This window comes from Pinus tabuliformis, chromosome 3_2 (assembly GCF_031772625.1).
Source record: "Pinus tabuliformis cultivar Carrire ecotype Pingquan chromosome 3_2, CPIR1, whole genome shotgun sequence".
NCBI classification, from domain to species: Eukaryota; Viridiplantae; Streptophyta; class Pinopsida; order Pinales; family Pinaceae; genus Pinus; species Pinus tabuliformis.
In genome coordinates, this window is record NC_142302.1 from 471,995,210 (window position 1) to 472,571,925 (window position 576,716).

General features: G+C 37.9%; 1 protein-coding gene and 3 pseudogenes across 4 annotated transcripts; 3 read left to right on the plus strand and 1 right to left on the minus strand.

The window, feature by feature from the left end:
* Positions 1-420,862: 420,862 nt before the first annotated feature.
* On the plus strand, positions 420,863-422,237 carry LOC149181344 (uncharacterized). Of its 4 annotated transcripts, none has more exons than XM_089418310.1 (3): positions 420,863-421,131; positions 421,220-421,264; positions 422,143-422,237. In XM_089418310.1, exons 1-3 carry the CDS (start codon positions 420,932-420,934, stop codon positions 422,204-422,206), a joined length of 309 nt encoding a protein of 102 aa, XP_089274436.1. In that variant the 5' UTR covers positions 420,863-420,931; the 3' UTR covers positions 422,207-422,237. The 4 variants fall into 4 exon arrangements, with proteins under 4 accessions (XP_089274436.1, XP_089274439.1, XP_089274437.1 ...); XM_089418311.1 differs by lacking the exon at positions 422,143-422,237 and adding an exon at positions 421,436-421,831 and having other exon boundaries at positions 420,881-421,131; XM_089418312.1 differs by lacking the exon at positions 422,143-422,237 and adding an exon at positions 421,355-421,831 and having other exon boundaries at positions 420,882-421,131.
* Positions 422,237-422,797, plus strand: LOC149181345 (putative pectinesterase 68 pseudogene; annotated as a pseudogene).
* A 90,039-nt stretch (positions 422,798-512,836) lies between these two features.
* Positions 512,837-513,818, plus strand: LOC149181346 (uncharacterized; annotated as a pseudogene).
* Positions 513,819-535,766: 21,948 nt separating this feature from the next.
* LOC149181347 (uncharacterized) lies at positions 535,767-538,908 on the minus strand (annotated as a pseudogene).
* Between the last annotated feature and the right edge of the window lie 37,808 nt (positions 538,909-576,716).

A 576,716-nucleotide genomic window follows, 5' to 3' on the forward strand; every position in this document is an offset into this window, starting at 1 on the left:
TACAGAAGATTCTTTACAAATACAATATTAGTTAGTAGATACATAAAGTCTTCCATGAAAACATGAATGTTTTTTGGAAAATGGAGCAAACCAAATCCACTTAGGCATGCATTACAATTTATATGAACTTTTGAAAGTTAAAAGAAGTCTTGACCCAACTCCGTGGTACAAAGAACAATTGAAGATCGAATTTTTAGAGTGTATAGTTGTATAATTGCATTATTTGTATCATCGTACATCTATGGAATGGTGCCTATCCTGTTAAAGGATTCAATCAGGGCTAAAACTTAAAGTGAAAAGAAGAAAATGTTGGTTATTTTTGTGCAAAGATACAACACTTCATGTTTTTTGGAGCTTTGAATTGAAATTTCATACCTTGCTTCCTTTCTTTTTGTTTTATAATAACCAATATGCTTGTGGAATTTTACTTACTTTTTCATTTATTTATGTGCAAAAATAGATGGAGTTGTTTTATAAAATTGCTACCGGTGAAGAAAATTCTATCATTGGCATGGTCAAGTGTTGAGAAGGTTGTACATTTGCTGAAATTCGTGATGAAATTGTGGATGATGAAATCGTTGGACACCCTTTTGATTTTATCCCGGATGGAACATGTTTAAATCCAAAGCAAGACAAAAAATGGAAATTTTGTACAACACCTGTAGGCATCAATAGGAAACTAGGCACATTTGATGTGGAAGAAGAGTGTTCAAATGTAGTGGAAACAATACCAATCTTTGAAAACATTGAAGTGAATGTGGAGGGACCTATGCATAAACAACCAAGAGTTGAAAATATGTCTTTGTCATTGGAACAAGCCATAATTGTTGATCCTAGTGTATTGGCATCTTTGGACAAAAAAGTTAAAAGTTTAATGGAAGAGTATGTCAATGAGAAAATTACTCTCAAAGTATATTAAAAAAAGGGAGAATCTAAAATAAAGATCCATTTTGAAATTTGTGGCATTGATTTTGGAATAGGTGATATATCCTTGGTAGCACAAACAACTTGCTATTTCAAAAACCATCATATGAAAACAGGGGCCCATCAACAACACCTATCAATGCCAAGTGGTAGTGAAATTCCTTCATGTAATGAAGTACAACAGACAATGATGGTTGGAGATCAATTTCATATTGATCCAGCTATCAAACTTCTAGATGATTTCAACAAGACACAAGAGCCCAATTTGTTCAAGGTGGTGGAAGCAACACTTGCATACTATAAGGACATCAAAAAAGTGAGAGTGGAATGTACACGATGCAATAAATGGTTTTGTTTAATGCCGACAAGTGGTAATATTGTTAGTTATCTAAATGAACACATGTAATCAAAGAAGCACACTGCTGCTAATACAAATGAGGGTTCACATGAGGAGATTGGGCTAAGGAGTGGCATGGTTGGGAGACACAAAAAGCCTACCAATGATAAGTCCCAACAAATTTTGAATAGGTTCTTGGTCCCATTATCACCATAAATATTACATAGGGGTTCTACAAGTGCAGATCCTTGTACTTCAGGTGTGTTAATTAACGGCTTAGACTAAACTTGAATATGAATTTGTATACTATTTTATTTATCTTACTTCAAATTTATTTGTTTGTTGTCATCTTATTACAACTCAATTATCTCCCTTGTTACTACAATGTTGGGGGTATTGGTATCTTTATATTGATAGAAATGGGGAGAGATTGGAAACAAAGGTACAAATGGATGAGAGTGCTTCTGAAACAGGGATCCCATTTGATTCATTAACATGCAAATTTTGTAAGTTGGTTCTAGAATGTGATGACTTCAAGATGTGATTATATCATGAATCAATGTGTGCCAATAAAAGAAGTGAATGAGATACAGGAAAAGGTAGAAGACTCGACTATTTGACTCAGAATGAATTGAAGAATGCTGCAAGGGTTACAAATGCTAACCATAGATCAACAATGCGATATCTTTGGTGGGAGAGGAAAAAGGTTTCTACACTCTCTATTAGAATGAAATCCCTAAAGGAAGAGTTGTTTGAATCGATAGAAAGAAATGATGTCTTTAGGTTTTACAAGGATGTGTGTGAGGCACATAAGAAAGAAAAATTACAAGGTAAAGATGTAGTTTGGGAATTTGTCAAGGATATTTTTCATAACTTGATGCATGCAAAAGTAGGGAGAAGGTATAGTACATCCACAAAATCCCTTTATGAGATGATCAAGTTATGGGGAGGTCCTAGATTACATAGCTTTATTAGCTTGAATCTGGATGGTCCTTCAATATCTACGACTTTAAGGCAAGTTAGAAAGTCATTAGCATATATCCCAGGGGAGCATGAGCATATTTTTGAGGCAGTCGGAAAAGTTTATGCTTCTTATAAAGCCAAACATGGTATAGATGGCCCAATTCTTATATTGTTTGTTGAAGATGAAACAGTTGTGAAAAAATATGTTAGGTGGGTAGCAAAAAGTGATACACTGGTGGGGTTTTGTGGTACGAAAGAAGAACATCAATGCCAATCACATTTCTTGGTGAGAGTTGGTGACGGAGCTGTAGGCTATGAGATTATAACAGATTCTTTTAAGAACAATGTTATTGGCCATTATGCATGTGTTATTATTGCAAACCCTTTACATGAAAAGCTTCCTTGTTTGGTTGTGGTTGTTCATCCAACATGCAATAGGTTCAATGCAAATTTTGTTTATCAACAATGGGAAAATGTAGAATCTATGTGGAAGAAACACATGGAAAATAATTTGGGACCTATTGTTGGTCATTCCTCAGAGGGGGATAGCAGAAGAAGATAACTTATGTTGAAGGATTATTCTTCAACATCAGGTCTTTGATATCAAATTCCTTGGGAAGGGTGGAGGCTAACCGGGTTGTACAATGGTTGCAATGTAATAGGATTGCATGACCAAGATTACATCCACAACGACAAAAAGCTAGTGAATCCTTTATTTAGCGGTTGATGAGAATTGGTTTTAGGAAATGATTACATAAGTTTTGGTCATGTCAGAATGGTTTATCACACTTTTAAAGTGGATGATCACAAGCTTAAGGGTGAAGATATAGAGAGGATGGATCAACAAAATTGGGGATCTGCACAATGCATTGCTTCAAGGCATGTTCAAAGGTGTTTGAAAGAGTTGAGAAGTACACCAAGTGGAAAGTTAGAGAGGAAACTAGCTACAGAGACTTATCTAATGATTGTTCCTGACTACATTGACATATTTATGTCTCATAGTTTGAACCTTTGGGAAAGGGTTCGAAATGCTTCATGAGTTCATCATTTCTTCATAGTATGGTTATGCTGGGTATAGAAACAATCTCATACTAATGTCAACATAAATTTCATCAGTAGAGAAGCATATCAAGATGTGAAAATTTCTTGCCATTTTGCAGTTTTATTGATGAGATTGTTTCAAGATAATTACTCTAACTTTCCATGTGTTTTGCACTTGACTGGGTTAGATGTATGTGAGAACTTCTTTAGTAAAGTTGGTGGGATGGTTGGAATGGAGAGGGCCTATGATTTCACTAACTTGCTTCATGTTGTTGGAACCCTTAATAGAGTTGCTGAAGAAGAATCAAATCCCCAAGGGCTTCATTTTAATAAATCTCATAAGAAGTAAGAAAGCATTTGGAATAGATTGCACCAAGAAACAATACAAAACATTGATATATTGTCACAATATGATTCAATATCCACAGACGCTAAAATTGTAGAAGCCCTTAAGATTGGATTGAAGGATGCACAAGACATTTTATCAACTCTTGGAATGCAACCAGAAAATTACACTCAATCTTCTTGGTGGGTTAAACCATGGACAGAGGATCAAAATTATCCAACATTCCAAATTGTGGATGAAGTAGTTGATGCTTCTCCACCGAGTTGTTCCAACTCTATATTCCAATCTTCATCATCATTGGTACACAATGAAAGTGAATTGCAAATAATGGAAAGTGAGTGGAGACACGAGTTGGATGAAATTTTAGATTCCATTGATGAAAATGGAAGCAAAACGATAAAGCCAATGGTGGATCTTGATGGTAAGGATATGTTTAAAGCATGTTTGGTTAGTCAGTTGAATGGAAATCTGACATTATCCAAAGATAGGTTGACAAAAGTGAGAAATGGGGTCTACTTTAGGCGAGATGGGAAGGCTCCACAAAAGGGTGTTTCAATTGGCTTTGGAATTGGATCAGATTGTGGGGTGTTGTTTGAAAGCAACTCAATTCCCCCCACTGAACGTACTACAAGAAAAGGTGTTCCTCAAAGTAAAAAACAAGGTGTTTCTTGTGGAACATGGTACATTGGAAGGGTTCAAAGAATAAGGAATAAGGATGGTAATAGGGTGTTTGATTACCATAATGACATTGACCTTTTGGATAGATTAGAAGGCATCGAGCTTCAATTATGTTGGTATAGTAGAATAAAGGGGTAATGCATGTATACGTATAATTCGACAGATCATGATTTTGCACAACTTGAATTTGTTATAGCAATCACAAACTTATCATACAATACTAGGAATGATACATACAAATTAGAAGAATGTGATTACAATTTTTTTTTTAGATTTTGTGAAAAATTTGAACAAGGTAGATTTTCAAAACATTCTACTTTCTCTTTCCTTTTGTATTTCCATATGTTGGATCATTTATAAATAATTATTGGTTGTATTTCTTTCGATTTGTTCGTATGACTCTGAAGTTAATTTTGTACTTTTTGGTTCTAGGTCTAGTGAATAGTTCAAATGGTGGATGTTCGGGATAACCCAACCTTTTTCTTCTACCTGCTTTTTGGTGTAAGTTTCTTTCACTAGCCATTCATCCTTTTGTCGTTGTGTTTCATTCAAATGTTAATTTGGTCCCTCTGAAGTTGGTCCATGTAATCACGAAAAACAAGAAGAGGTGGTTCCTTTTTCATGAATATGTTTTGTGGATAAGTATGTGGTTCTTCTCACTAATGCTAACATTTTCCTTGAATTTTTAGATTAATGGTTCACTTGCTAGAAAGGATATCAAGCATTTGATGGCACAAGCTTCAGTCATGATGGTTTCATCTCACTCAAGTCAACATATTTACACCAGAGCAACGTCTAGAACATGAAGTGCATTTTATTTTGAATGTTTATGTGGTATTTGGCTTTCCTATTTTTTAAACTGGACATATAAACTAGAGTCTGTAGTTCAAATGTGCCAACAGAGTATTTTGGGAAGTATTTATGTTTTGGCCATACGCATGGGGTCTATAATAGTTAAATTACACTTGGTTATTATTGTCAATTAGGTCCTCAATCATATTTTGGGCATTTCCTTTCAGTGCTTTCATTAAATGACATTAACATTAATTACTATCTGTAAAGGCTTTTGGACATGTGATGGTAGTTTGCTTTTAAATTATTTGCAACTTTATTGAGATATGTGCTTCTGGTAGATTGTTTGGGTGATGGCACTTTTCTTTCTTATTTTTTCCTACATTGATATATATGTGTTTGATGGGCCTTAATGTGTGCATATGATCCAAGGGCTATTTTAAGGTCAATGGTATCTGATTTTTTGCAACTTTTGGATTTACAAGAATTTGATAGGGTGAATGGTAATAAAATTTTAATTGATTTTATTTTTCCAAAGAAAGAATGCATAACTTTCTATTTCATGGTTTGGAAAAGGAAAATACATAGAAAAGTTCTTATAGCATGACATATTACCTCCACTTGGTGGCCACTTTTCACAAACTTTCATACATCATATACCTATGATCTCTCCCGGGAACACAGCTAGACGAAAAAAAATGCGTTGTTGAGCGAGGCAGGTTGTCAATGGGAGGTGATGTAGAGCTAGTTCCCAGTTTTCTATTGCTTATTGGTCTCTCCATTATCCCAGAATCTCCAAGCTGGCTAGTAAGATTTTAGAATTCTTGAATTTATGTTTAAGGTCAGGATTGAGCTCAGTTATGGCTTCCTTATCAGTTTTGGAGGGTTTTGATTGTTCAATAGTTACTAAATGCTTTGTGTTTATCTCTTCAGCAAACCAAAATTGGAATCGAATATAGGGCAGCGAAGCCCAATAGGCCCATGGCTAGCAAAGGTATTTTACATTATTCTGCTATCCAAACCCCATACCAAAACCTAATATCACCAAATATGTAGTACATCTTTATTAGTGTTTATATGAATATCAACAGCTCTATATGACTAGTGTAAAACAGAGATCGATTTGATAGAGGTTATATGCATGCTCTGTGATGTAGTGGTGACACGGGCCGAAACAAGGCCTAGAAGGGTTTTATCAGACATTGGGAACCTAGGGTGCCATGCTTCAAAACCCAGTGGGGGTGATGAGATCAAGCTAGAGTAAGCAGGCTTTTTCATTCCTAGAACATATGTATATTTTTTAAAAATTTGCAAAACCCTTATGTAGTACTCATGTTTTATCAGCACATAGTGGAAACTTCAGTTTTATAAAGAAGTTTTGATTGTGAGCTTAGCCTCTCTGGTCAAGAATTTTTCTCTAGCCATATGCTTATTCAGGCATTTTAAACCCTCTTCTAGTGGGGGCTGATGAAGAAAAATGTTGTATGTGATGCTTTGGGTGTGTAATTCTATGTCCACAGGAAATCTAGGAAGTAGAATTAGCTTGCTGATAAGAAAATGCCAAGGTAGATTCAACTTCCCAATATGATGCTCTAGTCTTTTGCAGATATTTTGGGGTTTTTACCAATTAGAGTTAAAAATTAGAATTGGGTGTGTAGGAGGTTTGGTGTCGATGTCAAGAATATGAGTGCTACAACAAATTCATCGTCCATGGTATGTACATCATCCATGGTTGTATAAATTGTGTGTGATTAAACAATTGTCTGATTTATTTATCATATATCAATCCCCAGATGTTAGTATGCAGCATGAGGTGAATGATATGAGTTCACTACTACTAGGATTTATACGTTGGCCTCTGTTTCAAATTGGTAACTGTGTGTGGATATATTGAGGTCAATAACAGGGCTCTTTGCTTTCCTGTTTAGTTGGGATGGTTTACATGTATTTATTTTACTTCCGTTGGTTTTGTTTTGCTTCCATTCAGCCACTGGGGCCACAGAGGAACAAAGATGAAAAGGGAAGCATTAGATCAACTTTGGTTTCAAAATCCAAGCATGTAGCAGGTTCAAGAAAAGCACTTGGGATTTCCAATGTTGGACCCTTACATACACGTGAATCAGTTTCAGGCAAACTGCCCAGGGTTTCGAATGTTGAGGTCTCAAGTAATGATCCATCGAGTTCAAGGATACAACGCAAGCCTTCTACTACTGTCTCTCTGGTAAAAACATTTCAGCTTCAGGGAGGTCTTCTACTACTAGCCTCTCAGGTAAACATGCTTCAGCTTCAGGGAGGCCTTCTACTACTGGCCTCTCTAGCAAATGTACTTCAGCTTCAAGGAGACCACCAAGGCCTTCAAATGTTGACATCTCAGGAAAAGTTGCTTCAAATGCATCCAAGTCTAGGTTCTTCCCACCTGTAGCTAAAGGTGTCTCAAGAAGAATGCCAATGATTGATGCATCAAAAAGGAAGACAAGGCTTCCATGAGCTTTTACATCAACATTGACTGCCAGAAGTGAGGTTAGGAGCATTTGGTCCACTGCTCTTATTTTAGCATGTGTAGATGGTGCTTTTTATTCACATAGTTTTACTCTGTTCTTTTGCAAAATCAAGTGAAGGGTTTATCTAATCCATAGCTCCAATTTCCATCCAATGGTTTCTATTAAACAACTTGCATCTGGAGCCATTGAGCGGGATGTCATGGAAGAGGAAGGGGACTTTCCCAACATTGACGAAGCAGATAATGAAAATCAACTTGCTGTAGTTGAATATGTTCAAGACATTTACCATTTCTATTGGTATACAGAGGTACGTCCCTTTTTTCATGGGAGCCTTGCAAACTGTTTTTGTTCTATTCAAAATAACAACATCTTGTCTTGGAAGAATACAATTCATTTAAACAATTTAATAAGACCTCATAATATGACTATGTCCAAATCAACAACATCTCCATCTTATCAAACCTTTTAATCTTAGAGCCGTTCATTTTGACCCCTCAAGAAAAATCTCCCTCTTACTTTGATAAATGAGAGGGTTATCATCTATAGGAAAAATGTCATCAATAGCTAAATCCTAGCTCCCTCATACTCAAATTGTATTCATAGGTCTATCTTCAACCTGCTATTAATCCAAATATTTTATAGTAGAGCCTTTCTATGTTTAATTCCCTAAGCTTCTTGTATGGGCTTCAAGGAAGCTCCAGACCAAAGAGGAACTTTCTGAAGAATCGACAAGGTTCTCCTTTAATTAGGAGAAGACATCTTTCTTGAGATGATTTTGACAAAGGCCATCCTTTTCCTAGCCAATATTCAAGAATAAAAGTTTCAAAAGATGCATTTGACTGGTTTACAGCTTGATTTTGAACAATCCTGTAACACATGCATCAACAGATAGGGCCTACAACATATCACCACCACTACTAGACTTGTAGCGATATCATACAAAATGGTGGGCTAAAAAAAGAGCATAAATGTGTTGTGTTGCATGTACAGGGATGTCATTCATAGAAAATGCCACTGATATTGTATCTTTACTACACAGGATACTATCCTTGATAGCAACAAATCTTCATACTTCCAGGATGACCCCATCATTACTCAATATACCAATATGGTCCATACAAGCATTTTTTGTTAACAAGGCTTCTTAGTTTTATTCCAGAGATAATGGTAATACATGTCGAGCAGTAACTAATGTCAACATTTCCTTATACATATTCATCAACGAAAACAAGTTGTGTCCTTGATCTAAATGTTTTAGCCTCTGATAGGTTCACTGCAACATTCAGCCGATGATGTGTATTAGTGATACAAATTAACAAAAAGAGTGGAACCCTTTTCTACTTATTAATGATTCCATGACAACTTCTACACGCAGTCAATTTTCAACTTGAATCTTAGACATATCTTCATAAAACTATCCTAATTCAGTTGTCACTTATAAGATTTAAAAATAACTTTCCATCAAGTTGATACCTTTGCTCTTGAAGATGTTCCATTCTTAGATTTGAATGATTTCAATAATTCAAGAGAGAGAAGGTCAAGTAGATTTGATAGCTAAGAGCCACATTTCACAATATGATAAGGCATTTGACTTTGAAGAAAATGATACTATAATTTGATATCAAGGTTAGAGATAGGATAAGGTTTTCAAGGCATCGAATATGAAATGTAATATAATTCCTTACATTTCTGTTTGCTTCGACTTCAATCTTCAAATTTTAACCTCTTAGCACAAAATATGGTTGCCTTACTTACCAACAAGAAAACTTAATAGGTCAAGATTTTAAGCATAGCCGAGAATTCTTGTGGGGAAGTTAATTATTGATTTCAATGAGCCAAGACACCTTCAAGAAGAGCATCAATCAAATGTTTCTAGGATTACATCATCATTAGAGATCAAGATTCTTAAATCAAGTTCAGAGCAAGGTCACTCAGAACCTTAGAGTTGGTATTAAGAAGAAAGGACGTATTGCCTTGAGATATCAAGTGATCAATACATCTCCCATAATGACTTCACAGACCTGACGAATTATGTCAATAACATATATACATATATCCACAAAAAAAAAATGCTACAAAAGTTAGAGCAATACAATTATTGATGCTCAAATATTGCTCCTTGATCTGAAAAATTTCCCAGAAAGTATGCCGCATAAGATAATCAAGGTTGATACTTATATTCAGAATTGTCAACAAACTCTCAGCAAAGATCTAGTACTCATGCTCAAACTGGGTGGTCTTCAATATACCCTTTAACAACTCGACTTTAAATACTCAGTGATATGCAATGAACCAAAAAGGGATGAGATGGATGTGAAACCATAGCTGACATTTGAAATGTTCCAGGGATTTGAGAATCTCAAAGAGAAATTATTCTTTTAAGAATGATACAGTGCTCTGAAATGAGGGTTGTAATACTTCAATCAAGCATCTACAGAGGTTCAGCCCTATCTCCAAGGATCGTAGAATATTTCAATCTTTAAGTATATCCTCCTATATGTTGGAGATTTCTATATTGCAGTTATGAATACAGGTTAGGGCACAAACACAGTTAGCTTCTGTTAGGTCCCTATAATACTAGTGATTACCCCATTACTATTGTAGTTGTATCCATTATTAATATTGTTGTGCCCCTATTGTCCCCATATTTTTATTACTGTTCCCCATAGAATCCCTCTATTGTTATTTTTGTGGCTTTATATTATTATTGTTAGGTCGGATGGGTTATATTATGACTCCTTAGACTCCTATATATAGAAAGGAGGTTTTGTCATTTGAATCATCCAAGAATTGTTCATTTGTGTAATGTAAAGGAGGTTTCCCCCTCGAAGAGGTTGAATTCTAAGGCGTTGATATCTCTTTTCTATCTTTTTGTGAGCTGGTTTCATAACATTTGGTATCGGAGCTTTGGATTCTAGGGTTTCGCTGCTCCAAATAGGTCATCATGGCATTTTCGCTATAACTTTTTTTCTGCGATGTTTCAGAAGCGAAAAAAAACCCATTTGATACGAAATCACACTAAACCTCGGGTCCGAATTTCATAGCTTTTCGCGCAATATTTGCGAAGATATGATCTAAGGAAGTTGGTCTTTTTGTAGACTCTTGAATTACATTCCAAACAGGTGACCTGGGGTAAATCATCATAACTTTCTCTCTGAGCATCGGATTGAAATTTTGTAAGAAGGTATAGAAAGATGACGGACTGTAGTTTCTTGTATGAATTTTTCAGTGCAAAGGTTGAAATAGTGACACGTGGCACTTCATACAAGTTCACCCTTCTGGAAAGGTCTATAATCAGGTCACCTTGGGATATTGTGCATAACTATTTCTTGGAGAATCAAATTTGGATCAGACTGGTGGCATTGGAAAGAGGACGCAGAGTGCTACTACAGATTGCAATTTCAAAACTGGATGATTTGAAATTACAGAGATACATCAATTTCAATATCAAGCTCCTACAAAGTGAAAAAATGTGTGTAGTTTTTTTTCAAATTTTTGCATAAGCTTGGTTTGAAAAATTAGTTTGAAAGAATTCAAAGGGCATAGTAAAGCATTATTATCGGTAATTGATGCCCCGAGGAAAGAAATTGAAAACACCTAGTAAGCAACCTGAAAGCTCTAGCATGATTCATGAAGAAGAGGAAGAAATGCAACATGATATATCAAAATTACGAGACCAAGTGCAACAATTGTCACTTGCACAAAAAGCAACAGAATCTACGATGGATGGTTTAAAGAAAGATGTAGAAGCTAAGATGGATGGTTTAAAGAAAGGTGTAGAAGCTAAGATGGATTGTTTAAAGAAAGGCGTAGAAGCTAAGATGGATGGCATGGAAGCTAAGATGAATGGCATGGACGCTAAAATGGATGGCATGGATGATAAGATGGAAGAATTGAAGATAAATATGAATAAGTTGCTACAAGAAATGGTCACTAATGGTGAAAGGGTAGTAAAGTAAACTCATGATGAGAACAAAAGAAATGTTAATCATGATTCCATAGACTCTAATGTTGGATCGAAGACCCACCATATTCCAAAAATCGATATAAGGAAGTTTGATGGAAAGGATCCCGCAACATGGATATTACAGATGGAGAAATTTTTCGATCTCAATAATGTGCAAAACACACAAAAGGTACATATTGCAACTTTATATTTGGAACCAAATTAGTTTTTATGGTATCAATGGCTTTACTCTCGTAAACAAATTATCACTTGGGCAATTTTTACAGAAGAATTGATAGCACATTATGAGGATACAAAAAGCAACACTTTTTTTAGCCAATTGATAAGTCTCAAACAAAAGGGTTCAATAATGGAGCACATTGAGGAGTTCCAAAAATTGAACATAAGGGTAAAAAATATTCCAGAGGAGCATAGGATTGATGTGTTCATAGGGAATTTAAAGGATAATATCCAACATGATGTTCGCCTTTGGGAACCTGATTCATTAGAGAAGGCATTCAGGTTAGCAAGAAAAATGGAAAGCAAAATTATGGCAACCAGGAAGCATACCAGTCACAACTATAAAGATGGAAGTGCTGTTACCCCTAGCCTTCCACAACCTATAAGGTTGACACCACAACAATTGGAAGAAAAAAGAGCAAAAGGGATTTGTTACAATTGTGATAGAAAATACACTAAAGGTCATAAGTGTGGTGAGAAGAAATTATTCTACATAGATTATGAAGAAGAAGAAGAAAAGGAGCAAGAAAGGTCAAAGGAAGAGGATATACTCTAGGAACAAAGCCTAGATAAAGAAGAAATGAGTCCGACCATATCTTGTAATGCATTGGCTTGAATTACCACTCCTCAAACCATCAAGATAGAAGGACAAATCAAGAAGAAAAAGTTAATAGTGTTGATTGATTCAGGAAGTACCCACAATTTTATTCATTGTAAGGTAGCAAAAGAATTGAATTGCTTCCTATATCCAGCACTAGAGTGTCAAGTGATGGTTGCAAATGGAGGAATGATAAATTGCTCTGGAAAGTTCGATAATATCAAGCTATCCATGGGAGAATATGTATTGACTAGCCCAATGCTTTCCATTCCAATGGGAGGTGTTGATGTTGTACTAGGAGTCCAATGGCTACAATCCTTGGGTATAATAGCTTTTAATTTTCAAGAACTTTTCATGAAATTTTTTGCGAAAGGAAAGGAAGCTGAATTAAGGGGTATTGCAGGGAAACCGAGAAAGATAATCAGCTTTAACGGTATGAGAAAGCTTCTAAAAAAGGAACAAAGAGGTGTAATTGCACAATTATGTTTGCTAGATGTTTCCACATCGGAATCATCTATTTCTCCAGATCTCCAAAAAGTCTTGGACAATCATTCCAAGGTATTTAAGACTCCCAAAGGTCTCCCACCTATTCATGATCATGATCATGCTATTCATCTGATTCTAGGAAGTGTTCCTCCAAACATCAGGCCGTACAGATATCCCTATGCCCAAAAGAGTGAAATTGAATGTATGGTTGTAGAAATGCTAGAGGCTGGTATAATTCAACCTAGTCAAAGTTCTTTCTCTGCTCCAGTAGTATTGGTGCACAAGAAGGATGGATCATGGCACATGTGTCTGGATTATAGGGAGCTCAACAAGCTCACTATTAAAGATAAGTTTCCCATTCCTATCATTGATGAATTACTGGATGAATTGCATGGATCAATTTACTTCACCAAGTTGGATCTTCGTTCAGGATATCATCAAATCAGAATGAAGACTGAAGATATTTCAAAAACAACATTCAGAACTCATGAGGGTCATTATGAATTTTTGGTCATGCCTTTTGGCCTTACCAATGCACCTTCTACATTTCAAGGTTTGATGAATTCCATTTTCAAACCCTTCCTTAGAAAATTTGTGTTAGTATTTTTTGATGATATACTAATCTACAGCAAGTCTTGGAAGGATCATGTTGAACATGTTGACAGGGTGCTACAACTATTGGAGGAGAAACAATTATATGCAAAAAGATCCAAATGTTTATTTGGAGTACAAGAGGTGGAATATCTGGGTCATATTGTATCTCATGAAGGAGTTAAGGTAGACCCTAGAAAAATTAAAGCCATTAAGGAATGGAAAGTCCCCACATCCATAAAGCATCTGCGAGGATTTCTCGGGTTGACAAGGTATTATCGCAAGTTTGTTAAGAACTATGGGAGAATAGCAGCACCTCTAACAACATTATTGAAGAAAGATGCATTTTCATGGACTCCAGAAGCAACAAAGGCCTTCGAACATCTTAAAGAGGTAATATGCCAAGCACCGGTCTTAGCTACACCGGACTTCACAAAAACCTTTATTGTGGAATGTGATGCTTCAGGAAATGGAATTGGTGCTGTTTTAATGCAAGATGAAAGACCCATTGCTTTTGAAAGTTGGCCAATCAAGGGAAAGTTTTTACACAAAGCTATTTATGAGAATGAAATGTTGGCAATACTACATGAACTTAAGAAATGGCCACCCTACCTAATGGGAAGACACTTCAAGGTAAAAACGGATCATGATAGCCTTAAATACTTTTTAGAACAAAGATTATCCTCTGAAGAGCAACAAAATTGGGTCATAAAGACGTTGGGTTATGACTTTGAAATCATCTACAAAAAAGGGAAGCAAAATGTGGTGGTAGATGCACTCTCAAGAAAGGATGAGGATGTGGAAGCACTGTTGTGGATCATTTCTATTATCCAACCAGTTTGGATAAACAAAGCAAGGGAGGAACGAAAGAATGATGAAGAAGTGTGGGTACTTATTCGAAAGTTACAACAAGATTCCAGTACATCTAATACATTTAGCTGTAAAAATGGTTTGTTATGGTACAAAGATCACTTATACCTCTGTAAGAATTCACAACTCAAACAAAAGATTCTTATGGAATTGCACACTTCTCCCTTAGGTGGGCACTCAAGATTTTTAAAAACTTACCACAGGGTTAAGAAGGAATTTTTTTGGGATGGCCTTAAATCAAATATTCAAAAGTTTGTGGTGGAATGTTTGGTTTGCCAACAAAATAAATTTGAAACAATTAAGACCCCAGGTCTATTACAACCTTTATCCATTCCAAGCCAACATTGGGAGGAGGTTTCAATGGATTGTATCACAGGTTTACCCAAGTCTGAGGGAAAGAGTGTCATCATGGTGGTAGTTGACAGACTTACCAAGTATGCACACTTTTGTGCATTATCACATCCATTTAAATCTAGTACAGTTTCTACTGCATTTATGGAAACAATTCAAAAGCTACATGGGAACCCAAAGATTATTGTAAGTGACAAAGATCCCATTTTCACTGGAAATTTTTGGACAGAATTATTTTCTTGTCTTGGTACTCAGTTACCTCATAGCTCATCTTATCATCCTCAATCTGATGGGAAAACTGAGATAGTAAACAAATGTTTGGAAGGATATCTTCGTTGCTTTGTATTTGATAAACAGACACAATGGGTCAAATGGTTACCTCTGGCTGAATGGTGGTATAACACTTCCTTCCATGCAGCAACAAAAATGACCCCATTTATGGCACTTTATGGATATCAGACACCATCCATCACATCATATTTAAGAGAAAATTCTAAGGTTCAAGCAATGGAACATCACATCAAATGTCAACAACAAGTCCTCCAGCTCTTAAAGGATAACCTCGTGTTGGCACAGAATAGAATGAAACAACAAGAAGATCAACATCGTAGCGAAAGAAGTTTTGATGTAGGTGATTGGGTATTCCTACGGCTACAACCATATAAACAAATGTCCCTCAAGCAAGCTAAGAAGGATAATAAATTATCACCAAAGTATTATGGTCCGTACATGGTGTTGCAAAAGATTGGTACTCTGGCATACAAATTGGAGCTTCCTGCAGCGTCTCAAGTGCACCCAGTTTTCCATGTTTCATGTTTAAAGAAGGTTATGGGCGAAAAGCTCCCAGTTCAAACAATATTGCTAAAACTTGATGAGGAAGGAAAAATTATATTAGAACTGGAAGCAGTCACAGAAACAAGAACTCGACAGCTACGAAATCAATCAATTTCGAAGTATCTCATCAAGTGGAAGAACTCATCCACTGAAGACTCCACATGGGAGGATGAGAATTTTATACAGAAGCGTCCAGAACTACTCAAGTGTTGAGGACAACACTTTTTTTGAAGGAGAGGGGCATGTTAGGTCCCTATAATACTAGTGAATACCCCATTACTATTGTAGTTGTATCCCTTATTAATATTGCTGTGCCCCTATTGTCCCCATATTTTTATTACTGTGTCCCATAGAATCCCTCTGTTGTTATTTTTGTGGCTTTATATTACTATTGTTAGGTTGGCTGGGTTATATTGTGACTCCTTAGACTCCTATATATAGAAAGGAGGTTTTTTCATTTGAATCATCTAAGAATTGTTCATTTGTGTAATGTAAAGGAGGTTGCCCCCTCGAAGAGGCTGAATTCTAAGGCGTTGATCTCTCTTTTCTATCTTTTTGTGAGCTGGTTTCATAACAACTTCAAGTGTTGATGGTAATCCTGGTCATTGGTTAGGGCTATCAGCTTCAATCCTCATTATCCTCTCCGTCAATTACTGTGATTATCCATAGAAGACACCTAATCACTAATTTAGAGCTTGGTATCTCCTCCTCAACGAATCTTGAGACAGTCCCAAACTACATGGAAGAATTCTGACCTGTCTGCACTCAAGCTTGGGCATATGCATCCTAGAGAGGACTTATACATGCCTTCATACCCACCGAATAGTCTTAGCAACAAGCTACTATAGCAGTTTTATTCCTGCAACCTGTAACAAAGATTAACCTCACCAAATAGCATAGGAAAACATCCAACATTTATTCCTATGACAACGGCTATATTCAATAGGAAATATGTACCCAAAATTAAGTGATACGCTGCCCAGACAAACCTCCTATCCTCCACGCATGGAGCCACATACCTGCGGCTCTTTCTTGCAAGAATACTATAGAATGCAATTGTTAATAGTTTATTTTGCCATATAAACTGATTTTTTTCTCAGTGGCGTATATTCTTCTACCTATCTCCTTTCCTTATGTGTCAGTCATATCCATCCATGATGAGTATTCCTTATAACCTTTCACATTTCTCTTGTACAATGATTGGTGGCATTGTCAAGAGTGTTCACATAAATGAGATAAGTTGGAAATGTAGATGCAAACATAGAGGAGAATGTGGGTGCCTAATAAATAGGGATTGGGTGCTTAATAAGAATGAAGTGAGGTTTTGAGCCCCATGTTTCACCAAATCAATTTCAAACTTTAGGAGTGCCAGAGAAAACAATGAATAGATAAGGTGTTAGTGTGGGCCTCTCAAGTTACAATGAGAACGCAAGTGCTTGAACATGGTGTTAAGATTTCAGCCCTAAGCTTTGCCAACTCAAATACTTAAATTTTCTTTTGTGTCATTCCCAAAGGAAGCTATTGCCTTCCTGTCACAATGCAAATCGAAATTTTGAGTGGAAAATTTAAAAGATTAAGCCCTAACTAGTTGTCAAATAAATCCATGTCCTAAAGATTATTTATTGCTCAGTTGTTTAAGAATTTTTATAATGTAGATGCAGTGTGCACAGTATAGGTTTTGGATTCATATATGAGCTGCTCTTATGAATTTCTAAATTGATTGTAGAGATTAAATGGTATATCTTGTACTGTGCTGAAATTATGGAAATTATTTTTTCCAGCTTATTCCAAAGAAGGGTGGGACACCCAAAAAATATGAAGTTGTTTTTATTGCCCCAACAGGTGAAGAATTCAAGACAAAAAAGGCAATAGAGCGGTACTTGAAGGAAAATCCAGGAGGGCCTTCTATCTCTGAATTTGATTGGAGCATAGGTAAAGTTTGTTATTTTATTGGTTTTTCCTGATCTAAACTTGTGTTCTTACATGTCTTTGTTTTTTTTTTTCCATTTGAAATCCATACCCTTTTTGTGAGGATATTGGCATGTATCTTTTATTAAATATATTTTGACATTTTCTTTCTACCATAGTTGAGGTAACACCAACAAGAATATTTTCAAGGATAAGTGAAAAAGTAAAGGAATCATCAGTCAAAACACCAGAAAGTGAATCGAAGAAAAAACCAAAGAGATCCAGAAAATCAAAAGGAGATTCAGAATATGTAGAGAAACAAGAATCATAAGTAGAAGCTAGTAAGGAAGAGGAAATGCATAATGCCCATCATGGGGAAGATATGGCTGAAACAGGGGAAGACGCTGATCACAAAAAGGAAGAAGAAGGGAAGGGAAAAGATGATGTTGATAAGAAGAAGGAAGCAGAATAAGGGAGTGATGACAAAAGGGAAATAGAAAACAAAGAAAAATACATGGGTCCAAAATTGAAGAAACAAATAAAATGGATGAGAAGGTAGAAGAGATGTGTTATAGACATTTTTGTGCCTTACAGCTCTGAGCATGAAATGTCCATAAACCAAGGGATCCAAAGTCCCTAAAAGTGTTGTTCCTGCCCCTAAAGGAACAAGGTCAGCAAACTACAACTTCTCCCAGAAGTTCTCCACCAGAAACTGCTCAGAATCAGTCAAATCAGGATCATTTCAGTGGCTCCACTAGCTGCCTGCGTTGCATAGCACCCCAGTACACTAGCTAGGTGCGTTGCAACGCACCTAAATGCACTACCAGGGTGCGCTGAGCGGGAAATGACAAATGGCAGTGCCATTCCGTGAGGTGTAAAGACAATGGAAGCTTCCAGAATCTTCCTCCATGACACTTGCCTCACTGAGTTCGACCAAGGATGAGTAAGAGGCTCTCAGCCTCCAAGTGGAAGCAAGAACTGACAGAGAGAAAGGACACTAGTCAGATGACAAGCTGACTCATCCTCTTTGCATACATCTATATATGGATCCCTCATCCCAGAGATCCAGAGGCTGGAATTTTGTACATTGCAGAGAATTGTTGTTGGTTTGAGATTGAGATCAGTGCATTGGGTGATTTATGCTTTGTTGGAGGTGAAGAAGGGATTCCTTTGCTGGGAGGTTGATGCTGGATCGGGACTCACTTGGTTGTATCTCCTCCTGGATCTTCTTGTTATATCAATAAAACTATTTGAGTTTCTCCTACATGCTTATGTATCATTGATGTATGTCGCATTAGTATGTTTAGCTTAAATCTGATCCTAAGCTATTTATGAATATGAATCCATGTCTTTGTGTAGTTTTCCTCTTCTGTGATCTTGCAAGAACTTGGTGAAGCTGGGCAAGTAAGGGAGCAGGTAGCTGGAAGCTGTCAAAGAGAAGAGAAACCGGATCAAAGGACTAGCGCAAGACACAGGTTGGTTCATCTCATCTCTCTTCATTTGTAATTCATAAAGAAGAATACACAAGTAGTTTTCTCTGTTTGTTGCTAAGGCACTATCACACCTTAGGTGGATAGGGTCATCCTGAATAGGCACTTTTCCCCACAACAAAATGGCGACTCCACTGGGGAGATCTGTCTAATTAGTTTATTTGTGTTTCTCTTACTGTTTGTTTCATAAACTTAGAAGTAGCAATCGAACTGCATTTGCCATTTTCAAATGCAAAGTAGACAACTGCTACTTCAATCCACTCACTGGATTTGTTTATGATTTGAGCAGTGGATTCACAAATGATCTGATTTCCCTTTGTGACAGCTCTTAGTCCTGCTTTAAATCATCCCTCTGATTGTACCTTACTGATTGCTTTTACTCGGCCAAAAACCATAGATTAAACTGCAAACCGTGACCCAGAACCCGGATAGAAGTCTCGTTTCTGCCCCAGCGCAGGCTCTGTGAAGAGACTCTGCATTTCAATGCAGGTCTCGAGAGGGCTACCTGCGCTGCAATTCAGTTTCTCTGTGCAACAGGTGCGCTGATCAGCCTTTGCCCTGTGCAGCTGAGGTTCTTTGCTCTGTTTTGTCCAGTTTTGATCTCTGTTTTTTGCAGCCTGTGACCAGTGTGGGTACCTATCTGAAAACCCCTTTTCTCTGCCTTAATTCCACCTCCTTTGTACAAAAAGACTGTAGGTGTTTTTATGTGTTTGTGGCATCATTTACAGTTTTCCATTGAAAAAGTGAAATAGTCATACTGTCGTCCTTTGATTTAGATCTGTCGTAACTGTCGATTTTGGTCTTAGGAGAAAGTTTGTTTGCTGTTGACAGTTGATTATACTTTTACTTTTGCCTTTGGTTTGAATTTGTCACTTTCTAGTGTCGAAACAAGTGTTTATTTCGAAAATCGTAAAGTGTCGTAATCTTCTCTACCTTTTGATTTCGAAAAGTAGCTTGTTTGTATTTGTCATTTGAAAGCGAATTCAAATTTGTACATCAACTTTCTTTTTAGGCATCAATATTAAGAAAGTGAAAAACAAATACATGCACTTGTGCATTTGCATATTGATAGTTTGTATGGCTTGATTTAGGAAAAGTGCATTTACAGTGTGCTCTTTTCTCTTTGAGAAAAGATTGTGTCTTTCTTTTCCCCTTGTAGCTAGGATTTTCATTGTCGAAAAGAGATAAAAGATTTGCTTATCATCTTTAGATTGCATTTAGGAATTACATCTACATCTCGTGGTGAACCTCAAAAGGCAAACTTCTAAGAAAGATCAACTTAAAATAAATTGAATGAATCTAACAACGCTTTGGAACTTAACGCACAACATAGAGGTCTAGGCTAGAGACGTGTTCCGGCGTCGTAAAACCTGGTAAATGTTGGCCTCACTGATGGTTGGGTGATTCCTCCACTGTGAGACGATAAGTGCCAGTACGGATTTGTGCTCCCACGTACCGTTGAGTATATATTGGGAGACCCCTATAGGCTTAAAACCTTTTATCCATAGGAAGCCGTGTCGGTTGCCCTACTGATCGCAATGCACCGAACACAGCATTCGGGAAGATTGACTGCCGTACCGTAAAACATATTCTGCAGTTTTGTGATTGGTTTGGCACACCCTCTACCTAGATCTCCAGAGCAGTCCCTTTCATTCCTTTTCAGACTCCTTAACGGAAAAGGTCCATCTGAGCACTTGTCACTTTAGGCTCATTAAAAATCAAAGGAGACTAGAGTCATCTTTTGTTTTTTCTCGACTCTTTAAAATTGAAAAAACAAGTTGTGTCTAAAGCATCTAAAAATTTATTTTAAACGGAATATTCATCACCCTTTTCCTACGTTGATCTTTCGGTTGAGAAAATGGAGCCTACCAACCAAGGAATTCCCCTTGGTGGAAATCCTAGTCCCTTCTCCTCTTGGGGAGATGTTAGTGTGCCCCATATGGCCACATTGTCACTTCCAGGACTGACAATTGGTTTGCCGGTCTGGCTCTTCTCAACCAATGTCGTTCAGAACACCACTATTCCTGAACAACGAATCCAGAGTTACCCACCAACCTTCTACTTCCTCTAATTCTTCTTCTCCTCCTTCCTCTTCGCTTGATGGGGCTGGCAAAGCCAAAAGCCAAGTTCCTAAGGAGAAGAAGGAAAAGAAGAAGAAAGAGAAGAAGAAGAAGGAGCCAAAAGCGAACGGGGGCAAACGAGTGTTGTCTAACGAAAATCCACACACTGCACCGACCAGGCCTAAATCACCATGTGTCATATGCAAGGGAGACCACTTTCACAGAGATTGTCCTTGCATCCCTCGGATACTAAGGGACTGGTCTCCCCGTTTGCACAATCCGGTGTCGTCAACCTCTGATAGCCATGTTGATTGCACACCGTCAACTAGCGGAAGTGAAGCCCCAGGACAAAAAGGGAGAGCTAGATCTCCCTGTAAACTGTGCGAAGGCGATCACGCCATCCACCATTGTCCCTTCTTAGACGAAGCTAAAAGAGTTTTGGATGATCGTCCGGTTTCACCGTTACGACTTCCTCCTGGATATAAAAAACTCTTGCCGAGTCCTTCGTTAGTTGAGAATCTAGTTGGCCCGCTCAAGTGGTCGGCTGAAGCGCCTGTCATTGAAGATGAACCTGCTGAATCCATACCAGACGAAAGTCAAAAGGTCGAGGCGGCAGTTGACCCGGTCTTGCCTTCAGAGGTTCTATCTTCGAATGATACCGTCACTGAAGAAAACAAGGATGACACCATCCAAATTCTCTTCATCAACACAGACTCCGACGAACAAGGGGGCAATCTACCCATTCCTTTACCGCAGGAAGGAAGTTCGTCAGAGCCGTACCCGGCCGTCTACTCGGTCCCACCTCCAAGCAACCTAGTTGTCTCCTTCGACTGGAATCAACTAGGAAGATCCCGTTTACTAGCAAGCATACCATTCAGAATTATCATCCAAATATATAGAATGGTCATGGCTGGTACCATCATAGATGAGGGGGCTTCTATGAGTATCCTTTCCTCTACTGCTTGGAAAGCACTTGGTTCGCCATCGCTTTTGCCTGAGATGAGAAATCTGACAGGCTTTGATAAAGGAACCAGTCGACCTTTAGGGATCCTTCCCAATGTACCCATAACATTGAGAGGGAAGACTGTTCAAATGAACGTAATGGTAGTTCAAGGACCCTTGGATTATAACCTACTCCTTGGACGAGACTATATTTATTGCATAGGAGCCATCGTCTCCTCACTCTTTAGAGTAATGTGTTTTCCGCACGAAGGAAGAGTGGTCAAGCTCGTGGACCAGCTTTCATTTCCTGGATCACGCATAGCAAATAGTCATATACCATCCTTAAATGGTCTCTTCACGCAAGAAATGTCTCAACCCACGGTCCGTCCTCCCGATGAGCGCGAGTAATTCGGAGGGATATGACTGGAACCCAGGGGGCATGCATCCTAGTCTGCTTCGGCAGGAAAACTTCGGGTATAGGGTAGGTTTCCACGGGAGAATATGACTAGTCTGTACCCCGTCCGTCGTGGAAGACGGGTTATTCTAGAATAAGATTCTCTTGTCAAAGTTATGTGTTTAGCGCTCGTTGTCACTCACCTTTGTCTATGTCGGTAGACATCGCCGAAGAAGTGTTTTGTTTGCTGCGCGAATGAGACAATCTTTGGTAACCTGAAAGAGGTAGGCCTTTCCTGATAGAACAAATGTTTTGTCTACAAATTGAGGGGTAACCTTGAAATCGTATTTTATACCTGGGGGCATGCAAACCTTTTGGAGTGCAAGCAAGGGGCGGCTATTTATTTTTTAAATTTTTAGGTCCTCCCTTTAAACCTGTAGGCTAACCCTTTAAACTCGTAGGATTAGTCGTTTCCTAACTTGCATAAAGAAAGGATGTGGGGCAAAAATCTAAATGTTGCCATTTTATATGAGACATTCTTATCATATGACTGGATAATCGAGCAGTTTTAGCACATAGTTCATGCTCGTTAAAAAATAAACATAAGAGCGAGCAATTGTTTCAATCCGCGTTTAAGCTCGCTAAAAAATGAACTATCCTCCGGTAAATAACCACCGTGAATGTACCATTATCAGCCATTAAAGCCTTGGTCGTGTTTGCACCGTCACCTCCACTTTTCCATTGGCCGATCATTCACCTCCATTTGATTGTTTACCCATTTTGAGGAACAGCTGCGAAGAGTGATTTCACTAGCCATCCTTGTGACACTGCCGTGATTGGAAAATTCCAAACCGTACCTGGAATCAGCTGCTACCCATTTTATCACTCGTTCCTCAAAAGACGAGTCTTCTTTAAGCTCTTTTCATCTGACTCGTAAAATATGAAAAGATTGCCGAGTTTTGGCCTTCCAGCTCGTTAAAGCGACCGGAAGTGCTATCCCTCCTCTAGATTTTAATCTTTTTGGACCTGAGGGATTATTGCACAAAACGATCGAGCGCTTGTTTTGTTCGGCTCGTTAAAACTATCGAAAATTCATCCCTTCTGTATTGTTTTATACTTTTTCGGGCTTAAGGGATTAGATGACGAAAAAGGACTTCCGGAGTTAACTTTATGTACCTTTTTAGACTCTCTAAAAATGAAAAGGACCGAGTTATCTTTGTCGTTAGACTCGTTAAAAACATTAAATAGCGACAAACTTGTCTTTAGACGAGAACGAGTTTCACTATCGCTAGGCTCGTTAAAACATAGCGATGGGTTTACCCGAAGGGCAAATTATACAACAAGCATATGTTATCCTCCTCAAGCTTGACAAAAATAAAGAGGTACTGGTCAGCAATGACTAGGGAAAAATTGGGAAAAACTCAAAGAATCTTTATTGGTAGCAAGTCGCTCTTGAACATGACACTTCTCCTCCGTACCAAAATCGGGTTGGGTTGTTTCATTCACCGGTTACATCACCATGGTCACGCCATACCATCCACATTTGGGGTAAATGCTACCAATCCATCACATAAGTGTCGCCGACATGTTCAAGAGAAGTCATTCAGAGAAGTCACCTGTGTCCCATCCACTACCATACATTATACTTCATTCTTTCATGACCGCCACCCTGAACCATATATCATCAGATCGTTTTCACCTCCATCAAAATCATTTGCTCCGTTCCGTGTCATTGATGTGGGATTCATTAAGACCCTCCTTTGACGGATCGCTTCTTGTCGACATCAGCTCATTATCCAAGAAGTTGATCTAGGAACACCCCCTTCAGTACTTTGAAGCTTGCATGCCTCAATGGCAAGTTTCTCACTTCCGGCGACAGGTATACATCAATGACCTTCGACCGAAAGATTTTGCGTGGTGTTCGACGCCAAGTCCTTTATTCACACCACGTGAATTGTACTGCAGTACCTTGAGGGTCATCATCATTATCGATGATTCCTCTCGCGCTTGTTAACAGTTTACATCATTGACTGGTAATCAAGCGATGTCTTTCCATGTTCGACTTCAACACATTTCTCACATGGATCGACTTGTACTTCGAGTGAAGATCGGACGAGATTGAAGACCCCGGATCTAGTTTCATCCATCCGGGCTGCGATATATATTCAAGAAAATAAAGACATTAAAATGTACAGCATTGCAGCACAGATAATCATCCTACCAGAAAGGATGATGGCTCTATCAGAATCATCAGTCTACCATCAGACGACTGTCTGTCCTATGTACATGAAAATGAATTTATAAAGCTAAGCATAGGAATGCCCGCCTCAGATAGATCATGAAAACAGTATGAAAATAATGTATTGTATTGTATCTTATTACAGGTCTCCTCCCAGCATTGAAAGAACTTCGGATCCTCCTAATAAAGCATTTCACCCGATAAACGGCCTCATACTTTAGGGGGCAACTATTATAGACATTTTTGTGCCTTACAGCTCTGAGCATGAAATGTCCATAAACCAAGGGATCCAAAGTCCCTAAAAGTGTTGTTCCTGCCCCTAAAGGAACAAGGTCATCAAACTACAGCTTCTCCCAGAAGTTCTCCACTAGAAACTGCTCAGAATCAGTCAAATCAGGATCATTTTAGTGGCTCCACTAGCTGCCTGCGTTGCATAGCACCCCAGTACACTAGCTAGGTGCGTTGCAACACACCTAAATGCACTACCAGGGTGTGCTGAGTGGGAAATGACAAATGGCAGTGCCATTCCGTGAGGTGTAAAGACAATGGAAGCTTCCAGAATCTTCCTCCATGACACTTGCCTCACTGAGTTCGACCAAGGATGAGTAAGAGGCTCTCAGCCTCCAAGTGGAAGCAAGAACTGACAGAGAGAAAGGACACTAGTCAGATGACAAGCTGACTCATCCTCTTTGCATACATCTATATATGGATCCCTCATCCCAGAGATCCAGAGGCTGGAATTTTGTACATTGCAGAGAATTGTTGTTGGTTTGAGATTGAGATCAGTGCATTGGGTGATTTATGCTTTGTTGGAGGTGAAGAAGGGATTCCTTTGCTGGGAGGTTGATACTGGATCAGGACTCACTTGGTTGTATCTCCTCCTGGATCTTCTTGTTATATCAATAAAACTATTTGAGTTTCTCCTACATGCTTATGTATCATTGATGTATGTCGCATTAGTATGTTTAGCTTAAATCTGATCCTAAGCTATTTATGAATATGAATCCATGTCTTTGTGTAGTTTTCCTCTTCTGTGATCTTGCAGGAACTTGGTGAAGCTGGACAAGTAAGGGAGCAGGTAGCTGGAAGCTGTCAAAGAGAAGAGAAACCGGATCAAAGGACTAGCGCAAGACACAGGTTGGTTCATCTCATCTCTCTTCATTTGTAATTCATAAAGAAGAATACACAAGTAGTTTTCTCTGTTTGTTGATAAGGCACTATCACACCTTAGGTGGATAGGGTCGTCCTGAATAGGCACTTTTCCCCACAACAAGATGGCACCACAAAGGGCATAAGGTGACATAACGAAAGATCCAGTGCTGGAGAATGAAGAAAAGCACAAGTATTTGGAGAGTAAGGGAGAGCCTCAGGAACCCAAGCAAGATTCAATTGATGTAACAAAGGAGAATGGTTTTGATGGTATAAGTACAATGGAGAACTGTATCGTGGTCAAACATGCAGAGCCAGTGAAGGAAATGCATGACCTGAGGGAAAAAATACTTGAAGGTCAAGTAGGGCAAATGGCAGACGAGATTGGTTCACTTTTCAACCACACTACATAAAACAGACATCTGAGCCCCCACTTAATGCATCCAGCTAAACTTCTATGGTTTAAATTTGTGCATTGTTGGAGGTTAGCTTCTTAATTTACACATTATTCATTAGGATTTCTGCCCAGGTTTAGAGTTTGAAGAGAGGAGGAAAAATCTAGGAGTGTTTCTTTAATATTGCAATGATATATTACTGCTATCCTACATATCATAGTGAAAATGGAACCTCGTTTTTGCAGCGACTCTTGCTATAGTTGCATAGTCACCGATCAGTTGCCATGGTTTTGGTTCTTTGACTTGCATTTCTTATCAATTTAATTTTTGTAAATTTAACTTATCTAGTTCCTTTTATAAATGTTCACTATAGTTTTTAGCTTCTTGCATATGATTTTATTAGTCTTTTCTTTATGATGTAACAAATTATCCATTAATTGTTATGTAGCTATATTTAGTTCTCAATATATTCAATTTATCAGTAGTATGGAAAATGGTTAGGCTTAGATGCTTTATAGTTCTTATTTCCTGTCATACATTCTTTGAAGCAAGGAGATGCAAAATGTTATTTCTTAGAGTCCATTATATCTATAGCTTTGAAAGCCTAGAGGTGTTTGGTTGTACCCCCAATATTCTAATTTTCTTGTTCAAGATATTGTTGATTTTAGCTTTTTAACCTAGACGAGGTCTCTATCTTGTTGCATCTCATGAAGCTTGAGACCTAAACAGAGCAGGATTCAGGAGAAAATATCAAATGTAACACCAATGCAGAATCGGTTTGGCGTGAGTCCTTCTGGGAATTATGTGTTGCTAACATCTTCTTGATTATGGTTAATTTGTCTTTCTTATTCTACAAAGACAAGCTTCATTATATTTGTTTTAGTATCAATTTCAAGTTGTTGGATCATGTTCTTTGTTTTAATGAGATAGTTGATTTATAGGAATTTTATTGGGAACCCTTAAAGCATCTTATAACTTAAAAATAAACAATTCCCACATTTTTTATATCTGTTTTACTGTTGGAGTGGGTCCAAAAAGCTATTTTTTGTGTTTAACCTTGAATGATTTTGATTTAGTGGTGCATAATTTGTTTATTTGAAGTTTCAGATTTATCTTCCACAAGCCTTTCTTTGTGTTCTTCATGTATTATAACAGATGTACCTTATGTAGACGATGAAACATTTTTTGTGATGGAGTAAGGATAACATTCTATTGAAGTGAATGTGATAACCTGTAGGAATTGAGGTGGGAAAGGAAGGGAACGATACTTCTTTAGTTGGTGGTATTATTTTTGTATATAATTCTATTAATAATGTGTATGGGATATTGTAGTTTTTATAGCTACTTATCAACGTTTTGGTACTTATGTGAATTGTATCTCCTCTCTTTATAAACTCTGGTCATGGAAAATAGAAAGGGCTTCACTGTATTAGTGGCAAGAACCAGCATCCTTGTAGAGTTTAGGGGAAGTGTGGATTTACTTTTTGCTTGATAGCACAAAACTTTATGCCTTCTGTTTCGTTGAAATTTTAGGCCTTAAATTTGATCTTGCATAGGTTACTTCGTTATAGGGCGATAAGGCTCTTGGTTCTTGGTGTTCAAGACATTACTTTAATATTGTTTAGCTTTTATTTTCAAGAGATTCTCTAATTATAGAAATGCGAGGGTCATTCCTATTTCAAGGAAGTGATATTAGTTCTTAATATTGTTTCCAGGGTCATTTCTATTTCCTATATGATGTTAGTTCCAATGTAAACACTCATTATGTAAAAGAGACCTTAAAGAGAAATCCACTATATCTAGATTGAGTGGGCCTAATGGTTAAGAGCATGTGTTTCCTCCTAAGAGGTCACGGGCTCAAAACCATAGGGGGTAGAGTATATATGCCTACATTGACTTAGCGGTCAAATCACTGTGTGGACGTGGGTCCCTTGTCCCACAAGTAAGGGGTCTCATACAGCAATGTGGGGTCTGGCTTGGTTGTGACCTTTAGAATTGCATTTCAAAGGTATGAGAGTGCAAGGAAGCCTTGTATTTAGTGAAGTGCATGATAAGGTAATGCTTGCCTTCAACATGTAGAAAATATTTTAGACGTTTGGAGGTTTATTTTGTAATACACCATTCTTTTGAGCTAGCCAAATGGAGTAGATCACCTCTACAACCAAAATTTTGTCTTATGTTCTAGTTGTAGTCCATTCATTTAATGCCTCTGTGTTATCTCCAATCCATTGTTTCATTTTACATAGTCTATGAGTGATAGTCCATATCTCATTAGTGAGATGACAGTGAATCAAAAGGTGATTTCATGCTTTCGTGTTATTCCCTTAAGAGCGCATGTGTTGGTACTTTTCCATCCTCTTCTTCTAAGCATGTCTAGGTTGGGATTGCACCCTTGATTTGAGATTTGGGGCCCCAACCTTGGTTGTAGATAGTTGTCTTGCATCTAGGTGGCATCTAGAGGGTCTAGACTTGTGCTTGAACACCTTATTTGGTGCAAACCTATTCACAAAGATTCATCAATTGATTTTTCATCATCATATAGATCAATTTATATGTTATTTTATATACATGCACATAATCAATCTTCCTAAAACATGGTTGATCTTTGTGTGCCTTAGCCAACAATGTTTCTCCAGGTGGGAGGGAAAACAATGCTTCTATATCCGGAATCAAAGAAAGTCCATCCTATCATGTTGGCTGGCCCTCCCTCCCCAACTGCCATTGAATAGTACTCTTCCTTTATAAAGATTGAAAGTATTTCTTCACTTCGGTGTTGTGTTCATTCTTTATGTTATCTCTCAGAGATTATCCACCCCCATGATACCTTCCAACTATGAAACAACCAATGGAAAACAAAAAAATGGGGTTCTTGTCAAATGACAAAACAACGACAAAGCTCAATGAAGAAGGCAAGGGAATAGAAAAGGCCCACAGAGAGCACTAAAACAAGAACAACAAGCCCATCACTAATCAATAGGACATAGCAAGAACCTTGTAGGATCAACAATGGTGATATGGCTATGGTGATGGCTAGATTGCTTAAATGGGTCACTCAGTAGAATCAATCTAGCTTTTTCAGTGCCCCTTGAAACCTAATGAAACCTAATCTCCCATAAGGGCTAACTGCCTTATGTTACCTCTCTGTCCCTAAAAGAAGAGCTCGACCTTGACCTTGAGCTTGACTTTGAGCTTGAGGTTACACTTACCCTCAAACTAAAAGAAGAGCTTGACATTAAGGCAAGGCCTTTCATTACCACTTCTTGTTCCTCAAATAAAGAATAATAACCTTACTTTCATTCTAAGCCCAAACTTCCTTTTGACAAAGCGACAAGTATTATCAATGAGAAGGTAGTGTGCCTAACAGTGTGTATCATTCGGTGCCATATTGTGTCGTAGTACTGTACCATGCATGTTGGGTGTATGTGTCAAGTTGTGATGGTTCCTTCTCTCATGGTCTGGTGGTGCGGACTTCCCTCTATTTTGGAAGTACATACTTCACTTCTTTCTCTCAGGTATGTTGGAAAACAGGGGGCCTTCTCCTCTCTCAAGTATGGTGGCTCAATAGGGTACATATCCTCTTGGCCATTAAATTCTACAAATCATAGTGAGATGTTCTTGAGTGTGGGTTAAGTAATTGCATTGTGGGAGAACTAATATGCATTTACAATGTATATCAAAAGAAGAAAGGTGCAACTAATATGCATTTACAATGCATATCAAAAGAAGAAATGTGCATTGTAGAATGCATGTGGGGTCATAAGAGAGGCATCATGTCACTATACCAGGGATATAAAAATAAAAGGGTATAAAAAAATGGATACATACAATATTTAGTGAAAATAGGGGTTTTATAAATTGGGAAGGTGTATCAGATTTATATTGGTAGGGGGTTAAATAATGTGATTTTTAGAGGTATTTTCCAATATGTAGTCAAATTAAGGGTATTGTTTAGTATGCAACGAACACACATGCTATGTTAGAGGTTTAGTGAGTGAAGCCCTCGTGGAGGTCACTAGGCTGAACTGCAGAGAGGCTCTGGAATTTGGAGTAAATGAATTCTCATTATAGTCTTTTTTACATTTAAAATAGACAAATGGGATTGATTAGAAAGGGGCGGCTATGTTTTTGAATTATGATGAGAATTAGGTTGATTTACAATGATGAGTGGAAGTGCTAAAGCATTTATAACAAAAATAGGCTAATAATTATAATTTGTTGTCTAGATAAGATAATTTGGATTAATCATGATGGCACATTTCAATGGAATGGGGAAAAAAAGAATATTAAGTCATGATAACATATAATTTAAATGAATGGAGGACAAGACCACTAATCAAACTCTATTACTCACATTCTCTACATTAATCCAAATAAATGAAAGTTCATTCATACCTTTGCTTTGACTGTGTAATGATGGCTAGAGATTCAAAAACAATGAGTGATAAAATACTCTTAGAATTATTAAAAATTAATGTTAATACTTTGAAATTGTTGAATTTGATGTAGATAGACTACTTCTTTTAATTATAGAATTTTGATGTTCCCAAATTTATGCCTCTGAATTTGATGTTGCCACTAAGTTTGATGTTGTCAAAACTGTGTTGAATAAATTGATACACTTTAAATTTTATACTGCCTTGATCATGATCTATGGAACCTAGAATACTGAATTGGTTTAGTACTCAAAAACTTGTAGACAATGTTTAAGTACTGAATTAAGTATTGAAATACTAGAATTGTTCTAGGTGTTGTGGATGAAGTCTAGCAGCAACAAAAGTACTGAACCACTGAAACTGTGTTGGAACAACAACTATGGAGCACAACTTATTAAAATTACTTTCAAATTGGCTTGGAACTAGTCTGAAAAATCAATTATAGGAAGAAGATCTAAACTAAAATTTGACTGTCATTAAGATTGTTGCTTCAAACCAAATGTTGGAACCACTATTCCATGGATTTTAGACTAGGCCTGGAATAGTTATTTCCTAGTGGAATTTCAATTTTAGAGATTTTGAAATGCACCAAAGAAGACTCCACAAGTTCTATAAATATTCTACCAAGCCCAGAAAAAAAACAAATCTCTACTTGGTAGATCCCTAACTACCACTGTCCCATCCAATTTAATGAGCCTGGGTTAGTCTCTGCTCAAAGTCTTCATTTTTAGAGAGTCTAAAGAGGCTCAAAGTAGACTCCAAAGGGATTCCTTTCTGTAAGTATTTTTCCAAGCCTGGAAAAAGGAATAAACTTACACTTGACATATTTCCTCTTTATTCTATGTGGGCTTATGGAGGAAAGAAAAATTAAGCCCACTTTTATTTATATTATGTACACACACACACACACACATATAATACTAACAATAAACATTAAGTTTGAATAACCAATAGGAGATATATCCCCTTTATTAATCATCTCCATATCTGGGTTTTGAAGAAAAATTCGTAAAAATTCTTGTTTGGAAAGTGGGCAGTGATAAAACTTCAACTTGTGCCCACTTACCACAATGGGAGTCTGATCATCATCAATGGTCTTGATCTCAACTGAGTCAGTGTCAAATACTTTCTCCACTTCATAGGGCTCTAACCATCTAGTTGAAAATTTCCCTTTGAAGTGTTTGAACATATTGTCATACAAAAATTCCCAGTCTCTTGGTTGTGAAGTTTTCATTTTGACATATTTTTCATGCCAACGAGCCCTTTGATCTTGTACGAACATAGTCTTCTAGATAGAATCCTCCCTAATCTCATCAAGTTCGTTCAGTTATAGCAATCTCTGTTTCTGAGCTTCATTCAGATCCATCCCCAATTGAACAACAGTTCGAAAGGTTTTTACCTGAAATTCAATGGGTAGCAACACTTGCTTCCCATACACCAGTTCATAGGGAGTATACCCAGTAACATTCCTCCATGCTATTTTGTAGGCCCACAATGCTTCTAGTAACCTGTCAGCCCAATCTCCATGGTATAGTTGAATTGTTTTAGTAAGAATAGACTCCAAGAAGTTATTGATAGATTCTACCTAACCATTAGCTTGAGTATGGTACGGGGTAGAATTTTGGTGCTTGATTTGGTATTGTTCAAGGATAGATTTTACCAGCTTGGAAGTAAATTATGTCCCTTGATCAAGGAAAATCTCCCTAGGTAATCCAAAATGAGTAAATATGTCTTCAAAGAGAAAATCCACAATAAAATTTTCACTAGAAGAATATAAAGCTTTGTCTTCTACCCATTTTGTCACATAATCAGTGCAAACTAAGAAATATGTCTTCTTCCTAGACATAGGAGAAATAGGCCCTATGAAATCTAATGCCCACTTTTCAAAGGGTTCAATTGATATTTGGGTTTGAAGAGGCATCTCATCACTTGAAACTGGTTTTCCCATCCTCTGGCAAGCATCACAACTAGAAACAAACTTCTTAGCATCTTTAAAAATGGTGGGCCAGTAATATCCCACATGCAACACTTTGTAAGTTGTCATTTTATCTGAAAAATTTCCACCACACGGTTCACTTTGGAAATATTTCAAGACATCATTCATCTCATCCTCTCGCACACATCTCCTCATAATTAGATCTGATCTAGTGCATTACAAATCTCCTTTTATCTATGAATAATTAGCACTCAAACGAACAGTCTTATGTTTTTCCTTGGCATATAAGTTTTGTTGTAGCTTCCTGACACAAAGTAATTAACCACATCAAAAAACCAAGGAGTATGAGTGGAAATGGAAAGTAGATTCTCCTCCAAAAAATCATATGGAATTTGGGCAACATCTTGTGAAATGTTCATCTTGGACAAAAATGTTGCAACTGAAGTGTCTCATCCAAGCCTGTCAATCATAGTAATGTTAAATTCCTAAAGTAAAAGTAACCATATTATGATTCTACCATTTGTAATAGGTTTATTCATAAGAAATCTAATGGTTGAATGATCAGTATGGAAAAAAGTTTCATAACCAGTAATATAATGCATGAACTTGTTAATGGCATGGACTATTGCTAGCAATTCCTTTTCAATGACAATATAATTCAATTCTATTGGTGAGATATTTTTTCTAACAAAATAAATAACATAAGGAATTTGATTCTCCCTCTGACCCAACACAGATCCAAGGGTTTTTTCTGATGAATTATTGCAAATATGAAAAGAGAGGGACCAACTAAGCCACCTCAATACTGGTGCAGTTGACAACCTATCTTTTAGTACTTGAAAAACATTTTGACAGCCAACATCCCATGGAAAATCAACATATTTAGACAATAATTTGAGCATAGGAGCAACAAGTCTAGTAAAATTTTCAATAAACCTTCTATAATACCACACAACCCCTAGAAAGCTTCTTACCTCTTTCTGTGAAGTTGGAATTGGAATTTGTGAAATTACCTCGATTTTTGCACCGTCAACCTTTATGCATGTTTGTGAAACATGATGGACAAGTACGATTCCCTTAGTTTGCATCATTTTACATTTTTCATTACTAAGAGATAGATGTGTTTGTTGACAGTAAATCAAAATATTTTCTAAATTTTCCAAAGCCTCCTGAAAATCATTGCCATATACTATAAATTCATCCATGTAGACCTCCACATAGTCATGTATAAGGTCAACAAAAATGGCTAAAAGAACCCTTTGAAAGGTGGTTGGAGCGTTACACAAGCCAAAAGGGAGGAATTTGTAGGCATAAGTACCCCAAGGATAGGTGAAGGTGATTTTCTCTTGGTCTTCTAGGGCTATTTGGATCTGATTATAGCCATTATACCCATCTAAAAAGGAAAAATATTTTTTCCCAGACAAGGTATCTAGTACTTGGTCAATAAAAGGAAAAGGGAAATAATATCTCAAGGTGGCTTTGTTCAACTCCTTATAGTTAACACACATTCTCAATTTCCCATTTTTATTTGGAATAACTACCAAGGGAGATATCCATCTGCTCTCGGAAATGGAATATATAAAATCTGCACTTAAGAATTTTTGGAGTTCATCTTTAACAATTTCTTTAAGGGTTGGATTCATTCTCCTTTCTGGTTGTCTTACAAATTTTATTTCTTCATTGGTGTATATGTGGTGTATGCAAGTTTTATGATGAATTCCTTTCATGTCAAAATAATGCCAAGAAAATGCCCCAGATTGTTTTTGAAAAATTTCTACCACCTTCTTTTGTTGTTCTGTACTGAAGTTTGTACCTATGTACAATGTTTTTCCAGGGCTATTTTCAACAAGATGAGTGCCCAACTCCTTTTTTTCACCTATGATTGCAATAGTAAATGATGTAAAGACAACATGATAGAAGTTTTCCTAAAATTCAGGGCTAAAAGCATGATTATAACCACCAAAACAAACAAGGTATTCAATACATCTTATGTCGGATAAAAATTGTTGCAAGACATGTTCTTCTGTTTTCTCTTGAAACTCCCTTGATTTTTCTAAGGTTAACAGAGGGAACGTACATTCTTCCTCTCCATAAGGGTTCTAAAACCAAAGAGGAACTTCATTTTCTAATTGAGAAGGTGGGAAAATTGTTAATTTTTAGATTTGGGATCCATTAGAGATTGTCATTTCTTCAGTCCTATAACCAATAACAACATCAACAGTAGCTAGCCATGGTCGACATAAGACTATTGAGTGCCCAAGTTTAATGGTTTTTTGAGAGATCACTATGAAATCTATCATATATTTCCAAGAGGCCATAGTTACAATCACATCTTCTAGGACTCCAATGGGCTTGACAATAGACTTGTCTACCAATTCCAACACAATAGGTGTGGGTCTTACCTGGTTTAGTTGCAGCAAAGTCATGGTATCAATGGTCATTGCATTAATGGTTGCTCCCAAATCTACTAGAGTGTTAGGCATAAAAGTCCCATTGATTCCTATAGTTACCATTGGATTCCTCGGATCATCATATTTTGGTGGCAACCCTGATATCATTTTAGAAATTTGGCTAACTACCTTAATGGTTTGGTTGTTATTTTTCTTCCTTCCAGGTTTCTTGATACAAAGATCCCTAATAATTTTGGTGTAGATAGGTATGTCTTTAATGGCCTGTAATAAAGGGATCTTTATACAAATGTTTCTTAGTTCAGATTCCAGATCATATTCCACAGGTACTTCAATTTTATTTACAAGTAGTCTTTCTGGAAAAGGAGGTTCTTTAGGTTCCAATGATTCCTATGGTTCTCTTATTACATCATTCTTTTCGGTCTCCATATTTTTTATTTTCATCAGATTTGTTTTCAGATTCTATTTGGGGTTCCTCCTCTTGTATGACCACTACATATTTATTCTTATTAAACATTTTCCCAGACCTAAGTTGAATTTCATTTATAGGAAAATAAGTGATAACATAGGTGGGAAAAGGCCGTCGTTCTATGTTTTTCATAGGATGAGGAGGTATGTTATGAGTATTAGATATGGGTTGTGCATGAAACTATGTTGGCCTTGGAGGATTTGAGTTGAATTATTGTTGCATCTACTATGAAGGTGGATTGGCATTTTGAGGTAATGATAGTGGATGCTGTGGTGGGGGTGGTAATGGTAACATGGATTTCTGTTGTGTGGGATGGGGTGGATTATACCCTTGCTGATACCAAGGAACATAAGGTGGATATTTTGGTTGGTAAAGGTGTGTATAACACATAACATGGATATTTTAGTTGGTAATGGGGATATAATGGCATTGGAATTTTGTACCTATAAACATTCCCATAAAGTTTTACTCTCCATCTTTGATTCCATGGTGAATTTTGAGGTGATTGAGATGACCATGGAGAATAAGGTATCTTTGGATTCCATCTTTGATATTGGGGAAAAGGCTGCACATTAGGATCTTGATAATGATTACTATTTGGTTACCTCCATGATGGTCTTATAGAATTTTGGGGAAGCTCACTTGTTTCAACCCCTCCTTTCTAAATATTTTGTAATCCTGGTAAGTAGGGGCATTGCTCAGTGGGGTGATCATGTGTGAAAATTCCACAAATCTCTATCACATTTATAGGACACTCTCTTGCAACATGTTTCCTTCTACACTTAGCATAGAAAAAGGCTAAAGCGACCTTCTCTTATTCCTGTTTTTTATTTTATTTTAAGAGTATCCAATTGGTCACTAATAGTTTTAAAAATGTCTTATCTTAAAGTTTTCCAAAAGATTATCTATCTTAGTTCGAGTAACTCCTCCCTATACAAGTTTAGCAATTCTAGATACAAAGTCTCTCAGACTGTCATGAATTCTTTTGCCTACATTAGTTTGCCTTTTGGAATAGGTTCTACAAAACCCAGTTGTCTCAACAAAAGGTTTCTTGTAGATGTCCCTTGAGCTTAAGAGTTTAAGGTTTAAATACAATATTCCCTTAGCCCTTTTAAGAAGACAATCCTAAAGGTTCTCTCATCTAAATTACCTATTCAGGATTTGTGATAATTATAGAGGAATCTTTCAAGATACTCCTCTAGACTTTATTCTTCCATTTATTACATCCTAAAAATGTCATTAATGTCTCTACTTTTACAATAATCTTGGTATTTTTTGAGAAAAACAAATTTCATCTCATCCTGTGAATAGCTGGTGTTCTCTCCTAGGGTCATAAACCACATAAGGGCTGAATATTTCAAGGTAGTAAGAAATAGTTTGAGTTTGTGTGCATCATCATGATAATTATAGCTTCTACAAAGAATATCAAACTCAAACAAAAAAGAATCAGGATCTTCTGAAGACATACCATGGAAAAGTGGAAGGGATTCCAAAGGTATGTTCTTCATAGTAATGTTCCTTGTGACATCTAAGATTGGAAATACGAACATAGTCTATGTTTCTTCTTCATGTTCATTTTCATCTGGTCCACCCATAGGTCCATCTCTTTTGTCACCATTACCATTAATTCTATCATTGTTTCTATTCTCTTCACCTTCTTTGTCAGCCATTATTCCAAAATGTCTAAAGGCAGTAGAATCTGGTGTAGTGTCCCAACTAGAAGAATATTTAGTTAAATTAGGTCTTATGTGCATAGGTCCTAAGTCTCTCTGAGGTGCTCCCACTATAGACTCTACTTGTGAAATTACCACTTCCTGAAGTAATCTTACTTGTTATGTTCCCACAACTGCTCCCAATATAGGTTGTTCTTTTTTTTATGTGCCTTCAAACCATACTGTCTCTTCTGTGTATGATGATTCCTTATTTGAGACCACTACTACAATAGAACTTCTCCTTTCTCCATGTTGTCTACATAATGATTAGCAGGTTTAATTGGGGGGTATTTGTAGGACCAAACAAATCTGAAGGAAATTTCTCACTCTGAGTGAAGCTTCTTTTACTGTCTCTAGGTCTACTTCTAGTTCTACACATATGAAAAAGAACTAAGTAAATTGATTAGGGATAACCAGACTTTGGAGAAACCCCACTATAGTGGTTGGGTGGCACTTCACTCACATCTTACTGTATTTTCTCCGCCCTCTATTTTCCCTACAAGTTTACTATCACAAACATAAATCTACCAAACTACTAAAAGAAAAATGTTACCAATACCATTTTCAACTCCTTGGCAATGAAACCAAAAATGTTAGGGGTTTTATATGTTTATATTAATTTCCCTTCACTTAAAATGTCAACCGAGGTTTGTAATCTTAGAGCTGCAAAATATCATAGTTTTAGGTGCAAACCCAACTATCTAATCCACACTGTATTTAATCACAAGATCAACCTAGTACTAAATGAAGTACAAAATACTCAAACTTAAGTCTCTGCATTAACTTCAAGTTCAAAAATCATTCAATACTTTTTTCAAACTTGCTGAAATGAAGAAACCTATTAATTTCTACTCAAAAGTACTAAATAAAATAAATCAAAGGATTGGATTACTTTAACAATATGTAGTGTTTATAGTACTCGAATTCTATCTTGTTCTAATGTAATTTCTTAGATCAATCCAATATACTACTCAAATAAAATCTAATAACCATATATACTACTCAGAATTCCAACCGCAGGGTGTTTAGTCAAACAACTCTTCACTCAATCCTACCCTCTGATAATAAATTTTGATTCTAGCAATAATGCATATGGATAAAAACTCTATTAGGCCCCTAAATTGTCATGTTTAATTCACATTCTCACCCTATGCTTACTCATGGTTTTCACTGTTATTACTATCATTTTGCACAGTTGTTGCACTAGTAGCTTAAACTTGGAGCATGATCACGTAAGTGTTCACTATTTAACTTATTTCCTTTATTTCAGTCAGATTTGCATCAAAATGATTATTGATGATGGTTCTTGTGTTGTTTCGGGAAGGCGTGTGACATCACGATCAAAGATACACATGCATCAACAATTAATTGCACCTAGCTCTGTTCCTGCAACAACACTCCTACATTAGCATTCCTGCACCGATTTGGGGCTTCGACATTTTGGCATACTTTTGGGGAAAAATGAAGATGGTTAGTGTCCAAAATAATGTTCTAACACCTTCCCATGAGTTGTATTGCACCCAGGTCGCACGTGTGGGTCTCGGGCATCCTTATCTCAATTTTTGATTCCCAGAATATTCGGCAATCAGACGAACATGGGTGCAGTCAAATTTTTGACTCCGCCCATGTCCATCCGATTGTCAAATATTCAGGTAATCAACAATCGAGATAAGCTCAGGGGTGGGTCTCTAGAATAAAATCAACAAATCTGCTCAAAATTCACACATTTTTCAAACTGCTAAGTTTGACCTCGATTTGCGTGCAGTCGGAGGTGAATCTCGAAAATCCGAGCAAATGGGTTTTTTTACCAATATAATAAATTATCTAGAAATGAAAACGTTTCCCAAGATTCACAATGGTCTAAAATTTACACAAGGGTATTTGAGGTAGTTTTATAAAAAAAAGATTGTTTTTCCAGAATTTTAGGATCCAAGTCAGATTTGCAAATGTATCCAAACAATCAACTTTGGGCACAATTTTCAAGGCAATGGAGTTGAATCAGAAAATTCTGAGAGATATTCTTGTTTTCAACATGAAAATTTAGGTTTCCTCCAAAAATATTTCCCATATTCGCATTGATCTAAGAATTACATGAGGTTCTTTGAGGAAGTTTTATGGAAAGGACTATTTTTTCCAGAATTCCAAAATATGCCCAGATTTGCAAATTTGTATAAGATTTGTGTTTCTTCAATTGGATCATGGATGAACTGGGGCTCTCATCCATGGCATGTTGTTGGAATTTAATCTCCATGTTTTTCGCAAAAGGATTGTCTTGTCTAAAGCCAAACTTGTAATGTAAAATCATTATAAAAACAGAGATATGGCTCCAAGCCTAACTAGAAAACCATTCTTTGTATACTCATGTTGATGAATTGAGTGTTGGGGATTATTCCCACTTCCTTTGGTCAATTGGAGCTAGATTATTAAGCTCAAGTTGTACTGAAGGACTGAACTTCATTAATATAAGCTAAATGTCAAGTTCAGGCATTCATTTTCTCTATTTTCTATAATATTGATATTAATCTCATAGTTAAGCTTTTTCCTTAAAGGGAAACGAGGTGGTTGGCTAGGTTACATCCAACCCAAATCACTCTCCGAAAGTTTCTAACTGTGTGCTAGATACATGAATGAATGGTGTGAGGATTTCCTTTTAACGGTGATTGTACAGATTGTTAATGCTCTTGTGTGTTTACCTTTTTCCGCTGAGTGATCTTAGATCTGAGGGTTTGCGCATGTTGGGTGTGCTATTTATTTATCAAGCATTGTTTTTTTACTTTCCTTGGCACAACAACTTGTATTTTTCTGAGAAGCTTCCTCTCAATCGTTTCTGGTTTATTGATTAGGGTCGCAAGGTTGGAACATTTAAAGTTTTTGCTTAACGATTTATTTCTTGCAAGTGTACTCCGATCTATAGAAATTGTAGCTGTGTGGATTCATTAGCCCACTTGTGTAAATCATTACATTCATACTGTGTTCCTTACTGTATTAATCATTTGATTTTTAAGGAGGAATCATCGACTGTTATTATTCGGATTCAGGACTACAAGTTAAATTTTTTTATTCAATGTTGAATTCGTTTATGCACAGGGTGTACTTAGCACAGTGATAGAAGTTCAGAAAAGATAAGAGTATGGAATATTCCTAAGCGGAAATTTTACATTTAAATACAAGAGTTCCGGTTTTCACTTAGATCAATGGTTTCCCATTTATTTTCACAAGTTACAATTTCAAGTTGCAAGTTGTATTTAATTTGGGATTTATTTCATTATCGCCTGAGTTGAGGTTTTCCTTTCTTCACTTTTCAAATTCTTGTTTGGAAACACAACATTTCAATTTATAGATTAAGGAATGAAGGATTGTTGATTGTAGAGTGTTCTGGTATAGGAACTCTTCTGTCTTTCGTGTACAGGAGCAAAGTAGATGAATTGTTTTGTCTCTCAAGTACAGGAACGAAGTACATGAACTGTTCTTTCTTTCCAATACAGGAATAGAGTACAAGAAATGTTTTGTCTCTCTAGTATAGGAATACATTCGTTCTGAGTGTGAGAATAGAATTGTTTCAGTACAGGAATAGGATCATTTTGCGGTACAGGAAGTAGAATCTATATAACACATAAAAGAAAATTATTCTGTCTTCCTAGTGCAAGAACTAAAAGTATAGGAACATATTTGCTTTCTTCGAATCTTTTGAGTTTTACAATTGATTTATTGAGTGGCATGAATTCTGAGTTTATTTATTTATTTTAAGAAGTATTTTTCTAGTAAAGTCCTTGACTATTATTTCTTGAGTGAGAGTCCAGTTTCTAGAGTTTTTGTTGGGTATAATTGTATTAACTAGTGGTGCGAGTAGTATCTACACAAGTTAGGATTTTCTTTTGCAGGTTGTTAGAGTCCTTCTTTGGCATTTCCATTGTTGTGCCTTGAAGTTTACAAACTCTCAGATTGACAATTAAATGTCGGTACATTAATCCACCATATACTACACCTAACATTTTGGCGTCGTTTTCGGGAAGGCATTCATGGGATTGACCTTAGTGACTTGTTGCATTTGGTTTTCTTTTTCACCTACTTTTTCTTGCAAGGTTTTGTTTCCTTTCCTGCAAATGAATTTTTAGTGTGATTTTCTTGCTTGTTGAAGCATACTGGATGGTATTTCCAAAGAGATCACAAGCATGGTTTGTTTCCTTTCCTGCAAATGAATTTCTAGTGTGGTTTTCTTTCTTGTTGAACCACACTGGATGGTATTTCCAGAGATCTCACAAGCCTAGTTTGTTTCTTTTCCTGCAAATGATTTTTTAGGTTTTTGGGTGCTGTAAGAACCCCCCCATGTGCTAATCCATGTGTTAACATGATCTTCCAGCTAGCAGAAGAAAAATGATCAAATGCTTGACAAGAGATGCACTCCAAGAGCTTTCTCAGATCTTGGCAGCAACTGGTGTCTCTACTTCCCAGGAGGAACAGATCTTGGCAGAAGTCAAGAGAAGATCCATCTTTTCAGATGTGATAAAGGAAAAAAATACCCATGAGCTATCCCTTCAAGAAGGTCAAGAAGCTTGCTTTGAATATCTTTGTCCATCTAATGAGGAAATTGAAGAATCATGGATCAAACCTAATGAGGAGGAAGAACCATTGGAAACAAAGATTGAAGAATTCTTGACATTTCTATCAAAAGATCCAACTTGTACTCAAGAAAGCAATCAGAAGTCCTGGGAAGACCGACATGATATGCCAAAAGAAGGGACGCCACTAGTTACTAATGAATCAGAAGACCAAGAATATGTGAACCCTATTGAAAATTGGTTCCAAACAATCGTTGGTTCACAATGTTCTTCCATCATTCGAAAACTCTTGGTATCATATCAATTAAAGCAGTTGGTTTCTCATACTCTAGTATGTGTTGGAGTTTATTATTTAAAACTGAGTGTGAGTATATTTAGCATTTTGTTACGCACATGGTTACATTGGAAGTACTCCTACACTTGAAGGATATCTTCCTCTCTTTAAATTAGGGTAGGGTATTATAGAAACAATAAATAAAAATTCCATTTGGAATAAAAATTGTTATAGAAGCACTCTTAAAACTGCAATTCCCTAAGGCACAACTATTGAAATTTCCATTATTATGCACTCTTGTGGTGAGTCTTGTCAGAAGAAATTCACTCTTAATGCCTCATATTTTATAAAGTGACTTTGATTATTGGCCGAGATTATTTATTGGGTCAGTTAGGGGGGTTTTTATTGTTATATTTAATAATTTCCATTCATAAGCCTAAAAACCTACTTCTATCTTATTCATTCTGACAAACTGTCATCCAAGAAACCATTTCAAGTTTCTCTTTGAAGGTATTGATGAAGAGACTCATATGGCAGACAAATCCTATAAAACCCTAATGAGCTATCATGAGAACCCTAGCATGATCAACTCGAGGAAATTTTCAGTCATTATCTAAGATGTTTCCTTTTAAAATGAGTCTTTATGCTAGAAGGACCAACCAGTAAAGATTAGTAATTAAAAAAATTTCACGCCATCCCATGCTCTTAATCAGCATATTTGCATTCCCACATATTAAGTAACCTATTTAAGGTTGATCATAATCAGAGTTTCTTTTAAAATTATTAATTGAGGGATGGGAGGTCTCATTATGAGCCGATATACCATGATCATGGGTACTAACGAGAATGACATTACCGCTGGTCACCAATCCAGGGTAATGGTTTTCAGTTGAAAAGCTGGAAGACAAGAGGTCTCATCACGAGCCGACTTTTTCATTCTTGTTAGTTCTTGTGAATGGAACTTTCGTTAGATGGTTACAAAGCTAGGACAATGGCCTTCAATTAACTTCTAAAAAAAATAAAAATGTAAATGCTTTCAATTGATTTTGAATTTATATCTAATAGATGAGACACAGGAATTTCGTGGGGTTAAAAGACATCCTTGTCGAGGCTATAGATGCCTGCTGGTAGCAGGGCCATGCCTGTGGTATTAAAGTTAATTTTACACTATGATTTTTAATTGGTTGTTTATGTCTTTCCCTGAACTCATTATCATATCTCTTTAAGAGTGGCTTTAAGATCCTTTCAGTAATGTGCTTTGGAGTTCTATATTTCATAAATAATTTGGTTTTTATGGATGTGGGACCCTTAGTGTAGGTGATTCACTTTGCTTGAACAAGAGGAGCTTCAGCTATACACTTAGGTAATGGTAAGATGGACATTATGAGAAGGTATCACTTTGTCATATTTATTTTTCCCTATTTTCCATCCATTTTAATGCGTTGGCTTTCAAATAATATCACTTCTATTTATAATAATGAGGCTATTGAGGTGAATAAATACTAATTAGGGTTGCTCTTGAGATTCTTATGGAAATTTTGATGATTGGATATTTTATGATGACACTATATTTGCAGTGACAACATTGTTAGCATTCCTTTGGTACTCTTATCATTAGTTACTCTTTTCGAAATAATGAAGATAAGCCTTGACATCACTAAATCTATGGTAGCAGGTATTCCTTATCTTATTTGATCTAAATTGAATCATCATCATATGGCACTTACCTACATTCTCTTACTCAATTAGTCCTATAGTTTAAGTCAATGTTGCATGCCTTTAATAGAGAAACCCTAGACCTACAGTCTTAATTAACTTTGGTCTCTGTCAGAGGTTTTACTTGCATGAGGACATGCAAGATGATCGGCATGGGGGGATGTTAGGCCTTGGAATTGTCATGCTTAATTGACATTCTTACCCCATGCTTACTCATGGTTTGCACTATTATTACTGTTAATTTGTGCAATTGGGCTAGTAGCTTAAACTTGGAGCATGATCATGTAAGTGTTCATTATTTAACTTATTTCCTATATTTCAATTAGATTTGCATCAAAATGATTATTGATGATGGTGCTTGTATTGTTTTAGGAAGGTGTATGAAATCACGATCAAATATACACATGCATCAACAATTAATGGAACCTTGTTTTGTTCCTGCACCAACACTCTGTACACTAGCATTCATGCACGATTTGGGGCTTCGACATTTCGACATACTTTCAGGGAAAACTGAAGATGTTTAGTGTCTAAATGATGTTATAACACCTTCCCACGAGTTTTATTGCACCCAGGTCACATGTGTGGGTCTCTGGAATAAAATCAACAAATTTGCTCAAAATTCGCACAGTTTTCAAACTACCAAATTTGACCTCGATTTGTGTGTAGCTGGAGGCGAATCTTAAAAATCTGAGAAAATGGTTTTTTTTACTAGTATAATAAATTATCTACAAACGAAACTGTTTCCCAAGGTTTACAATGGTATAAAAGTTAAATGATGGTATTTAAGGCACTTTTATAAAAAAAGATTGTTCTAGAATTTTAGGATCCAACTCAAATTTGCAAAAGTATCCAAACAATCAACTTTAGGAATGATTTCCAAGGTAATGGAGCTGAATAAGAAAATTCCGAGAGAGGTTCTGGTTGTCAACATGATAAATTAGGTTTCATCCAGAAAACTTTCCCATATTCGCATTGATCTAAGAATTACATGAGGCTCTGTGAGGCCATTTTATGAAAAAGACTGTTTTTTCCATAATTCCAAAATATGCCCAAATTTGCAAAATTTGTATTAGATTTGTGTTTCTTCAATTGGATCATGGCTGAATGGATCTCTCATCCATGGCATGTTGTTGGAATTTAATCTCCATATTGTTTGGAAAGGATTGGCTTGTCTAAATCCAAACTTGTAATGTAAAATCATTATAAAAACAAAGCTATGGCTCCAAGCTTAGCTAGAACACCATTCTTTGTATTCTCATGTTGTTGAATTGAGTGTTGGGGGTTATTCCCCATTCCTTTTTTCAACTAGAGCTCGATTATTAAGCTCAAGTTGTACTGAAGGACTAAGCTTCATTAATATAAGCTAAATGGCAGGTTCATGCATTCATTTTCTCTATTTTCTATAATGTTGATATTACTCTCATAGTTAATATTTTTCTTAAAGGGAAACAAGCTAGTTGCCTAGGGCCCAATCAACCCATATTGTTCTCCCAAAGTTTCTAGCTGTGTGCTATATACATGGATGAATGGTGTGAGGATTTCCTTTTAACGATGATTGTGTAGATTGTTAATGCTCTTATGTGTTTACCATTTTCCACCGAGTGATCTCAGATCTGAGGTTTTGCACGTGTTAGGTGTGTTATTTATTTATCAAGAATTGTTGTTTACTTTCCTTAGCACAACAATTTGTCTTTTTTCTAAGAAGCTTCCTCTCAAATCGTTTCTAGTTTATTGATTAGGGTCACAAGGTTTGAACATTTAAAGTTTTTTCTTAACGATTTATTTCCAACAAGTGTACTTTGATCTATATAAATTGCAGCTATGTGGAGTCATTAGCCCACCTATGTAAATCATTACATTCATATTTCATTCCTTATTATATTAATCATTTGATTTTTAAGGAGGAATCATCGATTTTTATTATTTGGATTCAGGACTGCAAGTTAAATGTTTTCGTTCAATGTTGAATTCGTTTATGCACAAGTTGTACTTAACACATTGATAGAAGTTCAAAAAAGATAAGAGTATGGAATATTCCTAAGCAGCAACTTTACATTTAAATACCAGAGTTCCGATTTTCACTTAGATCAATGGTTTCCCATTTATTTTTGCAAGTTACAATTTCAAGTTGCAAGTTGTATTTAATTTGGGATTTATTTCATTATCGCCTGAGTTGAGGTTTTCCTTCACTTTTCAAATTCTTGTTTGGAAACAAATAATTTCGATTTATAGATTAATGAAAGAAGGATTTTTTACTATAGAGTGTTCTGGTATAGGAATATTTCTATCTTTCCAGTACAGGAATATAGTACAAGAACTATTATGTCTTTGAAGTACATGAACTATTTTGTCTTTCCAATATAGGAACAAAGTATAGGAACTGTTTTGTCTCTCTAGTGCAAGAATAGATTCATTCTGAGTGTGAGAATAGAATTGCTCCATTACAGGAATAGGATCATTTTGCGGTACAGGAAGCATAATTGATATAACACTGAAAAGAAACTTATTCTGTCTTCCTAGTGCAAGAACTAAAAGTACAACAACAAATTTTCTTTCTTCAAATCTTTTGAGTTTTACAATTGATTTATTGAGTGGCATGAATTCTGAGTTTATTTATTTCTTTTAAGAAGTATTTTTCCAGTAAAGTCCTTGACTGTTATTTCTTGAATGAGAGTACAGTTTCGAGAGTTTTTGTGTGGTATCATTGTATTAACTAGTGGTGCGAGCAATATCTACACAAGTTAGGATTTTCTTTTGTAGGTTTGCTAGATTCCTTCTTTATAGTTTCCAGTGTTGCGCCTCGAATTTCACAAAATCCCAGATTGACAGTTAAATGTTGGTACATTATTCCACCATAAACTACACCTGACAAAATCTATTCAATTCGAAAACAAGAGATCATTCAAACAAACTAAAAAACCATAATACCCAGTAAACATCTGTTATTTCTGATTTCAAAATTAATTAAAAGAAAACTAATGTAAGAATGAAGGAATTCACAGCCTAATTTGTTGTCTGAGGTTAACCATCCAATTTGAAAGTTTCTAATTACAGAATCCCCTATTCAAATTTAAATATAGAAATTTTAATTCATAAATATTTTTTACCCTTCATTTTAGATCTCAAAGTTTATATGTCAAAATGCTTCAAATCTAAGGACTGTTCATTTAAAATTCTTCAACCTCTAAACTAAAAATTCAATGCTTCATCTTCAGAATATAAATCTAAGAAATTAAAATGATATTGAAATGTAAATCTGATTAACTGCAAATCCCAAATGTTCAAAAACTGAAGAATTCAATTAATTGCAACCACACTCAAAATATTATCAACCATACTACAAGTATTTTAAGCTAATATACATCTATTCCTACTCTAATTGGAATCGATTAAAAACTTGACTAAGATCAGGGGTGGGCCCTAACCATGACCTTAGACAAGTTAAACTACAACAATGAATTGGTAAATTAATAACACATTAACTCATGAAATAGAAGTCGATATTACTATATTAACAGTCTTTCAACAATACATATATAAATTAGTTCCAAGCTTAAATAAAACAGAGTTTTTAAGAATGGTCAAAGCCATTGTTCTCCCCTTCTCAATTTCGAACCCTGGTAGCACTATTAATCGCTCCCTTTAAAGAGATCACAACCTAAAGATAGCTTAAATGAATGAACAAGAAAAATAGTACAAAATATGATCTAGACTTAATTAAGGCAAGTCAAGTTTTGGAGATCACCCATACAATCTAGCATATCCATAGAGATCTTGTCATGGCACTATTATTGGGAGGGATTCATTGTCACTGTTGTCAAAAGAAACATGAGAAGATGACACTATTGCTTGGGGATCATCGTCTAGTTGACTAGTACCGAATTCTGGAACATGGTACTGAATTAAGTGCAGAACTAAGTATTGAAAAACTGCCAGGCGCAACACGAACTTAAATGTTGACCCTCCAATGCAATCTTCCAATTCCATGAATTTCCTATCCTCATTCTTAAGAATCCTAGTAAAGTTATAGAAAAATTTAGTTAAAGAATATGAACTCACTTAACATCTATCTAGACTACCAAAAATATATGAAAATAGGCCTAATTGTGACTTGACCTCCATTCATTAACTAGAACCATTTGACAAGGATAAGGTAGCTTTTGAGGTGTCAAAAAGGATTAAAATGGAATAGGTTATTATAAACAGTAGAAAGATAGGGGGTCCAAAAAGAGACAAAAGTAGGCCCCGACAATGACGCTGTTAAGCAAGTCAAGCAAGTGTGTTCTTCTCGATTGGAAATGAAGTGTTATGAAAAATGCTTGCTAGTTTTATCGATAACGCACATAATATGCAACATAATCTATAATTATTTACATGATAAAAATTATTATGCTATATCCCTGAACTAGAATTTTGTATGAAATGCTTAACTGTGTTGTTACCAACATATATGTAAATAACATCAAGACATTATATGAAATACTACATGTAGTGGAAGGATCCATAATGATCTCGTTTAAAACCTGGAAAAAATGGGCATACAAGTCCGTTATATTAATATGAAGTGATTACAGAAGAGACTGCCTACTTAGTAGGGTTTGTGTATACACATATATAATTATTCACTTAGTTATAAACCTGTGAATCCACTCAGGTGGCATTGTGCAAACGCTGAAAGAATTATTTCCTCTTTTAAGTGTAAGGATAGCCTGAAACCCTTGCATGAAGGCTTAGTTAGCCTTGCATTTTCAACAACATGGATGTCTTTGACAAGATTCAAAGCATTGTTGACTAGGCCCTGAAATCCCCTACATAGTGCCATGAAGTTGCTTGAATGCTTGTTTTGGATCACAAAACCCCTAGTGTGTGGAAGGAGAGGCCAAATCTCTTTCAAGAGTTCACTGCAGGTCCTTAATAGAGAGTGGACATATGAGTGCCTATGCTAGCATGCTTGAAATTCCCTATTCTAATACGAGGAATGTTTGAGGGCTAGGAACTCATTGGAGTGGGTTTCAGCCAAGCTTAGGAGGGATAGCACCATGGGGTGCTTTAGCAAATCATCACTGCTAGTACTGAACATTGGTGTTTATATTTATGTTTACATAACTTTTGTGTTAGAGTCATGGTTGAAATGACCAGCAAGAGATGCTCGATTAAGAGTTGGATCAAGCTCTCATGATACTCAAATTAGGCGCATCACTTAAGGATGGGAAGATTTCCTTTGGTTGGGCCATGGATGAGGCTGAATATGAGCAGTGTTACGATACAATATGGACAACAATTAGTTTTATAATGAAGGCATCATCCTTATCCGTTAACTAGGTAGAACCCTAACCATGGGAAGTTGTCATTGGAACACCAAAATTTCCCCCTTTTGTGATTGGACAAAGGGAAGATGATGTGGCATGGAACTAGAACCCTGGAGGTTGTTTTGCATAACGGTGGGATCAAATAGGATGATGTTAGCCTGGATGCATTGCCTGACATGTGAGCTTGACAGTCTTCCAATTGGTCAGGTTGGATCCCACCGTCCAGCTCATCCTATTGGTCCAAGATCCTGTAAAGCTTAAAATGGGAATTATAGTGGGGCATAAGATGGTGTGAGGCTGGGCTAGGTTTACCTCTACATAACCCTGGAAACTATGCCATTAGACAGGAACAGACCCACTTGACAGGTCATCCTGTTGGATTCACCTCAAAACATTTGCAAGGGTGTATATGGAAGGGAGCGGGGTAAGCAACATGGGATGATGTAGCGGTGCCACCACGTGTCTCAATCGGGAGCGAGGGTTGTGCAATGGTGAAGCCAACTAGGCTATGTGTTCCAAAAGCATTAAGAAATGGCATAATAGAGTAGTTGGGCTAATAGGGCATCACACCAACTAGGCCTACAACTCAGAAGTAGAGGGTGTCCTTATTAGCTAGGAGTGGAGCCCACAAAGTAGTCTCCACATGGCCCGAAGGTTCTATACCGAAGGTGTGCAATGGGGCAACAAAATGAATGTTGGGAGGAATTTTATGGAATAGCGTGGTGTTGTAGCTCCTTTGGGCCAAATAGAAGTTAGGAACATGCGAAGATGAGAACCACCAATCCACATAGGCTCAGAGGCCTCATTCCGAAGGTGTCAAGCGGTGTACAAGGGAAAGCATCAGGATACAAGGATCATAGTAATGTGGCATAGGTTGTGATGGTAGGAAAGGTCAGAATAGTGGACCAATAGAAAGGAGGTCATGTGACCTCACTACACACGTAATCGAAATAGTGAAGACATGATCATTCACAAAGAAGAACTCTTAGGAAATCGTCAGGATGGGAGAAGTGGGATGACATAAAGTGGGTTAGTGAAAATAGTTGCATTGGTGTAGACAACCCATTGGTGGGAAGATAGTCCCACCTGACATGTCAGCCACCGTAGAGACCCCGAGAGTTCAAGATAATGTAACAAGAATACCACCAAGAGGCAAAGCACCAGGATGACATGGCGTGGGGACTACTATGGTCACGAACAGTGGAGATCAGCGGATATTGGACGACTATGAGGAATTGAAACACCCCTTTGGGAGTCGATGAAAGGATGAAGGGAGAGGGTGGCACAATGAATATCATTCTTTGGATGAGGAGAGAATGAGGGTCATCCGATATGGGTCCCAAAACAACGCTGGATATAAATTTCACACCTCTTGCCAGATTTAACCATCGAGTGGGTTACCTCGATACAATTGGTGGATCGGGAGTAGGTTTGGTCATGGACCATCGAAACAAAACGGAGGATGATGGGAAGTGGAGTGCAACATCGGTGGTGGCCATGCATAGTTGTGGGTAGAATCCGACTAGGTCACGAGTCGGGGGTCGAGCCTAAACAAAAGTGAAATTGCATGTTGCAGAGAAGGCCAGCCTCGACTGGCCTATGAGCCAAAATGACACATAGGATAATGGTAGAAAGCTACATGCCAGTCAGATGATGTGGTAGGGTAAGGTGGGGCCTATCTTTGGAGAACCACATCTCAAATCCGAAGGTCAGATTGAGGCAAACTTTTATATCACGAGATTTGTCTTGATGAGACAAACACAATGGTAATAATCATTCTAGGTTTAGAGAAATTTGAAAAAAATCATAATTTCTATACCCCAATTTCATTATGGTACTTTGAATATTGGGTTTGCATAGTGACCACCCATTATCTAAGGTTTTAGGTAAGGGAAATTTTTACAAGTGCTATCAAAGAATCTAGGTTTAGCATGGGACTGGATGGGCTCTATAATGGGAAAATGATGATTTTTAGAAATTACATAAGAAAATTGTTTAGGTGTTAAAATTTGGTCTAATAAATTAATAACAAACCTAATTGGGAATCCTTCATTTAGTGACATGTTTGGAACAACAAAAATTTAAACAATTGGCATAAATGAATGGATTACCAATTGTGATGAATTATGAATTTTGTAGGTCATAGGTTATGGAGGGTAAAATTGTTTCTTTGTTATGCTAATATGGTCATTGTGTTGTAAAGAGATTCTTAAGGTAAGCCCTATAAGGGAAGGACCCTATGTTAATTGGATGTTTAATTTATTGATGATGCACTAATATTTTAGATGGCTTGAATTTTAATTTATGTATATGAATTATCTAAATCTCATGAGTAGGTTAATGTGGTAGTTTTGTCATGGTAGGATCACCATGGCGGTCTCATAAGTATAAAATTCATGGCCATAACTATGTATTTATTTATTTGAATAATCTAATGGTGTGTGTGATTGACAACACACCACAAGTATCCTAATATATAGATAATACAACAATGAGGATTAGAATGTTTGAGTACAACTCTAATCAGTTGACCAAGGGGGATGGAATCACTCTCCACATTGGATGGACACTTTGAGGAGCCTATGGGCCAAAGTTAGGAGTTTTAAAGAAAACAATGAGAGGATGGTGTTGGGCACCAAATTGGCTTATCTTTTCCCTGCATTTCCACTCCTATTTTCACCCCTTTTGTATTCATTCGCATATATTTACTGTGTAAAACTATGAGGTGATTCCCCTTTATCATCTCTTGGAATATTTAATTAATGAAGTAGAGTCATGAAGGTTTTTACCTATGCAAACCATTAAAACATGTGATGACTGCAGAGCATGGAGCGCAGGTGTTGACCACACAACATATCACAACAGTTCCGTGATTCACAGCAGTTGATCGACCACGACGAAACAACATAACTGATTTGCAGCTATTCTCAACCCGTTTTTGGACCATTCCTGTTCTTGCTCTCTCGGCGCTAGTGCTGTGATAGAACTGATGTATATCTTTGGGCATATAGTTGCTAGGTTTTGGGGAGTATTATTCTCCTTTGTATTATATAAAAGATGGGTCATTCTTGTATCAAGGGGAGACCCCTGTATGGTATTGTAACAACATTATTCAGATTAATAAGATATAACCCTTTTGCTGATCTATTGTTCATTGTGAGTAACACATCCCTGATCAGAAAGTCGGGCTCGCTCTTCTGATCAGGTGCTGCGTGTTTCCTTGTGTTGTGTGTATTTTCTGTTGCTGTGTTTATTTCTTTTCTCTGTTACAGATCTCTTAGATATATGTGAATACCTTATTACGTTCTGCAGTTGAGTTTTAGTTCTGTTTCAACAATGTTTTGATTTCCAATCAGGAACCCTTGGTTGAGGGCGAATTGTAACCTTTCCCCTGCATATACCTTGTGTGTTGCCTTGAAAATAATACACACCCAGATTGATACATTAATGTAGGAAAAGGAGTGGAAAATTTGTTCATACTTGGACGCCAACATTTTGGTGTCGTTGCCAGGGAGGCTAACGAGGTGCAAGACACGATTTGTGTTAACCAGAGGGTCAATCTCTCGTCCTAGGGAGAGAACAAGCTTTTTCACTCAGCTCCAGGTCATTAGCACAAGTATTTTATTTATTTTGAACTTTTATTGTTTTTTTTTTTGTCTTAGTGGGGCCGATGTCTTGCCCTGGGGAGGGAGGAGTATTTTGACACCCTGCTCCAGGCTTTGAGCTTAGATTCTGTCCTAGCATTTTTGTTTTGATTTCGAGAAACCCAATCTCTCGCCCTGAGGAGGGAAGGGTCCTCTGACGCCCTACTTCCGGTCTTGAAGTATTAAGGTTTTCTCATGTGTGTGTTATTTCTTGATTGGGGTCTTGTTCCGAGGAGGGAGGAGTCTTTTGACGCCCTACTCTAGGTCCTGAACCCTAGGTTCCTGTGTTCTTTTCTTTTCTTTTTTTTTCTTTTTCGTCAACTGCCCTCTCTTCAATGTGATCTCTTGTCCTGGGGAGGGAATGGTCTTTTGACACCCTACTCCAGGCCTTGAGCATTGTGGTTTGATTTCTGTCGCCACACCAACTTGTATGAATAGAGAGCCAAATAAAAGGGGCAGAGGGAGAGCCCCAAAGAAGGGAAGACAGGATTTGGGAAGGAACACCTACATCCAGCAAATCATTGCAAAAGCTGAGTCGAAGGCGTCTTCCCGTGTAGCCGTGAGGCCAGGTGCATGAACAAAATTGAAGGGACTATCTGTCGATCAACTAGTGCTGTTCACAGCACCCCCTGCTGATTCAATTCAATAGACCCTTCCAATTGCCGAAGAGACAAGCAACAGTATGCCTACTAAAGGAATCTCGTTGCTTGCAACAGAAGAAGAAGAAGTTACAAGTAAAGCATCTGGGGGAACTGTCCATCCCAGTAGGGAAGAAGAAATTGCAGAGAGGAGATCTGAAGGGTCCAACCATGGTGACAGGGAGGAAGAGATTGTAGAAACATTTCTATCACCAAAGGATAGAGGAAGCGCTATTAAGGCAACTCGAACCCTTGTGATAAAAGCCCTTCCTGTGGAGCCAGCTGAAATCACTAGTGAGTATTGGAGGATATTCATGGCACCTACAACCTCTATTATTGACTTCCCAATTGGGGATTTGGAGACTGGTGCACCAACAAAGCTCATCCCTTTAACAACTTTACCTAGTTTCCATGGGCTTACGTCAGAAGACCCTGACATGTTTTTGTTTGAATTTGACATTGTGTGTCAAGGGTATGATTACATAACGGATTCTCAGAAATTGAAAATATTCCCTGCTACGCTAAAAGGGACAGCCCTACGGTGGTTTATGGGTCTTGAGGGAAGGTCTATCACCACATGGGAAGCAATGAGAATTGCTTTCATGAAGAAAAACCAAGACTACTGTAAATCACAGGATATTAAAGAAGATATTTTTAAATTTATACAGAAAGAGGACGAAAAATATGGAAGACTGTGTGGAACACTTTAAATACACATTGCAGAGGTTAGGTCACTATGACCTGGATAAAGAAATTTTGAAAATTATCCTTCTCTAGGCCTTTCGAGAAGACTCTTTGGAATTGTTGAATATAGTCGGAAAGGGGGATATATCAAAGGAGGACTTTGATACCATCTGTGATTTGTGTATTCAATGCTCAAGAGGAGTTGCAAGAAATAAACAAGGGATTTGATCAACAAAGGTATCTGGCAGAGGTGTTACAAAAGCAGAAATTGGGAACCTGCTGGACAGCTTGAGGACTGATATCCTGAGTACCTTGTCTGAACAGATAGACACACTGTAGGTAAAACAGAAACAACTAGAATTGGAAAGAACTATGGCCGTATTTTTCCCCACATGTAGAAAGAAACACCCACAAAGGGAATGTTCATTGAACTTTGTAGAGGAGTGTGCAATCTATGAACTGAATAATGCGACAAGTTCATGCCCATCTTTGCCAGGGCTAAATGCGGTTTTTCAAGGGATAGGAGAAGATATGAAGCAGTTGTACTTTATGGGACCTAAAAAGCCATGGCAACCTCAGCCATCAATGGGAAATCAAGGTATGTTTCTAGATCCATCTCAATATTTTAGAAATTTCAATATGGGTCCCCAGACTATGCCTTATCCACCCGTATGGCCCCAATACTAGTTTCCATCTTGGCAGCAGTGGGCTCCTCAAGCTAGTTCAAGCTCCTCATGGGCTCCGAACTGGCGGGGACCTTCCCCTCCTGGTCAGTTTTCCCAGTCAATGCCACAATAGCAACTTCAATTGCCCTCTAATGTGCCCCCTAGTAATCAACCTATTTGTCCTCAACTCCCTATCCAACCCAATCCGAATCCTAACAATAAAGGGGCTCAGCAAGCTTACACCCTCAACCTGCCTTCATACAACATCTCCACCGTAGAATTCTATGAAATGCATTTACGATCTGGGCGGCCCATAGGTGCTCAACCCTTACCAATTATCATTGAGTAGATTGGCAGCGAGGAGAAGGAAACAGTAATGGTCGGAGAGGAACCAAACCAAGTTAATAAAAATCATACACCTCTTAAACCGTTAGCTACTCAGAAACACCAAGCTGAACTGCTCTATCCAGAAAGATTGGTTGTAAGTAAACCAACCCCTCAACCTGAGTTTGACTTGTTAGGGGAGCTACAGAATTTATTTGTCAAGATCCCCCTGCTACAAGCCATGAAGAATGTACCTATATATGCGAAGACTCTTAGGGAATATTGTGCTAAGAAGCCTAAAAAGAAATCAAGAGATCTGCTCACCATTCACGTAATGGGGAAACTATCAGATTTCATGATGGGAAGGTCCATGCCTGTAAAGTATGGGGATCCTGGGAACCCAATTTTGATCGTGCACATTAATGGGGTAGAAATTCCAAATGTACTGGTAGATTTGGGTGCTGCCATAAATGTCATCACTGCTAAAACCATGCATGCATTAGGACTTCGTAACTTGAAACATACACCTACAGTGTTAGAACTGGCAGATCGATCTACAGTAAAACCAGTAGGAAAATTAGAAGATATCACAATTTCAGTGGATTCATGGCACTACCCTATGGACTTCCTAGTACTCCAAACATAATCTCCAGCTAGAGGCCATCCCTTGATTCTGGGAAGACCGTGGTTGGCAACTACAGATGCTTATATTGGGTGTTGGTCATGGCATATGATCATCTCAAATGGACAAAAAACTAAGAATCTAGTGTTATATCCTCTCGCAGAACCTAACCCATCAGCAAAATCAGCAGGCCACAAGAAATCTGTACATGAGAAAGAGTCAGAATCAAAAAATGAGGAGTTAAGACCAGTTCTCACTATTGGGCAGGCCCTCCAGTTGAAAGATGAGACAAAAGATGATGCAATTACTACCTTTATCATTGATCCTTGTTTTATTTCAGATTTGAATCAACAAATCTTGGAGTCTATCTTGAGCTATGAGACTCAGGAAAGTATTGGAGCAGCAGATGGATTCGAGGAGCTACCTACAGCTATGCCCCATGACAGTGTTTCCATGGAAATAGAACTGAGAAAAACCCTGAATATCAATCCAGAGCTGTCAGATTCCCAGAAAGAACAACTCCTGCATGTTCTTCGGAAACACAAAGAAGCTTTCACTTGGGACTACTCAGATATGAAGGTAATTCTTGCTAATCTGTGCACTCATCACATATACATTAAGGAGGACTATCGTCCTATAAGGCAACCCCAGAGAAGAATAAACCCTGCCTTGAAAAACATTGTTAAGGAAGAACTCCAAAAGCTGCTAGACATGGGATTTATTTACCCCATTTTAGATAGCCAATGGGTTTCCCCATTGGTAATGCTCCCTAAGAAAAAAGGTAAATGGCGAATATGCGTGGAATATAGAGAATTAAACAAGGCAACTCAGAAAGACCATTTTCCGTTACCATTCATTGACCAAGTCTTGGATACATTAGCGGGGAAGAAGTTTTTTTCCTTCCTGGATGGATTTAGTAGGTACAACTAGATCCAGATAGCTCCTGAAGATCGGGATAAGACCACATTTACATGCCCCTGGGGAACATTTTCATACAGAGTCCTCCCATTTGGTCTCTGTAATGCACATGCAATGTTTTAGAGGGAAATTTTGGGGATTTTCTTTGATCCGATGGATTATAGTGTTGAAATCTACATGGACAATTTCACAGCATATGGAGATTCATTTGAAGAAGCATTGGGGAAGCTAGAAAAATTTCTTGAAAGATGCAAGCAGGCACATGTCTCCTTAAGTACGGAAAAATGCCATATGATGATGAATGAAGGAATAGTCCTAGGACACTTGCTTTCAGCTGCAGGAATCTGGATGGATCCAACCAAGATAAAGGTAATACAACATTTTCCAATACCCAAAACACCCACTCAGGTACGTAGCTTTATCGGTTGTGCTGGTTATTACAGGTGCTTTATAGAAAATTTTTCTAAAACAGCACATCTGCTTTTTCAATTACTGACAAAAGATGCAGACTTTGTGTGGACAGATGACTATGATGTAGCCTTTGTGAAGATCAAGGAACTGGTCTGTAGTGCTCTGATCCTTAGAGGACCAGACTGGGCATTACCATTCCATATTCATGCTGATGCTTCCCAAACAATAGTTGGGGTAGTTTTAGGGCAGCAGGTGGATAAGGTACCATATGCAGTTTACTATGTTAGCAAGAACTTGGCCTCTGCCGAGTTAAACTACACAGTGACTGAAAAAGAATTCCTCGCTGTCATCTATGCCATCAACAAGTTCCAGCACTATATCACTAGTTACCCCACCTTTGTACACATGGATCATGCAGCCATCAGGTATTTGATGAATAAACCCGTTACTCCTAGTCATATTACAAGATGGCTTTTGATACTTCAAGAATTTGATATTACCATAGTAGATAAACCAGGAAAGGACAACAAGGTTGCATATTTTCTGTCTAGATTAGAAAACAATACCGAAGGTACACCTATCAAAGATAGCTTTCCAGATGAATATCTTTTTGAAATTTCCGCTAACACTTTTTGGTATGCAGATATTGCTAACTATCTTGCTATAGGAAAGGTACCTTGTCATTTGTCATACAAGGACCAATGGAAAATTATTCATCATAGTACCCGATATTCATGGATGGCAGGATACCTCTTTCATACGAGGGTGGATCAACAAATTCAGGATCGTGTATCAGAGGATGATATCTATGAGATATTGAATGCTGCCAATAGTGGGCCTTGTGGAGGACATTTTGCAGATAAAAGAGCAGGCCACAAGGTGCTACAAATGGGATACTACTGGCCTTATATCTTTCGAGATGCTGGAGATTATGTCCGAAGATGTGACAACTGTCAATGTATGGGACAACCTGGGAAATCAGATGAAATTCCATTACAACCCCAGATAGTCCTGGAACCTTTTGAGAAATGGGCCATCGATTTTGTTGGACCCATCAACCCACCTTCCCATCAGAAGGTTCACATCCTGGTCTGTACTGATTATGTGACTAAGTGGGTGGAAGCTAGAGCAGTTGCGAAAGCAACAAAACAGGGGGTGGGAGACTTCCCTTTTGAAGATATTTTTTCCCGATATGGTACCCCAAGGGAAATTGTTTCAGATGGAGGAGCATAGTTCACATCCCACATGATAGAGAGGCTTATGTAGAAATATGGGGTCAAACACAGAGAGACAACTCCTTACCATCCCCAAGCGAATGGACAGATAGAAAGTACAAACAAGGTGTTGGAGAATATCTTGACAAAAAATATAGCAAGTCATCACCGAGATTGGTCACATAAACTCCCATAAGCTCTTTGGGTATATAGGATGACATGGCTAAATACAACCGGATTTGAGCTAGTCTACAGGAAATCTCCCTTGTTTCCAGTTAAATTCAAGATCAGTATGCTCAGAACAGCTTTGGAAGTAGGATTGAACTTATCAGAGGCCCCAAAAAACTGGCTGGAACAACTCAATGAGTTAGACGAGATTCGTTCAGAAGCTGTCCAAAGAACTATTGTTTTTCAACAGTAGAGAACGAAATGGCACGATAAATTTATCAAGAATAAGTTGTTTCATACAGGGGACTGGGCATTGTTATATGACTCTTGGTTCAAATATTTTAAAGGAAAGCTTCGCACTCGTTGGATGGGACCCTATGAAGTGGACACTGTATTCACCAATGGCATATTCAGATTGGTTACAGTAGATGAAAATCGTACTTCCTTCCTAGTGAACGGACATTGTCTGAAGTTATACAACCGTCCAACGTCTAAAGATGCCTTCATAAAACATGTTTCTGATACATTTAGTTTGATGGTTGTTGGTGCAGAGAATGCTCCCTCTGCCTTTAAAAAATAATAATAATAATAATATGTTGTTACTACATTTTTGTCTTTTTGCAGGAATAAGAACTGAATTATGACAAGGAGAAATAGAGAAATTTTTCAAGTAATAGTTGTTGCTGTTACTCTACTGGTCGTTGTTACTCCGTCAATGTTGTTACTTCGCTGGTGATGTTACTCCACTGGTTGTTGTTACTCTGTTGGTGTTGTTACTCCACTGTTGTTGTTACTCCACTAGTTGTTGTTACTCCGTCAGTGTTGTTACTCCACTGTTGTTGTTACTCCGCCGGTGTTGTTACTTCACCGGTGTTGTTACTCTACTGTTGTTGTTACTCCGCCAGTGTTGTTACTCTGTCGTTGCTATTACTCCACCATGTTGTTACTCTGTCGATGTCGTTACTCTGCTATTGTTGTTACTCCGTCGGTTATCTTTGCTGCTAATCCACCGCCAAGTAGGTCGCTAGGTACACCTTCATTGACTCTTATGGATTTAATTAAAATATTCCAAAAAGAGACTAGTACGTGCCGCGGATGGTTGCATTTAAGTTGGCGGGCGGGGGTCCCGTCATAAAGAAACGATGGTGTGCCTAAAATTGTGATCATATCACATCATTACCACATCCAATGAAAACAAAAACCAAAAAAAATATGCGATTTCCTAATCATGATTCCCACGCAATGGAATTTGAAATCATATTCCAAGAACTTTACCAGTCATTTCCCCAGTATGTTGTATTCAATTTCCATAATAATTCACCTATACTACCACACCCTGCCATTAATGGTTGTGTTTTTCGAGGCGTACTAGTCATTATTATCATTCTTTCACCTTGCGGACACCATGCTAATAATATTGTCATTGTCAGTTGGGTTGCTATTACTCTCCCCCTACCAGCCGACTGTACCCATTGTGTTGATCTAGTTCTTACAGCGATGGGTGGGTTGGCTATGGGCCATGAGCCGGAGGGCATTGAAATGATCAGAAATAATGCGGAGGTATGGCAAGTCTTCGAAAATACAGGGTGAAACATTTATTTTGACAGGTTGCAAGGATTTAACTAGGCAACTGTGATTGAATTTGCACTCAATTTAGAAGAAGAGAGATCTCGGGTCTGGGGGATAGAAATCCCTGTTACAGAAGAAACCATTGCAGAGGTCAGCGGGCTACCCTAGCAGGGGTAGAAATCGTTTTCATGAAGAACTGCCCTTCTAGAGTTCCCCGAAGCATTCTTATAGGCTGGAGAAATTTTTTTTCAGAAGGGCCGAGGTTACGACCAAAATTCATTGCCACACCCATGGGGTGAGGTAGCAGGTTTTGTAATGAGATACATAACCTACGAGGGGAGGTATACCACCATGTTTAAATACTATTTCAGAATATTAGCTCACCTCTGGTTCCCACAAGCGGAAGTCTTCTCATTGAATATGCCTTTCTTCCTGTTAAGAAGTCTCTAGCTGATGGCACACTCTACTCAACGTTCGCGACAAGTGGCAGTAGTCATTACCAACCATGGTCTGGTTCGGCTGCTAGTCATGCATGCAATTGGTCGATTACAAATCCCATGGGAAACATTCCAGGATTCTACAAAGGAAGAAATAATGTCTACTAGAGAGGAAGGGTCGGAAGCATTGGAGGAAGGAACCTAAGCAGAGGATGAATACATAGATCAAGAGGAACCAGAGGAAATGGAGATGGAACTTGAAGAGCGGGAACAGAATCAAGAGCGTGAACCAGGGAGGACAGTCGAGGCTGCTCCACAAGAACTAGCCTTAACCTCGGAACCAATGGAAGAAGAAGTGCTGTAGTAAGGGGCCAATATAGAAAGGGCCACTAGCACCACGAACCAGGTTGTCCTTTAAGAATCAGCCTCTACTATAGAGCCAGTAGAGAAAATCAGTAGCACTATAATAAGCGAAGAGGGACCACATCAGGCAGAGGTGGAGGAATTCATTAATATTGCAGCTGAGGGTGGCCCACAAGAAACACCCTCAACCGTAGAACCAGAACAAGAAGGGCCTAAAGCTGAAAGAACTATGGGGCCAACAGAAGAAGAGGATAGGGGTTTAATGGATGGAATCGATGTGATTATGCAAGAATCCATCTGGATCAATGCTGTGCTGGAAGAAACAGTGCTAGCATCATCTATTCAAGAAATGCTGGACATGGAAGGTGGTGTCCCACAAGAACCACCATCAACCTGTTCGACTTTGGAGACCATAGAGGAATTAAATGTCGGGATTGATGTTGTTCCACAGGAACCAGCGTCAACCTCAGAACAAGGGACTGCACAGGCAGGGGTTTTAACCCAGAGTGGAGACATTGTAGACAGAGGGAAAGAGCCCGAGACCACAACTAGGGCTGAGATAGATCAGGTAGGAGAATTCTTTCAATTTTCCTCTTACTTCTCCATTCTGAAAGGGGCAAGGGTGTCTCGCTCTACCCGACATATAGAAGAGGAGGTGGTCATTCCACCAATTTTGAAATATGATGGGTCGAAGAAGGGACCAGCTGCCACAGGCTTGTTGGCCACAGATCCCCATAGAGACCTCTCTCAAGAACCCAGAACAGAGGAAGAGGTAGATTTTTTTGAAATGCAGGAACCTGGAAGGGAAAATTTGGCTGAACCACCAATGGACATTCACCGAGTGAGCCCGCCACCTGTCGAGATAGCTTCAAAACAGGGCGAGGTAGGAGATAGTAAGGAAATGGCTTCTCCCCAGGAAGAGAAACCAAGCAGGGAAGCCCCATCGAGTAACCATGTGGATACTCCCTTGGGTAAATCACCACCTATAGAACCAGCTGCAGTACCAGATGAGGTGGTGGTTAAACAAGAATTGGTGGAGTTGTGCAAACAACGAAGGCTACCCATGAAGCAAAAATATCACCTTTAGTTTAAAGAAATGATGCGACTCAAAATAGAGGTTAAGAGGCTGAGGAAACAGATGCACCGGTTGAAGAACCAAGTGAAGAAATATAAGCGGCGAGCTAAGAAGCCCAAAACCATGATGAACGAAGCAGGGACGCAGGTAGATGAAGTGGCAACAACTTCTGTTGCCACTTAGACAAACTTGATAGAATATTTTTTTGAAGGCCATGATTTTTCTTTGTCAGCTGAGGTACAGACCTGGAAATCCACTACGGTGTGATATTGGAATGAAGCTAAGAAAGTCCAAGAGTGAGCATCCACAACTATCTTTGAATATGTAGAGCACATTGATATAATGCGACTGAGGCATGCAAAGTAGCAATTCAAGGTGGAGCAGCTGGAAAGGCAAGTAGCAGAGTTAAAAACCAATAAAGAGTAGATGCTCCATTTAGCATAGGAAGCGATGGCATGTCGCCCTCCTGCACAGGAAGCGATGGCATGTCGCCCTCCTGCTTCCTGTTACTCTTTGTTTTTACATGAGTGCTTTATTTTATTTTGTTTGGAAAGCATCCAAAAAGAAATTAGTCATGAGATTAAGGATGGTGTACAGTTCCTCCAAATATTGAGAGTCCATGATGTGCCAACTCAGCACTTGATGTACAAGCTTTATATGCATGTGTATCTCTTGCGTGTTGAGAGAGAATTTAATCCAGTTCCATATGTGGAGGACATTCATTTAAGGGCCCTCACCTCTTACACTTTTAATCAGATAAGTTGGCAAAAGGCTTCTAACAGGTTCGAGTCAAATCAGGCCACGAAGCCTTTTATGGTAAGAGGGGAACTCGAGAGATCAGTGACTATGTATAATAAGAACACTACATTTTTGGAAATTATGGGAAACAAGGAACGGATTCTGAGGACAAAAAAGTGGTGCATTGATCTCTACGTGAAACAATTGGTCAAATTTCAGGATGAAGCCCTGGATAGTTGTTAGAAGAGGTGGATGATGTCACCCACATCTTTTTGGAACAGAGAACGTTTTGGAGCACCAAATTTCGCACGGGCACTCAATAGGGTGCCAAGATATGTGGCATGCATCCAAACATGTGGGGTCCAATGAATGGGAATTCGATTACAGTACCCTGTTCTATGGCTACCAGCAGAACACTACACCCTAGCCTATAATGTACCAAATGATTGGTGGAAGTAAGTTCTCCTCTCAGAAGGGTTCAAGGTTCCAAGAACAGAAATGGCCGAGGAATATGATCTCGCCCAGCTTCAGGAAGCACATAGCCTATCTAACCCAGACCTGCGAAGACGGCGAGCTGCACGAGGGCATGTAGAAGGCTAGTTGGGGGGAGATGTTGGGCACCAAATTGGCCTATCTTTTCCCTGCATTTCCACTCCTCTTTTCACCCCTTTTGTATTCATTCGCATATATTTACTGTGTAAAACTATGAGGTAATTCCACTTTATTGTCTCTTAGAATATTTAATTAATGAAGTAGAGTCATGAAGGTTTTTACCTATGCAAACCACTAAAACATGTGTTGACCGCAGATTATGGAGTGCAGGTGTTGACCGCACAGTGTATCGCAGTAGTTCTGTGATTCACAACAACTGATTGACCATGACGAAACAACATAACTAATTTGCAGTTATTCTCAACCCATTTTTGGACCATTCCTATTCTTGCTCTCTTGGCGCTAGTGCTATGATAGAACTTATGTATATCTTTGGGCATATAGTTGCCAGGTTTTGGGGAGTATTATTCTCCTTTGTATTGTATAAAAGATGGGTCATTCCTGTATCAAGGGGAGACCCCTGTATGGTATTGTAACAACATTATTTAGATTAATAATATATAACCCTTTTGCTGATCTATTGATCGTTGTGAGTAACTCAGCCTTGATCAAAGAGTTGGGCCCACTCTTCTGATCAGGTACTATGTGTTTCCTTGTGTTGTGTGTATTTTCTACTGTTGTGTTTATTTCTTGTCGCTGTTACAGATCTCTTAGATAATTGTGAATACCTTTTCACGTTTTGCAGTTGAGTTTTACTTCTGTTTCAGCAATGTTTTAATTTCCAATAACGAACCCTTGGTTGAGGGCGGATTGTAACCTTGCCCCTGCATATACCTTGCGTGTTGCCTTGAAAAGAATACGCACCTAGATTGATACATTAATGTAGGAAAAGGAGTGGACAATTTGTTCATACCTGGACACCAACATTTTGCAAGAGCGAGTATCCACAACCATCTTTGAATATGTAGAGCACATTGATATAATGCGACTGAGGCATGCAAAGCAGTAATTCAAGGTGGAGCAGCTGGAAAGGCAAGTAGCAGAGTTAAAAACCAATAAAGAGCAAATGCTCCGTTTAGCATAGGAAGCGATGGCATGTCACCCTCCTGCTTCCTGTTACTCTTTGTTTTTGCATGAGCACTTTATTTTATTTTGTTTGGAAAGCATCCAGAAAGAAATTAGTCACAAGATTGAGGACGGTGTATAGTTCCTCCAGATATTGAGAGCCCATGATGTGCCAACTCAGCACTTGATGTGCGAGCTTTATATGCATGGGTATCTCTTGCGTGTTGAGAGAGAATTTAATCCGGTTCCATATGTGGGGGAAATTCATTTAAGGGCCCTCACCTCTTACACTTTTAATCAGATAAGTTGGCTTAAGGCTGCTGACACGTTCGATTCAAATTAGGCCACGAAGCCTTTTATGGTAAGAGGAGAACCCGAGAGATCAGTGACTATGTATAATAATCACACTAATTTTTGGAAATTATGGGAAACAAGGAACGGATGCTAAGGACACAAAAGTGGTGCATCGATATCTACGTCAAACAATTCGTCACGATTCAGGCTGAATCCCTGGATAGTTGTTAGAAGAGGTGGATGATGTCGCCCACATCTATCCGGAACAGAGAACCATTTGGAGCACCAAATTTTGCACGGGCACTCAGTAGGGTGCCAAGATATGTGGCGTGCGTCCAAACATGTGGGGTTTGATGGATGGGAATTCGATTACAGTAGCTTATTTTATGGCTGCCAGCAGAACACTACACCCCAGCCTATAATGTACCAAATGATTGGTGGAAGGAAGTTCTCCTCTCAGAAGGGTTCAAGGTTCTAGGAACAGAAATGGCCAAGGAATACGATCTCGCCCAGCTTTAGGAAGCACACAACCTATCCAACCCAGACCTGCAGAGACGGTGAGCTGCATGAGGGTATGCAGAAGGCTAGTGGGGGGGAGATGTTGGGCACCAAATTGGCCTATCTTTTCCCTTCATTTCCACTCCTATTTTCACCCCTTTTGTATTCATTCGCATATATTTACTGTTTAAAACTATGATGTAGTTCCCTTTATCGTCTCTTGGAATATTTAATTAATGAAGTAGAGTCGTGAAGGTTTTTACCTATGCAGACCACTAAAACATGTGATGACTATAGATTATGGAGCGCAGGTGTTGACCACACATCATATTGCAGCAGTTCTGCAATTCACAGCAGTTGATCGACCACGATGAAACAAGATCACTGATTTGTAGCTATTCTCAACCCATTTTTGGACTATTCTTGTTCTTTCTCTCTCAGTGCTAGTGCTGTGATAGAACTGATGTATATCTTTGGGCATATAGTTGCTAGGTTTTGGGGAGTATTATTCTCCTTTGTAGTGTATAAAATATGGGTCATTCCTGTATCAAGGGGAGAGCCATGTATGGTATTGTAACAACATTATTTAGATTAATAAGATATAACCCTTTTGCTGATCTATCGCTCATTGTGAGTAACATAGCCCTGATCAAAGAGCTGGGCCTGCTCTTATGATCAGGTGCTGCGTGTTTCCTTGTGTTGTGTGTATTTTCTATTGCTGTGTTTATTTCTTGTCGCTGTTACAGATCTCTTAGATAACTGTGAATACCTTTTTACGTTCTGCAGTTGAGTTTTACTTTTGTTTCTGTAATGTTTTGATTGCCAATCATGAGCCCTTGGTTGAGGGCGGATTGTAACCTTGCCCCTACATATACCTTGTGTGTTGCCTTGAAAAGAATACGCATCTCGATTGATACATTAATGTAGGAAAAAGGAGTGGACAATTTGTTCATACCTGGACACCAACAGATGGTAAGAACTCAAGAAAGGAAAGTTGAAATCAATGTAGTTATCCTGCAAAGTCTCTTTGATTGGCAGAGGCATAGGAAATCTAAGATGAGGACAAGTCATAGAGATGGGAAGAGGCTTCATGAATTAGAAGAGAACAAAAATGGAGTAGATGGTGGTAGGTCCAAAAAGAGGAACAAGTAGGGAAGTGAGGACATTTTTCTAGGAGATGTACCTGTGAGCACCCCAAGAGGAAGGGACTAGAACACATGTGCATCATTCTAGAAGACCATCTAGTTCTGCTACCAGGAGGAACCACCATCGTTCTCACCATTATCATCATCTTCATATAGGGAGCAAGGGAAAGGATCACATGCCTAAAGAAATTAAGAAAGTTATCCCACCCACATTTGATGGGGATATGAAGAAAGTAGAGGATGTCAAAGCTTGGATGTTGAGTATGAAGAAGTTTTTCAGAATACATGACTATTCTAAAAATATGAAAGTTAGAATTGTCATCTATAGCTTGAAGGGAAACAAAAAGATATGGTGGGAATATTTGAAGAATGTGGGAGGAATTTTTTAGAAAGAATTGACTTGGGATGAGTTTGAAAATCTCTTTAGAGAGCAATACTTGTCCGAACGCTATTATGATAATAAGGAAAAATAATTCTACAAACTCAATATGGGTCAATTAACTGATCAAGAATATGTGATCAATTTCTTAGAACTCTTGAGGTATGCGCCCTATCTCAAAGATTAAAATGTCAAAATTCAAAGATTCATTAGTAGATTTCCTATGGAATTCAGAGATAAAATCAAATTGTTGGAACCTCAAACTTTGAAAGATTATATTTATTAGCACCCTATAATTGAACCTCTAGGCTTAAAAAAGGTTTACAGGGGTAACCACAAACCTCTTTTGGCTAGAGACTAGCCCTTTCCAACTAGAGGGGGATCCCTCACTGAAAATAATGTCCAAATGTGAAAATAATAAGGCTTAAGGACATAAAACAAAGGTCAGATCTATAAAATAAAAATAGGACTCATTGATGGTGGTTAACAAACTTAGGAGGAAGAAGCCACTGGGCATGGAGTCATAATTCAGATCTTACACGAAATTATCAGGGCTTAATGAAGCACTCATGGAAACAGAGGCAAGGCAGGCATGATTTCAAGTTATTACATTTGTCATAGTATAGTGGTGGAAAAAGCCTTTCATTACATTCAAAGCACCTAATTGTGAGTGAGTTTTGAACATAACTTGGAAATACAAAAAAATATATTCAATCACATGAAACAGAGCATGACTAATAGATGAATTTTGAAACATATATCTTTGATCAAATATCAAGAAGAAGAACAATTTACCATAAAGGAGCACCTAACCGAGGGTGAATTCCAGCATAGTTTTAGAAAGGAAATAAAAGCATTTTAGAGCACTAGAAAAGATGAATTATTAAACTACTTATATCCATTTTAGAGGTGAAGATTTAACATTTAAATGGAAAAGACAGGAAACAAACATACACATAAGAAGGGAAACACAAAACTTGAAAATCATACCACAAGAATCTCTAGTAAAGTGCCAAATGTTCTGCACTGATAATTTTATATTCAGAAAATAAAATCACATACATAGGCCCCTTTTCTCCCAATTCGAACCCTTTTTTTCATATCTTGTTCTGCTTAAATACAATTAGGAATATTTTCTTGCATGAACAATAAGAGACCAGATACAATGTATCTCCTATCGGCTAAGAAGATCAAGACAAACTTAATCTTGGAAACATCATATTAAAATATTGACAAAAAACTTGGCAACATCAAGCTTCAGAAAATCAAACTTATCCATATATCCATCCCTATCTTGATCACTATCATAACTATAGAAGGTCCAAAAATAACCAAAATACAAAAGCAGGCCTGAGTGATAAGTTACGCAACAATGTGCAATAGAATCCAAGCGCAGCATGCTCACAGGTTGTACCAGATGAAACTGAGCTAATAGGCACAATGAAAATGGTGTTTTGTTGGAGTAGGACCCACTGGATGCTTCCTTTCACGCATGCAAACCTTAAAAATGACTAGTCACCACTTGTGCAACAGTTGCACAAAAAAATTCAAATTCAAATTTTCTTGTCATTTCCCGCTCCAAAAACATTGCAATATCCAACAATTCATCACATATACCTTATAACTCCCAACATGCATTAAAACTCCAAAAACATTCACAGTTTTCATAAAAAACAAATGACCCTTAGTGATTGCAAAATGAGCCCTTAGCTACACATATTTTGACTTTCAGCAGAATGGAATAGAGTGTATGATAAAAAATGAGTAAATTCAGTCAATATACCAAAGCTACCTCCTCCTCTTCTTGTTGGATGATGGTTTGGTCTCTTTGTTGGAGGTTGTTTTGACTTCTTTAGTTGGCTTTACTACTATGGGTAGATTGCTAGGTGACTATTTGATCTTCTTGAGTTGTCTCCTAGCCGTTGCCAGCTTTTTTTCATCAACCTCAATCTCCTCCTCATAATTATATTTCTTATGTAATAGTTCCTTATTTGTATGTGTAGGGGAAGATTCCAATTTAGGACTACTTTGAATTTGTCAATTGTGTCAAGAGCTTTTGCAACCTGAACATCAGCTTCTGAGATGGTATCATTTATGGCCCTCTTGTAAATGTCAAAATTCTCTGTTATCTGATCAACTAGCCTTTGGAAGACCTCAATCTCCTCAAATAGCCTCTGATACTCATTCCATTCATCAAACTCTCGCTTCTCTATTTTTTTAAAGGTTTCTTTCCTCTGCTCTCTCCATTTAGCTATTGACCTTGTCATAGACTTCCTTAACTGCATACTGGGTTCTCTTACCTCATCTACATCAATCACCTATTTTCCTTTATCTTGGGTTGTAGGCCTAGGAGGCCTCCTGGGAAACTCACTTTCTTTATGCAGGGTTGCTTCTTCTTTTGTGTGCCTAAGCTCTCAGTTATCCTTCTGCACATAGGAAATGGCAAGATGAGCCTTAGCAAGGTTGTCCCACAACTTTGTAATTTCAAGGTCTTTATCCTCCATTTGAACATCTTGCTCACCCACTGCACCCTATTCTGGCATATCCTCTGGGACATCAATAGTATTTTGAGGATTTTGCTCCTTAATCAACTTCTTTGTAGAAAATATAGTCTTCAATCTAGTCCTTGGCCTATGTATAAATTATGCTTCTTTATGTACCACTTGGATATTGCCTTTCCCTTTACTAGTTGCTCTCTTATCCCTCATTGATTCTTTCACTGTCTCTTCAACTTTAGGTTCTTCAGCTGCTTCCATAGGATAAATGTCTGTATGTGCCAGTAAACTTGAGGTTGAAAAGAAACCATCCCAAGACATCTTCCTTTTCTCCAGCTCATGCAAAACCAACAGTTTGATCATTACAAAGTGGAATAAGCTAGGCAAGTATTTCTCTCCCTTGGACTGAACCCTTTTTTCCATCTTGCCCAAGATTTTGAATAGGTAATAAGGTAATTTTAGGCTCCTCTTTCTAGTGAAGTTCATAAGAATCCTAATGTGATACTGGTACACCTTGCTGAAGCGACCTTCACATGTAAAATACCTTTGTATTACCTTCAACAGTTGACTGTAGTGGCTCAATAGGTAACTTCTTGGGAATGTAGTGTCATATTTGTTTTTGTATTGAGGTTTTACAAACTCTTTAAAATGTGAGGCATCTAACTCCTTGCCTTTGAACCAACTTTCACCCTGTAATGGAATCTCTGTAGCTTGAGAAATAGTTTCTTCAGACACTGTAAATTCTAAATCTCCAATTTTAACCTTGTCACCTTTAAAGTTTAGGGAAAACATACTAGCAAGATGAAAATGGTGGCCATGTGTTTGGAATTTCTCACATAAGGCTATGCACCCTATCCTTTCGAATGCCACTTGGATTACAGGGTCAGAGTTCACCATCTCTAAACTTCTAGGCTCAACACGAACTACCTCCCCTCCCTTTGCTTTGCTTTTACTCCCTTGGCTTTCCATCTGGTTTTTGAAAACTACAACACACGTTTCAACTCTATTTTCGTGGCATACACCAAGTCTATGGAATAAAATTTAACTGAAAGTGCGATGGAGTGATGACAACGTGGTGAGGGATGACAACCATCAGTGAATTTACCAATTTTAAATCACTTTAGCTTTTGGTAGCCTGACAATTGTTTTTACATTCCAAATATTGTTGTATGCAAAGAAATTAAACCAATTAGCAGGACCTTTGACATATGAGCCATGCATAGACACACATTCGACTCATACATACTAACACATAAACCTTGAGCACTTCAAAACATCTCAAACATAGACTAATCAGCACATCGGGTTTGTGCAACGATTATGTAACAAACACACACATACTTTACAAATCAATGTCTAACTGATTTTTTAAGGGAAAAATATGTTTGGAAAGGTATGTTTCCTACCTTAGAAAAAATAAAACTTGATTGGAAGTGGTGGGAGACCTCTACAAGGAGCTTGAAGCGGTTTCACAATAGTTGTGCAATGACTATGTAGCTCAGAATTTTGTGCAACAACCTTCTCACACTTGAAAGAACCTACCTTTGAACCTCTGCCAAAATACTTTCGGCCTTGTGCTATGCAACCTTTCAAACCTTCTTAGAGCATGAACTATGGATTGGAGAGAGAATGAGGGCAACATGAACAAAAATTTGAAAATGTGTGCCTCATATGTCTTGTTTTGGTCATGGGTGTAAACTTTGGGTAAAGGGTTGTAATAATTATGAATTATGAATGATGATAATGAGTTGTGGATTTAGGGGGATGTAATGGAAATGATGATGAGAGGTGAGTTGAAGGGGGTGGCATATGATGGTAAATGTAAATGAAAGGGGTCTATGAAGGTATGAATGGAAAGAGTATATGAAAGAGAATTATGAATATTAAATGGTGAACTGTGAATGATGAATTATGAATGGTGGAATGGGGGCATGATGGACAACATTAACAACAGACCCACAAAACTTTAATAAATGAAACATGACTTGTTTTATTCATGGTTATGACTTGTGATACATACCCCTTGAACCCTAAATGACTCTACATGAAAATATGACCTTATGACCCTCTCATAGACTTAGACTCTCTCAAATTTAATTGTCTTTAAGGACCCTCTATGACATGAAAAAATTTCAGTGACCTTAGATAATGATCCTTTATACTATGACAACAATGGTTCATAGGCTACAAACTCTCAAAATGAATAAAAATAGGCAAATACATTTGATCCCTAGACCCTAGGACCCTAACATTATCAAGAAGTTAAAGCATTACTATGAGCAAGCAAAACGCAGACTTGAAATCAAAAGTAATCGGTAAGCAAAGAACAATGGTAGGAATAAGAATAATTGGCCTAATAAGAGACTAGAAAAGAGGGAAGGTAAGCACCCACCCCTTGTATATTGACCTCAGAAAGAAATAACACTATTGTTAAGAAAAATGTGCAACAACCAACAACAAGGTAGCCCAACTTTGAAGGCAGAGAGCTACTCAAATGTTGGACTTGTGTTGAAAACCACATAAAAAGGGAATGTCCACATCAATAAAATGTTGGACCAAAGATTTACAATGCTCAAGAGGCTTGCACGATGGGTGTGGTAGCCCAGAGTATGCCAAGAATTTATGTATCAGTGGACAACCTCCAGGCATATTTCCAGGAATCCATCATTGAGATGGAAGGTAAAATGCATGATCAAACTATTTCCATTTTAATTGATCCGAGTTCTAATTATAGTTATGTCATCCCAGAGATTTTTGACAAATTCAATCTAGTCAGGTATTTTCATATAGAACTGTGGTTGGTTCAGCTAGAAACTAGGAAAAAAAAGGAAGATTGGTCATTGGGTAAGATCCTATGCATTTGAGCTTAGTAGCATGCCCACAACAACAATCTTGAATGTATTTCCATTGGGTGTGTATGGCATATTGTTGGGTGTGGACCAATTTTACTTACATAGAACCAAGGTAGATTGATTTAGTAAAGAAATTGAATGATTAGATGAGCAAGGAGAATGTAGGTTTCTATAGGGAAAAAGGAATCCTACCTCTGTAAGACTGATTACTTGCTATGCAAGCCAAGAACAACAGTAGAAAGGGATGCACATTGTTAGCAATACAAGTTTCTAGGCATGATAAAGTTGGTAGTGAAATTGTAATGAGGAAGTCGAGTTGTTAAAGAGGTACCCCATTTTGCAATACTATGAAGATGTCTTCCCAGTGGAGGTTCCTGGATTACCTCCTCACAAACATAGATTTCTTTATTGATCTACTATTACCAACACCCTAGGCACCATATAGGATTAGCACCCTGAAGTTGATCAAGCTAAAATTACAACTAAAAGAAATGATTGATAAGCGCTACATAAGGCTAAGTGTATCTCCATGGGGAGCACCTGTATTGTTTGCAAAGAAAAAGGATTGGACCCTTATATTACACATTGATTACAGGTAGTTAAATAAGGTAACCATAAAAAATAGGTACCCCCTACCAAGGATTAATGATCTCATTGATCAGTTGAGGGAAGCAACAATTTTATCCATGATTGACTTCAGGTCAAGCTATCATCAGGTAAGAATCAAGGAGGAGGGAATTCATAAAATTGTTTGCAGGACAGGATACAAGCACTATGAGTTTGTAGTGGCAGACTTTGGGCTTACTAATGCCCCTGCCACATTCATGCGCTTAATGAAAAATGTGCTGCATCCTTCTTTAGACAAGTTTTTCATCGTGTTTGTTGATGACATATTGGTGTACTCCAAGACGGAGGAAGAGCATGAGAAGCATATGTAGAAATTTCACCTGTAGAAAAAACTGATATATGCAATGTCCTAAAGCATAAGACTTGTTCTACTTCTACAAAACATTAAGCGGAAGCATAATTGAATTCATGAGAAACATCAAGTAGAAACATGCATAACTGATCAAGAGAAATAATCACACATAGCACAAGATATATCCAGGGGAAAGCACCAGCATAAAACCCCAACCATGTATTATCAATCAAGTGGAAATCCTCTTCACAATACAAAAAGAATCAGCTCTCAAGCTATCCAGTTCTTAATGAACTATGAAGATATGAAGATATGTCTCATGAACCGACCAAGCCCTGTATATAAAGGCTTTACCTATGGTCCAATCCCTATTTCCTTGCGCAGTTTTCTTAGGAAATAATAGCAAAAGCATATGCAATTAATTCCAAACATACCAATTAAACCTATGGTCCAACTACACAATCCCTGAGGACACTAGTTCCTCAATCATGCAAAAACTACTTACTAGAAATAGTCAAGCATCTGATAGTACACTGTCCCACATTTGATCTCAACTGGGTCTCTGATAGAACTAACATGCAACAATTATCCATGAGTGAATCCTTAGTTATCTAAAATAATAGTTGTCACATGCATGCAAGCATTAACAAACTATATTTTATTATTTTAACAACTTGTTAAAATAATCTAACTAGACTTGACTAGTTATAACTAAGTCAATTGATTCTCTCATTATAGAACTCATGCTTATTCCCTCAATTAGTGGAGGAAATTAAGGATAAATTCCTCAATCAGTGGGACAACTCATGTGCATGCCCACAAAGACTTCAAATTTGAATTTCCTCAGCTAATTAACTCAACTGATAATTAATTAATATTTCCAACTACTGTTAAGACCACAATTAATTTTACTTCCTATAGATAGACTAGGGATTGCTATAAATAGGAAGGGACCCAGAAATGCTATTTTTAGAACTTTCTATTTTTAGCAGTTTCACCTCTCACCCAAGGTGGCGAATGACTTCACTGGCCAAGCTGCTATTTTTAAACATATTATTTTTAGACATTCTATTTTTAGTAGGTCTATTTTTAGCACATTCTAAATTTAGCATTTCTTGTTGCACATTTTTCAACACTCCCTCTCAACAAGAAAGGCTTCCTCTCGAACCCGATCCTGTAACTCTAGAATGTTCTTCATGCAACAAATCTACCCAGTCCACTTGCTCCAACAACACTAGGAACAAAAACACTCCCAACTAACCACTCTGTTGGGCTAGAACATACTCTGATGCTGAAGCTCTACCTGCTGCTGACAAGTGCTCCCTCTATGACATTTGTGCTACTGCAACATCTCCATGCATCTTGCACCATTGCACACCTCTATGTGCCATCTAGCACTATGTAAAACACTTGTGCTTCTAGCATTACTGCAGCCTGCTAGTTATGCGCTATCCTGGGATTCCTTGCACTGTCGCTCTCTCTGCCGCTCCATCCGCATCTGTCTCTACCCAATCGGTTAGTTCCTGCTACTCCACATCAGGGCTCCTATAGCAAGGTCTCATCCAAGAGGTTGGGTACCTCAAGGATCCTGCTCCTCCTCCTTGGGACGATCACTCTATATCACCCCACCTCCTACCTGGAGGTATGGCTGCATCCGATCCCTCTGCCCACTTGGCTGGAAATTTCCCCCTACTGGAGGTCTCTGTATGAGTAGATGTCTCTACTCGATCTCCACTCAGCTTCCCTTGTTGTGGCTGCTCCACAACCTCTTGAAGCTGCTGCACCAATCGTGGCTCCTCCACAATCGTTTGAGACTTCTTTTGACTCTGCATGTTGAGAGGTAATATACCCTCCCTCTCAACCACCAAGTCTCCATCAGTTGCCTTGCTGCTCAAGGCTTTCCATGCATCTTGAACCTTAAGAGAATATAGGTTCTTAACCCATGAACCAATCTACTTCACCTGTCTAGTGATGATGTGTTTAAGGAAAACCTTTCCCTTATTGAAGACTACATCATAGCCTCTGTCTTCCAACATCGCGATCGACACCAAGTTTCTCTTCAGTCCTGGTACATACTTGATATCGATCAAGGTAAGGTGAGATCCATGCTCCCTTCTAAAAAATAACCATGCCTACACCCGAGACACTATACTTCTCATCATTACCCATCACTATGAGTATCTGGAGATCTTTCTCCTCCAAATTACTGAACAAACTCTTGTCGCCAGTCATGTGGAAAGAAGCTCCACTGTCAAGAAACCAACCACTTCCCACCATGGATGAAACCATGCATGCGAAGAGTGTGGAATCCAACTCAAACTACGAAGCAAGTGCCTCACCTTCAAGTCCTTCCCCAGGTCCCTTCTTGGATTTCCTCCGTGGACAATTTGTAGCATAATGGCCCACCACATGACAATGAAAGCATCGCACTTTTGATTTGTCAACCTTCTTCCCATCATTGGAAGAACTAGATTCAGAAAGAGAAACCTTCTCCTTCCCCTTCTTTGCCTTACTCACTAAGGCATAGTTCTCCTCATCATGCATGGATGAAGAACTATCTCTGGTGCTCCATCTAATCTCCTCCTGCATCAAATCCGACCATAGTCATTCCCAATCTGGCAGTTTCTCCCTTCCATTCACTGAGTCCTAGTAGTTATGCCAGCTCTTAGGAAGGCCAAGGAGTGCTAGACTCACCATATCCTCATATGATGTCATGACCCCTACACTTGCAAGCTCATCCCTGCATGTGATGAGCTTGGTCAGATACATAGGGATCGTCTCATACCTTTCACATTTGATCTTTCAAAGTTTGTACTTCAGTGCCAGCTTCCTATGATCACTGCTATTTTGATATAAATATTTCAATGTTTTCCACATTGCATGCAGAGTCTTCTTCCCATGGAGGCTCGAGACAATGTGATCTCATACTCCCTCCAAGAGAATTCTCCTAGCTATATCCACACACTTCCTCCATTCCACCTTCTCAGTCTTGTCATTAGGCTTAGGAATTTCTTTATCAATGAAATCCTTAAGGCCATTATCTTCCAAAATTGCTTCCACACGATCCTTCCAAGATATATAGTTTGAGCTGCCATCAACGGCATACTCAAGCTTCAAACCATAGAACACCATCGATGAAATAGATGTGATAAGAACTTGAGATCTATATCCCAAATAATAAACTTCGAATTTCTCCTGCTAGTATATTATTCTTGCTTGATCACCTGTGCTCCGATACCATGTAGAAATTTCACCTGTAGAACAAACCGATATATGCAATGTCCTAAAGCATAATACTTGTTCTACTTCTACAAAACATTAAGCGGAAGCATAATCGAATTCATGAGAAACATCAAGTAGAAACATGCATAACTGATCAAGAGAAATAATCACACATAACACAAGATATATCCAGGGGAAAGCACCAACATAAAACCCCAACCATGTATTATCAATCAAGTGGAAATTCTCTTCACAATACAAAAAGAATCAGCTCTCAAGCTATCCAGTTCTCAATGAACTATGAAGATATGTCTCATGAACCAACCAAGCCCTGTATATAAAGGCTTTACCTATGGTATAATCCCTATTTCTTTGTGCAGTTTTCTTAGGAAATAATAGCAAAAGCATATGTAATTAATTCCAAACATACCAAGTCAACCTATGGTCCAACTACGCAATCCTTAAGGACACTAGTTCCTCAATCATGCAAAAACTACTTAGTAGAAATAGTCAAGCATCTGATAGTACACTATCCCATATCTGATCTCAACTGGTTCTCTGACAGAACTGACATGCAACAGTTATCCATGAGTGAATCCTCAGTTATCTAAAATAATAGTTGTCACATGCATGCAAGCATTAACAAACTATATTTTATTATTTTAACAACTTGTTAAAATAATCTAACTGGACTTGACTAGTTAGAACTAAGTCAACTGATTCTCTCATTATAGAACTCATACTTATTCCCTCAATCAGTGGGACAACTCATGTGCATGCTCACAAAGACTTCAAATTCGAATTTCCTTAACTAATTAACTCAACTGAATTAATTAATTAATATTTCCAACCGTTGTTAAGACCAAAATTAATTTTACTTCCTATAGATAGACATGGACTGCTATAAATAGGAAGGGACCCAGAAATGCTATTTTTAGAACTTTCTATTTTTATCAGTTTCACCTCTCACCCAAGGTGGCCAATGACCTCACTAGCCAAACTGCTATTTTTAGACATGCTAATTTTAGCAGGTATATTTTTAGCACATTCTAAATTTAGCATTTCTTGTTGCATATTTTTCAAAAGCATATTGATGCAGTGTTAGATTTGTTAAGGGAGCACAAGCTTTATGAAAATCTCAGCAAGTGTGACTTCTTTCAGTCATAGATACATTACTGGGGAATAATGTCTCCAAGGAAGGGATCTTAGTTGATCCTAAGAATATCAAGTCCATAATGGAGTGGCCAACTCCAAAGAATGTGGATGAGGTTAGATCATTTATGGGATTGGTAGGTTATTACAGGATATGTATAAGAAATTTCTCCAAGATAGGCCATCCCATCACAACTTTGTAGAGAAAAATAAAGATATTTGAGTGGACCACTCAATGTGCATAAACCTTTGGTTAGTTAAATTAATTTCTTACCAATGCACCAATGTTGATAATTACATATCCTGATAAGGATTTCATGGTGTGCACAGATTCCTGCAAGGAAGGGCTCGGTGGAGTCTTAATGCAAGAAGGGAAGGTATTATGTTATGAATCCAGGGAGTTAAATGATTATGAGGTGAATAATGTAACCCATGAATTAGAGTTGGTTTCCATAATCCATGCCCTGAAAATGTGGAGGCATTACCTCCTTTGTAGGAAATTAACACTCATGACATACCATAGTAAACCCAAGTTGAATACTAGGCAAGAAAGATTGATGGCCACATTCAGTGAATTTGACTTTGAAATAAAGTACATAAAAATGCTAAGAAAATAGGGTTGTCAATGCCCTAAGTAGAAGAATTCAGATGAATCCCTTGGCAGTTGTAAGTTCTCATAAAACAAACCTGGTAGATTGGGTCAAACGTGTTAGACAACAAGATGGAAATTATCAACAAGTGAAAGAAAAAATGCTACAAGGTGGTGAGGATGATGAATATAACCTCACCGATGATAAGTTAATCATATTTAAAAACATAATCTATGTGCCAAACAATGATGAAATAAAAAGGTTGATAATGAAAGAGTTCCATGTTAATCCTTACTCAGGCCATCAAGGGTATCAAAAGACCCTTATAGCCATTAAAAAGTAATATTGGTGTCCGAATTTGAATAAGAAAGTGGCTGATTGTGTGGGAAAATGCATAGAATGCCATCAGGTAAAGGCCGAGAGCAAGCATCCAACATGTTTTTTGCAACCTATTCCCATTCTCGGAATGGAAATGGGAGTTAATTTCTATGAATTTCATTACAGGATTTCCCATAACATCTAAGTAGCATGATGCAATCATGGTAGTGGTTGATAAGTTGAGCAAAGTAGCTCATTTTGTAGCAGCCAAGTCCATTGCCTCTACTAGTGATGTGGCACAAATCTTCATAAAGGATATTGTGAGGCTACACGGTAGCCACAAGCGAAATTGTGTCAGACCGAGATGCTAGGTTCTCTTCAAAGTTTTGGAAGGAATTATTTGAAAGACTGTGAATAGAATTGGCATTTAGTACAACATATCATCCATAAATAGATGGGAAAACAAAGAGGACTAATAGAATCCTTGAAGACATGTTAAGGATGTATGTGATACACCAGCTCAATAAGTGGGAAGAATATCTTCCATTTGTGGAATTTGCATACAATAATGGATACCAAGAATCCATAAAGATGAGCCCATTTGAGGCATTGTATGGTAGGAGTTGCAATACTCCTATCAGCTGGAGTGATCTAATGAGTAGGGTCCTTGTTGGACTTGATATGCTCAAGAAAATGGAGTAACAAGTTCATATCATAAAAAAAATTGAAAGTGGAATAGGATAAATGGAATATTTATGCAGATCAACATAGGGTGCATAAAGAGTTCCAAGTTGGGGAGCATGTTTATTTGAGAATTAAACCCAAGAAGAGTTCCCTAAATATTGGGACATGTGCCAAGTTGGAACCATGATATTGTGGGCCTTTTGATATCCTTGAGAGGATTGGGCTAATGGCATATAGATTGGATTTACCTCCATCAGTTAGAGTTCATGATGTTTTCCATGTCTCTTTTCTTAAAAGATATGTGTAATATTTTAATCATGTGATTGATTGGTCTATGCTATAGGTGGAACCAGAGGGAGAGTTCCAGCTAGAGCCATTGTGCATCCTAGATAGGAGGAGTCTCACCCTTTGGAATAAAACCATAGATAAAGTCAAAGTGCGGTGGAAGCACTTTGCGCTAGAGGAGGCCACTTGGGATATGGTTGATGCCATGAAAGCTAATTATCCCTTTTTGTTTGTTGGTTAAGGATAATGTGTATATGACTATAAATACTATATAGAGCTATGTATAAAGCTCCATAAAATAAAATAAATTTTTATTTTATTTCTAGTGTTGTGTATGAGAAAAAGAACACTAAGTGCAGTGTTCTCTCAAGGGGGAGGGGTCTGTGACATCCCCAACCATGGTTCTCTCCTAAAAATGCATTATAAATATTTTTACAAAAAACAAAATTTACAAAGGGGACTGAGTCACATTAAATAAATTATAAGGTCTAAAATGGGCCTCCTAAGGAATATTATAAAATAATAGTGGAAATAATAAAATAAGATGAGATTACCTCATCAATTTTTGGAGGGCAAAAAGAAAAACTACCTTTTCAACTCATATTTTCAACTTATCTCTCTATGATTTTACTCAAATTTCAAGAAAAAACACTCGTTGGATGCAAAATTTAATTTTTCATCCAAGGAGTACCCATGTTAGATACCTTTTGATGGACCCTACTACCTGAAAAATGTGAAATACATGAAACAAGCTTGATTGCAATCACATTTCTTCATGTATTTCACATTTTTCATGTAGTAGGGTCCATCAAAATTATGCAACATGGGTACTTTGTAACATGCCCCTCCCCACATTTACCTGCTTTTACAAGCCCTTCCGGTAAATGTGAAGAAAAGTGATACTACGACATGACCTGACCTCTAAGTTCTAGTTATGTAAGTGGGTTCAACAACCTGACAACTTTACCGACACCCCTCAAAGACCACATACAAATCAAAAGGTTGAAAACCAACCCAGGTGGTCAATCTATGAGCTAAACCCCTTTTTCATTGACCTAGCACACAACCGCATGCACAACAAGGCAAGGGTGCAGTTATGGGCCTCTAACTACACACATAGGATTGCCTCCATGCAATTATGTCCTAGATTCCTTAGTTCAGTGCCTACAATCTTGAGATCTGAGCCACTTTTCTAGGATAGCCTCCAGACCACTGCCCAAAACTTCCTGTAACTTTTTGAAATCATATTTGACATATAAATAATGATAAACCTTCAAACTTGAATCATAAACTTGACCTAGACTACCTAGAATACACTAAACACTTCGTCAAACATATGGTAAACATGTAAGCTACAGGTCATGAATGCATATATGAGTGTAAATCTCTGAAATTTAGCCGAAAATCACCAAGAAGGTATAATTCCCTCTAAAGTAGTTACAACACACTAGTTTTTCCTTGCAGTCATCATCCATTTAGTAACTTATCAAAGCATAACAAGAGCCATAGCTAGAGGACATCATAGAACCATCCTTATAACCAACATATAACTTAAGTATTAACAATGACAGAAAAACCATTAAATCAACATAATAACAAGTACAAGTACTCATATATTACAATAAGAAAATAGCTCTTATTAACTTATGCAAAAGCCAACCAATTCAGGGACTTCCACATACCACCCGACCATAGATTGGGTTGAACAAAATATTTCTTTTAGCCAATCACCCTCATTCCATATTCCAAGCATGAATGTGGGATCTTATGGGATAAAACAAGAAATAAAGAACAAAGGGGATCCAGAGGTTAAACAACCTCTACCCTCAAACTACCATTATCTCACCTAAACTAGTCCCAAGATCACAAAACCAAACCAAGCTTGGATGCCTTCGAATTTATTCACCATACCTTAAGGGATTTTCCTATCTCCACCCACCTATCAATGGCTTCCTAGAGAAAACCATCTCCACCCCCAACCATTGGGAATTTTCCTAGTACCACCACACCTGGTTCCAAAACCTTTTGACAATACAAAGCTCAACCAAGAAATGAATCCCATCACACCGTGGCTATCAAGGAAATGGAAAGGAAAGGTTGAAACCATTGTGAAACCAGGAAAAACCCATTCCAATGACAACAAATGAAAAAAATACAAAAATGCATGAACCATGCATTCACACCTCAGCTAGAAAATCACACATGCAACCTATTAGCTGCAAAATATTGTTTCTAAAGTTGTTGATCCAACTTTCTCCTTGATTTCCTCTGCTTTCCTTTTCCTTCCTTTGTTTCTTTCTTTCTCCTCTTAGAGATCTCTCTCTCTAAGTATTCTCAAGTGTTGAGATGGGGTCCCCTGGGTTAGTTTTTCGTTAATATAACCAAAATTTTGGTACAATTTTGTAAATAATGTAAAGTCTCCATGATTTGTGGATGCAGAGCGGGTAGGTGAATAGGATTCAAAGGGGCTTAGCCCCTTGTTTTGGATAAGTTTTGAGTTGGTTTTGAGATTCACCCATGGTCCATGGACCATGGCATTATATGAGAAAGGCTATCAATAGGCATGTCTTAGAGAGTCTAAGGCAGTGGTAGTAAGGAGAAGTGGGTAAGATAGAAGAAGAAAGGCTCTGCAGTTGAGTGCACAGAAGCCTAGGTAGAAGTCCACAGTTGAGTGCGTGGACCTCAGCGGTTGTGTGCACAGGAAAGTTTGAGTCTGTAATCTTGAATTGAAGATCAATAAAGACAATTTTCCGAATAATTCCTGAGTATTTCTGTTTATCTTTGTTAATATTATATACTGCTGATGAATGATTTGTTTTATGAGATATTTATTGAATGTTATGCAATTCTCTTGAATAAGTCTTAATAATGTATGCAATGCATGTTTAAGTCCATTTTCAAAGAATCTGATGAATTCTCTTATGTTTAATAATAACTTAAGTAAATATGTGTGAACACTAATTTAGGATTTCTCTCTGATGCACGTAAGTAGGAAATTGACTGTTAAGGGTCTGCAAGGACTGATCGTAGACCTTTGCAGAGATTTGAAGGCTGTTTTAACAGAGTTGTAGCGACATGCCCTAAGAGTTTATCGATCTATATGAAGGAATATTTGAGGCATTGGAAGACATCACACTAGTCTCTGGATGCAAAAACTTGGTTCTTGCATCCCCCCATACTGCTTCGGGTGAGACTGCAGCTTGCACTACACAGGTTGTTTTCGAAAGGGCCAGTAGTGTAGGGTTTTGTTGGTTGGAGCAGCTAACCCCGAACTTGGGTTAGGACCCTCTAAGCCAACAAATGGTTCCGTTTTCGGGACTGAGATCTGCTTGAAAGAGATGTGTGATGTCACATCATTTGAATCCGACCAAGAAGGAAATTGAAGAGTGGTTGGATTGGAAGGTTCATGAGCTTTCAGTGCAAGAAAATAGGAATCTGCACCTATCGAAGGAAGAATGGTTGAACAGGTATCTGTATACGGAAATACATGAGATCTTCTTCTTCACTTTCCCCATTGAAATGTATGAGTGGTTAGCTAAATTGAGAGACCATCAAGGAAGGTAGAAGCTCGATAGTACTATAGTGTGGACTCTAGAACTAGTGTGAAAATTAGAAGCCTCTGAAAATAAGATCGTGCGGGTTGTTGATCATTGGCTCGATCAATTCTGGGAGGATTTGTTACAGAATTTTCAGTTGATACCTTGGTCAACTATAGCGAAGTGAAGCGATGATTTTTCAAAGGACCGCGAGGTAAGTATTTAAGATCATTGAGTACTTGGATTAAAATGTTGTTAAGTGAAAAACGGGTGATGCCATTACCTTGATGTTCCGAGCTACACAAAGTAGACAACACTTTAGAAATCGCAAAGGTTCAGGACCAGAATATAGTTCATTGATTTGACCTCCTTCAAGTGACAATGAAGGGGCGAGACAGATGACGCTGCGAAGTGTGGTTCAGCTAATCACTTAGGGGATTCCTCGAGAAAATCATCCTACCACTCCACCTCCACCTCCATCTCCACTACATACACCTTCGCCCACACCTCCACATCCACCGCCACCATTCAACATGGTGAATGCAATGAAGATGTCGATCTTCAAAGGCATAGGAAGTGAAGATGCAGAGAAATTTTGGTTTTTTTTTAATGTTGTATGGATATCACAACAGATTACTGATGACAATATAAAAAAAGCACAGTTCATTAACACTTTGCAGGATCGCACGCTAACCTGGTACATTAACTATTGTTCTGATAATCCTCTTGCAATGCTAACAGAGACTAAGGAAACTTTAAACAAAGAGTTTAGCAAGCGTAAGTATGACTCAGAATCAATAATTTGATTTAAAGAGATCATGATGAGAGTCGATGAGATGGCTTGGGAATTTGATCAAAGGCTGAAGTGCCAGATCAGAGAGGCTAACATGCAGATCACAGATAGCCAACACCGTGAATGGTTTATAGCATTGATTTTGTCCCACTTGAGAATTTCTCTTTCATAATAGAAGATATAAACGCAAGCAAAAGCCTTGGAGATCACAATGAGGCTACAGGCATCACCTATTCAGGATATGAACTTGGGAGTATAGCAAATCCACTCACAATTAGCAAGCTTATGCCTAGAGTTACAAAGTTTGAAGAAAGACAAGTCGACTAAACTAGAAGTGCACGCAAAAGTCTGGTGTTTGAAATGCAAGGGCCATGGGCACAATAAATATCATTGTCCCATGTACATGAATTATATTATAGGAGGGGAACCAATTCCCCTGAAGCAAGAAGCCCCAGAAGGCCCGAGCGTGGGGGCTACACTATGGTGTGCTATTTGTCAGGTTTCTGGACAACATGCGACAAATAATTTCCATTTACTTCAAAAGTTCATCTAGACACCCCAGCAGTTGTTCTGTAACTTTTGCAAATCTGTGGGCCACAATGAGTGCCACTGTCAAAGCTATGAGCTGATGATGGAAAGAACACCTACATACTATATGGAAGCAGAAAATCAGCCTCCAAATTAGGGCACTAGAGGAGCTCATAGAGGATATCAGGGTCAAGGATGGGGCCGCAGAGGAGGAGGACCTGGTAGAGGCTGTGACTAGATTATCAGCTACAACTACGGATAGACAGGGCACTACACGCGAGATTTCCAGAATCCTACACACCCATCATGTCAATACTGCAGATAGTTTGACCATACTATAGAAGAATTCCTGGTGCTAATAGCTAAAATGCAAGAGAAGAAAACACAGCCTCAACAGCCTATGCAAAATCTATAGATGATGAGGGTTGAGCCCCACGAAGAATATCAAAGCGTTAACATTGTGCTAAGAAGTGGAATGACGACTGGTGTTGATAAGGGTAAACAACCTAAAGAAGAAGGATGGGTCCACAAAGCGCTGGAGAAAGAAGTCGACTTTGATTTGGATCGTGCTAAGGAAACATTTATGGAAGCTAAGAAGAGCTTCGCTGAGGCCTCCACCTTAGGAAGCCAGGACAAGGTGCAAGAAATCAATGCGCCTGCAAGGGTTGATCCTTCTGAACTCACTACATTTTTGGAAACTTGTATGAAGCTTCTATCCAATAACAAGGTTGTGGAAGGCCTGTAGGAGTTAATAAATAAATCCACCAACAAGGAGAAAGCCCCTAATGGACACCACATAGTCATAAATATTAGTAAGAATCAGGCATGAATAGGGTGAGAAATGAGGCTAACCACGCAGATAGGAGATTATGAAATGGATCATGTCATCTTAGATTTGGGATCCGATGTGAAAATTTTTCCCAAACAAAAATGGGAAAGGATGGGGAGACATGTGCTGTAGTGGTCTCTGATTCAGCTTAGGATGGTGAACCAGCAAAAAAGCATCCCCATGGGATGGTTATATGGAGTAACAGTTGATATAGAAGGTGTGAGCGCGATGTTTGACTTTGAGGTTATAGACATCGTTGACGACAGTAACCCCTAACCCCTACCCCATGCTCTTGGGAATTTACTAAGCCATTGATATGAATGGGGTCATTAATTTGAAGAAAGGGACAATTTCATTTGAAAGGAAGTCGATGTGGTTTATAGTGCCACTGGATCCTGCAAAAGGGGCATGATATACTGAACTAGTCCACGATTATGAAGAAAGTGATGATGAAATGGATCAAATCTACAAAATAACAGTGCGAGATCAGGACTAGATCAATTCGACGATAGATGGGAGGATTTCATGGGACCGGAAGAGTTCCTGCACCTATGACTCAGACGAGGAGTTAGAGAATTGGCAGAATCGCTTGCATGAAGTTTCCACCTTGCGATGCAATATGATGATGAAGTCGCTGCACTGTGTTTTGTCAAAGGTAAGGAAATTACCCTATTATGATATTTTAACTGACGTAGATCTATTTTTGGATGAATTTTAGCGTGAAGTCCCTGAGGATCACCACTTCCAAGCATTAGAGCTAGCACTATGTGCTACGCCTGCATGGTGGGGTACACATAAGGAGGATTTTGTTGGATGGCGAGATTACTGAAGAATGATGAGGTTACAATTTGGGCATGGTAACACCAAAATGACTGAGAAATATAATGGAAGGGATGATCTGCGTGATCACCTAGTGAAATGGACTAAAGCATGGGGAACAAAACCACAGCCAAAGTGGGTACACATATTTTTCCATACTTTGGATACAGTTCCCATGCACTGGTATTTGTAAATGGAGCTCCACCATGGACTGCGGAATGGGATGTATTGAAGGAAGGGTTCCTAATAACCTTTAGCTTTGAAGATGACTTCGCAAGCATCGATGAAGCGTGACAAGAGATTAAGGAAATTATCTTTAGAATGCCGACGAAACCTAAGGAATGGAACCAACTAGACTGGAGCACCCAGTTGCGCCATGCATTGGAATGCTATAATGTGACCATTGAAGAGGAAGATGAAGATCCGAGAAACATCAATATTCCAGAGGCAGAAGGGCATCATGAAGTCGAAGGCCTACAAATAGAAAATCCAGACATATCTACGCCTTTGAAGACAAATCAAGTAAACATTGGCACTGAAGAAGAACCAAAGTTCATGAAAATTGGAGATTATTGGGACGACGCTATAGTGGATAAAGTTTCTAAGTTACTCCATGAATACCAGGATCTCTTTCAAATTAAGTTTTTGGATTTAAAGGGCATAGTTGACGATTTGGGCGTTATGAAGATCACTATCAAGCCGGACGCGAAGCCTATTAAAAAGAGACCGTATCACCTTAATCCTAAATACAAGGAAAAGGTTCACCAAGAGCTGGATAAGATGCTGGAGGTAGGCATCATATAGCTTGTTGAAGAATCCGACTAGGTGAGCCCAATGGTGGTTCAGGAGAAGAAACAAGGATTTGCGTAGATCTACGAAAGGTTAATGATGCGTGTGTCCATGACCCATTCCCAATGCCATTTACAGACGAAGTGTTAGACAATGTTGGAGGGCAAGAGGCCTATTCCTTTATTGATGGATTTTCTAGGTATCATCAGATCAAGATCGCACCAGAGGATAGGAGCAAAACGAACTTCGCGACAGAGTGGGGTTGTTTTCAATACACTGTGATGCCATTTGGACTCAAGAATGTGCCTACGATATTTTCCCACGTAGTCATAGCAGCATTCAAAGAGTTCATTCATAAGTTCCTGGAAGTATACTTTGATGACTAGATGGTGTTTGGATTAGTGAAGTGCCATGTAGCAAGTCTGTGCCTGATGTTGGATACATGTCACAGATACCAGATCACGCTGAATTTGAAAAAATGCATATTTTGTGCTCCCTTTGGGATCTTGTTGGGTCATTGTGTTGTGCAAGAAAGGATTGATGGTGGACCCTGCAAAGATTGCAGTAATTTTGAATTTGGAGGCCCCGAGTAACATCAAGCAGATGCGTGTGAGGCTGGGACATATGGGATACTATAGAAATTTTATGAAAGCTTATGGTCAAATTATTGCACCCATGGAGAAACTACTAAGAAAGGACACAACATTCTATTGGGATGAAGAATGTTAGCATAGCTTAGATGTGTTGAAAGAAAATATGGTCATTGCATCGATCTTGGTATTCACTTATTGGAAAAAGGAGTTTCATGTACATGTGGATGCCTCTTGCATTGCATTGGGTGCAGTGCTAACATAGCCGGTGAAGGAGAAATGGACCATCCTATAGCCTTCTCGAGTAGGAATTTATCAAAGGCTGAGAAAAATTATTCAACGACTAAGCGTGAGGGATTGACCATGGTGTGTGCGATGCAAAAATTCAGGCATTATATGTTAGGAGGGCATTTCAAGATGTACACAGATCATTATGCCTTGAAATAATTAGTCAAAAAGCCTGTGTTGGGGGGGAAGATCTGCAGATGGTTGTTATTATTTCAGGAGTATGACTTTGAAGTGATTGTGAAGCTAGGGAGGCTAAATATGGGACCTGACCATATGTCGTGGATTGAAACAGGAAAGGAGCCTACTAATATGGAGGAAGGGTTTCCAAATGGGCAGCTCTTTGTGATACATGTAGCGGATGACCATTTTGCAGACATTATTCACTTCTTGACTATGGGGATGGCACCAAAAAGATATACAGGCCATAAAATAAGGAATTACTAGTGCACGTGGCCATTTTTTTAGTTATTGCAGGATATTTGTATAAAATGGGTGCAGATGAAATATTGCGAAGATATGTACTAGACTTTGAGCGGGATAACATTGTCATTGAAGCTCATGGGGGAGCTGCAGGAGGCCATTATGCAGGCAAGGAAACTACACAGAATATTTTGTGTGTAGGTCTATGGTGGCCAACATTGCATAAGGATTCCAAGGCGTATTGTAAGGTGTGTGATGCATGTCAAAGAACTGGTAGACCGTCGTGAAGAGATGAGTTACCAATAGATTCTCAAGTATCTTTGCAGCCCTTTGAGAGGTGGGTGATTGATTTTGTTGGGCCAATTCAGGCCTAGGGAAAGAAAATAGGCACACGCTATATTATCATTGCAATGGAATACCTAACCAGATGGGCGGAAGCATAGGTGGTTAAGGATTGTACAGGAGCTATGACAACAAAGTTCTTGTTTGAGTATGTCTTAACCAAATTTGGCTGCCCGAAAGTGTTGATGAGTGACAGGGGTACACACTTTCTGAACGAAACGATCAGCGTGTTGATTGAAGAATTCCAGGTCTACCATCAGAAGAGTACACCATATCACCTGCAGGCCAATGGAACTATTGAAGCCTTTAACAATATTTTGGAGAACGTGCTGACAAAGATCTGTAACGCGTAGTGGAATGACTGGGATTTGTGCATACTTGCAGTACTATGGCCTTATAGGACTACTTGTAAGAAGCTGACAGGGCAAACATTGTTCAGATTAGTATATGGGGTCGAAGCCGTAATGCCGATGGAATATATTGTGCCTAGTCTATGCATAGAAGCTCTGACGGATATGGCGGATCACGAGGCCTTGGAGGAACAGCTCGCGCAGCTAATGGAGCTCAAAGAAGATCATTTTTTGGCAAGATTCCATCATCAAGTATAGAAGGAACGCAAAAAAGCATGGCACGATCACCACATCAAGCTTCAAACATTCAAGGTAAATGATCTTGTCCTCTTATATGATAGTAAATTCACTAAATTTCTGTGTAAATTCCAGGTGCATTGGTTAGGGCCATATATTGTCAAAGAAATTATAGATGGAGGTGCAGCTCAGCTCACGAAGATGAATGGGAGCAAGTTGAAGTTGTATGCAGGAAATCTTGAACAATGACTATATGGCAGCATGATAGTCTTAGTGCTCCAGGAAGTTGCAAGGGAGCGTGGGACTATAAACTCTACTGCCTAGCTTGGAGGACAACGTAGCGAGTAGGCTGCACAGAGCATGACGAAGATGCAACCCATGAAGTTGCGCTCAGGAAGCTATGCCATGGAGGAAGGCACCACTCAACCCAATAGGAAAATTATCATTGGAATTACCGTTCATGACTTGACAGCCATAAGATGGTTAAGTGGAGTGGGGTGGTGGAAATTAAGGCAAAAATCTTTGCAGATTTGCCACCAAAACCGTGTTTATTGTCATAAATTGGGGGGAATGGTTGGATTTGAATTCAAAACCCCCTATAAATTATGTGTGCCAGTCCAGCAGAGAACACTTTGTGCTCTAATAGTTGTTGGTAAATTTTGTTGTATGTTTCCTATGAGCCGAAAGGTTTGGGAAGATTTAGTTACAAGCCCCAGGTTTGACAAATTGCTTGAGATAAACCAAAAACTTATTCTTGAGCAAATGTCTGCACCAAGACCCGCTGAAACTGTTAGCGATGGTGATGTTGTATCTGATGAAGAAGCCCCGAAAGTTTTAATTATGGAAGTTTAGGCTACTATGCCTACAGCGTCGAGGTCGCCTAGGTCGAAGCATACCCCTACCTGAGAGAGCCAACCAGCCAAGCCAAAGCAATCCATGAAAGATAAGTAGAAAAGGTGTTGGCACATGCATCCCTAAGGAAACATACCTAAAACCAGGCAAAGTAGAAGAAAGATAAGTAGCCAGAGAGAGTAGTGGACCCGGAGGCCAAAGAATTCTAGGGGACAGAGGATATTGATGCTGAAGGGGTGGAACCCATGACAGGGTTGCCTAAGTATATCCCTCCGCAGAAGGGAGAATAAAAGGCCATGAAGGACCCAGATATAGAGAATTTTACAGTATCCATGCCCTTGCTACTTGATAAGGTCCCTTTTGAAGGCCCTCAGCTCACGAGGATCCCATTGTTAAAAATAGAGGATTGGGACCCCGCAAACCACACTAAGCTTCCACATTTAGCAACGGAAAAATATATGCGGAAGGTATATTATGAAGAAACAGGTGTTACAACATTGGAGGCAAGGGAATGGGTCCGCGGTGTCGAGAAATCAGGGTTTCTCAATTTGTTGTTGGTGCCACATTATCACCACACCCCCATTAATACGATATGTGTGCGCCAGCTCCTCACACTAGTGCACGATGGGTGTTTATGGCTAGGAGAACCTATCCCCATCATAGACATGCTAATTCATAGAATCATGTGGTTGCCTTACAAAGGCGCGAACCTAGTTAAGGAGTTTGAAGGGAAGATTGTGGAGAAATATCTTGCAGACAAGATGAAGAGGGATTACAACCTCCTCAAGAAATCACGAGGGCATTCCATTATTTCCATAACAGACTAGGAAGTACAATTCGTTGCCCACATTTTAGCAAGGCAGGTTATGAGAAAATGTCGCACGGACGAAGTTCCGGTGCCCGTAGTTTCCCTTGCTATGTAGTGCGCGAAAGGTATACAATTTAATTGGGAAAGGTAGCTCTGTCAGGAGTTCCTAGCAAACTACCGAGAGGCCCAAGACGAAACCAAGTCATTCCACTATGCTTGGTTGTTGTTTTCAATTTTTCTCGTTGCATGGAGATTATTAGAGGATAGCCAATTTCCTCTTCTCGAGGAAGAATTGCTAGAGGTAGCGCAATTTACCTCCTTATGGTCTACAAAGGATGTTGTGCGAATTACAGAAACAAAGATATTTTGGACTTTTGTGCAAATAGATCTTCGTATGGCAATCAGAGTGGAAGGATCCAGAGCATAAATGGCACCAGTTTCCCTATTTGGTGTCAGAAACAGATGTGCAGGAGATTGTAGCGTCATGGCCTACAATGTGGCGCGCCCTGTCAAACTTAGATGTTGGAACAAGCATAGGTGCGAAAAGTTCTGCTATGCAGAAAATAAAGGAGGCTGCTAGGAAAGATGCGCATACCCTAGTAGAGTAGAAAAAGAAGGAAGTTTCAGAAAATACTTGCATAGAGCAATAACACGCTACTAAGGAGAAAGAAGGACAAGAACAGTGCGAGTCATAGAAAGGTGATAAGTCATCTTCACTGGAGACAGAGGAAGAAGAGATTTCAAGATAAGGTGACGATGGTGATGAGGGGCAGAGCATCCCATTTATTTTGAAAAGATGTGGCAAGGAGTAAAAGCATGAAACATGGAGAAAGCAGAAATATGATAAATCACAGGTTGATCCCATTGTGTTGATAGAAGATGACCTTGATGAGATCGGAATAAAGTCAGGGATACAATGAAAAAAAAGTTGCAACAGTTTGAGCAGCAATACATGCAGACGTTGGGGAGTCCCCTGAAGGCTCGCGTGAGCTACAGATCCAAACAAGCAGAATACAGGTGGGCATTGGACAAGCGAGTGCAGAGCAAGTGAGCCTGACACCTGGGACAAGCCAAGCAACAGAGCTAGTAAGGACCCTAGATCTCAAAACTATACCATTTCCAGATGGGTCCATTCGCGCAAAATCTGCTGAAGATCGTATTATACTTAGTACAATCAAGGACATAGGACTGAATATAGTGGTGCTCTCCAATGAAACCCTCGACGCAGTGCATAAGGGGGTGGCAGATGAATTGAGAACCAGGGAGCAACATACCCTCAACCACATAAGTGAATACAAAGTCAACAACGAACAAATGTTCATTGAAAAGACGCAGGATTTGAAGGAAAAGGAGGCAATTCAGACGCGTAGTTCAAGTCTGGAGTCAGTAGTAGTGGAGGCATGCAAGACAGTGCTTGAGCTTCACATCTCGGAGGATGCATAGCTAGAAGCCAAAATAAAAAAACTAGTCCTTGGTGTGCGTGAGGCTAAATCAGAGGTTGGACGAGTCACTTTTGATTTCAACATGAAGATTGCAGAGCTATAGTTAAACTGACAGCCCACAACTCTGCCCGAGGTTCAAGAGTAGCACGGAATTGCAATAAAGGAAGGCATGGCTACCTTGGATGCCACAGTCACTACCTGTGTGGCACTGTTTGAGCAGGCTATGGAGCTTGTTAGGTTCCTATACCAATAAGAGTCATAATTTTGAATGACTAATGTTAAGCCTTGTAATATTGTACATACCTTTGCTTTCTGCAAATGTTTTCCATATTAAAAATTAAAAAATGTAAAGAGGGAATGTCCTAAAAGAAATATCAAAGGACAAAAAGAATAAGAGAAGGTAAAAAAAATGAAAATATATGAACCCCAAAAAAAAAAAGAGACCATGAAAGTGTGCAAGTCCAAATGCCACTACTATTTACATTCATGCATAATAATGATTGTGTGCAGCTTGTTATTCATGCCACAATCCATGGTAATCAAATTGTTTAATCTTGATTATATCATACTTTGAATTTTATGTTTATAGTTAGAGAATAAAATCTGACCAAACAGTTTAATCTTGGCAGATCATTAGATAGGTAGAGAAAATAAAAGGAGGTCATAAGCTTAATTTGAGCCCTTGGAAGACATAAGGTTAGAATTAGATAGTTTATTTTATAAAAGAAAAGGTAGGATACGGGTTTGCTAGTCTAAATGCACCCAAATAAAATGAAGAAAAAATGTTAGGGTAAGTAAATGGGTAAGTAGAAGACAGGTTGCTAAAGTATAAAGTTGATTGGATCAAAACACATGCATCATGCTTAGACACATATTTCTATATGTATGATCAATTATGGAAGCAAAAACAAAGGTTTGCAAGTTAATGTGATTAACTCCCTCTCACTCAATTTTCCCTTTACTCACTAATTTCCTATCCACAAGTATGTTCTAGTACTTTAAATCCTTCAAGTCAAAGAGGCTCAAAGCATTTCTCTGACTTTTGGTGGGACCAGACCCTCAGCTTAATGAATTATGGACATCAAGTGTTATACTCCCCTTCATAAAAGTAATCCCCCTTCACTACCCTAATAAAACCCTTTTCCTAAGGTTAAACTTCATTTTCCTAGGAAAAGTAAAGCAACCCCATGTAAATTCTATTTCACTCAAAAAAACCCACAAAATTGTTTTATCCTAAGTATCAAATGTATGTGAATAAAATGCGCAAATTTTACATTATGCTAAGAGTATACTCACTCCGCTCATTTCATATTAATTTTTAACTTAATTATATAAATCCCCTGATATACATTTTCCGGTATATTAAATAAATCCCCTAAATAAATATCACAACCCTTAGTTTTAAATATAAACTATACCATTTACCCCATATTCCAAAAAAACAGATAAATTCTGTCATTAAACCACACCTAATCAATTAAATCTGTGATTAAGTCTTAATTAATCCCAAACTGCCAAAGTTTAAAGCCCTGCCCCCCTGAAGCCCATGCTCTTATCACCTGTGCACCTCCCTTGCCCGACTGTTGTTTGATCACCATCTCCCTCATCCAACGTCCATAGCCATATCAGCTGCACCCAACGACCGACCTTTACCCTCCCGATAAGGTGGTTTTCCCCGACCCCCCAACTAATATGTTTCTAGCGCTGGAGTAGATTGGGTGACCCCTCCTAAATACTGCCTCCTCCACAAAAGCGGTGTGATGGCTTGGGAAACTTCCTCCCCAATCAACCTGATAAACCGCCCACTATTCATTCATAAATTACCCACCAAAAAAATGATTGTTCCTCCTTAAAAAGGTCAAGAAGCCCTTTCTCACCTTTTTTCGCTCATTTTCTTTGTGAACCTTTGCGAACCAGTATGATTCTTGCAAATTCTGAATTCACAAATTGAACTCCAAATTCACTCTTGAAGAAGCTGCAAAGACCCCATTTAGCCTCTCAGTCTGTACCAGAGACATTCGAACTTCTGTAGCTACCGTGAACTCCAAATTTGAAGATAATTCACCCAATTCTAGGTATTTCACCACGAATTACCACTCACCCTTTCAAATTTGAAAATGTTCAGCTTGTAAAGTGTTTTAATTAAGTAAAACTAATTAAAATTACTTTAAATTTGAAAGTCTGTTGCCCAAACCCTTCTCAAAACTGCCAGTTTCCATCAAAACCTCCGAATACACCTGTGAAAGTCAAATTCAAATCCTCAAGAACTGAATTATGGTTGTCCCTGTCGCCATGGATGTTAGATCCATCACAACTCCCCATTTGGACCTAGACCACCTCCCCCTAGTAGACAGGGATTTTCAAATTAGAGATACCAGTGCATATGAGGTCCTGCTCAAACTTCATTGTTTGAGTAGGGACAGATATCTAGACCATTTTGATGACATTGGTCTTTGGGAATCCAATTTTCCCAAATATGAATTTCCCCAAGTACATGTTTTTCCTAAAATTGTCCATATGTGCCATACCTGTTACATTCCCAGCCAGAGAGCTATAGTGTCCCCTGACTAGAAATTCCTGTTTACCATCACAACTGAATCAATCAATAAGATGTTACAAGTCCAACCAGGTCCAAACCTAACCCCACTCTCAATTGGAGATTTTTTAGACCAGTACACCAAGTTGAGTCCATCAAAACTGGCCCAATTGTTCCAAACCTTCATTGTAGAGGAGAAACACATTCCCAAAGATGCCCCTCCATATGTTTCTACCATTTTCTCTGAAAGGGGCAAGCACATTGTCACTATGATATCATGTATTTTGGGTTGCAGCACTAATGAATTTGTTGATGAGCTCATCATGGCCTTCATGTCCATTTTCACCCCAGGAAAGCCTCCTACTACTATATACAATTATGCCCATTTCATAGCTGAAAGGATGCATGAACAGTTTACTAGAATCCATAATGAGAGAGTGTTCAAGTACTCATCTGTACTTTACCATATGTTTTTATATTATCAACCAGATATATTCCCTTTCACCCTCCAGAAGCTTGATACTAGAGGCCAACCCAGGTCTATCATATTTTGGACTCCATTATTCCACAAGTATTCATCACCATACACTTATACAGACTTCGTTGATTTGTTTGTCCATCCAGTCATGACCATGCTGACAGGAAGTCCTCCACCTAGAATAAGCCAAGATATCAAAATAGTCCTCTAGTTGTCCAAGCAAAGTAAAGTGGGAGATTGGTACCTTTACCAAAACCACACAAAAATAAGAATCTAGGGGTGCCAACTTGCCCCATACAAACTCCCCAAATACCTCCCAATGAGGTTATTTTCTCTAGAGTATTATAGGCAAATAATGAATTCTGACGAAGTTAATTTTGTCTCAGCCAAGAAAAGAATATAGTTCAGAGTAAAAAACTAGTTAGGCCCTTTCATTTGCAATTCTAGTGAAGCAGGGCAAGAGGAAGATCTAATTTTGCAACAGATGAAGTTCCAAAACAGTTTTATGTGGAGATATGACCCTCAAGGGTTTATGACTAGCCTTAGACAAAAGGTCGAATTGGGGCCTTACATTCATCACCCAATACCAGAGATAAAAAGAAATGCAAATCAATATGAGTGGTTGGAAAACAATCTTGTAGATAGGGATAGTACAAAGGTAGATGTTGAAAATACCTTGATTGATCTAGAGAGACAACTTGATGAAAACTCATTCCTGCAGGTACCGCAACAAGAAGCAACCATGAGTACCCCTACAGTTTCGCAGACTCCTCAGAATGAGGAAAGGAATCCCAAGAGGAACAGATAAGGAGCCTCCACTTCAGCCATAAACACATCCAAGGTGCAGCCTGAAGGCAGCTAGATCAAAAGGCCAAGGCTCAATCCTGTTTCAGAATAAGAAGACACAGAAGGCTCAACAGAGGTAACTAATTCTGAGTTTTACATGAGCAAGTGCAGAACTCCATTTGGAGAAACTCAGGAGCCATCCACATAATAGACTCAAATGTTGGAAAGGTAGCTCAGTGTAGAAGTCTCCTCATTTAGTAGGCCTACTGATAAAGATAGGTACAAAGAAATTAAAATGAGAAATGAGAAACTGAAGGCACAGTCTTATGCTCAGTATCTCAAGCTTACACCTACAAACCAAACTAGATTGCTGCCAACTTTTGACATCAAGGAGGGAAAGATGAAAATTTCCTTTGTAAAACCAACTATACAACAGCCAAGGACATCAGTAGATTATAAAAAGATTGATTTTGCGCTATTAGTAAGGGATATTCATCCCATTGACCAAATTGAATTCCACAAATAGGCCGGAGAAATGATTTACTCCACCCTAATTAGAAAAGCCATAGCCGCCCATCAATTGCAGAATTAATTGACCAATATCTTAGCCCAATATCAATTAGAGAAGGCCTCCTCATAGCCCAAGGATACCAGAATTAAGTCTTTGGAAGACTTAGTGATTGAATTGGTACATGATCCCAAAGACATCAAGGCCACTGAGCAACTAATTAAGAAAAATAATGATGACATTGCAGCACTTAAAAAGCAATTGAAGATACCTCAACTATAGCATCCCCAGACACAGGAAGTATTGGAAAACCAAACCAGACATGAAGAATTGATGGACTTAGTCCTAAAATTAAATGATCAGTTAAGGGAAACAGAGAAGGAATTAGACACTTTAATTCAATTGAAGCAAAGTGATATTGCCACTACATCTGTAAATGTCATCCCAACAGTCTCAACAGCTATTCCTTTTACATTGGCAACCTCTTTGGATCCCACAGCTCCTATGGCCACAATAGAACAGGTTTCAACTCAGTCTACATCAGCAGCAGATCCATCAGATGAAGCAACAAAATTGGTTAGAGCTATGGAGGGAATCTTGGAAACTGATTGCAAGCTTGCCAAAATCGTGCACAAGTATGAAGTGCAAAAGGTTGCCAGAATGACTGAAAGAATAAAATCCATGGAAAAGGAACTAACACTAAAAGAACCTCTTGGGAAAGCTAAGGAACTGCTATGGGCCAATATCATTGACTCTGTCAATGATATTTGGCCATTTATTCAGGTAATTTTTGAGTAGATATATCTAATAAAGATGGCTACAGAAGCCATCCAAAAGGTAGAAGAATAATTAGGAGAGATGCCCGAAGATGCTGCCAGAATTATCCAATTCCTTAACAATAAAAATAGATATGAGCTTCAGGAATTGGATATAGAGGACAGAACAGAAACAATTTTGGAGGTGAGGAAGGTCCTTTCCAAGAGAAACTTGATGTTAAACTTGGAGGACAAATGCCAGAATATGCAGGTAGCCATTGATAGATTTATGGCTAAGTTTCAAATTTTGAGAGAGAAAGGGTTACCTAGTCCCTTAGTCATAAATGAAAAGCTCATGACACAATAGGATTACAACAGCAAACTCAGAGAGCTAGCAAAAGACCAAGTGAACACATCTTCAATGAAGGCATTGCCAACAAGCAAAGTACTATACCAGACATTTGAAAACTTGTTTTACCTCCAGCATGAGGTAAAACACTTGTTTGTCAATAAGCCTACTTTTTCCAAGTACACTGAGGCAGATGAAATATATAGAAGGATGTTAAAAATCCAATTACCTGATGCTGAAATGTGGGAAAATTTGACTGATTTATTGTAAGAAAAATGCAGTAAAAAGGTAAAAGTAAAACAACCAAGTGAAAAGATGAAGACAGATCAGTAGAGTCAAAGAGTATCAGTGTCAAAGTGTATCAGATGAAAGCCAAAAGTAAATGAAGCTTCCAGCTTGAAAGATCAAACAACAAAGCAGCATAAAGGGTTAAAACCAAACCATCAGCACTACCACCATAAAAGGGACAACATGAAGTAGTTCAATAGTTGTCTTGACTATCTTCTTGCAAGAAGATATTTTTATTTCCTAAATTAAATCTCAAGTTCATTTGAGATATCTTGTAATAATTTTTGTATAAATACTTCACAATTCGAAGTATGTAGGGTGGATCTTGGACATTTCTATAGAATTTTGATCAAAATACTGTAAAGCTATTGTATCATTGACTAATCCAGCAGGCTGGATTGATGAATAAAGACAAGATATTTCATAGGATTCATGTGTTGAGCGAAGTGCAGACAAGTATTTTCATATGTTATCATTATTTTTCTTAATGTTTTTCCACAATTTTTAATGTATTTCTAAAACTGAATGCTATAACTGGAACAATATCTCAGAATTTGTTTAATTACAATATGTTTTAACAGTTAGCATATAAATGTTTTCTACTGATATCTAAGTTAAGGAATTCTTAATTGCTCCTTAGTTTAGGTTGTTTCTTGCTAATCTAGATCAAAGGATTTTTAATTTCCCTTTGCTTTCGATTACTCTCTATTCCTCGTTTATATCTCAGTCTGAGAACCCTTAATTGCTCTCTCACCCCGATTATAACCATTTCACCCCCCTGTTCCAAAGACCTGCACTTTACTCTGCTAGCTTGCCCTTTGAAGATTCCCTTTAGTGAGTTGATCTAGTTCTTATGCCCTTTTGTTGACTCCATAGCCCAATGGTCTAAAGACATCATTCTATCCATATGTTTCAAGGATCCCACCATCCAATATTGAATACAAACAAAAAACCCCTAGAACATTCATAACTAGCCTGAAATCCAAGCAAACAAAGCTAAATCATGTAGAGTGAGCCCTCTCTGAGCCTAGGTTGGCTAGAGCCTATGCTCCAAAGTTGGTTTGTGGTTACCTCGGTCATTTTCTTTCTTCTAATAACTTCTAGAGAAATTTCCGAGTGATAACAGAGCTATTGACCAATCTGCAGGACAATTCGAATCTGCAGAAATTGAACACAGAAGAAAGGGAGCTGTAGTGCCAATATGATGAGGTCAGGGCCACTGCGTGCACCTTAGCACCAGTGCAATGCCTTTCCAAATTACAGGAAGGAAAGCAACTACTGGCACACGTAGAAGAAGCGAAGAAGAAAGAGGCCTTGCTAAAGGCTCAGTTGTAGCCTTGGTTGGATGAGGCTTATCTGATCTCACTCTTCATTCAAAATAAGCTTAAGGTACTGCAACAGACGATGCAAATAGCAGTAAAAGGACTGACTACTGAAAAATTGGTTGAGGAGTTTCGACAAACAACAACACAAAGCCTTATTGATGTTGTAGTGATCTAGGTGGAGCTGGGGGGCCTTTGCAGTATGATCGCGGTGCCAACAGAGTGACTCGAGGGTGAGTCCTGATCTTTGTGTTGGGGCATGTTGGGATGTGGTCCCCTAGGTTATTTTGGGGTTAATATATCCCAAATTTTGGCACAATTTTGTAAATAATGTAAATTCTCTGCAATTTGTGGATGCGGAGCACGTAGGTGAATAGGAGTCAAAGGAGCTTAGCCCCTTGTTTTGGATAAGTTTTGATTCGGTTCTGAGATTCACCCATTGTCCGTGGACCGTGGCATTGTATGAGAAAGACTATAAATAGGTGTGCCTTAGAGAGTCTAAGGCAATGGTAGTAAGGAGAAGTGGGTAAGATAGAAGAAGAAAGGATCTGTAGCTGAGTGCACATAGGCCTAGGTAGAAGTCCGTAGCTGGGTATGCGAACCCATACAGCTATGTGCGCAGGGTAGTTTGAGTCTGTAATCTTGAATTAAAGATCAATAAAGACAATTTTCCGAACAATTCCTGAGTATTTCTGTTTATCTCTGTTAATGTTATATGCTTCTAATGAATGATTTGTTTTATGAGATATTGATTGAATGTTACGTGATTCTCTTAAATAAGTCTTAATAATGTACGCAATGCATGTTTAAGTACTTTCGCGAAGAATCTGATGAGTTCTCTTATGTTTACTAATAACTTAAGTAAATCTGTGCGAACACTAATTTAGGACTGCTCTCTGATGCGCGTAAGTAGGAAAATTGACTGTTAAGGGTCCGCAAGGACTGAACATAGACCTTCGCGGAGGTCTGAAGGCTATTTTAACAAAGTTGCAGCGACATGCCCTAAGACTTTATTGATCTACACGAAGGAATATCTGAGGCACTGGAAGAAATCACACTAGTCTCTGGATGCAGAAACTTAGTTCTTGCATCCCCCCATACTGCTTCGAGTGAGACCGCAGCCTACGCTACATGGGTTGTTGTAGAAAGGGCCTATAGTTTAGGGTTTTGTTGGTTGGTGCAGCTAACTATGAACCTAGTTCAGGACCCCCTAAGCCAACATCAAGCAAAAAATGACAAAATATAAACCAAAAAAATCTCTGAACTGATTCTCTGATGCCTTTTTATTATTGATGTCTCTATTTTCTTCATTTTTCTTAATTTTCCTTCTAATCTCCTTAGCATGGAAATATGTGTCTCTACACCTTCCTCTTCACCTATTTTCCTTTATTTTCATAAATAAATTTCTATTATTTCTCTTTTCCTTTACCAATTTCCATAGCCATAAATAAACCAAAAGTGATACCCACTATAGCGCTTGCCCAACATTCAACTTGAAATATGTTGTTGAAATTATGAAACTACAATCAAATTCCACTTCAGATAGCTCATATGATGGATATAATAATTTCAATAGATAACTCTTTTTGAGAGGACCAAAATCGACCTAAATACCACCTTATTTAGACAAGCAGAAGTTGGTTTTTGATTTATTTATTTACTCATGTATATTAGATTAGGTTAGCCCTAAGCACATGTACAATTGGATAGGTCAGCCTCAACATTATGTGGGCCCTCATGAAAGTCTATAAATAGAAGATATCTCAAGATCATGTAGAAACAACCATCAAGCACTCTCTTCTCTCTTCTATTGTTTGGTTCACACAAGTCTGAAGGAGAAAATCTCGCGCAAAGGGTTCGAAACTATAGGGTCAAAGCTCGCACATGTCTAAGGTTTCCAAGTCTCAGAAAATCACACATAACTAAGGTTTTTCATCCCTAGACATTGGCATAGTACGGTCAAGCGAGTGTCTGGGAAGTCTTGGATGCTCGCACAAGGTGTCTAAGAGAGCGTTTGGGAGTCTACAGTTTTCGGAGTGTAGTTGAACATCAGATGCTTGCATGTAGTTCACCTGGTAACTTCCAGATCTCTCCCAGACACACTCATCTAGTTCTCCAAAGAGTGTCCAAATATGTCTTAGATGCTTGCAAATAGTATCTCTCCATGCGTCTGGGATCTAAATATGAAGCATCAGTATTCTGAAGATTCTGCTCAGTGACAACAATTGGCTATAGTCAGTGACAGTGCATTACAGTGCTCAGAATCAAGGTCTTTAAGTATAAGCATGTTTAAGGTCATGTTATGGATGTTCTAGGTTTTTTGTTGCATAGATAAACATATGGACCATTGTAATCTCTTTTTCTGAATCATGTTATGATGATCTAAGAAGAAGAATAATTTACAAAGGTTTTCCCCATAGTGGGATTTCCCTAGTCTCTCACCAATCCTAGTGTCTCTATGTGTGCATGCTTTTTTCTATTGTTCCTTTATATTCCGCTGCATAGATGATAATGATAGTGTTCTTTCTACATAGTTGCATATGCTGATGAATAATAATGTAAATATGAATAATGGTATAATTTTATGGGGTAAAATTAATTCGTTAATGAATAAATGCAATTATCAAAGAAAGGAACAATGTAGCTGTATGAAAAATTAACATGGTTTCAGAGTTGGGCTGAAGAAAATCCATGGAGATCACCCGGATACTGACACCATTAAGGGAAGCAAGAATAGGGTGGAGGAGACCTAAAATAATTATAGGGTTTGAAGAAAACCCTAAGTAACTTAATTATTAGGGTTTGATGGATTCTATGAGGTTAGGTGTTAATACTAGAAAATCATACACATGTTAGCACAATCCAAAAGACACTAAAAGGTGTCTAGCAGAATGCACAAGTGAACATTTTCCAGCTAAATACATCATGAAGTTTAAAGAATCAAATTTCTCATAAGTTCCAAATTTTATAAAGTAAAAACAATTGATGTTACATGGTTATTTCTTCAATAAATGCACGTGCACAGAATATCCTTTGAAATCCATGCGGTTGCAGAAAAGGATGACTCAGCGATTCAAGACCACTCCACACACTTGGAGTCGATTCTATGACATGAGATCAGTCCATTACAGCCTAATTTGAGTTGACTTGAAGATATGCAACCCTCAATGGAGTCATCTTGTCCTACTCATGTTTCATTATCATGCATGAACCAAGAGGAGGAAGATGGGTTCAAAAAATCATATATAAACAGGTCATGGGAGAGCCAAAATATGAGACATTGTTACACTGGCCAAATTGCTATGAGAGAAAACCACCATTACATTTTTTAAGCCAAATAAGGGAAGAGCACTAACATTTTGTCCATATTTCTTCTAAGTAATCCACCATCCTAGTGAGAAAAGATGAATCCACCATTGGAGAGTCTTCATACTTCTTTGAGAGAGAGGAGAAACTTGCAAGATATTGAGGAAAAAAAGCCCCCTTGCAGAGGATTTTTAGCACCATATATCAAATAATTCTCTTCAAGTGACTAATATTCATCTATTGTATTCAACCTCTACTACCAGTAGTCAACAAAGGGAGATTTTTCCATTTCTTATTGATTTTCTTGCTTGATTTGAGCATTGTTTTTGTATTTACCTCTTTGTTTAGTTTATGTTTATCTATTCATTGTTTCTGTTTTTTACAATGTTGTGTTTTTTTAAGTCTGTCCACTAACAACACCAATTCTGATTGTGATCCTTTGTAGGGAACAATCAAGTTCTAAGGAGGTTTCTTTTGGTATACCATTTCCACAAAAACACTACCACGTTAGGGTTGGAAAGAAAACCCTAGCTTATGGAAACGATATGAGATATGAAACCCAGTATGGTCAATGTGAAGATGCTCAAGCACTTGTGGAAGATATGATGAATCCCTAGATGGGATAATCCCTAGTAGGCCTAGTTGGTTGATTAAATGTAGCAGTGTTATGTGGACTATAGATCGTGATGGTTGGTTCTAGAGGGAGAGGATCACCTCTCATTGAAGATAAGTCTCTCTTGACTTATGATGCTTCTTAATTTTGATTAGACTTATGGATCTCATTATTATGTTTATTGTTTATACTTCTTGCATATGTATTTGAGTATATGGATGTTTCTATCCTCCTTGATGAGATGTGATGAGTGAATCCTTCTTGAGGATAATTTGAAATGCAGGAAGGATGGCTAGAGCTCAAAAAAGGTAAAGAGGTGTTATATGAAAAGATGAAAAAGTGCTTCAAGCTGCCTATGTCTAGTGAAAAGGTGAACAGGTATTTGAATACCACAAGGTATGCATGGTATGTTGTATTTCAACAATAACATTGATGGCTAGGTAAGCCCTAAAGTATGATGAGAATATCTCTTTCTTTAGTGGTTCATGCATTGATCCTATAAATAAGGCTAGCACCTTGACTCTAATAGATGATACTCTTGATACTTGTTGTAAGTTATGATGGATTTCACGTACAAGGTTAGCTCATTAATTCTTATACATGATATGATTGATAATACTTTTGATAAGCATGATGAAAGCTAATGGAAAGAGAGATTGACACTCTTGTTGTTTCAGTAATGTTTTGATGAATGACCTAACTTGATCCTATTAATAATGATAGGCATGGTTACCATGATGATAGAGGAATAAATAAGAGATTAATATTCTAGGTCTCTTACTACCTGTGGTCATGTATTGATGGCATATGGTAAAATTGAATGCCCTAACTTGATGGATTATCCTAATAGAAAGTGTTATTGTGTTCATAATCTCTGAGATATGATGTTGCATATATCTTCTACTTTGAGTCTAACTGCTTATGAAATATTGATGTCATGATGTCGATAGCCACTGTTAGGGTCCAACCCTAACCCCTTTATTTATGTAATAAACCCAATAGGGTCGAGTCATATTCATAGTTAGTTAAAGATTCAATAAACCCGTATTAATAATTGTAAGTGGTTTACTCGTATTTAAGAAAGGGCCCACAATTAGTTGCAAATGGGCCATAATTAATAAATAAAGTGGTTAACCCATGTTATGAAAAGGACCACTAGTCGTTAGGTTTTTGAAGGTCATTTAGCTATAAATAGTCGTAGTTATAAGGGAATGATCATCGAGTCTTATTTTGTAATTGAGCTCTGCTCTACTATAGGTTGCCTCCTCGAAGAGGCAAGTGAAGATTGCATTTATCTCTGAATAATAAAATAATTGTTGTTATTCTCATTTTATTCTGTGTTTTGGGTTATATTTCTTCACATATTTGGTATTGTGGAATTTAAAAGTGGTATCAGAGCACTTTCCAGGGCCGTTGGTACCTCCATTTTTTGCAAAAAAAAAAATAGGCTAGAGACGTGTTATGGCGTCTTTAAACCATGGGATCTGTCATTGAGCACATAAACCTGCGCATTTGGGGAGGCATGCACATAGGAAATACAAGAAGTGGTCACACTTGTTGGACTCCCTTGTGACCCCTGTGGGTACCCCTTCGAGTAGTAGCACATTAGACATAACGGCGCATGGACTACACTTCCACGTACCCTTTGGGCATATCAGAAGCCCCTTAGGATCACCTAAAAGCTCGCCTTAGATAAGACACTGGCTGTCTTGCTACTATAGTACGCTGAGAACAACACTCGGGGAGATTACTCGCGCGTATGATATGTTAGTCGAGTATTACGACTAAGGGTATGGTTGATCCTTCTTAGTTAGTGCCCTGAAAGATTGGGCCGAATACTATTGTGGGGCCCTTATGTATATTGTGATCTATAGCACTTGACACTCCTTTGTGACCATAGTTCCCTCTACTCTCTGAAGATTGCCCATTATCTTATCTTCTAGATCAGATCCAGCAGTTGGGGTTCTACTGCTGCAGTACAATTCAGATCTAGCAGTTTGGGTTCTGTCACCGCCACACCAATCAGATCCAACAATTAGGGTTTTGCTGCCGCAGTGCAACTCACATTCAACAGTTGGTGTTTAATAGATAGATCCGACTCTCCGCACAGGACATTGGATAGAATAAAGTTTTATGGAATTCAACCACTACATTACATATTATCGGGTAGTAAAACTCCATTCAGAGTAAAAAAAAATAGTCGAAGGACTTCCCGAGACGCTTACAAGAGACCTAGCCCATAAGATTCAGGACGACGAGCTATCGCAGTGGTACCATTCACTTTTCAGCTTCAATTTTCTAGTGGTCCCAAATTTTTTCGAAGCGACTTCAAGTGACCGAGATCTGTGTATGGTAGAAACCAGAGCTAAAGTCATGGCCAATGAGAAGATTAAGTGCCTTGAAACAAGGTTAGATGATTTCAAGGAACAACTGGACATAATTTCAGCATCACTTGCACACCCCACTAAGAGCACGTCAGGGTTTCATCAGGAGGTGCATAGTATTGATGAACACCTTGAAGGATAATCTAGTCATCATATTCACTTCCATGGAAAGCACCAAAATTCCCACCCTCGGCCACCCAAGCTGGACATGTATAAATTTTATGGCTCTAATCCAAGAGTATGGGTAGCGCAAATGGAACAATATTTCATTCTGAATGATATCCGTGATGATCAAACTAAACTACGTGTGGGATCCCTTTACTTGGACCAAGAGAGATGGAAATGGTGGAAGTGGCATGTGAAATGTTATCTCAAGAACATAACTTGGCATGTGTTCTCAAAATCCCTCTGTGACCACTTTGACAGAGAATCTACTTTTTTGGGCTGTCTTACTAAGCTCTAACAGACAGGCACATTAAATGATTACATTGCAGCCTTTGAGACATTAGCCATCCGAATAGAAGGTCTAGGAGATGAATTCTACTTGGAGTGTTTCATCAGTGGTCTCGAAGAAGCCATCCAAGCACATATTCAGATACACCACCCACCTACATGGATAGACGCTTTCACAAAGGCTATCGAAGTGGAAATTTCTTTAGCTGCCCATTCTACATGTCCAAATTTAGTAGCCAAGTGGCATCCCACCTAGGCCCAGGGCCCTACCCAAACACTTAAGGTTCAAAAGGTATCTTGAGCAGAAATGGTGGAATGAAGAAAACAAGGATTGTGCTACTAATGTGATGACAAATACTCCCCGGGGCATAAATGCAAGGAATCCAAATTCTTTCAGATTGATGTTACTAATCACAGCTCATCTGAGGAAGCCCCACCCCTTGAGGGGCTAGGGGATGAAGTTAAGGGCACCAAACATGACAATGATCTCATATCTACACCAGATGAACCAGTTATCTCACTACATGCTTTGGTGGGCATTTCTACGCCCCAAACTCTCAAAATCGTAGGCTTTCTTAAACATCACCCCATAGTGGTATTGGTTGATAGTGGAAGCACTCATAATTTTGTCCATAAGTGACTCACCGAAGCTATTCATTGTTTTGTAAGGGCAGTCTCTAATTTCCACGTCCTTATTGTTGATGGGGGGACAATGAAATGTGAAGGCCGCTGCGAAAATATTAAACTTCAGATGGGAGACTACCACCTCGAGACCCACATGTTTGTGATGAATATGGGTGTTTGTGACATTGTCTTGGGTGTTGAATGGCTTCACACACTGGGCCCAATCACAATGGATTTCCAGAAGTTATATATGAGCTTTAAGCAGAATGACCACATTCATACAATACGTGGACTCTAGGCAGGTGCTCATACTATCATCAACTCACAACAAATGGAAAAGTTGTTGAAAAAGGGTCATCATGGAGTCATCGCCCAGTTTAATTCCATCCAGACCATAGAATCCACTAGTCTTCATATTCATCCTGAGATGCAACATGTCTTAGATCGCCACCTGGAACCAGCAAGTATTTGACAAACCTAAAGATCTTCCACCCTCTAGTGGTGAACATGATCATAACATTCCCTTGGTCCTATGGGTCCCACCGCCTAATGTGTGCCCATATCGATATCCTTTTGCCCAAAATAATGAAATTGAAAAAATAATCAAGGAACTCCTTGAAGTAGGTGTTATTTGTCCTAGCATTAGTCCTTATTCATGGTCATGGTGCTAAAGAAAGATGGAGAATGGTGCATGTGTCCATACTATCAGCCCTCAACAAGCTCATTGTCAAAGACAAATTCCCTATTCTAGTTGTTGATGATCTGCTTAATCAACTACATGGTGCTCAATTCTTTACCAAGCTAGATATTCACTCTACCTATCACCAAATACGCATGAAAGAATAAGACATTCCCAACACTACTTTCCGAACTCATGAAGGCCATTATGAATTCTTGGTCATGCCATTTGGTCTCTATAATGCTCCATCTACTTTCCAAAGCCTCATGAATCACCTTCTGAAAACATATCTTTGAATATTTGTCCTCATTTTGTTTGATGACATTCTCATCTAGAGCCTAACCTGGGAAAAACATCTTCAGCAGGTAGACCTGATCTTGCAATTGCTCTGAAATAAAAAATTATTTGTCAAATTGTCCAAGTTCTCTTTTTGCATGGAATAAATCGAGTATTTGGAACACATTGTGGGTCGTGAAGGTGTCAGGGTTGATCCCAAAAAGATACAAGCAATGCAAGATTGGCCCCAACCAAAAACCTTGAAGAGTTTGAGGGAATTCTTGGGTCTCACTGGCTACTATCGAAAATTTGTCTGCAATTATGGTCGCATTGCTAGACCCCTCACTAAACTTCTTAAGAAAAATCCATTCCTCTGGATTGATGCAACACAACAGGAATTTGAGGCTCTCAAACAAGCCATGTGTTCCACTCTAGTATTGGCACTACCAGACTTCAACAAATCCTTTGTGATTGAATGTGATGCTTCAGGTACTAGTATTGGTGCTCTCTTAATGCAGGAAGGTCGACCCTTGGCTTTCTCCAACCAACAACTGAGTGGGAAACATTTGGGTCAATCTACCTATGAGAAATAAATGGTGGGCATCTTACATGTAGTAGATACCTAGTGACCATACTTATTGGGGCAACGTTTCCAAATCCATATAGACCATCAAAGCCTCAAATATTTTCTGGAGCAACGTCTCTCCTCGCCACAACAAAATAAATGGCTGGCCAAAATGTTGGGATATGATTATGAGATAATTTATATGAAAGGGCGTGACAATGTAGTAGTGAATGCTTTATCGCACCAATTTGAGGATGAAAGCACCCTGCTATTAATAACTTCGCAAGGAATGGTTCTCACACCCCTCTCTCTCCTAACTTATTAATAACTTGCGAGTAGATCATAATTCCTTAGTCGGCTACTCTTGTAAGGTTGATATTCTTCACTACAAGGATCGAGTAGTTATATCGCTGACATCCACCCTCAAAACTCGCATTTTGGCAGAGGTTCACTCATCTCCCACTATAGGGCATGCAGTCTTTCAAAATAATTATGCTCGTACTCATCGTTCTTTCTTTTGGACGGGCATGAAAAATGACATTCTTACTTTTGTAGCTAAATGTGATGTGTGTCAATGCCACAAAGGAGAAACGATCAGGTTACCAAGAACCTTGCAACCATTGCCACTCCATGCCTCTGTCTGGATGGATGTTTCCATGGATTTTATTATTGGTCTCCCAAAGTCGGGAAACAAATCCTTCATCATTGTGGTTGGGGACAAAATTTCTAAATATGCTAATTTTTTCCCTCTACCCCACCCATTTACCCCCACTTTGGTGGATCAAGCTTTCATGGGCCAGATCTTCAAACTGCATGTCATGCCAACTTCCATTGTGTTCGATCATGACCCGACTTTCACCAGCAAATTTTGGTAAGAAATTTTCAAGCTACAAGGAACCCAACTCCAACTAAGTATTGCCTATCATCCCCAAACCAATGGTCAAACTGAAGCAGCCAACAAATGTTTGGATACATATCTAAGATGCTTCACTTCAGAAAAGCAACATCAATGGGTATAGTGGTTACCTTTAGTTGAATGGTGGTATAATACTAACTATCATGAAGCAACCAATATGACTCCATATGAAGCAGTGTATGGCCAATTCCCACCTTCACCTATTTCTTATATCCCTAGATGCTCTAAGGTGCAAGTTGTTGATCAACTCCTACAAAACCATGCTGCCATGCTAGCTCATCTCAAAGATAATCTCCATCAAGCTCATAATCGAATGAAACAATAGGCAGACCAGCATTGTTCAGAGCGTACATTTTAAGAAGGGTATCAGGTATTCTTGTGGCTGCAACCATATAAGAAAACATTGCTCAAAGAAAAAGGCTGCTAGAAATTAGCTCTAAAATTATACGGACCTTATCAAATACTTCAGCGCATTGGACTAGTAGCCTACAAGATGGCCTTGCCAACAACTTCAAAATCCATCCAGTATTCCATGTATCATGCCTCAAGAAAGTGGTGGGGAACAATTGTAGAAGTCAAACCAGTATATCTGAATTGGATGAGGAAAGTTCACTCTAGCTCCAACCAGAATAGGTCCTCGACACTTGTGAAAGACATCTGTGCAACTGCACGATCAAGGAAGTCCTCATCTAGTGGAAAGATACCTCTCCAGAAGATGTGACCTAGGAACCAACCATTATTCTTCAGTAGTTTCCACAACTTTAGCATTGAGGACAAGGCTGCTTTTGATGGGGGAGGGCATGTTAGTGTCCAACCCTAACCCCCTTATTTATGTAGTAAACCAAATAGGGTCGATTCTTAGTCATAGTTAGTTAAAGAGTCAATAAGCCCATATTAATAATTGTAAGTGGTTGACCTGTATTTAAGAAAGGTTCCACAGTTAGTTGCAAACGGGCCATAATTAATAAATAAAGTGGTTAACCCATGTTATGCAAAGGACCACTAGTTGTTAGGTTGTTGAAGGTCATTTAGCTATAAATAGTCATAGTTAGAAGGGAAAGATCATCAAGTCTTATTTTTTAATTGAGCTCTTCTCTGCTGGAGGTTGCCCCCTCGAAGAGGCAACTGAACATTGCATTTATCTATGAATAATGAAATACTTGTTGTTTTTCTCATTTTATTCTGTGTTCTAAGTTGTATTTCTTCGCATATTTGGTATTCTGGAATTTCTCACAGGTCAAGAGCATAACAGCCATGATAGATATATGTTTATGATCTAATAGATATGATGTTGCATGACACCTATAGAAACAAGTTCGTGACATGAATGAAGATGAATGAAGTAGATTCCCATTCAGAGGGAGAATCTCTTCTCAAGATTCTTACTCATATTACTATTTGCATGATTTATGTGCATCTGACATTGTTGAGTTGCAACAAGTCTCAGATCTAAAGCTTGTACTAAAATTAGGGCTTCTATTTCGGAAGCAGGCACAAAATTGGGAGATTTCATCCCTGGATGCATGCATGTTGAGGCCAAGGTTGCGTCCAAGAATCTAAAGAGGTTCCCTTGCTAACCTAAAGGAAGCTTCTAGGGGTTTGACTAAATTTAATCATCATCCAACATTTTTTGACGCTATATGAACTCTGAATCAACGTGTCTCTGACATATTCTGCCACTGTAAACTAATTCTCAAGTTGTTGGGTTAAAATTGCTGATGACATAAATATGAAGTATTGTGCATGAAATCAGATGTTCACCTGGAAGATGTTAGTACTAATGTGTTGCAAATAGTAAGATTTGAAAGTAGGAAAGGCTTGAATGTTTTCCATAATATGAACATGAAGACTGAACTTGTGTTTATAGGTGATCGAGACATACATATAGATATGTCATTATGTTTGAAGTTTGTGCTACAAGAGTTTAGCATGATTTGGCTGATTGATATAGATGAGCAATGTTTAGATTTTCGACATGATGCTTGACAATGAATTAGATTTTTAATTGATGATTGAGATATGTTTTGTACTATAGATCCTCTACAATAATAAATTTGGGCTTGATGTGATCACTAATGATTTGATTTAACGATTGTTGATTTTCCCTGATACCAATGCTATGTGGGCATAATAACCTTCTATGAATTATGCGAGTATTTCGAAAAATGGCTTTGTATTAGCCTCCTTGTTCCTAACACAATGGTTGAACTATCAATAGTTGTGATTCATTATGAAGATGGAACCTGCATGACTAGTATTTGGTGTCTGCATTTGCATATAGTGACAAAAATGACTTATCAGTATGAGAATGACTTGATGAATTTTTGGATTTATATTTCATGATAGATGACTAACTTGTTGGCATGATAATAAATGAATTCAAGACTTGATATGAGCTCTACCTGTCACCTAGTTGAAATAATTGATGTTGTGATATTGATGACTTTGATAATAGTTTTGATATGAATTTTAAACTTTGATGAGATCACTTTGTTGATGTGATGGTACAACATTTATGTATGTAAGGCTAATTATGTTGGCTTAGTAAGGAATTATGCTTGCAAAGAGCATGGCATGAAGCAAGCTCCATGATCTAGATATGTCCATATTTGATAGTTATCTGATGAAGTCAGGATGATGAGTTCCAAGGTATCTTTATGGTTTTGGTTTTACATTGATGGTCTACTCTTGACAGCGGATGCACCTCTGGTGATCTAATTAAAAGGGAGATGGATTCTGAAGCTCGAAATGATGTATCATGGCATGATGAATTGATTTCTATAATTTGGGAAAGAAATTCTATATTGAAAAGCTATTGATTTTTTTTCGAATAATGGAAATGAAAATCCGTGGATACTCTGATCGAATTACAATTCTGTTAAACTTGACTTGGAAACCGTCAATAGATTAAAGAATTGATGTTCCATTTTAGAACATCTGTCCATATATATGATGTGCATATAACCTGAATAAATTCATGATTGAGCCGCTTCATTCACATAAAGTTACCACCAAACATCCTTTGAAATGTTTGCATGAGATGTTCTATTTTTTTTAGGCTAAGATATTTCTCATATGATATGTGACTGTGTGGATGTATTTTTGTTAATAGAGATTATTGTTGATGAGAACATATGAGTTTTTCCTTAATATGAGATATGCCACAATATTATTGATGAAATGTCCATAGATTAATGAAATGCCCATAGATTTACTCTACCGAGATTGAGTATGATGTTGCTAGCATGGCTAGCTACGAGGAAGGATGTAGATGCTCCTTAGAGATCCATTTGAACAAGATATGAATAGGACATGGATACATTGTGATGGAAGAGAATCCCATATATATAGTTGGGACTGAGATACTTCCATATTTTAAGAAAGTACAATATTCGAGACAAGCTTAGGCTTGTGATTGACACCTCCTTGAGAGGGAGGATGATTATGGTGTCCTTTTGTGATTTATATGATTGTTTATGATCTAACATGATATTTTATTTGAAGTCCTGTATTAAAAGGAAACAACTGCTATTGAGACAAGTAGATAACAAATTTGAGTATGATAAGAGTAGTGTTGATCGATGAAACTCAACAAACTCTTCCTCCCTGTCTGAGCTACCAGGGTGAGGAATTGAGATAGAGGGCTCTTGGGGTTGAGGGAACTCTGGAAAATAGGGTATGACCCATATCTATTACCCATAGGATTAGAGATGTTTCTCCCCTATCCTCTTAAGGTTGGATAATGTTTCTCCCCTGTCTAGTCCTTACAGAGTATACCCTAGTTGGCATCATACCCACATCGGGAATATTGCTCCTCGTTTGGCCAACGAGTTGAGAGTGCACTTGGGGTGTAAAACCCAAGTCAATTATGATGCAGGTGTTCTACCACATGATTATTTAGGGCCATCGATGGGAATATCAATAGGAAATAGGATGGGTTGAGATAACCCTATTCAGTTTTGGGTTGAGATTGAGCTCCCCGATGTGATCCGAGGGTCAAGATGTGCTCCCCTGTGTGTTTGTATATCCTATTGCTTGATATGGGGTAGTAGATGTATAGATCCCCCATGAGACTCCAGGTCGAGATGTGTTCCTTGATGTGGTTACAGGTTGAGATGTACTCCTTGATGATATTCTCTCAGATGATGATTGATGATGATATTCTGGGTAGTAGCCCACCAGAAGAGATTCTGAATAGCAGTTTGATAGCTTAAGCTCTGGTAACAAACTCTTCTTTTAGATTTGAGAATGTTCAACATACGAGAAGAAACAATCAAGAGATAAGCATGAATAAGCAAGAGATGTACATTGATGATTTTTGACGATTAGACACTTGAGATGGTCATGGAATGATGACTACATGACAAAGATGATCAGTGATGATACAACAAGATACCAGAATGGCATATTGATCGATGGAGAGATATTGGCAAGTAGAATTCTCCCTAGTTGAGAGGGAGTGTTAAAATTAAGCAACTGCGGTCAAGTCCCACTTTGGATAGCTCATATGATGGAGGTACTAATTGCAATATATTCCTCTTATAGAGAGGACCAAAATCGACCTAAAGATCACCCTATTTGGACAAGAAGAAGTTGGTTTTTGAATTTATTTATTTACTCATGTATATTGGATTAGGTCGGCCTTAAGCACATGTACAATTGGACAGGTCGACCTCAATATCATGTGGACCCTCATTAAAGCCTATAAATAGAAGAGACCTATTGTAGTGGCTACAACCACCCTCCAAAATTTTTCCCTAGCCTTGTTTTGGAGCCTCTATAATAGCCATCCTTAGCAGCATGTCTTGCACTAAGTAAGTACACAGGCTTCAACTGAGTTTCAGTGGCCTACCAGCCTGTGCATGCCAACTTGTTTGTCTCCCACCATAGGATGTCATTCCAGACTTAGGAATTTTTCTGGCTGAGAAACTCCCCGTGAAAATTGCGCAATTCTGGAGGGGAACCATCCTTCCCTCTAGAAATTGCACAATCCTGTTGGGTTGCATGCTAGGCTCTAGAAATGTGCAATCTAGCCATGCAACCTTCCCTCTAGAAACTATGCAATCTAGCTAAACACTGGGCTTCAGCTCAGAAATTGAGAAATTATGACTGACATCCAAGGCTTCAGTCTAGAAATTGCACAATGCATGAGGGACAACCAGTCTTGTTCAACCCAGAAATTGCACAAATCTCATCCCCAGGCTTACAGACTACTACATGTGCTTTCATGTTGACCGGTTTCATCTAGGACTGAGCCAGCTTGATTTGCATGCATGGGTTGCTTTTCCCCCGAAAGCAAAAAGAAAAAAGAAAAAAAAGCATCCCTAAATTTTAGGGATCTATTTTTAGCAGTTGGAGCTTACATGCAAAGATCGTTTTAGAAACTTCCCTCCAAGTGTCGTTTTTTCCTAGATTTGTGGCATGTGCATCATAAGCCCCATCCTTATCAAACTTATTTATTCGACGCAGTAGATCTCATTCCTCACATCGATCTTAGGGCTTTGACATCCCACATTGCATCTAGGAGTCTTCGACACATTCAACTCAGATTTTTCCCGGGTAAGTCTGCTTTTCATGTAATTTCTTGTTTTTCTGTTGCTTTTGTATTTCACATTGTATGAATGTTGTTTGCTTGGTTTTATTGAACACCAGATGTCATTTTAGTGAAAGTTATCTTGTCGAAGTTTTGTTTTAAGTTTTTCATTGCATCTCACTGTTGTCATATGCATGACACTTTTTGCACTAACTGTCATTGTTGCGGTGACTCGCTTCACACACATGCTTTCTTTCCCATTTTCTGAATCTTGCACTCACTACTTGCATGCATGATCAGTCACTCTTGCTTACGCTTATTCTTGCCATGCGTTCAAACATTTTCATGTTTTCAGTCGCCCGTCACCGGGTCTGCGCTACCTTGGCCTAGAGCTCACATTTCCCAGCTAGAAATGCGCATTTCTGAGAGTGAAAGATTTGCCTTCCCTCCAAAAATTGTTCAAATATAGGTGGAACTAACCTCCAGGCTTGCATTGTGCAATTGTGGGAGGCAGTGCCCTGCTAGCCCCAGAAATTGCACAATGCAGTTTGTGGGTTTGCATGTCATTGTTGACTGAAACTACACATTATGTAGTTTAAGTCCTCAATAGGCTAGGCTAGACTGTTCATTGCATAGTTTCAGCTGTTAGTTAGCCTCTTGACAACCTAGACTATGCCTTGTGTAGTTTTGGTAGTCAGTCTCCCAGCCTCCTGGTGAAAAATGCACAATATTCCCAGTCAGTCACCCAGGTATGTTGCATGTCAGTTCTCAAAGTTTTTTTAGTTTTTATCTGACAAATTTCTTGCCATGAGTATTGCTATCTCTCTAGGTATCATAGGTGTTCATCTGTCTCTCAGTAGTTTTGGTTCAATGGCCTCCAAGAGAGTAGGGTCAAAGGACACCGTTGAAAGTGCAACTGGAGATGCAGTTGAACAAGTGTCTATGAGCTTGCTTATCTATGTAGACACCAAGTTGTTCATAGACAAGGATATCAAGATGAAATGGCAGGACATCAATGATATATTCTCAAGCAAATTTGAGGAAAATATGGAAGATCGCAGGGTTTATGTGAACATTCACAAGTCTGGCTTGTACCGGATTACATGTAGATATCCCGCGTTTCCATGCACGAACATGATCCACTGAATTGTCTCTCACACTGATATTGAGACAATAATGTTGAGTAGTGCCAGTAGAAAACATCTTTCTACCTTTAGGGTGAAGGACTTTTAGGAGATGTATCACTTGCCATAGTTGGTGATCACAATAGAGAAATCCTTTAGCAAACCTAGCAGTAGTGCAAAGTCAAGAGATATCTTGAAGAGCTGGGCAAAAGATCTAGCCAAGTTCAAGACAACACCCAACCAGGTTTACAAGACGAAGATACTGCGAAAGGCATATTAGTACTTGGTCACCTTTTAATGCCACTTATATGGCCAAGAGACAACAAAGACCTTCCCGTAGAGTTGGGTGATTGCATTGGACCATCTGGTCAGTGAAGGAAGACCTTGCAAATGGTCCGACTTGTTGGCTCTAAGGTTGAAGGAACAAGTGACAGAAGGTCAACATCCGCCCAAAGGTCAGCAAGAAGAGATATACATGTATGCTTACATTATGGATGCAATCTGTGTTCATTAATAGTTCCCAAGCTTGAGTTGGGTGGACACCTTTGGAAACCTCTATTCACACTTATTGCAGATTGTTTTCCGAATTCAACTTTCCTGGAGTTATCACACATTTGTCAGACCACTTTGTCACCTCGGTTTACAATATGATATTTGAGTAGGATCCACCCTGCATGTCGTAGGAAGCGATTGAGCCATTGATCAACATAGCAGATTGGTATGCCTCACCCCTTGGCACTTTCATATAGATGTACATCGCGGAGAAGGCTCCACATGTTTTACTGAAGTTTGAATGGACAAGCCTGTCATGCAAGAGGTGTCATATCACATCTTGACAGGGTTTTCAGCAAGACTGGATAGGAAGAAGAAGGCACGTTGGCCCACTCTTCCTTTGTGAATCGGGTTGTATGAGATACAGAATCTCAAGCATGTTGAGGCCGAGATGGAGGAGTTCAAAAGATTCACCTTCGACACCAGAAGTTTCAATCCATATGACCTGCATTGCTTAGTGAAGGACCACTGTGTGAAAGTGTGGTTTTCTTGGAACCACTGTGCGAAAGTGTGTGAAAGGTTGTTGACAGTGCAGAGGTAGAAGATAGGTGTAAGTTCAAAGCAGATCCAATTGTGATGAAAGAATCTTTGGAGATTGAGGCTAAGAGGCGATAACGCGACAAGAGGATCGCACAAAGGCTAAGAGAGAAACAAAGGATGAAGGAAACATAAAAGGAGTTTCCAGAGTTGAAGCAGCAACTCCAAGAAGAACAGGAGCTGCGCAGAAGAGAGAAGGAAGTACAATAGAAATAAGCACAATAGGGGGCACAACATGCACAGATTGATGAAATTGCACCCATACAAGTTATAGACTCATTCAAGCAACTGGCACATAGTAGATAGGGTGAGAAGTTGCACGAGCATGACTTAGCTCAAGAGATTGAATAGATGCTAGAAAAAATGGATATGGATATGGTGTCTTCAGAGTCAGACTAGGATATTGACCTCATGCCTCAGAACTAAGAGGTCACCCCACCAACATCACTAGATCTAGAAGTAGAGCAAGTCCCAAGCGATCCAGGAGACATAGAGATCCTTGAAAATAATCTGGAAGTGGAGATGCACAACATATCTTTCGACGACTCACAACATAGGGTTGTGCAGTCACGCATGGTGCCCACTCTAGATGTTCACATATCTCCTATGTAGTTTGAAGAACGAGTGATCATATCTGATGTGCACAAGCATCCAGCAGCATTGGCCAATTCTACCCGAGCATATACTGCAACCACTAGCTTGAGTTTTGGATTCTTGATAGCAGAGAACGAGTGCATGGATAAGGAGTTACAAGTGGCCAAGCAGGGAGGAGAACAAGTTACATCATTCACCAGAGCAAAGTTGAAGAGAGCAATATTGGATGAAGTATCGTCCCTCGAGACAGTCATGCAGATGTTGTATTCTAGATTTGTCACCATGAATGCGTCAGTTGTCCATCTCAACGGTTGGTAGCAACATTTTGCTAGGAGAGCACACATATTTTCAAATATGTACACTACTATCAATCACAAGAAAACATGGACAATGAAGTAAAAAGAAGCCCCATTGCATTTGCCAAAGATGATGAAGCCAAAGGTTTTAGAGTTGAAGACACACATGAAAAGTCAGATCTTGAACTATGAGGAACTCCCACAGCTCATCATCAGTTTACAGGTTTCACATGAACATGTTTTTAGAAGCATGGATGTCATTGTGCGCATGCACGCGATCCCATCTATTGGCACACTCACTGAGGTGAAGTCAAAGAGCCAAGTGCGACTGGAGTTGGACATGTAACTTGATGAGTTGATGTGTGTAGCCACTAGTGCAGACTTGGAGATCAACGCATACAATATGCATCAGTATGTTGTTGTTCCAGCTGCACTGAAGACTATGATGCACATGTTATCAGACGAGTTGGACAAACATGCCAAATCAGTGTACCTGAATGCAACAGAGGCAAGCATGTGCTTTTAGTGGGAGGTCACCATTAAGCATGTGGACACCATAACGGACTACCAAGCTTGGCATCAGTTCACCATCATCTATCATTGCAAGGATGTCAAAGAGTTGGCCTTTCCACAACTATTGGTGTCTTAGTGATAGCTTGCATGGATTACTCAAGCCTATTTTCTCTGACACGGGTACATGTGCAGATTGTAATGTAACATCTTGTAAAAGTGAAAGGCCAAGTGTTGATAGTAGAGTGTAACAGTCATGTAGTAGTTGAAGAGTCATGAGGGTAGGTGAAGATTCACAAAGGGGAATGTCAAGGGTCACCCCACCCTTTGCTATTAATAGAACCTCATAACTCATTGTACTATATTTTTGGGAGCCAAGATTCTTATAGGTGTATCTTAGAGAAGGCTTGGAGTGTATTGTAACAAGCCTTGGCTTCTCCACAGTGCAGAGCTAGTATATCTCTTTGGAGGAGCAGGCGACAGTGGCTATAATGTTCCATTGTCGGGACTAGTGGTTGGTCATATTTGTATGCATGATTGGACCTTTCACTTTCTTAATATAACAGAGCTAGCACATTTCATGCATATGTTGTTATTGTATTTCAGATATCTTGGTTACTCTAATGATATATGTAGTTACTGTTTATGCATGTATGTATGGAATTTTCTATATATGTTTGTATGAATCTTATCGAGATGTGTTGTTGGTTTAACCATCACTTTGGATTGTTGGCTAACCTTCTTTCCAGCTTGTGATGTATCTCCCTTGTGTGTTCCCATTCAAGCTAGATGTTGTCATAGGTTTTTAAGGGACACAGTCATACCCCCCCGTTATGTGCATTAGAGCCTCTCATGCACCTTCCTTGACATTCTACATATGTCACACCCTTGCTACCAACAAGGACATCTTACTCACCTCTACGCACAACCACAGTCAAGGCGATACCATACTACCCACTTCTGGGACTCCTACACCAAACAGTCTGAGGTCTAGTTGGGACTTCTTACCAGGGAGATCCCCTGACATGTTGCTAGGTCCAACACCGTCAACATTTTTGGCGCTAGAAGGAGGGCCAGATGACAAGTTGCATGCTCACATCCTATTTTGAATCTTCACATATCTATCATGGATACCATTAAGTTCATCCCTCTATGATGTCTGTCTAATTCTAAACCTCTCCACATCATGAGGGATTTTTCTTATCTCTTTTTGGAATTCACGTATGATGGTGAAGGCGAAGTGGCATGGCCTGCGTACTTACAAGACTTCCTTTCATTCCTTGACGATGAAGATGAGTTCTATGAAGAGGAGGTCAGCTTATTTCTTTCAAACACACTTCATGAATCCCCACAACGATGGTGCAACATCCTGCCTTGTGGTTGCGTCCACTCATTTGAGCAATTTTGTGATCTAATTGAATCTACTTTCCATCATTTTGATCCTGAACCTCCTGACAAAAAGTTGTTGAAACAACGGAATACTCCGCATGAATTGCCTATGGATTTGTGGTATTGCTTCCGTGTACTTCAGTTTGTATCTCTGAAAAACTAGATGAAATTCCAATATACTTGGGACAGATTCGAATACTATCTTCACAAATCACTCAATCCAAAGATGAAGATGAAGTTCAAACCTTGCTTAAAATACTTTGGTGATGGAGCCGCGCAATCACAAGTGGACAGAGTCACTGTCAGAGGTGATTTTCCACCTTCCCCTCATCAAACAACTTGACCACCATAGAGTGATTTGGGAGAACATGCACACACGTTCAACTGTCATATCCTCTTAGCATCACTTCTCTTGATTTTCGTGCAGATTTGGTTGCGAAGCCGATGGGTTGTCACATGCATTTGTTACCTCAGCCTCCGTCTTCATGTTCTGCTGATCCTCTGGATTGCACTATCTTGTGTTCTTCCGTTTCGGACTCTACACCTATTGTGAATGAGGACCAATCCATCGACGGAGTTGGTGTTGCATAACCAACCTGCATTGTCATTCATGATGAGTATGACTGGGAACCTAAACATCAACCCACGACAAAGGATGATCTCCTTCTGTCCACGCCTCCTCCACTTTTTCCTGACATCTTTGGTGATTCTGCTATCTCTAATTTTCCTTGTGTAAATCCATCCATGGATGCACCTACTGTTGATCATTCACAAAACACACCCGATGTCAGTACATCATTTGACAGCGGAGAGGACAAATTATTCATTGAAAATCCACTTGATTTTTCATCTTCTTTTCCCAAAAACTTAGAGGGTGAACATTATTGCTTCTCATCTACCCCTCTTTTTGATTTATCTAATCATGACTATGCCGATGAAATCATTAATTTTGATGATAGTACCTGTCATGATCCATTTAATCCTGTATTCGATCACAATTATGATTATAACATTGTTTAATTTTTAAAGCCACCTGTTTATGATGATCTATCTATCGATGAAGTCGAAACCCCACAAACTGTCGAGGCACTTCAGCCCAAGCTTATGGTTATGTCAGGACCTCACTGTCCTGAGGCTAATTTCACTTCCGATCAGGAAATTATTGAAACACCCAAGGCTCCTCATCACTCATATGTATGAATTGAAGATCAATCCCACACACAGATTTCGCTTCCTCCACTTGAACTACATGATCTCATTGCTCATGCATTGGAGGAATCTTACACAACAAGCATGCTTGCACCACACAAGTTGTCTATGTTTCTCACATTTGCTTGCATGTCACAGTCAAGAGAGTGCATATGCTTAACATCTACACATAGTGTATCACATCACCATGGTAAGTCCACGGATTGCATGTCATTCTCTTTCACTCATTTATTTTCTGTGGATGCATTCAAACTCGGAGTGTGTTTGTCTTCATTATTATATCTTTATTGTTTTATGGTTCATGCAACTTTATTGTTCATGAACCATGCCTTCACCAACATGGGCTGACCAATGCGCCAGTGGCTGCATTGGAAATATCACTTCACGTGAGTAGGCCCATGCACTATTAGCTTAGGAGTAGGAGTAGTGTTTGCTTTTATATTGTTTTCTTGCATGCATGTTTGCTTTCTTGCTCATTTGTTTGTTTGCTTGCTTTCTGCCTTTTCTTACTTTCTTTTCTTTTGCATTTTCTTCTACTTTTGCTCTTTTTTTTGTTCGTTTGTTTATTTATTTATGTTTGTAGGTTACTTTGGCATGAAACCATGCGCAACTATTGAAATGAGTAGGGTAAATTGCAAGAGGAATTGTACAACTATCAATACTTGGTTATCTATTGTCCTATCTATTTATGTAGAACTTGTTGTCTTCACTCCATGATACACCAATGGAAAATACGTTATGTTCGAAGTGAACCTTGATGAAAACACAACGCTTGCATGCTAACTAGTATCACTTACTCTAGTTGGTTGTTTTGAATTAACCCTTGTCAGCTCAGTCAAGTAGATTAAGGTGAGGCAGAAAACCTTAATAAGTATGTCATAGGTATATACAAATACTTCTTTGAAGGAAAAACCTATTCTTCTCTCGATAAGTTGGGATCCCTCTTCCACCTCTTAAATGAATAAGTGCTTATGCACAGTTTTGAAAAAAATGAAAAAATGAAAATTTTTGAAACAATGAAAAATGAATAAAGCAAAAGAAGAGAAAGGCTTCCTGTGCAGAGAGGTGATGCAAGTAACTTCACCGGTGTACTAACTAGGCTCGCTAGCACTAGAGCGATGCTCATGTTCCAGCATGACTCCGTCGGGGTACTATCCGGCCCTGCTGGTAGCAGAGCAACACTAGAGATGAAACTTAAACTCTAAATATCATATTTATTGTGTACCAATATACCCTTTATCCCCAATCGAAATAAATGTGTTGACTTGGCTTGGAATGTGTGTTGACTGACCAAGAGCATGGAAGATGCTACATATTTCAATCAATCTAGTGTGGAAACCAAGTTGATCTAAGAATTGAACAATACTTCCGGAGGAGTTAGACTTGCTTTTCATGAAACAAGGTCCATTCAGAGAGCTGGAGTTCTACCAGTGTGTCACCAAGTGTTGTAGCGGCTACAACCACACTCCAAAATTTTTCCCTAGCCTCGTTTTGGAGCCTCCATACCAACCATCCTTAGTAGCATGTCTTGCACTGAGTAAGTACATAAGCTTCAACTAATTTTTAGTGGCCTACTAGCCTGTCCATGTCAACTTGTTTGTCTCCTGCCATAGGCTGTCATTCTAGACTTAGGCATTTTTCTTGCTCAGATGCTCCCCCTGAAAATCGCAGAATTCTAGAGGGGAGCTAGCATTCCCTCTAGAAATTGTGCAATCCTATTGGGTTTCCTGTTGGGCTTCAGAAATGTGCGATCCAACGAGGCAGCCTTCCCTCTGGAAACCGCACAATCTAGCCCAACACTAGGCTTCAGCGCAGAAACTGTGCAAATCTCATCCCTAGGCTTGCAGACTATTGCATGTGCTTTTAGGTTGATTAGTTCCATCCAGGATTGAGCCATCTTGATTTGCATGCATGGGCTTCTCTTCCTGAAAAAACCAAAAGAAAAAAGAAAAAATCATCCCTAAATTTTAGGGATGTATTTTAGTAGCTAGAGGTTACATGCAAAGATTGTTGTAGAAACTTCCCTCCAAGTGTTGCTTTTTCCTAGATTCGTGGCATGCACATCAAAAGACTTATCTTTATCAAACTTATTTATTTGACACCAGAGAGCTCATTCCTCACATCGATCTTGTAGCTCTGACATCCCACATCGCATCTAGGAGTCTTTGACACATTCAGCTCAGTTTTTTCCCGAGTAAGTCTGATTTTCATGTCATTTGCTTCTTTTCTGTTGCTTTTTGTATTTCACTTTGTATGAATGTTGTTTGCTTGGTTTTTTTGAACTCCTTCTGTCAATTTAATGCATCTTAGCTTGTTGAAGAGTTGTTTTAAGTTTTTCATTGCATCTCACTATTGTCAAATGCATGACACTGTCTCTACACTGACGATCACTGTGGCGGTGACTTGCTTCACACACATGCTTGATTTCCCATTTTCTTAATCTTTCACTCACTATTTGCATGCATGATCATTCAATCTTGCTTAAACTTAGTCTCACCATGCATTCAAACCTTTTCATGTTTTTAGTTGCCCGTCGGCAGGTTTGGGCCACCTTGGCCTGGACCTCGCCTTGCCCGGCTAGCAATGCGCATTTCCGAGAGTGAAGTCTCTACCTTCCCTCTAGAAACTATGCAAATCTAGCTAGCACTAACCTCCAGGCTTGCATTGTGCAATTCTGGGAGGCAGTGCCCTCCTGGCCCCAGAAACTGCGTAATGCAGTTTGTGGTTTTGCATGTCATTGCTAACTAAAATTTCACATTGTGCAGTTTCAGTCCTTAGAAGGGTAGGCTGGACTATGCATTGCGTTGTTCTAGCCATCAGTTAGCCTCTTGATAGCCTATACTATGCCTTGTGCAGTTCCAACAGTTAGTCTCCAAGATTCTCTGTGTAAATTGCGCAATCCTCCTAGTAAGTCATCCGGGTCTATTCCATGTTAGTCCTCAAAGTTGTTTTGGTTTTTAACTGACATATTTCTTTACATGACTGTTTCTATCTCTACAAGTATCAAAGGTGTTCGTTTGTCTCTCAACAGTTCAGGTTCGATGGCCTCCAAGAGAACAGGGTTAAAGACATTGCCGAAAGTGCAATTGGAGATGCAGATGAACAAGTGTCTATGAGCTTGCCTATCTAGGAAGACACCAAGTTGTTCATAGGCAAGGATATCAAGATGAAATGGTAGGACATCAATGATATATTATTAGGCAAATTTTTGGAAACTCTATAAGACCACAGGGTTTATGTGAACATTCACAAGTCTAGCTTGTACCGGATTGCATGCAGGTATCCTGCATTTCCATGTGCGGACATGATCCACTGGATTGTCTCACACACCGATCCTGAGATGATGATGTTGAGTAGTGCCAGCAGAACACAACTTGCTACCTTCAGAGCGAAGGACTTTCAAGAGGTGTATCACTTGCCACAGCTGGTGATCGTAATGGAGAAACCCTTCAACTAACCTAGCAGTAGTGCAAACTCAAGAGATATCTTGAAGAGTTGGGCAAAAGAGCCAGGCAAGTTCAGGACAACACCCAGCCAAGTTTACAAGATGAAGATACTGTGGAAGGTATATCAGTACTTGGTCATATTTGCATGTTGCTTATATGGCAAAGAGAGAACAAAGACCTTCCTGCAGAGTTGGGTGATTGCATTGGACCAACTGGCGAGAGAAGGAAGATGTTTCAACTGGTCCAACATGTTGATTCTCAGGTTGCAAGAACAAGTGATAGAAGCTCGACATCCACCCAAAGGTTAGCAAGTAGAGATATACATGTTTGCTTACATTCTGGATGTAGTCTGTGCTCATCAGTAGTTCCCAGGCTTGAGTTGGGCATGGACACCTTCAGAAATCTCTGTGCACACTTACTGCAAATTGTCCTCTGAATGCAGCTTCCACGGAGTTATCACACAGTTGTCAGACCACTTTATCACCCCAGTGTACAAAATGATATTTGAGCAAGATCAACATTTCTTTTCACAGGTAGCGATGGAGGCATTGATCGACATAGCAAATTGGTATGCCTCATCCCTTGGCACCTTCATACGGATGTACAATGTGGAGAAGGCTCTGCATGTTTTACAGAATTTTTCCATGGAAAATATTGTCATACAAGAGGTGTCATATCACATCTCGACAGGGTTGTCAACAAGACTACACAGGAAGAAGAAGGCACCTTGGCCCGCTCTTCCTCTGTGAATCGAGTTGTATGAGATACAAAATCTCAAGCATGCTGAGGCCGAGATGGAGGAGTTCAAAATATTCACCTTTAGCACTAGAAGTTTCAATCCGTATGACCCACATTGCTTGGTGAAGGACCACTGTGCGAAAGTGTAGTTTCCTTGGATCCACGGGGCATGTCATTGGCCTAAGGAGGACCTGTGGAGATATTGCTATGACTTCTCTAGGCTCAATGAACCAGTCAACATAGCTGTAGAGTGGTTTGGAAAGTAGAAAGAAGCAACATCTCAAAGAGGACCACCATCAATATTAGCACAGGGTAACGTACCTTCACATGACAAACGCAAAAGAAAGGTTGTTGACAATGCAGAGGCAGAAAAAAGCTGCAAGTTCAAAGCATATCCACTTGTGATGAAATAAGCTTTGGAGATTGAGGCTAAGAGGCGATAGCATGACAAGAGGATTCTGCAAAGGCTAAGAGAGAAACAGAGGATGGAGGAAACAGAAAAGGAGTTGGAGGAGTTGAAGCAACAACTCTGGGAAGAACAGGAGTTGTGTAGAAGAGAGAAGGAAGTGCAATAGAAACAGGCAGAATAGGGGCGCAACATGCATATATTGATGAAATTGTGCCCATATAGGTTATAGACTGATCAAAGCAGCTGGCACAGAGTAGACATGGTGATCAGTCATAGGAGTAGGACTTAGCTCAAGAGATTAAACAGATGCTAGAATAGATAGATACGGATATGGTGCAGTCAGAGTCAAACTAGAATATTGACCTCATGCTCCAGAACCAAGAGGTCATCCCATCGGCTTCACCAGATCTAGAAGAAGAGCAAGTCCTAGGCGATCAAGGAGACACAAAGATCCTCGAAGACAATCCGAAAGCAGAGATGCACAACATATCTTTCGACGAGTCACAACACAGGCTTGTGCAGTCACTCAGAGTGCCCACTCTGGATGTTCACATATCTCCTACACAGTTTAAAGAACAAGTGATCATATTTTATGTGTGCAAGTATCCATCAGCATTCGCCGAGTTGGTGTTGCATAACCAACCTGCACTGTCATTCATGATGAGTATGACTAGGAACCTGAACATCAACCTGTGGCAAAGGATGATCTTCTTCTCTCCGTGCCTCCTCCACTTTTTCCTGACATCTTTGGTGATTCTGTTATCTCTGATTTTCCTTGTTTAAATCCATCCATAGATGCACCTACTTTTGATCATTCGCAGAACACACCTGGTGTCAATACATCATTTGATATTAGAGAGGACAAATTATTCATTGAAAATCCACTTGATTTTTCATCTGCTTTCCCAGAAATGCAAAGGGTGAACATTCTTGCTTCTCATCTACCCCTCTGTTTGATTTATCTGATCATGATGATGCCGATGAAATCATTAACTTTTCTAATCGTAGCTATCGTGATCCATTTACTGTCGTATTTGATCACGATGATGATTCTATTGCTCTTGATTTTTCAAAGCCACTTATTTATGGTGATCTATCTGTCGACGAAGTCAAAACCCAGCAAACCATCAAGGCACTTCAACCCGAGCTGATGGTTATGTCAGACCCATGTTGTCCTGAGGTTGGTTTCACTTCCGATCAAGAAATTGTTGAAACACCCAAGGCTCCTCATCACTCATATATATGCATTGAAGATCAATCCCAAACACAGATTTCGCTTCCTCCACTTGAAATACATGATCCCATCGCTCATGCATTGGAGGAATCTTACACGACAAGCATGCTTGTGCCACACAAGTTGTCTATGTTTCTTGTGTTTTCTTGCATGTCACAATCAAGAGAGTGAAAATTATTAACATCTGCACATAGTGTAGCATAATAACATGGTAACTTCACAGATTGCATGTCATGCTTATTCACTCATTTCTTTTTTGTGGATGCATTTGAACTCGGAGTGTGTTTGTCTTCATTGTTATACCTTTATTGTTTTCTGGTTCGCACGACTATGGTGTTCGTGAACCATGCCTTCACCAACATGGGTCTACCAATGCGCTAGTGGCTGCTTTGGAAATATCACTTCATGTGGGTAGGCCCATGCACCATTAGCTTAGGAGTAGGTCTAGTGATTGCTTTTGTCTTGTTTTCTTACATGCATGTTTTCTTTCTTGCTTGTTTGTTTGTTTGCTTGCCTGCTTTCTTTTCTTACCTGCTTTTCTTTCACATTTGCTTCTACTTCTACTCTTTGTTTTGTTCATTTGTTTATTTGTTTATGTTCGTAGGTTACTTTCTCATGAAACTGTGTGCGACTCTTGAAACAAGCAGGGTAAAGTGCAAGAGGACTTGTACAACTATCAATACTTGGTTATCTATTGTCCTATATCTTTATGTAGAACTTTTTGACTTTAGTCCATGATACACCAATGGAAAACACGTTTTTTTTGAAGTGAACCTTGATAAAAACACAATGCTTTCACACTAACTAGTATGACCTACTCTAGTCGGTTGTTTTGGTCTAACCCTTGTTAGCTCAGTCTAGTAGAGTAAGGTGAGGGAAAAGTCCTTAACAAGTATGTCAGAGGTAGATATAAATACTTCTCCAGAGGAACAACCTATTCTTCTCTCAATAAGTTAGGATCCCTCTTCTCCCTCTAAAATGAATAAGTGCTTATGCACAGTTTTTGAAAAAATGAAAAATGAAAATATGAAAATATGATTTTTTTTTTGAAAAAATGAAAAATGAATGAGGCAAAAAAAGAGAAAGGCTTCCTGTGTAGAGAGGTGATGCAAGTAACTCCACCGGTGTACTAACCAAGATCGCTGGCAGCGAAGTGATGCTTGTGTTCCTGCATGACTCCTTCAGGGTACTGTTCAGGCCTACTCGTAGCGGAACAACACTAGAGATGAAACTTAAACTCTGACTATCATATTTCTTGTGTACCAATATACCCCTCATCCCCAATCGAAAAAACTGTGTTGACTTGGCTTGGAATGTGTGCTAACTGACCAAGAGCATGGAAGATGCTACATCTTTCAATCAAGCTAGTGTGGAAACCAAGATGATCTAAGAACTGAACAATACTTCCAAAGGAGTTAGACTTTCTTTTCATGAAACAAGGTCCATTCAGAGAGCTAGAGTTCTACCAGTGTGTCGCCAAGTGTTGCAGCGACTACAATCACCCTACAAATTTTTTCCCTATCATTGTTTTGGAGCCTCCATACCAACCATCCTTAACAACATTTCTTGCAATGAGTAAGTACATAGGCTTCAACTGAGTTTCAATGGCCTGCCAGCCTATGCATGTCAACTTGTTTGTCTCCCACCATAGGCTCTCATTCTGGACATAGGCATTTTTCTGGATGAGATGCTCCCTTTGAAAATTGCACAATTCTAGAGGGGAACCATCGTTCCCTCCAGAAATTGCGCAATCCTACTGGGCTCCAGAAATGCTCAATCTATTCAGGAAACCTTCCCTCTAGAAACTGCGCAATCCAGCCCAACACTGGGCTTCATCTTAGAAACTGCACAATTTATGATTGACATCTAGGGCTTCAGTCCAGAAATTGCACAATGCATGAGGGATATCCAGTCTTGTTTAGCCCAGAAACTACACAAATCTCATCCTCGGGCTTCTAGACTACTGCATGTGCTTTCAGGTTGACCGGTTCACTCTAGGACTAAACCATCATGATTTACATGCATGGTCTACTTTTCCGAAAAAAAAAAAAAGAGAAAAAAATCATCCCTAGATTTAAGGGATCTATTTTTAGCAGCTAGAGGTTACATGTAAAGATCGTTTTAGAAACTTCCCTCCAAGTATCATTTTTTCCTAGATTTGTGGCATGCACATCATAAGCCCCATCCTTATCAAACTTATTTATTTGATGTTGCAAAGCTCATTCCTCACATCGATCTTGGAGCTCTGACATCCCACATCACATCTAGGATTCTTCGACACATTCAGCTCAGCTTTTTCCCAGGTATGTCTACCTTTCATGTCATTTGCTACTTTTCTGTCACTTTTTTTATTTCGCTTTGTATGAATGTTGTTTGCTTGGTTTTGTTGAATGGTTGCTATCATTTTAATGTATGTTGGTTGTTCGAAGTGTTGTTTTAAGTTTTTCATTGCATCTCACTTTTGTCGCATGCATGACACTAGTTTTTGCACTGACGGTCGTCGTTGTGGTGACTCACTTCACACACATGCTTTCTTTCCTATTTTATGAATCTTGCACTCATTGTTTGCATGCATGATCATTCACTCTTTGTTACACTCAGTCTCACCATGCATTCAAACATTTTCATGTTTTCTGTCGTGGGCATGATCCACTAGATTATCTCACACACTGATCCAGATACGATGATGTTGAGAAGTGCCAGTAGAACATAGCTTGTTATCCTCAGGGCGAAGGACTTTCAGGAGATGTATCACTTGCCACTGCCAGTGATCACAATGGAGAAACCATTCAACAAACCCAGCAGAAGCGAAAACTCAAGAGATATCTTGAAGATCTAAGCGAAATAGCCAGCCAAGTTCAGGACAACACCTAGCCAGGTTTCCATGTGTGGACATGATCGACTGGATTGTCTCACACACTAATCCCAAGACGATGATGTTGAGCAGTGCCACTAGAACATAGCTTGCTACGTTCAGGGTGAAGGACTTTCGGGAGATTTATCACTTGCCACAGTCAGTGATCACAATGGATAAACCCTTTAGCAAACCCAGTAGCAGTGCAAACTCAAGAGATATCTTGAAGAGATGAGCAAAAGAGGCAGTCAAGTTTAGGACAACACCCAACCAGGTTTAAAAGATGAAGATACTGTGGAAGGCATATCAGTACTTGGTCATCTTTGCATTTTTCTTATATGGCCAAGAGAGCACAAAGACCTTCCCGCAGAGTTGGGTGATTGAGTTAGACCAACTGGCCAACAAAGGAAGACCTTGCAACTGGTCCGACATGTTGGCTCTTAGGTTGAAGGAACAAGTGACAGAAGCCTGACATTTCACCAAATGTCAGCAAGCAGAGATATACATGCCCGCTTACATTTTGGATGTACTTTGTGCTCGTTAGCAGTTCCCAGGCTTGAGTTGGGCATGAACACCTTTGGAAACCTTTGTGCACACTTATTTCAAATTGTTCTCTGAATGCATCTTCCGCGGAGTTATCACATAGTTGTGAGACCACTTTGTCACCCCAGTGTACAAAATGATATTTGAGCAGGACCCACCTTGCATGTCGCAGCCTATGATGAAGGCATTAATTGACATAGCAGATTGGTATGACTCACCCCTTGGCACCTTCATATGGATGTACAGTGCGGAGAAGGCTCTGCATGTTTTACCAAATTTTTCCATGTACAAACTTGTCATGCAAGAGGTGTCATATCACATCTCGACAGGGTTGTCAGGAAGAAGAAGGCACATTAGCCCACTCTTCCTTTGTGAATCGGGTCGTATGAGATACGAAATCTCAAGCATGTTGAGGCCTAGATGGAGGAGTTCAAAAGATTTACCTTTGACACTAGAAGTTTCAATCCGTATGACCTGCATTGCTTGGTGAAGGACCACTATGCAAAAGTGTGCTTTCCTGGATCCATGGGGTGTGTCACTGGCCTGAGGAGGACCCATGGAGATATTTCTATCACTTCTACAGGCTCAATGAACCAGTCAACATGGATGTAGAGTAGTTGGAAAAGCAAAAAGAAGCAACATCTCAAAGAGCACCATCATCAGCAACAACAAACGGTAATGTACCTGCACATGATAAAGGAAAGAGAAAGGTTGTTGACAGTGCAGAGGCAGAACAAAGCTGTAAGTTCAAAGCAAATCCACTTGTGATGAAAGAAGCTTTGGAGATTGAGGCTAAGAGTTGACAACGCGACAAGAGGATCACGCAAAGGATAAGAGAGAAACAGAGGATGGAGGAAACAAAAAAGGAGTTGCAGGAGTTGAAGCAACAACTCCGAAAAGAACAGGAGCTGTGTAGAAGAGAGAAGGAAGTGTTGCAGAAACAAGGACAATAGGGGTCGTAGCATGCACATATTGATGAAATTGTGCCCATACAGGTTATAGACTCATTCAAGTAGCTGACATAGAGTAGATAAGGTGAGCAGTCACAGGAGCAGCCCTTAGCTCACGAGATTGAACATATGCTAGAACGTATGGATATGGATATGGTGCAGCGAAAGTCAGACCAGGATATTGACCTCATGCCTTAGAACCAAGAGCTCACCCCATCGGCTTCACCATATCCGGAAGCAGAGAAAGTCCCAAGCGATCAAGGAGACATAGAGATCCTTGAAGACAATCCAGAAGCAGAGATGCACAACATATCTTTCAACGAGTCACAACACAGGGCTATGCAGTTGCACAGAGTTCCCACTCCGGATGTTAACATATCTCCTGCGCAATTTGAAGAATAATTGATCATATCTGATGTGCAAAAGAATCCAACAACAATGACAATGCTACTAGAACATATGTCAAAGCCACCAGATCGAGTGTTCGATTCTTGATAGTAGAGAACGAGCGCATGGCTGAGTTACAAGCAGCCAAGCAGGTAGGAGAAAAAGTTAAATCATTTGCTAGAGCAGAGTTGAAGAGAGAAATATTGGATGAAGTATCATCCCTTGAGACAGTCATGCAAAAGTTGTATTCCAGATTCATCATCATGCATAAGTAAGTTGTCCATCTCAATGGTTGGTAGCAGCACTATGTTAGGAGAGCATGCATCTTCTCAAATTTTCACACTGCTGTTAATCTTATGAAAAAATGGACAATGAGGTACAAATGAGCCCCATTGCATTTCACAAATATGATAAAGCCAAAGGCAGCAAAGTTGAAGGCACACATCTAGAGTCAGATCCCGAACTATGAGGAACTCTCGCAACTCATCATTAGTTTGTAGGATTCACATGCACGGGTGTTCAGAAGCATGGATGTCATTGTGTGCATGCACATCCCATCTATTGGCACAATCACTAAGGTGAAGTCAAAGAACCAAGTCTGACTGGTGTTGGACATGTACTTTTATGAGTTGATGCGTGTAGCCACCAGCGTAGACTTGGAGATCAACACAGACACTGTGCATCAGTATGTTGTTGGTCCAGCTACACTCAAGACTATGATGTGCATGTTAGCAGACAAGTTGGATAGAGGTGCCAAATCATTGTACCTAGATGCAACGGAGGCAAGAGTGCACTTTCAACGGTATGTCACCATTGAGCATGTGGACACCATAACGGACTACCAAGCTAGGAATTATTTCACCACCATCGATCATCACGAAGATGTCGAAGAGTTGGTCTTCCCACAGCTGTTTGATTCTTAGTGATAGCTTGCATGGCTTGCTCAAGCCTATTTTGTCTCACATGGGTACATTTGCAGATTGTAATGTAACGTCTTGTAAAAGTAAAAGGCCAAGTGTTGATAGTAGAGTGTAACAGTCATGTAGTAGTTGAAGAGTCATGAGGGTAGGTGAAAGGTCACAAAGGGGAATGTCAAGGGTCACCCCACCCTTTTCTATTTATAGAACCTCATAACTCATTGTACGGGATTTTTGGGAGCCAAGCTTCCTACAGGTGTATCTTAGAGAAAGCTTGGAGTTTATTCGAGCCTTGACTTCTCCACAGTGTAGAGATAGTATATCTCTTTGGAGGAGTAGGCGGCAGTGACTGTAACATTCTGTTGTTGAGACTAGTGGTTGGTCATAGTTGTATGTATGATTGGATCTTTCACTTGCTTAATATAACAGAGCTAGCACATTTCATGCATATGTTGTTATTGTATTTCGGCTATCTTGGTTACTTTAATGATATATGTAGTTGTTGTTTACGCATGTATGTATGGAATTTTATATATATGTTTGTATGAATCTTATCGAGATGTGCTCTTGGTTTAACCATCACTTTGGATCGTTGCCTAACCTTCTTTCCATCTTGTGATGTATCTCTCTCGTGTGTTCCCTTTCAAGTTGCATGATGTCACAGGTTTCTAAGGGAGGCACTCATACGCCCCCATTACGTGTGTTAGAGCCTCTCATGCACCTTCCTTGACTTGCTACATATGTCACACCCTTACTACCAACAAGGACATCTTACTCACCTCTGTGCACAACCGTGGTCAAAGCGGTATTGTACTACTGACTCCTGGGACTCCTACACCAAACGGTCTGAGGTCTAGTTGGGACTTCTTACCGAGGAGATCTCCTGACATGTTGGCGGGTCCAGCACTATCAACAAGACTGCAAGATCATTTGGAAACAACCATCAAGTTATGTCTTCTCTCTTCTATTTTTTGGTTCGCACAAGTCTGGCGAAAGAAAGTTCATGCAAAGGGTCTGAAACTACAGGGTCGAATCTCGCATGTGTCTAGGTTTTATGAGACTCAGATGCTCACATGTAACTAAGGCTTTCTATCCCTATACACTAGCAGAGTATGGTCAAGGGAGTGTCCGGTGAGTATTGGATGCTTGCACATGGTGTCTAAGAGAGTGTCCAGGAGCCTAGGGTTCTCACAATGTAGTTGAACCTCGGACACCCACACGCAGTTCACTTAGGAGCGTTCAAATATGTCCTAGACGCACTTATCCAGTTCTCTAGAGAGCATCCAAATTTGTCTTAGACGCTTGCACACAATATATTTACATGCGTACAAGACCTAAAGATGAAGTATCGATATTCTAAAGATTCCGCTTAGTGACAATAGTTGACTACAGTTAGTGAGAGTGCATTACAATCCTCCAAATCAAGGTCTTTGAGTATAAGCATGTTTAAGATCATGTTATGAATGTTCTAGTTGTTTTGCTGTAGAGAAAAAGATATGGATCATTGTACACTCTTTTTCTGAATCATTTGATGATGATCTAAGAAGAAGAAAAATTTACAAGGGTTTTCCCCATAGTGGGTTTTTCTGTGGTCTCTGACCAATCCTGGTGTCTCTATGTGTGCATGTTTTTATTCTATTGTTCCTTTATATTCTGCTACATAGATGATAATGATAGTGTTCTTTCCACATAGTGGCATATGCTAATGAATAATAATTTAAATCTAAATAATGGTATAATGTTATGGGGTGAACTTAATGTGTTAATGAAGAAATGCAATTATCAAAGCAAAGAACAATGTAGCCTTATGAAAAATTAACATATGTGTCCCATGACCTTGGTCTTATTATTTTTCCTTTATTATCCTTTATTACATGAATCTTTAACCCAGGTGTTATCGGGAATAATGTCTATGCAGAGCTACTAATCCCACTAAGGCTGGTAGCTACCTTAGAAACAAACACACTAAAAACTACTTTCGTTTTCCTTTATGAGAAATAGATAAGAGAAGAATAAGGAGACCAACCTCTATCTTGCGCTTGGTTCCTTGCTCGATTCCTCTCTCTTCTGGTAGGTCTTTTCCACTCGCTTCCTTGTCTACCCAGCTTCAAAGAATACCTGTAGAATCAAAGTAGCATAACACTATCCAAGAACATAGATCTATTATCATAAACAATATAGGATCATATGTACATTGACCATACAAATGCATAAATAATCAATCATACAAGAATATGGAGGAAAACTTAAATAGCTTCATTGATAATCAAGAAAGAGCAAAGAGAATTACAACCGATTGTTCTGACCCAGCATCATCCTCTCAGCAAGTAAGCCCTTCTTCACCTCATGAAAAGCTTAGATCACCCAACACTATGATATTGCACCAAGAAACCAACAACACTTCCTTACAAGATACAAAATTCCAGCCTCTGGATCTCTGGGATGAGGGATCCATATATAGATGTCTGCAAGGGAGGTGAGTCAGCTTTTGAGATTTGATTAGTGTCTTCCCTCTGATAGTTCTTGATTCCACTTGGAGATTGATGATCTCTTACTCATCCCTGGTCTTATTCAGAGAGGCAAGTGTCACAGGAGAAGTTTCTGGAAGATTCCATGCTTCTCCACCTTGCGGATTGACCCTGCCATTTGTCCCTTCTCGCCCATCGCACCCCATAGAAGGGATTTTTGACATGCATCGCACCTACTGTGTGTATTTAGGTGGGATGCAACGCACTTTGCCTATGGAGCAGGTGAAATGGTCCAGTTTTGACCAGTTCTGAGTAGTTTTTCATGGAGAACTTCTGGGAGATGCTGTAATTAGTTGACCTTGTTCTTCTAGGGGTTGGAACAACACCTTTAGGGACTTAGGAGCCCTTGGTTTATGGACATTTATGCTTGGGGTTGCAGTGCCCAAAAATGTCTATAACAGTTGCCCCCTAAAGCATGAGGTCGTTAATCTTTTGATGTCGGGTGAAATGCTTTATCATGAGGATCCGAAGTTTCTTCGATCTGGGAGGCGACCTGTAATAAGATATAATACAATACATTATCTTCATTTTATTTTCATGATCTAGCTGAGGTGGGCATTCCCATGCTTAGTTTTATAAATTCATTTTCATGTACATAGGACAGACAATCGTCTGAGTGTAGACTGATGATTCTGGTAGAGCCATCATCCCTTTGATTGGATGATTATTTGTGCAGCAATGATGTACATTTGATGTCTTTATTTTCCTGAATATATATCACAGCCTGGATGGATGAAACTAGATCCGGGGTCTTCAATCTCGTTCAATCTTCACTCAAAGTACAAGTCGATCCATGTGAGAGATGTTCTGGAGTCGAACATGGAAAGATATCGCCTGATTACCAGCCAATGATGTAAGCTGTTAACAGGCGTGAGAGGAATCACCGATAATGATAATGATCCTCAAGGTACTGCAGTACAATTCACGTGGTGTGAATAAGGGACTTGGCATCGAACACCACGTAAAATCTTTCGGTCGAAGGCCATTGATGTAAACCTATCGCTGGAAGTGAGAAACTTGCCATTGAGGCATGCAAGCTTCAAAGCACTGAAAGGGTTGTTCCTAGATCGACTTCTTGGATAATGAGCTGATGTTGACAAGAAGCGATCTGTCATAGGAGGGCCTTAGTGAATCCCACATCAATGACATGGAATGGAGCAAATGATTTTAATGGAGGTGAAAACAATCTGGTGATATACAGTTCAGGGTGGCAGTCATGAAAGAATGGAGCGAAAATGTATTATAGTGGGTGAGACACAGGTGAATTCTCTGAGCGACTTCTCTTGAACATATCAGCGACACTGACATGATGGATTGGTAGCATTAACCCCAAATGTGGATGGTGTGATGGAACCATGGTGATGTGACCAGTGAATGGAACAACCCAACCTGACTCGGATGCGGAGTGAAAGTGTCATGTTCAAGAGCGACTTGCTACCAACAAAGTTTCTTCAAGTTTTCTTCCCAATTTTTCCCCAATCATTGCTGACCAGTACCTCTTTATTTTTGTCAAGCTTGAGGAGGATAACATATGCTCGTTCTATAATTTTCCCTTCGGGCAAACCCATTGCTATGTTTTAACGAGCCTAGCGATAGTGAAACTCGTTCTTGTCTGTTATGGACAAGTTTGTCGCTATTAGGTTTTAACGAGTTTAACGACAAAGATAACTCGGTCCTTTTCAATTTTAGAGAGTCTGAAAAGGAACATAAAGGAAACTCAAAAAATCATTTTTCGTCATCTAATCCCTTAAGTCCAAAAAAGTATAAAATAATACCAAAGGGATGAATTTTCGGTAATTTTAACGAGCCGAACAAGAAAAGTGCTCGATCTTTTTGTGTAATAATCCCTGAGGTCCAAAAAGATTAAAATCTAAAGGAGGGATAGCACTTCCGGTCACTTTAACGAGCTGAAGAGGCCAACGACTCGGCAATATTTTCATATTTTACGAGTCAGTTGAAAAGAGATTAAAGGAGACTCATTTTTTGAGGAACGAGTGATAGATTCGGGTAGCAGCTGATTCCAGGTAAGGTTTGGAATTTTCCAATCACGGCAGTGTCACAAGGATGGCTAACAAGGTCACTCTTCGCAGCTGTTCCTCAAAAGGGGTAAAAAATCAAATGGAGGTGAATGATCGGCCAATACAGAGTGGAGGTGATGATGAGAACACAACCAAGGCTTCAAAGGCTGAAGTAATACATTCACGATGGTTATTTACCGGAAATTGGTTCATTTTTTAATGAGCTTAAACGCTGGGGGAAACACTTGCTCATTGCTTATGTTTATTTTTTAATGAGCTTGAATTCCGCGTTAAAACTGCTCGATTAATCCAGTCGCATAATAAGGATGTCTCATATAAAAGACGACATTATTTCAAAGCTTTGCCCCACATCCTTTCTTTATGCAAGTTAGGAAACAACCAATCCTATGAGTTTAAAGGGTTAGAGGGCCTATAAATTTAAAAAATAAATGGTCACTCTTTGCTTGCATGCCAAAAGGTTTGCATGCCCCAAGGTATGGTGAAATAGAGTTTCAAGGTTACCCCTCAATTTGCAGACAAAACATTTGTTTTATCGAGAAAGGCCTACCTTTTCAGGTTACCCCTCAATTTGCAGACAAAACATTTGTTTTATCGGGAAAGGCCTATCTTTTTCAGGTTACCAAAGATTGTTCTATTTGTGCCACAAACACAACACTTCTTCGGTGATGTCTACCGAAATAGACAAAGGTGAGTGGCGCAGACACCTCCACTCACATAACTTTGATGAGGGAATCTTATTCTAGTCTAATCCCCATTTCCTAAACAGACGGGTGTGTCAGACTAGTCAGATATCCTTCGCGGAAACCTACCCTATACCTCAAGTTTTCCTGTCGAAACAGGCTAGGGTGCATGCCCCCCTGGGTTTTAGTCATGCCCTCCGAATCACTCATGCTCATCAGGAGGATGGACTGGGGATTGATGAAACATTCCTTGCGTAAAAAGACCATTCAGGGTTGGTATATGACTATTTGCTATGTGTGATCCGGGGAATGAAAGTTGGTCTACGAGCTTGACCACTCTTCCTTCGTGCGGAAAACACATTACTCTAAAGAGTGAGGAGACAATGGCTCCCATGCAATAAATATAGTCTCGTCTAAAAGGTAGATTATAATCCAGGGGTCCTTGGACTACCATTACGTTCATGTGAACAATTTTCCTTCTCAATGTTATCGGCACATCGGGAAGGATCCCTAACGGTCGACTGGTTCCTTTGTCAAAACTTGTTAGATTTCTCATCTCAGGCAAAAGCGATGGCGAACCAAGCACTTTCCAAGTAGTTGAGGAAAGGATACTCATAGAAGCCCCTTCATCTATGATGGTACCAGCCATAACCATTCTATATACTTGAGTGATGATTCGGAATGGTACACTGGCCAGTAAACGGGGTCTGCCTAGTAGATTCCAGTCAAAGGAAACAACAAGGTTGCTTGGAGGTGGGACCGAATAGATGGCCAGGTATGACTCTGACAAACTTCCTTCCTGTGGTAAAGGAACGGGTAGACTGGCCCCATGTTCATCGGAGTCTGTGTTTACGAAGAGAATTTGAATGGTGTCGTTCTTGTTCTCTTCGATGATTGTATCATCTGAAGATTGATCCTCTGAAGGCACGACCGGGTCAACTACCGCCTCGACCTTTTGAATTTCGTCTGGTATGGATTCAGATGGTTTATCTTCAATGATAGACGCTTCGGCCGACCACAAGGGTGTGTCAGCCGGATTTTCAACTAGTGACAGACTCAGCAAGAGTTTCTTGTATCCAGGAGGAAGTCGTAACGGTGAAACCGGATGGTCATCTAAGACTCTTTTAGCTTCGTCTAAGAAGGGACAATGGTGGACGGCGTGATCGCCTTCACACAATTTACAAGGAAATTTATACTTTCCTTTTTGTCTAGGGGCTTCACTTTCACTAGTTGATAGTGTATGCTCAACATGATTGTCAGAGGTTGATGACATCGGATTGTGCAAATGGGGAGACCAGTCCCTTAAGATCCGAGGGATGCAAGGACAATCTTGATGGTAGTGGTCTCCTTTGCAAATGACACATGGCGATTTAGGCCTAGGTGCAGTGTGTGGATTTTCGCTAGACGATGCTTGGTTGCCCCTTTTCGCCTTTGGCTACTTCTTCCTCTTCTCTTTCTTCTTCTTCTCCTTCTTCTTCTCAGTTACTTGATTTTGGGCTTTACCAGCTTCATCAAGCGAAGAGGAAGGAGGAGAGGAAGAATTGGACGAAGTAGAGGGTTGGGGGGTAACTCTAATATCGTTCAGTTGCTGACTTGATTGTTCAGGAATTACAGTGTTCTAAACGACAGAAGTTGAGAAGAGCCATACGGGCAAGCCGATTGTCAATCCTGGAAGAGACAATGTGGCCATATGGGGTGCACCAACATCTCCCCAAGAGGAGAAGGGACTAGGATTTCCTCCAAGGGGAACTCCTTGGTTGGTGGACTCCATTTTTCTCAACTTAAGATCAACGTAGGAAAGGTGATGATTATTCCATTTAAAATAAGTTTTAGACGCTTTGACACAACTTGTTTTTTCAATTTTTAAGAGTCGAGAAAAAACAAAAGATGACTCTAGTCGCCTTCGATTTTTAATGAGCCTGAAGTGACAAGTGCTTAGATGGACCTTTTCTGTTAAGGAGTCTGAAAAGGAACGAAAGGGACTGCTCTGGAAATCTAGACAGAGGGATTACCAAACCAATCACAAAACTGCAAAATACTTTTTACTGTACGGCAGTCAATCTTCCCGAATGCTGTGTTCAGTGCATTGCGATCGATAGGGTGGCAGACACAGCTTCCTATGGATAAAGGATAAAGCCTATTGTGGTCTCCCAAAATATACTCGACGGTACGTGGGAGCATAAGTCCGTATTGGCACTTATCGTCTCAAAGTGGAGGAATCACCCAACCAACAGTGAAAACAACAGTTACCAAGCTTTACGACACCGGAATACATCTCTAGCCTAGACTTCTAGATGTTGTGCGTTAGGTTCCAAAGCGTTTTTAGATTCATTAAATTTATTTTATATTTGATCTTGCTTAAGAAATTTTCCTTTCAGGTTCACCGTGTGATGTAGATGTACAATTCCTAAAATGCAATCTAAGATGATAAACAGTCGTTTAATCTTCTTTCTGCAATGAAAATCCTAGCTACTAAGGAAAGAGAGATGGCGTTCTTTCAACAAAGAGCATAGAGCACACACTATGTGCACTGTCCTAAATCAAACCAACAAACAGTCTAAAGGCAAATGCACATGCATGTATTTGTTTTCAGCCTTCTTAATGCGTGAATGATAAAAAGAAAGCTAAGCACAAATCTGAATTATTTTCCAAAGCGACAATTACTAACAAGTTTCTTTTCAAAACAAAATGAGGACAATGTCAACACTTTGCGATTTGGAATTGAAAACTTGCTTTCGACACTAGGAAAAACTACTAATTCAGATCAAATACAAGAGTAACAGTGTAATCGACTATCAAGAACAATCAGATTCTCTTCTATGACTGAAAACAACACTTGCGACACTTTAAAATCAAGAAATGACAGTACAATTACGCTACTTCTTTGTAAAGGAGAACTAAAAATGAGTCAAAAATACATAAAAACATTTACAGTTCTTTGCACAATGGAGGTGAAGTAACAGCAAGGAAAAGGGGTTTCAAACAGAGGTGTGCTGACTACAGGCAGCAAAACTTCTGAATAGAGCTGAAAAGAGTGAACACAGAAACCAAAATTTAGGAACAAGGCCTTGTCTGATCAGCGCACCTGTATCACAGTGAAACTGAAATGCAACGCACCTACTACCCTCGGGAAGTGCGTTGCATTTGAAGTTCACAGAACAGACAGTGCGCTGGACCAAGGACGAGACTTTGATTGGATTCTGGGTCACAGTTTGCAGTTCAGTTCAGGGATTTAGGCCAAGCAAGTGGTAATCAGTAAATTAATCACAGGGGTAGATCTAAGGAGGTTACTAGAGGCACCACGAGGGCAATTAGAAAGCTTGTAAATCAATCGTTTAATTCATATACAAAACCCGGAGATTGACTGAAGCAGCGTTGATCTACTTTGCACTTGCATAGCAAATGCAGTTCGAAGGCTAGCTAGCTTGATTTCAGGCTCCGTCTGTAAGTTTATAAAGTAAACAAATGTAGATGAACAAATAATCTACTCGCTCCCCAGTGGAGTCACCATTTTGTTATCGGGAATAGTGTCTATGTAGAGCTGCTAATCCCACTAAGGTTGGTAGCTACCTTAGAAACAAACACACTAAAAACTACTTTCGTTTTCCTTTATGAGAAATAGATAAGAGAAGAATAAGGAGACCAACCTCTGTCTTGCGCTTGGTTCCTTGCTCGATTCCTCTCTCTTCTGGTAGGTCTTTGCCACTCGCTTCCTTGTCTACCCAGCTTCAAAGAATACCTATAGAATCAAAGCAACATAACACTATCCAAGAACATAGATCTATTATCATAAACAATATAGGATCAGATGTACATTGACCATACAAATGCATAAATAATCAATCATACAAGAATATGGAGGAAAACTTGAATAGCTTTATTGATAATCAAGAAAGAGCAAAGAGAATTACAACCGATTGTTCTGACCCAGCATCATCCTCTCAGCAGGTAAGCCCTTCTTCACCTCATGAAAAGCTTAGATCACCCAACACTATGATATTGCACCAAGAAACCAATAGCACTTCCTTACAAGATACAAAATTCCAGCCTCTGGATCTCTAGGATGAGGGATCCATATATAGATGTCTACAAGGGAGGTGAGTCAGCTTTTGAGATTTGATTAGTGTCTTCCCTCTGATAGTTCTTGATTCCACTTGGAGATTGATGATCTCTTACTCATCCCTGGTCGAATTTAGAGAGGCAAGTATCACAGGAGAAGTTTTTGGAAGATTCCATGCTTCTCCACCTTGCGGATTAACCCTGCCATTTGTCCCTTCTCGCCCATTGCACCCCATAGAAGGGCTTTTTGACATGCATCGCACCTACTTTGTGTATTTAGGTGGGATGCAACGCACTTTGCCTATGGAGCAGGTGAAATGGTCCAGTTTTGACCAGTTCTGAGTAGTTTTTCATGGAGAACTTCTGGGAGATGTTGTAATTAGTTGACCTTGTTCTTCTAGGGGTTGGAACAACACCTTTAGGGACTTAGGAGCCCTTGCCCTTGGTTTATGGACATTTATGCTTGGGGTTGCAGTGCCCAAAAATGTCTATAACACCAGGGTTGTCACATACTCCAAATTATGAATCCAATGAGTGCTCTCGCTCTAAATTTGAGTAAAATCATAGGGAGATATGCTGAAAATACGAGTTGGAAAAATAGTTTTCTTTATTTTTTTATCCTTTTACCTTTTTACTCCAAAAATAATGAATAATTCCCCATGGTTGACATCATCATATTGATCCTACTAGTTCTTATAAATTTTATTTTTATTGTACACTTTTGTTTTGAGGCCCATGTTTTACCTCAAAATTTCTTTAATAAGGGACACATATTCCATAGCTAAGGAGGAGGATTACTTGCTTGGGATGTTGAGGCTTTCTTGTGCCAAAAAATCTAAATTTAAGTTGCCACTAAAGGTTGGTTGGTGTGTTTAATGAACTGGTTTTGATCAAAATTAAATGGGCTACAAGAAGAGATACATAGGCCCATGTTTCTTGGAAGATCACTCACAAGGCAACAAGGATGAGGTAGTAAATGAAAGCCCATAAAATAAGTCATGGCATGCAGGAAATAGGGCATTTGAATTCGTGTTGGTAACAATTAAATAGGGCAGAGAGAATTATACTTGAGGTAGGCATTATGCAGACATAGAGCATAAGCATGAGGAGGAAGAACAAAAAAAGGAAACTTGCGAAAGAGAAGAGAAGACAGAGGATAATGAACTGATTCTAGTTGGAACTTTTGGTGGATAGATGGTCTCTCCTTAGTGAGGAACAATGCCTTTAGAGTCCCTGTAAAAATAGAGGATGGAGATGGTTTTCTCTAGATTCCCTTAGTGGTGTGGGTGGAGGATTATGTCCTTGGATTCCTGGAGGGAGAGCCTCTAAAACCTCTTGTTGTTGTATTGAGTTCTAGATTCTCCAAAGTGGGTGGAACCACTATGTTAGGGTGGAGAATTCTTCTATGGATTCCCTTAGCACCCTTGGGGTGGAGGTAGTTGGTCTCTAGATTCCCTGTGTGTACTTGGGTGGAGAAGAATTCGTTGGATTCCCTGTGTGCTTGGGTGGAGTTCATGAACCTCTGGATTCCCCGTATGCACTGATTGGCTGCCATTGGGTGGTTGGAGGGTGAAGGAAGTTAGCCTATGGATTCCCTGTATGTTATTGGACTACTGAGTGGTTGGTGGGTGGAGGAAGGAGGTCCTATGGATTCTTTGTTTCAGTTGGCAGTTGGTGTTTCGATCCCTAAAGCAAGCCCCCTCAATCTCTAGAATCTGCCTCGAGGGTGACATATTCAAGTGAGCTTGGTTGCAAATTTCTACGGTTGGGTGCAGAGTCCTTGTACTAGACTTAGTTACTGTGAAAATTTAAAGATAAGTGTCCTTTTTTACTTGTTTAAAGGTTAATGAATTTATGATGCATTTCTAGTTTGAAATGGCTCTGGATTTCTAGACTATAACAGTGTTGTTAATTTAATGAGTATGTGGTTATATCCTCACATGGAAATGGCACTTATAGTTATGATGGAATAATATATATATATATATATATCGTATCTCTGAAATAAATGATGCCACTAAGAAATTAAAGCAAGTGTGTGCTTCTGGAATGGAAATGAAGTGTTGTGAGAAATGTTTGCTGGTGTTATCCATAACACACATAATATGTAACAAAATGTGTAATTATTTACACTATAACAAGGATTATGCTAAATCCCTAAACTGGAATTTTGTTCTGCATTAAATGCTTAATTGTGTTGTTAACAACATATATGTAAATAACACCAAGACATTATATAAAATACTACAGGAAGTGGAAGGATCCATAAGGATTTGGTTTAAAACTTGGATATAATGGACATAAAAATCCCTTCTATTAATATGAAGTGATTACATAAGAGACTACCTTCTTATCAGGGTTTGTGTATACACATATATAATTATTCACTTAGTTACAAGCCTATGAATCCACTCAAGTGGCGTTGTGCAAATGATGAAAGAATTGTTTCCTCTTTTAAGTGTAAGGATAAACTAGAACCCTTGCATCGAGTCTCTATGATCCTTGCATTCTTAATAGCCTAGAGGTCTTCGACAAGCTTCCTAGAATGGATGGTTAGGCCCTGGAAACCCCTACATAGTGCCATGGAGTTTCTTGTAGGCTTGATTTGGAGCATGAAATCCCTGGCATGCGACAGGAGAGGTGGAGCCCTTTTAGGAGTTCACTGTAGGTCCTCAGTAGAGAGCGTTCATAGGAGCACCTATGCCAACCTTTTTGGAATTCCCTGTTCAAATATAGGGAATGTTTGAGGGCTAGGAACTCATTGGAGTGGGTTTTGCCTATGCTCAGGAGGGGTAGCACCGTGATGGGCCTCTAAATTAGACATAAATTAAGGCCCATGCCTCTAAATTAAACATAAATTAAGGCCTATGACCATACTTCAGCACATTAAACTTCTCTTTTTTCATTTATTAACTTTAATATATTCATTAGGAAGGTTTATGAATAATTTCATATTTGTACCTAATATTATTTATTTTTGTGGAATATTATGAGAATATTGGGCAGATTATGAAGATTTGGAGGAGGAGATAATTTAGGGACTTTCTCCCTACTACAAGAGGATCACTATTAAATAATAAATCAACAAGATATTATGGAATTATGGCACATATTGTGGAACTCCAATGATTGAGAAAATTTAGGAATGTGTTCCCTTCCATTTAATGCAGATTCCTAGTATTGGGAACTAGATCCACTAATCAAGGGATTTTGGTGGGGAAAGCTTCCTCCATTCGCGGAAAATGATTCCTAATCATTTTTTATAAGTACCAAGTCGAATTTTCCTCTAGGGATAGATTTTTATTAGTCTTCTTGTGGAGAGAACTCATATTTTTGTAGCTCCATTGTATTTTCTTGCAGGGATGTAATTGTATTGATGAAAATAATGAAGATTGGTGTCATGTTCAGCTTCTAAATCTTGTTCTCCTCCATAGGTCTCTGAGTTTCCTTGGGCTTGGCCATCCCAGGAGCCTCAGAGCCCTTTTGTATCATTTTCTTTCCTTCTTTTCACTTCTTGTTCACATCCATCTCTTCCTTTTGTTTCTTTCTATTTCTGCGTTTAGTATTAATGATTTCTTGTCATAGGATTGGGTTAAACGATTGATGTAAGTTCTTTTGTAGGATCAAAAGAATCATTTCATCCTTGGAAAATATTTGGAAGGTCATAGTAATCATTGAGCTACTTGGATTAGTCTTCTTATTCCCAAATCTATATTTCTAGAACTCCTTCTAGGAAAGAACAATAAATTTCTGCTATTTTTTAGAGCATGCTAATGAGCTTCAATCAAGTTGGTTCCACTTGCATTGGATCAAAAAAACATTCTAGTTCATAAAAATATTTACCCCATTGCATTTGCACTTGATTAGGTTAGGAATTTTATAGATTTAATAGCTCACTTGTTCTCAAATTTCTGATTTTTAGACTAGTAATTTTCTGCTATTTTTTAGCATGGGTTAACAAAGGTATTTTTGAGTGATTCCACTTGGAATGGAGACCTAAGACATCCTAGTCAATAAAAAAAAAATTCCCATCCAATTTGGATTTGATTTTCTTGGTCATTCGATGAATTATAATTTCGTATAGTAAATTTGTAACATCCTGTAGTAAAACAGGGGATCCTGTAGGAGAACTAGGGGATCCTGTAGGAGAACTAGTACATCCTGTAGGAAATCCTATAGTGGCATGTTTTGAGACCGAATTGAGAAAAATCATCATTGAAGTTGTTATTAGGCCCCTAACTGACCTCCAAGCCATCAAAATCATTGTACCCCTCTTCCTCCACACCTGTCTCCCCTGCCAAAGATCAAGGAAAGATTAGCATTTGCATTTATAAAACAAAAAGACAAAAAAATGAGTTCTTTTATATTTACACATGCACATAGTAGTTAGTACTCTCTAGATAATATTTCATGCTTAGATTAATTAAAACATCAAATGTGACAAATAGGGTTAAAATAGGGTTCTTTTGCAAGAAAAGTGCATTAATAAGTAGATAGAGGATTTCGTGTTACTTTACAAGCAATTTTAAATTTAGTATTTCATTCCTGCAAAGAGGCAACATTTATTTTCTCTCATGAGAGCAAAGTGTTAGGTCCCTATACTACTAGTGTAACCCCTTATTTTTATTAGTACAACCCCCTTATTATATTATTGTGCCCATGTAGTCCCCATATTGTTATTATTCTGCCCCATAGAAGCCCACTATTGTTATTATTGTGCCCTTACATTATTATTGTTATGTTAGCTCTGATTATATTATGACCCCTTAGACTCCTATATATAGAAAGGAAGTCTTTTCATTTGTATCATCTAAGAATTGCTCATTTGTGTAAGTAAAGGAGGTTGCCCCCTCAAAGAGGCTTATTTCTAAGGCATTGATCTATCCTTTCTATCTTTTTGTGAGCTGGTTTCATAACATTTGGTACCAGAGCTTTGGATTCTATGGTTTCGCTGCTCCAAACAGGTCATCATGTCATTTTTGCTATAACTTTTTCGCTACAAAGTTTCAGAAGCTAAAAAAAAAAACCACTTGAGAAGAAATTGGTCTGAACCTTGCATCTAAATTTTAGATCTTGTCTTGCTATATTTTCAGAGATATAATTTGAGACATTTAGGGTTTCTGCAAGCTCTCGAATTACATCCTAACCAGGTGACCTAGGGAAAATCGTCATAAATTTTTCTTTGAGCATCAAATTCAAATTTCGTAAGAAGTTGCAGAAAGAGGACTCCCTGTAGTTTTCTGTGTATCAGGTTCAGGTACTAAGGTTGAAACAGTGAGACATGGCACATCGTACAAGTTTGCTCTATTGAACTAGTCTATAATCAAGTCACCATGGGAGATTTGACATAACTCTTTCTTGGATAATCAAATTATGATCAGACTTACGAGGTTAGAAAGAAAACTCAGAGAGCTACCGCAGGAAGAAATTTAAGAACTTGGAGATCTAAAATTAGAGAGTTATAGTCATTTCAAGATCGAGCTCCTAAAATCAAGAAAAATCGAGATGAGGAAGTTTGATGGCAAGGATTCGGTAAATTGGATACTACAGATGGAGAAATATTTTGATCTACATGGTGTACCACTATTAAAAAAGGTATGTATTACATCTTCATATTTAGAACAAGATCAATATTTATGGTATAAAGGGCTTTGTTCTCGTAAACCACTTGTTATGTGGTCAACTTTTACATAGGAAATTATAGCACATTATGAGGATACAAAGAGCAACGCCTTCTTTAGAGAAACACCACAACAATTGGAAGAAGAAAGAGAAAAATGTCTTTATTACAAAGTGGAAAGAAAAATTATGGCAACAAGGAAGTCTACCCCTCATAACTATAAAGATGGAAGTGTTGTTTCACCTAGCCTTTCACAACCTACAAGGGTTACACCAGTCCAATTGGAAGAAGAAAGAGAAAAAAGGCTTTGTTACAATTGTGATAAAAAAAACATTTAAGGTCATAAGTGTGCAGAGAAGAAATTATTTTACATTGATTGTAGAGAGGAGGAAGAAAGGATCAAGAAATGTCAAAAGAAGAGTCTATACACCAGGAACCAACCCCGGAGAAAGAAGAAATGAATCCGACCACATCTTGTAAAGCATTGGAAATAATTACTACTCCTCAAACTCTTAAGATAGAAGGACATATCAAGAAGAAAAAGGTTCAAGAAGTGAAAGACCACATCAAGAAAGAAGAAATGAATCTGATCATATCTTGTAATTCAATGACCGGAATTACCACTCCTAAAACTATCAAGATAGAAGGACATATCAAGAAGAAAAATGTTCAAGAAGTGCAAGATCAGATAGAGCATCAAGAAATGAATCCGATCATATCTTTTAATGCACTGGAAGAAATTACCACTCCTCAAACTCTAAATATAGAAGGACATATCAAGAAGAAAAATATTCAAGCAATGAAATATCACATCGAGCATCAACAACAAGTTCTCCAACTTTTAAAGGATAACGCCACTTTGGTGCAGAATCGAATGAAACAACAGGAAGATCAACATCACAATGAAAGAAGTTTTGATGTAGGTGATTGGGTATTTTTATGGTTACATACATACAAACAAATGTCCCTCAAGAAAGCTATTTATGAGAAGGAAATGTTGGCAATACTACATGCACTTAAGAAATGGCGACCTTACCTAATGGGAAGACACTTCAAGGTAAAAACGGATCATGATAGTATTAAATACTTTTTAGAACAAAAATTATCCTCTGAAGAGCAACAAAAATGGGTCACAAAGATGTTGGGTTATGACTTTGAAATCATCTACAAAAAATGGAAGCAAAATGTTGTGGCAGATGCACTCTCAAGAAAGGATGAGGATGTGGAAGCATTCTTGTGCGCCATTTCTATTATCCAACCAAATTGGATAAACGAAACAAGGTATGAATGGAAGAAGGAAAAAGAAGTGTGGCCACTCATTCAAAAGTTTCAGAAGATCCCAGTTCAAACAATATTGCCAGAACTCGATGAGAAAGGAAAAACCATATTGGAGCCTGGAGAAGTCACAGAAACAAGAACCCAACAACTATGAAATCGATCAATTTCAGAGTATCTCATCAAGTGGAAGAACTTACTAGCTGAAGATTCCACATGGGAGGACAAGAATTTTATACAGGAGCATCAAGAACTACTCAAGCATTGAGGACAACACTTTTTGAAGGAGAGGGGCATGTTAGGTCCCTATACTACTAGTGTAACCCCTTATTGTTATTAGTGCAACCCCCTTATCATATTGTTGTGCCCATGTAGTCCCCATATTGTTATTATTCTACCCCATAGAAGCCCACTATTGTTATTATTGTGCCCTTACATTATTATTGTTATGTCAGCTCTGATTATATTATGACCCCTTAGACTCCTATATATAAAAAGGAAGTCTTTTCATTTGTATCATATAAGAATTGTTCATTTGTGTAATGTAAAGGAGGTTTCCCCCTCGAAGAGGCTTATTTTTAAGGTGTTGATATATCTTTTCTATCTTGTTGTGAGCTGGTTTCATAACACAAAAGAAGGACACATTGTATGCTGCACTTATAGTGCCGATACCTCTTAAGTTTGTACGAGCCCTAGGTTGATAATTAAAGTCGGTAGCCTTGAGAGTTGCAGCATTCTTGTTGTGATACTGAGGCTCATCACTTTCTGGCACCGTTGCTGGGGAGTTGTCAAAGTATGCATTGTTTTCTTCCCTAGTTGATTCATTTCTTTTTACTTTTTGCAAAAGCAATTTTTTTTTTTTTTTTTTGCATTAGGCATATTTAATTTCAAAAGTGGAAAATTTCATTGCATTATAGCTTTCATTCAATGATAAAAACAAAAACAAAAAAATCTCCAACACCAACCCACCCCCCCATTTGATCACGTGGTGCAGTAAGAGCCACATTACCATTCACTTTTGCAGTTAGAAGAAGATGATGACAAAGAATGTACAAGAAATGGATGGATATGATTACAATGAGGTAGATCCTCTTGGATTTCCCATTCAAGATACTGATGGTGGTGTGCACATGAAGAACATCCCTCCATCTTTTCTTCCAAAATTTCATGGTCTAAGGTCAGAGGATCCAAAAACCTTTCTCTTTAAATTTGAAATTGTTTGTAGATCGTATGCTTACTTATTAAAAACTCAAAAACTGAGATTGTTTCTGGCAACATTGAAGGATAGAGCTCTTAAATGGTTCATGAGTTTAGGGACTAATTCAATAAGATCATGGAATGATATGCAAAAGATATTTCTAGAAAAATATAAAGATCATGATCTTAAAGAAGAAATATTTAGAATGAATCAAAGAGAATATGAGAGTCTAGAGGATCTAATATAGAGGTTCATGTATAATGATAAGAGGGAAAAACTACGTCATTTAGGATCTGACACACTAAAAATGATCTTACTTAGAACAATTATGGATGAGTGGATTGATCTCCTTGATATCATGAGTAGAGATGATGTATACCAATTATCATTTGAATAAATTTGTGAAACATGCAAACAGTGCATATCAAGAGGAAGGGCAAGAGTAGGTAAATCACAATCTAGATCAGTAAGTCAAGCTAAACTTGGAAATTTGTTTGATGATTTTAAAATAGAAATTATTAGCAATGTAACCAAACAAGTAGAAATGTTAAGAATGCGAGATGATGAAAAATAAGATGTTGATATTTGTGTTATCCATGCAGAATCACATGATGTTAAACATTGTCCATCATTACCAAGGTTGAAGGAAGTTTACTAAGAGGAAAATGGGGCAAGTCAATTGCCAATGCAACTATGTTATGTAGTTTCGAGAGGACCATGATAACCTATTCAACCTAGTATGATGCAAGAACCTAATTCACAATTTCAAGCTTATGCACATCCATCTCAAAGTAGAAACACACCCTTTCCTTGGCAACATTGGCCATCTCAACCCCAAAAACAATCTTGGCAACAAGGTTGGGAAGGAACTTATGGGAGTCATCCACAATATCCTCAGTATTTTACTCAATATCCTCCATACCCAACTCCATGTTACACTTACCATTCACCTCCACCACAACCACAACCCCAACCACATCCATCTCAAATATACATTCCCACTCAACTACCTATACCACCATTTCAAAACCCACACATTGAAGTAGCTCAATCTAATTACAATTCTGAGGTACAACACTTCCAAACATCTCCTCTTGAGCTAAATGGTATTTACTATAGCTCAGGAAGGACATTACAAAAAGTGATTCTCTTGATGCCACTAAGGGACAACATGCAGAAAAAGAAGATTCGAAAGAGAAGATCAAAGAATCATAGATTGCACTTGATGAAGAGTAGACATCAAAATTAGACATTGACAAATATCCCTCATGGTTACCATAAAATCCTCCATGTATTCAAGAGATCAATCAACAAAAAGAGGAAGACTTGAAGGTCATGGTAGAAGAAGACATCCAAGATGATCCAAATCAGCAAGTGGATCAGTGGCATCACAATTATATTGAAACATGGTTCCAGATAGTCACTAAGTTGCAACAATACTCTCTTCTTCAATTGTTCTTGATATCATCAAAGTCAAATCATTTGATCACTCAAATTCAGGTACATGTCAAGTCATATATTGCAAGCCTACACGTTAGTTTATCTATGATCTTGATGTGCACATGACTCCATTGGAAGTATTCTTATACTTGAAAGTGATTTTGTTTTTCAAGTAGAGTAGGGTAGAATAAAAAAAGAAAAAAAAAAAGAAAAATAAGAGAAAAGAGTAAAATCTAGGTGAAAACCTCCTTTGAGGTGCCTAGGAAGACCTACTAGTTGAAAACTTCATTGAGGCAGCTAGTAGGCCTAGAAAAAAATAAAAAAAGAAAAAAAAATTAATAAATCTTTTCTCCATGTGTCGCTCTGATGAATGCATGTACTCTCCAACATCTGCAAGCACGAAAAACAAGTTGGTACCAAAAGAAAAAAATAATCAAACCTAGTCAAAAGAAGTCAAATTTTGAATTTCTCCTCTCCTCAAATGCTCCAACAAGGCCAAGGCCATGCCAATCCATCACCCTCATCTATTTCCACCATCCACCCATCATTCTCAAGTTTTTCCCATCCCGTTTTCTTGTTGTCCTAAAAAAACTATAGGAAGGCTCTATTTTACGTCAGGAAACAAAAATACATAGAGCATAAATTTATTTTTGCCATAACTTGAAAACCATGCATCCATTAAAAATTTGTTTCTTGGGGAGATGCATATGGATTATGGTAACATGCCCAAGAAATTTCAGCAAATCCAGTGCACGGTTTCCAAGAAATCAGCCTCCATCACCTTCAACCAATTTTAGTTTTTTCTGGAGATCTATGCATCCACTGACCACATTGTTTTATGGAGAGGTGCATAATGATTACAGAAACATGATCAAAAAGTTTCAGGTCAATCCATGCTACCATTTGGGAGATATGGACAAAACAAGTCTACTACAAGAGGCTATCCTGAATTACTACAGGAGTTTCCTATAGTACTATAGGAAGTTCTGAAAATCTACAGGAAAGGCAGTTCGATGGAAAAATTATGATGCAGGCCTATTTTGGGATAGGAAAAAAGGACATTGACTTCACCACATCTCAGCCAACACCCATCATGACCATGTCACTCTATGGCCACACCTTCCACTCATTCCAATACATATTTACCCTCCAACAGAGAAAGGGCACAAACAATCAAAAAAAAGTGTAGCTACGATAGCCTATTTGGAGGTAACAACAGCTCCAAGCCTAACCTTCAACACCATGATTGAAAGAGGAGAAGCATAACTACATGCACAATGAAACTCCTCTAGATCTCAGCAGCAACAGAGGAAGCCATCACCTGCACATCAACAAGAAGACAACCCATCAGCAAAATAAGATCAACAAAAAAGAAAAAGGAAGTCAAGAAGATGTACCTGAGTCATGAGAAGCACAACAACATCAACTCAACAGTAGCATGCATGTCTCTGCAACAACCATCAGTTAGGTACAGGTATGAAATATTCTTGACCTCTTCTCTTGAGCATATTATAGTTAGAAATTTGTTGTCAATGCATGAGAGATGAGCATAGAAAATTTTAGGGGCGAATGTTCGCCCTTTGGCGAAATTAAGGGGTTTTCAATTTTTAGTGGGCGAATATTTTGTATCATAGTAAATTTTTCCAAATCACCTCAAATAGCCCACCTTATTTTAAGGGAGAGGGTAAAAAAGGTAAATTTAGCCCTTGAAATTAGGAGTTACAACCTTCCATTCGCCCATTTTCAAGAATAGATTATATTTAAGTGAATCCATTCGCCCATTTTCAAGAATAGGTTTTATTTAAGTGAATCCTATGGGCCAAATACCATATTTATAAAAGAGGTATGGTAAATTAATAAAAATATAAATAAATGAGAGTTATGGTAAATAAATAAAACATTTTTTATATTTAATCCATAAGTCACCTTATATACATGCAAGGGTGTAAACAAATAAAAATATAAGTAAAGTGGAGGTATGGTAAATAAATAAAACGTCTTTTTATACTTACTCAAAAGGTATGGTAAATAAATAAAAATATAAATAAACTAGACGTATGGTAAATAAATAAAACCTCTTTTTATATTTAGTCCATAACCCTCATTCTATTTATGACGGCTCAAGAAAGAGGTTTTATTTAACTGAATCCTATGGGCCAAATACCATATTTGTAAAAGAGGTATGGTAAATTAATAAAAATATAAATAAATGAGAGGTATGGTAAACAAATAAAACATTTTTTTATATTTACTCCATAAGTCACCTTATATTTAGGAACACTAAAAAAATGCGTTATATTTAGGTGAAACCTATGGGCAAAATACTATGGAACAAATACCATGGACTAGATTGTTATTAATACCATGCAAAAAAACATTATTAACTCTAATATTAGTATTAATAAAAATAAAAATGGCACATGGTATTCACCCATGGTATTCACCAAAATGGCACATGGTATTGACCCATGGTATTCACCTGGAATGTAGCCTATTTAAATGGGGAAACCAGCAGAGATCCATCTTTACTCTAGATCTACTAACCCCCGAGAGGTATCAAATATCGTGATATGAAAACTAGCATAGAGTGAAAAAATATTTGATCCCTCTCGAGGGTGGATCAAGAGTAAAAGTGGATGTTGTAAATTAATGTATGTTAAACATTTTAGCTTGGTTAAAATAAAAAATAAAATAAAAATCAACTATTAATTTTATTAATTTTTATAAATTACTAATAGTAATTTTTAAGCTCCAGGTTTATGATAACCCATGGTATTGACCCATGGTAATACCAAGATCTTACAAGATTTTATAATTGAGTAAAATATTCGCCATGCCTGGTGAGAGATTCGCCGAAAAATTATATATACATATTATATTATTATAAAATCGCCTTCCATTTTTCCTATATACCATGGAGATTCGCCCATTTATTATACATATAAATTTAGGGGGGTTCTTAAAATTTTCCCTGGAGATGAGGTTTTATAAGATAGGGATGGATCAACAATCTCACCTTCCTTCAACTAGTTAATTGCAGCTCACTCCTTCACTCATACAATGTTGAAAAGTCAAATTATGAAGGGTGATGATTTCAAGGAATGAGGACAGCAGTTAAAAGAAGAAATTTTTGCAAAGGCAAACTCACCACAACACTCCAAGCCATCCATCCACTTCATATTCACTATCTATCCATCATTCATCCATCCCATTTCATAATTTCAAGAACAAACCCTATCTCACCCTAAAAAATTCTTGAAAAAGAAAACAAAGCATCCTCTCCATTTTCACAAACCTACATCATTTCTCATCACTCCCATAGAATTAGAAGGCTCTGAAGGAAGAAGGAATGACTACTACAGGAAGGTAGAATGCTGCTAGAAGAAGGAATAAAGAAAAAATTATGCTAAAACCCAAAATGACAGTGCCTAAGAGAGACCTAATCAAAACAAAGAACTCCAAGGCCATTAGGCAACCATCTAGGCCACAAGAGAGAAGAAGAAGGCAACAAAAGGAAATGAGGCATCCACCATCAAAATAGAACTCAATTTGCAGTGATGAAAAGAGACTTTCTAAGAGGTCTCTAATCTCTTTCTAGCTTTTGTCGAAGGCATAAAAGATAATATAGAAATGGGAGAAAGGCATGGAAGTCAAATTAAGGGCCTACCCTAACCTCAGACTATCATTTATGCTCAAAATAGGGTTCCTGTAGTCTTAACAGGGTTTCCTGTAGTTTTTATAGGAATTACTATAGGATGTACTCCTAGTTCTCATCTAAAGGAATTTTGAAGGTTTTAGAGATGTCCAAATGGTGGAACAAGGTAGCAAAAGGTTGATAAGGATTTGGAAGACCTTTCCAAACTAAAAAATATTCAAGAACCCATCTTGAATAAGGAGAAGAAAGCAAGCTAATGGTCTCAAGAAACAATGATTTTTCTTTGCAAAAATATGTTTTTGGGCTTGTCCTTGGAGAACTTACAACCAATATTCTTAATGTAGAAGAGAGAGGCCACCGGAGCCATGAATTAGGCACAATGGGGTCACTAAGATGCTCATAAGATGAGAAACACTTTTAGCAAGGGGTATGATGGGCCTCTATATTAGACATAAACTAAAGCCCATGCCTCTAAGTTAAACATAAATTAAGGCCTCTGACCATCCTTAAACACATTAAACCTATCTTTTTTCATTAGATAATGTATTTTTAACTTTAATATATTGATTAGGAAGGTTTATGAATAATTGCATATTGTGCATAATATTATTTATTTTTTTGGAATATTATGCGAATATTGGGAAGATTATGAAGATTTGGAGGAGGAGATAATTTAGGGACTTGCTCCCTACTACAGGAGGATCACTATTAAATAATAAATCAACAATATAATATGGAATTATGGCCTAGATTGTGGAACTCCAATGATTGAGAAAATCTAGGAATGTGTTCCCTTCCATTTAATGCAGATTCCTAGTATTGCGAACCAGATCCACTAATCAATGGATTTTGGTGGGGAAAGCTTCCTCCATTCATGGGGAATGATTCCTAATAATTTTGTATAAGTACCAAGTTGAATTTTCCTCTAGGGATAGATTTTCATTGGTCTTCTTGTGGAAAGAACTCGTATTTTTGCAGCTCCATTGTATTTTCTTACAGGGATGTAATTGTATTGATGAAAAAAATGAATATTGGTGTCATGTTCAGCTTATAAATCTTGTTCTCCTCCATAGGTCTCTAATTTTCCTTGGGATAGTCCATCCTAGGAGCCTCAAAGCCCTTTTGTATCATTTTCTTTCCTTCTTTTCACTTCTTATTCACATGCATCTCTTGTTTTTGTTTCTTTCTACTTCTGCATTTAGTATTAATGATTTCTTTTTATAGAATTGGGTTAAATGGTTGATGTAAGTTCTTTTACAGGATCACAAGCATCATTTCATCCTTGGAAAATATTTGGAATGTCCTAGTAATCATTGAGCTACTTGGATTAGTCTTCTTATTCCCAAATCTAGATTTCTGGAACTCCTTTTAGTAAAGAATAGTGAATTTCTATTATTTTTTAGAGAATGCTAATGAGCTTCAATCGAGTGGGTTCCACTTGCATTAGATCACAAAAAAAATCTAGTTCATAAAAAAATTTGCCCCATTCCATTTTCACTTGATTAGGTTAGGAACTTCATAGATTTACTAGCTCACTAGTTCTCAAATTTCTTATTTCTAGACTAGTAATTTTCTGTTATTTTTTAGCATCAGTTAAAAGAGATATTTTTGAGTGATTCCACTTGGAATGAGACCTAAGACGTCCTATTCAATAAAAAAAAATTTCCCACCCAATTTGTATTTGATTTTCATGGTCATTCGATGAAGTATAAATTTGTATAGTAAATCTGTAATATCCTGTAGTAAAACAAGGGATCCTGTAGGAGAACTAGGGGATCCAGTAGGAGAACTAGTACATCCTGCAGGAAATCTTGTAGTGGCATTTTTTGAGCTTGAATTGATATAAAACATCATTGAAGCTCGGATTAGGACCCTACTTGACCTCCAAGACATCAAAATCATTGTACCCCTCTTCCTCCGCACTTGTCTCCCCTGCCAAAGATCAAGAAAACAAAAGGATAAAAAAATGAGTTCTTTTATGTTAACACATGCACACAGTAGTTAGTACTCTATAGATTAGATTTCATGCTTAGATTAGTTAAAACATCACATGTGACAAATAGGGTTAAAATAGGGTTCTTTGGCAAGCAAAGTGTGTTAATAAGTAGATAGAGGATTTCATGTTACTTTACAAGAATTTTTAAATTCAACGTTTCATTCCTGCAAATAGGCAGAATTTATTTTCTCTCATGATAACGAAGAAATGACACATTGTATGCTGCACATATATTGGCGAAACCGCTTAATTTTTTACGAACCCCGAGTTAATAATTAAAGTTGGTAGCCTTGAGAGTTGCAACATTCTTGTTGCAATACCGAGGCTCGTCACACCATGGGGTGCTTTAGAAAGTCAATATTGCCACTATTGAACGTTGGTATTGATCTTGACGTTTACATAAATTCTATGTAAAATTCATGGTCAAAATAATTAGCGGGAGGTCCTCAATGAAGATCTCGAGAAATCTCTCACAATACTCATCGAAATCCAAATCGGGCACATCGCTTAAGGATGGGAAGATTTCCTCTGGTCGAGCCATGGTAGAGGTAGAAAATGAGGAGTGTTGCAGTGAAAGAGAGCCAAGACTTAGTTTTACCATGAAGCTGACAACCTTATATTTTAACCAGGCAGAACCCTTGCCATGGGAGGTTGTCATTGGTGCACCCATATTTTCCCCTTTTGTGATTGTATGAAGGGAATTTGATGTGGCCTAGAACTAGAACACCAAAGGTTATTTTGTATAATGGTGGGACTGACCGAGATGAATTCAGTTGTGATGAGTTGGATGAAACATGAGCTCGACAATGTTCCCATTGGTCGGAGCAGTTCCCAACATCCAACTCATCCCGCTGGTCCAAGATCCTGGAAAGTTTAAAAATGGAAATATAGTGGGGCATCAAATGATGTGGGGTTGGGCTGGGTTGGCTTCCACATAACCACGACAACTACAATATTGGACAGAGATGGACCCACTTAACATGTCATCTTGTTGGGTTCGCCCCTGAACATTTGCAACAGTGTAGACATAAGGGAGCAAGGTGAGAAGAACGAGATTATGTGGTGGTGCCACCACATGTCTCGATTGGGAGAAAGGGTCATGTAATGGTGCGACCCTCTAAGCTACGTGTTCTAAAGGATGGTCCCAACAAGCATTAATGAGTGGCATAATGAAGCAGTTAAGATGATAAGGCGTCAGTCCAACTAGGCCTAAAATTCAGAGGCAGAGAAAATCCCCATTGCATAGGAGTGGAACCCACAGAATAACCTTCATGTGGCCTGAAGGTTCCATTCTGAAAGTGTGCACTCAGGTAGTAAAATGAATGCCAGGAGGAAGTTTATGTTAATTTTTGAAACTGTGGTCAAATTCCACCTTGGAAAGCTCAGATGACCGATACGATGATTTCATTAGATTCCTCTTTTCGAGAGGACAAAAATCGACCTAAATATCACCTTATTTGGACAAGCAAAAGTGTGTTTTTAAATTTATTTGTTCACTCATGTATATTAGGTTAAGTTGGCCCTAAGCACATGTTAAATTGGACAGGTTGACCTCAACCCTAAATGGACCCTCATGAAAGCCTATAAATAGAAGAGACCTCAAACTCATTTGGATAGATGGGATCAAGTTATCTTCTACTCTTCTCTTTTTTCTTGGCTTGCATAGGTCTAGCGGATGAAATTGGTGCAAGGGTCTAAAATCACAGGGGAGAAGCTCGCAATAACCTAGGGTTTTTTTATTCTTGGATGTTGGAACATAATTAGGCATTTTAGTCCTTGGAGGCTGGCACACAGTGGTCCTAAAAGCATCCAGGGAGCCTTGGAGGCTGGCACACAGTGGTCCTAAAAGCATCCAGGGAGCCTTGGATGCCGACACAATGTGTTATGAGAGCATCTAGGAGGCTTGGGTTTCCGCTACTCAGTTTGGTCCCCGGACGCACACATATTATTGTCCTGAGAGCATCCAGGCTACCATAGATGCTTGTATAGAAGCCTTGTGAGAGTGTCTAGGGCTTGAGGTAGATTTGGGTATGTTTTACCTTAGACATCCTCATCAAGTTCACCTAGGAACATCTAGATCTTTTCCAGGTGTCATCTTCCATTTCTACATAGAGCATTCCAGACTGTTATAGATGCTCGGATAGCCCCTCCTCCCTGTGTCCGAGACTCAAATATGAGATTTTAGTATTCTGAATATTCCGCTCAGCGAGAGCATTGTTCAACATAGTGACAACATTATCCAATAGTTGATTACAGTCTGTGATATCTTAGTATAGTAATTAGAATGAGGGTTTTGATTATAAGCATGATTAGATATCTTTCATGTATATCATAGTTGTTTTGCTGGATAGATAAAGTTATGGATCATTGTACTCTATTTCGCTGAACCATTTGATTTCGATCTAAGAAGAAGGAGATTTGTAACAGTTTTCCCCATAATGTGTTTTGCCCTGGTCTCAGACCAATCCTGGCGTCCCTATGTGTGTGCATGCTTTTATTCTATTGTTCATTTATGTTCAACGACATTGCTAATGATGATGATGTTTTTCTTTCTATATAATTTCATATTTTTATGAATAATGGTGTAGATATGAATAACGTAATGATGATATGGGGTGAAATTAATGTATTAATGACGAAATGCAATTATCAAAGAAAAGAACAATGTAGCCCTATGAAAAATTAGTAGTTTGTGGAATGACGTGGTGTTATAGCCCCTTTCTACCTGTTATCATTCTATATTTTTGAGGTTGAGGGAGTAAATATATTGGACAACATCAAACCACTTTTGAAGCTGGGATCTAGACCTGCCAGCTTCAGAGAGGGATCTCTCTTTATGATTTAGCTTGGTTTTTAGTTGATTCTAGGCTAGATATGATTATGCTTGGTTGTTTGTTTGAATTTGTTTTATTGGTTGGTTGGTTGATCTGATCAAATTAATTTCTTTCCATTGGGCTATGGAGTCAAATTAAGCTGGATGCTGCACCAAATATTTAAAAGAGTAATAATAGGGAAAGCTAGTTACATTTACTGGATCTTTTAAATTGAATTATGGAATGGAGAAAAGGTGTGTTTCAATAGTGATTGAAAATAATTTAAGAATTTCTCAATCAGATTTCAGAAGAGAACATACAGATTGTAAAAGCATTCAAAATAAGGTGTTCAATAACATATCTTATTCCAACGTTTCAAATCCCGACTGGGATCCATCATCAGGACTTATGAATGATGATAAAAGAAGAGCTGCTTAGAAGGAAATAAATAATAATGAGGATAATAAATTTTAGGATCAGCAGAATGTCGGCTGAATATTTATTTTTAATTTATTTATTTATTAATTATTCATTCATTTATTTATTTTTAATAAATTATTTTTATTTTATTGTTGAGTTTTATATATTAATTTTTACAGGTGAGTTAATATATTAATTTAAAATTCATAACCTTAATGGTAATAATAATTAAATATTTAATATATGTTAATATAATAATTTTTATTTTATTTTATTTATTTATAATTTTTTGAGAAATGTTTATTATTTTTATATATATTAGTATTTAAAGAATAGAAATAAGTATATTGTATTAATATTTAAAGTTATTTGATTTAAAATTATATTAATATTAATAATAATTAATATATTAATTAATTGCTATAAATTAATTAATATATTAAATTAATTAATATTAATAAATGTTAATAAATCAATACTAATAATGTTAATAGATATTAATAGGGTTAAAATATTATTAATACTTAATTAATAATCATTTAATAATGAATTAACAGTAATTAACATTAATAATAATTAATATATTAATTAATAGTTATATTAATTAATATATTTTAAGCTAATTAATATAAAAATAAATGTTAATAATGTTAATAATGTTAATAAATCAAAATGAATAATGTTAATAGATATTAATAGTGTTAAAAATATTAATAATACTTAATTAATAATGTTAATATAAATAATATTAAATTAGTAATCACTTAATAATTAATTAACAATAATTAATATTAATAACAAATAATATATTAATTAATTGCTATATAAATTAATTAATATATTAAACTAATTAATATTAATAAATGTTAATAATGTTAATAAATCAATATTATTAATGATAATGGATACAAACCACAGATCTCTTAAATCCAGAACATATCTTATTTTTCACATCTCATGTTTTACAATTAGATTTCAAATGATAGACATACATAGAATAACAATGGAAACAAAAGATACAATAAGAAAAACATCACTAGTAAATCGCAACACAAGTATCATGTGAAAATTATTTCTATTAATGGTGCTCCGGCAGTGTGGAAAAAGTACAATGCTTAATAAAAAGAGTTACGATGATCAAGAACCAACCCTCAATACTTCGACTGAATGAAGTATTTAAACATAATTTTCAAAAAAGATTACAATTAATGCATCATTGACATGGCATTCTATTATTAACTTAAAACTAACAGAAATGAAATAATGTGACCAAAATAGGTGATTTGACAAAGTGATCTAGACATTTGGCACTACTTTGGTGGAGAACAGTTACTAAGTGGCCACTATTTGGGTGTTGCGCTGGTGAAGATGGCCCTTTCTTTAATCATGGAATTCACACAGTTTATCCCACCACTACTCATATGGAATGGTAGTTTTTGTTACTTTGCGATAGATCTCATCTACCTTGGTATACCGAGCAAATGTGGGTTTTACTACAAAGATGTGTTTTATCTCACGCTGGATGAAACTCATGTTGTTGATAGCTTCGTAAAAAACTCTCCCTGTCATAGCACCTTTAATGTGGGAAGACTTGGTCATATCCTTTGCAATTTCTTTCAGCTTCTTCATATAGTCTTCCCTGGTTATCATCTTGTGATTGATTAAAAATAAAGAAGGCATGCCCTTCTTACACAATGCTTCTATTCTGGTGAAAAACCTGTTAATTGCTACCCTCCAACGTGTGACATTTCTCTGTCAACTGCACAATCAAATTTTTATTTATCAAAACTTTCTTTACTTCTAAGATTTTTTCTGTTCTGTCATCTACTCCCAAATCATCCAATTCATATATGTTTTTAGAGTTGAGAAATTTGATAATGTGGTTGGCTGTGGTAGGCATTTCTCCCAATTCAGTGTTGATAGTGGAAATGGCCTACTTGGCTTTCTCCATCAACTCTTTCTGCTCAAATATAATCTGGATACAAGGCTAGATTTCATCCATTGCTTCAATAATATTGTTCCATATAATTTCTTTAACTTGGGCCAGTGTGTGGCCAATAGAGGACTCAGTTGCTGATTTCCTCCATACTTCTATCTGGTTTTGAGCTCTCTGTAGCTCTGCTGCATGAAAAGTTTCAGTCTTTGTCTTCTATTCTTGTAGAAGATTGACTTGAGCCTACAATCTTTTGATTTCTTCAGTTTGGAGAGACATGTTCTGCATTGCACTTTCCAACTAATTTGCAGCAGCCCCTGTGTTTGTTGTAGAAGATGTAGTTGTAGGAATGGTTGTGATAGGCAGTGCTTCCAAAGGGACAATAGCCATTTTGGCAGCTTGCTCCTTTTCTTTGATTATATTTTCCATCTCTGTCTCCATTTGCTTCAACTCTGCACTTTGCTCCATGATGAGCTTCATCATGTTTGGCCTCTGTGACTCTGTTTCTTCAATGTCCTTGGCTAGAGGATCTTCTGTGGCTAGTAATTGTAAATGCTTCCTTAATGCTGCTATGTATGTATCTTTTTCCTTACGAGCTGTTTTGCAACATTGATATTTGCAGGATCATAACCTACTTTGATCACCAAGTCCTCCAAAGCTTTGATCTTGGTGTCTTTGGCTAGTGCAGAGACTTTCTCCATCTTCAATTGTGATTGAACATTGGCTAATGTAACCTGCAATTTAGACAAACTCATAGCAATGTTAGTGAGAGTAGATGAAATCATTTGTCCAGTCTGCTTGTGCATCTCCATTTGGTCAATGGGATGTATGTATTTCACATCAAATTCAAATGATGTCTTCTTGTAATCTGATGCTGCCTTAGGTTGTGGGATCTGTGCTTGAAGGAAGGCCATTTGCATTTTTCCTTTCTCTGAATCAAAGGCTGACAGCAGTCTGCTTTGAGAGCTAGAAGTCTGCTTCTAGAACTAATTGTATGTATTGATCTTCAAGGCCTCATTTCTTACTTTAATCTCCTTAAATATATCAAATATATTCTTTCGTGTCTCCCCTATGGTTGATGTTCTGGTCTGCATGGTTTGTTGCTGATCTTGTGAAGTTGTCGAGGTAGTGGGAGAAAGTGTAGTATGATCTCCCACTAATGAGGAAATAGGTGGCTCCTTAGTGGTGATAATATTATCTTGCTCTGGATCCTTGTTTAGGCTTAGTTTGGAATGTAGCTTTGCCTTCTTCCTGTACATGATTTTGAAGTCTTCACTAGAAATCTCAGTCATTGAAGGTGACTCTTCTTCTCTTTTTCTCTTTGTGGTTTTATCCTTTGTGATGGGAGTCTATACTGTTGAAGTGGACATCAACTACTCCTCTGCCTCTTCTAGAGTGTTCTCAGTCCATTCTAGCTGGTTTTTATACTTTTCAATATCTAGTCTGGATGTGTGAAAATAAGCAGTAGATTTGTTCTCTAACCTCAACTTGGAGATTGCCCCTAATGGATCATATGACTACGTGAAACTGAGGCTGAATTGCATTTATTTCAACAGTTTGTCTGCCTCTTCCCCTATCCTGCTATTACAAATAAAAAATCCTATTTTTGTTTTGATTCTAAATTGGGATTTCTTCTTGGCAGCTACAAAGTGAATCTCATCCATATTAAGCATTTTCCTGATGTATTCTAAGGTAAAAACCCTCATTGGGAGGAATTTTGGCAGCTTGTGAGGGGCAAGTTCACATCCAAATATCCTTAGTTATGTGTAATTCTAATAAAGGTACCAATCCCATGTTTGGACTTGGACTGATAACTACAAAAATTTCCTTATTTCCTCACTGATTCTTAGCTTTGTCCTGCTGCTTAGGAGACTGAGTGCTGGATGTACAAACATCTCTATGAATTATTTGTATGAATATTCCTTTTGTTCCTTCATCATTAGTGTAGTCTAGAAGATGATTGATTGCTGATTCCCTTCTTCATCCAACTTTTGTAGAGCAAGCTTGAGGTTGTCTCCCTAAAAATATAAAAACATATACACTAACACAGAAGAATATTTAAATACTTCCTTAGTCTAGAATTTGATAAACTATTTATGGATAGAATCTACAAGAAATTGGCTAAAGTTGAACAAGATGGAAGGCTTGGAATCTACAGAGAAAATGGAAAGGAATCCTATGATTGCCTCATCTACCCAATGATCTGAGTAATAGCCAAGGAGATAGGAGATGAGTGTGATGATTTTCTTGGATATCTCAAGGAAAATAGAGAATGGTTAGGGAGGATTTTTCTTGGGTAATGGGGCATCTTCAGTCAAGAAAATCTCAAAGGTTTTGGCTCTTATAGCAAAGTCTAGTTTTTTATATAATTCAACAAGTTCTTCATGGGGAAAAGGGGTGGTATTCTCTACTCTAGGAGCTTGCATCATTTGGTCTATAGCTTGGGGAGTGATGGTGAATAGAATTTCTCCAGTAGGGGCAATAATAGCTCTTTGGCTAGGTAGATAGCAAACATGACACTTCCTGATGAATTCAGGGGCACTATGGGTATGGGGAAAATTGGATTTTCACAATTGAATATCATCAGATTTATCTATAAACTTGTACTCAAGCCAGCAATACATCTAAGAAAGATCAAATTCACAAAGGGTTTCATGGATTTTATAGTCTCTGTCTCCCAAAGGAATATGGTGAAAGTTGATAGGAGGGTGGATCAGAGGACTCACGGGTTCCTATGATCCCTTGTCTTTTAGAGGCATGATTGGATAAATTGAAAATACTGGTGAAATTTGGACGGTACAGGCTTATAGTGTGTAGAGGGGACTTGGGATTTGTAGACAGGAAAACAGGGGTACTGGCCTGAAAATTGATTAGATGGCAATATCCTCGGCTGGGTGAACTTGTTTTAGTTTGGACTGGCACATCTATAACATAACAATAGCAGTGTATAAGATCAGTAACTGGAAAATGGGTGAAAGGAGGGATTATATAGTTTTCTGGATTTCCCGTTGATAGTGGCGCGAGTTTGTGGGATTAACGGTTAAGAAATTTAATTGCTTAACATATTAATTTTGGAGGGAGCGGATGTGCTTGGTGAAGCAATAGACGGATGACATGGCGAAGATGATTGGAAAGAGTGCAACGGATAGGGCAGTGGTTTTGCGTCGTGGAGAAACCACTTTTGAGAGGGTGGGGAGGAGCAGTTAATGGTTTCGGTCGCTCGGGGGGGCGATATGATATGGTGGTGACACGTTGTGGTGGGCGCGAGTTTGAATACTACACATTTCGGACAGCCCCCCGATGGTGAAGTTTAGATGGTGAGGGGGGGCCAAAACATATTGTGGGTCGTCGGATTTTAGGAGGTGGGTGGATGAGGGGAGAAGTGACAAGATGTTAATGAGATGTGATGGGGTGTTTGGTGGGGTAGAAAAAAGTATTTAATGCATAGCAAGCGAATTATTTGAGTGTATGGTGGAGTAGGGGAGTGGACGAAAAATATGAGCGGAGGGGTGATTTTAGGGTATTGAAACTTTAGGGATAGGGGATAATATACCAAAAATTATCTGATACACCAAACTTTAGAGTCAAACTCTAATTCCTTTTCTTTTTCTTCTGCACATGAAAATAATATTTAACATTTGATTTAGGATAAAATCTTCATGTTTTTCCTCTAATCACCATAGTGCTTCTACCTACCCTTTTTCATTTCAATTCTTTTTCTAAGCTAACATTTTCTCTTCTTTCTTTGCAAGGTGCATTTAAACTAGCAGACCCAAATCATTTTTCTTTTATGAAAATCTACCTTATCCTATCACTTATCTCGCCATTGATTCAGATTAAACTGTTGAATCAATTTTATTTCTACCTAGCTACTGATTTACCAAGATTAAACTGTTTGGTAAACCTTTATTCACTAACCTATTTAATATAAATTTAAATTTGTTTAGTCATGATTAAACTGTATGACCTGAACAAAATTTTAGTCATTGTGGCATTCAAAAAAAAAAATCACACAACCTTATTTGATAATGAATTAAAAGAACTAACTTATCAGTAGTGGCATTTAGACTTGTAGCACTTTCCGTATTATTTTCTATTTTTTCTTTTGTGGGGTTCTTATTTCCTTTTTTTCTTATTTATTTTTTAACATACCCTCTTTTCATTTTATTTTTTCATATTTTTTTTGGAAATCATTTGAATATTGAAATTTATGTACAATATGAAATTACAAATACAAAATACTCAATCACCTTGAGATCCTATAATCTATAGGAAACTAACAGTGGCTCCAGCTGGGAATGGAACTTCTCCAAGTGAAGTGTCAAGAACATATGATCAGTAGCCTTGAGTACTCCATGTCTGTAATATCTTCATCTGATTTCTTTGTTGTTTAAGATACTATTGGTAGGTCACAAATCCAGGCTTAGGGCCTTCACTACGGGCGTCAACCTTTGTTAATAATTTACCCAATCAAAACCATAAATACTATGATATTTACAATGATGAAAGGAAAATCTGTAGGCTAAGACAAGTAGTGTTTCAACATCCTTCCATTGATAGGACCTCCAGGTATCTCTGCCCCATCTAGATCTTTAAGGTAGAATACATTATTTCCCCTGAAAGAATGACCAATATATGGCCCATTCCAAAGATTATAAAACTTGTTTGCGTTTGTCTTCTCTCCTTGAATCCCATCTTAAAACTTGGTCCGCAATGTTAAAGTCACCAGCTTTTGTTCTTCTGTCAAAGATCTTTTGTTGTTCTTCTTGAATAACTTGGGTCCTATTGTATACTTGCTCCTTGGACTGTTGCAACTAGATAGTTTGATTAATCCTTCTATGTACATCATTGGCTTCAGCTTGCACTTCTTGAATGATCTTCATGACTGGAACTCCTAAGGAGGATGGAAAAAATACATCCATCAGACCAATTGGTATGGTGACATGCTAATTGATTTTTTAGTAGTAAGTCTGTAAGCCCAAAGTGCATTGACCAACTTGTTATGCGAAGACTTTTTGTTGTCTTCTAACAACCTTTTTATGATGTTTACCAAGCTTTTATTTGAGGATTCAGCTAACCCATTACACTTAGGGTAATAAGCTGTTGAATTTTCCAAAGTAATGTGGTATTTATGGCATAATTCAACCATCTTTTTAGATTTTAAGGCTGCAGCATTATCAATGATGAGTTTTCTAGGACAGTCAAATCCAGAGAGAATATTAGTCTCAAGGAATTTAATAATTACAGAATCAATGGCGACTCTGGAGGGGGTGGCCTCTATCCACTTGGTAAAGTAGTCAGTGGTTGTAAGAATCCACTTATGTTGGGCAGAGGAAGAGGGATGAATTTCACCAATGAAATCCAATCCCCATTGCTGGAAGGGGCTTTCAACAGAGATAGGCTTTAATGGCAGGGGCAACAATTTTCTCTTTCCCTAAAAAATCTAGCATTTATGACATGAGGTGACTTGTTTGTGAATGTCAAGGAAAAGGGTAGGCCAGTAGAAACCAACTCTAAGAATTTTATTGGTGGTGGTTTTCCAATAAAGATGTCCACTGCAATCTCCTTCATGGAATTCCTGCATAACTTTTCTCCATCATCCTTTAACAAGCATTTAAGTAAAATAACCCTAGCATCTTTCCAGCACAAGACATTATCTATTATGAAAAATTTTACTTTTAACTTCAGAAATCTTGCCTTTGTTTTTGTCAAACCAGAAGGAGAATTTAAATTAAATAAAACATAAAGCAAGTTTGCATACCAAGGTGTGTTCAGAAATGCCTCATCAATTTGTGGAATCACCTGTTCCTCTTGATTATCTAATGAATCAATCAAGTTAATGTCCAAAGAATGGAAATTTGACTTAGCCATCAATTGGGCTAGTCCCTGACCTTTGATTAACTTGGTGGGCTTGATTTCTAAGTCATACCCTAGAATGACAGCAATCCATTTGCCTCACTTTCCATCAGGTCCATTCTATGTCAAAATGTCCTTAACCACTGCATTAGGTACATAAGCAATAATATGGGAATGCAAAATATATATTCTCAAATATTTTATTGCTTTAACCAATGCAAAGACTTGTTTTTCCATAATATTGTATTTCAAAGATGCATCTCTTAAAGATTTACTAAATAATGCAATAGGTTTATCAAAGCCTTCACTGTTTTTATGCAGTAAGACTACCACAATGGTGTGTTCGGAAGAAAAAGAGAAGATTATGAAATCTTTTGTAAAATCTGGGCTAATGAATACTAGTGCCTTGGTTAATGCTTGTTTAACTAAGTCAAAGGATTGTTTAGTCTCAATACTCCATTTGATTTAAGAATCCCTTTTTAGCATGTTTGTTATGTTTCTAAGAATTTCTACTAGGTTAGGAATGAATCTCCTTAGGAAATGGATTTTATCAATAAAAGATTGAAGCTCTTTGATATATCTTGGGTGACTGATTTTTAATATTGCTTCAATTCTACTGGGATCAATCATAATTCCATCATTGGAAATAATGTGACCAATAAGTTTTCCTTCATCAAGGCCAAACAATGTCTTTTTAGGATTGAGTGAGATGCCAAACCTTCTACATTTTTCAAACACTCGTCTTAGATGCGCTAAATGTTCCTCATCAATTTTAGAATAAACAGTAATGTCATCTAGATAAATCACAATAAAATGGCCAATTTCATTAGCAAAGGAAATATCCATTGCTCTTTGGAAAGTGGCTCCAACATTCATTAACCCAAAGGGCATTTTCACATACATGAAAGTGCCCCATGGTGTAGTGAAGGCAGTTTTATCCTGATCATCAGGATGCACTAAGACTTGGTTATAACTTGAGAAACCATATAACAAGGAAATCCTACTAGACCCTACTACCTTTTGCAATATATGATCCATTTTAGGTAAGGGGTAGTTGTCTTTAAGGGATACCTTATTAAGATTTCTGAAATCAATACACAATCTGATTTCTCCAGTTTTCTTTCTAGTAGGCACAATGTTAGACACCCATTTAGAGTATCTAAGGGGAAGTATAATTTTAGCATCATACATCCTTTTTTACTTCTTTCTCAATCAAAGGCATTAGGATCAGATTTATCCTACGAAGTTTTTTCTTAAATGGTTTTTTTTCTTCCTTGATTGGGATTTTATATTGTATGATGTTGGTGTCATATGCTTTTAGGTCCTCATAGCTCCAGGCAAATACATCTATGAATTCTTTGAAAAGGGCTATGTATCATTGTTTTGTGATAATAGGAATTGATTTTGAGAGTTTTATCATTTTGGGATTCTGCTTACTACCTATATTGCATTCTTCTATGTCTACCCTTGTGGGTTCCATTTTTGGCTTTTTTGCTACATCATTATAATCGAAAAGTTCTTCTAATGGAACTAAACCCCTAGGCAAAACATTAGCCTTAAGCTGAAATACTTCAAATTCTTCTTTTTCTGGGTCTATTTCATGCAATTCTAATTTATGTACATCTTTATTGATTGAAATATTTACATCAAAATCATCAAGCTGTTTATCTATACTAACATATTCAATAATCTGATTTTCTACTTCACACTCTGAATCTATGTTGTACTCTTCACACTCATCCTTGGATTGCAAAAATCTTTCAATTTCTTTGTCACTTCCAAATACCTTCCAATGTCTCATATTTTCCGTTACAGTTGGACAATGTTTAACCTCCACTGTATATTGTTTGTTGGGATGAGGAATTTTACATATGTTAGCTGAAAAAGCTAAACCATTAGCCAAGACATTTTGATTTATGGGAATGACAACAAGTTCATACTCTACAAAAGTTCCTAGAAATTCAAGCACAACATTTCTATAGGCTCTCAACCTAGGATGTTTGGCAGCATACTTTCCCTTGATCTGTCTTACAACTAATTCAGAATCCCCATGAACAATAATTATTTTAGCACCTAAATTCTTCAATAATTGCAATCCTAAAAGAAGTGTCTCATATTCTGCTATATTATTGGTGTAATGAAAGTTGAGTTTATAGGAATGAACTTCTGCATGATTTTTCCCTGAATTGGACACCCAAACACCTACCTCTGAACCAACTTTGCTACAAGAGCCATCAAAGCTCATGTTCCAAAAAGGTTCAGCTTCAATGTTTTGTTGAAAAATTAGTGTTTGATTTTCATGTTGTTCATTAATGCCATTTTTTGCTTGAGTAACCTATGCATCAATGCCTTCATCATTGTAAGGAATGAAAGATTCTAGGTCGGAATGAACATAATAAAGAGGGTAATTGTGTGGTTTATCTTGATTGTTGACCATATAATTCTTTAAATTTTCCCTATACAGTCTTTTATGTTGACCAAACACTGGTATAGTGGCATAAGTCATGTCCATTTGTAGGGTTCCTTGTAATTTTTCTCCCCATGAGCGTGACAACAACATGCCATACTTTGGGGGAATGTTTGCAACCACTATATCCATCACTAGACTTTTAGTAGGGATTTGGGCTAAAGTAACACACAGATCTTTGATAAGGCCTCGGCATCTGACCTTGCTAGAATCAAAGGAATACAAATCTTTGTATTGTCTAGTAATGTCAAGTCCTAGTTTCTCCATGACTGCTTTGGGCATTAAATTATGCGATGCACCTGAATCTAGCATAGCACTGTGGAGAATTTTATCATGAATATTCAAACTAACATAAAATGGAGGAACCCCTCCTTCTTGTGGTTTGCCTTCTACTTCTGGCCCAAATAGGAGCTCAGGGTAATCATCAATCAAATTTACATCATCAATTTTCTCCCCAATGTTTAATTCCTTCAAGACTTGAGTCCTATATATATTCTTGTTGATTAATTCAGTTAAAGGAATAGAAATTTTCAGTTTTGCAAGTCCATTTTCTATACTGAATGGTGTTTGACTTTTAAGAAGATTTGAAAAATCAGACTTATTTTTGTGGCCAGTTCAGTTTGTTGGGTGGTAGAAGGTAGATCAGTTTGAGTATTTCTAGAAGAAGTATCAATTGCATTTTTCATAATAGCTTCTGCTGGCTTCTTTCCAAGATTTTCTGTGGTTTTCTTAGGGGGATTTTCTGTTGTTTTCTTGGGATCAAAATTAGAGACCTTTTTGACAGGATTTTCAACATTCTTTTTATTTGCAGTATCTTGATTTTTCTTACATCTAAGATTATACTACCTATGGACTTCCATTATGGAATTTTCAAATCCTTGTTTGTATTCTTCTAACTCTTGAGAATCCATTTCAGTCTAGGCTATAAGAAAAAGTTATTGTTCCTCTTGAGTGAGTAAAACCATTTCCTCATCACTTAACCCTAAAAAATTAATTTGATTATCATCCAAATCTTCCACAATATTCCCCTCATCATCTGTGTAATTTTCCTAAAAAGGAGGCCGAATCGGCTGGTCTAGTCCCTTTTTCTCTCTTTGTTTAATTTGGGGAATATTCCTTCAAAAGTTTTGGTTTCTGGTTTGTGGGACATTTTGGTTTTCTCTTGCTTGATTTTGGTAATTTATGCTCACTCTTTGCATCATTTTGTTTACTACTCTGACTAGGTTATCAATCTTATGGTCAACAATAGAGGTAGAAGGTTCTTCTTTTATGGTTACTCTACATTCAGACTTCAGTTTGGATTTTTTGGCCAGGATGTTGGCTTGAACTTTAATTGCATTTGCTTGCATTTCTTCCAAAGTTGTTGGGTCTCTTTCCCTAAGTTGATATTCCATATCTACATCGAAACCATCTGGAAAATCAATCAGAGCTAGACCAGGGGAGGTATTGATGTCTTGTGGGATGGCATTGTAAACATTATTAAATCTTTCACAACACTCTTCCATAGTTTCATTGGGTTTTCTTTTTAACCTTTTATATTCGTTTAGGATTTGAAGTGGGTTCTTCTTGATATCCCATCTATCTAAAAATGTTTCATGGAAAGCAGTAAGGTTAGCTATACTTCCTGCAGCTAAACCACTAAACTACTTCTTAACATCACCTCCTAAGCTTTGGGAAAACAATCTCATTTTAACATCAGTTTCATCCACTTCTTGGAGATCAAACACATCATTCATCCTATCCACATGTTGTTGGGCAGTATAATCACCAGTGTTATCAAAGGTCACAATTTTAGATAGATAATCTACAGGCATAACATTTAGCTGGCCTAGTAACACCAAGTGTGCATACCTTCCTGCCATGACTATCCTGGTAGATTGACATGAGGATGGACCTAGTGGAGGTGTAGTTTGGATAACTATAGGGATGGTAGGTATAGTAGTCTGAGAAATCAGAGGCAGTGAAGTTGAAACTGTGGAATGAGTAGGACTGGGAGGCTATAAATTTCTATATTGGGAAGACTGACTAGACAAAGAGGCTATTGCAACAGTCAAATCAGAGAATTCAACAAATTGTTGGATGAAAGATTCTTCGATAGCTTGGTCCAACACTGAAACTAGACCTTATAATTTGTCAAATCACTGTAAAGATTCAAGATCAGGATCTATTTCAAGGTCTTGGGCTTGGGATGTATTTGGTTGCAGTATGGATTTGTCTATGGTAGTTTGATCTATAAAGGCCTCAGACTTAGATCTAAACAAACTTTGCTGAAAAGGAAAATCAAATTCTATGTCTTGTAAAGTTTCAAATTTCTCTGGGAGAGAATTAGACCTTGACAAAGGGGTATTTTCCAAAGGAGAATTGAATCTAGACAAGGGACTATTACTACCTTGACTCTCGATAAAGCTTTTCTTTCTTACTAGTTTCTCAGGGTCATCTACAATTTTAGCAGGGTTGGGGTCAGGATGAGATCTAGTATAAATTATTTTGGGAGCCAGGGTTATGGAAAAATCATCACACAAAACTCAAAATCAGAATCTATAATCTTGCAGATATCTACAAAAACAACCTCAGATCATGTATTTCATATTGATACAGTAATTTCTTACTGAAATACTGATTTTAAACGAGGGAATAGTAATGTTTTCAGACTAAAATGTATTCTTCCCCAGTATGGTCACCACTATGTTATCGTTCTATATTTTTGAGGTTGAGGGAGTAAATATATTGGACAACATCAAACCACTTTTGAAGTTGGGATCTAGCCCTGCCATCTTCAAAGAGGGATCTCTCTTTATGATTTAACTTGGTTTTTAAGTTCATTTTAGGCTAGTAGTGATTATGCTTGGTTGTTTTCTTGAATTTGTTTGATTGGTTGTTTGGTTGATCTGATCAAATTACTTTCTTTCCATTGGGCTATGGAGTCAAATTAAGCTGGATGTTGCACCAAATGTTTAAAAGAGTAATCATAGGGAAAGCTAGTTACATTTACTGGATCTTTTAAATTGAATTATGGAATGGAGAAAAGGTGTGTTTCAGTAGTGATTGAAAAGCATTTAAGAATTTTTCAATCAAACTTCAGAAGAAAACATACAGATTGTAAAAACAGTCCAAATAAGGTGTTCAATAACATATCTTATTTTTCACATCTCCTGTTTTACAATTAGATTTCAAATGATAAACATACATAGAATAACAATGGAAACAACAGTTACAATAAGAAAAACATCACCAGTAAATCGCAACACAAGTATACTATGAAAATTAGTTTTATTAATGATGCTCTAGCAGTGTGGAAAAAGTACAATGCTTGATAAAAAGAGTTATGATGATCAGGAACCGACCCTCAATACTTCGTCGAAATGAAGTATTTAAACATAATTTTCAAAAAAGATTACAATTAATGCCTCATTGACATGGAATTCTATTATTAACTTCAAAATAATAGAAATGAAATATTGCAACCAAAAGAGGTGATTTGGCGAAGTGATCTATACATTTGGCACTGCTTTGGTGGAGAATAGTTGCTGAGTGGCCATTATTTGGGTGTTGCGCTGGTGAAGTTGGCCCTTTCTTTAATCCTAGAATTCACATAGTTTATCCCACTGCTCCTCATCCGGAATGGTAATTTTTGTTACTTTGCTATAGATCTCATCTACCTCAGTATACCGAGCAAATGTGGGTTTTACTACAAAGATGTGATTTATCTCATGCTAGATGAAACTCATGTTGTTGATAGTTTTGTAAAAGGCTCTCCCTGTCATAGCACCTTTAATGTGGGAAGACTTGGCCATATCCTTTGCAATGTCTTTCAGCTTCTTCATATAGTCTTCCCTGGTTATCAACTTACCATTGATTACAAATAAAGAAGGCATACCCTTCTTATTCAATGCTTATATTCTAGTGAAAAACATGTTAACTGCTACCTCCAAAGTGTGACATTTCTCTATCAGCTGCAAAACCAAATTTTTCCTTGTCAAAACTTTCTTTACTTCTAAGATTATTTCTGTTCTGTCATCTACTCCCAAATCATCCAATTCATATCTATTTTTAGAGTTGAGAAATTTGATAATGTGGTTGGTTGTGGTAGGAATTTCTCCTAATTCAATGTTGATAGTGGAAATGGCCTACTTGGATTTCTCTATCAACTCTTTATGCTCAAATATAATCTGGATACAAGGCTAGATTTCATCCATTGCTTCAATAAGATTGTTTCAGATAATTTCTTTATCTTGGGTTAGTGTGTGGCCAATAGAGGACTTAGTTGCTGATTTCCTCCATACTTCTATTTGGTTTTGAGCTCTATGTAGCTTTGTTGCATGAAAAGTATTAGCCTTTGTCTTCTGGTCTTGTAGAAGATTGACTTGAGCCTGCAATCTTTTGATTTCTTCAGTTTGGAGACACATGTTTTGCACTACACTTTCCAACTGATCTGCAGCAGCCCCTGTGTTTGTTGTAGAAGATGTAGTTGTAGGAATGGCTATGATAAGCAATGCTTCCAAAGGGACAATAGAAATTTTGGCAGCTTGCTCCTTTTCTTTGATTATCTTTTCTATCTATGTCTCCATTTTATTCAATTGTGCACTCTGCTCCATGATGATCTTCATCATGTTTGCCTTCTGTGACTTAGTTTCTTCAATGTCCTCGGCTAGAGGATCTTCTATGGCTGGTAATTTTAACTGCTTCCTTAATGCTACTATGTATGCATTATTTTTCCTTAAGAGCTTTTCTGTAGCATTGATATTTGTAGGATCATAACCTACATTGATCACCAAGTCCTCCAAAGCTTTGATCCTGGTGCCTTTGGCTAGTGCAGAGACTTTCTCCATCTTCAATTGTGATTGAACATTGCTAATGTAACCTGCAATTTAGAAAAACTCATAGCAGTGTTATTGAGAGTAGATGAAATCATTTGTACAGTCTGCTTGTGCATCTCCATTTGGTCAATGGGATTTATGTCTTTCACATTAGCAAATTATGTCTTCTTGTAATCTGATGTTTCCTTAGGTTGTGTGATTTGTGCTGAAGGAAGGCCATTTACATTTTTCCTTTCTCTGAATCAAAGGCTAACATCACTCTGCTTTGAGAGCTAGAAGTCTTCTTCCAAAACTAATTGTATGTATTGATCTTCAAGGCCTCATTTCTTACTTTAATCTCCTTGAATATATCAAATATACTATTTTCTGTCTCCCCTGTGGTAGATGTGCTGGTCTGCATGGTCTACTGCTGATCTTGTGAAGTTGTCAAGGTAGTGGGAGAAATTGTAGTTTGATCACCCACTAATGAGGAAACAAGTGGCTCCTTAGTGGTGATAATATTCTCTTACCTTGAATCCTTGTTTAGTCCTAGTTTGGAATATAGCTTGGACTTCTTCCTGTACATGATTTTGAAGCCTTCACTAGAAAGCTCAATCACTGAAGGTGACTCTTCTTCTCTGCTTCTATTTTTTGTTTTCTCCTTTGTGATGGGAGTCTATACTATTGAGGTGGACACCACCTGCTCCTGTGCCTCTTGTAGAGTGTTATTAGTCCATTCTAGCTAGTTTTTATACTTTTGAATCTATGGTCTAGATGCGTGAAAATAAGCAGTAGATTTGTTCTCGACCCTCAACTTGGAGATGACCCCTAATGGATCATATGACTAGGTGAAACTGAGGCTGAATTACTTTCTTTCAACAGTTTGTCTGTCTCTTCCCCTACTACCCTGTTGTTACAAATGAAAGGTCCTATTTGTGTTTTGATTTTGAATTGGGATTTCTTATTGGTAGCTATAAAGTGAATCTCATCCATATTAAGCATTTGCCTGATGTATTCTAAAATGATTCACCCAAATTTTACAATACAACAATATTTTACCTTCGAAATCGCCAAAATATTATATCGAATAATAGAAAATCATTGGGAATATAAATATTTCTAAAAAATATCATCAAAATTTTTACAATTTGCATATTAGGGACTAGTAAGATTCGTCAAGGTTTCTAAAGTTTGATATAAACTTCCATCCTTAAAATTTTCCTTGGGAAAATTGGATTCCCACAGTTGAATGTCATTAGATTTATCTATAAACTTGTCCTCAAGCCATCAATACATCTCAAAAAGATCAAATTCACAAAGGGTTTCATGGATTTTATAGTCTCTATCTACCAAAGGAATATGGTGAAAGTCGATGGGAGGGTGGATCAGAGGACTCATGGGTTCTTTTGATCCCTTGTCTTTCAGAGGAATGATTGGATAAATTGAAAATACTGGTGAAATTTGGATGGTACAGGCTTACAGTGTGCAGAGGGGACTTGGGATTTGTAGACAAGAAAACAGGGGTACTGGCCTGAAATTCGATTAGTTATCAATATCCTCGGCTGGCAGAAATTATTGCAGTTTGGACTGACACACTTATAACATAGCAATATAAGTGTATAAGATCAGTAACCGATGAAAGGGTGAAAGGATGGATTATATAGTTTTTTGGCTTTCCCATTGATGGTGGCGCAGGTCTGTTGGATTAACGAATAAGAAATTTAATTGCTTAAAGAATTAATTTTGGAGGGAGCAGATGTGATTGGTGGAGCAACGGATGAATGACGTGTTGAAGGATGACTAGCAAGAGTGTAATGGATAGGGCAGTGTTTTTTCTTAGTGGAGGAACCACTTGTCGGGGGGGTGTGGTGCGAAATCATATGGTGGTGACACATTGCGATGGATGCGGGTTTGAATACTGCCCATTTCAGACCCCCCTACCCGACGGTAAAGTTCGAATGGTGAGGGGGGGGCCGAAACGTAATGTGGGCCATTGGATTTTAGGAGTGGGCGCAGATGAGGGAAGAAGCGACGAGATGTTAACGTGATGTGATGGGGCACTTGTTGGGGTAGAATAAAGTATTTAATGCATAGCGGGCGAATGATTTGGGTGTATGGTGGGGTAGGGGAGTGGACGAAAAATATGAGCGGAGGGGTGATTTTGGGCTATTGAAGTTTTAGGGATAGGGGATAATATACCAAAAATTATCTGATACATCGAACTTTAGAGTCAAACTCTAATTCCTTTGATTTTTCTTCTGCACATCAAAATAATATTTAACATTTGATTTAGGATAAAATCTTCATGTTTTTCCTCTAATCACCATAGTGCTTCTACCAACCCATTTTCATTTCAGTTCTTTTTCTAAGCTAACATTTTCTCTTCTTGCTTTGCAAGGCGCATTTAAACTAGCAGACCCAAATCATTTTTCTTTTATGAAAATCTACCTTATCCTATCACTTATCTCGCCATTGATTCAAATTAAACTGTTGAATAAAATTTATTTCTACCTAGCTACTGATTTACCAAGATTAAACTATTTGGTAAACCTTTATTCACTAACCTATTTAACAGAAATTTAAATGTGTTCAATCATGATTAAACTGTATGACCTGAATAGAATTTTAGTCATTGTGGCATTTAAAAACAATTTGCACACAACCTTATTTGATAATGAATTAAAATAACTAACTTATTAGTAGTGGCATTTATACTTGCAACATTATTAGTATTATTTTCTATTTTTTCTTTTGTGGAGTTCTTATTTCCTCTTTTCTTATTTATTTTTTAACATACCGTCTTTTCATTTTATTTTTTCATATTATTTTGGAAATAATTTGAATATTGAAATTTATGTACAATATGAAATTACATATACAAAATACTCGATCACATTAAGATCCTATAATTTATAGGACCCTAACACTACCAACCAAAAGTTAGGAACATGCAAAGATGAGACCCACTAGTCCACGTAAGCTTGGAGATGTCAAGTGGTACACAATGGAAAGCGTCGAGATACAAGGTTTGGGGTGATGTGGCATAGGCCGTGATGGAAAGCAAGGTCAGAGTAGCAGAGAAAATGAAAGAAGGCATTGTGACCCCACTACACACATAAGCTCAGTAGTGAGGCCCCAACGATTCACGAAGGAGCGCTTTTAGGAAATCCTTGGGATGGGAGAAGCGAGATGATGTAAGGCGGGGGTGCAACATGGCCCACACTGGTGTAGATGACCCATTTCTAGGAAGACTATCCCACTTGATGTGTCATCCACCGCAAAGACCATGAGAGTTCAAGATAATGCAACAAGAATAACATTGGGAGGGAAATCATCGGGATGACGTGGAGTGGGGACCACCATGGTCATGAACGGTGGAGATTTGTGTAGAATGGAAGGTTGTGAGGAATTGCAATACCCCTTTGGGAGTCAGTGGAATGATGAATGGAGAGGTTGGGATAATGAATATTGGTTGTCGAATGAGTAGAGATGATGAAAGTCACCTGATATGGGGCACATAACCCAACGCTGGAACCAAATTGTGCCACCCCTCACTAGATTTAACCTTCAAGTGGGTTACCTTGGCATAATCAGTCGATTAGGAGAAAGTATGGCCATGGACTGTCGGATCATCACGGAGGATGATGGGTAGTGGAGTGCAATTTCAGTGGTGGCCATACATAATTGTAGGCTAACTATGACTAGGTCGAGAGTCGAGGGTCGGACCCAGAAAAATGTGAAATTGTGCATTGTGGAAAAGGCCAACCTTAACTGGCCTATGAGCCTAACTCCCATGCAGGCCAGTGGTAGACTGCTACATGGCAGTCAGATGATGTGGTAGGGTAAGGTGGGGCATATCTTTGGAGAGTCACATCTCTCAATCTGGAGGTCGAATTGAGAAAAAAAATTATATCACCAGATTTGTCTCGACGAGACGAACACAATGGTGATAGTCATTCTAGGTTTAGATAAGTTTGAAAAATTCAAAATTTTTATACCCCATTTTCATGATGGTAATTTGATGATTGGGTTTGCATATTGATGACCCCTTATCTATGGTTTTAGGTAAGGGGCGTTGTTACACTTACAACAATCTACTCAATACTTATTTAAGAGGGATAATAAAAAAAATAGTCGTAATAGAGAATAGGAATAGGAAACTAATTATAAATTTAAATGTTGTAGATTGTTAATTAGTAATTTGGGTTTAATTAACTACTGCATTTTCTATTTTTAGTTTTTATATATGTGGAAATCCATTTTTTACATAATAGATCCATGAACACACACCTTATTGTTAAAGCCATAAGATCTCAATGAGCCACAATGGTTCTTTTCCTTTCAAGAATTGAATGTGACAATATTTATAAACTCGTTCCTTTTAAAATTGACTTCAGTCAGTGCAACTATCTTGACCCTTAAGTGGCATTTTCCTTTCATTGGATGAAAATAGCAGTCAATATCAATGGGAATGGAGAACTCATGGTCGATGTATCTACAGTTGAAGGTATTTTTGACTCACTATCTTAGTGTAATAAAGCCACCAAAATTGCACCTTTCTACTAGAATTTGGCATCTCCACCAATGACTCCGCATATAGGTTCCCTGGCTACCCTTAATTCAGTATCATTGTTGGGCTTCAAATTGTCCACCCAACTCCCCAAAAAGTATATTTCCCTCAATGATCAAGGCAGTATGTCACAAATCACATGCATTATGAAGAAAAAAAACATATTTATATTGATATAAATCTAATACCTCAATAATGTCAGCGTAAATTCCCCCATGGACCACTATTAGCTTATCCTAGTCCTTTTACTAAGGCCCAATTCCATGCCAGTTACGCCTGAAAACTTGTGACCTGAAAATTTCCCTTCTCTGGGAAAGTCTTGTTTGTTGAAATGCGTATCATAACACATACTATAAATGAAATGCGTCTGCCAAATGCATACTCTAACATAAATATGCTTCTTAATTATGTTTCAGAATATAATCCATTGATACATAAAAGGTTGCTACAGAAAAATAGACATAACAGATAACACTTATCTTTTAACTGTCCAATTGGTTGCAATCCTTTAGCATTCCACCCAACCATAGACTACGTTGTTCATTTTATTTCAACAATGGGTCACCCCTAAATTTTGGTTTTGACTCCATGTGGAAACAAATTTCCTAAGTCCTAGTACATGTCCAATACTAACAATCGACCTAGGTACTAAACTTGAAAACCTCCAACCAACAGGCTCATATTTCCCATTAGTCAACACCCAAGTGGTGCATACCCTTCTCTGCACCTATAGTCCCTTAGGCTCTGCCACCACCTTCTAGGGTGTCTTATTTAGCCAAACACGAATGTTCTAGAGACTTGCATCTTCTATGACCTCCACAAACCTCATGGGTCTTCTAGGTACCCTTCCAGGCCTTCACAAAACCAAGGTACCAAACTTGAAAACATCCAACCAATAGTCATGCGGCTTCCATGAGTTCCATTTTCCTCATGTGCCTTCCAAGTACCATTTTAAGCCTTCACACAACCAAGGTACCAAACCCAACAACCTCCAACTAGCAGTCTTGCGACTTCCAGGAGTTCCACTTCCTTCACAGGTCTTCCAACCTTGTGCACTCTTTGCCTTCTCATTTTCATGATTATTTTCCATATTTTTCTTGTATTTCATTTTATGTTGCAAGTAGTTTAGAGAGTTATGCCTTTTGTATAGGGAAACTTTTAAGGATGGAAATTTGTCCTAAAGTTTACAAACCTCAACGAATCTTGCTATTCTCTAATATGAAAACTATAAAATATTAGGTGATATCTTTGTAAAACATTCAAATTTATTATGTTTTTATATACACTCTCTATATAATTTTGGTAATATTGAAGGTAAAAAAAATTATACTATAGAACTTGGGCAAATTATTTTTATAAAAAATGGAAATTGGCAAATATTTTTTTTGGAAAACCCATGGAAAATTAAACCACCTATGAATATTAGCCCCTAAAATTTTCCATGATTTTTCTATAGAAACTTGGGAACTTAGTATTTTAAATTTGTTGAGTTTTTCTCATGATTTATGTATGTCAAAAATATATTTATTTACAATACTTAGGCTTTCCATGATTAAGTTTCTACATTAAATTCAAATCTATAAGTTCTTGCAGGACTATAGAACTTTCTTTTGGCAATATAAAACTTCTTGTGGGAACAGTATCGATAGCTTCTATTTATCATTCTTTTTTATGGTTATTCACCCATCTAAAAATACCTCAAACAACATTTGTTGGAATGATTTAGTGAACATGGGATTTAAGGAGGATACAATTATATCTACAGAATCAATTTTTTTTGCTTATTGCATTATTGCTTTCATTTTTTGCTACTATTTTCTATTTTGCAAAAGTAGGATTAGGCTCATATTTTTGCAATAGTATAACAGGATATTAATTGTGGACACGAAAAAAGTGGTTCTTAGGGAGGGAGTGAGGGTGTGTGTGGTTAAGGTTTTGTCACAATGGATTTTGGTGTAAGTTTCCTTCATTAGTCTCGTTTCCTTCTCAGATGTCTGCAACATCCCTGATCCAGGCCTTATTGACACCTGTTTGTTTACCAGTGCAAGGATATTCCACTTCTGGTTCTTTTGTGAGGAGTAGCAATGCAAATTATCCAAATAATCCTCAAATAAGTTAGAGCGTGTGATGGGATCTTTTCAACAGACACCCATGAAGCACAAACCCACTCCAAATTTGGCTATGAATGCAACAAGTTATTCTGGGGATAAAAAATCATCACTTTTGGAGGCCTCACTTTGTTGACGTTGCTATGGGAGAAAAAAAAGCTTTGGTATTTTGTATTCCCCTATTCATAAATCAAATTTGCATTACCAATTTTTATGCTTTCATGGATTACACTCTATCCCCTCATCCCCAATGATTTTTTGTTTTCAGCTGGTCACGCCCTTGGCCAGCTCTGGTACACAGGTCTCTAGTGGCATTATTCCTCCTACTGAACTAGCAAAGGAATATACATACAAATTTCAAATCTTCATTAGGGATATTAGTGGGAAATTGAATCTTTTCTAGGTCAAAATCTCTACCACCATATGCTTTCTAAAGTAGGCCATTAAAACTAAGTGGGCTATATCTTATTGTTTTCAAAGCCTATAATTTGATGGGAAGGTTTTATCATACTCCTCTCAACTCCAAGTCTATAATGTCCTTAAAAATTCAACCATTATACTGAACACAAGACTTTGTTGGGGTTCGCCTAGTGCAAAATCAACAAATAGGGTTCCTATATCTTTTAAGGATTTAACTCAAAGAAAGGTTCCATCATCAGCAGAAAAAAATTCAAAATTTTCAGGCACTTATATTGTTGAAAAACTAGAAAAATATCCATCTATGGAAGTAAACCTTCCTGAGGTATATTCCCTCTTCTCAGTTTCATAATATAAAGCAGTCATCTACACATTTAATGATTTTTGGCCTAAACCTTAAGCATTAATTTAGTGGATTGTCTCCACATGGACTCCGAACTTCAAAATATTTCTATGCTCAAATTTTTTTTCATAGTTCAGTTTGAACATAGAAGGATCTAGATTATGCTCTTAATGCAGTTCCCTAGTATTGGGGTAGAGTTGGCTATTCATCACACCTTGGTTCCCTGATTTTGATTCCAACTCTATGGTGGTCTCTATCATACCAATTTGGGTGAGGCTACCAAATCTCCCCCTTCCACTTTGGCACCACAAAGTTCTTGAATATATAGGACACACCTTGGGAAAAATAAAAAAATTGGATCTGGAAAGAATAGAAAATGGTATCTTCACATTCACCAGAATTTGTGTAGAGATTGATCTCAATAAAGGACTTCTAGATCATATACGTCTAAAACACCAAAAATCTCATTGGTCACAAGTTATAGACTACGAGAACACGACATTTAGATGTCACATATGTTTTCAAAATGGACATTTACAACTTGCTTACTCACGAGAAAGGAAGAATCCCGAGAAGAAGAAAAGGTAATCTAATAGACCAAAATGATGGCAACTCACAGAGAAATCTCCTTTTAAGGATGAAGAAGATGAAATGAAATAACTTAATCTTTATCAAGAAGAAAGGAATGACATAGACCATTAGGGAGATGTTCAAGATGGGGTCATTATGGTACAACCAGTCTCTAGCACTACACAACAATAAGGAAAAGATCTCATGGACTCTTTGACATTGGATGGAACCGGGGGCCCTAAAAGAGCTTATGTCTTTGAAATTTCCAATTATGACAAAGAATTTTGTCATGTGTTACAATAATTGGCTTTGGTTCTAGTTGAATCAAATCTTCATGGATGGAAAAAGGTGCAAAGGAAGAAAAACAAATGAGAAAAAAAATTAGCACTAGCCAACCTTAATTTTCTTATGCCCATTTATTCTCATTTCTAGTTTTTACTTTGAGGTTCCTGGTAATTTTATGGACCTTCATGTTTCTTTCAACACTTTTTGTTTTGTCATGTACTATCTTATTTTATATGCATACACATTATGTGTGTCTACAAAATGCAATTTTTATTTTCATTAATAAAAATTATGGTTTTTTGTCTCTAGAAAAAAAGAATATCCATTGTTGCAATATCTATTTCTCTACAACTAAAAGTTAGTTTTATTTTCTTGAAAAACAATATAGCATTTACATTTTGTAATTAGTTTTTTTTTTTTTTTTTTGTAAGCTAGTTTAGATGGGTAGTTGCTTCACTATATGATTCCCCCTTTCACCTAATCAAGGATACATTTGTTTTCTTCAAATTAGGTGCATTAAAGAGTAATAAGGAATGTGGCTTGCATATATATTGCATGATACCTCTTATGTTTGTACAAAACTTGGGTTGACGTATTAAAATCAAGACCTTGAAGGATACATCATTGTTGTTGAAATAGTATGAGCTATCAACAAATAAGGAATTGAGTTAGGACGAGATGTTGGAAGGGATAGTTGACTCAGTCAACTACACTCGACAATTAAGCCCTATTGAATATAAAGTCAAAATGTAGGTTGATCGATCATACAACTTGAGTCAATCAACCAAGTTCGAATGTAAGTCGGTTGACCATGTAGTCAAGTTGATTGAATGAAGTAGTTAGATAATTATACTATCTTGAACTAAATAACTAATATAAATAGCTCATTTATGTAACAAAGAATAGAGTTTGGATGGAATTGTTGTAAGCGTTATGATATATATAATAAAGAGCTTATTTGTTGGTCTATCACTACTTGTGTTCTCTTTCCTTTATGCCATCTATGTGTGTATGTATGTGTTAATATCTATATCATTATAAGTTAATTTGTTAATGTACTATTGGTATCTATTGACTTATCCTCAAATTACAATGACATCCCACACTCTCTAACCACATTGACTACATTCCCCCTTTTTAAGCATGAGATTGTGTGGTTCAAATTAGTAATTTCATGGTTAAAATTAAGAAATTTATAGATGGGTATTTTTCCATTCCTAACAGGGACAATTTGCTACTCCCCACTACATATCATAATTATGGGAAGTTGGTAGTTCAATTACCAAATCCCTCAGTAAATAGCTTCTTGTGGAAATGGAAAAGACTAAATTTATAAGTTCAACTCATCAATAAAAAATTTAGGAAAGGGAATTTCAATAGAAAACACTTTACCCCCATTCCCCTCACTAGTTCCCACTCATGGAATCACAGTCAATGTAGGTGCTCTACACATTTAACAACCTTTTGTAAATTCTTCATTAAAAGTAAAAACATGATAACATTATCAAAGTCCTAAAAAAATATCCATGTTGAAATTTCTCAACAATATGTGTCATAATTATATCTACAATTGGGTTCAAAAGTTGGGTGTTACTTAAAGGAAGTAGGAAAGTGTGTCTTTTACATATAGTGCATGGTACCTTAGAAGCTTTTATGACCATAGGTTGATAATGAAAGTAGGTAACGAAAGGAGGGAAACATTCTTGCTGCAATTTTGAGGCCCACCAACCACATGGTAATTACTATGGTGAATATGAATTTTTTTTTTTTATGGACAAGAATGTAATTTAATCAAGTATCAATGTGATGCTTAAAAATGTAATGATCTAGTTTGGGCATATATATGCTTGACCTTGAAAAGATATCTCAAAATTCTTAAAAAAATGGATTTATAAGTGACAATCTCTTCAAGAAAACAATTTACTCCAAGAGGGATGTGTTCAATGACACCAAGCATAACTGAGATATGCACCTTAATGGTGGTCAAATTCTCCTCCTCAAATGTATCAGTGGTAATGATGGTATTCTTTAACTAATCGACTTTACCATGGGGGAGAAAATATTTCATTTCAATAGCATATTGTTAGGAGGGACCGATCTATTGGGGTCAAAAGTAGGAATGATGGTACATATTGTCTAAGGGGTAATATTTTGTAATATGAGACTCCAAAATTTCATCATTGGAATGAAATATGTGGTCACTAGAGTATATAATACCATGTGATGTCATTGAAGTGGGGAAATATAAGATAGTGAACCCAATATTAATAACGTATGAACAAAAGCTTTCGTTCACATAGGATACATCTAAAGAGGAAGATATGAAACCAATAAATGGAATATTTGTTGATGTTGATACTAGAGAAATTTGGGCATCAAAGAAAGTATTTGATGTATATAAAATGAAAATGAAGGATTTTGAGACAATTCTTCTTTGATGGAGATTGAAATGTAAATAATATGCATGGTATTCTCATCAATATAAATAGGAGGAGAACCAACTTCAACAATTTATTTTCCCTCAATCGTAAGAAAAAAAAAATAATTTGCATCAAATGGCGATATCATCCACTATTGGAGTTAGTTTCTCCTCAAGATAGGAATTTATATTTCAAACAACGGTGAGGGAACGAATAAATTGAGGTAGTTTGGGAAATGATGATATTAATGGCCATATTTATCACACAAATCATAGGGATGATTCATTTGTAAGGACTTAATATGCTTGGTTGACAATTTAGGAAGAGCAAGTTGAACCATGAGTGGTATAACTAAATTCTAAATCAAAGACAAACAAAAAATTATCCTTTAATCCTTGGAGGGATAAACAAATTTTGATTGTGTGGATAGTGAGGTAACATTAAATGAATAAGGAAATGACACTAGGTGTAGTGGTTTGAATGGTCATGGCATGTCTAAAATTAGAGGTGCCCTGAATCTTCATAGATTCCCCCCTAACCTCCAATGGAAATTATTTTGTTCATTTTTGTGAGGGGAAAATAAGAATATGTAGATTGTATAGAAGGCATAAGCTTAGCACAACGGGTGAACGTGTGTCAGTACAAAATGAGGAGTTAGTATGGATGGAATTAAAGAGGTAGGAGTATCTGTGTACCGTACATGGATCCCAAAAGTAATATTAGGTAAAATAAATATACTGTAATATCCCATTTCAGAGATATTCCCCAAAACCCCAGTAAACTCCAACCAAATACACACAAATGATATAATGATCGAGAAGCTCAAAATGATAAAAATAACAGTGGTGTAACATATAATAATGTAAACATGAAATATAAGTGGAGACTCGAGAAATGTAGAGAGAATTGCTAAGCCATTTTATTGTACTGAGTAATGAAATGAGTACAGGAGGTGACCAGAAAGATGGCACCTCGACTTGCACCAGGCAAGTGAAGAGATACACTCAGAATAGCAAAGGAATGGCCTCTCTCTAAACTGCGTGGATGCTGCTAGGGAACTACCGTGCTACTGCTACTACTCGAAATAAAATGAAGATTTTGGGTTGTTCCCCTCCTCAGAAAATGTTGAAACTATGGAATCAGCCTCTACTTAGAAAACCCAGAAAAACCCAGAAAGATTTTATTAAATGGCCGACCCCCGAAAATCGCCCCTTTGGGAATCACGCAATCCCTCAAGGCTCTGCGCTATCACTGAGTATAATCCTCCAAAATACTGCCTGAAAATCTACCAAACTCCTCCAATATGCAAGCGCTGATCTCTTGCTCAATCTATTGGCTCAACTCCTCCACAAACCCCCAATCCGGAACTGCCCCCAGAAGAACTGCATCCCTCTCTCTCAAGACTGCGCAGTCCTCCAATGCTCAGCCCCACCTCAATGCCAAAGATAAAAACTAATGCAAAAAGACTACTAAAAATACCTTTCTCGAGTAGGCACTTGAAGTCCCCCAGGGCTAAGGGTGAGATCTCCGAACGGAGACACTCAGTGCACTAAACAGTGCTGCAGACAAGCTAAACAGCCAATGTGCTTCAAGTTGAAGTGACTAGCTCAAATGCTCACAACTGAATGCCAAAATGAGGAGGCTCCTCTCTCCTTTATAGCATTGGCCTCTCTCGATCCCAAGGCTCACCTCCTCCAATGTAATCTCCTCTTGCCACGTGTTCCTTTTCCCATCTGCGCAGTCCCTCCAAGTGTTTGTGTGGGCCCCATCTTTGTGTGGTCCTTTGGCCCCCTTGGCTCCCCTTTAAGTCACAACGTTGTGCTACTAGGAAGTGAATTTTATTCTAAAGTGAGTTATGTCCCCTTTTCCTCACCTTTTTGTTTACAAATAACTATAGAAGGCAAAATTGAGCAAAATTGAATATTCCAATTAGCCATGGCTAATTCGGAATATTACAGTCTCCCCCGGTAAAATGTTGCTTGTCCTCAAGCAACTGAAGTGATGGATGCTGCAAAATTTTCTCACTCTCCCAAGTGGCATCCTCATCCGGCAAATTCTTCCACCTCACCAAGAATTCCCTGATTGTCCTGTTTCGTAGCTGCCTCTCCTTGGTATCAACAATAGCCTCTGGCTGCAACACCAAATGCCCCTCATCATCCGTGGGTGGTAGCTCATCTGTCACTGTCACATGCTGCCCCAATCCCTTCTTCAGGCATGATACATGAAAGACGTTATGAATCTTGCTGCCTTGGGGCAGCTCCAACTCATACACAACCTGTCCAATCTTGCGTATCACCCTGTATGGCCCATAAAAGCGGGGCTTGAGCTTCTCAGCCCCCTTCTACTTCAGTGACGAATGTCGGTATGGCTGTAATCGTAGGTAGACCAAGTCCCCTACCTCAAACTATCTCTCCACCTGACCCCTATCAGCATACAACTTTTGCTAGTTTTGCGCTATAGCCATATTATCCTTGAGAGCTCAGAGAATATCCTGGCTCTCTTGGATCCAAATCTTGGCTCTCGGAGCCTTGCTAGCACCAAACATCACGTCAGCAAAAGATAAGGGATGATATCCATACAATGCATAAAATGGTGACATACCAATGGACATGTCATGTGTAGTGTTGTAGCAATACTCCCCCAGTGCAGCAACTTCATCCATGCTCGGTGTCAACTCTGGTACTCGGTGTCAACTCTGTCCCACCAACCGGAAAAGCTCTTGCCAAAATCCTCACATGAAACAGCTGTCCCTGTCACTGGTAATGGTCTTGGGAAGACCATGTAACCTAAAAATCTCTCTGAAGAATAGCTCAGCCACCTGCGTTGTTGTGTAGTGTGCGGATATGGTGAAAAAGTGTGAGTACTTTGTCTACTGATCAACGACGACAAAGATGCAGTCCTTGCCCTGTACCATGGGCAACCCTGTGATGAAGTCCATCGAAATACACTCCCATTTCCCCTCCGGAATGGGAAGAGGCTGTAATAGTCCTACTGGATGGTTCATCTCCCCCTTGTTCCTCTGGCAAACATCACACTCTCGGACATGCTGGAGTACGTCCTCCTTGAGGCCCTTCCATGAGAACCTCTCTCTAATGGCCCTGTAGGTTTTGGTAAACCCCTGATGACCTGCCAATGGTGAATCATGTGACACCTGAAGTATCTTCTTCTTGAGCTGAGATCCCTCAGTCAAGAAGATCCGGTCCTTGTACTAGATGATCTCATCAACCACCCTATACCTGTCATCTGCCACCTGCCCATCCAAAACCTCACATGAAAATCTATCCTTGGAGTACTCTACTAGGATTCGAGCCCTCCAGTCTGCATCCAAGCTCATAAGAGACAACGTGGCTGGTCTACATGAAAGGGCATCTGCTACCATATTGTTCTTACCCTTGACATACTCAATGTCAAAGTCATATGCTTGGATCTTACTGTTCCACTTCTGCTGCCTCTCCTGTAGCTGCTTCTGCTCCAAAAATAACTTGAGGCTGTTGTGATCAGTCCTCACCCTGAACCTGTTACCCACCAAATACTGTCGGTACTTGGCCAATGCATACATGATGTCCAGCATCTCCTTGTCGTATATAGAATACAACCTCTCATGTGGAAGGAGCTTCCGGCTCTCAAAGGCTATAGGGTGACCTCCCTGCATCAACATAGCGCTGATCCCCTCTCCCGATGCATCACACTCCAAAACAAATGGCTACATAAAATCCGGTAATGCAATCACTGGGAAACTACTCATAACCCCCTTGAGCCTGTCAAAGGCTCGCTGTGTTGTATCCGACCAACTGAATGCCCCCTTCCTTGTCAAATATATCAGGGGTGCAACAAGCTATGAGAAACCCTTAACGAACTTCCAGTAGTAAGTGCAAATGCTAATGAATCCTTGAAGTTCTATAACATTTTTTGGCTTTGGCCAATCTCTGATGGCCCTGATCTTCTCCTCGTGGACCCTCACTCCATCCACCCCTATGATGTGTCCCAAGTATAACATCTCCGTCAACCCAAACTTGCACTTGGAGAGCTTGGCATAGAATTGCTGCTCCTCCAAGATGCGCAATACTGTCTCAATGTGCTGGAGATGCTCCTCCCAAGTCCTACTGTAAATGAGGATATCGTCAAGGAATACCAACACAAACTTCTGTAAGTGACTGTGGAAGATGTGATTCATGCAAGACTGAAATGTAGCTGGGGCGTTCGTTAGCCCGAAGGGCATCACCAAAAACTCAAGTGCCCATAGTGACACATAAAGGCGGTCTTGGGAATGTCCTGTTCCCTCACGCGAATCTGATGGTACCCAGATCTCAAATCAATCTTCGAGAAGAACCGTGCTCCTCTCAACTCATCCATCAACTCATCGATCCTAGGTATGGGGTACCTGTTCTTCAGTGTCTTCTTGTTCAGGGCCCTGTAGTCAATGCACATCCTTAATGTGTCATCCTTCTTCTTCACCAACACCACAGAAGAAGCAAAAGGACTCGTGCTTGGCCGAATGTGCCCAAGAGCCAGCAACTCCTGAATGGCCTGCTCAATCTCATCTCGGTAGGCCTTAGGATGCCTATAAGGGGTAGTAATCACTGCCTATATGCCCTACTCAAGCTCAATGGTGTGCTCAAACCCCTGGTCTGGTGGCTGTCCCGGCAGAATCTCCCGAAATACTGTGGCATACCAGTCAAGGATGGACTGTACCTTCGAGTGCACTATCTGCCCTGTAGTCCCCGCCTCTGATGCACGCAGCTCCACTACCCACTCTATGTCTCCCTTCCGGAAGATTGCCTCCATCCGATGAACCGAAACAGTCTGAGGCGGATATGTGTGTTGCCCCTATATCTTCTCATGCCTCCCTATCTTCTCATCATCCCACTCCATCTCTAGGGCCTTCCAATCTGTAGTGACCTTCCCTAGAGTGATAAGCCACTGAACACCCAGTACTATGTTGGTGTCTGGAATATTGACCACGAAGAAGTGGTCCGTCAGTGTGTAGGTGCCCATCGTTACTGATAACTCTGGAACATAACGAGCACATGCCATGGTCTGATCGCCTAGGACCAAAACTGAGAATCCATCGAAGCTCTCTGTCTGTATACCTCTCCACTCAACCATCTGTGCATCGATGAAGTTATGGGTGGCCCCTCTGTCAACCAAAACTGATACTCGTTGGCCACGTACTGTCCCCTGTACGCGCAACGTCAAATACTTGGGAACTCCTCGTAATGCTGCAAGGGCTCCTCCGGTAGGTGCAAAAGCTGCACCACCTATTGCTGGTGGTGGAGGCGGCAAGGGACCCTGCATAGCATGACTATCTCTTGCCTCCACGTCATCCTCCTCATCCTCCTCCCCACTACTTTTGGAGAAGACCTCAATAAAATGTGCTTTGCCAGCAGCACATCTATGTCCTGGTGCCCACGGCTCCTGGTAGGTAAAACACAACCGCTTCTTCTTCAACTCCCCCCTGGCATTGTCTGAGATGTCCGGGTCCTGGGTAAGGCATCCTGTAAGTCTCGGGTCCTGCTGATAGCATCTTGGAGTGTGGCTGGTCTAGTGGATTTGACTAGACCTGAAGTGGCTCTACTAACCCATCAACAAACATGTAGATCCTCCATGTCGTGGATAGATTGGTACCATCATTGAAATCCTCAGGAAGTCTGCAATGTAGGTCTCTGGGCTCCCCGTCTGTTTGAGCCTTTTCAGCTCAACAAAGTGTTATTTCGGATCCCTCCGGTCAAACCTCTCCATCAATCTCTTGGTGAACTCGGCATATGTCATCACTGAGGAGTGTTTGAGTGTAACCATCCCATGGAACCACCAATCCTAGGCCTCACCATCCAAATGTAATGTTGCCACCTTGATGGCCTCTGCCTCCGACATCTGATTAAGCTGGAAATAGATGTCCAACTTCTCCACCCAAGACCTTGTCGAACTGTTTGATGAACCATCAAACGTAGGCAAGTGGAACCTACTAGCTATGCAGTGCTTGTCTCCATCGTGATAATGCCGATGTCCTCTGTGATGGTCGCGGGGTCTACTATCCCGCTGGAGCTGAACAAAGTCTCTGAATGTGAGAGCATCCCTGAACTCCTGCCCATAGGCCTAGTACTTTGCAAAATAATCACCCATATGACCGGGCTTTGCCTCTTGCTAGGCTCCGGCCCCTGTGTCTGCTCCTAGGAAAGTGGGCATGGTAGAGCATGTAGGGGCATGTGAGGCCATCTGCAGAGTAACATCATGTTGACTGGCACCCTGCTCTTGAAAATGGTGGGATGTACCCGATCCATCACCACTGTGGAAAACCCGTGGGTTCTCACATTGTCTAGCCTCCACTGCTGTGAATCTCTACCCCATCACCTCGATCTGCCTTGACAGATCCCGCACTGATTTGAGGAGCATGTCTGCAAATCTCTTCCCATCCTCATCTGCCATCGGATCCTCCTGCTCTGCGTCCACCCTAGGCTCCTTCTATTCTGCGTCCACCACAGGCTCCTCCTATTATGCATCCGCCACTGGAACACAGTCTCCCTCTCCGTAGGTGTTCTCCAACCTACACCCAGTATCTCTATATCTCCTACCTCTGTAAAGGATGTAAGGTTTTTCCCCTGGTGTCATAGATTGCTAGCTCCACAGGCTGAGCCAGATCTATGCTCTGATACCACTGTAATATCCCGTTTCAAAGATATTCCCCAAAACCCCAGTAAACTCCAACCAAATACGCACAAATGATATAATAACCGGGAAGCTCAAAATGATAAAAATAATAGTGGTGCAACATATAATAATGTAAACATGAAATATAAGCAGAGACTCGAGAAATGCAGAGAGAAATGCTAAGCCATTTTATTATACTGAGTAATGAAATGAGTACATGAGGTGATCAGAAAGATGGCACCTCGACTTGCACAAGGCAAGTGAAGAGATACACTTAGAATAACAAAGGAATGGCCTCTCTCTAAAACTCTGGAATCAGCCTCTACTTAGAAAACCCAGAAAAACCCAGAAAGCTTTTCTAAAATGGCCAACCCCGAAAAATCGCCCCCTTCGGGAATCACGCAATCCCTCAAGCTCTGTGCTGTCACTGAGTAGAATCCTCCAAAATAGTGCCTGAAACTCTGCCAAACCCCTCCAATATGCAAGAGCTAATCTCTTTCTCAATCTCCCGGCTCAACTCCTCCACAATCCCCTAATCCGGAACTGCCCCTAGAAGAACTGCGTCCCTCTCTCTCAAGACTGCACAGTCCTCCAATGCTTAGCCCCACCTCAATTCCAAAGATCAAAACTACTGCTGAAACTACCTTGCCCGAGTAGGCACTCGAAGTCGCCCGGGGGCTAAGGGTGAGATCTCTGAATGGAGACACTCAGTGCACTAAACAGTGCTACAGATAAGCTAAACAGCCAGCGTGCTCCAAGTCGAAGTGACTAGATCAAATCCTCATAACTGAATGCCAAAATGAGGAGGCTCCTCTCTCCTTTATAGCATTGGCCTCTCTCAATCCCAAGTCTCACCTCCTCCAACATAATCTCCACTTGCCACGTGTTCCTTTTCCCATTTGCGTAGTCCCTCCAAGTGTTTGCGTGGGCCCCATCTCTATGTGGTCCTTTGGCCCCCTTGGCTCCCCTTTAAGTCACAACGTTGTGCTACTAGGAAGTGAATTTTATTCTAAAGTGAGTTATGTCCCTTTTCCTCACCTTTTTATTTACAAATAACTATAGAAGGCAAAATTGAACAAAATCGAATATTCCAATTAGCCATGGCTAATTCAGAATATTACATATACCTAGCATGGGTGTACTTATATTCTTAGATGGCATAATATGAAAGACACTTTGTTAAAGGGAGTCCTAGGAGGTGGATTCCCTCATTGAGGATACCAGATTTACAAGCATAGAAGAAAGATGCATGGTAGAAACCTCAAATGATGAGGGTCGTGAATTTGTGGGTTTTTGGACTATTATCATGATGCATAAATTGGATGGACTTGATGGGGTGATTATTGGAAAATGAATATAATATATACCAAGAAAAGTAGAATTTTGAAGGATCTAGAAGTAACGTTAGATAAAATGGAAATGGTTTGATTCCCATCCACATAAAATTCATATTGTTGTGCCTTTTGAATTCCTTCCTCTTCATTGTTTAGCATAGTCATGGACATTTCCTTGGTGACGAGAGGAAGTAATGACTTTAAAAACAAATCTATGAGGAATCTATCAATACCTCAAGTTTACACAAGCCATGCCTTCTACACCATTCATGGATATGATCCATGATATGGGTGGTGGTAGTGTGATGAAAGTTGGTGAGTATCTTGATTTGTACGTCATGGCCAATCAAAAGTTCAAAAAAGGTTAACACCTTGGCTACATACTTAAAGGTGTTACAAGAATCGATTGGTTGATTAATGTATAATTTTATGGCCACACTATTTAGATTTCATTGAAACAAGATTATTCTAATTAAGTAATTTGGTGTTGTTGGATGAATAACAAAGGTGGAATCATGTGATATGATTGGAAGGGCCTTCTCCAACTCAACCTTTAAATTTAGGGATATTCAAGGGTATCTGGTTGTCATAACATGATAAATAGAATTATGTTGAATAGGATCATTAATCATCTTGGTTAAATCTAGGAGATTCAACCCCACCATATATAATAAAGTGGGTTGGGTTTCCATTTGATATTGAGAAGTATTAGGATCAATTTCCACCATGCTGAGAAGAAACAAGATACTTAGGTTAGGTGAAGATAAAATAGTCAAAGCGGGACTAGGTTTGTGAAAATATGAACTAGACACTCTCAAAGGGGATGAGGGTTTAAAAATCAAAGAAGAATAACCTCTTAGATTCAAGGGTGATGCTCCAAAAGGATGGTGTTGTAGCTGCTACAACCACCCTCCAAAATTTTGGCTTGCATGCAAATTTTGGTGCCCACCTTGGATCGTGTGATCAATCATTCTTTGGTCACTTGTTGGTAAGATGATGATCTCAAGCCCCCTCCTTGATTCTAAGATTTTTTCATGTTCTCATATTTATGTAGTATGTGTCATCTTTGGGCATCAAGATTATCATTTGTCATGCAAAGGGAATGTTGTTCTGCTCCAGGGGAAAATCTTATGCGTACGGGTTGTTCTCATTACATAGACATCTTTCACACTCACTTCACACACTCTTGTGAAAAAGGTTGTTGCATCAAGAAGAGTATGTATTTATGTTCTAGATGGTATATGTTGTATCATTAAGTGTTTGTGTGTGATCATAGTCAAGTTCTATCACTGTTTGCATCAGTCTCATTGACCTCAAACTTATCCCAGTTTCCCGAGCAACCTAGCCTCATCCAGCTTTCTAGAACTACACACTTTGCTTCTGCAACCCTCAAGCTTTTTCCCTTTCCTGTTGGAACTGTGCAATGTGTAGAGACTCTAGGCTCCCTTGGAATCCAAAACTGTGCAGTGGTTTCCTCTAGTGTCCTTCCCTAGCATGAACTCACTGTCTTAAAAAACTGTGCAGTGTTCTCCCTCAACTGCCTAGCCAACACCGCTCTCCAAAAATGCGTAGAGCAGTGAGGAAGCCACCACTACTCTCCAGAAATGTGTAGAGAAGTCAAACAACCAGAAATTCTATCTAGAAATGCACAGAGCAATTCGGCTGTGCTATATTAAGAAACTGTGCAGAGGTGTCCTCCTAGGACCCCATCCTACAGCAGTGTCTTGTCATCCAAAAATGCGTAGTATTGACCCTCATCTGCTCAGGCTGCACTACACTCAGAAACTATATAGAGGTGTCCTCCCAGGACCCCATCACGTAGTACTATCTTTCATCTCAAAACTGTGCAGTGCTATCCTAACTGTCCAGCAGCCTTGCTCTTAGAAATTGCGCAGAGCAAGCAACCCAGCCTTGCTTTGGAAAACTGCGCAGATCATCTCAGCAGTAGTCAATGTCTACAGAAATTGTGCAAATATATTTCTTAGTGATTACAAGAAAATATGACATGCTAAATCACTCTCAAGTTGTTTAGGAGAAGGAACAAGTAACCAGGTTATGATAAAAGATCGGGACCTCATGCAAACTCTGTTAGATGCATGATCATCTCGAGCGTAAGTTGGTAAGTAAAGAATATCTTTTGAAATATATCTCTTAGTGTACCTTGAAGGATTGCTTGTCATTTTCATATCATTCTATCTTTGATAACATGTATGTTTGCAAGCACCAATTCATTTCATGTGTTTCCTCTACTTGTCTTGCTTCCCTCTCACTTGTTTGACCAAGTGTCTTCTTGGCATGTTGATTGATATGTCATGCTTGCGACCTAGTTCTGGTAACTTTGAAGGATTATCTTTGTGTGTATGAGTTGTTTTCACTCTGTCGACATTGGTCACACTCACACACAAAGTTGTAAACACTGTCGCGCAAGTGTCATCATGCTCATTCAAAGACATATTTCAACTATTACACTTGTCACTCTCAACCGTCAAGTCAGTCGCACTGAGCACATGTTGTCTTGTTGCTTTGAGGTGTCTTGTCATCCAGTCGTGCTAAGTGTATGATCACATTTCTATGTACGCATGAGTGCACTTTATTTCACACTTAGTCAATTTTCTTAAAAGCCTGTCGACCGGACAACCCTCCGTTAAGAGGACCTAATCTCAGTGACCTTGCATTGCTACCCAAAACTGCGCAGCACTTGAGGCTCTCCTCTAGTAGCATCCTCTACACAATTCTAGAAATGAGCCAGCTGACTGACTCCCAGAACTGTGCAAAATTTTCCCAGAAACCAATCTAGTCTACGCTTCCCACAAGACTTCCCATCAAGCCTCCTATTGGTCAGCCAGAGAAAGAACTTGACCTGTGAACTAGGGTTGTACTTGTTAGTCCTAAGGTGCACTACTGATATTTTAATGGAAATCTCCCCTGTTTTATCTCTGATGCTCCACATCTCCTCTTGCTCCGCTTTGGCCATAAGCCGAACTTCAAAAATTATACACCCACACTCATAAATACCGGCAGGTCCGCTCTCTATTCATCTCTTTTCTGCTGCACTCTCCATTCTCCGATCTCCAATCAGATTCATCTCCACCATACATTTCATTTGCTGATCCAACGACTATCGCGCATCGCTTAATTTCCCATCGGCATATCGAAATTCCATCGCACTATTTTCCAACCCTTCACCTCTGTGATTAACGATCAGATCTTGACCGTTGATCTGAACTCGATCCGACAGTTGTCGCTTAGCCGATCAAATCAACTTGCATGATGATCCTCAACCATCGATCTTCCTCCATCATATCCGACGGTTCACAACGATTTCAGGTGAGCAAAAAGCGAGAGGAATACCCACCTAATAAGGCGGTTTCCTCTCTCCTCCTCGCTGCTATGTGTCACTTAATGAGTGGAATCGGGTGCCAATCTGAATAACCACTTACCTCTTGTGATCTCGCCCAAAATACCACCTTTCGCTTCCAAGTCCGCCAATGCGATATCAATTCCTCTATCTCTGTGATATGATGATGTCCATTGATCATATCGATCCAACGGCCCCGTATCCCACTTCCCACCAGTCACCCGTGGAGGAATTTTGTTGGCTCTGTCAATATTTTTTGATAGTCAGATAGGTGAACTGAAATAATGGAATATATGGCCGAAAGGGGAAAAAAAACAACACGATGCAGCCAAACCAATAGAAATGGTCATGGAACATCGCTGGCACGAGCGAGCCACCTGACAGTGCAACAAAATTACCAGAATTTGGTTACTGTGTTGTTATAAAAAGAGACCTCTGAGCTCATGTTTGTCTAGTTATGGCATCAAGTAGTTAAAAAGACAGAGGGGATAGATTAAGACATCTCGAGCCTCAGAGGGTTTGAGAGCATTGTAAAAAGCCTATAAATGGTTGAAAGTTCGAAGTATCAAGGGTTCAACTTTTGGAGACCATGGATACTCTATTCCTCCCAGCGTCTCATCTTCATTCCAGTAATACAAGCTTCTTGCGTTGTTACATGTTCAATCGCCATCTTCTCCTTTGTTCTAAACTTTCACTTGAATAGGTTATTCATGTTTTCTTCTGTATCGAATGCCAGATAACTGTCATCTTATCTTTGTGTTGATAAATTAGATTTGTAAGATTCATTTACTTTCTGTAGCTAGTCATTCATATGTGTTTATGTATGTATCTTTTGGTACAGTCAGGATTCTCCATATATTCATTGAATCTATAAACTCTTGAGCATTAGTGGTCGAAAGCCTTATCAAGCTGAGGGTGTTCATGCATGTCTTGAGTGAAAACAGAGTTGAAACAGTCATCTGACTTTATCCAAACCCCAATCCATTCCAATAGTTCATAGAATGATATTGAATATTTATATGTTTCCAGGCATCTCCGAGCTACAACCTAGGAGAGCTTCTTGGGGTGCTATCATAATTGGCGTCATTGTCGGGGAGAGGAGACTAAAGTTCAGCTTCCCTGGGGGACAACATATATCCAACTTTGATGATAGACAAAGCCTGGACACTATTTGGGTTGTAGTCATCTATCTGGCGACTCTACTGGAGGACGAACCTCTTGGCAACTCCAATATGATAGTTCTGGCTCAGTTTGTGAGGCATACTAGGAGAAATCCTTAGAAGCCACTAGCTGACCCAGTACCTGACCCTGAAAAATTCATCAAAGAAAGAAAGGTGTTGCAGAAAGGAGCATCAAGTTCAAGTAGATCTAAACAATATTCTATATCTATTCAATAAAATCCTGTAATAGAACAAATATATGTTGAGAGTATAGCATCTAATACTAGTAATGAAGAAAAGATCTTAGAGATTCATAGAGCTCCTTATTCTTTAGGTTCTCCTTTCATTATAAGCCCAAAGGAAGCCTCTCCTCCTATCCATCATACTCCTCTAGTCCTATTAGTCACTCCTCAACCCTTTGTCATTCAGACTTTCAGTACCGATATAGCCACCACAGCTATGGCAACACCTACCAAAATGGAAAGAATCATAGCTGCTAGGTATGGACCTCTAGTACTGCTCACTCCTTTAAATGCCATGCCTACTGGAGAATATCGGAAGTATATGCCTAAGTTCACTGGGACTGAAGGTGTTACAGCTGAGGAACATCTTGAATCATTCTATAGCTATGCTGATAACCTGGACATTGGTGAAGATGATGTATGGATGAGATTCTTTGTCCAAAGTCTAGATGGAGAGGCTAGGAAATGGTTCACAGAACTGACCCCAAGGTCTATAGCAGATATTGAGACTTTAGATGATGCATTCCTAAAGCATTGGGGGGATAAGAAGGATCTTCTCTACTACCACACCGAGTTTGGGAACTTAAAGAGGGAAAATGGTGAGTTGTTGTCTGATTTTAATAAGAGGTTTAATTGCATGTACAACAAGATACCAATAGAAGTAAAACCCACCACTACCTCTGCTAAACTCATCTATGCCAGTGCCTTTGATTCTGACTTCTATCTACTATTGAGGGAGAGGCGATGTGCTACGTTGGCTGATATGTAGGATGCAACCTTGGAAGTAGAATCAAACATCATGGCTACAGAGAAGCTCAAGGGGAATATTGATAGAAGGAGATAGAGGGGTGAATCTTCATCATCTTCAGATCCCAAGATAGATAAAATGACCGAGATGATAGAGTCATTATCCTCTGAAGTCTCTGAATTAAAGGTTGAGCAGCACCCTGGGAAAGGAAGAGTTCCTAATACCTTTGCTCCTAGAAACCCAAATCCATATAGAAGAGTTAATGAGCAGTTGTAGATTCTACAAGGAAGAAAAGATGCCAATGAAGACCAAAGGGTGAATTCCCCTTTCTAGAATGTAGTCATGGAAGAAGAGCAGTTTGAAGAAGATGATGAGATCCATTGTCTGGAAGACAAAGGTAGTGCCTCCCTTTTTACCTCAGCTATCTATGAAAAGTCATTATTCAATGACCAGATCAGCCAAGAGTGGGATGGTGGAGCTGTTCTGAAAACTGATGATCAACACAAATATGATATGAGGTCAAAGATGAATAATGCCAAGGAAACTCCTGTTCAAAGAGTTGCTGTCCCTGCAATACAACAAGCTAGTAAGTAGAAACGACTAGTAGTTATCCCATCATGCTCAAAGCTCTAGCTCACGAGGTAAGAGGCCTTGACAAGTCTCCTTCTCCTTTCAGTTTTGAATTAGAAATTCAGAAGCTAAGCATACCTATACCTCTGATTAAGCTAGTGAAGTATGAGTCCTTCAAGAGATCTATCCTTGAGGCCCTTAAGCCTAAAGCCATCCAAACCTCCACTGACTATGTAAATCTGCAAGATGACAAACCAACTATTGTTCTTAGCCCAATGATTGAAAATTGTGATGACAGCTCCCATCATTCAATGTCTCTTTGACTATTCATGACAAGATCCTTCACAACTGCCTTCTGGACATAGGAGCCAGCCATAATCTAATGCCCAAGGTTATCATGGATGAGTTGGGTCTTGACATTACTAAGCCTTATCATGACCTGTTTTATTTTGACTCTAGAAAAGTGAAATGTTTGGGATTAATCAAAGACCTAGCCATCACCTTGTCTCAACTGCCTATGAAGAGCATGATGATAGATATTGTGGTAGCAGATGTACCCCCCAAGTTTGGCATGTTGCTTTCCAGAAGTTGGATCAAGAGATTAGGTGGAAAATTACAAAATGATATGTCCTATGCTACTGTCCTAGTTTTTGGAGGTGAGAGTAGGAGATTATACAGAGAATCTCAATTGGGTAATATCATCAGTGATGAAAGGAATGTCACTAATCATCCCATCTATGTTCTTGACACTGATTTTGGAGCCTGTATTCTTCAAATTGAAGAATCCTAGTTGGATTCCATGCAGCTTAGGAAACCTGTTTGCCAGATCACAGAGGAAGAAGGCCCACAAATTTGGGACATGTTGTTTGATGGAGCTTTCTCTAAAGAAGCTACAGGGGCAGGTGTAGTCCTTGTGTCCCTCACACAATAATGCATTAATTTATCTTTCAAGTTAACTTTCCAGGTCACAAATAACATAGCAGAGTACGAAGCCTTGATATTGGGCTTAAATGCTGCTAAAGAAATGGGCATCAAAGGTCTGAAGGTGTTTGGAGATGTAGACCTTATCATTCAGCAGGTGAACAAAACTTTCCAAGCAAAGCATCCAGGGCTAAAAGCATACAGAGATGAGGTATGGAAGCTCACAGGTTCTTTTAATAGTTTCAGCATTTCATTACATCCCTAGAATGAGGAACCAACTTGTTGATTCCCTTGCTGTGTCTGCTAGCACATTTATTCCTCCTTTGCCTCCTAAATTGACTTATGAAGTTCAGGTGAAATATAAACCATCTCTGCCTGACGATGTCAAATACTGGAAAGTTTTTGAAGATGATGATGAAACTGATAGGTTTTTACAATTCATTGATGAATTTTCTGAAATGCACATTGACCAATAAAATGAAACTATTGAAGAATGCAACCAGTCCAAGATAAAGGACGAGATTGATCAGGATAGCATTGTTCAGCTGCCTAGTAACCATATACCCAAAGGATTGGTGCCCCTAGAGAAGTTTTTTTATCATAATGATGTACCTTATAAGCCTACCAAAAAGGAAAATGAGTCTGCAGTTCATAGACATAATGTAGGGAGTCCAACCCATCCAAAGTACATAAATCTATCCACTCACTTGTCTTCTACCCAAAGTTCCGAGTATTGCACCCTGATAAAACAATTTGCTGATATTTTTGCTTGGGAGTACAGTGATCTTAAGACCTATGACACCAACATCATCCAGCATAAGATTCCACTAGAGAAGAACACCATCCCTTTTAAGTAGAAATTAAGACCTATTAGCACTCTCTTATTTCCTTTGATTGAAAAGGAAATCAAGAAGCTGTTGGATGCCAAGATCATAGTTCCCATAAGGTATTCAATGTGGATAGCTAACCTTGTGGTAGTAAGAAAGAAGAATGGAGAAATCAGGCTTTGTGTTGACTTTAGGAATCTGAACAAATACTCTAAAAAAGACAACTACCCCCTGCCTAAGATGGAACACTTGCTACAAAAAGTTCCAAGGGCTAGAGTCATGTCCTTCTTAGATGAATTTTCAGATTACAATTAGATTGTTGTACATCCAGAAGATTAGGAAAAGACCACCTTCACTACTCCTTGGGGCACTTTCATGTACTCCAAGATGCCTTTTGGACTGATGAATGTTGGGGCTACTTTTCAGAGGGCCATGGACATAGCCTTTGTGGGAGAGAAGGACAAGTTTGTCCTTATTTACCTTGATGACATAACAGTATTTTCCAGTAGTCACAAGGACCATTTGCAACATTTAAAGAAGGTGTTTCTAAAGTGCAGATGGTTTGGAATTTTTGTGAACCCAAAGAAGTCACAATTTTCTCTAGAAGAAGGCAAAATTCTGGGACATATTGTTTCTGCTAAAGGTGTGAAAATCGATCCAGCAAGAGTTCAAGCAATTAAAAAAATTTCCATCCCAAGGTCAAAAAGGGACATTCAATCTTTCCTGGGTAAGATTAACTTTGTCGGCAGGTTTATTCCAAACTTTGCAAAGCTAGTAAAGCACATCACTTCCATGCTGAGGAAAGGATCAGAAATAAAATGGATAGATGGTGCAAGAAGCTCTTTTGAAGCCATCAAACAAGCTATCATGGAAGCTCCCACTCTAATCAGTCCAGATTATACCAGGGAGTTTTATATCTTCTCTTTTGCCTCTTATGATACACTTGCAGCAGTTCTATTGCAGAAAAATGATGAAGGTGTAGAGCACCCTGTGGCCTTTTTCAGCAAAACTTTGAGGGACGCTGAACTAAGGTATGACCTTATTGAGAAACAAGCTTGTGCTCTCATAAAATATTTAAAGGCATTCAGAATTTATATTCTTCATTCCAAAGTGGTTGCGTATGTACCTTCAGCCTCAGTAAAATATGTCCTAACTCAGCCAGATATTGATGGAAAGAGAGCTAAATGGATTGCAAAATTCATAGAGTTCAACATAGAGGTGAAGCCCACCAAGCTTGTCAAAGGCCAGGGCTTGGCTAAGATTATGGTTGAGGAAAATTGTAGTTTGTTAGACATCAATTGCATGGGTTCAAATTCAGGTGGTGAGCGGACAGATGAAGCAGCAGAAGAGCAAGAGAAGAATTAGTTTTTGGCTGAAAATCTAGCCACCTGTGAATGGTATTCCAGTGTAGTTCATTTTTTGCAAAAGCTCAAAGTCCCTCCAGGGCTTAGCTCAAGTCATGCCCGAGCCATTAAGCTCAGATCAGCCAAATTATGCATTAATAAAAACATACTTTATTGGAAAGACCCATTAGGGATCCTCTTGAGATGTCTAGACAAAGGACAATCTGTGGAAGTCATGCACCAGTTCCATTCTAGCATCTGTGGAGGGCATCATTATTGGAAAACCACATCCCACAAGATCCTAAGAGATGGGTATTATTGGTCTACTATGTTTTCTGATGTTTTTTCTTTTGTGAAGTCTTGTGACAAATGTCAGAGGTTTGCAGGAAGACAACAGCTAAAATCTCTACCCTTGAAGCCAGTACACGCCAATGGTCCCTTCCAATAGTGGGGCTTGGACTTCATAGGTAAGATCAATCCACATTCTAGTGGCCATCACAAATGGATCTTGGTAGCCACTGATTATTTCACCAAATGGATTGAGGCTATACCCACTAAAAATGCTAATCATCAGGTTATCATAAAGTTCTTGAATGAGAATATTTTCACTAGATTTGGTTGCCCAACCAAACTAGTCACTGATAATGCAACAACTTTTTGGCCAGAATAATTGGTGGACACGTGTGAATCCATGGGCATTCAATTGGTGCATTCTACCCCATATTATCCTCAAGGAAATGGCCTGGCAGAATCATCTAACAAGAGTCTTGTAAGGATAATCAAAAAACTTTTGGAGGAAAACAAAAAGAATTGGGATTCCAAGTTGAAGTTTGCACTATGGGCTGACAAAGTTACCAACAAGAAGTCCATAGGAAATTCTCCAGTTAAGCTGGTTTATGGCACTGATGTTGTTTTTCCTATCCATCTGATTCTCCCTACGGCCAAATTCTTGCAAGAAGAACAGGATGAAGAGAACGACATGGTGAGGAGAATGAGTAACTTGTTTGAATTATAGCAGATCAGAGAACAACTGGTTGAGAAGTCAAGAATTCATAAGAAGAAGATCAAAGAAACCTTTGATAGAAAGGCAAAAATGGATAGTTTTCAGGTTGGTGACTGGGTTCTCAAATGGGATGCATTGAACAAAAAGAAGGGCAACCATGGTAAATTCGATGCCTTATGGACGAGACCGTTTATCATCGCTCAAGTTCAAATGAACAATACATTCATTCTGCACGATTTGGAGGGGGAAGGTGTTTTTGATGGCCCAATCAATGGGTGGTTTTTGAAACTTTACTTCATATAAGGCTTTAAGGCCTTAATATTGTAATAGGTTTTTTTCAGTTTTTGTTTTTTGTGAAAATTAACTCCATGCCCAATGGAACACTAAGAGATAAGTTTGTTTTGGTTGTTACTGGAAAGGCAGTAGTCTGCAGTTCTTGAAACCTCATAGGGAGGCTTTCATCCCCAAAAGGAGCTAGTGTTAGCCCTGAGGTGCACTGCTACTATTTTAATGGAAATCTCCCCTGTTTTATCTTCAATTCTCCACGTCTCCTCTTACTCTGCTTTGGCAATAAGCCAGACTTCAAAAATTATACACCTGTGCTCATAAATACCGGCGGGTCCACTCTCTATTCATCTCTTTTCCGATGCACTCTCCATTCTCTGATCTCTGATAAGATCCATCTCCGCTGTCCATTTCATTCACTGATCCAACGGCTATTGCACATTGCTTAATCACCCATCGGCATATCGCAATTCCATCACACTAGTTGCCAACCCTTCATCTCTGTGATTAACGATCAGATCTTGATCGTTGATCTGAAATTGATCTGACGATTGTCACTTAGCTGATCAAATCAACTTGCACGATGATCCTCAACCATCGATCTTCCTCCATCATATCTGACGGTTCACAACGATTTCGGGTGAGCAACAAGCGAGAGGAATACTCGCCCGATAAGGCAGTTTCCTATCTCCTCCTCGCTGCTACGTGTCACTTAATGAGTGGAATCAGGTGCCAATCCAAATTACCACTTACCTCTTGTGATCTCGCCCGAAATACCACCTTTCACTTCCAAATCCGTCGATGTGATATCAATTCCTCTATATCTGTGATATGATCCTATCCATTGATCATATTGATCCAACAGCCTCGTGTCCCACTTCCCACAAGTCACCTAGGGAGGAAATTTGTTGGCTATGTCAGTATTTTTTGACAGTCATGTAGGTGAATTGTAATAACAGAATATATGGCCGAAAGGGGAAAAAACAACAGCACGGTGCAGCCGAACCAACAGAAATGGTCATGGAATGTTGTTGGCATGAGCGAGCCACCTGATAGCACGGAAAAATTACCAGAATTTGGTTATTGTGTTGTTAGAAAAAGAGACCCCTGAGCTCATGTTTATCTATTTATGGCATCAAGTAGTTAAAAAGATAGAGGGGATAGATTAAGACATCTTGAACCTCAGAGGGTTCGAGAGAATTGTAAAAAGCCTATAAATGGTTGGAAGTTCGAAGTATCAAGGGTTCAACTTTTGGAGACTGTGGATACTCTATTCCTCCCAGCGTCTCATCTTCATTCCAGTAATACAAGATTATTTTGTTGTTACATGTTCAATTTCCATCTTCTCCTTTGTTCTAAGCTTGCACTTGAATAGGTTATTCATGTTTTCTTCTATATTGAATGCCAGATAACTATCATCTTATCTCTATGTTGATAAATTATATTTGTAAGCTTCATTTACTTTCTGTGGCTAGCCATTCATATGTGTTTATGTATGTATCTGCTGGTACAGTCAGGATTCTCCATTTATTCATTGAATCTATAAACTATTGAGCATTAGTGGTCGAAAGCCTTGTTAAGCTGAGGGTGTTCATGCATGTTTTGAGTGAAAACAGAGTTGAAATAGTCATCTGACTTGATCCAAACCCCAATCCATTCCAATAGTTCATAGAAATATATTGAAGATTTATATGTTTCCAGGCATCTCTGAGCTACAACCTAGGAGAGCTTCCTAGAGTGCTAATAGTACTGATCTCCAAAATTGCGCAATAGCCCTTCTTCCCCACTCAGCAACCAACTTAGGAATTATGCAAAGCTATCATGTCCTACCCTTCTTGCCTCGCTCTGAAACCAGCTCAGGAATTGTGTAGAGTTGTCTTACCCTGCCCTTCTTGCTTGCTCTGTAACTAGCCCAAGAATTGCACAGATTTGTCCTATTCGGGACTATCTCCCAGGATTGCACAATTTTGACCAGCAACTCCCACAGCCCAATCTTGTGCTCCTCTCGAAAACTGCGCAGATTTTTCTACCAGTGCCTCTTGCTACCCGCATTGTCTTCCTCAGAGAAATTGCATAGATCTCAACTAGATGACCTGCCCAATGCTCCCCTTGGAAATTGTGCAGATTGGCCCAGAAGCTCCCCAACACCCCGCTTGGCCTTCCTCCCAGAAAATGTGCAATTCTACCTCCCAACTGAGTTTTTCCCCACAGTTGTAACTGTTGTTTGGTATTATAAAATATGTCTCCCAGTGACATATACACAGCTTTTCCTGATAGTGCTCTGGAGCCTCGCATCCTAGCCTGTGTTATGCTCTCCACAGTCTTAGTGCCTTGTCCCTCTCTCGGTTAACTCCAGTGAAATTGAAAACAACGCATCATGGTAGACTAGGAGCTTTTTGGACTTGATGTCATCTCATCATGAGAGATTGTAGGAATAGGTACATCAATGAAACATGGCACGAAAACGAATGGGATGGAAAAGAGGCACATGCTAGAAGACTTGCTTGCAGTTGAACAAACACATGAAGCACATTGAGAAAGCGAACAAAGGGGACACATTCACTTGCACCATCAAGCAAAGACCAAGACCATCAAAGACCCCGTGCACTTTTCCATAAAGAGGTGAATACATATTACATCGAGTGTATACCATCACTCAGCAACACAACAAATTGACACGAACACCACAGTCAGGCAGTACATGTTAGTAGTGTCATGTCAAGTTGTGTCATGAGTTGTTTAGGCCACATCACTACTATGTGTCATACCTGTTGTAATCAATGTAATTTAAAGTGGAAGTCCAAGAGACCCACATATGAAGTCGAAGAGTCATGTAAAGTTGAAAAGTCATAGGAAGCCAAAGAGTCATGAGGGAAGTCGAAGAGTCACAAGGGTCAGTTATACCGCCTTGGCTATATATACCCCCTCATTGTATGAGCAAAAGAATTTTCACCTTGGCTCCTCCCACATAGCCTTGAGAGTCTGCAACCTATTCTTTGAGGAGCGAGGAGAGGCTCCAATGTCCCACTACTAGGACTAGTGATGTATGGTGTACATATGTGTCTTGGATATTTTGCTTAATTCAGAAGCCTGCCTCAGGCCAACACGTTTTCACGCATGTTTTGTATCCATTTGTAAGACTATTCTTTAAACATTTGTAATGCATGTTTTCTTAACCTGTACTAAGATAGTTGAACTACTTCAGTTATTTTAGTACTCATATTGTTGAATATGTGTTATATTGCTTATCACTATTGTCCCGTCCATGCAGACTACTCCGCTGGACATTAGACATACCATCTTTGTGTATTTCTTGGTGTTAATGACCATCACTCCAGTGTGGACTATTCCGCTAGATGATGTACGTGTTTTCCCTTGAGATTTTGTTTTCATGACTGTTGCATCCATTGTGGACTATTCTGTTGGATGCTGGACATACCCTTCTTGTTGTTCGCATGTGTTTCTTCCTGGGTTGGGACTATTCCCTCTCATCAAGAGGCTCATTTTTAACTCCCCCTTTTGACAGTAAGAGAACCTAGACACAGAGTTACATTAAGCACTCACCAGGCACACTCACCTGGCTATATTGAAGTCACAGGCATGACATTCTCATGTTCTAAACAACAAGAGCTAAGGCAAGTCTCTAAGAGAATGGGAAATGGGCCATCACACTGGATGGGATTCCTACACCAAAAGGTGTGAGGTCTAGTTGGGACTTCATACCGAGGAGATCTACTAAATGTTGGCGGGTCCAACACTGTCAACATTTATGGCACTAGAAGGAGGGCCAGATGACAAGCTAAGTTCTCAAAGTCTGTTTTGAATCTCTACACATCTTCCATGACTTATGCTATAGTTAAGCCTTTGACATGTCTTTCTCATGGACATGATTTTCAAGCGTCGAAGGACCTCTACAATGACTTTTCACATTTCACATATGATGGTGAAGGAGGAGCAACCTTGCTTAGACACGAAGTTGCCTTCGTGGGCTTCTGTGAAAGGAATGAGATGCATTAGGATCACATTGCTTGCTCGTTTTTCACCTACACACTTAGAGGGCACGCATAACAATGGCGTGTCACATTGTGCATTCACTCTTATGAGTAGATGATCGGAGAGTTGGCTTGTGCTTTCTATCGTTATAACTCAAAAGAACTTAATAAAAAAAAATTGAAATTACAAAAAGCACCTGATGAATCCCGTATGTAATTTTGGACTCATTTTGTAATCTTGTTTTTCAAATTCCAGAAGATGAAATTGATTGGAATTTTCTGAATGAAAGATTTCAATATCTTCTTCACATATATGAAAATCCACAAGTATTAGAATCATTTGAACCCCTCCCAGCATACCTTAGTGTTAGATCTACCAAATCCAAGAAGGACAAGGTCTCTGTCACAAGTGACGGTTCATCCTCATCTCATCAAACAACTCTAACTACACAGTGTGAGGTGGGAGAAGGTGCACTGATCTGAAAATCACCTTATGAGTGACAACAGTTAAGATTTATTAAACAAAAGGTATTACAGACTCATGTGCTGGTGTGTGTGTTCTATGTTATTGAAACAATGGATCGATCAGATTGCCAATACACAGAAAATAAATGGAAAGACAGCAGAGAAATACAGTAAGCAACACAAAGACACAAACACTTTTTAATAAGGAGTTCACCCTATTCTCCAGGGCTACGTCTCCGGTCCAGCTTCAGTGGTGGCCTTGTTTTATTGTGTCTTTCAGCAGAGATATTACAATGCAGGGACTCAATATGAGTTCTCCTGAAGCAAATTTTGCTTGGCAGGGTGGTTCTTGGATTCCCCAAGCCACTCGGAGTACACAGACTCTTGTTCTTCTTACCAGCTCTGTGACCCTTGGTCTACAGTGGAAAGAGCCAACTGTGATGCTCAATCTGGACAGATTCCTATATGGGAAGGCTTGATTCCTCAAGCTCTCTGGTGCTCGATGTTGCCTGTGGTCAGCTCAGCCCTCTGTCTCCTTTGCTTGGCTTTACTGCTCTCTATGCTCAGTCCTCCTCTTAGGGTTCACTGTTCACTGTCTTTCTTGGTCGCTTGGACTCTTCGCTCTCAATCTCTTCGAAATCCCTGTTCACTCTGTTCATGGATTTAGCCATTCGACCTCTACGCCTGTTTCGTTCCTCTCCCGCCTTCATCGATTCGCCTGCCACCTGTGTGCTTGGAATTTCTTGTTCGGCGTCAGCATAAATGCTATGGAAGTAGCCACGTGTCCCCATCGGAACAACGCCAGCCTGTTCGTCGATTCATTTCTTTCTCCATTGTGGCGATCAACGGATTCCAAATCCCCTTTAATCGCGGCTTAATTCCCTGTCAATTCCGCTCTGTCTATCGGATGCAATCTCAGCCATTCGATCTGGGCTCCTCTAGATCCAACGTCATTCGCATTCCGAGCGTGGTTGACTTGCTCGACCGATAACGCACGATCACGGTAGTTTTTCTCTCACCTCCACTGCCACACGTCGATCGCTGAGTGTGATCGCTCCACTTTCTCCAAAACTGCTTACCGTTCAAGGGCACCCCGATCAAACCGCCAGTTTCCAGGTTGTGGGTCCCACCTTCGTACAATGGCGCTTTTCGTTTCTCCACCCACGGTCCTCTGGCTCCAACGTGACCGAGTGGTTAAGGCTCTACCATTTCAGCCTTTTTTTCCTAGCAATGCACGTCGAAAATCAACTCCTTTTCCTATTCCGGGGCTCCCAGGGGCTACATCGACCTCCTGCGCAGTCTCCATGGGCCTCGGTCAGCACACTTTGACCGAGGTCCTCGTCGTTCCACGCCGGCTGCCATGGCCACTGGTTCAGGGTGTTTTCGATTACTGTTTTGGATTCTTCAAGGATTTGTTTCGTCCTGATATAGTCATGGTTCTATGACAGTCATTTATGGATCCGATTTGGATCATGGCCTCCCAACTGAAAAGCTTTTGGACCACTAAAATTTGGTTTTCTTCAAGCATCGACTAAGTGAGGAAACTGCTGTCTCACTTGTCCAATCTCAATCCACTTCGCACTGCTCGGCTTCGAACCTTTAAGCCCAATCCTGAGGTATTCCACCTGTCCACTGCGCGTCGTCCTTACCTTCCTGTCTAGCATTGTGTCTTCCTACAACTCATTAAGATATTCAAGTAGTAGGTCATCAACAGAAGGCAATTGACTCTGCTCTTCAGGGTCCTCAATCATTGAAGGTTCAAACAACCTCAAGCAATCCACGTTCACGACTGAGTAGATGTGCATGTAAGCTGGTAGATCAAGGTGAAAAGCATTTTCACCAATCTTCTCAAGTATCCTGAAGGGTCCATACCTGATAGCTTTTAGCTTCTTACCTTCACCTTGCATCCTGTCCTTACTGATATACAGCCAGACTTGGTCCCCAACTTGAAAACTATGCTCCGTCCGATGCTTATCATGCCTAGCCTTGTACTTGGCCTGGCTCTTTTCCAGCTGTTCCTGTACTGCCGGTGGATCTCCTGGATCTGTTCAATGAACCTAGTTTCTCTGTCCACATCACTGTGTCCATCAACCATGGTATCTTTACCAAAGACAAAATCCAAGGGAGACCTTGGTATGAAACCAAAGCAGGTCTCAAAAGGAGATCTTTGGGTAGAATAGTGTTTGGCTCTATTGTAAGCATGCTGCACATAGCACAAGTGCTCATCCCAAAGCTTAGGATTTTTGCTGCAATATCATCTCAGTAACTGGATCACTGTCCTATTAACTACTTCTGTCTGGCCATCTGTTTGTGGATGAAAAGTTGTGCTTTTCTTTAATTTGGTGTCCATTAGTTCCCACAGACTTGACCAAAACTTTCCCACAAATCGGGTGTCTCGATCAGATATAATAGAAGCGGGTAATCCAAAATGAACCCATACATGTTCAAAAAATAATTTTGCAGTTTGCTCAGCTGTAATCTCTTTACTACAGGGTATCAAAATACACATTTTGCTGAACCTATCCACAACAAAATATAGATAATCATGACCTTTCCTAGATTTAGGCAATCCTCCAACAAAATCCATGGAAATGCTTTCCCAAGGGCGAGAAGGAACTCTCAATGGAGTGTACAAGCCTAGTTTTCTATTGCTGGGCTTGCTTTTAGCACACATGGCACACCCCTTTACATATCTAGAAACTATCTCACTCATTCTTGGCCAATAGCAGAATCTTTGCAGCTGTACAATTGTTTTACTTACCCCAAAGTGACCTGATATCAGAGAAGTGTGTGCTTCCCTAATTATCTTTGCTCTCTCAGTTTGTGGAATGCAGAGTTTCCCACAATGATACAAGAGTCGGTCCTTCACATGATAGTCCAATTCTTCTACTCTTTTGCCTTGACTCAAAGTTGCATATACATCTTTAAAGTCCATGTCCTGAACATATTGTTCTATGTAGCTTTCATGCAGCACAAAATTATGCTTAAGTATGGTAGATGCATTTATAATGGGTCTAGATAACATGTCTGCAACCTTGTTATGTATGACCTTTTTATATCTGATGACTAAATGAAACTGTTGTAGAAAACCCATCCATCTGTAATGTCTGGATTGTTGCAACTTAGTTTGGGAGTGTAGATATTGAAGTGGTTGATGATTAGTATGTATTACTGTTTCTTTGCCCATTAAGTAATGTTTCCACTTTTTCACACTCTGAACTAATGCATACAATTCTTTATCATATGTAGGATAGTTAACTACTACAGGATTAAAAGTCTCAGAATGATAACATATGGGTTTACCATGCGGTGTCAACACTGCTCCCATGGCATAATCACTGGCATCAGTTTGGATCTCAAATGGTCTTTGCAGATCTGGCAGTGCTAGTACAGGTGTTGTACTAATTTTTTCTTTCAAGGTGTCGAAGGCTTTCTACTGTTTGCCTCCCCACTGAAACACCTTGTTCAATCCTGTCAAAGCATGTAAGGGAGCTGCAATTGAGGAAAAATTTGAAATGAACTTCCTCCAATATTGTGCTGCTCCTAAGAAGCTTCTCACTTCTGTAGCAGACTTGGGTTTAGGCCAGTTTATAATGACTACCGCTTTAGAGGGATCTATTTTCAATTCACCTCCCCCTACTATATGACCCAAATAATTTAGAGAGGTTTTTCCAAATTCACATTTGGAGAGTTTAACAGTAAGTTTTTATCTTTTCAAAACATCTAATGTCTGCTTAACATGCTTTAGATGTTCTTCCCACGTCTTACTAAAAATCAGAATGTCATCCAGATACACAATAACAAAATCATCAAGAAAAGGTATGAGTACATCATTCATTAATCTCATGAAAGTAGCAGGGGCGTTAGTTAGGCCAAAAGGCATAACCAGCCATTCATACAATCCCTGCTTTTTTTTGAAAGTAGTCTTCCATGCATCTTGTTCTGCAACTGTGACCTGATGGTATCCACTGTGCAAATCCAGCTTGGTGAAATAAACAACGTCCTTCAATTGATCTAAAAGATCATCTATGTGAGGAAGAGGATAACGATTTTTTATTGTTATCTTATTGAGTGCTTGGTAATCAATGCACATTCTCCACAAGCCATCTTTCTTTATCACCAAAACAATTGGCGACCCACATGGTGATGTGCTAGGCCTGATGAACCCTTTCTCGAGCAACTCCTGCACCTGCTTCTTGATTTCAGCATTCTCTAAAGTAGATAACCTTTTATACCTATGGCTGCAATGATTGTTTCATCTCCCGAGTCTGACCCCAAATCTTTCTGAATAGCTGCAACAATCTTCTTCGTCTTGCCCTCGTACTTCTTAGGTCTCAGCTCTGGATGCAGAATCCAAAAGTGCTCATCATCATGCCCCTCCTTTTTACAGTGAGTGCATGAGGATTTTCCTTTCTGTGCAGTGTTAGCCTTCCTTGCTTTCCACTTCTACTTTCCTTTCTCCTTGCTCTTGGTTACAGTGGGTTGGGATGGTCCCCCAACTTTTGGATTTCCATTCTTTCCTCTAGCCTCTAGATGAGTAGCTTGTATAGATACCTCATCTATACTAGTGGGATTAAACATGAGGATGGTATGCCTCATGTAGTTGTGCAGACCACCAATGTACTTCAAAAGATTTTCTGGTGAGTCTAATGAAATACCCAACATCAATGCTCTCTTTCTAAACTCTTGAGTATACCCTTGTACACTTTTCCCTTTCAAATGCCGAAGAGTTTGCCAACTCATCATGGCTTGTTGCATGTAGGCCAATGGATAGAACTACTTTTTTATTGCAGTAACAAATTCACTCCAGATAGAGATGGTCTTACCATGCTTCCTCATATCAGCTTGGGTTCTACCTTCCCACCAAACCAAGGCAGTGCCTCCTAGGCAAAGGCTTGCCAGCTAAATCTTGCTCTTGTCTGAGTCTATATTTTGTACTCTGAAATACACATCAATTTGTCTAATCCAATTGTCCAACTTTTTTAGCATTTAGCTCTCCATCATATATAGGCAAATCAAATTTAACATCTAACTTAATCAAAGATGCCTTCTTATTATGCACAAGGCTACTAGGAGGTGTAGGGAAGCTTTCTTCTTTCCCCTTTCCTTTGGAGTGGTCATGGGAATGGGATTCATCTTATTCTTTATCTTGCTTAGAGCCTGATGAATCTCCATCCTTATGCTTTCTAAAGTCTCTATACATTTCTTCTACCATAGACTTTATAGCTAGGAAACTTTCTATGAATTGAGGGTCTGGCCCTATGGAACCTTCTTCTGACATTGTCTTTCGAGAATAGACTCTCCCAATTTCAGGATTAGTTTCCACCAACTCTCCTTCTCCTAATTTGAGCTTTGATCTAGTGAGCATTCACAGCTAAACCAACACAAGCTTCTCTAACCTTACAGCCTAGAGCTCTCATACCACTTGATCTGAAAAACACCCTATGAGTGACATTAGTTAAGATTTATTAAACAAAAGGTATTACAGACTCATGTGCTGGTGTGTGTGTTCTGTGTTATTGAGACAACGGATCGATTGAATTGCCAATACACTGAAAATCAATGGAAAGACAGTAGAGAAATACAGTAAGCAACACAAAGACACAAACACTTTTTAATAAGGAGTTCACCCTATTCTCCAGGGCTAGGTCTCCGGTCCAGCTTCAGTGGTGGCCTTGTTTTATTGTGTCTTTCAGAAGAGATATTACAATGCAGGGACTCGATATGAGTTCTCTTGAAGCAAATTTTTCTTGGCAGGGTGGTTCTTGGATTCCCCAAGCCACTCGGAGTACACAGACTCTTGTTCTTCCTACCATCTCTGTGACCCTCGGTCTACAGTGGAAAGAGCCAACTGTGATGCTCAATCCGGACAGATTCCTCTATGGGAAGGCTTTATTCCTCAAGCTCTCTGGTGCTCGATGCTGCCTATGGTCAGGTCAGCCCTCTGTCTCCTCTGCTTGGCTTTACTGCTCTCTATGCTCAGTCCTCCTCTCAAGGTTCACTGTTCACTGTCTTTCTTGGTCACTTGGACTCTTCGCTCTCAATCTCTTCGAAATCCCTGTTCACTGTCTCTGTTCATGGCTTTAGCCATTAGACCTTTATGCCTGTTCGGTTCCTCTCCCGCCCTCGTCAATTCACCTGCCGCTTGTGTGCTTGGAATTCCCTATTCGGCGTCAGCATAAACACTCAGGAAGTAGCCATGTGTCCCCATCGGAATAGCGCCAGCCTGTTTGTCGATTTGTTTCTTTCTCCATCGTGGCGGTCAACGGATTCCAAATCCCCTTTAATCGCGACTTAATTCCCTGTCAATTCCGCTCTGTCTATCGGACGCAATCTCAATCGTCCGATCTGGGCTCCTCCAGATCCAACGTCATTCGCACACCGAGCGCGGTTGACTTGCTCGACTGATAATGCGCGATCACGATGGTTTTTCTCTCACCTCTGCTACCACTTGTCGATCACTGAGATTGATCGCTCTGCTTTCTCCAAAACCGCTTACCGTTCAAGGGCACCCCGATCAAACCCCCGGTTTGCAAGTTGTGGGTCCCACCTTCGTACGATGGCACTTTTCGTTTCTCTGCCCACTGTCCTCTGGCTCCAACGTGACTGAGTGCTTAAGGCTCTACCATTTCAGCCCTGTTTTCCCAGTGATGCGCGTTAGCGCTAAGCGTGCATCGAAAATCATCTCCTATTCTCATTCTGGGGCTCCCAGGGGCCACATCGACCTCCTGCACAGTCTCCATGGGGCTCGGTCAGCGCGCTTTGACCTAGGTCCTCGTCGTTCCGCGCCGGCTGCCATGGCCACTGGGTTAGGGTCTTTTCGATTGCTGTTTTGGATTCTTCAAGGATTTGTTTCGTCCCGATATAGTCATGGTTCTATGACAATCGTTTATGAATCCGATTTGGATCATGCACACACATTTGTTGAACTGTCACATCCTCCCACCCCACCTGCTCTTAATATCTATGTAGATTTGGATTGCAGCAATGCTGGTTGTCACATGGACTTGTTTCCTCAACCTCCGTCCCCACGTCCTATTGATCCTTCGAATTATACTATGTTTCTTTCTCCCGTTCTGGACTCCACACTTGTTTTTCATGAGGATCAAGTTTTTGACGGAGTTGGTGTTGCGCAGCCAGCCTATGCTGTCATTCATGATGAGTGTGTGTAGGAATTTGAAGAATAATCTATGGTGAAGGATGAACTCCTTCTATCCACACCTCATTTGCTCTATCCTGACATCCCTTATGGTTCTACCATTTCTGATTTTCCCTATGAAAAGTTACTGCCGGACGTCTCTACCTCCAATCATTCACAGGACACATCGAATGTCAGTCTATCATTACATCGTGGAGAGGACACATCTTTATCTAAAAATCCATTCAATCTTTCATCTGGCATTTCCAAAAACACAGAACATATTTGTTTTTCATCAACCCCTCCGCATGATTCATCAGATCATGAGGAAGCCGATGAACACCCTGAATTTTCTGATCGTGGTTGTATTGATCTTTGTACTTCTTCATTCGATCACGATGTTGGTTCACTCATTGTTAATCTTTCTAATCCATTGGTCTTTGATAATCTACCTATTGATGAAGTGGAAACCCCTCAAGTGGTTGAGGTAATTCAGCCTACACTAATGGTTATGTCATGTCGTCCCTGTCCTGAGGTTAGTTCCACTTCTGGTCAGAAAATTGTTGAAACACCAAAGGATCCTCATCACTCTCCTGTGTTCATTGAAAATCAATCTAGTTCACGTATTTTGCTTCCTCCATCCAAAACACATGATCCCGTCGCTCATTCATTGGAGGAATCATACACAACGAGCACACATGTGAAACGCAAGCTATCTTCCTTTCTCATGTTTTCTAGCTTTTCATGGTCCAAATATTCTGCATGTTTGTCATCTACACTAGTGTGTCCCATCACCATGATGTGTCTGCATAATGGTTATCCTGTGCTTTTACTCTTTTTCTTTATGTGGACACTTTTGAACTCGTAGCATGTTGGTCTTCACGGTTGTATCTTTCTTGTTTGTTGGTTTACATGTATATATTTCTTGTTTACGATGCCTTCACCAACATGGGCCATCCAATGCGCCAATGACTGTATTGGAAACATTGCTTTACATGAGTAGGCCCATGCATTGTTTATCATAGGTGTAGGAGTAGTGTTTGCTTTCTTGCTTTGCTTTGATTTTTGGTTTGCATGTTTTCTTGCTTGCTTACTTGGTGTGTTTGCCTACTTACTTGATTTTGTTTTCTTTCTGACTTGCTTTGCTTTCTTGTTTTGATTTCGCTTTACTTCTGCTCTTTGATTTCTTGTTTTTTTGCTTTTTTGTACCTGTAGGTTAGCCTCACATGAAACCGTGTTTGGCTCTCGAGACAAGCTGGGAAAATATAAGAGGAGTTGTATAGCTATCAACATTTGGTTATATGTTTTCCTCTCTCTTTATGAAGAGCTTTTTGTCTTCAGTCGATGATACCCTGATGGAAAATACGTTTTGTTCAGAGTGAGTCTTGGTGAAAACACAATGCTTGCACTTTAAATAGCACTACTTACTCTAATTGGTTTTTGTGGGTTAACCCTTGTCAACTCAGTCAAGTAGAGTAAGGTGAGGGGAAAAACCTTAACAAGTATGTGATAGGTATATATAACATAATTCTCTGTAGGGACAACCTCTTTTTCTCTCTATAAGTTGGGATCCCTCTTCTGCCTCATGAAAATAAATAAGTGCCCATGCACAATACTTTGAAAAATAAAAATAAAAATGAAAAAAAAAATGAAAATTGAATAAGGCAAAAGAAGAGAAAGGCTTCATGTGCAGAGAGGTGATGCAATTCACTCTGCCGGGTACTAACTAGGCTCTCTGGAAGCAGAGTGATGCTTGTGTTCCTGCGCAACTCTGTCGGGGTACTGTCTAGGCCTGATGGAAGTGAAGAAACACTAGAGATGAAAATAAGACTCTGACATTTATATTACTTGTGCATTTATATACCTCTCATCCTAATCGAAAAAACTTAGTTGACTTGGCTTGGAATGTGTGCTAACTGATCAAGAGAATGGTAGGGACTATATATTTCGCCCAAGTGAGTGCTTAAGCCATAATGATCAAAGAATCAAACAATACTTCCAGAAAGGTTAGACTGGCTTTTCACAAGACAAGGTCCATACAAAGAGCTAGAGTTCTACCAGTGTGTCATCAATGTTGTAGCGGCAGCTACAACCACCCTCCAAAATTTTGGCTCGCATGCAAATTTAAAAACATACCTTGGATCATGTGATCAATCGTTCCTTGGTCACTTCTTCGTAAGATGATGATCTCAAGCCCCCTCCTTGATCCTAAGATTTTTTCACATTCTCATATTTATGTAGTATGTGTTATCCTTGGGCATCGGGATTATTGTTTTTCACGCAAAGGGAATGTTGTTCTACTTCAGGGGGAAATCTTGTGCATATGGGTTGTTCTCATTACATAGACATGTTTCACACTCCACGCAGTCTTGTCACAAAGTTCGTTGCATCAAGAAGAGTATGTATTTATGTTCTGGATGGTCTATGTCGTATCACTAAGTGTTCGTGTGTCATCATAATCAAGTTCTATCATTGTTTGCATCAGTATCATTGATCTCACACTTAGTGTAGTTTCCCGAGCAACCTAGCCTCATCTAGCTTTCCAAAACTACACACTTCACTTTTGCAACCCTCAATATTTTTCCCTTTCCTCTTGGAACTGCATAATGCGCAGAGACCCCAACCTCTCTTGGCATCCAAAACTATGTAGTGGTTTCAATTAGTGTCCTTCCCCAGTCGGAACCCATTGTCTTTAGAAACTGTGAAGAGTTGTCCCTCAGCTGCCCAGCCAACACTTCTCTCTAGAAATGCACAGAGTAGTAAGGTAGCCAGAACTGATCTCCAGAAATTCACAGAGTAGTCAGAAAACCAACACTACTCTCCAAAAATACGCAGAGCAGTCTGGCTTCCTTGCATTAAGAAACTACACAAAGGTGTCCTCCCAGGACCCCATCTTGCAGTAGTGGTCTGTCATCAGAAAATGTGTAGTATTGTCCCTTGACTGCTTAGGCTGCACTACACTCAGAAACTGCGCAAAGCTATCCTCCCAAGACCCCATCCCGCAGCAGTGTCTCGCATTTCAAAACTGCGTAGTGTTGTCCTAACTCCCTATCAACCTTGCTCTCAGAAATTACGTAGAGCAGACAACCCGACCTTGCTCTAGAAAACTCTGCAGAACATCTCAGCAGCAGTCACTGCTTGTTGAAATTCTATAGATATATCTCTCAGTGATTATTGGAAAATATGCCATGCTGGATCACTCTCAAGGAGTTGAGGAGAAGGAACAAGAGACCAGGTTGTGATAAAATATCGGGATATCATGCAAACTCCATCTAATGCATGATCATCTCGAGGATAAGTTGGTAAGTAATGGATATATTTTGAAATACATCGCTTAGTGTAGCTTGAAGGGCTACTTGTCATTGTCATATCATTCTTTCTTCGATAACATGCATGTTTGCAAGAAAAAAGTCATTTCATGTGTTTCCTCTACGTGTCTTGCTTCCCTCTCACTTGTTTGACCAACTCTCTTCTTAGCATGTTGATTGCCATGTCATGCTTGCGACCTAGCTCTGGTAATTTTGAAGGATTGTCTTTATGTGTATGAGTTGTTTTTTCTTTGTCGACATTGGTTGCACTCAAACACAAAGTTGTAAACACTGTCGACAAATTTCATCATGGTCATTCGAAGACATATTTCAACTATCGCACTTGTCACTCTCAACCATAAAATCAGTCCCACTGAGCACATGTTGCCTTGTTTCTTTGAGGTGTCTTGTCTTTGAGTCATGCTAGGTGTGTGATCACATTATCATGTATGCACGAGTACATTCACTTTCATAGTTAGTCAATTTTCCTGAAAACCTATCAACTAGACAACCCTCGGTTAACAGGACCCGATCTCAGTGACCTTGCATTGTTGCCCAGAATTTCGTAGAGCTTGAGGTTGTCCCCCAGGCAGCTTATTATGTGCAATTCTGGAAATGAATTAGCTGAATGACTCACATAGCTACACAGAAGTTTCCCTAGAAACCAATCTAGTCTGCACCTCCTGCAAGACATCCCATTAAGCCTCCTGCTGGTCAACCGGAGAAAGAACTTGAGTTGTGACCTAGGGCTATACTAATCTCCAAAATTATGCAGAGCTATCCTCCAACAACCCTTCTTCCTCGCTCTACAACCAGCCTAGGAATTGCGCAGAGCTCTCCTGTCCTTCCCTTCTTTCCCGCTCTGCAACCAGCTTAGGAATTGCGTAGAGTTTTCCTGCCCTACCCTTCTTGTGCACTCTACAACCATACCAAGAATTGGACAGAGTTGTCCTGTCCGGGGCTATCTCCCAAGATTGTACAATTTTGACTAGCAACTCCCATAACCCAATCTTTTTCCCCTTTGGAAAAATGCGCATATTGGCTTAGTAGCTCCCCGACACCTCGCCTAGCCTTCCTCCCAGAAACTCCGCAATTCTGCCTCCCACCTGAGTTTTTCCCCGCAGCTGTCACTATTGTCTCAGATTGCAAAAATCTATCTCCCAGTGACATCTATGTAGTTTTTTCCAACAGTGCTCCAGGGCCTCACATCCATGCCTGTGTTGTGCTCTCCACAATCTCAGTGCCTTGTCCCACTCCCAGTCACCTGTACCAAAATGGAAAACAATGCATCATGGTAGATTAGGAGATTTTTGGATTTGATGTCATCTCATCATGAGTGATTGCAGGAACAGGTACATCGATGAAACATGGCATGGCGATGAACAGGATGGAAAAGAGGCACATGCTAGAAGACTTTCTCATGTTTGAACGAACACATGAAGCACATCGAGCAAGCGAGCGAAGGGGACACATTCACATGCACCATCAAGAAAATACCAATACCATCGAAGACCCCGCTCACTTTTCCATGTGGAGGTGAAGACATATTACACCAAGAGCATACCATCACTCAGCATCACAACAGCTCGACACGGATAGCATAGTCAGGTAGTGCATGTCAGTAGTTTCACGTCGAGTTGTGTCATGAGTTGTCTCAGCCACATCACTACTACGAACCACACTTATTGTAATCAATGTAATGTAAAGTGGAAGTCCAAGAGACCCACATATGGAGTCGAAGAGTCATGTAAAGTTGAAAAGTCATAGAAAGCCAAACAATCATGAGGGAAGTTGAAGAGTCACAAGGGTCAGTTATACCCCCTTGGCTATATATATCCTCTCATTGTATGAGCAAAATACTTTTTACCTTGGCTCCTCCCACATAGCCTTGAGAGTCCACAATCTGTTCTTTGAGGAGCAAGGAGTGGTTCCAATGTCCCACTATTGGGATTAGTGATGTATGGTGTACAGATGTGTCTTAGATCTTTTGCTTAATTCAGAAGCCTGTCTCAGGCCAACACGTTTTCATGCATGTTTTGTATCAGTTTGTAGGACTATTCTTTAAATGTTTGTAATGCATGTTTTCTTAACCTGTACTAAGATAGTTGAATTACTTTGGTTATTTAGTACTCATATTGTTCAAGATGTGTTGTATTGTTTATCATTGTTGTCCCGTTTGTGTGGACTACTCCGCTAGACATTAGATAGGCCATATTTGTGTATTTTTTGGTGTTAATGACCATCACCCCCGTGTGGACTATTCCGCTGGGTGGTGTATGTGTTTTCCCTTGAGCTTTTGTTTTCATGACTGCCAGATTTGATGTGGACTATTCCACTGGATGTTGGACAAACCCTTGTTGTTGTTCGCATGTGTTTCTTCCTGGGTTGGGACTATTCCCTCTCATGAAGAGGTTCACTTTTAACCCCCCCCCCCTCGCCCCCTTTTGATAGTAAGAGAAACCAGACACAAAGTTACATTAAGCACTCACCAGGCACACTCACCTCACTTTCTTAAAGTTACAAGCATAACACTCTCATGTGCTGAACATCAAGAGCTAAGGAAAATCTCTAAGAGAATGGTAACTAAGCCATCGTACCGGATGGGACTCCTAAAGCAAACGGTGTGAGGTCTAGTTGGGACTTCATACTGAGGAGATCCCCTGAATGTTGGCGGGTCCAAAATCGTCAACAGATAGCTAGGTTGATTTATGATAGCTCATTGAGTGAGAGATAACATCAAGAAAAGTATACTCAATGGATAAATTCCGTAGGGCCTTTGAGAGAGTTTTTTTGGGTGCAATGAGTACTAGGTATAAAGGCTGAAAGGAATCAATATATTAAAGGCTAAAGTCAACAGAACAATCCACCAAGAAAACAAAATGATCAAATAACGATATCTAACATGCTCATTTGGTGTAACAAGTGGTTTCAAGTGTGTTTGAATCAAAATGAAGGTGTCATGTTTGAAACTTTCCTCCTATAAAATAGAAATACTATACCCAAAGAGATAAATTAATAGTTATCAAGAAATCCTAGAGTGTAGAAAAGGGCCTTCCAAACGACTAGCATAAGGGGTGAAAAATCCCCATGTTTAAGTGAGAAAATATGTGAATTGGTGTAAGAATTAGGAACCCTAATTATAAATTAAACATATAATTAAACTTTCATTATTCATAGAGTAAATGAGCTGAATCATAAAATAGAAACACTAACATGATCAATATGTTTAGAAAGAATGAAAGAATCCATTATCAAATAGATAAGGCCAAATATGAGAACTGTGAAGTGGACTTGGTGATGACTATGGGCTCCAAATCCCCTCCTTGAGATGGGCCATTGGCTTCCTTGGTGTGTGAAAATGGTCCCCTCTTTAGTCTATGAGAAAGATACCTAAAGAAGAAGTATTCTTTCAAGAGGAAGAGGTCATAAATTTTTTTGTGGAATTTTAGTGGCATGACCTTACTATGAATGAATTGATGATACATTATGGGAATTTTGATGTAAAAAATGGGCCTCAAAAAAAAATTATACCATCAATATCATCTTTAAAAGAACCAATAAGATTCAAGATGATAATTTCAAGCATAAAGGTAAGTAGTACGGATGGGAAAGAAATAAAACTACTTTTTTCCCTTGTATGTTAAACTTATCTCCATATAGTTTTACACAAATATCAAGTGTAAGCATTCATTGGAGGCTAAAATTTCACATCCAATGAGTGTGTACACTTGAAAATTGAGTAAATTTATAAGGAGATAAGTAAAAAATATGAGGAAAAAAATATTTTTCTTTCTTTCCCTTGAGAAATCATATCTCTTGTTTTATTATTTTCCTTAGGAGGTCCAATTTAGACCTCAGATTTCCCTTAATGGATGGCATAATATCAAAGATTTATTGATAGAGAAAATAATCCTTAAATCCCCTTGATATGATCTTCAAAATAGTTATTAAAATGAATAAATAAAAGCTATAAATTTCAATTAATATTTAAGATGGTCCACACATAACTAACTTTTCATTTTAACAAATCTATCCTAGAAAAAATAAAAAATAGTTGTTTTGCAAAGAATTGTCTCCTTTTGGGTATTATCTACATTTTTTGAGTGTCCTTATTAGGGAAATATTTTTTCTAGATTATTTGGCCAATATTGAGGCTTGACTTTGTAGTTTCTAGTTTGTTAAAGGTCATATGATTGTGGGAAGGGACTAAAATGGTGGTTAAGAATGCTAATCGTGATATATTTCAGTATGACTAGTATAAATGTTGCAAGTGAGTAGTTTTAAGGTCATAGCAATTATGTTGATGATGATGGAAAGAAGAAATTATGAAGTAAAATCTCAAGGATTGTGAAGAAACATATTTGAAATGGTGATTACAACAAATATTAGCATAATGGTGTCAAAAATTATAATGAGCCTTTACATCATGCAATTTTTCTTTACGAATGCATTTCAAAGGATAAGAATTAATTGTAACAACATCAAAAAGTAGATAATGATCTAAATAACCATAGTTTAGTGGTTATATTTTGTTATATCACCAAGGAACATATGTACATTGAATTTTGTCACTTACATCATCATATCACAAAGGTACACAATCCTCGTGTAAAACCCTTTAAGGGTAAAGTATAAAATGTAAACATACCCCATGAAATGTAACTTTGATGAAAGATAAAGTGAGTAGCTTGTAATTAAAACCCTATTTTACCACATAGAATAAATACTTTTCAAATTTTTATTTAAAAGGTTAGAATGATAATAAAGGTGCTTTCCCCCTAAAAAAATGGCGGTTATTATGCTTTAAGGAGATACCATTGCAAACTTTACCTTGATTCTATAGTTTGCCTTCTTTTCTTAATGAGAGAAGCAATTACTTGGAAATATTGTTGCTAGGAATTTCTGTTGTGTTATGAATTTGTTACAAATTATTCTTGTTGTTCATTGGTGTACTATAAGATTGTGGGAAGAATAATGTATTTATATGGATTACTCTCACAACCTAATATTTACTTATGTTCTCTCTTGTTTCAATACTTTGGTTGGTTGGAGTGTGGAATTATTACTTTCAACTTCGTTTGGATTACCCTTAGCCTATTCCTTGTAATATAGAGTTTATGTAATAATATTTTTGTGAAATATTATCTTATATTTTCCTTAATCAATTCCATATTCTAGCCATCTCATTTAAAATAGGTTAGTCTAGATATGTTGAGAATTCAATAGGGCAACGAATATGCTAATTCTCTTTAATTTGATAACTGATTATGTTACCTTTTTCCTTATTAGCTTTGTTCCTTATTATTATAATGTGAGTTACATCAAACAACTATCAAAATAGTAAGAATAGTGACACAATATATAGGTTGCAAGCCAAGGCCAAAACCCCTCCTCTTGAGGGGAAAACCCTTAAATCTCTTCTCTTCTTATAGATCCTTCAGTTGATGAATATAAAGACCTAGTGACTCAAAAAAATACCCTCCAAGATCAAGATCAACCACTAACTCGGCCTTCTAATGCAATAGATCTGACCTCCTACTATAGATCTGAAATCTTGTCTCCCCGACAACTATTGTTGCCACACAGGAAAAAAAACTTCGATCTTCTTATTGTAGCCTTCCCCTTCACTTAACATGTCTTTCCTTGAGACTTAGGGCTAGAGATATGCCCTAAGTAACCTTCACTTGATTTATTTCTTCTCCTACTTCCAAGATCGAACCAGAGATGACCCTTGTGCAAAAACCCTAACTTCGATTTGCACGTGGGGAGAGAATTAGCCCAAACACTTCGAATTCCTTCGTAGTCTTCTTCGTCCTCCCCTTCAACCTCTTCTTCATCCTCTTCTTCACATATAATGAGAGATGAATGAGTGATCCTTTGGAGGATGAGTTCCTCTCTTCATATAGGCCTCTTCAAGGGATAGACGTGGCTCTTCGCTTATGCCGGCTTGTCAGCTCTTAGGCCAACTTGATCTTGGAGGGAATTTTGACACATTAAAGACAAAAAAAAAATTCTTTAAAAGATACAATGTGCCCATTTGGGTATTCAATATATGAAAATGACTCTTAGACCTAGGACAAACCTTAGAAGCACACAATGGCTACTTGACCTATAAAATAAAAGAATTTGAGCATGAAACCCATGCTCCAATAATAATAATTTATTTTCATCTTATAATTTACAATAATAAATTTCATACTTATGAAGATCGGACTTAGTTACACATTTTTCAACACTCCCTCTTAACTAGGGCGGTATTCATAAGAGGTACATGGTCATTCTCAATCTGAAGAGATCTCATAAAAAGAGATGGATTGGTAACCGATATGTCTAGCATTATATTAACCAGCATTGTCACATAGAAAGGCCTTGACTAAAAACTCTATCTTTCCACAAGATAAAAGCACAATGTTAGTGAGACCAATGATTTATAGACACCATCACATTTGTCTCTCAAGGTACATACTCCACCTGGGTGTTCACTGAGTATGAACTTATTTGAACTATTCTTATCTTGTATAGCTAGTCCTCAAATAGTATCGGTCCACAACTACTCTTGTCTTGAATTCCCTACCACATTATCAAAGAGTATCGAATGGAAGATGGTTACCTAATCCTCCATTGTTTCTTCCCAAGTGAAGACAAGAATGTAGTGTCTATCTCTCCCTCTCAAATAGGTAGGATACATCAACAAAACCAAGCTTGTCTCTCAAGTACACAAGTTTCTTGTTCGTAAGTGATTTTGTTAATATGTCAACTACATGCTCATCAGTGGAGATACATTGTAGTTGCAACACACCATTTTGTATTAGCTCTCGAATATAGTGATACTTCTTGTTTATATCCTTTGTCTTTCCATGAAACACTGGATCTTCAAAACTACGTATACAATTGGTGTTCTCACAAAGTATCACTGTAGGGTTCATCGGTCCCTCAATGAGGTTAGATATCAGCTTCCTCAACTATAATTGTTTTATGCTTACTTCACAGGCTACAATATATTCAACCTCGGCACTACTAAAAGAAATTGTGTCTTGCTTTCTGCTCATCCATGATACCATGGAGGATCACAAACTGAAACATCCTCATGTACTGCTCCTTCCATCTTGCTCACTACCTCCCTAGTCAGAATCTATATATCTAATCAATTGGACGTCATTCCTTTTATCATAATTAAGATTGTAGTGGATTTTTCCTCGGAGATATCTCAAAATATTTTTTGATACTATACAATGATCATGCTTCGTCTCCACTTGGAATTGAATGAGAACGTTTACTACAAATAATATGTTTGGTCGAGTATTCACCAAGTACATCAGTGAGACCATAAGTTGTCTATACTTGGAAGGATCCATAGGGATTGATTCAAAACTCCTTAGTATCTTCAAGTTTGTGATCATCAAAGTGGTCATAGAGTCCACCATATCAAACTTCTCCAACATCTTGATCACATACTTTCCTTGACGCAAATAAACTTCATTAGGTCCTTACTAGACTTCTAGTACCAAATAGTAATGCATCAACCCAAGATCCTTCATATCAAATTTTGTTGCTAGTTGCTTCCTACATTATTTAATTCGACCTTCTACACTTGTGAAGAGAAGGTCATCTACATACAAAATAATGATTATAGGTTATCCATATACAACCTTGATATAAAGGTTCGGATCAACATAAATTTTTGTGAAGCCTATTCTTTGCAGGTATGCATCCATTCTAGCATACCATGCCCTTGGTGCTTGCTTGAGGCCATATAATTATTTCTTCAATATGAAAACATATGTCTTTCTATCTTTAACTTTGAATCCCAAGGATTTCTCTATATAGACTTCTTCATCTATTGTGCCATTCAGAAATGCAGTATTGACATCCATTTGGTGGATGCTCCATCCCATCGATGTTGCTAGAGATATTGGTGAACAAATCGTTGTATATCTTTTTGTTGGAGAAAATGTCTCTTCATAGTCAATTCCTTCATTAGGGGATTTTTTATGTCTAAGATGGGCCTCCTAAGGAAATTATAAAATAATAGTGGAAATAATAAAATAAGATTACATTACATCATCAAATTTTAGAGGGAAAAGATAAAAAACTATTTTTTCAACTCGTATTTTCAACTTATCTCCCTATGGGTTTACTCAAATTTCGAGTAGAAACACTTGTTAGATGCAGAATTTGATTCCTCATCCAAGGAGTACCGATGTTGCATAATTTCGATGGATCCTGCTACACGACAAATGAGAAATACATGAAAAATGTGATTGCAATCATGTTTTTTCATGTATTTCTCATTTTTCATGCAACAGGGTCCATCGAAAGTATGCAACATGGGTACTCCTTGGATGAGGAATTAAATTTTGCATCCAACAAATACTCCCGCTCGAAATTTGAGTAAAAGCTTAGGGAGACAAGTTGAAAAAATGAGTTGAAAAAGTAGTTTTATTATTTTATTATCTTTTAATCTTTTTAATTTTTTACTCCAAAAATTGTGAATCATCCCCCATGGTTGACATCATCATCTTGAATCCTATTGGTTCTTATAAAGTTTATTTTGGCTGTACATTTTTCTTAGGAGGCCTATTTTAGACCTCAAAATTCCCCTAATGCAAGATGAGAGAAGCCCCTAGCCAAAACAAATTCCTTATACTTATATATGCTTCCATCTGCTACATATTTGATCTTGTAGATCCACTTGGAAGTTACCACAGATTTTTCTTCGGGCCTAGGTACAATCTCCCATTCTCCATTCTTGATTATAGATTGGTACTATTCATTCATGGCATATTTCCATTCCTGATTATCTGCAGCCTCTTCAAAAGTGGATGGTTTTTCTTCTATTAGTTTTTTCATGTATGCAACATACCGAAGATATCCCTTGGGTTTCTTACTTTCTCTAAATGATCCTTTCACTACCCCATGACCTTTTGCATCAAGTAGAGTAGATTTCAACCAATTCGGTCTTTTTCTTATTTCAGGGATGACCACAGGTTGAACAGGCTAACTAGGACCTTCTTCTTCATGGTGTGATTCTTCTTCCCCCTTGTCAACTTCCTCCTCAAATACCAGAAGTTCTTCATCATTAGAGTCAATGGAAAGTTCCTTTAATTTCTTGAATGATATGCTTTCATCAAATATGACATCACGACTAAATTCTATGTGACGTCCTCCTTTTATGTAGATTCTATAGGATTTCAATGAGTTGTTGTACCCAACAAATGTTGCCTTCATGCCTATGGATCTAGCTTTTGTCTTTTGTCCTTAGGTATATGGATATATACAGGACACCCAAAGATCCGGAGATGATCTAAAGATGGATTATTTCGAGTGAGCACTTCCTTTGGAATTTTGTTGTTTAGGGATATGTGGGGACTTTGATTATGAATGTAAACAATTGTCTTTGTGGCTTCTCCCCACAAAAACTTAGGTAGATCCTGATCGTGTAACATTGATTTTACACTTTCTTCAATGGATATAATCTTCTATTTTGCAACTCCATTTTTCTCCTGATTATGTGGGACTATCAGCTCACTCTTAATGCTAGATGCCTTATATAATTCCATAATCTCTTTGGATGTATATTCTCCTCCATTATCATATTTTATTATCTTGATTCTTCTTTCTGTAAGGTTCTCCACTTCAACTTTCAATTCTTGAAATTTTGTAAATACTTCTTCCTTGGTTTTCATTAAGTAAACCCAAGTATTTCTTTAATGATCATCTATGAATGTGACATAATGTATATGAAATCCAAGCAATTTAGGAGTCATAGGGTCACATACATCAGAGTGAATGAGATATAAGATTTTGGCCATAAAGCACTGGTGACAAATGGTCTCTTGGTATTCTTACCCAATGCACATCCCTTACATACTCCTTCATGATCTTCCTTTAGTTTAGGTATTCCATCTACTAAGGAACTTAGATTTGGAAGGATATTGAAAAGTAGATGACCAAATCATATATGCCATAGTTCACATGGGCTAATTTCAATGTGAACTAGGGCTTGGGCCACATGAGATATTAGTTTGTAGAGTTTTCCTTCTCAAATGCCAATGAATTTAACTTGTTATATACTTGAGTCTTTACTCCATACAACAACCTTTCATCAATGGAAGCTACTACATCACCCTTATCTTCTAATATTGAAATGGAAAGTAAGTTCTTATGCAAACTTGGAACAAATAAAATGTTGTTGAGGTGGATGTTAATTCCATTCTCCAGCTTTATAGATGTGTATCCAATACCCTTTATGAGATAGCTCTTTTTATCTCCAAGTTCCATTGAATAAGTAGATTTTCCTTCTGATAAGGTCTTGAATTTTTTGGAATGAATAGTCATGTGCCTTGATGCATCATTATCAATTACCCAAATGTCTTCATCTTGGAATGTGCCATAGAGAGTCGAGAAGAAATCTTCATCCTTTTCCTTGATTGATAACTTATTTGAAGGAAATAATAGGCTCCACGCTTTCTTGATACCTTCCTTGAGATTTCTTCCTATGTTGGAGCACTTCTAGATGAGCTTCTTCATTGTAGAGGAGATATTTATGGTGCCCTTTGCTAACCTTACCTCTAATACCATGTTGAGAATTCAATAGGGCAATGAATATGTTAATTATATTTAACTTGATAATTGATTGTATTGCCTTTTTCCTTATTATCTTTTTTACTTATTATTATAATGTGATATACATCCAACAACTACAAAAACAGTAAAACTAGTGACACAATATATAGGCTGCAAGCCAAGGCCAAAACCCCTCCTCTTGATGGGAAAACCCTTAAATATTTTCTCTTCTTATAGATCCTTCAATTGGCGAATACCAGGACCTAGTGACTAGAACAAATAGCCTCCAAGATCAATATCAACCACTAACTCAACCTTCTACTACAAGAACTTCGGCCTTCTACTGCATATCTAAAATCTTGTCTCCCTGGTCACTGCTGCAACTGTTGCCTCCACACTAGAAAAATAAAATCGATCTACTTATTGTAGCCTTCCTCTTCCCTTTTCTTACCTTTCCTTGATACTTAGGGTTATATAGATTCCCTAAGTAACCTTCACTTGACTTCTTTCTTCTCCTCCTTCCACAGAAACCCTAGCTTCGACTTGCATGTGGGAGAGAGAATTAGCCCAAACACTTCGACTTCCTTTGTACTCTTCTTTTTCCTCTCCTTCAACCTATTCTTCGTCCTCTTTTTCTCATAAAATGAGAAATGAGTGATGATCCTTTGGAGGATGAGTTCCTCTCTTTATATAGGCCTCTTCAAGGGGTAGACATCCCTCTTCACTTAGGCCGACTTGATAGCTCCTAGGTCGAATTGACCTTGGAGGGAATTTTGACACTTTAAAGACAAAAGTATTTTTTATGTACAAGATACAATATGCCCATTGGGGTATTCAATATATGAAAATGGCTCTTAGACCTAGGACAAACCCTAGAAGCACTCAATGGGTGCTTGACCTATAAAATAAAAGAACTTCAGCATGAAACCCATGCTCCAATAATAATAATTTATTTTCATTTTATGACTTACAAGAATAAATTTCATACTTATGAAGACCAAACCTAGTTACACATTTTTCAACAAGATACACTATTGTGCTTTTGATTTTCTGACTATATATTATTCTTAGTAGGTTATTAATGGCTCTAAAGTCGTGTAATATTAACCAAGAGAAATGCTTTAGTGTTATTGATTGCATTTACTTATATTGTCTTTGAATCTTTATTTTATCATTTGATTAATGTAAAATACTCTAAATTTCCAGATTAATTCAACTTCATTTCATTATAAAAACCCTAAACAATATATTGAGCTATAAAATATCAAAACTCGTAGTTACTACTAGACTATAATATGGATTCATTTTTTGACACCAAATGATAGATTCTAATTGTGCCACTCTTTTTAGAATAACCGCTACTATTGATTTTGGTCATGTTTCCCTATCTATAGAAAGGCAGAGAAAGACTAACCCACAACACAATTCCAGTTGTAGTGTTTCACAAAATAATTGATATACAAAAGATAAATAATAAATTCATGGAAAATTTACATGAACATAGTTTTCCAATCCCCAGTAAGATAGTGCATTTATCATAAGGATCCAATTGTTTTCTCCTCTACATTGTACTCCTAAATATATTATCCATGTCTTAATCATATTTTAATATGTCAAAAGATGACAAATACTATTAGAGAAAAACATGGATAATTTCTTTGGCCAAAAAAAAAAATATTCATCTTTGGGCTCCAAAATTGAACATGCAACTTCCTTTTACTTAAATCATGGCTCATCCTCCAAGAAATTGTTTAATATTTTATAACCTACTAATGATTCCTAGGTTTTTACTTTAGAAATAATTTTTTCCTAATATTTTTGAAGTACCCCATCATTATTAAATTCATTGTGCCATACATAAGTAGCCAATCCAATCCATAATCATTTATTGGCACTAGTCTATTCTATAATGGTTAGATGGAATTGCATTTTTGATATTATGCTTGTTGCGATGCAAATGTTTGTTTATTTGTGTGAATAAATACACCTTATGTTTCCTTATAACTAAGGGTTCTATGCTTGAATATCTATTCAAGCATTGAATGTTTATGTGAATGGGCACTTCTTATACTATGAATTCTTGAATCTCTATTCCGGTGTTAAATGTCGATGTGCATAGACATTGCTTATACTACCAATGGTTGAATCACTATTCAAGCATTAGATATTGATGTGCATGGACACCTACTATACAACCAATTCTTGAATCTCTATTCAATAATTCGATGTTGATGTGCATGGAAATCTCTTATACTACTAATTCAATTTTGAAAGCTATTTTTGTAATAACTCTAACATTTTAGCAAGATGACTATGGGATTATCACAAAACAACTACACTAAATAAAACCTAACTAAAGTTTAACAAAAACTTCAACATACATATAACTAACTACATTTCCATACTTTTTAAGGAAGAAATAAACATTAACTAGTTACATATCACTATGATATTATCACAAAACAACTACACTAACTAAAACTCAACCTCCTAGCAACATGAATATGGGATTATCACAAAACAACTATATTAAATAAAACCTAACTAAAGTTTAACAAAAACTTAAATGTACATGTGAATAACTTATTTCCATACTTAAAAAAACAACAAACATAAACTAGTTACTTATGATAAGCATAAATACACAATGTAATCTCAAATGTAAGAGTATAATTTATATATGCCTAAATCACGTCACAAAAGCCCATTGTTCGAGTGAAAATCAGCGATCCTTCAACCAAATAAAAAGTTTTTAGGAAAATATTCACTTGTAGGTTATTTTTCTTCTAATTAAAAATACAGCTAGATATACAAGCTAGCAAACTCTCACTGAACAACACAAATCTCAATAAAAATAGTACTAATTCGAAAATAGGTTCCACCACATAAAATAAATTACTTTCCTATCTAAATAGGTTTATAGGATAATTATGGTTAATTCATACATATATATATATAGTTCATGTGATAAGCATCCTTTAAGGTCATATTGTTATCTCCTCACTTACTTTACAGTCAAATCTAGGTTCAAAACAAAGGCTAAACTTGAGGAAGATGTCCCATTTTCAAGAATATACCATCCCCAACTACTATAAATCTTTTCATTTTGAGTGTTCCCAATAGTTGACTATTACTAGTGAAAGTTCTAAGAATAATTCAATTCAATTATCTGTAACTTTTGTTAATATTCCCAATATGTTACAAAAATTCTCACTAACATAATAATCTAGATTACACACAATGTACATTAAATATAAGTATAGAGCACAATTTCCAAAGTGATAATAGATTAGTTACATAATAATTCATTGTATATTAGGAGAACCTTATCCAAATAAACCTAAGACAACCATATATCCAAATCATGTGTTTATCTAGCAATAATGATTGTACTGACTTCTATTATATATGCCTTTTCTCACTCATTATAGATATAAGCCTGTATTTGGCTACCCCTTATTAGATATGTATTCATGTGTTTACATATGTATTGAACCCTATGTATAGCTCCATTTGGGTTATATCATAAAACCTTTTGAATATAACATTATGAGATTGTTTTTTATGAATTTAAAATACATCAATAATCAACCATTCTTATATAATTAAATAAATAACATCAAAGTAATGTCTTAATGATCAAATATAAATATAAAAAAATAACACCAAAGTAACACCGTGATAAATGTTATATCGAAACTATAATAGTCCTTGACAAATTATGGAAAAAATAATAGTAAATGCTAAATAAAATATGGATGCTACACCTTATAATGCCATATCAACACATTACTATCCAAATTCATTTCTTGAGTCCACATGCCACCATGTATTAAATGCCACATGTCTTTGGTGTACCTTGTATTTACCCTTCTAACATAATTTGGAGTCAAGTTGATTTGATTAAGGTTTCAAAGGTGGAGGTTTGGAAAGTATTGTGAAGTATATCACATCACCCACCTTTCTCCTTCCACCTTAGTACGATTAAGAGCCAAAGTGGAAAGGTGTAATGTGGGATAGAGGTGGATGTTATCAATCACTTGTCTTAAAAATGAAAAGAACCAAATAATTATAGTCCATTTGGCATTAGAGAAATTTTGAGGTCTAAAATGGGCCTCCTGAGGAATATTATAAAATAATAGTGGAACTAATAAAATAATGTTAGATTACATCATCCAACTTTAGACGGAAAAAAGAAAAAAACTACCTTTCCAACTTGTATTTTCAACTTATCTCCCTACAATTTTACTCAAATTTCAAGAGGGAGAACTAGTTGGATGCAAAATTTAATTCCTCATCCCAAGAGTACCCATCTTGCATACATTCAATGGACCCTGCTACATGAAAAATGAGAAATATAAGAAAAAAGTGGTTACAATCACGTTTTTCATGTATTTCTCATATTTCGTGTAGCGGGATCCATCAAAAGTATGTAACATGGGTACTCCATAGGTGAGAAATTAAATTATGCATCCAATGAGTGCTCCCACTCAAAATTTAAGTAAAATTGTAGGGAGATAAGCTGGAAAAGTAGTTTTTTTAAAATCTTTTTTACTTTTTCACTCCAAAAATGGTGAATCATCCCCCTTGGTTGACATCATCATCTTGAATCCTATTGGTTCTTATAAAGCTGATTTTGGTTGTACATTTTGTTGTGAGGCTCATTTTAGACATCAAAATTTCTCTAATGAGGGGGAAACCTCCTTTACAATGAATACTATTATAAGACAATATTTGATGATCCTAAGCATAGGTCTCCTTAATATATATATATATATATATATATATATATATATATATATATATATATATATGAATATATGAGAAAAAAACTAAAATTATAATGAAATGGTACGAAGAAAAGTTCTAGTTGACATAACAATATAACTAGCAATTGCACCAAGAGGTGCAAAGGAACATTGAAAGCTCAGGAATCCAAGAACAAAAACACATGGTAAACAATTGAAGTGTCAGTCGTGGTGAAATGATATGACCTTCGGAGCCATAATAAAAATTTATGTGAGCACTTGAAAATACCTTATGGAGTTCGTAAAATGCCTAATCAGATGCTGATGATCATTCTAAATAACATCAGATAAGTAAGGGTAAAAGAAATGGTATAAGGCTCACAGGTTTTATTTGTTATCCTTCTGTCCAGTTATCATAGCTTCTTATGTCACACTCTGAGTAGGTGTAATGGCAGCAAGATACAAGTTATAGGATGAGTTCCATCCTCACAGAGTTAGAATGGGACCCCACTCCTTCGAAGGATATCGTATTTGAGAAACGAAGCCACTCATTACCTGGATTAGATAAAATCAAGGTTGACCTTTGAGTATTAATCCACCAAATGATTCATCTACAATAGTAGTGTTTGTATAGAGTCTAGAAAACTACTAGTAGGCAACCATGATTTTACTTCTCTAGGTGTTAAAGAGTGGGCTTGGAATTCCAAATGAGTCTGTTTTCTAGTGGTTTCTAGTGGAGTAATGATTACATTGACACCCAAAAAAATGAAACTATTCAGTATGTAACACAGCTTACTGGTACTTCACCACCATACTAAACCCACTTCGTTGCAATATTACTATAAATAAAATCAGTTAAACAAAATCAGCTTTAAGGGATTTCACTGTAATTCTAGCCTCTAGAATGAGATAGTTTCTCCTATGAAAATATGAATAACAATCTGCTGAACCAAAATACATATTACAAAGGGATAGAAAACTCAAATGTGAAACCAAAGCGCTTGCTAAGTAGTACATTGCCTTTTGGAGTGTCCACCAAGGCAAAGGCTTGGTGCACAGATTGCAAAAACCTCAAAAATGGCTTCCAATTCCCTCTGCATTGGTTCACAAGCTCGGTCTAGAAAGAAAACAACATCGCCAAGAACATCTTATCCGCAAGACATGAATGAAATGCTGCCAGCTTTGGAATGGACTTCAATCCTCATCTATATGTCACAAACACATGCCCATTCCCATAGGATGTCCAGAACGTATAACAGAATGCCTCCAACCTCGCCAAGTCTACAACACTTAATTTCCCACTGCTCAATATATCCTCAAGCAGATGGGTTGACAACTCTTCCACATCCATCACTTAGGAATGCAAGGGGATTCCTCTTGTTATCAGGAGAAAGAGATCATCGATAGTGGAGGCTTTCATTGGATCAACTTAGAAAGAAATACAAAAAAAATTATTCGACTTGTCCACAAGCATAAACAAAGTTGTTAGTCAAGCTAAGATTAAGCTACGATGCTCTACCTCTATGTCTTCAACCCTATTTTTTTTGTTGTGATTATTTTCCAGAAGACGAGGAGATAGATGCATAATATTTCATACAACTCTGGATTGCTGAAGGATTACTGGGGAGTGCCACTTCCAATAGGAGCTTCTCTGACATAGAAGAGATTGGGCGGCATTACTTGAATCTCAGAAGGCTTCAAATAATTGATCTCTCCGGCTGTTGGAAATTCTAAAGGCATTGCAAGCACTCTTACAGGAAATCACCTACCCATCACTTCCCTTCAAGCTCCATTTCACCAGGAAACTACTCTGAAGATCAGAGCTATTCCCTATCACCCGACAGTCCCTAATATTGCCCTGAGCGGCTTGCAAGCTGTGAGAGAAATCAATTCCAAAGAAAGAAGTTTGGAGGACACATGTCAAGGTTCAATTGAAAGAAGGAGGACACGTGTGAAGGTTCAATTGAAATAAGGAGGACACATGTCAAGGTTCAATTGAAAGAAGGAGGACACATGTCACGGTTCAATTGAAAGAAGGAGGACATGTGTTAAGGTTCAATTGAAAGGAGGATGAAAAGTATGCACTCTAATTCACTGTAATGAACGATGTTTACACATAGAATGCCATAGAGAGAATGCCTTCAGCATAAAAATAGAAAAGTAGTACCTCAACATCTAGGGCTTAATAAAGGTTTTAAGGTTAACACAATCTTATATAGAACTTAACATTCCAATCCCCTTCAAAAAAGTGTTGTCCTAAACACTTGAGTAATTGTGGGTGTTTTTGCAGGAATAACTAATCTTGCATGTCGCCTCTTCCACTAGTAGGTTCTTCCATTTCATGAGGTACTAAATAATTGCTTGATTTATTAGTTACTCAATCCTTGTTTCTAATATTTGTTTTTGGTTCTATTACGAATTTCCCTTCTCCATTAATCTTTGGCAAAATAGTTTGGACTGGGATATTTTCACCAATACATTCTTTAAGCAAGAAACATGGAAGATTGGATGCATATATGATGATGGAGGCAACTCCAATTTGTAAGTCATACTTCCAATCCTCTGCAACATAGTATAGGATCCATAATACCTTAGTGATAATTTATTATCCTCCTTTTGTTGCTTGAGGGACATTTGTTTATATGGTTATAGTCTCACAAATACTTAATCCCCCATTTCAAATTCCTTTTCACTATCATGCTGATATGTGTTAGAAATATTGGTGGGGGGGGGTGTGGTGTGATTCAATATTTCATTCCCAATCAGATTTGACTTAGTTTATGCTTTCTTTTTAAAATTCATCTAATCCATTATTCCATTATTAGCACAATGTGTTATAGATATAAGCATATTTAGTAAAACATGAGTAGTATTAAACATAAGATCATGTAAAACTTATAATGAAACACATCATCAATCACATCAACACATAGGGACACCTGACTTTTAAATGGAAACCCAATTGGGAGAAAATGATCATTTTTGTTTTCTTTGTCTTATTTCTTATTGTAAAGAAAATATTCTTACATCTTGCACCTAAAATAGACTCTTACTAGTGCACAACCTCCTACCTGCTCGAGACTAACCTCCTCTAATTTCTCCAGCTTTGAATGGAAGGAAGCTTATACTCCCTCATCAAGTTTATCGTATTTTACTGAAAGGAAGCTACCACTCCCTCATTAAAGTCTCCAACGCTCAGTACCTCAGTGGACCATGTTTCAAAATATTTCACACTAGATCCACCTGACTCAAAACCAAAACCAAAACTTGCAAACAACGTTTCATCCAATTTTCAAACTGGAACCACAACCATCAACATGCTTAAACTGAAAACCATGATACCAATAATGTCTATGAAATCAATCACTGACCAACCATACCAAATATGAACATTAACCAAGTCAAAATTATTTTCTCATCGTCACTGTCAATACCAAGCCACAAACTATCAAATACCAAATCACACTCATTTCTCATCAACTAAGTCAAACTCTTTGCTCATCAAATTCCAAACAACACTAACAAATACCAAGACAATACTCATCTCTCATCATACTCATTAAAAGGGAAAAACCCTTTTAGCAACAAGTACAAATCCTTCATTAACCAGTCATTAACTCAATGCACTTAATATGAGTAATCAAAAGTTGTCCTTAAAACATCCCATTTACTTATCAATGCTTAGATTCAATCAACCAAAACCACTTAAGCTATATATGAATATTTAAGCCAAAAAGCTTTTTTCAACGACAAGTAGCAAACACCTTTATCATTGTTCGTAATCATTTAGATCTTATAGTCATTATTGTTAGCACACACAAACTCTTCCATAAATATCTCTTCAAATCATATCTTTGTTCAATAATAATACTAGACAAACTGTAACACCCTTCTCCCACATCTACACAAGGAACCAACCATCTGGGGTAAACATATGACGAGAAGCTACTATGATTAGATTCAACCTCCTATGTGACCCTAAGGAAGTGGAATCAATGGAAACATAACATAAAGACCTTCCACATAATCTACAAGACCCCTAAGAACCATCCCAACACTTCAGATAGCTAGCCCCTGGGTCCCACTGAAGTTTTTGACTGCTTGACCTCTGGACGGTCCCATGCTATAGGCCTGCGAGTGTCTAGGAGGCTATGGATGCTCCCATGACAAGGCATGCTGAAGTCCAAGGACTATTTTGCTCACTAATGTGCCAACATCACCGAGGTTTGAGCCACTTTTTCAGGCCCAAAGCCTAGGTCACTGCCCAGAATTGAATGACATCTCTAGAACAATAAGATAATAGGGAAACAATGATGCAAATGCTTGAACAAGCCCTTTATCCATAATAGACATTTCATAAAACATATCACAAATATGTAATATATAGGTGTAAACAACAGATTTACGCATAGGGATCTCATATTTGTTTAAGAATTGCTAAGAACCATTATTCCATCATATCATTTGTTGCATTATTATCTACTAGGTCATAGATACATTGTCCATTCATTTACAAGTAAAAACATGATGAGATCCATACATAGCCATTTTCATAAAACACATACATAACCAACATAATAGCAGTAGAAATACCAATGAAATAATATCCATATGATCCACATATAAATCAATATAATACTCATAGAAATAGAAGGAAGATAACCTCATATTGATGATGCAAAATCCAAACCTGGGATGGAACTACCATGTTCCACCCGACCATAGAATGGCTGAGCCAAATTTCTATTCAGCAATTCACCCCCGTGCCATATTCCAAGCATGAATGTGGGAATCAAACCAAAAGAACCAACTAGGGAATCCCGAGGCTAAACCACCTCACCCTCATCAATAGAAATCAAGATTTTTCGTAATCCATCTCGGATCACTAAGACAACATAATAAACATCTCATAACAATATTTACCATGATCTCCACCGGATCACTAGGCCAAACAAGCATGGATGCCACTCGATTTCTTCACCTACACCATGAGGAATTTTCCTGTCACCTAGTCTCTCAGGCATTACCGCAATCCAATCCTAGATTACTAGGCCCAAAACCGAGACCCACTCTTCAGGATTTACCACATATCCCAACTCAGGATTACTAGGCCCAACAGAGAACAAACCACCTCTTGTCTTTACCATATATCCTGTCATTCACCGGAAAGGATTCCTAGGCCTATTGAGTTAACACAAAATTTGGCTTTACCGCAACCCACAGTTTGTTTCTAGGGTTACTAGGCCATGTGTTCTATCATTTAGAGATCCACCTCACTCATCTTTGAATCCATCTAGCAATCCATCTCAACCAAAACATTAGAACCCCACCACACCATGACTATCCGGAAATGGCAAGGCTAGGCTAAAAACATTGCCACACCTGGGAAAATCCATGCCATAATAGCAAAAGAACACCATGCATGCCAAATATAGTAAGGAAAATACACATCCAAATCGATACAATCAAAGAATCCTGTTGTAGTGACTTGATCCTGCTCTTCCCTACTTGATCTTTTGCTTCCTCTTTCCTTCTTTGCCTTTCTTTATCTAATGCCAAAATGCTCTAAGAAAACTTGAAGTGTCCAAGAGTGAGAGAGAGAGAATAATGAGAGAGCTCCAAAACTGAACTGACAGAAGGTTACCAACTAGTCCTCAAAAGACTTTTTATCAATTAGGCCTCTAATTTCTTTAGATTCCATTATTTTCCTTCATTTTCCTCCTCACGTGCAACATATGACCTTTCACTTCCCTTTTCTCCTAATTTCCATTATTTTCATAAATAAATGTGCCAAAAATGCCATTTTTCCTTTCCAAAGCCTTAGCCATTTCCTTTGCCAATTTCCTTAGCCATTAATAAACAAATGAATGTTGGAAATAATACTGAGAGGGGGGGTGAATCAGTATTATCAGATCAATCAAACCTTTTCAATGCTCAGAAACATATACGCTACTTCAGTTAAGTAAAACAGCGTGTACACGCTACTGTGACTAAATAAAACAGCGTATAAGCAGAAAACTCATAACTTAGTTAGCTTATTCTTCAGTTAAGTTCATCAGGACATTATTCAGCACATTAACAGTAAGCAGATGCAGTATAACAGAACGGATCAAAAGTCACACACATGAACACCAAGATATAAGGTGGAAACCCAATGTGGGTGAAAACCACCTGCTGCAAGTTATCTCTATCTTTCTTTAAGAAACTTCAGTTTACAATCTTTTGTACTGGTGCAGCCTTATACCAGTACGCAGGCTACAACCTGCAGAAGGCTACAACCTTCTCTCGTTCTCCAAACTTCCTTGGAAGGGAGCTCCAACCCCCTTTGTTCTTGTACTAGCCAAGATACTAGTACGTAGGTGCTGACCTACAATCTTCTTTTCTTCAGGTATCACCTTTCATACATTTTCAGACTTGAATATTCCTGAAGCACAACATTACAATCTGAAGACCACAATTCATTCAATTTCCACAACAGATCATTGAAGCATAAAACAACCAAACTCTGAATCACTGAACCACTGAACCCTGTCAATCACCAGTTATCAGAACACAGAGCAGACTACAGAACTCTGCAATAACTGTCAGACCCCACTGTAAACCCAAAAACAAGCTTCAAAAGATATACGCTACTTCAAGGAGCCAAACCCGCGTATACACGCTCTTTTACCGAAGCCAACCTGCGTACAGATCTAAAAATAAACTTTCTCAATTTGCAGCTGTACCAGACATTAGTTAGACCCAGAACATAGCATTGCGACAATATGCAGATCTAGAAATAAGCATAATCAACCATATCATGATAGTGCATTTCAAACCATTAGATCCCGATCTATCCTTAGATCTAGTCTTCCATCAACCAATGTGATCTCTCCTTGGCTTAGATCAAGCAACCCAGCACCTGCAAATCAGATTCTTTCACTCTTAGATATTCAAGCCCTTGTCGAAAGATAATATTGCCTAATGATCTTCTTCTCCTTATATAGTCTTAGGCCTAGCTCAATACCAAGAGCCAAAACCATAGTAACACAATACCATCAACTTCAAAACTAGGGATCGACACGCCCGTCGAGACACAATGGTCCGAAATCATAGGCACAACTTCCAAGGACTAACCACCATGGACCAAAGGAACCTTTCCACATACACGCGCTTTTTATGAATCGAACTAGCGTGTACACGCGACTTGGGCTTAACGAAACGGCGTGTATGAGCTTCCTTGGCATGCTGTACTGAGATCTGTCTTCTGATTAAGATGCCATCACTTGTACCAACCTCTGAGCACTTGTACCATCCTCTGAGTGAGTTGCCATCAAGGACAACACTTGAATCATAATGCCAACAATCTCCCCCTTTGGACTTGATGGCAACCACCACACCAAGTCACTCTCCCCCTTTGACATCAAGAGCAAAGGGCTGTGCTCCCCCTGAGGACATGCTGATACCTCTGCTTGGCTGTGCTGACTCGTGCTCCCCCTGACAGTAGGCCAGATCTGAAAGAGATGTTCTTCAACAAGAGCCAAGATTTATACACCATAAGGGACCTTCCTATCACCAAAAGACTCAATACATACATCCATACTCCCTACCAAGAGGGGACATATCAGAAACAACCAATTATATTACAGCATTCATCCCAGGCATAGTGGGGAAACCAACATAGGCCGTTACATGACCTTGACACCATAAAAGAGATATGACAAGAGAGATACATGACATAGAGACAACAGATCTAGACCAAGACTTAGGAAAGACACCAGCAACATCTGATAAACATCTTGTTAGATCAGCAACCAGAATTTCTTTCTGAGCTCCTTCTCCTGAAACCAACAACCAAAACATCTGAATGCCAACAATGCTTTATGAGACTTTTGAGCTGCTCCCCCTGAACCTGTGCCTGTTGCACTCCCTGAAACTGTGCCTGAAGAATTCTGACATTCCTATTGCTTTTCAGAACTTCAGAGTTTTCCCTTGCTGTTCAGAACTTCATATACGCGTTTTATCCTGTATAAAACAGCGTATGTACGCGGATATTCTTTCTGCAACAAGCGTCCAGCATACACGCGACTTACCCAGCATAAATCCGCGTGTATACGCTCATATCCCTTCCGTAACCTGCGTATACCAACTTTTCTGTAGAACAAACAATCTTCAACAACAGGATGAAGCATCAACTACTCCCAGCTTTTGTCTGAGATATTCAAAAGTTTCCCTGGGCAGTGGTTTTGTGAGAATATCAGCAACTTGCTCCTTAGAAGGAACATACTCCAACTTGACCTTCTGCTCAAGCACTTGTTCCCGAAGAAAATGGTACTTGATTGGTATGTGCTTGGTCTTTGAGTGCATGACAGGATTCTTTGAAATGCTGATTGCACTTGTATTATCACATAAGATAGAGACAGGTGGAGTGCAAGTGATTTGAAAGTCCTGCAAGGTCTGCATCATCCAAAGAAGTTGTGTGCAACAAGATGCTGCAGCCACATATTCTGCTTCAGCTGTAGATAAGGCAATCGAACTTTGTTTCTTGCTGAACCAAGATACTAATCTAGAACCCATGAAGAAAGCACCTCCACTTGTGCTTTTCCTATCATCCACACTTCCAGCCCAATCTGCATCTGTGTAAGCATGAAGAGTGAGATCAGTATTTCTAGGATACCATAAGCCATAGTTTTGGGTCCCTTGAAGATATTTGAAGATTCTTTTGACTGCCTGAAGATGAGTTTCCTTTGGGTTGGCTTGAAATCTTCCAACCATTCCTACTGCATGTGTAATATCTGGTCGAGTACCTGTCAAATAAAGCAAACTCCCAATCATGGATCTATAAGTGGGTTGGTGAACTGCTGCTGATTCATCATTTGCACTGAGGCTGCATCCTGTAACCATGGGTGTACATACTGGTTTTGACTCTTCCATGCCATACTTCTTCAAGATCTGCTTGAGGTATTTGGTTTGAGACAAGAAGATACCTCCTTCATTTTGTTGGATTTGCAATCCAAGAAAATATGTCAATTCTCCAAGAAGTGACATTTCGAATTCTTTCTGCATAACCAAGGCAAAGTTTTGACTCATGGTCTCTTCATTGCTGCCAAAAATAATATCATCTACATAAACAACAAGGATTAGCAATTTGTTATTTTCAACTTTTATATAGAGATTGCTATCTGCTGATCCTTTTGAAAAGCCTTGTTGGTGAAGATATTTGTCCAAGCGATAGTACCAAGCCCTTGGAGCTTGTTTGAGCCCATAGAGTGCCTTTTTCAATCTGCATACAAGGTTTGGATCATTTCCAAGAATGAACCCATCTGGCTGCTCAATATATACTTCTTCTTCTAAGTCTCCATTTAGGAAGGCTGATTTCACGTCCATTTGAAATACCTTGAAGTTTTGAAAGCTTGAGAGAGCAAGGAACATTCGGATGGCCTCTAGTCTTGCCACAGGAGCAAAGGTCTCTTCAAAATCTATTCCTTCTTGCTGTGCATACCCTTTACAAACAAGTCTGGCCTTGTTTCTAATTACTTCTCCATTTTCATTTAACTTATTCTTGAAGACCCATTTTGTTCCTATTACATTCTTATCTTTTGGTCTAGGAACTAATTCCCAAGTGTTGTTCCTTTCGATTTGCTCAAGTTCTTCATCCATTGCTTTGACCCAACATTCATCTTTGCATGCTTCTTTCACATTTTGTGGTTCAATGGAGGAGAGTAGAGCCAAGTAGCTTGAAGCTTCTGCAAGTGTCCTTCTTGTTTGTACTCCTGCTTCTTTCTGCCCCACAATCTGAGTTTCTGGATGATTCTTTTGGACATATCTGGATGGAGTCTTCTCTTCTATTCTTGTCTGCTCCTCTGGTTCTTCTTGAGATTCTTCTTCTTCATCATTTCGCCTTTGAGAGTAACCTTCATCTTCTTCAATGTCTTCATGATGAACTTGCCTAGGAATATATCCCTTCTCATCAACCACTATATCAATACTGTCAACAATTCTGCCAAGTCTTTTATTGTAGCACTTGTATGCTTTGCTATGTGGAGAATAACCAAGAAGAATGCCCTCATCTGCTCTAGGTTCAAGTTTGCCAAGTTGCTCATCAGTATTCTTAATATAACATTTGCTCCCAAAGATTTTGAAATGCTTCACGGAAGGAGTTTTACCACTCCAAAGCTCATGAGGTGTTTGAGTGCTGTTTACTCGGACATTTGTTTTGTTAAGAATGATAACAGCAGCATGTGCAGCTTCACCCCAGAAGGTTGCAGGAGTACCTGATTCATCGAGCATAGCACGAGCCATTTGTTGGATAGTTCTGTTCATTCTTTCCACAACCCCATTTTGCTGAGGAGTTCTAGCTGTAGAGAATTCTCTTCTTATCCCATGTTCATCGCAAAAATCGAAAAATTCATTTGATGTGAACTCCCCACCTCTGTCAGATCTGAGGCACTTAATTTTGTGTCCTGATTCATTTTCAGCCAATGCTTTGAAGGATTTGAATTTTTCGAATGCTTCATCTTTGTGCTTCATAAGCCCTAACCAAACAAACCTTGAGAAATCATCAATGAATAATATCAGATATTCTTCTCCTCGAGGTGTCCTTTTCCTAAATGGACCACATACATCTGTATGGACTAGCTCAAGAGGCAAGCTAGCTGATCCTTCCTTTTCTGGAAAGTTAGTTCTGGTTTGCTTTCCAAACTGACAAGATTTGCATATAGTGTTGTCTGGAATTTTGATATCTGGAAGATCGCGAACTGCCTGATATTTGCATGCTTTTCTTATTTGTGAGAAGCTTAGATGTCCCAACCTTCGATGCCATAGCCAGTGCTCTTCATCCTTGCTAAGATAGCATTGTTGTTGTCCTTCTTCAAATATGTACAGATTATTTGGAGTTCTTTTGCCTTTGAGAACTGTTTTACCTGTATCAAGATCACGAACAAGACATCCATTCGATCTGAAAATAACCTCGGTTTTTTGATCACACATCTGACTGACACTTAGAAGATTATGCTTCAATCCATCAACATACAAAACATTTCCAGCCTTGACCTTTTCTTTCAAAGGAGCAATACCTTTTCCTTTTATAGTTGCAGGAGTATCATTTCCAAAAGAAACTTTCTTTCCCTTTTCTAAAGTAGAATAAGATTCAAGTTTTTCTTTATCACCTGTCATATGTTTCGAACATCCACTGTCAATGTACCATAGATTTTCCTGTCCTTCTGCATAAAACGCTATCCCACATCTTTCTGTCTGAGGTTCTTTTATTCTCCATTTTTTGGTGCTCGTGGCTTGTTCCTTTTTCTCCTGAAACCTGCTCCTGCATTCAGATTCTTTATGACCAAAATTATTGCAAATAGAACATTCAACTTCATTTTCAAGAACCGAAAAGTTGTTATAGGTCCTCTTTGTAATCCCTGTCATACTTCTTTGTTTTTGAGCTTCCCTAGTCATGATTGTTTTATATGCAACACATTGAGCTGCTTTGTGACCAAAGTTATGGCAAGAAAAGCATTGTCCATTGAAGAAGCTTCTGCGGTTATTGAATCTACCAGCCAACTGATTGTAATTTCTATTTTCATCTATTCTTGTGCCAAACTGAGAAGATTTTACCTGTGGTTGGTTGTAGCTTTTGTTCACCCTTAAGAAGGATTGTCCCTGATAGTTTCTGTTTGTAATTCGTCCCTGCTTTACCTGATTATCTTCATTGTTCTTCTGCTCATTTCTTCTTGCTGCATCAAGATAATTCTTTGAGGTGGATGCTTTAGAGGTTTCTCCATTATAGCCCAAACCTGTCTTGTTTAGAGGAGACCGCTGCACATTGATAATCTCATCCAAAGTTTCAGATCCTTTGACAAACTTAAGATTAATAGCTTTTGTTTTCTCAATTTCTTTTCTGAGACCAACAATTTCACCTTCTAGTTTTTCAAGATGTTTTTCCTTTTCATCAATTTGAAATTGCAAAGTATCAATGATCACACTCTTTTCTTCTATGCATCTCTTGAGTCTAGTAATTTCATTATAGAGATTATCCACATCTACAGCATCCTCATAATCATCATCTTCAAATGCCATTAATAGCTTATATTTATTACCTTGTTCATCTTCATCACTGTTTGATAAGCCATCACTATCTTCATGGGTGTAGTAGCTTTTCTTATTTGCACTTTGTTTCTTATTCCATCTAGCAGGTTCTTTTCCTTTATTAGGACATTTTGCAGCATAATGACCTACTCTTCCACAAGCAAAGCATTTGAAAGGTAGCTTACCTCTGAACCTTCCAGCACCCCTTTGAAGATTTCTAACAAAATTTGATTCTTCTTCCTCTTCTTCTGGAACATGGCTTGCCTCATAGTAATCTTCTTTTCCTGATGCCTTAAAAGCAGCTTCCCTTCTGTCTGATGGACCTCCCTTTCTCATTTCATAAGCAGTTAGAATTCCATGTAACTGAGACATAGTGAGAACTTTGAGATTTTCCTTTTCTTCTATTGCAGATACTTTAGATTCAAACTTGGGGGATAATGATCTTAGAATCTTTGAAACTACTATAGTCTCTTTTATTTCTTCACCCAAATTTTTCATACAATTAACAATCTCGTCTACCCGAAGAAAATAATTTGCCACACTTTCATCATTATACATCTTGAGAGTCTCATATTGAATCCTGAGAGTTTGAAGTTTAGCTTCCTTTACCTGTTCATCTCCTTCATAGCTAGTGATCATTTTGTCCCATATCTCTTTTGCTGATTTGAAGTGCATGACCTTCATGAATTCTGTTTGGGATATACTTCCTAATAGAGTACTGACTGCTTTTGCATTTGTTTCATATGTCTTTTTCTCAGCTGGATCTGTAGGAGTAACTGAAGGAAAAGCATAGCCTGTTTCTACAATGTTCCAAACTTCTGTACCAAGAGATTGAAGATATGCAGTAACTCTTACCTTCCAATAATTGAAATTTGTTCCATCAAAAACCGGTGGCCTGATTGATGCTTCTTTCTCGTAGTTGCTCATGATGAATGATCTACCTTCAAGCGATCAAGCTTCCTGAAGGACCTGCTCTGATACCAATTGTTGGAAATAATACTGAGAGGGGGGGTGAATCAGTATTATCAGATCAATCAAACCTTTTCAATGCTCAGAAACATATACGCTACTTCAGTTAAGTAAAACAGCGTGTACACGCTACTGTGACTAAATAAAACAGCGTATAAGCAGAAAACTCATAACTTAGTTAGCTTATTCTTCAGTTAAGTTCATCAGGACATTATTCAGCACATTAACAGTAAGCAGATGCAGTATAACAGAACGGATCAAAAGTCACACACATGAACACCAAGATATAAGGTGGAAACCCAATGTGGGTGAAAACCACCTGCTGCAAGTTATCTCTATCTTTCTTTAAGAAACTTCAGTTTACAATCTTTTGTACTGGTGCAGCCTTATACCAGTACGCAGGCTACAACCTGCAGAAGGCTACAACCTTCTCTCGTTCTCCAAACTTCCTTGGAAGGGAGCTCCAACCCCCTTTGTTCTTGTACTAGCCAAGATACTAGTACGTAGGTGCTGACCTACAATCTTCTTTTCTTCAGGTATCACCTTTCATACATTTTCAGACTTGAATATTCCTGAAGCACAACATTACAATCTGAAGACCACAATTCATTCAATTTCCACAACAGATCATTGAAGCATAAAACAACCAAACTCTGAATCACTGAACCACTGAACCCTGTCAATCACCAGTTATCAGAACACAGAGCAGACTACAGAACTCTGCAATAACTGTCAGACCCCACTGTAAACCCAAAAACAAGCTTCAAAAGATATACGCTACTTCAAGGAGCCAAACCCGCGTATACACGCTCTTTTACCGAAGCCAACCTGCGTACAGATCTAAAAATAAACTTTCTCAATTTGCAGCTGTACCAGACATTAGTTAGACCCAGAACATAGCATTGCGACAATATGCAGATCTAGAAATAAGCATAATCAACCATATCATGATAGTGCATTTCAAACCATTAGATCCCGATCTATCCTTAGATCTAGTCTTCCATCAACCAATGTGATCTCTCCTTGGCTTAGATCAAGCAACCCAGCACCTGCAAATCAGATTTCTTTCACTCTTAGATATTCAAGCCCTTGTCGAAAGATAATATTGCCTAATGATCTTCTTCTCCTTATATAGTCTTAGGCCTAGCTCAATACCAAGAGCCAAAACCATAGTAACACAATACCATCAACTTCAAAACTAGGGATCGACACGCCCGTCGAGACACAATGGTCCGAAATCATAGGCACAACTTCCAAGGACTAACCACCATGGACCAAAGGAACCTTTCCACATACACGCGCTTTTTATGAATCGAACTAGCGTGTACACGCGACTTGGGCTTAACGAAACGGCGTGTATGAGCTTCCTTGGCATGCTGTACTGAGATCTGTCTTCTGATTAAGATGCCATCACTTGTACCAACCTCTGAGCACTTGTACCATCCTCTGAGTGAGTTGCCATCAAGGACAACACTTGAATCATAATGCCAACAATGAACACCCACACTAGGATGCCTTGCCCAACATTCAGCTTGGAATAAGTGTCCCATCAACCATCGTTATTATTTTTCCTTATTAACTTTTATTACATGGAATTTTCACCAAGGCTATTACAAAACCCTCCCCCTTGGGGAACACCATCCTCGATGTTCAAAAACACCTATAACCACAAGACTACTGTAAGAAAAACATACTGCCAATGGAGCTTTATAACTTAACACAATGGAATATTTACAATGATCAACTTGCTAAGAAGAAAACTAACATGAAAAAATGACAAAATAACATCATAATGACATGACACACATACCTCTTATTGGAGCTTTACAACATAGCTCATGGAAGTATTTACATCTATATACATATGCAAATATACCAAAACATCATCAAACAAGTACCAAAACATATGCCAAAGACATATACCAAAACACCATACCAAATTTTTTTTGCATGAACCGACAAACAAAGAATGATACATAGCCTGCATCTGATCCACCATCTACCATATAGCTTCATCAGGCCCAAAATTATTCCATTGCACTTTAACTTGCTTGATTTCTTAGTTCCATAGCATGAGAACCTTTCTCTGCAATATACACTAAGGCTCCGGTTGGAATTCTCCATCTGGTTCCACCCGCAATACAAACCAATCAATCACATGATCAACATATTTAACATACTTCTTAAGAAATGACACATGGAAAACATCATGGAATTTCACTATCGAGGCAGTGCAAGTTGATAGGCTAATGGCCCAATCCTCTCAATAATACTGAAGGGTCCACAAAATCATGGTGCCAACTTGGCACATGATTCGATCCATAAGGAAATCTTCTTCGGTTTGATGTGCAAGTACGTGTTCCCCAACCTAGAACTCCTTGAACAACCCATTTCAATATGTATAACTCTTCTTCTTATCTTGTGCTGCCTCTAGATTCTTCTTTATAACTTGCATTTCCTGTTCCATTTCCGCTAACATGTTCAGTCCAATCAACACCTTGTTAATTGGATCGCTCCAACTGATAGGAGTATTGCAACTCTACCCATACAATGCCTCAAATAGACTCATCCTCAATGATTCCTGATACCCATTATTGTAAGAGAACTCTACCAGTGGAAGATACTCTTCCCACTTTCGCTTTTGATGCATCACATACATCTTCAACATGTCCTCCAATATCCTATTGACCCTCTATGTCTTTCCAACAATCTTTGAATGATAAGTTGTACTGAAGGCCAACTCTATGCCCAAACCTGCAAACAACTCCTTCCAAAACTTGGAAGTAAACTTTGCATCCCTATCTGACACAATATTCTTTAGAACACCATGCAATATGATCACATCTCTGATGAATACCTATGCTATAGCACTAGCTGAGAATATAGACTTCACTGGAATGAAATTTGCAACCTTTTTCAACCTATCCACAACAACCATGATGGAATCATGTTGTCTCACTATCCTCGAAAAACCTGTGATAAAGTCCATGGAAATGACCTCCCATTTCCATTCTGGAATCGCAATCTGTTAGTGTGAAATTTCTTGGAGGGTGTACCAAAAATACTTCACTTAAGTCACTAGGTGACAAGTGACCCTAACAACAAGTTGATGGCGACTAGCGATTCAAATATGCCAGTAAAATGGAAAACTTGCAACAAAAGTATAAACGATCCATAATAAAAAGTAGCAGTGAAAAATATCAAATGAAATAACCCAAATGAAAAGACTTTAATTGAATAACTATTTTATTAAAAACGTCGAGTGAAGGATATTTACAGATGGGTTTGTAAATCCCCCTCCATGGGATGGGTCCTTTGATGTCCTTGACGATTCAAAAAATGATCTTCTCTCTCAATATGTGAAAAACCTAGACAAAATGTGGAGAACTCAAATGCGATATTAAAGAAAAAAAGATGATAATGATGACGATAATTATGATCATGGTGAAGAATGAATGAAAAATCCTCCTATTTAACAAAGAATTGAGTTAATCTCTAAAATAGAGAATAATAAAGTAACATTAACTAAAGCAAGATCTAACCACTTGGAATACTTTATTATATTTATTGGAGAGGGAAAAGATATTTAAAATGGTTAAATATCTTTATTTAGAAATAATTAACAAATAAAATGATTTAGTAATTATTGCGTGAGAATTAAGAATGGTGTGAAATTGAAATAATTATTAAATAGTGATTTAACAATTATTCCAATAACAAAAATAAGGAAAATTAAATAAATAGTGATTTATTTTATTATTCCTAAGGGATTTAGTTAAATGTGACAAGGAATAATTATTTAAATAATGATTTAATAGTTATTCCTATAGAAAATTAAATAAACAATGATTTATCTAATTATTCTCATGGGTTTTTTAATTTAAATGAGAAAATAATTTAATAAAAGTGGTTTACTAAATTATTTTCCACCGTGAAAGTGATTTTACTATGGTAATTAAATCTCCATGGTGTATTTCAATCCACCTAGTTAGAGATGGCTAGGTGATCATTTTTTGGTGATAACGCAATCGGTTGTAGCAGTGCACCTGAATGCTTACACTCTACTTTCACACGCTAACAATCAAAATGCCTAGCCACATACTTTGCTACATCCTTCTTCAGATTTGGCTATTAATAAAATCTCTTCACTGTTGTCAGTGTCTTTTGATAACCTGGGTGACCTGAATATGGCTTCGCATGAAATTTTCTCAAGATCACCTTCTTGAGTTCACTGCTATTTGGAACATATATCATGTCTCTAAATCTGACCAATCCATTCGCTGTAAGACAATAATCCACATCCTGTGCACCTGCACCTGTACTTGTACCTGTACCTGTACTACCACCTATACCTATACATGTACCTATAATACTACCTGTACTTTTTTGTAACCTATTCACAAGCTCTCTATACTTGACATGTTGCTAACCTTCCTTCAAGATCCTATCTTGTAAGTCCATGCCATAGGAGATCATAGCTACTAAGTGATTTAACTTTATTCGGCTATTGAGAGGATCTACCACCCTGTTATCTTTACCTTTGATGTACCTGATCTCAAAGTCAAACTCAATGATCATGACCAACCATCTAGCTTGTCAGGCATTCATATTTGATTGGTCAAAGAAATACCCCAACCCAATATGATCACTCATATGCACAAACCTCCTACCCAGAAGATAGTGCCTCCACATCTTCAATGCATGTATGATCGTTTCTAACTTAAGATCATGTGTCGGGTAGTTCTTCTCATGCTTATTTAGTTTTTGTGACTCATAGCATACCACTTGTCCATCCTGCATAAGAACTCCACCAAGTCCTCTCTTGCAAGAATCTGTGCACACTACGAACTCTTTGTCCAGATCTACAATCTATAGCACTAGTGTATGCATCAACAACTACTTAAGTTACTCAAAACTAGCCTCACACTCCTCTGTCGATTCAAACTTCATACCTTTCCTTTGCAATGATGTAATAGGATAAGTGATCCGTGAGAAGATCTTGATGAACCTCCTATAATAGCCTACCAATCACATGAAATATCTCACCTCATGCACATTCTTGGGAGCTACCCACTCCATGATGGCCCTTATCTTTTCTGGATCTACTACAATGCCCTCCTTGGAGACAACATGTCCCAAGTAGAGTACCTCAATCTAAAAGAAACTACATTTGTTGAGCTTAGCATACAATTTTTTCTTTCCCAACAACCTCAAGACTGATGTTAAATTGTTGGCATGCTCTTCCTCATTTTTATAATATACCAATATGTCATCAATGAACACAATAAAAAATTCATCCAAATATGGATGCAACACACTATTCATCAAGAATATAAATGTAGTTGGAGCATTAGTCAAACTAAATGGAATGAAAATAAACTCATAATGCCCATACCTAGTCCGAAAATTTGTCTTTTAAATGTCCTCCTCTTTGATGCGTACCTGGTGGTATCCAGATCCCAAGTCGATCTTAGAGAATATTGTTGGTCCCTTCAACTGATCAAAAAAATCATCAATCCTATGTAATGGGTACTTGTTCTTAATAGTCACTTTTTTCAACTATCTGTAGTCAATTCATAATATGAGAGTTCCATCTTTCTTATTCACAAAGAATGTTGGTGCACCCCAAGATGATACGCTTGGTCTAATGTATCCTTTGTCCAACATTTCCTGCAACTGCAACTTCAACTCAACCAACTTAGGTGTGCTCATCCTGTAAGGTGCCTTTGATGCTGGAGCTACCCCTGGCACTAACTCAATAGAAAATTCTACCTCCCTGTGAGGTGGCAACTCTAAAATGTCCTCAGGAAATACATCCTGAAACTGTTGTAGAAATGGGTACCTGCTCAAAACATCTGCATCCTCAACTTCCTTACCCTTTTCAGTAGAAATGTTCACTACGAATAACACACACCCTTTCCCATGACTACACTTTTTCTGCATAATTGTCACCATCCTAACTAATGTGGCTTTCTTCTTTCCCTATAAGACTCTTGGTTCCCCATTGTCATCCACCCACTCAAATGAATTTTTCATAACAATCTACCTTGGTCCTACGAAGATACAACCAATCCATGCCCAACAACATACTATATGATCCCAACGGTAATACATTTAGATGTGTTGCAGTAGGCATACCATTCAAATCAAATGCACGAGTTCTTACCCAATGATGAACTCGCTTCTTTGTACCTATAGCGAACTACACTAACCAAGATTCTACATGCAATTCCTTACTCAAACCACACTTATCCACCAAGTCAGGACTAACATAGCTATAATTAGATGCAGGGTCAATAAAAATAGAAATAACTTGATCACAAATCTTGCCATTCATCTCAATGATAGATTCTTAATGGGCTACCTGTTTGTTATCCAATGCTGCATAAATACGAGGAATGCTCTGATCAACATCCCCAACATTTTGTGCCTCTTTTGCACTATATATCTGAAGCCTACCACCCTGATTATGTGGGAAATCTCTCTTAAGGTGCTCCTTGCTGCATGTCCAACACTTCAACTGACCAATACCATCACCTCTATGTTGCTGTTGTGACCCATGTCCCTATCTAGCTGCATTGAACCTCTTTTGTGGTGCCACATTTTCTTTCTCATCTACATTTTGAGGCCTTGTTCTTTTCAGTTTCCATTTACCTTTACCTTTGTCTTTCCCTTTCCATCCTTGCTGAGATTCGTTCTTACGCTATGACTATTCATTGCAATGCTTCAATTTCCCAACAACTTCCTCAAGTGATTGAGGCTCATCATACTCAATCTTATATCTAAACGCTAATGGCAATCTATTGACAAATAATTGAACTTTAGCCTTCTCATCTTTAATATACGATACATACCTCAATAGCTCCAAAAACTTAGTCGTGTACTCTTCATTTGTCATTGATCCCATCTTTAGCTCATAGAATTATTTGGCCTTACTGTCGTAGTACCTTTTTGACAAGTATTTCTTCTTGAAAATCCTCTTAAACTCGTGCCAACTCAATTCATTTGTGCTGATGTTTCTGACCAACTTCACATCTTCCCACTAGATGTCTGCTTTACCTCTCAGGCTTAAGATAGCTATTATGGCCTTTATGTTATCTGTGTAATTATGAAACTCAAATAACTTATTCATTCCAAGTATCCAAGCCTCTGCATTTTCCGACTTATTCACATCTCCATCAAAAGTAGGTAGCTTTGCTCTCTTAAAGTCATCTAGAAATTATCCCCTATCACTCCTCCTATAAGGTTCATAACAATGACGATCATGATTTATATCAAAACCAGAACTAGAATAGTACTTGTATCCATCACCTGTCATATATGGAGTGTCCAACAACCTACCATCTCTAATAGTGTCATCTCTATTTGAAATGTGACCACCATGAGGCCTAATGCCCTATGCCCTATTAGTTATATCCTCCTGCCCATGGATGATATGAAGTGGCCCTTGTCACTACAATTCTGAAAAACTTTGAAGAAGTATATCGTTAACCTCTACTTGTTTCTCTTGTGCCTAAATGATTTTGTCATTGTCCACCTTACAACTCCTTATTTCTTCCTTCAAGATTCTTAATGTGTTTGCCAAATCAGAAGAGTACCCAACACCGCACTTCTCTTCTGATTCATAGGGAGATTATTTATAGTCTACCATCTTGCTAGCCATTTGATCTCTTTCCTGCAAGGCATACTATGTCAGCGAAACAAAATCACAAAAAACCAATGTACTTTAGCATAATTCGGGGAGGATATCTCATCTACAAGATCATCAAATCAACGTGATACATGTATAACATAATCATAACAACATATAGACATATGATACATAAGCCTCATAACCATGTAACCATCAGTCTAGCTAGGGTCTAATCACCAATGCATGACCTTGTGCATGACAAAAACCATTCAACCATTGTACACGTGACCAAATGCAAACATTAACATGCATAAGTAATGCGTAATCAACCACACACATGCATGAACACATATAATCAAGCATAAATGAACAATACTTGAAACCAAGCTTACAAGACCTATACATGTAACCAAACATATAACTAGAATATACCCAAGCATACAAGAATGATACATGTAAGTGATATATAACGACATGTAACCAGTCATACACTCATGATGATGCATCAACTTCCACATGGCGACATCACTACAACCATGATCAACACCATGAAAATGTAAAAAACACATAGACCACAAGGATGATTAATGCACATGAAACCAACACGAATGCATGACGAACACATTGACCCAAGGAGAGTGCAACCATGCTCTGATACCACTCAGTAACACCCTCCTCCTATATTTACCCAAGAAACTGGCCAACTGGGGTAAACATGTGGTGAGATGCTACTATGATTAGATTGAACCTCCCATGTGAACTTGAGGAAGTGGAATCAACAGAAACACAACATACAAACCTTCCACATCAGCTATAGGACCCCTGTGAAACATCCCAACACTTCAGATAGCTATGCCTTGGGTTCCACTGAAGTTTTTGATGGACACTCCCATGCTATAGGCCTACCAACACCCAGGAGCCTCTGGACGCTCTCATAACAAGGCATGCCAACATCTAGTGACTATTTTTCTCAGTGTTGTGCAAACGTCCTTAGGATTTGAGCCATTGTTTTAAGCCCATATACCAGGTCACTGTCCAGAATTGAATGACATCTCGAAAATAGTATGATAACAAGGAAATAATGTTGCAAAAGAAAATACTTGAACAAGCCCTTAACCAGACCCCTACTTTCCATGATATGCATTTCATCAAACATATCACAAATATGTAATCTATAGGTGTAAACAACACTTTTAAGCATAGGGATCTCATACTTATCTGAGAATCACTAAGAACCATTTTTCCTTCATATCATTTGCTACATTATCATTTATTAGGTCATTATACATTGTCCATTCATTTAGAAGTAAAAACATGATGAGATCCATACATAGCCACTGTCATAAAACACATACATAACCAGCATAATAGCAGCAGAAATACCAATGAAATCACAACCATATGATCCACTTATAAATCAGTATAATACTCATTGAAATAAAAGGAGAAATAATGTCATGCAATCAGCTCACAAATAGATAGATGAACGACTTAAAAATTATCCTCTTTGAGGGGGGAACCTCCTTTACATTACATAAATGAACAATTATTGGATGATACAAATGACAAGACTTCCTTTCTATATATAGGAGTCCAAGGGGTCACAATATAATCAGATCCTACATAACAATAATATTGTAAGGGAACAAAAATAACAATAGTCAACTAATTGTATGGGGCACAATAATAACAATATGGGGACTACATGGGCACACAAATACAATAAGGGGGTTTCAATAATAACAATAAGTTGATACACTAGTAGTATAGGTACCTAACATGCCCCTCTCCTTCAAAATAGCATTGTCCTCAACGCTTGAGTAGTTATGGATGTTTTTTTATAAAATTCTCATCCTCCCATTTGGAATCTTCAGTGGGTAAGTTCTTCCACTTGATGAGATACTCTGAAATTGATCGATTTCATAGTTGTTGGGTTCTTGTTTCCATGACTTCTTCAGGTTCCAATATGATTTTTCCTTCCTCATCAAGTTCCAACAATATTGTTTGAACTGGGAGCTTGTCCCCTGTAACCTTCTTCAATAATGAAACATGGAAAACTGGGTGCACTCGGGAAGATGTAGGAATCTCCAATTTGTATGCCATAGTACCAATCTTTTGCAACACCTTGTAAGGACCATAGTACTTTGGTGATAATTGATTACCCTTCTTAGCTTTCTTGAGGGACATTTGTTTATATGTTTGTAGCCATAAAAATATCCAGTCACCTACATCAAAACTTCTTTCGTTGCGATGTTGATTTGCTTGTGTTTCATTCAATTCTGCACTAAAGTGAGGTTATCCTTTAAAATTTGGAGAAATTGTTGATGCTTTATCTGTTATTCCATTGCTTGAAACTTAGAATTTTCTCATAAAGATGATTTTGATCTTTGAACATCTAGTGGGCATAATTGTGCAATTATGCCTCATTGTTCCCTCATTAGAAGCTTTGTCATGCCATTAGAGTTGAATATCTTTCCTGGTTTCCCTACGATACCCCTTAATTCAAATTCCTTTTTTTCCCAAAAAAATTCAAGAAAATTTCTTGAAAATTAAAAGCTATCATCCCCAAAGATTATAACCATTGGACTCCTAGTACAACATCAACACCACCAATTGGAATGCAAATTGGACTATTCAATACACATTACCCCATGGATAGCTTGATATTATGGTACTTTCTAGATCAATTTATAGTTCCTCCATTTGCAACCATTACTTGAAACTCTGGTGCTGGATATAGGAACTAATTCAATTCCTTGGTTATCTTACAAGGAATGAAATTATGGGTACTACTCGAATCAATCAATACTATTACCTTTTCCTTCTTGATGTGTCCTTCTACCTTTAGAGTTTGAGGAGTGGTAATCCCTACCAATGCATTACAAGATATGGTCACATTCATTTCTTCTTTCTCTAGGGTTGGTTCTTGATTTATATCCTCTTCTTTTGAAGTTTCTTGATCCTTTTCTTCCTCCTATTCACGATCTATGTAAAATAATTTCTTCTCAGCACACTTATGACCTTTAGTGTATTTTCTATCACAACTATAACAAATACCTTTTTCTCTTTTTTCCTCCAATTCTTCTGGTTTCAACCCTGTAGGTTGTGGAAGGATATAAGCAACAATACTTTTGTCTTTATAGTTGTGAGTGGCAGAGTTCCTTGTTTCCGTAATTTTATTTCCACTTTTTTGGTGCCCTAAATTCCTTCTCCAATGAATCAGATTCCCAAAGGTAAACCTCATTTTGGATGTTATACTTTAAATTCCCTATGAATACATCAATCCTATGCTCCTCCGGAATATCATTTACCCTGATATTCAATTTTTGGAAGTCCTCAATGTGCTCTGCCATTGAACCCTTTTGTTTGAGATTTATCAATTGGCTAAAGAAGGTGTTGCTCTTTATATCCTCATTATGTGATATCATTTCCTCTGTAAAAAAATGATCAAGTGACAAGTAGTTTACGGGAAAAAATCTGTTGATACCATACAAAATTATTCAATTCTAAATATAAAGATGCAATGCATACTTTTTGTGTGTGTTGCACATAATGGAGATCAAAATATTGCTCCATCTATAGTATCCATGTTACTGGATCCTTGCCATCAAAATTCCTAATATTGATCTTTGGAATATGGTGGGTCTTCAATCCAAAGTTAGAGTCTATGAAATCATGATTAACATTTCTTTTGTTCTCATCATGATTTTCACCTAATACCTTTTTTCCATTAGGAAGCATTTCTTATGGCAACTTTGTCAAACCTTCCTTTAAACCTTCCATGTCTACTTTTAAGCCATTCTTAAAATCTTCCATGTTGCCTTTCATTTCTGCTTCTATGCCATCTTTCAAAAATTCCATGTCTACTTTTAAACCATTTTCAAACCATCCATCTTATCTTCCATCTTAACTTCCATTTCATTTTTGGTTACCCTTTGTGCGAGTGAAATTTGTTGCACTTGGTCTCGTACTTGATGTATCATGTTGCATTTCTTCCTCTTCTTCATGTGTCATAGCAGAGATTTCAGGTTGCTTACTAGGTGTTTCCATTTTCTTTCTTTCAGTCATTTTCAAATCAAACAATGATATTTATGCTTCACTATGCCCCTCGAATCACTTCAAACTAATTTTTCAAACAAAACTTATGCAAATTTAAAAAAAAAAATACACACTTTTTTCTTGCTTTGTAGGAGCTCAATGTTGAATCTGTTGTATCTCTATAAATTCATATCTCCAGGGTCTGAAACTAGGTCCTCTGGTATCCCTCTGAGTCTTCTTTTCATTTCTGTAAGTCATACCAAGTTTGGATTCTTGAAGGTAAAGATATATGAAATCTCACACGATGACCTAATTATAGACTAGTTTAGTAGAGAGAACTTGTACGAAGTTCCATGTGTCACTGTTTCGAGCTTCGAACCTAAAAATAATACACAAGATACTACAGTTTGTTCTATTTTGGAAAATTTTTAGGAAATTCAGATCTGATGCTTGTAGAGGAATATATGACGATTTTACCAAGGTAACCTATTTTGGACGAAATTTTGGATCATGCAGAAACCCTAACTTCGTTGGATCATATCTCTGAAAATATATCGAACCAAGAACTAAAATTTTTACATGAATTTCATAAGGATTTTCGCTCCTCGTGATAAAAAATTAAGCTTTTGAACCTGTTGTAGTGTCTACAACCACCCTCCAAAATTTTACCTTAGCTTCATTTTGGAGCCTCCCTTCCAACCTTCACATCAGCGTGCCTTACTTCATCAAATTCACAAGATTCAGTGTTTTGCTTGCACAAAGGCAGCCTGATGATCACAGCTTGATGCATTCCCCTCACAGGTTGATCACCCAGACTTGGTCCAACTACAGGCTGAGCAGCTTCCCTAAGAAATTTCACAATTCTAGAGGGAAACCAACCTTCCCTCCAAATATTGCGCAATTCTGACTGGAAGCTTACTGGGCTCCAGAATTGCGCAATTCTGGCAGTCAACGCTCACAGCAAAAATTGCACAATTGTTCCCAGCAGGTCTGCTCAGCCCAAAATTTGTGCAAATCTAGGCAGTAATCATCTGCTCTGCCAAGAAACTATGCAAATCTCCTGAGCAGCCAGCCCAACGCCCAACCAGAAATGCGCATTTCCTTCAAGTAGTCGAAGAGCCTCTTACATGTGAAACTAAGTTGACCGATTCCCTCTGGGACCAAGAAAAATAGACTTGCATGCATGGGTTGATTCTCCCAAGGCAACATGCAAAGGCATACCTTGTTCAGGGATCTATGTTTAGCAGTTGGAGGTTACATGCAAGGATCATTTCATAAACCTCCCACCAAGTGTCGCTTTCCCTAGATTTGTGGCATGCACCTCACAACCTTGATGTTATCAAAACTCATCAACTGGATGTTGCAAAGATCATTCCTCAAATAAACCTTGCAGCTCTGACATCCCACATCACTTCTACCAGCAGTCGGCACATTCATCTCAGATGTTTTTGGGTAAGCCTGCTTCCCATGCCTTGTGTTGTATTTCTGTCACTTTTTGTGTTTTCACTTGTGTGAGTATTGTTTGCTTGATTTCAGTGAGCGCTTGCTATCATTTACATGTATACTATCTCATCTTAGAACTGTTTCGGTTTTCATTGCTATCTCACTGCTGTCACATGCATGAAATTGTTTTGCACGAACGGTCACCCATTCGGTGATCACTTCACCCACATGCATGTTGATCTATTTACTAAATATTTCATTCAGGTTTGCATGCACCGTCAATCACTTCTGGCGAGCCTTGGCCCAGACTCTGCCTCACCAAGACAACATTACGCAATCCTGAGAGGGAAGGCTTTGTCTTCCTCTCAGGAAATGCGCATTTCTGCCCAACGACTATCCTCCAAGACTGTTTTGCGCATTTCTGAGGGACAGTGACTGCTGGCCCAGAAAATTGCACAATGCAGTCACTAAGCCTGCAGCCATTGCCAGCTGAGATTGCACATTACACAATTCTAGAAGTTAGCAGCCCGACTAGACTATGCATTGCATAGTTCCAGCTGTCAGTCAGTCTCCCAGTAGCCTAGACTATCCCTTCTACAGTCTTGGCAGTCAGTCTCCTGACTTCCCGGCTGAAATTGCATGACCTTCATAATCAATCACATAGGTATGTTACAAGTCAGTGCTCAAGTTCATTTTGGTTTTCAACTAACAGATTGCTTGCCATGAGTGTTTCCATGTCTCCAGGTATTGCAGGTGTTCATCTGCCTCTCAGCAGTACAGGTGAAATGGTTTCCAAGAGAGTAGAGTCGAAGACACCATTCAGAGCATATCTGGGATGCAGTCGATCAAATGTCTATGAGTTTTCCTACTCATGAAGATATCAAGTTGTTCATAGACAAGGAAATCAAGATATGACAACAGCAGCAGCGCAATGAGAAGAATAATGAATAACATCTGAGGGCAGCATAATGAATGTAATGAATGCACCGAATATAATGAATATAGCGAATGCAGTGAATGACACAAATGAGACAAATGCAATGAATGCAACAGGAAGATTGTGGACAACACAAAGGCGAAGCAAAGTTGCAAGCTCAAGCAGATCCACTAAGGATGAAAGCAACTTTGTAGATTCACGCTATGAGGTGACGCCGCGACATGAAGATTGTGCGAAGACAGAGAATGGAACAAAGAAGGAGTTGCTTGTGTTGGAGCAGCAACTCAAGGAGGAAAATGAAGCTGCACAGAAAGGCGAATGAGTTGCAGCATGAACAGGAACAACAGTGGGTGAAACATGCACTCACAGATGAAATTGCACATGTACAAGTTAAAGATCCATCCCAGTAGCTAGCACGGAGCATACATGGTGAGAAATTTTGTTGATCACATGCAAGGGATTCAGCAGCATGCATGTCATTGTGCACATGCATGCAATCCAACCCATTCAACACACTCTCCAAGGCAAAGACAAGAAGCAAGTCCAACTGGAGCTGAACATGTACTTCGGCAAGTTGATGCACATGAAAACTAGCACACACTTGAAGATTAGCATGGACACTATGCATCAATGTGTTTCCGGTTCAACCACACCCAAGAAGACCATGTGGATGTTAGCAGACGAGTTGGATGAAGGATCTGAACCAATGCACCAGTTGCAATGAAGGTAAGAGTTCGCTTCAGCAAGATGTCACCATGATGTGCATGCACACCATCACGGACGACCAAGCTTGGCATTAGCTCACCACCTTTACCATCACAAGAATGCCAAAGAATTGGTCCCATCACTATGGACTAAGTGTCAGTGATGTCTTGCATTGCTTCCTCAAGCCATGTTGTCTCACGTGAGTACATGTGCATTTTAATGTAACGTCATGTCAAGTGTAAGTTAAGTGTCAATACTTGGATGTAACAGTCATAGAGTAGATGAAGAGTCATGAGGGTAGATGAACTGTCACAAAGGGAAATGTCAAGGGTCACCCCACCCTTTGCTATAAATAGTCCCCCATAACTCATTGTAGAGGCTTTTGGTCAGCCAAGATTCCGATAAGACTATCTTAGAGAGAGCGTCGACAGTATTGTAACGTGCCTTGGCTTCTCCACTGCATGGAGCTAGTTCATCTCTTTGGAGGAGCAAGTGGATGTGGCTGTAATATTCCACTATTGGGGCTAGAGGGTTTACATGGATGTATTATATGATTGGAAGTTACACTTATTTATATAAAATAGAGCTAGCACGTTTTCATGAATAGGTCGTTATTGTAGTTGGACTGTTTCAGTTGCTGTAGCAATGTATGTTGTTTAACTTATGTAGTTGTGTATGAACTATTTTGTATGAAATTGTATGAATCTTGTTGCAGATGTGATGTTGGTTTAAACATCACTTTGGATTTCCAGCTGACTTTCTTTCCAGCTCGTGATGCATCTTCGCTCGTATGTTCCCTTCCCATCTGAGTACTGTTACAGGTTGCCAAGGGGCGTACTCATCTCAACCCACCTGTGTTAGAACCTCTCATGCACCTTCCTTGACTCACTGTTGTGGTCACACCCTTGCTACTGACATAGTTATCTTACTTTCCTTTGTGTGACATTATGGTCAAGGCATTGCTTTACGACCCACTCTTGGGACTCCTACACCAAACGGTCTAAGGTTTAATTGGGACTTCTTACCAGGGAGATCCCCTTACATGTTGGCGGGTCCAGCACCATCAACATTTTGGCACTAGAAGAAGGGCCAGATGACAAGGTGAGTCCTCACATCTGTTTTTAATCTCTACACATCTATCATGACTAACTACCAAGTTGCTATTCCAGAATGTATGTCTAATGGAAACAATTTCATCATCACGAAAGAGCTCTCAAATGACTTGTCTAATGGAAGATATGATGGTGGAGGCTATGTAGCCTTGGTTAAGCTCGCAGTCGGTGTTATAGGCTCATGCGAAAGACATGGACTCTTTGAGGAATACATGAGCTGCGCACTATTCATCTACACACTTCAAGGGAACGTAATGTACTAGTGTGCCACACTGGCCGAAAAATATATTCATTCTCTTGTTCATTTGGTCACAGAGATAGACAGTTCTTTCAATCACTTTGACCATGAAGCGCTTGATCAAGAAATTATGAAATTATGAAAAGCACCCAATGAATCTATTGATCAATTTTACACGCGCTTTTGTAATCTTGCATATTGATTTCCTAAAGATGAAATTGATTGGGAATTTATTTATGGAATATTTGAGTATCTTCTTTACATATCTGAACCCCGCTCAACACACTTCGATGATGGAGTTGTACAATCATAGGCAGGCACAATCAATGTCACAAGTGACTGTCCAGCTTCACCTCATCAAACAGCTCCACCACTGCGGAGTGATGTGGGAGATCATGCACATGCCATTTTTGAACTATCACAGCCTCCCACCTCACCTGCTCTTGATATTTGTGTAGATTTAGCTTTCAAGCCTGTTGGTTGTCATGTGGACTCATTCCCTCCACCTCCGTCCTCACGTTCTATTGATCCTCCGGATTGTACTGTCTTGTTTTCTCCCATTCCGGACTCATCACCTGATGTGAACGAGGATCAATGGTGAGCTCCAGTATTGTAGCAATAATGCTACAACTCCTGGAGCTTCCTGTCTCTTAATTTTATCAACCCGGTAGTTCGTACAAACTTGGAAGCGACGGTGCTGTATGCACAAGTACTAGCTCTTGTCGCAGTTGTCACTTGGTCAGCTGGCACAAGTCCGCTAGGGCTCAAGCCAACTTCTATAGGCTCACAGAAGAAGCTTTATGAATGATGGACGAAATCTAAGTTAAAGAAGACTAATCTAGTTGCAGAAAGAAACTGAAAACCAATAAAGCATGAAAACCCTAGTAAACCCTAATTTGACTAGTCTAACCTCTATGATGCAAAAATGTAAATGAAACTTCTACCAATGATGCCATTACTTCTAATAAGTGAAAATTCATGAATCTAAGCTGCTTGCATCTTAAAAGACATGTTTTTGTATTTTTTCTTTAAGTGGATGGAGTGATGGTGATTTTGTGCTTATTAGGGTTTGGTTGTGCAGATGTGATGCAGAAGGAAGGAAAGCGTGGGAAAGGTTGGGGAGGCTAGGAGAGGTCCCCAGGGATCCTTAGCATCCGTCCACAGAGGTTCCTCATGTTCAGAGGCTCAGCAACTGAGTGAGTGGCCTCCTCCAGGATGTCTGCAGGGGATCCTACAGGAAACTCAGAGGTTTCTACAGGAAGTCTACAAATTGCTACAGGATGACCTACCGTGGGTGTTTGAAGTGATGGTGGAGTGATGGAATGGTAGGGGGAGATATGTAAGGTAGGGATAAGGCTGGTGATGGCTCAGGAGTGGAGGAGTAGGATGGGGAACGAGTGTAGGGAGTAGGTTGGAAGATGGAGGGCTATATCAACGAAAGGTCTAGAGAATGAAGTTACGTGAGGAGTGGAGGAATTTGGGAGATAACAGAGCGGAGCAGAGGTCAAGGATGTGGTTGCATGCGTGATCAAGACGAAGGAAGAGGTAATGGAACGAGGAAGAGCAGTGTAAATGAAACAAATGCTTATGACTGTCACCAAAACGAAAGTTCACTAACCTAAGCTACCTGTGCTTATGAACTCAATGAACAGCAATCCAACGTGTGAAGAGAAATGTGCATGAAGCTGTGATGAAGGTGTATGTTGCAAGTGTAAAGTGCATGAAAGGATCTATCATAACCGTGACTGTGTTGCAGCGAGCATAAAGTAAAGAACTGCGTATTTTTGGTGGTTGGTTATGGACTGCACCCCAGTCCCTAAGAGAGATGGCAGTGAGCCTTAACAACCTTTTTGCTGGAGCTCCAATAGATTATATCTATCCTCTTCTAACCTAAGCAACTGGAAACAAGTTCACCATAAACAAATCCTATCTAAACTCATGAAAAAGACTAAATTAACAAACTGTAAATTCTAATTGCATGTTAAAGTAAAAACTCAAAGTGCTGGAACGAAATGCAAACACCATTACAACACCGAGGAGATCTATTGCTCTCAGGTTGGGCCCTAACCTGAGAGCTATAGCTCCTTGAGAAAACTCAGAACTAGATCAAAATCTGCCTTCTTTATTCATAATCTGATGTCATGCCAAAACTGGCTTACAACAAGAACTAACACCGAGCTGTAGCTCGTACTTCCAAATTACAAGCGTAATGCAAAAGTTCAAAAAGCTCCTATCCAAGGCTACGGCCTCAGTATTTATGCAAAAACGATCATCCAACAGGTGTCCTTGATTTTAGGAGCTCGGCTGTCCAACTGAGGGTTAAACTGGTGATCCTGTAGAACAGTTATAACTGTTGTTCCTGTAGAACAGTTGGCTGCCTCTAAGCTCGGTGGGGAGATTGGTTGGAGCTCGGAGCTATGGTGGGAATCACGAGGAAGGTCCCAAGACTGTGGACATCCTCTCCTAAAAACCAGCAGTGCCACCTCACTGTCTCTTTGTCTCCTTTCTCGTGGTCTTTTCTCCCTTTTAATGCCAAAAACCTGAAAGCATCATGCATTAGTCACGTAGATAACATGTCTACCCTTCTTCCTACAAACAACACAAATAAACTAAGAAATGCATGCATAAGCAATAAAAGATGAATGGTTTGAGCAAGTAAAATAGGCCAAAATGAGCCCAAATTGTACCAAAATTTGGGGCTCATCATCACCCCCCAGCTAAACCATTTGCTCATCCTTGAGCAACTTAGTCCAAGTCTTCATCCTTCATTGCTTTCACTGCTTCCCTTGTATCCCAAGGCTCTGTGGTGGTGTCTTCTCTGTGGATATGAAACCCTGCTTTCCTGTTCACCTCTTCCCATTGTTGACTGTCATCCTCCTCTGTATTTCCTTCAGTCAGCCCTAGCAGTAGTGGTGGGCTAAGTTTAAGGCCAATCCAGTTGGCCTGGAGGCTTTGCATGGATTTCTTGTAAAGTTCAACCCTTGCCAAAGCTTCCCTCATCCGAATGGGGGTGTGGTACTCTCTGATTTTCAAGCTATGTGCCAGGGTATTCCATCTGCATGCACATGCATGGGCAGCACTTTCTCCCAACAACCTTTCCATGTCTTCAAAGTGGGCTATGGCTTGGGCCTGTTGGTCCATAAATCTCAAGGAAGCTGTGGGATTTGTAGCCAACTGTTGGTGGGCTGAGATGAGTGCCACCGGATCCTCTACTTCTGGTCGAATGAACAGTGGTTCACTTACTTCTCGGTTCATGACTAATTTTGCTTCAGCTGCTCTCTGATCCTTATGGTTTAACCATGAGGCGAACGCCATCAATTGCATATCACCCAAAGCAACATTGGGATCCCAAGAGACTTCATTAGGCAAAGCCAAATTGTGGAGGTAAAACTCTGCTAATTTGGCTTTGTCCTCGGATGAACTAGTACTGCACAATTCAGAAAATTGTTGTGGACTTTGGATATGTGAAATACCTCTTTGTGCCAAGGTGTTTATTTGGAACTGCAGCCATTGATCTTTTAAGAACAATCCATATGCTTTTGCAGGTGTTCTGCACTGAATTGCCTCCATGGCCCAACTGGCCATGCAGGCCAATTATGCTTCCTTTAGTTGCAGCTGTTCTCTTAGGGCTTGCACTTCAATTTTTGTGTGCTGCTCTACTTCCTGTAGAAGTGTCATTGGCCCTTCAAGGCTGGTGGTCAGCTCCTTGTTGCCTTGATGTTCATTTGTGATGTCCTTGGAGGATGTTCCTGCCCCTGCCCTTAGCTCCTGTAGCTGCAATTTCAACTTCTGGTTTTCTTCCTGTAGAAGCACACGTTGGCAATTAGCCACATGCTTAGCCAATGCAAATTCACTCCTGACCTCCTTAAGTTGTTCTTGTAAGGGACCTATGTCCGCCACACCCTTGGACTTGGCGATTTGCATCCATGTGTGGGAACGGACCCTTTCCTCTTCCAATGCAAAAAATAGAGGTACAGTAAATTTTTACGATATGATCTTTCCCGCCTCCAAGAAGGTGTAGTAGGAGTTCAGATTAGGTGAAGGGCTAGGTTCAGGGATATGTTCTCTTTCTTCCTCTCCAGGAGGTGCTAGCTCACCCTCCTTTGGTGACGAGGGTCCTTCGCCTTCTCTTTGTTCGATTTCCTGTAGCCGAGCCAAAGTATCCTGTAGGACATTTCCGGCTTCCTGTAGCCGGTTTTTTCATCCAACAGGTCTATCCTTTCTTGCCATGTGTTCTTCTTTGGACTTCCCTTTTCATAGGTAACTGTAATCTTTGAGGGGGATTTTTCTTTGGGAGAAGCAGGGGTGTCTTCGATGACAATTGGGCTGCTGGACTGCGGCTGTGGTTTCCCTGTTTTTATCCTAACACTTCTCCGAGCTTTGAAGTAGAGAGGAGTGTCCCTCTTCCTCTTTCCTTTTGGCTTAGGCAACGTGCTGAGGCCAGCTAATACAGCCGCTGCCTCCCTGGCCAGAACATCCACTTTCTTCTCCTTTGATTTTGATTTTACATGGCTTCCTGTAGAAGCCTGTTTCTCCGTTTTCGGGCTTCCTGTAGAAGCCGTTTTCGGGCTTCCTGTAGAAGCCTGCTTCTCCTTTCCTGTAGTGACAGGTGTCTTCACTTTAGCTTGCTTTGCTGCAGGGGTTTTATCTTTTTGTTTGCTTGTGGGTGCTGGTGAGGTACTTGGGCTGACATGGACCGCCCCAACTTTGTCCCTTCTGCTCTTTGACCTTTTTTCCCTCGCTGACAGGATGGGGGAGTCAGCTTTTTCTTCAGCATCTTTTTCTTCGTGCTGCTTCTCCTGCTGCTGCTCCTACATGGTAGTCGGGGTACTTGGGTTGGTTTCCTTCTTTTCTTCGGCCACTGCTTCTTGTTCTTCACTGCTGGACGACCCCGTTTCTTCCATCAACATTTTTATGTCTCCTTCTCGTGTTAAATTCCGGAAGGATTCCCATGAGAGGGGAACCTTTTGTGAGTGGAGCGCGTCCTCCACAAGAAGCTTGATCAGCCCATGGTGTGCGACTTGATCTGGTATGCCGTCTTTGAGCTTTGTAGCGCACTCAATCAAGGATTGTAACAGGAAATAAGGAATGCTTAATTTCTGCTCTACAGGAAGATTGATCCGGTGTCTTAATTCGGTGAGCAGCCTGAAGTGATATGCATACACGATGCTGTAACGACCCTCACAGGTGATATATTTCATGATTTGCAAGCTGACTTCGTTCCATGGTGGCAACAAGCTTGTCCTTCTCACCCCATTTTTATCCTCCGTGAATTCTTCTTCAGGTGGGAAGAACTCTTTCTTGGCTTGCTGGCTTAGCTTTCGTTCTTCTTTATCCCACGGCAGACCCATAGGAAGTTCAGTGATTCTACTGATAGACTGCGGGGTGAGCTTGAGGCTTAGGCCTCTGAAATTTACTGTGGCCAGCACCTTGGATTTTGGCCTCAGGGCCTGCAAGAATTCCTCGGCCACTTCATCATCGTACCCCTGCAACTTATCACAAAAAGACATCCACTGTGCTCGTGTAAAGAGCTCTACCACTTCCTGATTTCTCCTCAATTTATCTGAATCAGTGGGTTCTCGCCTAATAAACCCACCCGGCATGATGGCACAATTTTCTTAACCAGAGGTGGTGATGGTGGAAGAGAGTTTAGTTTCGGTGACAGAGTGTAGAACAATGCGCATAACCCACAAAATTTTATGACACAGTCTAATTATTCAACAATCCTGTAGAATGACAATATAGGCACACAGACAGTAATTTCACCACTTTCTCTATAACCAGACAGTGACTGACAATCCTACCACCTTTTATGACCAGTTGCATGAGAAGTCCAGGGTTACCTCGTTACTCGGCCACCTTTTTTTTACGTGAGCACCCGCTTTCTTGTAGAAGACTGCGTTCCTGTAGAACTGCATTCCTATAAAACTGCGTTCCTGTAGAACTGCGTTCCTGTAGAACTGCGTTCCTGTAGAACTGTGTTCCTGTAGGAGCAGTGCGCAAATTTCCGGGAGGACTGTAATTGGACTGCGTTTGAGGTGCGCTTCACCGGTGTTCTGGTAGCCAAAAGCTCGGCGTATCAAAGTGCAGAGGAGATCAGAATAACCACTCGAGTTTGAAGTGGTGGTTGATAAATGCATGTGCCAAATCTAGCCGATTAGATTTTGAATCGGCGCGATCCGTGGCGCGGGGGATGAGCTGTCCCCCACCGGACCGTTGGGCGACGTCATCAATCATTCACCTGTGTATTCACTTGCTGCCACATTCATTCCCACAGATTTGCCGCCGCCTTTTCCTGTTAAACTCATGCTTCTGACGAGAGTGTCCTCACGTGCGTGCAGTTCATCCTCTCTGTCGTGGCCGCCACCCGAACATCCAATTACACTTTAACTAGCCGACGTGGCCATTCGACTGGCCATACGACCGCTCAACCATTCAATTTTACGCCATGCAAACAATTTCAAAGTAAGATTCATGCGATTTGATGGAAGGAAGGGTTGAGACACTTACCTGCGTGGCTGCACACAATTTTTTCAGTTCCTGGACGATGGTGAGTGGATCTACCTGCTGCATGCGACTTACACAGACCCGGAGGCTCGTGGTTACAGGCTGCCGAAGATGGAGTGGATGTTTTGCTTGCATGCGCCCGTGTTACATTGGAGATGGCGGTGTTGTGAACGGTGTCCACTCCAGCAGGTTGAACTGTTACAGGATTCCCGCGGGTGTCTCGTAACAGTTCTTCCTCCTTGGGTGCATGCTGCACGACGGAGGATCTGGCCTTTCAATCACGCTTCCGGAGCTTCTGATGCCTGTGGTATAAGATCTCAGCATTTGTTTATCTTTGAAAATGGCTTTTCCCGCGAGAACTCATTGATCTGCTTTGTTGGTGCAGGGGACTTGGGTGCATGTCGACGAGGATGGTGGAGCAAGGTAACAACGTCGTGCATGGGTGCCAAAAGAGGCTTGCATGCGTCCAAACCAACCCGTAGTCATCAGATCTGTTCATGAAATGCATTCTGGGCCGTTCTGAGCTTCTACAGGAAGTTTCCTGTAGAAATACAGAGCTTCCTGTAGACAGGCAGCTCTTCCTGTAGAAATTTGCACCTTCCTGTAGAAAATCTGCACCTTCCTGTAGAAGAATCAAGCTATAATGAAAGTGCACATACCTTGAAGAAAATAAGCATTCTTGGAGGAGGTGCTGGTGAGGTGTCCTGGCTGCATGATAAGGACCCTTGGCCTTGAGTTGAGAGGCTTCCTCTCCTCCATAGAACACCTGCAATCTGCATGCAACTTTCACATAATAAACTTGCTGATCTTGTATTTTTCCTTTTGTTTTTTTTTTTTTTTTCTCTTTTTTTTTTTTTTTTTGTTTTTTTTTGAAAGATAGCAGGGGTGCCTCAATGAGGTTTTCACCCCTACCACCTGCCTTAAGCGCCTCGAAGAGGTTTTCACTCAAGGATCTTTATCTATTTTCTCTTTTTCTCTTTTTTTTTTTGTTTGAAAGATAGCAGGGGCGCCTCAATGAGGTTTTCACCCCTACCACCTGCCTTGGGCGCCTCAGAAAGGTTTTCACCCAAGGATCTTTATTATTTATTTATTATTTTTTCCTTTTTAGATTCTTCAGGGTGTGCCCAAAGCAGGGGCAGAACCCTTCTCTATGACCAATACTGCCTTCTCCATAGTTTTGATGAACTCTTGTCTGGAGGGAGGCTTCCTGTAGATCTTCAATTGATGCCCATTGACAAGCATGGGGATGGCTTCCTCATCAATGGTCCGAATAAGAACAGATCCATTGTCATGACATTTTTTCACTGAATATGGCCCAAGCCATCTGGTTCTCAGCTTCCCCTTGAAATCTTTGTATCTGGAATCATACAACAAAGCCCAATCTCCCGGCTGAAATTGCTTGTCATGGAGATGTTGGTCATGCCACACCTTTCTCTGAAGTTGAACCACTTCTGAGTGAAGGAGGGCCTGCATGCGGTGCTCATCCAGTCCATTCAGCTGCAATAGCCTTTCTTGTTGTGCATGGCTGAGATCTAGATCCAGCTGAGCTGCCATCCTCAAAGTGTTGTATTCGAAGTCAATGGACAGCAAAGCCTTCTTCCCATAGACCAGCTCATAAGGTGTGAAGCCGGTGGTGGTCTTCCAAGTGGTGTTGTAAGCCCATGTGGCTTCAACCAGGCGATCTGCCCAGTCCTTTCTGCTGCTGCTCACCACCTTGGTCAAGATCCCTTCTAATGCTCTATTGGTGACTTCCACCTGCCCATTTGCTTGAGGATGATAGGGGGTGGAAGTTCTATGCTTGATCTTGTGATGAGCTAGTAGATCTTCAACCAGGTTGGAGGTGAACTGGCTCCCTTGATCGGTGACCAGCTCTCTTGGATAGCCAAACTTATAGAAGATGTTTTCTCTTAGGAACTCGGCCACTTTTTCTTCTGTTGCTGCTTTGATGGCTTTGGTCTCTGCCCACTTTGTCAGGTAGTCAGTGCACACAATGATGTAATACCTTTGCCTTGAAGGAGGGTTGATTGGGCCTACAAAGTCCATACCCCACTTCTCAAATGGCTCAAGAGTCACTTGAGGTTGGAGAGGCATCTCATCCCTTTGGGTCGGTTTCCCCATTCTTTGGCATTGGTCACACTGGCTGACATATCTTCTGACATCTTGATGAAGTGTGGGCCAATAGTAGCCTGCCTGTAGGATTTTGAAGGCAGTTCTCTTTGCTGCAAAATGTCCTCCACAAGGCCCATCATGACAGGTGAGGAGGATGTCAAAGACTTCCTCTTCCCTTACACAACACCTTAAGATCTGATCGGGGCCAAGCTTGAACAGATTGCCCCCAATCTAGGTAAATGAGGCACTCTTTCTAATGATTCTACTCTTTTCTCTCGAAGAGAGATGCGGAGGGAACTGTGCTGAAACAAGGTAGTTTGCTATATCAGCAAACCATGGAGAGAGTAATGAGATAGCAAACAGATGTTCATCGGGCATCTGGTCATCCACTGTTCCATCCTCACCTGCAGATAAATCCAATCTAGATAAAAAGTCAACAACAACATTTTCTCTACCTGGTTTGTCAACAATGGTTAAATCAAACTGCTGCAATAAAAGTAACCATCTAATAATACGAGCATTCACATCTGGTTTATTCATCAAATATCGGATTGCAGCATGGTCAATATGTACAAATTTTTGATAGCCAGTGATGTAATGTCGGAACTTGTTCAGTGCATGGACCACAGCTAAGAATTCTTTCTCGGTTACAGTGTAATTCAGCTCAGCTTTGGACAAGTTTTTTCTAACGAAGTAAATGGCATATGGAAGCTTTTGCTCAACTTGTCCTAAGGCTGCACCTATGGCTTTGTTCGAGGCATCGGTGTGGATATGGAAAGGTAGGGCCCAGTTTGGACCTCTCAGGATTGGGGCTGACACTAACTCTTGTCTTTTAATTCATTCAAACTCTTCTGACAATCGTCAGTCCAATTAAACTCCACATCTTTTGCCAACAGGCCAAACAATGGCGAGGCTAGCTCGCTGAAATCTTTAATGAATCTTCGGTAATATCCTGCTAATCCCAAGAAACTCCTAACATCCCTTACCTTTTGTGGAGGTGGAACCTTCTTGATTAGAGCGATTTTGTTAGGATCCACCTGTAACCCTTGGCGAGAGCTGGTATGGCCTAGCACGGTCCCTTCAGTCATTAGGAATTCACATTTTTCAGGGCTAAGAGACAAGTTCATCTCGATGCACTTGGTTAAGACTTTTCCCAAATTGGACAATGCTTCCTGGAAGTTAGCCCCGTAAGGAGTAAAGTCATCCATATAGATTTCTACTGCATCATGGACCAACTCTGAGAAAATGCTCAAGACAGCTCTCTGGAAGGTAGCAGGAGCATTGCATAGCCCAAAGGGAAGGACACGGTAGGCAAAGGTACCCCAAGGACAAGTGAAGGTGGTCTTATCTTGGTCCTCCGGGCTGATTTGAATCTGGTTGTACCCGCTAAACCCATCCAAGAAAGAGAAGAACTTCTTTCCTGCCAGTCCATCCAACACTTGATCTATGAAAGGTAGAGGGAAATGATCTTTCTTGGTAGCTTTGTTCAGCTCTCGGTAGTCCACACAGATTCTCCATTTCCCATTTTTCTTGGGAACCAAGACCAGAAGGGACACCCATTCACTATCTGAGATGGGGTAGATGAATCCGGCATCCAACAGTTTCTGCAATTCTTCCTTGACAATGTCTTTAAGGGCTGGATTCATTCTCCTCTGGGGTTGCCTAACAGGTTTACAATCCTCTTTGATGTATATATGATGGGTACAGACCAAGGGATGGACTCCTTTCATCTCCTTGTAGCTCCAAGCAAAAGCATCTAGGTGGCTGGCCAACAGGCTACACAACTCCTTCTCCTGGGAAGGAGATAGGGAGGAGCTGATCTTTAATGCTCTCTCAGGGCCGAACTCCACGTTTTTGACTCTGGGAGTGACAGGGTTGGTTGTACAAAGGTCCACTAAGGTGCTAGCTTGGGCATCCTCCACCAACTTCTCTAAAGATAGTGCACTGGAAGGTGGATTCTGGATCAGAGTCTCAATCAAGTCATCCTCGGTTGGAGGGTCTCTTCTAGTGGTATCTAGGGTGCACAGAGGTGCTGAGTACACCTCGTCTTCCTCTCCTTCTTCTAGCCAAAGTGGTAAGTCATGCTCTAAGGAGGGTTGGGCAGGAGGGTATATGACTAGCTGCTTGGACATGGGACCATTTTTTATGGTCATATTTCCTGCATGACAACTTATGTAAGCATCTGCAGTAGCTAACCAAGGCCTTCCCAAAATGAGAGGATATCCAGTAAGCTTTGCCTTTGGTTGCAGAACCAGGAAGTCTGCAGGGTATTCCCAAGAATCAATAGAGACCAAGACATCCTCCACAATCCCTTCGGGAGTCACGGTGGAGCGATCTGCTAGTTGCAGTACTGTCGAGGTCTTCCTCAAGGAATCCTGAAGATTGAGTTTGAGCATGGTATCCCTGGTCATCACATTAATGGCAGCCCCCAGATCAATCAAGGTGTGAGGTATGATGGTGCCATTGATGTGAACATCTACTACAGGACTTCCAGGATCTAGATACTTGGGGCAGATGACTTGTCCTAACATAAGGTCAGACAGTTGTCCTATGACATTGATGGTTGAGGCATCTTTCTTTCTCCTGCCTGGGTGTTTAAAGCACTTTTCCTTAACCAGTTTATTGTATATGGGCACATCCTTGATGGCTTGGAGAAGTGGTATTTTTACACACAACTGCTTGAGCTCACCCAGAAGCTCATCTTCCTCTGGGTTGGGCTGTGTGGTGGTAGTTAGTCTCTCAGGAAAGGGTGGAATAGCTTTTGGTTCACTTTCCTGTTGATCTTCCTCATCCTCTGGGGGAGGAGGTTGGCGATCTGGAAGGATCTTCCCAGATCGAAGATTGATCTCCTGGATCTCCATAGCATAGGTAGGACATGATGTTTCCCCAGTGTATACCTGCTGAGCCTGTCTATTGTTGGGGTTCGAGTTCGGTTGAGCAGGCATTTGAGGTTGCCTTGGAGGAGCAGGAGGTAAAGGCTGAGGTTGGACTGGTGGTGGAGGCAAAATGGCAGGAGGAGTGTTGTATTGGGGCCTCCACCCCGACTGAGGTGCACTCCACTGAGGCTGTGACTGGACATGTGAATGATATGAATGAGAAGTAGGTTGAGTAGGGTACTGAGGTTGATAAGACCATGGAGGAGGCATGGACCAAGAAGGATGAGCAGGGGGACCCCAAGAAGGCATGGGAGTCAATTGGTTGGGGTTATAATAAGCTTGTGGTGCCCCTTGCATTCCCTGCTGATAAGGTCTAGATCCTTGTGGCCTCCTTTGGTTGATGAAGTAGAGAGGTTCAGTGGGGGCTTCGGTTCCTTGGTACATGGCTTTAAACCCAGGTAAGGTTGGACACTGATTTGTTGGATGGTCCTCCTCACAAACGAAACACACTTCAACCGAATGCAATGGGCATTCGTTCTTAGGGTGTCTTCTGGTGCACCTAGGGCAGAAGACAGCCAAGGCTCTCTCAGCTTCTTCTTTCTTCTGCTGGATCCTGAATGTGTCCAGCTGCATGGCAATGGTCTGTCTCACCTCACTCTTAAGATCTTCTAATTGGTTTGTAAACTCATGCTTGGAGAAAGGGACACCAGTGGAGAGGAGATTTCCTCTACCTCGTTTCCTAGTTGCCCTGGAATGATTTCTAAACACAGTATTGATGTCCTCATAAGGCAGTTGGTAAATGTCCCCCCCAGCTAACATGTGAAGGGTGTCTAAGAGATCTTCAGGGACTCCTCGGAGTAGAACCAACTTGAGGGATTCAGGGTCAAGTGTGCACCTAGCCCGCTTATAGCTAAGTTGGAACCTCTCCTCATAATCCTCTAAGGACTCATCATTCCCCATGGTCATCCGAAAGATCTCTCCCTTGGTTTCCTTAGACCTACAGTAATCCCTATACTTGGTATTGAAGGCTTGCTGCATCTGAGCCCAAGTAGTGATACTATTCCCAGGTAATCCCATGAACCAGCGTAATGCTACATCCTTAAGAGTTGAAGGGAAAAGCTTCAGCTTTTGCTCATCTTCAGTATAGTCATAGGTTCTACAAAGGACAGCAAACTCAAACAAGAAGGTATCAGGATCCTCGGTGGTCAGTCCATGGAAGTGAGGCAAGGCGGAGGGGCTAATGTTCTTCATTTTCATCTCTCCATTGGTCTCTCGGATGGGGAAGGCACCTTCTATTCTCTCATCCTCTCTTCTATTATCAGCCATGGCTTCAGATGGAGTGGTCTCTAACTCTTCTTCTTCTATAGGGTCTTGGTATATCTCAGGATGTTCACCTATAGGTTCCTCTGGGTCACTGTCACCAAAGAAGAGAGAAGGGTGACTTAGTGATGTGGTGGGGGTGTTGGGTAGGAATTTGCCTGATTTATCTCGGTTCCTACGAGGCATGAAATGGAAAGGACTTTTCTTTTTTATTGCTTTTGCTTTTTTCTTTGGTACCTGCAAAACTGAAACAGAGTGATCTACAACTAACTATCTTGCTCAAATGAAATTGCGGAATTGAAAGGCTAATCTAGGAAAGCAAGAAATGCTAATCTATGAAAGCAGGAAATGCTAATCTATGAAAGCAGGAAATGTCTATGCTACTTTTGCAGAATGGAAATGAAATAAACTACTAAGCAGAAGTAAGAGTACGAAAGTAGAAGAAAAGCAACAATTACTAATACTCTGACGCTTCCCCGACAACAGCGCCAAAAAGATGGTGAGCTCCAGTATTGTAGCAATAATGCTACAACTCCTGGAGCTTCCTGTCTCTTAATTTTATCAACCCGGTAGTTCGTACAAACTTGGAAGCGACGGTGCTGTATGCACAAGTACTAGCTCTTGTCGCAGCTGTCACTTGGTCAGCTGGCACAAGTCCGCTAGGGCTCAAGCCAACTTCTATAGGCTCACAGAAAAAGCTTTATGAATGATGGACGAAAGCTAACTTAAAGAAGACTAATCTAGTTGCAGAAAGAAACTGAAAACCAATAAAGCATGAAAACCCTAGTAAACCCTAATTTGACTAGTCTAACCTCTATGATGCAAAAATGTAAATGAAACTTCTACCAATGATGCCATTACTTCTAATAAGTGAAAATGCATGAATCTAAGTTGCTTGCATCTTAAAAGACATGTTTTTGTATTTTTTCTTTAAGTGGATGGAGTGATGGTGATTTTGTGCTTATTAGGGTTTGGTTGTGCAGATGTGATGCAGAAGGAAGGAAAGCGTGGGAAAGGTTGGGGAGGCTAGGAGAGGTCCCCAGGGATCCTTAGCATCCGTCCACAGAGGTTCCTCACGTTCAGAGGCTCAGCAACCGAGTGAGTGGCCTCCTACAGGATGTCTGCAGGGGATTCTACAGGAAACTCAGAGGTTTCTACAGGAAGTCTACAAATTGCTACAGGATGACCTACCGTGGGTGTTTGAAGTGATGGTGGAGTGATGGAATGGTAGGGGGAGATATGTAAGGTAGGGATAAGGCTGGTGATGGCTCAGGAGTGAAGGAATAGAATGGGGAGCGAGTGTAGGGAGTAGGTTGGAAGATGGAGGGCTATATCAACGAAAGGTCTAGAGAATGAAGTTACGTGAGGAGTGAAGGAATTTGGGAGATAACAAAGCGAAGCAGAGGTCAAGGATGTGGTTGCATGCGTGATCAAGACGAAGGAAGAGGTAATGGAACGAGGAAGAGCAGTGTAAATGAAACAAATGCTTATGACTGTCACCAAAATGAAAGTTCACTAACCTAAGCTACCTGTGCTTATGAACTCAATGAACAACAATCCAACGTGTGAAGAGAAATGTGCATGAAGCTGTGATGAAGGTGTATGTTGCAAGTGTAAAGTGCATGAAAGGATCTATCATAACCGTGACTGTGTTGCAGCGAGCATAAAGTAAAGAACTGCGTATTTTTGGTGGTTGGTTATGGACTGCACCCCAGTCCCTAAGAGAGATGGCAGTGAGCCTTAACAACCTTTTTGCTGGAGCTCCAATAGATTATATCTATCCTCTTCTAACCTAAGCAACTGGAAACAAGTTCACCATAAACAAATCCTATCTAAACTCATGAAAAAGACTAAATTAACAAACTGTAAATTCGAATTGCATGTTAAAGTAAAAAACTCAAAGTGCTGGAACGAAATGCAAACACCATTACAACACCGAGGAGATCTATTGCTCTCAGGTTGGGCCCTAACCTGAGAGCTACAGCTCCTTGAGAAAACTCAGAACTAGATCAAAATCTGCCTTCTTTATTCATAATCTGATGTCATGCCAAAACTGGCTTACAACAAGAACTAACACCGAGCTGTAGCTCGTACTTCCAAATTACAAGCGTAATGCAAAAGTTCAAAAAGCTCCTATCCAAGGCTACGGCCTCAGTATTTATGCAAAAACGATCATCCAACAGGTGTCCTTGATTTGAGGAGCTCGGCTGTCCAACTGAAGGTTAAACTGGTGATCCTGTAGAACAGTTATAACTGTTGTTCCTGTAGAACAGTTGGCTGCCTCTAAGCTCGGTGGGGAGATTGGTTGGAGCTCGGAGCTATGGTGGGAATCACGAGGAAGGTCCCAAGACTGTGGACATCCTCTCCTAAAAACCAGCAGTGCCACCTCACTGTCTCTTTGTCTCCTTTCTCGTGGTCTTTTCTCCCTTTTAATGCCAAAAACCTGAAAGCATCATGCATTAGTCACGTAGATAACATGTCTACCCTTCTTCCTACAAACAACACGAATAAACTAAGAAATGCATGCATAAGCAATAAAAGATGAATGGTTTGAGCAAGTAAAATAGGCCAAAATGAGCCCAAATTGTACCAAAATTTGGGGCTCATCAATCAAGTTGTTGACGGAGCTAATGTTTTGCAGCCAACCTATGCCATCATTCATGATGAGTGTGTGCGGGAATCTAAAGAAGAGCTTGCAGTGAAGGATGACTCCCTTCTAGCCGCACCTCATCCGCTTCACCCTGACATCCCTTGTGATTCTCCAATTTCTCCTATGAAAACTCATTTCCAGATGCTTCTACTTCCGATCATTCATAGGACACCTCGAGTGTTAGTCTATCATTACAGTGCGAAGAGGACACATCTTCCTCAGAAAATCCGTTCGATCTATCATTTATCTTTCTTGAAAACACAAAGGGTGAACATATTTGCTTCTAATCTACCCCTCTGCCTAATTCATCAAATCATGAGGATGCTGACAAACATCTTGAATTTTCTGATCTTGGTTGTCGTGATCTATTCACTTCCTCATCCGATAACGATGTTGATTCGACCATTGTTAATCTATCCAAGACACTGGTCTATGATTATCTATCTGTCAATGAGGTCGAAACCCCCCAGACTGTCAAGGTACTTTAGCTCGAGCTTATGGTTATGTCAGGCCCTTGCTATCCTGAGGTTGGCTTCACTTCCAGTCAAGAAATTGTTGAAACACTCAAGGCTCCTCATCACTCTCTTCTTCGCATTGAAGATCAACCAAACACCCAGATTTCACTTCCTCCACTCGAACTATACAATCCCATCACTCATGCATTGGAGGAATCTTACACAATAAGAACACATGCACAACACAAGTGGTCTACCTTTCTCACGTTTACTTTCATGTCATAGTCAAGAGAATGCATACACTCATCATCTGCACGCATTGTAGCATAGCATCATGGAAGCTCCACAAAATGCACGTCATGCACTTTCACTCATCTTTGTTATGTGGTCACTTGTAACCTCAGAGTGTGTTTGTCTTCACTGTTACATATTTCTTGTTTGCTGGTTCACACAGTTGTCTTGTTTGCAAACCATGCCTTCACCAACATGGGTCAACCAATGCACCAGTGGCTACATTGGAAGTATCACTTCACATGAGATGACCCATGCACTGTTAGCTTAGGAGTAGGAGTAGTGTTTTCTTTCAGTTGTTTGAATGCACGCATGTTTTCTTACTTCATTTGTTTTCTTGTTTGTTTGCTTTCTTGTTTGCTTACTTGCTTTGCTTTCACTTTTGATTTTTCTTTTGCTTTACTTTGTTAATTGTTAGTTCGCTTGTTTCGTTCGTAGATTAGTTTTTCATGAAACTATGTATGACTCTTGAAGCAAGTTGGGTAAAGTACAAGAGGCCTTGTGATGCTATCACTACTTGGTTATTTGTCATCCTCCCTCTGTATGAAGAGCTTGTTACTTTTATTCAATGATACGTCGAAGGAAAATATTTACTGTTCGATGTGAACCTTGGTGAAAACACAACACTTGCACGCTAACTAGTGTCACATACTCTAGTCGGTTGTTTTCGGCTTAATCCTTGTTAGCTCAATCAAGTAGAGTAAGGTGAGGGGGAAAACCTTAATAGGTGCGTCAGAGGTATAATAAACTACTTCTCTACTGGAACAACCTCTTCTTCTCTCAATAAGTCGGGATCCCTCTTCCACCTCTGAAATGAATAAGTTCTATGCATAGTTACAAAAATGAAAAAGTGAAAAAAGTTTGAAAAAATGAAAAATGAATAAGGCAAAAGAAGAGAAAGGCTTCCTATGCAGAGAGGTGATGCAAGTAACTCCGCTAGGGTACTAACCAGGCTCGTTGGTAGTGGAGCCATGCTTGTGTTCTTATGTGACTCCGCTGGGGTACTGTCCAGGCCTGCTAGCAGCGGAGCAACACCAAAGATGAAACAAAGTCTCTGACAACTATATTGTTTGTGCACCAATATGCACCAATATACTCCTCAACCCCAATAGAAACAACTGTGTTTCCTTGGCTTGGAATGTATGTCAATAAACCAAGAGCTTGGCAAATGCTACATATTACAATCAAGCTAGTGTGGAAACCAAGAGGAGCTGAGAACTGAATAATGCTCCCAGAGGTGTTAGACTTGCCAAGTGTTCTAGCGGCTACAACCACCCTCCAAAATTTTTCCTTAGCTTCATTTTGGAGCCTCCCTTCCAACCCTCACATCAGCTTCCCTTGCTTCATCAAATTCACAAGCTTTAGTGTTTTTCTTGTACAAAGGCGGCCTGTCGATCACAGCTTGATGCATTCCCCTCATAGGCTAATCACCCGGACTTGGTCCAGCTGTAGGGTGAGCAGCTTCCCCAAGAAATTGCACCATTCTAGAGGGAAACCACCCTTCCCTCCAGAAATTACATAATCCTAACTGGTAGCCTGTTGGGCTCAATAATTGCGCAATTCTGGCAGTCAATACTCATAGTGAAAACTGTGCAATTTTCCCCAGTAGGGCTACTCAGCCCAGAATTTGCACAAATCTGGGTAGTAGTCAGCTTCTCTACCCAAAAATTACGCAAATCTCTTGGGCAGTCAACCTAACTCCTAGCCGGAAATGTGCATTTCCTTCAAGCAGTCAAACAACATCTTGCATGTGCAGTTGAGTTGACCAGTTCCCTCTAGGACCGAGCAAAATAGACTTCCATGCATGGGCTACTTCTCCCAAGGCAGCATGCAATGGCATCCCTTGTTCAGGAATCTATGTTTAATAGTTGGAGGTTACATGCAAGTATCATTTCAGAAACCTTCCACCAAGTGTCGCTTTCCCTAGATTTGTGGCATGCGCGTCACAACCTTGATGTTATCAAAACTCATCAACCGGACGTTGCAAAGGTCATTCCTCACATCAACCTTGTGGCTTTGAAATCTCACATCACATCGAGGAGTAGTCAGCATATTCAGCTCAGTTGTTTTGGGGTAAGCCCACTTCCCATGCCATATGTTGCATTTCTGTCACTTTTTATAATTTTTCTTGTGTGAGTATTGTTTGCTTGATTTCAGTGAGTGCTTGCTATCGTTTACATGTATGCTAGCTTGTCCTAGCACTGTTTCAATTTTCATTGCTATCTCACTGCTGTCACATACATGAAACTTTTTTTCAAGAACAATTGTCGATTCAGCGAATAACTTCACCCACTTGCATGTTGATCTGTTTACTGAATATTTCATTATTGTTTGCATGCACTGTCAATCACTTCTGCTATCACTTAGTGTCACCATGCATTCACTATCACATTTGCTTTCAGTTGCCCGTTGGTGAGTCTGGGTAGCCTTGGCCTAGACTCTGCTGCATCAAGAGCCTCACCAAGACAACATTGTGCAATCCTGAGAGGGAAGGCTCTATCTTCCTCTCAGGAAATGCTCATTTTTTCCTAGTGACTCTCCTCCATGACTATTTTGCGCATTTCTGAGGGATGGTGACTGCTGGCCTAGAAAATTGCGCAATGCAGTCACTGAGCCTACAACCATTGCTAACTAAGATTGCACATTGTGAAATTACAATAGTCAGTATCCATATTGGACTGTGCATTACATAGTTCCAATATTCAATTGGTCTCCTAGTAGCCGAGACTGTGCCTTATGCAGTCTTGGAAGTTAGTCTCTCGACCTCCCAGCCGAAATTGCGTGACCCTCATGATGGCTTACATAGGTATGTTGCAAGTCAGTGCTCAATTTCATTTTTGTTTTTGATTGATAGATTGCTTGCCATGAGTGTTTCCATGTCTCCATGTATTGCAGGTGTTCATCTACCTCTGAGTAGTATAGGTGCAATGGTTTCCAAGTGATCTGAAAATCACTCGTGAGTGTTCTCAGTTACTTAATTAATAAATAAAGGTATTACAGACTCATGTGTTGGTGTGTGTCTATGTTATCTTAGGCAACGGATCAATCAGATTGCAAAATACACAAACACTGGAAGAATGGAAAACAATAGGAGAAACACAGTAAGCAAATACAAGAACACAACAAATTAATAAGGAGTTCACCCTATCCTCCAGGGCTACGTCTCCAGTCCAGCTTTCAGTGGTGGCCTTCTTTTATTATGTCTTTAAAGTAGATATTTACAATGAGGAGCTCAATTTGAGTCTCCTAAAATAGATCATGTTTGGTAGGATGGTTCTTGGATCCCCCAAGCCACTAGAGTACACAGATTTTTTTCCTTACCAAAACTTGACCTCTCTGGTCTTTAATGAGAGAAGCCCAATGTGGTGCTCAATTCTCGACAGATCCTCTCAGGGATTGCTTGAACCTCTCAAGCTTTATATCTGCGCAATGCTGCCTTAGGTCAGCTTGGCTCTCTGTTTTCTGCTTTTTGCTTCACTGTCTCTTCTTTGCTCTTGCTCTCTCTATCTTAGTTCTCTTCTTCTTTCTTCTTCTTCTTCCTGTTCTCTGTCTATTCATGGCTTAAAGCCGATCTATATCACGACTGTTTAATTCCTATTTCGCCCCTTTAGATCGCTTGCTGCTGTTCGCTTGGAGTTCCCTGCCTCTGCGTCATCGCCATCATCCATAGGGAAGTGGCTACTTGTCCTCTCACAAACTGCGCTAGCTCTTCCTCGATGGTTCGGTAATTCAGTTACACTGTGGAATGACTCATCCACCAACTTGGCAGTCAGATCAGACTTCAAACTTCTTTATCTTGTGGCTTAATTCCTTGTCAAATCCGGTTTCTCCATCGGGCGCAATCTCCACCGTTAGATCTGGAGCCCCTAGATCCTACGTTATTCGCTCATTTCGTGCGGTTGACTTGCTTGACCGTTAGTGTGCAATGAGAGGCAGTTTTCTCTCTCATCCACTCGACACACATCGTGCGATGAATGGAATCGCTCGGTTTCAGCCGAATTCGCTTACCACCCAGGGGTGCCCCCGATATACCACCGGTTTTGGAGTGCGGGTCCCGCCTTTCGCCTTACCGCTTTCCGCACAGTTACCTGGCTTCCCATGCGACCGACCGCTCGGGGCCTTTCATTCTCGAGGGGTTTTTCCCAGTGATGCGCGATTAATGCTAAGCACTAATCACACATCAGAAATGGCCTATGTTTCCCGATCCGGGCTTCCCAAGTGCCAGTTTTGCCTCCTGCACAGACTCCATGGGCCTCGGTCAGCGCGCTTTGACCGAGGTCCTCGTTGTTCCTTGTTGGTTGCAATCTGCCACTGTCCAGAGGTCTTCCTGATTGCTCTGTGTTCATAAATTCGAAGTCTATCCTATCTTAATATAGTCATGGCACTTTGATAATCTTCATGGATCCAATTCGGATCACGACCTTCCCACTGAAAAAGCTTTTGGACCACCAAAAGTTGGTTTTCAAGCATCGACTAAGTGAGGGTACAATTGTCTCACTTGTCCAATCTCTATCCACTTTGCACTGCTCGGCTTTGAACCCTTGAGCCCTACTCTGAGGTACTCAACATCTCCTCTACGTGTCATCCTCACCTTCCTGTCCAGAACTGTGTCTTCCTACAATTCATTAAGATATTCAGGTAGCAGGTCATCAATAGAAGGCAATTGACTCTACTCTTCGAGATCCTCAATTAAAGAGGGTTCAAACAATCTCAAGAAATCTGCATTTATGACTGAGTAGATGTGCATGTAAGCTGGTAGATCAAGGCGAAAAGCATTTTCACTAATCTTCTCAAGTATCTTAAAGGGTCCATACCTGATAGGATTTAGCTTTTTACCTTCACCTTGCATCCTGTCCTTGCTGATATACAACCAGACTTGGTCACCAACTTGGAAACTATGCTCCATCCGATGCTTGTCATGCCTTGCCTTGTATTTGGATTGGCTCTTTTCCAGTTGTTCCTGTACTACCTAGTGGATCTCTTGGATCTATTCAATGAACCTAGTTGCCCTGTCCACATCACTATGTCCATCAACTGTGGTATCTTTACCAAAGACAAAATCTAAAGGAGAGCTTGATGTGAAACCAAAACAGGTCTCAAAAGGAGATCTTTGTGTAGAAGAATGTTTTTCTCTGTTGTAAGCATGCTGCACATAACACAAATGCTCATCCCAAAGCTTAGGATGTTTGCTGCAATATCCTCTAAGTAACTAGATCACTATCCTGTTAACTACTTCTGTCTGGCCATTAGTTTGTGGATGAAAAGCTGTGCTTTTCTTCAGTTTGGTGTCCATCAGTTCCCACAGACTTGACCAAAACTTCCCCACAAATCGAGTGTCTCGATCAGATACAATGGAAGTGGGTAATCCAAAATGAACCCATACATGTTCAACAAATAATTTTGCAGTTTGTTCAGCTGTAATCTGTTTATTACAAGGTATCAAAATACACATTTTGCTTAACCTATCCACAACAACATATATACAATCATGACCTTTCCTAGATTTAGGCAGTGCTCCAACAAAATCCATGGAAATATTTTCCCTGGGGTGAGAAGGAACTAGTAATGGAGTGTACAAGCCTAGTTTTATGTTGTTGGGCTTGCTTTTAGCACACATAGTACACCCTCTTACATATCTAGAAATTTTCTCTTTCATTTTTGGCCAATAACAAAATCTTTGCAGCTATGCAACTATTTTACTTACCCTAAAGTGACTTGATATCAGAGAAGTGTGTGCTTCTTTAATTATCTTTACTCTCTCTGTTTGTGGAATGCATAACTTCCCACAATGGTATAAGAGTCGGTCCTTTATATGATAATCCAATTCTTCTACTCGTTTGCCTTGACTTAAAGTTGCATATACATCTTTAAAGTCTATATCTTGAGCATATTGTTCAATGTAGCTTTCATGTAGCACAAAATTATGCTTAAGTATAGTAGATGCATTTATAATAGGTCTAGATAACATGTCTGCAACTTTATTGTGTATGCCCTTTTTATATCTGATGACTAAATGAAATTGTTGTAGAAAACCCATCCATCTATAGTGTCTTTATTGCTGCAACTTAGTTTGGGAGTGTAGATATTGAAGTGGTTGATGATCAGTATGTATTATTGTCTCTTTGCCCATTAAGTAATGTTTCCACATTTTCACACTCTGAACTAATGCATACAATTCTTTATCATATGTAGGATAGTTAACTACTACAACATTAAAAGTCTCAAAATGATAGCATATGGGTTTACCGTGCTGTGTCAACACTGCTCCCATGGCATAGTCACTGGCATCTGTTTGGATCTCAAATGGTCTTTGAAGATCGGGCAGTGCTAGTACAACTGTTGTACTAATCTTTTCTTTCAAGGTGTCGAAGGATTTCTGTTGTTTGCCTCCCCACTGAAACACCTCGTTCAATCCTATTAAAGCATGTAAGGGAGCTGCAATTAAGGAGAAGTTAGAAATGAACTTCCTCCAATATTTTGCTGCTCCTAAGAATCTTCTATCTTCTGTAGCAGCTTTGGGTTTAGGCCAGTTTACAATCACTGCCACCTTAGAGGGATCTATCTTCAATTCACCACCCCCTACTATATGACCCAAATAATTCAGAGATGTTTTTCCAAATTCACATTTTGAGAGTTAGACATGAAGTTTTTCTCTTTTCAAAACATCTAGTGTCTGCGTAACATGCTTTAAGTGTTCTTCCCACATTTTGCTAAATATCAGAATGTCATCCAAATACACAATAACAAAATCATCAAGAAAAGGTTTGAGTACATCATTCATTAATCTCATGAAAGTAGCAGGAGCATTAGTTAAGCCAAAAGGCATAACCAACCACTCATACAATCCCTGCTTTGTTTTAAAAGCAGTCTTCCATGCATCTTGTTCTGCAACTCTGACCTGATGGTATCCACTGTGCAAGTCTAGCTTGGAAAAATAAACAGCTTCTTTCAATTGATCTAAAATATCATCTATGCGAGGAAGGGGATAACGATTTTTTATTATTATCTTATTCAGTGCTCGGTAATCAATGCACATTCTCCATGAGCCATCTTTCTTTCTCACCAAAACGATTAGTGACCCACATGGTGATGTGCTAGGTCTGATGAACCCCTTCTTGAGCAACTCCTGCACCTGCTTCTTGATTTCAGCATTCTCTAAAGCGGACAACCTCTTATACCTGTGGCTACAATGGTTGTTTCATCTCCTAAGTCTGACCCCAAATCTTTCTGAATAGTTGTAGTAGTCTTCTTCTTCTTGCCCTCGAACTTCTTAGGTCTCAGCTCTGGATGCAGAATCCAACAATGCTCATCATCATGCCCATCCTTTTTACAGTGAGTGCATGAAGCCTTGCTTTTCTGTGCAGTGTTAGCCTTCCTTGATTTCCACTTCTGCTTTCTTTTCTCCTTATTCTTGCTTGCAGTGGGTTGGGATGATCCCCCAACTTCTGGACTTCCATTCTTTCCTCTAGCTTCTAGATGAGTAGCTTGTACAGATACCTCATCTATACTAGTGGGATTAAACATGAGGATGGTGTGCCTCATGTAGCTGTGTAGACCACCAATGTACTTCAACAGAGTCTTAGGTGAGTCTAATGAGATTCCTATAATCAATGCTCTCTTTCTAAATTCTTGAGTGTACTGTTGCACACTTTGCCCTTTCAACTGTCGAAGAGTTTGCCAACTCATCATGGCTTGCTGCATGTAGGCCAATGGATAGAACTGCTTTTTGATTGCATAAACAAATTCACTCTAGACAGAGATGGTTTTACCATGTCTTTTCATGTCAGCTTGGGTTCTACCTTCCCACCAAACCAAGGCAGTGCCTCCAAGGTGTAGGCTTGCCAGCTGAATCTTGCTCTTGTCTGAGTCAATATTCTGCACTCTACAATAAACATCAATTTGTCTAATCCAATTGTCCAACTTTTCTGCATTCAACTCTCCATCATATATAGGTAAATCAAATTTAACATCTAGTTTGATCAAAGATGCTTTCTTTTTAGGGCTATCAGGAGGTGTGAGAAAGCTTTCCTCTTTCCCTTTGCCTTTTGAGTGGTCATGGGAATGTGACTCATCTTCTCCTTTGTCTTGCTTAGAGCCTGATGAATCTTCATCCTTATGTTTTCTAAAGTCCCTATACATTTCTTCTACCATGGACTTTATGGCTAGGAAACTATCTATGAATTGAGGGTCTGGCCCCATAGAACCTTCCTCTGACATTGTCTTCTAAGGATAGACTCTCCCAATTTTAGGATTAGTTTTGACCAACTCTCCTTCTCCTAATTTGAGCTTTGATCTAGTTAGCATTCAACAGCTAAACCAACACAAGCTTGTCTAACCTTAATAGCCTAAAGCTCTGATACCACTTGATCTGAAAATCACTCGTGAGTGATCTCAGTTACTTAATTAATAAATGAAGGTATTATAGACTCATGTGCTGGAGTGTGTCTATGTTATATTAGGCAACGGATCGATCAGATTGAAAAATACACAGACACTAGAAGAATGCAAAACAGTAGGAGAAACACAGTGAGCTTATACAAGAACACAACAAATTAATAAGGAGTTCACCCTATCCTCTAGGGCTACATCTCTGGTCCAGCCTTCAGTGGTGGCCTTCGTTTATTGTGTCTTTAAAGCAGATATTTACAATGAGGAGCTCAATTTGAGTCTCCTAAAACAGATAATGTTTGGTAGGGTGGTTCTTGGATCCCCCAAGCCACTGGAGTACACAGACTCTTTTCCTTACCAGAACTTGACCTCTCTAGTCTTTAATGAGAGAAGCCTAATGTGGTGCTCAATTCCCAACAGATCCTCTCAGGGATTGCTTGAACCTCTCAAGCTGTATATCTACTCGATGCTGCCTTAGGTTAGCTCGTCTCTCTATTTTCTGCTTTTTGATTCACTGTCTCTTCTTTGCTCTCGCTCTCTCTGTCTTCGTTCTCTTCTTCTCTCTTCTTCTTCTTCCTATTCTCTATCTGTTCATGGCTTAAATCCAATCTATATCATAATTGTTCGATTCCTTTTCCACCCCTTCAGATCGCCTGCTATTGTTTGCTTGAAGTTCCCTGCCTCGGCGTCATCGCCATCGTCCATAGTGAAGTGGCCACTTGTCCTCTCACAAACTGCGCCGGCTATTCCTCGATGGTTTGATAATTCAGTTACACTGTGGAATGACTCATCTGCCAACTCAACAGTTAGATCAGACTTCAAACTTCTTTATGCCACAGCTTAATTCCCCTGTCAAATCCTGTTTCTCCATCGGGTGCAATCTCCGCCGTCAAATCTGGAGCCCCCATATCCTACGTTATTCATTCATTTCGCGCGGTTGACTTGCTCGACCATTAGCGCACGATGAGAGGTGCTTTTCTCTCTCATCCGCCGAACACGTGTCATGCGATGAATGGAATCGCTCAGTTTCATCCAAATCTGCTTACCGCCCAAGGGTGCCCCCGATATACCACCGGTTTTGGAGTGAGGGTCCCACCTTTCGCCTTAGCGCTTTCCCCACAGTTTCCCGGCTTCCCATGCAACCGAGCGCTCAGGGCCTTTCCTTCTCAAGGAGTTTTTCCTAGCGATGCGTGATGAGTGATCAGAAATGGCCTCCGTTTCTCAATCTGGGCTTCCCAAGTGCCAGCTTTGCCTCCTCCGTGGAATCCATGGGCCTTGGTCAGCACGCTTTGACCGAGGTCCTCGTTGTTCCTTGCTGGCTGCAATCTGCCACTATCCAAAGGTCTTCCTAATCACTCCGTGTTCATAAATTCAAAGTCTATCCTATCTTAATACAGTCATGGCACTTTGATAATCTTCATGGATCCAATTCGAATCACCAAGAGAGCAGAGTCGAAGACACCATTCAGAGCACACCTGGGGATGTAGTCAATCAAATGTATATGAGTTTGCCTACTCACTAAGATATCAAGATGTTCATAGACAAGGACATCAAGATATCACAGCGAGCAACATCATGAACAGTAGCTAAGGGCAGCATAACGAATGTAATGAATGCACCAAATATAACGAATGCATCGAATGCAACGAATGCAACAAATGCACCGAATATAATGAATCCAACTAATGCAAAGAATGAAATGAATGCAACAGGAAGGTTGTGGACAACATAAAGGGAGAGAAAAGTTACAAGATCAAGTAGATCCACTGATGATGAAAGAAACTTTGGAGACTTAGGCTATGAGGTGACGGTGCGACATGAATATCGCGTGAAGATAGAGAATGGAACAAGGAAGGAGTTTCATGTGCTGAAGTAGCAACTCAAGGAAGAACATGAAGCTGCACAGACAGATGAATGAGTCACAATAGAAACATGAACAGCAGTGGGCGCAACATGCACTCACGGATGAAACTACACCCATACAAGTTAAATATCCATCCTAGTTGTTGGCACAGAGCAGACATGGTGAGAATTTTTGTTGATCACATGCAAGGGATTCAATAGCATGCATGTCATTGTGCACACGCATGCAATCCAACCCATTCAACACAATCACCAAGGTGACGACAAGAAGCAAGTTGAACTAAAGCTAAACATGTACTTCAGCAAGTTGATGCATATGACCACCAGCACACACTTGAAGATCAGCATGAACACTATGCATCAGTGTGTTTTCGGTTCAGCCACACCCAAGAAGACCATGCACATGTTGGCAAATGAGTTGGATGAAGGAGCGGAACCAATGCATTAGTTGCAATGGAGGCAAGAGTTCGCTTTAGCAAGATGTCAGCATGAGGTGCATGCAAACCATCACAGATGACCAAGCTTGGCATAATCTCACCACCTTCACCATCACAAGAATGCCAAAGAATTGGTCTCATCACAGCTAACCAAGTGTCAGTGATTTCTTGCATGGCTTACTCAAGTGATGTTGTCTCACATGAGTACATGTGCATTGTAATGTAATGTCATGTCAAGTGTAAGTCAAGTGTCAATAGTTGGATGTAACAGTCATAGAGTAGATGAAGAGTCATGAGGGTAGATGAACTGTCACAAAGGGGAATGTCAAGGGTCACCCCACCCTTTGCTATAAATATTCCCTCATAACTCATTGTAGAGGCTTTTGGTCAGCCAAGCTTCTGATAAGACTATCATAGAGAGAGTTTGGACAATATTGTAACACGCCCTGGCTTGTCCACTGCACAGAGCTAGTTCATCTCTTTGGAGGAGTAGGCGGATGTGGCTATAATGTTCCAATGTTGGGGCTAGCTGGTTTACATGGATGTATTGTATGATTGGAACTTACACTTCTTTATATAATAAGAGCTAGCAAGTTTTCATGAATATGTTGTTATTGTAGTTGGATTGTTCCGGTTGCTGTAACAATGTATGTTGTTTAACTTACGTAGTTGTGTATGAATTGTTTGTATGCAATTGTATGAATCTTGTTGCAGACGTGCTATTGCTTTAACCATCACTTTGGATTTCCAGCTGACTTGCTTTCCATCTTGTGATGCATCTCCACTCGTTTTTTACCTTCCCATCTTAGTACTGTTATAGGTTTCCAAGGGGTGCATGCATCTCAACCCACCTGTGTTAGAACCCCTCATGCACCTTCCTTGACTCACTACAGTAGTCACACCCTTTCTACTTACAGAGTTATCCTACTTTCCTTTGTGCAACATCGTGGTCAAGGCAATGATTTATGACCCACTACTGGGACTCCTACACCAAACAGTCTGAGGTCTAATTGGGACTTCTTACCAGGGATATCCCCTTACATGTTTGCAGGTCAAGCACCATCAACAGAACCTTCATATAAAATTAGGTATAGAGAAAATGCCACGATTACCTGTTTGCAGCAGTGAAACCCTAGAATCCAAAGCTCTGATACCAAATCTTATGCAACTAGCTCACAAATAGATAGATCAACAACTTAAAAATTAATCTCTTCGAGGGGAAAACCTCATTTACATTACATAAATGAAAAATTATTGAATGATACAAATTACAAGACCTCCTTTCCATATATAGGAGACTATGGGTCACAGTATAATCATAGCCTACATAACAATAATATTGTAAGGGCACAATAATAACAATAGTGGGATTCTATGGGGCATAATAATAAAACTATGGGGACTACATGGGCACAACAATATAATAAGTGGGTTGCACTAATAACAATAAGGGGCTATACTAGTAGTATAGGGACCTAACAAATAACTTGATATTGATGATGCAAAATCCAAACCCAGGATGGGACTACTACGTTCCACCCGACCATAGAATGGTTGAGCCAAATCTCTCTACAACTAGTCACCCCCGTGCCATATTCCAAGCATGAATGTGGGACTCAAACCAAAAGAACCAACCAGGGCATCCCAAGGCTAAACCATCTCACCCTCATCAATAGAAACCAAGCTTTACCGTAATCCATCCTAGATCACTAGGCCAGCACAATAAACATGTCATAACATGTTTTACCATGATCTCCGCTCGATCACTAGACCAAACAAGCATGGATGCCACTGGATTTCTCCACCAACACCATGAGGAATTTTCTTATCTCCTAGTCTCTCAAGGTTTACTGCAATCCAATCTCTAATCACCAAACCCTAAATTGAGACCCACTCTCTAGGATTTACCACATATCCCAACCCAGGATTCCTAGGCTCAACAGAGAGAAAACCACCTCTTGGATTTACTGTATATCTTGCCATTCACTAGCAAGGATTTCTAGGCCCACCGAGGCAAGAAAAAATCTAGCTTTGTTGCAACCCACAGTCTGGTTCAACTGTTACTAGGCCATGTGTTCTATCATTCAGAGATCCATGTCACTTAGCTTTGAATCGATCCCGCAATCCAGCTCAATCAAAGCATGAGAACCCCATCACACCATGACTATTTAGAAACGGAAGGGCTAGGCTGAAAACACTATCACACCTCGAAAAACTGATGCCATAACAACAAAAGAACCACATGCAATACCATGCATTCCAAATTTAGCAAGGAAAATAAACATGCAAATCGATACCTACAAAGAATCTGGTTGTAGTTGCTAGATATTTCTCTTCCATGCTTGATCTTTTTCTTCCTCTTGCCTTCTTTTCCTTTCTTGATCCAATGCCAAAATGCTCCAAAAAATCAAAGTGTCCAAGAGTGAGAGAGACAGAATAATGAGAGAGCTCCAAAACTAAACTAACAAAAGGTTACCAACTGATCCTTAGAAGCATTTTTATCAATTAGGCCTCTGATTTCTTCATTTTCCATTATTTTCCTTCATTTTCCTCCTCACATGCAACCTATGACCTTTCACCTCCCTTTTCTCCTAATTTCCATTATTTTCATAAATAAATGTGCCAAAAATTCAATTTTTCCTCTCCAAAGCATTAGCCATTTCCTTTTCCAATTTCCTTAGTCATTAATAACCAAATTAACACCCACACTAGGATGTCTTGCCTAATATTCAACTTGGAATAAGTTTCCGGTTATTATTTTTCCTTTATTAAATTTTATTACATGGAATTTTCACTAGGGTTGTTACACACACAACGGTATCATCATGAGCTTAACAATAGAATAATAAATGATAAATATGAACCATCAAACTACAAATGTTAAAACTCTCTCTCTACAAATCACTCAAAACACTGTTATTAACTTAGTACAAGCATACCAATCTCAATCTCAAGCATCTACTTCATCACCTCCAATGGTATCAAAGGACAAGTAGCAACATTATTCAGATTATGTTCATAGCCATTTGTCCTTAGTCCTGCATACAACCTCTATCAATAACATTTTATTGTTGATCTATGTGCATTGAAGAATGTAAACTTTGAAACGGGAACTCTGGCCAAAAAACCCCAAAAAAACATCAAAAACAGTGCTAAAAACGAAAAGTGTGTATACTGGAACGATGATTTTATTTTTTAGGGATCAATTTTGAACATGTTTTAAAAATGGCAATGACTACGAAATTTTCGTGCAAAATATAGCTTCAAAACGAAAGTGATGATACTAGAACAATGATTTTGTTTTTTAGGGTCAATTTTCTAACTTTTTAAAAAATGATAGTCAAACCAAATTTTTATGTGCCAAACAAAGTTGTTTATGAGGAAAAAAACACATTAATGTTTTTGGTAGAATATCATTTTTCTTTCCTAAGTATAAATTCAACATGTTTTCCAGGTGGGCGAGCGGGCTTGGGCAGTTCTCAGAATCGCCCAACACCCGTGGTGGGCGTGGGGGCCGCCGGCGCACCCGCCCCACCCCTACACCCTCACCTCGGTGGCCCCCCTGCCCCACCCCCACACCCTCACCCCGGCCCCCTCACACCCACCTCCACCCCTCACACGTACCCTCCCCCCCACACGCACCCCCCTCACACGCAACCGCCCGCTCCCCCCTTGCCCACCTCCCACACACCCACACGCACCGCCCCCCTCACACGCACCGCCCCCCCTCACACCCACCTTCCCTCCCCCCCTCGGCTCTCGCCCACCCTCCCCCCCCCACTCTCGCCCACCCCCTCACACACACACCCCCCCCCTCTCACTCGCCCCCCCCCCCCCCCCCCCCCCCCTCTCACACGTACCCTCCCCCCGCCCCTCTCGCCCACCTCCCCTCACACCCACCCTCCCCTCCCCTCACACCCACCCACCCCCCCTCACACGCACCCTCCCCTCTCACCCACCTCCTCCTCTCGCCCACCCCCTCACACACCCACCCACACCCTCACCTGCCCTCGCCCTCCTCCCCCCTCACACGCACCCACCCTCCCCCACACCCCCCCACACGCACCCACCCTCCCCCCCCCCCCCCACACGCAACCACCCTCCCCCCCCCCCCACACGCAACCTCCCCCCCCCTTCTCGCCCACCCCCTCACACACCCACCCCCCCTCCCGCCCACCCCCTCACACACCCACCCACACCCTAACTCGCCCTTGTCCTCGCCCTCCCCCTCACACCCTCACCCGCCCTCGCTCACCCCCTCGCCTGCCCTCGCCCACGCCCACGCCCGCCCTCGCACACGCACCCACTTCGCTCCCTCACCCCCCCTCACCCGCCCCACCCCCTCACCTGGCCTCGCCCACACCCGCCCCACCGCCTCACCCGCCCCCTCACCCGCCCATGCCCACACCCGCCCCACCGCCTCACCCACCCACGCCCACGCATGGGGTGCGCCACCCCGACGGCCTGCCCGCCCGACTGGCTGGTGGCTGGGCGATTCCTGGAATTGCCCAGCCACCAGTCGAGCGGGCGGGCAGGCCGCCGGGGTGGCGCTGGCTTGGCCATGCCACCACAGCTTCCCGCCTGCCTGCCCGGTTAGTGGCTGGGAGATTTCGAGAATCGCCCAGCCACAAGCCGGGCGAGCGGGCGGGCCACTGGGGTGGGGCCAGCCCTGGCCGCGCCACCACGGTGGCCCGCCCGCCCGCCCGGTTGGTGGCTGGGAGATTCTGGGAATCGCCCAGCCACCAGGCGAGCGGGCGGGCGACCAGGCGGGCCACTGGGGTGGCATGGCCTGGGCTGGTGCCACCTCGACATCCCTCCCACCCACTCGGTTGGTGGTTGGGCGATTCCCGCCCAGCCACCAGCTGGGCGGGCTGCCAGGGTGGCGCGGCCAGGCCGGTGCCACCCCGGCGGCCCACCCGCCCGTCGGAATCGCCCAGCCACAAGCCGGGCGAGCGGGCGGGCCACTGGGGTGGGGCCAGCCCTGGCCGCGCCACCACGGTGGCCCGCCCGCCCGCCCGGTTGGTGGCTGGGAGATTCTGGGAATCGCCCAGCCACCAGGCGAGCGGGCGGGCGACCAGGCGGGCCACTGGGGTGGCATGGCCTGGGCTGGTGCCACCTCGACATCCCTCCCACCCACTCGGTTGGTGGTTGGGCGATTCCCGCCCAGCCACCAGCTGGGCGGGCTGCCAGGGTGGCGCGGCCAGGGTGGCGCGGCCAGGCCGGTGCCACCCCGGCGGCCCACCCGCCCACCTGGCAGGTGGCTAGGTGATTCCCTAGAATCGCCCAGCCACCAGCCAGGCAGGTGGGCGGGTAGCTGGGCTGGCGTGGCTAGGGCTAACGCCACCTCGGTGGCCCACCCGCCCGCCCGACTAGTGGCTGGGTGATTCTTGGAATCGCTCAGCCGGCCGGCGCGGGCGCCACCCCGGCGGCCTGCCCGCCCGCCCAGCTAGTGGCTGGATGATTCCCAGAATCGCCCAGCCACTAGCCGGGGGGTCGGGAAGGCCACCTAGGTGGAGTGGCCAGGGCTGGCACCACCCCAGCGATCAACCTTCCCACTCGGCTGGTGGCTGGGCGATTCCTGGAATCGCCCAATCGGCCGACGCAGGCGCCACACCAGCGGCCTGCCTGCCCACCCAACTGGTGGTTGGGTGATTCCCGGAATCGCCCAGCCACTAGCCGGGCAGGGCGTCGGGGTGGCGCGGCCAGGGCTAGCGCCACCCCGGCAGCCTGGCTAGTGGCTGGGCATTTCCGGGAATCACCCAGCCACCAGCCGGGCAAGCGGAGGGCCGCCAGGGTGGCGTGACCTCGGTTGGCACAACTCCGGCGGCTCGCCCACCCGCTGGGGTGGCGCGGCCCTGGCTGGCACCACTCCAGCAGCCCGGCCGCCCGTTCGGCTGGTGGTTGGGTGATTCCGGGAATCGCCCAAGCACTAGTCGGGCCGGCGGGCTGGCACCACTTCGACGGCCCACCCGCCTGCCCGGCTGGTCGCTAGGCAATTCCTGGAATCACCCAGCCACCAGCCGGGTGGGTGGGCTGGCCGCCGGGGCAGCGCAACCTAGGCCGACGCCACCTAGGCGGCCCACCCGCCCGCTCGGCTGGTGGCTGGGCGATTCTGGGAATCGCCCAGCCACCAGCCAGGCGGGCGGGCGGGCCGCCAGGGTGGTGCCGTCTTGGGCTGTGCCACCCCAGTGGCCCGCCCGCCCGCCCGGCTGGTGGCTGGGCGATTCTCGGAATCGCCCAACCACCAGCCGGGCAGGTGGGCGGGCCGGCGAGGTGGCGCGACACAGGCCAGCGGCCCGCCCGCCCGCCCGGCAGGTGGCTGGGTGATTCCAGGAATTGCCCAGCCACCTCGCCCGCCCGCTCACCCGGGGTGGCGCCGGCCTGTGCCGCGCCACCCCGCCCGCCCCCCCGAGGTGGCGCCGGCCTGTGCCGCGCCACCCCGCCAGCCCGCTCGCTCGGCCGCGCTCCCCTTCCCCGCCCGCCCACGCACCCACCCACCCACCCACTTACGCCCGATTCAAAGATCCATTAGAAGAGGAAAATGAGCAAAAGGAAGCAGAAAATATTGTGGAAGAAGACAATGATGAAACTCTAGAGGACGAAGAGTTTGGATTACGTGACATTGTTGATTAAATTTAAGTTATGCTTGAAAATCAAGCTTTGCAATGTTTTGACTTTAACATTTTATGAGAAGAATAAACACTCAATTAGGGTTGTTATGCGTTCAGTATTTGTAATATGTGATTTTCGCATTGATTTTTAAGTTAATCATTATTTTTTGAAAAAAAAATTATTATTATTATTTTTTTGACATGAAATTCATAAAAAAAAAACTATTATTTAACCATTTTTAGTTAAAATTTTCGTATAAAAATTGTGATTTTGACATATCAATTCTAGCGAAAAATTATCAAAACGTGTAGTTTTTTAGTTATATTGATGTTAAAAATGGTTATTTTTATGTCCATTGTTAGAAAATATTGTTTTTTAGAAACAATTATTTCATGTGGATTGAAAAATTAATTAAGGATGTATAAATATGTAGAATATCGAAAATTCAAAATATTGACCTTCTAATTTAAAAATGCAAAACAATAAAAACCTCACTACAAAAAAATTAAAATTAAAATAAAAAACAAGAAAATATGAAGAAAACGACCACTTCAAAAATGACCAAATTTACAAAATAATTATTTACATTTCATACATTAGAAAATTTAAAGCCAAAAAATAGGTCTTTTAAAAAAAGGGTCTGATGCAGAATACCCACTTTTTTAAATCAACATGAAAATCACTACCATTCTAAAACGCAATGTACGTAAAAAAAATTAAAGTGCCAAAAACTATGCTCTAAAAAAAACGTGTGTGTTCTACATCACCCCTTTTCAAAATCAGGTCACTTTTTTGCTATCTCTATGAAACGGGTAACAGTGTTAGTTCCAGTTTCAAAGTTTACATTGTTATTGTCAAATCTACAATAAAATCTGCATACACTATCAAGGAAACATAGTGACTTCTATATACAATGATCTCTACAAAAAAATCACAATCTTCTTTTCACGTAGATTGATATTGTCTGCAAACACATCTTTGAAAAACAATCAAGTGAGATACCACAAACTTTATTCCATACAACAATTGCTCTTAACAAATAAGATCTCTACAAACAAGTCAACAAAACCTCATTGTTATGCATATCAAGACCTCTTCAATAGCATAGAACCTCTACATTCATACAATGAAATCAAACAAGAGGAGATCCAAAATTTCTCTCTGTCTTTGCAAAAACCTTTCAACAGTACTACAAATGGTCTCAAAACCCTGCATACAATGTTATGAAACCAGTTCACAAAAAGATAGAAAAGAAAGATCAATGCCTTAGAAATCAGCCTCTTTGATGGGGAAACCTCCTTTACATTACACAAATGAACAATTCTTGGATGATACAAATGAAAAAAACTCATTTCTATATATAGGATTCTAAGGGGTCACAATATAATCCAAGCTGACGTAACAATAATAATATAAGGGCACAACAATAACAATAGTGGGCTTCTATGATGCACAATAATAACAATATGGGGACAATAGGGGCACAACAATAACAATAGGGGCTACAATGACAATAGTAATGGGGCAATCACTAGTATTATAGGGACCTAACATGCCCTTCTCATTCAAAAAATTGTTGTCCTCAACGCTTGAGTAGTTCTGGATGCTTTTGTATAAACTTCTCATCCTCCCATGTGGAATCTTCAGCGGGTAAGTTCTTCCACTTGACAAGATACTCCAAAATTGATCGATTTTGCAACTGTCAAGTTCTTTTTTCTGTGACTGCTTCAAGTTCCAATATGATTTTTCCTTCCTCATCAAGTTCTGGCAATATTGTTTGAAATGGGAGCTTGTCATCAATAACCTTCTTTAAGCATGAAATATGGAAAACCGGGTGCACTCGGGAAGCTGCAGAAAGATCCAATTTGTATGCCATATTACTAATCTTTTGCAACACCTTGTACAGACCATAATACTTTGGTGATAATTTATTATCATTCTTAGCTTGCATGAGGGACATTTGTTTATATGGTTGTAGCCGTAAAAATACCCAGTCACCTATATCAAAACTTCTTTCGCTGCAATGTTGATCTATCTATTGTTTCATTCTATTTTATGCCAAAGTTAGGTTATCCTTTAAGAGTTGAAGAACTTGTTGTTGATGCTTGATGCAATCTTCCACTGCTTGAACATTAGAATTTTCTCTTAAATATGGTGTGATGGATGGTGGGTGACATCCATAAAGTGACATAAATGGGGTCAGTTTTGCTGCAGTTTGGAAGGAAGTGTTATACCACCATTCAGCCAAAGACAACCATTTGACCCATTGTGTGTGTTTATCAGATACAAAGCAACAAAGATATCCTTCTAAACATTTGTTTACTATCTCATTTTTCCCGTCAGATTGAGGATGAGAAGATGAGCTATGAGCTAACTGATTACCAAGAAAGGAAAATAATTTTGTCCAAAAAGTTCCAGTGAAAGTGGGATCTTTGTCACTTATAATAATCTTTGGGTTTCCATGTAGCTTTTGAATTTTTTCCATAAATGTAGTGGAAAATGTATTAGCTTTAAATGAATAAGATAATTCACAAAAGTGTGCATACTTGGTAAGTCTATCCACTACCACCATGCTGACACTCTTTCCTTCGGACTTGGGTAAACCTATGATAAAAGCCATTGAAACCTCCTCCCAATGTTGACTTGGAATGGATAAAGGTTGTAATATACCCGAGGTCTTAATTGTTTCAACTTTATTTTGTTGGAAAACCAAACATTTTGCCACAAACTTTTGAATATAAGATTTAAGAACATCCCAAGAAAATTCCTTCTTAAACCTGTGGTAAGTTTTTAAAAATCCTGAATGCCCTCCTAAGGGAGAGGTGTGAAATTCCATAAGAATCGTTTGTTTGAGTTGGAAATTCTGACATAGGTGTAAGCGATCTTTGTACCATAATGAATCATTTTTCTAGCTAAATGTATCAGATGTACTAGGATCTTGTTGTAACTTTTGAATGAGTGCCCACACTTGTTCGTCATTCTTCCATTCATCCCTTGTTTCGTTTATCCAATCTGGTTGGATAATAGAAATGACACAAAGAAATGCTTCCACATCCTCATCCTTTCTTGAGAGTGCATCTACCACAACATTTTTCTTCCCTTTTTTGTATATGATTTCAAAGTCATAACCCAACATCTTTGTGACCCATTTTTGCTGCTCTTTTGAAGATAATCTTTTTTCTAAAAAGTATTTAAGACTATCATGATCCGTTTTTACCTTGAAGTGTCTTCCCATTAGGTAGGGTCACCATTTCTTAAGTGCATGTAGTATTTCCAACATTTCCTTCTCATAAATAGCTTTGTGTAAATACTTTTCTTTGATTGGACGACTTTTGAAAGCAATGGATCTTTATTCATGCATTAAAAAAACATCAATTCCATTTCTTGAGGCATCACATTCCACAATAATTTTGTTTGTGAAGTCTAGCGTAGCTAAGACCGGTGCTTGGCACATTTCCTCTTTAAGATGTTCAAAGGCCTTCATTGCTTCTGGAGTCCATAAAAATGCATCTTTCTTCAATAATGTTGTTAGAGGTGCTGCTATTCTCCCATAATTCTTAACAAACTTGCAATAATACCCTCTCAACCTGAGAAATCCTCGCAGATGCTTTATGGATGTGGGGATTTTCCATTCCTTAGTGGATTTAATTTGACTAGGGTCTACCTTAACACCTTCATGAGATATAATATGACCCAGATATTCCAGCTCTTTTACTCCAAAGAAACATTTGGAGCTTTTTGCATATAATTGTTTCTCCTCAAATAGTTTGAGCACCCTGTCAACATGTTGAACATGATCCTTCCAAGACTTGCTCTAGATTAGTATATAATCAAAAAATACTAACACAAATTTTCTAAGGTTTTAAAATGGAATCCATAAAACCTTGAAATGTAGAAGGTGCATTAGTAAGGCCAAAAGGCATGACCAAAAGTTAATAATGACCCTCATGAGTTCTAAATGTTGTTTTTAGAATGTCTTTAGCCTTCATTTTGATTTGATGATATCCTGAATGAAGATCTAATTTTGTGAAGTAAATTTATCCATGCAATTCATCCAATAGTTCATCAATGACAAGAATGGAAAATTTATCTTTAATAGTGAGCTTGTTGAGCTCCCTATAATCTCAACTCATGCACCATGATCCATCCTTCTTGTGCACCAATACTAATAGAGCAGAGAAAGAACTTTGACTAGGTTGAATTATACCAACCTCTAGCATTTCTACAACCATATGTTCAATTTCACTCTTTTGGGCATAAGGACATCTGTAAGGCTTGATGTTTGGAGGAACACTTCCTGGAATCAAATGAGTAGCATGATCATGATCACCAATAGGTGGGAGACCTTTGGGAGTCTCAAATACCTTGGAATGGTTGTCCAAGACTTTTTGGAGATCTGGAGAAATAGATGATTTCAATGTGGAAACCTCTAGCGAACATAATTGTGCAATTATGCCTCATTTTTCTTTCTTTAGAAGCTTTTTCATTCCATCAGAGATGATTATCTTTCCTGGTTTCCCTACGATACCTCTTAATTCAACTTCCTTTCCTTCTGAAGAAAATTTCATGAAAAGTTCTTGAAAATTAAAAGCTATTGTACCCAAGGATTGTAGCCATTAGACTCCTAGTACAACATCAACACCACCCATTGGAATTCAAAGCATTGGGCTATTCAATAGATATTCTCCCATGGATAGCTTGATATTATGGCACTTTCCAGAGAAATGTATGGTTCCTCCACTTGCAACCATCACTTGACACTCTGTTGCTGGATATATGAAGCAATTCAATTCCTTGGCTACCTTACAATGAATAAAATTATGGGTACTGCCTGAATCAATCAACACTATTACCTTTTTCTTCTTGATATGTCCTTCTATCTTGATAGTTTGAGGACTGGTAATTACGGCCAATGCATTACAAGATATGATCGGATTCATTTCTTCTTTCTCTAGGGATTGTTCCTAGTGTATATCTTCTTCTTTTGATGTTTCTTGTTCCTTTTCTTCCTCCTCTCCAAAATCTATGTAAAATAATTTCTTCTCAGCACACTTATGACCTTTAGTGTATTTTCTATCACAACTGTAATAGAGCCCTTTTGCTCTTTTTTCTTCCAATTGTTGGGGTGTCAACCTTGTAGGTTGTGGAAGGCTAGGGGAAACAACACTTCCATCCTTATAATTGTGAGTGGTAGGCTTCCTTGTTTCCATAATTTTTCTTTCCATTTTTCTTGCCAACCTAAATGCCTTCTCCAATGAGTCAAGTTCCCAAAGGAAAACGTCATGTTGGATGTTATCCTTTAAATTCCCTATGAACACATCAATTGTATGCTCCTCTGGAATATCTTTTACCCTTATATTCAATTTTTGGAAGTCCTCAATGTGCTCCATCATTGGACCCTTTTGTTTGAGGTTTATCAGTTTGCTAAAAAAAATGTGTTTTTTGTATCCTCATAATGTGCTATCATTTCTTCTGTAAAAATTACCCAAGTGACAATTTGTTTATCAGCGAAAATCCATCGATACCATACAAACTAATTTGGTTCCAAATATAAAGTTGCAATGTGTACCTTTTGTGTTCTTTTCACATTATGGAGATCGAAATATTACTCCATCTATAGTATCCATGTTACGGGATCCTTGCCATCAAACTTTCCCATATCAATATTTGGAACATGGTGAGTCTTCAATCCAACGTTATAGTCTATGAAATCATGATTAAAATTTCTTTTGTTCCCTTCATGAGTTTCCTTTACTACCCTTTCACCATTAGTAAACATTTCTTGTAGCAATGTTGTCAAATCTATCTTCAATTCTTCCATTTTTCCTTCCATCTTAGCTTCCATGTCATTCATATTAGCTTCCATGTCTTTCTTTAAACCATCCATTTTAGCTTTTATTACTTTTTGTGAGAGTGAATTTTGTTGCACTTCATCTCGTAATTTTGATATATCATGTTGCATTTCTTCCTCTTCCTCATGAGTCATGCTAGAGATTTCAAGCTTCTTACTAGGTGTTTCCATTTTCTTTCTTAGGGGAATCAATTAATGATAATTATGCTTCACTATACCCTTTGAATTCCTTCAAACTAATTTTTCAAACCAAACTTATGCAAAATTAAAAAAAAAAACTACACACCTTTTTTCACTTTGTACAAGCTCAATATTGAAGTTGATGTATCTATGAAATTTTGGATCTTCATGGTCTAAAATTACAAACTGTGGTAGCCATCTGAGTCCTCTTTCCAACGCCACCCGTCGGATCGAAATTGGATTCTCTAAGAAATAGTTATGCCCAATCTCCCAATATGACCTGATTATACACTTTTACAGTAGAGTGAACTTGTACGAAGTGCCACGTTTCTCTGTTTCAACCTTCAAACTTGAAAATGGCGAACAAAAAACTAAAATCCATTGCCTTTTTGTAACTTCTTACGAAATTTCAATCTGATGCTCAAAGAGAATGTTATGATGATTTTCCCAAGGTCACCTGTTTGGAATGTAATTCGAGAGTCTACAAAAACCCTAACTTCCTCAGATCATATCTCCAAAAATATAGCAGGACAAGATCTGAAATTCGGACCCAAGGTTCAGAATGATTTCAGCTCAAATGGGTTTTTTTTATCTTCTGCGTTATCACAAAAAAAAAATTATAGTGGAAATTCCACGATGACCTATTTGGAGCAGTGGAACCCTAGAATCCAAGCTTTGATACCAAATGTTATGAAACCAACTAACAAAAAGATAGAAAAGAAAGATCAATGCCTTATAAATCAACCTCTTCGAAAGGGAAACCTCCTTTACATTACACAAATGAACAATTCTTGGATGATACAAATGACAAAACCTCCTTTCTATATATAGGACTCTAAGGGGTCACAATATAATCCAAGCCAACATAACAATAATAATACAAGGGCACAACAATAACAATAGTGGGCTTTTATGGGGCACAATAATAACAATATGGGGACAATAGGGGCACAACAATAACAATAGGGGCTACAATGACAATAGTAATGGGGGAATCACTAGTATTATAGGGACCTAACATACAATTAGCTACAACATACACTGGTAGGCATGCACAGTCTCAAATAACACATTAATAGGCAAACATAATCATTGTCAATAATACATTGAATCAATCAAATGTTAGTCTCTACAAAACCTCCTTCATCTACATCACATTGTCACCCTTTTGGTCTCTTCATTCTCACAATCATATATGCAACAAAATACTATGATAGGCCCTTCAAATCTTAATCAAACCATTATAAATTCAAGTGATATGCCAAATGTTGAAGATATCCTTCAAATCTCCTTCATATCTCTCATTGGGGAATATATCTGAGGTTCCTCCTTGCACCTTGGTGCACACCCATTCGAAGCAAAACATAAGAAACTAAAGAACTGCACACTAAACTGATTGATATACTTCTCCTTTTATAATCTATTTTCCTTGCAAATACCACAAGAAAATACAATAGTTTTTTTTTGTGGGAGACTTTGACAGGATCAAATACACATTGCTCGAAAATCCGGACATAATAACTTGGGAAAATCCATGGCTTTGCCAAAAGTTTTTATTTTTCAACACCTACAGGAAGTAACACACCCCTCCCCTTTAGGAAAAGAGATATTAATGCTAGTATTGTTCATGAAACCTGTGTTACCCTAGGTAGTAACACTCATCCAGCGAAGGAAACATGTGTTACCCTATCTCCAAACCTTGAAATGTAGTCAAACTTTAGTCAAAGCTCCTCCAACTTCTGGGATGTATTCTACAACAACTGTATGACCTATTAAAGCCTTGACATGTCTTAATAACATCACATTAATGCCAATAGTCATCAAAAACCTTCCTCTAATAAATCACACATGTCTCCTTAGATGCCTTCCCAGAAACTTTAGTCAGAAGCATTATCCATCCTAGTCCTTCTTCCTGCAACGACTCCAGAATTTGTGCAACCTTTTGAACCTCCTTTGTAATCATTAAGACACTTGTAATTATTTTCTAATCATGAGGAAAAATCCTCCATTCATGACCTATCTAGGAACATGAATTCTACATACATACCAACAATGTCATAATGTGACAAAACTATAATGACATGATGTGACAATGTGACAAAGCCATGATGACATAATCAATAAGTTGGAATTTAGGATGATGTCAAGGACAACGCATTAGCCATAATTCCAACAATATGCTTCTTTTTTAATAATATTTTTTGTTATAACCAAGTTATCTTTCAATAGTTTGAGAACCTCTTGTTGGTGCCCTATGTGGTCCTCCATTGCTTGAGCCTTTACAAATACTTTCAAGGGCGATGTGAAGGATGGAGGATGATATACATAAAGTTCCATAAATGGGGACATTTTTTATGAAGTAGATAAGGATGTGCTATATTACCATTCTACTTAGGGAAACCACTTCAACCATTATTTTTGTTTATTATATGCAAAGAAACGTATATACGCTTCTAAACATTTATACACAATATCAATTTTCCCATCATATTAAGAATGTTAACATGAGCTATGAGCCAATTGATTACCCAAACAAGAAAATAATCCACTCCAAAGGTTTCCAATGAAAATTGAATCTTTGACACTTGCAATTATCTTTGGTATCCATGTATATTTTGGATTATTTCCATGAATGATTCTGGCACTATGCTTGATTTAAAAGGATGCAAAAGAGAGAAAAAATGGGCATATTTTGTCATTCAATTTACCATTACCATAATGACATTCTTTCCTTCAAATTTGGGTAAACCTATCATAAAACCCATTGAAACTTCTTCCCAACATTGGCTTGGCATGGATAATGGTTGTAGGAGCCTTTGTCTTTATTGTATCTTCCTTATTCAATTTACATACCATACATTCAACCACACATTTTTTCACATATTCTTGAAGACCTTCCTAAAAAAAATCTTTCTTGATCCTATGGTATGTTTTCAAGAACCTTGAATGTCTTTCTATAGGAGAAGTGTATAATTTCAAAAGGACTTTGTTTCTTAGTTGAGAATTCTTATGTATGTATAAGTGATATTGATATCACAACAAACCATTTTTCCACATAGTATTTTCTACTACATCGAGTTCCTCATGTAGTTGCTGAATGATGTTTCATAACTTCTGATCCAGTTGGCTCCAGACATGCTTAGATTCAGAAGTGGATTCAGAATAACTCAAAAATAAAATTCTTCAAACTTTCACCAAACCAATACCAAGATTTATACCTCATCATTACGATTATGGTGGCCCAAACACCACTAAAATTTGAGTTCGTATGACCAACTTATGGCTCTTTAAAGTTTAACAAGTAAGGGAAAAAGAGGGGCCCATAGTGTGCCACATGGAATCCCAGTGAGAAAGTGGGACCCACATGGTATCCCATCAGCCATTTACACGTGGCACTCCATCATTGGCTCCTTGCCCCTGCGGAAAAGACAAAACAATATAATATTTAATCTCAAAATAAAAACAAAACTATTACCACATAACAAAAATCATATATAAAATGTGGTTATAACATCCAAAATATTAAAAATAAATAATAATATAATAACCAAAATCAAAATGATAATAAACGGTTATTATGAGCACCAAATTTCAAACAAAAATGAACATATGATTTGGTAAGCCATAGTTAAATGGCATGAGAAATATTTTGGTGATTGGGTATGTTGGGTTTTGGCATGTGCCACAACAAATAAACCAACAACCACATAACACATTGTTTTAAACACAACCACATTTAAACCATGTGGAACGATGCTAATTGGAGGGGAGCCATAGGGGTTGAACTCGCCCGACCCACGTGGGCTGACCCCCAATAGGCAGCCCCATTTAACACTAAACGTCGAAAAAAAATGCAAAATCGCCGACAGTTAACAACAAATTCCACCACATATCAAAACATCACATGCTATTCCAGGAGGATGGTGGGGTTTGAACGTCAACCTGCCCGTTGTTAATATTATCTGGCACCAATGGCCCATTGGGCCTCACCTTGAGTTCTCCGCCAAGGACTTTATACTTAAACCAATTCATTCCATTCAACCTATGGTGGAGGCGGATTGGAGCAGACCGACAGAGGAGCGCTAAGTGGAACCATGATTTGCAGAGCAGGGAGGAACCATGCTAGCATGATTTTCAAGATAGAATTTTTGCAGGGAATATTCTTTGATGGTGAAAATATTCCCTTAGAGGGCCAGAGAGGCCAGTGTTAGAATGTGACAATCTTATAGTCATTTTTGCACATTTTCTCGCCGAATCTTATAGTCATACCATGTAGTCAGAATCTCCATCTGAGCAATATAAATGCAGGTGCCCAACAACACATAATCTTTGGAGAATCTTGGGGAATCTAAAAGATTCCATTGGAGGCTTATTTTTTCCAGTGTCAGAATGATGTTGACTTTATAATCATTTTTCACATAATTTCACAAGGAGCATAGTGGTTTGCTCAGAAACTTCATGCGATCAGTGGATTTCTTGAGCATCTTCAAGATGGAATATTTGGGGAACCTTTGAGATTCCCAAGGGTCCAAAATTTGACGATGTTAGAATGGAAAAGTTTATAGTCATTTGACATGATTTTGCGCCACAAATTCAATGGTGATGTCCATTTCAACAGTTGAAACTTTTCATTTTTCGGCCATCCCTGAGAGTGAATTTATATGATGCAGTTATTTCATGCTTTCTTTTAGTTTTCTTAGATGAATTTTGTTGTTATTGAGATCCATTATTTCTATTATGTTGAGGGATACTTGTATGCCACATCATGTGATATTTTATTAGCTTGTCATGCCAATCTTGTTGAGGGGATTTGCCCATATGAGTGAGAGTTCCTGAGAACGTCCCGTGGAGAGACAATCCACTTTTGTTGAGGATATTCATCCTTGTAATGACAAACAACATACCATGTACATCATAATTTTGCAACATTAATGAAGCAGCCTCCCCACTCTTAACACCAGGGCCCGGATACGTAGCCCACAATGGGTGAACTCTATTATCAATGTGTTTTTGTTCGTGATTTGATGGTTGTTGTTACATTTCATATTCCTTAAAGCATGAACATGTGGTTGTTTTGTACTCTTTTATATGCAATTCTACTAGCATCACATAGGTAAAAGGTCTTGGATAATTATGGTAGCTGAAGAGTTTCATATCAACTTCTCATCTTGCTTCCATTTTATCCTTGCTTCCTCCACCTAGTCATATTATGGAATGGAAATAGCACATAGTAGACCCTCTATGTCTTCCTCTTTCCATGAGAGTGAATAACCAAAACTTGTAATGACGTTCATGATCTTGAATAGGTGCAATACATTTAGGCATCTCTCCAAATACCTCAGAATGATTGTTGATAAGTTTTGGAGACCCACATGAGTAGAAGATATAGATGTTTGAACATATAATGAACATACATGTGTAATTACACCATGGTATTCCTCTTTTAGTAATTTTTTTATGTTATTAGAGCTTATCAATAAGAGGATTTCCCTTGAGTACTTCGATGATCAATTTTCTTTCGTTTTGAGGAAATTCTAGTGTTGGATATACAATGCAGTTACGAAGTTTTTCTAAATTGTAATTGATGAAGTTACATGTATTACCTAAATCAATAATCATTGTTACCTTTTTGCTTTTTATATATCATTCTATCTTGAGGATTTGTGGGGTATTAATGTCAACCAATGCATGACAAATTTTGTTGTTGTTGTGTTCTCTTCTAGCTCTAGATCTTGTGACATTCCCACTCCTTTGTCTTCTTCACTGAGTCATGGTCTATGTAGAATAATTTATTTTCACCACATTTATGCCCTTAATTTACTTGCTATCATAGTTTAAACATGGTCCCTTTTCTCCTTTTTCATGAATTTGTTGAGGTGTCAACCTTCTCAGTTTAGGAGAGTGAACATGATGTTCTCTATAATTATTATTAACCAATTTTCTAGTAGCAATACTTTTACTTTCAGATTTCCTTACTAGTCTGAAAGCATTATCTATGGATTTAGGTTTAGATAGACCTCGTGTTGGATGTGTTACTTTAAATTTCCTATAAAGAGGTCTAATAAATTATCTTCTGAAGTATTCTTTACCATAAGGCTCAACTTTTCAAATTATTGATTGTGTTGTCCATGGGGTCTTGGATAAACGATGACCAGGTTCTCTATTAAGGCACTCCTTGATGTGAATTGACTGGTTCAATTCCATGCCCTGATCTTGGTGATATATTGGGCATGATGAGGATGTAGTCCTGCCAAGCTTACAATTTTTTTTATTGATTATGCTCTATAATTGAACCCTTTTGTCAAAGATTTACCAAGTGAATAAAGAATATATTGCTCTTAATATCGCCATAATGTTCTATCAATTTCTCTATAAAAATGGACCCCAATATAATAGAATCATTTTTGTTTTCGCAAAGCCATTGATACCATACATGTTGATCATGTTCTCAAAACATGGCTATAATATTTATCTCTTATAAGGATAGCACTTAGTGTAAATCAAAGTATTGCTCCATCTAGAATATCCATGTTATAGGATTATTACCATCAAACCTACTCATGTTGATATTTAAAATATATTAGGTCCTTGGAGTTGAATCCCTGACGATGTGGTTCTCGGAGTGAAAAATCATGATTATGGTTTTTTGATTTAATATTTGTGCTCTTTAGTAGTGATAAAATAATTTCCATAAGTGATTGAGTTCCAACACAATCATTCTTCTTATTTTCATATTTCCTTAGATCTCAATATCCATTTTAGGAAGCCTCTACAAGAGAATATTTTCCATGGTATTCATGGAGTTTTGTATTTCTTCCTTGTTTTCATTCATCTTATATCCATTTCATCCATCAGTTCTCTTTCAACGTTTTCTTGATAACCTAATAAACTCACAATTTTTAACAAACTTCCATCCATTTCATTAACTTTCTTCTTAATTTATAGAACCTAAATTCTAAGTCTTCACTTTCTTCATGAGTTCTAGATGACCCTTAAGGAGGCTAAATCGGTATAGTAGATTTTGGATATTTCTTTGGAGCCATGTGAGAAATTAATAATAGTGGGACCCAGGAACAGGTTGTCTAAGTGCCTAACATGTCTCCTGAGGATCCTAAAGTTGATGTTGGATGACTGTGTGTGATCTTTCCATCAATTCCACTTCCTTAAGGTCACATACAAGGTTGAATCTGATCATAGTAGCCTCTCGTCTCATGTTTACCCCGATTGGCTTGGTTACTTGGGTGGATGTGCGATGAGGGTGTTACAGAGTTGTATCAAATCATGGTTCACCCCTCATACTAGATGGGCTATGTATTGGTCATGCATGCATGTCAGTTGCATGTGTGTCTCTTACACTTGCATTCCATGTGCTTGTTGCATTGCATAATGTTAATCATGGTTGTAGTAAGGTTGTCATGAGGAACTTGATGTTGATTTTGTGGAATGCATTGCCATAAGTATGTGATTGGTTACATATTGTTATATGTCGCTTACATGTTTTTGTGTGTTGCTTGATTACATCCTTGTATGTTAGATTGCATTATTGTATGTTTGATTACTTGTATCAGTCTTGTAGGTTGGTTATAAGTATTGATCGCTTATGTTTGACTACATGTGTTCATGCGTATGTGTAGCTAATTAAGAATTACTTATGCATGTTGATGATTACATGTGGAAATGCGTACAATGGAGTAATGGTTGTTGTCATGCATGAGGTCATGGTCTGTGTAGTTGATATGGTCATGCATTGATGACTGAACTCTAGCTAGAAGGATGTGTATATGGTTTTGTACTCATGTGTTATATGTCTATATGCAGTCATCATGCATGTATCGTCTTGGTTACAATTATGCATGAATAGTAGGTCAAACATGCCTTGTGAAGTCATGGTATGCAAGTTAAGTCATCTTGGTGTTATTGGCTATTATGACACTAATATGTTGGCTGATATAGAGTAGGAGATGTGGATCATCGTAATGAGGTTGCGACATTGGTCTTTGGGGCAAGAGCAAATCATCGTACAAGTATTGTATGTTTGGTATGCATGTATGTAAGTCAAGGCTTGTTATATGCATTAGGTTTATGTACATGTCTTTTGATGTTATGGTTACATTCATGATATAGGTTAGTTGATTAGTGTAGTTATATGCACATGTGTCGGATAGTCAAGAATGATAGTAACATGTAGTTGTATGCTTGCTATTGTTGTTTTATGTTAGATAACTTGATGATTATGTTATATGTTGTTGATGAAGTCTCTTATAGGTTAACTTCTTATTATTAAATGATAGTTATCTTGATGATTAGAGTTATAGCATTTATATCTTTATGTTATATGTATCACATTGAGTTGGATTGGTTTATGCGGATGGTTATGGTTACAATATTTAGGTGTGAGCCAACATATTTATGATATGGTGTTGTACTAATTTGGATTGACTTTGCATATGTGATTGATATGTATGAATGACCAATATTTATGAGTTAGGAGGTGAAAATCTTAGCTAGTGACTATCTTGGATATCATGTTCTTATTTATTTTTGAGTTAATATCTAATGAAGTTATATCATGCTAACTAGATTGACTATGTAGACAAGATAGCCTCCCCTAAGATACATTGAGGTATGAAATTTCTTATGTCATCTACCTTGTGCATGACTATTTGATCATGACATCTATTTCATGTTTGAGTGTTTGGTGTCTAGTTAATTTATTTAACATGGTATGTTGCAAGTTGGTTAAATGTTTGATGAATTGCATAATATGAGTGTGTGTTCAAATGATCTGTTGTAAGACGATTTTACTAACATATTGATATAAATGGGAAAGTTAGTGTTTGTTGTGCTAAATTCCAATTCATAATAGTAAACAAAGTGCTCGAGGATTAAGAGGTAAATTGCAAGTTTTACTTGAGTTTTTATGTCTTTATATGTAATTCATGAGCTTAAAAGATGAACTAGAAAAACACTAAACAATAGCATAAAAATAATACACTTAGAAATTGATAAATGATTTCACCCCTCCTGGGCTATGTCTCCTTGGTCCAACTTCCAATGGCTTGACCCAATCTCATTATGCTCAAAATACTTCAGTGATAAAGAGTACATAAAGTGTGTTGACCAAAAGAGTGGCTAGTTTCCCCTTCAAGGAAACATTCTCCTTCAAAGAACTCTCACTCTAAAAACATGACAACCTGTAGTCATTCATGATACAATCAACAAGAAAAGGGTTCTCAAATCAAGACTCCATACTCCATCTGACAATAAGCACAAAAAGTACAACAATTCACTTGAAGTATTAAAAGAGAACTTTCCTCAAAGACATAATGAGAAAAGAGAAACATGAGCTACACCATGGATGTATCAGCTATTGTAGAAAACATATGAAGGCTAGAAAACCCCTACAAGGTCCTCTCCATTCTCAAAAGCCTTCAAAAATTGATTCAACCCCCTGGTTGATCTTAGGACCCATGGACTCAAACCTGAAAAAGTATCTTCAAAAGTTCTCCAATGGCTCGGAAACTTGTTCCATTGGCTTTAGAAGACTGAAAAATGTCTGTCTAGCCTCTTCTTTCTCCTGAAAAGACTAAAAACTCCACAAGTTATGAGTTCTGCTAGCTTGGTTGCTATTTGCTCTACAAATTCCCCAAAATCTAGCACTAGTCCTACAATTTCGCCCCAAAATCCACTAACGGGACGTGGTTTTGACCAAACTCCAGGAAAAATGTTAGGAGCATTTAAATGCCCAATAACACCTTATTTATGAAAATTATGGCCACATGGGCCTTCATAAGGCTAGGGTGCTAACCCCGCTCCTGCTGGCGGTCTTCCTGGTGGTTTAAGCTAACCACAAAAACCAGACACATGAGGCGGTTAGGGCTAACAGTTATGTGGACAGTTAGAAAATGGGCGGTTCAACAAATGGTTCTGGCAGATGTGATCACATGTCATCGATAGATGTGGTTGTTTGTTAACGATTTGGGGTGCGGCAGTTCCTCAGCGGTGTTCACATAACTTACCACCGATAGTTACGTTGGTGGTTAACGCCACGGAAGAGGCTAGGGCCTGGTCCGGCCCCACAACTCCTCCTCCTGCAGTCGCATCTAATTCCATATGGCTAGGGTTGGCCCTGTGGACTGACCCCTTTTCCGAAACTCGCCCAAACCAATGTTTAAATATATGCCAAATACCATATATGTTAAGAACTAAATGATGGCGCGTTGGAAAAGGCTTGTGTTCGAGACTTTCGAGGTTGTGGGTTCGACCTTGCCCAATGCTGCTTAGACCTCACCCAATTTTGGTGGCCCTTGGGCTGCCATATGGCAACCCCTGGTAGCCTGTCATTGTCCACCCACCAACCAATAAAAACTCACCGTTTCAAACCAATGAAACCGTGCAACTTGGCACTACTTGATTCACCATAGGAAACCCAATTAGATGTACAATCACCCTTCCATGTCAGCATCCTAGTTAACCTGCCATGTCACCAGTACGAACTACTAACTGTGTAGTTCGGCTCATATTTTTCCAAATTCCCCTGTTTGAGAAAACATACATAACACGAATCTAGGAGCATACAGTGTCCATTTCGTGCGAAACGATTTGCGCTATATTTAGGATGACGAGCACTATGTGGTCATTCAAGTTGCACACTGATACAAAAAATTTGAATTTTGAGAAAATTTTTGAGCTCCCGATCACTCCTCCCCAATGGGAGCTTTTGGACCCCAAAATATCACTTTCAGTTTTTCAGCAAATGAGGGTATAGGTCCCTCACCTTTCCAATCTCAATCCATTGTTCCTTACTCGGATTGGTTCCTTTGAGCCCCACATGAAGGTAGTCCACACTCCCTCATTTTGAAGTCATTGTTCTACTGTCAGGAATGGTTCCTTGCTGTAGTTGTCCAAGGTACTCAGTAAAGAATTCCTCAATGGACTTATTGGCTTTGTCTATGTCACTATGGCCATCAATAGCAACATCCTTTCCAAAAATGAAATCCAATGGCAATCTTCTGCAAAATCTTTACCAAGGACAAAATCCAAAAAGACTTTGGCAAATAACCCAAACAAGCTTCACATGGAAATACTTGTTTAATTGAGTCCTTGACACATTTGTAACATACTGAATGTGTTGCACCTATTCATCCCAAAGTTTAGGATGCTTACTAAAATTTACAAAAATGGAAATGCATCTTACAATATGGAATAAATTTGACTCCCAATTTCCCATACAAATTGACTCATCATGAAGCCAAAATAACATAACAATTCCAAAGAAATTACTATTGCACATTAGTGATTTATTCCCAAACATCATTTTTACAAAACGCCCAACTGTGGGGACATGCAACAAGTGAAATACAAAATAAATGCAGTCTTTAATTAGACAAGTAGTTCAACCATTTCTTACCCTACCATGCTAGAGAATTTTCTTTTTTCACTTCACTTCCTTCTGGAATGGTTATGACATGCCTTGCACATTCCTCTATGTTCTCCTTCTCAAGTGATTCCATTACCTGTTTTTCCTTCTTTGGATAAATATGTGGATGCAACATCCAACACTTTTTAATCCAATACCCACTTATGTTGCAATGGGTGCAAAAATTTTTGTGAGCTTTTCTTGGCACAATGTATTTAAACTAGGATGAGAATTTCCCTTGGTCTCAATTCCAATTGACATATTCGTCTTCTGGACTAATTCTTTCCTTTTGTGTCACTTAGCTACACAATGGTTACATACATGACAATAAGTGCACGGAAAAATATTCCACAACATGTTATTCAAATCATCATGTTGTTTGTAATCATCAAAAGCCTTTGAATAATTAGGATTCTTATACCTCTTATGGTTGTCCTTTGGCTTATGAGACCAGTGAGGAGAACTTGAATGGCAAGAAGAACTTGTCTTAGTCTCTTCTTCAACTTGCTCATCTCTCTTCAGAGAAGTCTTGCATTTCATGTCCTCCTTTTGCTTTATAAACCAAGTGGGTATGAATTCTGGATGCAAATCCCAACAATTTTACTCCTCATATCCTCTCTTATGACAAAAGGAACAAGATACCCAAGAGCTATCGCTAGAAGACCATTCTTCCTTTTCAACATAGCCCAAACCTTCATATCGAAGTCTCTCCTTTGCCTCAATTGGATGGATAATTCCCTGATTGTTCACTCCAAGGCCTCCTCCCTTGTAACCCATCTTGTACAAGAGCATTGCTCCTATGCCTTTCCTATGATTCTCAAAGGCTACAAAAGAGATTAAATAAACATTTTCATGTAAGGAAACTACATGTAAATGCTTACCATTTTCCTCACCTTTCAATTGAGGGACAAAGATGCTCTTAAATGCTTTCCTAATTCTTGAGGTGTCTTCTTGGACTCTTGGTCTTTCTTCTTTCAGCTCCTTGGACCTTAGCGGTGATAGAACCTCAACCTCAACATCATGCGGGCAAAAGGTGTAGACTTGGCCATCTTCCTTCTCTGAGGTACTTTCTACACTAGCCTCTTGTGGGTACTCATCCAACAATTCCTCCTTCTTATCTTCCCTAAGTGAAGCGGTGGAGGATGCTTCAAGGAAACCTCCTTGTGTCCTTGGTACATAGGAGGGCCTCCATTTGACAAGAGCCATAGGTTGCATTATTGACATGTCCATAAGATTTCTTAGTATTGGAGGGACTCTTTGCTGCTTTGGTAGAACAAAATTCATCAGTCTATTCCTCCACAACATGAGGCACATCTTTTGCTTCTCTTCCTCAACAAATTCAACTAGTCCTTGGAGCTCCATGTTCTCTTGTTGGAGAAATGCAATAATGTCCTCTAAATCTTGGAGACTATCATGCTTTGAACTCATGCCCATGCTTACTGAAGCTTCAACTAATTTGAGGTAGAACTAGTGGTAGAGATTGTGGCAAACTTTCTCTCCTGCCCAAACCTTCTCCTCTCTTGAGCTTCAAACCTATAAGCTTCACATTACCTTGCAAACAGCTAGATCCTCCTTGCACAAACAAAACCGAGAGTTAAGATACCAATTTGATCTGAATGGGAAAGTTAGTGTTTATTGTGCTAAATTCCAATTTAGAATAGTAACCAAAGTGCTTGAGGTTTAAGGGGTAAATTGCAAGTTTTACTTGAGTTTTTATGTCTTTATATGTAATTCATGAGCTTAAAACATGAATTAAAAAAAACACTAAACAAAATAATAACAGTAATATATTCAACAATTTATAAAGGAGTTCACCCCTCCTGGGTTGTGTCTCCTTGGTCCAGCTTCCAATGGATTGACCCAATCTCATTATGCTCAAAATAATTCAGTGATAAAGAGTACATAAAGTGTGCTAACCAAAAGAGTGGCTAGTTTCCCCTTCAAGGAAACATTCTCCTGCAAAGAACTCTCACTCTAAAAACATGACAACCTATAGTCAGTCATGAAACAATCAACAAGAAAAGGGTTCTCAAATCAAGACCCCATACTCCATTTGACAATGAGCATAACAAGTACAACAATTCACTTGAAGTACTAAAAGAGAACTTTCCTCAAAGACATAATGAGAAAATAGGAACATGAGCTACTCCATGGATGTCGCAGCTGCTGTAAAAAACATATGAAGGCTAGAAAACCCCTACAAGGTCCTCTCCATTTTCAAAATCCTTCAAAAATAGATTCAACCCCCTCGTTGATCTTAGGACCCATGGAGTTAAGCCTTCAAAAAGTATCTTCAAAAGTGCTCCAATGGCTCTGAAACCTATTCCATTGGCTTCAGAAGACCCAAAAATGTATGTCTAGCCTCTTCCTGCTCCTGAAAAAACCAAAAACTCCACAAGTTATGAGTTCTGCTAGCTTGGCTGCTATTCGCTCTACAAATTCCCCAAAATCTGGTGCCAGTCCTACAATTTCACCTCAAAATCCGCAAACTGGGCATTGTTTCCATCAAACTCTGGGTGAAATTGTCGGAGCATTTAAATGCCCAATAATGCCTTATTTTTGAAAATTATGGCCACATGGGCCTTCATAAGGCCAAGGGACTGACCCCCCTCCTGTTGGCGATCTTCTTGGCTATTTAGGCTAACCATGAAACCTTGACACATGAGGCAGTTAGGGCTAATAGTTCAATAGAGGGTTAGCAAACGGGTGGTTCAGCGGACAGTTCTAGCAGACATGACCACATGTCATTTGTCGATGTGGAAACTTGTTAATGGTTTAGGATCCGGTGGTTCCACGATGGTTTTCACATACCTTATTGCTAGCAGTTATGTTCATGGTTAACACCGCGGGGGTGACGAGGGCCTAACCCAACCCACCAACTCCTCTGGTCACAGTGGCATCTAATGCTATATGGACAGGGATGGCCCCTTCTCCGAATTGCACCCAAACCAATGTTTAAATATATTCCAAATACCATATATGTTAAGAAATAAATGATGGTGCATTGGAAAAGGCTTGTTGGAGACTTTGGAGGTCGCAGGTTTGACCCCACCCACTGCTGCTTGGACCTCACCTAATTTTGGGTGCCCTAGGGCTGCCATGTGGTGGCCCCTAGCCGTGCCACTTGGCACTACCTGCTTCGTCGAAGAAAACCCAATCAAATGTACAATCACCTTGTGACATCAGCATCCTAGTCAACTTGCCACGTCAGCAGTAAATACTGCTGACTGTGCAGTGCTGCTCATTTTTTTGCCAAATTCGCCTATTTGAGAAAACAGAAATAATGCGTTTCTGGGAGCATACGGTGTCTGTTTCGTGCGAAATGAGTTGCACTAGATTCAGGACGAAGATAACTAAGTGGTCATTTAGGTTCCACACCAATCCGATAACTTTGAATTTTGAGCTCCAGATCACATATATGTGTTGAGATAGTTGATATGTGCTTGAATCTAGTTTACAGTTGTAGCATTATGTCTAATGATTATGAGTTGACTATGGATTATGATATGATTGTTATTCTTGCTAAATATTGATGCCAAATTGATAGATATGATTGCCTTGATGTTTGGAACATGTGGTTGACATGTGTGAGAAGTTGCAGGAAGCATGATGGTATTAGCTTGACAAGGTAATAGTTGATGTGTTTATATCACTAACAATCATGTGATGTGACAGTGCATAGTAATGCTCAATTGCAACAAGGAAAAGGTCAAAGAAAGGAACTAGGCAAGAATTTCTTTGGCTCTGTCTGGAAATCCTAATTCGAAACGAATGAGTGCTTTGCCTAGAGGAAGTCTTCTTAATCATAATCCTTTCAGACATTATGTGGATACATGTTATGTTCATGAACATGTACTTGACATGTATATTAGCTAGTCTTTAGTTACATGTGGATCTGTCAAAGGATTGGAGTCCCCTGAGAGATAGAATGGACGTGCTCAACTACAGGGCAACATGCTTGGCATAACAAGATAAGGTATATGGTGTATTGTTATGTTTATTTATGCACTGACAATTATATTTTTATGGCAGTATGATGCAGGGGATTGCATGGCAAAGAGACTGCCATCAAATCTTGAAGAAGGATCAGGCTGAGATTTCCTTTGGAACCAATAGGAACCATGGGGATTGAGTCATGGTGTCTGTTGTTAGTCTTGTGCTTTTGGTCTTTGTGATTGTTGAGCTTGATTTGCAGTTTTGTTGATGTTCAGAGCAAGGCCTTGCCACTTTGGTTGTGGCGTCGTATTGTTATTGGTTTTCATGGTTTTATTCTTGTTTTTTTCTTGGCTTCCCTTTTTATGTTCTGAGTTTTGGGAATTGGTCGACAAAGAGGAACGTTGATGGAGCTTGGGGAGAACTTTGTGGTACCCAATAGGTAATGTGAGATTCAAATGAAGCTCTATGCATGAGTAAGCACAACGGAAGGTAAGACTATGACAATTGATTAGATTGGTTTGGTCCATTGGTGTAAATGGACAATGGAAATATAGTCATGAGAAAGGTAATAGGAAAGGTGAATTGAATGGATCTGAGACATCATATGGCTTGGCTATGTTGGGAACGATTGTTCTTAATGTTTTTCATGATGTGCATGGATAAAGGGAGTTATCTTAATATTGACCTTGATATCTAGTAATTATGTTATGATTATGATCATTCTTATGTTTATATATGTATACAAGTCGGTGTGTATGTATGTCATGTCTGATAGTGTCCTCATGGATCATGATTATTAACGCTAACGTTCATATGTATATATATGTGTGTATGTATGTCGTTGTCTGATAGGACCATGATTGTTTTATGCTAATGTATATATATATATGTATGTATCTATGTATCCATGTCATTGTCTGACAGGGTTTTCAGGGATTGTTCTTGTGCAGGAATGATTGCTTACGCAGGCGAATGACATGAACAGGTTCTTGGTCTCACGAGGAATCAAGTGGAAGAATAGTCATGACAAATATATGAGTTCTATAACATGTGAATATGAATTTATATGCTTGTATTATGCCTATGTTTATCTTATGACAGGTAATGCTAAAGGATACATAAGAGGAATGAAAACGATGTGGTCTGTGGCATGCTAAGACAAGCATGGATAAGACACTGGAAGTAGGGTTTCTTGGCAGAGTCAATGTGATTTTAGATGTGTGGTATGCATGTGGTACATTGGTACTATGTACATATGGTGTGGTGTACATGTTGTACAAGTGGTCTTGTGTGCATGTGGTGTTGTGTACATGTTGTGCATGTGGTGTTGTGTACATGTTGTGCATGTGGCTTTGTGTACATGTGGTGTCATGTACATGTTGTGCATGTGGTACTATGTACATGTGGTATTGTGTACACGTTGTATAGGTGGTGCAATGTACACCTGGCGTTGTGTAGGTGGTGCTGTGTACATGTGATGCCATGTACATGTGATGATGTGCACACATTCTTCAGGTGGTGCTTTGTACATGTGATACTAGTGTACATGTTGGATTGAGTGCATGTCGTACATGTTGTGTTGCGAGCATGCAGTACTATGTATGTGCATTGTCTAGTCATGGTATCATGACAAATGCATTCATTGTTGGGCTCTATCCATGTATTTGTGTTGTATGTCAGGTGTAGGTGCATGTATTACATGGTGTTGTATGTAGTGTGTGATTTTAAGTGTGTGATTCACACTATGTGTACATGCACATGGTTTAGGAGAAGTGTTACACTAAAAAATGTCACCATGGCTATTTACAGTTAGTATGGCTCTATCAACAGTCATGCTATCCTCTTAGGCAAGTCTTATGCCTCTGCTCTCCATGTCAAACTCCAAAAAGAGAGAAAGTCTTTACAAATGTATTTATCTCTGGGTACGCAGGTTCTCTCAACCTTACCTGCGGGTACGCACCCAATGTTCACAAAATCTGCTTCTTTGGACGCTCTGTATGTAAAGGGGCAGGTGCGTCCCCCTGTAAAGGTCAAAATGCACAAGTTTCATCTTTAAAAAGTTACTTGTGGTCATTTCTAGAGCATTCTAGAAGGTTGTTCGACGTGTATTGAGCGCCTCCAGATGGTTCATGTACCCCTACCAGAGAGGAACTTATCCCATCAATAAGGGAGCTATCCCATCCAAAGAGGGGATTATCCCATTGATGGTGGACTTGATTAACTTCCTCTTGAGCACTATAAATACAGGCATTGGGCCAGAAGGAGGGGAGGTTGGAAGCTATACATTTCTATGGGTAGATGCTGCTGGAATTAGGACTCCCATTTAGAAGCTTGTGAGGAGAGATTGCCATCTTTGCTTGTTCTATTTGGAAGTGGGTGAGATTTGTCAAAGTAAAGGAGAACTCTTGATGGACCCTGGGAGGGACTTGCACAACACCAAGGCTCAGGTTGTATTTGTTCCTTTTGTTACCTATTAATGCAAATGAGTCCATTCTTCTCAATAACTTGTTATTTATGAGTTGTTTCATGTATTCCTTGGTCTATGTGTTAAATATGTTTTATTTTATGAGATTATAAAGTGTTATTTAATCGTTTGATTGTTAGTGGATGCAGGTTTCAAAGTGAAGGAGGAGCTCATCCGGATCAGCGAAGCTGGGCTGCTACAACAGCGTGGGACTACAGGTAGGATCTAAACACTTGATTTCTTATATAGTAAATGCATGTTTAGAGAAGGATTGCTCTTGTTTGTCTTGTTTGTCACTAGAGAGTCTTAGGCTCCTAGGGAGGTTGGTTGTGTCCGCACAATCGACTCTTTCCGCTTGACAAATTGGGGACTCCGCTGGGGACTCCATTGATGTGAAAGTCTTTTCCTTTGTATGAACTTTGCTCTGAGAAAATTGGTTTATTTTTCTGGTTTTTGGCTCTGTGACTTTGTTTTTGGGTGGGTTAGCTTAGGGTTAGATTCATTTTAGTTTTTCTTGAATTTTCCAGTAGGACGCACCCTCTGAGTATTTCACAGTGCGTCCCTGGACGCACTGTCACTGTGTTCACAGAGCGGGCCCGCACCTGTTTTAACGGGTTGCCTGCGTCCCCTGCTAAAATTTGAGAAAATTCCATTTTTTGCATTTTTTCTCTTAGATTTTGCTTTTTCTTAGTTTTTACTGCCCAGATTCATTAGTCTCTTGTCAAAGATCTTCACCTGAACTTGTTTCGATAGCATTGAGTGTTTTAGTGGATTTCATAGAAGTTTAAGCCCTAGGGTTTGATTTTTGAGTAGGTCTTGTAGTGACTTTGGCGGTAGAAGTTGTCAAGCCTTAGATCTCTCTGGTTTTGTCAGCATTCTTAGAAGTCAGACCTGTCATAAAGTCTACCTGTGAGAGAAACTTACCATTGAGTTTTCTCTTTCACAAATTTCGAAGTGCTTGTTGATTGAGTATTGAATTCCATTTTACAAAAAGAACAAAAAGATTTGAGTTTTGTTTTGACTAGTCTTTTGATTCTACATTAGCTGGTCCTTGATTTGATTTTGATCAAGTAAAACAACCTAGAATCATCTTTGTAGGCTTTTGCCTCGTTAGGTTTGCTTAGAGTAATTTCCTTTTGATTTGCTTGTGAGTGAAGTTTTCATAGATTTTATAGCTTTTGAGACTGATTTTTGTTAAAATAGATTTATATGCTTTATTAAATAGAGAAAATACAAAAACATCTCCTTTGAAAAGTTTTGTTTCAAGTAGCTTTGAAGAGTTTTGAAAGAAAAAGAGTTTTTCGTGCACGTAAAGAGTGGTCATGTTTGTATGCTTGGAAAGATTAAGAGAATTGTTTCTTTGATTGTCTTTACTAAGAAAGTTGTTTTCTATAAAATTTGCATCTCTCAACTCTCTTAGTTAAGAATTTCATTGAAAAAAGGAAAAGTAGCATAAATCATCTTAGGTGCATCTTTGTAGTGGTTTGAGTCGAGTCTACACACCATTGGTTTCACTTCCGCTACCTTTTGTCTTTAAGAAAAACCATAAAATTAACGCTTAAAGTAAAATCAACGTAGTAACTTTTATTTACTAGGGCTCTGAAACACCAATTTAGATCAGGCTAGTGTCTTGGAGTAGGTGAGTAATTAACTCTCCAAGACAACAAAACCAAACAAGTAGCTTATCTTGTGATAGAATAAATCTAATTGTCTCATTTGTACTCTGGGAAAGCTCCTCTTAAAGGAGAAGCACAAGCTCGTGTCCGAACCAGTGAGGGGATCAATCCCCCCTCGTTGAGAACGACGCCAGACACGCACGTATTACAAACGGTAAACCTCGGATTAACCATTGTCGAGGAGCCAGGGGTCACTTGTCAGTAAACCTTGGATTATTGTCAAGGAATCGGCAAGGGGATTGAGCTTGATACTCTGCCCTTGCGTGCTGTCGGAGTGTAGACTGTTCCCCCAGGTGCATTTGTTGCGGTTAGTAACCTTAGAGACCATTATCTTTAGGATTCTACCGAGGTGACGGTGGAGGGAAGATCCCACTGTACCTGGAGCAGACGTCGGCTAAACTCACTTGGATTTTCCGGGGGGTTCACTTCACTCGAGACGGTTAAAGTGGAGGAACTTGTGCCGGTCTATTCATTAAGCAGGTTGCCGGGGTAACTGTTCCACCCGCCACTTCTGTATTGAATCCGGCGATGTTGGGTTTCATCACCAACTAGCGCTTTCGGTCTGGAAGGCTACTGTTTGTGCTTGGTTTGACGCCCTAGATTCTTTAGGCATGTGATTCAAATTTGTTTGGTTCTTTAGAGACTTTAGGTGGTTTGATTTGAAATTTTACTTTGTTTTCGTGTGTAGTAGTTAAAAGTTTTTAACTGTGGTGGAATTACCGAGACAGTCCCGTAGACTTCGGGGCCAGTCTCCTGAAGTTGTTTCTGTGGCCGAATTGTTGAGAAGATCCCGTAGACTTAGGGGTGAACCTCCTCGAGACGACCCCAGTAATCTCGAAGGATTGAAGGTCCTTATAACTCCTCCTAGTGGCAGCAGAGTAGGTTCACCTGAAGAAGGGGAATTTTCCTTGGTAGTCCATTCAGATTACCAAGGCTTAGAGACAGGTTATAATCCCGAAGCTGTTACAGTTTCTGAACTTGTTGGTAGTTTTTCGTCTGCTAGTGATACAGGCGAAGAACCTGAAATATCTGAACCTGTTACTCCGACTTCTAGTGTTCCAGATTCACCAAGAATAGAAAGAGTTATCATCGAAAATCTTCCTACTGGTTTGATTGCTATCGAAGAACTTGCTCCAGAGGAAGAAATAGGCGTCTCTAACCTTGAAGATCAACTTACTATTGATCTAAGGGAGCGTGAAACCATCTTTTACAGTCCTCCTAGAAGTACTACTTGGTACCTTTCGTTAACCAATTATTTAGACAACTCAGGGGTAGGTTTTTCTACACCTCGTACTCCTTTTCCACCTGGAGGTATTTATACTCCTGTAAATATGTCTGGTCAGTCGTCCGTGTTTACTCAAAGTCCTGAATCTTTCTTACACGGCGGTCCTTCTGTTCCCACCGGGTATCAATCACTTTCTGGTACCTTTGCGGGGGCATCTCCTCAACCCGTTGATCATGGGTTATTAGCTGGAAACAGTGGTAATATACCATTGGGTGTAGGAGACATTTACATGATGTCAGGTTCAGTTCCCGTTTCCCAACCTCAAGGTGGCCAATTACCGCCTGGGGGGCAGCCTCAGTTAACGCCTGGGGGGCAACCTCAAGGTCAGTATGCACCTATGGTGCAATACATGCCTCAAGGTCAACCCCAGCCTCAATATGTACCCCAGGGTCAACCTCAGTATCAATATCAACCTCAAGGATGGCAACCCCAAGGGTATCAACCCCAAGGGTACCAACCTCAAGGGTACCAACCTCAAGGTCAAGGTCAACCCCAGTATCCGTATTTACCTCAAGGTTATCAACCTCAAGGTCAATACTCGAGTCAAGGTTATCAACCGCCTCAAGGTCAGTCATATGTTCCAAGTATGGGAACTGCACCTTACAATTATCAATCCTATCCTCAATCCGGTTATGGATCTCAGTATCCTCAACCTGTTATGGGTCAATACCCCGGAATGTTAGTGTGGGATCCCTCACAGGGTCAACAGGTGTTGCAGCCAAGTTTACAGTTGGTACCTCAAGCTGGACAACCCGTAGTTTCTGGTCCACCCCAGCAACCGCAACCTGTCCAGTCAAATGTTCAAACTTCTGTAACTTCGGTAGTTACTCAGCCGCCAATTGCACCTAGTACTCCATCTCAAACGGCTGCTACAACTACCGCTACATCTACCATACTTACTTCTGGAGTATCGACGGCTCCGGTTTCTACTGTCTCTGTAACCACTCCTCAGACATCTTTACCGTTGTCTGGATCTACGATTCAAACCACGGTCCAGATGCCTACAGGTCAGCCTGGTATAAGTACGGTTGTCACTACTCAACCTCAATTTGTTCAACCACCGTACCAGGGATAGTACCAACATGGGCAAGCTGTCCAATAGCCGGTTTACCAGTATCAACCGTATCCTGGGTACACTTATCAACAACCTCAACAACCCTAGTACGGTCCAGTTAATCCTGGTTTTCCAGGAGGATATAATATCCCTAATGCGATTCCTGTTCCTAGTTATCCTGGATATCCTCCTCCTGGGACTGGTCTTGTGACCCAGAGTTTTAGAGATCCTAACCGGCAGTTACCGTTTATCGCAACTTTGGATTTACCAGACTTGACGCGCCTAACGAATGATCCAATTCAATATCTTCAGTTCTGGCCGCCAATGCCAAATAAGTTGCCCAGTGATATACCCAAGTTCGAAGGTAAGTCTGGAGAGGATCCGTCCAATCATGTGATGACTTACCACCTCTGGTGTGCTTCAAATTCTATCTCGGATGATTCGATCCGCTTACGTCTTTTCCAGCATACACTCATTGGTCTCGCGGCCAAGTGGTACATTGAGTTACCACGGGCCTCTTTTTACAATTTTAGCCAGTTAGCTACCTCGTTCTTAACTCACTTTCAGTTGCCGGTCAGATACGATAACGGCACAGAGTTATTAACTTCACTAAAACAATCAACGTCCACGTATATTTCTGATCACATTCATGAGTGGAGACGTCGAAGAAGGTTAGTGAAAGTTTTTATCCCGGACCAAATCTTAGCTAAATGGTTTGTTAAATCATTACTACCGAAGATTACTGAAGATGTAGCTAAGGCCGGAGTAGTTACTGAGGAGCAAGTCATTGCTCAGGCGCAATACCTTGACTTAGTTTATACTCAGTCGGGTACGTTACACGAGAAGATTCCAGATCTTCCAAAATCGAATCAAATCGCTGCTGCTCCTTCGGGATCTCATGCCGCTGATGGTATGATTGGTATCGTGAATACAAAGAGCAAGAAGAAGTCTTCCAAGGCTTCAACTACTCCTATAATCACTTTGCCTGATTCCCCGACAGGAGAGTCTTCTCCTGAACTTACCGCCGATATTCACGCTGTAGAGTCATCTACGGCCAAATCAAAAAACAGTGGAAAGAAGAAAGGAAAGAAGAAGGCTAAAGCAGACAAGGCTCCGAAGGAGAAAACGGAAAAGTCGGAAACCAATGACGAAAAGCGCAAACCTCGATATCCTTGTCTTATTTGTGAAGAGGATCATTTTACGAGAGATTGCCCTCATCGGGCCGAGGTTGTGAAAATAGTCAAAGGTTCTCCCACTCCTGCTGTGTTAAAAAATCCATTTACGGAGCAGGAGAATAAGATGATAGGTTCTTCCTCGAATGCCAGTGAAGAACCCATTTTGATGATGTCTCATGTGAGGATTGCGACTCGATCGCAAGATTATGGTAGTAAGAATCCTGTTGATGGTAAGGAAGCAGAATCTTCTCACTCTAACCCATCAACCTCAGCTCCTGGTTCCGATCCACTACAGATCGAAAAACCTAACCCGGACTTAGTAATTAAACCGCCCGCCAAGGGTGTACTTCGAAGGTCTGCTTTCAATCCACATGCGAGAGCAGCCCAGAATTACAACATTGTTGAGGACTTAGCTGTTTCACCCTCAGCAATGTCGGCTTTAGAAGTGTTGCAATCATGCCCAGCACAACGAAAATTACTTTTGTCGGCTATCGGAGCTGTTGATGTTCAGGACCCGAACCTGATAATCTTCGATCTAGAAAATAGTACACCGCGTCTCCCCCATCAAATGGCTTTCCAAATTCCAGTGATAGTCAAAAACAGGCCTATTCATCGGACTGTGATTGATGAGGGAGCTTCTACGTGTATTATGTCGATTCAATGTTGGAGATCGCTTGGTTCTCCTTCATTGAACCAATCCCCAACCATCCTTAAGGCCTTTGATGGCTGTGGGTTCCGTCCGTTTGGTATTCTACAGGAATTGCCTATAGGGGTAGAAGGTAAAACCGTTAGTCTGGATGTGGAAGTGGTTGATGCCCCTCTAGACTACAACCTTCTTTTGGGTCGAAGTTGGTCATATGCTATGACAGTGGTCGTTTCATCGGTCTTCAGAGTAATCAAGTTTCCATATAACGGTAAGATCATGACTATTGATCAGCTGACATACTTTTCATCCGACCTAGCCTCTTCAGAGAGTATCCAGCATGTCGGTAAAAAGACAATCCCTTATAGGGACGTTGGCGTAGGTTTAGTTAAAGATTCCGGTTTACTGGGAACTTTTCCTTTCCCTCCAATCAACGCAGACCCTTCATTTGCATCAATTCATATGATTACATCAGAAAACATTATTTATGATGATCCTTGGATTGTCCCATCTGAATCTGAGATAGACTCATTCGGTGATGCTATGCCTTTGAGTCCATATGAAATTGCTTATGAAGTCGTCATGTCTTTTACCGACTCGCGTTCAACCCAAATCGACCAAATTAATGTGGTCAGTGAAGAATCACTTTTCACCTCAACCTTAGAACGGATAGCGTTTCCCGAAGTCGTGTCATCTGACGAGCAACTTCGCGAAATCCTAAGTGTAGACGATCTACCATGGGAAGATCTCCATCACAGATCTTCGTTTTTACCTAAGGATGATGTTTTTGAAAATGATTTTTCATCTATCTTTACCGCTGAATATGTCAAAGACGCTCAGAATCCAACGAAACATTCTGATTCAGAGTTGAATTTAGGGAATATTTCTCGCACTATTCCCATTGATATTTCAGTGAAGCCCGGAATTGAGGAGAACATTCATATAGGTGCCGCGTGTACAGAAAATGAAATCCAAACTTACAAGGCCCTATTCCAAGAATTCCGTGACGTGTTTGCCTGGTCTTACGAGGAAATGCCGGGAATCGACCCTGCCATTGTTGTTCATGAAATAAAGACCTACCCGGATGCTAAACCCGTCCGGCAACGGTTGCGTCAGATTCACCCTCGGAAAGCGGCTGCGATTAAAGCAGAAGTCGAAAAGCTGTTGAAAGCAGGTTTCATTTATCCGATCCCGTTAACAGATTGGGTATCGAATATTGTTCCGATCAACAAGAAACAAGGAACAATAAGAATCTGTATCGACTATAGGGATATAAATCGAGCTTGTCCAAAAGACAACTATCCTACGCCTTATATCGATCAAATTATTGATGATTGTGCTGGAAGTGAAATGTTTTCCTTTATGGATGGTTTTTCGGGCTATAATCAAATCAATATTCTACCTGCCGACCAACCAAAAACGGCATTCATTTGTCCATGGGGGACATTTGCTTATTGCAAATTACCTTTTGGGCTTAAGAATGCCGGGGCCACTTTTCAACGGGCGATGTCTTACGCATTTCATGACATCAAGCACATTGTGCAACCGTACCTCGATGATTTGCCTGCTCATTCTTTACATCGAGCTGATCACCTTGTCCACTTACGAGCAATCTTTATGAGGTGTAGGCATTATCGAATTCGGTTGAATCCCCACAAGTGTGTTTTCTGTATAGAGACGGGTCGATTGCTGGGATTTGTTGTTTCAAAAGACGGCATTCGCGTCGATCCCTCGAAGGTCGAAGCTATCATCAAATTGCCTCCTCCTTCGAGTTTGCGCCAACTCCAAAGTTTGCAAGGGAAAGCAAACTTTTTACGCCGATTCATTTCAAACTACGCCGAGGTCACTAAAGGTTTTACACGGTTGTTGAAACAGAACGCTCAATTCTTTTGGGACGAGATTGCCCAACAATCTTTTGATGCACTTAAACACGCATTGACCCATGCACCGTTGTTGCATCCTCCCAACTACAACCAGGACTACTTCTTATACCTCGCAGCTTCGCATTCCACCATTGGAATGGTGTTAGTTCAAGAAGATGAATTCGGAGCGGAACATGTGATATATTATCTTAGTAGGACCTTAAATCCCACTGAGCTAAAATATTCGCATGTGGAGAAATTGGCCCTGGCAGCCGTTCAAGCTGTCCAGCGTTTTCGTCACTACATTCTTCTCCGTAAAACTACAGTTATTTCGGATTGCAACCCTATGATTTATATTTTGACAAAACAACTGCTAGGGGGCAAGTACTCTAAATGGATCGTTATCCTGCAAGAGTTCGACTTGGAGTTTGAGAAGTCCAAGTCTAAGAAATCCTTAGTTTTTGCGGAATTGATGTGTGATTTCCCGCGTGCTGACACAGAAACTGTGGCAGAGGAGTCCATTGCGAACGAATCTTTGTTTCTTATCAGTACTGTAGATCCGTGGTACGGGGATATAATCATCTATCTCCAAACCCAAACCTTTCGGCCTGAAGCTTCAAAGGCGGAACGTCGAAAAATTCGGTTTCAATCCCAGCAATACAAAATTATTGGAGATACACTTTATCGCCGGGGGCAGACTTAGTTTTTCGACGTTGTTTAACTCACGAAGAGGCTGAGAGGGTTTTGAATGATTGTCACTCTGGAGCATGTGGCGGTCATATGTCTGGGTATGCCACAGCTCAGAAGGTGTTGCGCGCTGGCTATTTCTGGCCGTCTATGTTTAAAGATTGTATCATTGCAGTCCGGAAGTGCCACAACTGTCAAGTGTTTGATCGCAAGATGCGCGCACCACCTGCTCCTCTCCACCCTATAATTGCCGTTGGTCCATTCGCCAAATGGGGTATCGATTTTATTACTTGTAACCCTCACTCGGCCGGGGGGCATGCGTATATCATCCTCGCGGTTGATTATTTTACTAAATGGGCCGAGGCGATGCCTACATTCGACGCAAGCGGCAAAACAGCTGCAATTTTCGTATTCAATCATATTATAACTAGGTTTGGTGTCCCACAAGCAATCATTACTGACCATGGGAGCCATTTTCGAAACATCATGATGACTGAGCTTACAAGCCAGCTTGGTTTGCGCCACGATAGCTCTACTCCTTATTATCCGCAAGCCAACGGTTTGGTTGAGTCTATCAACAAAGTTCTAGTTATCATGATCCGACGAACCATTGGTATTCATCGGTCGAATTGGCACAACATGTTATTTTCAGCGCTATGGGCATACCGAACCTCAGTGAAAACTTCAACAGGGTTCACTCCTTTCCAGCTAGTTTATGGCTTGGAAGCTGTGTTACCCATTGAATGCGAAATCCCATCACTTCAAATGGCTGTCGAATTACTTCCAGCTACTTCCGAAGAGGAGAAACGTTTATTGTACTTAGCTAAATTAGATGAGACTCGACGTGACGCTGCATTGGCAATCGAGACTCACGCGAAGCGAATGAAAGCTCAGTATGATAGAAATGTGACCCCTCGAAGTTTTTCGGAAGGAGACCTAGTGCTATTATATGATCAAGCTAACGATAAGCTAGGTGCTGGAAAATTCGTTCCTATGTGGCATGGACCCTACATTGTAAAGCGAAAGCTAGCAAAAGGGGCTTATGAGCTGGTAGATTTTGATGGGGACTCTTTGGGTAAACCCAGAAATGGACTTTACCTAAAGAGGTATTATGCTTAAATGGTGGGTATGGAGAATTTTTAGTTAGGTTAGGTTTTCTTTCTAGCTAGCGTGTTTGTTAGTTTAGTTAGTGTGCTTAGCTTAGAGAGTGTGTTTTTCGTCGTTATTCTGGCTTATCTTGGTTTTACTCTTGATATTGCAGATGTCGACGCCTCTCCAAACATACATTGGATTTGCTGATGGTGCTTGTCGTAGTACACGAAATATCTCTTCCGCAGCTTGGGTTATCTATTCGCCCTCTGACGAGTTAGTTTCTATGCATGGGGTAAGCCTCGGTCAAACAACGAACAACATTGCAGAATACAGTGCAGTGGTTGAATTATTATCCGAATCTATTTCATTTGGAATTCGACGTTTGATAGTGAGGTTAGATTCTGAACTTGTTGTATTACAGCTTAATAGAGTATATGCCATTAGAAATCCTGTGTTATTAAGGTTGTTTTTGAGAGTGCGTCTCTTGGAACGTGAATTTGATTACATTGAATATCAGCATATTCCGAGGTCTTTAAATACATTAGCAGATGCAATTGCTTCTCGAATGTTGGACAGACATTTACGATAATCATGCAAGTAAATTTAAAAACATTTCATCACATATGTTAAACAAGATAAGCCGGTAATAGTGATATATATATAGATAGGAGTGTGTCAAAAAATATACATCGTCTTCGATCATAGGTTGAAAAACACCTTATGATCGGCAAAAATGATAAGTACAAAAAGCCAAAAATGTCATATGTGTCTACAAAAGTGACTAGCCAATCACTGGTGGTGCTCCCTATATGACACCACTGCACGGGCTACCTTACACAAAAACCTCCTAAACGGTCCAGGGACTGCGACTACATAGCGCTGAAGTCTGATAGGAATATCATCTATGGTAGTCTCAGGTATATCCACCGTCAGACGCTCTAGATCCTGCTCCAACTCAGCTAGTGACTCTGCAGTCGCGTCCTGTGGGGCCAGTACCGGTGCAACTGGATGTCTCCTCTCAAAAGGCCGGAGGTTGGCTGGGCGCTGTGGACCAACATCTGCTTTTTGAAAATTTTTACTGTCAGTTTTGAGACGATATATATATAAAAAACAAAAAAATATATATAATTTGAAAACTTGTGAAAAATAAAGTACCTCTGTCATCCCATTGTTCTCCCTGTGGAAGAACCACATCCGGATCACCTCGAAAATCTACTCCGGCATATGGAAAGTCCTGGATCGAAAAAACCTGGTCTTCTAACCAGTGAAAATAACTATCAGAGAATCGAACAACCGCCGTGCCCTCGTCAGGATGCCGGGCCATCACCGTAACCCATCGTATCAGCTTTGGCTCCCGAGGACCCAAGATATCAACAGTGAGTTGCTGAGGGATCAGCATCGGAACTCTCTCTAAGGCAAAGCTCACAACTAGAGGCCCATATCCAAAGGTCTTCAGTTGTTCGTTCTTTGCCCTAGTCAGTTGGCCTTTCATATTGGCCGACACAGCATCACACCAGTTGAAAATGGTGCCTTGGAAATAGTCAATCGCCATCCGCATTTGGGACCCGGTGGAAATATGTAAAGCGGCTGCACCGCAAATTCTGGTAACCGTGAAAGCTATAACCTTGAGTTCACGCAGAGAGATGTGTTTGATTTCTACGCCTTTCGCATGGTGTGCATTGGGTGTGCACCAATCTGCCCGGAGACTAGCAAGGGATTGGCCACCCAGCCTAGTCCCGGCTAGATTGAGTTGCTCGCCTCTATTTGGCAGGCCAGTGAGAAAGTATATGTCAGAGGGCTCTATCTCGAGCTGGTGCCCTCCGATGTAAAAGCATTGCTCATGAATGTTCCATCTCTCAACCAGCCACTCCAAGAATCTCACCTGAGCCCTCATGCCAGGTATGGCCCAGTATTTATATAGTCCGCATGCTTTTAGGGCATCAATGGAAGATTGATGTTCAATTGCGGCAAAATCAACGTCCTCGTGCTCTCTTTCTCTCCAATCCAACATGGTGAGTGCCCTACACACCAAGAAACAAAGATTAGAATTGATTTGGGAAAATTCAAATGGTTGTTTGTGGAGTTTGGGGTTTCAAATTCCGCCTTTCGCGGGGGACGCACCCCGCGTTTAGAACACAGAGCGTCGGGACGCAGCTGGCCTGAAGGTGGGCTGCATCCCCCGACCTTTTTCCTGTGTGGGAAAAAGTCGGGGGACGCAGGTCACCCTAAGGGCACCTGCGTACCCCGCGGAGCGTTTTTTGAAACCCAAAACCCCCCAAAAATCAAAACTAAAACCTAAAACACAATTTTAATCGGATGAAATTGAAGAGGAGGATGTTGTGAAATACCTGGAAGAGACGGCGTTCGATTCTGACGGTCGGATTCTCCGCAGCGACCACAGGAAGTTTCTTTCCAAAAGCCCTTTTTTCAACCTCAACAGTAAAATGGTAAAAATGACATGGTAAAAAGTCTTTTTATAGGTTTTTTGGATGAATGAATGCTAGGTTTGTTCATTTTTCACCATGGAAGGATATTTTTCAATGCATTTTTGCCTATCTTAAACAGGTATGAGTAATGTGTCGTTTTTGTGCAGGACAAAGGGATTTAGAGGGAAAATTGTCATTTTTCACGAACCAAAATATCAGAGTCATCTTTTAAGCCCTTTTCTGACTCCTAAAAAATGAAAAGATTGCCGAGCGTTTCTTTTACACTCGTTAAAACAGAATTAAAAGACGGTCCCCTTATAGCTCTTTTCTGACCGTAAAATCAGGAAAAGATTGCCGGGTTTTTGTCGTTTCAAACTCGATACGGAAATAAAACGACGTGTCCTTGATCACTTTTTACTTTTCAGGTCAGTGACACTAATTATGAAAGTACTCCTTGGTCGCAAGATCAAGCGGTTCCCCCAGGTATTATTTTATACTTTTTAGGGCTTGAGGGACACAAATTTATGAAAAAGTTCAACTTGGAGTCTTCTTAAGTTTTTCAGACTCTCTAAAATTGAAAAACGCCGAGTTTCTCCTATACTGGGCTCGTTAAACATTTCACAGTAAAGGACCTGTTCAATTACAAACAGGAACGAACCACTCCTTCCTAGGGTTCGATCAAAACTAGGTTGGACTCATCCGAAGGATGAGCTTATAATCAAGCATATGTTATCCTCCTCAAGCTTGTTAAAAATAAAGAGGTACTTGCCAGAAATGGTGGGGGAAAAGAGAGAATAATGAACCTGTTTGTTATCTTTTGTCTCAGAAGAAACTTTATTACCACTCTTGAACACGACACTTTTCATTCACCTGGGTTGGGAAATTCTTTACCTCACAGTTGATCAAACCACATTGAAAGTCTTCAGCCGGGTTCCGGGGATTAACTTTGAGTCGTTTATCACCAAACCATCTGTCGTGTCGTTATGTGTTCAAGAGGTCTGCAAGCAAAACTTTCATCTGCAAAATACTTGTCATCCATTCGACCATCCCTGAGTCAGTCCTTACAACAACATTTCTTCAACTTGAACAATGATTTCGTGTTGTGGGCTTGCCTGCAACGGGTCGCTTTCTATCGACATCAGCACATTATCTAGAGAGATGACTTAGAAATCGTCAGTACCTTGAAGTCTGCATGCATCAATGGCAGGTTTCTCGCCTTTGACGTCAGTTTACATCATTGACTTTCGATCGAAGGATTCCGTGAAATGTTCGACATCAACTCATTCATTCACATCTCATGGATTGTACTGGGTACTTTGAGAACCATTGACATTACTGGTGGTCTCTCTCACACTTGTTAACAGTTTACATCATCGACTGGTAATCAAGTGGTTTCTACTATGTTCGACATCAACTCATTTATTCGCATGGCTAGAATCGTACCAATTCGGGAAGTAGAAATGAAGACCCTGGATCTAGTTTCCACCATCCAGGCTGCGAGGAGTTTTGTATTCATTATCTAAGTAGACTAATCATAAACAGATGGCTGCGCCCATACTGTGTCTACAAAAGTCTATGATTATGATGTACTGCAAGATCATTCCTGTATCAGAGTAGTTAGTCTGTTAGTTAAAGTTTTAATCTGAGTATGGGAATGCCTACCTCAGTGATGATATAATCTTATACATGTATTTTGTGTTGAAAATTGCAGGTTCTGACCAGGCTCTCCACGAGATAATCCTTGAAATGATAAAGCGCTTCACCCTTCCTAGATAATACAAAACCCTAATCTATTACAGGCTTCGCACTTTAGGGGGCAATCTGTTACACTAAAAAATGTCACCATGGCTATTTACATTTAGTATGGCTCTATCAATAGTCATGCTATCCTCTTAGGCAAGTCTTATGCCTCTGCTCTCCATGTCAAACTCCAAAAAGAGAGAAAGTCTTTACAAATGTATTTATCTCTAGGTACGCAGGTTCTCTCAACCTTACCTGCAGGTACGCACCCAATGTTCACAAAAGCTGCGTCTTTGGACGCTCTGTATGTAAAGGGGCAGGTGCGTCCCCCTGTAAAGGTCAAAATGCGCAAGTTTCATCTTTAAAAAGTTACTTGTGGTCATTTCTAGAGCATTCTAGAAGGTTGTTTGACGTGTATTGAGCGCCTCCAAATGGTTCATGTACCCCTACCAAAGAGGAACTTATCCCATCAATAAGGGAGCTATCCCATCCAAAGAGGGGATTATCCCATTGATGGTGGACCTGATTAACTTCCTCTTGAGCACTATAAATACAGGCATTGGGCCAAAAGGAGGGGAGGTTGGAAGCTATACATTTCTATGGGTAGATGCTGCTGGAATTAGGACTCCCATTTAGAAGCTTGTGAGGAGAGATTGCCATCTTTGCTTGTTCTATTTGGAAGTGGGTGAGCTTTGTCAAAGTAAAGGAGAACTCTTGATGGACCCTGGGAGGGACTTGCACAACACCAAGGCTCAGGTTGTATTTGTTCCTTTTGTTACCTATTAATGCAAATGAGTCCATTCTTCTCAATAACTTGTTATTTATGAGTTGTTTCATGTATTCCTTGGTCTATGTGTTAAATATGTTTTATTTTATGAGATTATCAAGTGCTATTTAATCATTTGATTGTTAGTGGATGCAGGTTTCAAAGTGAAGGAGGAGCTCACCCGGATCAGCGGAGCTAGACTGCTACAACAGCGTGGGACTACAGGTAGGATCTAAACACTTGATTTCTTATATAGTAAATGCATGTTTAGAGAAGGATTGCTCTTGTTTGTCTTGTTTGTCACTAGAGAGTCTTAGGCTCCTAGGGAGGTTGGTTGTGTCCGCACAATCAACTCTTTCCGCCTGACAAGAAGGCACTTGGTGTTTATCTGGGGTGGCAACCGATCTAGAGTGTGTATGGAATAAAGACAAAGGTAGAAGTAAGGATGGATGAAGGACAAGTATTGGTATTGTATTTCAGTTTTATTATGCATTTGATTTATGTCTCTGGTTTATGATGGTTACATGTGATTTATGATTTTGATCTATGATGGTTATGTTTTGAGTTAACCTGATTTGATATTTCTATACATGTTGATTTGGTTAAATATGCTAGTTTGACTTGTTGTGACAAGAAGGGAACAGGATTGCAAGCATACCTTATTGACAAACTACCAATGAGGTATGATTTGAATTTATTTCAATTTATTTTAAATCTAATGGAAGTTATGTGCTTGGTACATGAAGCAAGGGAATTCTCGGATTGCGTGGTTGAAATCAACTACAAGAATTGCAACAATAGACAGAGGAATTGGAAAATGCAACAATATGTTGATAGAGTATTTTAGGAGTAGGGCCATTATAGGATACTAGTACCCAATAGTGTCCACTGATTTCCATGAGCATGCTATGACTGGTATGATGGTTTTAAGGCAGGGATATGCCTTGGTTTTTGTATCTTCCAATGTGAGGAAACCTTGACAAGGGATGGACTGCCCGAGATGGGGGTGTGAGAGGAACTTGGAAGGTGAGTGACTGCACAGAAGGGGTTGACTGGATTTCCCTAGGGACTATGTAGTATATAAGGGAAGATTGGGCATGGATTTGTTTTCGTCATTAGCATTTCCAGATGGAATCAGATGCACATTGGGAGTGAGCCCTGGAACAATGAGTCGATAATTGTTCACTGAGAGGATAAGTGGCACTAGATTGTAGTGCTAGACATTGGATGAAAATTTGAATTTGCAGTGGTTTCTGGACTTCTCGGGAAATAGGCGAATCATGGTATTACTTTGAGGGTGGAGGTGTGTACCGCTAGATTCCCTTGTTGCGGATGCAAACATCATATCCTTTTTATTTGCTGGTTGAGAAAATATGTATGTGTGTGTATTATTGTAAATATTGTATCGAGCTGGATTTATAAAGCTCCATAGATAGTATGGTTATTTTCTAGTGGAAGCAAATGTGTATGAGTATATGTGGTTAATATTGTGAATACCATAATGAGCTATGTTATAAAGCTCCAGTAAACGGTATGATTGTCATGTTTCAGCAATGGTCATTGTAAATATGCAATGAAATGTGTTATAAAGCTCCATGGGCAGTATGTTTTTTGCAACAGTCTTGTTGGTTATAGGTGTCATTAAACACCGAGGATGGTGTTCCTCCAAGGGGGAGGGTTCTGTAACAAACCTGGTGAAAATTCCATCTAAAAATATATAAGACCACGGATGATAGGACATGTATTCCAAGCTGAATGTTGGGAAAGATATCCTAGGGGTGTTCATTTGGTTGTTTATGGCTAAATAAATTGGCAAAGGCAATGGCTAGGAAAGGCAAAATGACATTTTTGGAACATTTATTTATGAAAATAATGGAAATTAAGAGAAAATAAAGGTGAAATGTCATAGGTTTCATGTGAGGAGGAAAATGAAGGAAAGTGATGGAAAATTAGGAAAATAGAGGCCTCATTGATAAAAATCGGCTTTTGAGGATCAGTGGGAAAAGGCTTGGTAAGTTGAGTTTTAGATCTCTCTCATTATTCTCTCTCTCTCTCACTCTTGGACACTTAGAGTTTCTTGGAGCACTTTGGCATTGCAGCAAGAAAGACAAAGAAGGCAAGAGGAAGCAAAGATAAAGCAGGGAAAGGCACGATCAAGTAGTTACATCAGGCTTCATTGCATGTACCAACTTGCATGCATATTTTCCTTGCTAGATTTGTCGTGCATGGGACTGCATGTGTTTCTTTTCGACCATGGCATGGGTTTTGCCAGGTGTGACAATATTTTCAGCCTAGCCTTTCCATTTCTTGATAGTTTTGATTAAATGGTTTCTCTCATTCAGTTTATGTGGGATGGCTGGATTGGATTTGAATTTGAGTGGGGTGGACTCCGAGTTGAAAAAAAATGGTCTGAGTGGTCCATAAATCAGACTAAGGATCACGAAGCCATTGGGTTAGTAACCTCTGAACTAGACTGTGGGTTGTAGTAAAGCTATATTGTGTGCCTCGGTGGCCCTAGGAATCCTTTATGGTGAATGATGGGATATACGGTAAAGCCAAGAGGTGGACTTTCTATCTGTTGGGTCTAGTGGTCCCGAGATGGGATGCACGGTAAAGCCTGGAGAGTATGTTTCGGTGTAGGGCCTAGTGATCCCTGGATCAGATTGTGGATGCATGGTAAATCGTGAGAGACTAGGAGACACTCAAATTCCTCATGGTCTAGGCAGAGAACTCCAGTGGTATCCATGTTGATTGGTGTTTTTGGTGTGTTCTATGAGTCCCACATTCATGCTTGGAATATGGCACAAGGGTGATTGGTTGAAGAGAGACTTGGCTCAACCAATCTGTGGTCGAGTGGAACGTGGTAGTCCCCTCTCCTCTTGGTTTATTGCATTCATTAGTGAGAAATCCATTCCCTTGATTTTCATGTGTAAATGTATTGATGTATATATGGATTTTGATGGCTAATATGTTTATGGTATTTACGTCCCTATTATGCTGGTTATATGTATATTTTATGACAACAACTATGTATGGCTCTCAGCATGTTTTTAATTGTACATGAATGGATAATGTGTCTATGACCTAATAGATGATAATGCAGAAAATGCCATGAGGGAATAATGGTTCATAGAGATTCTCAGATAAGTATGAGATCCCTACACTTAATTCTATTGTTTACACCTGTATGTTAAATGTTGATGATATGTTTGACAAAATGTGTGTCATCGCTAGCATGGGTCTGGTTAAGGTCTAGTTCAACATATTTCTTTTGCATCATTGTTTACTTGTATTTTTAGTGATTCAAAGCTATCACTTCATTTTGGGTAGTGTCCTACACTCTAGGCCTGAAAAAGTGGCTTAAATCTCGAGGTCACTGGCATAGATTTGGTAAATTTGGTCTCTGGTCACTGGTAGGAAAGCGTGTGAGAGCCGCTTTGGGTCTCTTTTCACTCCCTTGCCCATAGCATGAGAGAGAATGTGGCTTAAGAGATCCAGAACAACAGTGGGACAGAGGGACAGGTTGTGTGAGTAGCTGACATGTCTCGTGAGGATCGTGAAGTTGATGTTGGATGACTATGTGTGATGTTTCCATCGATTCCACATCCTTCAGGTCACACCGTAGGTCGAATATGATCATAGTATCCTCTCGTCTCATGTTTACCCTGGTTGGCATGGTTACTTGGGTGGATGTGGGAGGAGGGTGTTACCTTTTTCTTGATATATATCTAATATTTGAGCTCTTATGAATATGAAATTTTGGCTTATAATACTTTGATATGTATTCTCTGTAATGCCACAAACCTAACTAAAATTTAATGTGTTAGGTGGAAGTTATGATAAATTTCCCAAACTTGTTGATTTTTTTCCTCTTCACAGGGGAAACCTTATATAGCATGCAACGTGTCCAATTTTTCAAATATGATTATGAAATTTTTACCTGAAGTACTTCGTTATGTCTCCTCAAACATCTACAAATTTTAAAGTCTTGAGATGTTTTCCCAATGCAATCTTAATTTTGTGGTAAAAAACGTCTCCAAAAAAAACTTATAGCGAAAATTCTAAGTCAACTCATTTGACATAATTTAAGGACCAATTACAAACCCTAATTGCCATAATTCATATCTCCAAAAGTATGGCAAACAAACATTTACATTTTTAATTGGATGTTCATTGAGATATTTATGCAATATGCTCAAAATTTCACTATTTGAAATGTCTCAAAAAAAATTATAGTAAAAATGGTAAGATGACTCATTTGAAATAGAAAAACCCTAGGATCATAGCTTTGATACCGACTATTATGAACCATGCACCTTAAAAATAAGAAGAACCAAATAATTACAATTGACGTTGAGGAGAAAACCTCATTTTACAATGAATACATTGTATAAGACAAGATTTAATGATCCTAAGACTATACATATATACATATATACATATCTACATACATACATACATAGATATAGATATATATATATATATATATATATATAGATATATATATATATATATATATATATATATAGCAGACAAAGGGTACAATTCTAATGAAATGGTAGAATTAAAATTTCTAGTTGACATAAGAATATCTCATTTTACAATGAAGACATTGTATAAGACAAGATTTAATGATCCTAAGACTATGTATATATACATACATACATACATACATACATATATAGATATATATATATACATACTAAGGAGACAAAGGGTACAATTCTAATGAAATGGTAGAATTAAAATTTCTAGTTGACATAAGAATATAACAATAAGAATGTAGTGGCTAAATATATATGGGTTTTAGGGTTAACATGGGAACCATCTAGGTTTATAAGGTGGAGGTTTGGAAAGTATTGTGAATTATGTAACATCAACCACCCTTATTCTTTCACCTTAGTAAGATGAAGCCTTAATGTAGAAGGGTGGAAGTTGGGACAAAGGTGGAATATAGGTGAAGGAAAAGTTAATAGGGTGATGAAAGGACACGATGTAGGAAGATAAGGCTTAAATCAAGTAAATGTAGGAATGAATTAGCATCATGGTATATATAACTCTTTGTTTTCCTTACACCTCGTGAGAAAAATGGAAGGTAAAATTAGAGGAAAAAGGTGGAAGGAAGAAGATAAAATCAAAAGGCCTTGGTTAATCCAACTCACTTCAAAACACTTGATAAAAAAAACCTTAACATGAATATTGTAAGACTAATGGTATTTGACCTCTTTGATAATTTTATTATTAATAGCATTTTAATGGCTAGTGCATATATTCCTTTTAAAATAAGCAATAAGTTCCTCCCCACAATTTACCGATAATATATTAAATGCTTAACTTAATGGCTAGATATATAGAAAACCCAATAAAATATGTTATGTCATTTAGGGTCTAATAAGGACTTCACACATGGATAATAATCATTCTCATGGAGTGCTTACAACTCTAAAATATCCAAGATCAAAACCTCTCCATTTTCATTTCTAGATTTAAATGACAAAGGTATGCAACTTATACATATGTAGAATTTTGCAACACATTCATTACAACATTTGTTTCTACTCAAATGCCCCTAAGAGAGCTACGCAACTAGTTCTTATTGTTATAGCTATTGTTAGGTCTATAAAGTGTAATACGGAAATATTTTTATCTATGTGCATTTGTACCTATATACAAAATGATCAATAGAAATATATGGGATAATTTAAATAGTGAATCCTAGAAGACTTAATTTGACATTATCTTTTTAAGTTGTTAGCATAAGGACACATTAGTTAATCATTTCATCATTATTTCATGAATAATTAGGCTAGAATATGACCTAATAAGGATAATCCCTAGACTATAATATCACATCCAGGTATAAATTCAAGGGATGAGAAGACTATGGATATCGCGTTCTTTACATGTGACCACATTCACTAATATTGCTTTCACAAATAAATTGAATTGTGTTATTAGTACTTATTCAAATCATGAATATATTACTATTATAATATAAGAAATACTTCAAATAAAACACCAATGGTCATATACTAACTTATTTAGACACTTTAATCTATCCTACCAAATTGCAAAAGGAGATGAGGCTATGTGTAATGAGATAATCAATGCTACCGTCCCAACATCTCATCTAAGGAATGAACTTTGCCCTTGGGTTTGATTATAAATCAAAACAAGAATGTTGTTAGATACATCCAAAAATATGTAGGATGTTTAAAAGTTTTTTTCTATAGAAAGGTATTAGTGAAGCCCCCACCTTTACAGTTTAGATTGTAATAATGCCACTTGATGCCATTATAAATAGATTCCATCCAAGCCTAAATAGGATTAACATACCTTGCAGTATATAATCCATTATTGGAAAACAAATTGGGTACACTATACAACTGGGTAGTGAAAATAGTATTGTCCAAACCATCTCTAACTATTGCTCATAAATAATGGATAAAAGTACATATTCCTTGTTGCCAAACAAATCTCCTGGTGCCCAAGTAATTTTAAGAAGTGGCTCTAAGAAAAGTTCAAAATGATGCTTTTCTCCTTCATACCTACAGAAATAAATTTTATAGAGAGGATATTTATCTAGTTGTTCACCAACAACATGATGAGTCAAATGTCACTCACCACATCGCTACTTATCAATCACAATTTTGTGAATAGTCTAATGGTCTTGATCCCACATGCTTTCTTTTACCTCTTCAAAAAATCAAAGAATTGAACATCAAGATATGCTAATAGTAATATCAATACTTCTACCATGTTCCCCATATGGAGAAAAAAAGTCAGATAACACTACCATTATCAAGTTTATAAGTACATGCCAAATTTTCTTCATTTCATTTACACAATGTAATAGTGATAGTGGGATACCTTGTAATGTCATCACAAGTTTAGTCACTCATAACATGTTTACCAAAATCTGTTCCCTGAGGATGTTTTCCATGACAATGGAAACCATGCAATTGCTCTCTTTTCTCAATCCTTCAAGAATGTACTTTACATATTATTTTAAGTTTCCCAATGTCTTCTATGCAATAACATTCCCATGATTATTACATTGATCCTTGAGATAATTTCCCAATTCATACTTCTATATTATTATTTCATGGGCTATTACACCAATTATATCCTAGAAACTTCATCTAATGATCGAGTTCAAAAATAGCTAGATGACTGCATATATTTCATACTCAATTTCCATACATTAATTTAACACATGGAAATCTTCTAGATGTTCCATAATATGTGTAACATCTTGACCTTCAAACTTTAGGATGGGATCGAACTAATGATGTCCAATAGGCAATATATTTAGATGTCCAAGAAGTGCATTGAAATCGAAGGGTTCATACAAATCATGATATTCATTTTAACTAATGGGTACCTCAAAATTTGATTCTTCCCTCTCATTAAACTCATTCTCCAACTTTACCTACTTTTTAATGCATTCTTGTGATAACATTCTTCCATTGTACTATTTATTTAATAATATAATCCATACTATCACCATTATTTAAAGAAACAAACAATTAGAATATTTTATTGGCCCTTTTCTTCTTTACTATTAAATTTAATTTCCATAGCATTATGAGGAAAATAAAATATTATTTCATTTGACTGAGGCTATATGATTCTCCAAAACAATGTTCACATTGAAAATGAACGTCATAATTCCTTCTATAATTAGTAGAACTAGTGGGAAGAAAAAATGTAGAGTTTATGATCTTAGTGTTCCTCTTTTCTTGCATAAGGATTTGACCTTCAACACCTTGGTTTCCTTAGAGGAAAACAACATTGTGATGAAAATTAATTAAGCATGCCCAAAATCTATCTCATAAGACATTTCCTCATTGTTGGATTATCATAACCAAAGGTTTTATCCTCCTACCATCCACCCGTAGAATCTACCTAACACTTAGAATCTACCTATTGGTCAACAACATGGTTATCATTAATATGTGATCAACACTAGACATAGGATAGTGCATTTTTTTATAATAACTAGAATCATTGTGGAATCTATATTATCATGGAATTTTATACCACTCATTGCTTCAACATTGTTGTCTTCCACCGTGTCATGTGCTAGCTTGTGTTATTTGTTGAGCACTGGAGAAGGTATGTAATTACCACTTATTTTGTCATCTTTTCCTTTAATTCATAACTTCTTTACATTATGAAATAAGTATATGGTGAAAGATTATGATAAAGTCTAGAAGATTTGTGTGCAATGTAAAATGACTAATAATTACCCTTTTCCTATGTAAAAAAAGGAGAAAACGGAAGATCGCCATTCCAAAGGAAAAGACAAGACAAAGTTAACTATTGTCCCTTTGACAGGGAACCACATCCAAACGAGGCAATCCAAATTGGAGCGTATCAGCTAGGATAAGGAAGAGGAGATACCAAATCGGCGCAAGAGAACAAGAAGATAACTGAGAAATAACAATATGGCGAATCCCTCAGGATCCTTTGATCCTGAGGGATCGCTACCTTAACGATTCTCTGTATCGTTGATATCTCCGCTCGACTGCTATAAGAAGGGGCAGCATTGCTAGCACAAGGGATGAACTATTGTTGTTTTTATGAAATTCACTGTTGTAATTGAAACTTTGATCATCGACTCTCTCTAAAAGAGCGATTACTGTAACTCTGTTTTGATGCTTAATATATAAACTTTGTTGCTATTCCATCTTTGATTCTGGAGTAATCTTAAGCAGTGCATCCCTGGAGGCTAAGGGCCCGGCCCTAGTGGATCACTTGCTCCTGTACCAATATTTTCCAATTCGAGTGTGGTTTGGTTTCTCTTATTCGCTTTGTTCAGTAGTCTGTTGTTCCTTATCATTTCACATATTGGTTCTGTTATATTTTGTTTCCATTTGAACAAGTAATGTTATTCTCTGCAACAGGAATGTTATGCTATTCATTCTAAATTTATATCGCATCATTGTTCCTTTAACAAACTGATATTATCATATAACATTGTTGTTCCTTACAAATTACCATTACTGTTGATTACAGAGTAACAGTGCTGTGTATCTATAAATCAGTATTACTGTGTATTTATCTATGGTTTACTTCTAAACGTGATTGGTGTTCATTTCGGATTGTTGTTCCACCAACATCACAATTGCTATTTTCTTCATAATCGTGATTTATACCGTTGAATCGAAACTCAGATTACTGTTCCTTTCAATACAGAAGTGTCATTTGTAAAACTTGATCTAGTTTGTTGTGTATTTACATTTGATTCAGGTTGCTGTTCAATATTTCATTTCCTTTAGTTTGCTGTCCCATTTCCGTTTACTGTTTAAATTATTTCCGAAGTGAGGATTGTTGCTTAATTCCTGTAGATTACGATTACTACTTCATAGGTTAAAGATTTGCTGCTCAAGCTTGTTAAATGGATTAGTTGCTATTCCTTTTTCTGTTATTCGAATTATCATTGCTTTGGTGTGCAGAATGATCTGAAACTGTAGTGAACATTAGCATGTTGCCCAGTTCCCAAGTTGATGATCTTTTCTTTGATTGCCTTTTAATTACATCAGTTTACAAAGGGAAGAGTTATTATTACTGTACCCTTGACTGATGAAGTACTGCAGTTTCTTCATTTAATGATTTAGTTACAAACATTTCCAGTTCTTGCAATTACATTTAGAAGTTTGTTTTCAGTATTTAGTTACTTTTGCAGAAGCACTATACTACTAACATTATTCTGACAAATGATCACCTCAAACTGAGTACACTCTTTGAGATAACAAATCGTACCTGGACTGATAATTAATGTAGGGTAAATAGAGGTGAAAAAGACCCTTTTTACCGCTCGACATTTTGACACCGTTTCCGGGGAAGAGTGTAGCCATTTGTTTCCTTTTCAGAGTAGTGTGAGTACCTGCTAGGAGAGAATTGGGTTTTAAAAATGGAAGGTAAGAACCTGCGTATGGAGCATGTAATAGCCCTGCTCCCCTACCCGCTTTCCTGTAGATTTTTTGTTGTTTTTTGGTAGAAATCAACATTTGATTTGTGTGCATGACTAAGCAGAAAAAGCCGGAAAAGAATCCTAAACCACTACCCAAGCCTGATAAAGCTAAGGGGCCGGTGACCCTTGGATGATCGACCTTTACAAACAAAATCCTTAAGAAAGTAGAATCTCAGCCTTCAATAGGACCTATAAAAGTTGCTTCTAGAAAACCTACTAGTTCCCTTCAGGCCATAGGATCACCATCTGTAGCCTTTGCTGAGGTGCATAGCCAAACCGAGGAGCAAGATTTTCAAGAAATTGAGAATTCTAGCCCAAAATCATTGCAAGAAGGGAACCTTAGCAACCTCTATGAAGGAAGAGGAGAAACAGGGGAAACTGAAGAACCAAGATCTCCTCTTGGAGTAATTCAGCCATTAAGCAGCCCAGATAAGGGAAGTGCTACAAAAATCATTCATAACGAAGTTGAAGAACCTCAAGAGTCGAAATTCCCCCAGACATTAGGAACTCTCATCATCCCAAACAAAGGAAGTGTTGTTAAGGCTATTCCTGTTAAGGCCATCCTTGCTCTGTCTATCCAACCTAAGAATACCCTCCTAGAAATCTCGAAAGGTTATTGGCACATATTTGACCAAATGGCCCAAAACTAGCCAAACACCCAAACCTCCACACTGCATTATCCCATTGTACATACTGCAGTGAATGCACCTATGAAAGAAATTCCTCTCCAGCATATCCCTACATTTCATGGCCTAACATCGGAAGATCCAAATGCATTTTTGTTTGAATTCAATGTGTTGTGCAGAGGATATGACTATACCACCGACCCTCAAAAACTGAAATTATTTCCCTCTACATTAAAAGGAGCTGCTTTACGATGGTTTATGGGGTTGGGTGGAGGTGTTATAAATGATTGGGATCAGATGAAAGGTGCTTTCCTGAAGAAATATCAAGATTATTGTAGATCTAGAGAATTAAAAGATGAAATATTTCAGATGGTAGCTAGACCTAATGAAACCCTAGAAGAATATGTTGAACATTTTCAATATAATCTTCAAAGATCTCCTTATGCATCATTACCCTTACCTGACAATGTATTAAAAACAACATTAATTAAAGGTATGAAGGAACAATGGATTGAAACACTGAATATTATGGGAAAAGGAGACATCTATCAAGAAAATTTTCCTAACATCATTGATTTATGTATCAGGAGCTCACGAGGAAGTACAAGGCTGAGACCAGCAGAACATGACAGGTTTACAAGGGACAACAAGACCTCTGGAGAAGGAGTAACTCGTGCGGAAATTGGAAATTTATTAGAAAATTTCAAAACTGACATATTGGGGACTCTGACAACACAGCTCGATATTATGCAAGCCAAGCAAAAACAAGCAGAGGCAGAGCAAAATCTGGCAATCTTCTGTCCCAGATGTAGAAAGAAACACAACCAAAAAGAGTGCCCATTAGATGTGGTTCAAGTTTGTGCCATTTGTACAAAGGACCACTCTACAGAAAGTTGTCCCTCACTTCCTGGTTTGAAAGCAGTATACAAAGAAGCGGAAGAAGAACTAGAACCTGTATACATACTTAATCAGCGCCTTCAATAGCAGCCGTGAAAATCAGGTATGTTCCCCAATCCAGCTTCTTCTTTTCAGCCTCCACAATATCATGCTCAGCAATATAATACAATGTGGCAAAATCAACCTCCCTTCTCAAATTGGCCACAACAACCATTTCCTTCATCATCACCATGGCCGAATCAAGCAAGCCAATCTAATTGGCCAAATTTTCTCTATGCCCCACCATATTGGCAAAACAATGCATATCCAACACAATGTTCCCCTCCCACATCGTAGAGTCAAGCCTGGCAGACAAACTGGCAAAGACTGATGAATCAGCCAGTAGGAACCATTCCGCTCCCTCAACCTACACTGCCAACATTGCAACAAAACCCCCAGTCCAACTTAAGACCACAACTCCCAGCCCAACCCAACCAGAACCCAAATAATAGACCAGTCCAATCTGTTCAAATAATTGAAACACCAGAGCTAGAAACCGATCTAAGGGAGTGTAATGACCTTCAATTAAGATCTGGGTGCATTATAGAGACCAAGGGAGATAAAAATGTTCAAGTTGAAAATCAGTTACCTGTAGAACAACCATTACAAGAAGAAGATGTGGCTAGAAAATAGACTCATGACCAAGCAACCACATCTTCTCCCCCATTCCCAGAACGATTAATTATACCACGACCTATAGAACATCCTAATTTTGACATTCTGGGAGAACTTAAAAACCTGTACATAAAAATCCCACTCCTCCAAGCCATCCAAGACATCCCAATATATGCAAAGACCATTAAAGAGCTATGTATAAAAAAACCAAGGAGGAGAATAACAAATAACCCAATAGTCCAAGTAGTTGGCACCTTATCTGGCCTGCTATCGGGAAAAGAAGCACCTGCCAAATATGAAGACCTAGGAAATCCAATAGTAATAGTAAAAATCAATGGAAAAACCTTTTCAAATGCCTTAGTTGTTCTAGGGGCTACAATTAATATCTTAACAACTACCACTTGTCAAAAACTGGGCATTACATCAGTAGAACCAACTTCCACTTTATTAGAACTGGCTGACCGATCAGTGGTTAGGCCAGAAGGCACACTACATGATGTCATGGTATCCGTTGATTCCTGGGAATATCCTGTCGACTTTCTGATAATAAACCCCAAAAACTGACTTGATGGACACCCATTAATTTTAGGCAGACCTTGGCTTGCAACCGCTGATGCTTACATTGGCTACCGACAAGGTAGTATGACCATAACTAGAGGGACTAATATCAAGAATCTAGCCTTATACCCTCCAACCCAGCCAAGTGTCACAATAATAAAAACTAACAAACATCCTGTATCATACCTTACCGAAAATATTAGATCCCCATTAACTATAGAAGATGCCCTCGATTTCAAAGATCAAACAGAGGATGATGTTATTAACAACTTTATTAATCAAGTTGAATCTAGATCCCACATACAATGTCACATGATAGAGGCAACATTTGATAATGAATTGGAAGAAGATCCTCTCAAAGACACTCATGATCAAAAAATACCTACTACCTTTGTTTCAAATAGCAAAATTGTGGAGATTGAGCCAGGAAAAACTTTAAACATTAATAGTATCCTGACTCCTGAACAAGAAGAAAAGTTGATCCGACTACTGAGAAAATACAAGGAAGCATTTGCATGGGATTATCCGGACATGAAGGGAATCGATCCCCAGTTATGTACACACCACATTTACACAGAAAAGGATGCAAGAGCTGTTCGCCAATCCCAAAGGAGACTTAACCCTCATCTAAAAGACATTATGAAAGCTGAACTACAAAAACTTTTAGATGTAAACTTTATTTATCCTATCTCCGATAGCAAATGGGTCTCTCCACTTGTAGTGGTGCCAAAGAAGAATGGGAAGTGGAAGATTTGTGTAGATTACAGAGAATTAAATAAAGCAACACAGAAAGACTACTTTCCCCTGCCATTCATTGACCAGGTATTAGATACATTAGCAGGAAAGAAATTCTTTTCTTTCTGGGATGGCTTCAGTGGATACAATCAGATTCAGATGGCCCCTGAAGACCAAGACAAAACTACTTTTACCTATCCTTGGGGAAAGTTTTCCTACAAAGTTTTACCTTTTGGCCTATGCAATGCTCCTGCCAAATTTCAAAGGGCTATCCTCAACATATTTTTAGATTTAATAAATGAAGGGCTCGAAGTATACATGGATGATTTCACACCATACGAAGATGATTTCGACCCAGCACTAGACACATTGGAGAAGGTGCTACAATGATGTATCGCTACCAAGCTCTGCCTGAGCCATGAAAAATGCTATATGATGATGACTGAAGGACTCATCCTAGGTCATTATATCTTAGCAGCTAGAATACAGGTAGATCCGGCCAAAATTCAAATAATTTTGTTAATACCTATTCCCACCACACAGACAAAGGTATGCAGTTTTCTTGGATTTTCTGGTTATTATAGAAGATTTATAGAACATTTTTCTCACATTGCTGCACCTCTATATGCACTGACAGGGAATGTTGACTTTGTTTGGACAGATAAATGTGACTATGCTTTTGAGGATCTGAAAAAGCTTGTGTCAACAGCCCCAGTACTCAGAGGTCCAAATTAGGACCTGCCATTTCAAATTTCATTAGATGCTTCAAATACAACTATTGGAGCAGTCCTTGGGTAGGAAGAAGACAAAAAACCATATGCAATTTATTATATTAGCAAGAATTTGTCTCCTGCTGAGTTGAACTATACTGTTACTGAAAAAGAATTTTTAGCTGTAATACATGCTGTAAATAAATTTAGGCATTACATCACTGGATATCCTGTTGTTTTATATACAGATCACTCTGCCATAAAATATTTAGCAAATAAACCAATCACAAATGGTAGAGTAACAAGATGGCTGATTTTATTGCAGGAATTCGACATCACCATAAAAGACCGACCTGGAAAAGAAAATCATGTAGCTAACTTTCTTTCACGAATGTCAAAGCTAGTGGATGCAGCAGTAGTTGAAGATCAATTTCCAGATGAACATTTGTTCGCTGTCACTGTTAAAACACCCTGGTATGCTGATGTTACGAATTATTTAGCAGTAGGCAAATTACCAAAACATCTGACCCCCAATGAACGAAAGTAGATTGTCTAGCGTAGTACCCAATTTTCTTGGATTGGGGGCTACTTATTTCATACAGGGGCAAATATGCACATCAGGAGATGCATCTGTGAAGATGAAATTTTTGACATTCTAAAAGACTATCACGATAGACCATGTGGTTGACATTTCGTAGATCGACGAACTGGCCACAAAGTTCTGCAAACAGGGTATTATTGGCCCACAATCTTCAAATATGCAAAGAAATTTGTTCAAGCTTGTGACAGTTGTCAAAGAGCAGGACACGCTAGACAGTTTGACGAAATGCCCCTGAACCCACAGCTAGTCATTGAACCATTGGAACGACGGGCGCTCGATTTTGTTGGTCCGATCACTCCATCATTAAACCAGAAAACATATATTTTGGTAGCAAAAAATATGTCACCAAATGGGTTGAAGCAGAGGCATTGCCAAGAGCTACAGAGGATTCCATCATTCAATTTCTGTTCCACATATTTGTGCGATATGGCCTCCCAAGAGACATAATCACGGATGGAGGACCACAGTTTGCTGGTAATAAAATTGTTGCAACACTGAAAAACTATCATATTTAGCATAAAATTACCTCTCCTTACCACCCACAAGCAAATGGCCAAGTAGAGAGCACGAATAAAGTAATAGAAGCAATACTGACAAAAACCATTGCGTCACACAGATGCGATTGGGCTGCAAGATTGTTGGAAGCCTTGTGGGCATACAAAACAACATGAAGAAGCACTATTGGTTATTCACCATATCAGCTAGTATTTGGAAAGGAACCAATATTTCCAATAGAATTCAAAATATAGACCTTCAGAACAACACAAGAAGTCGGTCTAGATTTAAACGAGGCCCAGATTAACAGATTATAGCAAATCAATGAGCTAGATGAAATCAGGCTCTCTGCTCTTCAACATACCACATTGATCCAACAACAGAGAGCCAAATGGCACGACGCCCTCATCAAAAAGAAAGTCTTCCACGAAGGAGATTGGGCGCTCCTATACGATTCCAGGTTTCAAGATTTTCCAGGGAAACTTCAGACTCGCTGGCTGGGACCATACGAAATCCAGAAGGTACATGATAATGGCACCATTACCCTAACCACCATTGATGTATCGGGACATACCTTTAAGGCAAACAACCATCGAGTTCGATTATATCGTAAACCACTTACTCGGGAATCCTTCTACCAGCAACTCTGTGAAGACTCCGACATGAAGATTCTGGTTGAGGAAGAGAAATCTTCCTCACCTTTGGTTCATTAAGTGATTTGATTGCTTTTACATTTTGTACATAATTCTTTTGTTTTGTTTGTGTAAATTACTTTCTTTACATTTCTGCATTTCTGCAACTTTTGAATTTCGCTGTTCCTTTTGGATGGAATAGCGTTTTCACCATTTTGTTGTTCCTTTTTGAAGGAACGGTGCTTCTGCATTTTGTTGTTCCTTTCCGAAGGAATAGCAGTTCCATCATTTTGTTGTTCCTTTCCGAAGGAACAACAGTTCCACCATTTTGCTGTTCCTTTTCGAGGGAACAACACTTTTGCATTCTGTTGTTCCTTTTCGAAGGAACAACATTTTCGTCATTTTGTTGTTCCTTTCCGAAGGAACAACACTTTCACGTTTTGTTATTCCTTTCCGAAGGAACAACATTTCTGCATTTTTGTTGTTCCTTTCCGAAGGAACAACACTTTCGCCTTTCTGTTGTTCCTTTCCAAAGGAACAACACTTTTATGTTTTGTTGTTCCTTTCCGAAGGAACAACACTTATGCATTTTTGCTATTCCTTTCCAAAGGAACAACACTTTCGTTTTCTGTTTTTCCTTTCCGAAGGAACAACACTTTCATTTTTCTGTTGTTCCTTTCTGAAGGAACAACACTTTCATTTTCTATTGTTCCTTTCTAAAGGAATAACACTTTTATTTTTTGTTGTCCCTTTCTGAAGGAACAACACTTTCATTTTCTGTTGTTCCTTTCCGAAGGAACAACACTTTCATTTTTCTGCTGCTCCTTTCTGAAGGAACAACACCTTCATTTTTCTGTTGTTCCTTTCCAAAGGAACAACATTTTTGCATTTTTTTTTGTGCATGTTTTCTTTGTTGTTCCAATTAAATGACAGTTGTTGTTCCTCTCAATGAACAACATTTTCGAGTATATTTTTCCTTTTGCTTGCGATTTTGTGTACAGTAGTTGTTCTATCTTTTTAGAGTGCATTTTCTTCTTTGTGTGTTTTACCATTTAGATCATTTTTTAGAGTCATGGTCATTTAAAGCACAACTATACATTTATGCAATGAATACAAAAACTAGAGGATACTGAAATCAGCAAATTACATAAAAATCGTTATCTTTAGAAGAAAGTGCTTTGAATTGATAAGAGAAAAGAGGAAAGGACACAACTATTGATCACCTTGCTGTCATTATTCTACTAATACCGATATGATTGATTATTTTTATCATGATGGTTCTTTCTAAATCCCCATAATTCTCTTTGATCATTATTATTGAATAAGAATAAGGGAATATTCTTCTCTATTGAGATGTTAAGACTTCTTCCACCATCCCTACTCTTAAGGAGTGTTGAACCACCCTCTAGATATAAATACAAAAAGTGCTATATAAAAGAAAAAAGAAGAAAAGGAAAATTTTTTATATGATTTCTAACATGATTTGTCAGATGAAGGATAGGGGGTCTCATCAAGAGCCAACCTACCATGATCATAAGGAATAAAGTGAAGTGGCATTCCCACTATGGCCACCACACCAGGGATATGATCCAAGAGGCACATCAGAAAAAATAAATAGTCCTTGGAACAGGAGGTCTCATCACGAGCCGGCCTACCCACCTTTCACTCCTTCCTGGTGAATGGAATTATGATTCATCTAGTTACCAAGCCAGCATAATGGCTTCCATTCTGACACTGCACAACACTTTCTTAGGCATACACAAAGGATTATGGTTCCAAGGGTGAAATAAACAACTCTGTCAAGGTTATGGACACTTGTTGGCAATAGAGCTCTGTTGATGGTATTAAAGTCATATTTCTTATACACCAATGGCAATTATAAAACCCTTCTTCTTATATCTTTATAAATGATTCAAATGAGACTATGTATATAACCCTTATGAACCTTTGACACATGAAAATAAATTACAAATCAATTATGACAGTAAAAGTTGATAATGATCACATAGGACCTTTTATGCACGTCAGATGCACTATCCTCCAATTCTCGCATCATATCACGACAATTCCTTATTTATTAAGCAATTCTATTATAACGCCTCGATTTCGGCAATCTGCTCGTCGTTGTAAACATGCCATTTCTGCATACGTTGTTCCTTTATGACTCTGTACTATGGCAGTTCAACACATTGCTTCTTCATTTGACGGCCGAGGTCAGCCTATCACATTGCGGGGGGGGCGAAGGTGACCAGGTGATCCCCATAATTCGCTGGCATACGTGTCAGCTTATCATTCAGAGAATTAATGACTCGGGAATAGAAAAGCTTAACAGTATTTTGTTTCCCAATATGCATGGCTTGTTGTTCTGAAGCTATTTCTGTGTTTTGCTCTGCAAAAATTAGCAGTAAGTTCGAAATTCGAACAGCTTGCTGTTCCATCATCTTCTCTGTGTTTGCTAACAGTGAGCTAAAAATTTGAACAACCTGTTGTTCCATTGTCGTCTCTATGTTTTTTACAGTGTGCTAAGCATGGGGGGAAGATCAATTCGCAGTGAGCCATAGGTGTTGATGGTCTCCGATGCTACACGAGAGATCCTAGCAAGGGCAGGATGGATATTTTATCTTAACCGTCTACAGCAATCCAACGAGACAGTGGCAATTTAGTTTTTACAGAACTTGCAAGAACATCATTCCATGGTGAGAGGGAGACAGATAGCAGTCACTGACAATATAATTGTAGAGGTTTCGGGACTGCCAGCCACTTGACCTATGTGGACTATGAAAAAGGTGAGACTGCGAGACGCCATGAAAATATGCCAATATGAAGGGCAGAACCTGACTGTAAAAGGAAAGGGAGTTTTACCGACAACCTTGGGGGAGCCGTGGGTGGAATTAGTGAGAATTATCCAGAGCTACATCACTTGTGATGGAAGGAAAGATGTGGTAAGACCATGACATCTTAAACTTCCAGTTGTGTTAAAGAAAAAGTGCGTTGTGAATTTTCCTGTGTTTTTAAATTCTTTATTACATGATGTTGCCCGAAGCATGAAGAAATCTCGCCATTTAGAGTCAGTAGTAAGGTGATAGTCAGCCACAGCCTTGCCCAATAATAGAGCAGTTGGGAAGAACGAATTTTCGTGATAGACAGAGGACTGGCTTTTCCAGCCCCAAAACGAAAACATGTTGCCTGTACATCGAGCAGACCTCTGAAACGAAGGAAATCTGTCAGACTGGCAAGGATCAGGGGAATGCTGAGAAATCGACAGGAAGACAGTAGTCATCCTGTGGAGATACATAATTCAAGAGACGAAGAACCCCCACAATTGGAAGGTGGGGAGAATGAAAAACAATTGGAGGAAAATGATGAAGGAGAACCGGAGGAAGAGATTAAGCAATTCGGTCAGGAGGAAGAGGAAGCAGAGCAACGCAGTGAAAGTCCACTGCAAAACCCGCTACAAGAAAGTGAATTAGCCCAGATTCTGGCCAATATGGGCAAATATGTCCAAGCTCATAGCCCACTTAACCCCCACAACGAAGAAGGATCACAAGAGGACTCTGTTCATGACAAAAGTGCACCCAAAGAACTGTGTGACGAAGAGGAAGGAGAAGAGGATCACTCTGCTCATGATGAGAGTGTATTTGGAACAAAGAGTGACAAGAATGAAGAAGAGGAACAATCTGTTCCTAGTCAGAATACACCAGAAGAATTTCTCGATGAAGAAAGGGTAGAAGAAGAGGTTACCCAGGAAGCAGTAGAGCAAGCTAGGGTTTCTACCCCTGAACAACCAGATCAGCATAGCATTGAAGAAGCACCCCGAGAAGAAAATAAGGAAATTGGCCAAGACAAAGGCACAACACTTGAGGTACAAAGCCCAGGCCCTAGTAAACGAACAGTTGTTCCTTCCAAGAAAACAGAGGAAATTAAAATATTGTGAAAGGAACAACAGAGACTGCTTAACGTGATTAAGCAACTTTGACAACAGATAAGGGTTTTGAAAATGGGGAAGAAGTCAAAAGGAACCTCTGTGGTAAAGCATGCAACCGCTCAGACAAAACCCCTTAAGAAAAAGATCAAGAGGACTCAAGTCCAACCTGCCATTCAAAACCAAAAGGAACAACATCTAGCTGTTGTCCATGTCGAAGTGCAAACAGATAATGTATCAGCCTGTGACAAGGAAACTCAGACAGAGGCACTGTCCTCTAAGGAAACTCAGACCATAAAGATGAGACACTGTGATAAGAATATCCAAGTAGATCTCCCACCTACAACTATTATGTTGGATAACGACCCGAGGATAGTAACTCTGCGAAAAGATTTGGCACAAGCCCAACAAACAATAGAGAAACTTACAGAGCAGACTGTCCCTCGAGAAAAATATGAGAAATTACAACAGCAGCTAAGGAATGTTAACATATCCGAAAGCCAGGCCTTTGAAGGATGGCAAAAGGCAGAAGAAAGAGTCAAAAAGGTAACTCATAGACTAGACATAGTCATCAAACAAATGGATACCTTATGCTCTTTGTATACTGACATTCTAGCGTGTAGGGCACTTTCTAGGAACTATGCTTTGCTTTTAATGGAAAGATATTTACAATTGAAAATTAAAGCTATCAAAGCAGGAGTACCTATAGAGATAAACACCATTGATGACTTCATAAATTGTTGTAAGCATTACGGAGTGAAAGTTCAGCGACTATTATGTGAATTCTATTTGCACAATCTTGTATTAGATGGAGAAACATATCAGAACCCTAGCCCGTTTATGGGTGATGTCCAACTGCAGGCATTCATTTCTTTTGGTGTTAATCAAATAAAGTGGCTTAAAGCCTACAATGTCTTTCAAAGACAGGAGAATGGATTAGACTTATGGGTGAGAGGTGAACCTAGAGACCCATAGCAATTATGGAATAAACATAGGAGCCTAATGAGAACTCAGGGAGTGATCGAGGCATTGGGACCTATCCACACAACAGTCATACGGCAAGGGGTAGAATACTTCTTTACTATCAAAGACCTTGCCATAGCAGTAGCCAAATTTCGATACCAGACTTCTAATCTGAACATCCAAAACTGAGAACCATTCAATTATGAGAACTTTAAGCTAGCTGCTGACCGCTTGGGTATCTACGGTGACCTCGTTTTGAGAGAAGGCCCATCTTGGTTAGGCTGTAGGTTCAGAAGTCCAATTATTTGGCACCTTGCACCAGGATATCAAGCCTTATATGAAATGCCTAAAGGTCAAATAGGACATTTCTTTGAATTCCTAGCTAGCAATCATGGTTGTAGACCACCTCATGAGATCCCTTCTCCAGCCTATTCCCTAACTGCCTTGCATGTCAATTACAATGTTTTCATGAGGGCATGAAAAAGGGTAAGTAGGGGGGTGTGTTGAGCACTAGAGAAGGTATGTAATTGCCACTTATTTTGTCATCTTTTCCTTAAATACATAGCTTCTTTCCATTATGATATAAGTATATGGTGAAAGATTATGATAAAGTCTAGAAGATTTGTGTGCAATGTAAAATGACTAATAATTACCCTTTTCCTATGCAGAAAAAGGAGAAAACGGAAGATCGCCATTCCAAAGGAAAAGACAAGACAAAGTTAACTGTTGTCCCTTTGACAGGGAACTACATCCAAACGAGGCAATCCAAATTGGAGCGTATAAGCCAGGATAAGGAAGAGGAGATACCAAATCAGTGCAAGAGAACAAGAAGATAACTGAGAAATAACAATATGGTGAATCCCTCAGGATCCTTTGATCCTGAGGGATTACTACCTTAACGATTCTCTGCATCGTTGATATCTCCGCTCGGTTGCTATAAGAAGGGGCAGCATTGCTAGCCCAAGGGGTGAACTATGGTTGTTTTTATGAAATTCACTGTTGTAATTGAAACTTTGATCATCGACTCTCTCTAAAAGAGCGATTACTATAACTCTATTTTGATGCTTAATATATAAACTTTGTTGTTGTTTCGTCTTTGATTCTAGAGTAATCTTAAGCAGTGCATCCCTGGAGGCTAAGGGCCCGGCCCTGGTGGATCACTTGCTCCTGTACCAATATTTTCTGATTCGTGTGTGGTTTGGTTTCTCTTATTCGCTTTGTTCAGTAATCTTTTGTTCCTTATTATTTCACATATTGGTTATGTTATATTTCGTTTCCATTTGAACAAGTAATGTTATTCTCTACAACAAGAATGTTATGCTATTCATTCTAAATTTATATCACATCACTGTTCCTTTAACAAACTGATATTATCATATAACATTGTTGTTCCTTACAGATTACCATTACTATTGATTACAGAGTAACAATGTTGTGTATCTATAAATCGGTATTATTGTGTATTTATCTACGGTTTACTTCTAAACGTGATTGTTGTTCATTTGGGATTGTTGTTCCACTGTGATCACAATTGTTGTTTCTTCATAACTGTGATTTATACTGTTGTATCGAAACTCAGATTACTGTTCCTTTCAATATAGAAGTGCCGTGTGTAATATTTGATCTGGTTTGTTGTGCATTTACATTTGATTCAGGTTGTTGTTCAATATTTCATTTCCTTTAGTTTGTTGTCCCATTTCCGTTTATTGTTTAAATTATTTCCGAAGTGAGGATTGTTGCTTAATTCCTGTAGATTACGATTACTGCTTCATAGGTTAAAGTTTTTCTGCTCAAGCTTGTTAAATGGATTAGCTGCTGTTCCTTTTTCTGTTATTCGAATTATCGTTGCTTTGGTGTACAGAACAATCTGAAACTGTAGTGAACATTGGCATATGTTGTCAAGTTCCCAGGTTGATGATCTTATCTTTGATTGCCTTTCAATTACATCAGTTTACAAAGGGAAGAGTTATTATTACTGTACCCTTGACTGATAAAGTACTGCATTTTCTTCATTGAATGATTTAGTTACAAACATTTCCAGTTCTTGCAATTACATTTAGAAGTTTGTTTTCAGTATTTAGTTACTTTTGCAGAAACACTATACTACTAACATTACTCTTACAAATGACCACCTCAAACTGAGTACACTCTTTGAGATAACAAATCGTACCTGGATTGATAATTAATGTAGGGTAAATAGAGGTGAAAAAGACCCTTTTTACTGCTCGAAATTCTTGCTTTTCCCATCATTTATCATCTAATTCCAAAGTAAGGCATCAATCTAGATGATTGATTTTGAGTGTACTACCATTTTGTTTACTTCTTGGCAATTCTCAAATCATATGTGTTGGTAAGGACATACCCTAACCTCCCTACTTTAGGGGCTAATAGAAATTATTAATTAATAACAATGTGATACACTTTGAATAAGGCTAATTAAGTAGCTAGTTGGTAGTAATGTAAAAATGTAATCTTTATTAAATAAGGCTCACTTAGTGGTTTGTACTTATTAATAATGAGACCACAAGTAGTTAAGGCTTCTTTAGAGAGACTATTTATAAAGCAAGAAGGCTATGAAATGCCTTGTCAAAGGATTACTATTCTGTCTGAGCTCTACTCAAAGAATTTGTTTCTTTAAAAATGCTCATGAATGTTTCTCTTTCTTTCAAAAATTATGGAAAAATTAGCTTAGTAGTCTCACCTTAGATGGAATTGTGGTGATGTTTATTGAAACAGAATCACAAAGCAGAAAAGAAAGCAAGAGAAAGGTTTTTTTTAACCAATTATCACCTCATTCTTTTGAAATAGATAAAACTATATTGAATTGCATTTTTCAAATTAACACTAAAAGGTGTATGATTAATAGGTAATTATTTGAGTTATATTCAAAAAAGAGATTATATTTTCAATAATATTTAGTTTAATCCCCTTTATTTATCTAGTAAATCTTGTTGATCTTAAAAAACCTCTGAACACACAATCCTCTTTATTATCAATTATATTTGAATTAAAATTTAAATTATAAGCTTTTCACACCACATTGTTTTTATAAGTTAATAATCATTTAGTTCGACACTTTAATAAAAATTTAAATAAGACATAATTAATAATATAAATTTATTTTACTTTATTTTATTTTTCTTATCTATCTTTTGCTTTGCAGTATATCTTTTTAATATTTTTCACAAATAATGTATAATGAGGATGAGAATGAGGGTGGGAGAAATATTGACTTAGTTATAATCATACTTATAATATTATAACTTGGCCAATATTTCCTCTCACTCCTTTATGTGAGAGTAAGAGTGGAAATGGAAAGAGATAATATGCAAATCATATAAACAAATATAGGGTGGGAAGACATAATATGCAAACCATATAAATATGATTTCCATGTTATGCTTCACTTCTTTTTTTTTCTAGGTAAAGGTAGTGCCATTCTTTTCTATTTATATTAGACAGGGAAACCATATACATCGTTCTGGTGGCCTCAATCTGCCCCGAAGGGAAACCAGATCTATTGGCCACCTTAATTTGTTATAAGCGTTCCAAAAACAAAACTTGACAAGTCTTTCGATATTAGCTATATGCACTATACATCTAAAGCTACTTATTAAACTACTAGTTCGCATGCAACTGTAAAAAGAGAAATTCAAAACAGCTCCGGCATATCCTCCAGAAGCTCATTCCTTCCTGGTTCCTGTGTTCTGGTTCGTATCCATGGGAATATTCATCTGATCTACCTGGCTAGGGCCACTTCCAACCATCCTGGACAGTAATTGAGACATTTCCTCTAACTTGTTATTCTGATTAATCATGATGACTTGGAAGTTCTTCATTTCCTTCTGCAGTTTTGGCACCCCATTGGCGAGTTCTGCCATTTCCTTCGTAACCTGTTCAAAAGCTTTAGCCAACAGTCGTTTTAGGAACCAGTAAATATGCAGGGACTGTTTGCACATGGTCATCCTTCCCCTAGTGTTACTTGGATCGGTAACCATTTCTGCCCATTCTTCTGTCTCTGAACCTGACTGCTCCTCCAGAATGCTTGATTCCATATTTTGAATGATGCATCGAATCTCTTCATCCGTGCCTTCCTGGTAAGCGCGGGTCGCTTCCTGAACCTCTATCAGGGTCGATCTTCTACCTCTACACTGACTTTCTGTTGCTTCTGCTGACCTTCCACCCTGGTTCCCCTGCCTTGGGCGGCCCCGGCCCCCTCGTCCTCTTCCCCGGCTCGGACGTGCCATCCCTTGTCCTGCCCTCACCTGTAGACATTCATCAATCATAGGTGTTAGTTTATTGAGATTCTCCTCATCGTCCTCGCTTGCTGAATTGCCTTTGGTTATTCCTCTATTTCTGCTGCATTCCCCTTTGTTTCTTCGAGTCTGGCATTGCTCACCCTTCTCCAGATACAAAAGATCTATTATGCCCTCTGTCATGCGGACCAGATGATGGGAAATTGGCGTAATTTTCGGGTCTCCCTTACCAGGCTTCACCTCCTCACCTGCCTGGGGGTATTTATCTCGGTTTTCCTCATAATTCCTCCGACTATATTCACTGCTACAGTTTCCCTTCTTATCAGGATTCCCCACCCCTTGTAATTCCATATAACCATCTTCGTGAATTATAGAGAGGCAATCATGTTTTTCATCATCCCGGGCTTCACATCGGCTAAACATATCCATTCTGTCTATTGAGCTATATACTAAGGAGACAGAGTTCACAGATTTCACATACCCGAAGATGCAGACCTCCCTGTTGTTGTCTCCTGGCTGTGGCGCGTTCCGCTCCTCCTTTGCCCCGTTCATAATGAGCTTACCTCTACCTACCATTATCTTTATATAATGGCTCTTCATTACCTTATTCGCTCTGCCACTACCGCCGCCACTCCTGCTACTCATCTACGATCCACCACCTCCACTCTGGTTTCTTGAAGCTTGAGCTGTCCAATTACTCATTGTTTTTGTTGGGGAGCTGTCTCTTCCCTTAAGTCCCATCTGGCTACTATCCCTTTGTAATGATTACGCTTGTCATTCTTACCTACCCTACTCCTCATCCCGATCAGGAGCCATCTGTCGCTACTACCTTTGAATCGTGTCTTCATGATTATCTTGATTGAGGATCGTACTAAGCTATTCAAATCCTGAGTCTTTTGAGTGCGTCGTCCATAAGCTATCCATTTTCTTCCTTTGTTCCTGGCATCCCCAGTTCACAAGGAAATCAACTGCTTTATTGGCCTCTCCTCTAACAAGCTTAATAATCATATAATCAAATCTTCCCAAAATACTTTCCAGTTCTTGGATCAGGCTAGCTGTCCTCCAGCTCTGTGTTACTTTATCCCATGAGGTCTCGTTGTTAAGTTTTTTGAGAGCTTGTATCACCATTAGGGAATCCCCTTCCACTTCGAGTTTGTTATAACCATTTCTAATTGCTATCTTTAGGCCTTGACGGATTGCCATCAGTTTTACTTCATTGTTACTCATAATATCTCCGTTGTCTGCATATATCCATCTCGTTCTTCCCTGATCGTCCCTAAAAATACCTCCGATCCCTGTAGGGCCTGGGTTTCCCTTAGAGGCTCCGTCGAAGTTTAGCTTTATGAAACCATTCGGAGGAGGTGAGAAATGCATGATGCCATTACCTCCCACCCTGGGCGCTTTCCACATCTGGGGGGCCACCATTCCTTGATTCAGATTTAGTTTCTTTAGGATCTGCTCTTCTTCCTGCGTCACTTCCCAGTCCTCTCCATTCCAAGTGTCTGCTAGTATAGTTTCCCGGATATGGCTCAAGGTTTTTTCCCACAGTTGGTCTTGTGTCATCTCTTTGTTTTGGAAGACTCTTCTGTTTCTTTCCTTCCAGATCATCCACATATTCATCCCAACTGCCAGGTTCCAAGCATGTCTTACCACTGGACTTATGAATTGTCCTCCTCCCCAAATTTTAATAGTGTTTTTAATACTCTGTTGATCTCTATGGGTTTTTCCGAAAAGCCACTTGACCTTTTCCCATTGTATTTGAGCTTTTGTGCACGAATTCAGAAGGTGTTCTTGCGTTTCCTATTCTTGTTTACATAAAGGACATCTTGGGAGGCCATGAATGCCTTTCTTTTGGAGTTGTTCCTACGTTAGAATGCAGCCTTTGGTGACCAGCCATATGAAATGTGCCACTTTCAGCCACCAGTTGCTATTCCATATCTGTTTCCAGGTACTTATCATATCTTCTGGTTCTCTAGTGTTCAAAAGATGGTAAGCCTCTTTAATTGAAAAATTCCCTTTTATTGCGTGTCCCCATCTCAGGATGTCCGGTCCCGATCTTATGGGGATTCTTCTTGTCTGCAATTCCTTTTGATATAGCTCTTTTTGCCCTCCGTCTATTTGCTCCATCCATTCTTCCGGGCTCTTCCAGATTCTCCATGCTTCATCTTGGCTCTCCATCTGCCAAAAGTCCTACACTAGTGTCATTCCTTTCTCAGCTGCTTCTTGACATATATTCCTTAGGTCTTACATTCCATTCATTCTTTCCCTTTGTTGCCATGCCTCCTGCCAAAATCTTGCTGAACTGTCGTCCCTTATTTCCCAGAAAGCATGCCGAGTTATCATATCTTTATTGAGACTGGCTAGATTCCATACTATAGACCCTTTTGGAGTGTCCCTTATCCTTAATATTTCCTCTGGTTTGGTGGTCATGTTATATTTTTTTGACCATATTCTTTTCCATAGGTCGTTTCCTCCATTCATCCAGCACCACCATAGCTTTGCGCCCATTGCTTGGTTTAGAACATAGGGATCTCTAAGGCCTAATCCTCCTTCCATCTTGCTTTTCGCAACTTCCTTCCATGATACTAATGCCCATTTCCTTTGGTCCTTTTGTCCTCCCCATATGAATTTTTTGAAGATCTTTGTCATCTTAGTGCATGCTCCTTTTGGGGCAGCCATTGCCAATAGTTGATATATAGGTGTAGATTGGAGTACTGCCTTAGCTAAAACAACTCTGTCCACAAATTCAGAGTTCTGAAAGACCAGTTTGCTAATTTTCTAGTTATATTTTCCAAGGTTTGTTGCCAATTGGCCATCCTCAGGGGATTTAAGGCAAGTGGAGTTCTAAGATATCTAGTTGGGAGCTCTCCTGAGTGGAATCCCAAAGTTCTGGTCAAGAAATTTCTGATATTTCCAGCTGTGTTAAAAACGTACGTGCAAGATTTTTCCTTGTTAATTTGGGTACCAGAGACTGTCATGAAAAGGTCTAAGGTTGCTTTTATTCTGCGGGCTTCTCTGAGTGACAAATTATAAAACAGCATGATGTCATCAACGAATTGCTGATGGGTAGTACGAAGGTTGATACCCCAAATTTGAATTCCTTTGAGGTTTTTTTCTCTAACTTCTTTTTTGATGTATATCCCTAAGCCTTCTACCGCTATGATGAACAGGAAAGGAGACAGGGGGTCTCCCTGTCGGAGACCTCTAGACACTTTGAAAGGCTGGGATGGAGTTCCATTCACTAGGATAGAGAAATTAGTTGATGAGATCATTGATGAGATCCAATCAATCCATCTATTACAGAAGCCGAAGGCTTTTAGGATTCCTTTCAGGTACTTCCAGTTCAAACGATCATATGATTTTGAGAGATCAAGTTTAATCATCATATCTGCTTCGTTTTTTACTTTTAGGGAGTGCACCACTTCTTGAGATACCACTAGACCATCCAGGATTTTCCGGCCCTCAACAAAGCCAGTTTTCTCTATGGAGATAATGTTTGATAGGAGTTGTTTGAGTCTTTTAGCTATTAAGGTAGCTATAATCTTATATATCACATTACAGAGGGCAATAGATCTAAAGCCTTGAGGAACTTCTGACTTATTCTCTTTAGGGATTAGAGATAAGAGAGTTGAGTTTAGGCTTGTACTTACCTTTTGATTCCTTCTTGATTCTTCTACTACATCCAGGATGTCTTGGCCTAGGAAGTTCCAACCTGCTTGATAGAATTCCACTGTAAATCCATCAGGGCCTGGGGCTTTATTCTTTTTCATTCCCTTCACTATCTCTTCTACTTCTTCCAGAGTGACTGCCCTCATCAAAGTGAGGTTTTGGTCTCTAGTGATTCTACTTGGGATCTCATTACACATTCTTTCAATAGCTTCTTCTCGGTCGACATTTGGCTTCGTCAGAAGATCCTTGAAATGCTTAACTAAAACTTGTTCTATCTCCTCATGTTGCATGACTCTTATCCTTGCTTCGTTTTTAATAAAGAAAATTCTATTTCTCTGCCTTCTTTGGATCATAGCTTGGTGGAAGAACTTAGTATTCCTTTCCCCTTCCCTTAAGCAATTTACCCTAGATTTTTGCCTCCACAAGATTTCTTCTTGTTTTCGCCTCTCTTCTAATTGCCCTATTAGGATCCCCTCCTCTTTGGCCAGGTCGTCGCTTCTGCCTCTGTTTATTATTTCTTGTTGGATTTGTTCCATCTTCTGCTCTAGCCTCTGCTTATCTTGGATTATATGTTTGAATTCTTCCTTATTCCATTTCTTGATATTCCCTTTTAGTTCTTTTAGTTTCAGCTGGAAAGTCTGCATTTTGTTTCTTCCTCGTTGCCTACTTTGTCTCCACCATTCTTCTACTTTCTTCATAAAATTTTTGTCTCTGAGCCAGAAGGCTTTGAATCTGAAGGGATTTCTCTTCGGGCTAGTTTTTATGTCTAGTTCTGCTTTGATCGGCCAGTGGTCCGATCCCATTCCTGGGAGAATCACGGCTTCAATGAAAATGTCCCAATTTATAATCTGTTCTGACAGTAGGAATCGATCTAATCTGGAGGCTATCTGATTTCTGCCTCCTCTCCTGTTATTCCATGTGTAAGTTCCATTTGTTGTCTGTATGTCTACAAGCCTTTGAGCTGCTATCCAATCTCTAAAGTCTTCCATTTCTATCGTTGTTCTTCTGAGTCATCCCTTTTTTTCGTTTAGATTTTTTATCATATTGAAATCTCCTCCCACTACCCATGATGCATATGGGTAAAGGGAACGCAAAGCTGCTAGGTTTTGAAGAAAGTTCCTGCATTCAGTCTGTATATGGGGCCCATATACCTTTGATAATAAAAACCATTCTTGGGACCCTAAAATTCTAAATCTCCCAGAAAGGACACGTGATGTACATGTCTTTTGATGTTATGGTTACATTCATGATATAGGTTAGTTGATTAGTGTAGTTATATGCACATGTGTCGGATAGTCAAGAATGATAGTAACATGTAGTTGTATGCTTAATATTTTTGTTTTATGTTAGATAACTTGATGATTATGTTATATGTTGTTGATGAAGTCTCTTATAGGTTAACTTCTTATTATTAAATGATAGTTATCTTGATTATTAGAGTTATAGCATTCATATCTTGATGTTATATGTATCACATTGAGTTGGATTGGCTTATGTGGATAGTTATGGTTACAATATTTAGGTGTGAGCCAACATATTTATGATATGGTGTTGTACTAATCTGGATTGACTTTGCATATGTGATTGATATGTATGAATGACCAATGTTTATGAGTTAGGAGGTGAACATCCTAGCTAGTGACTATCTTGGATATCATGATCTTATTTATTTTTGAGTTAATATTTAATGAAGTTATATCATGCTAACTAGATTGACTGTGTAGACAAGATAGCCTCCCCTGAGATACATTGAGGTATGAACTTTCTTATGTCATCTACCTTGTGCTTGACTATTTGATCATGACATCTATTTCATGTTTGAGTGTTTGGTGTCTAGTTGATTTATTTAACATGGTATGTTGCAAGTTGGTTGAATGTTTGATCAATTGCATAATATGAGTGTGTGTTCAAATGATCTGTTGTAAGACGATTTTACTAAAATATTGATCTGAATGGGAAAGTTAGTGTTTGTTGTGCTAAATTCCAATTCAGAATAGTAAACAAAGTGCTCAAGGATTAAGAGGTAAATTGCAAGTTTTACTTGAGTTTTTATGTCTTTATATGTAATTCATGAGCTTAAAAGATGAACTGAAAAAACACTAAACAATAGCATAAAAATAATACACTTAGCAATTGATAAATGATTTCACCCCTCCTGGGCTAGAAAACCCCTACAAGGTCCTCTCCATTCTCAAAAGCCTTCAAAGATTGATTCAACCCCCTGGTTGATCTTAGGACCCATGGACTCAAACCTGAAAAAAGTATCTTCAAAAGTTCTCCAATGGCTCGGAAACTTGTTCCATTGGCTTTAGAAGACCAAAAAATGTCTGTCTAGCCTCTTCTTGCTCCTGAAAAGACCAAAAAATCCACAAGTTATGAGTTCCACTAGCTTGGTTGCTATTTGCTCAACAAATTCCCCAAAATCTAGCACTAGTCCTACAATTTCGCCCCAAAATCCACTAATGGGGCGTGGTTTCGACCAAACTCCAAGAAAAATATTAGGAGCTTTTAAATGCCCAATAAAACCTTATTTATGAAAATTATGGCCACATGGGCCTTCATAAGGCTAGGGTGCTAACCCCACTCCCGCTGGTGGTCTTCCTGGTGGTTTAGGCTAACCGCAAAACCCAGACACATGAGGCAGTTAGGGCTAATGGTTATGTGGACAATTATAAAATCGGTGGTTCAACAGATGGTTCTGGCAGATGTGATCACATGTCATCGATAGATGTGGCTGTTTGTTAACGATTTGGGGTCCGACAGTTCCTCAACGGTGTTCACATAACTTACCACCGACAGTTACGTTGGTGCTTAACGCCATGGAAGAGGCTAGGGCCTGGTCCGGCCCCCCAACTCCTCCTCCTGTAGTCGCATCTAATTCCATATGGCTAGGGTTGGCCCTGTGGGCTGACCCCTTTTCCGAAATTCATCCAAACCAATATTTAAATATACACCAAATACCATATATGTTAAGAACTAAAAGATGGCGCGTTGGAAAAGGCTTGTGTTGGAGACTTTCAAGGTTGTGGGATCGACCCTGCCCAATGCTGCTTAGACCTCACACAATTTTGGTGGCCCTTGGGCTGCCATATGGCAACCCCTGGCAGCCTGTCATTGTCCACCCACCAACCAATAAAAACTCACCATTTCAAACCAATGAAACTGTGCCACTTGGCACTACTTGATTCACCATAGGAAACCCAATCAGATGTACAATCACCCTTCCATGTCAACATCCTAGTTAACCTGCCACGTTAGCAGTCCGGACTACTAACTATGTAGTGCGGCTCATATTTTCCAAATTCCCTTGTTTGAGAAAACATACATAACACGAATCTGGGAGCATACAGTGTCCATTTCGTACGAAATGATTTGCGCTAGATTCAGGACGCCGAGCACTATGTGGTCGTTCAAGTTGCACACCGATATAACAAATTTGAATTTTGAGAAAAATTTTGAGCTCCCGATCACTCCTCCCCAATGGGAGCTTTTGGACCCCAAAAGATCACTTTCAGTTTTTCAGCAAATGAGGGTATAGGTCCCTCACCTTTCCAATCTCAATCCATTGTTCCTTGCTCGGATTGGTTCCTTTGAGCCCCACATGAAGGTAGTCCACACTCCCTCATTTTGAAGTCCTTGTTCTACTGTCAGGAATGGTTCCTTGCTGTAGTTGTCCAAGGTACTCAGCAAAGAATTCCTCAATGGACTTATTGGCTTTGTCTATGTCACTATGGCCATCAATAGCAACATCCTTTCCAAAAATGAAATCCAATGGCAATCTTCTGCAAAAGCTTTACCAAGGATAAAATCCAAAAAGACTTTGGCAAATAACCCAAACAAGCTTCACTTGGAAATACTTGTTTAATTGAGTGCTTGACACATTTGTAATATACTGAATGTGTTGCACCTACTCATCCCAAAGTTTAGGATGTTTACTAAAATTTACAGAAATGGAAATGCATCTTACAATATGGAATAAATTTGACTCCCAATTTCCCATACAAATTGACTCATCATGAATCCAAAATAACATAACAATTCCAAAGAAATTACTATTGCACATTAGTGATTTATTCCCAAACATCATTTTTACAAAATGCCCAACTGTGGGGACATGCAACAAGTGAAATACAAAACAAATGCAGTCTTTAATTAGACAAGTAGTTCAACCATTTCTTACCCTACCATGCTAGAGAATTTTCTTTTTTCACTTCACTTCCTTCTGGAATGGTTATGGCGTGCCTTGGACATTCCTCTATGTTCTCCTTCTCAAGTGATTCCATTACCTGTTTTTCCTTCTTTGGATAAATATGTGGATGCAACATCCAACACTTTTTAATCCAATGCCTACTTATGTTGCAATGAGTGCAAAATTTTTTGTGAGATTTTTTTGGCACAAATGTATTTAAACTTGGATGAGAATTTCCCTTGGTCTCAATTCCAATTGACATATTCGTCTTCTGGACTAATTCTTTCCTTTTGTGTCACTTAGCTACACAATAGTTACATACATGACAAAAAGTGCATGGAAAAATATTCCACAACATGTTATTCAAATCATCATGTTATTTGTAATCATCAAAAGCCTTTGAATAATTAGGATTCTTATACCTCTTATGGTTGTCTTTTGGCTTATGAGACTGGTGAGGAGAACTTGAATGGCAAGAAGAACTTGTCTTAGTCTCTTCTTCAACTTGCTCATCTCTCTTCAGAGAATTCTTGCATTTCATGTCCTCCTTTTGCTTTAGAAACCAAGCTGGTATGAATTCCGGATGCAAATCCCAACAATTTTACTCCTCATATCCTCTCTTATGACAAAAGGAACAAGATACCCAAGAGCTATCACTATAAGACCATTCTTCCTTTTCAACATAGCCCAAACCTTCATATCGAGGTCTCTCCTTTGCCTCAATTGGATGGATAATTCCCTGATTGTTCACTCCAAGGCCTCCTCACTTGTAACCCATCTTGTACAAGAGCATTGCTCCTATGCCTTTCCTATGATTCTCAAAGGCTACAAAAGAGATTAAATAAACATTTTCATGTAAGGAAACTACATGTAAATGCTTACCATTTTCCTCATCTTTCAATTGAGGGACAAAGATGCTCCTAAATGCTTTCCTAATTCTTGAGGTGTCTTCTTGGACTCTTGGTCTTTCTTCTTTCAGCTCCTTGGACCTTAGCGGTGATAGAACCTCAACCTCAACATCATGCGGGAAAAAGGTGTAGACTTGGCCATCTTCCTTCTCTGAGGTACTTTTTGCACTAGCCTCTTGTGGGTACTCATCCAACAATTCCTCCTTCTCTTCCCTAAGTGAAGCAGTGGAGGATGCTTCAAGGAAACCTCCTTGTGTCCCTGGTACATAGGAGGGCCTCCATTTGACAAGAGCCATAGGTTGCATTATTGACATGTCCATAAGATTTCTTAGTATTGGAGGGACTCTTTTCTGCTTTGGTAGAACAAAATTCATCAGTCTATTCCTCCACAACACGAGGCACATCGTTTGCTTCTCTTCCTCAACAACTTCAACTAGTCCTTGGAGCTCCATGTTCTCTTGTTGGAGAAATGCAATAATGTCCTCTAAATCTTGGAGACTATCATGCTTTGAACTCATGCCCAGGCTTACTGAAGCTTCAACTAATTTGAGGTAGAACTAGTGGTAGAATTGCGGCAAACTTTCTCTCCTGCCCAAACCTTTTCCTCTCTTGAGCTTCAAACTTGTAAGCTTCACATTCACTTGCAAACAGTTAAATCCTCCTTGCACAAACAAAACCAAGAGTTAAGATACCAATTTGATCTGAATGGGAAAGTTAGTGTTTATTGTGCTAAATTCCAATTTAGAATAGTAACCAAAGTGCTTGAGGTTTAAGGGGTAAATTGCAAGTTTTACTTGAGTTTTTATGTCTTTATATGTAATTCATGAGCTTAAAACATGAATTAAAAAAAACACTAAACAAAATAATAACAGTAATACATTCAACAATTGATAAAGGAGTTCACCCCTCCTGGGTTGTGTCTCCTTGGTCCAGCTTCCAATGGATTGACCCAATCTCATTATGCTCAAAATACTTCAGTGATAAAGAGTACATAAAGTGTGCTAACCAAAAGTGTGGCTAGTTTCCCCTTCAAGGAAACATTCTCCTGCAAAGAACTCTCACTCTAAAAACATGACAACCTATAGTCAGCCATGATACAATCAACAAGAAAAGGGTTCTCGAATCAAGACCCCATACTCCATTTGACAATGAGCATAACAAGTACAACAATTCACTTGAAGTACTAAAAGAGAACTTTCCTCAAAGGCATAATGAGAAAATAGGAACATGAGCTACTCCATGGATGTCGCAGTTGCTGCAAAAAACATATGAAGGCTAGAAAACCCCTACAAGGTCCTCTCCATTCTCAAAATCCTTCAAAAATAGATTCAACCCCCTCGTTGATCTTAGGACCCATGGAGTTAAGCCTTCAAAAAGTATCTTGAAAAGTGCTCCAATGGCTCTGAAGCCTATTCCATTGGCTTCAGAAGACCCAAAAATGCCTGTCTAGCCTCTTCCTGCTCCTAAAAAAACCAAAAACTCCACAAGTTATGAGTTCCCCTAGCTTGGCTGCTATTCGCTCTACAAATTCCCCAAAATCTGGCACCAGTCCTACAATTTCACCTCAAAATCCACAAACTGGGCATTGTTTCCATCAAACTCTGGGTGAAATTGTCGAAGCATTTAAATGCCCAATAATGCCTTATTTTTGAAAATTATGGCCACATGGGCCTTCATAAGGCCAGGGGAATGACCCCCCTCGTGTTGGCGATCATCTTGGCTGTTTAGGCTAACCGTGAAACCGTGACACATGAGGCAATTAGGGCTAATATTTCAACAGAGGGTTAGCAAACGGGTGGTTCAGCGGACAGTTCTAGCAGACATGACCACATGTCATTGGTCGACGTGGAAACTTGTTAATGGTTTAGGATCTGGTGGTTCCACGATGGTTTTCACATAACTTATTGCTAGAAGTTATGTTCATGGTTAACACTGCGGGGGTGACGAGGGCCTAACCCAACCCACCAACTCCTCTGGTCACAGTCGCATCTAATGCTATATGGACAGGGCTGGTGATGAGCCCCAAAAATGGATAATTATTTGGGCTCATTCAACCTCCTAATTTGACTTAATCCACCATTCTCATTAGTTTATTGCATGTTTTTTATTATATTTATGCTAATAGAGTGAATTTGGTTAGTCATTATGCCAACAAGTCTAATGGGTGCTTTGTGTAGCCTTTTTGGTCAATTTGGAGACAAAATTGAAGGTCTTAATGAGCACTTGGCAGCCAAATTTGTGGGAGAACAAGGGAGAGGATTTGTAGGAAGGTGTCCCCTTCATTTATGGGCCCTTACCTCGAATTCTCCACCATCAGCTCGGACTTCAAAGGCCACCAAATCAATTAGCACAAGGGCAGCCAAGCAAGTCAAGTAGGACTGTTGTTAACTACAAGTTTTGGGCAGCCGAGTCCCTAAATTTTAGGAGGACTGTTGGGGTCCTCAATTTGTATAAATAAGAAGGCTTAGGGCCTCATTTTGGTTAGCTAGTGGTTAGTCATTTTGTAGCTGGTAGTTAGTCATTTCATAGTCTTGTTGTAGTCATTTTGTAGTTCGATTTTTATGCAATAGATTAGCTTTGCTTTCAGCTCATTCTCAAGCTCTCCTTGTGGACAGTTTTGATGTAACTCTTCATTTCTTGATCAATAAAGATGAATCCAGCTTTGTACCAGCTCTAAATCTCTCTTAGGAGGCTGTAGCTCTTGGGGTTGGTCCCATCTCAAGCGCCCAGTACCTCCTCTGTTTATCTTTATGTGTGTTTGCTGCGTTCTTAAAATAAAATATGCTCTTTAAATTTAAGTCTTGCTTTGTTATTTAGGTTGCTCTTGATGGTTAAAGTAGCTTTTTATGTTTAGAATAGATTGGTAGGAGTTAGTCATGCATTCAGATCTTTTGGAATGTTCTTGCTCACGTGCTGTACGTGGTTCTTGTTATAAATAAAGCTGCTGTCCATTCTTGTTACTGTTAGCTAGATCATATTAGGGTAGCATAACTAGATCTTTGTTTTCTTGCATGTCTTTGTTTGTTCAGTTTGAAAAACCACTTGCAGAGTACCTGTTATCCTTCTCTATCTACCCATAATCCATCTGATAATCTGCTCCAACCCTTAGTCCATGATTCGTACCCTTCATTTGCCATACTTTCCCCACCTTTCCCTAATTCCTACATTCTTGTGCATCATCGCTTCCTCCATCCTTGAACAAATCCAATCGCTCCTTAGCCTCATCCACCAAGTCCTAGGCCTCTTCACACCCCTATTTCACCTCCATACTCATTCCTCCATCTTTTTCCCTCCATCCATGCTCCAAAATCCCATTTCGAAACATCCTGTAGAAGAATTACAGAACATCCTGTAGAAATCCTGAACATCCTGTAGAACCCCTGCAGACTTCTTGTAGAAGCTCATAAACACGGTTTCTTGGCAGCCAAACTTTGTGAGACTCTCTGGAAGGGTGTTAGGGACCCTTTAGACCCTCTCTGAACCTTCCCAACCTTTCCCAAGTGCTTCTCCTCCTTGATCCACCTCTGCATAGTGAAAAGCTAGTTAAAAGCACATGCATGATAATTCTAATAACTTAATCAAAAATATAAAAAGATGTTTTCTTCAGATAGTGATAACTTAGACACATGCATTTTACCTTCCTAGAAGTAATGGCATCTCTTTCATTAGTTTGCATGCTCTCCTTTGCGTCAGTAGGACTAGCTGGTAGAATTAGGGTTTGCTAAGGTTTGCGTTCCTTTTTGGCTTTCATTTTCTTTTCGCAATTAGATTAGCTTCCTTCGAGTTAGCTTTCATCCATCAATTAAAAAGCTTCTTCTAAGAGCTCATAGAAGTTGGCTTAAGCTCCTAGCGGACTTGTGCCAGCTGACCAAGTGACAGCTGCGGCAAGAGCTAGTACTTGTGCATACAGCACCGTCGCTTCCAAGTTTGTTACGAACTACCGGGTTGATAAAATTAAAGAAGGGAGTTCCAGGAGTTGTAGCATTATTGCTACAATACTGGGGCCCACCATCTTTTTGGCGCCGTTGCCGGGGAAGCGTCAGAGCATTGGTGATTGTTTCTTTTCTTCTATTTTCCACTACAATCTTCTGCTAAGTAGTTTATTTCATTTCCATTATGCAATTTCGTTTATGCAAAAGTATATTAGCATTTCCCGCTTTCATAGATTAGCATTTCAATTCCGCAATTTCATTTCTGCAAGCGTAGATTAGCATTTCAATTCTACAAGCGTAGACTAGCATTTCATTCCTACAATTTCATTTGAGCAAAATAGATTAGTCCTTTCCTGCTTTCATTTCAATTCCGCATTTTCATTTTAGCAAGGTAGTTAGTTGTAGTTCAATCTATTTCAGTTTTGCAGGTAGAAGTAGAAAAAAGGAAAAAATCAACCAAAAAGATTTCATTTCATGCCTTGTAGGAGTAGAGATAAGTTAGAAAAATGATTGCACAACACCCCCACTACTTCACACAGCCAACATTCTCTCTTCTTCGATGGCTGTGATTAAAGAACCCTTGGGTGGACATCAAGGCATATTTAAAGAACCTCTAGCGAAGAAGAAGAAACCATTCCTCTGGAGCAAATGGCTACAAGCAGGAATGTTGGGAGCAGTACCTTGTCCCAACACGAATTTGCAAATTAGCTAGAAGATTTCAAGAGTGATATGAGGCAGTTTCTTGCCATGCAACTGGATACCTTGCGGATCCAAAAGAAGCAAGAAGAAGCCAAGAGGGGTTTGGCCATTTTTTGTCCTAGGTGCACAAGAAAGCATCCTAGGAACGAATGTCCATTGTACTCCATAGAAGTGTGTTTTGTATGTGAAGAATACCATCCCACAGATCAGTGCCCTTCCTTACCCAGAATCAAAGCTGCATATCAGAGAGCCAAAGGAGCCACTGAATCACTCTATTATATGAACCAAAGGAGGCCACATGAACCTAGATCTTATCAGCAGGAACTGCAAGGGACATCCGAGACCTATTATGACCCCTATCAAGCCACTTTCATGCCTTCTTGGGGTCCCCCTGCTCATCCTTCCTGGTTCACACCTCCTCCTTGTTCCTTCACAGATCCATATTATGCCCAACCAGCTGCTCATTCGTTTCACTCTTATGCTCAGCCACAGCCTCAGTGGAATGCACCTCATCAGGGGTGGAGGCCCCAATACAACACTCCTCTCGCTTCTTTTCCTCCACCACCTGCTCATCCGCAACCATCGCCTCCTCCTCCACCAAGGCAACCCCAAATGCCTACCCAACCACAACCCCATCCGCATCCATCTCAAATACACACCTCCACTCAAATACCCATACCACCATTTCCAAAACCATACCATGGAGCAGCTCAACCCAATTGCAAAGCTGAGGCACAACATGTCCAAACCACTGCTCTTGAGCTCAATGATCTTCACCATAGCTCAGGAAGCGTATTGCAACAAAGAGACTATATTGAAAGCATTGAAGGACCACATCAGGCACAAGAAGATTCAGAAGAGGAAATCAAAGAACCATGGGCTTTACTTGATGAAGAGAAGACATCAGAATCAGAGATAAAGAAAGATCCCTCATGGTTACCATCAAATCTTCCATGTATTCAAGAGAAAGATCAGCAAAAAGAGGAAGATGAGGAAGTCATAGTAGAAAGTGACATGAAACATGACCCAGATCAACAAAAGGACCAAGTATATCAAAGCTATATTGAGATATGGTTTCAGAAGGTCACTAAGTTGCAGCGGTACTCTCTTCCTCAGCTATGTTCGATCCCTTCAAAGTTAGATCATTTGGTCTCTAAGATCCGGATAGCTGTCAAAGCATGCATTTCAAGCCTCCACATCAATTTATCTCTAATCTCGATGTGCACATGGCTCCATTGGAAGTATTCTTATACTTGAGAACGATTTTGTTTTTCAAGTAGGTTAGGGTAGAAAAAAAAGAAAAAAAAAAAGAAAAAAAGAGAAAAAAAAGAAAAAGAAAAAAATGAAAAAGAGGAAAATAGAAATCTAAGGTGAAAACCTCCTCGGAAGCGCCTTAGATTGGCTCATTGATTGAAAACCTCCATGAGGCGGTCAATGGGTTGGGAAAAAAGAGAAAAGAGAATAAGATCTCTGGGTGAAAACCTCCCTTGGAGGCGCCCAGGGCAGGCAATTAGGGTGAAAACCTCCATGAGGCGCCCTAGTTGTCTTTCAAAAAAAAAAAAAAAAGAAGAGAAAAAGAAAAAGAAAAATAAAGCTAATCTCCATTGAATAATTTCATGTTGCAGCAATGACATTGCAGGTCAGGAGGATCACTCAAAACAAAGACAAAGGAGTTTTTGGGCCTTCTAGAGGAAGTTCTATATTTCTACAGGAAACATCCTGTAGAACCTTCAAGCGAGCCAGATTCGATTTTGGAAGGGGATCTAAAGCTTGGAATCCATTGGTTATGCCTGCAAGCATCCACGTTCCCATTCCTCACCCTTTTCCATCATCTTTTCCACCTCGTTGTGCTTCTTCATTGTGCTTCTACAGGAAGTTCCTGTAGAAATTGTAGGAAGCTAGAAATGGATTTCAAAAAGTGGTTTGGTGAACATGGTAGCTTCCTCAAGGGTTCAGAAGTCCTCATGCAATCTTCCAACTCCTCCTCCATCATCTCCATACCTGCATCACAGCCCAAATTCATTTTTCATACCATGCAACAAAAATGCAAAATGCCTTGAAGCAAAAATACCTAGAACAAAATTTGTTTTTGCCATAACTTGAAAACCATGCATCCATTTGAAAAACCGTTTTATGGGTGATGGCAACATGCCTGAGCAGTTTCAGCCAATTCCGGTGCACGGTTTCCAAGAAATTAGCCTCCATCGCCATCAGCCATTTTTGCATTTTCTCCATATCCGTGCATCCGTTTCAAAACCTGTTTCATGGGGATATGCATATGAGTGATGGTAACCTACCCAAGCAGTTTCAACCGATTCCGATGCACGGTTTCCGAGAAATCGATCTCTGAAATCTTAAGCCATTTTCCATTTTTCTCAAAATCCGTGCATCCATTGATCACGATTTTGCTATGGGAGGTGCATAATGATGATAGGAACATGCTCAGCAAGTTTCAGATCGATCCGGTTTACCGTTTGGGAGCAATGGCGAAAATAAGTTCTGGTCTGGTGAAAATTCAGCAGCAGCAGCTTCAAGGTGCAAATCTGAGCGTGGAAATGGACTCCTGCAGCATGCATCTGGCTAGAGGACACCTGCACAAGGAAAACAACCAAAAATTAGCAGCCAAGCCACATGCAATCATAAAAACCAATGCATGTAGCAAATGACTGGCATAGCAGCCATTTGACTTCAGGTACGTGACTAAAACTTGTTCCTCTGTTGCATGAATCTAATTGAAGAAATGCTTAAACAAATGGAATGGTGGAATTAAGGCACGAATATGGCAACATTGAGCCGATAGTTCCTTTTCCAATTCTCTAGCAATCAGCCAGGAATCATGCAGCGTACGTGTTAGTCAACTTACGTGAAAATTAAAAATAAAAATAAAAACAGACAGTGGTAGAGGCTTTAACTCCAGTGCAACTGATTAACAAGAAGAGGACATGCAGCTCATCACAGCACTACGTCTGCATGTGTCCACGTACACTTGGCCACTTCACTCTCTCACGCAAATCACGCAGCAATTAAAGGCAGCTCAGCTAAAACTTATGAATTGTTGTTCATCTGCACTTTACTCATCCTCAACTGAAGTGTGCATAATCGGTTAATTGGTTCTCTATCATCAACTCATTGATGGTTGTTTTATTTCTCTCCGAAATGGTTGCAATGATCATGATGCGAACATTGAACCGTGGAAGTTTAATGACAGCTATGCTGCTATTATGGGTGTTTATGGGTTTCTTTGCAGGGTATGCATTGTCACGTCTATATCAGATGTTCAAGGGCACAGAACAGAGGAGGAACACGCTGAAGACAACATTCTTGTTTCCAGGCATTTCCTTTTGCATTTTCTTTATTCTCAATGCACTGCTATGGGGAAAAAATCAGCTGGTGTAGTTCCTTTCGAGACTATGTTTGCCTCGGTCCTTTTATGGTTTGGAATTTCTGTGCCATTGGTCTTTGTGGGCAGTTACTTTGGCTACAAGGAACCTACAATTGAAGATCCAGCGAAGACCAATCAAATCCCCAGGCAGATTCCAGAGCAAGCTTGGTATATGCAGCCCATTTTCTCAATACCAATTGGAGGCATTTTGCCTTTTGGAGCTATATCCATTGGACTGTTCTTCAAATTAACTTCAATATGGCTGCATCAGTTCTAATGTATATTTGGGTTCCTGTTCATTGTCTTTGTGATCCTCATTGTTACATGTGCAGAGATCACCATTGTCTTGTGCCACTTTGAATTGTGCAGTGAAGATTACAACTGGTGGTGGAGATCTTATTTGACTGTTTCTATGCATGCCTTTGGTTTGTGCGGACAATATACTTATCAGTGAAGATTGACTGAGGCTCTGCACTCTGTCTGTGGGAGCTTAATTCCCTTTTGACAGTCAAGTTTGGGCAGAAAAAGCATTATAACCAGGGAATTGGTATAGCAATATATATGTCTTTGATAGAAATCTGTCCTTTTTCTGATGTGCCCACCTAATACATTTTATCCTCTGCATCGGTGATAAAAGCACCATTCTGATTTAAACTATGGATGTATTCCTACCATTCTGTTCCCCAACTACTTGTTAGCCCCAAATCCTTTGCATTTTGCCATACTCATGTACCCAGATTGATGTTTAGATTGACACACCTAAGAAATCCTATCCTGAGGATCAAAAGAGGAAGACATAAAACAACAGTCCCTTTCTGCTCGAAGCATTGAAACAGGGCACTCTCACCAAACCAGACCAACCAGCTTACATCCTTTTTGGAGCAAGTTGAGTGTGGCACAAAATTGAAGAAAGGAAACACGCGGAGGCAAGAGAGAAAGGCAGTGGTAAGAAGACCCAGGATAGGCCATCACAGGAAAAGCCACAAGAACAACGAAAGGAAAAGAAAGAAAAAGGGCCAAATTGTTGAGGCCAAAACTGTGGGAGGAATGAAGTCACAAACACCAAGGGAGAAATGGTTTCAAACACGGGCAGAGAGGACTAAAAATGTCAAAACAAGTAGGGACACACCCAAGGCAACCACAGCACAGGTCAAGGAGAAGGCATCTTCAGTCAAGCAGGCAAAAACATTGAAGACTGTTTCTACAGGAAGCCAGAACTCAGCTACAGGACTTTCTACAGGAAGTTTGGAAAAAGGGCAGCAAAAGGAGAAATCGGCCGAGATTTTAGCTAAGGAGGTAGCACCTGTGTTGGCCACCCTAAGCACATCCATCCCCTCCATGAACACTCATTCTTTTCAGGGTTCGGACACAATTTAGTCATGGTTCAACTTTCTACAGGAAGTTCTGTATTTTTACCAAAAACATCCTGTAGAAGCCTTTGGGTAGGCTAGAATCAATTATGGAGAGGGATTTGAAGCTTGAAGACTGTTGAGGAGACATGCAACCACTCTTTTCTTCCATCCTCCACTGGTTTCATCTCCTTTCGCCACCATTGCTGCCATCAGATTGAATATACTTGCACACTCATACCAAGGCTGAGAATTCACTAGGAAAAGGAACAGGTAGTGGGAAGAAGCAAAGAAGCATGGTTTCATGACAGAAAAGAGGACATCACTTTAGAAGCTTGGCATGACAAGGAGGCCACCAGGGCCATCAAAGATGAGGAGAGAGATTGGTTGCTCAGAGGATGAGCAACACTTTCAGTAGGGGGGTGATGATGAGCCCCAAAAATGGATAATTATTTGGGCTCATTCAACCTCCTAATTTGACTTAATCCACCATTCTCATTAGTTTATTGCATGTTTTTGATTATATTTATGCTAATAGAGTGAATTTGGTTAGTCATTATGCCAACAAGTCTAATGGGTGCTTTGTGTAGCCTTTTTGGTCAATTTGGAGACAAAATTGAAGGTCTTAATGAGCACTTGGCAGCCAAATTCGTGGGAGAACAAGGGAGAGGATTTGTAGGAAGGTGTCCCCTTCATTTATGGGCCCTTACCTCGAATTATCCACCATCAGCTCGGAGTTAAAAGGCAACCAAATCAATTAGCACAAGGGCAGCCAAGCAAGTCAAGTAGGACTGCTGTTAACTACAAGTTTTGGGCAGCCGAGTCCCTAAATTTTAGGAGGACTGTTGGGGTCCTCAATTTGTATAAATAAGAAGGCTTAGGGCCTCATTTTGGTTAGCTAGTGGTTAGTCATTTTGTAGCTGGTAGTTAGTCATTTCATAGTCTTGTTGTAGTCATTTTGTAGTTCGATTTTTAGGCAATAGATTAGCTTTGCTTTCAGCTCATTCTCAAGCTCTCCTTGTGGACAGTTTTGATGTAACTCTTCATTTCTTGATCAATAAAGATGAATCCCGCTTTGTACCAGCTCTAAATCTCTCTTAGGAGGCTGTAGCTCTTGGGGTTGGTCCCATCTCAAGCGCCCAGTACCTCCTTTGTTTATCTTTATGTGTGTTTGCTGCATTCTTAAAATAAAATCTGCTCTTTAAATTTAAGTCTTGCTTTGTTATTTAGGTTGCTCTTGATGGTTAAAGTAGCTTTTTATGTTTAGAATAGATTGGTAGGAGTTAGTCATGCATTCAGATCTTTTGGAATGTTCTTGCTCACGTGCTGTACATGGTTCTTGTTATAAATAAAGCTGCTGTCCATTCTTGTTACTGTTAGCTAGATCATATTAGGGTAGCATAACTAGATCTTTGTTTTCTTGCATGTCTTTGTTTGTTCAGTTTGAAAAACCACTTGCAGAGTACCTGTTATCCTTCTCTATCTACCCATAATCCATCTGATAATCTGCTCCAACCCTTAGTCCATGATTCGTACCCTTCATTTGCCATACTTTCCCCACCTTGCCCTAATTCCTACATTCTTGTGCATCATCGCTTCCTCCATCCTTGAACAAATCCAATCGCTCCTTAGCCTCATCCACCAAGTCCTAGGCCTCTTCACACCCCTATTTCACCTCCATACTCATTCCTCCATCTTTTTCCCTCCATCCATGCTCCAAAATCCCATTTCGAAACATCCTGTAGAAGAATCACAGAACATCCTGTAGAAATCCTGAACATCCTGTAGAACCCCTGCAGACTTCCTGTAGAAGCTCATAAACACGGTTTCTTGGCAGCCAAACTTTGTGAGACTCTCTGGAAGGGTGTTAGGGACCCTTTAGACCCTCTCTGAACCTTCCCAACCTTTCCCAAGTGCTTCTCCTCCTTGATCCACCTCTGCACAGTGAAAAGCTAGTTAAAAGCACATGCATGATAATTCTAATAACTTAATCAAAAATACAAAAAGATGTTTTCTTCAGATAGTGATAACTTAGACACATGCATTTTACCTTCCTAGAAGTAATGACATCTCTTTCAGTAGTTTGCATGCTCTCCTTTGCGTCAGTAGGACTAGCTGGTAGAATTAGGGTTTGCTAGGGTTTGCGTTCCTTTTTGGCTTTCATTTTCTTTTCGCAATTAGATTAGCTTCCTTCGAGTTAGCTTTCATCCATCAATTAAAAAGCTTCTTCTAAGAGCTCATAGAAGTTGGCTTAAGCTCCTAGCGGACTTGTGCCAGCTGACCAAGTGACAACTGCGGCAAGAGCTAGTAGTTGTGCATACAGCACCGTCGCTTCCAAGTTTGTTACGAACTACCAGGTTGATAAAATTAAAGAAGAGAGTTCCAGGAGTTGTAGCATTATTGCTACAATACTGGGGCCCACCAGCTGGCCCCTTCACCAAATTGCACCCAAAACAATGTTTAAATATATTCCAAATACCATATATGTTAAGAAATAAATGATGGTGCATTGGAAAAGGCTTGTTGGAAACTTTGGAGGTCACAGGTTCAACCCCACCCACTGCTGCTTGGACCTCACCTAATTTTGGGTGCCCTAGGGCTGCCACGTGGTGGCCCCTAGCCGTGCCACTTGGCACTACCTGATTCGTCGAAGAAAACCCAATAAAATGTACAATCACCTTGTGACATCAGCATCCTAGTCAACCTGCCACGTCAGCAATAAATACTGCTGACTGTGCAGCGCTGCTCATTTTTTTACCAAATTCGCCTATTTGAGAAAACAGACATAACACATTTCTGGGAGCATACGGTGTCTGTTTCGTGTGAAATGAGTTGCACCGGATTCAGGACGAAGATAACTAAGTCGTCATTTAGGTTCCACGCCTATCCGATAACTTTGAATTTTGAGCTCCAGATCACATATATGTGTTGAGATAGTTGATATGTGCTTGAATCTAGTTTACAGTTGTCGCATTATGTCTAATGATTATGAGTTGACTATGGATTATGATATGATTGTTATTCTTGCTAAATATTGATGCCAAATTGATAGATATGATTGTCTTAATGTTTGGAACATGTGGTTGACATGTGTGAGAAGTTGCAAGAAGCATGCTGGTATTAGCTTGACAAGGTAATAGTTGATGTGTTTATATCACTAACAATCATGTGATGTGACAGTGCATAGTAATGCTCAATTGCAACAAGGAAAAGGTCAAAGAAAGGAACTAGGCAAGAATTTCTTTGGCTCTGTCTGGAAATCCTAATTCGAAATGAATGAGTGCTTTGCCTAGAGGAAGTCTTCTTAATCATAATCCTTTCAGACATTATGTGGATACATGTTATGTTCATGAACATGTACTTAACATGTATATTAGCTAGTCTTTAGTTACATGTGGATCTGTCAAAGGATTGGAGTCCCCTGAGAGATGGAATGGACGTGCTCAACTACAAGGCAACGTGCTTGGCATAACAAGATAAGGTATATGGTGTATTGTTATGTTTATTTATGCACTGACAATTATATTTTTATGGCAGTATGATGCAGGGGATTGCATGGCAAAGAGACTGTCATCAAATCTTGAAGAAGGATCAGGCTGAGATTTCCTTTGGAACCAATAGGAACCATGGGGATTGAGTCATCGTGTTTGTTGTTAGTCTTGTGCTTTTGGTCTTCGTGATTGTTGAACTTGATTTGCAGTTTTGTTGATGTTCAGAGCAAGGCCTCGCTGCTTTGGTTGTGGCGTCGTATTGTTATTGGTTTTCATGGTTTTATTCTTGTTTGTTTCTTGGCTTCCCTTTTTGTGTTCTGAGTTTTGGGAATTGGTCGACAAAGAGGAAAGTTGATGGAGCTTGGGGAGAACTGTGTGGTACCCAATAGGTAATGTGAGATTCAGATGAAGCTCTATGCATGAGTAAGCACAACGGAAGGTAAGACTATGACAATTGATTAGATTGGTTCGGTCCATTGGTGTAAATGGACAATGGCAATATAGTCATGAGAAAGGTAATAGGAAAGGTGAAGTGAATGGATCTGAGACATCATATGCCTTGGCTATGTTGGGAACGATTGTTCTTAATGTTGTTCATGATGTGCATGGATAAAGGGAGTTGTCTTAATATTGACCTTGATATCTAGTTATTATGTTATGATTATGATCATTCTTATGTTTATATATGTATACAGGTCGGTGTGTATGTATGTCATGTCTGACAGTGTCCTCATGGATCATGATTATTAACGCTAACATTCATATGTATAAATATGTGTGTATGTATGTTGTTGTATGATAGGACCATGATTGTTTTATGCTAATGTTTATAAATATATGTATGTATCTATGTATCCATGTCATTGTCTGACAGGGTTTTCAGGGGTCATTCTTGTGTAGGAATGATTGCTTACGTAGGTGAATGACATGAACAGGTTCTTGGTCTCACGAGGAATCAAGTGGAAGAATAGTCATGAAAAATATATGAGGTCTATAACATGTGAATATGAATTTATATGCTTGTATTATGCCTATGTTTATCTTATGACAGGTAATGCTAAAGGATACATAAGAGGAATGAAAACAATGTGGTTTGCGGCATGCTAAGACAAGCATGGATAAGACACTGGAAGTAGGGTTTCCTGGCAGAGTCAATGTGCTTTCAGATGTGTGGTACTATTGTTGTGCATATTTTGTATATGTTTTACATGTTTCATTTGTGATGTTGTATGCATGTGGTACATTGGTACTATGTACATATGGTGTGGTGTACATGTTGTACAAGTGGTCTTGTGTGCATGTGGTGTTGTGTACATGTTGTGCATGTGGCTTTGTGTACATGTGGTGTCGTGTACATGTTGTGCATGTGGTACTATGTACATGTGGTATTGTGTACACGTTGTATAGGTGGTGCAATGTACACCTGGCGTTGTGTAGGTGGTGCCGTGTACATGTGATGCTGTGTACATGTGATGATGTGCACACGTTCTGCAGGTGGTGCTTTGTACATGTGATACTAGTGTACATGTTGGATTGAGTGCATGTCGTACATGTTGTGTTGCGAGCATGCAGTACTATGTATGTGCATTGTCTAGTCATGGTATCATGACAAATGCATTCATTGTTGGACTCTATCCATGTATTTGTGTTGTATGTCAGGTGTAGGTGCATGTATTACATGGTGTTGTATGTAGTGTGTGATTTTATGTGTGTGATTCACACTATGTGTACATGCACATGGTTTAGGAGAAGGCACTAGGTGTTTGGCAACCGATCTAGAGTGTGTATGGAATAAAGACAAAGGTAGAAGTAAGGATCGATGAAGGACAAGTATTGGTATTGTATTTTAGTTTTATTATGCATTTGATTTATGATTCTGGTTTATGATGGTTACATGTGATTTATTATTTTTATCTATGATGGTTATGTTTTGAGCTAACCTGATGTGATATTTCTATACATGTTGATTTGGTTAAATATGCTAGTTTGACTTGTTGTGATAGGAAGGGAACAGGATTGCAACCATACCTTATTGACAAACTACCAATGAGGTATGATTTGAATTTATTTCAATTTATTTTAAATCTAATGGAAGTTATGTGCTTGGTACATGAATCAAGGGAATTCTCGGATTGGGTGGTTGAAATCGACTGCAAGAATTGCAACAATAGACAGAGGAATTGGAAAAAGCAACAATATGTTGATAGAGTACTTCAGGAATAGGGCCATTATGGGACACTAGTACCCAATAGTGTCCATTGATTTCCATGAGCATGCTATGACTGGTATGATGGTTTTAAGGCAGGGATATGCCTTGGTTTTTGTATCTTCCGATGCGAGGAAACCTTGACAAGGGATGGACTGCCCAAGATGGGGGTGTGAGCGGAACTTGGAAGGTGAGTGATTGCACAGAAGGGGTTGACTGGATTTCCCTAGGGACTATGTAGTATATAAGGGAAGATTGGGCATTGATTTGTTTTCGTCATTAGCATTTCCAGATGGAATGAGATGCACATTGGGAGTGAGCCCTAAAACAATGAGTCGATAATTGTTCACTGAGAGGATAAGTGGCACTGGATTGTAGTGCTAGACATTGGATGAAAATTTGAATTTGCAGTGGTTTCTGGACTTCCCGGGAAAGAGGTGAATCATGGTATTACTTTGAGGGTGGAGGTGTGTATCGCTAGATTCCCTTGTTGCGGATGCAAACATCATATCCTTTTTATTTGCTGGTTGAGAAAATATGTATGTGTGTGTATTATTGTAAATATTGTATCGAGCTGGATTTATAAATCTCCATAGATAGTATGGTTACTTTCTGGTGGAAGCAAATGTGTATGAGTATATGTGGTTAATATTGTGAATACCATAATGAGCTATGTTATAAAGCTCCAGTAAATGGTATGATTGTCATGTTTCAGCAATGGTCATTGTAAATATGCAATGAGATGTGTTATAAAGCTCCATGGGCAGTATGTTTTTTTGCAACAGTCTTGTTGGTTATAGGTGTCATTAAACATCGAGGATGGTGTTCCCCCAAGGGGGAGGGTTCTGTAACAAACCTAGTGAAAATTCCATCTAAAAATATATAAGACCACGGATGATAGGACGTGTATTCCAAGCTGAATGTTGGGAAAGATATCCTAGGGGGTGTTCATTTGGATGTTTATGGCTAAGGAAATTGACAAAGGCAATGGCTAAGGCTTTGGAAAGGCAAAATGACATTTTTGGCACATTTATTTATGAAAATAATGGAAATTAAGAGAAAATAAAGGTGAAATGTCATAGGTTGCATGTGAGGAGGAAAATGAAGGAAAATAATGGAAAATTAGGAAAATAGAGGCCTCATTGATAAAAAATTGAGGATCAGTGGGAAAAGGCTTGGTAAGTTGAGTTTTAGATCTCTCTCATTATTCTCTCTCTCTCTCACTCTTGGACACTTAGAGTTTCTTGGAGCACTTTGGCATTGGAACAAGAAAGACAAAGAAGGCAAGAGGAAGCAAAGATAAAGCAGGGAAAGGCACGATCAAGTAGTTACATCAGGCTTCATTGAATGTACCAACTTGCATGCATATTTTCCTTGCTAGATTTGTCATGCATGGGACTACATGTGCTTCTTTTTGACCATGGCATGGGTTTTGCCAGGTGTGACAATATTTTCAGCCTAGCCTTTCCATTTCCTGATAGTTTTGATTAAATGGTTTCTCTCATTCAGTTTATGTGGGATGGCTGGATTGGATTTGAATTTGGGTGGGGTGGACTCCGAGTTGAAAAACATGGTCTGAGTGGTCCATCAGACTAAGGATCATGAAGCCATTGGGTTAGTAACCTCTGAACTAGACTATGGGTTGCAGTAAAGCTATATTGTGTGCCTCGGTGGCCCTACGAATCCTTTATGGTGAATGACGGGATATACGGTAAAGCCAAGAGGTGGACTTTCTATCTGTTGGGTCTAGTGGTCCCGAGATGGGATGCACGGTAAAGCCTGGAGAGTATGTTTTGGTGTAGGGCCTAGTGATCCCTGGATCAGATTGTGGATGCACGGTAAATCATGAGAGACTAGGAGGCACTCAAATTCCTCATGGTCTAGGCAGAGAACTCCAGTGGTATCCATGTTGATTGGTGTTTTTGGTGTGTTCTATGAGTCCCACATTCATGCTTGGAATATGGCACAAGGGTGATTGGTTGAAGAGAGACTTGGCTCAACCAATCTGTGGTCGAGTGGAACGTGGTAGTCCCATCTCCTCTTGGTTTATTGCATTCATTAGTGAGAAATCCATTCCCTTGATTTTCATGTGTAAATGTATTGATGTATATGTGGATTTTGATGGCTGATATGTTTATGGTATTTATGTCCCTATTATGCTGGTTATATGTATATTTTATGACAACAACTATGTATGGCTCTAAGCATGTTTTTAATTGTACATGAATGGACAATGTGTCTATAACCTAATAGATGATAATGCAGAAAATGCCATGAGGGAATAATGGTTCATAGAGATGCTCAGATAAGTATGAGATCCCTACACTTAATTCTGTTGTTTACACCTGTATGTTAAATGTTGATGATATGTTTGACAAAATGTGTGTCATCGCTAGCACGGGTCTGGTTAAGGTCTAGTTCAACATATTTCTTTTGCATCATTGTTTACTTGTATTTTTAGTGATTCAAAGCTATCACCTCATTTTGGGCAGTGGCCTACACTCTAGGCCTAAAAAAGTGGCTTAAATCTCGAGGTCACTGGCATAGATTTGGTAAATTTGGTCTCTGGTCACTGGTAGGAAAGCATGTGAGAGCGGCTTTGGGTCTCTTTTCACTCCCTTGCCCATAGCATGAGAGAGAATGTGGCTTAAGAGATCCAGAACAACAGTGGGACAGAGGGACAGGTTGTGTGAGTAGCTGACATGTCTCGTGAGGATCGTGAAGCTGATGTTGGATGACTATGTGTGATGTTTCCATCGATTCCACATCCTTAAGGTTACATCGTAGGTCGAATATGATCATAGTAGCCTCTCGTCTCATGTTTACCCTAGTTGGCATGGTTACTTGGGTGGATGTGGGAGGAGGTGTTACCTTTTTCTTGACATATATCTAATATTTGAGCTCTTATGAATATGAAATTTTGGCCTATAATACTTTGATATGTATTCTCTGTAATGCCACAAACCTAACTAAAATTTAATGTGTTAGGTGGAAGTTATGATAAATTTCCCAAACTTGTTGATTTTTTTCCTCTTCACAAGAGAAACCTTATATAGCATGCAACGTGTCCAATTTTTCAAATATGATTATGAAATTTTTACCTGAAGTACTTCGTTATGTCTCCTCAAACGTCTACAAATTTTAAAGTCTTGAGATGTTTTCCCAATGCAATCTTAATTTTGTGGTAAAAAACGTCTCACAAAAAAACTTATAGTGAAAATTCTAAGTCAACTCATTTGACATAGATTTAAGGACCAATTACAAACCCTAATTGCTATAATTCATATCTCCAAAAGTATGGCAAACAAACATTTACAATTTTAATTGGATGTTCATTGAGATATTTATGCAATATGCTCAAAATTTCACCATTTGAAATGTCTCAAAAAAAATTATAGTAAAAATGGTAAGATGACTCATTTGAAATAGAAAAACCCTAGGATCATAGCTTTGATACCGACTATTATGAACCATGCACCTTAAAAATAAGAAGAACCAAATAATTACAATTGGCGTTGAGGAGAAAACCTCATTTTACAATGAATACATTGTATAAGACAAGATTTAATGATCCTAAGACTATGTATATATACATATGTATATATATATATATATATACACTAAGGAGACAAAGGGTACAATTCTAATGAAATGGTAGAATTAAAATTTCTAGTTGACATAAGAATATAACAATAAGAATGTAGTGGCTAAATATATATGGGTTTTAGGGTTAACATGGGAACCATCTAGGTTTATAAGGTGGAGGTTTGGAAAGTATTGTGAAGTATGTAACATCAACCACCCTTACTCTTGCACCTTAGTAAGATGAAGCCCTAATGTAGAAAGGTGGAAGTTGGGACAAAGGTGGAATATAGGTGAAGGAAAAGTTAATAGGGTGATGAAAGGACATGATGTAGGAAGATAAGGCTTAAATCAAGTAAATGTAGGAATGAATTAGCATCATGGTATATATAACTCTTTGTTTTCCTTACACCTCATGAGAAAATGGAAGGTAAAACTAGAGGAAAAAGGTGGAAGGAAGAAGATAAAATCAAAAGGGCTTGGTTAATCCAACTCACTTCAAAACACTTGATAAAAAAACCTTAACATGAATATAGTAAGACTAATGGTATTTGGCCTCTTTGATAATTTTATTATTAATAGCATTTTAATGGCTAGTGCATATATTCCTTTAAAAATAAGCAATAAGTTCCTCCCCACAATTTACCGATAATATATTAAATGCTTAACTTAATGGCTAGATTTATAGCAAACCCAATAAAATATGTTATGTCATTTAGGGTCTAATAAGGACTTCACACATGGATAATAATCCTTACCATTGGGTGCTTACAACTCTAAAATATCCAAGATCAAAACCTCTCCATTTTCATTTCTAGATTTAAATGACAAAGGTATGCAACTTATACATATGTAGAATTTTGCAACACATTCATTACAACATTTGTTTCTACTCAAATGCCCCTAAGAGAGCTACGCAACTAGTTCTTATTGTTATAGCTATTGTTAGGTCTAGAAAGTGTAATATGGAAATATTTTTATCTTTGTGCATTTGTACCTATAAACAAAATGATCAATAGAAATATATGGGATAATTTAAATAGTGAATCCTAGAAGACTTAATTTGACATTATCTTTTTAAATTGTTAGCATAAGGACACATTAGTTAATCATTTCATCATTATTTCATGAATAATTAGGCTAGAATATGACCTAATAAAGATAATCCCTAGACTATAATATCACATCCAGGGATAAATTCAAGGGATGAGAAGACTTTGGATATCGTGTTCTTTACATGTGACCACATTCACTAATATTGTTTTCACAAATAAATTGAATTGTGTTATTAGTACTTATTCAAATCATGAATATATTACTATTATAATATAAGAAATACTTCAACTAAAACACCAATGGTCATATACTAACTTATTTAGACACTTTAATCTAGCCTACCAAATTGAAAAAGGAGATGAGAATATGTGTAATGCGATAATCAATGCTACCATCCAGACATCTCATGTAAGGAATGAACTCTGCCCTTGGGTTTGATTATAAATCAAAACAAGAATGTTGTTAGATACATCCAAAAATATGTAGGATGTTTAAAAGTTTTTTTCTATAGAAAGGTATTAGTGAAGCCCCCACCTTTACAGTTTAGATTGTAATAATGCCACTTGATGCCATTATAAATAGTTTCCATCCAAGCCTAAATAGGATTAACATACCTTGCAATATATAATCCATTATTGGAAAACAAATTGGGTACACTATACAACTCGGTAGTGAAAATATTATTGTCCGAACCATCTCTAAATATTGCTCCTAAATAATCGATAAAAGTACATATTCCTTGTTGCCAAACAAATCTCCTGGTGCCCAAGTAATGTTAAGAAGTGGCTCTAAGAAAAGTTCAAAACGATGCTTTTCTCCTTCATACCTACAGAAATAAATGTTATAGAGAGGATATTTATCTAGTTGTTCACCAAAAACATGGTGAGTCAAATGTCACTCACCACATCACTACTTATCAGTCACAATTGTGTGAATAGTCTAATGGTCTTGATCCCACATGCTTTCTTTTACCTCTTCAAAAAATCAAAGAATTGAACATCAAGATATGCTAATAGTAATATCAATACTTCTACCATGTTCCCCATATGGAGAAAAAAAGTCAGATAACACTACCATTATCAAGTTTATAAGTACATGCCAAATTTTCTTCATTTCATTTACACAATGTAATAGTGATAGTGGGATACCTTGTAATGTCATCCCAAGTTTAGTCACTCATAACATGTTTACCAAAATCTGTTCCCTGAGGATGTTTTCCATGACAATGGAAACCATGCAATTGCTCTCTTTTCTCAATCCTTCAAGAATGTACTTTACATATTATTTTAAGTTTCCAAATGTCTTCTATGCAATAACATTCCCATGATTATTACATTGATCCTTTAGATAATTTCCCAATTCATAGTTCTATATTATCCCCAATTCATACTTCTATATTATTCTTTCATGGGCTATTACACCAATTATATCCTAGAAACTTCATCTAATGATCGAGTTCAAAAATAGCTAGATGACTGCATATATTTCATACTCAATTTCCATACATTACTTTAACACATGGAAATCTTCCAGATGTTCCATAATATGTGTAACATCTTGACCTTAAAACTTTAGGATGGGATCGAACTAATGATGTCCAATAGGCAGTATATTTAGATGTCCAAGAAGTGCATTGAAATCGAAGGGTTCATACAACTCATGATATTCATTTTAACTAATGGGTACCTCAAAATTTGATTCTTCCCTCTCATTAAACTCATTCTCCAACTTTACCTACTTTTTAATGCATTCTTGTGATAACATTCTTCCATTGTACTATTTATTTAATAATATAATCCATACTATCACCATTATTTAAAGAAACAAACAATTAGAATATTTTATTGGCCCTTTTCTTCTTTACTATTAAATTTAATCTCCATAGCATTATGAGGAAAATAAAATATTATTTCATTTGACTGAGGCTATATGATTCTCCAAACCAATGTTCACATTGAAAATGAACATCATAATTCCTTCTATAATTAGTAGAACTAGTGGGAAGAAAAGATGTAGAGTTTATGATCTTAGTGTTCTTCTTTTCTTGCATAAGGATTTGACCTTCAACACCTTGGTTTCCTTAGAGGAAAACAACATTGTGATGAAAATTAATTAAGCATGCCCAAAATCTATCTCATAAGACATTTCCTCATTGTTGGATTATCATAACCAAAGGTTTTATCCTCCTACCATCCACCCGTAGAATCTACCTAACACTTAGAATCTACCTATTGGTCAACAACATGGTTATCATTAATATGTGATCAACACTAGACATAGGATAGTACATTTTTTTATAATAACTAGAATCATTGTGGAATCTATATTATCATGGAATTTTATACCACTAATTGCTTCAACATTGTTGTCTTCCACCGTGTCATGTGCTAGCTTGTGTTCTTTTTTGAGCACTGGAGAAGGTATGTAATTACCACTTATTTTGTCATCTTTTCCTTTAATTCATAACTTCTTTACATTATGAAATAAGTATATGGTGAAATATTATGATAAAGTCTAGAAGATTTGTGTGCAATGTAAAATAACTAATAATTACCCTTTTCCTATGTAGAAAAAGGAGAAAACAGAAGATCACCATTCCAAAGGAAAAGACAAGACAAAGTTAACTATTGTCCCTTTGAAAGGGAACCACATCCAAACGAGGCAATCCAAATTGGAGCGTATAAGCTAGGATAAGGAAGAGGAGATACCAAATCGGCGCAAGAGAACAAGAAGATAACTGAGAAATAACAATATGGCGAATCCCTCAGGATCCTTTGATCCTGAGGGATCGCTACCTTAACGATTCTCTGCATCATTGATATCTCTGCTCGGCTGCTATAAGAAGGGGCAGCATTGCTAGCACAAGGGACGAACTATGTTGTTTTTATGAAATTCACTGTTGTAATTGAAACTTTGATCATCGACTCTCTTTAAAAGAGTGATTACTGTAACTCTGTTTTGATGCTTAATATATAAACTTTGTTTCTATTCCATCTTTGATTCTAGAGTAATCTTAAGCAGTGCGTCCCTGGAGGCTAAGGTCTTGGCCCTAGTGGATCACTTGCTCCTGTACCAATATTTTCCGATTCGTGTGTGGTTTGGTTTCTCTTATTCGCTTTGTTCAGTAGTCTGTTGTTCCTTATTATTTCACATATTGGTTTTGTTATATTTCATTTCCATTTGAACAGGTAACGTTATTATCTACAACAGGAATTTTATGTTATTCATTCTAAATTTATATCGCATCATTGTTCGTTTAAGAAACTGATATTATCATATAACATTGTTGTTCCTTACGGATTACCATTACTGTTGATTACAGAGTAACAGTGCTGTGTATCTATAAATCAGTATTACTGTGTATTTATCTACGGTTTACTTCTAAATGTGATTGGTGTTCATTTGGGATTGTTGTTCCATCGAGATCACAATTGCTATTTTCTTCATAATCGTGATTTATATTGTTGTATCGAAACTCAGATTACTGTTCCTTTCAATATAGAAGTGTCGTTTATAATACTTGATCTAGTTTGTTGTGTATTTACATTTGATTCAGGTTGCTATTTAATATTTCATTTCCTTTATTTTGTTGTCCGATTTCCGTTTACTGTTTAAATTATTTCCGAAGTGAGGATTGTTGCTTAATTCCTGTAGATTACGATTACTTCTTCATAGGTTAAAGCTTTGCTACTCAAGCTTGTTAAATGGATTAGTTGCTATTCCTTTTTCTGTTATTCGAATTATCATTGCTTTGGTGTGCAGAACAATCTGAAACTGTAGTGAACATTAGCATGTTGTCCAGTTCCCAAGTTGATGATCTTTTCTTTGATTGCCTTTCAATTACATCAGTTTACAAAGGGAAGAGTTATTATTACTGTACCCTTGACTGATGAAGTACTGCAGTTTCTTCATTGAATGATTTAGTTACAAACATTTCCAGTTCTTGCAATTACATTTAGAAGTTTGTTTTCAGTATTTAGTTACTTTTGCAGAAGCACTATACTACTAGCATTACTCTGACAAATGACCACCTCAAACTGAGTACACTCTTTGAGATAACAAATCGTACCTGGATTGATAATTAATGTAGGGTAAATAGAGGTGAAAAAGACCCTTTTTACTGCTCGACATTTTGGTGCCATTGCCGGGGAAGAGTGTAGCCATTTGTTTCTTTTTCAGAGTAGTGTGAGTACCTGCTAGGAGAGAATTGGGTTTTAAAAATGGAAGGTAAGAACCTACGTACAGAGCATGTAACAACCCTACTCCCCTGCCCGCTTTCCTGCAGATTTGTTGTTGTTTTTGGGTAGAAATCAGCATTTGATTTGTGTGCATGACTAAGCAGAAAAAGCCTGAAAAGAATCCTAAACCACTACCCAAGCCTGATAAAGCTAAGGGGCCAGTGACCCTTGGCCGATCGACCTTTACAGATGAAATCCTTAAGAAAGAAGAATATCAGCCTTCAATAGGACCTAGAAAAGTTGCTTCTAGACAACCTACTAGTTCCCTTCAAGCCACAGGATCACCATCTGTAGCCTTTGTTGAGGTGCATAGCCAAACCGAGGAGCAAGATTTTCAAGAAATTGAGAATTCTAGCCCAAAATCATTGCAAGAAGGGAACCTTAGCAACCTCTACGAAGGAAGAGGAGAAACAGGGGAAACTGAAGAACCAAGATCTCCTCTTGGAGTAATTCAGCCATTAAGCAGCCCAGATAAGGGAAGTGCTGCAAAAATCATTCATAACGAAGTTGAAGAACCTCAAGAGTCGAAATCCCCCTAGACATTAGGAACTCTCATCATCCCAGACAAAGGAAGTGTTGTTAAGGCTATTCCTGTTAAGGCCATCCCTGCTCCATCTAGCCAACCTAAGAATACCCTCCTAGAAATCTCGAAAGGTTATTGTCACATATTTGACCAAATGGCCCAAAACTAGCCAAACACCTAAACCTCCACACTGCGTTATCCCATTGTATATACTGCAGCGAATGCACCTATGAAAGAAATTCCTCTCCAGAATATCCCTACATTTCATGGCCTAACATCGGAAGATCCAAATGCATTTTTGTTTGAATTCGATGTGTTGTGTAGAGGATATGACTATACCACCGACCCTCGAAAACTGAAATTATTTCCCTCTACATTAAAAGGAGCTGCTTTACGATGGTTTATGGGGCTGGGTGGAGGTGTTATAAATGATTGGGATCAGATGAAAGGTGCTTTCCTAAAGAAATATCAAGGTTATTGTAGATCTAGAGAATTAAAAGATGAAATATTTTAGATAGTAGCTAGACCTAATGAAACCCTAGAAGAATATGTTGAACGTTTTCAATATAATCTTCAAAGATCTCCTTACGCATCATTACCCTTACCTGACAATGTATTAAAAACAACATTATTAAAGGTATGAAGGAACAATGAATTGAAACACTGAATATTATGGGAAAAGGAGACATCTATCAAGAAAATTTTCCTAACATCATTGATTTATGTATCAGGAGCTCACGAGGAAGTACAAGTCTGAGACCCGCAGAACATGACAGGTTTACAAGGAACAACAAGACCTCCGGAGAAGGAGTAACTCGTGTGGAAATTGGAAATTTATTAGAAAATTTCAAAACTGACATATTGGGGACTCTGATAATGCAGCTCGATATTATGCAAGCCAAGCAGAAACAAGCAGAGGCAGAGCAGAATCTGGCAATCTTCTGTCCTAGATGTAGAAAGAAACACAGCCACAAAGAGTGCCCATTAGATGTGGTTCAAGTTTGTGCCATTTGTACAAAGGACCACTCTACAGAAAGCTGTCCCTCACTTCCTGGCTTGAAAGCAGTATACAAAGAAGCGAAAGAAGAACTAGAACCTGTATACCTACTTAATCAGCGCCGTCAATGGCAGCCGTGAAAACCAGGTATGTTCCCCAATCCAGCTTCTTCTTTTCAGCCTCCACAATATCATGCTCAGCAATATAATACAATGTGGCAAAATCAGCCTCCCTTCTCAAATTGGCCACAACAACCATTTCCTTCATCATCACCATGGTCGAATCAAGCAAGCCAATCTAATTGGCCAAATTTTCCCTATGCCCCACCATATTGGCAAAACAATGCATATCCAACACAATGTTCCCCTCCCACATCGCAGAGTCAAGCCTGGCAGACAAACTGGCAAAGACCGATGAATCAGCCAGTAGGAGCCATTTCGCTCCCTCAACCTACACTGCCAGCATTGCAACAAAACCCCTAGTCCAACTTAAGACCACAACTCCCAACCCAAACCAACCAGAACCCAAATTATAGACCAGTCCAATCTGTTCAAATAATTGAAACACCAGAGCTAGAAATTGATCTAAGGGAGTGCAATGACCTTCAATTAAGATCTGGGTGCATTATAGAGACCGAGGGAGATAAAAATGTTCAAGTTGAAAATCAGTTACCTGTAGAACAACCATTACAAGAAGAAGATGTGGCTAGAAAGCAGACTCATGACCAAGCAACCACATCTTCTCCCCCATTCCCAGAACGATTAATTATACCACGACCTATAGAACATCCTGATTTTGACATTCTGGGAGAACTTAAAAACCTGTACATAAAAATCTTGCTCCTCCAAGCCATCCAAGACATCCCAATATATGCAAAGACCATTAAAGAGCTATGTATAAAAAAACCAAGGAGGAGAATAACAAATAACCCAATAGTCCAAGTAGTTGGCACCTTATCTGACCTACTATCGGGAAAAGAAGCACCTGTCAAATATGAAGACCTAGGAAATCCAATAGTAACAGTAAAAATCAATGGACAAACCTTTTCAAATGCCTTAGTTGTTCTAGGGGCTGCAATTAATATCTTAACAACTACCACTTGTCAAAAACTGGGCATTACATCAGTAGAACCAACTTCCACTTTATTAGAACTAGCTGACCGATCAGTGGTTATGCTGGAAGGCACACTACATGATGTCATGGTATCCGTTAATTCTTGAGAATATCCTACCGACTTTCTGATAATAAACCCCAAAAATTGACTTGATGGACACCCATTAATTTTAGGCAGACCTTGGCTTGCAACCGTTGATGCTTACATTGGCTACTGACAAGGCAGTATGACCATAACTAGAGGGACTAATATCAAGAATCTAGCCTTATACCTTCCAGCCCAGCCAAGTGTCACAATAATAAAAACTAAAAAACATCCTGTATCATACCTTAGCGAAAATATTAGATCCCCATTAACTATAGAAGATGCCCTCGATTTCAAAGATCAAACAGAGGATGATGTTATTAACAACTTTATTAATCAAGCTGAATCTAGATCCCACATACAATGTCACATGATAGAGGCAACATTTGATAATGAATTGGAAGAAGATCCTCTCAAAGACACTCATGATCAAAAAATACCTACTACCTCTGTTTCAAATAGCAAAACTGTGGATATTGAGCCAGGAAAAACTTTAAACATTAATAGTAACCTGACTCCTGAACAAGAAGAAAAGCTGATCCAACTACTGAGAAAATACAAGGAAGCATTTGCATGGGATTATCTAGACATGAAGGGAATCGATCCCCAGTTATGTACACACCACATTTACACAGAAAAGGATGCAAGACCTATTCGCCAACCCCAAAGGAGACTTAACCCTCATCTAAAAGACATTATGAAAGCTGAACTACAAAAACTTTTAGATGTAAACTTTATTTATCCTATCTCTGATAGCAAATGGGTCTCTCCACTTGTAGTGGTGCCAAAGAAGAATGGGAAGTGGAGGATTTGTGTAGATTACAGAGAATTAAATAAAGCAACACAGAAAGACCACTTTCCCCTGCCATTCATTGACCAGGTATTAGATACATTAGCAGGAAAGAAATTCTTTTCTTTCTTGGATGGCTTCAGTGGATACAATCAGATTCAGATTGCCCCTGAAGACCAAGACAAAACTACTTTTACCTGTCCTTGGGGAATGTTTTCCTACAGAGTTTTACCTTTTGGCCTATGCAATGCTCCTGCCACATTTCAAAGGGCTATCCTCAACATCTTTTCAGATTTAATAAATGAAGGGCTTGAAGTATACATGGATGATTTCACACCATACGAAGATGATTTCGACCCAGCACTAGACACATTGGGAAAGGTGCTGCAACGATGTATCGCTACCAAGCTCTGCATGAGCCATGAAAAATTCTATATGATGATGACTGAAGGACTCATCCTAGGTCATTATATCTCAGCAGCTAGAATACAGGTAGATCCAGCCAAAATTCAAATAATTTTGTTAATACCTATTCCCACCACACAGACAAAGGTATGCAGTTTTCTTGGATTTTCTGGTTATTATAGAAGATTTATAGAACATTTTTCTCACATTGCTACACCTCTATACGCACTGATAGGGAATGTTGACTTTGTTTGGACAGATAAATGTGACTATGCTTTTGAGGATCTGAAAAAGCTTGTGTCAACAGCCCCAGTACTCAGAGGTCCAAATTGGGACCTGCCATTTCAAATTTCATCAGATGCTTCAGATATAGCTATTGGAGCAGTCCTTGGGCAGGAAGAAGACAAAAAACCATATGCAATTTATTATATTAGCAAGAATTTGTCTCCTGCTGAGTTGAACTATACTGTTACTGAAAAAGAATTTTTAGCTATAATACATGCTGTAAATAAATTTAGGCATTATATCACTGGATATCCTGTTGTTTTATATACAGATCACTCTACCATAAAATATCTAGCAAATAAACCAATCATAAATGGTAGAGTAACAAGATGGTTGATTTTATTGCAGGAATTCGACATCACCATAAAAGACCGACCTGGAAAAGAAAATCCTGTAGCTAACTTTCTTTCACGAATGCCAAAGCTAGTGGATGCAGCAGCAGTCGAAGATCAATTTCCAGATGAACATTTGTTTGTTGTCACTGTTAAAACACCCTGGTATGCTGATGTTGCGAATTATTTAGCAGTAGGCAAATTACCAAAACATCTGACCCCCAATGAACGAAAGCAGATTGTCTAGCGTAGTACCCGATTTTCTTGGATTGGGGGCTACTTATTTCATACAGGGGCAGATATGCACATCAGGAGATGCGTCTGTGAAGATGAAATTTTTGACATTCTAAAAGACTATCACGACAGACCGTGTGGTGGACATTTTGCAGATCGACGAACTGGCCACAAAGTTCTGCAAACAGGGTATTATTGGCTCACCATCTTCAAAGATGCAAAGAAATTTGTTCAAGCTTGTGACAGTTGTCAAAGAGCAGGACAAGCTAGATAGTTCGACGAAATGCCCCTGAACCCACAGCTAGTCATTGAACCATTGGAACGACGGGCGCTCGATTTTGTTGGTCCGATCAATCCATCATTAAACCAGAAAACATATATTTTGGTAGCAACAAAATATGTCACCAAATGGGTTGAAGCAGAGGCATTGCCAAGAGCTACAGAGGATTCCGTCATTCAGTTTCTGTTCCAGATATTTGTGCAATATGGCCTCCCAAGAGACATAATCACGGATGGAGGTCCACAATTTAATGGTAATAAAATTGTTGCAATACTGAAAAACTATCATATTCAGCATAAAATCACCTCTCCTTACCACCCACAAGCAAATGGCCAAGTAGAGAGCACGAATAAAGTAATAGAAGCAATACTGACAAAAACCATTGTGTCACACAGATGCGATTGGGCTGCAAGATTGTTGGAAGCCTTGTGGGTATACAGAACAACATGGAGAAGCACTTCTGGTTATTCACCATATCAGCTAGTATTTGGAAAGGAACCAATCTTTCCAATAGAATTAAAAATATAGACCTTGAGAACAACACAAAAAGTTGGTCTAGATTTAAACAAGGCCCAGATTAATAGATTACAACAGATCAACGAGCTAAATGAAATCAAGCTCTCTGCTCTTCAACATACCACATTGATCCAACAACAGAGAGCCAAATGGCATGACTCCCTCATCAAAAAGAAAGTCTTCCGCGAAGGAGATTGGGCGCTCCTATACGATTCCAGGTTTCAAGATTTTCTAGGGAAACTTCAGACTCGCTGGCTGGGACCATAAGAAATCCAGAAGGTACATGATAATGGCACCATTACCCTAACCACCATTGATGGATCGGGACATACCTTTAAGGCAAACGGCCACCGAGTTCGATTACACCGTAAACCACTTACTCGGGAATCCTTCTACCAGCAACTCTGCGAAGACTCCGACATGCAGATTCTGGTTGAGGAAGAGAAATCTTCCTCACTTTTGGTTCATTAAGTGATTTGATTGCTTTTACATTTTATACATAATTCTTTTGTTTTGTTTGTGTAAATTACTTCCTTTACATTTTTTCATTTCTGCAACTTTTGAATTTTGATGTTCCTTTTGGATGGAATAGCGTTTTCATCATTTTGCTGTTCCTTTTTGAAGGAACAGTGCTTCTGCATTTTGTTGTTCCTTTCCGAAGGAATAGTAGTTCCACCATTTTTCTGTTCCTTTCCGAAGGAACAACAATTCCACCATTTTGTTGTTCCTTTTCGAGGGAACAACACTTTTGCATTTTGTTGTTCCTTTTCGAAGGAACAACATTTTCACCGTTTTGTTGTTCCTTTCTGAAGGAACTACACTTTCACGTTTTGCTGTTCCTTCCGAAGGAATAGCATTTCTACATTTTTGTTGTTCCTTTCCGAAGGAACAACACTTTCGCCTTTCTATTGATCCTTTCCGAAGGAACAACACTTTCGTTTTTTGTTTTTCATTTCCGAAGGAACAACACTTTCATTTTTCTGTTGTTCCTTTCCGAAGGAACAACGCTTTCATTTTCTATTGTTCATTTATGAAGGAATAACACTTTTATTTTCTATTGTCCCTTTCCGAAGGAACAACACTTTCATTTTCTGTTGTTCCTTTCCGAAGGAACAACACTTTCATTTTTCTGATGTTCCTTTCTGAAGGAACAACACTTTCATTTTTCTGTTGTTCCTTTCCAAAGGAACAACATTTTCACATTTTTTTTTTTGCACTTGTTTTCTTTGTTGTTCCAATTAAGGGACAGTTGTTGTTCCTCTCAATGAACAACAGTTTTGAGTATATTTTTCCTTTTGCTTGTGATTTTGTGCACAGTAGTTGTTCTATCTTTTTAGAATGCATTTTCTTCTTTGTGTGTTTTACCATTTAGATCATTTTTTAGAGTCATGGTCATTTAAAGCACAACTATACATTTATGCAATGAATACAAAAACTAGAGGATACTGAAATCAACAAATTACATAAAAATCATTATCTTTAGAAGAAAGTGCTTTGAATTGATAAGAGAAAAGAGGAAAGGACACAACTATTGATCACCTTGCTATCATTATTCTACTAATACCAATATGATTGATTATTTTTATCATGATGGTTCTTTCTAAATCCCCATAATTCTCTTTGATCATTATTATTGAATAAGAATAAGGGCATATTTTTCTCTATTGAGATGTTAAGACTTCTTCCACCATCCCTACTCTTAAGGAGTGTTGAACCACCCTCTGTATATAAATAGGAAAAGTGCTATATAAAAGAAAAAAGAAGAAAAAGAAAAATGTTTATATGATTGCTAACATGATTTGTCAGATGAAGGATAGGGGGTCTCATCAAGAGCCAACCTACCATGATCATAAGGAAGAAAGTGAAGTGGCATTCCCACTATGGCCACCACACCAGGGATATGATCCAAGAGGCACATCAGAAAAAATAAAGAGTCCTTGGAACAAGAGGTCTCATCACGAGCCCGCCTGCCCACCTTTCACTCCTTCCTGGTGAATGGCATTATGATTCATCTGGTTACCAAGCTAGCATAATGGCCTCCATTCTGACTGCACAACACTTTCCTAGGCATACACAAAGGATTATGGTTCCAAGGGTGAAATAAACAACTCTGTCAAGGTTATGGACACCTGTGGGAAATAGAGATCTGTTGATGGTATTAAAGTCATATTTCTTATACACCAATAGCAATTATAAAACCCTTCTTTTTATATCTTTATAAATGATTCAAATGAGACTATGTATATAACCCTTACGAACCTTTGATACATGAAAATCAATTACAAATCAATTATGACAGTAAAAGTTGATAATGATCACATAGGACCTTTTATGCACGTCAGCTGTACTATCCTCCAATTCTCGCATCATATCACGGCATTTCCTTATTTATTAAGTGATTCTATTATACGCCTCGATTTCGGCAATCCGCTCGTCATTGTAAACATGGCATTTCTGCATACGTTGTTCCTTTATGACTCTGTACTATGGCAGTTCAACACGTTGCTTCTTCATTTGACGGCCGAGGTCAGCCTATCACATTGCAGGGGGGGCGAAGGTGACCAGGTGATCCCCATAATTCGCTGGCATACATGTCAGCTTATCATTCAGAGAATTAATGACTCGGGAATAACAAAGCTTAACGGTATTTTGTTTCCCAATATGCATGGCTTGTTGTTTCGAAGCTATTTCTGTGTTTTGCTCTGCAAAAATTAGCAGTAAATTTGAAATTCAAGTAGCTTACTGTTCCATCATCTTCTCTGTGTTTGTTAACAGTGAGCTAAAAATTTGAACAACCTGCTGTTCCATTATCGTCTCTATGTTTTTTACAATGTGCGAAGCATGGGGGGAAGATCAATTCGCAGTGAGCCACAGGTGTTGATGGTCTCCAATGCTACACGAGAGATCCTAGCAAGGGCAGGATGGATATTTTATCTTAACCGTCTACAGCAATCCAACGAGATAATGGCAATTTAGTTTTTACAGAACTTGCAAGAACATCATTCCATGGTGAGAGGGAGACAGATAGCAGTCACTGACGATATAATTGCAGAGGTTTCGGGATTGCCAGCCACTTGACCTATGTGGACTCTAAAAAAGGTGAGACTGCGAGACGCCATGAAAATATTCCAAGATGAAGGGCAGAACCTGACTGTAAAAGGAAAGGGAGTTTTACCGACAACCTTGGGAGAGCCGTGGGTGGAATTGGCGAGAATTATCCAGAGCTACATCACTTGTGACGGCAGGAAAGATGTGGTAAGACCATGACATCTTAAACTTCTAGTTGTGTTAAAGCAAAAGTGCGCTGTGAATTTTCCTGTGTTTTTAAATTCTTTATTACATGATGTTGCCCGAAGCATGAAGAAATCTCGCCATTTAGAGTCAGTAGTAAGCCACCATGGGTTAATATGACTGATAGTCAGCCACAGCCTTGCCCAATAATAGAGCAGTTGGGAAGAATGAATTTTCATGATAGACAGAGGACTGGCTTTTCCAGCCCCAAAATGAAAACATGTTGCCTGTACATCGAGCAGACCTCTGAAACGAAGGAAATCTGTTAGACTAGCAAGGATCAGGGGAATGCTGAGAAATCACCAGGAAGACAGTAGTCAGCCTGTGGAGATACATGATTCAGGAGATGAAGAACCCCCACAATTGGAAGGTGGGGAGAATGAAAAAGAATTGGAGGAAAATGATGAAGGAGAACCGGAGGAAGAGATTAAGCAATCCGGTCAGGAGGAAGAGGAAGCAGAGCAACGCAGTGAAAGTCCACTGCAAAACCCGCTACAAGAAAGTGAATTGGCCCAGATTCTGGCCAATATGGGCGAATATGTCCAAGCTCATAGCCCACCTAACCCCCACACCGAAGAAGGATCGTAGGAGGACTCTGTTCATGACAAAAGTGCACCCAAAGAACTGTGTGACGAAGAGGAAGGAGAAGAGGATCACTCTGCTCATGATGAGAGTGTATCTGGAACAAAGAGTGATGAGAATGAAGAAGAGGAACAATCTGTTCCTAGTCAGAATACACCAGAAGAATTTCTCGATGAAGAAAGGGTAGAAGAAGAGGTTACCCAGGAAGCAACAGAGCAAGCTAGGGTTTCTACCCCTGAACAACCTGATCAGCATAGCACTGAAGAAGCACCCCGAGAAGAAAATAAGGAAATTGGCCAAGACGAAGGCACAACACTTGAGGTACAAATCCTAGGCCCTAGTAAACAAACAATTGTTCCTTCCAAGAAAACAGAGGAAATTAAAATATTGTGAAAGGAACAGCAGAGACTGCTTAACGTGATTAAGCAACTTCGACAACAGATAAGGGTTTTGAAAATGGGGAAGAAGTCAAAAGGAACCTCTGTGGTAAAGCATGCAACCGCTCAGACAAAACCCCTTAAGAAAAAGATCAAGAGGACTCAAGTCCAACCTACCATTCAAAACCAAAAGGAACAACATCTGGCTGTTGTCCATGTCAAAGTGCAAACAGATAATGTATCAGCCTGTGACAAGGAAATTCAGACAGAGGCACCGTCCTCTAAGGAAACTCGGACCATAAAGATGAGACACTGTGATAAGAAGATCCAAGTAGATCTCCCACCTACAACTATTATGTTGGATAACGACCCGAGGACAGTAACTCTGCGGAAAGATTTGGCACAAGCCCAGCAAACAATAGAGGAACTTACAGAGCAGACTGTCCCTCGAGAAAAATATGAGAAATTACAACAGCAGCTGAGGAATGTTAACATATCCGAAAGCCAGGCCTTTGAAGGATGGCGAAAGGTAGAAGAAAGAGTCAAAAAGGTAACTCATAGACTAGACATAGTCATCAAACAAATGGATACCTTATGCTCTCTGTATACTGACGTTCTAGCGTGTAGGGCACCTGCTAGGAACTATGCTTTGTTTTTAATGGAAAGATATTTACAATTGAAAATTAAAGTTGTCAAAGCAGGAGTACCTATAGAGATAAACACCATTGATGACTTCATAAATTGTTGTAAGCATTACGGAGTGAAAGTTCAGCGACTATTATGTGAATTCTATTTGCACAATCTTGTATTAGATGGAGAAACAGATCAGAACCCTAGCCCTTTTGTGGGTGATGTCCAACTGCAGGCATTCATTTCTTTTGGTGTTAATCAAATAAAGTGGCTTAAAGCCTACAATGTCTTTCAAAGACAGGAGAATGGATTAGACTTATGGGTGAGAGGTGAACCTAGAGACCCACAGCAATTATGGAATAAACATAGGAGCCTAATGAGAACTCGGGGAGTGATCGAGGCATTGGGACCTATCCACACAGCAGTCATACGGCAAGGGGTAGAATACTTCTTTACTATCAAAGACCTTGCCATAGCAGTAGCCAAATTTCGATACCAGACTTCTAATCTGAACATCCAAAACTGAGAACCATTCAATTATGAGAACTTTAAGCTAGCTTCTGACCGCTTGGGTATCTATGGTGACCTCGTTTTGAGAGAAGGCCCGTCTTGGTTAGGCTGTAGGTTCAGAAGTCCAATTATTTGGCACCTTGCACTAGGATATCAAGCCTTATATGAAATGCCTGAAGGTCAGATAGGACATTTCTTTGAATTCCTAGCTAGCAATCATGGTTGTAGACCACCTCATGAGATCCCTTCTCCAGCCTATTCCCTAACTGCCTTGCATGTCAATTACAATGTTTTCATGAGGGCATGAAAAAGGGTAAGCAGGGGGGTGTGTTGAGCACTAGAGAAGGTATGTAATTACCACTTATTTTGTCATCTTTTCCTTAAATTCATAACTTCTTTACATTATGAAATAAGTATATGGTGAAAGATTATGATAAAGTCTAGAAGATTTGTGTGCAATGTAAAATGACTAATAATTACCCTTTTCCTATGCAGAAAAAGGAGAAAACGGAAGATTGTCATTCCAAAGGAAAAGACAAGACAAAGTTAATTGTTGTCCCTTTGACAGGGAACTGCATCCAAACGAGGCAATCCAAATTGGAGCGTATAAGCCAGGAAAAGGAAGAGGAGATACCAAATCAATGCAAGAGAACAAGAAGATAACTGAGAAATAACAATATGGTGAATTCCTCAGGATCCTTTGATCCTGAGGGATTACTACCTTAACGATTCTCTGCATCGTTGATATCTCCGCTCGGCTGCTATAATAAGGAGCAACATTGCTAACCCAAGGGATGAAATATGGTTGTTTTTATGAAATTCACTGTTGTAATTGAAACTTTGATCATTGACTCTCTCTAAAAGAGCGATTACTATAACTCTGTTTTGATGCTTAATATATAAACTTTGTTGCTGTTTCGTCTTTGATTCTGGAGTAATCTTAAGCAATGCATCCCTGGAGGCTAAGGGCCCGGCCCTGGTGGATCACTTGCTCCTGTACCAATATTTTCTGATTCGTGTGTGGTTTGATTTCTCTTATTCGCTTTGTTCAGTAATCTGTTGTTCCTTATTATTTCACATATCGGTTATGTTATATTTCGTTTCCATTTGAACAAGTAATGTTATTCTCTACAACAGGAATGTTATGCTATTCATTTCAAATTTATATTGCATCACTATTCCTTTAACAAACTGATATTATCATATAACATTGTTGTTCCTTACAGATTACCATTACTGTTGATTACAGAGTAACAATGTTGTGTATCTATAAATTGATATTACTGTGTATTTATCTATAGTTTACTTCTAAACATGATTGTTGTTCATTTGGGATTGTTGTTCCACCGAGATCACAATTGTTGTTTTCTTCATAACCGTGATTTATACTGTTGTATTGAAACTCATATTACTGTTCCTTTCAATATAGAAGTGTCATGTGTAATACTTGATCTGGTTTGCTGTGCATTTACATTTGATTCAGGTTGTTGTTCAATATTTCATTTCCTTTAGTTTGATGTCCCGTTTTCGTTTATTGTTTAAATTATTTCCAAAGTGAGGATTGTTGCTTAATTCCTGTAGATTACGATTACTACTTCATAGGTTAAAGCTTTGTTGCTCAAGCTTGTTAAATGGATTAGTTGTTGTTCCTTTTTCTGTTATTTGAATTATCATTGCTTTGGTGTATAGAACGATCTGAAACTGTAGTGAACATTGGCATATGTTGTCCAGTTCCCAGGTTGATGATCTTTTGTTTGATTGCCTTTCAATTACATCAGTTTACAAAGGAAAGAGTTATTATTACTGTACCCTTGACTGATGAAGTACTGCATTTTCTTCATTGATTGATTTATTTACAAACATTTCCAATTCTTGCAATTACATTTAGAAGTTTGTTTTCAGTATTTAGTTACTTTTGCAGAAACACTATACTACTAACATTACTCTTACAAATGACCACCTCAAACTGAGTACACTCTTTGAGATAATAAATCGTACCTGGATTGATAATTAATGTAGGGTAAATAGAGGTGAAAAAGACCCTTTTTACTGCTCGACATTCTTGCTTTTCCCATCATTTATCATCTAATTCCAAAGTAAGGCATCAATCTAGAAAATTGATTGATTTTGAGTGTACTACCATTTTGTTTACTTCTTGGCAATTCTCAAATCATATGTGTTGGTAAGGACATACCCTAACCTCCCTACTTTAGGGGCTAATATAAATTATTAATTAATAACAATGTGATAAACTTTGAATAAGGCTAATTAAGTAGCTAGTTGGTAGTAATGTAAAAATGTCATCTTTATTAAATAAGGCTCACTTAGTGGTTTGTACTTATTAATAATGAGACCACAAGTAGTTAAGGTTTCTTTAGAGAGACTATTTATAAAGCAAGAAGGCTATGAAATGCCTTGTCAAAGGATTACTATTCTGTCTGAGCTCTACTCAAAGAATTTGTTTCTTTAAAAATGCTCATGAATGTTTCTCTTTCTTTCAAAAATTATGGAAAAATTAGCTTAGTAGTCTCACCTTAGATGGAATTGTGGTGATGTTTATTGAAACAGAATCACAAAGCAGAAAAGAAAGCAAGAGAAAGGTTTTTTTAAACCAATTATCACCTCATTCTTTTGAAATAGATAAAACTATATTGAATTGCATTTTTCAAATTAACACTAAAAGGTGTATGATTAATAGGTAATTATTTAAGTTATATTCAAACAAGAGATTATATTTTCAATAATATTTAGTTTAATCCCCTTTACTTATCTAGTAAATCTTGTTGATCTTAAAAAACCTCTGAACACACAATCCTCTTTATTATCAATTATCTTTGAATTAAAATTTAAATTATAAGCTTTTCACACCACATTGTTTTTATAAGTTAATAATCATTTAGTTCGACACTTTAATAAAAATTTAAATAAGACATAATTAATAATATAAATTTATTTTACTTTATTTTATTTTTCTTATCTATCTTTTGCTTTGCAGGATATCTTTTTAATATTTTTCACAAATAATGTATAATGAGGATGAGAATGAGGGTGGGAGAAATATTGACTTAGTGATAATCATACTTATAATATTATAACTTGGCCAATATTTCCTCTCACTCCTTTATATGAGAGTAAGAGTGGAAATGGAAAGAGATAATATGCAAATCATATAAACATATATAGGGTGGGAAGACATAATATGCAAACCATATAAATATGATTTCCATATTATGCTTCACTTCTTCTTTTTTGTAGGTAAAGGTAGTGCCATTCTTTTCTATTTATATTAGACAGGGAAACCATATACATCGTTCTGGTGGCCTCAATCTGCCCCGTAGGGAAACCAGATCTGTTGACCACCTTAATTTGTTATAAGCGTTCCAAAAACAAAACTTGACAAGTCTTTCCATATTTGCTATATGCACTATACATCTAAAGCTACTTATTAAACTACTAGTTCGCATGCAATTGTAAAAAGAGAAATTCAAAATAGCTCCGGGATATCCTCCAAAAGCACATTCCTTCATAGTTCCTGTGTTCTGGTCCGTATCCATGGGAATATTCATCTAATCTACCTGGCTAGGGCCGCTTCCAGCCATCCTAGATAGTAATTGAGACATTTCCTCTAACTTGTTATTCTGATTAATCATTATGACTTGGAAGTTCTTCATTTCCTTCTGCAGGTTTGGCACCCCATTGGTGAGTTCTGCCATTTCCTTTGCAACCTGTTCAAGAGCTTTAGCCAACAGTCGTTTTAGGAACCATTAAATATGCAGGGACTGTCTGTACAGGGTCATCCTTCCCCTAGTGTTACCTGGATCGATAACCATTTCTGCCCATTCTTCTGTATTTGAACCTGACTGCTCCTCCAAAATGCTTGATTCCATATTTTGAATGATGCATCAAATCTCTTCATCCATGCCTTCCTAGTAAGCATGGGCCACTTCCTGAACCGCTATCAGGGTCGATCTTCTACCTCTACGCTGACTTTCTGTTGCTTCTACTGACCTGCCACCCTGGTTTCCCTGCCTTGGGTGGCCCCGGCCCCCTCGTCCTCTTTCCCGGCTCGGACGCGCCATCCCTTGTCCTGCCCTCACTTGTAGACATTCATTAATCACAGGTGTTAGTTTATTGAGATTCTCCTCATCGTCCTCGCTTGTCGAATTGCCTTTGGTTATTCCTCTATTTCTGCTGCATTCCCCTTTGTTTCTTCGAGTCTGGCATTGCTCACCCTTCTCCGGATACAAAAGATCTATTATGCCCTCTGTCATACGGACTAGATGATGGGCAATTGGCATAATTTTCAAGTCTCCCTTACCAGGCTTCACCTCCTCACCTACCTGGGGGTATTTATCTCGGTTTTCCTCATAATTCCTCCGACTGTATTCACTGCTATAGTTTCCCTTCTTATCAGGATTCCCCACCCGTTGTAATTCCATATAACCATCTCCGTGAATTATAGAGAGGTGATCATGTTTTTCATCATCCCAGGCTTCACATCGGCTAAACATATCCATTTTGTCTATTGAGCTATATACTAAGGAGACAGAGTTCACAGAGTTCACATACCCGAAGATGCAGACCTCCCTGTTGTTGTCTCTTGGTTGTGGCGCGTTCCACTCCTCCTTCGCCCCGTTCAGAATGAGCTTACCTGTACCTACCGCTATCTTAATATAATGGCTCTTCATTACCTTATTCGCTTTGCTACTATCGCCACCACTCCTGCTACTCATATGCGATCCACCACCTCCACTCTGGTTTCTTGAAGCTTGAGCTGTCCAGTTACTCATTTTTTTTGTTGGGGAGTTGCCTATTCCCTAAAGTCCCATCGGGCTACCCTCCCTTTGTAATGATTACTCCTGTCATTCTTACCTACCCTGCTCCTCATCCCGATCGGGGCCATCTGTCGCTACTACCTTTGAATCGTGTCTTCATGATTATCTTGATTGAGGATCATACTAAGTTGTTCAAATCCTGAGTCTTTTGAGTGCGTCGTCCATAAGCTATCCATTTTCTTCCTTTGTTCCTGGCATCCCCAGTTCGTAAGGAAATCAGCTGCTTTACTGGCCTCTCTTCTAACATGCTTTATAATCATATAATAAAATCTTCCCAAGATACTTTCCAGTTCTTGGATCAGGCTGGCTGTCCTCCAGCTCTGTGTTACTTTATCCCATGAGGTCCCGTTGTTAATTTTTTTGAGAGCTTGTATCACCATTAGGGAATCCCCTTCCACTTCCAGTTTGTTATAACCATTTCTGATTGCTATCTTTAGGCCTTGACAGACTGCCATCAGTTCTGCTTCATTTTTACTCATAATAACTCCGTTGTCTGCATATATCCATCTCGTTCTTCCCTGATCGTCCCTAAAAAGACCTCCGATCCCTGTAGGGCCTGGGTTTCCCTTAGAGGCTCCGTCGAAGTTTAGCTTTATGAAACCATTCGGAGGAGGTGAGAAATGCATGATGCCATTACCTCCCACCCTGGGCGCTTTCCACATCTGGGGGGCCACCATTCCTTGATTCAGATTTAGTTTCTTTAGGATCTTCTCTTCTTCCTGCGTCACTTCCCAGTCCTCTCCATTCCAAGTGTCTGCTAGTATAGTTTCCCGGATATGGCTCAAGGTTTTTTCCCATAGTTGGTCTTGTGTCATCTCTTTGTTTTGGAAGACTCTTCTGTTTCTTTCCTTCCAGATCATCCACATATTCATCCCAGCTGCCAGGTTCCAAGCACGTCTTACCACTGGACTTATGAATTGTCTTCCTCCCCAAATTTTAATAGTATTTTTAATACTCTGCTGATCTCTATGGTTTTTTCCGAAAAGCCACTTGACCTTTTCCCATTGTCTTTGAGCTTCTGTGCAAGAATTCAGAAGGTGTTCTTGCGTTTCCTGTTCTTGTTTACATAAAGGAAATCTTGGGGGGCCATGAATGCCTTTCTTTTGGAGTTGGTCCCCAGTTAGAATGCGACCTTTGGTGACCAGCCATATGAAATGTGCCACTTTCGACCACCAGTTGCTATTCCATATCTGTTTTCAGGTACTTATCATATCTTCTGGTTCTCTAGTGTTCAAAAGATGGTAAGCCTCTTTAATTGAAAAATTCCCTTTTAATGTGTGTCCCCATCTCAGGATGTCCGGTCCCGATCTTATGGGGATTCTTCTTGTCTGCAATTCCTTTTGATATAGCTCTTTTTTCCCTCCATCTATTTGCTCCATCCATTCTTCCAGGCTCTTCCAGATTCTCCATGCTTCATCTTGGCTCTCCATCCGCCAAAAGTCCTTCACTAGTGTCATTCCTTTCTCAGCTGCTTCTTGACATATATTCCTTAGGTCTTGCATTCCATTCATTCTTTCCCTTTGCTGCCATGCCTCCTTCCAAAATCTTGCTGAACTGTCGTCCCTTATTTCCCAGAAAGCATGCCTAGTTATCATATCTTTATTGAGACTGGCTAGATTCCATATTGTAGACCCTTTCGGAGTGTCCCTTATCCTTAATATTTCCTCTGGTTTGGTGGGCATGTTATATTTTTTTGACCATATTCTTTTCCATAGGTTGTTTCCTCCATTCATCCAGCACCACCATAGCTTTGCGCCCATTGCTTGGTTTAGAACATAAGGATCTCTAAGGCCTAATCCTCCTTCCATCTTGCTTTTCGCAACTTCCTTCCATGATACTAATGCCCATTTCCTTTGGTCCTTTTGTCCTCCCCATATGAATTTTTTGAAGATCTCTGTCATCTTGGTGCATGCTCCTTTTGGGGCAGCCATTGCCGATAGTTGATATATAGGTATAGATTGGAGTACTGCCTTAGCTAAAACAGTTCTGCCCGCAAAATTCAGAGTTCTGAAAGACCAGTTTGCTAATTTTCTAGTTATCTTTTCCAAGGTTTGTTGCCAGTTGGCCATCCTCAGGGGATTTAAGGCAAGTGGAGTTCCAAGATATCTAGTTGGGAGCTCTCCTGAGCAGAATCCCAAAGTTCTGGTCAAGAAATTTCTGATATTTCCAGCTGTGTTAAAAACGTACGTGCAAGATTTGTCATTGTTAATTTGGGTACCAGAGGCTGTCATGAAAAGGTCTAAAGTTGCTTTTATTCTGCGGGCTTCTCTGAGAGACACATTACAGAACAACATGATGTCATCAACGAATTGATGATGGGTAATAGGAAGGTTGATACCCCAAATCTGAATTCCTTTGAGCTTTTTTTCTCTAACTTCTTTTTTGATGTATCTCCCTAAGCCTTCTACCGCTATGATGAACAGGAAAGGAGACAGGGGGTCTCCCTGTCGGAGACCTCTGGATGCTTTAAAAGGCTGGGAGGGAGTTCCATTCACCAGGATAGAGAAATTAGTTGACGAGATCATTGATGAGATCCAATCAATCCATCTATTACAGAAGCCGAAGGCTTTTAGGATTCCTTTCAGGTACTTCCAGTTCAAACGATCATAGGATTTTGAGAGGTCAAGTTTAATCATCATACCTGCTTCCTTTTTTACTTTTAAGGAGTGCACCACTTCTTGAGATACCACTAGACCATCCAGGATTTGTCGGCCCTTAACAAAGCTAGTTTTCTCTGGGGAGATAATGTTTGATAGGAGCGGTTTGAGTCTTTTAGCTATTAAGGTAGCTATAATCTTATATATCACATTACAGAGGGCAATAGGTCTAAAGCCTTGAGGAACTTCTGACTTATTCTCTTTATGGATTAGAGATAAGAGAGTTGAGTTTAGGCTTGTACTTACCTTTTGATTCCTTCTTGATTCTTCTACTACATCCAGGATGTCTTGGCCTAGGAAGTTCCAACATGCTTGATAGAATTCCACTGTAAATCCATCAGGGCCTGGGGCTTTATTCTTTTTCATTCCCTTCACTATCTCTTCTACTTCTTCCACAATGACTGCCCTCATCAAAGCGAGGTTTTGATCTCTAGTGATTCTACTTGGGATCTCATTACACATTCTTTCAATAGCTTCTTCTCGGTCGACATTTGGCTCTGTCAGAAGATCCTTGAAATGCTTAACTAAAACTTGTTCTATCTTCTCATGTTGCATGACTCTTATCCCTGCTTCATTTTTAATAGAGAAAATTCTATTTCTCTGACTTCTTAGGATCATAGCTTGGTGGAAGAACTTAGTATTCCTTTCCCCTTCCCTTAACCAATTTACCCTGGATTTTTGCCTCCACAAGATTTCTTCTTATTTTCGCCTCTCTTCTAATTGCCCTATTAGGATCCCCTCCTCTTTGGCCAGGTCGTCGCTTCTGCCTGTGTTTATTATTTCTTGTTGGATTTGTTCCATCTTCTGCTCTAGCCTCTGCTTATCTTGGATTATATGTCTGAATTATTCCTTATTCCATTTCTTGATATTCCCTTTTAGGCCAGGTCGTCGCTTCTGCCTGTGTTTATTATTTCTTGTTGGATTTGTTCCATCTTCTGCTCTAGCCTCTGCTTATCTTGGATTATATGTCTGAATTATTCCTTATTCCATTTCTTGATATTCCCTTTTAGTTCTTTTAGTTTCAGCTGGAAAGTCTGCATTTTGTTTCTTCCTCGTTGCCTGCTTTATCTCCACCATTCTTCTACTTTCTTCATAAAATTTTTGTCTCTGAGCCAGAAGGTTTCGAATCTGAAGGGCTTTCTCTTCGGGCTAGTTTTTATGTCTAGTTCTGCTTTGATCGGCGAGTGGTTCGATCCCATTCCTGGGAGAATCACGGCTTCAATGAAAATGTCCTAATTTATAATCTGTTCTGACATTAGGAATCAATCTAATCTGGAGGCTATCTGATTTCTGCCTCCTCTCCTGTTATTCCATGTACAAGTTCCATTTGTTGTCTGTATGTCTGCAAGCCTTTGAGCTACTATCCAATCTCCAAAGTCTTCCATTTCTATCGTTGTTCTTCTAAGTCCTCCCTTTTTTTCGTTTAGAGTTTTTATCATATTGAAATCTCCTCCCACTACCCATGGTGCATGTGGGTAAAGGGAATGCAAAGCTGCCAGGTTCTGAAGAAATTTCCTGCGTTCATTCTATATATGGGGCCCGTATATGTTTGATAATAAAAACCATTCTGGGGACCCTAAAATTCTAAATCTCCCAGAAAGGACGCGTGGTATGCTCGTCCAATCTTCGAATTGGACTTCCTCTAGGTTCCAAAGTATTACTACTCCTCCTACACTGCCTATCGCATCTTGGCCCATAATCTCATAATGTGGCTTCAAGTTGTTCATTATTTCTCTTAGCTTGCTCTCCCGTACTTTTGTTTCTTGGATTAGCATTATATTTCACTTATCCCTTCCAAGTCTCTCTTTTAGATATCTCTATTTACCTTTACTGTTCAGTCCTCTGATATTCCACGTTGTGATAATCATTTCAAAAGTTTTAAGGTTTGTTGGAAGACCTCCGACAATGGTATCACTTTCCCTGAATTCACCAGCATGTCTCCTACCATCTAGATGGTCTCGCTCATAAGTCTTCTTCCTATTTTCCTTCCGCTTTTCCCTGTCGTACCTGTTTCTATGTTCTGATCCCCTTGTGATCCAATTTTCTCGGGTTGCTTGGCTGTCCATCTTCCTCGTTTTTCCTTTTACCTTTGGAACATGTCCTTATAGATTTTTTTCTGGTCCTCTGGTATGAACCGCTCATCCAGATGCTTCCATTCCTGTAGGAGTTTCCTCATGATCTTTTCTTCTTCTCCTTCTTGTTCCTGTTGCGGGTCTATTTCCATTTGGATTTGTTCATGAGTCTGTTCTTGTTCCTGGTATTCCTGCTCTCCCTCCTTTTCCAATGCTGTGCTATTCTTTTCCTTAACTTCCTTCCTGATTTCCTTCTGGACTTCCCTTGTGTCTTCTTCCTCTTCTTCTCCTTCCACTTCCATTTCTAGATCACGCAGGACTTCGAACTGGTTCTGGCTTTTCTGGTTGCCTTCCGGGTAAGAAGGGTTGGGGTTGGTTTTTCCTTTTTGGGGTATTTTTCTTCTTTGTACTTCCGTAAACCCTCCTCTGTTTCCTTCGTTAATCCTCCCTTCCTGCTGTGTTCTTTTCCTTTCGTCCACCTGATTTGTTGGGGTATTTCCTTCGTTCATCAGACAGTGTTTAAAGAGATGGCCATATTCATGGCACCGTCTGCACCTAAATGGGATGTGTTCATAATCAACTGGCTGCTGCCATACTTCATCGTGATATTCTATTTCAATATGGTCCGGCAAGGGTTCTGTGATATTCATATAGACACAGATCCTGGCGTATGATGTATATCTACCTCTCTTGGTCGTCTCTGCTACCTTCACAAAGGCTCCTATTGAGTTCCCAATTCCTTCTAAAATCTCTGGGTCCCAAAACTCTATCAGAAGCCCAAATAATCTGACCCAGATTGGTGCCGCTAGCATCTTTTCTTTTTCCAAGTTATAACATTCTTCCCATTGCCTCATGAATAATCCTGCATTGTTGAAGAAATAGGGACCTTCTTCAAAAACCCTCTCCTTATCTTCTAGATTTGTAAATACAACTGTGAAAAAACCCTTTGCCCCCAATTTAAGGTCTATATGACCTTTAGGTTTCCACTTTTGTTGTATCCATTTCATCAGATCTTTCTCAGACGGCCAAGTTCCTATAAATTTGCAAATAAGTGCATGATCTTTCATATAGCCTCTGTACTCTTCTAATTTATTGTTTGGAATTACGAACCTGGGTCTTTTGGTTGCCCGTGGCAGACATTTGTTCCCTGTCTTCGCCTGCCATTCTTCTCCCATCACCGGCGCGCTTTTGCTGCGATTTCCAGGTCCTCCATTTGCCCCGATACTGCTTGATTCCCCTGCTGTAACCTCCTTGTAGGACGGGATCTCTCCCCTCCCGCTTGCTTCCGTCATTCTTTGTAGTCTGGCCTATTTTCAATGATTTCTGCTCTCTTTTCTTTGGTACTGATTTGTTGCGTGGTTCTTGCACGTGCGCGCGAGGTCTCCTACACCTGCCCAGGGGATGCCTATTCCTGTCCCAAAACCCTAACTCACCATCGCCCTTCTCAGCTCCACCGCTCCCAACCGATCTGGCGTTGTTTCCCAGCACATCAACCTCTCATATTATGCTTCACTTTAACTTGGTATATAATACTATATATATTTTATGAAACAAAATTAAATTTACATATTAAAAAAAAAACACTTAAACTCTAATTAAATTCGAATATAAATATATAAAATATAAGTATTTATGTTTAACCTTTAATAAATTTCTAACCATATATATGAATAAATTAAAATAATATATTTATTACAATTTTCAAACCTATTTTACAAAAATATATATAAAATACAATTATAAGTATTTATGTTTAATCTTTATTTTATATATATATATATATATATATATATATAATATTTATTACAATTTTGAAACTTACTTTTAAAAAAACATATAAAATACAATTAAAATATTCATTTGGTTAATTAATATATATATATATATTACAATTTTCAAACTTACCTTTAAAAAAACATATAAAATACAATTAAAATATTCATTTGGTTAATATATATATGGGGTATTTATTACAATTTTCAAACCCACTTTTAAAAAAACATATAAAATACAATTAAAATATTCATTTGGTTTATATATATATATATATAATCCTTATTATATGCATTACCAGTCTGATCACTCTTTTCTTATTCCGGGCTCCGCAGACACCATGCTGTGGGGGTCGTCGTCATGCTAACAACTCACTCATCCAGAATGAGAGTTCAGAAGGAGAATAAGGGTTAGGGTGAGCCTGTCGAACTCTCGACGTAGGAGAGGTAGTTGGCATCAAAAGGATAAGGATAAGGGTGAGGTTGTCTACTCGCTTGACCAATCAGAGAAGAAGGCTTTTGAATCCAGTCATATACTAAGGCTATATGTATCTCTCCGGTAATAGAATAAGGCTAAGGCTGTATCCTCAGATACTAAGGCTTTATCCGGTCATATACTAAGACTTTCTGTCTCTCTCCGGGAAGTGGTGCTAAAATGAAATAGAAATGAATATATAGGCTCCCCAGTAATATATAAACAACTAATGGATGGAATAAACAACTCATATATTACATAGAATAACCCCTCCCCCCAACTCCAGGGCTAGTTCTTTAAAATATTCATTTGGTTTATATATATAATATTTATTACAATTTTCAAACTTACTTTTAAAATATTCATTTGGTTTATATATATATATATATAATATTTATTACAATTTTCAAACTTACTTTTAAAAAAACATATAGAATACAATTAAAATATTCATTTACATTAACCAATGTAACTATCTCACTGTAAAATCATGAAAACCACACCAAAATAGACAAAAACATTAAAATCCCCAAAACTTAAAAAAAATTGGAAGGGCTAAGCCTATGACCTAAATAAATTTGATTTCTAAAATCTTCCATTAAGATCATTATTGCAATTGACCATTTTTCTTATACATGTCCACCCTAGTACCACTAAAAAAAAATAATGATAAAGGGTTGGAAGTTTACTAATACTTGTGGATTTTGATGTAACCAAAAACCTAACAATACAAATTATCAAACTATTTATAATAACAATTGTTAATATAATAGGTAATAAAAATCAACAATAAATTCCTTACTTCTTTACTTTCTTAGTGGTTAGATAACATAAATTGAAACCAAAAAAGTCCATTTCTTATTATATTTAGTAATATAAATAACAATGAAATATATATATATATATATATATATATATATATAAATAATTGTGTTTAATTATTTTTTAGTAAGGTTGTTTTTTTAACATTTTTGTTTAAATTTTGAAGAGATTTCTTGAAATAATAAGTTTGAACTTATATTTAGAGATTTTTATGAATACAAAATTTATTTATACATTTAAAAAAATACACAATGCCATGAAATTTTTTATGGCTCAATTCTCAACCAAAAAAAGATTTCACAACTTATAGTTAAAGTGCTACAAAGATTCACTTCATCTTTAAATTGACTCTCTGAAAGCAAAAATAATAATAATAATGTATAACCATATTTAAAAGAGTTTCAATAATTAATCCCTTTTCTTTCTGCATTAACCTGTACTACATCTTTAAATTCACTTTTCCAAGACAAAAACGATAAGGAAAATGCATTAACCTGTACTACATCTTTAAATTCACTTTTCCAAGACAAAAACGATAAGGAAAATGTATAACTGTATTTCAAAGAGTTTTAACATCCACCAATTATGTACTTCATCTTTAAATTCGCTTTTCCAAAACAAAAACTATAAGGAAAGAGTTTTAACATCTACCCAATATTGTACTTCATCTTTAAATTCACTTGTCCAAAGCAAAAACAATATGGAAGATGTATAACAGTGTTTCAAAGAGTTTTAATAAATTAATCCCTCATTACTTGACATGTGCATTTTCCAATTTCAGCTCATACACAGGTGGAAACCTATTTTTTGCATAACAGAAAACAGATTCTCTAAACCCACGAACCTCCACCTTATCGACCTCCACCTTATTGTTCTTAGGACTACAAGATTTCAATGAACCAGAGTGATTCTTTGCCATGCAAGAAACGAATGTGACTAACCTCTTAAACTCATCCCTGTTACAATCCACGTCGGCCAGTGCCACCGTCCTGGCGCGTAAGTGGCATTTGCCTTTCTCTGGATAAAAATTGCATTCGATATCAATAGAGATGTCTCCACATGGGTCCACGCCTTCACAGGTGAAGGTCTTTTTAGTCTCATTAATCTGGTCCAACCAAGGCACCAAATTTGCACCTTCCTTGTAGACTTTGGCACCTCCACTGATGATTCCGGTTATAATGGAACCCCTCACCACCCTTAATTCAATATCGTTGCTGGGCTTCAAATTCTCAACCCAATTCCCTAAAGAGTACACTTCCCTCCTCACCGTCCGAGGTAGTCTGTCACAGATCACATGAATTATGAAGCAGAACAACATATTGATCTTTTCATAAAGCCAAACCCTCAATATCGTGGCGAACTCCATCACAGCAGCTGTAAAGCTTATGATTGTAGGAATGAGCCAATAGATTTGTTGGTTGGTTTGAAGGAACAACCCCACCAAGTTTAAAAACTTGAGCAGTTTTTCTTCTGACACACACAGATTCACAGGGAGAAGCAAATCATTGTCTAAAACTTTGATAATGTGGTTGTCAAGAATTAAACGATCCAGCACCTCTGATAAGCTCATCACACCGCCTGTAGCTACTTGTTGCCAAAATTCTTTATATCCTTTCAGAAATACCGTCTTGGGGGCAATTTCTCCCATGTCCAGCAGAGAGTCCCAAATTATATCAGTTATATAATATGACATTTTCCCATTTAGGTACAACATGTTGCTTTCTCTTCGCTCCAGGAGGAAATCAGCGCCCAAATATGAGGATTCGATCTCAGATATCTCATTACCTATTTGCCTTGGCATCTTCGCCTGATCTTCTGAAATGGTCACATGGCAGCGCACCGTCTTGTATACACGACCTGGAAAACGTTTCAGTTGGGAGTAAGTTTGGGACAAATGTAAATGTTGGAGCAACCAACTCATTCCACATTGTATAATGCCCCCAACTGGTGTCAGCTTCCCGATCTGCCAAAAACCTAAGCAGAGCTGCAAGGCCAGCAAGAGAGTACTCAAAATTGACTTGGCTGACATATTTCCTCCACCAACCAACCAGAGGTCTGTTTGCTTCTCCTCAGTAAACCAGAGGTCTGTTTGCTTCTCCTCAGTAGCTCAGTCTGCTAATCCTTAAACAAGTTAATCCCAATTGGTTATGAAGGCAAATCATTTTTTTTTTGGTTTTCCTGACAAGGCATCTTCTTCTTGTTCTTCTTCTTTCATTTTTAACTCATTTAATATTGCCAAGAACCCTTTTCCTTCTTTCATCTTTAGCTCATCCTTTATTCTGGTTCCTTCGTTACTGTCCATGCTTTTTCCTGGACTAACTTATTCTTTTATTCTCTTCTGTGAATCGTATTTGTTTGTAACCTTTTAGATGATTTTTGTATTTTGTTTGTAACAGTTTAGTTATTAGATGATTTTTGTATTTTGTTTGTAGAAGTTTAGTTATTAGATATTTTTGTTTAAATTACATATAATTTTTGATAATATTGTTAAGATTTTTTTCCAGGGTGTTTAAATAATTTTTTTTTTTTTCAAAATTCAGTAAAAATTTATTTCAATTACAAATTTAAGATGTGAATGTTTTATAATCTCAAAAAACATGTTGAATTTATATATATATAATAAAAAAATTTCATCTCAACCAAAAATCTAATAGTTAAATAATACCTTTATTTTTTCTGAATATGCTTTTAGTTAATTTTATTCTAAATATAATAAATATTTTTTTTGGAATTATTAATTTCATAGTTAAACAATGCCTTTACTTTTTCTGTAATATTTTTTTTGAGTCAATTTTATTAATTATTAGTTTCAATTATATAATTTATAAAACTAAATAATTTTTTTTGAAATAATTAGCTTTAATTATGTAAGTTGTAGAAAGAAAGTAATCAAATATTCTAAAAATTTGTTCTCAATCATTACATTTATCTATACGTAAACCCTCTAACAACGGGTGTACTCCATTTTATTATAGACAATATCAATATATTATTGAGACTGGTTTTTGTCGGTTCACCCTTTTGCTGCTTAAAATTCCCCGAAAAATACTAAGTTATATAAGCATTTAAAACCAATCTGTATAATATCTGCCTTGCCATTCTCTAATGGAGTTGTTTAAGGAGGCTAAGGAATTGCCAGAACTGCTAACTTAGAATATTGAAGTTTGACCATTACAATTTAGATTCGAAACATTTATATTTAATTTTATTAAAATATAATTAAAATTTCCATTAATTTCAGAAAAAAAACAGTGTTGTTAGACTATGGCTCCTCGTATAACTGTATTCTCTTCGTACAGGTACCACATGAGATTGTACCCAGCACGCCTGAAATTTGACAGTTGGCTTTAAATGACATTGGTTCAAAGCAGCAACCATAATTTTGATGCCTGTTTATTTACATAAACTGTTAAAAAAGTTTTAGGTCATATATATTAATATTGAATAAATGAAGCCAGCTATTCAGATAAAGAATTGGATAGATGTATGTGACCAGAGAATTGGCCGCGGTGTTGGTGTTTTTTTTATCATCTTTTTTCTTTAATTGCAATGTCTTTTTGTTGGTGCATTTTTCGTTTTTGTTTTGAATAGTAATATTTTTGTTTTGAATAGTAATATTTTTGTTGTATTAGGTTAATGAAGTTTTATGTTTGTAAAATTTTTGATTTAATAAATTATTGATAACAAATTTGTAAGTTATGAGATGTAGATTATTTGATTTGAATAAGATTTAGTTTTTATTAAGTTTAATAAAAGAATTTAAAAAATAATTGAAAATGGAAGTCATTTTTAGAATGATTAAGTGTTTCAAAACGCATGCAAAGTTTATTTTAATTTGTATAATTTTAGTGATAACATTAGATATACAATTATTATTCAAACTAGTTTATATATATATATATATATATATAAAATAAAATGATAAATAATAATTCTAACCTACATTTGGCAAGTTATGTAAAAATAAAAACCTAATATTGAATCTTAGTGAAAGTATTAAATATAAAATGCTGGCTCATTTTAGTTGTAAAAAAATGAGAGAGGATGAAGAAAAAATAATTTTCTCTTACACACACACACATATATATATATATATATATATATTCAACATTGAAACTAATTAGATGACAAAGTAATAAAAGAATAATGATAGTCAAGCAAAAGAATAATGATAAATGATAATCAAGCAAGGGTGGGTAAGCCTAGGTTGTTAAAGAGAAAGGTAGCTAATCCATCCACTTCAAAAAAAAAAAAATTGTAAAATTAAATTTTTTACATTTATTGTTATTATGGGTTATAAATTGAAGTAAGGTTATTTTGTTTTCACATATATATAGAAAGATGTATTTATTTTTTTTAATATAAAATTAATATGTGTTATTTAAAAAATATTAATTAAAAGAAATCATTAAAGATTATTAATAAAATGTTTAAATAAATAAAGTTAAATAATGTTACATGTTTTTAAAAAGATATCAATAACAAAAAAACACATTTTATTATACCTGCCGAAGCAGGTATATAGCAATCGATATCGCTTTGACTACGTTTGACTTTTTAAATATCAACCGCTATTCAATACTTTAACCAAAGTTTTACGCAAAAAGTGAATTTTTAAAATCATTTAAATATTTTTCGATGGTTTTTATTGGCCATTCAGCTTTGGGGTCTTATTGCCGACGTAGAACTTGCTTTTAAGTGAAGTTTGGCCTTTATCCAAAGTTTTTGGAGTATCATATTAATTTGGGTGGACTGATCTATTTACCCAATGTTTTTAAAAAACATTTGGTCAAACAAAAATTTTATCCAAAGTTTTGTTACGGAGGTCTTATTGCAGGGTTTCGTTTTCATATGTAATCGTCCCTTTTAACATATGCTAAGTTGCTAAGTTGCAGGGTTTTGTTTTCATCTTGGGAATCTTCAATGAAAACTATACGACGATCCTAGCCTTACATTTGGAGAACCCTAAATCTAACACCTGTCACTCATTAGGGTTGGCTTGGTAACTCATTTCACGGAATAGGCTCCAGATGGCTAACATGCTATCCTTCTTAATAATGTAGGTGGCTCTTAACACCATGAAATGTGCGGCCATTAGTTCAGTTGAAGGTGTACCCAGGTTTGCAGGCTCACCCCCTCATCCGGAGAAGAATCAAGTCTGGAAAGGGGTTCCTTACGGTTTTTACTTTCGCAACAGGGGTTTCACTTGTCTCAATTTCACCTGCAATCTCCAGGACTGCATGGTCGGAGCAATGTCCACCACTTGCGAAGTGCTAAGGTGAGGGTTTGTAATTATTATGAAATTGTTACTATATTCTTTACTGCATAGTGAACCAACTCACAAACTGCAACGATGTTGACTACAGTCATCCCTCCTTGGGTGTGAGCCACGGTCCCTCTTGCAACAACAGGTAAGCATCGACTCTTAAACGCTCTTGTCCAATTTGGTCCTTCTATTGCATTGTTCATTAATTTTAACCCATCTCCCTTGTTTGCTGCAGGTAAGGGTTACCACGCTCAAATTCTGGGTACATTGAGGGCTATGTCCTCGTTTCTGTCTAACACATAACTTATTTTCCCAGGTTCTTTTCTTGCTCTGCTCCATCACCAGAATAGTCTGAACGAAATCTTAAGTTATATGGTCATGGCTACTTTCCACCAGCGTTTTCTTAGTTTTTGTTTAAGTAATATAGTTTTGTCGGATGGTATCTATGCATCCCACCGGTTGTAGTCTTACGAACCATTCAATGGTCTGAGGATTTTCTTTTCTTTTTTGTTTAACTTACACAGGACTGTAATTTTGTTTTGTTTTGTTAATTTCTCTTAGTTTTTTTTCTTCTTTTTTAATTTATAGGGGTTCGGCATAATATTACGACTCCAGTTTGTATCTAAACGTAGACCCACAGCGAGTTAATTAACTAAATGCAATTTTGTTTTCTATGGTTCGCTTATTTAAATATTTTGGTGGTTATCTGATAGCGTTGTTTCCCTCTCTCAATATTTTGTTATGTTGTAATTTAGTTCGGATTATTTCCACATTACTCTCCAGGGTTGTATTCAAGTTTAGATATGTAGAATCCATATCAGAACTGTCACCATGGCTGACCTCACGGTTGGCCGGGGGACTTAATCTGGTGTGTTGTTTTTCAGATGAAAAATTGCATACTATTCTATCAGTTTGATTGTTTCTCGTTGGGAAATGATTATGTAATTTTCTTCATGCATAGATGTTATGTTATGTGGTATCTATATGTATATGCATTGAACCAGATATTTTCCATTCTTACAGGTACTTTGTGTTTATTTGCAATTCAAATACCGTGTTCAGAATTTCACCGTTCACACTAAAATAAGGTGCAATTTACTGTTTCCATAGGGTGAACATGGAACTGGAAAATAGGCAAACAGGAAAGACCAAAGGCATTAGAGTGTACGGGTTGATTCCTGCAACAAAGCCATACATTACATTTCAAGGTGCAGGAAAGGAATTCACGATAATTGAATGGCACAACAGAGCCAACGACCTGGACCCAACGGGGCAGCAGCTGCGTACATACCACAGTGCTTCCGTCACAGTGCTGGCTAACAATTTTTCTGCCAGGAATATCAATTTCAAGGTGCAGAAATGGTTAATGGTGAATTCTAATAATTGTTATAACAACTTAATTTGATTGTAGATTTCATATAAAAATAATGCTTAAATGGTGCTGTCAATGTCAATGCAGAACACAGCTCCAACACCCATGCCTGGAATGGAAGGATGGCAAGCAGTTGCATTCAGAATATCTGGGGACAAGGCCTATTTCCTGGGGTGTGGATTTTATGGTGCGCAGGATACACTGTGTGACGACGAAGGCCGCCATTATTTCAAGGAGTGTTACATTGAAGGATCCATAGACTTCATTTTTGGCAATGGGAGATCCATGTACAAGGTCAGAACATGATAAACTAGCACAGAGACCCATCTAAACCATCTCTGGACCTAGTTGCGAGACAAAAGTCCACCAGGTTCATACACTCTAGGTGAATATCAGACATGGTTTTAGATGGGTCTGTGTTGTCTAGTATAGAATCATTGCATTTAATAGATCTACTGCATTGTTGTCAAAGAAATTGATTAGAAACATATTAGCTGAGAACAAAATTTTATAGAAATAGAAATTGGTTTTTATCAAGTTTTAAGGATTAGGTCAATTTATTTAACCACAAATTAGCATTCAATCCATAAATAGTGTAGTGAATTTTATTTTTCCCGATAAATAGTGAACCACATCTACGATGGCATGGCCAAATTTCCAGCTACCATATCCTTAACCTTGAGCAACCATCCATAGTAATTTCTTCAATGAAGTTAGCGCAATGTTGTGTAACGAAGCCATTAGTCTGCAGCCGAACAAGCTCGTCAATCCAATGTCTAGTATCCTCGCCTAGAAAAATCAATTTAGTGCATAATAGCTACGTTAAAGAAATTAAGGACTTACATCATAGCTGAATAAGATGAAACGAAAAACGAATAGAGCTGCCAAGCCAGACACTTTTCCCGTTGGAAAGTTAAAGGGCAAGTGATCCAATATATAGAACCGGCCCCTCGATCTGGTCCATAGCATGCATTTTCAACTCGTCTGATTATGCCATGGTGAACATGCCTATGCCTAGCGCCACACCGAGAATTAATCTGGTTGTTTCTTTTTGAAATACAAAAGCCTTCACGTGCATGGATTACATTTTGCAACAAGATGCATTCGATGAATTATTGTTTTCTGTCTATTACACAATGTGGTTGATATAGTTCGAGAGAAAACAAAATGTCAGAGAAAATATTGTTCCGATTGTATTTAAATTTTGCATGCCATATATGTTTGTTAAAAAGGGAAATGGTACAGATTAAATATTGTTCCAATCGTTGTTGTATTTTACACGATATATAAATTTGTTCAGCTTTATCCGAAAAAAAAAGGTTAACTAAAAATTGAAATAGTTGGATTTAACACAATATATAGATTTGTTAAGCTTTAACTGATAATGAAGACCTTTATTAATGTCTTGTGCGAACAGGTGGGCAGACGGGCACACGTAGTGGTTGTGTGTTTTGCATGTTGCTGGATGTCTGGGTGTCTCGCAATGGCGGGCTGAATGCTTGTCCCTAGCTGTTATAGAGCGTCAGTTCATAGAGAGAGCCCTGTTGTGGAAACAATTTCGCCTCTTGACTAGGTAGATACAGTTACGCTTCTCGTTGGATTTATTGACTGGACTAATGAAGTTCCAGTCTAAGAAGCAGTCGAGCCGAAGACTAGCAATGTATGGTCAAACTGGAAACTAATACTTGGTTAGTCATGTGTCCTATGCTTCTTTTGAACTTGGTCAATCGACTTCGCTTATTATTTCAATCCAAGTTAATATACAAGCTATTTTCGGTAGGTATGCCGTGTGCAACGCGAACTTGTTGTAGATAATAATATTTCAATGTCCATGTTTTATGTATATTGATTGAAAAAAAAATATTGTGAAAACATTTTAAGTAGTCTTACTATTCTATGTTTTGACCAAATATATGTTTTAGTCATTTGAGATCTAACAAACATTTGTTGGAATTGTAACTTTCAGTTGTGTGATTTAAACAATCCAAATTCTCAATGCAATTATCAAGCCCTTAATCCATTTATACATTAAAAAATGCAATTTAAACAATGAAGTCTCTCAAGAGCATAGATGGATCAAATTCCCACATGTACAAAGTAACAAACTCAAAAAAATGTTTGCACTTGAAGAAGTTTGATTCCCCTCACTCCTTGTTAGATCTATGGTTAAGATGGACCTATACTCGTATTATAGACACACATACACATGAAAAATGACCAAAAAGTAAAATAGTGAGAGTGTACTAATTTCTTTACTAATATATATACAAAGTTTTAAGCAAATTCTTTCGGTAGAAATCACATAAGAGATATTTTTGGCCCATGCTTTTCTAACCAATAAGAGTAGTTCATCATTTGCTCTGTTAGAGTCCTATAGAGTCCTATAGTGATAAGATTCATAACTTTGAATTGGCTAAGGTTAAGCCTTGTAATATTGTACATACCTTTGCTTTCTGAAAATGTTTTCCATATTAAAAAATAAAAATAAAAAATGTAAAGAGGGTCTATCCTAAAAGAAATATCAAAGGACAAAAAAGAATAGCAAAAGATCAAAAATGAAAATATATGAACACCAAAAACAAAAACAGATCATGAAAGTGTGCAAGTCTAAATGCCACTACTATTTTACTCCTTTACTGTCTTAAATAATGGTTGTGTGTAGCTTGCCATACATACCACAGCCCATGGTAGTCAAACTGTTTAATCTTGGCTATTTCATGTTTTTAATTTTATGTTTATAGTTAGAGAATAAAATGTGACCAAACAACTTAATCTTGGCAGATCATTAGATAGGTAGAGAAAATAAAAGAAGCTCATCAAGTTTAATCTGAGCCTTTGGATGTTATAAGGTTAGAATTAGATAGTTTACTTTTCAAAAGAAAAATGAATGATAAGGGTATCCTAGCCTAAATGCATCCAAATAAATGAACAAAAAATGTTATGGTAAGTAATGGGTAAGTAGAAGAAAGGTCGCTGAAGTATAAAGTTGATTGGCTAAAAGCACATTTATCATGCTTAATCATATCTTTCAAATGTGCATGAGCATTTAAGAAAGAAAAAACAATGGTTTACAAGTTCATTTAATTAACTTCCTTTCATTTATTTCATCCTTATACTTACTAATTTCTCCATCCACAAGTAAATTCTAGTACTAAAAATCCTTCAAGTCATAAAGGCTCAGAGCATTTCTCTGAATTTTGGTGGGACCGGACCCTTGGCTTAATGACCAATGGACATCAAGTGTTAGAATTCCCATCATAAAAATTCATTTCCCTTCATTACCATAATAAAACCCCTTTTCCTAAGGTTAAAGTCCATTTACCTATGAAAAGTAAACAACCCCATGTTAAATTCCATTTCATTCAAAAAACCCACAAAAAGATTTTATCCTAAGTATAAATTGTATGTGAATAATGTTGAAAACAACAACAAGAAATGCTAAATATAGCACTGCTATAAATAGCAGTTCAACCAGTGTTGAACATAGCAACAAGGAATGAAAAATGGAAGTGCTAAAAATAGCATTCTATAAATAACATTTCAGGATACCTTCATATTTTAGTGAGTAGCTATTTGTAAAATAATTAATTAACTCATATTGAGTTAATAGTTAAGGAAAATCAAATATGAAGTCTATGTGGGGACATGCAACAGTGTCTCCATTAATTGAGGAATTTATACATCAGTTAAAGAGATAAGGATGAGTTGTAATATTGAGTTGTAATTAGTTGGCTCAGTTAACTGAGTCAAGTCCAGTTAGATTAATTCAAATAGTTTGTTGAATTAATGTAAGTTCAATTAGTTAATGCATGCATGCATGTAACTGCTGCACTTCAGATAACTGAATATTCTCTCATAAATAACTCATGCATGTGAGTTCAGACAGAGACCCAGTTGAGATCATATGAAGGGGCAGTGTACTATCAGTTGCTAGAATATTCCATTTTGAATATTCCTTGCATGCAGAAGGAATTCTTTCCTTAAGGATTGTGCAGTTACTTCTTCAAGTTTTGTGAGTGTGATGAGGCCAGTTCACACATGTGGCTTCAATGGACCCAAAGAAAAACTGCACAAGGAAATAGGAGGCTTGGAGGGCTTGAGGAGGACATATACTATGTCTATTCAATTTGTGAGTTGTATTGTTTTGATTGCAGAGAGAGAAGGATAACTTGTGAGCTGATTCTTTTTGTAACTTGAACAAGATTTCCACTTGTATGATAATACAGAGATTGGGGTTTTAGGGTGAGGCTTTCCCTAGGTTATTTCTTCTTTGTTATGTGTGATTGATTTCTTATTCTTAGTTATATGTGTTCTCTTGATCTTGCTCAATTCGATTAAGCTTCCGCAAAGTGTTGTAGAAGTAGATCTTGTATTGTGTTTTAGTATATTACATAATCTGTTGATCTACAGTGGGAATTTCTACATGGTATCAGAGCAAAGGTGATCAAGGTGAAGAACAATATACAAGAAGGAGGAGTTCAAAGGTTGTGGTTCCTGAATATAGAAATCGAGTTCTTATCACATCTCAATTTCACCAATGGCGTTCAGCGGTTTAAGACTTGAGTATGCCCTTAATGGCAGCTCGAATTATATAGCCTGGAAGGATCGCATGGAGGCAGTATTAGAGGATAATGGTTTAAAGGACTTCATTGATCAAGAAGTCCCCAAGCCGATTGATGCTACTCAACTGGTAGAATGGAAGAAATGTGTGGCTAGAGCAAGGAGAATCCTCTTGGAGGGAGTTCAAGACCACATTGTCTCGAGCCTCCATGGGAAGGAGACATAGTTTTTGATGTGGAAAACATTGAAAGATCTATATCAGAATAGTAGCGATCAGAGGAAGCTGGTGCTGAAAGACAAGCTTTGTAGGATCAAGTGTGAAAAGGGAAACACGATCTCTACATATCTGAACAAGCTCACAACCTGCAGGGATGAGCTTGGAAGTGTAGGGATCACGACTGCTGATGATGACATGGTGAGTCTTGCACTCCTTGGTCTTCCTAAGAGCTGGCATAGCTATCAAGATTCAATTAATGGAAGAGAAAAAATGTCAGCTTGGGAACGACTTTGGTTGGATCTGATGCAGGAGGAAATAAAAAGAAGCACTAGAGATGGATCCTCATTGAAGCAAGATGATGAGGAAAATATAGCCTTAGCGAGTAAGGCGAGGAAAGGGAAAGGGAAGGTGTCCCATCTAAAATCCGGTTCTTCCCATGGTGGGAAGAAGATTGACAAATCGAAAGTGCGATGCTTTCATTGTCATGAAGTGGGCCATTATGCTACGAATTGTCCACAGAAGAAATCCAAGAAGGGTTCCTCGAAGGGATCTGACGGTGAGGCATTGTCCTCATAGTTTGAGCTGGATTTCTTGCTTACCGCATGCATGGTTTCATTCATGGTGGGATGTGTGTGGTACCTTGATAGTGGAGCTTCATTCCACATGTCAGGTGACAAGAATCTTTTCAGTACCTTGGAGGAGAAGGATCTCCAGATGCGGATCGAGATGGGTGATGATGGAAAGTACCATGTTTTAGGTGCATGTACAATTGTGTTTCAGAGGGAGCATGGAGCTCCCTCACCCTGACTGATGTAAAGTATGTACCAGGTCTGAAGAAAAATCTTATGTCTGTCGCTATGCTAGAAGATAAAGGCTATGATGTAGTCTTTAGTAAAGGAATAGTATTCCGAAGGCATATCGTTACTGGACAGAAAAAGCGAATAGGGATTCGAGTCAAGAATCTCTACAAGCTGGAGGTAGATGATTGTGTTTCTTTGAGTTCCAAAGCTGAGATGGTGCAGAGCCAAGGTGTTGGTGAGCTATGGCATAGAAGACTTGGCCACTTGCACCATGGATCCCTGAAGATCATGCAGTAGATTTCTACCGGATTACCCAAGGGAAAACTTAAGCAAATGTCTACATGCAAAGGTTGTACCTTGGGTAAGTATGCGAAATCTTCCTTTCCGGATCGAGATAGTAGAGCTGGAGCAATCCTAGAGCGAGTTCACTCAGATGTTTGTGGAGCCTTCTCTACAACCTCCACCGCTAAACAAAGGTACTATGTTATTTTTATTGATGATTTTTCTCGTAGACGCTGGATCTACCTTATGCAAAAGAAGGATCAAACCTTCTTGAGGTTTTGAGAGTTTAAATCCTTGGCAGAGAAAGAATTTGGATTGGAAAATAAAAGCCTTTCATAGCGACAATGGTGGAGAGTATGTCTCCCAACAGTTTAAAGACTTCTGCGCTACAAAAGGTATTAAATGGGAATTAATGGCACCCCATAACCCATAGCAGAATGGGGTGGCCGAAAGGAAGAACAGATTGATTGTGGGAGTAGCTCGAGTGATGTTGCATGACCAAAGCCTACCATTGCATTTGTGGGCTGAAGCATGTAATACAACAGTATACTTGTAGAACAGAAGCCTACACCATATACTGGGAATGAAGACACCTATGGAGGCTTATTTCGGGAAGCGACTTGATGTAAGTCACTTACAAATCTTTGGATCATCAGTTTATTGTCATGTGACCAAAGATGCCAGGAAGAATCTAGACCCAACAGGTGAGTTGAGAATACTTGTGGGGTACACAGGTACACCCCACAACTATCGGGTGTACTTGCCTTCCACTCAGAGGACTGTGATACGCAGGGATCTGAAGTTCGACGAGCAGAAAGCCATGCAAGTGTCACTTGACAGGGAGCTCAAGTTGCATGAAGAGGTGGAACTTTCAGTTCCTAAGGAGGACGAGCCTCAGATTGATGCAGAGTAGCGCATGCAGAGGATCCGGGAGTGGAGACATCCACTCATGTTGATACTTCCAGATATGGGCGAAAAGGCTCAAGGGACGCTGACAGGTTGATGCTGGATGCGCGGGAGAATGTGGGACAACCATCTTCTCAGCACAGGCAGAGGAGGTCACCCAAGTGGTACACTGGGTACATGGCCCTGGTTGGGGAGTGTGTAGATACCAAACCTTCTTCATTCGAGGAGGCAGTGTAGCAACCAGTCTGGGTTGATGCAATGGTAGAGGAGTACGACTCTATCATTTGGAACAGTGTGTGGGATGTTGTCCCAAGGCCTCACGGCAAGGCAGTGGTGAGTTCCAGATGGATTTATAATGCAAAGCAGGTAGGTGATGCAGTGTTGAGAAACATAAGGCAAGGTTTATTGCCCGGGGTTTCTCACAGGTCGAGGGGATCAACTACGATGAGACTTTTTCTCCCATAGCAAGGTACTCATCGATTAGATCGATGTTGGCACTATTAGCTCAGATGGGGTGGAAGATCCACCAGATGGATGTGAAGACAACATTCCTCAATGGGAAGATTGAGGAGGAGGTGTACATTGAGCAGCCAGAGGGTTTCGAGACCTTCGATCATGAGTCGCATGTGTGTCGACTCAAGAGGGCTTTGTATGGGCTGAAGCAAGCACCCTGTGCTTGGTACATCAGGATCGACAGCTATTTCACTGGTTTGGGCTTCACCAAGAGTGAAGCAGATGCGAAACTTTACCACATCATGGGAGAAGGTAAACCATTGATCATTGTTCTTTATGTAAATGATCTGATTTTGACAAGTGATGATGAGTTGATACAGTCTTGCAAGGAGGACCTTGCAAGAGAGTTCGAGATGAAGGACATGGGCCTTATACACTACTTTCTAGGCATGGAGGTGTGGCAAAAATATGGTAAAGTATTTGTGTCTCAAGGCAAGTATGCCAATGAGATGCTCAGGTGCTTTCACATGGAGAAGTGCAAGCCCATGTAGACTCCTCTAGCTGGGAACTGGAGGAAGGAGGATGCTACTTCAGGAGAGGTAGTAGTTGCTACTGTTTATCGGCAACTGGTGGGTTCACTTATGTCTCTGGTGAACACACGATCCGACTTATGCTTTGCGGTGAACCAACTGAGTCAAGCTATGGTTTAGCCTACCAAGCTGTTTTGGAAGGCAGCGAAGCATGTACTGAGATACCTCAGAGGCACATCTCAGTTCAGATTTTGGTACAAACGGACAAAGGGAGTGAAGCTTCAAGGCTTCACAGATGCAGATTGGGCAGGGAATCCATTAGACCGAAAGAGCACTTCTGGAGGAATCTTCAACCTTGGTTCAGCTGCAGTTTCCTGGTACAACACGAAACAAAGATCAGTTGCACTTAGCTCAGCAGAGGCCGAATACATGGCTGCTAATCAGGCTGCATGTGAGGCCATTTGGGTGCGGAAGATTCTAGTGGGGTTGTTTGGTCAGAGGATGGATCCTACAATGATCTACTGCGATAACTAGAGTTGTATCAAACTCTCTGAGAATCCAGTTTTTCATGACAGGTCTAAGCACATTGATATTCGGTATCACCATCTTCGAGACTGTGTGGTCAAGAGGATCATGTTATTGCTGTATGTTTCAACCGAGGAACAGGATGCAGATATTTTGACGAAGGCATTGTCAAAATGTACGTTCAAGTTCCATAGAGACAGGATTGGGGTTACTGATAATCCCTTTCTTGTTGAGAGGGAGTGTTGAACATAACAAGAAGAAATGCTAAAAATAGAAATGCTAAAAATAACACTGCTATAAATAGCAGTTCAACCAGTGTTGAACATAGCAACAAGGAATGAAAAATGGAAGTGCTAAAAATAGCATTCTATAAATAGCATTTCGGGATACCTTCCTATTTTAGTTAGTCCCTGAACTAAAATAGTGAAGTAAAATTCGAATTTGATCTTAGCAGCTCTTTGTAAAATAATTAAAATTCATTTTGAGTTAATTAGTTAAGGAAAATCAAATATGAAGTCTATGTGGGGACATGCAACAGTTTCTCCATTAATTGAGAAATGTATCCATCAATTAAAGAGATAAGGATGAGTTGTAATATTGAGTTGTAATTAGTTGGCTCAGTTAACTAAGTCAAGTCCAGTTAGATTAATTCAAATAATTTGTTGAATTAATGTAAGTTCAGTTAGTTAATGCATGCATGCATGTAACTGCACTTCAAATAATTGAATATTCTCTCATAAATAGCTCATGCATGTTAGTTCAGACAAAGACCTAGTTGAGATCAGATGGAGGGGTAGTGTACTATCAATTGCTAGAATATTCCATTGTGAATATTCCTTGCATGCAAAAAGAATTATTTCCTTGAGTATTGCACAGTTACTTCTTCAGGTTTTGTGAGTGTGATGAGGCCAATTCACACATGTGGCTTCACTGGACCGTAAGAAAAACTGCGCAAGGAAATAGGAGGCTTAGAGGGCTTGAGGAGGACATATACTATGTCTATTCAGTCTGTGAGTTGTATTGTTTTGATTGTAGAGAGAGCAGGATAGCTTGTGAGCTGATTCTTTTTGTAACTTGAACAAGATTTCCACTTGTAAGATAATACAGAGATTGGGGTTTTAGGATGAGGCTTTCCTCGGGTTATTTCTTCTATGTTATGTGTGATTTATTTCTCGTTCTCAGCTATGTGTGTTCTCTTGATCTTGCTCAATTCGATAGCTTCCGCAAAGTGTTGTAGAAGTAGATCTTGTATTGTGTTTTAGTATATTGCATAATCTGTTGATCTACAGTGGGAATTTCTACAAATAAAATGCACAAATATTACATTTATGCTTAGGGGTATGTTCACTCCCCTCATTTCATTTCATATTAATTCTTAACATAATATTATAGTTCCCAATATACCTTTTCTCGTATATAACTAAATCCCCTATATAATACCCCAACCCTTAGTTTAGCTATAAACTATACTTTATCCCATATTCCTGACTTAATTCACCGCTTCTTGGTAAACCTAAACTATTCCTGTCATTAAACCCAACCCAATCATTTAATCCCATGATTAAATCGTAATTAATCCCAAACTGCCAAGGACTAAAGCCCTCGCCCCCCCGAAACCTATTCTCATACCATCTGCGCACATCCCTCGCCTAATTGCCATCCAATCAACAACGCCCACATCCGACGATCCACAGCCATATCAGGTGCACCCCATGGTCAACCTTTACCTGCTCGATAAATTGGTTTTTCCCAGCCCGATCTCTGCTACATGTCAAGCGCTAGCATAGATCGGTTGACCCATCCTAAATATTGCCTCCTCCATGAAAGTCATGTGATGGCTTGGTAAACCACCTCCCCGCTCAACTCGAAAAATTGCCCACTGTTCATTTGTAAAATTACCCACCAAAAAGTGATCGTTGCTCAATAAAAAGGCCGAGAAACCCTATTTCGCCTTTTTCACTCATTTTATTTGTAAAACCTCTACAAACCATTGTGACACCTACACACACTAAAATCACCAATTGACATCAAATTCCACTCCTCAAGAAGCTGCAGAGACCCCAATCAACCTTTCAGTCCATACCAGAGCCATTCAAACTTCTGCAGTTGCCGAGAACACCGAATTTGAAGCTAAGTCACCCAATTTCAGGTATTTGAAGACAAATTACCAAACAACCCTTTCAATTTGAAAACGTTAAGTCTTTAAAGAGTTTTAATTAAGTAAAATTAATTGAAATTACTTTAAATTTGAAACGTATACCCAAACCCTTTTGAAAGCTTCCAATTTCCTTCAAAACCTCTGAATAAACCAATATTGCCAAATTCAAATCCACAAGAATTGAATTATGGCTACCCCTATCATCATGGATGTCAGACCTATCACAACTCCCCATTTGGACCTTGACCACCTCCCCCTGGTGGACAGGGATTTTCAAATCACAGATACAAGTGCCTATGAAGTCATGCTAAAAATTCATTATTTGAGTAAGGACAGATATTTGAACCATTCTGATGACATTGGCTTTTGGGACTCCAATTTTCCCAAATACCAGTTTCCACAAGTTCATATCTTTCCTGAGATTGTCCACATGTGCCATGCCTATTACATTCCTAGCCAGAGAGCTATAATGTCCCCTGACTAAAAATTATTGTTTACTATCACAGCTAAATCAATCAATGAGATGTTGCAAGTCCAACTAGGTCCAAACGTGACCCCACTATCCATTGGGGATTTTTTTAGACCAGTACACCAAATTGAGTCCGTCAAAACTGACCCAAATATTCCAAACTTTCATTGTAGAAGAGCAGCACATTCCTAAAGATGCCCCTCCATATGTTTCTGCCATTTTCTCTGAAAGAGGCAAGAAAATTATAACCATGATATCATGTATTCTGGGCTCTACCACTGATGAATTTTTTGATGAGCATATCCTAGCCTTCATGTTCATTTTCACCCCAGGAAAGCCTCCTGCTAATTTGTACAATTATGCCCAATTCATAGCTGAAAGGATGCATGAACAGTTTACCAGAATGCACAATGAAAGAGTATTCAAGTACCCATGTGTATTATACCACATGTTTCTATATTATCAGTCAGATAGATTCCCCTTCACCATCCAGAAGGTGGATACTAGAGGCCAGCCCATGTCTGTCATATTTTGGTCACCATTATTCCACAAGTATTCATCACCTTACACATACACAAACTTTATTGACTCTTTTGTCCATCCAATCATGACTATGCTGACAGGAAGTCCTCCACCCAGAATAAGCCAAGAAATCAAAAGAGACCTCCAATTGTCCAAGAAAATTAAGGTGGGAGATTGGTACCTTTAACAAAAACACACTGAAATAAGAATCTATGGTTGCCAGCTTGCCCCATACAAACTGCCCAAATACTTCCCCATGAGGATATTTGGTCTAGAGTATTATAGGTAGATAATGAACTTTGATGAAGTTAAATTTGTCTCGGCCAAGAAAAGAACTCAGTTCAAGGTCAAAAATCAGTTAGGCCCTTTTATTTGCAATTCTAGAGAAGCAGGGCAGGAAGTAGATCAAATTCTTCAACAAATGAAGTTTCAAAATAGTTTCATGTGGAGGTATGACCCCCAAGGGTTTATTATCAAACCAATAGAAAAGGTCAAATTGGGACCTTACATTCATCACCCCATACCATAGATAGCGAGATATTCCAGTCAATCCGAGTGGTTAGAAAGCACTCTCATAGATAGGGATAGTACGAAGGTGGATGTTGAAAATACCTTTTCTGATCTAGAGAGACAATTTGATGAAAGCTCATTCCTTCAGGTACCATAGCAAGAAGGAACCATGAGTACACCTGTTGTTTTACAGACTCCTCAGAATGAGGAAAAGAATCCCAAAAGGAATAGAGAAGGAGCCTCCATCTCAGTTATGGACACTTCAAATGTGCAGTATGAAGCCAGCCATAGTAAAAGGCTAATGCTCAATCCTGTTTCAGAACAAGAAGACACAAAAGGCTCAGTAGAAATAATTAATACTGAGTTAGACATTGGCAAGGGCACAACTCCATCTGGGGAAACACAGGAGCCATCTACATCACATACTCAAATGTTAGAAAGGCAGCTCAATGTAGAAGTCTCCTCATTTAGTAGGCCTGCTGATAAAGATAGAGATATTAAGGACAAGTTCAAAGAAATCAAAATGAGAAATGAGAAACTGAAGGCACGGTATTATGCACAATATCTCAAACTTACACCTACCAATCAAACTAGGTTGATGTCAGCTTTTAACATCAAGGAAGGAAAAATGCAAATCTCCTTCAGAAAGCCAACTGTACAACAACCAAGGGCATCAACAGATTTCAAGAAGATAGATTTTGAGGTATTGGCAAGGGATATTCATCCCATTGACCAAATTGAATTTCACAAACAGGCAGGAGAAATGATTTACTTCACCCTTACAGGAAAAGCCATAGCTACCCATTAGTTCCAGAATTCATTGAACAACATTTCAGCCGAATATCAGTTGGAAAAGGCCTCCTCACAGGCTAAAGACACCAGAATCAATTCTTTGGAAGACTTGGTGATTGAATTGGGACATGATCCCAAAGACATCAAAGCTACTGAGCAACTGATCAAGAAAAAGAATGATGACATTGCAACACTCAAGAAACAGTTGAAGATACCTCAACTGCAGCATCCCCAGACACAGGACGTATTGGAAAACCAAACCAGGCATGAAGAGTTTATGGACTTAGTCCTAAAAATAAATGATCGGTCGAGGGAGATAGAGAAGGAATTCAACAACCTAATCCAATTAAAGCAACTGATATTGCCACTACCTCTGTGAATTTCATCCCAGCAGTCACCACGGCTGTTCCTTCCACATTGGAAACTTCATTGGCTCCCATAGCTCCAACGGCCATAGCACAACTAGTTTCTACAGAGTCTACATCAGCAGCAATTAGATCAGGTCAATAAGCAGCAAGCTTGGTTAAAGCTATGGAAGAAATGTCTATATAGACAACAGAAATGAATAAGCTCAAATAAAAGGTGACAAGCTTGGAAACTGATTACAAGTTTGCCAAACTCATGCACAAAGAAGAAGTGAAAAAAGCTGCCAGGATGAGTGAGAGATTGAAAGCCATGGAGAAGGACCTAACACTAAAAGAACCCCTTGGGCAAGCTAAGGAACTACCATGGGCAGGGAAAATTTTAAGAACCACCCTAAATTTATATGTATAATAAATGGGCGAATCCCCATGATACATAGGAAAAATGGGAGGCGATTTTATCACTAATATAATATGTATATATATATATATATATATATATATATATATATATTTGGCAAATCTCTCACCATATTATATTATCTTGTAAAGTCATGGCGAATCTTTCACTGAATTATACAATCTTATAAGATCTTGGAAAATCTTTCACTAGATAATAAAACATTGTGAAGTCTTGGCGAATGTTTTGTTAAAGTATGAAACCATATATGATAATAATAAAACATATTCATTAAACTGTAATATACTAACATACATGTTTGGAAAAAAGAAACATAATTTTCACTTCCTACAAACAATGTTGCAAGTTTTAGTGGCCATGTTTGTCATGGTAGGAGAGATTAATGTTTTCTCTACCACTTTTGTCAAGCTACCACTTTTGCCAAGCTATCAAATTTCTTTCTTATTCCATAGACTCCAACTGCGAGATATAAAAAAACACATCAAGTTTGTTTACCCCAACATGCCAACAAGTAGCAAGCCCCAACTATATAATATAACGAAGTAGTAGGTATCCCAAAGGCCTGAAGGGGATCTAATGGAAAGAAGTGACCGTTGTCGGAAGCCTTCCAATCAATATATAAATATACAAAAGTAGATTTAGTATTATTTTAATTGGAAATCTTCAATTAAGTAATAAAATTTAATTACGTCTCTCCCAATCTAAATTTCTTATTAGCATAATTCACTACCTTCATACCATTTTTAACAGTGTTGTAACATGTGGATTACTTTCCTTTTTGGTGCACAATCTCTGTCTTTTAGGACAATATGGTGCAGTGACCCAACCCCTACAGATCATTACGACAAACTAAGAATAGCAAAGAAGATGAAAGGTTGTACAAACCAGCATATTTTTCAAACAACTAATCCAAGATCAATACCTTAACTTTTTCATGAAGATATCATATTGAGAATGTTTGAAAAATGGTGGGAAATTTGGGCAGTGACTATCTCTCTTCTGTGAGGGTGATGCGGAAAGAGTTAAGATTTCATTGTTTTGAATTTTTTTTTGTTAAATCAGAAAAACCAATATTAATGGAGATATCAATATTTTTTACTAAATTTTGTGAAGTGACTAAATGTAGCTTTAATCATTCACCTTAAGATTTTTTTTACAATATAATTTCCTAAGTCTATTTAATATCTTCATTAATGGTGGGAAATCTGGCAGCGACTATCTCTCTTCTGCGAGAGTGATGCAGAAAGAGTTAAGATTTCATTGTTTTGAATTTTTTTTTGTTAAATCAGAAGAACCAATATTAATGGAGATATCAATATTTTTTACTGAATTTTGTGAAGTGACTAAATGTAGCTTTAACCATTCACCTTAAGATTCTTTTTACAATACAATTTCCTAAGTCTATTTAATATCTTCATTATCATAAAAACCAACCTATATCCATCTTAACTCCACATCTACCACTCTCAGAGGGATGAAATCTATTTATCCCTCCTAGCACTTGGTAGACTCAAAATTAAGATGGATCTAAGCTCATAGAATTTCCCCTTTAAATAGTCTATGCTCACATGAATACCATGGGTCAATACCATGGGTTATCATAAACTTGGAGCTTAAAAACTACTATTAGTAATTTATAAAATTAATAAAATTAATATTTTATTTTTTATTTTATTTTTTTTATTTTAACCAAGTTAAAATGTTTAAGTGACATTAAATTACAAGATCCATTTTTACTCTTCATCTACCAAACCCCGAGAGCAGACCTGGAATTTCAAATTCTCTCTGCCGTCAAATGAAATTTTCATGACGTTTTTACATTTTACATGCCTTTCACTTTACGTTTTATGCCAATAAACCACCTTTCATACTAATAAACTAAACTAGTAGCATTGGATCTTCCCGCATTTAACTCTTCTATGTAATAATCAAGAAATAATTCTATGTTTGTTCATAAAGCTTCAAAGTAGAATCATATAGTTTTCACATAGATGCTAGTGAGCAGTGTACAACATCCGTAGTGTGAGCATGGTCATCCAAGCCTCCAATGTGAGTATAATACTAATCATCTTACACTATATGATGTTGAAAATATAGTGAAATTATGGTAATTTACTAAAAGTAATAGCTACTAGCATTTATTCATGCTTAACACAACATTCTTTAAACCAAATTACCAAAGTTGTGCTTATAATTGCAAACTTTCAGATTTCACATAGATATATCCATCTCTAACAAAAACAAATGGCTGAAATATCAACATGTGATCCCCAATCTGGACAATCTTCAAGCAGTAGAAAACTTGAAAACAAATATGGACAATGTGGACTTTTAGTTAACCATTCAACTATAAATTTTCACCATTAAAGCAAGAGGATTGAACAATTACAAATTGTTCTCGTAAATTTATCTTTGGGTTGACAATTGGATTATCCCAAATGATGCTAGAACATTAATTTAGGTTTTTTTTACACAGATCAAGGCTAGAGTTCAATTCATAAACGGTTCAATTCATAAATTCTTCTCATGCATGTACAAACCAGATTGAAGCGATTTTCCTCATAAACTCCGAAACAAGGAAGGGAAAATTATAATCACTAACCTTTTTCATTCTTCTAAAAAGGCTCAAAAATTCTAATCATAAACCTTTTTCATTCTTCTAAAAAGGCTTAGAAAATTCAAATCACGCACATTTTTCATTCTTCTGTAATATTTTATGTAATCACGCACATTTTTCATTCTTCTGTAATATTTTATGTAGTTTTACCATTAACAACACATCTGCAACAATGTACAAAGGACAAAATGTTCAAACATTTGTCAACCCGGAAACATTATTTTTAACATATTCTGGTCTATAAGTATATACATTTGTCAACCCAGAAACATTATTTTTAACATATTCTGGTCTATACGTATATTATATATGAAATTTTTCAATCTCCCCTCAATTCTAGTTTTATTACAATTTCCAGATCCAAAAAAATAGGATCAATTTGACTAAAATTAAAAAGAAATATTTGCTTTTCATTTTTTTAACTTAAGTAAATAAAAATAAAAATACAACTAACACTAGTCAATTTTCAAACTAGTTTTATTATAATTTCCAGATCCAAAAAAATAAGATGTCTCACTAAAAATAGAAAATAAATATTTGGTTTTCATTTTCTTAACTTAATTAAATAAAAATATAAATACAACACAATAGTTAGTTTTCAATCAATCATGCGGATTTTAATAGAAGTCATTTATTGTTGTGCACCTCACTACCATACTCAAACAAATCTAGCATTATAGAAGTCAACAAACAAAATAAAGAAATTTAATAATATCATGAATTTGGATATATTACTAAGTCTTGGGCAGGCTCCTTAGTTATGAAGTTCCTTATTTAACAAGGTTTCCAATCTTAAAATCTTCTTAAAACAATTGCGAGAACATCATGCAAAAAATTGGAGAGAAATCAAAGAAAATGTTTTTCAAATTTTGATTCATAAATAAATCTAATACCTTAAAAACGTTTTATCTATTCCAATTTTGAAAATTCAAAATCTTCAACTTCCCATTCCAGAAAACTACCAAATAACATTAAACCTCTTATGATTTATCCATTGCAATTTTGAAAATTCAAAATCCTCAACTTCCGAAAATTACCAAATAACATAAAACCATAAAACACATAATAGATTGAAATACAAAAAATAAAATACACACTTTTTCTTCTTCAATTTGAGGGTTTATCAGGCTACCAACCTGAGTTTGAGTTGCTCCCCAAGCTGGTTGGAAGAAATCATGCCTTAATTTACTTCAAAATTTCTTTGAGTTGCTCCCCAAGCTGGTTGGAAGAAATCAAGCCTTAATTTACTTCAAAATTTCTTTAGAGCTCCCTAAGCTGGTTGAAAGAAATCACGCTTTAATTTACTTCAAAATTTCGTGAAGGGATGTATACCATATCAAAATTTACATATAACTTGTAAGTATTTTTCAAGTTCTACAATAACTAACTACATAAGTAAATAAAGCAACCACACTTTAATTTACTTCAAAATTTCGTGAAGGGAGGTATACCATATCAAAATTTACATATAACTTGTAAGTATTTTTCAAGTTTTACAATAACTAACTACATAAGTAAATAAAGCAACCACGCCTTAATTTACTTCAAAATTTCCTCACGGACTGTATACCATATCAAATTTGACATAACTTGTAAGTATTTTTCAGGTTTTACAATAAATAAAGAGTACATACCTCATAGGCTGATACCACCAGTCTAGCAGTTTTGAACGAGAAAGCATGCCATATTCAAAGGCTAACAAATTCAACACTGCAATAGGGTAAAAACAAATTCAAAAGCAACCACGCCTTAATTTACTTCGGGTAAAAACGAATTCAAAAGAAACCACGCCTTAATTTACTTCAAAATTTCCTGAGGGGTTGTATACCATATCAAATTTTACATAATTTGTATGTATTTTTCAGGTTTTACACTAAACTAGTGACATAAGTAAGTAAAGAGTACATACCTCATTGGATAATACCACCAGTCTAGCAGTTTTGAACGAGAAAGCATGCCATATTCAGAGGCTAACAAATTCAACAGTACAATAGGATAAAAACAAAATCAAAAGAAACCACGCCTTAATTTACTTCAAAATTTCCCGAGGGTTGTATACCATATCAAATTTTACATAACTTGTAAGTATTTTTCAAGTTTTAGAATAAACTAACGGCATAAGTAAATAAAGAGTACATACCTCATAGGCTGATACCACGAGTCTGGTAGTTTTTAAGCATGCCATATTCAAAGGCTAACAAATTCAACACTCAACACTGCACTAGGGTAAAAACAAATTCAACAGTGTAGTAGGGTAAATTAAAAGATTGCAGGGATGTTATTGCTTTTCTCAATTAGCAAGAAAGAGAAATCACATAGGAAAATGTAAGACCATAAAACACATAATTCATCAAACCACATATGGTTAGATGCCAAAGGCGAAAGTGGTAACTAGACCCTGGTAAATTCTAAATGTGAAAGTGGTAATTGGACCCTGGTAAATTCTAAAGGGGAAAGTGGTAACTGGACCTAGTAAATTCTAAAGGCGAAAGTGGTAACTAGACCCTGGTAAATTCTAAAGTTTTTTTTGCAAGAGAGTGAAATCCAATGCTAGTAAATAGGTCATTAAATTATGTCATCAACAATGAGATCATGAAAGTGTACTCCGTAGGTACAGAGAAATCCGATTAGATCACCCATGATTAGATTTTTGTAAACTCAAACTTAATTATAATAAATAATTTTGGGGATTAGTAAATTGAAGTACAATAGATTTTTACGGTTTGGATTTTTAATTAAACGTAAGAGTGACGAGACCCCAATATATTTTAGACGTCAAATTTGATGTGCAAAAATTTTCACCAACCGTAAAATACGTGCTGAAACTTAAAATACGTCTTATAGGACGTCAATTTCCAGGCCTGCTCGAGAGGGATCAAATATTTTTTCACTCTATGTTAGTTTGCATATCACAATATTTGATCCAGAGTAAAGATGGATCTATGCTAGTTTAATTCCCCCCTTTAAATAGGTTGCATTCCATGTGAATACCATGGGTCAATACCATGTGTCATCTTTATTTTTATTAATACTAATATTAGGGTTAATAATGTTTTTTTCCATGGTATTAATAATAATTTGGCCCATAGGCTTCACCTAAATATAACACATTTTTTGAGTGTTCATCAATATCAATATAAGGTAGCTTATGGAGTAAATATAAAAAAAAAATTATTTATTTACTATACCTCTGTTTTATTTATATTTTTATTAATTTACCATACATTTTTTATAAATGTGGTATTTGGCCCATAGGATTCAATTAAATAAAACCTCTTTTTTGAGCCTTCTTAAATAAAAAGAGGGTTATGGACTAAATATAGAAAGAGGTTTTATTTATTTACCATGCCTATAGTTTATTTATATTTTTATTTATTTACCATACCTTTGAAGTATAAAAAGAGGTTTTATTTATTTACCATACCTCCACTTTATTTATATTTTTATTTATTTACAGGCTTGCGTGTTCATAAATATAAGGTGACATACGGAGTAAATATAAAAAAATGTTTTATTTATTTACCATACCTCCACTGTATTTATATTTTTATTTATAGCTATCATAAATACATTTTCTTGAAAATGAGGGTGAATGGAAGATCGTAACTCCTAATTTCAAGGGCTAAATTTACTTTTTTTACCCTCCCTTAAAATAAGGTGGGCTAACCTCCATACCTAATTTTTTTATAAAATAAATTTGAGGCGATTTGTAACAATGTACTATGATACAAAATATTTGCCCAATAAAAATATAAAACCCCTTAATTTAGCCCAAGGGTGAAAATTCACCCCTAAAATTTTCCATGACTATGGGCCAATATCATTGACTCTGTTAATGATATTTGGCCATTTATTCAAGTTATGTTTGAGCAGATAGATTTGATAAAGATGGCTACTGAGGCCATCCAAAGAATAAAAGAAGAATTAGGAGAAATGCCAGAAGAAGCTACCAGAATTATCCAGTTCCTTAATAGAAAGAATAAGTATGAGCTTCAGGAATTGGAAATAGAGGAAAGAATAGAGACAATTTTGGAGGTGAGAAAGGTCCTCTCCAAAAGAAACTTAATGCAAAACTTGGAGGACAAGTGTCAGAATATGCAGGCAACAGTAGACAGATTTATGGCTAAGTTTCAAATTTTGAGAGAAAAAGGGTTACCCAGTCCCTTAGTGATAAATGACAAGCTCATGACACAGGAGGGTTACAACAAAAAAATTAGAGAGCTAGCAAAATAAGAGGTCAGTACATCATCAATCAAGGCATTGCCAAGAGGCAAAGTACTTTACCAGACCTTTGAAAACTTGTTTTACCTCTAGCATGAGGTAAAACACTTGTTTATCAATAAGCCTACTTTTTCCAAATATACCGAAGCAAATGAAATATATAGGAGGATGCTAAAAATCCAATTACCTTATGCTGAAACATGGGAAAAATTGATTGATTTACTGTAGAAATATGCAGTAAAAAGGTTAATGTACAATAAAAGTGAAAAAGCATGGTAAAAGGATGAAGACAAATCAACACGGTCAAAGTGTATAAGATGAAAGCCTAAAGTAAATGAAGCATCCAACGTGAAAGATCAAACAACAAAGCAGCATAAAGGGCTAAAAATCAAACCATAAAAGCCAACAGTACCAAAATAAAAGGGACAACATGAAGCAGTTCAATAGCTGTCTTTATCTTCTTACAAGAAGATATTTTTATTTCATAGATTAAATCTCAAATTAGTTTGAGATATTTTGTAATAAACTTTTGTATAGATACTTCACAATTTGAAGTATGTAAGGTGGATTCTATTAGACATTTCTATAGACCTTTTTGATAAAAAAGAACTAGAAGGTTATTGTATCAGTTTTTGAGCCAGCAAGGTCGATTGGTTAATAAATATGAGACTGTTCGAAGGATTCATGTGTTGATAGAATTTCAGACAAGTATTTTCATGTGTTTTTGTCATTTTTCTCAAAGTTATTATCATCTTATTTGTGTTTCAATCTAAATGCTATACCTGTAATAATATTTTAGAACTTGTTTAAATCACACTCTTTTTTAACAGTTAACCATTTGATTGTTTTCTTTTGATATTTAAATTAAAGAACTCTTAATTGCTTTTTGGTTTAGATTGATTTCATAAATAATCTAGGTTAAAGGATTCTTAACTACCCTTTGATTTCGATTACCCTTTCCTTCCTCCTTCATTATCCAAGTCTAAGAACCCTTAACTTCTCTCTCACCCCGAGTGAAACCCTTTCACCCCTCTGTCTTAAACATTCTAAAATACACTTTGCTATCTTGCCCTTGGAACATCCCCTTTAGTGAGTTTATCCTTTCTCCCTTATCAGTTGACTCCATAGCCCAGTAGTCCAAAAGACATCAATTTATCCATTTGTTTAAGAGATCCCAGCACCCAATTTCAAACAAAATCAAAACCCCTTGAACAATCATAGCTATCCTAAAACATCTTAAATAAAACAAAGTTAAAACTTAAAGAGAGAGCCCTCTCTGAGCATCAGGAAGGCTAGGTCTTGATCTCCAAAATTGGATAGTGGTTACCTTTGGTTATTCCTTCTTATTACTTCAAAGGAATTATGAGAGTGATAACATTTCTGGCAACCATACTGGGGACTTCGATCCTCAGTCTCATAAAAAACCTTAATGAAACCTTCAATCAAATTTTGAGCCCCTTAAGATCATTAGCCGAAGTAAATTTTCAGAAAATTTCATAAAAACAATTTTAAAACTTAAAATTCTGGCTTCTAAAAAGGTTCCCTACTCTAGGGCCAACCAAGATCCAAACCCTACAACTATAGTGGATGACCCAGACAAAATTCTAAGGAAACCAAATAACGAAGAAACTCAAGCCAGTAGTAGCCAACTAGATAGAGACAATTCACTCCCTCAGGAGTTTTCAACTTTAGAAGAAGTCCCTTTTGATTTGTCATTTGACCTCTCACTATTTAGAACCAAATCTAAGAATGATATCCATGAAACAGTTTTAGACCCTGAGTTTACTAAACTCATTGAATCAAAACGGTTATTCATCCAGATTTGGACAAATTTGTCGTAGATGCTTTTGACAAGTTAGAAGCCTTAACCTCTACATTGATTAGTAATATAGATAGTGCTTATTTTCAGCAATCTGTAGAGCTAGCTGCCCTTACTACTATTGCATCTCAAATTTCTTCACACTCTTCACTCACTGTAAATCCACCTTCCTTTACCACAACTTCATCAATTGTATCTACCATAGTTCAATCACCTAAATCACTTATTAATCAGCCATCTTCATCATCATCCAGTTCACCTCCATCAGTTTCAAGCCCTTCTTCAACTACCATAACTTTACCCCCAAGTCAAACCAAAATCACAGCAATGGCAAACATATATGCTCCTCTTATTTTACCTGCCCAACTTCATGCCATGTCTGTAGATTATCAGAGTAAGATTTTCCTGTTTGATGCTACTAGTCATTACAGTGCCCAGCAGCATGTAAACAAGATGTCTCACTTTTTTGAATTACATGAAATAGATGAGGCAGATGTCGAAATGAGACTGTTTTCCCAAACTTTAACCCGTGATGTCAAGAAGTGGTTCAAAGCCTTTCCTGCCAACCACATTGCAGACTTAGCAAATTTTCAAAGGTTATTCATTGATAGGTGGGAAAGAAAAAAGAACCCATTGCAAATACTTTCTGAATATGACAATATTAGGAGAGCTCCAAATGAGTCAATTCGGGACTATTTCACTAGGTTTAATAATATCTATAATGCGATTCCAGCCAACATAAAGCCTCCACCTGACCTGGCATTAATTAAGTTCCCTAATGGTTTTGATGTTGATATGTCATACCAGCTAAGGGAGAGAAATGCTAAAACACTTGAACAAATGCAAAGTAATGCTGTCAGTGTAGAAGCCAACCTATTAGCTAAAAAAGCACGAATGAGGAATGAAAAGAAAGTTGTATTTAAGGAAGAAGCTTCAACTTCAGATGGAAAAGTAGATGTTTTAGCTAAAAGTTTAGAAAGAATCATGTACAGGTTAGATATTATGGATAGGAAAAACCAATGGGAAAATCAACAAAAATAACCCCCAATAAGAAACCCAAATTTTAGGAATAACCCTCATACTGCAAAAAATGCTACACCAGACCAATGGGTTAGGCCCCCCTTCTAAGAAAACTATGTTGAGGAATCAAAAAACCAAGAAGCAGAGGATGATACGGAGATTAACTTACTGGAAACCACAGAGGAAGACACTGCTTTTCTTACTCAAGAAGAACAGGAGTTATATATGCTTCAGCAGTTACAATAAGAATGTGATGAATCTTTTGATTTTAAACAGGGGTATGAATCGGCTATATATGAGGTACATAAACAGGGGCTTGGTAAGTTGAGTTTTAGATCTCTCTCATTATTCTCTCTCTCTCTCTCACTCTTGGACACTTAGAGTTTCTTGGAGCACTTTGGCATTGGAGCAAGAAAGACAAAGACGGCAAGGGGAAGCAAAGATAAAGCAAGGAAAGGCACAATCAAGTAGTTACATCAGGCTTCATTGTAGATACCGACTTGCATGCATATTTTCCTTGCTAGATTTGTCATGCATGGGACTGCATGTGTTTCTTTTCGACCATGGCATGGGTTTTGCCAGGTGTGATAGTATTTTTAGCCTAGCCTTGTCATTTCCTGATAGTTTTGATTAAATGGTTTCTCTCATTCAGTTTATTTGGGATGGCTAGATTGGATTCAAAGTTGAGTGGGGTGGACTCTGAGTTGAAAAAAACATGGTCTGAGTGGTCCCTGAATCAGACTAAGGATCATGAAGCCACTGGGTTAGTAACCTCTGAACTAGATTGTGGGTTGAAATAAAGCTATATTGTGTGCCTCGATGGCCCCAAGAATCCTTTCTGGTGAATGGTGGGATATACGGTAAAGCCAAGAGGTGGACTTTCTATCTGTTGGGTCTAGTGGTCCTGGGATGGGATGCATAGTAAAGGCTAGAGAGTATGTTTCAGTGTAGGGCCTAGTGATCCCTAGATCAGATTGTGGATGCACGGTAAAGCGTGAGAGACTAGGAGGCACTCAAATTCCGCACGGTCTAGGCAGATAACTCCAGTGGTATCCATGTTGATTGGTGTTTTTGGTGTGTTCTATGAGTCCCACATTCATGCTTGGAATATGGCACAGGGGTGATTGGTTGAAGAGAGACTTGGCTCAACTAATCTGTGGTCAAGTGGAATGTGGTAGTCCCATCTCCTCTTGGTTTATTGCATTCATTAGTGAGAAATCCATTCCCTTGATTTTCATGTGTAAATGTATTGATGTATATGTGGATTTTGATGGCTGATATGTTTATGTTATTTATGTCCCTATTATGCTGGTTATATGTATATTTTATGACAACAACTATGTATGGCTCTTAGAATGTTTTTACTTGTACATGAATGGATAATGTGTCTATGACCTAATAGATAATAATGCAACAAATGCCATGAGGGAACAATGGTTCATAGAGATTCTCATATAAGTATGAGATCCCTACACTTAATTCTATTGTTTACACCTGTATCTAACATGTTGATGATATGTTTGACAAAATGCGTGTCATGGCTAGCAGGGGTCTGGTTCAGGTCTAGTTCAACATATTTCTTTTGCATCATTGTTTACTTGTATTTTTAGTGATTCAAAGCTATCACTTCATTCTGGGCAGTGGCCTACGGTCTAGGCCTGAAAAAGTGGCTTAAATCACGAGGCCACTGGCATAGATTTGGTAACTTTGGTCTCTGGTCACTGGTAGGAAAGCGCGTAAGAGTAGCTTTGGGTCTCTTTTCACTCCCTTGCCCATAGAATGAGAGAGAATGTGGCTTAAGAGATCTAGAAAAATAGTGGGACAGAGGGATAGGTTGTGTGAGTGGCTAACATGTCTCGTGAGGATCGTGAAGCTGATGTTGGATGACTATGTGTGATGTTTCGATCGATTCCACATCCTTAAGGTCACATCAGAAGTCGAATCTGATCATACTAGCCTCTCATCTCATGTTTACCGCGGTTGGCATGGTTACTTGGGTGGATGTGGGAGGAGGGTGTTACATTTTTCTTGATATATATCTAATATTTGAGCTCTTATGAATATGAAATTTTGGCCTATAATACTTTGATATGTATTTTCTGTAATTCCACAAACCTGACTAGAATTTAATGTATTAGGTGGAAGTTATGATAAATTTCCCAAACTTATTGATTATTTTCCTCTTCACAAGAGAAACCTTATATAGCATGCAACGTGTCCAATTCTTCAAATATGATTATGAAATTTTTACCTGAAGTACTTCGTTATGTCTCCTCAAATGTCTACAAATTTTAAAGTCTTGAGATGTTTTCCCAATGCGATCTTAATTTTGTGGTTAAAAACATCTCAAAAAAAAACTTATAGTGAAAATTCTAAGTCAACTCATTTGACATAGATTTAAGGACCAATTACAAACCCTAATTGCCATAATTCATATCTCCAAAAGTATGGCAAACCAACATTTACATTTTTAATTGGATGTTCATTGAGATATCTATGCAATATGCTCAAAATTTCACCATTTGAAATGTCTCAAAAAAATTATAGTAGAAATGGTAAGATGACTCATTTGAAATAGAAAAACCCTAGGATCATAGCTTTGATACCAACTATTATGAACCATGCACCTTAAAAATGAGAGGAACCAAATAATTACAATTGCCATTGAGGAGAAAACCTCATTTTACAATGAATACATTGTATAAGACAAGATTTAATGATCCTAAGACTATATATATATATATATATATATATATATATATATACATACATATATATACTAAGAAGACAAAGGGTACAATTCTAATGAAATGCTAGAATTAAAATTTCTAGTTGACATAATAATATAACAATAAGAATGTAGTAGCTGAATATATATCGCTTGATAAGGGTTTTAGGGTTAACATGGGAACCATCTAGGTTTATAAGGTGGAGGTTTGGAAAGTATTGTGAAGTATGTAACATCAACCACCCTTATTCTTGCACCTTAGTAAGATGAAGCCCTAATGTAGAAAGGTGGAAGTTGGGACAAAGGTGGAATATAGGTGAAGGAAAAGTTAATAGGCTGATGAAAGGACATGATGTAGGAAGATAAGGCTTAAATCAAGTAAATGTAGGAATGAATTAGGATCATGGTATATATAACTCTTCATTTTCCTTACACCTCGTGAGAAAATGGAAGGTAAAATTAGAGGAAAAAGGTGGAAGGAAGAAGATAAAATCAAAAGGGCTTGGTTAATCTAACTCACTTGAAAGCACTTGATAAAAAAAACCTTAACATGAATATAGTAAGACTAATGGTATTTGTCCCCTTCGATAATTTTATTATTAATAGCATTTTAATGGCTAGTGCATATATTCCTTTAAAAATAAGCAATAAGTTCCTCCCCACAATTTACCGATAATATATTAAATGCTCAACTTAATGGCTAGATTTATAGCAAACCCAATAAAATATGTTATGTCATTTAGGGTCTAATAAGGACTTCACACATGGATAATAATCCCTATCATGGGGTGCATACAACTCTAAAATATCCAAGATCAAAACCTTTCCATTTTCATTTCTAGATTTAAATGACAAAGGTATGCAACTTATACATATGTAGAATTTTGCAACACATTCATTACAACATTTGTTTCTACTCAAATGCCCCTAAGAGAGCTACACAACTAGTTCTTATTGTTATAGCTATTGTTAGATCTAGAAAGTGTAATATGGAAATATTTTTATCTCTATGCATTTGTACCTATATACAAAATGATCAATAGAAATATATGGGATAATTTAAATAGTGAATCCTAGAAGACTTAATTTGACATTATCTTTTTAAATTGTTAGCATAAGGACACATTAGTTAATCATTTCATCATTATTTCATGAATAATTAGGCTAGAATATGACCTAATAAGGATAATCCCTAGACTATAGTATCACATCCACGTATAAATTGAAGGGATGAGAAGATTATGGATATCGCGTTCTTTACATGTGACCACATTCACTAATATTGTTTTCACAAATAAATTGAATTGTTTTATTAGTACTTATTCAAATCATGAATATATTACTATTATAATATAAGAAATACTTCAAAATAAAACACCAATGGTCATATACTAACTTATTTAGACACTCTAATCTAACCTACCAAATTGCAAAAGGAGATGAGGCTATGTGTAATGAGATAACCAATGCTACCATCCCAACATCTCATCTAAGGAATGAACTCTGCCCTTGGGTTTAATTATAAATCAAAACAAGAATGTTGTTAGATACATCCAAAAATATGTAGGATGTTTAAAAGTTTTTTTCTATAGAAAGGTATTAGTGAAGCCCCCACCTTTATAGTTTAGATTGTAATAATGCCACTTGATGCCATTATAAATAGATTCCATCCAAGCCTAAATAGGATTAACATACCTTGCAATATATAATCCATTATTGGAAAACAAATTGGGTACACTATACAACTCGGTAGTGAAAATATTATTGTCCGAACCATCTCTAACTATTGCTCATACTAAAAGTACATATTCCTTATTGCCAAACAAATCTCCTGGTGCCCAAGTAATGTTAAGAAGTGGCTGTAAGAAAAGTTCAAAACGATGTTTTTCTCCTTCATACCTACAAAAATAAATGTTATAGAGAGGATATTTATATAGTTGTTCACCAACAACATGGTGAGTCAAATGTCACTCACCACATCGCTACTTGTCAGTCACAATTATGTGAATAGTCTAATGGTTTTGATTCCACATGCTTTCTTTTACCTCTTCAAAAAATCCAAGAATGGAACATCAAGGTATGCTAATAGTAATATCAATACTTCTACCATGTTCCCCATATGGAGAAAAAAAGTCAGATAACACTACCATTATCAAGTTTATAAGTACATGCCAAATTTTCTTCATTTCATTTACACAATGTAATAGTGATAGTGGGATACCTTGTAATGTCCTCACAAGTTTAGTCACTCATAACATGTTTACCAAAATCTGTTCCCTGAGGATGTTTTCCATGACAATGGAAACCATGCAATTGCTCTCTTTTCTCAATCCTTCAAGAATGTACTTTACATATTATTTTAAGTTTCCAAATGTCTTCTATGCAATAACATTCCAATGATTATTATATTGATCCTTGAGTTAATTTCCCAATTCATACTTCTATATTATCCCCAATTCATACTTCTATATTATTCTTTCATGGGCTATTACACCAATTATATCCTAGAAACTTCATCTAATGATCGAGTTCAAAAATAGCTAGATGACTGCATATATTTCATACTCAATTTCCATATATTACTTTAACACATGGAAATCTTCTAGATGTTCCATAATATGTGTAACATCTTGACCTTCAAACTTTATGATGGGGTCGAACTAATGATGTCCAATAGGCAGTATATTTAGATGTCCAAGAAGTGCATTGAAATCGAAGGATTCATACAACTTATGATATTCATTTTAACTGATGGGTACCTCAAAATTTGATTCTTCCCTCTCATTAAACTCATTCTCCAACTTTACCTACTTTTTAATGCATTCTTGTGATAACATTCTTCCATTGTAGTATTTATTTAATAATATAATCCATACTATCTCCATTATTTAAAGAAACAAACAATTAGGATATTTTCTTGGCCCTTTTCTTCTTTACTATTAAATTTAATCTCCATAGCATTATGAGGAAAATAAAATATTATTTCATTTGACTGAGGCTATATGATTCTCCAAACCATTGTTCACATTGAAAATGAACATCATAATTCCTTCTATAATTAGTAGAACTAGTGGGAAGGAAATATGTAGAGTTTATGATCTTAGTGTTCTTCTTTTCTTGCATAAGGATTTGACCTTCAACACCTTGGTTTCCTTAGAGGAAAAAAACATTGTGACGAAAATTAATTAAGCATGCCCAAAATCTATCTCATAAGACGTTTCCTCATTGTTGGATTATCATAGCCAAAGGTTTTATCCTCCTACCATCCACCCGTAGAATCTACCAAACCCTTAGAATCTACCTATTGGTCAACAACATGGCTATCATTAATATGTGATCAACACTAGACATAGAATAGTGCATTTTGTTATAATAACTAGAATCATTGTGGAATCTATGTTATCATGGAATTTTATACCACTAATTGCTTCAACATTGTTGTCTTCCCCCGTGTCATGTACTAGCTTGTGTTCTTGCTTTTCCCATCATTTATCATCTAATTCCAAAGTAAGGCATCAATCTAGAAAATTGATTGATTTTGAGCGTACTACCATTTTGTTTAATTCTTGGCAATTCTCAAATCATATGTATTGGTAAGGACATACCCTAAACTCCCTACTTTAGGGGCTAATAGAAATTATTAATTAATAACAATGTGATACACTTTGAATAAGGCTAATTAAGTAGCTAGTAGGTAGTAATGTAAAAATATCATCTTTATTAAATAAGGCTCACTTAGTGGTTTGTACTTATTAATAATGGGACCACAAGTAGTTAAGGTTTCTTTAGAGAGACTATTTATAAAGCAAGAAGGCTATGAAATGCCTTGTCAAAGGATTACTATTCTATCTGAGCTCTACTCAAAGAATTTGTTTCTTTAAAAATGCTCATGAATGTTTCTCTTTCTTTCAAAAATTATGGAAAAATTAGCTTAGTAGTCTCACCTTAGATGGAATTGTGGTGATGTTTATTGAAACAAAATCACAAAGCAAAAAAGAAAGCAAGAGAAAGGTTTTTTTAAACCAATTATCACCTCATTCTTTTGAAATAGATAAAACTATATTGAATTGCATTTTTCAAATTAACACTAAAAGGTGTATGATTAATAGGTAATTATTTAAGTTATATTAAAAAAAGAGATGATATTTTCAATAATATTTAGTTTAATCTCCCCTTTACTTATCTAGTAAATCTTGTTGATCTTAAAAAACTTCTGAACACACAATCCTCTTTATTATCAATTATCTTTGAATTAAAATTTAAATTATAAGCTTTTCACTCCACATTGTTTTTATAAGTTAATAATCATTTAGTTTGACACTTTAATAAAAATTTAAATAAGACATAATTAATAATATAAATTTATTTTACTTTATTTTATTTTTCTTATCTATCTTTTGCTTTGCAGTGTACCTTTTTTATATTTTTCACAAATAATGTATAATGAGGATGAGAATGAGGGTGGGAGAAATATTGACTTAGTTATAATCATACTTATAATATTATAACTAGGCCAATATTTCCTCTCACTCCTTTATATGAGAGTAAGAGTGGAAGTGGAAAAATATAATATGCAAATCATATAAACATATATAGGGTGGGAAGACATAATATGCAGACCATATAAATATGATTTCCATATTATGCTTCACTTTAACTTGGTATATAATACTATATATATTTTATGAAACAAAATTGAATTTACATATTAAAGAAAAAAAACACTTAAAACTCTAATTAAATTTGAATATAAATATATAAATTATAAGTATTTATGTTTAGCCTTTAATAAATTTCTAAACATACATTTGAATAAATTAAAATAATATATTTATTACAATTTTCAAACCTATTTTTAAAAAAACATATAACATACAATTATAAATATTTATGTTTTAATAAATTTAAAATAATATATTTATTACAATTTTCAAACCTACTTTTAAACAAATATATAAAATACAATTAAAAAATTCATTTACATTAACCAATAAAATACAATCAAAAAATTCATTTACATTAACCAATGTTACTATCCCACTGTAAAACCATGAAAACAACACCAAAACACACAAAAACTTTGAAATCCCCAAAACTTAAAAAAATGTGGAAGGGCTAAGCCTATGACCTAAATAAATTTGATTTCTAAAATCCTCCATTAAGATCATTATTGCAATTGACCATTTTTTTCATACATGTTGGATTACTAATTGCCACTCAGGGATCCACCCTGGTACCACTAAAAAAGTTAATGATAAAGGATTGGAAGTTTACTAATACTTGTGGGTTTTGATGTAACCAAAAACCTAACAATACAAATTATCAAACTATTTATAAGATCAATTGTTAATATAATAGGTAATAAAAATCAACAATAAATTCCTTACTTTCTTAGTGATTAGATAACATAAATTGAAACCAAAAAAGTCAATTTCTTATTATATTTAGTAATATAAATAACAATGAAATATATATATATATATATATATATATATATATATATATATATATATATATATATAATTGTGAGATATTTTTAATTATTTTTTAGTAATGTTGTTTTTTTTAACATTTTGTTTAAATTTTGAAGAGATTTCTTGAAATAATAAGTTTGAACTTATATTTAGAGATTTTTATGGATACAAAATTTATTTATACATTTAAAAAATACACAATGCCATGAAATTTTTTATGGCTCAATTCTCAACCAAAAAAAGGTTCATAACTTATAGTTAAAGTGCTACAAAGATTCACTCAATCTTACACTTTCTTTCAGCATTATCATTTACCTAATATTATAATTCATCTTTAAATTAACTCTCCCAAGACAAAAGCAATAAAGAAAATGTATAACCATATTTCAAGGAATTTCAATAATTAATTCCTTTCCTTTTCTTTCTGCATTGTCATTCACCGAATATTGTACTTCATCTTTAAATTGACTCTCCCAAGACAAAAACAATAAAGGAAATGTATAACCAAATTAATTCCTTTCCTTTTCTTTCTGCATTATCATTCACCGAATATTGTACTTCATCTTTAAATTGACTTTCCCAAGACAAAAACAATAAAGGAAATGTATGACCAAAGAGTTTCAATAATTAATCCCTTTCCTTTCTGCATTAACCTATCACTTCATTCTAGGGAGTGGCCTAGGTGTGAAAACGTGGCTTAAATCTCGGGGTCGTTGGCATTGATTTGGTAACTTTGGTCTCTAGTCACTAGTAGGAAAGTGAGTGTCTCATCACTCCCTTGCCCATAGCATGAGAGCGGATCTTGCTTAAGAGATCCATAATAACAGTGAGACCCAAGGGACAGTTGTCTAAGTGGCTGACATGTCTAGTGAGGATCCGCAAGCTCATATTGGATGACTATGTGTGATGTTTCCATCGATTCCACTTCCTTAAGGTCAAATAGGAGGTCTAATCTGATCATAGTAGCCTCTTGTCTCATGTTTACCCCAGTTGGCATGGTTACTTGGGTGGATGTGGGAGGAGGGTGTTACATTTTTCTTGATATATATCTAATATTTGAGCTCTTATGAATATGAAATTTTGGCCTGTAATACTCTGATATGTATTTTTTTGTAACTCCACAAACCTAACTAGAATTTAATGTGTTAGGTGGAAGCTATGATAAATTTCCCAAACTTGTTGATTTTTTTCCTCTTCACAAGATAAACCTTATATAGCATGCCACATGTCCAATTCTTCAAATATGATTATGAATTTTTTACGTGAAGTACTTCATTATGTCTCCTCAAACCTGTACAAATTTTGAAGTCTTGAGATGTTTTCCCAATGCCATCCTAATTTTGCGGTAAAAATCGTCTCAAAAAAAACTTATAGTGAAAATTCTAAGTTAACTCATTTGACATAGATTTAAGGACCAATTTCAAACCCTAACTGCCATAATGCATATCTCCAAAGTATGGAAACCCAACTTTTACATTTTTAATTGGATGCTCATTGAGATATTTATGCAATATGCTCAAAATTTCACCATTTGAAATGTCTCAAAAAAAATTATAGTAAAAATGGCAAGATGACTCATTTGAAATAGAAAAACCCTAGGATCATAGCTTTGATAACGACTATTATGAACCATGCACCTTAAAAATGATAAGAACCAAATAATTACAATTGACTTGAAGAGAAAACTTCCTTTTACAATAAATACATTATATAAGACAAGATTTAATGATCCTAAGACTAGGTCTTGTTAATATATATATATATATACTAAGGAGACAAATGGTACAATTCTAATCAAATGGCAGAATTAAAATTTGTAGTTGACATAAGAATATAACAATAAGAATGTAGTAGCTGAATATATATGGCTTGACAAGGGTTTTAGGGTTAACTTTGGCACCATCTAGGTTTATAAGGTGGAGGTTTGGAAAGTATTGTGAAGTAAGTAACATCTAGAGCGCTTCTTCTTGCAGCTTAGTAAGATGAAGCCTTAATGTAGAAAGGTGGAAGTTGGGACAAAGGTGGAATATAGGTGAAGAAAAAGTTAATAGGGTGATGAAAGGACATGATATAGGAATATAAGGCTTAAATCAAGTAAATGTAGGAATGAATTAGGATCATGGTATATATAACTCTTCATTTTCCTTACACCTAGTGAGAAAATGGAAGGTAAAATTAGAGGGAAAAAGTGGAAGGAAGAAGATAAAATTAAAAGAGCTTGGTTAATCCAACTCACTTCAAAACACTTGATAAAAAAACCTTAACTTGATAAATTCAAGGGATGAGAAGACTATGGATATGTAGTTCTTTACATGTGACCACATTCACTAATATTGTTTTTACAAATAAATTGAATTGTGTTATTAGTACTTATTCAAATTATGAATATATTACTATTATAATATAAGAAATACTTCAAAATAAAACACCAATGGTCATATACTAAACTTATTTAGACACTCTAATGTAACCTACCAAATTGCAAAAGGAGATGAGGCTATGTGTAATGAAATAACCAATGCTACCATCCCAACATCTCATCTAGGGAATGAACTGTGCCTTGGGGTTTGATTATCAATACTTCTACCAAGTTCCCCATATGGAAAAAAAAAAGTAAAAAGTACATGCCAAATTTTCTTCATTTCATTTGCACCATGTAATAGTGATAGTGGGATACCTTGTAATGTCATCACACGTTTAGTCACTGATCACATGTTTACCAAAATCTGTTCCCCCACGATGTTTTCCATGACAATGGAAACCGTGCAAGTGCTCTCTTTTGTCAATCCTTCAAGAATGTGCTTTACATATTATTTTAAGTTTCCAAATGTCTTCTATGAAATAACATTCCCATGATTATTACATTGATCCTTGAGATAATTCCCCAATTCATACTTTTATATTATTTTTTCATGGGCTATTACACCAATTATATCCTAGCAACTTCATTTAATGAGTTCAAAAATAACTAGATGACTGCATATATTTCATACTCAATTTCCATACATTACTTTAAGATATGGAAATCTTGGATTTATTCCATAATATGTGTAACATCTTGACCTTTAAACTTTAGGATGTGATCGAACTAACATCCACCCTCCTATAACTAAAAAAAGTAATGATAAAGGGTTGGAAGTTTACTAATAAGTGTGGGTTTTGATGTAACTAAAACCTTAACAATACAAATTATCAAACTATTTATAAGATCAATTGTTAATAGAATAGGTAATAAAAATCAATAATAAATTCCTTACTTTCTTAGTGATTAGATAACATAAATTAAAGCTAAAAAATTCCATTTCTTATTATATTTTATAATATAAATAAGAATGAAATTGATATATATATATATATAAAACAATGAAATTGAAATATTTTACTTCATCTTTAAATTGACTCTCCCGAGACAAAAGTAATAAAAGGAATGTATAATCATATTTCAAAGAGTTTCAATAATTAATCCCTTTCCTTTCTGCATTAACCTGTACTCCATCCTTAAATTCACTTTTCCAAGACAAAAACGATAAGGAAAATGTATAACAGTATTTCAAAGAGTTTTAACATCCACCGATTATCGTACTTCATCTTTAAATTCACTTTTCTAAAACAAAAACTGTAAGGAAAATGTATAACGGTATTTCAAAGAGTTTTAACATCTACCCAATATTGTACTTCATCTTTAAATTCACTTATCGAAAACAAAAACAATAAGCAAAATGTATAACAGTGTTTCAAAGAGTTTTAATAAATCAATCCCTGATTAATTGACATGTGCATTTTCCAATTTCAGCTCATACACAGGTGGAGACCTGTTTTTTGCATAACAGAAAACAGATTCTCTAAACCCACGAACCTGCACCTTATTTTTCTTAGAACTACAAGATTTCAATGAACCAGAGTGATTCTTTGCCATGCAAGAAATGAATGTGACTAACCTCTTAAACTCATTCCTGTTACAATCTACGTCGGCCAAGGCAACCGTCCTGGCGCATAAGTGGCATTTGCCTTTCACCGGATCAAATTCGCAAATAGGGATGTCTCCACATGGGTCCACGCCTTCACAGGTGAAGGTCTTTTTAGTCTCATTAATCTGGTCCAACCAAGGCACCAAATTTGCACCTTCCTTGTAGACTTTGGCACCTCCACTGATGATTTCGGTTATAAGGGAACCCCTCACCACCCTTAGTTCAATATCGTTGCTGGGCTTCAAATTCTCCACCCAATTACCCAAAGAGTACACTTCCCTCCTCATTGTCCGAGGCAGTCTGTCACAGATCACATGAATTATGAAGCAGAACAACGTATTGATCTTTTCATAAAGCCAAACCCTCAATATCGTGGCGAATTCCATCACAGCAGCCGTAAAACTTATGATTGTAGGAATGAGCCAATAGATTTGTTGGTTGGTTTGCAGGAACAACCCAACCAAGTTTAAAAACTTGAGCAGTTTTTCTTCGGACACACACAGATTCACAGGGAGAAGCAAATCATTGTCTAAAACTTTGATGATGTGGTTGTCAAGAATTAAACGACCCAGCACCTCTGATAAGCTCATCACACCGCCTGTTGCTACTTGTTGCCAAAATTCTTTATATCCTTTCAGAAATACAGTCTTGGGAGCAGCTTCTCCCATGTCCAGCAGAGATTCCCAAATTATATCTGTTATATAATATGACATTTTCCCATTTAGGTACAACATGTTGCTTTCTCTTCGCTCCAGGAGGAAATCAGTGCCCAAATATGACGATTCGATCTCAGATATCTCATTACCTATTCGCCTTGGCATCTTCGCTTGATCTTCTGAAATGGTCACATGGCAGCGCACCGTCTTGTATACATGACCTGGAAAACGTTTCAGTTGGGAGTAAGTTTGGGACAAATGTAAATGTTGGAGCAACCAACTCAATCCACATTGTATAATGCCACCAACTGGTGTCAGCTTCCCGATCTGCCAAAAACCTAAGCAGAGCTGCAAGGCCAGCAAGAGACTACTCAAAATTGACTTGGCTGACATGTTTCTTCCACCAACGAACCAGAGGTCTGTTTGCTTCTCCTCAGTAAACCAGAGGTCTGTTTGCTTTTCCTCAGTAACTCAGTCTGCTAATCTTCAAACAAGTTAACCCCAATTGGTTATGAAGGCAATCATTTTTTTTTTGGTTTTCCTGACAAGGCATCTCCTTTTTCTTCTTCTTTCATCTTTAGCTCATTTAATATTGCCAAGGACCCATTCCAGCAAAATAGTTCGTGCAGTAAAACCACTGGCATGGTTTTCTTGTTAATGATGAGATATGTCATCCTTTATTCTGGTTCCTTCGTTACTGTCCATGCTTTCTCCTGGACAAACTTATTCTTTTATTCTCTTCTGTGAATCGTATTTTGTTTGTAACCTTTTAATTATTAGATGATTTTTGTATTTTGTTTGTAACAGTTTAGTTATTAGATGATTTTTGTATTTTGTTTATAAAAGTTTAGTTATTAGATATTTTTGTTTAAATTAACATATAATTTTTGATAATATTGTTAAGATTTTTCCTAGCTTTAAGTATTTTTTTTTGGGTAAAATTATTCAAAATTCAATAAAAATTTGTTCCAATCACAAATTTAAAATGTGAATGCTCTATAGTCTGAAAGAACTAAAGTTTTTCCAGAGGTTGAATTTATATATACAATCAAAAAACAATTTAAACAACTAAAAAAATTACTCAACCAAAAATCTAATAGTTAAGCAATGCCTTCACTTTTTCTGAAATATATTTTTTTGTCAATTTTATTTTAAATATAGTAAAAAAAAATTTGAAATTATTAGTTTCATAGTTAAACAATGTCTTTATTTTTTCTGAAATATTATTAGTTTCACTTATATAATTTATAAAACTAAATAGAAATTTTTTGGAATAGTTAGCTTTAATTATGTAAGTTGTAGAAAGCAAGTAATCAAATATTCTAAAAATTTGTTCTCCCTCATTACATTTATTTATATGTAATCCATTTTATTATAGACAATATCTATATATTATAGAGACTGGTTTTTGTCAGTTCACCCGAAAAATACTAAGTTATATAAGCATTTAAAACCAATTTGTATAATATATCTGCCTTGCCATTCTCTAATGGAGTTGTTTAAGGAGACTAAGGAATTGCCAGAACTGCCAACCCAAAATATTAAAGATTGAATTACAATTTAAATTTAGAAAAATTCCTATTTAATTTTATCAAAATATAACTAAAATTTCCATTAATTTCAGAACAAAAAGGCAGTGTGGTTAGACTACGGCTCCTCGAATAACTCTATTCTCTTCGTACAGGTACGACATGAGATTGTACCCAGCACGCCTGAAATTTGACAGTTGGCATTAAATGACATTGGTTCAAAGCAGCAACCATAATTTTGATGGCTGTTTATTTACATAAACTGTTAAAAAAGTTTTAGGTCATATATATTAGTATTGAATAAATGAAGCCAGCTGTTCAGATAAAGAATTGGATAGATGTGACCAGAGAATTGGCCGCAGTGTTGGTGCTTTTTTCCATCACTTTTTTCTTTAATTGCAATGTTTTTTATGTTGGTGCAATTTTCGTTTTTTATAAAATATTAATATTTTTGTCGTATTAGGTTAATGAAGTTTTATGTTTGTAAATTTATGATATAATAAATTATTGATAATAATTTATAAGTTATGAGATGTAGATTATTTGATTTGTATAAGATTTAGTTTTATTAGGTTTAAATAAAAAAAATTTAAAAATTATTTAATACAAAAATTTTAGTTTTTTGTATTAAATAGTAATATTTTTGTCGTATTAGGTTAATGAAGTTTTATGTTTGTAAAATTTATGATTTAATAAATTATTGATAATATTTTATAAGTTATGAGAGGTAGATTATTTTATTTGTATAAGATTTAGTTTTTATTAGGTTTAATAAAAAAATAAAAAAATAATTGAAAATGGAAGTCACTTTTAGAATGATTAAGTGTTTCAAAAAGTATGCAAAGTCTATTTTACTTTGTATAATTTCAATTATGATTCAATCTAGTTTATTTATTTATATATATATATTAAAATGATAAATAATAATTCTAACTTATATTTGGCAAGTTATGTCAAAATAAAAACTTAATATTGAATCTTAGTGAAAGTATTAAATATAAAATGCTGGCTCACTTTAATTGTAAAAAAATGACAGAGGATGAAGAAAAAATAATTTTCTCTTATACACACACACATATATATATAGATATATATATTCAACATTGAAAGTAGTTAGATGACAAAGTAATAAAAGAATAATGATATTCAAGCAAAAGAATAATGACAAATGATAATCAAGCAAGGGTGGGTAAGCCTAGGTTGTTAAAGGGAAAGGTAGCCAATCCATCCACTTTAAAAAAACAGAAAAAAATGGGAGTAAAATTAAAATTTTTACATTTATTGTTATTATGGGTTATAAATTAAAGTAAGGTTATTTTGTTTTCACATATTTTTTTTCCCGTAGGAAAAGTCGTAATTTCTATTAGATAAAAGAAATTACATTGTGTAGATGCCAAGGCATATGCATGTTGAGGGTGATCGCCTCCACCGGATAGTAGCAAAAAGTTTTGTCTACAACCCTGTACAGATAATCTTAACAGTTTTCCTCCACACAGGGAGTTCAGTTCTCAGATGTGTCATTTACCAAAATTTATACAGAAATAACAAAGTGTGCTCCACGCAGGGAGACATGTTGTTGGATAGGAAAACAAAAAAAAAACATCTGCAGTTCATCCAAATAAAAGAGATATGTCTGATGGTTCTGTAATGAGTTCAAAATATTTCCAATAGTTAACAGCAGCTGTTGTCTTCTAGCTTTGTATGGTTCCAGTGTGCCAAAAAGGTATCAAAAAATACAAGTTGTAGATAGTTCTGTAATATATAAAAAGAATCCTCATGGCTATATCCTCCGGAGAGAGCGCGGATCGACAAAAGGATGGAAGAGTCCATCCAACTCTTCCTGTATTAGCCAGTCTTCTTCTTGCCTTTGCGCTGCCTGTTTTGATAAGAGGTCCGCCCTTGAGTTGCGCTCCCTGTAAATATGTTGACAAGCAAAATGTTCAAATAAATCTATGAGCCTGTGTGTCTCATCCAGAATGTGACTCAAAGAAAAAGCAGAGCAGTGTGAAGTTCTATTTATCCAGTTGCAGACAAGTTTTGAATCCCCAAACAGTTGTAGCTTTGTGCAACCTTTCTCAAGAGCAAAATGTATGAGGTGTTTGGCAGTGGACAGTTCAGCATAGTTATTTGTGCCCCTTCCCAGGTGCATCTGTATATGGAAACAATGACCATCCCTGAGGTAGAGGAGGGCTCCTCCACCGCAGCCATCAGCTTGGGCCGAGCCGTCGAAATAGGCCCATGGGAAGGATTTGTCAATGTGCTCAGGGAGGATGGTTCTAGGGGGGGGCTGAGAGAGGTCTTCCGGGAGTAATTCATAATCGGCAAGGATCTGGGATCTGATGTTTGGCCAGATGGGGTCTCTATGGTCAAAAATAGCTCGGTTCCTAGCCGTCCAGATAGCCCAGCACATGAGGAGAGGTAGGTTCCTTTCTCTTCCTTTGTGTTTCTCTAGCCAATACAGCCAGGCTTCTGAAATGTTCTGTCCTTGCCATTTATTGAAAGATGGGGAGGATGAGGTTATGAGGGACCATTGAGCAGAGACAATAGGGCAGGTTAGGAAAAGATGCTCGGTGTCTTCCTCATTGCATCTGCATAGATGACACCAGAAGGGTCCATGGAATGATCGTCTCATTAAGTTTGAGCCTGTGGGAATTTTGTTGAACAGTATGGTCCACATGAGCATACGCGTTCTGGGGGCCGCTTTGAGTTTCCATAGAGCTTTCCACCAAGGCTGGACATTTTCAGGCTGAGCAGTTTGTATGAGCTTTAAGTAGCCTTCCTTGGGGGTATATGTTCCATTTTTAGCGAGTGCCCATACAATCTCATCTTCTCCTTCTGTTATCCTTATGTGTGCTTGAGTGAGGGCTTCAGTGTACATCTCCCAGTCATGCCGCCACTGTCCCGGAATGTGGATGTCGTGTGCTGACTTCCAGGCCTGCTGGAAAGGTGTGGTGCTTGCATGGTCTGCTATGTGGGCTATGTGGGAGACACCCAGATCCTGGAGATAGGCGATTAGTGGTGCAGGAAGACGATGGGCGTTGCCACACCCGATCCAGGGATCCGTTCCTATGCGTACAGCCTGTCCCTGATGTATCCTCCATGTTAAACCTTCCCGGATAAGTGGGAGGGAATTGAGGACAGCTTTCCATATATTGGAGTGCCTTCCGCTCCCTCTGTGTTCCCTGTGGATCCAGCCGAATATGTTTTCCAGGGCAATGTATTTTTCATATACCACTTTTGTCCAGAGGCTATGAGTGGTAATGAGCTGCCATCCTAACTTTGCTGCCAAAGCTTTTGCAAAAACCTCCAATCTTTTTATTCCCCATCCTCCCCATTTCTTTGGTCTTGCTATAGTATCCCATTTAACCCAAGCAAAGAGGCTTCCCTGTTTATTCCCTTTCCATAAGAATCTGCAGCAGATATTTTGTAGTCTGTCAAGGATCCCTCTTGGAATCCAGGCCAATGACATCCAGTAAACAGGGGTTGCTTCCAAAACTGCTTTTATGAGGGTAAGTCTTCCAGCCCTGGTGAGGTATCTGTTATACCAGATATTTAATCTCTTTTCCACCTTTGCAATAATCCAAGTCCAGTCAGCAATTTTGTATCCTCCATGTTTTATTCGGAATCCTAGATATTTCAGCCCTTCCTCCATCTGGTGTGGTGGGAAGGGGAACCGGTGCCGGATGTAAAAAACCTCATGTTGCGTGCAGCCTATCTCTGTGAGGGAGGATTTGTGAATATTTATGATCATACCTGTAGCCTTCTGAAAGAGGTCGAAAACATACTGCAGGGACGAAGAGTCGGCCAAGCTGCCATTTAAGAAAATGAGCACATCATCTACAAATAGTAGGTGAGTGAGTGAGCAATTTTCCGTGATCTTTATACCAGTAATCCTGCCTCTCCTGTGTTCTGTCCCTATCAATCGGCTTAGACCTTCCATAATGAGCAGGAAAAGTAAAGGAGATAGGGGGCATCCCTGCCTGAGACCTCTTTCTACTGTAAAGAAGGGAGTGGGGGAGCCATTTAGGAGGATGCTATACGGCACTTCAGTTATACAGCTCATTATCCTTTTGATGTACAAGTAGGGAAAACCCAGGTGTGTAAGAAGCATTCGAATGTAGAGCAGGCTTGCCCTGTCGAAAGCTTTGGAGAGATCCACCTTTAATATCATGCCCTTCAGACTCCTGTTGTGCATCGAATGAAGGAGTTCTTGTGCGGTGCCAATAGCTTCGTGGATCTGGCGGTGTTGAAGGAAAGCGAACTGTTCAGGGGAAATATGTGCCGAGAGGATGGGCTTTAGCCTATTTGCGAGGATTTTGGCCATGATCTTATATAGGCAGTTACAGAGTGAGATGGGCCTGAAGTCATTGAAAGAGGTTGGCTTGTCGGATTTGGGGATGAGGGCTATGAAAGTGGCTTTGATGGCTGAGGGGATCTTTCCTGAGCGGCTGCAATGGTTGATAACCCTGAGGAGGTCCTGGCCCAGAAGATCAAAGAAAGCAAGGTAGAATTCGATGGTCCAACCGTCAGGTCCCGGGCTTTTGTCTTTTTGGAAACCTCGCATAGTGGCTTCAAGCTCCCCTAATGAAACCTCCTTGATGAGTTCTTCAGCATCCTCGTCATCCACAAACCTGGGGAAGAGCTCGGCAACTCGCATGATCTCTAGCAGGTTGGCTTCCCTCGGGGCCTCATATATGTTCCTGAAGTGTGAGGTGGCCATTGAGGCTAGTTCTCTGGAGTTGTGTACTTGTTGTCCCCGGTCATTTTGCAGCTCCCAGATAGTGTTGATCGATTTCCGACCATTAGCAAAGCGGTGGAAGAATTTTGTGTTTTCATCCCCTTCCCTAATCCAGATTGCTCTGCTTCTTAATCTCCAGCTTGCCTCTCTGTCTCTGAGGATTTGGGATCTCTGATTGATCAGGGTTCCATACATGGCTTTCTGTTTCGGGGAGTTGAAAGTTCCATCCGACTGCGAATCAAGGTCTGCAATTGCTTGTTCTACTTGGGAGATTATTAAGTCATCCTGTTCCCTCTTTTTGTGAGCCCAGTCTCTGGATAGTCCCTTTATTTCAGAGAGGTTTTTTATAAAGCAATTTGCTGGATCCTCCTCCTCAGGGATTGGGTGTGATTTCCAGAAGTCGGATATTAGCTTGATATAGGAGGGGTCCCGGAGCCATGTGGAGTTGAACTTGAAGGGAGATTTTTGCTTCTGTTGTTTTTCCCCAATTTCTAGAAAGATAGGCCTATGATCTGACAAGCCTCCGCTGCCAACCCATTGTCTGGATCTTGGGTGACTGTTGTGAAAGGCCTCCTTGATGATAAAGCGATCCAGTCTTCTGGCCAAGCTTTGGTCGCCTGACCGGTTGTTCCTCCAGGTATACTGAATCTTGGCCGAGGGGATGTCGATCCATTGGTGGACCTCGAGCAGCTGCTCAAAGAAATCAGAGAGCGGGTCAATCTGTGCCATATGACCCCAGGATTCTGAGAAGCCCATGGAGAAGTTTAAGTCTCCCCCTAGAATTAAATTCCCATTTAGGAGGAGGTGGGAGCTGAGGAGCTTTCGCCAAAAAAGTTCCCTGCTGTGACATGGTCCGTAAACATTTAAGATTCTTAGCTCTTCCTCCAACTCCTTGGAGTATATGTCCGCCCCCAGAAAGCCTTCACCACCCCATATGTTCTTCAGATTTATCGAACGGTTATTGAACCCAATTGCAATGCCCCCAAAGTGGCCCGAGACATCAATAGCATGGAAAGACCAGTCATGCATCCAAGAGCAGAGGATGGAAGTGGTTGATTCCGCTTTACAAAGTGTTTCTTGTAGGAAGATAATGTCAACCATCTCGGAGAGGAGGAGTCGCTTCAGGGCCAGCTTTTTCTCAGGACTGGCCAACCCTCTGCAGTTGAAGGACAAGAGCTTCATGGAGGGGGGGAAGGGTGTCCTTTGCTCTAAGAACCCTTTCAATGGTGTGCTGTTTGCCCTAGATCACTTCGTCCCCAGCTAGTTCTTCAGCCTTGTGAATGTTAGAGGGTCGACCTCTACCCTGCTTGGGCCAGAGGATGGAAGGGGCAGTATCCAAACCTATGGCGTCCGGCTCTTTCTGATTTGCAGTAGAGCGGGTGGAGTACCTCGGAGTGGAATTTACCGAGGGAGAGGGCGATAGGAGGGGACGGGATTGGACGGAGGAGAGGGGGCAGGAGGTGAGGAAAGTCGAAGGCTGTGGGAGAGGGCAGGTCACATAGAGGTGGTGAGATTTCGAGGGGGGAAGGGGCGGGCGAGAGCCCATCACCAGGTCAAGAGCCGAAGGGGATGAGGGGCCGGGGATCCAGACTGGAGGGGGCAAGTGGGAGGATAGAGATAAACAAGAAGAAGCAAGATGCGATGCAGAGTTAACAGGGGGAAGAGACATACCCGATGAAAAGACGACGCCCTTTGCTGCCCTTGAGCGCGTCAGAGGAGGAGATGGTGGCCTGATCGGGATTTTGCCCTGCTTTTTTCCCATAGGTGCAAGCGGCGCCTCCACTGTGTCTGAGGTCTTGATGTGCTCCGCCCTTGGTGCTGCCGCGGCCTGAGGAGCTTGGGGTCCCGCTGAAGTGGGTTGTTCCTGCAATATGGATTCCTGCTGAGCCTTTTTGAGAAGGGGGCAATCCTTGTAGAGGTGACCCACTTGATGACATCTCCTACATCGATAAGGGATCCCTTCATAGTCGAGCTTCTGCTTCCTCAAGAATGTTTTCCACTGTATAGTGATGTGTTCCTGCAGGCCTCCTCTCGTGTCAAGGTGGACTAGAATCCTGGCATATGCCATCATCCCCGTCGCGATGTAAGATTTGTCTGATTCCATGAAGGTGCCCAATGAGTTTCCAATTCTCCTGAAAATGTCCTCGGACTAGTACTGAAGTGGCAAGCCCGGGAGTCTTACCCATACAGGCCTGACCCCGATTTGTTCAGTTTCCGGGTCGAAAAGGGGCGTCCATCTTTTAAGAAGTACTGGTGCTTTTTCGAAGTGCCAGAAGGATGACAGTACCCAGCTCGTGTGGTCAGCCCTTGCGAACCTCAACGCGAACCAACCTCGCACGAAAGTTTGGACAGAGGGGTTTTCCGCCAGGTATTGGCCCCAAATTTTTGTTGCCCAGGTCTTTAGTTTTTCCGCTGAGTAGTTCCTACCCCAGATGCGCCCCACAAGTACTCTGTCTGCTAAATCCATCGCGTCTCCCCACTGGATGTCTTCTTCAAGCCTCAAAATGATGTCCTCAGGTCTGGATTTAAAGCATCGTTGTTTCTTCTTCGGGCGGGAGGACATACGGCTAGGGTTTGCAGATGCCCTAGATCCAGCAGGAGCATCGACCGGAGGGGGGGGGAGAGGGATCGAGAGGGGGGGGGTAGCCTCCGGGAGGGGGGGGATGGGGTTGTAGCTGCCAGATGTGGCAGGGGGTGTGGAAAGGGGGATGGGAGCTGTAGGAGGGGGGGCTTCAAGGGGAGCGTCAGGTAGCAGAGGGAAGGGATGAGAAACCTATAGATTTGAGGGGCCTGCTTCGATGGGGGAGGATTGGAGGCACTCCGCTAGAAACCCTAGGGATGCCGGAGATGGAACAGAGAAAGGAGCCCAGGTGGAGGGTTCGGCTGGCTGGAGAGCGGCAGGGAGGGTCGGATCCGTCGATTGTGTGAGATCCTCAAAACTAGCGGACAGGCTTTCACTGTACATACCTCCAGAAGCCGTGAACGTGGAGCGCCAGATGGAACCGTCTGCCAGCGGAGAGTCCGAGTAGTCCACCTCGTCAAGATCCATCTCTCCAGCTGCTTGGAACAAAATGTAACCTCGGAACCAGGTAACCGTCGCCGACAACCAGTAGAGCCGTTGAGCCGTTCAGGGGCGAGAAAAGAGGGGCAGTAGAAAACCGTCCGGGTAGTAAACAGACGGGAGGAAAGCGACAGGCGGCTGCTGTAAGCTGTTGGGCGCAGCGACAAGGACCTCGCAACGATCGGCGATGAAGGGTAAGTCCGATCAGGGTAAAATCGGGAGGGGTAAGAAGAGAGCCTGCGAAGGTGTGGGGAGGATAAAACAAAAGGCAAAGATAAAAAATAAAACCCCCGGCTCAAGTCTCGAAAGGGGTACGGAGGCAGGGATGGTTGCAGGACCGATGCCGGCCTGCAGCCCCGTTACACCAAAAATGAACTCCGTTCAGGCCATGCTACGGCGCCTGGTCATACCAGATCCTTCCGCCCATCATTTTGTTTTCACATATATATAAAGATGTATTTACTTTTTTAATATGAAATTAATATGTGTTATTTAAAAAATATTAATTAAAAGAAATCATTAAAGATTATTAATAAAATATTTAAATAAAAAAAGTTAAATAATGTTGACCTGTTTTTAAAAAGATATCAATAACAAAAAAACACATTTTAATGTAGATAATAATATTTCAATGTCCATGTTTTATATATATTAATTGGAAAAAAAATTTGTGAAAACATTTTAAGTAGTCTTACTATTCTATGTTTTGACCAAATATATTTTTTAGTCATTTGAGATCTAACAAACATTTGTTGGAATTGTAACTTTCACTTGTATAATTTAAACAAATGCTTAATGCAATTATCAAGGCCTTAATCCATTTATACATTAAAAAATGCAATTTAAACAATGAAGTCTCTCAAGAGCATAAATGGATCAAATTCCCACATGTACAAAGTAACAAATTCAAAAAAATGTTTGCACATGAGAAGTTTGATTCCTCTCACTCCTTGCTAGATCTATGATTAAGATGGACCTATACTCGTATTATAGACACACATACGCATGAAAAATGACGAAAAAGTAAAATAGTGAGAGTGTACTAATTTCTTTACTTAATATATATATATATATATATATCTATATATATATATATATATATATATATAACCCACACTATTTTTTTAACCATATATATATATATATATATATATATAACCCACACTATTTTTTTAACCATATGTAATATATACAAAGTTTTAAGCAAAGTCTTTCGGTAGAAATCGAATAAGAGAAATTTTTGGCCCATGCTTTTCTAACCAACAAGAGTAGTTCATCATCTGGTCTTTTAGAGTCCTATAGAGTCCTATAGTGATAGAATTCATAATTTTGAATTGGCTAAGCCTTGTAATATTGTACATACCTTTTCTTTCTGCAAATGTTTTCCATATTAAAAAATGTAAAGAGGGTATGTCCTAAAAGAAATATCAAAAGACAAAAAAGAATAACAAAAGATCAAAAAATGAAAATATATGAATACCAAAAACAAAAACAAATCATGAAAGTGTGCAAGTCTAAATGCCACTACTATTTTACTCTTTTACTGTCTTAAATAATGGTTGTGTGCAGCTTGTCATATATGCCACAACCCATGGTAGTCAAACTGTTTAATCTTGGCTATTTCATGTTTTTAATTTTATGTTTATAGTTAGAGAATAAAATGTGACCAAACACCTTAATCTTGATAGATCATTAGATAGGTAGAGAAAATAAAAGAAGCTCATCAAGTTTAATCTGAGCCCTTGGATGTTATAAGGTTAGAATTAGATAGTTTACTTTTCAAAAGAAAAATGAATGATAAGGGTATCCTAACCTAAATGCACCCAAATAAAATGAACAAAAAATGTTATGGTAAGTAATGTGTAAGTAGAAGAAAGGTCGCTGAAGTATAAAGTTGATTGGCTAAAAGCATATTTATCATGCTTAATCATATCTTTCAAATGTTCATGAGCATTTAAGAAAGCAAAAACAATGGTTTACAAGTTCATTTAATTAACTCCCTTTCATTTATTTCATCCTTATACTTACTAATTTTCCCATCCACAAGTAAATTCTAGTACTAAAAATCCTTCAAGTCATAAAGGCTCAGAGCATTTCTCTGAACTTTGGTGGGACCGGACCCTCGGCTTAATGACTAATGGACATCAAGTGTTAGAATTCCCATCATAAAAATTTGTTTCCTTCATTACCATTATAAAACCCCTTTTCCTAAGGTTAAAGTCCATTTACTTATGAAAAGTAAAAACCCCCATGTTAAATTCCATTTCATTCAAAAAACCCACAAAAAGATTTTATCATAAGTATAAATTGTATGTGAATAATGTTGAAAATAGCAACAAAAAATGCTAAAAATAGCACTGCTATAAATAGCAGTTCAACTAGTGTTGAACATAGCAACAAGGAATGAAAAATGGAAGTGCTAAAAATAACATTCTATAAATAGCATTTCGGGATACCTTCCTATTTTAGTTAGTCCTTGAACTAAAATAGTGAAGTAAATTTCGAATTTGATCTTAGCAGCTATTTGTAAAATAATTAATTAATTCATCTTGAGTTAAGTAGTTAAGGAAAATCAAACATGAAGTCTATGTGGGGACATGCGACAGTTTCTCCATTAATTGAGGAATTTATCCATTAGTTAAAGAGATAAGGATGAGTTGTAATATTGAGTTGTAATTAGTTGGTTCAATTAACTGAGTCAAGTCCAGTTATATTAATTCAAACAGTTTGTTGAATTAATGTAAGTTCAGTTAATTAATGCATGCATGCATGTAACTGCTGCACTTCAGATAACTGAATATTCTCTCATAAATAACTCATGCATGTTAGTTCAGACAGAGACCCAGTTGAGATCAGATGGAGGGGCAGTGTACTATCAGTTGCTAGAATATTCCATTTTGAATATTCCTTGCATGCAGAAGGAATTCTTTCCTTGAGGACTGCGCAGTTACTTCTTCAAGTTTTGTGAGTGTGATGAGGCCAATTCACACATGTGGCTTCACTGGACCCAAAGAAAAACTACGCAAGGAAATAGGAGGCTTGGAGGGCTTGAGGAGGACATATACTATGTCTATTCAGTTTGTGAGTTGTATTGTTTTGATTGCAGAGACAGTAGGACAGCTTGTGAGTTGATTCTTTTTGTAACTTGAACAAGATTTCCACTTTTATGATAATACAGAGATTGGGGTTTTACGCTGAGGTTTTCCCCGAGTTATTTCTTCTGTGTTATGTGTGATTGATTTCTCATTCTGAGTTATATGTGTTCTCTTGATCTTGCTCAATTCGATTAAGCTTCCATAAAGTCTTGTAGAAGTAGATCTTGTATTGTGTTTTAGTATATTGCATAATATGTTGATTTACAGTGGAAATTTCTACATGGTATCAGAGCAAAGGTGATCAAGGCGAAGAATAGTATACAAGAAGGAGGAGTTCAAAGGTTGTGGTTCCTGAATATAGAAATCGAGTTCTTATCACATCTCAATTTCACCAATGGCGTTCAGTGGTTTAAGACTCGAGTATGCCCTTGATGGCAGCTCGAATTATATAGCCTGGAAGGATCGCATGGAGGCAGTATTAGAGGATAACGGTTTAAAGGAATTCATTGATCAAGAAGTCCCCAAGCTGACTGATGCTACTCAACTGGCGGAATGGAAGAAATGTGTGGCTAGAGCAAGGAGAATCCTCCTGGAGGGAATTCAAGACCACATTGTCTCGAGCCTCCATGGGAAGGAGACACTATTTTCGATGTGGAAAACATTGAAAGATCTATATCAGAATAGCAGTGATCAGAGGAAGTTGGTGCTGAAAGACAAGCTTCGTAGGATCAAGTGTGAAAAGGGCAACACGATATCTACATATCTGAACAAGCTCACAACCTGTAGGGATGAGCTTGGAAGTGTAGGGATCATGACCGCTGACAATGACATGGTGAGTCTTGCACTCCTCGGTCTTCCTAAGAGCTGGAATAGCTACCAAGACTCGATTAATGGAAGAGAAAAATTGCGAGATTGGGAATGACTTTGGTTGGATCTGATGTAGGAGGAAATAAGAAGAAGCACCAGAGATGGATCCTCATCGAAGCAAGATGATGAGGAAAATATAGCCTTAGCGAGTAAGGAAAGGAAAGGGAAAGGGAAGGTGTCCCATCCCAAATCCGGTTCTTCCCATGGTGGGAAGAAGATTGACAAATCGAAAGTGCGATGATTTCATTGTCATGAAGTGGGCCATTATGCTACGAATTGTCCACAGAAGAAATCCAAGAAGGGTTCCTCGAAGGGATCTGACGGTGAGGCACTGGCCTCACAGTTTGAGCTAGATTTCTCGCTTATCGCATGCATGGTTGCATCCATGGTGGGATGTGTGTGGTACCTTGATAGTGGAGCTTCATTCCACATGTCAGGTGACAAGAATCTTTTCAGTACCTTGGAGGAGAAGGATCTCTAGATGTAGATCGAGATGGGTGATGATGGAAAGTACCGTGTTTCAGGTGAAGGTACAATTGTGTTTCAGAGAGAGCATGGAGCTCCCCTCACCCTGACTGATGTAAAGTATGTACCAGGTCTGAAGAAGAATCTTGTGTCTGTCACTATGCTAGAAGATAAAAGCTATGATGTAGTCTTTAGTAAAGGAATGGTATTCTTGAGTAATATCGGTACTGGACAAACAAAGCGAATAGGTATTTGAGTCAAGAATCTCTACAAGCTGGAGGTAGATGACTGTGCTGCTTTGAGTTCCAAAGCTTAGATGGTGCAGAGCCAAGATGTTGGTGAGCTATGGCATAGAAGACTTGGCCACTTGCACCACGGATCCCTAAATATCATGTAGTAGATTTCTACCGAATTACCCAAGGGAAAACTTGAGCAGACGACTACATGCAAAGGTTGTACCTTGGGTAAGTATGCAAAATCTTCCTTTCTAGATCAAGACAGTAGAGCTGGAGCAATCCTGGAGCGAGTTCACTCAGATGTTTGTGGACCCTTCTCTACAGCCTCCACCGCTAAACAAAGGTACCATGTTATTTTTATTGATCATTTTTCTCGTAGATGCTGAATCTACCTTATGCAAAAGAAGGATCAGACCTTCTTGAGGTTTTGTGAGTTTAAAGCCTTGGCAGAGAAAGAATCTGGATGGAAAATAAAAGCCTTGTGTAGTGAAAATGGTGGAGAGTATGCCTCCCAACAGTGTAAATACTTCTGCGTTGCAGAAGGTATTAAATGGGAATTGATGGCACCCCATAACCCACAACAGAATGGGGTGGCCGAAAGGAAGAACAGATCGATTATGGGAGCAGCTCGAGCGATGTTGCATGACCAAAGCCTACCACTGCATTTGTGGGCTGAGGCATGCAATACAATAGTATACTTGCAGAACAGAAGCCCACACCGTATATTGGAAATGAAGACACCTATGGAGGCCTATTCCGGGAAGCGACCTGATGTAAGTCACTTACAAATCTTTGGATCATCAGTTTATTGTCATGTGACCAAAGATGCCAGGAAAAATCTAGACCCAACAACTGAGTTGGGAATACTTGTGGGGTACACGGATACACCCGACAACTATCAGGTGTACCTGCCTTACACTCAGAGGACTGTGGTATGCAGGGATCTGAAGTTCGACGAGCAGAAAGCCATGCAAGTGTCACTTGAGAGGGAGCTCAAGTTGCATGCAATGGTGGAACTTTCAGTTCTATTGATGCAGACCAGCCGCATGCAGAGGATTCGAGAGTGGAGACATCCACTCATGTTGATACTTACAGATATGGGTGGAAAGGCTCAAAGGAAGCTGACAGGTTGATGCTGGATGCGCGAGAGAATGTGGGACAGCCATCTTCTCAGCGCAGGCAGAGGAGGTCACCAAAGTGGTACACTGGGTACATGGCCCTGGTTGGGGAGTGTGTAGATACCAAACCTTCTTCATGCGAGGAGGTAGTGCAGCAACTAGTCTGGGTTGATGCAGTGGTAGAGGAGTATGAATTTATCATTTGGAACAGTGTGTGGGATGTTGTCCCAAGGCCTCAGGGAAAGTCAGTGGTGAGTTCCAAATGGCTTTACAATGCAAAGCAGGTAGGTGATGCTAGTGTTGAGAAACATAAGGCAAGGTTTGTTGCCTAGGGTTTCTCACAGGTCGAGGGGATCAACTACGATGAGACTTTTGCTCCGATAGCAAGGTACTCATCGATTAGATTGATGTTGGCACTATCAGCTCAGATGGGGTGGAAGATCCACCAGATGGATGTGAAGACAACATTCCTCAACGGGAAGATTGAGGAGGAGGTGTACATTGAGCAGCTAGAGGGTTTCGAGACCTTCGATCATGAGTTGCATGTGTGTCGACTCAAGAGGGCTTTGTATGGGCTGAAGCAAGCACCCCGTGCTTGGTACACTGAGATCGACAACTATTTCACCAGTTTGGGCTTCACCAAGAGTGAAGCAGATGCGAACCTTTAACACATCATGGGAGAAGGTAAACCATTGATCATTGTTCTTTATGTCGATGATCTGATTTTGACAGGTGATGACGAGTTGATACAGTCTTGCAAGGAGAACCTTGTAAGAGAGTTCGAGATGAAGGACATGGGCCTTATGCACTACTTTCTAGGCATGGAAGTGCGGCAGAAAGATGGTGAATTATTTGTCTCTCAAGGCAAGTATGCCAATGAGATACTCAGGCGCTTTCACATGTTGAAGTGCAAGCTCATGTAGACTCCTCTAGCTGGGAACTGGAGGAAGGAGGATGCTACTTCAGGTGAGGTAGTAGTTGTTACTCTTTATTGGTAGCTGGTTGGTTCACTTATGTCTTTAGTGAACACACGACCCGACTTATGCTTTGCGGTGAAACAACTGAGTCAAGCTATGGTTCAACCTACCAAGCTGTTTTGGAAGGCAACGAAGCATGTACTGAGATACCTTAGAGGCACATCTCAATTCAGATTGTGGTATAGACAGACAAAGGGAGTGAAGCTTTAGGGATTCACAGATGTGGATTAGGCAGGGAGTCCATCAGACCAGAAGAGCACTTCTAGACGAATTTTCAACCTTGGTTCAGTTGCAGTTTCTTGGTACAACAGGAAACAAAGATTAGTTGCACTTGGCTCAGCAGCGGTTGAATACATGGCTGCTAGTCAGGCTGCATGTGAGGCCATTTGGATGTAGAAGATTCTAGTGGGATTGTTTGGTCAGAGGATGGATCCTACAGTGATCTACTGCAATAACCAGAGTTGTATCAAACTCTCTGAGAATCCAGTTTTTCATGACAGGTCCAAGCACATTGATATCTGGTATCACCATCTTCAAGACTGTGTGGTCAAGAGGATCATGTTGTTGCTGTATGTTTCGACCGAGGAACAAGATGTAGATATTTTGATGAAGGCATTGTCAAAATTTAAGTTCGAGTTCCATAGAGACAGGATTGGGGTTACTGATAATCCCTTTCTTGTTGAGAGGGAGTGTTGAAAATAACAACAAGAAATGCTAAAAATAACACTGTTATAAATAGCAGTTCAACCAGTGTTGAACATAGCAACAAGGAATGAAAAATGGAAGTGCTAAAAATAGCATTTCGGGATACCTTCCTATTTTAGTTAGTCCCTGAACTAAAATAGTGAAGTAAAATTCGAATTTGATCTTAGCAGCTGTTTGTAAAATAATTAATTAATTCATCTTGAGTTAATTAGTTAAGGAAAATCAAACATGAAGTCTATGTGGGGACATGCAACAGTTTCTCCATTAATTGAGGAATTTATCCATCAGTTAAAGAGATAAGGATGAGTTGTAATATTGAGTTGTAATTAGTTGGCTCAGTTAACTGAATCAAGTCCAGTTAGATTAATTCAAATAGTTTGTTGAATTAATGTAAGTTCAGTTAGTTAATGCATGCATGCATGTAACTGTTGCACTTCAGATAATTGAATATTCTCTCATAAATAAATCAAGCATGTCAGTTCAGACAAAGACTTAGTTAAGATCAGATGGAGGGGCAGTGTACTATTAGTCGCTAGAATATTCCATTGTGAATATTCCTTGCATGCAAAAGGAATTCTTTCCTTGAGTATCGCGTAGTTACTTCTTTAGGTTTTGTGAGTGTGATGAGGCCAATTCACACATGTGGCTTCACTAGACCCCAAAAAAAATTGTGCAAGGAAATAGGAGGCTTGGAGGGCTTCAGGAGGACATATACTATGTCTATTCAGTCTGTGAGTTGTATTGTTTTGATTGCAGAGAGAGCAAGATAGCTTGTGAGCTGATTCTTTTTGTAACTTGAACAAGATTTCCACTTGTATGATAATACAAAGATTGGGGTTTTAGGCTGAGGCTTTCCCCGGGTTATTTCTTCTATGTTCTGTGTGATTGATTTCTCGTTCTCAGCTATATGTGTTCTCTTGATCTTGCTCAATTCGATTAAGCTTCCGCAAAGTGTTGTAGAAGTAGATCTTGTATTGTGTTTTAGTATATTGCATAATCTGTTGATCTATAGTGGGAATTTCTACAAATAAAATACGTAAATATTACATTTATGCTTAGGGGTATGTTCACTCCCCTCATTTCATTTCATATTAATTCTTAACATAATATTATATTTCCCAATATACCTTTTCTCATATATAACTAAATCCCCTATATAATACCTATTACACAGTAATTTGTCACCGTCCCTATTACCCCTTCTCCTGCACCTTGGAGGACTTATCCCGGGACCTGTGAGAAGTGACATGACCTGAAAACACTTGCATTGTATCCCCTTGAGTATGTACTTCATATGCCCTGAAGACACCTTCTGCAAAATACCCATAAAAATAGCCCTTTTTCCATTGGCGCGGTTCCACTGTGTATCACTCGTGCCAATGAGGGAAATCCTCCAAAGAGGGCGCGCCAGCTGGCGCTCTGTCTCAGAGTCGCACTCGCGCCAGCCCAATTGGGTAAAGTTTTTAACAAACCAACTTACGAAGGTTCTTCCTAACCTATTCATGAACTGATTCCATCTTGAGTTAGTTCAGTTGGGCTTTGAATCTCCATAGAAGGGAAGTAGTTCTCCACCTCTCATGGAAGCTTCTTAGTGATAAAGCCAATCCCATGAATCTTGTGGATGACCCTAACTCCTTCTCCTCTATCTATAAAATCTTGTCCTTTTGCCTTTGACAATTTAGTCTCCAAGTTCCAAATTCTAAGTCCCAAAGTCTGAGAATTGCTAAGCTCATGCTACCAGAAGCCTTCTTCATTCCCATGAAGCTAAATCTAAAGTGAGGAGATTCTTGTCCAAGTAACCAAGGAGAGAGAGGCTTGTTCCCCATTCCTAACAAGCTTTGCAAGGCATGTGTTGCTGATCACTTAGCCAAAGGAGTATTTGACGTCAAAACTATGGTTGTATTCTTCTTTGTTGTTTATCAATAATAGACGACTATCATTATGGTTCCACTCTTATTGTCTTTGTAATGATGATTGAGTTATATCCTTTCTGACTGATATATAGTTGCATCTATTGGATTTTATGCTTGTGTTTGTGTCGTTCTTTGCATGTGCAAGTGTCCGTTCACGAGGATCGTGGGGATTGTGACCAACCGGAGCAAAGGAACGGGAGTGACGACTCTTCTACAAATATTAGTGTTGGAATCCAGGTAGGCCCTCGTCATTGGTCTTTGATTTGCAATTAGGAACCTGCATGTTAGCGTTGTTTGATTGTTGCTAGACCCCATTGGTCTAGTAGGGATCGCCTCTGTCCGCAGAGGGGATTTACATCCACAACAATTTGGCGACTCCACTGGGGAGTTGGCTTTTTGTCTTGTTCTTCGTTTTGTCTTGTTGTTTGATTTGTAAACTCTAGACGGAGCCTGAAGTACGGCCATATAGCCTTCGAAACGCTATTGCTCCGCATTAGCAAAGTAGATCAACGCCACTTCAATCCATCTCCGGTTTGGTTTACGAACTGAACGGCTTGGAACTTGCCTTGTTTCTTGGTTGTTTCTTGGTTTCTCCTGCTTAGTTAGCCTTCTGGGTTGAGTCCCTGTGTTGCTTCTTGCCCCTTGGTGTACCTGGGTACTATTAACTTAGCTTTGGCTTGTTTGTTTTTTATTTTTCCATAGCAAACTCGGCTGGCACTCTTTTATAGCGTTACAGTCGCGCCAGTTGGCGCTTGTTGCACATTGACAACCCGCGCCAATACCTGAAAGGCACTAGTTTCAACCTGACAGTCGCGCCAGGCCTGGGAACTTTTGAAGTTTGCTTGGCTGTGAGCCCTCTGAGCTTAGTTTTTGTTCTGGGTACCTTTTTTAGACTACTTGAGTGTGTTGGAGTGTGATTTGACTGGCTTTGATCTTTACCCTTTGGGTGTTTGCTTTTTTCTATCGATTTCACATTTCTAGCCCTAGGGCATCTAGTGGCTTTATGTGTCGAGCCTTCCTCAGGTGTTTTGATCTTCTAGTGGTCCAGTCGATTCTTTGATTACTCCCTTGCACTTGTTTGGTGGTTGTAAATCGTTTTGTTGCATTATTTGGGTGACTTGCTTTGTCTTCACTTGAATTCCGCTTCGTCTCACTTTGAGCCTAGATTACACGGCTCATTGGTGTCTTTGGGATCTTTCTTGTTCTTTGGAGTTTTGATTTGTGATTTAGGGAACTGAATGTGTTTGCATTGAGTGAAATTTGTGTTTTTTCTCTTTGTTTATCTTGCCATCAACAAAAGAAAAAATCTCTTTTGCTTTGTATTAGTTAATGAGAATTAGAAATTTTCATTTTGATTAGTGATTAGTGATCTTAAAGAAAAGTTTGTTAATTTCCATTAGCTGCATTAGGGAAGTTCTTTGTTGTTTTGTGATCATTTCGTTTGTGTGAAAGCTCTCAAACCCTCTTGTAACTAGCATTCATCGAATGAAATGACATATTTTGGCATATAGTTTGCATTTAGGGAATTTTGATAGATTACATACGGTAAGGCCTGAAAACTAAAACCTAATACAAGATCAACTTTAAAATGAACTGAATGAATCTAACAACGCATTGGAACATAATACACACATTTAGAGGTCTAGGCTAGAGACGTGCTCCGGTGCCGTTAAACCTAGTCACTTTTATTTCACTCAATGTTGGGTGATTCCTCCTTCCGTGACTCAATAGTGGTCTAGTAAGGATTTGAGCTCCCACGTACCATCGAGTATATGGGGAGACCCCACTAGGTTATCATCCTTTATCCATAGGAAGCCGTGTTTTCCGCCTTACAAGCTGTAACGCATCGAACACAGCATTCGGGAAGATTGACTGCCATACGGAAAGTCCTTGGTTTTCATATGACTGCCAAGGTGTATATGCAGTTTTACGGATTTGTTTGGTAAACCATTTGCCTAGTTCTCCAGAGTAGTCACTTTTGATCCTTTTCAGACTCCCTAAAAGAAAAGGCTCATCTGAGCACTTGTCACTTCAGGCTCATTAAACATTCGAAGGCGACTAGAGTCATCTTTTGTCCTTTTCTCGACTATTTAAAAATGAAAAGGTCAAGTTTTGTTCCTGTGTCTTGAAATTTGTTCAGCCACGATTCAAATTTACCCGGTTAGATCTTGTTTGCGTTAGCTTGAGTAGGGTTCTTTCTCATTTTCGATGGCAACCTTCCCCGAGTCTACCAACCCAGGCATCCCCTCTGATGGGAATCCTGGTCATTTCCCTCCTTTTGGAAATGTTGGTGCTCCTTACATGGGAACGTTATCCCTTCCTGGGTTAACTGTTGGGTTGCATGTTTGGTTGTTCTCAACCTATCTGGTCCCTACCGTCTCAACTGTTGGTCAGTCAGTTCCTCCACCCGAACAACATCATGTTGATTCTAAGGTGGACCTCTCCCCTTCTTCGCTTGTTTCTGCGTCCTCATCTTCTACTTCGCCTGGTGAAAGTCTGGATTCAAGTAACCAGGTGGCTAAGAAGAAGAAGAAGAAGACGAAGAATAAGAAGTCCCATAAGTGAGAGGTTAAAAGTGCAGATACTGCTCCAAATCCATCCCAGGTTGAAACACCTCCCGCCCCCCCGCGGAAGGTTAAGTTTCCTTGTAAGTTGTGCAAGGGTGACCATCTTCTTCGTGATTGTCTTAGTATTCCCAGGATCCTTGAAGTATGGTCCCGCAATCCGACTCATCCTTCATCATCCTTTGAAGTTCATGGCGATGCCACCCTATCAACTGACAACATTCAGAAGAAAGGGAAGATTCGAATCCCCTGTAGACTATGTGAAGGCAATCATCCCCTTCACCTTTGTCCACTCATGGATAAATCTTCCGCTGTTTTGGAAAGTCTTACAGCTTCTTCACCCCAAATTCCTGTTGGTTATCAGAGACTCTCTTCTGACCCCCTCCTTGTGGACAAAGAGATCGACTTATATTCTTCTCTTGTCTGTCCTCCTCCTTCCGAACCTGGCTGTGCCAAGCCTGCTCCAGACCAACCATTGTCAGAGAGAGTGTTGACTTGGGTTCACGACCTGTCGATTACTCTATTTCAGAGGAGCATCATGATTCTACTGCTCATGTTCTTCTCGTCTCGTCAGATTCTCCTGAGTCTTAGAACGACCCTCCTATCCTCGCTGATCAAGAGGGGCCTTATTCGTCTCCTGTAGAGCAGGGGGGCAATCATATGATTCCCCCACCAAGTAGTTTGGTCGTTTCCTTCGACTGGAGTCATTTGACTACTTTCCGCTTTCCATCCCATGTGCCTTTCCAGATTACAGTACTTGCCTATGATCAGACAATACTTGGCACTGTCTTGGATGAGGGTGCATCTGTCAGTCTTATGTCTTCCACTACTTGGCAAGCTTTGGGCTCCCCACAGCTTGTGCCAGTCGCGCAGAATCTGTTAGCATTTGACGGAGGAACCAGTCAACCTCTAGGGGTCCTCCCAAAGTTTCCTATTACTTTAGGAGGCAAAACTGTCTATATAGATGTGCTGGTTGTCCAAGGTGCTTTAGATTTCAGTCTTCTCCTTGGTCGTGACTATGTTTATGCCATGGGGGCCCTCGTCTCTTCACTTTTCCGTGTGGTTTGTTTTCCACACGACGGAAGAATCGTGACTATAGATCAATTATCATTCTTTAGTCCCCCAGTGCCTCCTGCGCAGTTTCCACCCCCTCCTGCTTTTTATCCACCAATTGTATCTGCCCCACCGCAATTCAATTACGTGGCTACCTATCCCGTGCCTGTATCCAGTGATGATGTCGTCGTGCATGATGTCCTGGGGGCATTGGTTCCTGACTTCCAAGACGTTTTCCTTCCACCGGGAGTGACACTCTTGGAAGCAACGACTTCCTGTTCATTATGATGAAGTTCAGTCGGAGCATAGTTCCTTTCCTGTGTCAAGCTCCTTAAAAAATGAAACTAGGTCTTGTCGGAGCATAGTTCGCTTTCCTATGTCAAGCTCCTTAAAAAATGAAACTGGGTCTGATCGGAGCATAGTTCCTTTCCTGTGTCAAGCTCCTTAACAAATGAAACTAGGTGTCACAAGGATAGTTCTTCTCAGTGTGTCAACCTCGTTTAAATAATGAAACATGAGCTCGTGCAATTTGAGTGCGATCAAACTATTGTCAACATTCACTCCATTTTCAATGGACTAAAGCTTGGGGGGCACGTACCTCGAATTGAGACATCATGCTGGGGGGCGTGCCTGTTTCCCTTGTTTTCAAGCATAGTTTGCATGTGTGTGCTTTTAAGCTTGCATAAAAATAAAATCCATTTCCAAGCATAGTTTGCATATGTGTTGTCATGTATGCTTTTAAGCTTGCGTAAAAATAAAATATGTGATTAAATACATTTCGCATTGGGTCGTGTGTTATGCAACTGATACATTAGATTACATTTGTGTTAGACATCTGCATAGCATATAAAAACATCATCACATGTAAAAGATCCATCCAAAATAGGCATATGTATATATATATGTGTGTGTGTCGAAATGTATGCACAACATGCATCACATAGCTCAAAAAATATACATGTTCGTCTTAATACATCCGGAGACGACATGTCTCTCAAAAAATATGCATGAAAATAAACCCTAGATGTCTAATCCCTGTGGTGCTCATGATAGCACGTCACTGCACGCACTAGGCGCTTCAAGAGACGGTGGATGCGACTGGGCACTCCCACTGTATATCTCTAGTACGTCGGTGGGACATCTGCCAGCCGGGCATAGTCTGGAATCCCCCAGGCAAGCCCCTCGAGGTTCTGGATCAACTCTCCTCCCTCGACACCCTCTAGCTGAGGGTCAGCTGCAGGCTGGTTTCTCCGCGAAATAGGGGACATGCCGGCTGGTCTCTCTGGGCCAACATCTGCATACACATATAACTGTTGTTAGAACGAACATGTATTAACAAAAAAAAAATCATAAAACACAAAATTAAAATGAGGTCATACCTATCTCCTCGTCCCAGTCCTCTCCCTCTGGCAGTGGGAGGTCAGGGTCACCGGTGAAGTCTATCCCCGCATACGGCCAGTCCTCCACCACGATCAATTGGCGGCGAAGCCACCCAAAAAACTCAGGTCTGAATGACATCTGCTGACCACCCCCCCTCTCAGCATCAGTGCCGCCCAACGAGCCAGCCTCGGCTCTCGAGGTGCCGGGTCAGGAACAAGGGCCCCTTGGCCCTAGAAGAGTGGCACACGTTCCAAGAAGAACGTCACCAAGATGGAGCCATACCCGAACTGTTGCATCTTGCCGTGCTTGGCCTTTGTTAGCTGCCTCTTCATATTGGTCATCACTGCTGACGCCCAATTGAAGACCGTCAGGTTAAGACACTCTGTCGCCAGTATCAGGTGATTCTTCGTAGCCTCATGGGGCGCCTGTGCCCCCGCAGCTCGTGTGATGGTGAATAACAGAGCTCTGAGTGTTAGGTCCTGAACAGTGGGGATATCCACTTTCGAGCTGCCCGACCCATATCTTGCCCCTGGGCAAACTCGAGCCTTCACCTCTTCCATCTTCTCCCCGGATGGCCTACTACCAGTCAATCGGGGCACCGACCCTCTACGCGACAATCCAGTGATGAAATAGACGTCAGACATGTCTAATTCCAGTACTTGGTCCCGTATGCAGAACACTTGATCCTGTTCATCCCATAAGTTGATCAAATATTGCAAGAGCTCTGGCTGAGCTCGTAGATAAGACAGGAGGAAGTATTTCTTGAGCCCGCAAGCTCTAAGCGCTTCCATGCAGTTTTCATCTGCTAGGGCCAATGTGTCTGTTTGGTCATGTTCTCTTTCTTTCCATACGACTACCATTTTTGCGTGTTTTCCTGCAATCACAAGGTCAAAGCATTGAATTAGACCCTTGGGAAGTTTAAAAATGCAGTGAAATTTGCTTTAGAATTGTTAAAATTGAAGGAAAAGTCCGCGCGGCCATTGGCGCGACTGTTTCTAAAACAATCGCACCCATGGGCGCGAGCCTTTATGGAAAATAGCCCCATTGGCGTGGGTCCGTGCCCGAAACCTGCGCTAATGGGCGCAACCCTTATTTTTGAAATCTCCTCCAGAGAGGATGAAAAAACAACCTAAAACAAAATTCAAAATGAACAAAAATGGAGTAGAGGAAGAGGCCTCTTACCTGTCACTGACGGTGCTCTGAATGGTCACCTGGATTTGTTGCAATCGTCACCTGAAGATTGCACACCAAAAGCACTAATGTCACTCTCAAGAGGTAAAAGTGAAAAGTAATTTCTTTTTTTTACCATTTTCACCTATTTTATAGCTTTTTTGACCCTCAATAGGTTTTAAAAGTCTTTTTATGAACATTTTAATGCATATTTGTGTCGAAAATGGATTTTACACTGGTTTTTTGTGCAGTGGCAGGTGTTTGTGTGGCTTAGGCGACAAAACGAGTTATATTTTATACTTTTTCGGACTCGGTAAAAACACGAAAAAGTCATTTTGGAGTCATCTTTCTGCTCTTTTCTGACTCTCTAAACGTGAAAAGAACGTCGAGTTATTCCTCTCGACTCGTTAAAGGTAAATGAGAAGTGGTCATCTTTAAACCCTTTTCCGACCATGTAAAAACGAAAAGATCGTCGGACCCTTGTCGTTTCAGGTTCGTTAACGGTTACGAAGCGACATGGTTTCGATCGCTTTTTTACTTTTTCAGGTCGAAATCACTACTCATGAAAAGTACTCCTCGATCGTAATGATCGGGCGGTTCTTTCGAGCATTGTTTTATACTTTTTCGGGCTCGAGAGACACAACTCTACGAAAAAGGACCCCCTGGAGTTTACTTTTTTGCTGTCTTTTCAGACTCTCTAAACATGAAAAGACACCGAGTTCTTCCTTTGTCAGACTCGTTAAAATTTAATGACATCGGATGCCGTCGAAATGATGCCTCACAAGCATATGCTATCCCCGTCAAGCTTGTTGATAAAAATAACTGGGGTACTCACCAGAAATGGTGGGGAAAAATGGAACCACAATTATTGTCGTGTCAGTAGTATGTCGCTCTTGAACATGGCACTTGTCTGCATTCGCATCTGGGTGGGGACATCTCATCTTGTTTTTACACTTGCCTCCATGGGTTTGGGTTATCCTGTTTGACATCTCATCTGCTCATTACCTCGTAACCATGACCCTTGATCATTTGATGTCAAATATTGCCAAGTCCACTGTCGTGCTGCCAATATGTTCAAGAGAAGTTGACCTCTGCAAAATACTCAACCTCCCTCTCATACCTCACACAAAACATCTTATCTTTCTCTGTCTCGTGTCGATGATGTGGGAAACATTGTGGCCCACCTTCGATTAAGGTCACTCCCTGTCGACTTCAGCCCATTATCCAGGAAGTTGACCCAGAGACTCCCTTCAAGTGCCTTGGAACCTGCATGCCTCAATGGCAGGTTCTTCGTGTTCGACGTGAGGTTTTCATTATTGACCTCTGATCGAATGATTCTACGTGTGTTCGATGCCAGCTCACTGATTCGCACGCCATAGATTGTACCTATAGTACTTTGAGGACCATTGTCATTATTGGTGGTACCTCTCGCGTCTGTTAACAGTTTTCATCATTGACTGGTAATCAGACGATGTTCTTGCATGTTCGACTTCGACTCCCATATTCGCATGCTTGAACTTGTACTTTGTTCGGGTTGAGATGGAGCGCAAGACCCTGGATTTTGTCTGTTGAGATCCAGGTTGTGATTTTGTGGATTATTATGATCATTACATGACTCATTCACTAGATGGTTGCGACCATGCCTGAGTCTACTTATCGATCCTTACTGGATGGTTGCGCCCATACCTTGGATCTGGATTTTTATGTACTCTGCTATGGATGGCTGTGCCCATACCACATATATCATGTACTTGAGATATCAGTTGTACTTCTTCATGTAGGTTCTCCGGTAGCAGTGTTTTCAGTTGGCCATGTTCTTGTAAAGCATTTCACCCGTCTCTCTCTCTCGGGCCTCATGCTTTAGGGGGCATCTGTTACACAGTAATTTGTCACCGTCCCTGTTACCCCTTCTCCCGCACCTTGGAGGACTTATCCCGGGACCTGTGAGAAGTGACATGACCTGAAAACACTTGCATTGTATCCCCTTGAGTATGTACTTCATATGCCCTGAAGACACCTTCTGCAAAATACCCATAAAAATAGCCCTTTTTCCATTAGCGTCGTTCCGTTGTGTATCACTCGCACCAATGAGGGAAATCCTCCAAAGAGGGCGCGCCAGCTGGCGCTCTGTCTCAGAGTCGCACTCGCGCCAGCCCAATTGGGTAAAGTTTTTAACAAACCAACTTACGAAGGTTCTTTCTAACCTATTCATGAACTGATTCCATCTTGAGTTAGTTTAGTTGGGCTTCAAATCTCCATAGAAGGGAAGTAGTTCTCCACCTCTCATGGAAGCTTCTTAGTGATAAAGCCAATCCCATGAATCTTGTGGATGACCCTAACTCCTTCTCCTCTATCTATAAAAGCTTGTCCTTTTGCCTTTGACAAGTTAGTCTCCAAGTTCCAAATTCTAAGTCCCAAAGTCTGAGAATTGCTAAGGTCATGCTACCAGAAGCCTTCTTCATTCCCATGAAGCTAAATCTAAAGTGAGGATATTCTTGTCTAAGTAACCAAGGAGAGAGAGGCTTGTTCCCCATTCCCAACAAGCTTTGCAAGGCATGTGTTGTTGATCACCCAGCCAAAGGAGGATTTGACATCAGAACTATGGTTGTATTCTTATTTGTTGTTTATCAATAATAGACGACTATCATTATGGTTCCACTCTTATTGTCTTTGTAATGATGATTGAGTTATATCCTTTTTTACTGATATATAGTTGCATATATTGGATTTTATGCTTGTGTTTGTGTCATTATTTGCATGTGCAGGTGTCTGTTCATGAGGATCGTGGGGATTGTGACCAGCCGTAGCAAAGGAACGAGAGCGACGACTCTTCTACAAATATTAGAGTTGGAATCTAGGTAGGCCCTCGTCATTGGTCTTTGATTTGCAATTAGGAACCTGCGTCTTAGCGTTGTTTGATTGTTGCTAGACCCCATTTGGGCTAGTAGGGATCGCCTCTGTCCGCAGAGGGAATTTACCTCCACAACAATACCCCAACCCTTAGTTTAGCTATAAACTATACTTTATCCCATATTCCTGACTTAATTCACCACTTCTTGGTAAACCTAAACTAATCCCGTCATTAAACCTAGCCCAATCATTTAATCTTATGATTAAATCGTAATTAATCCCAAACCGCTAAGGATTAAAGCCCTGGCCCCCCCGAAACCTATTCTCATATCATCCGCGCACATCCCTCGCCCGACTGCCGTCCAATCATCAGCGCCCACATCCGACGGTCCACAGCCATATCGGGTGCACCCGATGGCCGACCTTTACCCGCCCGATAAAGTGGTTTTGCCCGACCTGATCTCTGCTACACGTCAAGCGCTAGCATAGATTGGGTGATCCCTCTTAAATAACGCCTCCTCCATGAAAGCGGTGTGATGGCTTGGGAAACCACCTCCCTGCTCAACCCGAAAAATTTCCCACTATTCATTTGTAAAATTACCCACCAAAAAGTGATTGTTGCTCAATAAAAAGGCTGAGAAGCCCTATTTCGCCTTTTTCGCTCATTTTCTTTATAAAACCTCTACAAACCATTGCGACACCTGCACACACTGAACTCGCCAATTGACATCAAATTCCACTCCTTAAGAAGCTGCAGAGACCCCAAACAACCTCTCAGTCCGTACCAAAGCCATTCAAACTTCTGTAGTTGCCGAGAACACTGAATTTGAAGCTAAGTCACCCAATTTCAGGTATTTGAAGACAAATTATGAGACAACCCTTTCAATTTGAAAATGTTCACTCTTTAAAGAGTTTTAATTAAGTAAAATTAATTGAAATTACTTTAAATTTAAAACATATACCCAAACCCTTTTGAAAGCTTCCAATTTCCTTCAAAACGTCTAAATAAATCAGTGTTGCCAAATTCGAATCCACAAGAACTGAATTATGGCTGCCCTTGTTGTCATGGATGTCAGACCTATCACAACTCCCCATTTGGACCTTGACCACCTCCCCCTGGCGGACAGGGATTTTCAAATCATAGATACAAGTGCCTGTGAAGTCCTACTAAAAATTTATTGTTTGAGCAAGGACAGATATCTGAACCATTCTGATGACATTGGCCTTTGGGACTCCAATTTTCCCAAATACCAGTTTCCACAAGTTCATATCTTTCCTGAGATTGTCCACATGTGCCATGCCTGTTACATTCCTAGCCAGAGAGCTATAATGTCCCCTGACTAAAAAGTCTTGTTTACTATCACAGATGAATCAATCAATGAGATGTTGCAATTCTAATCAGGTCCAAACCTGACGCCACTATCCATTGGGGATTTTTTAGACCAATACACCAAATTGAGTTCGTCAAAACTAACCCAAATATTCCAAACTTTCATTGTAGAAGAGCAGCACATTCCTAAAGATGCCCCTCCATATGTTTCTGCCATTTTCTCTGAAAGAGGCAAACAAATTATAACCATGATATCATGTATTCTGGGCTCCACTAGTGATGAATTTGTTGACGAGATTATCCTGGCCTTCATGTCTATTTTCACCCCAAGAAAGCCTCCTGCTACTTTGTACAATTATGCCCAATTCATAGTTGAAAGGATGCATGAATAGTTTACCAGAATGCACAATGAAAGAGTATTCAAGTACTCATGTGTATTATACCACATGTTTCTATATTATCAGTCAGATAGATTCCCCTTCACCATCCAAAAGGTGGATACTAGAGGCCAGCCCAGGTATTTGGCCTCTAGTATCCAAAAACACTTGATAAAAAAACCTTAACATGAATATAGTAAGACTAATGGTTTTTTTTTTTTGGTCTTTTTTTTTCTCACTACTGGTTCACGGATACCCATGGTCAGTGGGTCCGCGATGTCTAGGATCGAACAACACTAGGGTGGATCCCACCCAAAGGGGGTCACACCCCTCGACCTATTGACTGACCTGACCCCAAGAGCTTTCGGGTTTCGACCCTGTGACCTCCCATTGGCGAGGCCCCGGCTTGACCGATTGAGCTAACCCTTGGGGCTTAGTAAGACTAATGGTATTTGGCCCCTTCGATAATTTTATTATTAATAACATTTTAATGGCTAGTGCATATATTCCTTTAAAAATAAGCAATAAGTTCCTCCCCACAATTTACCGATAATATATTAAATGCTCAACTTAATGGCTAGATTTATAGCAAACCCAATAAAATATGTTATGTAATTTAGGGTCTAATAAGGACTTCACACATGGATAATAATCCCTATCATGGGGTGCTTACAACTCTAAAATATCCAAGATCAAAACTTCTCCATTTTCATTTCTAGATTTAAATGACAAAGGTATGCAACTTATACATATGTAGAATTTTGCAACACATTCATTACAACATTTGTTTCTACTCAAATGCCCCTAAGAGAGCTACGCAACTAGTTCTTATTGTTATAGCTATTCTTAGGTCTATAAAGTGTAATATGGAAATATTTTTATCTCTATGCATTTGTACCTATATACAAAATGATCAATAGAAATATATGGGATAATTTAAATAGTGAATTCTAGAAGACTTAATTTGACATTATCTTTTTAAATTGTTAGCATAAGGACACATTAGTTAATCATTTCATCATTATTTCATGAATAATTAGGTTAGAATATAACCTAATAAGGATAATCCCTAGACTATAATATCACATCCAGGTATAAATTCAAGGGATGAGAAGACCATGGATATCATGTTCTTTACATGTGACCACATTCACTAATATTGTTTTCACAAATAAATTGAATTGTGTTATTAGTACTTATTCAAATCATGAATATATTACTATTATAATATAAGAAATACTTCAAAATAAAACACCAATGGTCATGTACTAACTTATTTAGACACTCTAATCTAACCTACCAAATTGCAAAAGGAGATGAGGCTATGTGTAATGAGATAACCAACGCTACCATCCCAACATCTCATCTAAGGAATGAACTCTACCCTTCAGTTTGATTATAAATCAAGACAAGAATGTTGTTAGATACATCCAAAAATATGTAGGATGTTTAAAAGTTTTTTTCTATAGAAAGCTATTAGTGAAGCCCCCACCTTTACAATTTAGATTGTAATAATGCCACTTGATGCCATTATAAATATATTCCATCCAAGCCTAAATAGGATTAACATACCTTGCAATATATAATCCATTATTGGAAAACAAATTGGGTACACTATACAACTCAGTAGTGAAAATATTATTGTCCAAACCATCTCTAACTATTGCTCATAAATAATGGATAAAAGTACATATTCCTTGTTGCCAAACAAATCTCTTGGTGCCCAAGTAATGTTAAGAAGTGGCTCTAAGAAAAGTTCAAAAGAATGTTTTTCTCCTTCATACCTACAGAAATAAATGTTATAGAGAGGATATTTATATAGTTGTTCACCAACAACATGGTGAGTCAAATGTCACTCACCACATCGCTACTTATGAGTCACAATTGTGTTAATAGTCTAATGGTCTTGATTCCACATGATTTCTTTTACCTCTTCAAAAAATCCAAGAATGGAACACCAAGGTATGCTAATACTAATATCAATACTTCTACCATGTTCCCCATATGGAGAAAAAAAGTCAGATAACACTACCATTATCAAGTTTATAAGTACATGCCAAATCTTCTTCATTTCATTTACACAATGTAATAGTGATAGTGGGATACCTTGTAATGTCATCACAAGTTTAGTCACTCATAACATGTTTACCAAAATCTGTTCCCTGAGGATGTTTTCCATGACAATGGAAACCATGCAATTGCTCTCTTTTCTCAATCCTTCAAGAATGTACTTTATATATTATTTTAAGCTTACAAATGTCTTCTATGCAATAACATTCCCATGATTATTACATTGATCCTTAAGATAATTTCCCAATTCATACTTCTATATTATTCTTTCATGGGCTATTACACCAATTATATCCTAGAAACTTCATCTAATGATCGAGTTCAAAAATAGCTAGATGACTGCATATATTTCATACTCAATTTCCATACATTACTTTAACACATGGAAATCTTCCAGATGTTCCATAATATGTGTCACATCTTGACCTTCAAACTTTAGGATGGGATCGAACTAATGATGTCCAATAGGCAGTATATTTAGATGTCCAAGAAGTGCATTGAAATCGAAGGGTTCATACAACTCATGATCTTCATTTTAACTAATGGGTACCTCAAAATTTGATTCTTCCCTCTCATTAAACTCATTCTCCAACTTTACCTACTTTTTAATGCATTATTGTGATAACGTTCTTCCATTGTACTATTTATTTAATAATGTAATCCATACTATCACCATTATTTAAAGAAACAAACAATTAGAATATTTTCTTGGCCCTTTTCTTCTTTACTATTAAATTTAATCTCCATAGCATTATGAGGAAAATAAAATATTATTTCATTTGACTGAGGCTATATGATTCTCCAAACCAATGTTCACATTGAAAATGAACGTCATAATTCCTTCTATAATTAGTAGAACTAGTGGGAAGAAAAGATGTAGAGTTTATGATGTTAGTGTTCTTTTTTTCTTGCATAAGGATTTGACCTTCAACACCTTGGTTTCCTTAGAGTAAAACAACATTGTGATGAAAATTAATTAAGCATGCCCAAAATCTATCTCATAAGACATTTCCTCATTGTTGGATTATCATTACCAAAGGTTTTATCCTGCTACCATCCACTCGTAGAATCTACCTAACCCTTAGAATCTACCTATTGGTCAACAACATGGCTATCATTAATATGTGATCAACACTAGACATAGGATAGTGATTTTTTTTTTTTTTATAATAACTAGAATCATTGTGGAATCTATATTATCATGGAATTTTATACCACTAATTGCTTCAACATTGTTGTCTTCCACCGTGTCATGTGCTAGCTTGTGTTTTTGCTTTTCCCATCATTTATCATCTAATTCCAAAGTAAGGCATCAATCTAGAAAATTGATTGATTTTGAGTGTACTACCATTTTGTTTACTTCGTGGAAATTATCAAATCATATGTATTGGTAAGGACATACCCTAACCTCCCTACTTTAGGGGCTAATAGAAATTATTAATTAATAACAATGTGATACACTTTGAATAAGGCTAATTAAGTAGCTAGTTGGTAGTAATGTAAAAATGTCATCTTTATTAAATAAGGCTCACTTAGTGGTTTGTACTTATTAATAATGGGACCACAAGTAGTTAAGGTTTCTTTAGAGAGACTATTTATAAAGCAAGAAGGCTATGAAATGCCTTGTCAAAGGATTACTATTCTGTCATAGCTCTACTCAAAGAAGTTGTTTCTTTAAAAATGCTCATGAATGTTTCTCTTTCTTTCAAAAATTATGGAAAAATTAGCTTAGTAGTCTCACCTTAGATGGAATTGAGGTGATGTTTATTGAAACAGAATCACAAAGAAAAAAAGAAAGTAAGAGAAAGGTTTTTTTAAACCAATTATCACCTCATTCTTTTGAAATAGATAAAACTATATTCAATTGTGTTTTTCAAATTAACACTAAAAGGTGTATGATTAATAGGTAATTATTTAAGTTATATTCAAACAAGAGATGATATTTTCAATAATATTTAGTTTAATACCCTTTACTTATCTAGTAAATCTTGTTGATCTTAAAAAACCTCTCAACACACAATCCTCTTTATTATCAATTATCTTTCAATTAAAATTTAAATTATAAGCTTTTCACACCACATTGTTTTTATAAGTTAATAATCATTTAGTTTGACACTTTAATAAAAAATTAAATAAGACATAATTAATAATATAAATTTATTTTACTTTTCTCATGTATCTTTTGCTTTGTAGTATATCTTTTTAATATTTTTCACAAACAATGTATAATGAGGATGAGAATGAGGGTGGGAGAAATATTGACTTAGTTATAATCATACTTATAATATTATAACTTGGCCAATATTTCCTTTCATTCCTTTATATGAGAGTAAGAGTGGAAATGGAAAGAGATAATATGCGAATCATATAAACATATATAGCGTGGGAAGACATACTATGCAAACCATATAAATCTAATTTCCATATTATGCTTCAGTTTAACTTGGTATATAATACTATATATATTTTATGAAACAAAATTGAATTTACATATTAAAAAAAAACACTTAAGCTCTAATTAAATTTGAATATAAATATATAAAATATAAGTATTTATGTTTAACCTTTAATAGATTTCTAAACATATATATGAATAAATTAAAATAATATAATTATTACAATTTTCAAACCTATTTTAAAAAAATAAATATAAAATACAATTATAAGTATTTATGTTTAATCTTTAATATATATATATATATATATATATATATATATATATATATATATATATATAACACTTTTCAAACCTACTTTTTAAAAAACATATAAAATACAATTAAAATATTCATTTATAAAATACAATTATAAGTATTTATGTTTAATCTTTAATAAATATATATATATATATATATTACACTTTTCAAACCTACTTTTTAAAAAACATATAAAATACAATTAAAATATTCATTTACATTAACCAATGTTACTATCCCACTGTAAAACCATGAAAACCACACCAAAACACACAAAAACTTTAAAATCCCCAAAACTTAAAAAAATGTAGAAGGGCTAAGCCTATGACCTAAATAAATTTGATTTCTAAAATCCTCCATTAAGATCATTATTGCAATTGACCACTTTTTTCATACATGTTGGATTACTAACTAATACTCAGAGATCCACCTTGGTACCACTAAAAAAAGTAATGATAAAGGATTGGAAGTTTACTAATACTTGTGGGTTTTGATGTAACCAAAAACCTAACAATACAAATTATCAAATTATTTATAAGATAAATTGTTAATATAATAGATAATAAAAATCAACAATAAATTCCTTACTTTCTTAGTGGTTAGATAACATAAATTGAAACCAAAAAAGTCCATTTCTTATTATATTTAGTAATATAAATAACAATGAAATATATATATATAATTGTGAGATATTTTTAATTATTTTTTAGTAATGTTGTTTTTTTTTAACATTTTGTTTAAATTTTGAAGAGATTTCTTGAAATAATAAGTTTGAACTTATATTTAGAGATTTTTATGGATACAAAATTTATTTATACATTTGAAAAAATACACAATGCCATGAAATTTTTTATGGCTCAATTCTCAACAAAAAAAAAGGGTTCACAACTTATAGTTAAAGTGCTACAAAGATTCACTCAATCTTACACTTTTTTTCAGCACTATCATTTACCTAATATTATAATTCATCTTTAAATTAACTCTCCCAAAACAAAAGCAATAAAGAAAATGTATAACCATATTTCAAGGAATTTCAATAATTAATTCCTTTCCTTTTCTTTCCGCATTATCGTTCACCGAATATTGTACTTCATCTTTAAATCGACTCTCCCAAGACAAAAACAATAAAGGAAATGTATAACCAAAGAGTTTCAATAATTAATCCCTTTCCTTTCTGCATTAACCTATCACTTCATTCTAGGGAGTGGCCTAGGCGTGAAAACGTGGCTTAAATCTCCGGGTCATTGGCATAGTTTTGGTAACGTCTCTGGTCACTGGTAGGAAAGCGGGTCTCTCATCACTCCCTTTCCCATAGCATGTGAGCGGATCTTGCTTAAGAGATCCATAATAACAGTGAGACCCAAGGGACAATTGTCTCAGTGGTTGAAATGTCTAGTGAGGATCCTCAAGCTCATGTTGGATGACTATGTGTGATGTTTCCATCGATTCCACTTCCTTAAGGTCACATAGGAGGTCTAATCTGATCATAGTTGCCTCTTGTCTCATGTTTACCCCAGTTGGCATGGTTACTTGGGTGGATGTGGGAGGAGGGTGTTACATTTTTCTTGATATATATCTAATATTTGAGCTCTTATGAATATGAAATTTTGGCCTGTAACACTTTGATATGTATTTTTTGTAATTCCACAAACCTAACTAGAATTTAATGTGTTAGGTGGAAGTTATGATAAATTTCCCAAACTTGTTGATTTTTTTCCTCTTCACAAGAGAAACCTTATATAGCATGTCACATGTCCAATTCTTCAAATATGATTATGAATTTTTTACCTAAAGTACTTCATTATGTCTCCTCAAACGTCTACAAATTTTAAAGTCTTGAGATGTTTTCCCAATGCGATCCTAATTTTGTAGTAAAAAATGTCTCAAAAAAAAACTTATAGTGAAAATTCTAATTTAACTCATTTGACTTAGATTTAAGGACCAATTGCAAACACTAACTGCCATAATGCATATCTCCAAAAGTATGGAAACCCAACGTTTAAATTTTTAATTGGATGCTCATTGAGATATTTATGCAATATGCTCAAAATTTCACCATTTGAAATGTCTCAAAAAACGTTATAGTAAAAATGGCAAGATGACTCATTTGAAATAGAAAAACCCTAGGATCATAGCTTTGATACCGACTATTATTAACCATGCACCTTAAAAATGATAAGAACCAAATAATTACAATTGACTTTGAAGAGAAACTTCATTTTACAATAAATACATTGTATAAGACAAGATTTAATGATCCTAAGACTATATATATATATACTAAGGAGACAAAGGGTACAATTATAATGAAATGGTAGAATTAAAATTTCTAGTTGGCATAAGAATATAACAATAAGAATGTAGTAGCTGAATATATATGGCTTGACAAGGGTTTTAAGGTTAACTTGGGCACCATCTAGGTTTATAAGGTGGAGGTTTGGAAAGTATTGTGAAGTATGTAACATCAACATCGCTTCTTCTTGCAGCTTAGTAAGATGAAGCCCTAATGTAGAAAGGTGGAAGTTGGGACAAAGGTGGAATATAGGTGAAGGAAAAGTTAATAGGGTGATGAAAGGACATGATATAGGAATAAAAGGCTTAAATCAAGTAAATGTAGGAATGAATTAGGATCATGGTATATATAACTCTTCATTTTCCTTACACCTAGTGAGAAAATAGAAGGTAAAATTAGAGGGAAAAGGTGGAAGGAAGAAGATAAAATTAAAAGGGCTTGGTTAATCCAACTCACTACAAAACACTTGATAGAAAAAACCTTAACTTGATAAATTCAAGGGACTAGAAGACTATGGATATTGAGTTCTTTACATGTGACCACATTCACTAATATTGTTTTCACAAATAAATTGAGTTGTGTTATTAGTACTTATTCAAATTGTGAATATATTACTATTATAATATAAGAAATACTTCAAAATAAAACACCAATGGTCATACACTAAACTTATTTAGACACTCTAATCTAGCCTACCAAATTGCAAAAGGAGATGACGCTATGTGTAATGAAATATCCAATGCTACAATCTCAACATCTCATCTAGGGAATAAATTGTGCCCTTGGGTTTGATTATCAATACTTCTACCGTGTTCCCCATATGGAGAAAAAAAGTAAGATAATACTACCATTAGCAAGTTTATAAGTATATGCCAATTTTTCTTCATTTCGTTTACACCATGTAATAGTGATAGTGGGATACCTTGTAATGTCATCACAGGTTTAGTCACTCATCACATGTTTACCAAAATCTGTTCCCCCAGGATGTTTTCCATGACAATGGAAACCGTGCAAGTGCTCTCTTTTGTCAATCCTTCAAGAATGTACTTTACATATTATTTTAAGTTTCCAAATGTATTCTCTCAAATAACATTCCCATGATTATTACATTGATCCTTGAGATAATTCCCCAATTCATACTTTTATATTATTTTTTCATGGGCTATTACACCAATTATATCCTAGCAACTTCATCTAATGAGTTAAAAAATAACTAGATGACTGCATATATTTCATACTCAATTTCCATACATTACTTTAACACATGGAAATCTTCCAAATGTTCCATAATGTGTAACATCTTGACCTTTAAACTTTAGGATGTGATCGAACTAATGATCCACCCTCCTACAACTAGAAAAAGTAATGATAAAGGGTTGAAAGTTTACTAATAAATGTGGGTTTTTATGTAACTAAAACCCTAACAATACAAATTATCAAACTATTTATAAGATCAATTGTTAATAGAATAGGTAATAAAAATCAATAATAAATTCCTTACTTTCTTACTTTCTTAGTGATTAGATAACATAAATTAAAACCAAAAAAATCCATTTCTTATTATATTTTGTAATATAAATAACAATGAAATTGATATATATATATATACAATTGAAAAATATAAATAACAATGAAATAGATATACATATAAAATTGAAATATTTTACTTCATCTTTAAATTTACTCTCGCAAGACAAAAACAATAAAAGAAATATATAACCATATTTCAAATAGTTTCAATAATTAATCCCTTTCCTTTGTGCATTAACCTGTACTACATCTTTAAATTCACTTTTCCAAGACAAAAACGATAACGAAAATGTATAACAGTACTTCAAAGAGTTTTAACATCCACCGATTATGTACTTCATCTTTAAATTCGCTTTTCCAAAGCAAAAACAATAAGGAAGATGTATAACAGTGTTTCAAAGAGTTTTAATAAATTAATCCCTGATTACTTGACATGTGCATTTTCCAATTTCAGCTCATACACTGGTGGAAACCTGTTTTTTGCATAACAGAAAACAGATTCTCTAAACCCACGAACCTCAACCTTATTGACCTCCACCTTATTGTTCTTAGAACTACAAGATTTTAATGAACCAGAGTGATTCTTTGCCATGCAAGAAACGAATGTGACTAACCTCTTAAACTCATCCCTGTTACAATCCACGTCGGCCAGTGCCACCGTCATGGCGCGTAAGTGGCATTTGCCTTTCTCTGGATCAAAATTGCATTCGATACAAATAGAGGTGTCTCCACATGGGTCCAGGCAAGAGCTATTTCCAACCTCATAACATATTTATGACGCCTGACATGTTCGGGAGATAGCCGTTTATAACGCGCAGCTTTTTCTTTTTTTCTATAATTATCCGGACGCGATGTTATAAAAGGTTATTTTCGGCGCATGTCAGAGTGTCATAAATATGTTATAGGATTGGAAATAGGACTGGCCATGGGTCCACGCCTTCACAGGTGAAGGTCTTTTCAGTCTCATTAATCTGGTCCAACCAAGGCACCAAATTTGCACCTTCCTTGTAGACTTTGGCAACTCCACTGATGATTCCGGTTATAAGGGAACTCCTCACCACCCTTAATTCAATATCGTTGCTGGGCTTCAAATTCTCAACCCAATTCCCCAAAGAGTACACTTCCCTCCTCATTGTCCGAGGTAGTCTGTCACAGATCACATGAATTATGAAGCAGAACAACGTATTGATCTTTTCATAAAGCCAAACCCTCAATATCGTGGCGAATTCCATCACAGCAGCCGTAAAACTTATGATTGTAGGAATGAGCCAATAGATTTGTTGGTTGGTTTGCAGGAACAACCCAACCAAGTTTAAAAACTTGAGCAGTTTTTCTTCGGACACACACAGATTCACAGGGAGAAGAAAATCATTGTCTAAAACTTTGATAATGTGGTTGTCAAGAATTAAACGATCCAGCACCTCTGATAAGCTCATCACACCGCCTGTTGCTACTTGTTGCCAAAATTCTTTATATCCTTTCAGAAATACAGTCTTGGGAGCAGCTTCTTCCATGTCCAGCAGAGATTCCCAAATTATATCTGTTATATAATATGACATTTTCCCATCTAGGTACAACATGTTGTTTTCTCTTCGCTCCAGGCGGAAAGGTTTGCCCAAATAGGAGGATTTGATGTCAGATATCTCATTACCCATATGCCTAGGCAACTTTACCTGATCTTCTGAAATGGTCACATGGCAGCGCACCGTCTTGTAGACATGACCTGGAAAACGTTTCAGGTGGGAGTAAGTTTGGGACAAATGTAAATGTTGGAGCAACCAACTCATTCCACATTGTATAATGCCCCCAACTGGTGTCAGCTTCCCGATCTGCCAAAAACCTAAGCAGAGCTGCAAGGCCAGCAAGAGACTACTCAAAATTGACTTGGCTGACATATGTCCTCCACCAACGAACCAGAGGGCTGTTTGCTTCTCCTCAGTAAACCAGAGGTCTGTTTGCTTTTCCTCAGTAGCTCAGTCTGCTAATCTTTAAACCAGTTAACCCCAATTGGTTATGAAGGCAATCATTTCTTTTTTGGTTTTGCTGACAAGGCATCTTCTTTTTCTTCTTCTTTCATCTATTGCCAGGAACCCATTCCAGCAAAATAGTTCGTGCAGTAAAACCACAGGCATCGTTTTCTTGTTAATGATGAGATATGTCATCCTTTATTCTGGTTCCTTCGTTACTGTCCATGCTTTTTCCCGAGCAAACTTATTCTTTTATTCTCCTGTGAAGCGTATTTTGTTTTGTAACCTTTTAATTATTAGATGATTTTTGTATTTTGTTTGTAACAGTTTAGTTATCAGATGATTTTTGTATTTTGTTTGTAACAGTTTAGTTATTAGGCATTTTTGTTTAAATCACATATAATTTTTCACAATGTTCGTAAGATTTTTTTCCTTAGGGTGTTTAAGTAATTTTTTTAAGGGTAAAATTGTTCAAAATTCAATAAAAATTAATTCCAATTACAAATTTAAGATGTGAATGTTATATAATTTGAAAGAAATAAAGTTTTTTATATAATTTGAAAGAAATAAAGTTTTTTAAGATGTTGAATTTATACACAATCAAAAAACAATTTAAACCACAAAATAAAAATTTCCAAAAAAATTCAACTCAACCAAAAATCTAATAGTTAAACGATGCCTTTACTTTTTCTGGAATATATTTGTAGTCAATTTTATTTTAAATATGGGAAATATTTTTTTTGGAATTATTAGTTTGATAGTTAAACAATGCCGTTACTTTTTCTGGGATATATTTTTAATCAATTTTATTAATTATTAGTTTCAAGATTTTTTTAAATAATTAGCTTTAATTATGTAAATCGTAAAAATCAAATATTCTAAAAAATTGTTCTCAGTCATTACATTTACCCTCTAACAACTGGTGTACTCCATTTTATTATAGACAATATCTATATATTATAGAGACTGGTTTTTGTCAGTTCACTGTTCTGCTGCTTAAAATTCAGCGAAAAATAGGAAGTTATGTAAGCATTTAAAACCAATCTGTATAATATATTTGCCTTGCCATTTTTCAATGGAATTGTTTAAGGAGGCCGAGGAATTGCCAGAATAGCTAACCCAAAATATTGAAATTTGACCATTACAATATAGATTATAGATTTAGAAAAATTCCTATTTGATTTTATCAAAATATAACTAAAATTTCCATTAATTTCAGAAAAAAACAGTGTTGTTAGACTAGGGCTCCTCGAATAATTATATTCTCTTCGTACAGGTGTACCCACCTGAAATTTGATGTACCACACTAAGTAGTATCACTTTCAGAATGGATTTGACAGGTGGCATTAAATGACATTGCTTGAAAGCAGCAACCATAATTTTTTACACAAACTGTTAAAAATGTTTTAGGTCATATATATTAATATTGAATAAATGAAGCCAGCTGTCATAAAGAATTGGATAGAAGTACGTAATAAATAACTTTTAATATGAACATCAGAAGGCAGTGGACCACAGAATTGGCCGTAGTGTGTTTTTTTTTTATCTTCTTTTTTCTTTAATTGCAATGGTTTATTGCAATGGTTTTTTTGTTGGTGCAATTTTCGTTTTTGTTTTAAATAGTAATAGTTTTGTTGTATTAGGTTAATGAAGTTTTATGTTTGTAAAATTTTTGATTTAATAATTTTTTTGATAATAAATTTATAAGTTATGAGATGTAGATTATTTGATTTGTATAAGATTTTGCTGTAAAAAAAATTAAAAAATAATTGAGAATGGAAGTTATTTTTAGAATGATTAAGTGTTTCAAAAAATCATGCAAATTTTACTTTACTTTGTATAATTTTACTGATAATATTAGATATAAAATCATAATTTAATCTAGTATATATATATATATATGAATGAGAAATAATTATTCTAACTTACACTCAGCAAGTTATGTAAAAATAAAAACCCAATATTGAATCCTAGTGAAAGTATTAAATATAAAATGTTGGCTCACTTTAGTTGTAAAAAAAATGACACATGATGAAGAAAAAATAATGCTCACCTAAATTTATATATAGATGACAAAGTAATAAAAGAATAATGATAATCAAGCAAAAGAATAATAATAAATGATAATCAAGCAAGGGTGGGTAAGCATAAAATACATATATTCAATATTGAAACTAATTAGATGACAAAGTGATAAAAGAATAGTGATAGCGAAGAAAAAGAATAAAAAAAAAGAGTAAAATTAAAATTTTCACATTTATTGTTATTATAGGTTGTAAATTAAAGTAAGGTTATTTTGTTAAAATTAAAATTTTCACATTTATTGTTATTATAGGTTATAAATTAAAGTAAGGTTATTTTGTTTTCACATATATATAAAGATATCTATTCTTTTTTAATTTAAAATTAATATATGGTATTTAAAAAATATTAATTAAAAAAATCATTAAAAATTATTAATAAAATATTTAAATAAATAAAGTTAAATAATGTTGATGTGTCTTTAAAAAGATATTAATAACAAAAAACACATTTTAATGTAGATAATAATATTTCAATGTCCATGTTTTATATATATTAATTGATAAAAAAGAAATATTGTGAAAACATTTTAAGTAGTCTTACTATTCTATGTTTTGACCAAACATATTTTTTAGTCATTTGAGATCTAGTAAACATTTGTTGGAATTGTAACTTTCAGTTGTGTGATTTACACAATCCAAATGCTCAATGCAATTATCAAGGCCTTGAATCCATTTATACATTAAAAAATGCAATTTAAACAATGAAGTCTCTCAAGAGCACGAATGGATCAAATCCCCTGAGATACAAAGTAATAAACTCAAAAAAATGTTTGCACTTGAAGAAGTTTGATTCCTCTCACTTGCTAGATCTATGATTAAGATGGACCTATACTAGTACTATAGACACTCATACACATGAAAAATGACCGAAAAGTAAAATAGTGAGAGTGTACTAATTTCTTTACTAATATATGTAACACACAATGTTTCTTTTAACCATATGTAATATATACAAAGTTGTCATTGTATTATTTCATTTAACATGAGCACTTAAATATTTAATTTATAAACAACCTTGTTTAGATTAAATTTTTTTATTATTATTAATATATTTTTAAATGCATGTTATTTTTAAGAATTGAATGAATTGTACATATGTTTCTTATTAGGAAATATTTAATAACTCTTTCCTTTTCATTAACATGGATATTCAAATAATTTATTTCACATGGATATAGAAATATTTTATTTGTGGTTGAGGGTGAAATATTTTTACCATGTCTATTTCAAACTTAGTTGTCATATCAACAATAGAGCAAGAAAGTGATTATTGATGTTTTATAATACTTTTAATTAAAACCAATGAAATATGTGAGATGATTCATTTTGTTTCTTTTATTTAGAGAGTATATTATTTTTATTTGAAGTGTGTCAATTCTACACTGAGCAGATTTAGAATGGAAGTCTTCATATGTATGTACATAATACTAAACATGTAAATTTCAAAATATGAAGTCCATCTCAAGCATATACATAATAATGATAATCTCAAAATGTGACATTGTTGGTCACAATTAAAAAGAGCCTAGATCCATCTAACTCAAGATTTATCATAGGTGAAGCAAGACCAAATCTCAAGCATATACATAATAATGATAATCTCAAAATGTGACATTGTTGCCCACAATTAAAACCAGCCTAGATCCATCTAACTCCAAGATCTATCATGGGTGAAGCAGAATCAAATCCCTAGAAATAGAGGGGTGTAGAACTTGAGGAAAGATTTGTAGCTAGAAGGATTTGATCCCTCTCAATGCATGATAGATAGAGAGCTAGATGGATATAGGTTGGGTCCACTTGCATGCAACAATGTCACATTTTCATATTATAATTATTATGTATATGTTTGAGATGAAATTCATACCTTGAAATTTACATTATTATGTATATATATATTTCCTCCACCAACAAACCAGAGATTTGTTTGCTTCTCCTCAATAAACCAAAGGCCTGTTTGCTTTTCCTCAGTAGCTCAGTCTGCTAATCTTTAAACCGGTTAACCCCAATTGGTTAGGAAGACAATCATTTTTTTTGGTTTTCTTAACCAGCATCTTCTTTCTTCTTCTTCTTTCATCTTTAGCTCATTTATTGCCGAGAACCTTTTTCTTCTTTCATCTTTAGCTCATTTATATTGCCAAGAACCCATGCCAGCAAAATAGTTCGTACAAATTAGTTCGTGCAGTAAAACCACAGGCATGGTTTTCTTGTTAATGTTAATGATGAGATATTTCATCCTTTACTCTGGTTCCTTCGTTACTGTCCATGCTTTTTCCCGGGCAAACTCATTCTTTTATTCTCTTTTGTGAATCGTATTTTGTTTGTAACCTTTTAATTATTAGATGATTTTTGTATTTTGTTTGTAACAGTTTAGTTATTAGATGATTCTTGTATTTTGTTTGTAAAAGTTTAGTTATTAGATATTTTTGTTTAAATAACATATACTTTCTGATAATATTGGTAAGATTTTTTCTAGGGTATTTAAATAATTTTTGTTGGGTAAAATTGTTCAAAATTCAATAAAAATTTGTTCTATCACAAATTTAAAATGTGAGTGTTCTATAATTTCAAAGAACTAAAGTTTTTAAGATTTTGAATTTATATATATAATTAAAAAAAACAATTTAAACAACAAAATAAAAATTTCAAAAAAAATTTCACCTCAACAAAAAATTTAATAGTTAAACAATGCCTTTACTTTTCCTAGGATAATAAGTTTGGCTGTTAAGGCAAGGATAGGGGGAGCCATAAGTAGGATAGGGGGAGCCATAATCTGCATGATCGTAAATGGTTATAAATCTGTTTCTGTATCGCCATTCATTTAGTGCTTATTTTTCGAAGCATGAGGCCTCCACAAGACCTCAAATTGCAGCAGAAAAGGTCAATCCCTTTTGGCATTAGGGGTCGGAATTCTAGGCCCCAATTGCTTTCGTTATGATTATATTGATGATGAGCATTGTAGTTACACCCATAGCTACTGCTTCAACTGTCAATAATACGGAGGCGGCTTCTTCTGCGGAGGAGGGCGTGGGTGTGCGAGATAAACTTCCACTGAAATTGCCTTTCGGTTCAGAAAGGGTACAGATGTTTGTTTCCCATGTTATGAAAGGGGACAACATTCCATTTTGCAGGTAATGGTGATAGTGCGTCATTCGAAACTGATCCTTTGAAAGAAAAGCGATGCATGCAGCGGTTGGTAGGGTTTTAGGTTCATCATTTTATTCATGTTTTCTTGCTGGAGGGAATTCATGCAATAGTTGGGGGCTCTACGATGGTATTTGGGGTGGATACCAGGCATGTCGCGGGTTATTTGTGTCTCTGTCACAACTCTTCACTTCTATTTAATTCTTGGTTTACCTGATGGAGTTACCATGAATTCGCCCATCCACTGGCACACTATTATAGTGGTCAAGTTAGAGAGTACCTTCTAGGGAAATATCATTGGCATTTAGTTTTCTGCCACACAACCTGAAGTGTAAAGGGCGGTGGGCGATAAATTCTGGCGAGGGTTCTCATAGCCGGGCGGAAGCCTTTCCACGAAGAGGTCAGGTTAAGGTTGCCATCGTCGCAGCTCTTGTGCACTCCATATTTACTGTGGCTTCTGGCAAGACATATTCTATAAAAATCCCTCTCACTTAGATCATCTTTTGATGCTTCACACTCAATTTCCTCCTGGAATGTTTGGAATGCATGATTTCGATTTCTGGCTCGTCAACTAAAGAGATAAATATATGTTATTTTGCTCAGAGAAATAGCTATTTTGGGTAAGGAGAATACATATTCAAACAATAGCGATTGCACTTTTGGAAAAGAGAATGCATATCAAAGAAATAGAAGTAAATATTGCCTTTTTCGAAAAGAGAATGCATATTAAAGAAATGGAAGTTAATATTGCATCTTTGAAAAAGAGAATGCATATTAAAGAAATAGAAGTTAATATTGCATTTATGGAAAGAAAGAATTCATATAAAAGAAAATAGAAGTTAAGTTGGATTTTATTGGAAAGGGATATATGCTTATTGCATTGGGATACTAGTTAATTTCGAAGTTTCTTGTGGAAAATTTATGCATTGCACGCATGATAGAATTTGCGATATGATGTGCTTCTTGGCATATCGATAATCATTCTAACCTTCTTGAAGAAAAACGTATGTTTTATATACACAAATATAGTGTCTTTTAAAAAAAGAGAGCATTCTTCATGCACAGAAATAATAACTTTATAAGAGACTTTTTGAAAAACAAAGATAGAGATTCTTTCCTTAAAAGACACACATGAATAGTGTTCATGCAAGAGCAAAAATTCATAATTGTTTCATGAAAAGACTATGTGCATTGAAGTAAAAATAATTGTGTTAGGAAAAAAACACATGTTGCATGCACTTAAGGGTAGCTATTGTGACTTTGGAAATATGAGTCTGTGTGTACATAGAGAAAGTGATCATGTTAATTTTCTTGAAAATAATAATCTCTTGAAGAGATTGTCTTGTTAGATGAGTTGTGTTGATTTCTTGATTTTGATGCATAAAGGGTAAGTAAACCTTGTTTTTGTATCTTGATTTTTATGCATAAAGATGGATATCTTTAATAATCTCTTGAAAGGGAAGCTTGAGAAACCCTCATATAGGAAGATAGAGAAATGAGGTTATAATGACTTCCTTTAAGAAAGAGGTATGTGGTTTGTTGTATGAAATGATGGTAGTATTCTAGTGAGGGGAATATGTGTTGCATACATTAAAGAACGGCTAATATGATAAGCAATGGTATGAACAAGGAATAGTCATTGTGATATGGAGTTATGTTCTTTGTATGTTAGAGAGACCATGTTGAGTTCTCAAAAAAATAACTATGTGAAAAGAACATATGTGCTTAAGCATAGAGATAACAGTTTATTACATGTATGAAGGTATAAGGAATGTGTTATACATATTAGTAGAACTAACGAGTTAGATCTCTTAAAGAGAATTATGCATTAGTATGAATAAACATTGTGGAGGTAAAACAATATTTAATTGAGTATATGTACTAGTTAATTAGTATCTCATGCTTGCTCATGCATATGAGTAGATGTTAAAAGATCTCTTTTAGAGGTTGATTATTGATTCATTAATATGGTATCTAATCTTGTTGCCAAAGCTTGTTGATGACAACATTGACAGGAAACGATGGCGGATGGTGCCAAAGAAAAGTGATGTTAACATTGTGGCAGGAAAGTGATCAATGGTCCATGCAGATGAGTTCTAGTTGCAGGAACGTACATTGCTAGAACAATCATGCCACAAGGAATGTTGTATGTGGCGGTATGTAAGTAAAAGATTACATGAAAACTGTATTATCTTTTAGCTAGTAATGTGACATTTAACGATAATTCATTGTAATGATTTTATAACAATGGTTAAGGGACGGAATCCCTTATAAGCCATTGGGTGAGGGGTGAAACCCCTCACGAGCATTAAATAATAAGATTAAACGTTTGTTGGTTTTCACCCTACGGGGTTTCCAGGGTATATTGGTGTTCAATGGTGTGATTGCCTTTTGTGTCAGTTTGATGATGATGAATCCTTGATGTTGATGGTTCTTTATTTGATGGCATAACCATAATGTCCAGGTATAAGATTAATTAATATGGTTAAGGAAATCATGAAAATGATGCAAGGATTCATGAGACAGTTTATGTTATTGCACTACCACAGTGATGGTTATTGGTTATGCAACTTACTGTCTTTTATTGCAATTTACTTGATGTACTAATGAACATTATATCTAATGGTTAATGAGGAATTGTGGAGTTGTGAATTGGATAATTACTTGTGGGTAATTTGTATAAAAATTCTAACTCCCTGCTTTTACATGCGAGGTTACCGGGGTATGTGACAAGTGGTATCAGAGCTAAAGGTTGCTGCACTGGCAGCTTTGGGAATTGGTAAGCAGAAAAGAAATTGAGGTACGCCACTAGTGGGCATTAACTCAGGTATGAGTTTAACCATTCACATATTGATCTACGTAGTACACTACTTTTGGCATGATAAGTGTGATTTGTGTTTAAACTTCTTTGAGTAGTAAGTAATAAGTTTCTGCATAATTATGTTCATGACATTGGATTCCTGATGAGGATAAAAGACAATGAAACTTTTGTCGCACTTAAGAACAATATTGAACACTCATTGAGGAAAGTGACAATCAACCACCAACTTTTGATTTACAAATATGGCAATAACAATGATGCATTTATAAACAAGATTGAAGTTACAATGAATGAAACTTAATGAGCCAATGCATGAATATAAATTATGGGGAACATCCTTGAATAGGATGACAAATTGTTTTAAAAGGACATTAGAAGAACCCCTTTAGATATTGAAAATATGCAATGAGTCAAGTAGCGAGACTTGATTGTCATAACTAATGTTTGATTAAGTTTTGCCATGGTTCCATTAAGATGATTGGTAGTTGTGATTGGTTAGTGTTGTGTGACTAACTAATAGCACTTATGTGCATGAATTGAATTTGATTTAAGCTTATCACAATTCGCAAACAAGTGATTGTGGCAGTTACTTCCTGTATTGGTCTGTTAATGGCAATACATTGTGGGAAATTGGAAATGATTGGATTGTTACCTCAACTATCATAGGCATTTACACAGTAATGAATATTTGCATATACTTTTATGCATGATAATATTGTGCTGCAAACTAAAAAAAATTAGGGAAGTGAATACTTGTTAAAGGATGCATATGTATAACTAATGTTGCTAATGGGATTAAGCAGTGGTAGCTTAATGACAACAAGAAAACTTGTCACGTAAAATGTTGCAATGAGAATTGCAATCATGAATGAGAAAAAATAATGTTATATGATATGCATGATTGTGCTATTTAGAAATCAGAATGCATACAACATGTATGTCAGTTGTGTTTCCTAACAATCTAGATGTTGTGGACCCATGTTGAGGGTTAAGTGTAGATGCATCGTATACATGCATGTTTGTTTTGTTAATGATAATGATTATATGGTTCATTATGTCAATTACCTTGGGGATAGTGATAAAAGAGAAATTTAACATGCCAGACAGTTGCAGATAGTTGTGAAAGGCTAGAATGCCTTGGGTTGATGATAGTTACCTGCCCGGAGGGGTTGATGGTACTTGTCTGCCCGGATTGTGAAAGGCTAGAATGCCTTGGGTTGATGGCAGTTACCTGCCCGGAGGGGTTGATGGTACTTGTCTGCCCGGATTTCTTCTCCCTAGAGATAAATTATCTCAATAAGGGAAAAGAGTTTATGTGGTCATTGGAATTCTTGAGCTGGTTGGCCAGTGGAATTCCATGTTAGACCTGGTAAGGTCTCTATCAAAGAAACTGTCTGGATGTGAAAATGACTCGATCAGGTTGTGGAAACTAGTTCCCTTGGGTTGGGAATTCTTTAGCCTATTGTGGTTCTCATAGCTAAAGAAATTAACTAATCAGCTATATGTTATGTTAAAAATGAATTTCATATATAGATGTGTAAAAATGTCATGCACATTTAACAGGAAATGAGCTTAGTGCTCAATAAGGAGTTATTGGAAATTTTAATTCCTTTATTGAATTATTAATCTTGTGAACGTCTTAGTAGGGGCTAAGGCAATTTTCACTTGATGCAATGATTGACTGTTTGATGATTAGAGAGCTAGGTGCTCTTTTGGTACTTTTAGAAGTACTCTGTGGATTTTTTTAGTGAAAGTTAATTCAATGTGCATGTGGAGTAGTGATGAGCTCTTAAGTACTTGTAAAAGTACTGTGATTTAAAAATCATCTAACATTGCACAATTGATTGATAGTTAAAAGTATTTCATTTGACTCACAATATTATGACTAATGCGATTGAATTTGTTTGTCAAATATTACAGGATTACTTACCATGGAGGGTTGATGGGTTGTCCAACCACTATTAAGATGCTTATGTGAAAGTGCTCATAATTTTCGAGAGTAGATGGTAAGTAATGGTAAGTTGATATAGAGTTTGGTTTTTGAATTTGAATAAGGGCCAAGTGGTGGCAATTAGAACTTGCATATTTTTGCAGTTATGAATGCTTATGAATATTGATCTTTCTTATGATTATATCATTACTATTTTGTTGTTGTCATTTCTTGGAATGAAATCTTTGATTTTAAAGAGGAAGGATCACTTTTTGTGCGATTTAGATGATTATACCATCAGTAAAATCTCAAGTTCTCAACGAGAGATGAACACCGAGGACGGTGTTCTTGTTAAGGGGGGGAGTATGTAATATCCCTATCGTAATAAGTCGGTGTAAAAGTAATTTTAAATTATGAATCAGTTATAAAAACTAATTCTTGATATTCCTGAAATCAAGAAAGGAAAGAAAGAGCTAGGATAATAAGTTTGGCTGTTAAGGCAAGGATAGTGGGAGCCATAATCTGCATGATCGTAAATGGTTATAAATCCATTTCTGTATCGCCATTCATTTCGTGCTTATTTTTCGGAGCATGAGGCCTCCACAAGACCTCAAATTGCAGCAGAAAAGGTCAATCCCTTTTGGCATTAGGGGTCGGAATTCTAGGTGCCAATTGCTTTCGTTATGATTATATTGATGATGAGCATTACAATTGCACCCATAGCTACTGCTTCAACTGTCAATAATACGGAGGCAGCTTCTTCTGCGGAGGAGGGCGTGGGTGTGGGAGATAAACTTCCACCGAAATTGCCTTTCGGTTCAGAAAGGGTACAGATGTTTGTTTCCCATGTTATGAAAGGGGACAACATTCCTTTTTGCAGGTAATGGTGATAGTGCATCATCCAAAACCGATCCTTTGAAAGAAAAGCGATGCATGCAGTAGTTGGCAGGGTTTTAGGTTCATCATTTTATGCATGTTTTCTTGCTGGAGGGAATTCATGCAATAGTTGGGGGCTCTACAATGGTATTTGGGGTGGATACCAGGCATGTCGCGGGTTATTCTTGTCTCTGTCACAACTCTTCACTTCCATTTAATTCTTGGTTTACCTGATGGAGTTACCATGAATTCGCACATCCACTGGCACGCTATTATAGTGGTCAAGTTAGAGAGTACCTTCTAGGGAAATATCATTGGCATTTAGTTTTCTGCTGCACAACCTGAAGTGTAAAGGGCGGTGGGCGATAAATTCTCGTGAGGGTTCTCATAGCCGGGTGGAAGCCTTTCCACGAAGAGGTCAGGTTAAGGCTGCCATCGCCGCAGCTCTTGTGCGCTCCATATTTACTGTGGCTTCTGGCAAGACATATTCTATAAAAATCCCTCTCACGTAGATCATCTTTTGATGCTTCATGCTCAATTTCCTCCTGGAATGTTTGGAATGCATGATTTGGATTTCTCGCTGGTCAACTAAAGAGATAAGTATATGTTATTTTGCTCATAGAAATAGCTATTTTGGGTAAGGAGAATACATATTCAAACAATAGCTATTGCATTTTTGGAAAAGAGAATGCATATTAAAGAAATAGAAGTAAATATTGCATTTTTGGAAAAGAGAATGCATATTAAAGAAATAGAAGTAAATATTGCATTTTTGGAAAAGAGAATGCATATTAAAGAAATGGAAGTTAATATTGCATCTTTGGAAAAGAGAATGCATATTAAAGAAATAGAAGTTAATATTGCATTTATGGAAAGAAAGAATGCATATAAAAGAAATAGAAGTTAAGTTGGATTTTATTGGAAAGGGATATATGCTTATTGCTTTGGGATACTAGTTAATTTTGAAGTTTCTTGTGGAAAATTTATGCATTGCACGCATGATAGAATTTGTGATATGATGCGTTTCTTGGCACATCGATAATCATTCTAACCTTCTTGAATAAAAACGTATGTTTTATATACACAAATATAGTGTCTTTTAGAAAAAGAGAGCATTCTTCATGCACGGAAATAATAACTTTATAAGAGACCTTTTGAAAAACAAAGATAGAGATTCTTTCCTTAAAAGACACACATGAATAGTGTTCATGCAAGAGCAAGAATCCATACTTGTTTCATGAAAAGACTATGTGCATTGAAGTAAAAATAATTGTGTTAGGAAAAAAACACATGTTGCATGCACATAAGGGTAGCTATTGTGACTTTGGAAATATGAGTCTGTGTGTACATAGAGAAAGTGATCATGTTAACTTTCTTGAAAATAATAATCTCTTGAAGAGATTGTCTTGTTAGATGAGTTGTGTTGATTTCTTGATTTTGATGCATAAAGGGTAAGTAAACCTTGTTTTTGTATCTTGATTTTTATGCATAAAGATGGATATCTTTAATAATTTCTTGAAAGGGAAGCTTGAGAAACCCTCATATAGGAAGATAGAGAAATGAGGTTATAATGACTTCCTTTAAGAAAGAGGTATGTGGTTTGTTGTATGAAATGATGGTAGTATTCTAGTGAGGGGAATATGTGTTGCATACATTAAAGAAGGGCTAATATGATAAGCAATGGTATGAACAAGGAATAGTCATTGTGATATGGAGTTATGTTCTTTGTATGTTAGAGAGACTATGTTCAGTTCTCAAAAAAATAACTATGTGAAAAGAACATATGTGCTTAAGCATAGAGATAACAGTTTATTACATGTATGAAGATATAACGAATGTGTTATACATGTTAGTAGAACTAACGAGTTAGATCTCTTAAAGAGAATTATGCATTAGTATGAATACACATTGTGGAGGTAAAACAATATTTACTTGAGTATATGTACTAGTTAATTAGTATCTCATGCTTGCTCATGCATATGAGTAGATGTTAAAAGATCTCTTTAGAGGCTGATTATTGATTCATTAATATGGTATCTAATCTTGTTGCCAAAGCTTGTTGACGACAACATTGACAGGAAACGATGGCGGATGATGCCAAAGAAAAGTGATGTTAACAATTGTGGCAGGAAAGTGATCAATGGTCCATGCAGAAGAGTTCTAGTTGCAGGAACGTACATTGCTAGAACAATCATGCCACAAGTAATGTTGTATGTGGCGGTATGTAAGTAAAAGATTACATGAAAACTGTATTAGCCTTTAGCTAGTAATGTGACAACTTAACGATAATTCATTGTAATGATTTTATAACAATGGTTAAGGAACAGAATCCCTTATAATCCATTGAGTGAGGGGTGAAATCCCTCACGAGCGTTTAATAATAAGATTAAACTTTTTCTTTTTTCACCCTACGGGGTTTTCAGGGTATATTGGTGTTCAATGGTGTGATTGCCTTTTGTGTCAGTTTGATGATGATGAATCCTTGATGTTGATGGTTCTTTATTTGATGGCATAACTATAATGTCCAGGTATGATATTAATTAATATGGTTAAGGAAATCATGAAAATGATGCAAGGATTCATGAGACAGTTTATGTTATTACACTACCACAGTGGTGGTTATTGGTTATGCAACTTATTGTCTTTTATTGCAATTTACTTGATGTACTAATGAAGATTATATCTAATGGTTAATGAGGAATTGTGGAGTTGTGAATTGGATAATTACTTGTGGGTAATTTGTATAAAAATTCTAACTCCCTGCTTTTACATGCGAGGTTACCATGGTATGTGACACAATCAGTATAATATATATGTTTTTCCATTCTCTAATGGAGTTGTTTAAGGAGGTGAGGAATTGTCATGACTATTAAAAGTGTTGGACAAAAAGTAGTAGCAGTGTTTGAATCATATTTTTATAGTATAAATAGATTCAGCATCACCAAAAACCTCTAGCACACTCAAAATATTGAAGTTTGACAATTACAACTTAAATTTAGAAAAATTCTTACCTGATTTTATAAAAATATAACAAAAAAAACAATGTTGTTAGTGCTCGAATAACTATATTCTCTTCGTGCAGATACGACATGAGATGGCAACTCTTAAAAACAAGTCACTAAGCCAATGATTGGCTTAGTGCATGAAAAGATTAACATACATGTCCATGCATCATCATGGTTTCTCTGGTAGCGGTCACGGATCGACTCCGGCATGGTTTCTCCTTTCTCTCGCAGTGTTCACGGCTCGACTCCTGCAGCTCCATCATTGCAACTTTATTTATCTGACTGCACTGCTTGGACTTCAACCCTTCATTCAATACGTCCACATACATTCATTCAATGCCCCAGTCCCCATCCAACATTTCAAATTAGTAAGTGCCACCCAAAATTTTGAATTCAAATTGGGTAGTCTCCTCGAATTATTTTATGAAATGAATAGTCCTGCTCTATTTCCATTTTCTCGAGCCAGAAGATGTTGCCCATATCCCTAATGAGAAATGTGTCAACTGCAATTGAAACATTGGAGTCGGCACTCAAGCTCATGCGCAAGCTGCAGTGGAAATTCGAGTGTGCCCATCGGATTTACAGCGCTCGGTCTCGAAAGGGAGTGAAATGCATTATAGAGGAGTGAGGAAGCGTCTGTGGGGAAAATACGTGGCGGAGATAAGGGATTCGACGAGGCATGGAGTCCGTGTATGGTTGGGAACATTTGAAACGGGAGAGGAGGTGGCCATGGCTTACGATCAGGCTTCCTTCACCATGAGAGGCTTCAACGCCATTCTCAACTTCCCCCTTGAAATTGTTTGCAGGTCCTTCAAGCATCGTCAGGCCCACGCCGGTGTAGCTAATCCACTTACTTCCAACCCCAACTTTTCCACTGGCTCCTCTGAAATCTCCTCAACCACATCCAGTAGCCAGCTTTCTGATTGCCATAGCCAAATCCAGCAACTCGACGAATATCATTCCAGTACTCCCACCTCGGCACTTGAAACGTACGTCGTCGAGAGGCTCGATTCATGCAGAGAAAGAAGGGGGCCGCCGCCAACGTTTAGCCATTGGTCAAGATAGCCGTTGGAGGCTCTGCTGAGACTATTTAACATGCAAAGCTGGATCTGTTTCTTCAACTTGTCTTGACGATGAACCACACTGGTTGGTTCGAAACGCATCGACAAATGTCTTTCTTTATGTGATTTACGCCGAAGTTCTACTTATAAAAACCAAAACGTTAACAAATGTAGCGAATTATTACCAATAGAGAAGTCGTAGTCTCAAGAAATGTCGTCTGTATTGGAGTTGGAGGCTCTGGATGTTGATTACATAAAAGTTCAAGGACAAGGAAAGTTCGTATTAGACCTGCTTTTCTTTAGGTTATATCATAATTTCTTTGGAGTTAATTTGTTTTTATTTCAATTTATATGAGCCAGTGTATTTGTGGATAGCAGTTGACTGTCTCAAAATTGGTGTAACAGGTTTCCCTAAGAAAAAAATACACGCAAGTAATTTTTTTTGGCATAATTCCTTTGAACATAGTCTTATTGTTTGGCCTAATTCTGACTCAAAAGTATTTTTTTTAAAGAGTATGCCTATATATAAAGAGATAAGATTTAGTAATATTAGATATAAAATAATGTAAATAAAGTATAATTAGATTTAGTAATGTTATATATAAAATAATGTAAATAAAGTATGATTTAATAATATTATATGTAACATAAGTCTTAGTGGTAGTTTAATTGATGATGTTTAAAAAAAGTATTATGTGTAAGGAGGTGTTTAGTGTTCAAATCCCTTAATCACTAGTGCATGCTGCAACAAGAGCATAGCTATACAAAATCCTATGTCAAATGAATACAAGACTAACTTGATGAGATTTGCTAATATATATTTCAAAATATTAATTATAAATATATATTATTTTAATTAATAAAAATATATATTAACTATATTGTAACTTAAAACATCCATCTACTATATAAATAGTTATGAAAATTTACATTTAAATATATTATAATCATTATAATATCTCACATATATAGAAATATTACAGTAATGATTATATATATTATATTATATAGTTAACTAATTAGTATTAACTATATCATATAATATAATATAACATAGTACTAATATATAATATTATATTAATTAAATATTATAATAATATATGTTAATATTAATATCACGGAATGGATGATCAATATGATAAAAAGTGAAAAAAAATAACAAAGTAAAAAAAAAAGAAAAAAGTATGATTGATAAAAAAAGATTAATTATTTAAAAAAATAATAAAGTAAAAAAAATATAATAAATAAAAGTTTTTTAATTGTTTTTTTTAATTTACTGTTTTTTAAATTTTTTTAAACATTAATGTAAATGTGTGTACATATTAGTTTTTTTTAATTGCATAATATAAATAATTAATATATATGAGATAGTATGAATAAATTCAATTATTAGAATGATGCTCATATCTAATTTACAATGATAATATTTACATGAAATTGCTTTTCATAATATTTAAATTTCCTTTTACTTTAATTATGAGTAAATAATTATGTTTTGATAAAGTGTACTTAGTTATATTAAGTTTAACTACTTATTATATTTATTTCCAAATTGAGGGAGTAAACTACCATGTATCACTAGTTATATTAAGTTTAACTACTTATTATATTTATTTCCAAATTGAGGGAGTAAACTACCATGTATCACTGGTTTAAAAGTATGATATAATGGTTTCACCTAATTACCATTTTTTTCCTTAAATTACAAGTTTGAATTACAATCACATATGATAAAATTACTTACAATATTCATATTCACACCATTTGAATTCATAGAGTTACCTTTAAGTATGCATTCTCAAATTAAATATAATACATGAACATATATAAAATAGAAAAAATACATAAACATATATATTGAGAAGAAATTTAAGCATGAGTGTATAAAGTGACTAGGCTAAATACTATTAAACACTAAAAACTATATTACCTTGTCTTTGAAACAATGAATGACTAAAATCACACATTATATTTCACACATAGCTATGTATTCATCAACACGCACGCACATACACATTACATTCAACTATTTCTCTATAATATAGAGTTTCTCAGATCTAACTTATTCCTAATTTAGGAGGAGATGTTGAGATAATATCTCATCCATCTCCAACAATTCACAAACCAAATTTTAATATAGAATGTAAGCATTAACTCTAACTCCCCCCTTAATGCTTACATTACAAAATTTTTATTGAAACCACCCATAGACACCAAAACACACATTCATTCATTAAATGGTTAAACAATTTTCATATCAACATGACCTCCGTCAAGTTGTCTTATAACCCTCGTAACTTTGTAGTCGACAAGTTGGATTCCCGAGTTCCACTCCCACACTCCTAAATCTCAGTTCTCCTGAATTCAATTATTGAACAACATTCACAAGTTGTAGCATAACCTCACTAGAAGACCACTAACATGTCTTCAACAACTAATGAGGGATCCTTCCCTAGATCCACAACTTCCAAACTAATTGGACAACCATCCATGTTGAAACTTTTCACTGAACTGTAGTTGTTGTAAAAGAGTTTGAGAGGTTCAATTTCTTCATTGAACTCATCATCATTAAAATTCAATGAATATTCATTTGTTTCTATGTTCGCTAATTATTTTAGCTTCCCTTTTAATAGATCACATATATGCTTTTTACAATTCCATGTTGTATGTGTTATGCAACCAACTCACAAAAAGATAGAAAATATAGATCAACAACTTCAAAATCAGCCTCTTCAAGGAAGAAACCTCCTTTACATTACACAAATGAACAATTCTTGGATGATTCAAATGACAAAACCTCCTTTCTATATATAGGAGTATAAGGGGTCAAAATATAATCAGAGCCGACATAACAATAATAATGTAAGGGCACAACAATAACAATAGTGGGCTTCTATGGGGCACAATAATAACAATATGGGGACAACATGGGCACTACAATAACAATAAGGGCTACAATGACAATAATAATGGGGGAATACACTAGTATTATAGGGACCTAACATGCCCTTCTCCTTAAAAAAAGTGTTGTCCTCAACACTTGAGTAGTTCTGGATGCTTCTGTATAAAATTCTCATCCTCCCATGTGGAATCTTCAGCGAGTAAGTTCTTCCACTTGATGAGATACTCTTAAATTGATCGATTTCATAGCTGTCAAGTTCTTATTTTTGTGATTGCTTCAGGTTCCAATATGATTTTTCCTTCCTCGTCAAGTTCTGGAAATATTGTTTGAACTGGGAGCTTGTCACCTATAACCTTATTTAAGCATGAAACATGGAAAACTGAGTGCACTCGGGAAGATGTAGGAAGCTCCAATTTGTATGCCATAGTACTAATCTTTTGCAACACCTTGTACAGACCATAATACTTTGGTGATAATTTATTATCCTTCTTAGCTTGCTTGAGGGACATTTGTTTAATGTATGGTTGTAGTCGTAGAAATAACCAGTCACCTACATCAAAACGTCTTTCGTTGTGATGTTGATCTGCCTGTTGTTTCATTCTATTCTGCACCAAAGTGAGGTTATCCTTTAAGAGTTGAAGAACTTGTTGTTGATGCTCGATGTGATCTTCCACTGCTTGAACCTTAGAATTTTCTCTTAAATAAGATGTGATGGACGGTGGATGATATCCATAAAGTGCCATAAATGGGGTCATTTTTGTTGTAGTATGGAAGGAAGTGTTATACCACCATTCAACCAGAGGCAACCACTTGACCCATTGTGTATGTTTATTAGTTACAAAGCAACGAAGATATCCTTACAAACATTTTTTCACTATCTCAGTTTTCCCATCAGATTGAGGATGATAAGATGAGCCATGAGCTAACTGAGTACCCAAACAAGAAAATAATTCTGTCCAAAAATTTCTAGTGAAAATGGGATCTCTGTCACTTACAATAGTCTTTGGGTTTCCATGTAACTTTTGTATTATTTCCATAAATGAAATATCGACTATACTGGCTTTAAATGGATGAGATAATGCAAAAAAGTGTGCATACTTGGTATGTCTATCAACTACCACCATGATGACACTCTTTCCTTCAAACTTGGGTAGACCTGTGATAAAATCCATTGAAACCTCCTCCCAACATTGACTTGGAATAGATAAAGGTTGTAATACACTCAGGGCCTTAATTGTTTCAACTTTATTTTTTTGGCAAACCAAACATTTCACCACAAACTTTTGAATAACAGATTTAAGGCCATCCCAAAAAAACTCCTTAACCCTGCGGTAAGTTTTTAAAAATCCAAAGTGCCCTCGTAATGTAGAGTTGTGTAATTCAAGAAGAATATTTTGTTTGAGTTGGGAATTCTTACAGAGGTATGAGCAATCTTTGTACCATAACGAATCATTTTTCTAGCTAAATGTGTCAGATGTACTGGGATATTCCTGCAAATTTTGAATGAGTGCGAACACTTCTTCATCATTCTTCAATTCATCCCTTGCTTCATTTATCCAATTTGGTTGAATAATAGAAATGGCACAAAATAATGCTTCCACATCCTCATCCTTTCTTGAGAGTGCATCTGCAACAATGTTTTGCTTCCCTTTTTGTAGATGATTTCAAAGTCATAACCCAACATCTTTGTGACCCATTTTTGTTTCTCTTCTGAAGATAATCTTTGTTCTAAAAAGTATTTAAGGCTATCATGATCCATTTTTACCTTGAAGTGTCTTCCCATTAGGTAAGGTCACCATTTCTTAAGTGCATGTAGTATTTCCAACATTTCCTTCTCATAAATAGCTTTGTGTAAATACTTTCCTTTGATTGGATGACTTTCAAAAGCAATGGGTCTTCCTTCTTGCATTAAAACAACACCAATTCCATTTCCTGAGGCATCACATTCCACAATAAAGGTTTTTGTGAAGTCTGGCATAGCTAATACCAGTGCTTGGCACATTGCCTCTTTAAGATGTTCAAAGGCCCTCGTTGCTTCTAGAGTCCAAGAAAATGCATCTTTCTTCAGTAATGTTGTTAGAGGTGCTGCTATTCTCCCATAATTCTTAACAAACTTGTGATAATACCCTGTCAGCCCGAGAAATCCTCGCAGATGCTTTATGGATGTGGGAATTTTCCATTCCTTAACGGCTTTAATTTTGCTAGAGTCTACCTTAACACCTTCATGAGATACAATATGACCGATATTCCACCTACTATACTCCAAAGAAACATTTGGAGATTTTTTCATATAATTGTTTCTCTTCCAATAGTTTGAGCACCCTGTCAACATGTTGAACATGATCCTTCGAAGACTTGTTGTAGATTAATATATCATCAAAAAATACTAACAAAAATTTTCGAAGGAAGGGTTTGAAAATGGAATTTATCAAACCTTGAAATGTAGAAGGTGAATTGGTAAGGCCAAAACGCATGACCGAGAATTCATAATGACCGTCATGAGTTCCAAATGTTATTTTTAGAATGTCTTCAGTCTTCATTCTGATTTGATGATATCCTAAATGAAGATCGAACTTGGTGAAGTAAATTGCTCCATGTAATTCATCCAATAATTCATCAATGACTGGAATGGGAAATTTATCTTTAATAGTGAGCTTGTTGAGCTTCCTATAATCCAAACACATGCACCATGCTCAATCCTTATTGTGCACCAATACTACTAGAACAGAAAAAGAACTTTGACTATGTTGAATTATACCAGCCTCTAGCATTTCTGCAACCATATGTTCAATTTCACTCTTTTGGGCATAGGGATATCTATAAGGCATGATGTTTGGAGGAACACTTCCTGGAATCAAATGAATAGCATGGTCATGATCACGAATAGGTGGTAGGACTTTGGGAGTCTTGAATACCTTGGAATGATTGTCCAAGACTTTTTGGAGATCTAGAGAAATAGATGATTTCGATGTGGGAACCTCTAGTGAACATAATTGTGCAATTATGCCCCATTGTTCTTTCTTTAGAAGCTTTGTTATGTTGTTAGATCTGATTATATTTCTCGGTTTCCCTGTGATACCCCTTAATTCAACTTCCTTTCCTTCCCAAAAAACTTTCAAGAAAAGTTCTTGAAAATTAAAAGCTATTGTACCCAAAGATTGTAGCCATTGGACTCCTAGTACAACATCAGCACCACCCATTGGAATGGAAAGCATTGGACTATTTAATACATATTCTCCCATGGATAAATTGATATTATGGTACTTTCCAAATAAATTTATGGTTCCTCCATTTGTAACCATCACTTGACACTCTGGTGCTGGATATAGGAAGCAATTCAATTCCTTGGCTATCTTACAATGAATAAAATTATGGGTACTACCTGAATCAATCAACACTATTACCTTTTTCTTCTTGATATGTCCTTCTATCTTGAGAGTTTGAGGAGTGGTAATTCCTGCCAATGCATTACAAGATATGGTTGGATTTATTTCTTCTTTATCTAAGGTTGGTTCTTGGTGTATATCCTCTTCTTTTGGCGTTTCTTATTCCTTTACTTCCTCCTCTTCACAATCTATGTAAAATAATTTCTTCTCAGGACACTTATGACCTTTAGTGTATTTGCTATCACAACTATAAAAAAGCCCTTTTTCTCTTTATTCTTCCAATTGTTGCGGTGTCAGCCTTGTAGGTTGTGGAAGGCTAGGGGTAGAAACACTTCCATCTTTATAGTTGTGAGTGGTAGGCTTCCTTGTTGCCATAATTTTGCTTTCAATTTTCCTTACCAACCTGAATGCCTTTTCTAATGAATCAGGTTCCCAAAGGTGAACCTCATGTTGGATGTTATCCTTTAAGGTCCCTATGAACACATCAATCATATGCTCCTATAGAATATCATTTACCCTTATATTCAATTTTTGGAAGTCCTCAATGTGCTCCACCATTGAACCCTTTTGTTTGAGATTTATCAATTGACTAAAGAAGATTTATATATGTATATACGAAAGTTGTGCATATACGAAGGCTATGTATGTACGTAGGTTGAAGTTGTGCACAACTATTTATATGTGTAACTTCTGTATATGCACACATATGGAATTTGAACATGTACAGTAGATGCACATATACAAAAGTTGTGCATATATGGAAGACGTGTATATAGATAATTCATGCATAACTTCAGTGACTATATATATGCAACCTCCATATATGTACAATTTTCATATATGCACAATTTATGTATATGTGCAACTTCTGTATATATGTATATACGCAAGATATGCACATTGATTTGAAATGATCATAAGCTAAGAACTGATGTAGAATTGATTAACCATCAATCAATTGAATGATAACTGAAAGCACAGAAATCGAGGTAAACTACTTGAGAAGAACACTTTACGACAGTTGATTAAACATAAAATCGATGCATAATGGAAGTGCAAACAGTAAAAACACAGTGATACCAGACAACAAGATTGATGACGGAGTTTGTCCCTGATGGACTACGTCTTCGGGTTCGCTTTCAAGATGGGCGACCGTTTTTATTACGAATGACAAGAAGGTGTTGATTAAACAGAGAAAAGGCCAGACTGAATTTGCACGTAACACTTTTGATCACTGTCATCAGATAGCCCTCTGAACCAGCTTTCCAATGCTTCTTATGGTTTCCAAAACCAACCTCGGATGCTCCCATGACACTGAAAACAAAACTCGCCTATGTCCTCCAAAATCTGCATACAAAAGTAAGAAACCATTCTCCTTCCTTTAATAGCCAAATTTGCCTCTTATAAGCCTGTGGATACATTGAAAAATTCTTTTGCTGAATACAGGGTGAATTTGGTTAGGTTTTGGCTCGGTCTAGTTGCGATTTGCCACCTTAGGGTTTAGTTCCATGGTGGTCAAATTAGTTTCAACAACAAAGCCACATTCAAACCCAAAAATAACTTTGGATAACCAATAAACGGTTTGTGGTCAACTTTAACTGGGTGGGGTTCGACGACTCATGTGAGTAGAGACAGAACCAATAATTTAGGCGCCGACAGTTCTGTTGACAGTTTCAACTAGCAGTCTCCGGCTTGTGGTTATGGTGTGTTCACATTGTTAACATTTCCTGCGTGGTTTCCAAGCCGGCGGTTAACTCCTAACCCTGTTGTTAACTCCAATGGTCTATATAACATGTTCACATGTTGAATGTAGCAGTTAACCTCCAATGCGGTTTACAGAACTGAACTGTCGGTTGCCGGTGAACTATATTGTTCACATGTCGACAGTCCCCGTTGACGGTTAACCGTAACTCTGACTGTAAACAACGTGGCTTCAACCCTCGTGGTTATATTCCATCTGCTCATATGTTACGGTTCCGACTTGGTTTATACCCCGCGGTTAAGGACTGTTATAACATATTTTGCAATGTATTTATGTTTGTGTAATGTTTTAAAAGGCCGAGAGGGTTTTAAACTTAGGTTTTAGGACTTTAGGTTTTAGCATTAGGTTTTGAAATACATATTGCAATGTATTGTAGATAGTTAGGGTTTTATGCCATAGAACTTAGGTTTTAGCATAGGTATTAATGTATTTGGTTTACATTTTGAATGATGCATTTAGGTTCTAGGTTTCACAATACATAGTGTAGGTTTTTATATCATTTTGTCACAATGCAACAATAACCCACATGCATATCGTCGACACAATCCATAGCTGCAACAACAACTTGACGACGAACCACATTGAACCTTTGCCACGGACGACACCCATGTCGACACCAAATCCTACGAGTCGAACGACAACACATATGTCGTTAACCAGTCCTGGAAGAACTGTCGATGAACACAAGTTGATAGCCAGGCGCTGAACCATCTCAACTGAACACCCTAAAAAACCATAAACATTACCTGAACAACTTGATCCATAACCAGCACTATCGAACTGTCGACGCTGAACTGAAGTGACATCTGAACACTGATGACGACACTTGAACACCTGTACAACTGAATCAACAAAATCCTCCTGGATCACACATATACAAAAGATGTACATATGCAGAAGTTGCGCCCATATAGAGGTTGAAGTTCCACACAACTTCTGTATATGCGCAACTTCTCTATATATCTTCCGTATATGCACATAGCTTCCATATATGTGCAACTTCTGTATATGCACATATACAGAAGTTGTGCATACATAAAAAAAGTCTGCAACCATATACAAAAGTTGTGCATACATAAAAACAGCCTGCAACCATATACAAAAGTTGTGCATACATAAAAACAATCTGCAAATTCTATAATACACATATATGATAACCTCCATATATACACAACTTTCGTATATGCGCACATCTTCTGTATATGCACAACTTCCGTATATGCGCACATCTTCTGTATATGCACAACTTCCGTATATGCACACATCTTCTGTATATGCACAACTTCTGTATATGTGCATATATGGTTCTCCTCCTCGTCCTCATCATCAACATGATGTCATTCCTTCCTTGCATGAACTAGGGTTTCTTCTTTCAACATAAACATCAGATCTAAGGTTTTATCTACAAGCCCTAGGTTTTCACATCCAACACTTCAATTCTTTTAGAATTTACAAATCCTATTTTTATAATACTCATTTTACACCTTTTGCAAGTCCAAAAGATGAAAATTGTGCATATAAATAATATATGCGCATATATGGAAAATATGCACATATATGGAAGTTGGGCATATATGGAAGATATGCATATCTTCCGTATATGCGCAAATTCTATATATGTGAATATATTATGTATATGTGCATATCTTTTGTATATGTGCAACTTCTATATATGCACATATCTTTCGTATATGTGCATACACATAAGTTGTGCATATACAGAAGTGCACAACTTTCGTAACATGCATATATGACAGTCTCCATATATGCACAACTTCCCTATATGTGCATATCTTCTGTATATGCGTAACTTCTGTATATACACATATCTTCCGTATATGCACATCTATTGTATATGCACAACTTCCAAATATGCACATATACAGAATAAATTCACATATATGAAATAAACATATATATGAAAAATATGTGCATATACAAAAGTTACACATATACGAAAGGTATGCACATCTTTTGCATCACATATCTTTTGTATATGAAAAACATTCATATATGTATATACGAAAGTTGTGCATATATGGAAGTTGTGCATATACGAAGGCTATGTATGTACGTATGTTGAAGTTGTGCAGAACTATGTATATGTGTAACTTCTATATATGCACACATATGGAAGTTGAACATGTACAATAGATGCACATATATAGAAGTTGCGCATATATGGAAGATGCATATATAGATAATTTATGCATAACTTCAGTCACTGTATATATGCAACCTCCATATATGTACAATTTGCGTATATGTGCAATTTTTGTATATGTGCAACTTCTGTATATATGCATATCTATTTATGCATATACGCAAGATATGCACATATACAGAAGATGTGCATATACAAAAGTTGCACCTATATAGAGGTTGAAGTTCTGCACAATTTTTGTATATGCACATATCTTCTGTATATGCGCAACTTCTCTATATATCTTCCATATATGTGAAACTTCCGTATATGCGCATAACTTCCATATATGTGCAACTTTTGTATATGCACATATACAAAAGTTGTGCATACATAAAAAAAATCTACAATCATATACAGAAGTTGTGCATACATAAAAATAGTCTGCAACTTCCGTAATACACATATACGATAACCTCCATATATACACAACTTCCATATATGCGCACATCTTCTGTATATGCACAACTTCCGTATATGCACACATATTCCATATATGTGTAACTTTTGTATATATCCATCTTTTGTATATGCACATATATTTCGTATATGAGTAACTTCGTTATATGTGCACATTAACCAAGCCATCTTTCACAACAAGCCCCCCTCTAGCTCTCTAGTATGGACACAGGTCAAAGAAATGGGATCCTAAATATTGGAAGGTTAATCCAACAGAAGCTCACATCCTCTCCTCCCTCAACCTTACCCAGGATCTGATATTCCCGACGAACTCTGTTAGGTCCCTATAATACTAGTGTATTCCCTTATTATTATTGTCATTGTAGCCCCTTATTGTTATTTGTGTGTCCATGTTGTCCCCATATTGTTATTATTGTACCCCATAGAAGCCCACTACTGTTATTGTTGTGCCCTTACATTATTATTGTTATGTCAACTTTGACTATATTATGACCCCTTATACTCCTATATATAGAAAGGAGGTCTTGTCATTTGTATCATCCTAGAACTATTCATTTGTGTAATGTAAAGGAGGTTTCCCCCTTAAAGAGCTTGATTTTGAATTCTTTGATCTATCTTTTCTTCTATTTTTTTAGCTAGTTCCATAACAATTAGTATCAGAGCTTTGGATTCTAGGGTTTTGTTGCTTAAAACATGTCATCTTGGAATGTTCTCTATAACTTTTTTATCCGACATTTCAGAAGCTAAAATTAAAACCCATTTGAGCCGAAATATTGGTGAACCTCGGGTACAAATTTTAGATCTTTCCTCTCTATATTTTCGGAGATATGATCCAAGGAAGTCACAGAAACAAGAAATCGACGGCTACGAAATCAATCAATTTCAGAGTATCTCATCAAGTGGAAGAACTTACCCACTGAGGATTCCACATGGGAGGATGAGAATTTTATACAGAAGCATCTAGAACTACTCAAGTGTTGAGGACAACACTTTTTTGAAGGAGAGGGGCATGTTAGGTCCCTATAATATTAGTATATTCCCTTATTATTATTGTCATTGTAGCCCCTTATTGTTATTGCTGTGGCCATGTTGTCCCCATATTATTATTATTGTGCCCCATAGAAGCCCACTATTGTTATTGTTGTGCCCTTACATTATTATTGTTGTCAACTTTGACTATATTGTGATCCCTTAGAATCCTATAGATAGAAAAGAGATCTTTTCATTTGTATCATCCAAGAATTGTTCATTTGTGTAATGTAAAGGAGGTTTCCCCTTCGAAGAGGCTGATTATGAAGTCGTTTCTCTATCTTTTCTTCTACTTTGTGAGTTGGTTGCATAAAAAACTCCTCTTCAACGGCTTCTGGAACTGCCTCTCCATTGGTTTTCTCTATTCCCCCTTAGGGATGCATCCAAGTTATTTTTTATGGGACTTCCGAAGGGAAACCCGACCAAGCAGGTTACGAAGGAGTTCTTTGAGATCATACAAGACAACCATTTGGCACCTTTGCAGGATATTGTGGTATTACCACTAATAACGTGGTTGAGCTAACGACTTTGGAACATGGGCTCATTCGAGCATGGGATCAACATTGGAAATCATTGCATATAGTTTGAGACTCAAAGTTGATTATCCAAATGACCCAAAAGATCATTAATGGGGCTTCCATTCCTAAACTTTCCTGGAACTAGCAGTTAGACGCATAATTGGACAGGGTCAAGTAGCTCTTGTCAAGTTTCGAGTATGTTTCTACTAGCCACGTCTTTCGTTCAAGAAACAGAGTGGCAGATTTGTTGGAAAACTGGGAATCCATAAGTAACCATAAAGACTTCACCTCTTCCTAGAGGGATTTGAGAAGCAAGGCAAACTAGATCAAGGAGATCTTCAGACTCTCCAATATCTTGTAGATACAAACCTTCAGATCCCCGACGAGGGTGCCTTCATTGTTGGATAAGTGGTGGAGGAGGAGGTGGCAGAGCCTGTTTGGCCTCCACGCGTGCCCCACCCCCATGTTTAATAGATGTGATAGAAAGTTCCAGCATGCGAGGTTTGCACCCATGACGATGGCTATTAAATCCCTTCCTTGGAACTGGTTACAAATTTCTTGGTTGTGGTGGGAGATGGTAGTGTTGTGAAGTGCGGTAAGCGTTGTGGAGCTCCCACACGCCTTGCCAAGGTCTAGGCTTTGGGGGAGAGGCAAAGAAGCCAATAACTGGTGCGCAGTGTGGGGTGTGTTGGTAGCATTGGATGATCCTTGGGACCCTGGAACATCCAAGGAGAATGAACCTATTGGAATTCTCGTTGGCCTAGTTTGTTTGTGTGACACAGTGCAGGGGAGAGGAGAAGAGCCAGGGTTGACAGACCTTGGCCAAGCACTGCTCGATTATCACCTTCTAGTTCATTAGTGGTGGGGAACTTGTGGGGAACCTGTGACAAGACTTTGGTTTCTGAGGGCCCCTGTGAGGAATTACGGTTGGAAAGGGCTCGAATAGCTGGAGGAAATATGTAGAGACAAGTGTAGAAGAGGTGGCAGGACGTCGTGTTCAACTTCCAAAGCCCTGTGTTGATCCAGGTGGATATTGGTGGCCACTCGCCTATTTCACCTAGACCCCACAGTCAATTTCATTTATTTCCTTGTTCATTTCAGCATTTACTATTTTTAGCAATTTTTCTGGTCTTGAACTTTTGGAGCAATTTTGATCCCCTAAACAACATTTTTCCTGGGTTCGCGACAGGCCTGTAGCCATAGGAAAGGGCCTATGATAAAACTTGTAGTACTCAAAGAGACCTTTCCAACAAAGTATCGTACACACCAAACAGAGATAATATGACCAAGTTACGACCCAGGGAAGTTGGCTGCCCAACTAACCCCAACGAGGCCCACAAACTCTTAGTGTTACATCTCCTAGGATTAGAGTTTTGGTTGTTTAGGGTTTTCTCATGTTTTCTAATAATAAATAGGCCCTTGAGCCTCATTGTAACATATTTCAAAGGCATGTAGCCACCACATTTCTTCTCAGAGATATGCTACCATCATCCAAGCTATCTTATTTCCATTATGTTTGTAAGCATAGTTAAGTATTTTTTTGTTAATGAAATGAAGTGTTTTTCTGCTGCATATATGGAAGTTGTGTATATATGGAGGTTATCGTATATGCGTATTATGGAAGTTGTAGACTATTTTTATGTATGCACAACTTCTGTATATGTGAATATATAGAAGTTGCACATATATGGAAGTTATTCACATATACAAAAGTTTCACATATATGGAATATATATAGAGAAGTTGCACATATACAAAAGATATGTGCAAATACAGAAATTGTGCAGAAATTCAACCTCTATATAGGCGCAAATTCTGTATATGTGCATATCTTGCGTATATGCATAAATAGATATGCATATATACGAAAGTCGCACATATACAAAAATGCACATATATGCAAATTGTACATATATGGAGGTTGAATATATACAGTGACTGAAGTTATGCATAAATTATCTATATATGCATCTTCCATATATACGCAACTTCTATATATGTGCATCTACTGTACATGTTTAACTTCCATATGTGTGCATATATAAAAGTTACACATATACATGGTTTTGCACAACTTCAACGTACGTACATACATAGCCTTTGTATATGCACAACTTCTGTATATTCACAACTTTCGTATATACATATATGAATGTTTTGCATATACAAAAGATATGTGATGCAAAAGATGTACATATCTTTCGTATATGTGTAACTTTTTTATATGCACATATTTTTCATATATATGTTTATTTCATATATGTGAATTTCTTCTGTATATGTGCATATTTGGAAGTTGCGCATATACAATAGATGTGCATATACAGTAGATGTGCATATACGAAAGATATGTGTATATACAGATGTTACACATAAATAGAAGATATGCACATATAGGAAAGTTGTGCATATATGGAGATTGTCATATATGCATGTTACGAAAGTTGTGCACTTCTGTATATGCACAACTTATGTGTATGCACATATACAAAAGTTGTGCATATATAGAAGATATGTGCATATACAGAAGTTGTACATATATAGAAGATATGCACATATACATAATATATTCACATATACAGAATTTGCGCATATACGAAAGATATGCATATCTTTTGTATATGCCCAACTTCTGTATATGTGCATATTTTCCATATATGCACATATATTCTTTATATGCACAATTTCCATCTTTTGGACTTGCAAAAGGTGTAAAATGAGTATTATAAAAATAGGATTTGTAAATTCTAGAAGACTTGAAGTCTTGGATGTGAAAACCTAGGGCTTGTATATAAAACCTTAGGTCTGATATTTCTATTGAAAGAAGAAATGCTAGTTCATGCAAGGAAGGAATGACATCATGTTGATGATGAGGACGAGGAGGATAACCATACATGCGCATATAAGGAAGTTGTGCATATACAGAAGATGTGCGCATATACGGAAGCTGTGCATATATAGAAGAGGTGCGCATATACGGAAGTTGTGCATATATAGAAGATGTACGCATACACGAAAGTTGTAGATATACAGAAGATGTGTATATATGGAGGTTATCATATATGCATATTACATAATTTTCATACTGTCTCTATGTATGCACAACTTTTGTATATGGTTGCAGAGTGTTTTTATGTATGCACAACTTCTATATATATGCATATAAAAAAGTTGCACATATATGGAAGCTATGCACATATACGGAAGATATATAGAGAAGTTGCGCATATACAGAAGTTGTGCAGAACTTCAACATCTATATAGGCGCAACTTCTGTATATGCACATCTTATGTATATGTGCATATCTTGCGTATATGCATAAATAGATATGCATATATACGGAAGTTGTACATATACAGAAATTGCACATATACAAAAATTGTACATATATGGAGGTTGCATATATACAATGACTGAATTTGCGCATTAATTATCTATATACCCATATTCCATATATTCAAAGCTTCTATATATGTGCATCTATTGTACATGTTTAACTTCCATATGTGTGCATATACAGAAGTTACACATATAAATACTTATGCACAACTTCAACCTACGTATAGTCATAGCCTTCGTATATGCACAACTTCCATATATACATATATAAATCTTGTTTAATCAATTGATAAATCTCAAACAAAAGGGTTCAATGGTGGAGCACATTGAGGACTTCTAAAAATTGAATATAAGGATAAATGATATTCGATAGGAGCATAGGATTGATGTGTTCATAGGGACCTTAAAGGATAACATCCAACATGAGGTTCACCTTTGGGAACCTAATTCATTAGAAAAGGCATTCAGCTTGGTAAGAAAAATTGAAAGAAAAATTATGGCAACATGGAAGCCTACCACTCACAACTATAAAGATGGAAGTGTTGCTACCCCTAGCCTTCCACATCCTACAAGGATGACACTGCAACAATCAGAAGAATAAAGAGCAAAAGGGTTTTTTTATAGTTGTGATAGCAAATACACTAAAGGTCATAAGTGTCCTGAGAAGAAATTATTTTACATAGATTGTGAAGAGGAGGAAGAAAAGGAACAAGAAACGTCAAAAGAAGAGGATATACACCAGGAACCAACCCTAGATAAAGAAGAAATAAATCCGACCATATCTTGTAATGCATTGGCAGGAATTACCACTCCTCAAACTCTCAAGATAGAAGGACATATCAAGAAGAAAAAGGTAATAGTGTTGATTGATTCGGGTAGTACCCATAATTTTATTCATTGTAAGATAGCCAAGGAATTGAATTGCTTCCTATATCTAGCACCAGAGTGTCAAGTGATGGTTACAAATGGAGGAACCATAAATTTATTTAGAAAGTTCCATAATATCAATTTATCCATGGGAGAATATGTATTGAATAGTCCAATGCTTTCCATTCCAATGGGTGGTGTTGATGTTGTACTAGGAGTCCAATGGCTACAACCTTTGGGTACAATAGCTTTTAATTTTCAAGAACTTTTCTTGAAAGTTTTTTGGGAAGGAAATGAAGTTGAATTAAGGGGTATCATAGGGAAACCGAGAAATATAATCAGATCAAATGACATAACAAATCTTCTAAAGAAAGAAAAACAAGGCATAATTGCACAGTTATGTTCACTCTGTTCCCACATTGAAATCATCTATTTCTCTAGATCTCCAAAAAGTCTTGGACAATCATTCTAAGGTATTTGAGACTCCTAAAGGCCTCCCACCTATTCACGATAATGACCATGCTATTCATTTGATTCCAGGAAGCGTTCCTCCAAACATCAAGCCTTACAGATATCCCTATGCCCAAAAGAGTGAAATTGAACATATGGTTGCAGAAATGCCAGAGGCTGGTATAATTCAACATAGTCAAAGTTATTTCTCTGCTCCAGTAGTATTGGTGCACAATAAGGATGGATGATGGTGCATGTGTTTGGATTATAGGGAGCTCAACAAGCTCACTATTAAAGATAAATTTCACATTCCATTCATTGATGAATTATTGGATGAATTGCATGGAGCAATTTACTTCACCAAGTTCAATCTTCGTTTAGAATATCATCAAATCAGAATGAAGACTAAAGACATTTTGAAAACAACATTTAGAACTCATGACGGTCATTATGCATTCTTGGTCATGTGTTTTGGCCTTACCAATGCACCTTCTACATTTCAAGGTTTGATAAACTCCATTTTCAAACCCTCCCTTCGAAAATTTGTGTTAGTATTTTTTGATGATATACTAATCTACAGCAAGTCTTGGAAGGATCATGTTCAACATGTTGACAGGGTGCTCAAACTATTGGAGGAGAAACAATTATATGCAAAAACCTCCAAATGTTTCTTTGGAGTATAGGAGGTGGAATATTTGGGTCATATTGTATTTCTTGAAGGTGTTAAGGTATACCCTAGCAAAATTAGATCCATTAAGGAATGGAAAATTCCCACATCCATAAAGCATCTGCGATGATTTCTCAGGTTGATAGGGTATTATCACAAGTTTGTTAAGAATTATGGGAGAATAGCAGCACCTCTAACAACATTACTGAAGAAAGATGCATTTTCTTGGACTCCAGAAGCAACGAGGGCCTTCAAACATCTTAAAGAGGCAATGTGCCCAGCACCGGTATTAGTTATTCTAGACTTCACAAAAACCTTTATTATGGAATGTGACACCCTAGGAAATGGAATTGGTGTTGTTTTAATGCAAGAAGGAAGACCCATTCCTTTTGAAAGTCATCCAATCAAAGGAAAGTATTTACACAAAGCTATTTATGAGAAGGAAACGCTGGAAATACTACATGCACTTAAGAAATGATGACCATACCTAATGGGAAAACACTTCAAGGTAAAAACGGATCATGATAGCCTTAAATACTTTTTAGAACAAAGATTATCTTCAGAAGAGAAACAAAAATGGGTCACAAAGATGTTGGGTTATGACTTTGAAATCATCTACAAAAAGGGAAGCAAAACATTGTTGCAGATGCACTCTCAAGAAAGGATGAGGATGTGGAAGCATTGTTTTGTGCCATTTCTATTATCCAACCAGATTGGATAAACGAAGCAAGGGATGAATGGAAGAATGATGAAGAAGTGTTGGCACTCATTCAAAAGTTGTAGGAAGATCCCAGTACATTTGACACATTTAGCTAGAAAAATGATTTGTTATGGTACAAAGATTGCTTATACCTCTGTAAGAATTCCCAACTCAAACAAAAGATTCTTCTCGAATATCACACCTCTCTATTATGAGGGTAATCAGGATTTTTAAAATCTTACAACAGGGTTAAGAAGGATTTTTTTTGGGATGGCCTTAAATCTTCTATTCAAAAGTTTGTGACGGAATGTTTGGTTTTCCAACAAAATAAAGTTGAAACAATTAAGACCCCGAGTCTGTTACAACCTTTATCTACTCCAAGTCAACATTGGGAGGAGGTTTCAATGGATTTTATCACAAGTCTACCCAAGTCTAAAGGAAAGAGTGTCATCATGGTGGTAGTTGATAGACTTACCAAGTATGCACACTTTTGTGCATTATCTCATCCATTTAAAGCCAGTACAGTCGATATTGCATTTATGGAAACAATACAAAAGCTACATGGAAACCCAAAGATTATTGTAAGCAACAGAGATCCCATTTTCACTAGAAATTTTTGGACAAAATTATTTTCTTGTTTGGGTACTCAGTTAGCTCATGGCTCATCTTATCATCCTCAATCTAATGGGAAAACCTAGATAGTGAAAAATTATTTGCAAGGATATCTTCGTTGCTTTGTAACTAATAAACATACACAATGGGTCAAGTGGTTTCCTCTGGTTGAATGGTGGTATAACACTTCCTTCCATACTACAACAAAAATGACCCCATTTATGGCACTTTATGGATATCATCCACTGTCTATCAAATCTTATTTAAGAGAAAATTCTAAGGTTTAAGCAGTGGAAGATCGCATCAAGCATCAACAACAAGTTCTTCAACTCTTAAAGGATAACCTCACTCTGGTGCAGACTAGAATGAAACAACAGGCAGATCAACATCACAACGAAAGAAATTTTGATGTAGGCGACTCGTTATTTCTATGATTACAGCCATGCATTAAACAAATGTCCCTCAAGCAAGTTAAGAAGGATAATAAATTATCACCAAAGTATTATGGTCCGTACAAGGTGTTGCAAAAGAATGGTACTATGGCATAGAAATTGGAGCTTCCTGCATCTTCCCGAGTGCACCCAATTTTCCGTGTTTCATGCTTAAAGAAGGTTATAGGTGACAAGCTCCCAGTTCAAACAATATTGCCAGAACTTGACGAGGAAGGAGAAATAATATTAGAACCAAAAGCAATCACAAAAATAAGAACTCGACAGCTTGAAATCGATCAATTTCAGAGTATCTCATCAAGTGGAAGAACTTACCCGCTAAAGATTCCACATGGGAGGATGATAATTTTATACAGAAGCATCCAAAACTAATCAAGTGTTGAGGACAACACTTTTTTGAAGGAGAGGGGCATGTTAGGTCCCTATAATACTAGTGTATTCCCCCATTATTATTGTCATTGTAGCCCTTATTGTTATTATAGTGCCCATGTTGTCCCCATATTGTTATTATTGTGCCCTATAGAAGCCCACTATTGTTATTGTTGTGCCCTTACATTATTATTGTTATGTTGGCTCTGATTATATTTTGACCACTTATACTCCTATATATATAAAGGAGGTTTTTTCATTTGAATCATCCAAGAATTTTTCATTTGTGTAATGTAAAGGAGGTTGCTTCCTCGAAGAGGCTGATTTTGAAGTCGTTGATCTATATTTTCTATCTTTTTGTGAGCTGGTTGCATAACACATACAACATGGAATTGTAAAAAGCATATATGTGATCTATTAAAAGGGAAGCTAAAATAATTAGCGAACATAGAAACAAATGAATATTCATTGAATTTTAATGATGATGAGTTCAATGAAGAAATTGAACCTCTCAAACTCTTTTACAACAACTACAGTTCAGTGAAAAGTTTCAACATGGATGGTTGTCCAATTAGTTCGGAAGTTGTGGATCTAGGGAAGGATCCCTGATTAGTTGTTTAAGACATGTTAGTGGTCTTCTAGTGAGGTTATGCTACAACTTGTGAATTTTGTTCAATAACTGAATCCAGGAGAATTGAGATTTAGGAGTGCGGGAGTGGAACTCAGGAATCCAACTTGTCGACTACAAAGTTATGAGGGTTATAAGACAACTTGATGAAGGTCATGTTGATATGAAAACTATTTAAACCATTTAATGAATGATTGTGTGTTTTGGTGTCTATGGGTGGTTTGAATAAAAATTTTGCAATGTAAGCATTAAGGGGGGAGTTAGAGTTAATGCTTACATTCTATATGAAAATTTGGTTTGTGAATTGTTGGAGATGGATGAGATATTATCTCAACATCTCCTCCTAAATTAAGAATAAGTTAGATTTGAGAAACTCTATATTATAGAGAAATAGTTGAATGTAATGTGTATGTGTGCGTGTGTTGATGAATACATAATGTGTGATTTTAGTCATTCACCGTTTCAAAGACAAGGTAATATAGTTTTTAGTGTTTAATAGTATTTAGGCTAGTCACTTTATACACTCATGCTTAAATTTCTTCTCAATATATATGTTTATGTATTTTTTCTATTTTATATATGTTCATGTATTATATTTAATTTGAGAATGCGTACTTAAAGGTAACTCTATGAATTCAAATGGTGTGAATATGAATATTGTAAGTAATTTTATGATATGTAATTGTAATTCAAACTTTTAATTTAAGGGAAAAATGGTAATTAGGTGAAATTATTATATTATACTTTTAAACCAGTGATACATGGTAGTTTACTCCCTCAATTTGGAAATAAATATAATAAGTAGTTAAACTTAATATAACTAGTGATACATGGTAGTTTACTCCCTCAATTTCGAAATAAATATAATAAGTAGTTAAATTTAATATAACTATGTACACTTTATCAAAACATAGTTATTTGCTCATAATTAAAGTAAAAGGAAATTTAAATATTATGAAAAGCAATTTCATGTAAATATTATCATTATAAATTAGATATGAGCATCATTCTAATAATTGAATTTATTCATACTATCTCATATGTGTCTCATATATATTAATTATTTAAATTATGCAATTAAAAAAACTAATATGTTCACACATTTACATTAATGTTTAAAAAAAAATTACAAAAACTTTAAATTAAAAAAAAACAATTAAAAAACTTTTATTAATTATATTTTTTTAAATAATTAAAAAAAGATTATCAAGCCTATCTTTTTACTTTGATAATTTTTTTTTCACTTTTATCATATTGATCATCCATTTGTGCTATTAATATTAACATATATTATTATATTATTTAATTAATATAATATTATATATTAGTACTATATTATATTATATAGTTAACACTAATTAATTAACTATATAATATAATATATATAATCATTAGTGTAATATTTTCATATATGTGAGAGATTTTCATAACTATTTATATTGTAGATGGATGCTTTAACTTACAATATAGTTAATATATATTTTTATTAATTAAAATAATATATATTTATAATTAATATTATGAAATATATATTAGCAAATCTCATCATGTTAGTCTTGTATTCACTTGACATAAAATTTTGTATAACTATACTCTTGTTGCTGCATGCACCAATAATTAAGTGATTTGAACACTAAACACTTCTTTACACATAATACTTTATTTACAAGACTATCACCAATTAAACTACCACTAAAGCTTATGTTACATATAATATTATTAAATCATACTTTATGTACATTATTTTTTAGATAATATTACTAAATCTAATTATACTTTATTTACATTATTTTATATCTAATATTACTGAATCTTATCTCTTTATATATTGGCATACTCTAAAAAAAAATGACTTTTGAGTCAGAATTAGGCCAAACAATAAGACTATGTTCAAAGGAATTATGCCAAAAAAATTACTTCCACAAATACACTGGCTCATATAAATTGCATAGAGTGTGACATAACATATTAAATTTAAAATTTAATTCTTTGGAAAACCTGAAAATTTTACACTTTTATTGAAATAAAAACAATTTAACTCCAAAGCAATTATGATATAACCTAAAGAAAGGCAGGTCTAATACGAACTTTCCTGAACTTTTCTGTTATTCTAATGCCAATGCGGTTAGTTCTTCTTTCTTCCTGTGTGGCTAGTAGAAGCTCCTCCAAGTAATCAACATCCAGAGCCTCCAACTCCAATACAGACGATATTTCTTGAGACTACGGCTTCTCTATTGGTAATAATTCACTACATTTGTTAACGTTTTGGTTTTATCAATCTCAGCAGCAACAGGGGTAGACATTGGTGGTGGCCCCCTTCTTTCTCTACGTGAATTGAGCCTCTCGATGGCATACGTTTCAAGCACCAAGGTGGGAGTACTGGAATGATATTTGTCGAGTTGCTGGATCGACTATGGCAGTCGGAAAGCTGGCTACTAGATGTGGTTGAGGAGATTTCAGAGGAGCCGATGGAAAAGTTGGGGTTGGAAGTAAGTGGATTAGCTACATCGGCATGGGCATGACGACGCTTCAAGGACCTGCAAACAATTTCAAGGGGGAAGTTGAGGATGGTGTTGGATCCTCTCATGGTGAAGGAAGCCTGATCGTAAGCCATGGCCACCTCCTCTCCCGTTTGAAGCGTTCCCAACTATACACGGACTCCATGCGTCATCAAATCCCTTATCTCCGCTGCGTATTTTCCACACATGCACTTAGATAAAATTGTACACAACAATATATTCTCTATTATATTTAATTAGGAAATTTACACACATATTTATACAAGCAATAGTCTCAAGATAGGAATTCTATCTTAGACGTACAGTGGTGTGGTTGAGAGATTCTCTCAACCACACACTAAACTAGGAGAAACTAAATTCCTATTATGTAGGAACAAACTCCTCAAATGGAGAATTACAACCATAGACAAGTAGGAATTAATTATTTCTAACTCCCACCCTAATGACTACTTGTCATGATAGTCAAATCCACCACCATCACGCGAATTGCTTGTATAGAACTTCCAAAAACAAAGAGAGATCAGTGCCTTTCTAAGACAAATATTCATGTCCAAATACCAATCGCAAACAGTTGCGCTGATTGCACCTTTCGATGCAACTGTCAGATAGAAAAGTGCGCCGACCCTCTTGTGCTCAGACACACCAATATCTGAGACCGTGAGCCAGGTGTTACTGCAGTCCACCTGCTCCTATGAGCGCAAAGCTCATGTGCACACATTAGCCACTCAGGCAATATGCCACCACCAGGCAAGTGCGATCTACCACCACCGGGCAAATCCGCCAACTTCAATATGCCACCACCGGGCAAATCCGCCAACTTCAATATTCCACCACCGGGCAAGTCCGATCTGCCACCACCGGGCAGGTCCTGTAGCCATTAAGGCTCTGTATGTGGTTTCTGGCTCACCACAAACCATCACTTTACAGTGACAAAAGATGGTTTCAGGCTGACCATAAACCATTACAAAGTGGTTTTAAGATCACCACGAACTTTCAAATGCCTTTACAAGGCTTACATTCCATACTTGAACATTTGGAGTTTCTGGGTACATACAATGACCATTACAACAACTAGGCTTGCTTATAACATATTAGGGAGTCTATTCCACAAACCACACTAACTTAAACACACAAACATTCAACTAGTTGTCCATCATCCCAAATTTTCACTTGCTTTGCACAAAATCAATATTTGTTGCATTTCAACCATGACCACTGAGCGCCTTTGGTCTCTTCTTTTTATTTCTGATTTAATTGTCTTGGATTCACCTGCATGATTTGTTAGAGTAACTAATTCTAACAAAACCACTCCATTGAGTTAGCTAAGCTCAATGCTTCTAATTCCAAAACATTATAAATACCACATTAATTTGTTTCTCATTGGAGGTTTTTTTTTTTTAATATGCAATTCTAACAAATTTCACTTTTACATTGAGTTGATCAAGCTCAATGTGTTTACCTTCCCAAACTCCAATTCTGTGAAATTGACCCGAAAAGAAAGAAGAAGTGGTAAACCTCCAGTTGCATGAGAAACACACTATCCAGAGTTCTATCACTGGATCCTGTGGCAACAGCTAAACCATCTGTGGATACTCAGAACCAAACTTTGAATCCTCCGCTTGCCAGATAGCACGGCAACCTCCAAGTTCGTCCCCTTCTTTTTCCGTATATTCTATTCGAGCCTCATTTCCATCAACGCAAGAGCCGTTCCACTGAACAATTTCTTGGTCCGAGACCGATCCCACAAATAGAGGTAGCAAATCAACCGCGCTGTGAATTGTATTCAACACTGGCCAGGACACCTGACGCGGCAGCATCAGTAAAAAATCTTTTGGCCGGAAAGGCATCTTTAGCCCCTCCGATAATTCGCAGTAAGCAGCCACGCACAGAACCACCACCAACAAAGCCCGCAAAACCCTGGCCATTACAGCAATTAACAATTCAGAACATTCAATTGGTTCCCCTCACTTCGATTTCTCTGCTTCCGATGCAAACTGAAGGTAAATCATCCATCCGATTACAGACAATTCGTCGCTTCCATTAAAACCAAATCGATGAGAGTTTCGTAAGGGGTTGATTTCTCCACTACGGTTATTTTTTACGCCAGAAAACCAAAACTCCGGATAATCAAATGGAGGCAAACAAATCCTTCTTCGCTGCAAGTCTGCCTATTCGCTCAACACAGCCACAGTTCTCAGACAGCGGATGATGGACAAACAAATACTCACAAAACTTTTATTCTCTTCAGCCCGGGAGCAGCCAAGCCCACGAGGGGCTGGGCCCTCAGGCTCTGATACCAAGATAAAATTGTACACAGCAATATATTCTCTATTATATTTAATGAGGAAATTTACACACATATTTATACAAGCAATAATCTCAAGATAGGAATTCTATCTTAGACGTACAGTGGTGTGGTTGAGAGATTCTCTCAACCACACACTAAACTAGGAGAAACTAAATTCCTATTATGTAGGAACAAACTCCTCAAATGGAGAATTACAACCATATACAAGTAGGAATTAATTATTTCTAACTCACTTCCTCACTCCTCTATAATGCATTTCACTCCCTTTCGAGACCGAGTACTGTAAATCTGAAGCCATGGGCACACTCGAATTTCCATTGCAGCTTGCACATGAGCTTGAGTGCCGACTCCAATGTTTCAATTGTATTTGACACATTTCTCATTAGGGATACGAGCAACATCTTCTGGCTCGAGAAAATGGAAATAGAGCGGGACTATTCATTTCATAAAAGAATTCGGGCGGGACTACCCAATTTGAATTCAAAATTTTGGGCGGCACTTACTAATTTTTGAATGTTGGATGGGGACAGGGGCATTGAATAAATGTACGTGGAAAATAATTAGATGACAAAGTAATAAAAGAATAATGATAAATGATAATCAAGCAAGGGTGGATAAGCCTAGGTTGTTAAAGAGAAATTTAGCTAATCCATCAACTTCAAAAAAAAAACAGGAAAAAAAGAGTAAAATTAAAATTTTAAATTTTTTTACATTTATTGTTATTATGGGTTATAAATTAAAGTAAGGTTATTTTGTTTTCACATATATATAAAGATGTAATTTATTTTTTTTAATATAAAATTAATATGTGGTATTTAAAAAATATTAATTAAAAAAAATCATTAAAGATTATTAATAAAATATCTAAATAAATAAAGTTAAATAATGTTGACGTGTCTTTAAAAAGATATTAATAACAAAAAACACATTTTAATGTAGATAATAATATTTCAATGTCGATGTTTTATATATATTAATTGAAAAAAAAATATTGTGAAAACATTTTAAGTAGTCTCACTATTCTATGTTTTGACCAAATATCTTTTTTAGTCATTTGAGATCTAGCAAACATTTGTTGGAATTTTAACTTTGAGTTGTGTGATTTACACAATCCAAATGCTCAATGCAATTATCAAGGCCTTGAATCCATTTATACATTAAAAAATGCAATTTAAACAATGAAGTCTCTCAAGAGCATAGATGGATCAAATTCCCACATGTACAAAGTAACAAACTCAAAAAAATGTTTGCACTTGAAGAAGTTTGATTCTTGTGAATGCTTGCTAGATCTATGATTAAGATGGACCTATACTCATATTATAGACACACATACACATGAAAAATGACCAAAAAGTAAAATAGTGAGAGTGTACTAATTTCTTTACTAATATATATAACACAAACTATTTTTTTAACCATATGTAATATATACAAAGTTTTAAGCAAAGTCTTTCGGTAGAAATCACATAAGAGAAATTTTTGGCCCACGCGTTTTGAACCAACAAGAGTGGTTCATCATCTGGTCCTCATGATGAACCACACTTGTTGGTTTGAAACCCGACCAAAAACTTCTCTTGTGTGATTTCTACCAAAAGACTTTGCTTAATTCATTATGGATCACAAAAGCTTGAATACAGGAATATACAAAGTTGTCACTGTATTATTTCATTTAACATGAGCACTTAAATATTTAATTCATAAACCACATTGTTTGGATTAAAATATTTTTTTTTTTATCAATATATTTTTAAATGCATGTTGTTTTTAAGAATTGAATGAATTGTACATATGCTTCTTATTAGGAAATATTTAACAACTCTTTCTTTTTCATTAACATGGATATTCAAATAATTTATTTCACATGGATATAGAAATATTTTATTTGTAGCTAAGAGTGAAATATTTTTACCATGTCTATTTCAAACTTAGTTGTCCTATCAAAAAATAGAGCAATAAAATGATTATTGATGTTTTAATACTTTTAATTAAAACTAATGAAATATGTGAGATGATTCATATTGTTTTTTTATTTAGAGAGTATTTTATTTTTATTTTAATAGGGAGGTGTGTCAACTCCACATTGAACATAGATAGAATCACACATCCCGTGATTTGGAATGAAAGTCTTTAAAACATGTGAATTTCAAAATATGGAGTCCATCTCAAGCATATACATAATAATGATAATCTCAAAATGTGACATTGTTTCTCACAATTAAAACCAACCTAGATCCATCTAACTCAATATCTATCATGGGTAAAGCAAGATCAAATCTCATTCATATACATAATAATGATAATGTAAAAATGTGACATTGTTGCCCACAATTAAAACCAGCCCAGATCCATCTAACTCCAGATCTATCATGGGTGAAGGAGGATCAAATCCCTCGAAGTGAAGGGGTGTAGAACTTGACGAAAGATTTGCAGCTCGAGGGATTTGATCCCTCTCAATGCGTGATAAATCAAGAGTTAGATGGATATAGGTTAGTTCCACTTGCATGCAACAATGTCACATTTTCATATTATAATTATTATGTATATGTTTGAGATGAAATTCATAAGTTGAAATTTACGTGTTTATTATTATGTATATGTTTGAGAATTTAAAGCAATGATGTGTCAATACAATCTTTGCTCGACTTGGATTGAGATTGGTGAATTCATAAATTTAAACTTGACCATTATACACAAATCTTGTAGGCATATTTATACATTAGATCGTTGTGTTGATGGCCAAAAATGACCTCATCAACATTTGGGAAGGTCATCCTGTGAGAGTCTTAAATTAGTCTCTTGTTTGCTTAAATGATGGCTCTCACTCGTTCTATTGGCTATTGGGTCGAGTTACCCCCTCTCTCTCCATGCTGAATTGTGATATATCTAAAACTCACCAAACAGGAACATAGTTATCAGATCTACCCTCCTGTAGAGCTCTTGTAAGAAAGCAATCCTTAAGCTAAATTGAGGGATCAACCAAGCCACACCTAAGGTTTTCCCATGCGTGAGTGGAATCCTAAGAATGAAATTAATTAATTTAACTCTAAATCTAAATCTAAATGTAGTGCGAAAAAGTAAAGGAAACTAACCTAACTTGACACTTAGGAGATAGCTCCCAAATATCAAGTGTAAGGCTTTAAATAATTTTGGGATTTAACAACCTTTAATGATAAATGTCGAGATGTTGAAGAAGTGCTAGTATTATGAGTACCATGCATGCTCTGTCTAGATATTGTAATAGTAAAATTTAATAGGCCATCAAAATGAAAAAAAAGTTCTTACAATTCAATGGCAATTAAATCAATTTTAGATGACACGTTTCATGAGTAAATAGTTACCAAGAAATATTATTTAAACACATAAGCAAAGATAAATTTGACAACAGAACCATGAGACTAATAGACCAGATAGTTGGTGGAAGGGAGACAGATCATGGATGGCATTCTTCTCACGCTCGAGATCATACACTCCCTCAAGCAATCCAAGCAGGCAGGTATGATTCTTAAGCTGGATCTTTCTAAGGCTTTTGATAAACTCAGCTGGACTTACATTCAACAAATGCTAACTGCCTTTGGCTTCTGTTCTATGTGGATCCGCTGGATCATGAGTCTTATTACATCCACACACTTCTCCATCCTTGTGAACGGAATCCCCTCCTGCCCTTTCAAACCATCCCGAGGAATCAGGCAAGGTGATCCCCTATCCCCCTTCCTCTTTGTTCTAATGGCTGAAGGTCTGGGTCATCACATTAAACATGCCCTCCACTCTCAACAGCTCAAAGGTCTTTCCATTCACAACACCCCTGCAACTTCTCATCAGCAGTTTGTTGATGACACCATGCTATTTGGCTACCCTTCTGTCCAGGAAGCCTCCTGCTTCAAAGCCCTGCTCAATGATTTCTCTGAAGCCTCTGGAACCAACGTCAATAGCTCCAAATCGCAGATCTTCTTCTTTCACACTCCTCCAGTTGTTAAGACAGCGGTTGCTCATATCCTGGGATTCCCCACTGCCACTCTCCCCTCTAAATACCTTGGAGCCCCCCTTACTGCTTCAGCCATAAAGCATTCCTCATGGCGAACTCTCATTGAGAAGCTCGAATCCCGTCTTAACCTTTGGACACACAGAACTCTGAATTTGGCCAGTCGTGTAGTGCTCATAAAGTCAGTCCTTCAGGCAATGCCGCTTTATCTGTTCTCAATCCTAGCAGCACCGAAATGGGTTCTAAAAAGAATCAGGAATCTTCAGTGTGGATTCCTATGGGGCAACACGGCAACTAATTGCAAATGGGCTCTTGTAAAATGGACCACCGTCTGCATGCCCAAAGATAAAGGGGGCATTGGGCTGAGAGACCCAGTGCATAGCAACTCCATCATGAGCGCTAAAATTTGGTGGCAATGGCTCACTAACCCAGAAAAACCTTGGGTCAAAATCTGGACGGCCAAATATGCCAATAACAGACCTCAGGAAGAGCTCATCAGGTTCACTCCCAATGACAAAGGCTCGCTAATCTGGAATGCAGCCAAACAACACTTCCAGTTAATTCAGCAGCACAGTTTTTGGGAAGTGAGAGACGACAGAACTGCTAGATTCTGGACAGATGCATGGAACCAAATGCCAAAGCTCAGCCGCATTCTTCATCCACCTCCGGAATTCAATGGGGAGGAGCAGCAGCAAGAAAAGATCCGACAGTATTGGACGCAGGAGACGGAGCATGGATTCAGGAAATGGAAACAGGGTAATCAGTTAATCAACAATACAAATCATCGGATTGTTGAGGAGTTGGAGAAGGAGTTACGGAAAAGAAGCATTAGACATGACGAAGGCAGAGACATTCTTCGATGGGGGTATCAACCAAAAGGTGCCTTTACCACATCTGAGGCCTATAAAATCATATGCAACATCCCTACCCCCCCTGACCCAATCTGGAGCAAAATCTGGGGTCTCGGATCCTGGCCCAAAGTCTCATACTTCCTATGGTTGGTTGGACATCAAAGAATCCTCACATGGGACAAACTTAGGAGCAGAAACTTTCACGGTCCCTCCATTTGTTATAATTGCAATCATAATGAGGAAACTCTCCAACACCTCCTGGACACCTGCCCCCTAGCCAATCAGCTATGGGAAAAGGTGAGCTTTAGATGTCAAAGAAGGTGCAGAATGGAGAACGACATCACCAACTCTTTAAGACACTGGCCACAGAATCCATACAAAAGTGAGCTTCTCAACTATTTGTGGAACATAATCCCAGGGCTCATCCTCTGGAGCATCTGGAAGGAAAGGAACAAACGCATATTCAAAAACCAACGATCTCCGATAGAAAATATTTGGAATAGGCTCTGTGGGAATCTCAAAGAAACGCTGCTGCTCCGAACTTGGACACAGGAGGATTTTCCAACTCTAAACAATGAGAAAGCCATTCTAGACAATTGGCAACTGCATCTACCTCAGGGACTACACAATAACGACCCTTCTAAAAGCAGCATCATAAACAAGGACACCTGGACGGCTCCCCCTAAGCATTCCTATAAGCTCAATTTCGATGGTGCCTCCAAAGGCAATCCTGGAATGGCCGGTTTTGGAGGAATTCTAAGGAATCATGAAGGCACTCCCCTGCAGCTATACTTTGGGAACATTGGATGGGATACCAATAACTCAGCTGAGCTAGAAGGACTTTGGCAAGGGCTCCTTCTCGCCTGGAAACTTAACTTTCAACCCCTGGTAGTGGAAGGAGACTCCCAGATCCTTATAAATATGGCCAAGCACCTCTTGAATGGATCTCAAGCAAGGAAAATTGCCACCAGTTGGAGGCTCGAAGCAAGGCTGGAAGCCATCGAACAAGCGCTCCGCAGCAACAGAGCCATTACCTTCAATCATATAAAAAGGGAAGGCAACAAGGTCGCTGACCTCCTGGCCAACATAGGGGTGGAAAACGAGAATACCCTTCTCACAGGAAACATGAATATTATACCAAATAAAGACCAGGTACAGGAATGCGCTAGCCTGGTCCAAAGTGATGCTGCCTCCCAGGATGCGGGTGACAAGATGGAGGGGACGCGTGTTTAAGGAGGGACACATGCAGGCCATGTGTTGCCTCAAGGATCAAGCATGCGAGCTGATATGTCGCTGGCCATCAAGGAATAAAAGAATGGGAGTTCTTCAGAAGCAATTCAATGCTCTGTCCGGCTCACTGGTTCAAATGAAGCAAGCAGTAATGGCGAACGGGATTCGAGATGGCGGTGGGGAGGTTAAAAGAGGTGGTGGGTCGGCTCTCCATGTGCTGGTTCACACTCAGTTCATGGTTCTCGGTGTTTAGGCTCTTGCCTGGTTTATGGTTCTTCAAGCAATAGCTCTTGCTGTCAAAGCCATTTCCCTGACTATTGGGGGCAGTCTTAAGTCTGAACGGTTATTCTATTCCGCGTTGCTCCATACCCCTGGTGTTCCTGCAAATATGGTAAGGCCTCGACAGCGATTGCTCAGCCGTCGAGGTTCTGCCCGGGGTGGGTCTTCGCGTCCTCCAGTTGATGCATCCCAACCCCACTGTTGCCATTGCCATTGTCATCGAATCTCTGAGGCCAACCCCCTTCAAACTAGCCAATTTCTAGACTCAAGCGCCCCTGATTCTGACCCGGCTCCCACGCCTGCCTTCGGTTCTGCCATTTTCAACTTTAGCAGCTCTCGGAATAAACCCCGAATCAGTGCCCACATATCGGTTCTCTTTCTCGAAGACTCTCCGGATGGTGGCGATGTTCAATACAGTAAGGGGAAGCAACCTGGTGGCAGCTTAGAGGATGTCATGGAGAAGCCTGCGGATGCTCCAGAGAACACATCTAATCTTCCTCAGGCCCAGGAGGTGTCGACTAGCAAAGGGGACAATGTCAACATGGACTCCTTTCCCACTGCAGAGGAAATTGAGAAGTATGGATGGTGTAGGGTGGTCGAGGAGGAGCCGGACGAATAGTTGCCCATCTGTTCGGAATTATGACCTCCATCGTTGCTCAGGTCTTGTTTTGGTTTTACTGTTTATGTTATGTTGGCTCAGAGTTTGTTTATGTTATGTCTGTACTGCCCGAGAGGGATAATGCTGAAGTTCTGCTGGTACCCCTGCGAGGGATGAACTGTTTTGGTTCGGCGCCCCTACGAGGGCTGTTTAGTTTTGGTTTGGTGCCCCTGCGAGGGCTGTTCTTTTTTGGTATGGCGCCCCTGAAAGGGTTGTTTCTCTCAGATGTGGTGCCCCCGCGAGGGCTGTTCTTTTTGGTCACTCCTATTCCAAAGTGCCACAATTGGCCTCTGGTAAAATGATATTATAAATGTAACTGTTTTTCTTGATACTGTAAATAATAGATTAGTTTTAACGAGAAAAAAAAAAATAGACCAGATAGTTGATCTGTAAGGCAATCATTTTCACACTAAACAAAAGTGCACAATATGAAAAATTTACACAGATCCATCAAAGATAAAATTTTCATTTTAAATAAAAGTATTTAAATACAAATTCATGAAACTTGGTCTCTTTGCTCTACTTCTCCAAAGAATCTCCAACAATCTCCTCAAATGATCAGCTCTACTAGTAGAAGGAAGAATTACAAACGTGTAAGTTTTGTCCCATTAACAAAGATTAAATTGTGAAAAGAAGTCCCCAATATCCTCATATTCCAGTTTTACTCCCTATCTACGACTTAAAATATCTTTACAAAATTTCGTATAGTTTCTAAGTTGCAGCAAAGAGGAACTACTTCCTCATTCTCTAAAACATTATTTATAATTTACAAGAAAAAATCCAAAATTGGAGAGTTGTTGGAGGTAGTTGAGATCCATCAAATTTGGAGCTTGAAATCTTCTTTTGCTCTGTTGTTGGTGCAATACTATTGCTCCAAATTACCTTAGATTCAATCTCTCCAAAAGAGATCTCTTGTAAAAAACCAATAAAAAACCAAAATAACATAAATGAATTTGCTCATTAAAATCAAAATACCAAAATTAGAAAAGGAAAATCTCAAATTAAAATCAAATTAAATAAATAAATTAAACGAAAATCATGCTTCTAGTTGATCATTGTCAAGACTTCTATGGCTCAAGAGGGTTGCCTTCAAACCAATTTGCAACAAAAGAAGTTTTGATAAATGAAATTGTTTCAAAACAAATTTCCCAAATTAATTTTTTGTTACAATTTTGTAGCTACATCTTCTACTAACTTTTAAGCAGAGTAAATGATCAAATGTGGTTGGTTTGATGTTGAGAGATTGTTCTCCATGATTCTAGCTTTCCAATGAGGAGTCCTTCATTTGGTCAAGTAAAACTCTAACCTCTAAAGTAAAAGTATCAAAACTGTTAACATACTTGAAAATGCATACCTAAGCAAAATATGAAAATTTTAATAATATATACAAACCAATATTATAAAATTACATTAAATTCTAATTTTAATGTAACAAAATAATTTAAACTATATAATAAATTTTTTAATATTTAAAAATTTGATTAAATTAATTAAACTAATTAAAATTAATAAAAATTATATTAAAATTAGATTATTTAATTAAAACAATTAAAAATATTTTAGTAAAACATTTAAAAGCAAAAGTGGCTTCTTGGGCTCATTTAATGAGCCCAAGAGTGTTTAATGGTGAAGGGAGTTATAAAGAGGGTAATGTGGAGATGAGGGGGGGGTCTATGAATAAGGAGGAGGGGCTGAGAGTGAGAGGGAGTAAGGAGAAGAGGAGAGGGGGAGCCCAGAAGGGAGGTGAACCCAAAAGAATTTTAAAAAAGGGTTAGGTACATTACATTCGGCACATTATAGTGAGGAGAGGAGGAGAGGTGGGAGTCCTATGTGAGAGTGGGATCCTCTCACCATTTTTTTATTCCAAAAGAACTATAGCCACTCTTATTTGTGATGTTCCGAGCTCTAGAGCTCGTAAAGTTTAAGAAATGAATTTAGAATTTTTTTCTAGGCACTGGTTGTCATATGTTAAATTGTTATTTTTATTATTATTATTGTTGTTTTAAAATATATAAGCTACAATGTGGTTTTGTTAAATAGTTAATATATATACAATCTCAACTGCAATGGTTTGTAGGATAATTTATTAATAACATATTAATTAATTAAAAACTAATTAAATTAAATATTGATATTTATAACTAAATTGATTAAATAAATTATAATTAATCTAATTAACTAAGGTTAATTAAATCAATTAAATATTAATATTTACAAATTTAAAATTAATTAAATTTATAAAAATAAAATACATAAAATACATCTTTAAGCATAAGCGGTGAAAATCGTTGAAACTTTGAATAAGGCTCATTTGCAAATCGTAAGTCCAAACTTAGAAAAATTAATGCCTTTAGGAAGCTTGTGAGAACTGCATTCGATGAAGCAATCAAAGGGAAAAACTATGAAAATCCTGCAAAATTAACCAAACCAAAGCATACAAGTAGTGATATGACCAAAATTACATAGAGGGTCCCCATTATTATTACTTAGATAATAAATTAAAAAATTGGGGGTTAATGTTTTGCCACAACAATGTTGACACATGGGGAAGAAATAGTTATCTCTTGTTAAAATTATAATGAGTTCAAATTTACCAAAAGGTTGAAAAGATGAATCCTATCTATTCCTCAAACATTAAAACGTTTCCCATGGGTCCCATATTAATTGATCAAACAATATGAGCTCTAAAAGGATGAGTACTTGAAACAAGCTAAGTCTAAAACCATGAATCCAACTTTTTGGGAAATTTATTAATTTTTAAATTTACCTTCTATGAGGGGAAAAGGAGGTAAAAATAAGAAGTTTCAAAGAAAATATACATGAATTGATATAAATAACCTCCTTTACCTTAAATCACTTCGCTACTAGTGAGCGTCCATAACTCCGACGAAGTTGTCTTAGTACCACATAAGCATAGCCCCGATGCCATCGAGCCTATTCTATACCCGAACGGGTTTACTTCTGTTTCCCACACATATGTGCTTTTAACCCTCTTTTACCACCCTTTTGATAAACTTTCTTTAAAGAAATTCTTTTTTCAATTGAGTTAAGAGAGTGGGGTGGTACAAGATATTTTAAATGTAATGGATATAATATTCATAAAAGCTTGACTCCCTTATCTTTACCTACAACTATCAATCTAGAGGCTCTTTATGTGCACTGTGGGAAATAGGTGGGATTCATCGAGTTAAACTCAAGTCAATTCTTTCCTTGGAAAGATGAACAATATCACTTGGGAAAGATGAATGTTCCTTACGGGAAAAATAATTAAGGTGAGAGGACTTTAGAATTCAATAAACATATCCATTTCAGGTAAATGAAAACCCTTTCCTTGGAAAGATGAACAATATCACTTGGGAAAGATGAATGTTCCTTAAGGGAAAAATAATTAAGGTGAGAGGACTTTAGAATTCAATAAACATATCCATTTCAGGTAAATGAAAACCCATGCAATTGAAAGAGTAAAAGTCTTCCATGCATGCTAACCAATGATGGGTAAGAAAAATTCCTTCCAAATAAATTTTGGTGACATCACCAAAACCAATCTAAAGTGAAAGTGAAATCAACACACTAAAAATTGCAAAAAGAATAAAGGAGATGCAAACTAAAAGAAAAAAGTTGAATGAAATGCCAAAATCAAAAGAAAACTTCAATGAGACGATTTATGAAGAATATCTCAACAAAAGAACAAGTATGAAGGACATAATGGAAGTTTTTTCTTGAGTTGGGATGTTGTTAATTTGTTAATTGATTAGAATTTCATTCAAACAAAAGTTCTAATTCTAGATAACAGTAATGACAGAAAGTGAAGCCAAACAAGAAGTTTCTCCCTTTGAAAATTTTCTTGTTCCAACATTAAGCGTGCCTGAAAATATCTTAACGATTTTCTTATCAAAATAAGGCTTGTGAAACAAACTAGAGGTTCAGAGACTCCTGGATTTAGCTTATTTTTTATTTGATCAACATCATAATCTTTTTTCCAAAGCTCAAAAGAAAACAAAACGAGGAGAGTAGATTCCAAATCTGAGCAAGAAGGGGTGCAAAGTTTTCAACACACTCCTTGAAGACCTACAAAAATAGAGATCTAGATCAGCCAACACTTAAAACAAAGTTGAAACAAAAGTGTAAAGAAAATGGAAACAAATGAAAATGAGCATATGAGACATACCATTCAAGAATTTAGTTGAAATTTACCTGTATTATGCTCATTTTCCACAAAATAAATAACTCCTTTTGATTGAGACTAAAAGTATGAAAAAGTTGCATTCTATAAACTTTTCATTTTCCCAAGATCATCAATTTATTAAACCTAAACTAGAGTGAGCACTAAGCTATAAGAATAATGACTCATGTTCAACAATGTGGTAGTAAATAAAAATCATCAAAAATGAAAATGAAAATTAAAATGTGCTTCATTATGAATGGTAGCAATAATTATGCCTCTTGTTGCTTTTTATTTTATACCAGCCCCAAAATATCGAGAAAATCCCATGGAACCAAATCCATCTAATTGCTTTATAGACACACACACACACACACATCCACACAATCTTTTCTTAACTGTATATAATATACATAAAGTTGTCATTGCAATATTTCATTTAACATGAGCACTTAAATATTTAATTTATAAACCACATTGTTTATAGTTAAATATTTTTTTTGTCATTAACATATTTTTAAATGCATGTTATTGTTAAGAATTGAATGAATTGTATATATGTTTCTTATTGGGAAATATTTAATAGTTCTTTTACTTTAATAACTCTTTCTTTTTCATTAACATGGATATGCAAATAATTTATTTCACATGGATATAGAAATATTTTATTTGTGGCTGAGAATGAGGGTGAAATAGTCTTACCATGTCTCTTTTAAATGAGTTGTATATCAACAATAGAGCAAGAAAGTGATTATTGATGTTTTATAAAACTTTTAATTAAAACTAATGAAATATGTGAGCCATTTTAATATTTTTATTATGATTCATATTTTTTTATTTATTTAGAGAGTATTTTATTTTTATTTTAAGAGGGACATGTGTCAATTCCACATTGAGCATGGATGTTATCACATATTGTAGGATTTAGAATGAACATCTCTACATGTATGTACAAAATAATAAACATGTAAATTTCAAAATATGAAGTCCATCTCAAGCAAATACATAATAATGTTAATCTCAAGATGTGGCATTGTTCCCCACCATTTAAACTAGCTTAGATATATCATGGGTGAAGCACGATGAAATCCCTTGAAGTAAAAAACTTCTTTTTGGGGTGTAGAACTTAAGGAAATATTTGCAGCTCAAGGGATATGATCCCTCTCAATGCATGCTAGATCAGGAGTTAGATGGATATAGGTTGATTCCACTTGCAGGCAATGATGTCACAATTTCATCTTATCATTATTATGTATATGTTTGAGATGAACTTAATACTTTGAAATTTACATGTTTATTATTATGTATAAGTTTGAGAATTCAAAGAAATGATGCGTCAATACAATCTTTGTTGGACTTGGATTGAGATTGGTGAGTCCATAAATTTAAACTTGGCCATTATACACAAAGCTTGTAGGCAATTTTTTGCATTAGGTCATCGTGTTAATGGAAGAAAGTCACCTCATCGACATTTGGGAAGGTCATCCAGTCAGAGTCTTAAATCAATCTCTCATTTGTTTAAATGATGCCTATGACTGGTTCTATTGGATCTAGTTAACCCCTCTCTCTCCCTGCTGAATTGTGATATATCTAATATTAACCAAACAAGAACAACGATATTAGATCTACCCTCTTGCAGATCTCTTGCAAGAAAGCAATCCTTAAGTTGAATTGAGAGATCAGCCAAGCCACACCTAAGGTTTTACCTATGTGAGGGGAATATTAAGAATGAAATTAATTAATTAGATCTAAATTTAAATTTAAATGCAGTGCGAAAAAGTAAAGGAAACTAACCTAACTCAATACTTTGTAGATAGCTCCCAAATATCAAGTGCAAGGATTTAAATAAATTGGGGATTTAACATGCCTTTAATGATAAATGTCCAGATGTTGAAAAAGTTATAACATGTGGTATTATGAGTACCATGCATGCTTTGTCGAGAGACTATAATAGTAAATAAATATTCCATCAAAATGCAAAAAAGTTCTCACAATTCAATGACAATTAAATCAATTTGAGATGACACATTTTTGAGTAAATAACTACTCATAAATATTATTTAAACACATAATAAAATAAAAAAATGACAATGGATACATAATACTAATAGAACATATAGTTGATCTACAAGACAATCATTTTCACATTAAACAAAAGTGCACAATATCAAAAGTTTACACAAATCTGTCATCAAAGATAAAATTTGCATTTTAAATAAAAGTATTTAAATACAAATTCATGAAACCTCATCCTTTTTCTCTACTTCTCCAAATAATATCCAGCAATATCTTCAAAATTATCAACTCTACTATTAGAAGGAAGAATTACAAAAGTGAAAGTTCTGCCCCACTAACAAAGATTGAGTTATGAAAGGAAACCCCAATATCCTCATACACAAGTTTTCCTCCCTATCCAAGGCTTAAAATATCTTTACAAAAGTGCCTAGAGTATCTAAGGTGTAGCAAAGAGGAACCACTTCCTCATTCTCTTAAACATTATTTATAATTTACAAGAAAAAATCCAAAATTGGAGAGTTGTTGGAGGTAGTTCAGATCCATCAAATTTGGAGCTTGAAATCTTCCTTTTCTCCGTTTTTTGTGCAATACCATTGCTAAAACATAACTTAGCATTAACCTCTCCAACACATCTCCTGTAAAAAACCAATGAAAAACCAAAATAACATAAATGAATTTGTTCATTAAAATCAAAATACCAAAATTAGAAAAACAAAATGTCAAATTAAAATCAAAATATATAAATAAATTAACTGAAAACCACAGTTGTCATTGATCACTATCAATACTTCTATGGATCAAGAGGGTTTCCTTCAAACCAATTTACAACAACAAAGGTTTTGGTAAATCAAATTGTTTCAAAACAAATGTCCCAAATTATATTTTGCTACAACTTCGTAGCTCCCACTTTTGTTAATTTTTAGGCATAGTAAATGATCAAATATTGTTGGTTTGATGCACCCATATTGTTTTCCATGATTCTTTCCAACGAGTCATTGTGAGCTTTATTTGACTAAGTAAAACTTGAGATATCAACTTCTAAAGTCAAGGTATCAAAACTACGAGCATGCTGGAAAATGCTTGCGTAGGTAAAATATGAGAATTTTAATAATATATACAAACTAGCACGACCACATTTATCAATGTGGTTGATATACGCCGATAGGATTATATGAAGCACATCTACAACCACATTTACCAATGTGGTTGATATACGTCAATAGACATATATCAACACAATATCAACACATTAATAATTATTAGGTGTATCTTGTTAAAGACTAACATTTTCTGATTATTAATAACTATATAAATAACAACAATTATATTATTGTATATTTATATGTTTATAGTTATTATATTAATATTATATTATATATTAATATAATATTATGTTATTATATACTATTTTATTAATATATTAATTGTGATATTTAAATATATAATATAATTCATATAACATAATAATAACATTTATTTATTATTAATAATGCTTATTTATTTATCAAATTTATGTTATGGTTAATAATTATAATATGTTTATTACTATAATTATATATTATATAGTGGGAGTATATGTATAATATTAACTATATATATAAACTATATAATATAATATTAAACTAAAATATAATTAAATATTACTTATACATATAGATATAGATATAGATATTAATAATATTAATATATATAAAATCTAAGGAATAAATATTATTAAACTCGATGGATTAATAAACTCAAAGGAATATTAATATTATAAATTTAGTGATTAATATTATAAACCAAAGGGATTAAACCCCAGATAATATAAATCTAAGGGATTCTTATTAAACCTTAAGATTAATATTTCAAACCTAAGATTAACATTATAAACCCAACAATTATAAAATGTAATATATTATTATACATATTAGGAATTAATATTATAAAGCCAATGTGTTATTTATATTATAAACGCAAGGTATTAATAAATATTTTAAACCCTAATATTCAAACTCACTTTTGTAATATTGCATTGCAACGTTAAATAAATTGCAATGTAATGTGACATTGTGATAATCAATTTTAGATTGATTGTCGCTTTGAGATATTATTTGTCACAATGCGATGGACACATTTCTATATCATTCCAACATCATAATATTAAACCCTAATATCAAACCGAATATTATAAACCCCAACATCATAAAACCCAATGGATTAATAAACCCAAGTGAATACTAATATTATAAACCCTAGGATTAATATTACAAACCCTATGACTAATATAAAACACTAAGATTAATATAACATACCCAAGGGATTATAAATCTAAAAGATTAATATTAAACCCTAAAATTAATATTATAAGCCCTACGATTAATTTAAACCCTAGGATGAATATTATAAACCCAAGGGAATAATATTGAACCTTCGGATTAATATTATAAACCTAAGGGATTATAAACTCTAGGATTAAGATTATAAAACCAAGGGATTCAAAATCTATGATTAATATTATAAACCCTATGATTACAAACATTAAGATTATAAACCCAAAACCAAATATTATAAATGAGAATAAAATCTAAATATCTAAGATTATAAAACCAAATATTCAACCCTAATAATAAACCGAATATTATAAACCCCAATATTAAAAAGCCAACATTTCAAACCATGACATTGAACACAACATTATGAACCCAATATTAAGAACTCTTATATTGTAAATCCAATTATAAACTATAATATTATAAACACAATATTAAACATAATATTTTAAACCCAATACTATAAACTAAATATTAGAAACCCTAATAGAAAACCCCAATTTTGTAATCTTGCATTGAGATGTTTAATAAATTGCAATATAAAACCAAATATTAAACCCAATATTATAAACCCCATTATTATAAACCTAGGATTTCAAACCATGATACAAAAAAAAATTATAAACCCATAGTAAACCTTAATATTATAAACCCAATATTAAACATAATATTATAAACCTTAATATTAGAAACTCTAATATTAAATCCCAATTTTGTAATGTCACATTGCGACAATGAATAAATTTCAATGTAACATAGCATTGCAACAATCATTTTCAAATTCATTGACGCATTCAGACAATGATTGTTACAATGTGATGCTGAACACAATTATGTACCAATGTTGGACACATTTTTGTATCATTTCAATATCATAACATTAAACCCTAATATTAAACTGAATATTATAAGCCCCAACATCATAAAACCCAATGGATTAATAAACCTAAGTGATTATTAATATTATAAACCTGAGGATTAATATTAAAAAACCTAGGACTAATATAAAACCCTAAAATTAATATAAGACACCCAATGGATTATAAATCCAAGAGATTAATATTAAACCCTAGAATTAATATTATATGCCCTACGATTAATATTAAACCCTAGGATGAATATTATAATCCCAAGAGTTTATTGATATTTTAAACCCATGGCATTAGTAAACATAAAGGACTAATAATATTATAAACTCAAGGGATTAATAAACCCAAGCGATAATAAACCCAAGGGAATAATATTAAACCCTGCTATTAATATTATAAACGTAAGGGATTATAAACCCTAGGATTAAGATTATAAAACCAATGAATTAAAAACTCTAGGATTAATATTGTAAACACTATGATTACAAACGTTAAGATTATAAACCCTAGACCGAATATTATAAATTAGAATAAACACTAAATAACTAAGATTACAAAACTAAATATTAAACCCTAATATTAAACCCAATATTATAAAACCCAACATTACAAATTCAACATTTCAAACCATGATACTGAACGCAACATTATGAACCCAATATTAAAAGATATTATATTATAAATCAAATCATAAACTGTAATATTATAAACCCAATATTAAAGGCAATATTTTAAACCCTAATACTATAAACCCAATATTATAAACCCTAATAACAAACCCAAATTTTGTAATTTTGCATTGCGATGCTTAATAATTTGCAGTGTAAAACCAAATATTAAACCCAATATTATAAACCCCATTATTAAAAACCTAGCATTTCAAACCATGATACAAAACAACATATTATAAACCCACATTAAATATTAATATTATAAACCAAATATTAAACATAATATTATAAACCTTAATATTAGAAACCCTAATATTAAATCCAATTTTTTTAGTGTCACATGTGACGATGAATACATTGCAATGTAATGTAACATTGTGACATTCATTTTTAGATTGATTGTCGCATTGAGACAATGTTTGTTACAATGTGATGTTGGACACATTTATGTACCATGCCAACATCATGATATTAAACCCTAAAATTAACATAAAACCCAATATTCTAAACCCTAAAATTAATATATTAAATGTTAATTTTCATATATTAAACAGTAGGATTATAAAACCCTAACATTAGTATTATAAACTCTTGGGATTAATATTATAAACCCAAGGGATTAATAAGCCTAAGGGATTGTCAATATTATAAGCCCAATGAATTAGTAAACCTCACGTGGAAGATGAGGTGAGGAAACTATGACCAAAAATGGAATGTTGAAAACACTAAAAGTTTTTAGAAGAGGAGGAATGACCTATTAATGAGTTTTGTGAACCCAACGTTTCGGACTACCATGTGAGTCCATCATCAGGGGATGCGACAATAGATCTTCTCAGATGTTAATGATATATCCATTGGGTTCACAAAACTCATTAATAGGTCATTCCTCCTCTTCTAAAAACTATCCTCACCTGTATGGATTCATTATTTAACAACACTAAAAGTTGTCAAGAGCGTTGTAGAAGCCATGGTGCTTGTTTATGAACAAATAAACCCTAACTTTAGTTCAAGAGAAAACATAGTATGATATTGATATTCATGTAAATGAAACAAGAAGCATTTCCACTAGCATTTTGAAATTTTTTGGCCAACATTGAAATGATTCAGGTAATTTCATTGAACAAATATTAAACACAATATTATAAAGCTCAATACTATAAACCCAATACTAGAGACTTTAATAGAAAACCCAAATTTTGTTGTTTCACATTATGATATTGAATAAATTGCAATGTAAAACTCAATATTATAAACCCCAATATTTAAATCCTAATATTTCAAACCCTCATAAAAAATGCAATATTATAAACCAAATATTAAAAACCCCAATATTATAAACCCATATTAAACCCTAATATTAAAACCCAATTTTGTAATGTGGCATTGCAATGGTGAATACATTGCAATGTAATGTAACATTGTGACAATCATTATGAGATTGATTGTCACAATGAGACAATGTTTGTTACAATGTGATACTAAACATATTTATGAACCATTCGAGCATCATGATATTAAACCCTAATATTAGAATAAATGTTATGAACCCTAACATCATATAACCCAATATTATAAACCATAACATTAATGATATAAGTTGTATGGTTATAAACCCTAAAATTAATATATTAAACCCTAGGATTATAAACTCTAAGATTAATACTATAAACCTTGGGATTAATATTATAAACCTAAGGAATTAATAAACGTAAGAGATTATCTAAGATTATAAAATCAAATATTAAACCCAATATTATAAACCCAATATTAAAAGCCCCTATATCATAGACCCAATATTACACTCTAAAATTATAAAGCTAATATTAAACACAATATTTTAAGCCCCTATACTATAAACCCAAATTAGAAACCCTAATAGCAAACCCCAATTTTCTAATTTTTCATTGCAACATTTAATAAATTACAATATAAAACCCAATATTCAAAAGCTAACATTTCAAACTGTTATGAAACCAGCTCAAGAAAAGATAGAAAAGATAGATCAACGCCTTAGAATTCAGCCTCTTCGAGGGGGCAACCTCCTTTACATTACATAAATGAACAATTCTTGGATGATACAAATGACAAAACCTCCTTTCTATATATAGGAGTCTAAGGAGTCACAATATAATCCAGCCGACCTAACAATAATAATATAAAGCCACAAAAATAACAATAGAGGGATTCTATGGGGCACAGAAATAACAATATGGGGGTAATAGGGGCACAACAATATAAATAAGGGGTATAACTACAATAGTAATGGGGTAATCACTAGTATTATAGGGACCCAACATGCCCCTCTCCTTCAAAAAAGTGTTGTCCTCAACGCTTGAGTAGTTCTGGATACTTCTGCATAAAATTCTCATCCTCCCATGTGGAATCTTCAGCGGATAAGTTCTTCCACTTGATAAGATACTCTGAAATTGATCGATTTCGTAGCTGTCGAGTTCTTGTTTCTGTGACTGCTTCCGGTTCCAATATAATTTTTCCTTCCTCGTCAAGTTCTGGCAATATTGTTTGAATTGGGAGCTTGTCACCTATAACCTTCTTTAAACATGAAACATGGAAAACTGGGTGCAATCGAGAAGCTGCAGGAAGCTCCAATTTGTATGCCATAGTACCAATCTTTTGCAACACCTTGTACGGACCATAATACTTTGGTGATAATTTATTATCCTTCTTAGCTTGCTTTAGGGACATTTGCTTATATGGTTGTAGCCGTAGGAATACCCAATCACCTACATCAAAACTTCTTTCACTGCGATGTTGATCTGCCTGTTGTTTCATTCTATTTTGTGCCAACACGAGGTTATCCTTTAAGAGTTGGAGGACTTGTTGTTGATGTTCGATGTGATGTTCCACTGCCTGAACCTTAGAATTTTCTCTTAAATATGATGTGATGGATGGTGGTTGATACCCATAAAGTGCCATAAATGGGGTCATTTTTGTTGCTGTATGGAAGGAAGTGTTATACCACCATTCAGCCAGAGGCAACCATTTGACCCATTGTGTCTGTTTATCAGATACAAAGCAACGAAGATATCCTTCCAAACATTTGTTTACTATCTCAGTTTGCCCATCAGATTGAGGATGATAAGATGAGCTATGAGCTAACTGAGTACCAAGACAAGAAAATAATTCTGTCCAAAAATTTCCAGTGAAAATGGGATCTCTGTCACTTACAATAATCTTTGGGTTTCCATGTAGCTTTTGAACTGTTTCCATAAATGCAGTAGAAACTGTACTGGCTTTAAATGGATGTGATAATGCACAAAAGTGTGCATACTTGGTAAGTCTGTCAACTACCACCATGATGACACTCTTTCCCTCAGACTTGGGTAAACCTGTGATAAAATCCATTGAAACCTCCTCCCAACGTTGGCTTGGAATGGATAAAGGTTGTAATAGACCCGGTGTCTTAATTGTTTCAACTTTATTTTGCTGGCAAACCAAACATTCCGCCACAAACTTTTGAATATCTGATTTAAGGCCATCCCAAAAAAATTCCTTCTTAACCCTGTGGTAAGTTTTTAAAAATCCTGAGTGCCCTCCTAAGGGAGAAGTGTGCAATTCCATAAGAATCTTTTGTTTTAGCTGGGAATTCTTACAGAGGTATAAGCGATCTTTGTACCATAACGAATCATTTTTCCAGCTAAATGTATCAGAAGTACTGGAATCTTGTTGTAGCTTTCGAATAAGTGCCCACACTTCTTCGTCATTCTTCCATTCCTCCCTTGCTTCGTTTATCCAATCTGGTTGGATAATAGAAATGGCACACAACAATGCTTCCACATCCTCATCCTTTCTTGAGAGTGCATCTGCCACCACATTTTGCTTCCCTTTTTTGTAGATGATTTCAAAGTCATAACCCAACATCTTTGTGACCCACTTTTGTTGCTCTTCAGAGGATAATCTTTGTTCTAAAAAGTATTTAAGGCTATCATGATCCGTTTTTACCTTGAAGTGTCTTCCCATTAGGTAGGGTCGCCATTTCTTAAGTGCATGGAGTATTGCCAACATTTCCTTCTCATAAATAGCTTTGCTTAAAAACTTTCCCTTGATTGGACGACTTTCAAAAGCAATGGGTCTTTCATCTTGCATTAGAACAGCACCAATTCCATTTCCTGAAGCATCACATTCCACAATAAAGGTTTTTGTGAAGTCCGGTGTAGCTAAGACCGGTGCTTGGCACATTGCCTCTTTAAGATGTTCAAAGGCCTTTGTTGCTTCCGGAGTCCATGAAAATGAATCTTTCTTCAATAATGTTGTTAGAGGTGCTGCTATTCTCCCATAATTCTTAACAAACTTGCGATAATACCCTGTCAACCCAAGAAATCCTCGCAGATGCTTTATGGATGTGGGGATTTTCCATTCCTTAATGGCTTTAATTTTGCTAGGGTCTACCTTAACTCCTTCATGAGATACAATATGACCCAAATATTCCACCTCCTGGACTCCAAAGAAACATTTGGATCTTTTTGCATATAATTGTTTCTCCTCCAATAGTTGTAGCACCCTGTCAACATGTTCAACATGATCCTTCCAAGACTTGCTGTAGATTAGTATATCATCAAAAAATACTAACACAAATTTTCTAAGGAATGGTTTGAAAATTGAATTCATCAAACCTTGAAATGTTGAAGGTGCATTGGTAAGGCCAAAAGGCATGACCAAAAATTCATAATGACCCTCATGAGTTCTAAATGCCGTTTTCGGAATGTCTTCAATCTTCATTCTGATTTGATGATATCCCGAACGAAGATCCAACTTGGTGAAGTAAATTGATCCATGCAATTCATCCAGTAATTCATCAATGACAGGAATGGGGAACTTATCTTTAATAGTGAGCTTGTTGAGCTCCCTATAATCCGGACACATGCGCCATGATCCATCCTTCTTGTGCACCAATACTACTGGAGCTGAGAAAGAACTTTGACTCGGTTGAATTATACCAGCCTCTAGCATTTCTGCAACCATACGTTCAATTTCACTTTTTTGGACATAGGGATATCTGTACGGCCTGATGTTTGGAGGAACACTTCCTGGAATCAGATGAATAGCATGATCATGATCACGCATAGGTGGGAGACCTTTGGGAGTCTCAAATACCTTGGAATGATTGTCCAGGACTTTTTGGAGATCTGGAGAAATAGATGATTCCAATGTGGAAACATCTAGCGAACATAATTGTGCAATTACACCTCTTTGCTCCTTTTTTAGAAGCTTTGTCATGCCATTAGAGCTGATTATCTTTCCTGGTTTCCCTGCAATACCCCTTAATTCAACTTCCTTTCCTTCCGTAGAAAATTTGATGAAAAGTTCTTGAAAATTAAAAGCTATTGTACCCAAGGATTGTAGCCATTGGACTCCTAGTACAACATCAGCACCTCCCATTGGAATGGAAAGCATTGGGCTAGTCAATACATATTCTCCCATGGATAGCTTGATATTATGGCACTTTCCAGAGCAATTTATTGTTCCTCCATTTGCAATCATCACTTGACACTCTGGTGCTGGATATAGGAAGCAATTCAATTCTTTTGCTACCCTACAATGAATAAAATTGTGGGTGCTTCCTGAATCAATCAACACTATTACCTTTTTCTTCTTGATTTGTCCTTCTATCTTGATGGTTTGAGGAGTGGTAATTCCCGCCAATGCATTACAAGATATGGTCGGATTTATTTGTTCTTCATCTAGGCTTTGTTCCTGGAGTATATCTCTTCTTTTGACCTTTCTTGCTCCTTTTCTTCTTCCTCTTCACAATCTATGTAGAATAATTTCTTCTCAGCACACTTATGACCTTTAGTGTATTTGCTATCACAACTGTAACAAAGCCCTTTTGCTCTTTTTTCTTCCAATTGTTGTGGTGTCAACCTTATAGGTTGTGGAAGACTAGGGGCAACAACACTTCCGTCTTTATAGTTGTGAGTGGTATGCTTCCTGGTTGCCATAATTTTGCTTTCCATTTTTCTTGCTAACCTGAATGCCTTCTCTAATGAATCAGGTTCCCAAAGGCGAACATCATGTTGGATATTATCCTTTAAAGACCCTATGAACACATCAATCCTATGCTCCTCTGGAATATCTTTTACCCTTATGTTCAATTTTTGGAACTCCTCAATGTGCTCCATTATTGAACCCTTTTGTTTGAGACTTATCAATTGGCTAAAAAAAGTGTTGCTTTTTGTATCCTCATAATGTGCTATCAATTCTTCCGTAAAAATTGCCCAAGTGATAAATTGTTTACGAGAGCAAAGCCATTGATACCATACAAACTGATTTGGTTCCAAATATACAGTTGCCATACGTACCTTTTGTGTGTTTTGCACATTATTGAGATCGAAGAATTGCTCCATCTGTAATATCCATGTGGCGGGATCCTTGCCATCAAACTTCCTCATATCGATTTTTGGAATATGGTGATTCTTCGATCCAACATTAGAGTCTATGGAATCATGATTAACATTTCTTTTGTTCTCATCATGAGTTTCCTTTACTACCTTTTCACCATTAGTGACCCTTTCTTGTAGCAACTTCTTCAATTCTTCCATGTCTGTCTTCAAATCTATCTTCAAATTTGCCATCGAATCCTCCATCTTAGCTTCCATGCCCTTTATCTTAGATTCCACGCCATTTATCTTAGATTCCACGCCACTTATCTTAGCTTCTGTTAGCTTTTGTGAGCGTGACATTTGTTGCACTTGTTCTTGTAATTTTGATATATCATGTAGCATTTCTTCCTCTTCTTCATGAGTCATGCTAGAGCTTTCAGGTTCCTTACTAGGTGTTTGCATTTTCTTTCCTCGAGGCATCAGTTACCGATAATAATGCTTTACTATGCCCTTTGAATTCCGTTAAACCAAGCTTACACAAAAATTTAAAAAAAAACTACACACCTTTTTTCACTTTATAGAAGCCTGATATTGAATCTGATGTATCTCTGTAATTTCGGATCATCCAGTTCTGAAATTGCTACCTGTAGTAGCCTTCTACGTCCTCTTTCCAATGCCACAAGTCTGAGCCAAATTGGATTCTCCAAGGAAGAGTTATGTGAAATCTCCCACAGTGACTTGCTTTTAGACTGGTTCAGTAGAGCAAACTTGTACGACGTGCCACGAGTCACTGTTTCAACCTTTGAATCTGAAACACACACACAAGAAACTACAGTCCGTCCTCTTTCTGTACCTTCTTACGAAATTTCAATCCGATCCCCAGAGAGAAAGTTATGACGATTTTCCCCAGGTCACCTGTTTTGAATGTAATTCAGGAGTCTGCAAAAAGACCAACTTCCTCAGATCATATCTCCGAAAATATCGCGCAAAAAGCTCTGAAATTCGGACCCAAGGTTCAGCGCGATTTCTTCTCAAATGGGTTTTTTTTGCGACTTCTGAAACGTCACAGAAAAAAAGTTATAGCGAAAATGCCACGATGACCTGTTTGGAGCAGCGAAACCCTAGAATCCAAAGCTCTGATACCAAATGTTATGAAACCAGCTCAAGAAAAGATAGAAAAGATAGATCAACGCCTTAGAATTCAGCCTCTTCGAGGGGCAACCTCCTTTACATTACATAAATGAACAATTCTTGGATGATACAAATGACAAAACCTCCTTTCTATATATAGGAGTCTAAGGAGTCACAATATAATCCAGCCGACCTAACAATAATAATATAAAGCCACAAAAATAACAATAGAGGGATTCTATGGGGCACAAAAATAACAATATGGGGGTAATAGGGGCACAACAATATAAATAAGGGGTATAACTACAATAGTAATGGGGTAATCACTAGTATTATAGGGACCCAACACAAACCATGCTACAAAACACAATATTATGAGCTCAATATTATAAACCCACATTGAGCCTTAATATTATAAACTCAATATTAAACATAATATTATAAACCTTAATACTAGAAACCCCAAAATTAAATCCCAATTTTGTAAGGTCACATGGTGATGATAAATAAATTGCAATGTAAACTCTAAGATTATAAAAACCTTAAGATTAGTATTATAAACTCTTGGGATTAATATTATAAACCCAAGGGATTAATAAACTTAAGGGATTATCAATATTATAAGGCCAAGGAATTAATAAAACTCGTGTGGAAGACGAGGTGAGGAAACTACGACCAAAATGGGGATGATATCCATAAATTTCCATAAATGGGGACATTTTTGATGAAGTACATAAGGATGTGTTATATCACCATTCTACTCAGGAAAACCACTTGACCCATTATTTGTATTTATTATATGCAAGGAAACATATATATATCCTTCTAAAAATTAATACACAATATCAATTTTCACATCATATTGAGAATGTTAAGATGAGATATGAGCCAATTTATTGCCGAAACAAGAAAACATATCACTCCAAAAGTTTCCAATGAAAATTGAATCTTTGACACTTTGAATAATCTTTGATATCCATGTACCTTTTGGATTGTTTCCACAAATTTTACTAGCACTATGCTTGATTTAAAAGGATGCAAAAGAGAGAAAAAATAGGCATATTTTTTCATTCAATTTACCATTACCATAATGACATTATTTCCTTCAAATTTGGGTAAGACTATCATAAAACCCATTGAAATGTCTTCCCAACATTGCCTTGGTATGGATAATGGTTTTAGGAGCCTCTGTGTCTTGATTGTATCTTCCTTATTCAATTGGCATACCATACATTCAACCACAAAGTTTTTAACATTTGCTTGAAGACCTTCCTAAAACAATTATTTCTTGATCCTATGGTATGTTTTCAAAAAACTTGAATGTCCTCCTATAGGAGAAGTGTATAATTTCAAAAGGAATTTGTTTTTTAGTTAAGAATTATTACATAAGTATAAGTGATCTTGATATCACAACAAAAAAAAAATTCCACATAATCTTTTCTACTACATCGAGTTCCTCCTGCAGTTGTGGAATGATCTTTCATACCTTCTCAACTTGTTTCCATTCTATCCTTGCTTCTTCATGGAAATTACACATAGTATACCCTCTATGTCTTCCTATTTCCATGAGATTGAATAACCAAAACTCATAATGACCTTCATGATCATGAATAGGTGGAATAACTTTAGGTATCTCTCCAAATACCTCAGAATTATTGTTGATAAGTTTTGGAGACCCACATGACTAGAGGATACAGATGTTTGAACATCTAACGAACATAATTATGTAATTACACCATGGTATCCCTTTTCTAGTAATTTTATTATGCTATTAGAGCTTATCACTAAGAGGATTTCCTTTGAGTACTTATATGATCATTTTTTCTTCGTTCTGAGGAAAATATAGTGAAAATATTTTGAAAACTAAGGGCCATTGTTCCCATTGATTGCAACCATTGGAACCCTAATACAATATAAACACCACCCATTTGGATTTCGATCATGGGAATATATAATAAATACTCCCTCATATTTTGGTTAATACTATGGAACTTCCATAAATAATTTATGCTACCTCCATATGCAATCATTACGTGAAATTATGGTGTTGGATATAGAAAGCAGTTAAGAAGTTTTTCCAATTTGTAATTGATGAAGTTATGTGTATTACTTAAATCAATAAACATTTTTATCTTTCAATTTTTGATATATCATTCTACCTTTAGGATTTGTGGAGGATTGATGTGAGCCAATGCATGCCAATATTTTGTTGTTGTGTGCTCTTCTAGCTCTAGATCTTGTTACGGCCCCACCCCTTTGTATTCTTCACCAATCCATGGTCTATGTAGAATACTATATGGTCACCACATTTATGCCCCTTAATTGACTTGCTATAATAGTTGAAACATGGTCCCTCTTCTCGTTTTTCATCAATATGTTGAGGTGTCAACCTTCTCAGTTTAGGAGAATGAGCATGGCATTCTCTATAATTATTATTGACCAATTTTCGTGTACCTATATTTTTACTTTTAGATTTCCTTACTAGAATAAAATCATGCTCTATGGATTTAGGTTTAGATAGACCTCATCTTGGATGTGTTCCTTTAAATTTCCCATAAAGAGGTGTAATAGATTATCTTATGAAATATTCTTTACCATAAGACTCAACTTTTCAAATTATTGATTGTGCTCTATAATTGAACCTTTTTGTCAAATATTTACCAATTTGATAAATAATGTATTGTCTTAATATACCCATAATGTTCTATCAATTCCTCTATAAAAAGGACCCCAATATAGTAGAATCATTTTTCTTTTAGCAAAACCATTGATACCATACATGTTGGTCATGTTCTCAAAAAATGGTTACAATATTTAGCTCTTGTAAGGATAACACTTAGTGTAAATCAAAGTATTTCTCCATCTGGCATATCCATGTTATAGGGCTATTACCATCAAAATTCCTCATATTGATATTGAAAATATAGTGGTTCCTTGGAGTTGACTTGAATCCCGGATGATATGGATCTTGGAGTGAAAAATCATGATTATGTATTTATGATTGAATATTTGTGCTCTCTAATTGTGATAAAATACTTCCATTAGTGATTGAGTTCCAATAATATAATTTTTCTTATTATCATATTTCCTGAGATCTTAATATCCCTTTTAAGAAAACTTTACAAGAGAAAATATCCATGGTATTCATGGATTTTTGTATATCTTCCTTGTCTTCATTCATCTTCTATCCATTTCTTCTTAATTTAGAGAACTTAAATTCTAAGTCTTCACTTTCTTCATGAGTCCTAGATGAGACTTAAGGAGGTTTAATTGGTGTAGTAACTTTTGGATCTTTCTTTGGAGCCATGTGAGAAATCAATAATAGCACTCCTCTTGGTCACAATCTCCAATCACACAAAAAAATGGATCTTCTAATGAAAAATCATGTCACGTGGAAGTTATGTACCCTTTTCTTGATAGATATCTAAGATTTGAGCTCTTATGAATATGAAATTTCGGCTTGTAATACTTTGTTATGTTTTTTTCTATAATTCCACAAACCTAACTAGAATTTAATGTGACATGAGGAAGTTATGATAAATTTCCCAAACTTGTTGATTTTTTTCCTCTTCACAAGAGAAAACTTACATAGCATGCCACATGTCCAATTATTCAAATACAATTATGAAATATTTCCCTGAAGTACTTCGTTATGTCTCCTTAAACCTCTACAAATTTTAAAGTCTTGAGATGTCTTCCCAATTTGATCCTAATTTTATGGTAAAAAAATGTCTCAAAAAAAAATTATAATGAAAATTCTAAGCCGACTCATTTGAAATAGATTTAAGGACCAATTACAAACCATAACTTCCACAATGTATATCTCCAAAAGTATGGCAAACCAAAGTTTACATTTTAATTGGATGTTCATTGAGATATTTCTACAATATGACCAAAATTTCACCAATTGAAATGTCTCAAAACAAATTTATAACAAAAATGCCAAGATGACTCATTTGAAGTAAAAAAATCCTAGGATCATAGTTTTGATACCAACTGTTATAAACTATGCACCTTAAAAATAATAAGAACCAAATAATTACAATCCACTTTGAGGAGAAAACCTCATTTTTCAATGAATACATTGCATAAGATAATATTTAATGATCTCCTAAGACTAGTTCTCCTTAGTGTGTGTGTGTTTGTGTGTGTAAACACACACACTAAGGAGACAAAGGGTACAATTCTAATGAAATGGTACAATTAAAATGTCTAGCTGACATAAGAATATAACAATAGAAATTATGTAGTAGCTGAATATATATGGCTTGATAAGGGCTTTAGGGTTAACATGGGCACCATCAAGGTTTATAAGATTGAGATTTGGAAAGTATTGTGAAGTATGTAACATCAACCGCCCTTCTTCTTGCATCTTAGTAAGATGAAGACCTGATGTAGAAAGGTGGAAGTTGGGACAAACATGGAATATAGGTGAAGGAAAAGTTAATAAGTTGATGAAAGAACATGATGTAGGAAGACAAGGCTTAAATCGAGTAAATGTAGGAATGCATTAGGATCATGGTAGATATAACTCTTCTTCTTCCTTACACTTCATGAGAAAATGGAAGGTATAATTAGAGGAAAAATGTGAAAGGAAGAAGATAAAATTAAAAGGGCTTGGTTAGTTCAAGTCACTTCAAAAGACTTGATCAAAAAACCTTAACATGAATATGGTAAGACTAATGGTCTTTGGCCCCTTAAATAATTTGATTATTAATAACATTTTAATGGATAGTGCATATATTTCTTTAAAAATAAGCCATAAGGTCCTCCCCACAATTTACCCATAATATATTAAATTCTAAACTTAATGGATATTTTAGAAAATTCAATAAAATATGCTATGCCATTTAGGGTCTAATAAGGACTTCATACAAGGATAATAATCCCTCTCATGGGGTGTAGACAACTCTAAAATATCCAAGATCAAAACCTCTTCATTTTCGTTTCTAGATTTAAATGAAAAAGGTATGGAACTTCTACATATGTAGACTTGTGCAACACATTCTTAACAACATTTGTTTCTACTCAAATTTCCCTAAGATAGATACATAACTAGTTCTTATTCTTATAGATATTGTTAGGTCTAGAAAATGTAAAACAAAAATATTTTAATCTCTATGCATTTGTTCCTATATACAAAAAGATCAATAGAAATATATGGAATAATTTAAATAGTGAATCCTGGAAGACTTAATTTGACATTATATTTTTTAAAGTGTTAGCATAAGGACATAGTAGTTAATCATTTCATCATTATTTTATGAATAATTAGGCTGGAATATGACCTAATAAGGATAATCCATAGACTATTATATCACATCCGTGTATAAATTCAAGGGATGACAAGACTATGGATCTTGAGTTCTTTACATGTGACCACATTCACTAATAAATTGAATTTTTCTATTAGTACTTATTCAAATCATTATTATATTACTATTATGATATAAGAAATACTTCAAAAGAAAGCAACAATGGTCATCTACTAAACTTATTTAGACACTCTAACCTAACCTACCAAATTGAAAAAGGATATGAGACTATGTATAATGAGATAACCAATGCTACCATCCCAACATCTCATCTAAATAGTGAAATTTGCCCTCATTAGGGGAATTTTGAGGTCTAAAATGGGACTCCTAAGGAAATTATAAAATAACTGTGGAAATAATAAAATAAGATTAGATTGCATCATCAAATTTTAGAGGGAAAAAAGAAAAAAGGAAAAAATTCAACTCGTACTTTCAACATATCTCCCTATGGGTTTACTCGAATTTCAAGTGGAAACTCTTTATGGATGTATAATTTCATTCCTCATCCAAGGAGTACCCATGTTGCATAATTTTGATGGACTCTACTACATGAAAAATGAGAAATACATAAAAAGCATGATTCAATCACATTTTTTCATGTATTTCTCATTTTTCGTGTAGGAGGGTCATCAAAATTATGCAACAAGGATACTCCTTGGATGAGGAATTAAATTTTGCATCCAATGAGTACTCATGCTCAAAGTTTGAGTAAAACCTTAGGGAGATAAGTTTAAAATACAAGTTGAAAAGTAGTTTTATTATTTTATTACCTTTTAATCTTTTTAATTTTTTACTCAAAAAATGGTAAATCATCCCCCATAGTTGACATCATCATCTGGAATCTTATTGGTTCTTATAAATTTAATTTTGGTTGTAATTTTTTCTTAGGAGGCCCATTATAGACCTCAAAAATCCCCTAATGTGGGTTTGATTATAAATAAAAATAAGAATGTTGTTGGGTACATCCAAATATATGTAGGATGTTTAAAAGTTTTTTCTCTATAGAAAGATATGAGTGAATCCACCACCTTTACATTTTAGATTGTAATAATTCCACTTGATGCCACTATATATAGATTCTATCCAAACCTCAATAGGATTAACATACCTTGCAATATATAATCCAATATTTGAAAACAAATTGGGTACACTATATAACTCGGTAGTGAAAACATTATTGTCCCAACCATCTCTAACTATTGATCATCAATAAGGAATAAAAGTACTTATTACTTGTTTCCAAATAAATCTCTAGGTGCCCAAGTATTGCTAAGAAGTGGATCTACTAAAAGTTCAAATTGATGGTGTTATCCTTCATAGCTATAGAAATAGATTTTATAGAGAGGACATTTATATAGTTTTTCACTAACAACATGGTGAGTCAAATGCCACTCACCATATTTGTACTTATCATAAACAATTGTATGAATAGTCTAATGCTTTGTATTCCACATGCTTTCTTTTACCTCTTCAATAAATCCAAGAACATAACATCAAGGTATGTTAATAATAATATCAATAATTATACCATGTTCCCCATTAGAGAAAAAAAAGTCGGATAACACTACCATTATCAAGTTTATAAGTACATACCAAATTTTCCACATTTCATTTACATGATGTAATAGTGATAGTGGGATACCTTGTAATGTCATCACAATTTTAGTCACTCATAACAATTTGACCAAAATATATTCCCTTAGGATGTTTTCCATGACAATGGAAACTATGCAAGTGCTCTCTTTTGTCAGTGCTTCAAGAATGTACTTTACATATGATTTTAAGTTTCTAGATTTCTTCTATAAAATAACATTCCCATGATTATTACATTGATCCTTAAGAAAATTACCCAATTTATAATTCTATATTATTCTTTCATGGGCTATTACACCAATTATATCCTAGCAACTTCATCTAATGAGTTCAAAAATATTTCTTACTCAATTTTCATACAGTACTTTAACACATGGAAATCTTCGAGATATTCCATAATATATGTAACATATTGACCTTCAAACTTTAGGATGGGATCGTCCTAATGACATCCAATAGGTAGTAGAGTTATATTTCCAAGAAGTGCATTGAAATCCAAGGGTTCATACAACTCATAATATTCTTTTTAACTAATGGGTACCTCAAAACTTGATTCTTCCTTGTCATTAAACTCATTTTGCAACTTTACCTACTTTTTAATGCATTCCTGTGATCTCATTCTTCTATTATACTATTTATTTAAGAATATAGTTCAGACTATAACCATTATTTTAAGAAATAAACAATTATAATATTTTCTTGGCCCTTTTCTTCTTTACTACTAAATTTAATCTCCATAGCATTATGAGGAAAATAATATATTATTTCATTTGTATCATTGAGGCTATATGATTCTTCAAACCGATGTTCACATTGAAAATGAACATCATAATTCGTTCTCTAATTAGTAGAACTAGTGGGAAGAAAAGATGTACAATTTGCTAACTTAGCGTTCTTGTTTTCTTGCATAAGGATTTAACCTTCGACACCTTGGTTTCCTAGAGGAAAACAACACTGTGATGAAAATAAATTAATCGTGCTCAAAATATATCTCGTAAGACCTTTCCTCATTATTGCATTATCATAACCAAAGGTTTTATCCTCCTACCATCCACCCATAGAATCTACCTATTGGTCAACAAAATGAACATAATTAATATGTGGTAAACACTAGACATAGGATAGTTCAATTTTTCTAATAACTAGAATCATTGTGGAGTCTATATTATCATGGAATTTTATTCCACTAATTTCTTCAACATTATTGTCTTCGAGGGTGTCATGTTCTAGCTTGTGTTCTTGCTTTTACCATCTTTTATCATCTAATTCCAAAGTAAGGCAAGAATCTAGAAAATTCATTAACTTTGACTTTACTTCCATTTTGTTTACTTCTTTGCAATTCTCAAATCATATGTATTGACGAGGACATACCCTAACCTCCCTACTTTGGGGTCTAATATAAATTATTAATTAATAACAATGTCATACACTTTGAATAAGGTTAATTAAGTAGCTAGTTGGTAGTAATGTAAAAGGGTCATATTTATTAAATAAGGCTCACTTAGTTGTTTGTACTTATTAATAATGGGACCAAAAGTAGTTAGGGTTTCTTTAGAGAGACTATTTATAAAGCAAGTAGGCTATGAAATGCCTTGTCAAAGGATTAATATTGTGTCAGAAATCTACTCAAAGAAGTTGCTTCTTTGAAAATGCTCATGAATGTTTCTCTTTCTTTCAACAATTATTTAAAAAATAGTTTTGTAGTCTCTCCTTAGATGGAATTGGGGTGATGTTTATTGAAACCAAATCACAAAGCAAAAAAGAAGGCAAGAGAAAGGTTTTTTTAAACCAATTATCACCTCACTATTTTGAAATAGACAAAATTATATTGAATTAGGTTTTTCAAATGCACAGGAAATAGTGTATGATTAAGATGCAGTTATTTACATTATATTCATACAAGAGATGATATTTTCAATAATATTTAGTTTAATCCCCGTTACTTATCTAGTAAATCTTGTTGATCTTAAAAAAAATTATGAACACACAATCCTCTTTATTATCAGTTTTCTTTGAATCAAAATTAAAATTATAAGCTTTTCACACTACATTGTTTTTATAAGTTAATCATATTTTAGTTTCACACTTCAATAAAAGTTAAAAAAAGACATAATTATTAATATAAAATTTATTTTTCCTATGGGGCATAGAATAGATGGTAATTGGGTGTACTATTAAGTCACTCTATGATTTGAAGGTCACAAGTTCGAAACTCTGTGGGAAAAAATCCAGTCATTTTAAGGTCTGGTGTGCCGAGACCCAATGACATCCGCGGGTGATTTTAACAACTTAGATGCCTCTGGGTTGAGGTTTCTCAAGCCACACGTCAAGCCTCATGTAATCTTTGATGAACTCAGACCACTTGACAAAAAAAAAGAATATATATATATAGTAAAATTTATTTCACTTTATTTTATTCTTTATATCTATCTTTTGCTTTGTGGTATATCTTTTTAATATCTTTCACAAATAGTGTATAATGAGGATGAGAGTGAGGGTGGGAGAAATATTGACTTAGTTATAATCATACTTATAATATCATAACTTGGCCAATATTTCCTCCCACTCTTTTATATGAGGGTAAGAGTGGAAATAAAAAGAGATAGCATACAAATCATATAAACATATATGTGGTGGGAGGACATAATATGCAGATCATATAAATATGATTTCTATTAATCCTTCAGCTTAGCTTTTTATATATAGTAAAGAAAAATTGAATTCACATATATAAAATAAAAAATTAAAATTTGATTAATTAAAAAAAATTAAATATATAAAAATAAGTATTTATTTTTAATTTTTCATAAATTTCTAAACTTATATATGAGTTAATTAAAATAATATATTTATTACAATTTTCAAACCTACTTTTAAAATCCTATAAAAAAAACATTAAAAAAATAATAATAACAAAACATTTACATTAACCTATTAAAATCCCTTTTTCAACGAGTGTTACTATCCTAATGTAAAACCATGAAAACAAAAACAAATCAGAGAGAAACTTTTAAAGGCCCAAATGTTCCCGAAAAAAATATGGAGGGGATAAACCCATCACCTAGATGAGTTTGTTTTCTAAAACCCTCCATTAATAGCATTATTGCAATTGACCATTTTTCTCATACAAATTGTCAAACTATTTATAAGATCAATTGTTAATAAAATCAACAATATTTGCCTTACTTTTTAATTGGACATATAAAATAAATTGAAACCCAAAAAAAACCATTTCTTATTATATTTAGTAATATAAGTAATAAATTATATATATATAATTTAATTGTGAGATATTTTTAATTATTTTTAGCAATATTTTTTTTTAACATTTTGTTTAAAATTTGAAGAGAATTTTTAAAATAATAAGTTTGAACATTAGGATATATTTAGGGATCTTAATGGATACAAAATTTATTTATACATTCAATAGATTTAAAAAAATACACAATGCCATGAAATTTTTTATCATCCAATTCGGAACCAAAAAAAAGGTTTCCACAACTTATGCTTAAACTGGTGCGAAGATTCACCCAATCTTACACTTTCTTTTTGCATTATCATTTACATAATATTGTACTTCATCTTTAAATTGACTCTCCCAAGGCAAAGGAAAATAAAGGAAATGTATAATAATATTTCAAAGAGTTTTAATAATTAATTCCTTTTCTTTCTGAATTAATATCTATCGAATATTGCACTCCAAATTTAAATTCACTTTTCGAAAACAAAAGCAATAAGGAAAATGTATAACAATATTTTAATGAATTTTAACATCTACCGAATATTTTACTTCATCCTTAAATTCAATTTTCCAAAACAAAAACTACAAGGAAAATGTATAATTGTATTTCAAAGAGTTTTAACATCTACCATTTATTGTACTTCATCTCTAAATTCACTTTTCCAAAACAAAAACTTAATGAAAATGTATAACATTATTTCAAAGAGTTTTAACATCTACCGAATAGTGTACTTCATCTTTAAATTCACTTTTCCAAAGAAAAAACAATAAGGAAAATGTACAACAATATTTCAAAGAGTTTTAATTATTAATCCCTGATTACTTGACGTGTGCATTTTCCAAGTTTAGTGGATACAAAGGTGGGAACCTATTTTTTACATAATGGAAAACATATTCTCTAGGCCCACGAACCTGTACCTCATTGTTCTTATATCTGCAAGATTTCAATGAACTACAGTGATTATTTGGCATGCAAGAAATGAATGTGACTAACCTCTTAAACTCATCCCTGTTACAATCCACGTCGGCCAGTGGAATCATTCTGGCACATAAGTGGCATTTGCCTTTCTCTGGATCAAAATTGCATTCAATATAAATAGGGATGTCTCCACATGGGTCCACATCTACACAGGGGAAGGCCTTTTTTTTTCTCATTAATCTTGTCCAACCAAGGCACCAAATTTGCAGATTCCTTCTAGACTTTGGCACCTCCACTGATGATTCTCGTTATAGGTGAACCCCTTGCCACCCTTAATTCAATATCATTGTTGGGCTTCAACTTCTCCACCCACTTCCCCAAAGAGTGCACTTCCCTCCTCATTTTCCAATTAACATATTCATCTTCTTGACTAATGCTTTCCTTTTGTGTCACGTAGCTACACAATGGTTAGGTACATCACAAAAAGTGCACGGAAAAACATTCCACAACATGTTATTCAAATCATCATGTTTTTTGTAATCATCAAAAGCCTTTGAATAATTAGGATGTGTATACCTCTTATGGTTGTCCTTTGGCTTATGAGCGCAGCAAGGAGAACTTGAATGGCGAGAAGAACGTGTCTTAGTCTCTTCTTCAACTTGCTCATCTCTCTTTGGAGAAGTCTTGCATTCCATGTCCTCCTTTTCATTTAGAAACCAAGCTGGTACCAATTCCATATGCACACCCCAACAATTTTCCTCCTCATATCCTCTCTTATGACAAAAGGAACAAGATACCCAAGAGCTATCCCTGGAAGACCATTCTTCCTTTTCAACAAAGCCCAAACCTTCATATCAAGGTCTCTCTTTTGCCTCAATTGGATGGATAATTCCCTGATTGTTCACTCTAAGGCCTCCTCCCTTGTAACCCATCTTGGACAAGAGATTTTCTCCTATGCATTTCCTATGATTCTCAAAGGCTACAAAAGAGCTTAAATCAAGATTTTCATGTAAATAAGCCATATGTAAATGCTTACCATTTTTCTCATCTTTCGACTCAGGGACAAAGATGCTCTTAAACTCTTTCCTAATTCTTGAGGTTTCTTCCTGGACTCTTGGTATTTCTTATTTTACCTCTTTGGACTTTGGCTCTGATAGAACCTCAACCTCAACATCATGCGGACAAAAGGTATAGACTTGGCCATATTCCTTCTCTGAGGGACTTTCTGCACTAGCCTCTTATGGGTACTCATCCAACAATTCCTCTGTCTTCTCTTCCTTAGATGAAGCGATGGAGGATGCTTCAAGGAAACCTCCTTATGTCCCTGGTAGATAGGAGGGCCTCCATTTTCCAAGAGACGTAGCTTGCGCTATTGCCATGTCCACAAGATTTCTTTGTATTGGAGGGATTCTTTGTTGCTTTGGTAGAACAAAATTCATCAGTCTGTTCCTCCACAACATTCAGCAACATGAGGCACATCTTTTGCTTCTCTTCCTTAGCAACTTCAACTAGTCTTTTGAGCTCCATCTTCTCTTGTTTGCGAAATGCAATAATTTCCTCCGAATATTAGAGACTATCATGCTTTAAACCCATGCCCATGCTTACTGAAGCTTCAACTGCAATTTGAGGTAGAATTAGTGGTGGATATTGTGGAAAACTTTATCTCTTGCCCAAACCTTCTCCTCTCTTTAGCTTCAAACTTGTAAGCTTCACATTCACTTGCACAAATAAAACCAAGAGTTTGATACCAACTTGATATGAATGGGAAAGTTATTGTTTTTTGTGCTAAATTCCAATTCAAAATAGTAAACAAAGTGCTTGAGGTTTAAGACGTAAATTGCAAGTTTTACTTGAGTTTTTATGTCTTTATATGTAATTCATGAGCTTAAAACATGAATTAAAAAAACACTAGACAAACTAATAACAATAATACACTCATGAATTGATAAAGGAGTTCACCCCTCTTGGGCTACATCTCCTTGGTCCAGCTTCCCATGGCTTGACCCAATCTCATTATGCTCAAAACACTTTAGTGATAAAGAGTAAATAAAGTGTGCTGACCAAAAGAGTGGCTAGTTTCCCCTTCAAGGAAACATTCTCCTACAAAGAACTCCCACTCTAAAAACATGACAACCTATAGTCAGTCATGAAACAATCAACAAGAAAAGGGTTCTCAAATCAAGACCCCATACTCCATTTGACAATGAGCATAACAAGTACAACCATTCACTTGAAATACTAAAAGAGAACTTTCCTCAAAGACATAATGAGAAAAGAGGAACATGAGCTACACCATGGATGTCTCAAATGTTTCAAAAAACATATGAAGGCTAGAAAACCCCTACAAGGTCCTCTCCATTCTCAAAAGCCTTGAAAAACGGATTCAACCCTAGGGTCGATCTTAGGACCCATGGAATTAAACCTGCAAAAAGTCTCTTTAGAAGTGCTCCAATGGCTCTGAAACCTATTTCATTGGCTTCAAAAGACCAAAAATTGCTTGTCTATCCTGTTCCTGCTCCTGAAAAGACTAAAAACTCCACAAGTTATGAGTTTCCCTAGCTTGGTTGTTATTCGCTCTACAAATTCCCCAAAATCTAGCACCAATCCTACAATTTCGCCT

Bases quoted from the DNA above. Each gene is read 5' to 3' on its own strand.
- LOC149181344 (XM_089418310.1), top strand. From the start codon at position 420,932: ATGAAATGTGCGGCCATTAGTTCAGTTGAAGGTGTACCCAGGTTTGCA. The intron at 421,132-421,219 runs GTGAGGGTTTGT...TGTTGACTACAG, and splicing joins ACCACTTGCGAAGTGCTAAG to TCATCCCTCCTTGGGTGTGA. The intron at 421,265-422,142 runs GTAAGCATCGAC...CCATTCTTACAG, and splicing joins GGTCCCTCTTGCAACAACAG to GTACTTTGTGTTTATTTGCA.